At 39.1% G+C, this 576,716-nt stretch overlaps 3 protein-coding genes across 5 annotated transcripts; 1 reads left to right on the plus strand and 2 right to left on the minus strand.

Annotated features, from left to right (window-relative positions):
- Positions 1-7,098: 7,098 nt before the first annotated feature.
- On the minus strand, positions 7,099-326,068 carry GABRG3 (gamma-aminobutyric acid type A receptor subunit gamma3). Of its 2 annotated transcripts, XM_032100292.1 has the most exons (10): positions 325,882-326,068; positions 322,548-322,696; positions 309,471-309,538; positions 158,303-158,523; positions 155,535-155,617; positions 65,902-66,039; positions 27,810-27,962; positions 21,913-22,109; positions 20,408-20,437; positions 7,099-14,920 (listed from the first exon to the last, which is right to left on the minus strand). In XM_032100292.1, exons 1-10 carry the CDS (start codon positions 325,932-325,934, stop codon positions 14,642-14,644), a joined length of 1,371 nt encoding a protein of 456 aa, XP_031956183.1. In that variant the 5' UTR covers positions 325,935-326,068; the 3' UTR covers positions 7,099-14,641. The 2 variants fall into 2 exon arrangements, with proteins under 2 accessions (XP_031956183.1, XP_031956184.1); XM_032100293.1 differs by lacking the exon at positions 20,408-20,437.
- A 6,610-nt stretch (positions 326,069-332,678) lies between these two features.
- GABRA5 (gamma-aminobutyric acid type A receptor subunit alpha5) lies at positions 332,679-389,476 on the minus strand. Its single transcript, XM_032100297.1, has 11 exons — positions 389,360-389,476; positions 388,569-388,709; positions 387,877-388,029; positions 379,660-379,781; positions 377,756-377,823; positions 377,424-377,644; positions 361,284-361,366; positions 342,509-342,652; positions 336,622-336,774; positions 335,143-335,354; positions 332,679-334,216 (listed from the first exon to the last, which is right to left on the minus strand). The coding sequence occupies exons 3-11, from the start codon at positions 387,960-387,962 to the stop codon at positions 333,914-333,916; spliced, it is 1,392 nt and encodes a 463-aa protein (XP_031956188.1). The 5' UTR covers positions 387,963-388,029; positions 388,569-388,709; positions 389,360-389,476; the 3' UTR covers positions 332,679-333,913.
- On the plus strand, positions 340,552-541,190 carry GABRB3 (gamma-aminobutyric acid type A receptor subunit beta3). Of its 2 annotated transcripts, XM_032100294.1 has the most exons (10): positions 340,552-341,117; positions 416,426-416,473; positions 423,595-423,686; positions 423,837-423,904; positions 504,055-504,275; positions 510,214-510,296; positions 511,352-511,489; positions 519,578-519,730; positions 525,477-525,721; positions 537,245-541,190. In XM_032100294.1, the coding sequence occupies exons 1-10, from the start codon at positions 341,017-341,019 to the stop codon at positions 537,593-537,595; spliced, it is 1,500 nt and encodes a 499-aa protein (XP_031956185.1). In that variant the 5' UTR covers positions 340,552-341,016; the 3' UTR covers positions 537,596-541,190. The 2 variants fall into 2 exon arrangements, with proteins under 2 accessions (XP_031956185.1, XP_031956187.1); XM_032100296.1 differs by lacking the exons at positions 340,552-341,117; positions 416,426-416,473 and adding an exon at positions 423,230-423,422.
- Positions 541,191-576,716: the final 35,526 nt, after the last annotated feature.

The raw sequence follows: 576,716 nt of genomic DNA on the forward strand, positions 1-576,716 counted from the left end.
GGAAAGTGGGATGGTCAGTTATTCAATGGGAGGGAAGACTATGCAGGGATTTGAGAAATACACGCAGTTTAATCCCACAAGGACAGTATATCATTATGTTGTGGCAGTAAGATCTTTCCGTTCATTTCAGTAACACCAGTCAAAAAAGCAAGACTTCAATAGCATGAATGAAGAATAAAGACATGAGGGATGCTGCTGCATATCAAAACACAAGGTTCTCAGCATGTTTCTCCTAGTGTTTGTGTGATAGACAGATGATATATTAGTGAGATATTTAACATACTTCCCCGTAGCCTACTGTGTCTATTTTTTCAGCTATTACTTTAACATGGGCAGATATTTGGCAGGAACACTTCAGTATGGCTGTATAGCGCAGGGTAGTCTTGGTAGAAGGAAATGCTTTTGTGACAACATATAGCAGAGCACAATATAAAATGATTGGTGATGGAACTCCTAAGTGACAGTAGAAAAATGACAGAAACTGTGAAGTCATTCCCCTGAGATCTCATATATACTTAGGTGTGCTGTATAATATGTAACACTTCAACCTACTTGAGTGTTTCTCATGCAGAAGAGCTCATTACAAGTTCAGTAGCAGTAACATCAAAAGCAGAAGGCTGTGTGTATTCTCCAGAATAAAAGTATTTCCTGTTCCACATCACCTTGTTTTCCTACTACTAACTGGGGCACTTCATTGCTGTGTTACATACAACTGATTTTTCAAGACCACTGTGCTTTATACTTCTTTATATAGATACCTTTGGGTATGAAACTGCTGCATGTTATGGTGAAATCTAGAAATACTTGAGCCAATTTTTTTCAGACAGCTTGAATTGGAGAGAGCTTGGAGCTCCCTGCAAAGTGAGTGATCTCCTGTACCACTCCATATTATCAGAGCAAGAAGTTTCCTTGTACTTGTTTAAGTGTGGCAGCCTGGACAGTGATACCACCAGAGCACAGTGTGCTCGATAAATATAGCTGATACTGTAGACAAATTCGTGTTGGTGTTTTCCTTTAGTTCTTGAAGGAGAAGGGAAATCCCCACATCCAGCTCTGTTCCTTGTAACTGCACTATTGCTTACACATCTTTCTTATGCAATTGTTCTGTGTTCCTCAGTGCAGCATCCATGTTTCTGCTGTTTAAGAGATAGCAGAGGATTAATCTGCCAGAATTGTAAATGTTTATGTCTGGGCTAGACTCCCTTTAAACTCTCTTTACAGTTGGTGAAAAATAAGTTAACTATTTTGAGTATGGTTTATATGATTCCAGTTTCAGATGTCTTCTTTAAAATAAATTGAGCTTATCAGAAGTATCTGTGCCTCTCTATCAACTATAAAGAGAATTTAGATTACTAACTCCAGTGACAGTCTACAATATTTATAGCTATATTTGGACAGATGAATTTTGTTTTGTGTTGTGATATTTTTTTCCACTGATATTTGATTTGACTGGGTTCTTGCACTGTAGAAATAGTGATTTATTTTTGCTGGATAGTCACCTGTAGTAAAAGTAACTCAAGCAGCACATTACTTGGAAGAGTCCTTTCTTTTTTTGTTCTCATGGATTTCTTCTCATGGAAAGAGTGGTGGGGTTTCATTTTTTGACGGGGGAGCGCTAAAGTGACAGCGATACCTCTGGGTGTATAGAATAGGGAGCAAAATGTGAATATACAGATATATATCCTAGAACTATCAATGTCTTGGACAGTCAACACTTCTGAACCTGCAGGCCCCTCTTTCTGTATGGAGTGCATTGCTGCCTACCTGGCACATGGCAGGGATGGGGGAAATGCACTCCCAGTTGCCTACATAGAGCCGCAGTGGGCAGCAATCTCCTGTCCTGAATGATGACATGAAAAGTCTGACAGCACTTAGTAGGTCACCCAAGTGCCTACTGCATGGAGTTTGCATTCTTCCTGGCTTTTGCATTTCTGGGAGTGCTGTCTCGTGTAAGCACTCTGTGACTCTAAGTTACATTTCAGTACCACACATAGGTGCAGTGTGGGTGAGTCCATGCTGGGAATTCAGCTCTCCTGAGGGCCTATCCCACACCAGTCTATTTGCTGCCTCATCTGAGACGCAGTGCCATGAGATGAGGACGTACTGCCAAAAGCCCTCTGCCCTGTTATTTCCAATAGCTCTGGAGTGAACCGTGTGTATCAACCCCTTCCTAGAATCAGCTGCAAAGCAGATGGTACAGTGATTTTAATTTGCACAAAGCTAAGTGTTTCTGTTTTGGTGGGTTTCTCCATAGATGTGTGAAGTTAATACTTGTACTGGAATGATCTTCATATGATCATCAGTTTCAATCTGGCTTTGTTTCACACATGCAGAACTAATGAGTTCAGTGCCTCTATTAAGCAAATGTATGTACACACATACACAGATAGAGTGGCAACCTTTGAGCCAAAGGTACTCAGTAGAAATGTTCTCACTAACTCAAGGCCTTAACCTTCTGCTAAGCTTTCTGTATTCACCTATCCATACAGTCTCCCACTTGTGAATTGCTGGTTTTGTATGTGGCCAAAGGGGAAGACATGTACAAGGACTTTGTAGAGAACTCATTTTTCTACCCTTTTGGATTTAGCTACACATTGCATGCAAAACATAAGCAGATAGGGGTAATTTTATTTGTGTATGTAACATATAAAAAGAGGATAAAATATATATTTGTTGTCCACCAGTTGCTGAAATGACTTTGGAAAATCTAGTACACCCTACATTACAGTAAGGGCTAGAAATTTTATTAAACTCTTGTGAGAGGAATTGTTTGCTTGTTTGTTTTTTCATTTCATTTTTCAGTGAAGTATCTTCCCACATTATAGACATATAGGTGAACTGCACCTAGATCTTCTGTAACAGTTAACCTGTTACTCATTCATACATTTTTATGTTCAAGGTTAATACTTTTGCCTGTTTGAAGCTTGGATTTGTGTAGTGATGTAGCCTTTATGTTGCCCACTAAAAGCAGCTAGGGTTTTTCCTTCTTGCAACATAACATGGAAATACTACAGTTTACCAATTTGCAAGAGGAAAATAAGATAGTGATGGTATCAGAAGCTTCTTTTAAGAAGCTGCATAATAAACATTACTTTTCAATTTGACAAAACTGGGACAGTAATATACATTTAAATAAATTCATTGACATAAATGGCATGGTCAAACTGGGACTTTGCAGTCATAAAAAATCTGTTTCTCTAGATGGCATTGAGAGGTTTCACTAGCAAAGCATGATGTGATTCCCAGCATGGCTTATGTGCTATATAAAAAGACAAGTTGTTCAGAGAATGAACAATAGCAGCAATGCCAAAGCAGATGGTTTATATGTTGGTTTGGGTTATGTCATTCACTATGTATCGAGTTGAATATTTATGGAAGAGGTAACTGGTGAAAAAATCTTTCATAGAATCATAGAAATGTTGATTAGAATGTGGGGTTTTTTTTGAGGTCATGTAGTTCAGCCTTATGCTTGAAGGGGACTATCACCATCGCTAGGCCAGGATCTATTCAGCCAGACCTTGAAAACATCTTTGGCAGAAGCCCCCAGAGCCCTGCCAGGCAGCCCCTCTCTTGCAGTACTGTAATGTGGAATAGCTGTTCCTCATCTCCAGCCTGAGCCTCCCAAGGTGAAACACCTGTCCCCTGCTATGTTACATCAGTGCTGAGAGGAGATCGAGAGTTTGTCTGCAATGGCTTTTTTTCTGTGTTTCAAGTAGTTGCAGTTTGCAAGTAGAACATCCCTCAGCCTCAGCTCCAAATGAGCTCTGTTCCTCAGCTTCTCACAGTTCATCTGCTCCAGGCCTTTGATCATTTTAGCAGCTGTCTAATAGGTTCCCTCTGGTTTTTCAGCATCCCCCTTGACCTTGTGGGTAGGCAGAACATGCCAAAACCTGTTGTTACTGTCCTGTAGTAACCAGAGCTGAGCATGGGGCAGTAATGAATTCCTTTGATCTGCGGGACACAGCCAAATCATAACCCATTACAGAGTTGTGTGAGCTGTGATAAGAACACATCATTACCTTGCACTCAGCCTGGCAATAGCAGCACTCCTCACTGGCTCCTTGGGCTGCTCTGCTGGTTCATTGCCAGCCTATATTGATGTGTGGGTTTGTCTGCTCTCCTGCAGAGTGTTATGCTTTTTCTTATTGAACTGCAGTTTAGCCCTCAGCAGAAGTGCCAGGAGTGGACCATGGCATGATTTGTAGTTCACTGGATGTGGAGATATTCAGTTGTCAATTGCACAGTCAATGAGTAGTAATGACAGCATGCAGATCGTTTTAATCCTATGAGTCCTTGGCTGATTCTTAAATAGATTCCCTGTATAATCAATTAAGAAGCATTGCAACTTTCATTTACACTTCAGCTAGCACAGACAGTGGGAAACAGGGGAGTCGATGGGAATTTTGCATTTAACTTTTATAGTTGTCATTGCTTCGAGTGGACACTTCTATCAAAAATAATGGTCAAAGCATTTGACCTGATATTTACCAACTTTTCTCTGGCAGAAAGTGCATGAGTATCTTAAAAACAAGAGTATTTTATAGTAAAAAATACTGGAAACACAATCTCTTGGGGTTTGAGAGAGAAAGGTTTTGGCTGAATATGAACTTTGTCGATTCAATTTTTAATGGGTTTTGTAGTGCCTTGACCTACAGTTAAATGCCTTAAAATCTAATATTTTCTGATAAAATCTAATCTTTAATTAATGTATTCATGATTGCATTCAGTGAGGATTCCTTTTGAATTAACTGTCACAGCCCCCACTCCTGTGTGTTTTACAGTCTTTCATGTATTTCAGGTGACCGTGACACTAAGCTGTACAGGACTCAGTGCTGCTTTTCCTCCTGGTCATTACACATGCAGGACCATGGTACCAGTGCCCTCACTGCTGTGAGGGTACCTAACAGCAGTGCTCTGACCTATCTGACTCAAGAAGTGCTATTTATATGTGGAGGGAAAAAATGGATGTTAGATGTAAATACCACCCCCCCCCCCCCCCCCCATAGAATAGCAGAGATTTCTTTGCTCACCTAGGAAGGGTAAAAATTTGCTTTTTTCTTGACTTGCCTTATTTTTGTCATCTGGTGGAGCTTTGACTCCTGCCTGGCAACAGCAAGACACTAAGACTGCACCTTATCAGTGGGTATCTCTTTGGCTCTGCTATGATCCATGACGCTGTTAGACTAAGAATTTCTTTGTAAATATATTCCATCTTCTCACAACCTAGAATCTAAAGCCACTATAGTATGCAAAAATATATGTCTATGGTGTGCACTGCTTGCCCAAGACTAGAGGATGGGCTAATGAAACTCCTGTTGGCCCATAATTTGCTTACATGAAAAATTCTTTCTTTTAAGGCCAGTTCTGTTGCACTCTACAGGAATATAAATTAATTTAAAAAACCCAACCAAAACACCCCAAAGATGCATCAGTAAAAAAACCCCCAAACCTGGCACACATTGCTGCATGTGAAACTTTAGCATATACAATTACTTTGCCTAGCTAATACAGGTGCTTTCTATTCATAAACCAACTGTTAAAATGTGATGGTTTTTACTATGGCTATTTTTTATTAAGTGACAGTGGTCTTCTAATATCAGTCAGTAGGAAAACATCTATTCCATTTATTCCTTATTTTCTGGATAGCTCCCTGATGTTCAGCTTTGCTCATTTTCCATTTCACAAACTGAGTTTACTTTGACTAAAACTGCCAAGCAGTAATTCAGTTCTTAACTAGATTTGTGGTGGTGAGACAGAGGGTGACATAAAAAGGCAGAACTTATTGGCACGATTCATCATCATACTCTATTGCACACTCGAGCCTCCTGGGCAGGAAATGTTATTAAATTGAAAGATGTATCAGAGCCCTCGGAATTTGGCAGGATGAGCACCTTAAACCTCTGGAACGGCTGTGCTCAACTCACATTCAGGTTCCCTGGATAATTGCAAGAATATAGCTGGTGTTCCAGGTTAAGTTCTGTAAGGGAGAAGAGCTGGCATTGTGTTCACACTGTGACAATGGCAAGTGTTAACGACTAATGTTTAGAAAGAAAATAGTCATGGCAACACTTATGCTTGCCAGTTGTCCTGGGTAGTGAGGCATAACCACATCTACATGGTTACTGCGTTTAACTAACTGTCATAACAAGGGTCAGATGCTGTTAGGGAAGTACAGAATCTGTGTTTATTTTAAGTAGACAGGTCAGTACTAGTAACTAGTTGTATCAGAACACAAATGGGGATAAAACATGAATTGCATGTCAAACTGATAAGTGAAAACAAGGAAAAAGAGATTTCTTAGTGAAAGTTTAATTAAATGTTCTGTGTGCAATTGGTTTTTGTGAAATAAAATGTCTTTTGGAAAAACATGCCTTAGTGCCAGGAACATACAGAAAGTATAAATATAACAAGCTCAGATAGGGAAATCTGTGGAATCATGAGAGATCTGGGAAATTTATGCATTATCTGTGGCCCAGCTGTCAGCTCTAGTGTTACTACGGAGTGGAATCCTAAAATGAAGTAGGCATTTCACAGTTGGAGTGGGTTGAGACTGACAATTCTGTGGTCATGAATGTACAGAGGCGGGAATTAAATTACATTCAAAGAGCATAAATCAAGAAGACAGTCTTACTTAACAGTAAGTGGCTGGCAAAAAATAATTATTGTAAAGACACAGAGTATAGTTTTACCAGTAAATTTCACTGAGTACTGAAAAAGTTGGGGTTGGGAAAGTTTTGAGGCCAAATTTGATTACAATTTTAAAATTGCAGAGTCTTTACATTCAAGCAGTTTATGAAAAAGACACAGCCTATTTCTTGATTTCTCTTTGAATTTTGTAGCATATTCTTCCCAGTTTAAGTTAGTCCAATGGATAACTGCAGTCTCAAATATTTTTTGCAGTTTAGTCAGCTCATGCTCACTGTTGAAAGTATTTTTCAAAGACTCATTTGAAATTCCTGTCAAGAACACTGTACAACCCTATTAGAAAGGCAACACACTATGCCTTTTTTCTTAAGCAATTTTTCAGAAATCTATTTCTGTTTTGTTAAGCTCTCAAATTCTATAAGAAAATACAACCACCAAACATGCACACCATACTTGCATTTTCTGATAATGTGTATTTATTTGTATCCAGAAATACAAACGCTGGGATCAAAATACGAATATAAATAGTATTCTAGACGCACAGCCCTACTCCTTAACACAAAGTAAATTGGAATGGATGTGATCAAGAAGGGAAAGTAGTTGTCTGAGAACTTGAGGAGATGAAGCACATGGGTGTTTGACTTTTCTGATTAGGTCAGTCTGGGGGATCACTGGGATGGCTGTCTAACTTAGAATGACATACTGGTACTAGTGCTACCTGTATTATTCAAGGCACATTGGGCACATAATTTTACTTTCATTTCACTATGACATCACAAGCTGCACTGCTAGCAACGAAATCACACACCCCTAACAAAAACTTAGGAAGGAAGGATAATTAGAAATCTAAAATTTTTTCTGTGTTCTATAAGAAAATTCAATTTGGCACATAGTTGGCAGTATTTATTAGATTACTAAAATTACACTCACGTAAAAAAAAATTCATGTGTTTTCATGGTGGGAAAAAGTGTTTTGAGAGCAGTATACTGAGAGTTCAGATCAGGATTATATGAGAGGTTTGGTGATGATCTGTGGTAGCCACAGGTTGGTCCGTGATTTAAGGTTGGTATTCCATGTGATTGTGAGTGACAAAAAAGTCACAGGACTTATGAATGACTCCAAAAGAGAATAAGGAGAGTGATACTGTAATCTCTCTGCACCAGGTTTCCCATTGTTGTTCAGAGGAAATGTTTTGTCAGCTTATTCTGATTTTTTTTCCTTTGCAACACTCTGTCTGGCAGTGGCATACTTCCACTGTGTAATGGCCTGTGTAATACTGTCAAATGCAATTATTTTACCAGCTTTCCATGTGTTCCACAGTTGCTTTCATTTTAAGGATTCCATGCGGTCTATAAGCATGGAATGGACTCTGTAGAATGCTCTGTTTCACATTCATCAGTAGTTTTTAAAAAATATGTCATCAATATTGTTCTCTTCACCCACTTTATATTAATGTGCAATTTAGAAATTTTAGCATTTACCTGTTTTAGGCCTCACTTTAGGTATGTAAATCACAAATTTCACATTAAGTACTTAAGTTACAAATCTACACTCCACAAGTTTTGAATCCAAACAATGGATAATCAACCCCTGCAGAATATCATCCAATGATCTTCCTGATTGCTAATTTGTACTTAAACCCCTCTTCTGGTCAATGGTCTTAATTAATGTGGAAAGTTTTGACTCAGACCTAGCAGGGTTTTTTTTTAAACTTGTAATCCTAATACAGTCTCAGTAACAAGCCATCACCAGCTTCACTGTGGATATTTAATTCTGTGTATTTTAGAATACATTGTGTCAGTATAGCTTCATGTCTCCCAAGCACTGCTGCAAGAAGTTATAGAGACATTAGGAGAGCATTAAGGGCTGTATTAAACATCAAAAGGAGCACCTGAATTCTCCTATAAGAATCTCCACAGGCTGGCTTAGGCCTCCAAGTGAAGTCATGTGGGTGTTTCGGTGATACCAGAGGCTGTTGTGTCTCCTCTGACTAGAGCCATTCCTTGCCTAGATAAGAGAATACCCAGCAAGTGACTGGCTGTGTATCAGTGCCTGCTTTGCCTCGTTCAATCCTTGGGAAAGCCTTCCCCTAGATAAATGAATAAACATAACCATGTCTTCTGTTTGTCCTTTATAAACAGCAAATGATTAGAAGATCAAAATGAATGTTTTGGTAGAAAGCAGAGAATTCTCAGGTGTCCAGCTCTGAGGCACTGAACTTCATAATGAATTTTATTCTCTAGTTTCACATATATTCTAGGAAAACCCTTGAGGAGTCCAGATGCATACAGACACTGTCTTGAGGACCCACAACAAAAGAGGAAAAGTAAAAAAAGTAAAGCCTGTAGAATGCAATATATCATCACAGATATTGGATATCTCACTTGAGGAATGTCAGCAGTAACTAACCAAGTGTTTGAAGTCAGTCAAGACAAAAGTCATTTAAAGAAAAATCTGCTAGGTAAACTAGATGATTAGAACAATATTTATCCCTAATTCAGGACTTAGTCCTAGCTAGACAGGATTGTAGGACAGCATATCTCTTTGAATTATCCAGCAAAGGTTCAGCATACAAAATTTTACTGTTTAACTTGTCGAAGCAATTCAGTTCAAGCCAAGATAATTTTTTCTGTTGAAACATAATTTCACTTTATGTATAAAATATAGCTTTGGTTTTAGTATCTAAACCAGTGGCCTAAATTATGAGGAAAGAACTCCTTCTCGATCCCAGGGAAAAAGGTAAAACTATTAAGGCCACTGAGTCTTGAAGGAAGGCCTTAATTTTTTCATGTACATACTAGAACCCTTCAAGAAGAGAGTGTGATGAACCATAAGAAGGTGGTAGGCAGACAAGTATAGTATAACACTAATGACACTATACTTTTTTCTCAGTAGGCAAGTGTAAATTGAACTAATTTTGTGCTTGTGGAGGGAGGAAGGATCTAAAATTAACTGAGGAAAATAAGCTAAAAAACCTCGAAAGGAAAAAGAACCTCACCTTTCAGCTGTGGAAATGCATTCCCAATCCATAGTCTGGTTTTTACCTATTTTAAATAGTCTTTGGAAAGAGATCTGGATGAGCCTTGAGTTTATGCTCTCTATCTCTTGGTGGAATGAAATTGCTGAGTGAAGAAAGAAGGATTCTGCTAAACTGCTGAAGTTCCACTGCAGCTTTTTGCTATTTAGGAAATAAGAAACCTACAGACTGTTTAGAAAACTAAAGAAAATGCAGACAAATGCTCAGTCTATACATTGAAGACATTTAGAATATTCGTCACACACTATGATGCTCCGGCAGAACTCCAGGAAGGTCATTGGTCCCACTTTCTAACTTTCAGATGAGAAATAGTCTTTAATGTTAAGGAATATCCTTTCATATTAACAAATGATAAAGGCACTGAAGTAAGAGGCACAAACATTTCACTGTGAGCAAGAAGAAAGAGATACCTTGAAAAAAAATCATCTGAATGCATAGGCATCTAAGCTTATGAGATATGGCTTGCCTTCTCTTCCTGCATTATATGGAAAGAGCAGCCAATGGAAAAAGCACAGGCTGTTACAGACAGCCTTTACAAGTTTCACTGGGCACTTTTTTTATTTTACAGCTTACAAGGTAACACCAACCCTCCAGATGGTGAGGCTAATGAAATAGTCATGGAGGTGTTTAAAAAAAGACTGGATATGGCACTTAGTGCTATGGTTTATTTGATAAGGTGGTGTTAGGTCATAGGTTGGACTTGATGATCTCCAAGGTATTTTCCAACCTAGTTGATTCTGTGATCCTGTGAAATCTGTCTGTCTTAAAATACTGAGTCTCCCTCCCCACAAAGGCAGCAGTTCCAGAGTTGCTTTGCGTCTGGTCGTGTAGGAGAGTAATTTTATTAGATACATGGTGAAATTTTGCATAAAAAGGAGGTAAACAGCCTTCCCTTCATGAAATGACCAGTTAAGAACAGTTGTGATAAATTCACAAAACAACATGAGATGCTAGACACCAAGACACATTAGAGCTGCAGAAGTGCTTAAGATAGCTATCTGTCTGAGTTATTTGGCAGGATGCCTTCAGTTCCAGAAATGATTTCCTATCAGCTAAAGGCTCATGTGTCACTGCTGTTCCAGCTGATGAATGTGCAAACCTCCAGGTGGATGATTTGGAATTAGCTGTGGGTTAAATTGAATAAGAGGACTGCAACAGATAAGAACTGCACAGCAATAAAAAATAATTTCTTTCTCTTCTTTTAGCTTCACTACTCATCACTGTCTCTGTGAAGATGATTCTGCCTTTTGTAGTTTTTATCATTTTTATTGGTATGCACAATATAGCAATATACAGTTGAGAGTTGATTAAGGAGAACATGAGAAAGAGAAGGTTATCAAAATGCCTGAGGTGTTTTAAACTACACCCGTAATTTTTGATTAGAAAGTTATATTAAAACTGTGTGGTGTGTCGTGCACTTCAGTTCCACATTACTGCTGGACACTGAGAGAGAGTAAACTGGCTACAAGTTTTTATATCCTTATTCTTGGAAGAATGGCTGTAAAAGAAGGAGCTGTCAATATTCTAGGCATCAGAGCCAGAAAAACTGAGAAGATTAGATTAAGAAGACCAGTATTTTCGTACATTCTTAGTTGCCTTGAAAATGCTGCCCTCAATAAAGAAAAACACTGTCTAAGAACTTTTAATTGAAGGGGAGAATAAGAGGACTGACTTTAGATCCTCCTGGAAAAAAATGGTGATTATTTAAAAAACCCTCAGAATCCTTTCTGCAGCTTCAACAAGGAAGGAACGTAATGTTTGGTTTAGAGGTTTTACATAGTCAAATGTGCTCATTTCACTGCTCATTTGGTTTTGCCTTCCTCTGTTCCCTTTCTTATAATGGTAAAAGTAAGTACTAAATAAGAAAAAGAAGTAGCTGAATAAATGCAAGTCTCAAATATGAAATTATATAATAAGAAAATGTTCTAAAATGCTAAAATACAGTTCTTACATTTCTCATGGGACAGCACACAAAAATGTTAACTTTTGTCAATTTGCAAAAGAAGCAAAAGAATATCTGAAGGTTATAGAGGATATTCTTACTCCTACAGAAGGATATGGCACATAGATGTATGCAGACCACATTATCTAGGTCTCTAAAATACTGGCATTTTGAATGATTCAGATTGTAGGAGGCTTATCTTCCCTGATCTCTAAGGTCTTTCAGTGGCTGCCAAAGCACAGAGCAGTAGAGCAGTGAGAGTAAGCCAAGTTACTAGGAATAAGCAGAGGAATGCATTCAGGAACCTGCCAGCCTGCAGCTGCTTGCCTTGCATAAAAATCAATTTTTTGATAACCCCAGAGTAGAATAAATTACACAGTAGAATATGTCCTCTGCTCTCACTATAAGAGCAGAAGGCAGTAATGTCTGAGGCTTCTTTCTTGATTTAGGACAGTGGAAAAAAGTGGAATTATATGCTTCTGTCTTCTGTTTATGAAAACACTCAGAAAATGGGCAATATGAAAGGACTTAGCAGAATCAGTCTTCCAAAGAAGGATCTGGTGGGATTGCCTGCTTTCAGGCAGAAGTGTAAGAAAAGCATGTGCTCATCATCTAACAAGAGAATGTTCCACTTCCCAGGAAATTCACACAGCATGCAATTGTTAAATAAACCTCACTCTACAATCTAATGGTGGAAGGCACCTGATTGTGCATCACTTATCTCAATACTACCACCAAAATTGATTGTGCAGAGGGTTTGCAGGATCAGCCCCATAAAGGAAAATTGTTTCCATTCTTTTATTTAGGCTTGGAATATTTCTAGTGTTCTTGCAAAACATGGCTGAAGGTGACTATTAGAGTAGACAAAATCATGATTAGAGATCAGGATATTCAACTCCAATTTAATCACCTTCTTGCACTACTTAAAATATCAGTGTCATCCTTAAATTAAATCCATACTTCCAAGTGCAGGACACAGGTTTATGGAGCAGTTAATTAGCTAATGAGAGTTAGCAAAATTTTCAACATATATTTTGAAACCAGAAGGTTATCATTGGTTTAGAAGACATCAGATTGGGCAGATTTTTCTAAAATTAAGGCTTAGATTCTGCCTCAAAATATTTCTTCTCTGTGCTTCTAATTTGAATTTTGTCAGTCCTTACAGAAGTGATTCCCCACCCCGACCTAAACCCAGCTATGTTTCTGCTATTTCAGACAAGTGAAAAACAGAAGAAAGATTCTGGGTTACTACAATTAACTTTTGTATTAAGGTTTTTTTTTTCCCAATTAAAAACTCAGTGGAAGAACAGAGCAACAGCAATGACAGACAGTGATATTTCAAAGAACATAACAGAATTTCTGTTCCCTTAGAATTACCATTGCATTAGTTTTTGATTGTTTGCAGGGTTTTCCTTTTGGGGAAAAAACGAACTCCTTTTCAGTCATGTCCACTATTCATTTTTTCATCAAATACTGTGTGGAAGAGACACTCACTTTTTGAACTATTAAAAAAAAAATTGTCTCCAGAAGAGAAAAGAAATAGAATTGTTGTTTTAGGTATCTTTTAACTTCAATCTTTTGTAACAATTTGTCATCCAAAGGGTAGTGAAAAGCTATTGCTATTTAATTCTGAATGTGTTTTGTTTGCTTAATAACAATTATGTAGACAGTCTGTAAAAGACATCTTTTAGTTTAATACTGTAAAATTAGTTTTTGAAAAAATGGTCGTTTTAGAGTTGAATGGTCAAAATCTTGACAAGTACAAAATTGGTTTTCAGTGTAAAATATAGCTGGAAAATTTGGAAAAGAATGAAAAGAATCTCTTTCTACATGTGGCAACTACTTCATGTTTAATCCAACAATTGCATGTTTAATCCAAGTGTCACAATTGAGTTCCTGTAATGCACTATTCAAGCCACAGGTGTTCAGTCTTTACCTCAGGTCCAGGGAACAACTACCATGAGTAAATACTGCAGTGTTTAATGTTACAAAAAGAACAAAAGTAGTCCTTTGGCACGCATGTTTTTCAATATTGTAAAACAGCTTTGAGGGAAAATATAAGAATGCATGATTGCACTTTTTAACAAATTGAAATCTGAAGAAAGTCATATATTCCTGGTGCTATTATATAGTGATTTTTACTCATGGGCTATGCACTATGATCTGCTACAATGACACGAACAAGCAGGAATCTTGTCCTGCTTCAAGTATAGTACTTTAGAAATCAATGACCATCCTGTGTTTAATGAGTCATAAAAAACACAGTTAAAAGCTTGAAAAACTGTAGAAGTTATGCCTACAGCTGCCTCAGAGATAGGCAAGTCTTATTTATATCAAAATAATAACTTTCTTCTCCATCCGCCTTTTCACCTTTAAGTTAAACCAATATATGTGGGTAAGTGGCTAATCCCATGAATCCCAGACCTCTGCAGAAAGTAATGTCCATGTTTGGATCCCACCAGAGACATTTCTACATATGTCTTTTGGTGGTTACTCTATATCAAGGAGATCATCAGTTTCCCAAAACCTATGGGATTTAGCTCAAGCAAATTTGAATACAAATGAGTGTTTTCATTTGCTTTGGCTTATTTGCTACTGCCAGTGTACATTGCTTTGAGCCTTAGGGATATGGCAGCATTTTGAAGAAAGTATGGGAATGAAAAATAAAAATTACATATTTAATCTTTGCCTGAATTGTGAATAACTTCTATGCCAAGGGACAATAGTAGAGATTCTAATATACAATAATTATTCATAAACATTGCTTACACTATAAATTCAGCTGAATTTTTAAAGAACCTTTTTCTTAAAATGATAGCAGTCAGGAGAGAATTCTTCCGTGTTTTTCTTTTTCAGGAAATTACATATTAAAATTCTTCATCAGGCTCTGTGATGGTGAAGGTTAATGTAGTCTTTATAATTTGAGATGAAACTGACTGTGTCCTTCACTTTTTCTGCACTTTTACCATCCATCCGCAGTGAGAAAACGCTGCAGTCTTCACTGCTACAGGCAACATTTAAAGATAGAGGTATCCAACCCAGTAGACCAGGTTAAACAGCAGGAAGGATGTAGGAAAAAAGACCCTAGAGTAAGAGTCCAGTTCTAAGATGTCTATGTGAATCCGTCCTCTCTTCCATGAGCCTGATTTACACTCTTCATAGCAACAGAAAAAGCTCTGACAGTCTTTCCCATCCAGACATTCATAGACACACGCATCTTCAAAATCTTGCCAATACATGGCATTGTTCAATGTGATGACTGTCGTTGGTGGTCTCATATCAAGTACAGAATAATTCTGAGGAGAGAAAAAAAATGTAACAGTTTGACAAGTTTCCCTGGGTGATGCAGATCAAAATTAATAATCACAGCAGAAAGCAATCATTTTTTCACACTTAGGAGTTCACTTACCTGTCAGAATATTATTTGTCAGTTGTTTTAAACACTTGCAGCAACTACATTTAAGATGGATTCTCAAAAATAAGGAAGATATACTCCCTGCCCATTTAATTGTACAGTGTCCTCCATTTAGCATAGGCGCATTCACTGCCTCTTAACTTCACTATGATTTATAAAAACACATATGGTCAGCAATAGATAGGGATCATTTCAGTACAGGATTTCAAAATGCCATCCCGAGGCATTTCCCCTTTGTGCTTATCACATTAACCATGCTCAGAAATAGGACACTTTGATGTCTTGCATCCTCACAGTAGCATTCACATTTACAGACCTCTCCTTCTTCAATGTACTCCCTATTTACTCTTTGTCAGCTTTTCTGTCACACCATTTCCTTGTCATGCAAGATACCTTCTCACAACAGTCTCCCCTCTCATTAAGCCACCCATTCCATCTTCACAAATGTCACCTCCCCTGCTGATATCATTAGAAAAAGTCCCATCAGCTTTGCTGCCTGTCTGCACTGCTCTGACAAAGCAGACACAGCCCTGTCAGCCTGGTTTTCTCTACCTAAGAGGCCCTTCCTCTCCCTGGGATTGTGCTGAGCATTGGCTTTGCCTGCAGGAGCATGATGGCTGTGCCGTAACGAGCTGGTCACGACTGCTTGCATTCAGGAAGGTGCTCTGGGCTCTTGCTTCCATACTATATAAAGTACTCAACATTTCCTGCTGAGAGTGTTAGGGGGTATCTGAAAACTTTCCTGCTGGATGTGAAAAACATTGGTGATATGACTCAGTGGAAATTTTTCCTTTTGATATTGAATTCATTTCCTTTCTACAAATCTTTTGGTTTGGCACGCTGTAGTATTACCCATCTCATTAAAAATGCTGGTCCGTGAGATAAGAACTTGATGTGGCATCCCTCTGCTTAAATGCTGGCACTGCCAACACAGATAACTACACATGAACAACTACCCTATGGAATCCAGTCAATTACTTCTGGACACAATTCATTTTATCATAAGTAAATGCTAAAACATCTCAGGAGCTTTGCGCTGTGAACTGCAAGCAGATTGCAGTTTAGAAGCAGATTATTGCAAATCTATTTGGTGTGAATGATTCTATCTCTGAGATTAGATGACAGAAATTACACCGGTATGGTCTTCTCTCTCTTTTGTGCAGTTTTGGGTGGCTTGTTTCAGAGCCTTACAATGTGTTGCCATATGAAAAAGGTCTAAGATTATTGTACAAGCAATCTTTTTTTGACTCTAGTACTCTGGAGAGAAAAAACTGTGACTAGAGTATACATGGAGTTCTGCTATACCACTGTGTCATATAATGTACACTTATTTCAGGTCTTTATGAACACTTCCAACTCAGGGACTGAAATTTTCCATGCTTGTCTAAAACATTTATGTTAAAAAGAAGAAAGGCTCAGATAGGTTTTGGTGAGTGAAGATAAAAAATGCTCTGGCTCTGCAATGGAAACTTTCTCATCTCTCAGTAGCCTGGGGTATTTTGTTGTTGTTTTGTTATATCAACTATCTGCTCAGGACAGAAGATAAAGTAAATGCCCTCATAATACAGAGAGATTAATCTGGTTGTTTTAATCTCTGTCAGGTAGGAGGTGTCCTGAAGTGACAAGATAAGAGGAGAGGGTGGATGGTCCCCTCATGTTCTGTGTGTCCAGCTGAGCTGGGGTTGGGAGGAGAGTAGTGCACACACAGTGGGCACCATCCCAGTCCCACCCAGGAGGTCTGCCAAGGCAAGGCACTTCTTCAGGGCCTTGGACAAGGAATTTCAGTGTTAAAAGTGCTTAATAATATTATTTCTGACAAGATATATATGCGTTTTCTAGGAGGAAAAGAAAAGGGTTGGGATTACCTGAACACGGTTTTACTAAAATTAATAAATTTCACCTTTTAGGTGGCATCACTACAAAGCTAGAAAAGACAACATGATATTTTAAAAGCCAGAGACATTGCTTATTTAAGGTATAATTTGAAGATTTTTATGTATAGAAAAAGGCCTTGCTCAATAACCATTTTGAGGTGAAGAAAAAAAAGAGTGAATTAAAAACTTGGGACTGCTTTAGATGCTTTCCGAGCAGATCAGAATGACTAGTTCTAGATAAAGGTTTTTAAACCCTAATGTCATTTTAATTTTCTTTCCTGTTGGGGTCCCTCCCCTGCTGTGTAGCCCTGGGAGAGGGGCCCTGAGGGCACAGACACGGGGCTTCCCTGCCCCTGCTCAGCCTCGTTCCCATTGGTTGGTTTGTGTTCCCTGCGCGGGCAGAAGGACCCTTGGTCTCGTGACTGGAACAGTTCCTGGGCAGAGCTCTGGCCATGCGGCTGGAGGAATAAACATCTCTGAAACAGCTATCAAGAATCTGTCTGTCCTTATATATTTCCTTTCCACGGGACTCCTGGTTTGATATATGCGTGTTGCAGGATCCCCACTGCAACAAATGGTGGAGAATTGAGAGCAGAACGATCCCCGATCCCTAAGCGACTGATTTGTGTGAGTAAACCCTGGAAACTTTGGATTCCTCTTCTTGGTTTTGCTTTGCTATTCCGTATCTAAACTATGGAGGAACCGTGGGAAGACTCTTGGCTCTCAGAGCCGCATATGGACATTTATCTTAAACTTAAAATGATTCTTGAACAACGATTTGTAAATTTTAGCTTGATTCAAGCTCAAAAAGAACTGAAACACTTCCTGGCATGGTTGTTTAAGAACTTTTTCTATGTTTCTTGGGATTTAATTCTTACCAAGGGCTTTTGGAAAACCGTTTGGACACAGTTAATACTGGAGTCAAAACATATGCCGATGGAAGAATATTTTTGTGAATATTATTTAGTTACCGAGACGGTTGAGCAATGTCAGCTGTGTCCTGGCGAAGGGAAGCCTGGCGCAGGGACCGTGCGGCCCAGGCCACGTGCGCCGAGCGCTCTGCGAGCAGCAGCGAGGCAGTTCCCGCGTGCGGGCGGAGCCACGCGAGCCGCAGCGTCGGTGGCGGAGCGAGGAGCGGCGGGAGCGGCGGGGCCCGGCGGTGCCCGCCCGGTCCTGTGCAGCGCGTGGTGGAGCGAGCCCCGTGAACGCCCGACTGAGAGGGGAGGCGCGCGGGCGGCAGCTGGCGGCAGCGGCGGTGGAACGGAGCCGCGCCCAGCTGAAACACGCGCTGGAGCAGGGCGCGGGGGGGTCGTCGCTCGGGGGCCCGGCCGAGACGTGGGTGCAGCGCCCGGCATTGGCAGCGAAGCTGCGACCAGAGGAGGCGACGCGCGGAGAACTGAGCGGCGCGGCCGGGCCCGGCCCGCGCAGCCCCGAACGCGACCCCGGGAAGAGCGCGCAGGCACCAGCAGCCCCGACAATTCCAACACGGGAGCGACCGAAGGAGAGAGCAAAGATGCAGCGAGACAGAAAACAGCAGCCACTCGGAAAAAGATCATAGTAACTAAGACCTTAGGGATAGTAAAATGGTATAATGTTAAGCAAAATTATGGTTTTATAACAAGGTGTGACAACCAGCAAGACATATTCGTGCATAGAACTGCTATTAAAAAGAATAACCCTGAAAAATACATCCCAAGCTTGGGAGATGGAGAGGTGGTGGAATTTAATATTGTACTAGGGAGAAAAGGGTTACAAGCATCGCAGGTCACTGGGCCTGATGGTGTTTCTGTAAAAGGCAGTATATATGCAAAAAATCGTAGTCATGTTAGACAATATCTCCATTGTAAGCCCCCCCTACAGTTTCCCTTTCCTAATCCCACCTTTCCCTTTTACCCTATGTCCTATTACCCCCAGTGTATTCCCAATCCGTTTTTTCATCCATGGTTTCCCTCACAAAACCATGCTTTTGCCAATTGTTTCCCCAAAAATCCCTTTCCAATGCCGAGTGGGGGATGAAAAGGGGGAGGGAAGAAGTTAAACCCTCTCCTGCCTCAGTTTCCCCACAAAGCATGCTCAGAGAATTCTGTCTCCCTTCTGTCAGCCCTAAGATGTTCCAGAGAATCTGTTTGGACATTTAAAGACTCAGGAAGGTGGCTTGTTTTGTTTTGAAACTGTTCTTGTTATGTTTATCCAGTTGTTTTCATTCTCCTTTTATTAAAATAAAACGGGTGAGGTGTTGGGGTCCCTCCCCCGCCGTGTAGCCCTGGGAGAGGGGCCCTGAGGGGACAGACACAGGGTTTCCCTGTCCCTGCTCAGCCTCGTTCCCATTGGTTGGTTTGTGTTCCCTGCGCGGGCAGAAGGACCCTTGGTCCCGTGACTGGAACAGTTCCTCCGCTGAGCCCCGGCCATGCGGCTGGAGAAATAAACATCTCTCTGAAACAGCTATCAAGAATCTGTCTGTCCATATATATTTCCTTTCCACGGGACTCCTGGTTTGATATATGCGTGTTGCAGTATCCCCACTGCAACACTTTCCCTATAGCTTTTAATTGGAAAAAGGAAAGCGCTGCTCAACGTGCTCTGTTAACTTAATCTTTCAGAAAAGTCTGTCCAGGGAGTGACAGCAGTAGAAAGTATATAGATGTAATGATTGCTGTAAACCATTAATTGCCAGTGTGCAGACTTTCTAAGCTATTTGAGGTCTTAAAATACATCAGAGAACTCATGTTAAAAAAAAAGTTTATCTTATTATTTGTAAAAAATAGGCTAATAACATGGATCTAGCAGCTGTAAATGAGAAACTTCAACATATCCAACCCAAGAAATGCAAACCCCAATATTTTAGTTGTCTCTGTTCTTATCTGATAGCAGACCATCCAACCAGCTGATTAACTGGCTTCATGCTTTACGAATGCTTTATATTTGCATATGTTATAGTAGGTATTCCAGCTTCAGATTTCATACAACTTAGAGACACACTTTTGTGCTCTGTTCCGACTGTATATATTCCATTTTTAGATATAGTACAACTACCCATGCTCAACTTGTGTGCCTAAATTATTTGAAAATCCACTTGAAAGCTCACTAAAAATTTTGCATATACATAAATGAACTTTTTTTCTATGAAACTTAGTTAAAACTCCATACAAATTTATGACATAACTTGCACTTATTACTTTCTCTTAGTGAGAAACTCCTGTATTATATAAAGCAGAAACACAAAATTTCTGAGGTAAAAATAACACATAATATTCTATACTTGACCCTCCTCCCTCCCATATCACTTGATAAGTCCTTATAGAAAGAGGCAGCTATGTTCCTCTGCCACAGCTGAAAACAAACTGACCTTTTAACAAAAAAGCAAACCAATATTTATAGTGAAGTCTGGGTAAAGCATAACACAGCAATACATCTCTCTCAGGAATTAGTGCAAGTAAATGTCAACCACATATTCGTGCCCCCAATTCTCTCAGTGAATTAAGTAGCTTACTTACCATTACATGACCAAAACTTACATCAGGTAGCTTAAATAAAGATAGCAAAAGAATTAATCAGAAGAAAGCACAGTGCATTTAAATTCAATAGTATTTCTTGGACCAAGCCCTTAAATGCATAAAACACCTCATGGTGTGTGTTCTATATGTTCAGCATAATATTCTGTACACTTGAAAACTGCATGAAATCTCAGCAGAATGCACATCTGGCTTCCATAGACTTAAAATCCTTATTCAACCCCTTACATTTGTTTATTGATCGAACAATAGGTAAGTGAGCATTTGTTCTGGTGTTAATTTAAATCCCCTCAATGTTGCTTGCTTTCCCACATCTTCATTTATATGGCTGGAATTACATGCTGCTAACAAAGATACTCATGACTTTTTTATTTAGTCTTTCTATAGGATGGCAATTTTAGTTTGATCACTAGCAAGTTCATTTTGGTCTCAAACTTTTCTTTTGGTAACAATCTTTTGCCTTTTGTGAGCAATGCATTTTTGCAAGAAGCTATTTTAGTTTTCATGGAGTTGTCATTGACTAAGTGTATGGCTTTCTAGGCTTTCTCTAATCCCATATTTGTTTCAGCTTTTCCTTCATTAGATCTTCATTCAATCATTTTCTATAGCTCTTCATTCAATCCCTTTTTTACATCATGACCTATTATTCCCTAAATTTAGGCTTCTTTCTCTTTAATTTCCTTCTTTACATTTTTCCTATTTGGCTTTGATTTCTGATTTCAAATGTCCTTATTTCCTCCCCTGCAGACAATGGCATCCAATATCTCCAACTTACTTATCTTGAACACATAAGATTTATCACTGATCTTGAGCGGACAATCCCCTTCCCTGTGTTTGCACTGAGATTTTTTTCTCTATTAAACTGCCCCCTCATTCTCATAGTCAGTTTTGAAGTTAACCAGGCATGATTGTTTTAATTTATTCTAAATAGACAGCTTTTATGTTTTTCTGGGTGTTACACTTGGAAGTTGTTTTTCGGCCAAAAATGAGCCGTGGATAAAACCTTTTTAAGTGACTTCCATTTTTGTCCTTGGGAACATGCACCTTTGTGCACAGGGCTTAAACCAAATGCTGGTTCCCAGCAGAGACATTGAAATTCTGCTCATAAATATTTCTAGACCTGTTAAGCCATGAAATAGCAATGCATTTGAATATACATTGATGTGCATTTACTTGTATAACAAGCTATGCAATCTGTTTCAGTGGGAGCCCTTTCCAACTACCAGCACAGTAATTGGAGGACAAAAGATGCGTAGGCAGGGCTGCTGCTCCACGGTGAGCAGGCTGCTTCTATTAGGAACAGACCTCACTCAGCTGGCACATAACTGCTCCTACTGCTACTGCGGGTGACTTTTCCATCAGCTTTCAGGGCAAATCACACCACTGGGAAAATCTTGGAGGAGTGAAGTTCCATGTGGTTACAGGCTACAATTGAATGATTATCTGCTCTCTGAGCTGCACATGAAATTTAAGTGCTCCCATCTTACCGACTTTTTCTTCTTAGTACAGTTTGGTTTCCTGCAACTTGAGTAGTAGTTGAGGGTGGCATACTCCATCAGAGCAGCAAAGACAAACAGAAAGCATACAGTCACAAACAAATCCATGGCGGTGACATAGGAAACACGGGGCAATGACTTTCTTGCAATGGTACTCAAAGTTGTCATGGTCAATACTGTGGTGATGCCTGCAGAGAGAAACTTGATTTAATTGTATGGAACATCACTTCTCCATATCACAGAGGAATCTTTGGAAATAAACATACAAAACAGAAATCCAGAGTGTATCCAAGGAATTAATTAATTTCATTTGGTAGTGTTAAGAAATAATGGAAAATAATATCAGTAGGGACAAAGTTATTTTGTAAACAAAGATTTGGTCTATGGTTTATTTTTATCTTTGCAAAAGTGTCATTCCCATGCCTCTCAATATGCTTTTCTTCATCTCTTTCTGATCCCAGCTAGGTTGAAGATGGGGGTGAGGGAGAAGGAGAGAATGAAGAAATTTTTGAAGAAAAGTATAAAGCAGAAAAGATACTAAACTCAGAAAAATAAAACCAAGAAACTCAGAAAGTTCTGAAGGAAACATGTATTATTCCACAGTAGTATTGCTGTCATGAAAAATCTTATGCTCAAAAAAGAAAAAGAGTTGGAGAGAGAAAAGAAAAGAAATTTTTCTGCTAAGTTCTGACTATTCTGAAAGTATGTCTTCACACCACTGCTTCCTTGGGAGGCCTCCACTGCCTCCACTTTCCTTCTGAGTAAGGGAAGTCAGTGTTACTTGCTCAGTCAGAGTAAGACTCTCATACAAACTTCAGATGCAACATTAACAGAAATGGCCTTTTTAATTCATATAAAGCGTCACTTAGATTCATTTAGTAATAAGGAATATAATGGGAATTAGTGTGAAATATCTAAAACAATAAAACCAGTGTTAGAATGAAATCTATGTCGTGTCAGTTATTTGACTCCTAGTAGTTCATACAATTGCTCTTCATTCCTGAGGAATAACAGCCTTTTCATTGCCAGCTTGGACTGATGCTTTTAATCATTTGTTATGAACTGCATGTCTTCTGATAGAAAAAAACCCAGCTTCTCAATGTCTTGGGAAAAAAAATAAAGCTTTCCCACAAGTAAGTCTCAAGAGAGAACCTTCTCAATAAATAACATAACCATAAGGTAATCTTTACTTTTTTATAGTGAAAATGATGTTTCACATTGGTGCACAGTGTTTGAAATGGCAAGGAATGACTGAAATTATTCCTTAGAGTTAAATAACTTCTCACTAAAAGCACTCTGGAGAGAAAGAAGTATCTGTGGATTACTTTTGACTACTTTCTCTTTATGAAGGGTTGTCCATCTCTGACTTGTAAAGTTTGATAGAAACTACAGTGATTCACAGGAATAACCTCCATTCAACAACAGAATGTCCCTGGAAAAGCTAGAAGGCAAATTTTTGCCTGGGTCTCAAACTTGAATAATAATGATTAATTGAACTCCTTAAATATCTATTACCCAGAAACGAACAAACAAAAAGTTTCTGAAAAAAATCACAAGTCAATAACCAAGATGAAAGCAATGCTGATAGGAAGTAAGTGTGGACTTTGTGTGTGCCTTGGACGTCTAAAAGCTACTGGGAAAATATTTCCATTTCCTGAAACCTGTGCCACCTCCCAATGTAAACAGACGTGGTTGGCATGATCCAGCAACCTCTCCAGACCCCTCAGCATCAGTTTTGTACTCAGCTGATGCTTTAAAAAAGCTGCAAAGACCATGCTTAGCCATTCATCGCAGCTGAGCTGCAGAGATGCCCAGCTGCAAAAGCTGTGAACTGACTGGCTTTGATTTGACCCTTACTAACTATAGGTCACTCAGTCATTCTGTGTAGCCTTGACTGAGGCCTTGGGAGTCACTAATTTCAAGAGAACCTCATCCAGACTATGACATACTCTACAATATAAAATTAAGTTCTTTAACACTTCCTAATCCACATTTAGATTTCTGACACAAATGTGTCCTTTGCAGAGTGACATGTACATTCACATGCTTTCAGGCATTTTACTACCTTTAAAAATTTCCTCAAAACCTATAGAGTTCTTCCAGTACAATATATGGTATCCTGTTTACCTGGACTCAAATGAAAGTTTTTATTTCCCACTCATCCTCTGATAGGAGAGTTTTTTATCAAGAGGCTAAAAAGAAATAATTAGTCTCTTTACTTAAGTATGTAAGTCCTCAACTCAGCCTGTATCCTATATCCATGCCTTAAGCCTGAATGTGGAACACCAGCTCGAATCACCCTTCAACTGGATTCCAGCTCATGCCATAAACAAGCACTGAGTTTTTGAAACAATGAAAATTCTATCTAGTGTATCAATTTTACACCTGACACGCAGGCACAAATTTTAAAATGTTAAAATGAGTTTATGGGGATACATACAGAGAGGAAAGAGAAAGAAGGTGAAGCAGATGATACCGTTTTGTACTTCTATACATTTACAAATCAGAATATATGTATGTATATATGAATAAAATGCAGCACCATTATTTCCAAATATAGTATCTAGTTTCCATACCCTGAGTTCATTTTATCTCTCATGTTAACGAAATTCAGTTTGTTGAGTGGTTTCAAATCTAATATGTCTTGCCAGATGAAATTGTGAAGTCTCTCGCATTGTGGAGTCCCGTATGGCAAACTGAGCTTTGCATCTGTTATTGAAATTCACAGTGCTCATGAACTATCTATTTCAACAGAATTTTAATATCAGCCAAGGACAGCTCTGAATTAACCTGAGTTCAAAATTTTCAGGTAGAAAATGTAAGTGTAAGCTTACAAGTCTGTGTATAAATACTATTTTGGGATGTTATATTCTCTGAATAAATCCCATACCAAAGATGCTGTTTGATAAAACAAAAAGGACTGACTGGGAGACCAAGTTATGCATATATACATAACACCTGAAAGCACTTTAACTTTTAGATCATTGGTCTAAACAGTTATTTAAAATCACTACTGCTTGAAATCTGCTTACTGGACAAGCATATGCAGAGTGAGTTGGCAGGAGTTTTGTGTTAGAAACTCTTTGGTCAGCAAGGCAAATTTTTTCTTATTTTCTTGAGGTTATGTTGGTGGGACACTAAAGGAAATATCTGCTGCTTTCATGCATGCTATCACTTGGTCATAAAGTTAATTCTCCATCTTTCTTGTCGGGCATCTGTTTTGAGTACTTTCTTGGTTTTTTAGTGAATGAGGTAAAGATGGAATGGCAAGGAAAGCAATGTTCATTTTTTATTAAATATCATCTGTACCTTCTTTTACATCAACATGTTGCTGGCCTTGAGTTTTAAACTGCAGTTTGATCTTGTTCTGTAGTAACTGCCTGGTCCTATTACATATTATACCCATTTTGAAAAAGTATGGGGAAACTGGGATGACAGCTTCAGTTTAACTTAATTCCCTTCACCTTCAAGGAAAAAAACCTATTCTTTTCCAGATCATAACTTTTCTTAAGGGACATACCGGGTCCTCTTGACTTAGAACATTTTGAGATAATTTTGATTGCTAGAGACAAGCAGAAACTGCAGAGAGACGTTTTTTTTTCTCCTTGAATGAAGAGCAGAATAACTCAGGATCACAAAACACAGTTCACATCCAGCACTCAAATTTTACTTCCATTTTCCCACTGACTCTTCAGGTGGCCTGGAGTTAATCTCATTGCCACTCTGGGCCTTAGTACCTCAAAGTGTGAAAAGGGGACTATAATACCAAGTTTTTAAAGAACATTTTAATATCTCTGGACAGTACTACTGAAAGAATACTTATGGTCCCAAGCCCAAATTAATTTTTTTTTTTCCCAGCATGGGAATAGTTTATTAGTTATCATTATTCAGAAAGCAATAATACCTGTCCTTCATGTAACTGTGAGTAGTTGCCAATAACTTTGGAAATTATTCATTAATTTCAGAGAGCGAAATATTTCCCTGGTGCTAGTCCTTTATATTAATGCAGCTATACTTGAAGAAGATTTGTTGCTGCACTTTCAACTAATTAGTAGGACACTTTCAGCAGTTTGCCTTTGGCTGCATCACTCACAATTTTACCATGTGCCATTACCCAGATATGGATGTGTGCTGTTGCTCAGACAGATTTATAAGTTGCATTTTATAAGCAGGTCTACAGCAAAATGGGAGCATCTGCTTACTGTATCCTGGGAGTCAACAGGCCATTGCCAATTTGGGAGCAACAGGACTCTGTGCACAAAAGTGACCCATATATATTTGACTTTATTTTTAGACCAGTTGTATTTTAGCCTATGGGATTTAATTCTCAGCTGGAGTTTTAGGAGTGAGTCATGACATCCATTGAGTAGAGCCTTGGATCTACTAATTTTTATGTCCTTACTCCAAATTCATGACATCAGTATCTGAATACATTTTTTCCCTGAACTGGCTGAGGGGTGAGGTGGAGAATCACGTTAGTGATTAGTGATCTAACAGATTTCTGTATCTAATTAATGGGAAAACTGAACTATGTGGTGTGGGGAACCACCCTTAGGTACAGGATATGAAAAATGCTTATGGCAAACCAATAATGCAAAAAGTGTTAGATGTCTTTTGTCTCTTTCATGCATTAAGAAAGATAACCCAACTGGATGTTGTGTGACTCTCCCCCATGCATGGGGCTTCAGACTCCCTTTTAAAGAAAACGGAGAACAGTCAGTCTTTCCTTATCTCCCCTGAGTCACCCAATTTAAGAAGAAAAGAGTTCAATTTCAGCAGAGAGGTACACTTAAGACCTATGGCTATCAGAGGCAAGTGTACACAGCCAGGAACAGGCAGTGTAAGCTGCTCTGTCCTCACCTGTGTATGGTCTTTTTGCTGTCCTGGAGGTGTTACTGGATAACAGAATAACTGTGAGTCTTTTTGGTCATCCTGTTGCTGGAGCCATGGTGTACTGGCCCTTTGGCACTCATGTGGAGGGAATGAGGGCTGAGTATTCCTTTCCTGTAAAACAACCTCAGAAAAATGGACCTACATAGTAACAAACTCCAGCAGGAGGATGCAATGAAGAGCTGGGAATGATAACCCCTCTGCTTGAAAACAGACATGCAGACTTTGACATAGCCTCCCCTTTTTTCCTAGACTGGTAGATTTCTGAATCAGTTTACATTGGCAGACCTAGCAACCGTAATGTGAACTGAGAAATTGTTTTTCCTTTGGTTCTGATGTTTACATATAATTGCCTATTATATACCCCTATACTCTTGATGCTGGCAAAACCCACAGGTTTTCCCATAGACATTGGAAAAAATTTCTAAGTCTAAGTCAACAGTTATAAGCGTATACTAATGCACATTGCCAAAATGCACGTGCCGGTACTGACACAAATGAGTTTCTGGAAAACCTATACCAGCATAAATCTCCACAATCTATGAAAAATATCAATACACCCAGTGTGAAGCTTAACTTCAAGCATGCAAGCTAAAACACTTTGCATGAGTTAATACTATTATATCCCACAGTTTTCTGTATATATAAGACATAATGCCCAGTGGGGGAGAGTTACAGAAGGGAAGGAAGCCTGCAATGCAATTAATTAATTCTTCAAAAATGTCACTAAAATATCATGGTGAGAACAAGGAGACAGACATTAATTCAAGAGTTTTATGCAAAATAGGTGGCAGTGTCATCCAAAGGCTCAGACTAGTTTACTTTTAATTACCCTGTTACAAGAAAACACCCAGAGGTCTCAGTAATAAGTAGATATGGGTCTGCAAGACGTAGTAGTAATAATCCAAAGTGTATACCTAGCAGTGTCTTTGAAAGGAAGCTGACATTTTCAAATTGTAGTGTAGAAACATCAGAAAAGGAAATTATTAGCAACTTACCTAATGCTGTTCTTGCTGGGGTGGCATCTTTTTTGATCCAAAAGGATACCCAGGAAAGAACAACTGTTAATATACAGGGAATGTATGTTTGTATAGTAAAGTATCCCATTCTTCTACTTAAGTCGAAGTATATAGTCATGACTACATAATCACCTGCAACAATAGCACAAAAAGGAAATTCACATTGTGATGGGATGCAGACAGTATCAGTTCACTAACCTGCTAATATTCTAAGTTTCATAAAAACATTGCATATGAAATATTTTTTAGTTTCAACAGCATCTGCTCAGTAATGTTCATGTGAAATTTAAGTAAACCTTGCCATTCTAATATCCTTAAGTTTTAGGTCTCTGTGGAAATTACATATTTGGACAGGCAGAGCCTCTCAGCAATCATTCTGGATGAATAAAGTTTTGAAAGGCATCTTGAATTTCCAGACTTTGTATTTCTGGATCTCTTCATGGCCACAAATGTGAAGGTACTGTCATTCACCAGATTCTGCAACTATGGCACACAAAATCCTTCCTTCTGCAGGTTGTGTCTTCTGTGCCCTAATTTCAGGTTTGAGTGACTTCTGTTATCTTCTTTTGAGATACGAATCTGAAAATAGGGATCTTTATGGCAAATGTAGCATGCACATGAGTATGCCTTTACACAAGAAATCATTTATGGGCACTAGAACCTCAGTGCTGGTGAGACACTGGTTTTGTTGGCATTCCTCATTTCAAAACAGTTGTGGCCATTTGTGGTATTGTCAGAAGGTCAGTCTGAACACAAAGTTTATTATTCTGCTGTATAGTGAAAATCATAAATTCAAGAACTCAGTAAGAAGGTTAGTTTATCTCACATTATATGATTTTTTTCACTGTACCTCTTCTGCTAGCCCTTGTGATTTCACAGGGGATAATAATCTGTTTCTCCTTCTCTCCTCAGTAGAGGCTACTGACCTTATCACTTCTGCCCTTACTAACAGCTCTGTCAGCCTCATAGATGTTAACTATCTTTCTCTCTCAGTTACAGTGAATAACAGCAATAAAACTGAACTGGGACTGATTTCTGTACTTCACTTGAAGTAGGTTGTTTCCGTTTCAGATGTAAAGGAGCGCTTATATGCCAGGGAATTTTTACGTGGTTTTGCCTGACTACATCAGATTAGGCCTAATAATAAATTTTATGGCTTCTTGTTACAAACCTTAACTTTCTAGAGTATGATATTTTCAGAAGGCATCATTTGCAATAGCTAAGTAACTCTGTCCTGTTACAGCAAACCATCGGAAGAACGAAGAAATTGGAAGCATATGAAGATTAATCCCCCAAGGAATGTACATACAACTCACCCAAGCAGAAGCACAATGGGTTTATTAGTTGAGGCAAATTAAAACTTAATCATCTAGTAACATATAAACAAATTCATTTAATACAGTGGGTAATTTGACTACAGCTAAATATTATATAGAAAAGAAATTAATTCAGTAAAAGTAACTTTAATCCAAAGCATCTTTGAAGGCACTATAAAATCAATGAATTATCATAAGTTATAAAGTTAAAGGTAAATAAAAACCTGATGGTGGGAACAGGGGAATGTGTCAAAAGGAAAAGTTCCTATGTGTAAAGTACATTATTTTGAGATAGATATATTTGGAAGAGGTTGACAAGCCTGTGAAAGTTTCCATAATGCCGCTGTTAGATGAAAGTATACATTTTGACAAGAATTGTGCCAGTGAAAACTGTCTGACCCCAAGAAACTGGACAGTCATTTCAGAAGCCTTGCTTATAGAGCTCACTGCTGTTACAAATAGGAGGTATTGCAGAACATCATGACATAGTGAGGCTTTTGGGTTGTTCTAAAGGCTAAGGGTTATTGTCATTCCATGAATACCCAGCAGTTTGTGCAGGGAATGGCACCAGGGAATTGATGTGGGTTAGTAACCATAGGTTCTGCTGGCTTATTGTTAGACTGGTTTGCCTCACTGAAGAAAGACTTACACCACAGCAACTGAGATCATTCGTGTAAAGAATCAGGTGGAGTGTAAACCAGTGCTTCTACTGACATGAACCAACTGAAAAGAATGGAAGAAATGTTAATGAGTTAAACATTGTCTGTCAAGGTAGAAGTATGAGCAAAAAATGAAATCAAAGACTCTATAGCAAAAATGTCGAGCCTTTCCATTTCCTTTACTTAGTTCCTTTATCTAGAACTATGTGTTTATGGATGAGCTGCCTGAGAATGGTATAAAGTCAAGCACAACCTGCACACCTCAACTGTGTATAACAATATATGATATGCACAATTCCAGTACCCACACAGGTCACTGCTCCTCTCAATAGTGTGGTCTTGATACCCAGCACAGAAACTGAGAGTATGAGTAGATACTGCACTGTAAGATACTGGGAAAGTAAAAGAGTCCCTGTTTCCAAGTCTTTGATGAAAATAAACCTGTTAAACATGAGAGTGGGAGAAAATTATTGCACATTAAATGACGTAGAGAGTCCATCATCACAATTAGTCATTAACTGATTTAGTGTCTTTCAGGCAGGATTAATTTCCTGTGATTTTAGACATCTAGAAGACAAATTCTACAGATGACCTTCACACTGTGGCCTCCTTTCTACACTTAATGAAAAGAAATTGGTACTTTCAGTATACGGTTTGTCTTATCTGCTTTAGAGGCACATCTTAGAAGGTGAATGTTTTCAAAATATTTCCATTTCTCTCCTGTGATTAAAAAAGAAGAGCGAGTGGCTGAGATGTGGACAAAAACATTGCAGACACTTGCAGATTATACAAGGAGTTAACCACACCCCTTGATTCCATGGTGAGAGCTAAATTGGGCTACTTCTGTGAGGATGCTAAGGTTATTTTATTTAAATATAATAATCTTCTTGACATTTTAAAGGGTAGGTATTTTAGATCTTTTCCTCCTTTTCTCCTGTTTAAAGTTGATGTCTTCATCCTTATATAGGATATGCACAATTCCTTCCTTCCTTCCTTCCTTTCTTCCTTCCTTCCTTCCTTCCTTCCTTCCTTCCTTCCTTCCGAATTCCTTCCGAATTCCTTCCAAATTCCTTCCTTCCTTCCGAATTCCTTCCTTCCTTCCGAATTCCTTCCTTCCGAATTCCTTCCTTCCGAATTCCTTCCGAATTCCTTCCTTCCTTCCGAATTCCGAATTCCGAATTCCTTCCTTCCGAATTCCTTCCTTCCGAATTCCGAATTCCTTCCTTCCGAATTCCTTCCTTCCTTCCTTCCGAATTCCTTCCTTCCTTCCTTCCTTCCTTCCTTCCGAATTCCTTCCTTCCGAATTCCTTCCTTCCTTCCGAATTCCTTCCGAATTCTTTCCGAATTCCTTCCGAATTCCTTCCTTCCTTTTCTTGCCTGAGATTCACAGATATTCTCACAATGAAGAAGGCAGACCCAGGCATACAGGCAGCAGCTGTGCATAAGGACTTATGTACTGTACCCTCTGTGCTGCTGTGTGTTTATGGGAACACACTGACAGATAATATACCAAGCAATTTGCTTCACTGGAACTAGTGATGCAAAGAGGAAGTAAGAGGAGAATTTGCTGGTTCTCTTACAGTACTCAAACCATGCTTATGAGACAATGAATGCTGCTGATAATGTTCGTGGGAGGAAGAAATCACCACTCTTTAAATTCAGAGCCCCAACTGAAAGCACCAGTGTTGTGTCTGCTCTCAGAGGCAAGTATGCTTCTGTACAACATATACTGAATGATTTTTAAAAAAAGATATGGTAAATTAAAATGTTCATCTAAATTACCACTTCAGTTCTATCCTCAGACAAGTCAACTTCTATCGAGATTACTGGATTCTCTCATTACATTCAGAAGAGTATGTGCTTTGGCTGCTTTCCTTATTGCACTGCTCCAAATTGCATGATGATGATGATGATATTATTCTTCACATTATTCCTTCCAGAAGCAAATATTCTCTATGTATCTGAAAGCACTTCATGCACATTAAAGAAAAGTAGCCCTGGTACATTTATTTCTTTCTCTAAACATACAAAATAATCTGTACAAAGAAACTCTCCTCTCTTCTGAAAGATTCTCCTCTCTTCTGGGATACAATACATTCTGTACATTACGCAGTCATGAGCAACTCAAAGGAGGGAAAAACACTTTCAAGAGCTTTGCTCAGTGTCTCCTTGCACCTTTGGGAGCCTTCAGAGCTCCACCTGCTGTTACTGCCACTGCTAGAAGGGGCGCTGGGGCTCATAGTGTGACAAAGTTCTGCAGTGCAGGCAAGGGAAAAATCTCCTTCCAAACTGCCTGTCATTAAACCAATGCACTTGATTGGAAAGTAATCACACAGTGGTTGCCTAGCAAAGGACCACCGGAATCACTAATACCAAGACACTTCATTTTTAAACCCAGAGAGGAATTCTACCTTTTAACGACTTAAATAATATTCCCAGGAAGGAAAACTAACTTTTAACTGAATGATTAGACCATCAATTCACTGAAATAATGAAAACTCTCTCGAGGCAAAATAGAGCATGAACAGTTCCGTATAAAGGGAGCAAAATCTGCACCTTTAGGCAACAAATCTGGAGTAATCACAATAGTGTAGCAACGCTTCCCATGAAACCAAGTTGACTGCTGGCTGTGACCCATAGGACTTATATTAGCCTAAGTTTCTAGTTTGAAAGTAGGACACTATTTAGAACAAGAATGATTTGCAGTGTAATAACTGCTGTGGATTTTAATGGACAGTGTCAAACTATAGCAAATTTTTTTTTGACTATTGAAGACTAAGGGTCAGATTTTTGCACCAAGAACAGCTCCCTTGAAGGTAAAATGTTTGAGGAGAAAACAATTTGCTATTTTATTAAAAATAAATAAATTAAAAAATATAAAATTAGATACTGTAAATAATTTATTTACTCAAACTATACCATACTATCCTATGTCACACTTTCATTCATCCTTCCATTATACTCTGAGGTTAACAATTAACTTAGAAAAAAGATAAATAATTATTAACTTTACGAAGACTGAAATATGAAGGTACAATGCATACACAGAGCTGATTCAGGATTCAGCATGTGAATAAAGGTTACATGCCAATTGTCTACCACTAGAACTGCAAAACAATGAGGAGTGGCAGAGTTTATCCATGTTGTTACAAGAGTTTTATTACAGAAGAGAGTCCTAGTCACTAAAATGAGGAGTGATTCTGCGTGTCATGAGTATTTCTTTGTTGATCAGAAGGACCACAGAGATTGAGGCATCTTCCTCATTATCTTAACAAATCAAATTTACTTAATAGCAAGGAAACTAACTTTCCAATCTTCAATACTTTTTTTTTTTTTTTCATTTGGAAGCCAAGGGAAGACCTAATTTAATCTTGCCATTAACTATTCATGTCACCCTCAACCTGTTTTCTGATCTTTGCTTCCCAAAGCTCAATTTTTTTATTTTCTGAGCTAGGTTTCTCTTCTTCCTTAGTAAGCTGACCATTTTCTAGTCAGTATGCACAGAAGTTCTTGCAAAATGTTCACCAGAGAGGTTTATTGGAAGAGATGCATGCGGAATTGGAAGTGAAGCTATTGTGGCAGTGCTGGTGCCAACTGGGAATGTGCAAGTTTCAGGTTCAAGACACGGTTCCAAATTCTGCACTGGCTGGAAAGAGTATCTCAGTTCAAAGTCAGGCAGGAACACAGGCAGTGTTACAAAACCCAACCGTGCCTAATTCAGATAATGGGGATTGTTCAGCCTTGAAGGAAGAAGGCTTCAGAAGACCTAATTGCCTTCCAGTGCTGAAGAGAGCCTACAAGAAAAATGGAGACTCTTTTTAAGAGCATGCAGTGACAGAACAAGAGGGAATAGATTCAAACAGAGAGAGCAGGTTTAAATTCGATATTAGGGAAAAATTCTTTACTGTGAAGGTGGTGAGGCACTAAAACAGGCGGTCCAGTGAAGTTGTGGATGCCGTGTCCCCATGAGGGTTCAAGGCCAGGTTGGATGGAGCTCTGATCAGCCTGGTCTAGTGGGAGGCGTCCCTGCCCATGGCAGTGGGGTTGGAACTGGTCCCTTGCAACAAGCCATTCTCTGATTCTATGATTCTGTGATTCAAAATCTGATGAAAGAGTCATGTGAACTAGCTCTTTTCACATCCCAGGCCTTCATCCCAATACCTCAGAGGTATACCTAGTGGAGGGTCAACCTATCTTCTTACTAAAACTACTAAGAAAATAAAAAGGTGGATTGTGATTACTTCAATTACATTGCCTATTATTAATACTTCATCAGCCGTTTTGTCTTCAGAGCTGGTATCCCATCCTAACATGACTTTATCTCCAGCCAGGTTTAGAGCAAGTTTCAACTTTTGGAAGATCCAAAAACTCAACAAAATCGTAGAAGAAATGGCTTAATGTAATCATAAGTGGTTATGACTTCAAAATGAGCTATTATTAAGACAAAAAACACATGGGTGAAAACAGAATTTTGCAGTTCTTCTGAAGAAAAATGTAGGACAAATGAAAGTCATGAAAGTATAGTTAAAAATGCCTTTATCTTCTTCAGCATCATCATAAATAATGAAGAAATGCTGAGGACTTATTGCAGGCTTATTCTGGCTCCTCCAAAATGGGTCAGTCAACATACAACATGAGTTTTCATCTGTGGGAACAATTTCTGCTCCACAGCAGTCTAGAACAAATGCTTCCAAGACAAAAGGAAGAACAAAATGATTGAGGTCATGCTGTCGCTTAAGAGCTAGTCTTAGATTCCTCTATGCTGCTTTGGCATTTAGGTATTTCTCAGTGACACCTGGATATTGTGCTTGGATGGGAGCATGTGTACAGCAGAGAAAGATAGTTATACCTTGTCTCAAGTAAGTGTTCCTGGAGTGGTAACAGGCACTGCTACACTAATACATTTCTCCTTAAGCTGCATGTTTAACCTCAGGAAAAATGCATTCAAGGCTTCAGAGGTGTCCTTTTTACATGTATTTCCATAGTAGCTATGTGGCTAGGTGTCTAGTCACAGGCAACGATCTTAAGCAATAGATCAAAAGAGCTTTCTGTGTCCTGAAGATCTCTGGTTTTGAGTTCATAATTGCCTTTAGCATTATCAGGATGTGTCTCCCTGTGTGTGTGTGTGTGTGCATGTACTAGAGCAGTGTAGCCCAGATTTGGCTTTCAGCTCTTACACTTGAAAAGCAAATTTTCCAGGAATATGTTCACACCATGATGCAAAATTATTGCTAAAGTTTCCTATTATCATAGACAAATCACTGTATCAGTACACAGTGGAAAAAAACCCTCAAAATACCAACTAACCCTAATAGCACTGTTTGTGCCTGTAGAAATCATGCGCAATTATAAGTATACACATATGCATTAGCATGCATAATAAAAATCAAATAGTGTCAGATTAGAAGTGAAAAACAAAGACCAGATCCCAGGTTGTCTCAAGGCAAAAGAATTTTTAAAGTCAAATCTGACCAAGATGTCTTCCAAACCTGGCAGATCCACAAGATATTATATTGGGTTTATTGCTTTGTGTAATATCAAGAATATAATATCAAGAAACATATTTTTACTTGAGGCTATCCATTTTTTTCATCACCATAAAATATTTCACATTTATTCTGTTTGTTCTTCCTTGGATGCTGAACTTTTATTTTCTTTGATGCAAGCAGCATTTTCAAGAGTTTTCTAAAATGACAGTTTTGTTAAATGAACTATTACCTGCTTTTAAAAACTAATGACTATTTTTTCAGCACATAAAGTTATTGCATCCTCTGATTTTGGCGTTTAATATTGAATCTGAAAAATAAATGAACTTGTTCAAAGTCCTAACTTCTTTATATTGATCTTTTTTTCCTCAGAATCATTGCCATACATATGTTGTATACTGGAACTTTTCATGGAGAACTGAAATGAAATAAGCAAAAGACACAATTTTTTAAGACTTAAATTGTGTCCCAAGGTAATTTGAAACCTACTAGTCAGTATTTCTTGTGCCCTAAACAATTCTTTATATGCCACTGACAGTTGAAAGTGACAGTTTCAAAGACAGTTACTTTTGATTCAACCGCAATCATTTCACTCTCTGTATCTCATAGTTTCTGTTAAGTGTCTGGGATACTTTGAATGTATTCAGGAGGTGTATAAAGGCCCATGAATACAATTGACCTCCAGAATTATTTCAAAGAATAGAAGGTTTGAAAAAGAAATTACTACTATTTTAGTGTTTGGTGGCATGATCAAGACTGTTTCATTTATTTGTATACTTATGTGTTTATTTATTATGCAAGCTGTCCTGCCAAATACACCTATTCTGTCTTCCCAGTCATATTACTGTATATTAAAGCTCTCTTCCCACTAAGCCATGTGAAGCTGTAGCATGTTATTCATCTATGAGGTATTATGAGCACCAGAATTGCTCTCAGGATGTTAAATCCTATTATCTTTAAACGTAATGACATTTTCATTTTGCAACATGAAGTATCATTTCATGTATTCTTTGAAATATGGAACCACTGAAACCAAAGGAATTTTAATTTGGCTGTTGTAAGGTACAAGAAATATTGTAAAATCCTCCAAAAAATGCAGTTTCATCCAGCCACATAGTGGGAATAAAAATGTATAATATCATAAGAGGAATTTGATCCATGATTACCAGTCCAGTTCAATTTCTGCCTTATCAGTAGAAAAGTTACACACATAATCTCCATTTGAATTCATGTATCAGTCTGAGAGAAAATCAATATACAAATACGGTGCAGCATGGCATGATCCATTACTCACTATTCCTAAGAAGTCTTGCTATTTTCCATATATAGGTTTTCTTTTGTGTTTGAAGAATAGAAGTGAACAATAGCAGATGAAGTAAAAACAATAATAAATTACCATAGCTGCCGATGTCAGTGAAGGTAGATGAAGGATCAGAGTGAAAATGAACGTCTTTTATGTAGGAATCTTTTCCTGAGAGGGTTTATTGATGAGCTGTACAATGCTTTTTGAACAAAATATTTTTTCACACTCCACAGAGCATCAAATACTGTAGGACATCTGAGGATACACAATATTAATGACTGTTGGATTCACTTTGCTCTTAAAAAGCACTGAGAACCACTAGTTTCATGACGCCTTTCAATGCTGATCACTTCTCATTTATCTCTAGAACTGAAATTCTTACTCGCAAGAGCTGTTGTTTGTGGGAGGAGGCCCATTTGTGTTGCAGTTTGTTACACAGTCCCACAGGACTGGATTTGATGAGCTTGTAATTCCCAAACCAGTTGAAATAGTTTTTAATTAGCCATCAAAAAATCCCATGTTAACACTTTCAAATAAAATGCTTTCTTTTTCTTCCTCAGAATTTATTTTTATACATTAAATAAAGAAAAACCCCAAACAAAAAACCATTTTTCTTGACCTGATACTCTTTTTGCATAAGTAAAATGCTCATGAGTTTGGCATCATCCACAATCATTGTGACTGTATTATATTACTATGACATCTTTTATAAAATCATGGAATGGAGTAGCCTGTTTCTTTCTATCCATACTGACATCTACTCCACCTCAACTGTTCCTAACATACGGTCTTGAGGATAGCTTTAAATAGTACCTCACTGTTGGAAACCCTTCCCTGTTGGTCATGCCACATTCTGAAAGAGACTATGGTGATTATTTGGCTGGATTTTCCAAGTGGTATGAGATTTTTCTGAAGTAAGCACAGCTGCAAACCCCAAAGTTATTGATAAAGTAGAACATCTTCTAGAAAGGCATCCTATCTTTATTTTAAGAAATTCCAGCAGTAGGGTTGCACTACAAGCCTTGAAGTTCTTTCAGTGCCTAGTTATTCTCACTGGGAAAAACAGGTGAGTCTGTTTTAACTGAGTTAGTTTTTTAACTGAGACTTAGTCTGCAGTCATCTAGCATGAACTCAGACCTTGAGCCTTAGTATATCTTTGCTAGAGTGCTGAAGGATTTTTAGCCAGTTTTGTTTTTCTCATGCAGGTATTTAGGGATGGTAATCTACTACCCTTTATCTTTCAAGATAAACACTTATGGCCTCTTAACAAGAGGAATTACTTCCAGTCTCTGATAAATCTTCAAACACAGAGTATATTTTGAAATAACTCTTAATTCACAAGAACTATTACATAGCCTTTAGATCTGCAGCACCCAGAATGTCAGGTGTCCAGTTCTGGAAGAGCAAAATCATTAGGCTCCAATCCTAAGTACCTGCTTCCAACTTGAGTACATGTTCTGAAGTACAGACATACCTATTGTCACTTTCATCCTGGCTACAGAGCTATCCGACTTGTAGCTACTACTGACAACTCCCTCAACCTTTGTGTCACTTATAAGCTTAACAATCTCAATGTTATTATTGCTTCTCTGTCATTAAAAGAAGTATGAAGTAGCATCAAGCCAAAAGATGTAGTAGCTCAACAGAGAGTTCAGGTAAATAATGTTTTTTCTAGCTATGTCTTGGATATTTCCAAGTAGTCAAAATTTAGTAATTTGATATGTGACGCTGATTTTCTTATCATTGTAGCTTCTTAATCAAAATGTCATACTGCATCACATGAGATGTCTTACAAATGTATGTTATATTACCAGAAATGTATAAGCTCAGAAGATGACACTGAGCTAGTTTGACAGGAGTTACTTTCTATGAATGAACGTTTATTGGTGTTAATTTTATTACCCCTTACATTTGTATGAATCTGTTCCAGGATCAGCTGTTCCATAACTTTACTCAAGACCAATGCCAAGATGAAAAAACAGTAATTACTTTAGTAGTTTTATTTAGATTTCTGAAACTGTTAGGAGGAGGGAAAAAAGTGTTTTATTTGGCCTCAAGCCTTCACCAGCTCTTTAAACTATTAGTATCAAGTTATCAAAGGGTATGTTAAGCAAAGAAAGAATTAATGAGATTGTGCTGGGCAAGTGACTGGTAACATCAGAACAGAACAGAACAGAACAGTTTTGGTTGGAAGGGTAATCATCTAATCCGATTCCCTGACCATTTCAGGGCTGACCAGAGGTTAAAGCCTGTTATTAAGGGCATTTTCCAAGTGACTGCTAAACACTGACAGGCTTGGGGCACCAACCACCTCTTTAGGAAGCCTTTTCCAGTGTTTTATCACCCTCTCAGTAAGGAAATGCTTGCTAATGTCCCATCTGAACCCCCCCTGGAATGGCTTTAAACCACTCCCATATGTCCAATCACTAAACACCAGGGAGAAGAGCTCAGAACATCCCTCTCCACTTCCTCTCCTCAGGAAGCTGCAGAGGGCAATGAAATCCCCCGTTTGTCTCCTTTTCTCCAAACTAGACAAACCCAAAGTCCCCAGCTGCTCCTCACAGAACATGCCTTCCAGCCCTGTCACCAGCTTTGTCACCCTCCTCTGGATGCATTCAAGGACTTTCACATCCTTGTTACATTGCAATCTTTGTTTTCCACAAGTAATGGTATACTTGCATTCAAAAAAACTGCAAGAGTTGGTTTATCTTTTATTCTGTAACTTTCTAACTCACATCAAATTCCTGATGCTGGAGACAATGCCATTTTAGTTAAGAAATAGTAAAGGCAAAGGCTGAGAATTTCCAAGGAATGTTAGTATTTGCAGAAGGAGCTTTCTAGCATAGTCTTTCAGATTAAAGCCCTCTGACAATGATATTTCCCACTTCATGTTATAGATAGATACGTTTTTATTCCTACAAAGGTATTTGGCAACCTGTAGCAGATGCAAGCTTGCATTCTGTCTTATCTGGTAGAATAAAGAAAAATATTGATCTGGATGCAGTCTCTTATTCACTTCAAAGACATTTGACAGCTGGAGAAATGTAATGCTGCTTCTGACTGCTATTTTAGCTCCTTTTTTGCCTACTCAAGACTTTCCAACTGGATTACTATCATTCTTTCTTGCCTTCCAAGCAATGACTGTTTTGTCTTTTCAAATTTCCTTGATACCACCTTTTCAAATACATATTCATAATCAGGCCATGAGTATTTCCTTTATTAATTTTCTCAGCTTGCACCTCTGGGGTAACGTAATGGGGTCTTTTTTCCTTCACATTCCCTAATGCCTTTGTTCCCACATGCTATTAATAAATTAATTTTGTGATTAAAAAAAGCTCCCTTTTTTCCCTTTTCTACTAGCCCTTTTTCTTTCTTGTACTGTCCTCCTGGATTGTCAAGTTATTCTGCCTGGTACTTCTGAGTTCCTTTGTGAGGAATGAAAAAGCCAGCCTAAATCTCATCCAAATATAACTACCTCTCATCTGTTAATTTCTATTTATGAATAATATTTTTCATTTCTGAACTCTGCACTCAAACTTTCACTTGCTTTCATCAGAAGTTTTCTCTTATTTTAGTTCAACTGGAAATAAACTTGGCCTTAACCTGCCAATGTTAACTTTAAATTGTTGAAGTCACAAAATCATAGATTTAGCCCAAATCTCTTGATATCCCTTCCCTTGCTGTCTCCAGGGAACTGCTTGTGTATATTAGTTATGTCTCTTTATCTGATATTCTGCAGTGTAAAATATTTAATTTATACAACAATAACACACACTGATTTTTAAAGTGGTCCTGTCAAATTAAATACTGTCAGAAAAACTACCAATGGTGTCTCTGTGGCAAAAGAAGAAATAGAGATGTTTTCCCTAAGTACTATTCAATAACACATTTAAATAGTTCTCTTCACACTTGGGCAAGAGCTCACATCTTTTTACATCATCTCTGCATGACCTGAAAAGGACAAGTAACCACAAAGAACTGCAGGGAGGAGAAAAGACTCCTGAAAAATTCTCAAGAAAGTCATGAGCAAGGTAAATGGTCCAGTAACACAAAGGTGATATTTCATTCACAATTCATAGTTGTAGAATAGAGCAACTGTATTGAAGGATGATAGCAATATCCATTGATGCCAGAAGTTTATTAGTTTTTGCCAAAAAACCCCAAAAGGTATTCTGTGTAGTAAAGCCAGACCAAACTTTGGATTTCTTTTTCAACTCTGCTAACTTTTTCAAGAGCATATAGTAATGTCTTTGATTTTTACTTCATGGATTCCAGTTTTCCTCAACTCAACTCATGCAATTACCTTAAAATGTATGAGTTTTGGGAGAGAATGGAGTGGCGTTATGTACTTCAATTGAGGAATCACCACTAGATGCTTATTCACATGGGCCTGGCTGAAGAGGACTCTATGTCAGATATGTGTAAATTAAAAGAGAACATAAGATAAACTCTGACTGTGACTACAAAGTTTGAAAATTCAGAAAATTGAGCCAAATTTTGTAAGAGGAGAACAATTTGGGAGTGGCTAAATATGGCATTTGGTTTTTTAACTATTTAATGCCTGTCCTGCTGTGATGGTTAAAGTTCCAGTCAGCAGACAGAAGCAAAGAATAGAGTGTATGATTTAAAGATACTTTATTTCCCAAATCATGGAGTCATAAATGGCTTGGATTGGAAGGGACCTTAAAGACCATCTAGTTCCAACCCTTCTGCCATGGGCAGGGACACCTTCCACTAGAAAAAAGACCCATCCAACATGGCCTTGAACACTTCCAGGGACAGGGCATCCACAGCTTCTCTGGACAACCTGTTCCAGTGCTCACCATCCTTAAAGTAAAGACTTTCTTCCTTATAGCTAATCTAAACCTACCCTCTTTCAATTTAAAGCCACTCACCCTTGTCCTATCATTACATGCCCTTGTACAAAATCCTCCAGCTCTCTTGTAGCCCCTCTAGGTATTGGAAGGTGCTATAAGATTTCCCTGGTGGCTTTTCTTCAGGCCAAACAATCTCAGCTCTCTCAGCCTGTCTTCACAGGAGAGATGCTCCAGTCCTCTCATCAGCCTCTCCAACTCTTCTTCCTCTCCTAGTGTAATGGGTCTTTCCTCTTCAGTCTGCAGAGTCATGAGGTGGTCCTGCAAGAGCACCTTAGCCTGTGCCTGTTGCTGGTCCTTGCCCTTGCAGGCATCCATTCTTCTGTGTTATTGACCCCCTCCCTCCTGTATGTGCTGCAGGGGAGGTTGTGGCTGCTTGTCTGTGGAGTTGTGTGTTCACTGCAGACTGTCCTTGGAACCAGCTAACTTCTTCTCAGCCTCCCTGATGTTACACAGGTCTGCTACCCGTCCCTGTCCCAGGAGAACAGTCCAGGCCCTACCCACAGGCTGAGGTCCACACTGCAGCCTCTCCCCTCAGCAGCTCTGTGTGGGTGGAGGCATTGGTCAGCACCAGGATAGATGAGGCAGACCCTTTGGGGCAGCCCGTGCCATATCTCCTGGCCCCACCCATGCCTCATCAGCCACTCTTCTGTGAGTTGCCAGCTCCTGGCCAGTCTCAGGGATCCCCTGGAGTTTCCTTGGCTCAGGAAATTCCCGCTGTATGCCAAGATCCCCTGCTCCACTGCAACACATGCATGCACCAGAGCTGCTCACCTCATGGAGTCTGTGAAAGATCATTTTCATGCATGTTTGGTTGAAAGCGCCAAGTCTGGTTCATCCATGTGAGAGAACTGAGTTAAAAATTTGAAGAGCTATACTGGTGGAATGGTTATAGAAACCATTCCATATGGCTGGAGGCTGGCAGTTCATAATTGTTGTGCATCTCTGGTTGTACTGCTTGTTTTCAGCATGAACAGCCCTCCTTGCTGTGCCTCACAGGCCTGGGACTTGTAACCGTGCCCTGCCTTCATCAAACAACTGGTTGTGAACCCCAGCCAGGTGAACATTTTGTGTTGATGGTAGCTTAAATATTTGGTAGCACTTTCAAAAGCTCTTCATATTATTGTGAATCAATGAGGTACATATTTCTAAGTCACTTATGCCATGTATTTACCAGGTAATTGGATGAGCATGAGGGAGGCTTTAAGCACAGCATGTTCTGGCACCAGCCCACACTGCAGCCATAGGAAAGCCTTGCTAACACTGATAGTTTCCAGCCTTAGTAGGATCACTTTGGGACCACTGCTACTGTGCATCTGCAGTGTGTAGATTCCATGACTCTGTGTACTCCACAGATTAACCAACAGACACTTTTGAGAGTTTTCTCCTACAAACACTAGTTTTAAATATATAAACAGAATCTGTTAGTACTGGTAATCTAGTGAAAAGAGTACAGGACTTAGATCGCATATGCCACTCAAATTATGTCTTCTGAAGAAACTGTAGGAATGTTTCAATTTTTGGAGGGTTTAGGACTGCAAAAATGAAGTGTTTGATGTGGTACCTGAGGGGCAGCCAAAAAATTTCATTTTCAGTCTTAATTTAAGCCTCTGATTTTTTTTTTTTTTTCACAGCCAGCAGTCTCTTGCTCTGAGTTTTGCTTCTATGGATGAATCTGAATGCAGTATAGGGAGAAAATACCGCATGCACAAAATGGTAACAGCAGAGAAATAACTAGCTGTGGAGATATGATTCAGACCTGTGAGAAGCAAACTCAGGAATTTAATGGTTAGGGTTCCATTTAAAGAGCATATATGCCTTTGAAACTTGACCACACACACAACATTTAAGACCTACTTTGCCTAAGAGCTACCTGAGCAATCATCTACTTTGAAAAGAAGCATAAATAAGTCCTTCATGTATCTCCCTGTCCTGGTTTTGACCAGGACAGAGTTAATTTTTGCAGTAGCTGAGGGGATGCAGCTGTGGATGTGCCTAAGAGGATATTCCATACCAATTTAGGTAATTTCCAGGGGTGGGGGAGGACAGGGCAAGGAAGGGATGGGAGAGGAAAGGGCAGGACAGGACGGGACTGGACTCTCTCTTGTTTCAGAGGAGATGGGTGTTCCTTTCTGATCAGGAAAAATGTGCTGGAAGGAGCAGTTGGATGGCACCATCTGCGGTTATGTTGCATTGTGTCACTAGATGAGCATTTTGCACGTAAATCACTCTCTTTTGCACACTTCTGTTATTAATATTGTTACTGGTACTACTCATTTTTCTTATCTCGGTGCTGTTTCCAGTAAATTGTTTTTATCTTAACCTATAACCTCTACCTTTTGTATCTCCCATTGGACAGGGGAGGGGAGTGAGCGGGGTGGAGAAGGGAGCACTAAATTAGGGAATGCCTCTCCTAACCCATGACACTTCCCAATAACAGTACTATTTTAGAAACCACCAGACAGGAAAACAAAGTATGTTTTTTGTACAAGTTGCTCACAGTTCTCAGCAAGGCAGCATTCATGCTGCTTAGTATGCATCAACCTGAGGGGAGGAGTCAATTCAAGGAGGAAGAGTAGTCCTGAGTTTCACCCTGGGAAGGGTGCAGTAACCAAGTGTTATGGCTCCATCTGTGTTGACAGCACCTGCTTACTGAACACTAGTTCTTGACATTTCAGTGATTTGCAACATATGAAATATTTAAGAAGGACTTTAGATTAGCTCAGGGTAGAGACTGGAACTGTAAAGAGATGTTCAAGCAGGACCTGTCAACAAGGACTAAAGTTCCTGTGTACATTTGCTCCAATAAAAAGCATTTTGAGGAAAAAAACTGCAGCAGGACCAAACCATTGGGCCTATGCCATTTTATCCTTCCCTTTTTATTTTATTTTTAACTCTACTTGGGTAAAAGGCTACTGTGCTAAGCCCCTATGTGGTTTAGCCCCTGAAATTAGGTTTCTCTGGCACTGCTGATCAGTTATGGTAAACTTTGAGTCTTTGTACATCAATAAAATGTTGGTAAGTTGCTAATGACAGGTATAACCTCCTTAAACTGTCATAAAATGAATAGGAGACACTGCTAAAACTGAAGTGCCTCAAAGAGCCTGAAAGAGCACTTGTGATGCAAGTAGGTTGCTTTTCCATTAATATTTAAGTGTATTTCAGGACAAGGACGATAATATTGATACACACCAAACTGAAAATGGCAGTTCACCTATGAGCACTGCCTGAAATTTTATTATTTTTTATGTGTAGCTACATTTGGTCAGCATTTCCCAGAGATTTTAGGGATGCATGGATCATCTGTGAGAGAACTGAATTTTGTTCAAAAATACTATGGCCTTGGAGAACTCTTTATTTGCAGAAATTTCAGAAATATTACCTTAAAAATGGAAGAAATTTATTCCCTTGGTTAGATTTCTTAGTACATTTTTTAACCTGGCTTAATTCAAGCTGTTATTTTTGGCAAGTTTGACATAAACTAATTGCTTTGGCTATTTTGAAAAAAGCACATTTAAATAACCACAATAAAAAAAAAAAAACCTCAAACCAAATCCCTTCTTATTCTGAAAATATCTCTAAAACAGTTCAATTATGAAACTTCTAACCACTTCCTTCTTCATTTTCTCCTTGAATCAACCTTCTATCTGGTTTATTTCAGTTGGAGCTACCCACCCTCAGGCAGTCATCATTCTGTTTCATTATTTCTTTATTATGATTATTTTCCCACTTTGAGCAACGAGAGAGATGCAATTTTGCTTGAACTCAACTTATTGAACACTTTTTTTTATCTCTATCACACTCCCTCTTAGTTTATGAATTACTTAGGAAATTATCACTTCAAAGTTTTCTGTACATTGAATTTTAATGTTAGAAAAAGCAATTTGTCCTTTAAAATAATCATTAAACACAGCATTTTGATTAAGCCAATGGGACCAATGAATAATGTTGTCATTTAAATAACAGACAGAGAGATCTATACTCTTACAAGATAACATACATGTCTCCATCAGAAATGGCAAATATAATTAGTTCCCATGAGCATTCAGAAATGTATTCCTATTCTGGTAATAACTTTTATGACACCATCCATGAATTAATAATTTTAAATGGTTTTAATCAAGGCCTGGATGATATAATGCAGTAGACAATATTATAAAACCATTTCTGTTACAATTACATAGATGTGAAAATATATAAATTTAAAAGATAACTATTAAGACTGAAGAAATATATCAAGTTAGCAGCTCAAGATTGTAAAATTATAATTTGGCTAAGCTTGGTACATATATTGGTCCTTGCCCTCCCACCCTCCCAACCTTGAAAGTAATGAACTTCCACAATAACTAATAATCTTACTTCATGATTATGTGTCTACTCCATCTTTGAATGGATTTCTAGATAACCCCATAATAATTCAGATTTTTAGGAAACAAAAATGGTGAGTTGGAGGCCAGGAGAGCCAGGATTATTCCTTACTACAGACAGTAAGGCAGTCCACAACCTGTAGCTTCTAATCCACCCACCTCCTAATCTATCTGCAGCATTTCTAACGTAGTGAAAGACTTGGGTAACTTTGAGCAAAAGCAGCTATAAATCTAAATCTAAAACTCAATCTGACACGGTGTTTTTTCAGTTGTCAGCTGTATGTCTTTTCCCTTGAAAGTCTTTTCTTGAAGAAAACTATCATTCTGTTTCCAGGTTCTCGCTGTGACTGTAAAGGGTAATTCTTTACACAGGTTCATGTTAAAACCAGCAGACTACAATGTTAAGAGCCGAAGCCTTCTTTTTTGTTCCCTGTGTTCTGCAAGGGTCTTTCAGTGCAGAGCAGTATGTTTTTAATGCAGATTGCTGTGATTTTCCCTGCAGGAACCTATCAAGTCTCACAAAGTTTGATGCCCTGCCAACAGGGAATATTACATTTTCAGCAGTTCCTTCCAGATAGCAATGAATGGCAAAGGACAGAACGGTCAAAGCTTTGTGGTTGTTGCATTTAGAAGGTTGTTTGTTCATTTCACTTCTTGATTTTCATCCAGTGTTTTGCTAGATTCAATGGTCTCTATTGAATCTCTCCACTTCCTGACTGAACAAAAGGTTGCCCTGAATATTTTCTCTCCTTACTTTATTTGCAGATCATCCTGTGGCCCTACTGATACCTGAGCTCAGTGACTGTTACTGTCTAAGATCATTTAACTCCTAATTCCAGAAACTGAAAAACAGATATTTTGTCATGTATTCATGAACATGTTGTTGACAGTGGAGTATTGGTGAGACCTGAGAGTCTTGGACTCGCTTCCAGGCTCTGAACAGCAATGTAGTCTTTTCATCAAGCTTAATATATTCTGCCTCTCTCCAAAGCCTTTCCTTGTTCACATCTCTTACTATCTAGCTGGTGTGTGCAAACGGCTCCAGCACTAGTCCACCAGCTTCTCATCCCATTCCCAACCCATTCATTCCTGCCATCTCCCTTCTCACCCATGTCCCAGTCTTTCCTACACTGCATAGCTTCATTTCCTATGACAGAAGTTTTCTTATCCAGCCTTCCACAAACTGCTCTCTTTTTCATTTTTCTCCTCTCATTACCTGCTTGCCTCTCCCTGGATATTAATGTCCTTGTCCAACCAGTCCCAGGCCCCTGACCCTAGCTTCCAGTTTCTCATCACTTCCCAGCTCTATCTTCTCTTGGAAACTTTTAAGATTGTTTAATGATTTTATTAATGAACTGTGAACAATAATAAGGCAAAATCACCAAATGAGGCATGATTTTAGGTTAATTAAGTCTGGAGAAAAACATGACCTGGAAGGGAGTATTTCTTTCCTTCTGGACTTACAGGACACTTTTACATTTCTCCTTCAGCCTGATCTCCTGACCAGAGGGAGCCTGGATTGGGCCTACAAACTCTTCAAACACAGAATAAGACAAGGTATTTTGCCTGGAAAGCTGTTGGTCTGGGCTTATTAGCCCTGAAGGGCAAGGTCTTCCTTGCATGCTTTGACTCACATGGTGGCCTCGCACAGGTGGAAAAAGAAGACTTTAAACTTAACTAGCACTCTTCCTCAAAATTATTTATTTCAATGTGAATCTATTTCCACAATTTAGTATTATTTCAAATCTTTCTTGGTGTACTTATGGACTAAAATCTTTTGTAAACATAATTTCTTCCATTGGTCCTGGGCTCAAAACAAGAAGCAATGGAGCACTAAACAGAGTTCTTAACTGACGAAAAGTGCTTAGAATTTAGCTACTTAAATGGGTGGGCAGGAGACTGGACTGTAGTTTTATAAATATTGGGCAGGCCTGTTTATGATTTATATTGTTGGATTATATAGTTAAAGGAAAAAGAAGTGGAGGACTAGGTATCTTCTTGGCACTTGCCATTAAGTCAATATTTCATGGAAATGTTTCCGGGTGCTTAAGCATTTGCATTATAAGATTATATCAACTATTAATGATGTTTGGGTGGTTGAACATGTTTGATTAATAAAGCTGCCACTTTTTATTACTAATGCTGGAAACCATCAGAGATCCTGCAATACTAATGATTGAGCTTGCATTTACATGGAATTGCAGAGGGAGAAAACTGTTTTTTATCATAAATAAAAACAGTACATGCTTAATTACACAGACACTGATAAAGAGGTTTTTCTGGCTTTTTTTTCCTCTTTTCTTTAGGCATATTTAATTAGAACTAAATGCGAATCTCAAAGTTTTTATATTGCAGCTGAACAACTAAACCTTTCCTCTCCCTTTTCTTCCTTCAGTCCCCAGTTGTGCAGATAATTTCATGTTCCCTTTTTGAAGTAAAAAATTACATAAATACACCTATAGTAGGAAATCAGTACTCTTAAACCCTACATAATAAGAATGTTCTCTTGCCTTTTTATTAAGTCATGTAAACTTTGGTAAAATAATTTTAAATAGTGCATACTGATTGGCTGTTACTTTTACATCCCATTTAAACTGATGGAATTTACCACATTAAATTCAAGGGAAGACCAAACATCTCTTTCTTTTTGGTTTCCTGATTCCAGCGGTCCAATATAACATACCCATAGATCCCATTCCAAGGAGGTCCCTACGAGTAGTCCGAACACAGAAGAAAATCTAACTCTTAAGTAGTTCTCCAAACTGAATTGACAGCATGAAAAATTAGTATTGTCAGAAGAAAAAGAAGCCAAACAAAAAGTGAAAAAAGAAACAGCCAAAAAAGAGAGGAGGACAAAAACCCTCTAAAAGTTCAGTTTTATTTTTCTCTTTTGATAGAAAGTGGTTTAAATACCCAGTGTTATTTAACTGGAGGTCTCATAATATGAAGTGGTGGGGAACAGGGAAAGAAAGGTTAATAAGACAAAGAGAAAGCCTTTCATGATGCATAATACCACCCTGAATCTTAACTCCCCACCAGGATGTCTTCTGACTGCTTTCAGGAGAAACCTGGTACAAAAAATGGATCACTAAAGCTAGAGTCAGTTTCCAGCTTTGTTGAATACTTGCATTTATGGGCAAGTCATTTCACCTTTGCTTCTCACTTTGTTGAACGTTGCATCATCCTGTGCTATATTTACTTTGTTCTGCTTTTGTCTCCCTTTTCCTTTTACAGCAGAAACTCTCTCTAAGGTAGAGGGAATCAGGCTTATTGAATTTCTTTGTCCATGCCTATAAATCCTTCCAGAGTTAGTACAATCCTGCACTTTTGCATTTCCTCCAGTGCAAAAGCCACTGAACTGTTTTCCTTAACATAAAAAATTGCTGTGAATCTAAAATGGGCCTAAGACATTCTATGTGCTGTGGTTTGATAAATCATTACATTAACAGCTTTCTGCACTGTAGAATCAACCCAAGGTGGAGGGAGAAAAGCAGATGAGAGATGGCCTTGAGACTGTGACTTCAAAAGAGAAGCAGTCTAATAGACTGCCAGGCCACTACCAGGTTAAGTGCCACTGCCAGAGTGACATCCTTTATTTCCTGCACTGCATATACATGTCACACAACCATAAGCAACATCATTCATGCTTGCAGTTGAAGTGTTGATAAAAGCATTTTAAGTTTCTTTGTGGCTCATGTGTGACCCAAGGAAGCATGATGGTCCAATGTACCATGGATGTTGCATAGAGCAGGGAATTCTGTGGAGGTGGGAGTCAGTCTAGTCATAAAGGAAGTGAAATGCCATGCTGCAATACATGGGAAGAAAACCACCCAGAGCACGACGAAATTCAGGCAGGAAAAGGCAACATTTGTGAAGATCCATGCTGATCTTCACCCTTATTTGTTGCAGCAGATAGGCAAGGGAAATATACTACCAAGTATGGAAAGAGAGCTGTGTCTCAGTTTGAAGCTGGACTGCCATCACTCTGCTGTCAGCAGAGTGGGAGCAGACTATGTCCGGAGAAACAACAGCCACCTATGTGATTAAAAAAGTGACATCTCTTATTCCTGAGGCTCTTGGTTGGCATTACCATGCGGATGGACATAAAGGAGAGGACAGTCTGAAATGCTGAACTAAGTTAACTTTTACAGTGACTTGATTCCTGGGAATTTACCCAATCTCTCCAATTGTCCTTGCTCTCACAAACACCTGCTAAGTATCCGTGATTCCATCTTGCTCCTTAGAGTAGTAGAATTAGATTTTTGTAAACAGAAACATTAGATACATAATTGATTAATTTCTGTTGCATTCCAGAACTACTTTTGCATCCTCATATGACTCCTCATTCCAAACACTAATGGTAGTTTACTAATGATCTTTATTTGAGACCTTTCTTAGAGCCCTGGTTCTGCATTGCTCCCGCTCCCTGGATCTACATGTGCGACTGTGTAGAAAAGTTGAAATACAGCCACAATGATGTGTTGCCAGTGAGGGAGATTGAATAGTCTAGAGCTCTGTCAAACCCGCTGCTTGTGTTCTGGTCCATTTTGAAGGGTGGCAGGAGAGATTTGAAGCAGGAGAATGTGCAGCATGACCCTTGTTAGGTGATGGTGTCACGCCCCTGGGCAGGGAAAGAATGGCAATGTCTGTGCTGAAAAGAAAGCACAATAGCCAAGAGCAAGGCAGGAGGGCTGTGTCGAAAGGTCAGAGAAGGTCTTATTCAAGCATGTGTTCAAAGGATAGTAAAAGCACAGCCCCAAACTGGCATGGAAGGAAGGACAGTAGTGCTAAGAGAAAATGGTCTTTGGAACAAAGAAGTGGGAAGGAAAAATAGAGACAAGCAAAGGGGCCTGACAGGCAGGTGTGGAAAGGCAAGCTGAATTTGACATGTTTGAGTCAAATTGGCATAAAACTGGTCAAAGCAGAGATTTTTGACCACATCTAAACCACCATAGTGAGATTATAAGTGATTGCCTCTATTCACAGTGTGTCTTAGGTGGTTTGACCCAATACCAGAAGGCATGAACAGTTCAATCCCATCCCATGATTAAAAGTTTTAAATTGTAATTAAGAAATGTGATGGACTGAAGAACACTTCATCCCCTATTTGATTAATATAACATTCTAAGAATGTTTTTGAGTATTGCCAAATGGATTTGCTGTTATTTACTTCGTATTTGTTGAGTACTTTCAATAAATAATTTGTCAATACAATTATAAAAAATTCTTTTGTGATATATTGACCACAATGGCACTGTGCTTTAACTGGCTGTCAGCTTTCCTAAATAGGAGAATAAAAAATTACTTTCAGAACAAAGCAAAACCAAAGTAACAAAAACAATAAGCCCAGTTTTTAATGTACTGAATGATTCATAAATCTTCAAAAGCATGAATCAAAAGCATGGATTCAATTAAAAAAACCTTCAACAATATTATTTTCATTTTCTTACTCAATTCAACTCTGGAATTACTTATGTCCTTCTTTACTTGCAGAAATTCAAATAAGATAATATAAGATGAAGGTGTTTTTTGAAATACGTAATGTTAAAGTTACTTCATTTTCACTGCCTTTCACAGTAGCTTTCCGAAGAAAAGCTGAAAATAACAGCATCTCACATCTACTCTATGGGATCAGCTTGAAGCTTTTACAATAAGCAGACAATAAATAAATTTTCTGTCTATTTTTTTTCTGAGCCAGTATGAGTACTAACAAAACACTTCCTAATACCAATTATAGGGTTGTACAAGAATCTTGCAGCCAAAGAGAGATTACCTCAAGAAAATTGGGGGCTGTGGTCTTCAAAGTTCTATTTTTTGTCAGCAATTCATCCTTAAGTGTTCAAAGATATGTTCACAGCATTCTTCAAGAAACTATTACTTCCACAATTTGCAACACTTGAAATCAGATTTTTTTCTTGACAATTTGTTAAAAACTTTGGCAAGAAGTGGAGAAAAATGGGCATTTATGTATGAATTTAGGAACGGCAAAAAAAAAAGTTCACAAGTTACCTTATAATGCAATGCCTAATGCAGTATTAGTGGGACTGAAACTGTTTCAGGACATTATCGCTGGTTCAATCTCTGATAAAACTACAAGAGTAAATTTTTTCCTTCAAACAACTGAGATTAGATGTCAGCAGTGCTCATATTTTATCAACGATTTTGAGTATAGTGTAAAAAAAGGGCATATTGGTAGTTCAATATCAGAGGCAGTTGAAAGTTACCAAAACCAGAAGCAATAATAAATGTATTGTTTGCTACGATTCTTGGACTTCTATGGAGTTCCCCTGTCCTAAGAAGATTTATCTGCCATAAAAAAAAAAAAAATCCAATTAAAGTGCAGTTTTATTTTAAGATTGTGACAATAGGAAAACTTTGTATTGTGTTTTAAGGAATAATCCCTTCCTAGATGATAGAGTATTTATTAGCATCCTGCAATACTGTTCTCTTTACATATCACCATGGATCTGATTTTTAAACACATGATATTAGAGAATGGGATTAAGCACCATTTGCAATGTACTTTGGCCTGAAATGAATTCTGAGGCTATAGCTGAGTTAAAATGGCTTTTGTTATCTCAGAAGATATGGCTAAATCCAAAATTTCTACACCTGTAAGTGACAGTGTAGAATGTCAAGACCAGAACACCTTCCAGCTGCTTTATGTGCTGTTAGAGGATGCTAAAGGTCAGCTTTGCACCCTTGCTAGTGCTGCCTGAGGGTGATGGAGGGAGCTTTCATCAGCCCAGTATTGACAGTACTCTTCAAGGATTCATTTCATTGCAAAGGGAATGATCTCACCACGCGATACAGTCTCCCTGCCTCAGTGTGTCTGGCGACTTCAAGCAGTAAAGATAGTCCAAATTTGTTCCATAGAAGTTTTTAATGGTTCCTGTCCCATGAGCAGACACATTCTGGAGACAGCTTGAGTTATAAAAAACATCAATTAATTCCATGAGTGTTAGCCAGAGGTGACCTGAAGTTCAGAGTTTGCTGAGAGGATCCTTACAGGCACCATGAAACCTATTCAAGGATTTGTTCTTTTTCAGACATGATGCTCAGCATGTGTCCTTAGAAAGAACTCTGTCTATTCATTTAAATAAGAGCAAGCTGGAACAAAATTTTTTCACATTTCAATATGGTTCTCTCTTTATCTCTTGTGTTAACACAGACAATATTTACCACGTTTTCTTCCTTTTCAATGAAGCATTTAGAAAAGCAAACAGACATATTCTCTCTCGGGGAGGAACAGAAGAATAAGGATGAAATAGAGAGTTTGGAATGGGAGTGTGTAAATTGGTATTACTAAAACAGACATTTAAATCTATGTTTTATATTAATAGACATATATTTAACTGTTTGGGGTTTTTTTTTTTCTGGAATGTATCCTTATTTAAAAAATTAACCAGACAGAGAAAAATTCTAACCAAAATAGACCAAGTGTGCTAAAACTATGATCTGCGTGTTTTGCTTCATCTTTGCTTAAAGAGTTGCGTTATTTTGTCAAGTGTCTGACTACAGTAGGAAGATGCATGAGAATTTCAATTCCTTTAACCTTTAAGATCTTTATGTGTTTCATAGCAACCTGCATCCAGTGAACAATAAACTAGATGCATATTCTTTCCTCTCTTCAGACTGCTTTGCAATTCTATGATACTTGTACTTCATTACTCTAAGACAATTTCTATTTTGAATCAATATTACTGAAGGAACAATTTGGCACTCTGTTTATAGCATGCAAAGGACATGCCTGAAGCTATGGATATGAAGAGCAGAAAGAGCTTCAGATTTTTTTTCACTCTAACTGCTCCTACCTATAAGAGGTTTGCAATTAAGTGTGATACTGACTTGAATTAGAATGTGGGTGGAGGTTCTGTACTTCTCAGATGAAAATCTGTATATTATCTAAAAATAAACTGTTCTCCGTTGGTATAGCACCATGCTCTGTTTTGTTTGGGCATGGGGAGGGGAAGCTGGAGCAGCGTGTCCCCAGGTCCAACACAGACTTGAAAGATTAGTACAACCTAAAAGTGAACCTACTGCAGTTGCAGACGCTTAAAACAATTAGAAGAGAAGTAGCTGTGGATTGTTTCAGGTAAAGAAAAATAATATGTTCTAATTGTCTTGCATCAGGGAGCAATGTACAGATCTTCAGAATAGCTAAATGTAGTCTTTCAAACACCAGTCTTTAGGGGTCATGTCAGAACGAAAATTTTAGTTTTCCTCTCCACTGAGGATAAATACAAGATTGTAATTTCTGAGAAAGACCAAAAGGTTTCGAAAGAAAGCTTGACAAGGAAATACCCCATTATCATGTAGAATTATCCTATATAAGGATATTGTCTACTATTATAGTTCCTCACTGTTTTATAGATAGTCTAAAACACTAAACAGATTCACTTACAAGGCTCATTCGAGAAGGCAGTGTATTCAAGAGCATTTATCTTTTCAGAAGCACAAGGACATTGACAGATCTTAGGACAAGTCACTTGAGTATTTTGTCCTAATGCCACTTTCCTGTACTCTTGGGACTATATATGTCACTGCAATGGAACTCTGCTCCACACCTTCAGTTTGTCCCAAGCTGACTGTGATTAACTTTTTCTGATGTAATGAGCAAAAGTCTTTTTAGTGTCTTCTGTCAAAAGTATCTTGTAAACACTGTAATGCATCATGACTGGTTCCGGTGAGGGTTTTGTCACTGCCAAATGGCCACACACAAGTGCCAAGGATTCACCCCTGGTCTTCTATGGGATGCTGTGGCAGTCCTTGACATGGCAGGCTTACTTACATACCCGGGATGCTCTCAGGTTGCCTCATATCACCACTTTAGCTGTATTTGCTGGAAGGTTTGGAAACTTTCTGAAGGCTTATTTTTGTACTGTGCCATTTCCTTAGCTATCTGACAGCACAGCTCATATGTGCCAGACTTTCTGGCAGATAAAGGTAAGATGAATGTTGGCTTCAGTAGACAGTGGATAAATCCAGCATCAGGCAACTAATTATAGAAGAGATTTTGGCTCTTGCCAGTGTAACTATGAAGCAGAAGGTGTTGACTGAAATGGAGCTGTTATGAACAAGACCTGAATGTTGTGAATATTAGCTGCAGAAAAGGGTCCTAAAGGAAAGAGCTTCCATAGCCCTATGAAATACATCTGGAAACATGAGCCTGATGTGAAGGAGTAAAGGCTAAATTTAGAGAGATCTTGCTAGCAAGTAACCAGTCTGCATTGCAATTTTTGCTAGTTTATGGGAAATTAAAATCTAAAAAGACACTTAGCACCTTTCTGCGGCATGTAAATAGCTCTTCCATACTCTCTGTATCTTAAAATTTTGATTAAATTTATAGATTCAGAAGTTAATAAAATATAAGATATCCTCTGCAATACTGTGAGTTTTAAATTAAGTACAATTTCTGCTTCTGAAAGACTTTTAGATAACATTGTAGCTACTGTGCGACCCTGGCCAAAGGCCAAACCTTCACAGTTTGCATTAGTATAAAGCTTTTGATTTAGCCAACAATAAATCACCAATACAGCAGTGTGATGACAGAGAAGTAGGAATAAAAGCCAGAGGTGCTGGAACAGCAAGTCTAGAAGGTTGTTCTCAGCTGAATAAATTCAGTTCTTATATAATATTTCCACCCCCATCAAAGTGATATTAATAACAGAAATTGTATCATCAATCTGCATTGCAGGTCAAGAGATGTTTCACAGTTTGAGTCAAAATATTCTGTCTACATTGTGCACCTAATTAGAAGTCAACTTACTGATCCAATTCTGTTTTGTATTTTGTGTATTAAAGACACTTGTAAAGCCCTTCTGACTGCAGTAATGGTGTCTTTTCCATAGAAATACTTCCCTCTCTCCCTACTGCTTTAGCCACCATGACAGCCCGTTACTGCCTTTATAAACATAGTCCAGCAGGTCAAAGGTTTCACTTCTAAAGGTATCATACAAATGGCAGTGTGGCTTCTTATGTGGCAATGTCTGGCCACACAATTATTCTCCCAGAACAAATTTTGCCATGACTGCAGAGAGCAGCAAGTGAGGGAGCTGGAAATCACAGAATAAATCCCTAAAAGCTATCAGCTTACCATGGTGTCATCATGGGTAGGAAAAATGCAGATGAGAAGTGACTGCTATCAGGAAGGCCTCTGTTGCTATATAGAATTCACAACTCTGTTCTTTAGAAGTAAGGAACCAAATTTTTTTCCAAGCAAAACATGGAAGCAATTCCAGTCTTTTGTTTTTTACTTTGTGATCTACTGGTAAAAGCACAAGGATATGTGAGACCAAAGTCCCTATGTCTTGAGTGACTTGGCTAGCTTTTGTGCTAAATTCTGTAAGGGGTTTACTTAGTTCTTCACACTGCTATTAAATATTCAATCACTCTTTCAAGCTCAGAGGAGAGCGCAGGTTAAAACCCCAAGGTCCGGGTTATAGTTACTGGAGAACAGAGTCAACCTTGTTGTGTACCTGTCCTGGTGAACTATCCCAGAATAGAAAATTATGTAGCTCCAGCAGAAGGGAGCAGGAGATTAGGACTCCATGCACACAGAGGAGGAACAAATACAGCATTGTCACTTGATGTGTGAATGAGGACACTAATTAAGGAACCTTAATGCTTAAAGCCAGACACATACAAAATATCCCGAAATATGGATGATCAGATAAAAACATCAGCTGAAGAAAAACATAATGGAAAAAAGACTGTGTGTTTTTTTCCATACAGTATGGAAGTCTTTAAAAACGACAACTTGAGGTCCTTTAATGAGGACAACTGGATGGTTTTTTTAGGGAAAAATCACTTCCTACCAAAATTTTCCCTTCAGAAAAAATGCAGGTGAAGACTTGCCTCCAAGTGTCCCACTGCCTATTTTTTGTTCTACTTTTGCCTTTACTACTAAGTAAAATCACTTCCTATTACTTATCCTTCACCATTTGCCATGGTAGAACCTATACAAAGGACACTAAGCATTTGTCTCTGCAAAGCAAAGCATAAGAATGAAGCCAGTTATATATGCAGTTCTGCTGAATTTACAAAGTATGGAGAGGAGTAATATTCTCTCTGCTCCTCTTATTCTACTTATCTGGTGTACTATTTGTGAACAGAAGATGGAAGGTGTTTTTAGAGCATGTTATACTTACCCTTATTAGCTGAGCTTTCTCTAGTTTCTAGTGACTAAAGAATTACTCACATTAAATATACAGTTTCAAGCTTCTACATTTCAGGAACTGATCCCAGGCCAGCACCAGGTAAAAGTTCCATTAACTTCAGTAGGCTATTGGTGCAGTTATAAATCACTCTCTTCAGAAGATGTCTTACTATGAGCTTTATGAGACAATTTTGTAACAAGATGGGCAAGTACTGGATTTTCAGGGCAATATCAAAGTTTTGATTCCCATAAATGTCAGTCAAACTTGCAAGCAACATAGGAAAACACTTTAATAGACTCGAAGTATTATTAGTAATGATCTTTTTATTTATTTATTACATTTCGAATCTGAGTAGCTAATGACAAAGTTATCAGACTATTGTATGAATTACTGTTAAAAATAAAAATTTAAGTTTCTCTTAGAAAAAATTCAAAATCTTCAAAATATTCACTCGGATTGATTGCTGTTTGACATGTAAATGAATATCTTTTAAAAGTCAATACGGTTGATTTTTCTGCTAAAAAGGGATTTGGTTTATTCCAAATACTGTATTAGAGATAAAAACTGTCACAAAAAGATTATTGCTAAATCTTCTTATAACCAGGCTAATTTTCTCTTTTCAGACAATTTGATATTTACTGTCAGAAAGTTAAGTCCTACGATATTCCCTCATTCCAGAGATGACTGCCGAGGCATAAGACAGTACTATTCTGTTCCTCTGAAAGCAGCCAAAGAATGAGAGTCATCTCAAATCCAGGTGTATATTTGGTGCCACACACAAAGTAATCCTAAACTGTATAAACATTCTGGATCTTATTGGAATCCCTTTCCCTCTACTCCCAATGAAGGCAGTATAGAATAATACCCATATCCTGGCCATATCCCTCCTGGCCACTGCAAAAAATTAACCCTGTCCTGGCTGGAACCAGGACAATGTGACATTGGGAAAGAGGCAAAGCTCCAATGAGACGCAATGCCACGTAAGTGAAAATAGACTATTTTAAAATGGTGCATTGTATTTTTCTGAGTCTCCACCTGTCTGCTTCAGGATGCCATCTGGTTAAAGAAAGTCTGTGCAGCACAGTCAGCTGAGGTAGTGTCTTCTTGTTCCCAATGAATTTAGCGTTTGAGGAAAAAAAATCCTCAAATTCACATTTGTCCTGGGAAGAACAGAGATGACAGAGCTCTCTGATGTGTCGTCAGGACTCAGTGGGACATTAAAAATGTCAATGACTTTAAAACCCATAAGTTTTATAGATATTCATTAAATAAATATCTTCAGATGAGTTAGCTGGCACATGAGGTTGTGACTGAATCAGATCATTAAAAATAAGTATGCATGGGCGCAATCACATTCAGTCACCATGGCACCTTGTGCATTTTTTTCCACTCATTGTCAAGACCATAAGTGCACCAACAGGCTCCAGCTGCTTTGATAAGCTTCTGACCATCCTTCTTTGACACCCCTCTTGCGACCTCTTCCTCCAGCTGAGGGGTTCAGCTGCCTGCTGCTGACCCTGGCCTTTCCTTGCCAGTCTGATGGTTGGGATGGGTGGTGGTCCTGCCCTATCAGTGTGGACCTATGGGGTGACGACTGGATGGCTGCCTAGGCCTGGACTGGCACTGGTCAACCTGGCTCACCTTGTGTGGATAATTTTTGTGGGCTCTCTGTGCCTACAACTGAGTGATCTGGGAGCATTTGACAGTAAATAGTAAGCAAAGGTGACCATTTTTAAATGCTTTCTCAAGTCAGCTGTTCTTTGCTCACCTAGTAGAAGAGCTAGTCATGAGCACCATTTCCTCTGGATAAATCTCTGGGAGTGTGTTCACTTCAGACAAAGAGCGTCAGCTAATGTCAGTCTCAGATTCACCCAAAGAATCAGTCACAGAACAGTTTGGGTTAGAAGGGACCTTAAAGATCATCTAGTATCATGCCTTGTACCATGGGTATGGACACCTTCCACTAGACCAGACTGCTCAAAGCCCCATTCAGTCTGACCTTGACCACTTCCAGGGATGGGACATCCACAGCTTCTCTGGGAAACCTGTTCCAGTGCCTGTCCAGTAAAGAATTTCTTCCTAATATCTAGTCTAAACCTACTCTCTTTCAGTTTGAAGCCATCTCCCCTTGTTCTGTCACTACAGGCCTTTGTGAAAAGTCCCTCTTCAACTCTCTTATCATCCCTGTTTCAGCACTGCATGGCTGCTAGAAGGTCTCCCTGGAGCCTTCTCTTCTCCAGGCTGAACCCTCTCAGCTTGTCTTCACATGAGAGAAGCTCCATCCCTCTGATCATCTTCATGACCCTCCTCTGGACTCATTCCAACAGGTCCATGTCCTTATTATGCTGAGGGCCCCAGTGCAGGACCCAATATTCCATGTATAGGCTTCTCACTGGAGTGGAGTAGAGGGGCAGAACCACTGCACCCAACATGCTGGTCATGCTGCTTTTGATGGAGCCCAGGATATAGTTGGTGTTCTGTGCTGCAAGAACACATCTGACTTGATGGGGGCTCTCCTACTGAAATTTGGCATCCCTGTGAAAATATGTCTGTTCCTTCCTTCCTCTTCCAGTAGCTATATTTGTATATAGATCCTTGCATTTTCTTGAAAGACAAGTTTGCTTTATTTTGTTCTGTAGTAGTTTTGTACTTATCATTTACTGAGTATGCTGCAAAAGAATACATGCTTTAACTGGTGTTGTTATTGGCATGGCCCAAAAGAGCTTTATCTAAGTCTGTGACAGAGATCAACCTTGATTTGCAGCCCTGTGATGCAGCTGAGAGCATCTTTTAAGCTGAAGTACTTTATGAAACAGCAATTTCAAAACATAAAGCACGATTTAGAAGTTTTATGATAGGCAGACTCCACTAATCATCACCGATCCACGGTATGTGAACAAAGTTGTACCTTCCTATGGCAGTTGTTATGGCTATTTATTGGGTTTGAGTATTGATGCTTGGAATAATTCAGAATGTATGAAATGGTGCTTTCTGTCTGGTTCTATATATATAATTTGCATTATATATATATATATATATAATATATATATATATATATAATTATCATTATATTTTTATAATAATAGAATTAGAAATTATATATGTTATTATATAATAATCAGCTATTAATTTTTTTTAATAGGGTGCTTTTATTGGTATTTTCTATTTCTGATGAATTATGTGGAACTTAGTTATGCAAAGGCCCTTTGAACTGCAAAAATCTCTCAGGCTAAAAGGATCTGAGGAATGTAGGAACCCAGAGTGCTGAGAATATTTCTCCACCTGTTTTGAGGGGTTTCACCCCCCTGAACAACACAGCTTTTGACCTCTGTCCGTGGAAAAAACTGCCTACTATTAGAAAAGAACTAGAAACTAAACTAGTGTAAATTAGGTGATAGAATACTATGTAAGATTGTCACACGGTGAAAAATTTAGAGGTTTTGGGTTTGCTAATGTAGTAAATAGATAAAAGCAAAAAACATCAAAATGGAGGATTGTTGTTGTTCTCCAAACCTCCTTCTTCTTCTTCTACTGCTCCATATTCTGCAGTAAAAGTCGTTTGGGATGATTGGACAAAGAATTCCACAGTTCCTGGCTGTGTTACTAAATAATTGGTAGAAAAGTAAAAATAATGTACGTTTTTAGTAACCATTGGTTGATTTACCTTTAAAAGGCTGCACAAATCTTGATAATTCAGTTTCTCCTGCATTCTCTGCTTTGTGCTATGTCTGGATCATGCTAGTGACTCTTTTTCTCTGATAAGACTTGATAAACAACTATCTAGAAGCAGCAAAGGCTGAGAGTCCCTGTTTGTCTCTGGAACTCCTGGCAAGGACTTTAAAAACTCTCTCCCATCAGGAGAGATTTGATTATGGCACAATCAGTGTCAGAGGAAGAACACAAACAATACTTGTATGATGCAAAGTTTTTAAGTATATAAAAATAAGATTCAATAGCTACAATGTTTTTGTATTTATCTAACAGTGTGAGAAAAGAAGGGGTTTAAAAAGAATGAATGGACTTTCTGAGGGAGATGTCAGCAGAAAAGTGCAAGCAACAGTACAACTCACTGCATGAGCTTTAATTGTTTTTCTTGTCTTTGTTTTTGTTCCCCTCTTGTGCCCCACCCTGCCACTCCCCTCAAGTGTATTTGGAGTGTCTCATTTCTGAGTCTTAGGACTCAGAAACCTGAAGTTTACTACAAACACCCAGAGTGCTTTTAAAGATGGCATTCTTCTCTCTCCTGTTGTCCTGGTCACCTTTCCATTGGCTGACTTGCAGTTTTAAAATCTACGCGTTTTTTCTGTACATGCAGTTTGTCCTTTCTTTTCACAGGTGGCTTTGTGTTCCCTCTACTTTAATTAGCTTTGTCAGCCTTATTTGACATTGTAGCAAGAGAAGTGCTCTTGCTATAGTATCTGAGTATCTTGCCACTGGGCAACAGGGGAATTTTTCAGTACTGGTGAATTAATTTGGTATCACCTGACAGTGAGAAACTTCTCAGCGTTTCAGGTAAAGGATCATGATCATACCGCCACCACAGTGATTTCTGCTGTTTATTGCATGCAATCACCATTTGCAGTAAGTTTTTTGTTTTGTTTTTTTTGTTTGTTTTGGGTTTGGTTTTGTTTTTGTTTTTGGTTTTGGTTTTTGTGTTTGTCTTGGGGTGACTTTATGATGTGTATCCCATATCGCTGCTCTATGGCCAGAAATTAATTTTTGTGCCTTTCTATGCCTTTAAACTGAGCCTGAGAGGGGGAAGGAAAAACTGAGCAAAACTTTTTCAAAGCAGTTTGCAGCTTGTTCAAGGTCACACAGAGATAGCGACTTTTTTTTCAGCTGCGGCAGGAGGGTGAGAAGGGAGGGAAGCACCCGGCTGGCTTTTCTTTCCAGCCAGTTTTCGGCAGTTTTTTATCCCTCAGCTCCTTTTCCTTTGGAGAGTTGAACTTTTGTTTTCCGGGACTTTGTTTTTTTCCTTTTCTCTCTGCTGGACTGTTTCAACATCAGGATACATGGGAGGAATTCCCACTGAGGCCTTGGCCCTGGAGGTGGGCTGGGAGATAGAGAGATCTACCGAAGGACTCTGAAATTTTCCCAGGTTTCTCTCAGCAGAGCAAGAGGTTTTATTATTTAGCATCATTATCTTTTTCCTCTGTGTTTGTTAAATAAATAGTTTTTATCTCTTTCACTTTCCTTCAAGGAAAGCTTATTTTTTCCCAAACCTGGTGGGGGAGGGATGATTGTGACCTGCCTTCTCTCACATGATGTATTTCTAAATTTGGTCAAACCGGAACAGGTTTTTTTGGTTTTTTTGGGGTTTTTTTTCGGTGTTTGTATCTTAGCATGAAATTAAAAAAAAAATCTCAGGAGAAAGCCATACACTTCTTACAGGTGGCAATGAAGACTTTATCTGGCCGCCAGACTATTGTAAAAAAAGAGCAAAGTACGCCACTGTGTCAATAATTTAAGCCACTGCTGGTTCAGTGCAAAAGATGACATTTCTCATCTTGCTTAGATTTCTGAAATACACTCTGTGACAGCTGGCTTCTTGCTCATGTACCTCTGAAATTATCATGGATTAACATAAAGGTTATTTAAATATCTGAAAAAGGTTTGGAAAGACCGAAAAAAAATCCAAAAGCAGAACACTGCCGAGTCTTAAATCTAATAACTCTGTCATGAAAATGACTACCAAGAAAGGATTTAATGCAAATGACGAAGAACAGCAACAAGTTGCCATGTGGTCAGTGTGACCTCCCTTCATTATACCCAGAACATGGCTTAAGACAAGCTAAAAAGAGATCCCCAAGCTGGTCATAGGAATGTAGCACTGCAGCAGCTCTCACATTATATAGATGTAATTTAGTGAGAAGTATTAGTGTCATAAACAAGCAGAAAGGTGTAAGTCAGAAGCAAAAAGGAAGTTAGGGTTTTGAATCCATCTCTTGTTAGTGCAGGACTGGTCCCTGCAGTAGATTTTCTTATACTATGCCTAGTCTGCTTCTAAATGCTCTCTGCAACAGTAGTTCCCATAATTTCCCTTGGGAGGAAGAGGTGAAGTTTAGTATCTTTTTGTCAGAAAGCTGCTGTTGGTATCCAGCCTGCTTCCCTTTCCCTAATTCCACCTTATTAGCCTGAATGATGCCCTGTGCAGCACTCTGAACTATGCTGCTCTTCCTTTCTGTCCTGAGTCTGCAGAGGGGTGGAGGCTGCTGGGGCCATTATGGGCTTCCACATGGTTCAGAGGGACCCCAGACAGACCAATGCATAGTGTGGGAACTGCTCTCTCTGGGGAGCAGCATGAATTCAAGGTGTGTCCTCCACACATAGTCTCCTAGGGGCAGCCTCAGGGCAGTCTCCCTCTCCAGGCAGCTTTAGTGTAGAATTGCCACAGATTTTCCATGACAGAACCTGGCATCTCTTTTTTGACCACCTGCAGCCCTCTGTGGCATGGCTGTAAAGGAGATGTAACACCTGTAAGAAGCAGCTGCCACGTCTCTTTATCACAGATTGTCCAAACAGTAGGAAACAGCAGCTTTGTGGGTTCCCAAATTCTCAAACTTCTTGGCTAGCGCTTTGCTTCAGTAAATAGGCATGTACCAGAGTAGAGATGCCTCTTTATCCTATTTGTTCACATATATTTAGACACAGCAGGTAGTCACAGTATTACCTCCAGTTTTGTCAGAGACATATTGCACTGTCCCAGGTGCACTGTGTCCTGCCCCTTTCCCTCTATTTTGGGACTCCTTAGGCTGTATCATGGGGCATACTCAAGGTTTTCCAATGTACCTGTTTCTTCTCAAGTCTTGGCCCTGGGTTTGATGTTGACAGTAAATATTGTTGACATTCAGTAAATCTGGCCTTTGAAATTACCTTAAACTATACAGTAACAAAATATAGTCTATTTTCTGCAAACTCAGGTCCACATGCAAACACAGGGGTTTATTTTTCACATCTCTCATATATTTGTTTACACTCTTCTTAGATATCCGGTGAAATGCACAACCCATTTTTCTAACCTAATAACACCAGATGACATCTTGATCAGATGACAATCTGACACACACGTTTTACATTGTTTCCTCTAAGTTAGCTTCCACAATCTCCTGACAGGGTTTTTTGGGGTTTGGGGTTTTTTTCAGTATTTGCATAAGCTCCAGTTTGTCAACAGCTTTCTGTCACTGTGGTGCCTTTAGCAGAATAGAAATATCACGTGGTTCCAGTAACTTGAGTTCAACACTGCTGTTGGATTGTGCACTCACAAACATGGGTGAACAGCAAAAGCAATAGCAATTATACAAAAAATATTGTGCCAACTCATTCATCTTAATAAGAACTGGGCACATACTAAAAAGAACATAGGAAATAGGTTTTTCTTTGCTCCACATTATCCATTCACTTATTTAAATAAGACCTCTATAAATATATTTTTGTCCTGGCAGAAGAAGAGTTTGATTGGTTTATCAAGACACTGTCGTTACATTAATAATGACCTGGTAATTCTTTTTCAGGGAATCATAGAATGGTTTGGATTGGAAGGGGACCTCGAAGATCATCTAACCTCCCTGCTTTCCTGGAGAAGGCTGAACACCTGCCTGCCCATGGGAAGCAGTGAATTAATTCCTTATTTTGCTTTGCCTGAGTGCACAGCTTTTGCTTTCCCTATTAAACTATCTTCATCTCAACCCATGAGTTTCCTCACTTTTAGACTTCCAATTCTCTCCCCCATCCCACCAGGGAAAGTGACCGAGCAGCTGCATGTGGTTAAGCTGCCAGCTGGGTTTAAACCACATACATAGATACTTTAATGATTTGGTATTTTGTACCTCATTCAATTTATGGGAAATTTGCACTCCCGAGAAACTTGCAAATTAAAAGGCTTTGTATCCATAACAAAAGAGAACTTTCACCTATGTTCTGGTTGCAACATTTTGTTCTGCTAAACCGCCAGCTTAAAATTTTCACTAAAGCTTTAGTGACTCTTCATTACAAAAACTGCTGTCCAGTTCTAAGAATTCATTGCTGATGTTAGTGAGTGGGCCAGGACTGAACAGCAGTAGTGTAACAGATTTTTAACTTTTTTATCATTAATGTTATTCACAGTGTTTTCAAAAGAATTGCTTAGCTTTGCTTACCTTAAAAAAAAAAAAAAAAAAAATCAGATTTTTTCAAAAATTCACCACCTGCAAAGCAGAAGGTTGCTTCTAGCAGATATCCTCAGCAGCTGTGAGAAGACTTACGAAATGGTAATCATGGAGCTTACTAAAGTCATGTAGAAAGTTTAGACATGGTGTGACCACAATTTATTCAGTTCAAATAATGTATTCTCTTTAAACATCTTTTTTTCCCTCTATATTACTGTGTTATTATAAGAAACAGCAAGATTTCTGAAGAAATAGAATAGGCATCATTAGATTTTAATTGTAATTAATTGGTAAGGTCACTAGCAAAGGCATTTATCAGCTGAGAAAGAGAGTGCCTTTGAAATATTAAGAAAAATAGTAAACCATTGGCTGAATGATTAAGTACTGAAGTACTAAAGTGTCTAATTTCACTAACCTACCATTTTGCTCAAAATCTTTCCCTTTAATTTATGGTGAAGAGAGATTCGATGCAGGAGTGGCCTAATAAATGAGGAATGAGAATCATACAGTAACTTCAAGTCTATAGCAAACAGCTATATCAAGTAAAGATTTATTCCTAAGTTTGTGAAGTCACCAGAAGAGTATAGAGATTATCAGAAATCAAGATAAATTCAATATTTTTGAGGTCTGAATTTTACAGGTTCTAATATCAGCATTGGAACATGTTAAAATAAATTTACACTTGAATGAAAGCAAAACAGGGATAAATATTTTTAAATAATTTGATTTCCAGAAAAAGCACTACCATTTGTATCATTCTTACCTGCAGAGGTTTTCACAATTTCTGAAGTATTTCTGAGACCCATAAAGTCAAACTGATAGAGTCTCCAAGATTTCTGGTCAGCAGCCTCCACTGAGTTTTTCCTCCATCTGTAAATCATTTCCTCTTTAGGATAGCCATCTAGAAATTAATATATATATATATATACATATGAATATTTTGCATTTCATAAGAAAAGGTTCTGCAAAATATTATCTGTTCACTGTTTCAGTGCTGTTTGAGAACACCTAAATTTCTGTTCTGATGCTTTGTCAGTGAGTTCAGTGGTATAATTCAGTTAGAGTTTTACGGCACACAAAAATATAGTCATAATACTGGCAGACCTATGATTTTTCACAATCATTGATTTTTAACAATGGAAAAAATATGATTGGTTCTATCAGAAGGAGATCTCTTCAGAGGTGCAATTGACTGTACTAATTGGAGGTCCAGACACAGTAGTATACTGCTTTACATAAGCTCTGAAGAAGCTGTGCAAACCAATAAAATGCAAAAAAAATCTGAGTCTCTCAGTGTAAGATATGAACAATTGAAAAAGACACATTGTTTTAAAAGTTGCAATAGTTCTAATGTAGGGTGTACTACTGTACTTCTGAAAGAAACATAACACAGTGCAAAAGAAAGCAAAATTTTAATTAGCATGGGAATTTCAAAATATTATGCTACCATATTTTTTCTGAAGTCTGGGGTAATTAATGAGGCATCACCTGATCTCTACTGCTGAAATAGCTTCTGAAAGTCTTTATCAGTTTAGCACTCAGTGGTCATAATTAATCCTTATGCCAATTGTTAATTTCCCTTTTGTTAGAGAATGGCATTTTCCAATAGATGTCCAACAACAAATCTTCAACCAGTCCAATCCCATAATAACAAACCATCTAGAAAACGACAGCACACCCAAGCTAGTTAAAATTGGATTGTTCTCTAATGCATAATCCAATCAATTTTTATTCACCTAATTAATACTGTAGCTGTAGATTACAAGGGAAATTAAAAGCCTAACAACAATAGATGGTTAATATAATTGTCTCATCAGTAATTTTTTTTTCCCCATTGAAAACTGATACATTTTTATATTTGCATTGCAAAATAACCTCTCTGGTCATGGTGCTATTTCCTTGATGTTTTCCTCCTATGAGTGTCTTTTTAATCTTGTTTAAGACTCCACCCTGCCGGGGTACTGCTGTAAGGTGTGCATGGCCTCATTTATCCCTCTCACTAACACAGCAAGAAAAGTACCCACAAGTCCCTTAGTTCTAATCTAAAAAAAAGACTAAAAAATAACTATGTGTTAATTCAAAATGCCACATTTGTATATTTCCCATCAATGTAAATAAAGAAATAACCTGTGAAGGACCCAAATGAGTAACAAACACTGTTCTCTGTGAGAACTCTTGCTGCCAAATAGATTTCACTGCCAATTCTGCTGTGCAAGTCTGTGAGATTGGCCTAAAGGTTAATTTTTTTGGCTGGCAGATTATGTCAGAGGATGTAGTGATACAGTGAAAGAAGTCAAGCTTTGCAGAGCCTCCAAGCCATAGCCCTGAATGATCTGAAATCTTCTCGAGTCTGGCTCCTATTTGACTGAGCCCTCTGATCGCATGTCTCCTTCTTCCAAGTAACAAACAACAAGATGAGGAAATGGCCTCAAGTTGCACCAGGCAGGGCGGTGGTGGTGTTAGATTGAATATTAGGGAAAAGATATTCATGAAAAAGATTTTAAAGCACTGGAATAGGCTGCCCAGGGCAATGGTTGAATCACCATCCCTGAAGGTATTTAGTAGTTGTGAAGATACGTAGATCTGGCACTTGGAAACATGGTTTAGGAGTGGACCTGGAAGAGCTAGGTTAATGGCTGGATGTTCTTAGAGGTCTTTTCCAACCTGAATGATTCTATTTCTGACTGAATAATGTCTCCCTCTAATGGAAAGCCATACATTTTTCCTCAGGAGCCTTCTCACGTTTGCTTCGTCCATGGAGACTGATATCTTCTCCCTGCAGTTCGGGAAGGAAGAAGTACCGGCCCCCTTGCCGCGCTGTGGCTGCCCAGCCCTCATGCCGAGTGGTGGTGGCAGGGCCACCCCTTCCCCATATACAGTATCAGTACCATACAGGGGCTATCATATGGTCTGGGCCCTAATCCTATCTCCTGATTTGCCTTCTGATGTGGAGAAAGGAAACCCTTTCTGCTGCACCACTTCCCTCTGCAGGACTTGTGGCCCCAAGTGTTAATTTGCAGGTTTTGTTGCAGGAAGTAGATGGAGTCCCTTTTCTCAGATAAATTGCACTATAATCATTGCAGGTGAAAATGTTTCAAATATGTAGCAAAGACTTTGTTTTTTAATACATTATTTTAAAGTAATACAAAATGAACTTTTTACATATTTTCTCCAAATTTCACTGAAAAGGTTATGCCAGTTAGTCTTGAATTCAATTTCTTTCTGATTTTTTTTACTTTCTTTTCATCCCATGACCACCCCACCAAAAAAAAAAAAAAAAAAAAAAAAAAAAAAAGTCATTTCACTGTCAGTATACTTGAAAGCTTGCTATCATATTAACCAAGGCATAGCTGTTTATCCTGACAAGAACAACATGTAGTCAGGAACAAGTTCATGAGACTCTCAACCTTCAAGACTATTCCTGTATTTTTGACTAAGAAAGGTCAGATTCAGTTTCAAAGTACCTGCTTTCAGTATTATTCATAATCATTAAATCATAAGCAACTACCTCAGGAGACCATCATGACATTTCAGTAGTTCCTTAGTCCACAGTCACTGACGTCTGCTCTTACAATGATTTGGTTGCTTACATCAAAAAGAGAGAAGTACTAGAGAGTCAGTGGGGGTTGTTTCAACCTGTTTTAAACAAGTGCTGTTATGTTCTGCTCTTGTGCCAGGTGACTGACTTCACTTTTTAATTATTTAAAAGAATAATAACTTTTATAGAGGAGTTACACATCCCTTTGGACAGTATATCACTGCTAGGATTCATTTAACTTACAGAATAGACTGTTCGTGATGGTTCTTCTTTTGGTGATATTCAGTATTTATTGTACACAGCCTAATTGTTTCTAGCCCTTTAAATATTTAATTTTAGAAAATAACAGAACTGGAGATTTCAGTACTTCCACAAGAAAATGCAACCTCCGTTGTTCAGCTTCCTTTCACTTTCCCAGCATGACAAATGACATTAAATTACCTTAAATTTTTGGCCTTGTGTCTTCAAGCCATTCACACTGAACAAATTTCTGTCAAGTGCATTTACCCTGCCAAGTTGCTTTAGGTTATGTAAAAATATTCATACTGCAGTGGGGCAAGCCTCCAGGAGGTCCTGGAGGCTATCCAGCAGGTGCCAGCAAGATAGCAAGGGTAACGGCATGGGAAGAAGACAACCAAGTGTGTGCTCTGTCTTACAGCCATCTGAGTTCTGGCAACCTGCAATTCAGGATCTTCTCAGCCAAAGTCTGTGTCAACAACTTCATTTTCCCTCCCATCAATTTACTTGATTAAATTTTCCTACTTTCTGGCCCAAAGGTTGTTTTATAGGCAGTGCTACAGCTTTTATATACCATATCAACAACTTTTAGAGACCACCCTGATCATTTGGCTTTTAGTAAGATGGTACGACACATTTTTGTAAAATCAGATCAAGAACAAATGTGATTATTTCTTTAAGAGCTCAGGAGAAAGTATCCATGTAAAGCCCTCATGTTCATACTGCTTCACTTTCTAGGGAGACTGATTTGTGCAGAAGGCTCCAACAAAGTCCTGAAAAAATGATCAAAGCAAAAATATCACCAGGCTGGATAAGAGGCATTGAAAACATAAATTAGCCATGAGAATTGGTATCAAGTGGCCCTGAAGCATGTCTGCTATAGGAATCAACACTGATGGAAAAATCTCCAACTTTTGTAATATGACCATTGATGCCTGTTAGTGCATAATGCCTCTAACCTTGATTTCCCCAATGCTGTAGTTGGTCTGGGCATCTTAGATCAGTGCCTGATATCTTTGCTTCACTTTCTTTTGTGTGATAATATGTCTGTTTTAGGAAGTGAGCAGAGCTGGAATGATAGCCAAAAAGAGGTCATGCCAAAAAGGACACAGATCACTCGAAAAGGTAAAAAATTTTCCATAGAAAAGTATACAAGACTTGAAAAGACAGAGAGGCATAGAAAAAATAAATTACCTCTTTCATCTCTTCAAATATACTTTACCCGCTCTGTGAAATACATTTATTTTACTGCTGGTCCCCCACACTTTGCATTCACATGTAACACAGGTAGACCCAGTTTATATCAGAAGGAATAATGCAATTAGGCTCCTTCCTAGGCTTGCAAAAATTTGTGTAGTCAGAGTATGCAATGAGGAGTTAAGGAAAGCAGCAGCAAAGCTGAAAATGTGTGTGAAGCACGAAAGAAAGGATTGGTTCTGTTAAGTATCTTCCGGGAGCTGGTGCTTGTGACAGGAGTATGTATTTGAAAGATGTAGCTGGATTCTGGGAATCTTTTGCTTTTCCATGGGTGTTAGATATAGACTCAAAGTCAGGGGGAAATGTGATCTGAAAGATGAGCTGCTGTCATCAGTAAGGGGTTGGAGTTTACCTCATGGGCATGGAGGGAGTGTTGTAGATTCAGCTGTTGCTAGGGAAGGTGGTCAGGAGAGGGAGGATGCTCTGTTCCAATTAGAGGCAAGGAATAAGCAGTCCTTTACACCTTACAGCCACAAACACTTTGCCTCCTTGAATGCTACCTTGTTAACTCTCCTTCAGGCTAATTGGGAGACCTCTGTCAACACAGCCTGGGTCAGCAGAGGATAATGATGATGCCTTAGGTTTTAACTTTCATGTTTTTCAAATTCTGTGTTGCCTAGTGTGTAACTCTGAAGTTTCTTGTAGCCTGTTAATTTCTGCTCTCTCGTGCTAGGTAGACATAACAAAGCCTCTCCGGGCCTGCTCTTCAAGGACACCCAGACTGTCCTAGGCCCAAAAAGTATAAACCAAAGAGCCTCTAAAGGGAGGGGCAAGCTTTAATTGGAGAATTAAGCCTGATATGCAAATGAACCAAACCTATAAAAGTATGAAGAACTCATGACCTGTCATCCATCTTGCAGTCCATCTTGGCAACAGCCTCTGGCCTCCCAGGGGGTACCTTTGAAGGCCTTTCAAACAAATACCTACTTTTATTCCCTTACTCCTGTCTAGTCTCTGTGTCTAGGAGGCCTCTTAAGGCATCAATGGAGTCCACAAATGCACCATGTTGTGAATGACAAATCACATGCTTCCACAAAATCTGCCTGGGCTTTTTTGTCTTGTCAGCTGTCTTTATAATTGCTTCTTTGTTGGCAAGCAAACTGAATTTTAATCCAAAATTCTCAGTGTTTGGAGGAAGAGGTTTCTCAGTGATCTGTTCCTGTATGATGTTTGTTCTCAGAAGGCTTTTAAAGTAGGAGAATCCTGGAAGTTCTCCTATTAAAATTGGTGTTACCTTAGATTTCATGATAGTATGCACTTATGAAGCACATCTAGATGGCAGAAAGGGCAAAGTCGCAGCTCAATTAGTTTAAAATAAAACAAAATAAAAAATAGGGTATACAGACAATTCATTATGTCTCTCCAGGAGGAACCCTTCAGGGTAGATTGAAGCAAAAGTAGGGAAAGTGAATGGAGACTCTTAATAGTTTACTTAAGATCTATGAAGAAAAATACTCATAATTTAATGCATATTGAGTTCTCTCTGTACACTAATGAAGGGAAAAGAAAAGAAAAGAAAAGAAAAGAAAAGAAAAGAAAAGAAAAGAAAAGAAAAGAAAAGAAAAGAAAAGAAAAAGAAAAAACAATGAGGTACTTTAAAAAGAAGCTATGGTAATAATAATGAAAAAAGATAAATGTGAATGCTGTAAAGATAGCTTTTAATCCTGAAGTGATTTATTTCAGCAGTAGTAGATAATTGCACTTAGGTGATAACTACAGCAATTAGAAATGTTATTCTTTGCCCTGTTTGCTTGCATCAGTAATTGACACCTTATTAACGGTACATTAGCTCATGAAAAAGAAATCAACCAACATCACAATGGCTGCAGATTAATGGATTTAATACTGCCCTGAAGTTAAAGGACACATCTCCTATTTAAGATAGTTTTTCTACCAAAAAATGTGCTTTAATATAACTGTGATATTCCTTTGATGAAGAACTAGAGGATCCAGTCGCTATCATTAATAGTAATGCTTAATTATCCCTTACCTGGGACTCTATTCGATAGAGTGTAGAACGTTGATGTGTGATTTACTGATACATTACATGGTAGCTTAGCTTTTGGGAGGAACTTGTGGTATCAATCCTTCTTTTGGGCCTTCAAAACAGAAAGAAGGAAAAGAGCAGTGTTGCTGTCACAGAAATAGTTCCCAAAACAAGGATTTTTTGTGAACCAGCTTTTGTAGGAAGCAATAATTTTCTTGCTACTCACAGACAAATTAAAATTTTGGCTCAGAGAAAACAGAGAAGAGAATAGAAAGGTGAAAATGAGGAGGGAAAGAAGGCAGAGAAAAATGAACATAAGGGGACTGAAAAGAGAGAGGTTTTCCCTTGATGACATTTTGAGATGTGGCTTTTCCATTTATTCACTATCTTTTAAAATCTAACAGATGCATCTCACATGGAGGTGCTAAGATTTTGCCACACACACCCTTAGCAGCAAAAACTCCCCGTTCCAAGTTTCAGATCGTAAAGGATAGGTGGAGTAGTGTGATATTACCTTAAGAAACTAATCCTGTTGCATCATCATACCTTTGTGCTCTATCCTTATGCTAACAAAACAATTTCCATTTTGACTCATTTTCAAGTGGTACCATGAGGGACTTGGTTTTGGAAAATTGTTGGTTTTATCATATATTGATCCTATAATTCCACTTTTCTATTATTTTGCAAATGCCTTAATCTTTTCTGAAAAAAAATCCACCAAAACTAAAACTGAGAAAACAGTCTCATCTTATAGCCTGTATTGATGTTTTACTATGCATTTTTATCTTAATCTTATGCATACTTATTTTTACTGCTTTCTAACAGTTTCATTTGGAAGGCAATTTTCAGAAGTCTCATGTGCAACAATTGCTTGCATTGTTCTGGCCAGCAGATTCTTTCACAAATTAATTCACTGGTAACTAGAACACCTGATAAATGTTCAGATTCTTCTGATTTAGTCATATTTCATACCCATGCCTGACATCATTAAGAGAAAATGGGCTGATCGCACTTCTAGCTTGTTGGATATAAATTGTATCTTCTCTAAAGCTGGAATTCTTGCACAGATCAGAGTACTGAGGACAGAGAAAGTTTGCTTAGCCATGTGCAGTCTTCTTCATGCTTTTTATGGAATGGATACTTCACCCCCACCTCCCGTTTTTTCATGAATGGAACAATGTGAAGATTTTGCAGTTTTCTGCAATACCAACCCCTTGCAGGGAAGAATGAAAGTCCAGAAAGCAGCTTTCCTAGCTCAAGTTCTCTTCGGATCTGAATGATTATGAAATATGTACTTGTTCTATTCTCCATGTATTTCAAAATTTTCTTCTTATAAACTAATATACAAGTAAGAGACAGAATTTAATTTTCTAACCCTCTGTACTTATTTTTCATAGCTAACATAGCTATTTGATAATGAACTGGTGTTGCTTTCACAAATGTGTGTCTTTACAGACAAAGAATAGACTTTATTCATAATATGGTTCTGAAAAATTTTGATAATGTGTTACAAGTCTCACATTTTTATTGGCTGCAAGACTGCAGATGGTGATTCTCAGTAAAAGGAAATTTTCAGAAATGTATGGCAAAGAGGTGGCCCTTGAGAATCTGCTAGAATCCTGTGCTGCTGCTTTGTCCTGCCCTAGATCTTATACACCATGGCCAGCTCTGCAGAGACGGGAGGCTTCATCTGAGCACTTGCTGTGCTCCATACTATTTAGGGTGAGATCCAAAAAGACGGCAGCCTTGTCTCATCATCTCATCTCATCTCATCTCATCTCATCTCATCTCATCTCACCTCATCTCATCTCACCATCTTCCTTCTTTTACACATGCCCTACAATGACTGAATGATGCTGAGAATTCAAGAACTATGTACTACTGCTGAGAGATCAGACTTGTTATTGTACTGCTAAATATGTACATTGAGTTGTGTAATAGAAAACAAACAGCTCAAAATGAATATTTTAGCAGCTAAAATATTGTGTTTGGCTGACTACATGAACTCAAGTGAGAAGAGAAAAAAATCACTTCTTTTTAGTTTATAACTGACTATTGAAGAACCTCAAGCTGTATGTGAGATTTTCTCATGTCCATTTAAACATGAATTTTGTGCTGGCTATGTTGAGGGCAAATTTTGAGGTGCTTCCTAGAATTTTTGCTGAGATGTGCAAAGTCTGAGTGACTGCATACTGAAGTAGCATCTTAGGCAGATGTAGGTGATGTCAATCACTCACAATAGCAGTTGGCTCTTAATACAGCCTTATGTAAAAGAGGAAGACAGCGTTATTACAATAGAGCAGGTGAAAAATATTTGGATAAGCCAGAGAAAGTCAAAGCTCCTAGCTTGAGAATTTAAAGCCAAACCTATCAGGGCTTACTTTGAACAATTTAGAAATCAGAGATATAAAATATTCAAAGTAGAACATGAACCTCAGTTTATTAAAGCAATATCTGTCAAATATTCAATTCCTTGATCTGCTGACATTCTCTATAGCCAGAACACAATCTTCCTTTTATATTCATTTAAACTGCACTTGTATTGAAGATGCTTAGTGACAATGCCCTTCTAGAGCAAGTACTTAAATTTCTTATGACTGGGATGGACAGCAATGCCACCAAAAGATTCTGGTCAGCTGATTTCAAATACCCCAGTGGGAGCTGAATACCATTCTCTAAAGGCCTTTAAAGTATCTTCTTTTTTCTTGCTGACTATTTACGCCACCTCAAAATTAGGGGCAAAATGGCTATGCAAGTTAAATGAAGTAAATTCCATCAAAGTTCTTTAACACAAATATATGTGGTTTGGATTAAAAGTAGCCTATAAATGTTCAGTATCAGCTTCACCTGTACTGGATATTACAAGATAAAATAATCCTGTCTTTACCCATTTAATTACAGTAATTAACTGTATCCTCCATGTAGGACTACTAAGATTTCCTTTAAGACTATCCTGATGGGAAAGATAACATCGTTTACTTCATGCATTGCATTGTTAGGCAAAGTGCTGAGAAAATGTGTTTTGGCTCAGCTGAAAATATATAATGAACAAGCAGAGATTCTGGTGAAGACTCAGAGCTCAAGTAAAGTAAACAACACAACTTTAAATAGCCCAGGAAATTAAAGAAAGTACACCTGTGAAGTTTTTTAGTCCATGCAGCTGGGGACGAATAGAGAGAACATAATTTAATTACAGGTTTCTTCCCTTCATTGACGAGTAATCTATCTAATCTTTTTATTTGCATACTTGATATGAAGGGTTTTCTAACACTGAGAACTCATTTTGTTTCTCTTGTGGGTCTGAGAGTATTTAAGGATTACACTAAACATGCTTAATCCTTATCTTCCTAGTGCTACTCAATAATCAGTATGTGTATGTTAAGTATGAGTGCAGTTAGCAGCATTTCTAAGGATGGATAGGAAGACTTTATAAAATAATAATAATAATAATATAATATAGATAGAAAAATTTGTATTCACAACTTGAAGGTAGCTCTTAAAATGAAATCCTCAGGAGTATTGGCATCCATCTATTTATCAGTGTCCAACGCTTGGGTTAGAAACACTCTACAATCTATCCAAACTGTCCCACATATAGAAATTTTCTATCCAATTTCAAATACAAAAATCACTGTAGCTAGATATTTAGCTTACATAGTCCTTAGAGTTTGTGATTGGCCTGAACCGTACATTTTCAGCCCCACGAAAATGAAAATTTAGCTATTGACAATGTTTTTTCCAAATTGCCATGAAACCCATTACAGGCTTCACAGAAGCTGCATCAGCAAAGCCCATGGCTTTACAAAAGCCATCAGAAATATACTATTCCCAGTCAACACAGCATTAATGGAAGCAGGTTATGAATTATACTTCCATACAAGATTATTATGAGTTTTATATTGATCTTCTCAGAATATATCAGGAATGAATAGCAAAAGGTAAAACAACAGAACACTCCAAATTGAAAACACAGTTTTTCTAGAGTCCTGCCATTTCATAGAATAAAACAATTTCCAGCATAAATTCAAAACTAAACAGAAAATTTCATTAAGACTGAGATTAAGCAGAGTGAGCTTTTAAATTATATGGGGAGTAGGGCTGTTGCTGTTGAAATGAAAAAGCCTATACAAACATTTTTTTTATGAAGAACTAATATCTCTGCTTTGCATCACAGTGTAACTTAATATATGAACTGACACTGAAAAACCAAAACCAGTTATTTATGGCTAATTTATTCTAATCAGGGGGGTTTTCAGTCTATTTCAAAATAAATTAGCGTTATCTGGCTATTAATGTAGTTATTATCATTCTGTATGTAGATTTACTGTCAATTACACACCTTTATAGTCATTTGCACACACACAAAAATTCACAAAAAATAAGATTTATAGCGCTGTAAAGTAAAGCAACAAAGATATTTCTATTTTTTTGTAATATTTTGCTAGTTTTCCAGTTTTAGCTCTGTAGGACTTGTTCGTACCTTATTGGCAAAGCATGTAAGATTTGGCAACCAAAGACAAATGTTAAAATACTTTTTTCTGTCTCATGCTTACAAAAAACCCAGTTCCTGAAAAGCTCATGGCTAAAATGTAATCTCCCTGATCATAATACCGGCTCATCAAAAATTACCTGATGGAATGAATTTTCAGATGAACAGGACACATTGTTGATTTTGGCATAGTTATAGTCACACTCAAATTAGTGGAAGCAGTGACCTTTTTTCATTCAAACATCAGCAACAGTGTTATGATGAATTGGTAAATACATTCATATTGCATTCACTGAATTTGGCCTTCCACTTCTCTGGAAACATTTATTAATGTCTTGGTTTATCTCTTATTTTCCAAATATCTCAGGACTGTTTCTTCTCTTGTTATTGCCTCCTCCCCACCTCATACCTTTGTATCTCATTTGCTCTCAGGACACTGCTGATGGAAATTAGCTGATACTCCTGTGTATTATACTAGTCCAAGTATCCTTCATTTCTCTTTCTCACCTTCTGAGGTGCATGTATTGGTTACACTGATCTTTCTGTGACATGTCTGTATGTCTCAGTGCTTTAATCTCTTATCCAGGTATGTTATTTCGAGGACACCAAATTTATTTTGGTTAGCTTTACTTTAGCTTGGCTAAAACATTCTTGCTAAAGCTTCTGAGCACTCATGCTCTTTTACTGTTCTCCCCAGATTCCCACAGTGACTGTAAATCTCAGTATCTTACAGTACACAACAGGGTAAATTCTGAGTCTTCTGTGAGTTTATTTTGCAATTTCTGGTCCCAGATGCTAATCATGATCTAAATCTCCCCAGATGATCCACTAATTCTCTAAAATTGAAGAGTTGTGGTAGAGGTAGAATTGAAGAAGCCAGCTCACTGATTGTTTTTCCTGATAGAAAAAATATAACAGCTGTGCTTCTCTCATGCATCTCAATTTTGTTTGGGGTGCACTCTTTTTTAGCCCTTAGGTTCATGGATAGCTTTGCCAGTAGTTAACCAGTAAGTATCAAGTTCTTCAATACCTTGTTTCAGAAACAGATAAAATCTGAAATAAGTCTACAGACCTGCCATACATAGTTTTGTGCTGCTTCATTTTCTGGTAAAGCTTTAAGGCATTAGAATTTTGTACCAACATACAACACAACTGCCTGCAGTAGCTCTGAATCTTCCAGAGCCTATGGCTCCCCCAAGTCCTTCCAGGGCATCAGGCTGCTGTCATCACATAAAGTATTATGGCTACAAGGGTGGTCCAGGGTACCTGCCTAGAAGCCTAGCAGCTCTGTCCCAGATAAAGGGGCTCTCTGGCCCTTGGGTGATTGATAGTCAAACAGCCTGTTCTGTGGCAGTGAATGACAGTAATGCCAGGTTCACAAAGCAGTTTCCAGGGTCTTTCAGAATCATTTGTTCCTGCAAAACGTGTGTCCATGTTTCTGAAAGAAAATATTATTTGTATAGCCAGCTCATGGAAAACCCTTTAAAAAAAAAAAAAATTGTTTGTGAGCTTATATTTAGGAAGGAAACAAAAAGAGAAAACAAAACCAAAACACCATTATAAAACAGTGAGACTTTTTGTGCAAGATCCTATATATGAAAATTTTTTGGGGGATGGGAATTTTTGGGATAGCTCAAATTTCAGTTTCTTCACCTCATGGTTGTGCACTCTTGTTACTTGTTGTATCCCAGAACTAGTCTGAACTCTGTTCTGAAAAGTGCACAGCTATTCTAGGCCCTATATAAATCATACTGACAACTATTAAAAAAAAATCCCCAGACAGAAAATCAAAACATCAGCAGCTTTTGCTTCATGTGTCTCTTGGCCAAGTAACAGTAATTAAATCTTTTTTAGCTTGGTCTGCTTAGGAAATGAGGCTTATGTAATTACATTCATTGTCTATGTTTATATGCATGTTATCTGTCCTTGCTGCAATAAGTTTTGGACCCATTCCCCCATTTTATTGTAATTTGACAGAAGAAAGTAAACCTCAGATATTATATATTCTTTAAAAAGGAGCTCCCAAATAGGGGAGACATTTTGTTATAATGCCCCTTAAGGAGGAAAGGGTTGCAGTCTTATTAAGGATCAGAGAAAGGCCACTCATCCTCAAGTCATATGCCCCTGGGATGTCAACCTGCTCCTGTCCCGCAACCAAAAGTGCTTCTGGACACTGCACTACTCCAGTGGGTCAAGAGGACATTCCCCACAAAAAAACGGGAGGGGAACAGAGCACCTGCTCTTAAAAAGGTATGAGGGTTCATCCAATCCTAATGACGTGTGTTGTGGAGCTCAAAGTCTCTGTTCTAAGTCTCAGCAGGTCTCCTGACATTGTCTGTAATATACCATTTCCTTTGTGTTGCCTTCATCAGTTATTTCTCCATCAGCACTAGTTATTTTAACATCCCTCCCAAAAGATCTTTCCCTTACTACCAGCCAGTGATTTAGCAGATGCCATATTTAATGGACCTTAGACTGCTTGAACGGCTTTGCCCAAGGACACTGACAAGCAGAGGATTTCATCCTTCAGCCTATCAGCAGATGAAAATCTGTCATCACAGAGGTTTCTGGACATGGCTTTCTGCTTCTCAGCCAGCATAGATTTTTCAATTGCAATGGCTGGCTTTGCCATAGCATGCTGTGGTTTCATGCCAATTACATTCCTTTGAAGATGACTGATAACATGCCCCAGAGCACTGTTGACACTGGGTCTTCTCCAATCACATTACCCTAACCCTGTTTGCCTTCTCTCTTTATTTTATATATTAATCCTGGATTTTTTTTTTCTATCCTATAGCATTACCTTTCCTTGAAAGCATTTTGCAAGAGGTGGATGTTATAAATATCTCCTTTTCCCCCATCTGTCTCCTTCTCTTGATGGGTTAAAACCCCAGTGCAAGTGATCTTCATTCTGTTTGCCTGTTCACTGAGGACAGGTTGCTGGAGATGTAAAGGCAGCTGTGGTTTGACATGTCACTAGGTCAGGAAGCCCAGCTTCAAAACACAGAGCCCGTGTACCAGTGGAGAGAACTCTCACAGAACCACAGGGTAAAGCCATTCCAATGCAAGGGGGTCGGATGGTTGGTCCAAGTCTTGAAGTCTTTATGAGCTTTCCAAGGCTCTGGAACAGGCAAAAGTGTCAGAAGAAACTTGCACTCTCCTGCCTCAAACAGAAGACTGCTGCTGACTTTGCTGTCCTAGTGGTGCCTCTCCTTGCTTTCCAGGAGCAGGCTTTCAAAGCAAGGAAATTAAGATGACAAGAATCAATGCATAAGTGAAAGAGGAAAACAAGGAGAGCCCTACAGCCCAAAGTATGCTCTTTGACTTATACTAATGCATCAGTATGGGCACAGGGGACAGCAATTTTCTCTTTGAAAGTGGACTCCACTAAGAAAGGAACAGGATAAAGTTCCAGCTGGAATCTAAATATGCTGAAAAAACTTTGAGCACCTATTGCAAGATTTCTGAATCAAGAAATTAATAAATTTTTGGAAACTGAGAACTCCCTTTCTTGAATGATAGGCCTATTCTAGTAACAATAAAAATATCCTCTCTCAGCTGAAGAAAGGGGGAGCAGCTCCACCACCCACTCATTACAGCAGCGTATCTACTTGTACAAAACTCCCTCTCCAAATTGTCCACTTACTCTTTACCTTTGAAAAGGGTTAGTGAAGCCCAGGGCTGCCTGCACGGGGTCCCCATACCTTTCACAGAAAGGTCCCCAGACCTTGCACAGAAATTACATGACCTGTGACAAATCCCACTCATTTCTGCAAAAAGTCTCCTGTAATAGCTAACTTGGCAGCCTAAATAAACACATGCACAGAATAATAACTGTCCTGGCTTTTCAGCTGCCTTGGCAAAAGAAACTTTCAAAGGAAGGAAACAACAGTCAAACAGCAAAGCAAACAATGTGGCAGCCCTCCAGCATTGGAGTAAGGTTCTTCTTGTCAGTAAGGTTCAGTGGATTTCCATGAATGAGACTGTGTGTTAGGCAAGTAATGAAACGAGGGTTGAAGTTCACACTTGTTACTAGCAGCACAGACAGGCAAATTTGAATGGCATATGAAACCAGTTGCTCAACCTCAGAAAAAATGAAGCTTTTCCACAGAAGGCTAGGTTGAAAAAGTATTTGTCTCCTGAAAGCACCACCTTCACTTTATATTTCTCTTTCTTATTTTTTTCTCTAGTCAATAGACATATATAACTTACAGTGACTCCCCCTTCAGTTCACCACCCCCATGTCTGGGTGCAAAGAATTAGAGAAGTGACATGCTGGGAAACTGGGTGAGAAAGAGAAATTGTCTCTGCCTTCTCCAGTGCAGTGGTAGAGAGAAGGTGGGATGCTCTCTCTGTTTCATTTACCTTATTGAGGGCATAAGTGTGGTGCCCAGTATTTTGTTTATTGTTGCTGTTATAAAATTTCAGTCTCTTCCCAGTCACTCAATATACAGTGCCATTTCCTCTGTAGTGCTTCCTTTTGTGATACTTAATTATTTTGAGCCTCAAAGCCATTGTATTATTAAAAGAAAAGTATCTATTTCTCATGTTTCCAGATACGTTCATCAGCATGTCAGAGACACTAAATTAGCTGCAGTACTCCACACTTCAGAACATGGTGGCACATATGAAAGGACACTGTGCAAATGTCCTCCCTCTACAAGAAAAGACAGTCAAAGTTTGGGTTTTTTGTTTGTTTGTTTGTTTTTTTCCCTCTGGTGGTGCAGATGCTTCAGGTGGCCGGAAACCCCTTAATCTGCTTCTCTTTAAAAAATGTTGTCCAGTCTCTGGAGAATTACTTTGGGTCTATATTTCTCCTTTTTGATGAGAATATGATATTGGTAAGAGTCATTTAGAGGAGTTTATAATGGCTACAGAGGATCTGAAGAGATCCTTTCATAAGGCATGTTTCCTTTTAAAAGCACAGAATACAAGAGAATTTTAAGAGTGAAAATTTACTTTTTCAGACCCAGCATCTTATAGTGAGCTGGCTTCAGCTCCTCATCTGTGTTATAATGAAGCCAAGCAATGCCCTTCATTGAGGACACATTTTAAAACTGATTTATGACATATGGAAGGGTAGATGTTGATGCTGCTATTTAGGCTGCCTAGCAGGTTTCTTCAGCTAGGTGCTGCATGCAAGTATAATATGAAGTACATTTTAACTGCAAAATGGACTTCAAAGTCTAACCCTTAATGACGACTGCTTATAGCAGAGTTTGTATAAAACATGAGGAGATATGGGCTGAAGGGAGAAACTCCTTCCAGTTAGCCAAATACTGTTAGTTTTTCAATTAAGACTCCATTTAAAACAGTGATCCAGTTTCCCCATGCTTTTGGCTGAGAAGGCTGCCACATATGCTTTTGGTTAAAATCTGCTGTTTTCTGACACACAAGGTATGTGGGTGCATGCTCCCTGTCCCTGGGGTGGGATACAGAAACGTGGCTACACTGGGTTTGCTCTTGCTCTCGCTATTCCTTCTTCCCTACTTGTGCAGGCAGCTTGCCCAGGGAGCCTGACATCAATCTCAATTTGAATTACTACGGAAATCACTCAACCTCCATTTCCAGCGGCTGCAATAGGTTTCCTATGTAGATACAGATGCTTGATGCAGAAGAAATCCACATGCGCATCAAAACCATACCATCATCATCCTGATGATTGCTGAAATATAAAAAAATGCAGCTGAAGTCAAACACTGTGGTAGCTGACATTTATAACAAGCACAGAATGAGCACAGGCTTCTGAATTCCCTTCCATAGCTTTACGGCATGAATGTTACCAAGAAAAGGGATTTAGCAGACAAGCAGTATGGAGATGTACATCATACCAAATCAGTATAGCAACAACAGAGTCCGTAAATCACAACTACTGACTTCTCTAATAATTTTTCTATATATTTATGTCCTTCAACTATACATGATTCTTTATTTTTTTGCCTTAATTTGCATCTCACTGGATATAAATCTGGCTTAATATGTTTTAAATAAGATACCACCCTAGTAAGTCTTCAAAACGTAGTGCTTTGCTAAAACAGATTGACACCTAGATTAGTGTTCTTAGTTACAGCAGTGCTCCTTTCTGTATTTTTTTTTCAATCTTGTTTTGAACCACATATGAGGTGGCAACGCAGACGCATGGTGCCAAATTCAGAAACTCCATTACATTTGAAGGGATTATCACTGCTTGCATAACAGCTGGTTACAGTGAGATGTCAGATATTGTTTGAAATAAATAACTTGACATTATGGCTTGCACCATGCACCACCACATCTTGGCGTGATTCAAGACATTAAAGTTGCCGGGTGATCTGAGGAGAATTCTTGTTTCCCCCTTGCAATGTGTCATTTGATTAACCACTTTTAAGAAGAAAGCACACGTTTATAATGGAGAAGTAGATATTTTTTGGGGGCTATATAATATATATAGCTCAAGGGCTAATTTTGCTTGGGTTTTCTCATATCTAGTGATATGTGGTGTCTCACAAGACAAGACATTTCATGTCTGATTACTGATGAGATATACCCAAGACTGGGAGCTACGTGACAGAATCCCTGTTAGGAATGCCTGTTAAGGCAGGGCGAAAGATGATTATCCGTGGGATGGAATGGCTTTTCTCCAAGACAATATAAATCCCATTCAGCTCCAGTGTGTCCCTCCAAGTTTCACATTCTTATGCTCCTTCCCCAAAGAACAGATCTCACTGAAGTGACTTATTACCATACAGCCACAGGGAGTTATGCAGCTATTCCAGGCCTTTTCCTTTAGGATACTCAGGTGTGCAGCAGAGATGGACAGTGTTTGAAATCTTTGTTGTCAAGTGTCCTAATTCCTTTATTTCTCACACCTACCTTACAACTCAGTGATGATAATCTATAACATTTCACTTTACCAGGAGCTTATTTGGTATCTGTGATTCCTTGCAATAACTAACAACTGGCCGGTAGAACCTTGTCACCTCTTTGCTGCTGATCAGTGTAATGCACACTGGGTAGAAGACTCTGAGTTATTAAAAACAGCTTCCCAGTGTCTAAATTAAAGCTGCAAAAACTCTAGAAATTCATTGAAAACTCTGCCATCCAAGGGACTGCAGCATTCAGAAAATAAACTGTAATCAAATGAAATTTTAGAACAAACAAGAATGGGAAAATCAGCCTGAAAATGTAATGATTCCATTACAAAGTGCACTGTCACCTGAAACAAGGTGTTCATCTCCAGCTGTCCTTTTTAAAAAAGCCTGAGAATAGGAAGAGCTGAGAGATAAATTATGGGTATAGCTGGATTCAGAAACTACATTTGTGTGAAGAGACATCAAAATGTTTAGGACGGTTTATTTTAGGAAAATAAAGACAAAAAGGTGTTGACAAAGGCTTTCAAAATAATGCATGACATCAAGAAGGTGGCATGAATGCTTCTAGACGCGTCTCCACAGACTACAAAAAAGAAAGACCTTGCTATTAAATTCAGAGGGCAGAAAATTAAAAAAGGTAGAATTATTTTTCAATGGACAATAAAATTTATGGTGCATTGATGGTTATCATCAACATTATCATTAAAAAACCCTTCCAAAACATTAAACAAGCCTACAGATAAGACACCAGGATGTACACATTAAAAGTTTAAAAAATTAAATAAGAATTGGGAAAGAGAGAAACCATCTTCTTTCAAGACATCTCAACCTGTGCATGAGAGTATTGGGAAGAAAGGTCTTAGAATCTTAGGAGGAGTAACGGGCTCAGCTATGGAGAGAGAAAGGCAGAAGGGCTACCACAGCTGCTGCCAGGAAATCTGCCAGCATTGATGGGTCCGAGGTCTCCTTCTCCTCAAAAGATTTGGCAGTGCATTTCAGCTTGAGGTTGAATAAAAGAGAAAAAATCGATACTTCTGTCCTTTTATCACCTCATTAGCCTCTCATATGTCTCTGGCTGGTGGATCATTAATCTGGGGAAGATAGAGTGGCTGGATCAAGCAGTGCTCACTAGCTCTGGAAATGATACAGGTAGTGGGCCAGCTGCCTAAGAGCAGGACTGCCCTAACTCTCAGGACAGCCTGGTATAGGGGCACCTTAGCCTAGGAGCCCAGAGCAAAGGGGCACAGGGAGCCCTTGGGAGGTGCTGGGCACTGGGACACAGGGAAATTGCAGTGTTTAATCCTGCTGAAGGGATTGTCACAGCAGTCCTGCCTGGCGGCCCAAACATTCTGAGCAGCAGAAGATTGCTATCAATTTCTGTTGTGTATCAGTAGCAGCAACAACCAACAGATGTTTGCTGTCTTTCAGGACTCTTAAGGAGCAGTAATTTAAGGCAAAAGCAAGACAAAGAGCCAGCACAAATCAGCCTGTGATCTGGCTGAAGTTTTAGTCCAATTCACACACGCACAGGAGCCGCAAACCTCAAACAGACAGCTTCTCTAATTATCAAAATAATTTAATTTTCACTTGCAGACTTTCACATAAACTTCAGGTATGATGTATTGCAAGAACATGATGCTGGACTAGATTTAGTGTCCAGTTTGATCTACCAATGTTTGTGTTGTTACCAATAGAGCTCTTATGTTAATAAAATGCTCCATTTCTGCTGTCCTTGCACACTCATCAGGTGTGAGCCAAAATAATTTCCTTCCTTGCAATATTAAATAGAGTTAAAAGGGGAGTCCTTTTCCCAAACAGCTTGGAGACATGTTCATTCTTTTAGTGTTCTTCACACTTTGCTGATAATGCATTTCTTGTTTATGTCTGGGAAACAAATATATTCCCTTTTGTCATCAGTCTTAGATGCTGCTACACCACTGCTGATCTCTCTGCCCTGGATGCCATTCCAGCAGCTATGTTGTAAACCATTTCATTACCTCAGGACCTTGTATTTGCAAGGTCAATTGCTGCTGAAATGATGATTACTCTACAGCTGCTATGTGTAAAAAGAGTGACAATCACAGTGCCCTTGAGCATTGACTGTAGGAGGTGGCTACCATCCCATTTTCTGTGCCAGACAAAACTAGAGTTAACCAGTGTACTGTTCACTGGTATGGTCCCTGAGAGTGAAAAACTGAACAGCTGTCCTGTGATTTCATCTCTGGTATTAATATTAAACAAAGAATGTATCCAGAAAAGATCTTTAAAACTAAACCTTTCACAGACACAGTGCTGATCCTGGCTTATTAATTTACTTCTTATATAATTCAAATAGTAATCTCCTTACTGCACATTTTCATATTTATGGCTGCAAACCAAATGGAATCTAATTCCTGCTTTATAAATATGAAGCTGCACAAAAGAGAATAATAAGGCTTTGAAATTCTGCAAGGTAAGTGCAGTTCTTGACTGACACTGTCTCCTGTTCTGGTAATGTCCACCACAAACTGCCTTTCATCCCTCGTGATGGGAAGCCAGCCGGGGACCAAATCCCTCTTTTGGACACAGACTAGCAGGTAAAACAACATGGAGGAGAAACAACTGGCTGCAGATCATCCCACAAGGCCAAAAACAGAGTCAGAAAAAGTACTGAGGGCTCTGGTGCCTTGAGCCACATTTGCTACATTGCACTGCTTATCCTAAAGGATTTCTGAATGTACTGCTGTGTTTTTGAGATGATCCTTCAAAATGTTTGTATTGTTAAGGTAAGTTTGTTTTAAGATCCATACATTATCCCAGTCTCTATACATTAAATCTCATAGCCTTGAATATGTTGGTTTCTTTGGCTATTGTAAAATTTGCAAACAGCTCTGTTTGTAAATGACCTGAAGATCAGCTTAATAAGCAAAGGCCAACAGCATCACCCTCATTCTTCGGTGATATTGTTATCCTTCTTTATAGATAGAACAGCAATTCTTTGTGCTTAGGACATCTCAAAATGCAGTGGATATCTCAGTCACAGAAATTTAGGCTTTTCCCAGGCTTTTCAATCATTAAATCGGAGCAATTTAAATAATGGTAATACATAGTTGATTAAACTTCACTCAAACAAAAATTTAAAAGAAAATATGTTATCAATCATCTTTCCTCAAATAACACAGGACAAATAACATATCTGACTAAACTGAAGATGTAAAGTAGATTCCTCTACAATTTGGCATTTCTTGCTGACTTATTTTTTTTCTAATTAAGCATTAAAAAAATGAAGGCAAATTTTTCCTCATCGGATTGTATTCTAGCTGTTTCTTTAATAATCCACCCAAGTTATTAAGAAACAAGAGAGCCAAACCCAGATGTCATGATCCACGAGTCCTGGACGTGGGGCCATGCTGAAACAACCAGTGTTTCACAGCCTCCTCCTTGGTGGTGCTTGGAGCAGACCCAGGCACCTCCAAGCTCCATCTAGGATATCGTCCCAGATCTAGCTAAATTGCCTTATTTATTCCAGGGTGCCTAAATATTTTGGGAAACAGCCCAGTTTCTAATCCCATCAATGTGAAAGGGCCTGAAAGGTTGGCAAGCACTGCTAACACTGGTGTTGTTCACCAGTTGGGCTGGTGGTTTACACCATGGTTCCACCTACCAGAGATTAAGGAGAGGCCTCAGTTACTGCTACTACCTTCTTGCAGGGTTAACTGTAAGATTTCCTCTCAGAGCTCCTTTTCCCTGAATGTTTGCTGGGAAGACAAAGCAAAAGCTACAGTTGTGTTCAGAAGGAATGAAAACCAGACAAAAAGTAAGGTTTGCTCTGGGAATTTCATGGGAGACTTCTGAGTGCGTGGGATGTCTATGAAAGCAGCTGGCATCTGGCCTGATTTTCCCTCTGTGACAAGTTCAGAGCGAAAGGATACTGTAAAAATGAAAAAATATTGGTAGCTTTTCCTCAGTAATGAATTAAAAGTTTACAGAACACAGCAAGGAGCCTGACATAACAACATTGCATTTTTTGAGAAACATGGTTATTACAAAAGTATTAAATTATTTTTCAATCAAATATTTCATACACTGAAACACATAAAGCAGCTGGAGAAAAAAAAATCAAATTCTAATTCTTTCTTTCAACTCCAGTGATAAACAGCTTTCTTCAGGTTCCAGGAGATAGATAAATTTAAAGACAGGCTTTTATGTAGCCTTGCTTTCTGCTATCCTTTCAACTAGTGCTCAGGAATGCCATATAGAAGATAAAATTTAATTTCCATGAGAGGAGTGGATGACTCTGGGAATTGAAAATGGCACATAGGGCCTTTTGCCTTTGTAAGTTGCTGGTTCAAATAGAGGTCAAACTATGACTGAACTTTGCTCCTCTCTGATGGTGGTTGGGTATACGGTCCGTGACAGGAATCAGCCTTTCCCAGCTGTTTTCTGCATCCTTGCAGCTGGCACAGTCCCAGCTATTTTATTTGCCAGATACTGCGGGGCTATGGGACAGTGGTGGCAATCAGGAGGTCAATGACTTCTTTGTCATTGCTGGATTTTCGGTCTTCCATCTGATCAAGGTGGAGTTATACATTTGGCAGCATAACAAAACTACACTGCTCATATTATACTATTTCTATGGCTGACAGAGAATTTAACTCTCCACGGCTGTCAGCTGAACAGTTTCCAGTAAGACTAAAAATAAATTTAAAACTGATGCTCTTTCTTCCTCCCCATATACAGTTTATTTCCACACATACTAAAATCCCCAACCCAAACCTTGGCTAAAGATACTTCCACCTCCCTGCATACAGGCTGGTCTTTGAAAGACTTATCGATCATTTCAGTGAATTATAGATTATTTTCCACTGAACTGATATGGGAGGGGAAAACTAAGTCTGTTCTTTGAAAATTGGAAGGAAGAGATGGTGTTGAAAAGGCTTTGTTCAACTGTGCTTCTATCAGTCTGGAAAAAACTGGCCTTCTTAAATTCTACAGTTTTATATTTTTATGCCATGGAACAGCATCATATTAAAGGCATGAGAATTGCAGAATCTGTGCTGGAATTGCTATTCATAGAGGGAGAATAAAATGTAATATGTCTTTGAATGTGCCTTCTTAAGGAGGCAAAATGAGATTTGCCTCTAAAGGGGAGAAATAGAAAAAGGATCATGTAAATTCTCATCTCCCTTCAGCTTCATCAGCTCTCACCTTGAGCTGAACCTGTCATCTTGCAGAGCCTGCTGCCCACAGCTCCCATCTTACTGAGTGTATGCACAACACCTTGGTGTTTAAGGTTATTACCTTACGTGCTTTTCACCTTCTATTTACAAGATCATCAAACTATAGCTCTCTGTGGTACTAGAACTTTGCATAGACCAACATGAAATCAAAATAATATTGCCCTTAAATTTACAGTTGCCACTAACAGTGGCTATATCAATGATTGGGTTTTTTGCTTCTTTTGGACCATATCAGCATTTCATTCTGCTTCTGTTATCTAATCAGCATGATACATCAAGTACAACAATGTCATTAAAACTGTAGTTCTGGCAATTGAAATTGCCTGAAACACAGCAATGCAATAATTTTCTATATCTCCTGCTGTCTACAGATGCAAAACGCCTACTCTGTTTAGAAGAAAAAAATTAAAGGGCATTTGGTGTTTCTTTGGATAAACTTAATTTTACATAGAAATACCAAAACATTTAACAAGAACACTTGGAACTGATGTCAAAGATTTTAGAGAGATCAAACCTCCTATGGAGTTCCAGGAGGAAAAGGCTGTAGTAAATAAGAAATACTTGGAAATTTACTACCGTCTATAGAGAACTGATGCTTGTTTTTCAGGCTAGGTTAATTAAAAATTATTTCCACAGCAACTACATCTAGGCTTAGGGTGTTTCTTAGTTTTAATGCAAAGCAAATATTCAGAAAGCCCCTTAAAATATTCAAGATTTTTTAATTTGTAATTCATTGAAAGCTTTTTAAAAAGAAAAAAATCATGTAAACATGATTGCTTTTCAGTCTAATAATTTTGATCAGTCCATGTCCTAGATTAATTAAAAATAAAGATAAAAAGAAAGTGGTTGCATGGTGAAGTATACGCATATGTATAGTTGCCAGGAAAGACAAACTTCAGTATATCCCGAATTTTTAATAGATGAGGTCCCCGGAGTACCTCTAGGTTAATCAAAAGTCCAAAAGACTTTGTGACACATTTGTCTGCGTCACAAAGCAACATTAAGATGGAAGGGATTTTGCAAAGATTCAGCTGTGGAATAATTAAAGCTAGAACTTTCCCTTGGAAAAGGTAAGGCCAACTTCAGCAGGATGTGGTCTTTCCCAAAACACAGATCTCGGTGGAATCACTGATCAGAGTTATTACTGAACTGATCACACTCACGACACTTCCTACATATAAACAGCTGCAAGTTCACTTATAAGAATAAATATTAACTATGCAAATAGATATAAATATTTGAAAAAATCTTACCGTATTTTAATGTGTTATGATTAATGAATTATTCTTGATTATCATAAAACGGTCAGCCTAATGACATGAACCAGTGTATTTAATCAGCATTTCACAATAAATGAGATAACAGGTTTGGAGATATAATTCCAAAGATTTTCTTCCATGATTTTTCTAACAAAATCTGTTTGCTTCCCAGAGATACAAACATGATTAACATCTTTATATTCAAATACATGTTATATAACAATAAAAGCTTAATGTCAATGCACATGCAAAGTGGCAGGGTTGCAGCTGAGACATTAGATTTCTCACTTATTTGAGGTTCAGGCATCCAGCCAGAAAGAAAAAGCAGTGCTTAGCTGGCTACGTACAAAAAAAGGTGTGCAGTTATTTTTCCCCAAGTAAAAGTTCTCTTTTATGTACAGTTAGCACAAAGTCTCATTAATTATTACAAGTAGCGTACTGATAAAAATAAAAATATATGAACGAATGAATTATTTTTAAAAGCAAAAGCTATGTTGAACTGTAGGGAACCTCTTTTACATTAATCATCATGTGTCCAGTTATTCAGTGATGTACTCAAAAACACGCAGAAAATCCCCACTCTAAAACTGAAAAATGCCAATGTCTTTAGTTCAACAGCTAATATCTTAGTTCAGGGTTTTAGATTGCCTGTCAAATGCTTTAATCTAATTTTGTTGACAAACATCAATTTTCATGGTCTGCTTCCCAAATAGCCCCATTACTGATGTTTTTCTTGCTGAACTATCCAAAATCATAATGAATGTAAACAAATTCTGTACTGCTGATACAAATGCTGGGGCAAATTTGCTGTGTAAGTGGAGGATACCTTAAAGGACAGCAGCAGACTCAAAGAATATTACTGATACCAGTTGTGTAGTGTGTGGTGATATTAATGCAGGCTAATTAATGTCTGTGGGTTAACACTGAATTTTACTAGGTAAATATATGCCTTCCTTCACTCTAACAGTACACTTGGTCCTTAACTCCATGCCACATAGATATAGATCAGGACAACAAATTTGGAGCCTAGTGCTCCTGGAACATTGATCATTAATCCACACTGTTCCTGGTAAGCAATAATTGACCTTGGAAGTATTTCCCTTGATTAGGACAGCTTGAGCAGATCTAGCCTGTAATGTCTTGACTGTTTGAATCTTAGCATTCATTTACCATTGCTCAGTGTTGCCCTACAATGGAAGGAGGAAGCTGTTATCAAGATTATGCATTTCCTTGTTCTCTATGTGTTTAGACTGTGAGCCGTATGGTGTGATGGCAACACTATCTGGTCTGTTACAGCCCATTAAGGACCAGCACCTCCATCCATTGTAAGCATCAGATGAAAAATTTTCATTTCATTTTTAGTACAGCCTGTGGTTAATTACACTGATGTACTAGTCCATGAATTGCCCAAGGACATCTTGAACCTTTGAAAGTAAACAACTAATTGATTATTCAGTGAATAAATTAATAGCATAATTGAATAAATAGAATTAATTAACTGAATTAATAATATTTCATTTAACATGTATATTCATCTTCAAAAGCATCTGGGCTCATGCAAATATTCCTCATTGCAGAAAACTTTAAAAGAATTACATTTTGATTGAAGACAAAATGCATCAATACTTTTTTATTTGTTAGCAGGGATTATAATAACAAAGAATTACTTTCTAAAGAATAGGAAGCCACATAACATTAGAAAGTGATATTAAAACAAAGACAATAAAACAACTTTGTCCTCTGTGGGGACATACTACCTAAAAAAACTTTCTGCCACTATCTTTTCCCTGGTTTTTGTTTGCTTGTTTGTTTTTCTTTGCATGACTACACCTCAGAAAATGTAAGTTTGTCTTTTTTCAGCACTAAGGACCAAGTGGTACAATATGTTCAAAAATCAGAAAATATATTTTTATCTGGTATAAGAAAGCATCCACAAACACTGCAGTTTCCCTAAAGCAGCTGAGATCCAGTGAAATTTTTACCTCACATGAATTTCTTGGCCCTCTTTAGGAATGTGTTAAAATGCTATTTATTAGTGGAATCTGCAAATCAGCATTACTCAGTCCAATGAAACATTAATTATAAATACATCTTCTGCCAGATCTAAGTATTGGATGTTTACAAAATTTATTTGTGCATGTAGGGCAAAGACTGTAAAGCATAAAACTAGTCAGTGACTTGAATAGTACTTCTCTCATGTATTTCACAATACTTTTCACATAATTGAAGTTCCTTCTTATGAAGGGAATGATCTCTGTGGAATCCAATTCCTTCACCACCCATTTTTCTTCCCTCTGTCTTCAGGGCTTGTATACTTCTTTAGCATATTAAAATCCCCTTTTTCTTCAAAATATGTAGGTGCTTACATAAATGCATAATTCCATTTACTTTCAATGATATAATAGTCTGAATAAATATTGTATCTTGAAAATTAGATTTTGTACATCGAGCCACTGGAAGCTTGTGTTAGTTCAGATAAAACAAAACTGTGACTTAGATGGAGAATCAGGTTTGTTATCTAAAATAATATTTCCCAAAACAATTGTTCAGAAGTTAAGCTAATATTTAAACCTTGGGGAGAAAGCAAGTATCATTATGTCTATTTCTTTATTTTACGGCTTTATGCTTTTTGCCGCCTTCTGGTCTCCAGCTAGGATCATGAATGCAAGAAGGCAGGGAAAAAATCTGTTCTAACACCACCTGCTCAGCAGCAGAAACCAACACTGTTCACAGCACAAGCACAGCTGCTGCTGTAAGAGTTTCAGCACAGGTTTACAAATTGATGAGCCTGAGGTTTCAGGGACTCTCACTTTATAATAACTTGAAAAATTATAGTAAAGCTCTCCAGTTGCTCTGTCAATGAATATAGTCTACATCTATATGGAGCCAGCCATATGCTGTTAGGGAATATGTCACTTGTACCTAACTTCTCAAATCAGGAATAATTTGGTCTGAATTTAATTTAGGCTCATTAGGCAAGTTCAAGGTAAGGCCAAGGAATTGCCAAATGAAACAGAGGTAAGAAATATGTCAATGTTTTTAACATTTTTATTTAGATCCTTATGTATCTCTAGCTAGTTGGAGAGATTTCTTTCGTAATCCTCCAAAGCCTATGTCTGTCTGAATGAACTGTCACGGAGAGTTAAGCTGTGAGAATGTTAGAAAGCTTTTAATAATGGAGGAGTTGGGCATGGAAGAGCAGCAGCAGCCCCAGAGCCTTTCTTCAGGGACCACAGACAGACAAACTGTTCTCAGAGCATGAGCCAGAGGTGAGAGTAGAGGCCAGTGCTGAAAGTAATTTAGTTCCAAGAAAATTCTAAAATCAATTAAGTGCAACACAATTTGACAAAAACGTCTCCGTGTCTGGGGAGTGTCCAAGTGGCTGGGCTCCTGTGGTAAAGGCACAAACTGGGTTGAATATTTTTCTAAAGTGAAATATTTCAAATAACAGTGTTGCATCACACCAGACTTCTTTAGTCATTTCAGACCCTAAACATGCACTGGTTCAGAGATGTCCATTCTGGCTCCCAATTGCTCCCACACACAGATGTAAGGTGCAGTGTGATTTGCAGTGCTGGAAGTCCATGAGTACCACCCCCACTAAAACTACTCATGTTGCAGGACGTTTCATAGGCAGTGATGCGAGGAAGTTCAGGGAGCTGTAGTGTTCCAATACAGGTATGTCCTTGTGAAGCTCTGTTTGAAAGACTACAACTCCCAGAATATTCCACTTTTTCATTAACTGCTGCAGAGACTTTTGTAAGATGACACCTGCTGCAGGAGAAAAAAAAATTAAGTAACGCCAGGAATCAACTGTTAGTGCGTAAGAAGAAATCAGGAAAGAGTACTTCTAAACTGATACTCCAGAATCCATACTGGGTTGGTTTTAGGTGGCTTGAGAAACTGAGATACAGAGGACTTCATATAAAGAGAAAAACACGAATACAAAACCAATTATTTGTACTTCATGGAATGTCCTTTTCAAAGTTCCAGTGAACTTAGCACTGAAAAGGGTGCTCTGGATCTGAATTGGAGCTGAACCCCGAAAAAACATCCCAGAAGGCAATATTTGGGGCAGACATAAATACAGTCTGAATGGGAGAGCTCAGCAACTCTATGGACTTGGTCATATATGTCCCATCTAGGGGGCTATTCAGCGACAGGAGCACCCCACGTCCCATACAAAAGCATATGTAACATCTTTTTATTTCAACACATTTTTATATATAATTTGGTCTTACCAAATCACAAAAATAATTTATTCAGCACAGTTAACAGTGCACTTGAAAGGGGACTAAAGAATTGCATAAATGTCCAGTCCTGACCCCCAAATATTCCTACATGATTATTTTTGCAGCTGTGAACTTTTGTTTTTTATTGTGAAAACAATTCATTGAAGATTAGCTTCCAGCATATGTTAAAAGCGTCTGTATCTTTCAATTTCTTGCCTAAAAATGAGTGCTCCCAGACAGCAACAGCACATCTAGGCCAATAATTTCCTGGGCCAAATATTCTGAAGACTGAATATAACCCATGCCACAACAGAGTGAAATACCTGAGGACTTACACTATAATACTTTTCTAATGTGCAACAGCATTCCTTAGAGAAGTCTGAAAACAGCACAATAAAAAGCGGAAGCTGCCACATATTGTAAGGCTATGAAATGGATTATTTCAAACTGGGAATCCTCTAGCTTCATATTTTATTCAGTATTTGACCTAGGACAGATGTACTTCCTCAATATGCATGCCAGGCACACTGAGTTTTCTACAACTTTTAGTTTCACCAGTTCTTTGGATCAGCCCCAGAGTTACTGTGTGCATCCTGGATATTAACACCCTCCTGAGGATGAAGTTCCTTTGTCTACTTTATTACAGAGCAACAGCTTCTGCTCTCCAGAATGCTGTAACCTGCAAAAACTGCATCGGTGGCACAGTGATAATGATAGTGGCCAACTGTCCTAGTTTCAGCCAAGGACATGAGGGGTGGAGCCTGGAGCAGGGTGTTTGTATCTAGGTTATTATTTCATACCCCCATCATTGCTAAGAAATAAGGGATTCTCACTTCTGAGAAGAAGAGGGCATGGCTTTGGATGGAGGAAAAACGTGATGTGCGTAAGGGTCCAAAGCCAGTTTTGTCCTTTCTCAGGGGAGAGGGTGGTGAGAGGAGCAGTGGGGTGGTGTTGATCCAAACTAGAGGGTTTGTCTGCCATTGTTTTTTTCACTGTCTCAGGCTTGAGGAAAAAAAACTGGGGAGGGAGCAGCAGGGTGGTGCTGGCAGAAGTCATGTCACGGACTTAGTGGGAATTTTACATGTAATCACACTCTTTTATATGCTGCTGTTATTACTATTGTTGCTGTTACTGTTTTCATTTTCTTATCCCATTGCTGTTTCCAGAAGATTGTTGTCTCAATCTGCCTTTTTTCTCTCTCTTTCACCAGAGGAGGTAGGGGAAGAGAAGTGACTGCATGGGGCCTAACTTCCTACTAAGCTTAAACCACAACTCCAACCCATGAATTGTTTGTTTACCCTTGACTTCAATTGACCAAGAAAAATACACACACCACTATATGACAAGATTATCATAACTATAGACATTCAGAGAATGATTATTTGCATTTTCAATTTGGAAGAACATCTGGAAAGTCAGAGAAGAACTACCGTATGGATTACCATGCTCCATACTTAATTGTAAAGACTATGCTATTACAGGCTATGTCCTAAGATCTTTAGCCCATGATTCACTTATGCTGTGAATGTCTGGCCTGTAGTAAGGGACTCCTGCAACTGCAGAGAGGGCTTTCCAAGCATGCAAAAGAGTGAATGTGCTTCTGCACTTCACTTAGAGGTGTGGTGTATCTTTCTCAATTGCATGAGAACTCCTCTTTCAATAGCTTTCTTCTACAGAGGAAATTATAATGAATAATTTCATCTTTTTCCTCCTCCCTTCATTAGGTTTGATACCTGTACCTTATGGAAGCAGAGAGGCAGCTATTCCCACTTTGTCTTGAAAAGCCAGAGCTACAGCCTTACCTTGGTCTAGCCTTCACAATCTAACAAAGCTTTATGCTTTTCATTGAGGGATCTACTTTTTCCCTGGAACTTAGTTGGAACTGATCTGGGTGAAAACTGAAGAGAAATCTCAGCTTTAACTCTTTTAAATGTGATAAACTTTTAAAGCTAAGAACCAGTGAAAACAACAGAGGAGCATTTCATGTTTTAGGATTAGGGATTCCACCTTTTGATCTCACTACTAAGCAGGAGAAAACTTTGTGTGTGTGTGTGTGTTACAGTGTGTTACAGTGTGTTGGTGAAGGGCATGGATGGTTCAGGCCTCCTGACTGGAAAACCGAAGGAAGATATATAGAGACTCTAACTACAAGCAAGCAGCAAAGATATTAAACTGGATCCTGAGCTCATCTATATGATGAAAGATTAACTTTTAATAACTTCTCTACACTTTTTGCATTTACATAGTTTTACCAAAACTGGAGGCACTTTAACCTTTCTGTGGCGTGCCTTCATTGTAAGCTCATATTTTCAAAAATAAATACAAATGCAGATCACCTAGGACATCTTTAGTTCCCATATTCAATACAGAAAGGATAGAAAAAAACTTTCACATGGGTCTATCTGTCTGCTTTCAGAAAGGAATTAGCAACTTTTATCTTTTAAAAATATGAAAGAAAATATATGATATTGTAAATTCTAGGATATCAAGAGTAAATATTATTCAGATTCATTTGCCTCAATTTAGATATACAAAACTGAGAGAACTTATCATCTCAGCTAATCATCTGAGATTATCCAGACAGTATTTCAGTGTGTGCTTTTATAATGGCATTCAGCATATTCTAAGAGTTTTCTAACATGCATTACATGAATCACATTCTGGAAGTGTGTATTTTCCTCTATTTACAAGTAGGGGAGATGGATTTCATCCTCAGAGTCCAAAAATTCAAAGATGGCAAAAAAATTGAATGTTTAAATTACATTAGTTATTCATTTTCATTGTAGTTCTATCTGTTCTGCACAGTCTCAAAACATGAGACAGTGCTGGCTACAAAGCAATTCAGGTGTACTTTCATAGCAATTTGGTGTAGTCCAGACTCTGATGTATGTAAATAGTCTGGGGAAAATCAGAGCTGATAGCAAAACAGGGAGCAAACCAAGCTGATGGTATAATCACACCTACTAGTCCAGTATTGCATTGCCCTGTAGTCCTGCACCAGTGGGATAAAAATGGACATAAAGCCCCACGAGATGCCACCTGTCACGTGTACTTTTTTGCAGGGGGTATGCATGCCATGGCTGGTTTGAGAATTGCATAGAGCAGAAGCTTGGTATGTTTAATTTGTTTCCTGCTTCTGTTTTTAATTAAAGGGAGAACAGAAGGGACAGAAGGTGCATGTTCTGTGTCACCTTTTGTGGTGAGTTTTTTGTTATCTCTTTGTTCCTGCTGTCCTTACTCCCTGGCTATTTATTTTGTTAACAAACGATCTGCCTGCAACCAGGTTTTTTTGTAATTAGTATTACGTCTGATTTTAGTAGAAAAGCCGAAGAAGAACAATCTGTATGTAGAATAAATCCCCTTTATACTCAGCTCTGCAATACATCATTTAACGCTCTATTTCAAATCACTTGCCTTCATGCACCATAGCCATTGTAATGGGAGTAATAGTGCTGCTGTATAATGGGTAGGATGAAATGGCATTTGCAGTGTGGATGGCTTTACTTTGTTTGGGTGACATGTCCATGCATCCATTCCACCATACTCCAATCATCCCTCCGTGTGTCTACTGTTCCATAGGCACTCTGTTACGTAGATACAGATACCTGCATCAGCACTGCTTTATCTTTCTTTCTTTAAGCCAACTAGACCTTTTTTAAAGACACGTGTAATTTCTCACACTGCTGATTAGCTGACATTTGCACAGTACCTAATCTGTTATGATTAAATGATTTGCTACAGTATGCAGAAACTGGAATGCCATGCTAGAGAATGACATTCAATACCTTTACTGCCAGAAAGCAGAATGTGAGATTTTCAGATTGCAAAGGAGAAAATAGAGGAAGAAGGGTTGGAAAAGGAAGAATGCTGGCAGAGGTTCCCACTGGTGAAAGAAAATTTGATTTTAAGTTAAATTGAAACCTTATAATGTATCAAGAAACACTGTTTGGTGGAGGGGGATGGCTTCTTCTTCATCAGCTGAAATCTTTTTTCCACTCTGTATCAGATCAATAAGAAATCTGGCTTTCAGTCACACTGCAGAAGTTAACTGCAGAGAGTCATCAATAAACCTGCCTGTTGGGAATGTTACAAAATCTCTTAACGGACATTTACATCAGATACGGGTTTTAACACTTCAAATTATTGAATACTATCCAGCAGCTGCAGCTTAAAATTGTCAGATATCAAAAATATGCCAATTTATGATATGTGTCTGATGAAGATGACTCCACAGGTCCCATTTGATTGGGAATTACTACTATCTAGGAAAGTTCAACTGATCAGATTAGTTGCTCTTTGATCAGAATAAATATTCAGCCAAATTTAGCACTGGAATGAACTGAGCCTACTCTCAGCTATCAGTCACAATCCTGTATACATTTTGATTTACAAGATTTCAAAGAAAGATTAGAAATAGTAATTTCCTTCTTACATTGAATTTCTTGGTGAACATGAACATGATCAGGGTTGATGAAATGTCAAGCAAAGTATTTCTAGGTCAGGTACAATCATTTTCTCTTTTTTTTTAGTAAGCCAAAAGGATGGAAGAACACAAAACCACTTACAAAACATAAAGACATGCTAAGTTAAATGTGATAATGCTAAATTATCCACTTACAGGTGTCGAACTCCAAACTAAACCTAACCCTCAAGTTTTGCCAAGTTTGACTTTTAAAATCTGTTACAGAATTCATATTTGCATTTGATGAAAATGCCTAAATGCCTAAACTGCAATAAACTGTCTTTTAATATAGGAAATACTGTAAATATATAGAAGATATGAAGAGTACTATCACTGACCGTGCTTCCATACATACATTTTTTTTAATAGCATGAAAAAAATTTAAGAAATTTAATCTACCTGTATTCTACACAAAATATCCTGTAAGATGTATGATTGTATTATTTCTTCATTAACTGGTTTAGGCTCTTATACCAAGGGGAAAAAATGTCTGATTTTAAGCTTAACCTAATCCTTAACCAGAGGTCAAGTTTTCTTCACAAAATTCATACAGAAATTTCTCTTGAACTGTTCTTCTGGCTACTTTTTTGATCAGTTCATCCAATGAAGTTACAGTATTTTTCAGTTATTGTCTGCTGTCTCTTGGTAACTGTTTTAAGGTAATAAGCCATCTCCATTCATCACTTAAATACCAGATATGGGATGTTTCAGGAAAATGACACCATTTTTAAAGAACTTGGATATTCACTGAACTGTGGATGCTTGGTGGGAAAAAGGAAGGTGCACAGTGCACAAACATTGACATGGCAGTATTTTTTGATAGAAAACATACTCCTTCAGTTGTGTTCTGAGAAGGGACTATGAGAGTTGAAAGACAAGTTTGCTCTTTCACATTAACTGAGCTTCTTCAGTGAAGATGTGAATATAAAGTGAAAGTGGAAGGTTGAGCAGCCACTCCAAAGACTGCAGAGGGTTGGTACACTGGTTTTAGAAGTATTCCTCTTTGAAGCATCTGAACTTACTGCATAACAAGTTCCAGAGTGCCTTGCTTCATCTAAGGGTAGATCTGAGCTTCTCCTTGCACAAAGTACACAGTTACCTCTGTCAGACAGCACTCTACTATGCCAAAAAGCAGCAAGCAGCACTTTTCACTAGTTTCAAGGTGTAATGCTACTGTGCAAAAAAAAAAACAGATAAGAAAAGGCCTTTATTACTTAACAGGTACAGTCCTCATGAGAATCCAACTCATTTCCATGGGCTCCACTGACAAATAATGTTTTAATAATGCATGGTCCCAATAGCACAGTAAAGATCACACAGAAAGGAAAGATAGAGCTGGATTTTTTACCATGAGCAACAGAATAATTTAGCAATTTCCAATTTTGTTCCTCAATCATGCTGAAAACCAGAATTTGTGAAGGTTCCATTTCTGGAGAGATTAAGAAAGGAAGGAGAGAAATATTTTTGATAGGATGCCAAAATGAAATTGCAGGATTGGAAATGGTAAGAAAATATACCCTAATTTCAAAGTTGTGTACTATTTCTACCATTGTTATATATTTGACAGCCTATGTTGTAATTTTTTGGCTGTATATTTCTTCAACAAGCATCCTGTTTTAAATATTTTATCTTTAACTATGATAATCCCTTATATTTATTTATATCTATATCTATGATCTTAGGGGCCTGAGGAACTCAGTACATTCCCAGTGAGGAGGTTTATCAGTCTTCTCAACACTTTTGGAGGCATTCATACCTGTACAGTTAATGCTACGTTTAAGTTGCACTAGGAACAAGAAGACAAGGGTTTTCTTTCAGCTTTCTAAGTTATGTCACATTACTAACATCTCTTTGACAACACAAAAGTCATTTCTACAGTAACTGCTGTGTTGCTTTACATAATAGAAAGCAATAGTGAAGAGGCACTGTTTGTGATGAGACCTTATCTTCTCTTTTCTTTTATTAAAAAACCCCATAACTTCCAAATGGTTTACAAGGAAAAAACACACACCAAAACTTCTTGAGATGGTAGGGGTTTATCTGGTTATGAAACTGCCTTGGAGTTTCAGAACAAATGCCATTTGTTTCTTTGGTTTGTGAGCTATACATGTGAATACTTTTCTCCTTTGTCATACATAATCACATATATGGCATATATTATATCATATTGAAGTAAAAAAACCTCCTTTTACTAAACGAAAAGGAGTTTCATTCTTACATGGAAAATCTTCCATATTGGTGGTTCGGATTCCTTACTTAGAATATTCTGAAATTTTCTCAAATTAACTGCAGTGGAATTCTTTGGTGATAAGAATGAAGAAAATTACCTTTTAATTTAATTTGTTTAAATATTAATAGAGTAACCTGACTGCAGGCCATAAAGTGAAGTGAAGAAATTGTGACTTCAGAGCCATATTCATAGAGTCACAGAAACATTAACATTGGAAGGGATCTCAGGGGGTCCTTCAGTTCAAGTTCCCTGTTCAAAGCATTGATAGCTTCAAAGTTAGATCAAGCTACACCAGGTCCAGCTGAGTTTGGAAAATCTCCAGGAACTGAGATTCCACAGCCTCTCCTATAGCACCTGTTCCTGTATTTAGCTACTCTGACAGGAGTTTTTTTCCCTTATACCTAGCTGGGTTTTCCTTTGCTGAAATTGACAATGGCTGCATTGGTCCTTTTGCTTTGTGTTTCTGAGAAGAGGTTGTCCCTCCCCTTAGCATTCCCTTTTCCAGGCTGCATGAACCCATACATCCCAGCTTCCTCCCAAACACCTAAGTGGCTTTCAGGTGGACTCTTTCCAGTTTGCTGACATCTGACTGGTTTTGAGGTACCCAGAGTTGGCCTCATCAGTGGGGAAGAGAAAGGAGCAACCACTCCTTAAGCTGCGGGGAAGATCGACCAAGCCACTGTCTGGGGAAGCTGCCAGCTGCACTGATCCCTATGAGGCAGCACTGGAGTTAAACTGAAGCAAACTCTACAAGAAATGTTGTTGGGTTTAAAGCCTACAAAGTAATGGATAAACAAAACCGCAGGAATGGAGACACAGAGTTCTTCCTGAAATTTCTTCTTGACTTCCTGACAGCACAAGATGTCTTGCCACCTTGTAACTCCAGTCTCCAAAGATACTCAGATATATCTACTCCAGAACCACAGTAAGGGAGCTGAAGACATTTCACCCTACACCTGCTCATATAATCTCTTTCCTGCATATTGCCACACCTGAAACAGGGAAGTAGAAGGAGGGAGGATTTCTCTGGACCTATTTAAGTATGAGAAGAATTCACTTGGACTGCTGTTGGAGAAGCAGACATTGAGATAAAAACAATCTCAGCAATATTCACAAGAAGACATTGTCTAAGCCCTTTTAATTTTGGGGTGTCTGAATCCTGCTACCTTTAGTTGTTATTTGTCTGTGCTACTTTAACCATGTTTAAGCTATTTTTCAGGAAGAACACAGCTGTGTTGCTTTTGCATCGAGACACATTTTTCTTAAGTGGTAGGTAAAACCTCCTTTATATACCTCCTGCATATGCTGAAAGACTCTAGATGCACTTTTTCAACAACATCTTCAATTACTCAGCTGTCAACGAGATTCAGCAAGGTTTCAAATTATTTTCTAAGAGCAGCTGGAGCAACTGTTTGCTGATTGTTTATCTGATTGCCATCCAACATACAGATCTTACACTTATATACTGTGAGGTTTTAAATTAAATAGATGACAGTTCCAGAACAAACTGGAGGTGGTATTTCTTCCCCTAAACATGGTTAAACTAGGTACAGGATGTTGTAGATACTAAAAGGTCTCATAAAGTTTAAAAAGCCACATGAAAAACTCCAAAAGGAAAATGCCTAAAAGCTATTAAACACAAAGATATCATCTTTAGCTCAAGATGTCCTTGGGCTAAAGATATGGAAGGGATAGGAGAAGGCACAGAAGAGAAAATACTATGAATTCTCCATATTTGTACTCTTCTCTGAACATTTGGTCTTGGCTACAGTTAGAAACAGGATACAGAGCTAGAAATTTGGACTGGTGCTATATGGCCTTTCTTATGTTCTTATGCCAGCTGCTAAATACAATACAGCATCAAAACCAGGAATAACAAAGCTGTATTTCTAGAGCTCAAAATATCTGGAAAGATACTCAAATCCCTGTGCTTGTCCTATTTTATGACCAATCCCATCCATATCTTCTGTGTGTCATGAACAGAAAATCAGTGAAATTTAAGCTTCTGCACAGAATCTTTTATTCTGAATCTGCTTCCATCTTTACAGAGCTAATCACCTACATCAAAGGGCCCTTTGTGTTGGCAGATGACACGGGTAGAACCTAAGAGCCCTGAAGTAACTCTCACTTTTGAGCAGGGTATGTCAGCCCATAGTGCAATTACTGTGTGCTTATTTTACTCATGAAGGCCTACAAATGGAAGATTCTTAAGGAATGATCCTGACATTACTATTAGTAATAGTAGTGATTAGTATAGTAATAAAATTAGTAATAGTGTCTGCTATTTCAGAGTTATAAAAGAAAGACATACTCAATTTAGAAAAATTAGTTAATTACTTTGGTTATGGGGAGTGTGGCTGGAAATAGCAAACATGTCCTAGAAAACCTCTAAGGTATGTGCTTCCAAGTGGCAATCCTTCCTTACATGTGTACTAAGGAATCACAAATTCCATGAGTCTGGGCCAATCTTTCACTTCAAATCCATTTTATGTTGCAAGAGCAAGAAAGCTTTTGCTGTGCTCCTGGGGATTATGCCTTTGAAATCTGTAGAGCTAGACTTGTTTCAGGTCAATTTTATTTTGCTTTCCCCTCCAATTCTTTCAAAACTTTGCTTTCAAAAAGCCTTCTCCTGCCTTCAGAAATCCCTATTTAATACATAACTGCTGATGGACTAGACACTAATGCATTATTTATTATTTACATCCTTATTACATGTTAGCTTCAACATCCTACCTTTGTGAGTGTAGGTGCTTCATGAGGTCTTGGAATTTCTTCTGTAGTTTTCTATTTCATGAAAAGTAAAAGTCTACTTGCTGAAAAAACCCATAGTTCAGTGATCTGAGTGCCTATGTTATGCAGGATCAAGAATCTCAATCCAGTGGATTCAACAGTAGCCTACTAAAGTATTTCTGAACTTTACACTCACTCTGTGGTTTAGCTGCTGTGTGACAAGAGGATGACTTCACTAAACCCAGTTTAGGAATCTCTTGTATAAGCTGATCCTTTTTACAACAGACAATTCAGAAAAAAAAGACTTTTTCATAACCAGCTAGAATCCCCAATGCTATTTTTCTCTATCTGACAGTGTTCTCTCTGACAAAGCAGTTTGCTGCAGAAAGCCTTGAAATAAAGTAAGATTTCTCCTTTACTACAAAAAAATGGAACTAGGAGCAGCAGTTGCTGGTGTTATCTGAACATTTTCACAATTTTTTCCTTTAGGTTGATTTTAGTCTGGCCTACAGTCTAAGTGCCCTTTCACAGTTGGGGTGTGTCTCTGGCGTACTGCTGGAACACAGCTCCTGCTTCACCTGAAAGGAATCTCATTTGTGAGCCCTGAGACCACTCTGTGGTGTGTCCAAAGCACAGTAAGGGGAGGCAAAAGGGACAGCTCCGCTGGCCTGAACCAAAAGGCGGATGTAATACAGCCACAGATGTGCCACAGCAGAGCACCTAAGCATGAAAGCAGGAGATGCTGGAGGATGTGTGTTGCCTTCCTCAGGTGACCAGTTTGCATAGGAGAGGTGGCCACCTTGGAAAGTTGGGAAAGGCAGCTTGGCTCTTCCTGCTCCCAGTACGTACATGTGCTCTGTGCGCAGCAAAGAGTCTTTGCTCTGTTCTGAATGTGCTTTGAGCAGGAATTTCAGGGAGCAAGACCTATACTTGCATACATTCTTGGGACCTTGAAATGCCCTCATTTGCCAGTGGCTTCCTGTCCCAATGGAGCCTATTAAAGTGTTTTGGTAAAAAAAGGATTTATTCTACTGCATGCTTATTAATATCACTGGGAAAAATCTCAAACAGGAGCTGGTACAACTGTATTCTGTTCTGTTTCCAATTTTTTTAGCAATTACTTGAATTACTTGAATCATGGCATTAAAAAAATACTTTTAAATTCTGTAAATGATGTCAACTTTCAAGAGAGCTTCAAACACTCTGGATTAGATTACAGCTCAAATTATATTGTTAAATTTGAGATAGGGTCAGCAGAGTCCAAAATCAATATGATAAAACTTGCTAAAAATACATGCATTAACTGTGTGGAAAGAGACATGGACACGATTCGAGGTCCATGTTTACTTATTCACAGTGCCACCCTTTCTGAGCAATACCAACAAGCTGAAGAGAGCCCTTCAGAAAAGTAGAGAGAAAACAGGTTCAAGAGGCATGAGTACATTATGGATAAATTTGACTCTTTTAGTTCTGAAAAAAACCCCAAACCAGTAAAGTTCTACTCAAAGTTGCTTAGATTGTAGAATTTCTTCTGAAGGTTTTTTTACAGCTGATCAAATAAACTTCTGTTAAGGTTTTATGCAAGTGTCCTTGAATCCATTTCAATGCAAAAGGTACTGGATTGCCTCTTGAAATTTTCTGCATCTTTACATTTCTATGCTTTAGTATTATGAAGCACCACTGCCTTCAAAAAGAATGGGGAGCTGGGGACTCTCAAAGTCTGCATGCCATCAGGAGCACTCCAGCTATGAAAAGATGATATTCCCAGTACATAAACACCTGGAGTTGTTAAAGTGTCTGCAGAAGTAGTCACTAAATAGATATCAATTTTTTACTCCTCCTCAGAAGTGAGTTCACTCACAGAAATGGTGAAAGAAAAAAAATAATTCTTTTTAGATGCACATTTTGTCAGTGTTAATATTAGCTGATACAGGCTTTTCCAGGGAGAACAAAAGAGTTGTAATTTGCAACAGGATTCGTAAGATGCTGAGTCAGAGGAGAATATTTATTTGGAGGTCTTCCAGTAGCAGATTCTTCTCATTTGAATCAACTTTATTTCTGAAGTTACAGGTAAGTATTCTCTCATAAATAGCCAGAGAAAAAAATTTTACTCATCTTTTTCTTGGTATTTTTTTTTTCTTACCTAGCATTTACTATTTGAGTATTAAAATAATAGGAATTTGCAATGCAGAAAAATTTCAGGAAACTTATGACTTTGTTAAAGAAAATATTTTTTCCCTCTTTATCCCTGCAGCAAAGCCTTTCTTTCCTGAACAAAATATCTTAGGGATAACTCCCATTTCATAAGAGATGTGAAGTAATCACAGTCATGGCAAGGATGACTGATTGTTTGGTGTCACTCTGGTTGCTAATCTCTGGAGGGACATTCAGGCTATTAAACAGCAAGTCCCAGTCTGCCAGCATCCCTGCAGCCAGCTTACCAGGTTTTGTGTTTGCCAAAGTAAAAAATGCCTTACAGGGCTCTGGCAGTCAGGCAGAGTTGCCATAGTAACTGGAAAAATGGTGGCAAAACATAAACAAAGCTCTAATAATACTTTAGGAATTATTTACCTTTTTATCTCCAGTATTCAGTGGTATTGCAGGCTCATCTGTTAACTATTTTGTGTCTCATAAACTACTGTTTATATTACTCGGCCTGCGAGGTCTCTCGCTGAGCTTTAGTGTCCTTGTTAAGCAGATTTAACAGGTACACTTCCCAAAAAAATATGTATTGGTACAGAAATTTTACTCAGTTTTGAGCCTCATGTGTACATTTCTTGTGATCATTTGATTTTGAAACCAGTTTAACCCTGCCAATTTTAATCACTTTACAGGAGCACAAAACTGAAATAATATAGAGCAGGCCATCCTAAACAAGGCAAAATTCCTTCATCTATGATTTTGCTGGTTCCTGCAAAGTCTTAATTTGCACTGTCTACTTAACTTTACGGTTCGGTGATGGAAATGATAGAGTACACCTTTACTTTTTGTTGTTTTATTTGTTACCAGACTAGTTAATGATCTCCTGCATTTGAATTTGTGGGGTACATTTATTCTGCAACACATCTAGTACATAATATCTAGGAAGCAAACCTGGGCAATTCACACACTGTGACCACATATACCCCTTGAAGAGGTACCCTTGCTGCAAATTGTGTGGAATATCCCTACTTAAAAGAGCAACATTTTCATCTTTCCCAAGAAAGATTATAAGCAAAAGTCTAGTGACAACCACTGCAATCAACTGACAACTTTCTATAAACACCACTACATGACACAATTGCTTTAAATGTTTCCTGTGAAAGTTCTTCACATACTGCGTGTTCCGGTTTTATCTCCAAGAGCTCCATAGCATTTTATTAAAAACAGACCTCAGAGACACTTCTTAAACAAGAACAGAGAATATTACTCCAGTAAATCAGGTTTGAAACTGTTTTGCAAAGCAGTTAGGCATTAATGAAATTGTTCCAAAGGTCACCAGGTTTAGTCCAATTTCCCACTAAGTGGAGACGAGAGCCCAGTGAATAATTAATAGCAAATGATTGAATGAATTTCACCTTTCCATTGTAGTTCCAAGCTCTTTCAGCAAGTCACCATACTTTCAAGGATGTTTTGAAATCAGCTTGTTTTCTAATGCTTTCTTCACTAATGCCTTCTTCTTGAGCTGGTCCATCTCCTGGCATTACATTGGTAGACTCCACAGCACTTGGGGCCTGCCATGTCCCCTCATCTCTCCTTGCACTGGAAATACAAGTCAGCAGCACTACACATGGTAGAGTGTCACAGCTCATCAAACATACCTGATGGATGAGAACTAATCATAAAAAAGGGCTAAGAACTCACAAGGTATTTCTGAAAGTTTTATATTAAATACCACAGGATGTGATACATTTATTCTTTGCTTATTTTAGCCGGAAAAGGTTAAAGAAGAAGACAGATACTTGAGGGGGCTCGTCTGCAGCTTTAAAGTCTAAAAAAAGAGTGCTGTCACTGCATACCCTGTAATCAATGTTTTTTAAAGCTAAGAGAGCAATTCAGCTGAATGATAAAACTGCTTACCACAGTGATTAAACAAAGAACATGCAGTATCTTAAGAGCAGCAGCCCATCAAAATCCACAACTCCAGGCATCAGCAGAGGATACAAAAGCCTTATTATAGACTGGATAACCATATACACAATAAAAATGCTGCTTGAGAAGGAAAAGAGGTGCAGCCTGTCTCCAGGCACCTGCAGTAAGTCATCAGGAATGTCTAACTCAGTGAGTCTGAGAGACGTCACTAAACATAAACAGAGTGTAGATTTTCTTCGTTGCACACTTCAAATTTTATGCATTATTCATCTGGATTTCTTCCTACAACACCAAACTCAGTGGCCAATTTGGGTGTTATATGACTTTTTTTTTTTAAAACACTTTCACCACAGCTTACCTCTGATACAAAATACTGGCTGGATATTGTGCCAGGAAATTGTAGTGTTTTGTGGATTAAAAAAAGTTTTTGTCCTTTAGACACATTGATATTAGTTAACTGTACTCCTCAAACATGGGGTTTAGATACATTGTTCATGCAGGGACCAGTGCAGAGGTGGGGCTAATGGTTCTCCACATGCAGGTATAAGACACATCTTTGCTCTGGCTCCTCTGGCTTGGCTGTCAGTGGGATGATCATCATATTAAATTAAATGGCAACAAGATTCTCCTCTCACCATTGAATGACATTTGCTTTGCTATTTCAATTGTGATGATGCCAAGTCTTTTGGTTTACAACAGGCAGTAAGGGGAGTACAGTCAGCTCCTGATGGCAGACTAGCATCTGCCTGTTTAAAATACCATTGGAATAACCACGAGGAAAGGAAATGAGAAACCGGAAATGTGAAAAAGGAAAGAAGAATAACTTGTGAAAAAGAGTAGCAAGCTCCTTCTTTTTTCCTAAGGAATGGTTTCTTTCTATTAGACTGCAACTCTTATGTATTTTGAGGGAGTGTCTTCTGCTGTTGGAGCAATTCCCTAGAGCTAGCTTTTTTTAATGTGATTGTTTTGATGTTTAATACCTCTTGATGTTTTTTCCTCAATGTCTAGATGCATGGCTAAGTGCTCTTTGAACCATTCATATTTTTAGTCTCCAGAACACCTGTGACAGAGTTTAAAAACCAAATTTTATAAAGGAAAGTCAACCCATCTGTTGAAAACCTGCCTCCCAATTGTTTCACTTGGAAGCTTCTGAGTTCTTACATTAAAAGAAACACAGAGTAATCATTTCTTTTGTCTGGGCCACTGATCATTTAATAGCTATACATTATCCATCCAAAACTGTCATGACAGCTTTCCATAACTTTGTATGATCTCTTTTTTTAATAAGCCTGAAATTTTTGTAGCATCCACAAATTGTCTGACCTCATTATTCATCTCTCTTTCCATTTATAGATCTGTTATATAGACCTCCCTCTGCTAACCTCTCCTCTTGTAAGACTTCACAATATGTTTTCCTTTTTTTTCCTACTTCTTAGCCTCAACAGCAGTCACATTTCTGGCTATGTATGGCTTGCCCTCCGTACTTCAGTTTAGTTTCAAAATGATTTCCAGTAAATTCTAGAATATTTTACCTGAAAACATCCATCTTGTTTTCTGCTATTAGGCCTTGTGACTGACTGTAAAAGAAAATGAGAGTGGGAACTTGCAGTGGAGTAGTATTTTATGTTCTATTTACCTAAATCTTTTTCCCTAATTGTAGATGTGTAAGTGCTATGCTGACAATGTTCAATGAGGTAAGGAAAACAGCCTATTACATATGTGAATAAGGAATGGATTTGGCCTGTTAAAGACTTGGTTACCTAACTAACAGGACAAGGACTGAACCATTCTGAGACAAATAAAAGTAGGAATACCTCTGAATAAAAATTATACCTGATTTTGTGCTTGAAAAACAACTTTGACAGCTGTGAGCTAGTTTTAGCCACAGGTACGTTTGTGCCCTTGTTTGCATTTGGAGTGTATTAAAGAAAAAAAATCAGAGCAGCAGCTGGGAGGAAGATGATTAATCACAGAGGGAGCTAAGTCTAACCCCCCTGTCGAACCAGCTTTCCCTTAATGCACAACCTTGTTCATGCTGAGCAGTATCTTGCTCTGCGAATCATCCCTCCAAGATTAATGTTGCCATTAGTTTCAAAAATGAAGCCCCACTGAAGACAGGGAGGTTTGCAAGGCACTTAATCAAAAGGCAATGGGATTATATGTTTCACAGTCAAAGTACAATCAATCCTAGACTATGAATGGCAATAATTTGTTATAAAATAGAAAATAAAGCTCACAACCAGTTTTGAATCATTTTGATGCTCCTATTACCACTTCTGTCCCTGATTTAGATTTAACTCCATATACTGTCATCAAAAGTTAATTGGTGCAGAGCTGATTCAGAGGTGGATCAGATTGCCCTAAATCCAGGCATCAAAGGTACAGGGCAGCTGATGAGGGGCACTAACAGTTTCAGCCATCTGATTTTAACTTGCCACCACACTTTTGCCAAGGCCCTCGGTGTCCATCTAAGCTGTGCTAATGAATTTAGAAGAAGCAGCTAATTATTGCCAGCTACCTTCACTGCAAAATTCCTCTTTGCAGTATAGCCAGCTTTTTTTCCCCCTTTCTTTGTTTTAATTCTTTATATTTCTCAGCTCATCCCTTCATTTGCTTTGGGAAAGCACCAGATCTTTATTCACATATTCTAAAACTTCTTCATCAAGGTCCTTAAGTGTGCACAACTGGAGTCAGTAGGGCTACTTAGCTTCTTAATACAAGCACATAATTAAGCACCTTGATGAACTCTCTGAATTTGTGGATAAACAATCTATATAAGGTCAGGTCTTTGATTAGGCTGGAAAAAGATTAAGCAGTTCACATCTGTGTTATAAAGACATACAAATGCAGGAAAAAACATTGGAGAACTCAGATGTTTTACTTTGAAACTACAAATGAGGAATACAGTGTTACTGAGACAGGTGAGAACTTTATGGGGCTAGTGTTAGGTTTTCCAAGGTTCTGTGATCTCCGTTCCCACTGATTTATGGACTCACAGATCAGTTTAAGTCAAATGTAAAAAAGCAATAAAGAAGCTCAAACATATGAAATTTTCACAAGTTTCATGAGCCAGTAGAAACTACAGGCCCATGTTTGGCTGAGTCCTGCACATTCAGACAAAGTAAGACTCTGTCTCCCACTGTGAGTGTTCCTAGGATTTGGGGCACAACCTGAAGCTCTTGTAGGTGTCGGTAACAAAGGAAAAACTCTGTTGAAAATGGGGTTTTATTAGCTCCATGTCTCATTGGAACAGTTTGCTACCGTAGGTGTCAGAAGAGGCTGCACTTAAACAGCATGGGCAGTTGTACAGTAGTTGGCTTGCTAGTTATATTTTAACATTTGTTACAGGAAGTGATGGGACACTATTTAAATCCCTTGCTTTTGCATTAATATTTTCCCTAATTCATCACAGGACTTTAAAGACAGCAATACAATTTTTCTGAGTAAAAGCTACTTCAGGGATTTAGATATATTTTTCTATTCCAGCTGAAAGAAACCTGGCATTCAGCCCCTTTTGGCACTTAGACATGCTAGAAGAGCTACTTAAAGATGCCTTGTTTAAGGATTCTGGTTGATTGACCTAGGCAGGACGCCAGATGCCCACCAACCTGTTTTATCACTCTCTTCCTCAGCAGGACAGGGGGAGAGGAAAATAAAATGCAAAAAGCTGATGGGTCAAGATAAAGACAGTTTAATAAAGCAAAAGCAAATGCCAGATGCAGAATCAAAGGTAAACAAAATATTTATTTTCTGCTTCCCATCAGTTGGTGATGTCCAGCCACTTCCCAGGAAGCAGGGCATCAGAAGGCAAATGTCATAATACTGAATGGCTCCCATCCTCGTCATTTCTCTTAGCTTTTACTGCTGAGGAGACATCACATGGAATAAAATATCCCTTTGGTCAGTTTTAGTCAGCTCTCCTGGCTATTTTCCCTCCCAAGATGTTGCCCACCCCCAGCCTCCTGGTGAGGAGGAAATGTTGGAAGAGACCATTGATGCTGTGCAAGCACTGTTCAGCAGCAGCCAAAATGCTGCTGTGTTACCAACACCTTTCTAGCCAACAGTGCAACACACAAAGCTGCATGGTTTGCTTGGAAGAAAAGTAACTCCATCTCAGCCATACCCAGTGAAGAGTATCCTGTAACTCTCCTGGCTCCCCCTGATTCTTTGCAGAGGAAGATGGAGCAATAACATTATATGGTCTAGTCTAAGATGGGCATGTATCAGTGCTTTCTAATGCTTTATCTAGTCTAGCAGTAAGTGCTCTCTGCCTCCAGAGCAGTCATTTGCAGCTATTCTATGTGACAGATACGCATAACAGCCGTGCATGTTTTCTCTGAACGCAAGTGCAACAGCTCATAGTTGTTGCACTTGAGTTCAAACCAAACACCAAAACCTAAAAAAAAGCCCTGTGTAATGTAGCTTTTTAGTAAATTCTACTGTTCTGTCTTCACTGGTTATTCAGCAAGAATATCCCACTTGGAAATCACCTTCTGTGATATTACCCTGTGGAACACTAATAGAAGGCATTAAAAAAATATTTGTTCATTATCACATATCAAATCAACATCTTTGAGGGATTCTATAAAGACAAACAGCATTCAAACAATTGCCTGCCATTAAATTACACCTAAAAGATTAATGTATTATGAAGGAGACAAACTACATGCATTCACTGTCTTCATGATCAGTCACAGGATGCCTGTTGAGCTGGAGTATGTACTTTATGATATGTTACTTTATTTAAAAAAAGAGATTATTCAGCTTTTCCCAAAAAATGACAGATATCATGTGCATGCCATGGGCAGATGGTAACCCCAAAGAAGACGTATGTATGCACATATGCTTTAATATTTGTATTCACAAATAACTTTAATATTAAAACTACTCTAATCCAGAAAATCTATTCCTGCATTCTGTGAATGTCAGAATGTGTGATTGCTGAGGACTTCTAACCAAAGAGAGCCCTACTGAGAAAGCTTTACAGTTATTAATTATGCTTGCACATCACTGAGGGAGGGAGAAAATGAGTAATTCCTTTTACAGCCTATTTACAACACTCAGTATTTGTCAAGCAGCTCCTCTTGTGACTCTGAATTTGAGACCAGTCAGGCTCTCAGGGCTGTATTGAAAATCTGTGCTAGACAGTAGTGAGACTGCCCAGCACAAATTCTGGCAACGAAAAGGACAGAACACAAGACTCCATAAGAGTCCATAGGGCTATCTAAATAAAAGTTATTAGAGGAAATACAGAGAACACATTATCAAAAAGCATGGGACTTAAAACTCTCTTCCTTAGTAGCTTCTTGTTTGGCTGTTGCTTTTTTTTCCATTCATACACTAATATAAAGAGGAAAATGGGAACAATGGAAGAGGGTGGGACTGAATGAAAACTGAAGGACCTCTGTTGAGGCACAGCTTTCAACTGAAATACAAATAGGTCCATCAAACAATAGGATTACATCCCAATGCACATACATGACAGGCTGATAAAGGGAGCAACAGCTATTGATTCTGGAAGCAACCATTCGCTATATGCATTACTGCACTATAAAGTACTTAAGGTCCAGAAAAAATGTAAATTTACTAAAACAATGGGAATTATCTTCTCAATTTATTTTGAGCTCAGAGTGCCTCAGGTATTTTATTACATTTCCTTCAGTACATACCTCAACAAATAAGCAACATGTATTCATTCACTGAGCTGAAACAATAATTAAATGATCACTGTGGTATTTGACTGGCTTTGTAAAATCTAAGCGTATCTCCAATAATGAAATGTGACAGAAAAAAATGTCAGTCAGATATATTCAGATAACATTCCTAAGGTAACAGATATGAAAATGAAGACTGGGTTTAGTTTGCTTGGTTTTAGACTAAGAACATGAAACACAGTACAGCTTTTTTCCATGTAAATTTTCTCTAAGAGATGTTGCTTTCAATTTCAGGATGAAATAAATGATTCAATTTTGATCTCTGATGAAACACGAAAAGAAAAACCTCTCCCCCTTACTTCTATTAAAACAAACATTAAGTCCTTAATATAGTAGGAAGGTTAGTATATTAGTTTTCGTCAACAATCTCTCCACCAAGTGAGAAAGAACCATCACCAGCTAATAAATGATCCAAGGATAGTACCAGTAATCTCCAACTGAAAAATATATACCAAGACAGGAGTCCTTTGGCTGATGACAGAAAATAATTGAAAACAGAACTTCTCTATTTAAAATAAATTAAACTGTAATTTTTAGCTGAATCCGCATGGCTGAATCTGGGGGAGTGAGAAAACCAAATAAGAAAAACCTATCAGCCTTACTTACTAGCAGTATATAAGAGAAATTATAACTGCACTGACTTATTCTGTCTTTCAATTGAAATATATAGTTGTTAACCTATGAGACAGATCCCATAAAGATCTCTCAGTTCTCTCACAAGGTCTCATGGCAAAAGGGACTGAAGAAGCCTGAAGAAGCCTGAAGGCTTCTTGCTGCCTTGTCTGTGAGCATTTCATGGTAACAGCTGAGTTACTCACCCCCACGACATTATTTATGTGCTTGATCATGGGATGCTTTCAAGTTTCCAGGTGTATATTTGTGCTCCCACTGGGTGTAGGCCAAGATCTGACTGCTCACCAGCCCCCTTTACACTCAGGTTTTCAGAGAGAGAAAACCCATGGCTATAGAGAGGGCTCCAACATGCTGTTGAGCAAGTCTTCTGCATTACTGAGCAACCAAAATCCTGGGGACACTGTAGCTTTCCTCACTGAAGAAGACCTGATGCAAGTCCCTAGAAATAAAAGTACGCAAATAACATAAAAGGAAATTTTTGAGGATGTCAGTGTCAACAAAATTTCTCCCTCAGCCTCCTGAAAGATCATTGACCAGATCCATTGATATCTATGCATCTTCAGGGCAGCAGTAGAGAACTAAGCCTTCAGCTGGAAATGTAAAGTTAATTTGAGAAGCAGCACAGAAACACAAGACCCAAATACACAGTTGTCAGTATTCAATATAATGTGTTGGTACTGACTGGATGGTCATGTTCTCTGCTTGCCCTCTCCCTCCCTCCTTCACCACCAAGAGCCAGCAAATGCTTGTGCTGCTGAAGCAATTTCTTAATCCTTCCTGTGTACTTAAAAGGGAAATAGGCTTGGTTATATCTCCAAACTTATGTTGCAATCAATTTTGGTAGTGGTTCTTCTTAAAGTCCAGTTGATGATAAAGGCTGAGAGACAATGTTTTTCTCTCCCAGCAGTAAATACAAGGGAATGAAATGTGATTTTAGTGCTTTGACTATTTCTTTGCAAGTAAAGACTTTCACTGAAATCATGTGTTTGTGTTTATTCTCATCACACATTAGGTTTGCACATGCACAATAACAGCAATGCTCTTGTTCCAGTTTGGTTCGTGTCACTGCTGTGACTCTTAACGGATGTTTTGTGCATGATGTTCCTGCAAATCACTTTCAAAAAGAAGTTTTGCATTTGTTTGGGCTACAAATCAGAGAAGAAAAGCTGAGATGTACAATATAATTGGAACTGTTCATTTATTTCCCTAAGAATTCAACATAAGAAATTCTTTCGATATTTTAAAAAAGAAATAAACTACTATAAACAATATTACGCACCAAACTATTGACATTATACTTGCACAGCTGTAATTGAAAACTACAAGCTGTTCTAAGAAATAAGTGACAGACCAATTTTATTAGTTCGAATGGTTAGGCTGAATGACTGGAAATTTTTTTCTTTTTTTTTTTTAGTTTGTTCAAAGATAAGTCAGGAGTAATGAACTATAGTCTTTTCAGCATTCTTTATACCTATTGTTTTCAAAGCATGCTATTTACCTGGGAACACTTGAGTAAAACCATATTACTCTGTAAACAGCGGGCAGCCCCGAGACCATTGAGCTCCTCTGCAGATCAGCAGACTGCACAGCAGGATCTCCCCCTGAGTAGGGATACCTCTCAAGGTTAGTCCTTGAGGCTGACAGAATCCTTATTCAGTAAGTAAATTTGGAAGAAGTGCACTTACACTTTGCTGTTTAACTAAGTGTTATAAAGCATTGATTGCGCACGCATAATCCATTAGGCAAAAAACATTGACCAAGACTGGAACTGAGTCTGAATCCAGCTGCACCTAAATACCCTTCTGAGAAAGAGTTTAGAATGCAATTCTAAAAGGTGCTTTCATAAAGTGCTTTCTGAACCTCATGATTCAACAAGAAGGTACCCCTGACAGTTTTGTCTGACCCTGTCTTCTATGCAGTAAATGCTCCAGTGTATCTGGCCATCAAATCCTGTTAAACCACTGTCACATTTTCCACTGAACTTTGTTGTCTCACTGGCTTATATCAATAGAATATATTGTTGCTAATCTCTTGAGAGTGAAGTACATGACTCAATCTGTGACAATCATGCAACACAAACACTCTGTGTAGTCTGTATAACGGTGGTGGTCTGCAACATGGGCACATATTTCCTAATCTGATATGAAAATAAAACCTTCAGAAAATGTTATGTGCATTTACAGGAGCAGCAGTACAATATAGGAAATTAGAAAGATCAGAAAGAAATGCAAAATACAGTGCACTACTGAAGTTTATAGGTACCTTTCATATGTACAGCACCTTGCTCTCAGGTATTTAATGAAGACTCCCTACTCCTGGAAGAGTTTTGTGACTACCAACACTGCCTAGCAGCGAAACTGGCACAGCCAAGTAAAGTTATAATCTACAAACAAGAGAGCTACAAAGACTTAAAGCTGCACAAGCACCATGTAACTGCAGCTGAAGCTTCAGCTCACCCCTCCAAGCATGTCTCCTTGTTTCACATGGGAGGAAGAGTTCAATATCCAGAGAACGTGGCAATTCAATGTGTAATGGCAGATTCTCCCTTTGAAACTGGTAGTGGAGAGATGGTTTTCCATGCAAACCAACATAGCTTATTCATAGCTAATGTTATCTTTGTTAGACACAGTGATTAATTAAACACAATGATTAGATGCAGTAATTAAATCTATTAATTAAATATTGTAGGTTACTCACTTTTCATTAGTGAGTTTCATTCCTTCAAAAAATCATTATAATTGAAATTACTTGTTTCACTTTAGTCATAAATAGGGAAATTCACCAAAGATCTAAGAATGAAAGTGCATCAGTTCCATTCCTAACTCCCCAAAGCTTTTTCTTATCCCTGTGTAGCTCAAGAAATGCCTGAATTCATAAGGTGCTTCTTTGTTTGACTTTAATCCTCATTAGGAGGCTGAGTGTGTTCAAAAGGTGGCTTGGAGTAAGAACACCTAGATTAGAGCCCAAAATCTCTGCAAGAGAATATCTTCCCTCTCCTCATTTTGGTGGGCATATTCAGATCGCACCAAAACAATATGAGCGTCAACTATCAGATTCACATGGCATCTAGGTGAAGAGTAGAGGGAAGTGATATTCAATAGTATTAGTTTATAAGATAAGAAAAATTGGGAGAAAACTCCTCCCTCAGTCTCTCAGTATCCAAATTCCCAAGATTCATTAACTGCAGGATTGCCCTGTGTTGCAAAGTTGGACAGATTAGGACTGCAGTGCCCTCCAGTAAGGACAGGTCAAATATAACACAGGATTCACTAGATCAATCAAGAGCTGCTATCAGAGCCTGTGGTAAGAATTGTCTTGCTCTTTGTACCTACGTCTTCTTTTGTATTTTTCCACTGTCAGCATTCTATTGTGTGGGAGGATTTAAAGCCCTTGAAGCTGAAGGAGGAATCAAACCCGGTATTCTCATCTCTAGGGCAAAACCTGTTACATTCTAGGGATGAAAATATTTTTGGTCTGTACCACTTGCACAAACCCTGTGTTAAGTCCTTCAGACCTAATTCAAAAGAGACTCCAGGGCAACGGTATCAGTTTTCTGAAGTCCTGAGTAAGATGCCTAAGGACTCAAAAGAAAAGCACTCTTTAGACATCCCTATCCTTATTTTGTCTAGCAGTTTCTAGCTTTGAGTATGAGCCTGTGGGGATCCTGTCAGTCTGTACCAAACTACCCCCATGGGGAACCAGACTGCCTGGACGTGCTCTGGATAAGATGCCTCATTTTAAACTTAAAAGCACACCATTGGATATAAGAGATTTGAGATGCCTTGTTAATTAATATGGAGATACCTGTGTAACAAAGCATGGTGTCAATAAGAACTGGGAGTACTCCTCTCTCCTAAAACTATTCTCGAAGAAAAAGGGAATTAATGAAACTGTCCCTGAATTTTTATCTCCCTGAAATTCTCCAAGCAAAGCACCTTAACTTTTCTCAGAGACTCCTGTTCACAAGCAGAGATTTCCTAGCATCTTCCTAAAAGGCAAAAAGTGATGCTTTTCCTTAAGCTGTGACACATGAATTTTGAAGTCACAATTCAATTTCCATCCAACAAACAAGGGTACTCCCAGTTGAAAGTTTGTGGGTTACCTCTGTGCAGGAAGAAATACTTGGCCAATTTCTTACTTCTTGTTTTATATTTGTCAGACCACCAGAGCTCAAGGGGTAAGTGAAGCTTTAAATTACACAACAGATTCACAAACTTAGCAAAACAGGGAATTTTATTAATTCTGGAATGATTCCATGCAATACCATCATCTTTTGCTAGCAGGATGCCAACTGTAAAATGAGAGCTGATGTAATTACAATAGTCATGACAGGAGAAGAAGCAACAATTGGAGAAGCAGTAACAGCCATGACAAAGACGGTAAAAACTCTAGAGAAAAATGCAAATAATAAACAAACCAAAAACCTACTGCCACCTCAAAGCATCTCCCTGCCTCCATCCTCCCCCACCACCAAAAGTTCCTCACAACTCATCATTAGATATCTGGGGTCATACAAACAACCCAAATAAAGATACATCATTGTGCAGTATGTCTACTGCACTGTGGCATATGTATAATCATGATCACAGCATTCTCTGGACCGACATGGTAAAAAATATAATTATGTCTAAATAAAGTTAATGAGCTGGAAAATGGCTCAACAGCTTAAAATATCTAATGACTTTGAGAGCAGCTTAATTATAACTACATTAATTCTAGGCTCATGCATGTACTCATTTATTTAAACAGTCATGAAAAAATGTTTAAGTCCCAGTACAGAATTTTTTGCTGGAAGAGCTTTTAAAAGTAATTTTCCTATTTCTTTCTGATCTACTTCCCTTTAAAAAATCCTATGCTCCAGCACCCTAAAGGATCAGAAGTTTCAGCTGGTTTACTCACACAGCAGGTGCTGCAATATGGCAAGATGCCCACCTGTGCAAAGCTCGGGAATTAAAATAGTTTTAGGACATGCAATGTGCCAATGTGCTGGTTCTCCAACAGAAGAAAAGAAGTGCAAGGGCAGTAAAGACTACATCTTTCAAGCACTTATCAGTGTTTTGCTGCCAATACAGGAGGTAGTGCTCCACACAAATCTATTATTCTGGATTCAGTGTTACTCAGTATTTTTACTAGGAGAAAAGAAATAAGCCTAAATTAAACTTTCACATGAAATAAAATCCAAAGAAAACTGAAAAAAATGGGGAAATGGTTTGAGGAAAACAGAACATAATTCAATAGGAAGCAATGCAGATGCTGAAACTGTGATACAGCTCTGAGCTGGATGGAAAAACTGCATTTTTACTTGAACTCAGGAATTTGCAAAGTAATTTGGGGCAGGAATAACAAGAACAGTCAGAAGTCCGTGAACTGGAACTGGCTGCTTAGAGAAGAGCATGGAGGGCGTAAGAAAGCTAGGTAATTTCAACTTTGTAAAAAACAAGCATAGGGCTAATAAGTCTATCTCCTCTATGGGCAAAACTAAACATAATGACTTTAAATTGTACTAGAAGAATTCAGCCAGATATCATGAAAAGTGAAAAGAAAACCTAATGGTGAGGACAGCAAGGTATGAGTACAGCCCTCCTGGGCAGGCAGGTTCCAGTCTCCACTAATGAAACCTCTAAAGAACAGTCTTGGGGTGTGTTCCTGGGGTCATCAGAGCCCTGGCTGGGCTTGACTTTGGACCTCTCTATTTTCATCAATAACCAGAAACTGCTGTAAGTTTATACTTATTTTGGTTTTTGTCTAGAAGAAGGCAATACCTCCTCCACAAAGGAGCTCTTGAGCAATGCCTTTAACTTTTATGGTGGTTCCCCACTCAGTAATGTGGTGCCTCATTTACAGGGAGAGAGCTGCTTCTTTGCCCGTTCTATGAGTTTAAAAACTAAGTACTTCAAAAACAAACCAACTTTGAGCTAAACAAACCAAACAGAAAAAAAAGACAAACCCATCATAATATAAAGGGGTGGAACAAACTGATGGATTGTTCTTGTCAGCTCTTTGCAGAAAGGCGTATATTTGAGACAGCTACAGGAGCAGAAAATGAATTGGCACTTCACACTCCAATATACTGTGAAGCCTCAGGAGTGCTATTTTTATTCTTCTGATATTGCCACTAAGACCGTACGCACTGGAGACAAACATCCTCTTTCTGAGGCCTACATGAGTGCTGAGTCTTCGAGAAAGCACTCATAAATCCGTATGAGAGCATTGGGTGGGTGCCCATCCTCTGGATGTGCACACCTACTGAGGCATCACATGGCTCCTCTCTCCAGTACCAACACCTGGCTCTCCATCCTTCAAAACCATGACTAAACAAAATTTCATTTGGTCTTCCTTTCTGCATGCAGAAGGTGAGGTGACCACAACAGGGTGACCAGAGCCAGCCTCTCCACTGTCACCAATTTACTTGTAAACCTGGGCTTGGAATGGAAGAACACACAAGCACTTAAAGTACACTTACCACGTTGTGAGCCTCATTTTCCTGCACACCAGGGAGACCAAAACCCTTTTCAAGACTTGAGAAGCACACTTGAAATGAATACTTGACACTTGTCCACATGCTGACATCAGAGCTCACACACCACTCTGATGTAGTGCTGACATCAGTTTTAGATCAACATTTGAGAGACTGAACATAGCTTGTCAAACAAATATGAAAGCTAATAACTTTCAAGTAGGAAACCTGAGTATTCACTATTTCATTTCTGCATATTTTATGTTTGGTGACAGTATTTAAGTTTAGGATAATATGAACATTGTTGCCATGGAAATTTAATTTGTAAAGTACCCTAATACGCTACGAATTAAATGATACCAAGGGGCCATGGTTCAGGGATGAGAACTCTTCTGGAATTTACAGATGTTAAAAAATAAAAATTCAAACCATCTCATTTTGATTACTTCTTTGCTGTACTTACAAGCACACCTGGAGCAGCTGCAGCACATGAGCACTTTAGACCAGCAGACGTCAGGTAGCAACCACCCTACAGCATGCATGAAGTCCAGATCTGTGGGGGCTTTTGTTCAGCAGACATGGGACAAAGGAGGAAAAGATCCTTCCTTACACTGTTAGTTTATTTTCATCTAGTAATGCAGTATTTTGGCATTACTAGATGGAAATAAAGATGCTGTAGCTTTAAGCCCAGCTGGAAACTAACCAGCATGAAGCCGCTTTCTCAACCCTGCCTCTCCTCCACACACCACCCAAGTGGAATGGGGAGGAGAATTGAAGTGAAACTTGTGTGTTGAGATAAGAACAGTTTAATAACTGAAAATGAATTAAAATACAATAATAATGGCAAATAATAATTGCTAATAATAATAGAAAAAACAAATGATGTGCAATGCAATTGCTCACCCCCCACTGACTGATGCCAGATCTCCCTTCCTGAACCAGATCAGCTCCCCTTTCGGGTAACTCCCCCAGTTTACATACTAGGCCTGACATTCTATGGTGTGGAATATCCCTTTGGTCAGTTTGGGTCACCTGATCCAGCTATGCTCCCTTCCAGTTTGTTTTTTCTTTGTACCTTCCCACTGGCAGAGCATGAAACAGGAAAAGACTTAAGATAAACATGACTTAGCAAAAAACCAAAACATCAGTGTGTTATCAACACCATTCTTATTCCAAATCCAAAATACAGCAGAGTAACAGATACTGAGGAGAAATTAACTCTGTCCTAGCAGAAACCTGGACAACAGGTCAGACCAAATCTGACTTCAAGCTGCTGTCTTTAAGGGTCCAGACACATTGGCAGGGACTCCCTTTGGATGTGTGCTATAATGCCATGCACTATACAAAAAGCCTGTGCAAACAATTTACTAGGAACATTTAATACTTAACTTATAATTTGCATTGAGCTGTATTTAAGGGAAATTAATTTTTAGGTAAGCAAGCCAGTATTTATAGATGTTTAAATAAAAATGCCTCAAATACATTGTACATAGGAAAAAGCTGTACTAAAATGTGTTCTAAAATGAAACATAATTATTAAAGAAACATAAACATAATTGTTAAAGAGATTAAATATTAGTTGTACTTAGTTAATCTACCAATTTATATTAGACCATCCTAGCCAAGATTTCAGGTCAACTAATTCAGATCTCCTTGTATCACAAATTAAAATACTGCATCACTAGGTTAAAATAAACAGTCTTCTTTTTTTCAGGTTCTATACAGTTTGACTAGAAATTAATTGAAAAAAAAAAGTATCTCACAGAGAAGAGAGGCTTTTCTCTGAAGTTATGGGAGCAGTTATACCTGACAAGTATAAGTTCCAACTTTCTGCAAAACTTCAGCAAAACTAAATGTTCCCCATTAGTGGAACTAATGCCAGAATGATTCAATCTTCAAAACTCATCTTCGCTGCTTAACTGCCAAAGAGCTTTGCTGCCTTCCAGTACACATAAAAAGCACTGACTGGCATAACCATTATATAAATAGCTTCAAACAGATAAATAAATAGAATGTTACCTGAAATAAATAAATAAATAAAGCATTATTTAAATCAAGCATATGCTATTTATTTAGTCTCCTTACATATATTTATCTGCAGTGAAATATCAGAGAGATGGTTGTAGAAAACATCTGACTATGGGTATGCTCCAATTTCTGCCTCATAGAAAAAGCCTATTTCTCCACCTGCTCTCACACCCTTCTCCTGATTTACACCTCCCTGACCAAGCGCATCTGCACCAGCACTCTGAGCTGATCAATGAGGTGAACCCATATCTGTGTGCCAGCAGCATGGTCTGTGAGATGTGGCAGAGAAAGGGAGAAGTGACAGGCAGCTTAGGAGTTTGAAAGGGTGGAAATTCTTGAGAGGGTGGATTTGGTCTGCTCAAGGACTCATCACATGAAAGGATCATGTATCTCCCTACAGGACATATATACAGGCACGTGAACTAGCTGGCGTTGATGTATGTGGTGCGGGCACTGTAGCATTACAGGAAAACAGACCTGACTCTCAGAGTTAGTTATTACACCCCTTTTCAAAGGACTGGATATTCACACTCCCAGCATGGCACATCATAAAGGGCAACCATGATGTGTCTGCTCCAAAGTCTCCTTTCTATAAGCTGTCAAGATACCTTGACAAAGCGACTACCTTCATTAGTTTATTTATATATTTTTTTAAAATCTCAGTTCTAACTAGAAATGTAGGAGAAAACACGCTGAAGGCGGCAGGCCCTCAGGTACTGCCAAAAATCTTCCCTCAGATGAAGGCAGAGAGGCTTTATGAGATTTATATCTAGCTGAAGGCATTCCCCCCTGGGAACCTTAACATTTAACTTCCATCACTATACTGTATACATTGGTAAAAGGCTTAATATTTTATTAATAGTATTTCACAAAGTATCTTATCACACCATCACATGAAACAGTCAGATGCTTTACTCCATCAGTACCACTATCTCTGGCACACATGTGCACACTCACATACTTTGTCCATACCTGATTCTCACTGGATGAACTGGAGAGTCCTCTGAAGTGGGTAAGACAGGGAATCATTCACCAAGTTATTAGCCTAAGATAAAGCATTTGTGTGATAACATGTCTCTTACTGAGATCAAGAGGAGCCATATGAACACACGAGTGCAGAATTTGACCCATCCAATTCTTCATTTTCTTGTGAGACAGCAACAACTGGCATGTCATCACAGTAGAAGAAACAGTTATATTACAGGACTGTACTTTTTCAATATCTTTGCTTTTTATTTGACTTCTTCAGTCTTTCTGAGGCTTTTCCTTTGTCCAAGCTCTCCAAAAGAGAAGGTCTCTGAGAAGGTGGGTAGAAAGGACACTGCCTGTTTAGAACACCTTCTCTTATAAATGCATGGATAAAGCACAAGTCACCATTGTCAGCTGGAAGGTTCTGGTGAAGTGGTGAGATGTTTTTCATTATCTGGAGTGAATAAAGGCCCTTTTGATGAGATGCCACCTGTCACTCTTCCTTAACCAGCAGGTAGCCATTGTGACAGCACTGTGACAGCTGAATCCAGGACCTTTTCTTTTATATAAGCTCCAAAGTTCAAAATAAGCAATTCTGTGCTAAGATCTAAAATTCTTTCATCTCCTGTCATAAGTTATGCTTGAATCACAGTTCATGAAAACTTGACACATACTTTTCAGCTATCCAGAAACACTCACTTTTCTGATTGCCAGATTTTCTTTACATATGTACAAAAATTCGTTGGGTTTTCAGTTGTTTTTTAGTGTGCTCCCCACCCTCTGCAGCTTAATTTTTCCAGTAATCCAGAGAAGGTTGGTTTTTCAATTATAGGACACCTCTATATAAATTAACGAATATACCCCCATTCCAACAGCAAACTAACATTTAAGTCATGAAACAGAAAAATGCAAGTAAGATCTTGGTTAGAGGTGTGAAAATAGCATAACGTTATCTTTATTGTTCCTGAACATCACAAAATTAATTTAGTAATGCACTTGTAACCATTCTGACACTGGGATAAAATATTATATTGTTCTTTTTGTAACATTTGTACACCAAGAAGCTTCATTTTCAGCTGAAAACACTCTACTGTGTTGTGACACAGCGATGTATGACTATCTCAGCTCCCTGACACCATCACTTGCGTTAGTGAGCTTCCAGCCATTGTACAACAGGAGACACACTGTCACTTCACAACAGGAGAGAAACCAAGGCAGCAGGAAAAAACCTGATCATCCTTGTTCTACAGAGAAGACATATTTTTGCGTGATTAGCCTAGTTGTAAAAATTCAACCATTTTTCACTGAGTTTTAATTGCTTAAGATTCAGGTTCATATAATGTTAATCTTTTCCACTTAAAGCTTATTATAGTTCATCCTTTAGCACAGGAACTGAAATTAGTTACCTAATTGTATTTCTGCAAATTTGTATATTAAGCATGGATTGATGATTAGAACACTCAAAAGCTGCCATTAATCCATTTTGCTGTACCAGTTTGTATGCTTGAGAAACTTGCAATTTTTCTAGCAATACATGTACAGCTCAAAAAGCTTCCTTTAAAAAACAGTAGAATTGACATTCTAGTTGCTTGAAAGATCTTTCTGTGAGGCAGCAGATGAAATATCAAAGAAGGCTTGGATTGCACAAGTACCACATTTACTAGGAAAATCCACTATAGTGGTTACTACATTCCTATTAGATAACATTAGAAATTCAGGAGAAAAAAAAAAAGATAAATCTAGGCATACATACCATATGATGGAGACCTAAAAAGCTCTGTTCTTTCAATCAGAATTATTATAACCCAAGTAAACACTAACTCAGCCACAATAACCACATATATCTCAGCTATATAGATTAAATTCTATGGAAAAATTAAAGTTGTGATCAGTTGTGATCTGGTTTGATTGCTATTTCACCTGCTTAGCTCATTGAGGATGGAAGGGCTTGAAGTGAGGTGTGAAGAAAGTTAGCCCAGGAATCAGATGGATAAATTTAAGTTTCTATTCTATGCACAAAGATCACAAATCCTATTGGGTTTTTTTTGTCCCAAGACTAGATATGGTCAGAATAGTTCCACAATAAGACTGAATCATGAGCTCAGTGGTGGTATAATTCTGTAGCTTTAGGAACCTAGTGTCGGCACTAGTTGCTAATGTAATTCCATGGACACGACAAAGCTACTGAAATCACAAAATATAAAAGTTTAAGGGTTCTCTACAAATAATTTGCCTGAAACATGTATTTATTAAACCTCTGATGCCTATTCCTGGTCTTAAAATCAAGACTCAAACATGGTTAGAAGGGAAAAAGGAATTTTACCTCTGTATTTATTTTAAGGATCCTTAGGTGCACACGTCCAGATCGAATGCACCCCAATGCACACTGCAATGCACACCCCCAAAAGATCGGGTATAACATTATAGGTCTTACTAATTAGCATATCTATCAAAGACTCCCTAATGAGAGGCTCAAATGAGCTCCCCCTCTCCGAGGAGCCTTCCCCTGGATGGTTCTATCTTGGTTTACAGAATGTGTTCTGGAGAGGACCTTGGGGTCTGGGGCACACTGATCCCTAGCTACGAAGCTTCTAAAATGTTTAGTTTCCTAGCTGAACAAACAAGTCCAAGAACATAGGCTAAAACCCACTAAGAATACAGAAGTTATAAAAAGGTATAAAAGAGGTATAAAAGAAAAGGCAAAAAATCATCATGGCATCACTCCATTTGCAAAGTTGAACAAACAATACATTGTTTACCTTCCTGGAAACTTTAAGCCTCATGGAGAAATTAGGTTTCCATTTTAGATTGGTTTAATGCTACACAAATCCTTATCCAAGCATTTTGACTGCATTTCATAGCCAGTGTAAAATCATGCTTGGATTAGTCTTCTATATTTGTATATTTTTTGAAGATCATGCAGGAATTAAATACAATGTGTTTTACATAAACCTAATATACGAGTATAAATGTATTAGCCATAAGAAATATGTTCCAAATTATACCACCTGATCCTACAAAATGCTCAGTTATGTAGAAAACCAGTTAGATATATCTTTGTTTATTTTATGTACTTATGCTTATTGTAATTGTCTAAATCTTTAAAATATTAATTTATGAGTTGGCACAGTTTCAATGGAATTTTTACAACAATTCAGGAAAAATTTCTATTTTAGCTTTCTGTAAATATACATGCTTCAATTGTCATGAAATTTGCTTAATAGTTTATAACCTGTGGCCAAATGGATGGATGATGTTTGGAAATTTTTTCTTATAAAATATGCTTTGTTCACAAAAGCACCACTTAAAATCCAATTTCCACAGCATTTAGCAGCAGCTTTACTCTAAAAAATATTCTGCTTCACAGATGCTGAAAATTTGCTAAATCTAAATAGATTAACTCCTGGAAAACCATGTTTGCAGATGGAAAACAGCAATGCTATTTCGTTCCGTAAACACTTGTAAATATACGCGCTTTTTAAATAGAGATTTACAAATTATTTTATATTACAAGTAATCTAGTTTTATTTCTGCCCCATTGCTAATAAGAGTTGATGGTACATACATGATGGGACAGTGTTACAGCTAAGATAGTCATGATCAAACTCCCAGGGTAGAAATCAAGACCAGAAATCTGTGCCTGATTCATTTTAGCTCATCTAGGCATTCTTGCTAAGCACTTCCCCCTGTAACAATCATCACTCAGTGCAGCAAAGTTAATCTAAAAAGGAGGTATTTTGTCACTAAATACACCATTGTGGTTAATTTATCTAACACATCACTATTAACAAAGTTTTACATTTTATGTGCCTTGCTTGCAAATACTGGAACTTATTTTCATTGGGGGTTATAATAATGTAATCCAAGAGTAAATAAAATAAAACATTCTTTAAATATTTAGCTTTCCAAAATAATCTCTTTTTTTTCCTTTGAAACTGCTGAGTGTATGACATTAACATACATACTGATTCTTCTCTAGACATACAGAGAAATATCCCTCTAAATTACCATGCAACTTCTTGCCTCTGTCTTTATTTCAGCCAGTGTCAGGACTGTCATGTGCTATACCCGAAATTTCCTCATAAACATTTCAGGACATAAGCTAAGATCCCTTGGACTTCACATATGTATAACAACAGTGTAAAACTCAGTTACTATGTTATGCTGAGCTGTAAGGAATACTTTATTTTGTCATTTTGAAAGTATTCCTTGGCATTGAAGTGATCAGGTGATTTCCTCCAATTTTTCAAAATATTATAGGATATGTAGAGTAAATATTCAAATCTTGGACACGATACAGGTCTATATTTATACAGCAGCTTGAAATAAACTTGCAATTCAACATAACAAAATGTGTATTTTTCTTAGATCACATCTGATATATTCCAGTGACAGTTTTTTAAATGGAAAAACTTCAGCATGTCCAAAATCAAAACAGAATTATTTTGCTACCTTTTTGAAACAATGTCATGAAACCTCTCACATGCTTACTTTAGAAGACAGAATACTGTTGTACAGAAAAAATTTAGAAATCACCTCTTCTGATGTACAAACAAGCAACCACACTAGAAAATTCAGACTATTGATATACACTGAAAATTAACAGCAATTTTGTGTCCTCTCACTGTTATTAAATGTTCAATTCAGCCAAGCTTTTAAGGTAATCTGAATAGTATCTAAATTCTCATAATTATGTTATTCAAAGAATGATCTGTCTTTTGCTAAAGCTTTCCATGCATCTGTAGCAGACCAAGGTCCATCAAGTGCAACATTATTTTATTTACCATGCTCCATTGCATTAGTCTATATGAAATTATATTAAAAAGGGATGGGTTCTGAATTAATTTAATACGGCTTTTTACTGAAAATTATTTAAGAAGCAGTCCCATGCTTTTTGCTAGACAAGTTATTGAAATAAAGACAATTTCATAGCACAGCCATCTAACTGTTCAGCAATGTGTGCTTATTTCTTAGTCTTCAGTTGTTTGAGACTGCTTTCCAAATCCATGAGCATATTGTGATAATATGAGCAACATGAAGCTTGAGCCAACTAAAAAAAAAAAATACTTAGGCTGAAGTATTGTTGTTAGGCAACAAAAGTCATTTATTTGGCTCAGAGTATTATAATGGCCCACACACTCTCTTTTAAAAATAAAGTCAAAGTCCTGATGAATGTAGGTTCCTTCAAAGATTACATACCCCATAACATCCAGGAAAAGAAAGTTAGCAGAGAAACATAGTTTCTTCAGTTACAGCAGATTTTTTTTGTTCATTAAAGTAGTAAAAAGAAGATGGAGATAAATACCACCAAATTATCAAGATCAAGTTCTATTGATAATTGCACGTGAAAAATGCTGAAAATAGTGAATGATGAGACCATAGATTTGGTGCAACAGTGCTTTCCACAGCATTCCACAATATCCATAATATCCCAAGGGAATATGCCCCTTTTTTTGTAAATTGATACGAATTATATTAAAATTTATTTTGGTTTTAGCCATACCTCTGCCTTTTTTTCATTCTGCAAGACAAAGGGATAAATAAGTATGGGTGGAGGTTAACAGATGGCTGATAACTACTGGAGTTGCTATCTCAACAATATTTAATCAGTTGAAATACATTAAGATTATGATAGAAGTTTAGCTTACAACAATTCGGACATGAATCTACATTTGGCCATATGGTATATTTAACATATGGAGGGTGGAGGAATGATTATTTATACCATCTAGCTTAAAATTTCTGATTTTTATTCTCTCTAAGCAGCCTACATAGTTCAGGTGCTCTGAATCACCCCGCCGAAGAGACAAATCCTCTCCACTGACTGCCTTGAGAGTCTTGTCTCAGATGTTTGGTAGTTCAATCAGATTATGCAAATCTCCCCATTCTCCTCCTCCATCTGTCCCACACACATCTATACATACAGCTCACACCTCAGAGGTTTTAGAGAGGATGCAGTAATGGGAGAACAGCAGACTAATGCTGCGTAGAGCCCACAGGATACCTCAATGTTTACTGCTTCATCTACGTTGTCATTGCTACTAAAAGACAAAATATATTTTAATAACTGAAAGGAAGATAAATTCACTCAGAATTTATGTGAAATGAATAAAGCAGTGTTTGGAGCAGAATACCTAAGGTATCCTTCCCTTCTGCCTTCTTACTCCTGTGTGTGAAAGTCTAGGACACAGAGCTGAATACCATAATGGTGAGAGCTACAATACCGGGCTAGGCAGAATAGTCTTTAAAACACTTTCTGAAAGAATGAGGCATACATAAATTAGGCAAGCAATTTTACAGAATTAGAAAATTACCCCTTCAAAAGACTTCTACAAAAGAGAGCACTAATCTCAAATTAATTTGAGAGTGTGCATTTTCATTTTTTTTCATTGCCCAACGTTTGCAAAAGCTTTTTTCTTCTAAGTCCTATATACCAAAATCTAGCATTTAAAACATTTCAAAATATGACAGTATTTGTGATTGACCCATAATCCCCTCTTACAATTTTCCTCTTTATAACCTATCCTTGTCAATAATTCACAATACAAACCTGCATTATCCCAAATTTATTACTGATTTCCCAAAAAATTCGAGTCATTGATGTCCTCACATACTCAGTGCCACTGCTTTAAATACCAGTTTCCAGAGGAAACCGGTGTTTCAAGCACATCAGTGAATAAGATTGAAAATATCCAGTTGAAAAAGGTTTGTTAGACCTCTGTTATACTTTTAATAATTTCAAATGTAGAACAGAACTACAATTACACATTGTCACATGATGCTTCTAATTCCAGTGAACACCACTTTCTTCCCTTAGTAAGTAGAAGCTGGAAAGACAGGCACTACCTGTAAAACCACATGGTTATTCCTGGAGAGGCTGAAATGCCATAAAGAAATTCAAATATATGGATGCATAAAAAGTAAACTGGGAGCCACCTATACTTCTCTCTTTCCTCACCCCGCTGCACAGCCTAGCCACAGCAATGACACCTGCCTCTGCCTGCACCCATCAGAAGGAAGCAATGTGCTTAGGGACACAGCAAATGAGGGCAATCAGTACCCTCAGGTGGGATGTCATTAGGGGTCAAATTACTGAAAGCACCTACCCTCAAATCTGACTCACCTAAGATTCTGATTGAGGCTAAAACAAGATTTGGGACTTGGGATCATACTGTCTGCAAGTGGTAATACCCGAACAACTGAAAATTTTCTGCCTGAGTATTTTTCTGTCAGAAGAGACAGTGTCAGTTAACCAAACTCCCTTGCAGGAACACACTGATTTCCACAGCAACACAAACTGGAAAGTCGGATGTGAATTTCCTTCAAAGGAAAAATGTTGGCTGCGTCAGCCAACTCTGCCTGTTGCATAGCATCATAGCCAAACTTTTGCTCTGTGATGTTATCAGAGGACATAGGCACAAGCTGAAATACAGGAAATTTCACTTTAATAAAAAAACCCCAATATTTTCTTCACCGTGGCCATGTTCACTGCTAGTGGAACACATTGTCCAGAGATGCTGTGGAGTCTCCATCTGCAGAGGTATTTAAGGCACAACTGGACACAGTGCTGGCAACCTGCTGTATCTGACCCTGTGCTGAGTGGGGGATAAGACCAGATGATCCTCTGAGATTCTTTCCAGAGTCAGCCATGCTGTGATTCCTCCCATCTATTGTCACGACACAGCCTAAGAAGAGGTCTGAAATGCCCTAGTAACTCTGCCTGTTGCATAGTTAGTTAGTTATATGTTATTGGATGCTGGAATTAATTAATTAATTTGTTAGTGGATGCTGGAATGAAAATAAATAAATGAGAAATGTAGCATTTATTAGAGATATGAGAAGAGGAATGATTTATTACATTCAGAATAGATTACTTCCTATTACTAGTGGTAATACTCATGATGAGTTTTGTGCTTTCATTGTACCACACACCCTGACCTACTTTGCAGTGGGATTTCCTTAATTTACCTCCAGGAAGCCAATGAACATATCTAATTTCAATCTCTCCTTTCTTTCCAGATACCATGCAGTGATTAGATAAAATTTTGCATTCAATACAGAACTGGAAGACAGGAAGGAAAACTGTCATTTAATTGAAAGATTGATTCAGCATTTTAATTGACATATTACTGTTCCCTCACACTTGTGATTTGAAAAAAATCAGTCTATCCATCATTTATCTCTCTGCGGCTGGGCTGAAAAAAGAGAAATTGTTAGTCATACTTATATTAGTGTAACTACTTCAGTAAGTATAGAGGACATTGTAAAAGGAGAGTGATTGTTGTGAAGAATCTCCACAAAAAAAATCTTTCCATAGACTACCCTGGGAATAACCTGGTAACCCACTTTAACTAATCACTTGCTTTTCTTCTTGAAATTCTAGATGTGAGATGGGTTTGGAAAAAATATCTCTCAATTCAAAACATAGAAATATTCTTATTAACAGTAAAATCATATAAAGAGATACATATATTTATGTATGGTTGAGGCACAGCATGATACCATGGATATCCATGCTCAGAATACAAAGGAGGGGTTAATATCTTTTTTTCTTTGTATGTTGTTGGGAAAGTTTTTTGTTCTCTGTGGGTCATTTGAGAAATCACTGTCATTTTAATACCTGTCATGGGTTGTCCCTGACTTGAGAACGCAAAGACTTCATTGTTCTCATATATAGAGAGTAAATTGAGCAAAATGAAGTTAAAAGGATAATGTCATTAGAAAATACATGTTTTTCAAATAACAATAATATCAGTATCAACAATCTTGAGGGGTTTATTTAAATGAAACAAAGTTGGAAGCAACCCTAGAAGACATTTTAGAAAATATGGACAGGTATATATTGGGGAAAAGTCTGGGAAACAGATGTTGTCCTAAAGAAAGCTACAAAAGGTTTCTTTCACACACATGCCTTTTAGTTTTTCCTGCAAACTGTAAAATTCAGTCATAAATACTTAAATTACATTTTTCTCCTCCTAATCTGAAATTTCAAGTCATCTATTTGTATAAGCTGAAGAAGAAACACCAACAAATGGCAAAAATAATCACAAGATTCTATTGATTAAAATTTGCTCTGGATGTAGCCAATACCATTTTCATTTTCCTCTAATGCTGTTCTTTTACTGTAAAGTCCTAAATCCTAAATGCTTCAATTTATGTGCCTTAGCAACAAAAAAGCCACTTAACAGTGTGCTATCCAGAGATTATATTACACAGAGCCTTAGGCAAAAAAAGCCCCTTGATAAGTAGCTAAATGGGAACAGGCTGACAATGTTTTTGATTTGTAGCAGGGCTACTTTTCCCTTACCTACTGGGTTATTAAAATCCACATGCTGATGTATTGAAATAACCTTTTAAAGAAGAAGGTGCCCTTGTGCCTGGAAAAGTTTGACCTACTCAGGCTGTTTCAGCAGAATGATACAAAACGTCCAGTGGCATAGAAGCAAGGACTGAACAGACCTTCAAACCCCTTTCCATTCTTTTTCATTCTGCAAATCTGCCTTGCCTCTCTCTTGAGCACAGCCCGGGTCATTCAGCACACTGTCACACATGAGAAAGTATTCCGCTCACTCAGGCAAAAATTTAATTTCCCAATCTGAAGCATGTAGGTACAGGTTAGGTATGGAATAGGGAACAAAAATCCCAGTTCACTCCAGAAAATTCAATAGTCAAACTAAGTAGAACAAGGGTTTAGCAACCATGCTCACTCCTGAGACTTCTTCCTGTGGCTGATGAAGGTCAGGATTTCTCCAGCCCCTCTATGGATGCAGAATAGAGAAAACCTGACATCTTGCTGGTGGCAAGGGGGAGTATGATATTGCAGTAAAAGACATAGGGAAGGTTAAAAAGAATTTAAACACCACCTCCCCCCTTATCTAAATTACTAAATCTGTAAAAGGTAGAGAAGAATGAGCAACGAACCTTGATGACTTTGTGAAGTATTTTTCAGACCAGTATAACATTTTCTTTGCAGTAAGTAGAATCACATTCACTGTCTAATGAATTCTCTCTGAATTAGAACACAACAAGACAAAATATTTGCCAATTGTCCCCATCTAGAAATCTGAGTAGATTAGTGCTGATTAAGATGACATTATACAATTTGAGAATATCCTCTGCCCACCAGAATACTTAAAAAATATGTTTCCCACATACAGATTTTCTAAAATTGAAACAAGACACTTCACTTTCTGGATGAGCTGGAAACAGCTAGTCTAAACGGACCAGTTTAGACTAGAGTTCACCTAGTTTTAAACAACTACCCCATTCTCACTGTCATTCTGGATAGTGCAGTTTAGGGCTGTGACTAGCTAGCTAATGCCTAACAAAGATGTAATGGGAATACTTATCTAATTTTAACAGAGAAAAGTCAGAAGACTTTAGAGACAGTATAATTAATACACAATTGAATACTGTTCAAACAGCTATAATGGAATCCACATGAAGCTTTTTCAACAAAAAATAATCATTTACAGGGAAAATATTTTCTATAAAAGAAACATTAAGCTATTAGAGAGCATCCACAAGAGAGCCATAAGAATGGTGAAGTCTTTGTAGGGGAAAACTTCTGAGGAACTGCTGAGGACACTTGGTTTTTTCACCTGGAGAAGAGGAGACTGAGGGGAGACCTCACTGCAGTCTCCAACATCCTCATGAGGGGAAGCGGGGGGGCAGGTTCCGATCTCTCTCTGTGGTGACCAGTGACAGGACCCAAGGGAATGGCCTGAAGGTGAGCCAGGGGAAGTTTAGGTTGGATATCAGAAAAAGTTTTTTTACCCAGAGGGTTGTTGGGCGCTGGAACAGGCTCCCTAGAGATGTGGTCACAACACCAGTCTGACAGAGTTCGAGAAGCATTTGCACAATGCTCTCAGGCACAGGGTGTGACTCTTGGGGCAGGAGTTGGACTCAATGATCCTGATGGGTCCCTTTCAACCAAGAATTTCAATCAGAATTCTATGATTCTGATTCTGTGACTAAACGCATGCCCAGTTTCCAGACATTCCCGCAGCCTGATGAAAGACTGCTTTACTTTAGGTTCTTCATCCACAAACCACCACAGAGACTTGGCCTTAAGTTGTCCCTGTTAGTCACAGGTGGTTACCACCACATCATTTCTACATGCAGTCAAAAAGGCATTACTTTTCACTCGTTCTCACAGGTCCTTGAAGAACCACATTACCTCTTTTATGCTTGCTGGTGCGTGCATGTGTGTGGGAAGGTGCTCTTCTAAAAGCAACGCCTCAACATCAGATCAGGACATAGTATTCTCCAAGGCTAGATGAAGTCCCAGCATACAGTTGACATAAAACAATGTGAACAAAACACTACCATTCAAGTGTTTCAATGACTGCACCCCACTAAACTAAATAAATTTCCAGCTATGAGACACCTAAAGAAAAAAGATAATAATGAAATTAAATCCAAGAGTTGATTTCACAAGATTTGACAAAATTAAAATGCATTCTGTGACTATGTGACAATGTGATCAAAGTAGGCTTTTTCTTCTATAGCTCCACTCAATGCAGTGATTGTGATTGATCTTGAATCTTAGTGGTTCAGGATCTGAGTTGAGAACACTGCAAAAAATGGTTTCTGTGTTAAGCCAGTGTGGCCACAATGGATCCCTGTAAAGATCAGGCCAATGTTTTGAGTTCATTAACTGTGTGACTGATCCCAAGGAATCATAGTGAACACCCTTTCAGAGAGCTCATTTTATCATGGGCTGTGTTGACTCTAAAGGTTGAAGAAGAATTGAAATACTGATATTTAAAATTAGGTAATTGGCATTTGTACAGATCAGGCTTCCTTGTAACAGTCAAAGGAATGGGCATAGATTCATTCTTACCTCATTATACATTAATTTTGTACTTTGTTTTAAATAATGGAATGCATAGAAGACTCTCATTGAAAAAAAATGCAAAGGAAGTGAGCAATTATTTTAGGATAAATAGAACACAGGTGAGATTCCAGGTGTGTGTTTGCTAAGTTAAGTATCTGGTCCCTACATAAATTTTGAGTTAAATCTTTAAGATTTCCTTAAAGCAGAAAGAGAAAATCTATGAGGCAAGCAACAGTGATTTGAAGGAGAAAGATGACTGAAGAATCTCTTACTTCATGGATCCCGTAGCTGAAGGTCTCCTCAAGATGGAACACAATGAGAAAAACATTGTCTAAAAGTTTGGTGAAGCAATAGATGCCAGACAGTACTTCCTCTGACTTGGGGACAGGGGAGAGGCTTTTTGCTCTGAATATACATGCATAGACAACTTTTGTTCTGTTTTCTGTCCTCTGGACTGTATTTTGAAATGAGGTTTGCTTCTATTTGCTCTTCAGAAGAATAATATCTAAATGGATGTGCGTATCTGCCTAGGTGACATATTGCTTATCAGTTCTTATTCATTGCTCCTGATTGAATTTGAGACAGAAAACTTATTGATGGGATAAAAATATTTTTTCTGCCACTCACACAGGAGATGACAGAAAGAAAGTGATATTGAACACTGACAATGACCATAAGTACAAAGATTAAATATGGCTATATGGTGTTTGAGTGATTAGTACCACCTGGCCAGCTGCTTTTTGCTATGTTGAGTTTTGGCTTAGACAAAATGAAATAACCTTCAATGCTATTTGGCATCTGGAAAAATAAAAGCACAGGCACTTGGGTCACAACAACTTCATGCAGTTACAGGCTTGTGGAAGAGTGTCTGGAAAGTTGCCTGACAGAACAGGACCTGGGAGTCAACAGTGGCTGAACATGAGCCAGCACGTGCCCAGGTGGCCAAGAAGGCCAATGGTTCACGTCAGCAGCAGCATGGCCAGCAGGACCAGGGCAGGGATTGCCCCCCTGCACTTGGCATTGGGGAGCCCACACCTCAAATCCTGTGTCCATTTCTGGGCCCTTCATTGCAAGAAAGACATTGAGGTGCTGTCCATGGAATGTGGAATGGAGCTGTGGAAGAGTCTGGAGCCCAGTTCCTTTGAGGAGCAGCTGAAGGCTGTTCAGCCTGGAAATAAGTAGGCTTGGGGAGGACTTTTATGCTCTCTACAACAACCTGAAAAGAGGTTGTAGTCAGGTAGGGGGTGGTCTCTTTTGCTGAGTAACAAGCTACAGGACACGAGGAAATGGTCTAAAGTTGTGCCAGTGATGGCTGCAATTAGGAAGGTTTTCTAATATCCTAATTAGATATTAACAAAAATTTCTTCACTGAAAGGATTGTTAAGCACTGGAGCGGGCTACTCAGGGAAGTGGTTGAGTCACCATCCCTGGAGGTATTTAAGAGACATGCAGATGTGGCACCTGAGGACATGGTTTAGTGATGGACTTGGCAGTGCTGGGTAAATGGTTGGACTTGATCTTAGATGTCTTTTCCAATTTGAATGAGTCTATGATTCTATGAACACTGTGTTAGAAGTCTGAATTCTCTTTCTAAAATCAATTCAGACCCACAGACTGATGTGGAAAATTCTCTAGAAAAAACCCCCAAAACCATTCAAAACCCCACAAAAACCTATCAAAAAACCTACCAACAAAAATAGCAGAAAAAAGAAAAAAAAGGAGTGAAAGATAGCTATCTCCTAGAGAAAAGCCTATCAAATAACTCCAAGAATTTCATTATACAGAAGAGAAGTAACACCTGTAGAGCACTTTAAGCCTATACTTAACATACACACAGAGAGCACCAGCTCTCTGATGCCCACCTCATCACAGAAAAGCACCATGTTCAGAACAGAAAGGCAGTCAGTGCTTCCTCCATGGTAACAGGTGGTAATTATTATGGAGACTGATGGTTCTATTCTCCCAGATTTGCTTGCTCTACTGATTTTGATTTTTGTAGGCAGAAACTTTCACCTGTGACAAGCATCCAGTCCACAGGGAAACAGGGAAGGGAAGGCATAGCCAGAACCATCCAGGCAGCAGCCTGAAAGTAGTACCTGGTAATACCAAACTACCACAGGATAACTGAGAAAACAAAGAGTAAGCAGATGCAAAAAAGAAAAATAAACAAAGAACAAGAGATGACAGTAAATGTATTACAAAAGACCCATGGAAAACGAGAATTAAGGAAAAACTGATGTTGCTATGGTCCTAATGAGAGCACAATAATGGGATCTTGAGGGAGAGTCTACATTCCCCAGGGAAAGAAAACTTTCCCCCGGTCTTTTTGAAGAGGATCAACTTTTTGCAGGTTTGTCTTGTTTGTTTATTTGTTTTTCTCCTAAAACTCCTCTCCTTTTTGCCTTGTCACCAATTCTATGGGTTGTATAACTTTATAGAATTTTTTTCTAAGTAAAGAGGAAAAATATGTTATGCAGAATCTTCTCTAAAGTTCAAGTAAAGACTTCTGTGAATCTTGACATATTGTAATTACAAAACACCAGTTATTTTTCTTAATTTCTCTTTCAATGCTATCGTTACTGAACTTGTGAAAAACTGAATAATGTTTTTTAGTAGAGCAATAACAGAATAAATTTTGAAGATTGTCCTTCCTTTTCCCTCCTTTACTCTCTAGTTTGGTTAATGAGGTGGAAGATAACACAACTGATAAAGACTGAATAGCTGAATGAATTTGTTGAATAGATATAGGGAATCTAATTTCAATACAAAGAATAAAAATAATAGCTGACGTAACTTTTTGATATACATTATTCATGCTAACCAAGAAGAAATAAAAAACCAATTTCTAGTTTTCAAATTCTCCTTTGAATACTGTGTTCTTTCATGGAACTATTTGATTTGCAAATGAATGGAAATCTAGATAGCAAGACTACACTTACTTTTGCAACTTTCAAAAAAAAAAAATTTTTTTGCATTGCCCACTGCCTTCTGTTTCACTATTAGTACTTGTAAAATATTTCATTCATATGCTGGCATTTTAAAATAACTTTGCTTGATTTTAGTTTGCTAATAAATGCTTTCTTTAACAAATTCAGATACTTACGGCTTCTTCCCCACGCTGAGATATTTTTTCAAATTATTTCATCTCTGTGTTCCCATTGACACATGGTATCTTTTACTAACAATTCCTCAGTTATAGAAAGTTATCCAGGACATTCAGGTCCTTTTTGTTCGCAAAGCTGCTTTCTAGGAAGTCAACCCCCAGCACGTGGGCCCCTGCTAAAAGGGTTTATTGCATCCCAGCTACAGAAATTTGCTTTTCCTTGTACTAAACTTCTTTTAAGGTCCCTGTTATCCCATTTCTATTACTGTATAAAGTCTATTTTTGTTTAGTTTCCTGGTACAGATACAACCTCAGTGCTTTAGAGGAACACATGCTTTGTTTTCATAGGGTACTGATTCTGGTACCTATTTATAAGCTATTCTACCCTGACAGTACACAAATGTTTTGACTCAAAGCTAGATCCCCAGATTTATTTCAGACCTTTAAATATTTAATAATGAATTTTAAAATGTTGTTTCTTAATGTTAGGAAGCATTTGATATTCTACATCATATGCACAAAGGCAAAACTGGGAGCAATCCAGTCTTGGACAACATAGAAGAAAAATGGTAATTGGGTGAGATGTTTTTCTCCCAAAGAAAAGTGAGATTCCCATTCCTAATGACTAGAAAACTCAATATATTAGGCAAATATAAATACCAAAGCTAGTGATTGAAGGAGTACCGTGCTTTTCTGTTACTATCTGGAAACTCCAATCACATGCTGTGTAAAATCTCTCCTGGTAGAGTTACTATTTCACTTGAAAACCCAGCTCCTGGAAACAAGAACATGGACATTTCCCGGTTGCCATTTTAAAATTAAGTTTCTAAGCCTCACAGTTGCAGGAAGAGAACTGAAAATAAGACTGTCATTACAGAAATTCTCTGGTATATCCCCTCTCATCTGATAGGTACCTGGCACAATTACATTTGGTGTTGGCAGCTCACATTAAACGAATTAGTCAATGCTTATGCCATCAAGAGGAAAGGCTTTGGTGACAACACTATATGGATTCATGGACCAGCTAGTTTGGCATTCAAAGAATTTTAGCAGATGTCCTATGCCATACATCTAAGAGGATATCCACTGCAGTAAACTTAGTAAGGTTCCCATCACATCATGAGAATTTTATGTGTCTACACCATGAAAACACATGAGTTTGGGGTTGCTTTGTAACACAGAATGGCACCTCCTCCAACCTAAAAACCTGAGGTCTTTCTGGCATTGAATTGTTAGTGTTACAGACCCTTGTAGATTTCTTACAGTACTGGACTGTAACACAGATGTCCAAACTAACATGCTGATGTAAACACAGCAAAGACATTAGAGATTTATTTACTTTTATATATACCCTGGTCATATTAAAGCTAGTGTAAACATGTAACTGTTCTAGTAGGTTTGTTTTAGTTTATAAGATCAAATCATTCACAATAGTGAACGAAAGAACAGGCAATATTTTAAAGACTAGGGAAATAACACCTAAAAGTGACATCAAACACCGGTCTAGGTCAAAATCTACTATATGTCTATCATCACTTCAAAAGTTAATAATTTATGTGAGGAAAGTCACTTCAATTGTTCAATTTCTAGCTATAGAGCTATATAAAAAAAATGCTAGCCAAAACTATCTTTAAATTGACTTTTTCATTAGAAATTGAAGTCAATTCTGAAAAAAAACCTTTTGTTTTTCTCTTGATCATGATAGTCCGCAATATTAATTTCATGTGTTACTATTTTAAAAATGTGAATGTGATAAATACATATCACACTAATACACATATAAAGTAATTCTTTCAATTTTAATAATCTTGCTAGGTACAAAATTTTGGTAAGTTTGATACTGAATGCTTTTAAATCCTCCAAGGCTGGAAAGGAAAGTAATATCCTATAGACAAAATGACTTAATAAAAAGGCCTTGAAATTACCAACACTTCAGTGAAATACAAAACTATTTTAGGTTATTTAACAAAGGTCTCTTCCGTTTCTCAAGACCTTATATAGTTGGAAAAGTAGTCATTTATACACCTGAGTTAAGAGGTGAGAATAAATTAAATACTATTTCAAAGAACATGCATAAATCTCCTTGAGAGATTTAACTGCCATTATGAATTTTCTATTAAGTTCTGACTATTACAGGTTCTAGCTTTTCCTATGGTTTCAAAAGTGTTTTATGCCTGTTATAAATAAAAGTTTTAAACTGAAGTTTATATTAATATGATGAAGCAGATTTGCAATTGCAGTCTGTCATTCAAGATAGTATTTGTATGATGATTACTTTCCAGAATGTCAAAAGATTTCGTTCCGATCATCACTGAGAAGTGTGCATGTCTGTCTGAACAATATTTCAGTCTCACATTCAGTTATTACAGTTGTCCAGAAATTCTACAGAGGTAAAACCTCCAGAGAGAAATTTCTGCCATACCCTGCCTTTCTTTATTGAAGGAACACCATGAGAATATATTTTACAATATTTCAGCTCTTCTACCCCAAGTTCTGATTAAAGTGAAAAAAAAAAATCAAAAGTATATGATAAGAAAACTACTGGAAAGATAAATACTGAGGGTTTTTTAGGGAAAGCTGTTAGATTTCATCAAAGTACAAATATTTCAGATCATTACTTAATTATTTTAGCTGATGTTTATGAAAAGAATTTAGAAAAACAAATTTACAGAAACTTTTAAAGTTGTGATAGGTATGTATATGACACTGTTTTATGTCTTTTTATGCTTGAGTCCTGAACAGTAAAATAATTACACATTTTCTTTCTCTGTTTATTTTTGGTCTTGTTCTACCTTCTATACCAGTTCTCTATGTTCTCAGTACTTCTTAAAGGCAAGTTTCCTGTGGATACCCTGAAATTCAGTCACAGTTCTTGAGTTTTCTATCTGGGGGTTCTACCTCATATCACTGATTTTTCAGATGTGTCTTTTCCAACATAGAAATGACTATCTATTTTTCTCCTCTGTCAACATCTACATCACAAAAAGATTTTCTACTCCTTAACTCTTTTTATTATTTTTCCCAACCTTCTTCTCTCAGCTTTTTAATTCTGCATCCTTAATTGCATATAACTGTCCAGCTGAATGTCACTTGATACTTGTCACTCATATGCAGAGGCCACCTTGATCTTCTGAGCAGTAGATATTCTCTAGGTGTTACACTTACGGCTTCACAGGTGAACCTCAGCCTCTCAACTCCTTTCTGTTTCTTCACAAAGAATGAAGAACCTGGAAAGAGCACTTGTTCTTGCCTGCTGGAGAAGCGCACTCTGGCCACAGCCAGACAATATGGGAGTGCAAAGAAAGATTGTGTAGGTGGAGAAAGGAAATATTCATGGGTTGAAGAAGACACTAGGATGAAGTGAAAAAAAGCATGGAGGGAGAGGAAAACAGAAAGGAGAAGAAAAGGAAAAAGGAGAGGAAAAAAGGTAGAAAGGAGAAGAGGAAAGGATTGTACAAGACAAGAGACACTTGGGATGTTTCTGGAGAAAGATGCAAAAATAGGAGATGATTCCAAGGGGACAGAGAAAAGGGGAAACAGATCTTGTGTCTGACCTGTGATAAAAAACAGACGTAGTGTCTAATTTAAGCAGAGCAGAATGAGCCGCCACAGTGTCAGAGCCCTTGTGTACTGTTGTGGTGTGAACACCAGTGGCCAACAGGTGGAAGAATTAGCTACCACAGGAACCTGTGATACAGGGACCCTGTATGCCAGGGACCTGAAAATCAGTTCCTGGAATATGCACAGTGGGGACACCTCTTGGGAAATAAAAGGATAAATTCCATATCCTGCTTGGCTTTTGAACATCCTGCCTGTTTGTTTCAGTTTTGGGAAGAACCCCAAAATATTGATCAACTAAAGTTTACCTTGTCTGCATATAATATATCAGTGATTGCTGGTGGTAATAACAATTGTACAATCAAAAAATACACAAAAAACATTACCCTTTCAAACAGGATAGATATTCAGCCACTCAAAAAAACCCAAAACAAATAGGAAGCAGCAACAATTTTCAACTCTTTCCAACTCCTCCCTCCTTACTGAGAGCTCCTTAAGAAAGCCAACACTGAAAATTGATTCTCTTAAAATGTTTTAAGAGAAAGCTGGTTTTCACAAGCAGAGATTTATACTTCTGAATGTGAACAAATTGCTCTATAAGGAAGAATGTATATTTTAATATAAACATTGTTTTGAATGAGAAAAAGATTTTATGATAGGGTCAGTCAGGTTGGAAGGGATTTCAGGAAGTCTCTAGTCCAACCTCCTGATAAAATTAGGGTTGAAACTAATTCAGACCAGGTGTCTCAGGGAATTCTTCAGTTGCATCTCAAAAATCTCCAAGGACAAAGACTTCACAATGTCTCTGGAAAATTTGTCCTTGGTGATTTTTTGTTTTTTCTACCAAGGCAGAACCTCCCCCACTTCAGGTAATGACCATTGCCACATTAGTTCACCATGCACATTAAAGAATACAAACATGCAATGGCCACTAATGTGCTTTGCTTTGGCACCTTGCTGTTATGTAAGATACTGGAGGGAAGACACCTTTTGGTGGCTGGGATGAGTCATAGTGGCCATGACTGTAGATATAAGTGAGACTGTTATTCTGGAATCACAATAACACCTCAATTTTCCCACTGAAACTTCCGTACAAGTAGCAATCAGTCCCAGCTTGCTTAATTTTGAAACCTGATAGTACCACAGACCAGGATTTTTGACTGTCAGTTCTGCTAAGCCTTTACATAAGAAAGGTTGCTATATTTTGCACGTAAATCAATATAAACCCACAGTACAAATCTCCCAGACAACTTTGAGATTTGCAAGTTGCTAGGAACAGCCTTTTATCTTCCTCTCTGCAGTCTCATGTTGGTTAGACAAGAAAAGCTTTAAAGACTTCAAGTATGGACTTTGGAGAAAGGTACAGACATGCATTTCTTGTTGCTTTTTCTTCCTTTTAACTTAGAAAGAACAACTTTCCAGAATTAAAATGTCAACGATATTGACTACCCTAAATAGTTACAATTTTTTCCTAAAGAAAGTGGTATTTTTGCCCCCTTTCATATAAATACATACTACTGTAATTTCAAAATAGCTACTATACCTTTAGGTATACATTTTGAACTAAAATAAGCATATTGATTGTACCTTCTGCAGTGAAAAAAATCAGAGACAGAAAAAAATTAAAAACTGTGAAATAGCTACTGTTAAAATAAGGCCACTTACAAGCAAAATGAAAAAAAAAATATATTGAGAATCTTTCCACTGTTCTTTTAAGGTGAGATTTGAAACTAAGCATCACATATTTAGGATTCAGGTGCTTCAGGTTGTGATACGGTGGATATTGCTTTCTGTTGATGACCCAACTTACTCCATTGACTTATTCCACAAGTTAAAGGACAGTCAGTTTGCCCATTTTAGAGGATTCACAATAGGACTTGCTCTTTTCTTTTCTTCATCCTGTTTAATTCTGCACGGCTTCAAGCATATTGCTTGTCACCTTAGTAGCTGAGCACATGCAAGTAATAAAAAGATTAGAATCTACCAAATATCTTTTTTCACATCCTTTCTCATTCTTCTAGTTGTGTCTGTAAATGAGTGTGTGCAGAAAAATTGATGTCTGAGAGAGAAAGAGAAGAACACCGATTCTTTTTGTAGGTTTGTTCTTGTTATACTCATGCTGTTTGTGTTCTTATCAAGGACAAAACTGGAGCAGAAGACAGTGAGATCAGGACAGATCTTTTTGTCTAACATGTTCAACTACAAATCAAGGATCTGATTTCATATTAGCCTTTCGCACATATTATTTTATTTTGCTTTAGTCAAACAACAGTTTCAATTAGGAATTTAATGGCTTTAATATATCCTGGGGCATGGTATGGAATACCTTGATCTTAGGGACCAAATCTAGGAACTTTATTCATCTTTTTGTTTCATAAGATGACTATGTCAAGCACGGAACAGTTCTGATGTTTTTCTAGTAAACTGTGTTGTTAAGCATGAAAACAGAAAGATATTGATGAAGGACCTAAATACTGTGAACTGCAATGCATTCCACTTCCTGATAATCAGATTTGTTTTAATAAGAGTCTTGTTCTTCACTGATGGTTGTTTTCCAGAGAAGAAACACTGATGTCAAATGAGGCTGCCAGAGTTAAAAAAAAGAAGCGTTAACTGGGATCTTCCCTGTACTGATGCACTCAGGGCTGCCCAAGCAGAAGAGACAGGTACAGCTGGCCTTGCTTCCCAGTGCTTGTCAAGAGACATCAATGCAAGTGGAGCAAAAGCAACACACTACATGAAACAAGGAGTCTGATTAAGGTGATACAGCAACTGGTGGAGCTGGTAGAACTTCTGAGCTCCTAGATTCTCCTACCCCCTCAGGACATCATAAAGTCACACACCAGCTCTCCCTATGGCTTTCTTGTGAAAGATGCTCAGGTAGGAAGACCTAGAAAGGACACTCAATGTCTTCTGCACAAGCTGTTGATTTGGAAGATCGCCTCAGAACAGCATGAACCTTTTCTTCAATTTACATGACTCCCTATACTTACTTTCTTACAACTGATGGAAAGAGTTTATGGAAAAATCAGCTCTTCCTGAGCTTTAATAGATTAGTAGCAAAATTGCCAGAAGTCACATCATAAAAAAATTAGGGAAAAATAAATTACTTTTTAATATGCATGGATAACCCAAACATTAAATCACAACATAATTTGCATTCCACAGAAATAATCTCTGTATTTAGATATACAAAACTGCAGTGTTTCTTAAAGTACTAACTGAAAATCTACATCCTATGGGAGAATGTAAAAATACTTATTTAAAAATAAATTTAAATTTCATGTCTTGATGTGTGTTCCTGCTGTCCCCACTTAAAATTTATCACTTGTTTGTTTGTCTGTCTGAGGGGTTATTTGACAGGAAGAGATATAATCCCATCATGTATTGTTTTGACAGAAAAACATGCTACCCAACTATGAAAAAGGATTAAAATGTTATTATCTGTCATACAGCATGCCCTTTACACAAAGTTAATCACTTTTAAGAAGGCAGACCTGCACTTCATAGCAAGGGATACAGCCAGGCAAACTTCAGCAATATCCCTCTTAGAGGAACAGATGAACAGAGCATTTCCCTGATTGTCCTCTAGCAGTGTGAGGAAAACAACATTCAAAGCTGCATGACTGCCTTCCTTTCCTTTCTTAGCTCCATCAGCACTTAGGATGCTTTTGTTTTTCCATCAATTTTTCAGTACCAGAAGCAAGAAAAGGATGGGGCCTTTTATTTCATGTTTCCAGGCTGCCTTGTTTTTTCCAGGTGGTGTTAAAAGTAAATAAAATTGACAAGACAAGGCTAATAAGTTGAGGACTTGATGTTCTCATCTTATATTTTGAGTCTGTTACAAGTAAACCTTTAATGGCTCCTACTAACCCCATCATCATCTGTCAGCCAAGCCTAGCAAAAGTAACAAGCATTGACTGGGTTCTAGCCAAGATGAGTTTAATTTGAGAGTCAATAGTCACTGTTTCTGTTAAACTTCTGTGGAGTATTGCATGTTATTTGGCTGACCTTGGCACCTCCAGTCTCTCTTCATTCTCCTTTTCTCTTCTTCTCAATTACTTGGTATTTGTTCTGGATCTGACACTGGCTTGGTACTTCTTGGTTCTCAAACCCCAAAAGGTTTCTTTATACTTTGAAGCAATTCTGCAGCAATTCTTCATTTCTTATAAGAAGACCAGTAAATTCAAACAAACAGTTCTCGTGGTTTGGAGATGCATTACTGTAATTTTTAGTGTGGCCACTAAGGTGACTATGGAAGAAAATAACACAATCAATTTTTTCTTTTTTTAATCCACTTTTTCAAACAACTAAAGCAATTAGAAAACTACATGCTTTTTGTTTCTTTAAAAATATGAAATGTACTGTACTAGGATCTAAAATAGCCTGAAACTTCTGGAGTCAATCAATGTGGAAATGTGGAAATCAGAGTAGAAGAAAGGAAATGTTGCAACTTTTATGTTGCTCAGCAGGGGCTACCTGGATGTGTAATTTCATATTTTATGTTATATTTTATGAGGTACATTTCAGTTACAGTAAGGAAGGCTACAAGGAATAAAAGCAGGTAATTATACCAGCATTTGCAGAAATCTAACTCTCCAAAGAAAGGAATACTAAATAAGCTTTGTTGTAACATCTGTGCACACACAATGAAGTATGAATTGTGGAAGGTGTCTTTGGAAATTTCTTCAACAGTTAAGATAACTGTGAAAGACCCAAAGAGGAATGAGCTATGCACAGAACTGTTGGGCACTGTTGGCTCTTGATCTACCTCTGACTGTTTCCTGTAAGACAAAATACCCAGCCTTCTCCTTGTCTGTTGCTACCAGTTTGCCAGTTACCAGTTACCATGCTAACTGAGGGATGTACACTTTCTTTTACCTTCTTTTTCTCTCTAGCATACTTTTAGAGGCCCTTGTTATTCTTTGCATCGCTTGTCAAGTTCAGCTCCTGATGCACCTTGGCCTTCCTGACCCCATTCCTATAGAACCAGATTGCATCCCTGTACTCTTTGCAGGATACCTGTTCTGGCTTCCAGTGCCTGCACATTTTCTTCTTGCCCATTAGTTTGACCACCAAGTCTCAACTCAGCCATGCCAATCTCTCATCTGCCTTGCCTGATTTCTTACACCTTGGGATCAAGAGTTCTTGCAATCTATGGAAAGCACCCTTAGACATCTGTCAGATCTGTCCCTGAAGGAGTATCTCAGGGATTTCTACTGACTGATTCCTTGAACAGGTGAAAATTTGCTTTCCTGAAATTCAGGATGCTGACTTTACTCTTCAAATGACCCATCTCCCCCAGAACTGCAACTTCCAACATTGCAGGGTCACTGTAACCCTGGCTGCCACCAATCTTCACACCCTAGATTAGTTCGCTTGCTTTAGTGACCATCATATCCAGGACTGCATCCCCTCTGGCAGGGCAGTCTTTTACCGGTCTTAGTAAGTTGTGCTCCATGATTCCATGAGTCTCTTGGACTGCCTACAGCTCACAGCATTGCTTTCCCAGCTAATGTCAGGCAGGTTGAAGTCCCTGAGCAGGATGAGAGCCTGAGAACATGATGTCTCCTGTAGCTGGAGCAAGAAGGCTTCATCAATAGGCTCCCTGGATCAGGGTAGCAGACATCAACCACAAGGTTCCTCTTGTTGCCTTGGTCTCTAAATCTTACCCATAACCTTTTGACCTACTCAAGGCTATTCTTCAGAGACAGATCTTAACATTCTATCCATCTCTGGATGTGGTAGGGAACCCCTTGCATCTCGTTCTTCTCTTGTCCCTGCTGAACAGCCTGTAGCCACGGATGGCTGCGCTCCAGCCATCGATGGCTACAGGTTGGTACAACATGGCTACATTTTCCAGTGGTATAACTGTTTCAGTGTGTCAAAATCAGTCATTCCTTATGTTTAAAAATGTGATGCAAAAGACTGTGACTGTCTCCTCCTGGTGCTCTAAATATCACAAATATGAGCTCTGTATGTCAGATTTTAAAAGTGCAGGGCTGCCAGGACTTCACAGCTCATGGACCAGCCCCTCCCTAATGATCAGATTTGTTTCCACACTAATTATCAAAAACCTAAATAAGCAACTAATAAGAATAGAAATATGTAGTATATAATAGGTGTCATATTACATTTGAGGGAGAAAACTATTTTCTTTCTACCTATGGTGCACTTGTGTCACACTTGTCACACTTGTGTCAAACGTTTGGTTAAAAAAAAAAAAAAAGAAAAACAATCTCCCATTGGCACATGAAAAGATGCTTGAAGGGGTTTTAGCTTCAAATAAACACTGAATATCTTGAGATCTGTGATGAAATTATGGGAACTAACAATGACTGTCACATGGCAGAGACTCCAGGGCCTGTTGCTGATACATTCAGCTTTCAGATACGCAATCAGCCACGTCTTGCTTCAGCACCTTCTCTTATTTTCTACTGACACCATAAGCATAACTTCGCTACATATATTCCTGCCAAAAATAACTGGCTCTTAGGCAGGGTTTTTCTTTTCTAAAAGTGCTTTTGAGGCTGATTTTTTTTTAAATACTGCTAATAGAAAATTTAGAAAAATAAGACTGATTGCTTTGAAAGGCTGGACTGCACCTGGGATTTTTTAGACTTCCAGTCTCCTTGTATAAATGTAAGTAAGAGCTGAGGGGGTCCTATCCCTGTAATACAACCACCTATATTAAAATTCAGATCAAGGAATAAGAGCTTTTTTTTTGCTCTGAGGCAGGATGTCTAGAGAGTTTGTGTCATAACATGGGCATCCCATCTTCCTCAGACAATTGTGCAGGGCACATGGAGATACCGAGCATCCTGGGAAGACTGCTGCAAAACTGGGGTAGATGCCAGGTTCCTAGAATAGCCTACCATCAATCCAGAGAGTCTCTGGAAGACTGTGCTGGCCCCAAGATATCATGAGTTAAGCATTTTAGGCTTCACTAATTAGCACTTGCTCTAATTTTACTCTAGGATTTCATTTTCACTGGAAGTAATGGCAGCTGCTCCCTCTCCAGAGGAGCCTTCAATCTTGTGGAGAAAAATTTCACTATAAAAGGAGAGAGACATTTGGTCTGCTACCAGTACAAACCCTTAGCTCTTTGTGAAGAACTGGAGCACAGGATATTACATGAATTAACCATGGCTATCAATTCTGCTTGATCACCAAGGAGGCAGTGGTCAGCCCTTGACCCTGGGGAAATTTCGCTGCTTTTTGACTAAAGAAATACCATTTATGTACTAGTAGCTATCAGATGTAATATCAGATTGATTAATATTACACTTTCATGACATGTTGCATAAATTTGGAACCAGCATTGAACCATGTAGCCATAAATGTTTATAAAGGTGTCACTAATATACCTTGAACGATGAGACACAATGCTAACAGGAATAGTAGTGCCAAAATAATGTTTACAATATACAGTACTTTGGCACGAGTCTACCATAAATTTGATGTAGAAAGCAAAATTTTACACTGAGTGTACTCACATCATAGATGAATTTGAAGTTTCATGAAAGCACATCATATTTGAGAAATTAGATAAAAATTAGCAGAACTTGCAATAAAAAATAACTTGTAATAATTGCTATAAGTCTTGGCTTGGCTATAAAATAGAGTCATAAAAACCTAAAGCTACTTAATGCAGTGTCTCTTACATATTGAGAAATTTATTGAGTCACACACAGCAAAGTAGTAGTGAATTAGTCAGTAGTGAGCAGTCAAGGAATTGGATAAATATTTGACTCCCCAGGAAACAATACAATACTCCCTAGGAATCTAACTTATGTTAGGTAAAAACAGAAACGCCCTCAGGGAAATTTAGGGAAACCTAAGGAGAGTTAAAACTGAGCAATGCAGTAGCAGAATACATTCAGAAAAGCTTCTGGAATGATGAAATGAAATTGTATAAGATTATCACATATTTTAGATTCACTGTATACTGGTATCATTGTAGGTACCTCAGGAAAAAAACACTTAGAAACATTAATGCTCACACGTTAACAAATGCAAAGAAGATCCCTATAGAGTCACGCACACCTCATAAATCTTTGGGATGGTCAAATTTTCTTTGAAGATTGTCTTGCACACTAGCCAAGGTATTTGAAAAAATGTGTAATGAAAACAGTTTAAAAGAGGGGAACTGAAATAAGAAGATATGAAAATGTCTGTGTATGAGAGGAATTAGCAGATGAATAGGAGGAGGGATGTGTCACAGAAATGCCTCACATACTGTGTTCATTAATTGGCATATATGACAAAAGTCATAGGCTAAATACAGAACTTGGGAGGAAACTTCAAAGGACAAATTTTCCATAAACAGATTTCTTTTCTCCTCTTTATAAGACCTCTCTATATTGACTATTCTTGGAAAAAGACAGTCTTCTGAAGAGGAGGATGGATGCATATGAATATTTCTACCTTCCTAGAAGAGGAAAAAGCTACAAGAGCTAAAACATGCTCACCACAAGAACTGGTTTAAGAATTCCATTAATGCCCCATGATCTGGCTCAGTCCATTACAGGGAGCACAGATGGAAGTTCAGATGTGTATTAAAGCTCCTTCTGCACATTACAATGTCTTCCCAGCATCTTTAATGAAACTCCTCTTGAGAGATGAACATTAAGCTATGTTCCTTCTGGCCTGTTCTTCATCAGAAGTAAATTTCTGCCCTCAGACTGTATTAATGACTCTGCTGATGACACAGGAGATGAAACAAAGCACAGCTCATTCCACAAAACCAGCATTTATTTTTCTAGGCTAGGAGAAACATATTAAAATGGGCGATGACAGCTAGTTGTGTTAGAAAATTAATGATTCAAGGCTCAAAGTACTGATTGCATATCCATAAGAGGTTTCATGTTCAAAGTGGGAACATTTGATTGAACTGAGTTTATATTTAGAAAGACGGGATCTGTTCCTTTCAAGCCCTATGTTAGATTTGGATTAGTTTCTTTTAAAAGCATTGCACATTTCCTTAATTTTTTTTTCTGCAACACTTGGCATACTTTTGTATATCACTCTACAAGAAATCAAAACAATTCTTAACATTTAAAAGGCAAAAAATATTTGGTTTAAGTCCTGACTGAACAAACTGGACTATCAATAGTTGGAAATCTTGCTTTCCCCTATTTTAAACTGAATTGAAAACAACCGAATTCTTTATGAACCTTTGTGTATGTGTTTTGGTGTTTGCAGTAAGAATGGCATTCTAGGCATGCCCACCTTTTCCTTTCTTGCAGCAATCCTCCAGTAATGGGCAACTCAGTACACTAGACCTTCTCACTATGGAGAAGATCGGTAATTGCCTATAAAATGTGTCATAATTCCCCTTGTCTAAGTCAAAGGTGCTTTTAAAAACGAACAACTGTATCTGCAGTTTGATTACAACAGCAGGAAGAAAAATAAAACAGTGAAAACTCATTAATCAATTCAGTCACCTTTTTTTTTCTGGCATCTTGCACTGCAGCTCAGTATTACTGCATCTGATAAAGCCCCAGGCATGTTTCAGACCTCAGGTGTGCAGCTAACAGAGATTCCCACCATAAAGCTCCTTGGACATAATTAAAAAGTTAGTTGACCAGATGCTCGAAACAAGGTGTAATGGGTTTGTCAGCTTTGTCATATGCTGTCACCTGAAGGAGTGTCAAGTTAATCTTGAGCACATGTATGGGGAGAGGACGTGAAGGTTTCTGCTGGTCTGAAAAAACAAAAACTTCAAACAGCTAACTGTTACACAGCTTTGGGTGCAAACTTTCTCACATTATTTTGAAGCATGCTTAGTCCTCCCAAATAAAGAAAATCCAGAACATTCAACAGTCTCACCAGTGACTGAGAAAGGAAAACCAAAACCATGTAAGCTCGCTGGAAAATAGTCACATGATAACTCTAATGCTAAAGAGTTCTTTCAAGTAGCTTAGCCATACAGCCCTGTATTCCTGCTCTTTAGTCTCAAATGCCTCAGGATAAAAAAGTAGTGGCCATTACTACAGAGTGATCTCATTATGCTTGATAGCTCCCAATGTATGGTTGTTCTAGTGCTTTGTTCAAATACTATTGAATTGTTATAATATTTGAGCACCTACTGTTCTATCTAGAAGGAGTTTCACAATTATTCTGCTTAACTTTTCATTCCCAGTCTGCCTTTTGTTGCCTGTGTGTTGTTTGTTCTTGTGCTGACATCATCCTTCAGACAGAGTATCTCCTCTTCCTTCCTGAAGTTTATGTGAATCCTAACTACCTCTATAAACTAAATTATATGGCAGAATCCTGAGAGTATTTCCAAAATGCTCAAATCAATGCTGAATAGAGATAACCAAGACAGTTTAATGTGCTATTTGAGTGCCAAAAGCAGCACAGCAGCCTCCCTTGGCTCAGGAGGATAAATTAACCCAAATGAAGAATGACAGTGACAGAGTATTTTTATGTAGCTGCATATAGTACTTTAAAACCATATGAAGAAAGAGTGATCATATAGAGCAAAACCTATCCAAGATTGCGCCACTGGAATCAAGTCACAACATTGATTCTTTCTTCACATTTACAGGGAAATGCACATTCACACCATGCCTTGTTGTAGCTCTTTAGTAAGAAATCCTGCTTGGCACATGTGGTTGATCAAACCAATCTGGTGCATGGAACAGACACAAGCTGTCACATGGCATAGCAGCCCTGCATCATGTTCTTGGGATCCACTTTTCACATAAGCAGTGTGCTAAGTGCACATCTACATAAGAACAGCAGCTACAGACACACACTGCCCACATGGCCTAATATGCCAGGTGAGTCACCTCATCATGTCATCCTGCACGAAAAACCTGCACAGGTTAAAGACCTTCAGATTATTTCAATACTCTTTAAGCCCTGTAAAAGAAACTAGAGAGCTCCAGGAACTAGTTCTTGAACAAGATTTTCCACAGGAAGGGGTAGAGATGTTTTGGTAACTACTGTTAGCACACTGAGATGGGTCCTTTTTATAAGCCATTGTCTTCTCCTTATTCATCCTGGCAACCAAACCAAGTAGAGCTCAGCATTCCCACGGAGAGAACATCAACTGTCCCCAGGGTAACAACAAGGTTAGGATGCAAATTAGCTGGCACTAGAGGTAAATATTTTAGACAAAATAAAAGATGAGTTTCATATTTCTGAAATATCAAGGGAAATTGATATAAAAAATCAGAAATTTCAAATATTAAACTTCTTCATCTGTGTCTAGAGGTGTGGGGAATATTTCCTGAAACTTGTGCTTCTTTTTGCCTGCCTACAGTGGAAACTACAAAGATTTGTCTGCATGCTGAGGAACAAACAGAAGGGATGCAGAGAGAAGCAGAGCTGTGCCATGAATTCTACAAAGGTTTTTATTTTATTCAAAGACACACATCTTGGAATCCCTAATCAGCTTGTCCCTCCAGAAACTTGTCATAGAAGGCAGTAATAAATCATTCAGGCATTCACTCAGTCATTCACTTCATAAGTCCCACTGAATTCCACATACCTAGAGACTGCTATGAATGTACACAAGACTGAAAATACAACTGAGTTATGTAACAAACTAATCATACAGGAGATGTCCTGTACGATGGTAATAGCAGTGCTGAAATTGTTCAAGGAAAAGAATGTAATTCAGTATGATTCTAAAGAAATAAACCCTTGCTATCAACATGACCAAAACCTTGAGAAAACTATAAAACATTTTAACATTCCTCTATGGGATTCTCCATCTGTCAAGAAACTTCGAAGAACACACACAAACTGCAACACATTCACATTCTGCTTTATCATATGTAATCTCCATATCCATAGACAGCAGTACGTGTCTGATGGCAATACATACATGTTTCAAGGTCAGAAGTGTTCTGAGTTAATAAATCAAAATTAGGAGGAATATTTTCAAAATCAAAATATATTTGGAACTTTGTCACGGGGCAGAGCCTGCTGAAGTACTCACTGATATCCTCGCTCTTTAAATAAAAACCATAGAGTATAACTGACTTGAATTTAGCAACTGTCTAGCTGTTAGGGAATGCAAGGTTTGAAGTGACATCCTGTTTTATTAGAGTTCACTTTATTTGAATATTGCTATCACTGGACCAATCAAATTTATGTGGTAGCTTTAATTAGTATCTTTGGACTTCAAAAAATATTTAGTAGGTTTCCATAAATCTCTGGAATTTGATTTTTAAGATCACACACCTTTCCCAGCACTTCAACAAAACAACATCAGATTGCCACAAAAGCAGTTTTATGTAGTAACTAAAGATGGCTGAGGTGCATAGCGTTCAGTGACAAGTGTTCATTAGCAGTAAAGCTCATTCAGGAGCTATCTACCTCTTGTTCAGTTGAATATGCATATATTCCACACACCTGAATTAAATACACGACTGTATATTTCTGCCCATGTTCACTTATACATATAAAAAATAAAAAATGGCAACATGGTGATAGAATTTTAGAGGAAAGGGAGATATTTACATGACAGATGTTTTTTAAACTTTTTCCTGGGTAAAAATAAAAATACACCCTGGATCAGCTGAGATTCAAATCCATTTTGTGATTGTGGATCACAGTTTGTATAGTATTTAAAAAGAGAGATCAATACCATCACAATAGCATCTTTATTATGAAGATATTCAATAGTTTTATTTTTCTATCACTTTAAAAGGGATTATGGAGACAATCTTGTTTCTAAGTAGATAGACAAAACAGTACATTTTCCTTTCACTTCTGAAGAACACATATCCTGAGTCTTATAGATTGTCAAGATTAAAATCTTTAGTGAGATCCTTTTAAAAATGTTTTTAAAACATTTGCATTGTGTGGCCTTGGATTACGAAACTCTGCACCTGTTCCTATGAGCAGACAGCTCTCAAGATTTTTCAATAGAATCAGCATGAAGATAACTTCTCACAGTAATATCGGACCTCAGAATTAACTCACTTGACTTTTGTTTTCCATTCACTTCCCCATGTATTTGTTCTGTCTGTTAGGAAGATTTTAAATATGTCAGCAACACTAGATACAATACAACATTGGGACTGCTGGACAAGCTGAGCAATAAAAGGGAAATGAGATTTTCAGTAGTTGCACCATTTACTTTTATTATAAAACAGAGAGGCATTACCAGGCTACGTGCTATAAACTCAGATATTGAGAGATTTCTGGGCATGTCTCCATGCTGTGCACCTCCACCAGAAAACTGTAGTTTCAATTCTCATTTGCAATGTCAAGTGATTGTATAAATTAACATTGCACAGACTGGTCTGAGTATCTGCTGAGTTTGTGACTATAGTAACAGCTAAAAAGACTGGTTTTAACAAAAATAACAGTAAATCTGTGGAAGACTTCATGTCATAAGTTCATTGACCAGGAGTGCAAGAGAGGAAAACAAAAATTCCCTAAATATTTGAGCAAACCTAAAATTCTTGTACCAGTTATGGAACAATTGAACAACCGGACAGAAATCAGAATTAAACCCATGCTCCTGCATATGAGTCATATACAACAATAAGGCTTCAAAGCAGCACTTACAGCTGGAGAATATCAGAGGACACGAGTGTTCATCCATGGGGAAGTTGTGCAGCTGCAGCTGGCACTCAGCGTTGATGGTAAGCCTATGAAGAAACCAAGGGTCTGTTACTATGTGCCAGTACAGGGAACAGCCAGAGGATGAGGCAGGGTAACCTTAAGCATCATGAAAAAGTACTTTGACATCCACGAGTAAGGCCTGAAAGGAAAGAACTGTATTTGCAGATTGTTTGTTGGCTATTTAAGCCTGATCCAAAACAATGATAATTATGTAAAATAATTTCAGACATATCATCAAGTGTTCCTTGATCCCAGGAAATCTCTGCACGTTTTCCTCTAGACAATTCATCATCGAAGGTTCTGGCATGAAAACAACTATTCTTTACAAAAATAATAGGAAATATGGTTTGTGTGGTATGTAATGCCACAAAATTAAAACCTCAGAGGGAATCTTGTAAGAAATATTCTCCATATTTGTAGTGTGAATTTAAAATTCTTTCACTCTCTTCAGGCTGTCTCTCCAAAACTTAGTAAATCTCTATATGTCATTCTATATTGTGTAGATGCAACAAACAGATCAGCAGAAACATCTTCATCCCTACTTGAATGCTGGTTTTACATGACATTCCTAACACAAAGTACACTATGAACTGAGTCAATTTTAAAATTACTAATATAAATCAGTAATCTTCAGTCTAATAGCTTACAAAATGAATGTATTTACTCAGGGAAATTGAATTAAGTTTTAGGTTTTTGTACAGTCTTTTAAAAGAAATACTACATAATTTCATGACAATTCATGCATGTGGGTTATGTGAGTTCTTCCTTTTGGAAACCAAATAAAAAGATAAAAAACTCAATGGGGAAAGGTTTATATCTCACATATAGGATGGCAGAGAGAAAAACTCTGTCTTTGAAAAGGTCACCTGTGAGGAATTCAAGAGCCTTATTGCACTGACACTAGAAGAGGATTTGCAGCGTTGCAGCAGGAGGGCATTCAGACCCTACAGGGGGAAGGGAAGAAGATGGAAATGTATGGAGCATGACTGAACCTTGTACACTTTTTCCTGGACACACAGCACCCATCAACACCTGACAGCACCAGGGCATACAGTAGCTACCTCTTCCATGTCATACCAATTCTGACACTTAGGTCAGTTAAATGGGGTTTGAATTACAGTGTTAACAGTAAGCAATGATCATTCTAACAGCTTTTCCTGTGTAAAAAGGAGGTTGATGTGAGTGATCAAAAAGGATTCAAAACATCTTTCACAAAGTAGAAACGCTCATTCCAATGGGTCAAGTATTAACTTACTTTCAGCTAGTTTAGAAAAATTTTGTAGTTCATTCCACAAATAGTTTCTTTAGTGAGATGTATGCAAGTCTAACTAATCTTAGGTATATACTTAACTTGGCCTGAAATACTGAAACAGAATTTAACAGAAAAAAACCCAACAAAACACCTAACCAAAATCCCCTCAGAAACAACCCCAATAACCCAACCAAGAGAATATTGGAACTGACACCTTAATCCCCAAATTCTTTAGCTAAAGGCAACTGAAATAAGCAAGAGCTCTTCACAGTAGAGCAAGCCTAAGCAGGAAAAGACACTAAAAATATCAATAGCTTTTCCAGATGTTTATTTCCTTTCTTATTGTTTGCCAAAGACTGTGTATTGGACCCCAAAGCAGTTGCAAGCATGATTAGCCCTCTCAGGTGCCCCAGGAAGAAAATGTAGTGTGAAAGGCAGGTCTCTGAAACAGTTTCCCTTATGGAACATGGCTTATGGCAAAACTCCCTTCTGAACAACTCATCTCTTCCACAAGTAAACACATATTTTGATTTCCACAGGCTTTTTTAAATGCAAATATATACAGTATTTCTAATACCATATAGTTGATTTTATCACAAAGATTAGAAAACTGTAAAAGCCTTTCCTCCAGCAATTCACCCTTGTGATGAGATGTCACAGACTATCTTCCTGCATGACTTGTTTGAAGAATCGAGTATTGGCACTAGCATGAATCTAGAAATGCTTTATCCAGCCCTGCATCTAACTCTGATCAGAAAGGCTTTTGACAGGTTTTATGGCACTACATAGTCCTGATTTTATTACAAGCACTAAAAAGCCCAACTCGTACAACTTAGACAGACTTATTGCCTATTTCTCAAGGTTTCTTTCTTAGAAAGAGGTAGCACGGGCAATCCAGCATTTCAGTAGCTCTGAAAGCAGCAAGTAGTAGCTGCAAAGCTAATACCACCAGTAGAAGCAAAGAGGGAGAAATATAGCTCTTGGCTTAAGCTATAGTCCTGCTTTCAAACAGAGACAGGCACACAGATGTCCACAGAAGGGGTGCAGAGCCAAAGAGGGTGGGCCCCCTCTGGGGTCCTCTTTTATTTGGGAAAGGAAAGGGGAGAACTGGGGGGTGGACCTGGGGTGACTGGCCAACCAGACACTGCTCTGGAGTTTAGAGTTTCTTTCAGTTTTGCCTGCGCTTGGAACAAAGGAGTTCAGAGCACATGGCAGTGACAAGTCCTGACTTGTTTCGGGGAGGGGGAAGGGCAGCTCGGAGCAGGCAGCAACAGAAAGACAAGACTTTGTTTTTTAAACCTGGAAGTACTTATGCCTGAATAATTAAATATGTGTAAAGCATGGCCAGGTAAGCATTGGGAAGAAAACAGCCGAGGAGAGCAAAGATATTGCTGAAAATTACTACTAATACACCAGAAGTAGGAGAAGCTTTCAGCCCTGCACCTTGCCAAGTGCTCACCTGAGGGTGTACAAGATCTTGCCATCATTCCATATGCGGAGGAGCTGGTTGGGGGTGGTGATCCAGTGAGCCTCTGCTGTCTTTGAGTTACGAAATATTGTGTCTGGGATCCAGATCAAACCAACCATGTTGCTGTTCAGAGTCAGTATTTTCATGGTGCTGTTGAAGCGAAGACGGCTGTCTGTCCACGTCTGGGCAAAAAATATATCAATTTGATATTCCTGCAAAGAAAGCATGATAGATCAATGGAAATCAGTTCCACACTTCACACTATTTGTTGTTTGATTAGGTCTGTTCTGGTGCAGAACAACAGCGTATGTTCTGGCCAATGGAGCTATGTTTTCTTTTTTTTACTGCCTTAGGAATTTTTTTTCCATTTTCTTCACCCTTTTAATTTTATGTCTATCTGCTTAATGAAACATGCCAAACATCTCACTTCCATTGGTCCTGTGCCATAACAATTTCGGCATTAGCACATTCTTTTTCATTGTATCTGAAAAGTCACAGCTAGAAGGTATAATTTACAGAGGCTTCCTTGTTGTAGTTCAGATAAGAGCCATGAAAGACGAACAGGACCAAAACACATAAGCTAGAGAAAGGTAAATTCCCCTGATTATAGCAATGCTTTTTAGGGAGGAAGTTGTGTAAATTCAATAAATTAATTTTTCCATTTGCTACCAATTGTTCAGCCACTCTTTTTTGGGCCATGCTTCAGCAGAATGAAAAGGCAGGTTTGTGCTCGTTTACAGACACCTCATGCACCCCTGCTGCTGAACTGAACAGTCATCCCTGAATAAGCTAATACCTTAATTTATATGAAATTTTTTCTTCCATTTACTTCATGTTTTACTACTCTGTTTCTGTAGGTAAGCCATCATAGTACAAAAAAAAAGCAGAAATTAAAATACACATGGACAGACAGAAAAAGTTATATAGGTGAATATGTAAACACACTGATTTATGCATTTAAGACCCCTTGGAAGGAACTGTATTCTAATCCTGTATTTGAATTGTGAATTCAAGCCAGCAGAGGCTGGAAAAGGTCATGTTTGGTTTGCTTGTGTTCCTCTTCCTCTTTTCAGACTGCTCTCTTTTTGAACCTCAGGGCAACAGTCATCTGATTCTGTCATACAATATGCTCTCAGTATCACAGGTCTGGCTGCATCCATGACAGGTATGACGTTTGCTGATGTAGCACAAAGTGTATGCTCTGCAACAGAGGCTAACACAGGGGTTGGGAATAATCCAAAGGAAAACATCTCTTTAGGACCCCTGGTGGATGTGCTCCTGATATATCAGAACAAAGGAGAATTAGGGCTATGTGGAAAGTCTGGTATGTCTTTGACAACTCTGAACTTGTTTTTATTTCATTTTATTCTGTCTGTTGTTTCAATACAGTAGTATTGTATTTTTTTCTTTATAGACAGTCATAGAATTGAGGACAGTGTTTTTGCTAAAAGCCACCTGTTTCTCCTGTGCTATTACATTTTTGGCAGGCCATCCCTTCAAAGCTGATGTTATAACACCAGGAAACCTAATTCACTGGCACTGTAATCCAAGTCCAAAACGCACTCTGGGCCTCTCGTCTCTCGATGGTAAATGATCGAAAGGTGTGTAGGTGGTGCTAGCACGTATCCAAACACCAGGTAATAGATCATCTCAGGAATTAAAGTCTAGCCACCAAAGGCATTAAGGACCATTTTCCTCCATTGCTTATGTCACTACCATTTCTCATTATATTATTAGCTTTATTTTCTCAGGGAAGATGATAGATTTGAATCTGAAGAGACTTTTCTTTCGTATCGATGACATCTCCACACATCTGAAGGACATAATGTAATGTACACAGTGTACCTCTATTATTCAAAAAGAACATCCTTAATGTGCCAGGTTTTAGATGGCAGAGCACTGATCTTCTTTCTTTACAGTCAATTGCATTTTAGCCTTCGAAAGTCTAGTGATAAGTGTTTGGCACATTCAGCTTCTGTAGAGAGGAATATGCCAGACATGTCTGTGGGTTTCTCCAAATGCTGAGTGAGTAGAGTTGCTTTTTCTAGCCCACATGTGAGAATCTGTATTTATAGAACCAAAGACCATTTGTATACAGCTGGCTAATGACAGTGCTGTCTTTTCACAGGACAAGTTTTTGCATGATATTCATATTTGAGCTTATTTTATATGAATGCTTCATTTTGACTAAATTTAGGAGTAACCATAATTGCTTTCTAGTATATCATGCATATTTAATGATTTTTAGGATTTAAGATATTCTGTATTTCTAAGAAAAGAAAGACTCCTTAATACATTACCCTGAGAAGGTACTGCTGCTAGATCTGAGCAAAATGGTCCCCAGGAGCAGTATAAATATAACATTGTGGTTTCTATTCCAGAAGGCTGTTCTGGCTGAGAAGTGGATTACATTTGCCTAGAAACAGGGTCATGGTAACACCACTGCCCAGCTCCCACTTTGCATCTTCTGTATTTATTACTGCAACTAGAACGTGCCACCAATGATCATTATTCAAAATACCTGTACAATTGGCCTCTCTATTTGCCTTAATAAAAAAATTTCAACTCAAATTAAATGGTTCCCAGATCTTCTGAGTTAATTAGTTCTGAAAAAAACCTGCATTTTTCTTTTGGCAAACTGAGATGATAAAAAACAAAGCAACATTTTTAAAGGAAAAGTCATTAAAGTTGGTTGACATCAGTTGCATTGACTTTTTAAACAATTTTCACCATTTTTTTTTGTTTAAAGTATTTACAGTGCTCAGTCAGAATATAAAAACAACCAAAAAAAAATTTCCCAGTAAAAATAAACACACATTTTCATTTAATATCTGAATTGACATTCTTACCATTAATCCCTTTTAGATGTGAATGTTATATCAGTACATCCTTTACATTAATCTCTGAAACTTCTTCAGTCTTTAATCAAGCAGATAATGGAGTAGATATTTATATAGTCCCTCTACCACGAAGGGGACAGAGGTCACTTTTGGAACTGGCACTCAGTTCTTCACGTCTAATGGTTCTAAGTCTATGCATATTTCAGAAAAAATACCTCTATCTTCACTGACAACAGATACTCCATTCCCAGTGAAGTCAACAGCTTCCGTACGCTGTTTTGCACAAAGCTGGTACAGTGATCTCCAGCACACAGCATCCAACTAGAAACTGCCAGAAGAAAGGTTTCTATGTTGGTTTTACAGAGAGGTCAATATCATGTAATATAAGAAAGTAATACTCTTCATTTGCTAGCTAATACCTGCCATTTTAGATCTTTATGAAATGTAGCAATTGCACTTAGAGAGTTCAGGCAGGACATCAGGTTTCAGTGATGTGATGCCTCACATGAAGCAACATCCTGGAACTCTAACAATACTCTTTATGTTCTGTTCTACCACTGCATCAGTATTTTGTTAATAACCTTCCAATTCTTCCTTGTCCTTTTAATTTTTTTTTTTTGGCAGCAACTATTGACTACTACAATGAACAAAGGAAGAAGTGAAAACCAACAAAATTTTACAGAAGACTTCTTCCCAGCAGCACAAAGGTAAAACATGTTCTACATGAAATGCCAAGGTTATGTATAGTTATGTGTTCTGTCACTAAATTTTCTTGTCTTAATCACACCTGGTTTGCCAAAACAGACTCAAGATTTTTCCTACTTTTACCACATATCCACACAGTGCCTGGATGCATTAACTGAAGCTACACTCCAGAGCAGCCAAACTTTGAAAAAAGCATTCTCCTTGAGAAAAGGAGATAACCCTAACAGGAGAAATAGGTCTACATGTTAACATGAAGAGAAATTCTAGGGAAATCTTCTTTCCTTTAGTACAGAGACATATTTCTGAAATAGTATTAAATTTTACTGATGAGAAATTCATTATAAACGTGAAAGGACTGATAGAAGTATAATTTATTATCAGTTTTAATATATTTCATTTTGTTTGGTTTTAAAGGTAAATTCATGAACAGCTACGTGTTAAATTCCCCACTCTTAAAAACTTCACTGAAGTGAAAACTGTTTGAGGATTCTACAATCTGTTCAAATCTGATTACATAAGGACATTATTTTTTATAAAAGAAATAATTTTAAGAAATTACAAATAATATGAGAATGTTTGCTAGCTGAAGACTCCTGACATATACAAATACTCATCTGAATCTATAACCACACAACACTAGACCTTTTAGGAAATACAATATTATCAACATTTTTTATTCTTTCTGGAAAGAGTAATGTTTTCCAGTAAAACTAAATCAGTTTATTTGTATTTTTTTTGATCATATGAAAATATAAAGTCTCATTTCAGGCAGCTACAGTATATCTTTGTGTGAAATGTCTTTTTTTCCTTTTTTACTCTCCAATGATGAATAGCTACTTATGACCAAAGAATTTTTCATCGGTACTTTGTTGCAAATTACCCTTAAATGAATGCATTATCTTATACATTTCATCATGTAAAGAGACAGATTGTTCTACTTGCAAGACTTCTGGTTGCAAGAAACACCCAGTATCATCTGAAAATTATAAGTGACATTGTGTCACAGAAATCCTTTGTATCGCCTCCTATGAGGCTACCTTTGAAAATGGGATTGTAAATTGACACCTGACAATGCTCACGTAGCTTCCAAAAGTAACTCCTAAAACAAAGAAAACATATTATGGTCCTTTTACCTGCGCAGTATGCAAGTAATTATCTCAGGTAGAAAATTTCTTTCCATTCAAATTTTATAAGTTCTCCTTTAAATCTGAAACATTGGCTGAGAGAAATGACTGAATGAGATGAGGAAAATTAGGTGGTATTTTTCTTTTATATGGTTGTGTAGAGAACAAGAAGCTAAAGACAATTTTACTTCCTTAATTTCCACTGATTTGTGGACAGGACATGTAACCCAGATTTAGCAACAGTATTACCTGTAAATAGCTGTACATAGTCAAGGTTCCAACTACTTGATTTTAGCTTTTGGTTTTTTTACATTTTCAAATATTCCTATTGTGGTTTCATTAGTGCTTTGAAAATAATCAAGAGTCAGCACTGAACTATCTGCCTTCCACTGTGAAGGAATGATTAATGATTGGGAACACCTTGAAAATGCCATTGTCTAGGTCATCTGTAGTCACAGAGAAAAATACATGCTTTTCAACCAAGTTTTTAGTTGTTTTCTCAGTTAAAAGAGTAGCTAACCTGTTATTGGCAATACATGGAGCTTTTCTCCTATCCTAATGTCTCATTTTAACTGTAAATTAATCCTGAAAAATATTATTTAATTGGCTGTTACAGTCAGGTAATGGATGTGAATGACTACAGATATAGTATGGTATTCCTTTGTCGCTTCTGCTACAGCCTCCTCATTTTCTGCATTTTCAAAATTCTCCATGACAACAGTAACAACAAAGATGTCAAGAGTCCTGTCCTTAGAAAAACTGCAAGAATTTCTTGCATGATACTTTTCAGGTTTTTACTATTGCCTACCAGGGTTTTGTTTTTTTTTTTTGTTTTTTTTTTTTTTTTTTTTTTTTTTTTTTTTTTTTGTTTTTTTTTTTTTTTTTTTTGTTAATTGTAGAACCTATATCTTGATTGGTGATGGAGTGAGACTGTAACTGATTAAAGCTGTTACTGGCATTTGTGTGAGGCTGGTACTTGATCAACTGAAAATAGCTACATAATTAGGGTCCAGTTTAGGTTCTGATAATGCTGTGCCTTCCCACACCCTTGTATAACATGCCAGCACACCACAACACACCACAACCACTGTCTGTGTAAGCTTGGAACTAGTCTAATAAACTGTGTCAGGGATAAAATCTCCTTTAGTTGCCAAAAGGCTGGACTTCACCGAAGTGGGAAATCCTATTTGTAATTCTGAAACTGTTCTGGAAGTAAGTATTAAATTTTGCTTTTATATTTCAGTCCAAACCATCCAGTAAGAAGCATGCTTAAAAAATGAGTAATTGTAGAACCCGTTACACACAAACAGTGTCATAGAAATGATAAGCATTAGGGTTTAAAAGGGAATGTGGGATGGGGCTCTTCAGGGAAACAGGAGACAAATGGTAATAAATCTCTAAAGACTGGGAGTCTCCTCTTTAATGCACTCAGCCATAAACCACAGGTGAACACACCCAGAAATGTTCCTTCTTTTTGCCCTTATCATGCTTGGATTAGAAGTACAAAGAGAAGGCTTTGAGAGACTGTGTTTTAGTAGAAAATGCCCCAAATATTAAAGCAACACTCATGATGTTTGTTTAGTCTGAAATTTGATGCACTTGGGAACACTAAAAGTGGGTAAGCTCTTCAGAGTTTGAAGGTCATTTTCAATAAAAGAATATTTTTTCCAGCCCAGCTTGACACTAAAAGGAAATTTCAATCAACATCTGAATTGTCAAAATTATCGTGCAAAGGGCAGTCTTGTTGATTCAGCTGCCAATTTAGTTGTGTGACAAATGAGTGAAAGAGGAAATGCTCCCTGAAATATGGGATGAGCCGTTCCCTCTTTCTGAACCAGTACATTTACATGTCTGATATCAAAACACTGAGAGCAATTTTCTTGAGCACAGCCCACCTTTAGATTCCCTGATTTATCACATCTTACCCTGGGCTAGAATGAGGAGAGAATTGTCCTCTGTCCAGCGGAACATCTTATGAACAGACTTCTGATAATTTGAAGAGCTACCTTGATCATACCTATTTTTGGTATTGATGGAAATAAGCAGTTCCACAGCAACTGCTGCATGATGTGTGCTGACTGTTCATTAGATTGTATGCTGTATAGATTATGAAAAGTCAGGAACTGCAGTGATTTCAGGAGACCTCTAGAAGGCTGAAAATGTTAAGTCTTAATGTAAACCTTAGTACTACTGCTTGACAGCTACTGCTTGGGTTTGCACCCTGTGTGCTACTTGCATTCTAATTTCAAAAACTGGTAAAAACCTCTCAGATATCCTGTGGAAAGGAACTGAAAGTAGTAGAATGGTCTACCAACGGAAGCTTACACTCTCATTTTGTGGAATTAATGCAGAAAGAAATAAATTAAATCTGCTGGAGAAAACACAGTAAAATAAAGAGTGTCTTTCATATGCAGTGTACATTCAGAACTCTTGTAGTATCAAGACTAACACAAGCCTTCTGCGAGGACAATAACTCTCACACAAGTCCTGAAAGTTTGCCTTGCTTTCAGCAGAGCTTGGGATGAGTGGAGTAGCACCATTAGAGCTGCCTGTAACTTTTCCTGAAGTATCTCTGCCAGGCTGGAGCTTCATGTTTCCAGAGGCTTCCCAGGAGCTAAATGGGGGTGTATTTGCTTCACACTACATACAATACTGGGTTTGTTGCCTAAGAGACAGCATAACAGGGATCACCTTCCCATTCTCCACCAGTATGCTTTGTTTCCACTCTCTGTGCTCCTGCTCTCTTTCCAGCTCCTAATTACTAATAGCCTCTATTGAGAGTGGAAGAGTGGGAAACACTTTCCCACTTTTGCGTTTTTTTTTTTCTTAATCTGAATTTATCTTTCCCATCAGTGTTAAGGCTGTACCTTCAAAAGATAATCAAAAGAAATAGATAGAAGATTATGTTTACAGTGGTAGTAAAATATATGTTTGAAAACTTTCCAAACTGTTTCATGTGTAGAAAGACATTCAATAACTTGCTCCTTTGTGGGAATTTGCTTTGATACTTTCATAATGTTATAAGCATCATGGTTCCATGGAGAAAGTACAATGAAAGAAGCAAAGTCAGCATTGAGATTGTCACCACAGATATCAGGGCTATTCAAGTGAGCAGTGTCAAAACATTTCAGCAAGCAGCACCAATCATCTCCATAGCTGAATGCTTTGAGTCAAAAAAAAAAAAAAAAAGCTCTTCTCATCACTAACTCAGCAGGAATCTTGAAGGAATCTTGGAGCAAGGAGGATGGAAGCTCACCTTCTTCACTGTAGTATTGCCTCCTGACTGCTTCAGAAGGTTATTTCACCGACTTCCTGCTCTAATAAAGAGGGAAAGACAGATAACTTGACGCTAGAAACAAAGCATGCAATTATCATGTAGCATTTCCTTTCTCAGAGAAAACATTTGTCTATCTCACTCTGCCTCTTTTAGTTCTTTGGAGGCCAGCTCCAGCCCTGCTGTATTCCAGATAAATTCTTAAGTTCAGTTAAAGGAAGACCTGCAGATTTTTGTCTTGGCCCATCCCCTGACATTTCTTCATGACTTCACTCCACATTGATGGGTTATCACTTCTGCTTCAATCAGTCATTTCATAATCAGAAACACAGAATGAAATTAGAAAGAATGCATTTCAGAAAATCAGCAATAGGTCTATTCTTTCTCCTTTTGGTGGAAGACTTTAAATATTGCTGCTTCCCATTTCTTTTTGGAGTGTTCTGTTGGCTTCTGTTGCTCTTAAAGCTTTCCCAAAGATGTCCTGATTGCTATGATCATGCCACAGTTGCATTTCCACAGCCTCTTCTCTTGGTGTGTCAGGGTTCATGTCCTGTTGCAGACTGTGCCTAATGAGAAGCTTTGCCTTCGATGAGACATAACTATATATGCTTTAAATTGGGCTGCTTTAGAATAAAAGGTGTCCAAAGCATGCAAAGAAGTGCAGGGGATGCCCATGGCAGTGGGCGGACTTTTCATCACTGTTATCTGGTGAGCATTGTTACTTGAAATGCTAATCAGAGTAGTCACTCCTAAGGAGACTGCTGCTGGAAGGAACACCATTTTTGGGATTGACAGAGAAAGTACAGTGCTCACTGTGCCCTGTAATTTAAGGCTTTACTAAGACAGCAGTCAGGGTGGGGAGAGAGAGAGAGATTCCAAATGCATAATTGAAGAAATCAAGGATGTTAACTGAAGAATTTAGTAACACAAACATACAAGAACAAGCTTAACTCCTGTGGAAATAGTAAAGAAATAAAAATTAATAATCCCTGATCAGAAGAAATAAAGAAAGAGAAAATTAAAAGTCTGTGAATATATGTTAATTGCTGTACTTAATAAAATAAAGTACATTATCAAGGTCTCCTAAGAATAATTGATATCTGAAAAAATTACAAAATTATAAAGATACTCAATAGTATTCACATATTACAACAAAAGATGTACTGACTTTATAAACACAGTTTGAGGCATTACCTTATTCAAAACAGAAGCTAAACTTTACTGTTCACAAAAAATATACATTCTCAAAGACTGCACACAAAAAGACTTTATGCTCATAGTCTCTGTATTACATAGGTTTTTTCAATGATGGAAAAGGTGCCTTTTAACCAAAGAAGTAGAAGAATATTTTGAAACATTTTTTATGCCATCAGCAACCTAGAAAAGGAGAGATTACCATGATGTTTTACAGGTACTGTCACTCTGAGCACAACAACAGTTGTAAAGGAATGGGAGACAGGGCAGTGATGAAAAAACAGACACTCATCTCAGAGTCGAGGGTCAGGTACAGTGATGGTCTCACACAGAACTGTGAGTGAGAGGAAGGACGGTAAGGAACACTTTGTAAGGAGGCAGGAGGGAAGATCAGATGGATAAAAGTCCTGTTCTAGCTGTTCCCTTCTGGTGTCACTTTCAGGGTACCTCCTGAAGCCATGCTATGTCTCAAGAACCCACATGCACTCTTACAACACTGTGGTTGGGAAATTATAACCTTCTTTTCTCAGAAGATGATATATTGAGGGCGTTCATATCTTCTCCAAGATGCAGGAAAGCTTCAGCTCACCAGGGATTTTTCCCCATTTCAAACCATCCTGCCACCCCTCACTGAACATTTTCAAGGGTCAAAATAAATGCACACAATTCTGCATTTGCTCAGAACAAGCACTAACTCATTGATTGCATCCCCACAGCTGAATAAAGGGAGACAACACACATAGTTCAAGCACCACACACCCAGTCATTCACCTTACTTTACTGCCAGGTGAATTCTTTGCCCTGTTGCTCCCAAGGTAAATCTGCCACAGAGGCAGCTAAAACTGAGAAAAGTAGACATACACCAGTTGGTGCCACTCAGTCTGGGGGACAAGTATTGGTCCCTGGATATCTTAGATTTAGTAGAATACACATAGCCAGGTCACAAAGTCTAAATTTATTACAACATAAATAAGATCCAAAAGGAGAGTTTAAAATGCTAGATGACAGAAATCAGGGAAATAAACAAAGCCACAGTGAGCAAGGGAGTTATATCCTACATCCACAGGATGTGAATAGGTGTTAGTCTCATTAAACAAAATGATGCACAAAAAAGCCAATTGTGCACAAAGTAGTAGAAAAAAGCTCATCTGTAAAAGCCCTGATTTGCATATGAGGGAAATGCAAATGTTTAACTGCTCTAAAAATAAGATGACTGTTTTGCTACATAGGCACAAGACAGTCTTTAATGAGTCTGTGTCCAAACCTTTCCTGCTCTTGGTCTCTAAAAGAGCCAGGGCAGCCCTGCACCCTCTGCACGGCTGGCTCAGGTGAAACCAGACCCCTCTCTGCTTCTGCAACACTGCGAACATGCTTTGAGGGGAGGCTGAAACTTCATATTCAAAATATATATCTTATCTCATAAGATTGTGCTGGCTGCCCTAGTAGGCTGAGCCTGGCCTTTCCACATTTCCAAGCTTAAGAACACTCCAGGTCAGAGCTTGCCTCTTCAGAGGCAATCACAGTAGGCAAATGCGATCATGTTTCACCCAGGCTTCACAACAGAAGCACAGAGCCATTTTCACAGGATAAGTATCTGGGGGCCAATCCTTGCCTCAGTTTCTTCATCTCCTGCATTTTTTTTTTTTTTTTTTGATCTGGTTTTGTGGGCAATTCCATGGCCCTGAGCTCCACTGATCCAAGCCACACTTCCTCCTAAATCTTGTTGTATTGGGTGGTTTGATCCTCAGAATTAGTTCTGTCTCACCGTAAAACCCTTCTTTTCAAGCCAAAGTTCATCAAATCCATTTCCTCCTTACTTCAGTCTATTCTTTTTGATATGAGACTTATTAAAACACATATTGACATTGGTAATTCTTCATTGACCCTAGTCGGGGAACAAGGGACACCAGATGAAACTAAAATGGCCGATTGCCATTCACTGGGCCATTCAATGACGAAAATTTCAGGAGTTCAGGCTGTTCCTGCCAGTTTCACATGAGCACATTCCTCTTATATTCACAAACTCTATCACTCACCAGCTGGGCAAATTCAAAAGGAGACAATCAGAAATTTTTAGTACCTGATATCATTAGGGAAAAAAAAAAAGAAAAATTAAAGGACCCGAACAAGATATTTTAAGATCAGTCATGCAAAGGGAAAATGAAATATAGTCCTGTAAAGATGTGTAAAGAAACCTCACTCCCTAAATCAGCATGTCTTCTAGCACTTCACTATTAGTTCCTGATACTAGCACATTGTTTTTTACACTGTATAAGAAAGAATAAAAAGGAATTCTGCTACAACTTGTGAACTGGTTACACTGCCATCAATGAAAAGAGATTAATATGGGTGTAGCTCGAATGGGAAAAATACTTTATCTCCAGCACAGCTTCACTTTCCAACTAGAAATGGAATAGTTAATATAAACAGGTGATAACAGAAGCACTCTTGATATGCTGCAGCTAAATCCCCCAGCACTAGGCAGGTAATTTTACATAAGGGCAGCTGCATCTCCAACCCAAGGGGAGGAAGGCATTCCACCTGTTGCTGTGGTAACACTCCCGCCCTCCGCGGGTCCCCTCCCTGCTGCCGTGGCAACCACTTGACATCGGTCCCGCCTCTCCCGGCCCTGCATGCTCCCTGTGGCCCGCAGTCCCAACTGGACACCCACCCCTGCTTCAGCCAAGAGCTCAGGGTACACACTGACATCGGCACTGCGCAGCTGGAAATTTAACCAGGGAGACATAGGGAAAGCACCAGTTCTGTCAGTCAGAAGAGGCTGCAGAGGTTCTGTTTGTGCTGTTTGGACGTATTCATGCAGGGATATGCTATAGGGGAAAGTCATGGGGTCAATATAATGTTTGTATGCCGTTTTCTGTCCAAGGATGCAGGCTGATCTTTTGACCAGAAGTGTAAGTCACTGGTAACTAACTCTAGAGCAGTCCTTTTTTTCTGGTATTTTTTCTTCTCATTATTTAATGACAGAAATAAAATGTTGACCCAGTCACAATTCTCTGATTCATGTCTTGGCTTATTCAGTCTGCATTTTTTTCCTTTCTGAATATTGTTCTTAAATTGGGAGAGGTTTCATTATTACTTCTATTTTGTTTTTCTTTTTCTCAATTTCAGTTTAAGCAAGATGAAAAGAAATGTTTTGCTTAGAATCTTGCAGTATTTCTTTCTGAATCATGCTAAAAGTTCTCCAGCCTTGAACACTTTCCACTGCAAAGATATAAACCTGGTAAGCTTTCCCGCATAAGTTTTCTGACTCTTCTTAACCACTTTAAACTGTCCCAGATTAGTAAACCTTCTTTCACTAGAAGAATAGGACAAGTCTTCCATTGTCTATCCTATTGCTGAATTGTAGCAGACAACTGGAATTACAGCAAGAAGATGTGTAAGACCAAGGGCTAACAGTGGTTTCCATTTTTATCTGATATCAATATGCATTCACACTTATCTTCTTCACTTGAGCATCTCCAAACTTGTAGCAAGAGAGAAAAACTAAGATCTGATTCGACAACAACTTACACCAATACAGGAAGAAAGAGATCTCTTTTCCATGGCAATTTTCTATTTTACTATTGTTCTCTAAAACAAATTTCAGAATGCCAGCTGTGAAGTGTTTCATGTAAAAATTCATAATATACATTTCAGCTGCCTATGAAAGGGAAAAGTTATTATTTTAGTTTTGATACCAAAAACTACTCCATTGTGAACAACATGAAAGAAGTGGACATGCTTTTTTGGTAGTGGAGCCCTGTGCAAATCCTTACTTTTTCATTTCCTAGCATAACATTAAAAGTGAAAAAAAAAGACTCAAACTGTTGGAAGCAGATTTTTCTCATTCTCAAAATGTGGAATGAAAGACATGAATGAAAGACATCTTTCGATGGTTGGAATTGTTCTGGAGGAAATAACTGAGTGAAAAATGAACTAAGGAACGTGAGCATTCTTGAAAGCAGCTACTGAACAACTGAATTTTTAATTATGCATTTTCTAAAAAGTGAATGTCAGTCCTAGTTGATAAATACATACATGTGTCAGCTGCCATTACAATGAACAAAGCTTGAGGAACAAGCCTAACACAGTTTATGTCTTTCTCCAAACTCATACAGACAAAAACTCATCAGAGTTGGAAACTGGCCACCTGCTGCAACTTCGTTCATTTGAGTTTAGTGACCTTCATAACTAAGTGGCATTACCAGCCTGCTAGAAATAAGCAATCAAATATTAAACCAAAGCATTGTCTCATCTGAACCTTCATTTGAGCTTCTTTTTGTCTTGTTCCTATTACAATACACAGATTTAGGAGTGCTCAACAGCAACCATAGGAACTGTTCTACCTGACGTTATGCTCTTTGATAATAGGCTGACACTAATTACTCAGCAAGTGAAAAAAACCCCTTCAAATTCTACAGATTAAAAAAGGCTTCCAGGGGACATCTTTGGACAGTTGCCACTGGTCAATACATCTAAAATCAAAGAAAACTGGTTGTGATTATGTTTTAAAGAATGGAGAATAAATGTACAACTGATGCTTTTTCCCAAGCATGACAATCTTTATCTAGATGAGAGTCAGGAAAGGCAGGTAGACATTCCTCAAAGCATTTAGGTACCCAAATCATATGAACAATCAGTTCAGGAGAACAACTCAGCAAAGCTCTGACAAAAAATGCTGAGGTGCTTCAGAAATCTTAAATGCCCAGAGATACGTTACAGAGCAAACTCAGCAGATTTTGCTGCTGGATGGCAGCACATTGTACACCTTCTGTTGAAGATATATCACTGTGTCACCAGAAAGATTAGTTTCACAGATCCAGAAGATCAAGATAAAAATATTCCTTTGACTGCAATATACTGCTTCTTGCAAAGTTAGCCAAACAGTGAGAGAAGAGCAAGAGTTTATGCATCTCACATTAGACAGTTACTGGATGAAAAGGAAAAATAGCATGCTAAAGTTTTGTCCTTCTATCTTAATTCTCCAATCCTGTCTACATCAAGCTCTGACTTCTATTTTCCCAGAGGTATTTAGGGCTATCCAAAAGTCAGTGCTCCAAAGCATGTCCTTTTCCATTAAATGTAGTTTTTGTTAATTTAGGTACCCTAGAACTCAGGATTGTGCCCATTATAAGTACTGAAATGGGAATGAATCTCATAATTTTCCTGGTGTTTTTATGCCAGTCAAGTGTATGAATTACATTTCCAGAGAGGTGTGACTCACTCCAAAGCCTGGGGTGAATGCCACAGCTCTTTAGACCTCTCATTTAAATTTGAGAGGAATTGCAGTAGATCAGGAAATGTAGCAGGAAAAGGGAACATTTGCACCACACCTAGAAAATTTCCATAATATTTTAGCAGTCAATTTTTTGTCATAACAAAAACTGAAAAAAAAAAAGCCATTCAAGCCCATTGAATAACTATATTTGATACTGTTCTATCATATTTTTATAGAGAAAACTGAAGAAATGAGAAGTAAGGGCACAAAGCTGATGTGTCATTAAAATATATGTGTGGATGAGAATTCTGAAGTAGATAAAAGATAACACAATCAAATGGCAAAGGCCTAAACTGATCCAGATGAACAGCAAGCAAACAGAAGTCAATGATCAAACTGTAACACCTGCTGCCACAGAGAACATCTATCTAAGAAGTATATTAATAACCTGATGTCCTGGGTTGCAGTGTATTCTATTACCATCTTCATGAGCTGTTGAAATCAGGTGGGGCAGTGTTTCCTTGCCTCCTCCCCCCAGACTGTCTTTCTGTTAATTGCCCATCATTGTCCTGCCGCCTGACTCAGAGATAACTCCCTCCGGACTATCTTCTGTTAATGAGCCTAATCAACACTTGGCCTCATGACTCATTACCCCATTGTGAGATGCTCCCACCCAGAGGGAGGAACCAAGCATCCCATCGTGGATATAATCTGAGGCTGAACACCAGAGACACCGGCTTCCCATTGGATTTCCAGAGGACAGGAGCTCCACAGCCACCACTGGACCTTCTGAGGGAGAGCAGACCTTTTTTCTACAGGATCACCACTTCGGGAGGACTGCAGCCACCATTCTACCAGACTGCTACCACCACCCTGCCTAACAGGGTGTCTGGTTGTATCCTGACTCTGTCAGTTTGACCCAGTGTTTTCTGCCTTTATTTTTGTTTTTTATTTTCCTTATTTTATTTCCCTATTAAATTGTTATTCTGACTTGGTGTCTCCCACTAGTTTGTTTTCAAACTAGTACACCTGAAGCATCATCTCCATTCCTATTAGAGACCCAAATATTCAATCTATTAATCACAATTCCTGTCAGAAATATTTTCATATGTGCACCCAACTGACATATACTCCACACACTGATGTATAAATAAGGTTTATAATGAACATTAGGAACTTCATGGACAACTCAGCATAAGGCTGGTCTAAATTATACACCCAGAAGGATGATGCTAAAAGCCTCAAATCTGAATTCAACAAGGTTCTCTTTAGATAAATTGATTAGAAAGTGCAGTTCTATTATGTGACTAAGAGTTTCTATATCAAAATCATTCCAGTATATTGTAAGTGAAGTTTTTAATGTCAACAGACATTATGGGATCTGACTTGTCCCATTATAGAAATCTATTTTCTGTACATATACCAAAAGTAATATCAATGTCAAGTAAATGACTCAGACCAACTTTGTAATTATTGTTTTCATTCCAGTCAAAAAAGTACAGCCATTTCTGAGTATGAAGTTATAATGGCAACATCATCTTATTTAACATTACAAAAAAAACTTTTGCAAAGTCCTGAAAGAAATTCTTGTATCAAGAACACAAAAGTGGCAGGAAAGGCAGCTTTGCCTTAGAAATTGCGTCTTTATCTAAGCTGAAAATTTGCTCAAACTGTGACCAAAAGAAAATGATCAAACAATAAACACATATCACAGTCTGTATATTCTTGGTGAACAATTTCTAGATTTTTGCAGCTAAATTTCTCAAAGAGTCTGTCAAAATAGACAATTTTCTCTGCTGACAGCAAACAGGACTTTCTTTGTAATCGTTGCTCTGTAGTGCTGAGGCCTTGACTATAGAGTAAAAAAGGAAAGATCCTGTCTCTTCCTACCTCCATATTCTTTTATTTCCATGTACACTGGGAGGAGGACAGTTCTTTCAGATTACACGTTAGCAGAACCCAGCAAATCTTCATTGCAACATTCCCAAGCAGGTGAATGAGAAAATGAGAAAAAGAACTTGACCGGAAGTTTCTATTAACTTTTGAGTTACACAATTTCACTGAGATCACTGCATCACAATAGGAATGTTAGAGCATATTCACTCTTTGCTATTTGCAGTGGAATATGGCATGAAGAAATCACTGTGACTATGCATGCAAGTGTTCCAAAATACACGTATACTTCTGTGTTGTTGAAGATAGATACTGACTTTTATAGAAAGAAATCAATAAATCTGATAAATCAAATGGGGCAAAATGCTGACCAATGACTTCAAGGTTTGACCAATGTTAGGAAAAGAAGAACAAAGGAAGGGTATGAAGAGGTGTCTGAGAAAAATTGTAGCAGTTTTGGATTTAGACAGACAAGAATTTCTATCAGAAACTGTACAAGTAGAAGCAAATTCTCAAAGTGGTGCTATTATTTTTTTTGCTTTTGCAGTTTTTAATTCTACCTGATTTCAAACATTGTGCAGATCACTATAACCTAAATGGGAGCCAGTAAAATTGCAAAATTTATCTCAAGACTGCAGTCCAGGCTTGTCTCTCCTGGAGAGATCTCTCCTAGAGATTTTCCTTCTTATTTTATCAGTTGAAGATAAAACAGTATGACATTTTATACTATCACATTATCTGAATTCATGTATTTGATGGTGGCACCTCTATGCTAGAATCAAGCTCTGGCTCAAGCAAAAGCTAAAGTGTTTTTTCAGAGCTGTCTGTGAAGAACGTGTGCACACCTTCAAACCCCACTGAAATTTGCAGAAGTGCAGTGCCCTTAAATGCCTCCAAAGTTTGCAAACACTCAGACCTTGAATTGGTAATGAAATGATGTAGAGATTGCCAGGACAAGAGGAAGACAATGGCAGAAGAGCAGGACCCACCAGTGCCAAGAGAGTCTCCAGGTGTGATTGCAAAGCCCCTCCGGGTAATCCTTGATCAATCAGTGTGACTGGGAGAAGTGTCCAAAGACTGCAGGAAAGCAAATGTCATTCCCACCACCAAGACAAACAAAAAGAAGGAAAAAGGGTACTACAGGCTGATTAGCCTCATCTCTGTTCCTGGAAAGGTGATGTAGCAGCTAGTCCTGGAAACTACTTCTAGGCATAGGAATGACAGGAAAATCATGAAATAAAAGGGGGAAGTAATCCTTCATCAACTTGATAAGCTCTCATGATGCCATGACTGGCCTGCTAGATGAGGGGAGAGCATCGTCTGCCTGGACCTCAGTAAGGCCTTTGACACTGTCTCCCTGAAGATCCTCACAGAAGGGCTGTTGATGGTTGGGCTGATGAGCAGGTGGGATGAAAACTGGCTGAATTGTTGGGCTCACAAGGTGGTAGGGATCAATGGCATGAAGTTACCTTTTAATAAGAACCAAAAATTTACAATAATGTATCTATGCCCTCTTTTGCCTTTGTATCCTGCCTTTTCTGTCATTTCAGGATTACCAGGTAAGATTTGTGGGTTTATGTATTTGCAGCAACAGTGTATCTTCCACTACAGAGCTGCTGTTTCATTTCTTATTGTCTTAAAACCCTAAAGGTTAAAGAGCATACCAAGTGTTGTATTTCTCCATGTCTGTGGAAAGCAAAGGAAGGACTGTATTTCATCTGATCAAACCCCGACCACATGCTGAAAAACACTGCCAGCGTGTCATGCTAATTGTTTCCCTTTCTCTTAAATGCTGTCACAGAAAAGGGTTTTGTCCACCTCAAAATATTTAATTTCTTGAAGACCAGATATAAGTACAATGAGTAATATATACTTGAAACATCTTTTTTTTTTCCAGTATGGCTTTGTAAACACCCCCCCCCCCAAAAAAAAAAAAACAACCAACCAAAAAGCAAAACAGCCCCAAACAAAACATCTCAGGTGTATCATCCTGCATATGCTCAGTGCAACTCTTTGCTTTGGGACAGACAGGTGATACAGGCATGTCAACTTAGTGAACTGTTTCATGTGTCAGAGTATGGTATTTTTTCCTCTATCTCATGAAAAAAAGGATTTAAAATGTCAGTTTACTGAGATGGCAGCTTGGTACGAAATGAGAGAGACAGCCTAAGTGTTTTGGTTTTCTACATGCACCCTATGTATTTTTGATGTAACAAGTACAATAATTACGAAGAATTACGTAATGATTTCTGACATTAAGATCTTCATATCAGTCAGTACATTGAGAAAAAAAATCACTATGGCAGGCATTAAAAACCTATTTAAAGTACAAAATACATATCTCAGAATCAAACATTATTTTTTTCCTTGTGAAAGAGACATCTGCCCTATTCTTTGGGCAGTGCCTACATCTGCATTTGCAAAAGCAGTGTTACCTCTGAAATAGTTAATGTTTGATACATTTTCCTGATGTCCCTTGTTAGGTTTACTCCAAGAATTCACTTCAGTGCCACAAATTAGAACTTGTCTGTTACAGAAGTGCCAGCTGGGACAAAAATTTTGTTATCGGACTGATTAATCAATTATACAAAAGGTCTGCTTATCCTGTAAAAAGGCAGTCTCCAGAAGGCCTTTCCAAATAATCAGTTATGGGACCTCTGCAGTTTAAAAGAAGAGCAGAGATTTTTAAATGGACCTCTCTAGAAAGATTTGGGAAAACATTATAACTCCCTTCAAACCATATTTTGCACAATGGATGTGAGTTACCCAGTGGAAATTACTTCTCCTTTTTCAATTAGGAGCTTTGAAATACTGCCCTGCATATGATTACTTTTTCAACAGCACTTCTATACTTGTAAAGTCTGTGGCTGAAGAGCATCTCACTGCAGAGTGCCTGAGCATCTGTTGCCAACTGTGCATGGCAGATGAAAGTTGAGAATAGAGATAATTACAAGATGACAGCATTATATCATTACTTTTTTTTTGTCTGACAGATGAACAAAAATAACATTCAGAAACACTACTGTAAAAATATTTTTGTTACCAAACCCCCAATGTGTGACCTTTTTTTGCACATAAAATATTATCTTTGCTTATAGCATCCCAAGCTCTTCTCATATGTTCAAGAACAAAGATCTTGTTCTTGTTTCCCCCATTGTATTAGGAAGACATAAATTCAACTTGTTCGAATATGACAGATTAATAGTATCAGAGCAGCATCAGTTAAAATGTGTACCAGCTATCCAATTACACTCTTAGGTTGCCATCAATTTACACAAACTCACCTTTTCTCCAAAATTCTTCCAGAAGGCTATTTTTCAGTTAAAAAACCTAGAAAACCAAAAATCCCTACCCCAACACAAAAAAAAATAAAAAATCCTCTGCTTGGGTAAAAACTCTTAATCCACATCTCCTGCTCAGAGTGTTCAAATTCTCACAGAATATTTATATTTAGTTCTATCCACAAAGATGGACAAATTTTGCTGATATGATAGGAATAGAAAAATTACTGAAACTACTCATACCATAGAGCTAATTGAGATTTTGTTTTGGCTGGAAATAGCATGAAAGTTGCAGGAAGAGATGTTGAACCACATACCATGACACTGAAACTATAATAGTATTATGATTACTGCAGTTGCAATTTGAATGCTACCACTTCATTCCACAAGTGCTTAACCAAGTCCCTGTTAATATTCTCTTGATGTATTTCTAAAATAAGACACTGCTGTTTGATGCAAGCATCATTTTCCCCACAAACTTCCTGGAAAATGTTTAATTGCAAATCTGTGATCAGTGTTTCTTGGCTTTGCTGCCTGTGTTTAGGTACTGTAGCAATAGTTCAACATCGTGTGAGAGTCTTGCTTTTCAGAGTTTTGAGGCATCAACACACCCCATGAAAAGCAATTGCTGATAACTGACAGAAAATCTACACATACTTTTGAAGACTAGAATATGCATCTGGCTGCATAAATATGATGTCATTTGCAAAAATTTGGGCACCTAACTTTATATCTTTTGTTTTATTTAACACTGAAATAACATACAGAATAATTTAACTTTCTATATGAAGCAGGTATTTCATGGTGTTTCTTTGGAATCTTTACTCCATTTGGAACACAGACATGAAGCGAACTCTAGAAAATATCCAGGAATTTTACTTTGGGTTATAGTTCTCAGCTGGACTAACAAATAGCACAGAACTCTATGCATTTTAAAGGTGGCAAGTGTGTTACATGAAATGAGCCAGATAATAAGACACTGAACATTGCTAGGCAGAACCCCACCAAGGAAAATAAAAGCAAATCATAAACCAGCAGCTCCTCTGCTCACTGAGGAATAGCAGCACTGTGGGAAAAGTGGGGGAATCAACGAAGCACTATGACAGCCCTGAGGCCCAATTAAGTCCTGCTACGTGAGGTAAAAGTCCCTGAGTCTCACTCATGACTGAGAACAGCTGAGTTAACAGTAGGAGCATTTCCTGCAGGAGAAAGCCCATGCAAGTTCCCTTGGCTGCAGTACAACAGCAGGGAGAAAAGTGCTTGAAGAAGATTGTGCTTGTGGTACAGGAACTGTCAGTTACAGAGGAACTGAATGGTCCTCATGGAAAATCTGTGACTGCAAACCAAAATATCCTGCTGTAAGTCCTTCTAAACAAAAATCATCAGCCAGTGAGGTCAGTTGTACATTAATGTATAATCCTACAATTTTCCAGGTACACAGTGGTTACCAAGGAAGAAACATCTTCCATTAAATATTTCACTGGAGTGTAATACCAAGTTTTCACTCTTTTTGATGAAGCTGCAGCAATAGGCAGCAATACAGGTCTGTGTTACTCAGGCTTTGTGCCACACTTTGATATCTCCTCAGAGCAGTACCCTGCTCCCTCTACAATTCCTTTGCTACATTTCTTTCTCATTTTTGATATCTGGTTAGCTTAAGGATTTATCTGATTCTGAGTTATGATAGAAAGAGTATATTTTTAAGTACAAGCCATCACTTCATGGAGCTTGTTATCAAAACAGGACTCATCTCCATGGGACAGTTGCATTGAGACTTACATCTTGGAACAGTTTATCTCCATGAAGGAAGTACACTGAATTAGGAAATTAGATCAGGAGTAGCCTCAGTGGTCTAACTCAGAACTGTATTTCACATACATGTTTGTCTGTGCCTCTGCTGTCAAATATCATCGTACAGTTATCCAGACTTGGCCAAAAATTATATTATCCATTAATTTCAAAGCTCTAAGGTATTAAATACAGTATTCATCGTGAATCGGTAAGGAAAAAGATCAAAATAGCAAAATAATCCCAAATATTTTTTCAACTTTCACAAAATAGTTTGTCCATAAAAATCCTATTTTGATACATTAAAAATCCATCAGGTACATTGAAAACCTTGGTGATATTTTGCCAAAACTCCTTTTTTTAAAAAAAGTTATATTCCATCATAAGACCTTGATTTAGCTGAATCAGCATTTTCCAGTAGAACGTTTCTATGAGAAAATTTTAGCCCTGGCCTTAGGAAGGAACTTATCAACATACTATTATTAACTTACTTGTTTGTTAAACGAAAACTTGCAAGTTCACTTGCAGTAAAAGTAGGAAGTGGGTGAGATTGACACCTTCCATATAACAGAAATATCACCCATTTATCCATCCTGCCTATTGCAATCACTCTGTCAAACTGCACAAAGGCTGTACAGGTGACACCAACACTTTACAGCAGACAACACCCCCCTGCCATCCAGCCATAGCCTGGCAGAGAAAGCAAAAATTCAAAAGCTTGGTATGTTAGTGTTGAATAACCAGCTTTGTACTTCTACAACAAAATGTGAATCATTCAATTTTGCAAACTGGTCCACATTGGGGAAATTATTTCCCTTCATTCTAACCACTCCAAGAGCAGAGGGGCATTTTGAGGCACTAAATTAACCAGCTGCCAAATATGCACCAAACTGTACTCTCCAGATGAACACTATACTAGTGCTATGTGCTACGTTTTTACCTCTTCCTGAAAAAAATAGATTAATTTACATAGGAAGATAAACAAACACATAACACTGGTTTTTAGGCTATAGAAGCCTCATAACATGCTACAGAATGTAAACATTAGTAACCAATTAGTAATGAGCAGTTATTTAACATTTCTGCTAGATTAAACAATATGTTAAGTAACTAAACTACTGAAAATATCTGGGCGTGGTCCCCTTTAGTCATCCTCTCTCACCTTATCTGTTCAGATCGAGTGGTCCTCATGCAAGGTCAGAGATTTTTTTAACTGCAGAGCATGCTAAAACAACTTTTTAACAAGGCAGAACACTATTTTCTGCTATACTGGGAACTAAATAAAGGGGATCCACTCAGCTCACATTGTTTAAGAAAGAGGCAGTTGTTGCTTCTGCAAGGTAACGTGCCTGCAAAAAGGAGGACAGTAGATCTCATTCACTCTAGACCACCACACATTTCTTGTCTCAGACACGATGCATGGATTATGCTAGGTCAGGACAGAGCAGCTAGTGGGAAAGCTCAGCAGCACTGCCAGATCCAGCCAAGCTGGCTGCAGGGGATGCCTCTGCAGCTTCATTGCTTCACCTTCTTCAAAGAAGGTGCTCCAAGGACAATTCGGGAATCTGTTCTCACATCCTCTGAAGACAGCAATGAATCTCCCTGTATCTATACATATGCACTGCTCTTTCTCCTTCATTAGAGTAGCACACACTGTTTATTCATCCTATGGTGCCTCTCACAGTGAGCATCTGGAGTTCAAAGAAAAATTGACAGTAAGTTCACTTTATATGTCTATCTAATTTTAACCATCATTTACTTACAGTGGCTTCTGCAAGGTACTCAGTTATTAAAAATTCAAATCAAGTCATATCATTGGTGCTTTAAAGTATATCATGGAGACATATCATTTACACAAAGTAGTAATATACTGCTACATTTATTGCCTATAACCAGAAAAGCCATCAAGAATGAAAAAACTAACTATATTTAAAAATAATAAAAGCTACACTTTTGCCTATACTCTCTGAAAAAACTTGAATGGGTTGTGGCTTATGACCAATTTAGAATAATTTAACGTTCAGATAGTCTACACTGGAACAATAAAAATCCCATTTGTTTAGATTTATTTTAACAGCAAGATAATCATAGACTAATCACATATGCATCTTTTTCCCTATTGCATAATATATGTTTTCATTTAGGCAAATTATAGGACTTTTAAATTTGCTGGCCTTAGTAGAATAGAAAGGTAAAACAAATTATTTTAGTGAATAAAAAAGCCTTGGGGCCATTGATAATTCAGAACTCTAACAGAGAAAAGGGAATAACATTATAACATGGATTACAATATTCAAGCAAGAAAGCAGTCTGGTTTATTTTTATCCTACTGACTTATCTTTTATTTGAAGATACGCCAATATAATACTAAGCACCAGTGCAGACTTTAAAGTTCAACACTTCTAAAAGGCTTAAGTAAGTCGACAAAGCTCGATAGAAACTACCTGAGTAGACCACCTGAAATGGTCTTATCTGTCTTCAGAGTAAACATTACTTTGTAAATTAGTAAGTATTTATCCAATATTTAGGTTTGAATGCAAGTGGTTACACATCATGCTAATTTGTAGGATCAAGAGGATTTATTTTATGTGTATTTTCTTCAATATCAGAATTTATTACGTTGCCTTCTGTACATTGAAGTGGCTCCCTCAGCAATGCCATGAGTCAAGTGACAATGTAGTACATGCAGTCCTTGTGAACAGCACCAGGCTAGCACTGACTGACAGCAGGAAAGGAAGGCAACCCTGGGGATTGGCACTTGGCAAAATGCAGGGAAGCCTCATCCTGCAGGGAAGCCTCCTGCAGCAGCAGCTTCGCTGGAAGTAAAACAACACTTTCAAAACAGCACAAGCAAGGCATTTATCAGAGTGATTGATTTTTTTTTTTTAAAGTTTTCACTCAGGAATTATATTCCTCAATACAGTCCTGCGAGACCATCTGCAGCACTGTCAGAGAGGAGGGAGGAACAGCTTTAGTAAGGCCCAGGCACAGCTGCCAGCAGCTGCTCCTTGAGAGGGTTCACGGCCTCCAGGAGCAGCTCTGAACATGGAGCAGAGGGGCACAGGAAGGAAGCATCACTCCTGGCTCCTCAGCAGGGCTGCACAAGCATTTGCAGGCTCCAGCCACAGAGGACAACCTGGAGGACAGACCTGTCAGGAATGGTTGCACCTTAAAGATCTCTTTGCCCGGAACAGCTGGTGGCATGTCAGAAATTTTGAGCCGAGGGCATATTTTACTTCAGATGCTTTCACAACTAAGACATATCTCTCTGATTTTCCAGGAACACAACAACTTGATGATCATTTCTCCCCCTCATCTCTCATGGGTGAGCTCTATTAGTCATAATTATTTCTTTATTTGCATGTTTGCAAAACAAGTAACAGAAACCGTGAAGAGTAATGAGCCCTGATGTGCAAGAGGACATTAAAATAGCTGCACATAATAGATACACATAAAAGGCAATGTATCAATCAATTAAACTCATGCAAAAGTAGCAGTCTTTCTCGAACAACTTCTTGCAGCTCCGAGCACATAATCAGTTGAGTAGCTAAATGAGCACACTCTTGAATGGCTGCATCATGACAGACAGGTTCACCTGTAAGTGCAATCCTGGGAAGATGCTGATCTTTTTTTTTAGTGCTAATATTCATCAGTAACTGAAGGATAATCAGCTGTGACTGGCTGAAGAACCTGCTTGCATGAATTTAGGAGTTCTGTTAATTATGTAAAATGACTCAGTATTTTATGCCTCAGTGTGTAATGAATCAGCCATGAACTACCTAAGTCCTTTGTAATTTACTGCCCACTCTGTCTGAAAGATGAGGCCATAGGTAATGAAAGACAGAAGTTAACTGAAATATTTAGGGTTTGGATGAACTCTCCATTCAGACCAAAAAAACCAGCACTTTGGTCCTTATCTGGACACAGGAGAGTGGTAGATGTTTGAAAAGTTCCCAAAGAGGATAGCAGAGTATGCAGAGCATGCAGAGCAGGGGCTGAAAGAAACAAAAGGAATTTCAGGGCAAGAGTGTAAGAAAAGGGACATGCTTTCACTGGTGGTTTGGTTGTGGGAGCAGCTGAGAAAGAGAAAATGACTGCAGAGAGGCAGAAGAAAGGGGTGATGATGAGCAGGAGATGCTGTTTGAATAAAAGGGTATTGTGAGGATAGAAGAGGACAGAGGGCTGTGGTTTTGTATCTAGCTATGAAGGCAGATTTGTGGGCTCAGAAGGGAGCTGTGCCACAACCTGTCCACCCCAGAGCCATGTCCAGCTCACAAGTGTCTGAGCTGAGAAGAGATGCCACACACCACAAGGGAAACCAGAAAGATCAGCTGCACCTAGACCAAGGAAAAATTAAGGAATGGGTAGATGTAGCACTCGTGGGCTCAAGCACAAAAGCACAATAGACACCATGGACCTCAGATGGGATATGAGGCTGAGGAGGATGGCGTTTGCCATCTCCCACTTCATCAGCAGAAGCAAACAAGAGTTCAGTTACTAAACTAGAAAAATTTAATGTTCCATGCAATTTAAATTCCTGCTCTTCAGATCATTAACTGTTTTCTAGAAGACAGAAAACTCTGACTAAGCTCCATTTCTACACTGTAATATCAAGCTATTTTTGAGTGTATAAAGATGATTTTGAGGACACTGTCACTATAGAAACTAGTGCTTAAGGAAGTTGTCCTCTATTTTCCCACTAGGGAAAGCAAAGAAAATGTGCTTTATTAGGTGGTAGAAATTGATGTAGTTATATTTAAATATTTTCCTCTTGCTCCTCTTTAACCACTTTTGTATTCCACAATACTATCTTCAAAAAAAAGCTTCCATTACCTTTATTTCAGTCTGGAGTTTTCCCTTTTTCCCTTGCAGGTTGTTGTGCTGGTGTACTCGTGTGTGACTGTGCTTGTGTGTGGACCAAGTAACAGACACCACAAACAAAAACCAAGACAAAATCCTTTTAGATTGAAGCTGATGTTTTCTAAACACGTTGTTAAATAACATGCACTTTGGGACATGGGAATTCCCAAGATAATCTTCCTTCCACAAAGCTCAAGTTTGTCCTCATGCATAATATACAAATGTAGTCAAGATGAGTAATAGCTTAGGAGAAGAATAAAACTGAGGAAATCACATCTTAAAATATGATATTGCTATGCATAGTATAGTAAAATTTAGATGCTCCAAGCCACTTGACCCCCACCATTTTGTGCCCCAATTGTGCTAGAATCTATATGTATACATTGTAAATATATTTTTGGCTTCTAAAACAATTTTTCTTTCAGTATACAAAGACTTTGTATACTGAAAAGTTTGGGTATTATATACCACCTATAATGTGAACACAGACACCATTTCTCCTTGCAGGAAAGCTTGTCTATTTTGTGAAGGAGGCATTTTGAATCATTTACACACAGATCTGAGCACCTTGTTGGCCGCTCCTGATGCTGCAGCTCTCTCAGACATAGCACAGTGAATGGTTGAATGGTCAGGAGGAAGGCGTGAGAGCAGGCAGGGGTGCCAGGAGAGTTTGCACTACAGCTCTGGTGTGCCACCTGGGTGGTCCCTCGGGAAGGCTGACTGTCACAGCCCAAAGGAAACACACCATCACTTCTTCAATGGCCTCCAAGCTCTGCCTGCTTAAGCAAGTGCTATTGACTCACTCTGCAGCAAAGCCCAGCAGACCACAACCCACAGGTGCTCTATACCCAGAACCCGAGAGCCACAGGCTGTGCAATCCCAGCCTTGCTGAGGGAGTCAAAGTTCTAACCTAGGCATTGGCTTTGCATGGGAACAACTGGGGGGCAAATCCCCACGTCAGCTACATCCCTGAATGTAGCTGTTGTTCCAGGCACAGATCCCCTCCCAGCCCGCTGCATAACAGAGCACACAGATCCCATGTGGATATGTAGGCAGCTCTGTGCTGCAAGGATTTTATTCCAAAAGCATTTGTCAAGGAGACACTCATTGAAAAGGCGTATTTACCTTCTTTGGGAGACATCTGTGAATGAATGAAGACTGATTGGAAGTCAGAATTATTTCAATAACTCAGATTTCAAAGACCAGCCTCCCCATTTTTTATACCAACAGTTTGTCTTTTCACAACAAGAAGTTCAACAAATGTAGAGCTACCCTAGCACTAAACAAGCATCAAAAAATGTCTAAGGCAATAAGAAGGAGATGATGAACAGCAGGGAATGTTCTTGCCTCCTTCCAACAGACAGTCCTGGGTAATATTATCAAGAGACCTCAGAGCTGATCCGTTTAATGCCACAGGCTGATGTACTCAGTTTGACTTTGGTTTCCAAAATGCTTAGGTCAATAAAAGTCCCTCAATCTTCTTTAAGTATTCCTGAGAGAATCTACAGCACTTACAACTTAATTATGCTTTTTGGTTGGTTTTTTTTTATTTTACAGGCTCTCCTTTCCTTTACATAGAATTCTCATGTCCTAGAGGACTAATACAACACAAGGAAATAGTGCAGACCACTTGCTGCCAAAGTTGCTGCTTCCACATACATATGCACTGAGTGAAAAAGTCAGAGTTGACTTGACCAGGAGAAGAGATTAGGTTGTGAAATCATGCAGCAGTGTTATTTTATATAATACAGAAAACTGCATTGCACTGGTTGATATATAGAAGAGTGACAAAAGCAGCTGCAGTGTATGGACACAAAAATGCTGTTAGCAAGGAATTTTGCTGCTTCTTCTAAACTGTGGGATACTTTTCTCTCTCATGGAAGATGACAGCAGAAGTTCTGTAAACTAAGAACACCTGCGACCTTGTAGAACTATGTTTATGGTACAGTAGAAAAACATTTTGACAGTGGATATTTTAGGATTTTAGCCAATCACCCCCAAGGGGTGGCTGATCTTTTGTCCAATTAGACTATGAAGAAAAAGTCTATAAAAGAGTTTGTAAAATAATTAAATAAATTAATCTTGCTGCACAATTCCTGCCTGCTGGATCTTCTCTCCTCCTCCCTACAGCTGCGGTATACGGTGATATCGACAGCAGAAATAGCAGTGCTTTATGGTAGACCTGAATCCATCCATACAAGAAATTAAATGGTCTACTGAAATTCCATAGAAATCTGTTCTTTATTCACTGCCAATATTGTGTCAATAACACATGCAGAATTAAAAAATGCTATCCTGAGAACTACAGAGCCTTCTTAGCTCCAGGAAAAAATTAGTGAAGAAACATACCAATTTGGTCCTAATGGATTTTTTAAAAAAATATTTTGGAATATTTTTTAAAATAATGTTTGAACCTGAAAGTAGCAGTGCTTCACTAAAGAATTTTCTAAAGAAAATTTCATCTACAATTTCACAGTCAATGCTCCAAGCTCCCTCTATGACCTTCTACTGCTCCCACTGAAGCTAAATAAATGACTTGGTATGCAATTTACACAAGTGGGAAAAAAAGAAAAGTGAGGCTAAGTTAGTAAAAGTATGCATAATTATTTCCAGTGGTATAAATGATTTTAGAAGGCACAAGACATCAAGATACTAGATATGCAGTCTATACAGCTGGTCAGAGTTGAAAGATTATTGCTGTGACTCCAGAACAAAAATATTTTATGATTATAAGGTGCTGAATAGGGAGTCTTTTACCACTCATACACAACACTAGACTACTAAAAGCTAAATGTGCATGTCATTAATGAAGTATTTTATGCTGTAAAATTATAACAAACACTCATAAACTAATGGGAACTGGACTCCTGCAGTTAATGGACTACAACTTGGGATTTCCTACTTGGGTGCACCACAGCTCTTATAGATCATTTGTTCTTGCACAAATGAATGTGTTAACAAATGAATATGTTACCCAAACCAATGACATTTTATCATGATTAGCACTTGTACCAAATAAAAAAATCCCCACTAGCATAATACTAATGCTGCACTTTTAAACAAAGGCTAAGGAAATCTGCAGGAAAACCGTGTTTGTTCCTAAGCAGTGCTATTTTCAATTACCTGTTTCTGCAAGCTGACATTTTCTTTCTGAAATTTGTTTTAATAGAGCCCAAAGTAGCAATTTAAAACTGTAATGCACAAATCTAAATAGAGCTGAAAATACCCCTAGGCATTCACTGAGGAGGAGGCTTTTCAAAATCAAATGATAAGCCTTTGGCAATCAGGACATCAACAGGTTGAACTCAATCAAAGAGGACAGTAGCAAACAATGGGCAAAGGATGGCACAGCTCCCTCCAACTGAAACTGTGTTTGACCAGGGGGCGACAGCATGATGTGGAAATACTTCCATCATAATCAGGGATCATAACAGCAAATTACATCAAGCCAGGGTGCGTCACTCGGAAAGTACAATTACTGGAATACCTGGAAGTGAAAGCGGTGTGGTGCTCAGCAAAATACTGAACAGAGAAAACACACATACTTGGATTCAAAGCTGAAAAGTAGTGCTGTTTTGTTGAACAACAGGAATCTAATGCTGATCCTTTCATGGTCAGAAACTCAAAACATACTGTCTGTCTGATTTTGCCTTATAAAATGTATCAAGAATCTGCACTTGTGAAAGACCTCAGCATCAAAAGAATGGGAAATGATGAATCACTTAACTGTACCCAATCTTCTGTTAAAATATATGCAGCATCAAGAGAAAAATAAATATAAGAAAGATTTTCATATTATTACAATTCTAACCTTTCCAAGTCTGAGTATTTTTAGAAATATTCTGAAATTGAAACTTACTGTTCAGGATGAAAATATTTGCATTTAACCTCTTCTTTCAAATATGGATTTTTATTTCCAATTTTGTACTCTTTAACACAGTCTACAGGTTCAGAAGCTTATTTTTGTTTCAGGATTTGTGTTAATTTTCTTCCTTTCTCACCCATAGAATCATAGAATGTGCTGAGTTGGAAGGGACCCATGAGGATCATTGAGTCCAATTCCTGACCCCACTCCGGACACCCCAAGAGTCACACCATGTGCCTGAGAGTGTTGTCCAAACACTTCTTGAACTCTGTCAGGCTGGTGCTGTGACCACTGCCCTGGGGAGCTGTTCCAGTGCTCAACCACCCTCTGGGTGAAGAACCTTTTCCTAATATCCAACCTGAACCTTCCCTAACACAGCTTCAGGCCATTCCCTTGGGTCCTGTCTCCAGTCACCATAGAGAAGAGATCAGTGCCTTCTCCTGCACTTCTCCTCATGAGGAAATTGTAGACTGCAATGAGGTCTCCCTCCAGTCACTGAGATTACCCAACACACACAAAAAAAGAAGAATGCTTTTTTTTTGTCCAGAGGCATCCGAAAAGAAAATGGTCTCATAGAAAGCCAGCAGAAATATTTTCGTTTCCGTTTTTATTGATGGACAGATTTTCTTTAGGTAAAAATGATTGTTTAAATGTCTTCAACAATTCGCAGGGTCTAGACAAAATGAAGCCCGGTCCTTCTCAGGGGACTACAGTGGGAGGACAAGAAAAAAGAGGTACAAGTTACAGCAAGGAAGTTTCTGGTTAGATGTTGGAAAAAACATGACTGTCAAGCACTGGAAAAGCCTGAAAAGAGAGGTTACTGGAGATATTAAAGATTTTAGTGGACAACAGTTTGAACCACCTGATGCAAGGTGTCCTCGCTTTTAATGGTGAGTTGAATCTGATGACTTCCAGAGGCCCTTTCCAGTCCATATAATAATTCTACAATATGAGGTTATCAGATACAAGCTAGACACAACTATAATTGATGCTGGCTTCAGAAGAAAGAAATTAAATGTGTTTTCTTTAAAGGGAACAGCAGCAACGCTTCTACATAGCTCACAACTTGTTTTCTAGTTTCCTTTGATATCAAATTCTGAATAAATTTACCATTTGTGACTACAACAAAAACATGCAACTCCACAAAATACTGTTCCTTCAAAATTCATTTAATTAGCTCTGCTGTCTTAACTGTTATTCGTCTGAAGTAACAATTAATTTTATTTATAAGCTACAGTTTTTTTAAAGTAGCCAGTGAGTTTCAAAGGAGTCAGAAACATGTCCATGTTGTGGTTTTCATGAGAGATACTAGAAGATTTTCAAAAAAGAAGATTAGCTGCATTTATAATGTTTCTCTTTATAATGTTTCTGCTTTGAATTCAGAGGTCTATTTTTTTAGTAAAGCAGACTATGAAACAACATTATTATCCTGCCTCCTACAGTGCAGTATTCCTTGCCTGTGCTATTAAATGTATTATTTGGGGTTCTAGTTGTAGAAACATCTACTTGGGTAATGAACGATTTGTATAAATTAACTATTTCTTGTTAGGATCACTACAAGTCATAAAATTCAGGCACCCAATATAAGATTTGACTGGCCTTCTTCAGGTCCTAGGTAAGCGTTTTCTCCAACCATATCTGAATCTTCAGGATAATTAAATGTAAATGAGTCCCCATGATTTTGGGATTCAGATCACCAGGTCTGAACAGAAGTGATGTATCCTGAATCCTCCAATTAATGAGACAGTACTGCCAATTACAAGGCTGACCATACCTTCTGATTCTGGGGAAATTGGGGGCCAGCGGGTAAAAGGTGAACCTTCTCGGTCAGTGGAGGAAAGATTCTGAGGTAGGAGGATCCTGGAGATCAGGGAGGTGCATGGAACAAATGGCAGAGATGCCCAGGGACCTGGTCACCAGCAGCTGAGACAGGTCACAAACAGCTGGGCAGCTGCACAGCAGGAACTGACACAACTTTCTGTCCCACCTTCCCGGAGCAGCAGCTATCTCCCTGCTGGGGAGGGAAGCTGAGACTTGTGGAATACAGCACTGAGGGGAGTGCAAGAGGTTGCATGAGATAAACAAATATAATATTGCTGTTTTTTGAATAATTCCCAGTACCCAGATCCTCTCTGGGATGTTTTGCACTCTACCTCACCCATGGCAGAGACCAAAAATAATAATGGATATAGGCAGCCAGCAAAATGGAAGGTCTCTATCTTGTCCTCACTCACCTTGTTCATCACGTCATGATACCCTTCAGGCTATCAAGTGTCCATGAAGCCATGTAGCAAGACACAACATTTTGTAGTGCCTGTGACAGCACAGATCACATTGCATCCAATGTAATGTCCAAGGTAATTCCCCACTTTCTGTAGCTGATCTGAACTCAACAATGAGGATGTTTCCATTATGCAAGTAGAAATTACAACCACAGGTAACTGGCTGAACTCCTTTTCTGAGATAAGTCACTGGCATCAATTTTAGTGAGCAGTTTTCTTAAAAAAGGACAGCAATTGTTCAGCTGTGGCACTAAGACATGCAGGAAAACAGCAACATTAAGCAAGAGTCAATAGGAAAAAAATAAAGAAGATAAATTAAAAAAAATACAAGAGGCAATACATTCAGAAGACTGAATAATGGAAGATTGCATGTGGGAAGTTCATCCTTCTATTTCCTAAAAGCAGGTTAGTCCAACTGTTATCTTTTCTGTCTGCCCCCCTGGAAAGGGCAGACAGAACAGACAAAGATTTAGAAGTAATTGAACATGGTCTCTGTACCAGACCTGAAGGATATTTTACATACCAAGACCAAATAATTTTAATGTACAGTATAGAGGGAAGAGAATTTACACAGGCAAACACCATCACCTATCTACTAATTGATATTACTCAGACTCAGAAGTCAATGTTCTCTTTTCCTTCCTTTTTCCCCATTTGTGACAGAGTTTAACTGGCACATAAATTAATCTAATGGAAGCCAAGCTGAATGGCTACTGCTGACCTTTCTGATTAATTAGATATTTCAGACAATTAGATATATTACAACTATTACTTCTTGTATCAAACAGCCTGTTCTCCTGAAGGTATAGTTCTGGCAGTTGCCACTAAGTGTCACTGTTCACATAGCCTCAAAGCCCATATTGTCAAGCAAATAAAATTGGGCTTGGGGAAGACCCTCTATAGTTGGGTGGGTTTAGGTGACATTCTCATGTCACCAGCCACCTACTGACAATGCCCCAAGCTGGGCCTGTTCCTGTCGTAGCCTGCAGGCTGTGACACATCTCCTGTGACACAACACTGAGAAGATCACAGCTGTTGGAGGAAAGTACAAACAGTGGATACCAGGTGGTGGGCGAGAAGGTTAACATGCAACACAAGAAACGTGAGGTGAGACACTTTGGATTCGGTAAAGAGCAGCTCCTCACACCCCTTCTCCATTGTGACCAACTGCAAGATTATTTCTAGCCTGTTTCAGAGGAAAGGCAATCAGGTGAGCTGATAACATCAGCCATCACCATCCTGCTAAATAGCAGGACCCAACTGTGCACTGCTTTGGATAAAGAACCCAGCAGTTTGTTGAGGCAAATAGGTTAAACTTTCCTTGGGAATGCTGGGAATGCATTAGTGGAATCTGTTCTGGAAGTTCAATTAATTCCTAGAAATCAGATATAAGCTAGAGAAAAATTACATTAATGCTGTTTGACCATCTAATTTCAGACTGGTGTTTGTGTGAACATGAATCAGATTTACAAAGCAGCAAAACCAGATACCACCAACTTCTCTACTTCAAGTCACTCTATCCATCTTTCCTCTCTTGATAACACAGCAAGGATGTTGGAATGACCAAAAATAATCATGGAGAAAATTATACTAATCTGATACAGAAAATAGTATGAAGCCTTTGTTTAGACTATTTTTCAAGACATCTTGGACTAACAGAACCTGCTGAGTCCACTTACAAGGAAATCTTGGACAGTCAAGAGAAAGTGAAAAAAGAAAATTACCCAAGCACAGACACTGTTTTTTTCATCTTTCTCTTTCTGATAACAGCATGACTTTTTCTAGAAATTCAGCCTCTACATTTTTCAACAAGGGCTCTTCTACTTATCTAATTCCATTATGAATTTACTCAGACTCAGTTGAGTTATTTCTAATTAGCAGACATGGCAGTTATTTAGATAATACTTTATTCAATGCACAGATAAATACATACTCTACCGTGCCCATTTTATTCATGTAGGATTTGCACTGAAGCTTCTCTGTCCCTTAATATATTCTGCTTTAACTCCATACTTTTCAGAGCTGGCCATTCATTCCATTCCTTCAGGGCTCATGCCAACATGTGCTACTGACAACTGATATGTGAAAATAACCAGTCCCACTGGAGCAGCAATTGGGGTAGTCTCAGTCCAAGCTATCTCGACTGTATTTTTTTATTTATATATTACCAATTTTATGAATCAGAAAAAAAATCTTTCCGTTTTAACTTCCAGTTAAATCCACATGCTCTGCAGAAGCTAGGTTTCAGTAAGCTTCTCTCCATCAATACAGAAATATCTGTCTAGGAACAGAACCCTTTCAATCTCACTTCGTCATTTCTCACATTTTGACCTCCATATTAATATTTATGAAAACCTTATTTTTGGTAGGTAGAAAAGCCCCGTTTCAGAGTATGAAATTTACTAGTTCTGGGTAATTTTGTGCATTTATTACCAGTGAAGTACAACACATAACAATTCCCAAATACTACTTCAGCTTTTATACAGCATGTCACTAATCTCTGAAGTATTCTCTAACTCCGTGGTTTTATTTCTTGCTCTAGAGACTGTCTATGTTTCTAAACATATGTGTCTTGGTAAGATTTCCCAGTTTCTCTATTGAGATGCTCTTCTTCTCCACACTTGTTCTGGTTTGTGGTCCCAGAGAATCTCAGAACAACTGATGAGCCACATTCATATGAAGTGAAAAAATATATGCAGAAAATGATAAAATGTGGTAGTAGGGTGGAGCTTGAAGGAGCTCTTATGGAAGAAGAGAAAGACAAGGTACACCACTGACCTCCTGTATCTGACAGTGAAAAAAAGTCTTGACAACCCCTAGTTAACACAAAGGGTGCTGCTTAGGTCTGCAGGTATGTTTTCCTTGGCCATGAATTTAATTGATACCAGTTGATAGAAATCTTTGGTGTACTTCCTCACCTTCTCTTAGGCTCATAATTTGTCACATCTGATTGCAGTACACTAGACTTTAATCAAACATTAAGGTATATTCATTGCCTGGATAAACTGCAGGAACACAACAGGCTCCTCACCCAGGAGCCATGTGTGAAGCCATCTTTGCACAGTACTTTCAATTAACCTCTCTTGTTTATCAACTCCTCCCATTTCCTGCTTTTCAGACTCTTGATAGCACCATTAGCAACCAGTATTTACATAAAATCTATTATTTGTTTCTCTCTCTCTTCTGTGTTAAAACAATTATAGAACTCCTAACGAAATAATTAAAATGGCTGAAGATAATTCTGGTTCACTTGTTAAGTTAATAAAAGGAGATGATGGAGAAGGATTTTTAAAATGTCTCTTTTACAAGTGCTCTGGTAAGCTTACTGAGGATAATTGTGGCTATCTTTCCACTCAGCTGCTCTTCTGATCTTTCTCACACCTTTAAATGAGAATAAAAAAAATATTTTTAATTTGTTGTGTTCTGCTCCATCACTTCTGGTGACCAGATCTTTTGCTTCCCTTTTCCATAAGATGGCAATTTTCCTATCTTTTGTTTTTTTCCTGTTAATGTGTTGCTCTCTTACAGGGCTCTCCGGCCCAGAAAGTAATCAGTCCCCTACAACTTGTGACTTTTGATCTTTCACACCAGCAGGAATTTAACATACAGACATTTGATAAATAGAAACTACAGCCTGTGAAAGAAACACTGCAAAGTAGTTTGGTCTGGTAAACCTTTTGGCCTCCTTCTTCATCCCCACCTTTGTAATTATTATGGATCACAGAATACCAGAGGGCTGAAGACCTCTAGACAATAGAATGAAAGTATAATTGAGTTATGAGATGAAATGTTAAAAGCATAACAGTTTAACCTCCTCAGTAATTAACTACCAAAAGGGGAAACAGGGAATATTTATTTATTTATTACAGTATAACTTATCCTACGTCTTCCTCTCTCCCTTCAAGAACATCAGTGGTATCTCAAATTCTTTCAGAGCACCACTAAAATTGGAACCAGTCTCCTTGCCTGTATGAGAGATGGTTGACAACAGACTTAATTTAGAGTGAGTAGAAGTGCAAAAGCCAAGACAGAGACAAGACAGATGATCAGGATATGGAGTTTGAGTTCAAAAATCAGGCTGAGTCCTATGTTAACACAAACTTAAGAAGGAGGATCCCAAAAACTGTGAATCAGAATTAGCATTTGAACTCTGACTATTAAGTCCTTTGTCTAATGTTACTTTCACTTTAGGAATAAACCTGATGTATTTCAGTAGAAACCAAGAAAGAGAATAATCTTACTCTCCTATTTCAAAACCTGCAGACCTGACAAACAGTTTTCCTAACATCCAGTGTAAAGGACAATGAAAGGCACAACTTGTACGTATATTGGCCTGTGCATATATTGGCCTGTAAGAGTACTACTCCAGAATATGGAGAACTAGATTCAAAACTCAACACACAAAGCACTCTCATCATTAGCACATTTGTGTACTATGGTGTCTATCCCTTCTATCCTCTCTCTTGAAGACTTTTAATTTGAAAAAATGTAGAAGTTCTCACTGCAAAGATCCAAAGTTCCATTGTAGCTTTCATATTTTCAGCACATCTACACAGGCCTTTCAGGAAATGACAGCACGCTCTATCTGAACTCAATACTGAGATTATTAACCAAAACACTGCAAGACAAGCTATGTGTTTGCATAATTTCGGATGCAAAACCAGCTCACATCTAGCTGGTATATACTACAAGCATGTCTCTCTTGAATCCACCTGTAACACTGCCCATAAGCAAAATGGAACTAAAGACAGCTCTGGAATAAAATATTTAGAAATGCTTCATAATACATGGTTGCCTGAACTTTAGACATTTGCGTAAGACAACTACATCTTCCTCTGAATGAGATAAATGCTTTGTATGTGTGAACATACGACGCATTTCTCGAGCTTTAGGTCAATTTTCAAATACTCTGTGTTTAAATCTGAATCATCCAAATATATCATGCATGGAAGTGCAGTTAAGGACACTGATTCCTAATGTGAACTCTGGTCTTGACCTCTGTTGAGCTCAGCTGGTCACTGATATCTCCATCAAACAAGCTTCTGGGAAATATTCTCAGCGTTATTAGTCTCCCTTCTGTACGACATGTGAATATGAAAGTGCACAGGCTACCTTCAAAATCCAAGATGGGAAGTTTTCCAAGCAGCAAGGTCCCAAGTGCCCAACAAATCTTCCATGGACTTATATGTGAGGGTAATGCTAATAAAGAAGAGCCTGCTGTTAACTTCCTATGTTTACATGTGTTAATCAATAGAAATAAGTTAGGAAAAAGATAATCTTTGTCTTTTGGAAATCCTCTTTGAGTAACTGAATCTATGAAAAAGTCTTTTCTTATCAACTAAAGCTAGTGACATGCAGGGCACAACTTCATCAGCGCTCAGAAAAACACTGGGAAGCAAAGCTAGGAATCTGGATCACTTACAAGGATAGACATGGTGAAGAGAAGACTGTGAGTGGAAAAGTTAGGTGACAGAAATGTGGCTGCAATTTATGATAACAAGACAGGCTGGCTGGAATTTTGAGACGTGGCTGCTTACTATGAGCAAACAGCAACAGAATGTCAAAAAGGTTCAGGGAACTAAAAAGACAATGAAGACGGGGTGAAGAGTGCCCAAGTCTCCTCCTACTGCAGGGTAGTGCCCAAAGACTATGCTGTTGGCTATTCTATGATTGACCTTGGGCACTCTCATGTTCTCCAAACTGAAGTGGAGCAGCACAGCACTGACTTAAGTATGAATGCCTAATGGAAAGATTTCTTATCTATCACCCCAGTACAGAGTGATCACTGTGCAAAGGTCAGTTCTTGGTTCTTTTAACCTTTTCCTTTGTATTTCTTCCTTCATCATTTTAGGCATGTCCCCCTTGGCTTGAGCTCCCTCTTCATCATGTAAGGTGCCCATCTACACAGCTCAGAGTTTAGGATTATGGCAGGTGACAAGGTGTGAGGGCTTTCATTGCCACACAGGACAGGAGCTCTGCTACTGGACTGCAGCCGTCAAGGATTTTGGTATAACACAGGGTGATTTGATGCTTTCAGATTTTTAGCAATGAGGCAAAAAAGTCACATAAAAAAACCCCAACAAAACCAAACCAAACAACAGAACCCTCAAAAATGAACAAACAAAAAAACCTCAAACAAAACACAAAACTCTCCCTCACCTTTGCTGCCCCTCGAGTCAGATATGGTAAGTAAAGAAACCTCTAATAAATGGAAAAGCAAGTACTTAGCAATTGTTTGAAAATAGATATGATTTCATTAAATATACTAAAGAATATGATAAGCAAAACATCTGGTCAGCTTCCAGACTGCACTCTTATCTAAGCAAGAGTTTAAAAGAGATGCCTATAAACAGTTTTGTGTTTAAGCGAATTACAGAACTCCAATATACTATATCTCCAATATACTCCCGTAGTGTGTGGGAAGACATTTTAGCTTGTGCAAGCTAATCAATCCCTCCTGTTAGCAGACTGAGCTGTGTTTAGTAGGTCAGAGAAACACTGAAATATTATTCTGTAGTCAGAGGAGACCTCTCTGAAACACACTAAAATTTCTCAGGTCATTTTCTTCTGCTCTGTCAGTAGACAACTCTGATTTACAGACATGTCCAACCTGCACCACCTATTTCTATTGAGAAGAAAATTACTAGAGAAGAAGATGAAAACATATAACAAGTGATTTGGGTAGTTGCTTATACAGGTGAAGAATAAAAAAAGTTCAACTGCAAATGCTGGAATTAAGCACGAGGATAGATGATTGTTCAATAAGCTGTTCCTAAATCCCGAGTCTATTTTATTTCCTCAGACACAAACTGAAAAGCAGAAGTCATGGCTTTCCATCAACACACACAAAGCTGGAAGTGTGCCCTGTGCAATTTGTCCTGACAAACAGACACATCTTTCTTCACCATAGCATCTGGAACCTTTACTCTATTATGACCATTGGGATTGACAGAAATATCAACATTGCACTACAAAAAGAATGAAAAGCAAAATGAAGGCCACTGCAGCATACAGGATTTGGGATTAATGCTATTTTTGAGGAAAAAAATAGAGATTTGGGTATTTTCTGCTCACAAAGACTTTGCATTCTGATTTCTTTTTCTGCCAACTTCCAAATAGCCATACCAAATTTTTCATCAGGGATTTGAATTACTGTAAACTTACTCTTAGCAGTACCACAGTACCACTGACACAGCAGTGAATACAGCATCAGATTCTACAGCAGAAGGCAATCACAGCAATTTACACACAATTCTGTGTTCACTTCTGCTGGCACATCAGACTTTTAAGCAGAGGTAGCCATACTGTAGAACATGCAGGAATGTGGCCCCAGAGGAGGGTTCAGTCCAGCAGCTATTGTTATTCTTCTTGGAAAGTACAAGATCCCATCTGTTCCATATTCAGAGACACCCCTTCCAACACACAGCCACATCTTCTTCACTAACAGTATTTAGACCAGCATCAGAGCTTCAGGAAGAATTTTTGGTTCCAATTATTCACTTATTCTGGTGGCTGGCAGATTTTGCCACAGCATACAGCAACTAACAAGCCCATCATTTTGATGAAAGCAGGAATTATCAGTATCTTGAGTCTGCTAGAGGATTATTCTTATTCTGTCCAGTGATTGCTGAGCTTTCTAGGTATGCACTCAATATGATTTTTTCCCCTAATTTTAAATGTCTTTTTTTCTCTCTCTCTCATCTATACCTGTTAAGTTTGTTCTTTTCCTTATCTTTGAATTTAAACCTGACCTTTCCTATTCTGTCGCAATGTTAGACAAGTTTTTCATCTTTATTTTATTAGATTTTCTTTCCAGGGCTTTTCACATTTTGCAGTTCAAGGTTTCTCTCAACAAATGAATGCATTGAATGCCTCGAATGCCTCGAGTGATGAATATCTGCATAATTAATATTGGTAATGGCAGCTTTATAGTTTGGGGGTTTTGTTTTTGTTTTGGTTTTTTTTCAGTTTGAGTGAAGACTAGTTATGGGGAAAAGAAATTTACCCTTCCAGCATGCTCTTCATTAAGGCCACAGGCACTTTGTTTTCCCCACTTGGTTTTAACCAATTTCAGACTCCTAGGGATAAGTCCAACAGCTAGGATGAAAAAACAGATAACAATTCCAAGGTAACGGATGATGGAATATGCAACTTGAAAGGTGAAACAAAACAATAAATGCTAACCCAATGGAGAAAAAAAACAAAAACAAAACAAACCCAGAAATGCAAAACTTGGTGTACTTTATGTGGACATGATTTTTCAAACCACAATATAATACAGACAGAGTTATCCCGGCTGTTACCCAATCAGCTGGGTTTACAGGCATACTACCTAGATTTGCTAAATCTAGATTGCTTCACCCAAAACAGTGATTCACAGTCATGTTTCTCATTCTTTATTTTTAGTAGTCAGTACTAAAACCTTGCACTGACTCAGAACAGCTTGCTGGAGCCACTGGATTGTCCAGGCTGTCTAGAACTGAAATCAGCTTTCTAAACTCTGCTGAGATGTTGGTTCCATTTAAAGTGGCTGCAGTTTGAAATTTCTCAGGCCATTTGGTTTTATTCTTGTGTTCATGAACATATTTGTAGTGTTTTAGGTTTTGGGGGGGGTTTAAGTGCAACTATGTGCTTTTGTCCAGTGATAAAGATGAGCAACAATGAAACATAAAGAGCAGTGCTTCCTTTACTACAGAGAAAATGATGAAGAGAAAGAAAAAGAAATATACCAGTTTACCAAACCACAAGAACTTTGGAAATTGGTGAAGATTTCTAACCCAGCATGGTTAGAAATTCCTAAGCAGCTGAATTTCAGCATTTCACAGTGAATTTAGAAAAAGCTTTTTGGGACCAGGAATATTTTGCTTACTGTAAAATACCAGTTAACATGTTCTATCATAGGAAATCGGTGACAGCAGTTGTCAGGGAGAGCAAGGAAAAAGACTGAGGGTAAAATTAAAGAAAGGTGGATAAGAGTAAGGAAATTATGGGGGAAACACAGTCACTTCTCCCTTCATGACACTGTTGAATGCGTGTCTGACTTCCCACACACCCTACAATCTAAGGGGACTCAGTGTAGAGTGGAGCAGAATGGAGACACCTCGGCCAGGCTCTTGTTAAAATCCTTGCAGAGAAGGGAGCCCGGTGATACCTTTTAGCTGATTCTGAATGGATTTCTGATGTAGAGTATACTGCTTTGAAATCAGAAAATGAGGTGTTCAAGCCATTATTAGCCTTTGAGACAGATAAAGGAGAAAATTTGGAATACAAGTTGATAAACTTATGATTGAAAATTATCATCTTAAAATTGAGAATAAGCACCTTAAAACTGAGGTTGACGACCTTTAAGCTCTGCTCATTGCAGCTGAGCACAGAGAAAAGCTGTTGCTGAAGAAACAACCTCCTGTTTCAGATAGGTGGCTCTGCAACTCAGTACATTATACAGACCCTGATGCTTGGGACGGGGATATTTGGTATGATGGTGGTGATGATGAGAGCTCAGAGAACCCTGACTCCAAATCTGATGAGGGTAACAATGAGATCTGCACTACTGTGCATTCTGTTCCCTGGTCTCTGACAGATTTGGCAAAATTGCAGGAGAAATATTCAAGGAAACCAGAAAACTCTGAAGCTGAAATTATGTTTATACAGACTCCTGATTCCCTTAACATTAATGGAAATATAGAGGGTGATCCCTGTCATTACAAACTAGGGGAAAATGATTCCTTATCTCCTTCAAATTCCTCTGTGCATGAAGCCAGGTCTACTACAAAAACTCAGGATAGATAGGGGGAACCTACCTGAAAAACAATTCAATTCAATCCAATTCAAGTGGCTGATTTGCAAAGGCATTATGGCCATAAGCCAGGTAAGACTGAAAACCAACAAGTGGAATCTTCTCAATGTGTATATAATAGCCCATACATTTGGATTTTGGTAGGTTCTTGTCAATAATTAATAACATTTTCGATAGGTAGGGGAGCACAGCCTTTGATATTAACGTAGTGAGATGATAAGAAGCTGGGTATACATCCTGGATAGCAAAAAGTTAAAATCACTGGAGTAAACAGAGCAAGTGTTGTCTGCTGCTAAGGTTAATGTATGGCTCCTGGGTGAGAAGCAGATGTTGGCTACACACTTTGCAATTAAAGGTCACAAAGACTAATCAAACACAAAGGATTTGAGAAAATCTCCTTTTTTATGTGACAGTAGTACACTGTATGTGCTGTGGAAATAGGAAATGAGTCAAGGTTATTCTACACACAGTCATCTAAACCAACATTATTAGTCCTAAATCAGTCAGGTTATCAGGAGAAAGATTTTAATATTCTAATATGTAAATGCTTATGTTTCTTTTTGTGAGTTCTTCACAGAGAAAGAAATTTTTAAAAATCTATTTGTGCACTCACACACATACACAAACATACTCACTTCTTTTCTTCTGCCTGCTTTGAGACATTACCTCTACCCTGTCATTCTCTAACCTCTTTAACATTCTCTAACCTCTGCCTACTTTGAGAGGTTAGAGAAGGAGAAACATGATACCAAAAAAAACCCAAAAGTCATACCCAAAACAGTGAGCTACAAGCCTAAGGCTCAGGTGGCTCCAACACAATCTGTGGTTAGAAGACTAAGAGATCAGATGTTCTGAAAGAAACTAGCCCCAGTGATCAGACTTCAGTTCAAATCATTGCTTTCATAGCAGTGAATGAGTATCCCAGTCCTATTCACTTGGGAATTGCATTTTGCAGGATGTGCATCTTTATCCCACAACATTTTGCAACATAAAACACCAGAAGCCTCTCACAACAAACAAAAAATGTAGGCTCAGGAGTCTACCATTCAAATTCTGTCAGTGCTTTGCATGCAGTGCTATTTGAAACACCTTTTTTAGCCCACAGTTATTCGTAGTTTGAAAATTATTTTTCTTAACCCACAGAAATGCAATGTACTGTACTCCTGATTATCGTGAGAGATTGTTTTGGGAAAAGTATGTAACACCTCTTCAGCATGGAAATCCAGCAGCAGACCAGGACAAGATCTTGCAGCATTTGTCCATTGCAGTAGAAGAGGGGTAACAATGAAATGAAAGAGAAAAGGATCAGCTACCTGAAGAGGAATTTCAGCTACTCTTGATACAACATCATTTCTAGGTACCTAAAAGAAACCTTGAGTGAAGGAAGTGATACAGTCTTGACTAAACGTGAAAGGTAGCTATATTTCTGTATGACAACAGGTCTAAGTCTGGAGTTATCCATGGATACCACCTACCTGCTATGTTATCACTATTTTGTATGAGAGCTTTCTTAGCCATCTGAGAAAATGGCTTTTAGTTGGCAATGGATATATCTGCTTTGCTGCTGGCAAAAAGATAACGAGTTTGGTTTTGGCAGAGAGATTACTGCAACGTTCCTGATAAAGACATGAAAAGGTATATTTGGTACAGTCTAAAAGCAGTTCCTGATCTGACTCAGACTATTTATGGATCCCTATTCCCCGTGCCAATCTGGGGTACCAAAAATGGAAGAGGGCATTTTTTTTTAAATTGAGCCTGAGCTGATCATACCAATTAACTAGTGAATTATTACATACCAGATGAAATAATACCGAGGGTGAGTTAGTTTCAGGAGGACGTCAAATACCAGTGGAGCTTATATTCCTCAGCTCTCCAGAGCTTTTTGCTGGCCAATGAGACTATTCGCTCGCCAATTGTATTAAGCCAGCTCGCCAGCTGTGTCAAGAACTGCCTAAATATCATGGCGGAGCATGTATTCATGAAGCTCCTGAGCAATCTCTGCCTTATGTTATGATGGATACTTCACTAAAGGGCAGCATGAAATCAAAATAAGTGAGCAAACCCCACCTAAGGTGAATGTATGAGAGGTTGTTGCAGTGCCCGCCACCATCCGGTCCCTAGCAGTTCACACTGGCCATACTGTTGTTGCATAAGAAGTTGAGATCTGGTTGCACATCATATCTTCACAGCTCCCAGTTTCTTTGGAAGGAAATCCAGGTGCATGCCAGGTTGACAGCTATGGTAAACTTCTGTAAGTCTCCCACTTGGCTTGATGGGAGAAGGAGTCCACTGCAGAGTATACCTCCCTCACAATATAGGTAGAAGGTGTCTTCTAATGTTATGATACCAAGAATAAAATATCGTTTTTTAACATACACGTCAGTGGGGGAGAGAAGGTATGGCTAAGACTTCTTGATATGAGTGCTGCTCTTTGGCTGTAGACTTCTTGGTAAGTGAAACATGGGAGCTATTCAGGAGCTGTTTCTTTCCAGAAGAGAAGGTTTTCCAGGTAATGTTAACTCTAATCAGACTTTGATGATTTAATGGCTGCCTTTCCTTTGGATGATGTGTCACTGACCCCTGTTACCCAAAAGCAGAGGAAGTATCTGCTTAGGAAACCAAAGGAAACCTCATGAGTAGATAAGTTAATGTTATTCACCAGAATGATTGCCCCCCTATGAGCAGCTGAAGATTAAAGGACAAACAAAATAACAAAGTAGCTTTGTTTAGTCCCATTGATCCAAAAGACAGCACTCACTGTACCTTAAAATCTATTTTGTGTCTCCTGCAGAAAGTCTGCTGTGAAAGAAATGGAGTTTTATAATACCTATTTGGAGCCTTAGGGTTCAGAGCATTCTCTCATTCACATTACTGCTGCCTTACTACCTGAATGCATTTTCATGTGTATCCTAATCAGTTCATTTACTGTTTGAATGCTATTTTTGATGCCAGGAAGAAACATCTAAGTAGAACACTGTAAAAGTTCTCTCTTCATAGGGAATGATGAAAATCCTTCAACAAATATTTCAGACTCTATTATAAACCACATCTGATAATGTGAAAGCTCTATCTCCTAGCAGTGCATTAGAAATATTAGTTTTGAGCTCTACTTGCTCATTATAAGATTTGATATGGGGGTTTTATTTTTTAAATCTGACACGTCAAAAGAGAGATGACAGGTAGGTAGTGCAAGGGAAAAAGAAATTTCCTGCAGAAGGGAATTGGAAGGAACAATATCTGGAACTTAAAAGAAGGGGACAAATGTGTGAATATTTCAAGAATAGCAGAAAAGCATCATTATTAGAAGCATGTGAAACACGAAAGGGAGTTGGACAGATGTCAGGTGGGAAAGGGAAAATTCCTCTTACCAAACCATTTGACCACGGGTGCAACAGAAAAATAGCCACTAGACAATGTTTAAACACTTTAGTAGTATTTAGTAGTCACTTCAGAAAACATTTTATATGAGTTCTGTGGGATAAAGTTTAATTTATGGTATCTAAAGGCTTTGGATTAGATACAGACGCTTTCTTTCAAGATGTATTTGGTTTATTTTGTTGAAAAGAGTGTTGTTCCTCACTGATGTCCTGGCTATTACTGAAGTCCTTAGTGGCTCCATTCATCAGAGCCTCCCCTATGAAGAAAGGCGGAGAAATTTGGGGCTGTTCAGCCTGGAGAAGAGAAGGTTGGATGGAAACCTCACAGCAACCTTCCAGTACCTGAAGGGGGAAAACAGGGAAGCCAATGAGGGAATTTTTGTCAGGAACTGTAGTGATAGGGTCAGGTGCAAAATGTGTTCAAACTGAAAAAAGATAAATTTAGGTTGGATATATGCAATAAATTCTTTACTGCGAGAGGGGTGAGGCACTGGAACATGTTGCCCAAGAAAGTTATTGATGCCCCATCCCTGGAAGTGTTCAAGTTTAGGCTGGATGGGGCTTTGAGCAGCCTGGTTCCAGCCATGGCAAGGAGGTTGGAGCTAGATTATCTTTATGGTCCCATCCAACCCAAATCATTCTACGATTCTGCAGTTCTATGCCCAACAAAATGCAAATTTCTTCTGAGCGAGGTCATACCCTATTCTCTGTAATAAAGAAAAGTGAAGTGACATTTCTAGCTTTCTAGTCAATATAGACTCCCTTGCCTTCATCTGGAATGGCATTTTTTTAGCACTAATTTGAAATACATCCTTGTTGTGATAATTATGCTCAAATACTTTCTAGCGCTTTCCTCCAGAGATCAGGAGACACCAGCAGTAATTGGTTTCCCTGCCCCACACAGGACACTACACATCTGTGAGTGCAGTAATGCAAACTGCAACACAATAGTTTTAACCCCAGGAACCAAGGACTGGAAAAGCATTCAACTACAGCCGTCGAACCAGCCTTTAAAATGGGGTGCTGGAGGACATCCAGTCAATATGGATTGAAAGAACATCAATGGACATTCATGCTGAAGATTAGAAAAGCCATCTAGAACAGCAGCTAGATAATCCCCAATCTAGCAAACTTGCTAACATAACAGCTTGTAGATCTATAATTTTTACAAAAGGTATCCATTACTCCTGCTAATTTCAGTAGTTAATATATCCTTGACTTCATTCATGTGTGCAAAGTTAATTTCTATATACAAGCCCCTTACAAATTTGATGTTGGCTAACACTTCTTACAACTTCATACAAATGTAATATCAAAACTTCTCATTAAATTTGAATGGGGTGAAAATACCTCAGAAATTAGAGGATATTGCGGATATCTTTTAATGGTACTGACTTTCTACTTGAAGATGGATAATGCCCTCCTAGATTTTTGGTTTTTTGGGGGGTTGGGGGGAAATATTTAAAGATGGGAATTTAGTGTAGAGTGAATAAAAAAAATTTATTAGTTCATTTTGGATATGGAATTCTTGTCATTTCATTGAGATGTGAATTATGCAAAATATTAAACATTCTGAATTTATTTATGGAATAGTTTAGAGGCATTGCTAGTATTCACTGTTAGTTCTGCAGAGACAACCAGGTACTAAGTAAAGCCCACAGCACCTTCAGATGTGTAAATCATCTTTTGCATAAACATTTCTGATCATTAGAATAGAAAGAACATATGTGCTCACTGCATAGTTTTCTGTCTTATAAGTTTTACATGTTTTTTTAAAGTGAAAAGAATCACCTTTTATCTACTTACTCTGATCAATTTAAATGGTTTCAGGAAGCATAGTATCCACAATAATGGAAGAAATATGCAAAGTCTAAATTTAATTTCTTCTCCTCTGTGTCATCTTCTGAGAACCTTCTGCATTCACTTGGGTTTCATGTTACATGTTGGGGTAGGTGGCTGGAAGGAAGATATGACATTCACCTCCTGCTTCTAATACACAAGGTAATGGAAAATAACATGAATGTCAACACAGCAATGCATAAAATATTTTTAGTGGGTAGATTGCTGGACTTTGCATGAGGATGGGTGTACTAGTCACAAAGACATTGATCATACCAGTAGACTGAAGTACAGTACAGTTTGAATGCAAAACTACTACTAGCCTAAGGAAAGCACACTGTTTAGCTCTATAGTCACTGGAGTTCATCATACCAAGCAGCTGTGGATCTACACATGTAAGCAATTCAATTTAGCGTAAGTGGAAAGACATAACCGAGCTTCAAGATCTTGAAAAGAGTGACTTAGTTGAACTGGACAGCTTAAGGACTTTTATCCAGAGGCAGCTTTGAACTTCTGGAAGACAAAGAGGACATTATTGGTTCTTGGCTGAGATTGAGGTTTGGCTGTAATCAAGCAACTTAGACAAAAAAAATACATGGGGAGGCTGATCAAAAACATTTTATTTCAGGTCTAAAAAATGGAAGTTGTTCCTACTATAACAGGTCTGCCAAGACAGCTTTTCATCCAGTCTCATCAGGTGTTCTAGGCTGCAGCATCTCTGAAAAGGAGAGAGGAGGCTTCAGCTATCCTGCCTCATCTTATGGCAGAGGGAAAGTTGGCGGAAATAAAAGACACCTGTCTATCCTGTATGTTCAGTCCAAAAAGACTTGAAACAGCATTTTTCTTAGGTAGGGACAATACCATAAAAAGTGGTCAGACAAGAGGGATAAATTCAATAAAATTTCCAATTCATAGAAAGACAAATTATATATGTTCAGAGCATCAGGCAGTAGCGGACACTACTAAAGAACAGATGAAAATTTAAATATCATGCTTTCACAAGCATAGAAGTTACAAGATCTAGTCCAATTTTTGAGCATATAGCTTGATCTCTAAATGTATGAGATAAGCTAAATAGCAAGAACTGAACCATTAATTGGGGTATTATTCCACTATCAAAAAGGAGTATATATATATATATAAATATATATATATAAAAGCAGTGATATCTTCTTGCAAAAGTTCCAGCAGCTCTGAGACGTCTTGGTTAACTCATTGTATAGCTGTAGCCCCAGGCAGTTAAATGACTGCTTTTAAGCAGGGCCTGTTGTAATAGGACAAGGGTTGATCTAGATATGAATAAGGAAGAAGATTTTTACCATGAGGGTGCTGAAACACTGGAACAGGTTGCCCAGAGAGGTCATGGATGCCCTAACCCTAGAAACATTTAAGATGAGACTGGAGGGGTCTCTGAGCAACCTGGTCTTGTTAAAAATGCCCCTGATCACTGCAAGTGGATTGGACTAGACAATCTTTAAAGATCCCTTCCAGCCCAAACTATTCTGTAATTCTATGATTTAAGAATTGTCCACAATCATCAGCCTGGAATGTAGTATGTTTAATAAATTCTTTTATTGTTCAACCGAAAATGCTTCTGTGCCCACAAACTTGCTCAACAGAGAAGGTTCTGAACCACAGCACCAGCAGGACCTACTGGAAAAAAACATTTCACAAATTTTAAGACTGAGCTTTACTAGTTTATGAAGTGGATTAAGCCACATGGCTGGATACCAGGAGATGCTTTTACTTCTAATTTAATCAAGACACCACACATATCTATAAAAAGTAAGAAAAAAAAAAAAAGCTAAGCTTTAAATAAGCAGAGTTCACCAGCACTATTATTAATGCTAAATTTGCACCAGTTTATTTTTTCAGTCAGAATAAGCCCTGATTCTAAAATATGCCAGAAATTCAATTTACAGAGATAAATTTTAAGAAAAACATCTTGGAAAGGGCTTTAATAAGTCATCTTTTAAGTCAGTACAGATTGTAACTTGGTATAAAGATTTCATCTCTTGGTTAAATAATGTACAGCTGAGAAGAATGATTTTAATTTTTTTCATTTGCAGGATATATTTGTGAATTTATTTTTGTTGTTCAAAAGTAGATACATTTATATGTGCATGAAAGTAATTTCCATGCAGCTTTTCATTCTTTTTTCCACAGCTGTAGCTGAAGAGTAAGCTAAAATGGCAACTAAGAGCCCATCATAATAGATATATGCTATTTTATATGGCGTTATAATTTACCGGAAATATTTGGAAGTAGACAATGCAAATATATATCAGAGAATATTCACATGATCCATATGAATTATCAATCACACTCTTCAAAGATAAGACATTTCAGTTTTCAAAGAATAAAAAACAATTCTCTGTTTTACATAGTGTAACTTCACTGATGCTGTATAGGAAAATTAATAGAATGATGAACAGAACAGCATAATAATTAGGTACATGATAACCCAAATTACACAGTATCTAGACTGATGAGAGCCTTAGGGATCTGAAGGCTGAATGGGAAGAAAGACTCCCACTTGGACGTAAGGCAATAATGGAATACTAAAAAGATCATCCTCAGCACTCTTCAGGATGACACAGAAGAGATTTTACAAGAAGCCACGGCAGGATCCTCACCATCCACACTGCCTGTGTGCCATATATTCCAGGTGGGATGACAAGCCAGCTGCTGGCATCATACAGGCATCACTCCAGTCCCACCCTGGCTGCATCCAGCCCCTGAGAGAGCGCAGAAATGCTGCTCAGCCATTTGCAACCAGCAGTCAGTTTCCCAGGAGTGCTCAGATACGTACAAAAGATGAGGGAAAACATTAAGTGGCTGTGAAGGCTTATGCAAAACTTCACATTAGTATTCAAGAAAAATTATCCATATTGCTAACTAGGAAGTTCTTGTTATGTTTAGGAGTCATCCAGTTACAAAACAAACTAAAACTACATGACTTAGCTGAGCAATCCCAGTGTGAATAACAAATCAAGAACAGTCTCACAAAGTAGTTTGTGAGTAGTCTGTAGGGTTAAAAGGATCGTGTAAAAGCCTATACTGAAAAACTAAACATAGTCAACAGCTTAATGAAAAAAACAGTGCCTAACAGTAGACTACTCACACACAGACAATAAAACTAGATTCAATACTTTGTTTCTGGTAAATAGCTGGTCTTTTACCGTTCTGCTAGTGTGAGGTAGATCTGCAGCATTGCCCAAAGCTGCTACAGCTAGTTAGCTACATAAACAAACACAAAAAATGTGGAACGGCATTAGTATGACTACAGCCAACAGGAGTAAGGATGCATTTCTTCCCCTCTATTTAACTCTTGTGGGGCCACATTCGAATAACTGTGTTCACTTTGGTGCTTCCTACTGCAAGAAAGGTATTGGAACACTGGAGAAAATCCAGCAGAAGACCCCAAGATGTTCAAAGGCAGTAACACATGAGATAAAGGGAGAGGCTGAGACAGCTGGGTCTCTTCAACCTTAAGGCAAGGCTCAAGCCAAGATTTTTACGATTACCTGGTGAGAAGGCAGAAACAGATTCATCCTGCTGCACAACAACAGGATAAGAGGCAAAGGACTGAAGTTGGAACACGGAGAATTATGAATTATGATTAAGTACAAAGGAAAAAATAAAAAGAACTTGGATTGTGGTCAAATACTGGAAAAGGGGCCAGAGAGGTTGTGGATTCACATTCTGTGGAGGTGTTAAAAACCTGATGCACACGGCCCTGAGCAACCTGATCTGACTTACCTTAGAGCGTAGGGTTGGACTAGATGATCTCAGGAGTTCCCTTCCAACCTAAATTGTTCCATGACACTATGATCTTAAAGATACACATATACAGAAGAAAAAACTAAACATTAGCATACAGAAGTTAGTTACTCAAAAGGTCAAATATTGAATCTGGTGTTGTGGAGAGGAAGATTGGGCATTACTATTTGAAGCCATTCAGTGTGCCATGCATGTAAAGACAGATGACATTTAAGACTTTAAGATATACACTAAAAATCATGAAAATAAGTAGGAATTATCAAAACCTTTCAAAGCAGAAGAACACAGGCTTCCCAAGTACAGCATTTAAAATGATTTGTTGCTTTTAGACCTACATTCTCCCACAAAGACAATCAAGAAGGGTTTTGATGGTATTTGAGAAATCTGCACTATAAATATATAATTCATCTCAGCTTGTTCTATATACTGGACCCACACAGTGGAAGACAAAACCACTCAAAATCACACAAACAAGTTTGAGAATAGTTAATATTTTGTTCTGACTTATGTCAGCTAGACAGAAGTTTATACGGGTAGCAATGTAGTCTTTATTCACAAAATGAAAATCATAGGAGAAAACTCTCAAGTTCCCAATGTGTACATTATTTAATTCCTAAAACTTTCTGGGTAGGACAGTGAAGTGATTGCATTAATATGCAAATATCAGACAGCTAAAATTATCAATTTGAGAACTAAGTTTAATAGTGACTGCCTTAGTGAATGAAAATAAATAGTAAATCCCATTTCTCTATCCAGTAAAATATTTTATCTCTTCTTTTGTAACGCAAAGGAAATGAAAATACTTAAATAACATAGTAAGGAAAGGAAATTACTAAATTATAGTTTTGAAATTAGCAACAATAAAGCTGTTACCCGCTGTTCAGAAAAGTAAAAAATTATATTTTTTAAAGGTTATTCCAAATGTCATACTATTAAAGCATAATTAAAATCAGTACAAAACCTGAAAAGGAAGGTCAAAGAAGGTGTACACCCCCATCCCTGAAAACAACACTGATGAACCGGCAACAACAGATGAGGAGAAAGCTGCGGTACTCAACAAAGTTTTCACCTCAGTCTTTGATGAAAACTCTCTTCCCACAGCTCTTGAGTGGATGGACAGCCAGATGGTGACCAGGGGACAAAGTGTCTCCCACTGTATGTAAAGATCAGAGTTATCACCAGAAGAACCTGAACGTGCAGGGAACATAACACTGTGGGACTGTGGAGGACCAGGCACAAGCATGTTTTGTCCCAGACATTCTGACTGTTGTGACAGAAACTTTGTGATTGGAAGAGAGGGTTCTGCAGAGATGGGGCAATGCTGTTCTGAGCCAGCTTCTAGTTCCACCTGGAGACCTGTGCTCAGCATGTCCAGGCCGAGTCCCAACCTCCCACTCACTTCCTGGAGGGTTCAAAAGGGGCTGGCTGGGCATGTACCAAAAAGTCTAGTTTGGATAAGAGGCGTGAACCAGCATAACTATAGAAGGAAGTGGATCAGTCCCCTTCCCCTGTCTTCTATATTTCCTCTCTTTTGCTTTGTCTTATTTCCTCAGATCCATCGCAGGATCTAAGGACTGATGATATTATTTGTTCTCTTTCTTTTTTCCCCCTTTATTTCTCTTCTCCCTTGCTGTTTCTGGGCAAAGCGCAACTATCGTATTCTATCCCGTACTTCATACTTAAATTTGTTGTGGGAGTGGGGAGCTGTGGAAGTGTTTGGTAACTTGTTAGCCAACACCTTTGAGAATCAGTGTGCTGTGGTTTGGTAGCCAGCACTTTTGAGAAATTTATTGTGGGAGCTGGGAGGTTATTGAACAGTACTGTAAAAGTAAGGGCTTGTTAGCCAGCATTCTTGAGACTTAATAGTAGGCTAGTTGCCAGAGTTAAGGCAATTATATAATAGGAGCATAGGAGTTCCCTGACATATGGACTGGTGTTTTTCTTCAGCCTGACAAGAATTTACAACAAACATCATGCCCCCTACCAATGTGTTGTGACAGGGACATGATGAGATGCATCTCCAAGTCTTGAAGAAATTGGCTGATGCAGTTGCCAAGCCACTCTCCATGATATTTGAAAAGTCATGGCAGCCAGGTGAAGTCCCAGGGAAAAGGGATTTTTCTTAACTTTAAAAAGGATAAAAAAGGAGGACTCTGGGAACTACCAACCTGTCAGCCTCACCTCTGTGCCTAGGAAGGTCATGGAACATATGAATGTTGTGCTAACACGTTAGCACGTGTTAATGTGCTAAAGCACATAAAGGACAGGAAGGTGATTTGAGACAGCCAGCACTGCTTCAACAGCAGCCACGCTGAGAAGGCCTTGGGGGTGCTGGTGCTTGAGGGGCTGGACATGGCCCAACAATGTGCACTGGCAGCCCAGAAAGCCAAACATGTCCTGGGCTGCATACAAAGCAGCGTGGCCAGCAGGGCAAAGGAGGTGATTCTGCCCCTCTGCTCTGCTCTGGTGAGATCCCACCTGAAGTGCTGCATCCAGTTCTGGGGTCCTGAGCACAGGAAGGACACAGGGCTGTTGGAGTGGGTCCAGAGGAGGACAACCAGGATGATTAAAGGATGGAACACCTTTCCTCTGAGAACTTGCTGGGAGGATTAGGATTGTTCAGATTGGAAAAGAGAAGGCTTCAGGGTGACCTAATTTCAGCCTTCAGTACCCAAAGGGAGCCTACAGGAAGGATGGAGAGAGACTATTTACAAGAGCATCTAGTGACAGTACAAGGGGGAATGGCTTCAAACTGGAAGAGAATAAGTTTAGATCAAATTAGGAAGATCAATATTAGGAAGAAATTCTTTACTGTGAGGGTGGTGGAACAGGTTGCCCAGAGAAGTTGTGGATGCCCCATCCTTGGAAGGGTTCAAGGCTAAGTTGGATGAAGCTCTGATCAGTCTGGTGTAGTTTAATATGTCCCTGCCCACAGCATGCGAGCTGGAACTAAAATATCTTTAAATTCCTTTCCAGCCCAAGGCATTCTATGATACACAGATAAACAATATTATCCTGCTATTTTTTTTTTTCATTTTTTCTGCTACAAGACAAAATACATTTCCCAAATAGCTGCTGTTGAACTGGAAATAGTTTTGCAATCTTTACTATCAAGGGATTAATATTTATGGGAAAATATTTTGTATTTTAAGGAAGAGTCTCCTGGGCTATCACTATGCTTTTAGCACTGCAGATGTCTCTGAATGTTTCCTCACAGCCAGTTGCTGTAAAAATAAGTGTATACAGATGGAAGTACAGCAAAATGATGCAAAGTTACAGTACCCCAGGCACTAATATTTTATGCACTTTTTAATGTTACATTTAAAAATTTCATGAGCATCTACTCTGCTAACCAACTCCATCTCTATTCCTGGGGGTTAAAGTGTGGCTTTATATACCACAAGTGTTTTAGGTGAGTTGCTTTGAGAACCCAGTAAAGAAAGGAAGAAATATGTTTTCTGATTCCCAGTGGTGGGGTATATATATCATGTAAGCTGGAACTAGTAGGTTCTACATTAATTCCTTAAATTAAGTGCTTGAAGAAGCATTGTTTTGGTGATCACTGTGATACCTGAGGGCAGCTGGATCTAAAGATCTAAAAAAAGGTCTAAAGATCCTTTTCTCCTTTTAATCTATAAATGTAAACATGGCTGTTTGATTGAGAGTGTCCAAACAAGACAACAAGTACAATACATGTAGTAATCAGAATAGAAGAGTAGCTCATGGAGCCAAGAGCAGCTTCCAAATATTAGTTAAAAAAAATGAGAACAGGCTAAAGAAAGGCTTTTAGCATAGCACAAAACCTCCAGTAAATATTCTTTCTTGTGTAAATCCTGTATTTTCCATTAAGCCTTTCCTTACTCACAAAGCCTTTCCAAAGTCTGATCACAAAGCTATTTACACAACATTTGCAATGTACAGAACTTACAGCAATGGTTTTCTGGTATATCAGAAACTGGAAGACAGAAGAGTGGTTTGAAGCTGTGCTAGCCAGATTCCAGATCGCTACCAGTACCCAACCATTTCCTTCACCTTCACAGGATACTTTCTAAGCCGTTGAGTGACATAGCCACAAAATGCAGAGCTGATAGCATGGGCAGAATGATTTTGAACATGCTTACCCAAACCTTAATTTAACCTTCATTAGCAATTATGAATTGGTTGATAGCTGTAATTCAGCAAAGCTTCTGATGGAACACAGTTTCAAAACATTAGCAGTAGGTGATTTACATTTAAAATTTACTGTACATTCAAATTGCTACTATTATATTAAAGGTGTGGTGATTTATCATAATCCAATTAGCTGAACAGCCTGATAATATATATTAGTGTCACTTTAATAACACTAAAAAATCTCAGACTCCTACTAACATTTTATTTCATTTATTAAAGCAATGCAAAACTTTAAAAAAATGCATGTAATGTCTGCTGAATTCTTAACTCTTTTCCAGGAACATAGAAGATAAAAGTCATGTCCATGAGGAGCCTAATCTAACATCTCAGTCTTTCTCATAATCTCACATCCAAGCATGCAATGATCACAAAACTAACCGAGAATAAAGTTTGCAGTACTCATTTTAATACTATGTCTAGTACTTGTAACAAACACAATTATCATCTGAAATACTACATATGTCTATGGGAATATAGAGTCATGTACAACCATTTAAAATAAAAAATTATATACATTCTGATGTATTTTGCCCTTAAATTATGCTTATCCTCAGCATATACAGCATTTTGCTTGTGTACTCCAATGAACAGCAGCTGAGTATCCAACTACTTCTAAAGCCTAAATTACCAACCTGTCACCAATTAAGGAAACATCTGCATGACATAATCAAAGTCCACATTGCTACAACTGGAAAGGAAAATGAGGAATAGATAATGAAGTGCAAATATATACTCCTTGTTTAGCCTGCTACAGTATGGCAGTTGAAGCAGAAGGTGATGAAGCACCAATTTTCACGTGCAAATGATTTCCTTGGTGTCAATACCCACACACTGAATACCAATTTGAACATCTCAAATGGGGCTACTGTACTGAGGAAAATTGAAGAGTAGTCCCAGAGGAAACTGCTAAGAATCTTAGAATAATAAAAAAAATTTAAAAGTATATCTAAAGCAACAGTATTTGTGTGTGGCTTAAAAGTCACTGTAGAAATGGTTGACAATGAGATACAATCTATTTTGTTAATTTGCAAAACATCCTGTATACATAAATAGGCTCCATAAATTGCAATTCATAATGAATTCAAAGTAAGAAGTGAAGAGCTGATAGTTTTATGATGTTACAAAAGTACATGCAATTTGTAACTAGATATTTGATAAAATAAATAGAAAAAAAGTTGCTGAAGTAAGGCAGCAAAAGTGTTTGCTGGCATTGATGTTGCTATATTAAAGACTTGCTAACAAAAGGGAAGTTCCTAATTGAAGAGTTGGCATACAACTATGCTGAATGGCAGGCTCTACCATGTCACCATACCTGTCCAGCAATCATCTTGAATTGCTGAAGCCACTCAAATCATAGCTAGCCAATTTTTTGGGGGGAAAAAAATGTCTCTTAGTATACAAACATCCACTTCCAGAAGAATGACTAATAATCTCCAAAGCAGGCATTCCCTTCACTCCCAAAAACTTTTATGAAAGTAAGATGCAATTTATGACACTGTAATAGAGAGTAAGTAATTTTATCATTTCCATGTAACAGTGACAAAATATATAATCCACAGGACTTTTGAGCATAAAGGTAACCTAAACAACAGGACAGGCCCTGTTAAAAATTCCTTTGCAGTGCAGGGATATGTTTAGACAGAACTCAGGGGTCTCGTCTGTCTCTGACAACACTAAGCAGCTGGCTGATTTCGATTCAGAGGGGAAAATCTTGTACTCTTGAAAACCTTGAAGGAAGAGATGCACCTTTAAATGGCAATCTAGAAATTCCCCTCAGCAAAGAATTTTATCCTGGGACAGTATGTTTGCTTACTCACCAGTGGCCCATAAGCTATTAGCTGCCCTCTGGAAAGCTCTTTGAGCAACTCCCTCCTTTCTCCTCTCAGTGATGAAGGCAGATATCTGTGATTACAGTTTAGAGCACATTTGCAGTCAAAGTAGCAGTTAATCAAAGATGAGAGCAAAAAAGCCATGATCAGTGAGAAACCACACTGAGAACAGTTTAAAATTCCCTTCAGATAAACCCCTGGCACAAGCAGGACAAAATATTACCCCAGACAAATAAATGTCTCAAGAAGACACATTGCCAATCATCCGTGTACATCCAGTCATTTGAAAGACATTCCATGCACCAGATCCTACTGTGAGGTAATACCCCTTGAAAATACTGCACCAGGATGTCTGAATTGGCCTCTGGTTTAGCCACACACTTTCTTACACAAGACAGGTAAACATCAAAATAGCACGATTTGTTGGTAAAGAGAATTCAAAATAGAGTGTGCAAAGGTAGGTGCTGCACAGATTATATCACAATTTACCACGCCAGACCTGTGATACCGTCCGACTTTACCAACTACCTTGCTGTTCCTCTCCTCCTATGGCTGGCAATGGGCCAGATGCCTGCAGAAATAATAATTTAGGTCAGTGGGTACCTTCCAGCTAAAGGGGGAGAACATGAAGAAAAGGCCACTTCTGCTCCCTGAGAACAGCCAAGTGACTAGAGAAAACCGAGGGGAGGGTGAGCTGGAAAGGACAAAGAAATAAAGGCTGATGAAAGCTGCAAGAGAAAGAAAACACCATCAGGATACAGTGAGCGGGAGATTTAAAGCAGAAGCAAGACTAAGAACAGAGAGGGCTCTCTGAAGGTAAATTTCTCAGGTAGGATTTGTCTTATTCAACTTAGATGTTTACAAAGTAGCTGTACACATGTCAACTTCTCACCCTAGGCTACCCCCGAGAAAAGCAGGTTCTTTAAACCATTTACACTCTAGAAGCATCTGGGAATTTTTTTCTTCCCTTGACCATTCAGGGAGTATAATTCCTTTTTCAGAATTTGACATCTACACTTGTGACCTTTGGGAACGCATCAGACTCATAACTGACTAGAATGCATATAATGTTATTAAAGAGAGGAAAAATAGAGGATTATACAAAGAACCACTTTGAATTTGGGCATATGTTACAGTGGGGATACTGCAACACATGTATCAGACAAAGAGGCTCGTGGAAAAGAAATAGATATGGACAGATTCTTGATAGATGTTTCAGAGAGATGTTTATTTCTCTGGCTGCATGGCCGGGATCTGCCGAGGAACTGAGGCAATCACGGGGCCCGAGGGGAACACAAAACAACCAATGGGGAAGGAGGCTGATCAGGGGCAGGTTTCCTGTGCCTCCCCCCCCAGGGCCCCTCTCCCAGGACCACATGGCAAGGGGGAAGGGACCCCGACGGCATAGATTTATCCAGATGTTTTTATACTCTTGAAATTATCAAGAGAAGTTACTTTTGGGTTTTTTTGGTTGGTTTCTGAGGGGTTTTTTTTGAGGAGGAGGTCTCATTTTCCCTGTATTTTCTTGGAGAGGTGCAAATATGCTGCATATTTTGAGACATAATAATATGTCTCGACACCAAAATATGTCCTAAAAGCTGTGGATACTGAAGCTAAGCAGGCATTCATATTGTTTTTTTAAAATAAACTAGAATTTACTAGAATTTACTAGAATAACCTGTAAGTTTTGCTTTATCTGGATTTCAGACTGTGGTAATTGGTTTGGTCATCCCCACATTCCAAATAAGCCATTTCCCTTTGCTGTATTTTTTAACCTTTCCAGCTATTTTGCTGGTTTATCCTTTAGGGAATAGGGCAGCAAACTTCAGGGTAGCATTTTCTGCTATATTCAAGGTAACCCACATACTCACTGCAGTAGCCAATTGATTGTCAAGCATTTGATAAACAGACTTTTTTTAAGGTCATTCTACACTTGCAGAGATTTAACCTTCTGCCAATTTAACAAGAGGAAAGTGGAACAACCTTTGCCTAATAAGATGGTCTACCCTTGCAACATTTAACAGTGGTAAATATTACCCTCTAGGGTCATATTTTTGTCAATATGTTGAGATCCGAATTTTATCTCAGCAGAAATAAGTTTTGTCCTTAAGTAAATTTAAAAAGGGGGTCATCCAACCTTCTGCCATGTGAAATGGACAAGCACCAGCTGCAAAACTTCAAGGTATTATAGATGTCACAAGACATCTTCCCCCCTTCCTTCTAAAAAAATCTGTGAGGAAAAATGGAGAAAGGAATCAGTGAGAAAGGAAACTTTTATCAGTAAGGAGAGGGGAAAATATGCACATATCTACTTTGTTGCCAATGATGCTTTTAGACAAAAAAAAAAAAACCAAACAAACCAGCAGTAAAGTTTCTACAGTATGAAGGTGATGCCAAAATTATTTTTGCTTTTACATTTCCTTCATATATTCATAGTTCTGTAGACCATTGTTGTATAGTTATATAGTTCCTAGCTAGCTCCAGGACTTTTCTTCCCCTGATATGCAGAAAGACAAAATATGTTCTCCAGAGGCTCCAAGCCCTGGGGGTCCAAGGCTAAATTATCTGAGAAGCAAGAACAAGCTACTCTCCCAAGACACTTTCTCATAAACAAAGTACAGCCAGTACCAAGAGGGGGGCCTCTGGAAAAGGGTTGAACCAAAAGGGGGAATTACCTCATCACCTATGCTTCTAACTGGGAATTCCTGTCAATTATGCTAATTTGATAAATTTATAAAACTGTATTCACCCTATGTAGGGTGGACATTTTTCCATATCTGCTCCTGGTGCCTCTAATTAAAGATCAGCTTTTATATTTCCTCCTATACTAATATTGTCTCAGAAGTGTGTTATTTCTAGATCTTTAAGGCACCAAAGGATCCAAAAAGATGTCTGAAAGTTAGACTGAACCATTCCCATGGTTCACAGAGTGTTTGCATCAGGTTCCTCTGTTTCTGTAAGATACAGCTGTTACCTACTAGTAATACAATAAGTACTGAAATATAATTATCTGTTTCTTCCAGTTTTATAACTATAACTAATAGTTTCCAATGCATCTATCTCATACACCATGCATGTGCCCTGTTTTTCCAGATATTTTTGTACTATAACTCTGATGTGCTCTGTAAATTCACCAACCTCTTTAATTTGGACAGCAAGTGCCCATAGTGCTGATAAATTTCTCAACTCAGTTGTAGTTTATAGAGCAGATCCACTTTATTTCCCCTAAGGACAAGTTCTATTTGGTTTTGTCTATTCATGCTCTTTAAATAATGTCATTTTTGCATGGCAGCATTTCTGAGAGAAGCTATATATTTACATTTTAAGGATGGCTTTGCAGTCTCTTACTATTAGTTTGTGTGTCTTTGAGAAAGAATCTTTATCGTCTCTGCTCTCTCCAAACACTGTTAGATTTTATATCATTCTGAGATTTTTTTTCACTATTATTTGTAAAAAAACAAAGACTGCAATGTTTAAAAGAGCACTATATATTAACAATCACAGCTATATTGAAACTGTGTGCTGACTAGTTCTATTCGTAACACTTGAACATTACTAAAACATAAACTCATAGAAGGAAAAGTAGTCTTCTATTCCTTCATATTTATTTGTATACTTCCTGGGACTTTGTTCCCAGCTAATTTCTACCTTGATTTAGCTAAGAGTACAGTCAGTAGGAGCTTATTTCATATTCCAAGTAGAAGAACTGTGCCAGAAGCAGAGAATAATAGCATAAAAATTACATTTATAAGAGTAGGTAGGAATGGTTTATACATGGCATGCTAGGGGATTGAAGTAGTGTATGCTTTTCCATCCTCTACCAAAGGGTAACCTCAGAGATGTTGAATCTTCTTGTTTTTGACATGAAATTTGTGTAGAAGTGTGAAAGCTAAGTAGCCTTACTTTGCTGACTAACCACTAAGACAGAAATACTTTGTTGCTCTTACTTTACTTGAATTGATTTGAACAAATTGATCCTAAAAATCTGCATGCAGCTGACACTTGTTGGAACAATACATAAATGAAATGACTACTATAGAGCATATAATGATATTGTGTAAAAGGAAAACCAGAGTACACTTTTATATTAATGAAGGACAAATCCCCTTTTCTAGCACCTGTAACATAATATAAAGTGCTATAACACAGCACAGTGTGGGGTTTTTTAATGTTTTATTCGTGATCAGAAGCTAAAGCAACAGGAAAAAAAGAGCTTTTTGATACCAAGGATAGTTGTTCTGAAATGAAAGAAATTAAATTGATATAGGACTGCTGACCTATGTAGAAAAAAAGAATTTTTAGGCAGAATAGGTCCAATATCCATACCATAAAGGGTAAGAAATTAGACAAGAAATTACATACAGGTAAATATATTGTGTTTGGGGTTTTTTTATTATTAGGACCAGGTAGTAGACATCCATATTCAACAGAAACTAATAGTTTGGTCATTACTGCAAGTGAGAAATGAATTTGGTGCTTATTTGAGATCTGTCGAGCCAGTTCTGTAAGAATGAACAACATATACGGGACAAAAGAGCATATAAAGGCAATATAAAGCAACGCTGGTTTGACTTTGGAAATTGCTATCAGATTGCAGCACCAAAAACATTCCCACAGTCGGCAAACATAAGGCTAGCAGTCACTTGGCAGAAGGCTTGTAGACACTAATCTATTCATACCCCGCAACCTACAAGGAAATGTGCAGTGTTACACACCCTCAGTCCAAGGCAGCCTGGGAAATACTTGCTTTTAATCTGTAAAAAAACTAGTTTATCTCCTTTCCCTCAGTAACAGTAGGTGAGAGAAGACAAGGAATCTGTGGAGTTACTCCTTCCACAGCCTCAGATTAGCCTTTCCAGGCTTTACAGCACAGCAGGTATTGAAGGTCTGGCAAAACACTCTCAGGATCTGAACCTTTATAGCTAAAAAAAAATAAAATAAAAGGAAGTCCAACCATCAGATAAAGGCTTACGACACACCCAGGGTGGTCAGAGTGACTGACACAAAAAAGAAGCTGGGAGGCATGCATGCAGTTGTTCTTCAAGCTTTTCATGTTTACTGAGGGGAAAAAGAGGAGCACCCCTCCTGCACTCGAGAATTTTTAAAAAGTAATTGACAAAGTTTTTAAACACTTCAGTCTCAACAGGATTTTCAGATTCATACCAAGCTATTTAAAAGCTCCACAGATTTGAATTATTAAAGATGCTTCAGTCTTAAAAAAAGCCAAGGCTGAAAAAGACCTCCTTGAGGTACTTATACCACTTTCCTTTGTGTTGATTGCCAAAATATAAAAGGAGCAACTTTGCAGCCTGGAAGAAAGAAAGATAAAAAGTAAACAGCAGAAAAAACAGACCCCTTGAGTATTTAAATATTGCAGGACTTTCAGAAAACTTGTTTTAGCACAAACACAGAACTCTGCTGCATCGAAAGGAAACCTTCAATTTTTGTTGCCACTACCTGAACAAATAAAACTCTAATTGCTGTAGGTATAACTGATGTGGTTATCTTTATTCTAAATATTAGCTGAACTGGTCCAAACCTAAGCATCCCTTTCATGAGTAATATAAAGGTTTTTTTTTAAAATGTGCAAATGCTTTTTAATAAGGGGTTGCTTAATTATAAAGGAAGCAGAAGATACCCGTTTCCTTTTGTTTGAAATGTAGATAGGATAACATAGCTCAAGTTTACCTGCTTTCACAATTAATTTTTTAGAGCTAAAATATTTATTATAGAACAGTGAATAAAACAATGTTTATTAAAGACTATGAAGTATTCAGATTCTGCAAACAAAATCCCAGCATAAATCCCTCAGCAGCTGTAGTGGACAGATGAATAAATTATATCATGGCAGAAACATAATTCCCATTACTATTTCCAAAGCCCTTTGTAGATGTTGAAAGCACTACTTCTATAAAACATGGGAAAAAACCTAAAAGAAAAATAAAGGGAAAGGGAAAAGAAAAGAAAAGAGAGCATCTATGATGTTTATATATGCACAGTGTGAGCATATGCAGACCTATATATTTATGTATACCTTCCTGTGAAACCAAGTTGGTGCATTAAATTAGAGGCTGCAGTCACAGGAAGTAACTGCAATGTCCATTAATTTGCTCATGAAGAATAGCTGTCCTTCCCACTGTGCACAAGGTCCTGACCTCGAAAAGGGGTCCCCAGTGATCTCAGTGTTCATTTGTGGAGAAGTATTTTGTGTCAACCATTCACCGCAAAAATAAAACTACAGCTGGGAGCAGTAGCCACAGTGTGTCTCCTTGTTTCACAAGTGTGCAGCATCTGTTTTGGCTCATAAAAGCTGCATGAGGGATCACTGTGGATGAAGTTTTTCCCACACTGACATGTTAATGACAGTCTCTGCCTCTCAAATGAACTTGTCTTTGGTCTCTACTCAGTCAAAATATTATACCAACAGCTTTTTTTCCTCACAACTCAGACTTCAGCCTGGTTCCACTTGTACATACCTGTGGTTAATTTGTCATGAGTAAGTCAGTGGACTTAAATGGAAATATTCAAATTTTCAATTTCAGAAGCATACAGACAACATTTGTGCGATTGGGATCATTGTACTAACATCAATACTTTTGGATTTCTGATTAAAAAAAGGAAGTATCTACATACAGATCTGTAAAGCTTTGAATCAAGTGCAGCTACTCTGAGAGCTGTCATGACACACAACATCACGAGCCTTCTCACTTAAGTGCCTTGTTATTCTATTTATTATTTTCTTCTTTTATCCAGATAAACATAAGTAAAAATGCTTCCATAGGAATATACTACTATAGGAACATTGTTTGTCTTGAACTTTCTCTAACCTTATCTTGGTTCTGAGAGATTATAGCAGGAAACACTTAACAATTTACTTCCTGATAGACTTCCACCATCACCTGTTTCTATCTTAAGCATTCCTCACCAGCAGCAACACTTCCACTACACCAGCACACTGACCAACCTCAATATAAAGGAGAAATGAATGGGGAAAAAGTTCTAAAAAATATAAATACCTTTCAAGATTCTAGAACCTGCACTCATGTACACAGATAAGAGATGTTGAGAAGGAGGTATATGATCTTTCTTATCCTCGGAGACCTTAGAGATTACTTAAGAACCACTATATGGACCTGGCCTCCAAATGTAACCTGCAGATGTGTCCTGACTATACATCAGATGAGTTAAAATAAAAGGACACCTTCAGGAAGTCTGTAAAAGCAAGTAGGGTTTTATCTGTGGTCCCAGGTCTCTTGTTAAAGATGACCTGGGGATCAAGACTATGAACCTGTCCCATGGTGTGATCCTGTCAACTGAGATCTCAAAGCTTGAAGTAACTGCCAAGAAAAGGAAAGGGAAATGAGCTATCTCTTTGCCTTGCTCTAATTGTCTTTCACTCAAAAAACTGCATTTTTCTGACACTCTTCAGAAAAAAATAACAACTGAAAGACAGTAGAGGGGATTGACTATCTGATGATATCACCAATGGTATCTAGGTAAGATTGGTTTAAGATGAAGTATGAAACTAAAATAAGTATGCTAGATATTTCTCTCCTGACATGTAAGCAATGAAATGCATAAGGATTGCATTGTAAATATTATCAAACAGTTCCCTCTCTCATAACCTGAAATTTCAAAGGTCAAACATACATTAATTGGAGAAAAACAAAAAAAGAAAGCACTGCCACTGCAACATTGTTCTCCTTGAGAGGAGTCACTGATAAATTTATTTCTATAACCAAGTAAACGTCCTTGGTTAAAAGTGGGCTGATATAAACTCTGCTTTTAAAGCTATCAGTTCTAGAAAATTAAATCTGTGAGCTTTGAAAACTGCTTATAATTTTACATTCTCTAGTACATCAGCAGTAGGAGATACTGTGCAAAGACTATTATGAGTTTTCTTTTCAGCCTAACACGACCTTTTTTTCCTAAGTACTTACTGGTTTGCATAAACAGTTTTCCAGCAAAAAAATGGCTGTTCAGAAAACAGACATCACTGAGCAAGAAAGGGATCTGTCTATATTTTCATAAATTCACACCCTGAACATTTTTGCACATCAATACATAAATCATTGGGGCAAATGTGCATATAATTAAAATACAATAGAGCATATATTCATGTATATGAGTACATGCAGTTATACTTCTAGAACTTACCCATAGCCCTTGGAATAAAAAATCCCATTGCATTCAAAGGTATTCAGACAGCTTTTCCAGGTTCTTGCCTACAGAAGTGCCTGGATCACTTGCTGTCCAAACAGACATGAATTACAGCAGGACAGGGAAAGGTAAGAACAGAACTGAGTTAATTTCAGAGTGGCACAGAGTGAAATGCTCCTCCACAGGCGTATGAAGAAGCTACAAATGAACACATGGACCAGTAAGACATTCCCAGCTTCTCAAATTATTGAGACAAGCTACTCTGCTAGAAAAGTACAAGTATAATCATAATGAAAATTAAGATCTATTATATTTCAGTGACCATGACTGGACAGTATTCCAGATAAACTGAAGAATACACATTTGCTGGAAAATATTCATTAAAGATTTTGACCCAGTAGTGATCACACAATTACATATGTAAACACTGAAGCTTCTGGGTGTGATTTTTATCTCCATTTATGTAAGTGTGAGTAGATACTGCACTCTTTTCTTCTACGGGCAAGACAAAAAGGGTTTTGAAATCATCACCAGCTCTAGCACATCACATCTGATATCCAATACATTTTGTGAGGAAACATCAAATCTCTGCTTTAATACCCAGTGCTGCCATAATTCTTTTAGAAGACCAGGTATGTAAGAGAGAGGAACTCATACAACTTGAAAATGAATATTAATTTCTTTATCAATGATAAAAATAGGCAACAGAATGGAGGAGAACACAAGGGAGATCTGAACAGATGGAGAACAATAGAAATCATAATAATCTAACAAAATCAAATAAAGAGAAATATTATTTACTCTTCGATGGTACTGCAAATAATAAGTATGAGTAGTCAGTAATGTGCAAGAACAAGGACTTTCCCAATCTCTCCTTTCTCCACTATGAAAATGCTACTTCATTTTCAAACTTTGTAGTGTAAAAATATAACATGAATTAATCTCTATAATTCAAGTATGCATCATAAGTGTAAGCTGATGCTTCAAATGTGGAAACCCAAGTGTATACAGATATAGTGGTAACAGTTGAAGTATACAAATAAAACCAAAAATGAAAAAAAAAAAAAAAGGAATAAGAAAAACCACACAGATCATGTGTCTATTGTGGTGTCTATTCTGGATGTCTATTCTGTGAGGAATGGCAAAGAATCCTTCTCACACATAGATGGATGCCCCACTATGAGAAGAAAGAGAAACCTCATCCCTAAATTAAGCGCCAGGGGCTCAGCTTTTAGAAGCCTGCTAAGTTTAACTTGTGCTAGTAGGTGTCTAAACTTGTCAGGAAGCTCTTCTGAAGTCCATTCTCCTTCTGGCTAAGCAGCCAGAAACTGATTTCAACATGCTTTAGGATGCCCTACTGAAAGGAGTCCTTCTGCACTGGAGTGAAACTGTTCAAGAATTTCACGCAAAAATCATACGGGGAAACATTCTACAAATCAAAAATGTTAAAGTCAAATATGCTGCATTATTTTTCAGGCAATTTCAGATATTGGGCTTCAATGTTTCCTCACCTGAGTTTTATGCAATTCTTGTCTTTGTAGATATGATTAATACTCAGAGTTTTAAAAGATAATATCTACACACAATTTAGAGAGAATTCAAAGAATACTTGTTGTGATTTTGGTGATGCCTTCCTAATTTCAAAATATCTTGAGCACACTTTTAGAGGTTTAGTAAATTGCATTTTCTCCTCTAAACCACTGAAATAAGCATGTCAAGCTTCATAATTTCTGCTTTTTCAACTACCATATGGAAATTATTGTAGTTACCTAATTTTAAATTTTAGGTTTTAAGGCTAAGTGTTTTTTAACATATTAGATGGATACAATTACTGGTTTTGCATTCTCAAATTAATGTAAAGACAGTTGTCAACATTCTGATATATTTTTTTAGTCTAATCAGAATTGTGATCAAGTCATCTTTGCTATTACTGTGTAGCCTTTGAGTTTTGGTAACTATTTCATACTGGTAGTTTTACTATGATCTGCCAAGAATCATTCATGTTAAAGGGAAGCAAGCAGTCAATTTGTTGATTCAATAAAATAAAAATATGATGTTAAGAGATACTCATTCAAACTAAATTGCATCCTGTACTCTAATGCCCATTTTAACTTAAACATTTTGGTATTCAAATCACAGAATTAGGAATTATCTGTTTGCTTTAGATATTCACCAACTGATACAAAGCTAATTGAATCACATAACCATTACTTTCATTTAATAATATATTATTAATTTAATTAATGTATTATGTAACATATACATAATAATAATAAAATTGATATGTTTTATTTAATAATGAGTTTCATTAATAACAATAGAAAAATTGTTCTACTTGTATCAATTTTATTATTTCAGTACAACCCTATGTGGCTACTTAGTATCTATACAGAAGTGTATGTGTATATGGTGGTAGATATGAATCTACTGCTACACAAGCCAGCAAAAAAATTACCATCAGAATATAGCATTCATAATATGTCTAATTTAAAAAAAATCAACATCTTCTTAAGTCAAATTCTGAAGTTTGATTAATTGTTACATAGCTAATACCACCACTGACTACTAATGTGGACATTCCAAAGAAAAACCATTTTTTTCTGCATTACAACAAAAATTACTGGCAAAATTCAAGAAGCAATGACAGTGGATGTTTCTGTGCTCCAATTTTCATCACTAGGTTCTATTTCTAAGGAAATATATTCTAGGAGTTGTAGAATAACACATTGGTAAAATACAAAGACATATTTCACAGTGCCCTTTTGGAATAAGGCTCCTTGAAAGCTCTCAAGGGAAACAGATTGTCTAATGTTTGCTATATTGCAACATTTTATCACCCACTTCTCATTTTTCTTACTAGTAAGGACTCATAAGCATAATAAAAAAAAAAAACTACTCGGTACATAATAAATTTGTGATTCAATAAAAGCTAGATTAAAAAAGACTACATTCCAGTTTGTTTTTCCAAATCAATCCCTATTTACATTTTATTTTCTACAGTCTCTGTCTAATTAAGAATAATAAGTCCTAGATCTACAAAGGGATTTGACACCAAAATACTTAATGTTGAAGCAACCAGATAGTGGATTGAACTGCCTTGTGTTATACACCCACATTTACCAAAATACAGGACAAGTCTCATCAGCCCACTGAGCATTGTCTACGGAAAAGCTTAGAAGGACTAGTTTACAAACCTGGCTCTTACCAAAACAAAAAGTACTTCATATCATTATAATTACACAAGTATATGTATTGAGGACTCACAGATCCAAAGTTTCTCCTGGAAAAAAAAAAAAAACATTTAACAAGCCATTCATTTGGAAAACAAACAGAAAAAAGAGCTAGTGAGGCACCTACAAGTGTTATGACATCATGGCAATGACCATAGTTGCAGAAGTGCAAATTTTGACAAAGAAAATAAGTTTCAGATTAAAAAGACAACATATAAATCGAATACTGAAAGAGGGCTTAGGCATGCAGGCCATGGGACTTAAAGTAAGTAGAGAATAACAGTTCCCAAGGCAGGAGTTTCAATGTCATGCCCACAGTACAATCAATGTCAGCAGTATTTAACTATCTGCCCTCCTGCAAAGGCTCTGGTGGTATTCCTTGGCAGCTGATGGTAGGTGGGATCTGAAAGCAACAAGATCTCTAGGTCTGTGTGAGATGTGTATAAAACAGGGTATGGACACAGGTGTTAAAATCTTGGGATACTTGAATTGAAATGCAAATCGTTTGGAAGGCTCCTATGGCTTTGAAACTCTTCCCAGCACAGTCCCAGCACCTAGCTAGTTCACCAGGTTCTCTAACAAAGAGGATTGGATTTATAGGGTGAGGCAAGGGGAGGAACACACTGCTGCTATGTCACGCTGGGTGTGAAGCTGAGGACTAAACCTTAGCAGGCACATGTTGCTGAAACTTTGCTCAGGTTCTAACGAGAGCATGTCCTGGGGGTTATTCATCCTCTAACTCATATATTCTTTGGAAAATCATTGGAAAGATAGGACATTAATTCATTGCTGAAAACAAGCCCCAGTGTTTTCAAGCAGCAAGTAAGTATTAAAAAAAAAAGGAAGTTTAAATATATGGTGACTGGGAGCACTGAAAAAGAACAATACAGTTCTGTGGACTTAAGCTACCTCATGGCTTGCAGAACCAGTGGCTTTTAGAGACTGTTTGTTAATGATAGTTTGCAACACTGTGGTAAACCAAGGCCTGTAATTTGCAGATTTTATTTTTAGAAATACTCATTGGAGCACTGTGGCATTGACGGCTATGAAAAAAGAAATAAAGAAAGGGGGGAGGAAAGAGTCCATGCAAAATTAAAAGCCTTTCAAGTTTCCTGAAAAGAGTGTTTCAGAACATGAGGTTCCCCTGTTTTTCAGGGGGAGGATAGGAGCCTCAATTCAAGGGCATAGCATATGCAAAGCACATTCAGTGTGAAATGCCTGACATTGTATCACATTCATAAAAAGCTGCCGCTAGCAAAATAGATAGCCAAATTGAAACACACACCCCATTTCTATAAAAAACAGGGAAGGAAAACAACAAAAAAACTGAAGTCAAGATGAAAAGCAGACTTCTCCAGCTGTCTTTACTCAACACTGTAGTCAGAATCATACCTCAAAACAAGACAGTCCAGTCATAGTTAACTCTGAATAGGGTCATTAAAGGCAGAAGATACTGCTTCACAGCTTAATTTAATTGCAATTCCTGGCAACTGGAAAGACTTCCAACATTTTTGGAATACAGATGTGTTTCCAACAGTTTCTCCTCTTTGCTAAAATGCTCAAGTAGTCATTTTTGAATTGGTTCTCTCCAGAGCTGACAAGTCCTGTCACAGTTGTTTTTGTCAAGAGGCGCTGAAGCCCCACTAGGTAATCGTAGTTTTGTTTTCTGAACCAGACTTATTTGTGTTCACTGTTTCACCTCGAATTGTCAATTGTAAAATTACATGCTGTCTTAAAAATTATCCTGACATTAGCAAATGCTCCCTCCCTCAGTGCCTGTTGAAAGCCATGCTGTTTGCTAATGTGACAGTGCAACTGCATCCCTTTCTTTTTCTTTTTACAATTTCCTCAATTCATTAGTGTTTTCCTTGCAAATGTACAGACATGAGCTGTACTAAACAGCTGCCAGAAAATAATAAATAACCAAACAAAAAGTAAACCCAACAGTCTCCTTTCAATTAGCACAAGGTAATTCAAAAGTGTCAGGTCTAAATTAACTGGGAAAGCACTGATTGTGGACCTTAACATTGGGCTACAAGCTCAATCTGCTGGACCACCTATTTTCAGTAAAAGGAATGGAAAAATTCAGCCTGCTTCCTCACACCTTCTTTGACCTCAAGAGCAATTCAACACTACATAACAAGAATTGGTTCATCTCTTACCTAGGTAACATCCAATATGACATAATGTTCGACTTCAAATAAAACACAGCTCAGTCACTGGCAGCACTCTCATCACTGTGGTTCAAAGTTTAAAAGCATGCATAAATCCTTACAGACTCAGACTGCAAGTCACTCTCTCATGTAGAGTCCCATTAGCAGCTTTATGTGACATGAATACTTCTGCACATTACTTCTAGAAAAGCATAGAGGAACAGCATCACAAGTCCTTATGACTGCCCAGAGACTTCAGGGGACTCTGGATCAGATAATAATCAGCAGCCAAAGAATCAGAACATTTTAGCAGCTTTATTCTCTTTAAATTACCACCTGCTTCTAGAAACAATTTCAAAAGATGTAGCACAGGAGATCTCATTACGACTCTCATGGGTGGCTACAGTAAAAAAAAAAAGCTCTTTCAAGATTGGATCTTTTTATTTCTCACCACAACTACTGTGAGACCACCTGCCTTTCATGTGATGTTTGTAAAGCCAGTGTCTTAACTGTCATGAAATAGTTTTCATTTCTCTGACTGGGAACATTTAACATCACTGAGTTTTCTTCTCATTGTGGTACAAAGCTTTGCACTGAAAGCTTTTCTGCAATCTCTCCTCCCCTGGGTCAAATCCTGCCAAGTTCTGCCCATTCCTCTCAAATGGCTTCTGGCATTGTGCAACAAGGCACCACTCATTTGAGAAAAACAAGAAAGCAAAACACACTTTGAAAAATTGTGTTGCACAGTGTGGGGTGAGATTTGTCCTACTTGTATATGCATCCTCTTCCTGATTCCTAAGCAACGTGTGCATGAGTACTAAACAAGTGTTTAGTATTTTATTTCATGTCATCCTAAAAAAGTTGATTTTTTCCCCTCTAGTTCTTTTAAAAGAAACTCTACTTGGTACAATTTTAAAATTCCTTATTTACTAATACTAATATCAATACCAATACTAACAAAAAGGCTCCAGGGCCATAATGAGCTCTGAGCAGAACACCTCCTTAGCCTGTCTGAAATCCTTCTACTTGGAGTCTCCACTGCTGTGGAGATAAAAGCATAGTGGTAACCAGGTTCTTGGGTGCCAGATGGGTTATACATCAGTATGTGGAGTTCACAGTAGAATTTACACCAGTTTTATTTGCCACGAGCCTTGTTCACGGCACGTCTTCCCTGTTTTTCATTGTTTCACTTTGCTTAGTCTAAATCATGTTGCATCACTAAAAAAAAACCTGAATGCCTAATTTGGGAGCTAAAATATCTTTCAAAGTATGTAAAGATTCACAAATAAATTTGCCAAGGCTGTGCTTTCACTTGCTAAGCAAAACAGCTAAAACAATTGTGGTTTTTCCTTGAGCTATTATAGTTTCCTTCCTTTCCTTCCTGCACCTCTGATCTATTTATAAAGGTCTTTACATGCAAACAGTATTCATCTATCATTAATTTTTTATTCCACAACAGCAGTTTTGAAGGATAACCAGTTAACTTCATTTCTCTTTAATATCTTCTAGGCTTGGTAGACACTGTTTTTAAAATAATGGCTTTCCATGATTTTGTAACCTATCTCTCTCAGTTCTAATTTCCCCTACACACACCCCCTTTACAATTCTGTAACTACGTTATAAATATAGAAAAAAAAAGTAAAAATACACAGACTGAATTGTCACTTACTGAAAAACGATAAAGTAATGGTTTATTAATTATTTAAATCAATGTGAATTCTACCATGATGTAGGCACATACTATTCTCCATTAAGTTTTGGGGTTTTTTTACACTTACAAATATCTACAAGCCAAATCTAAGTCAGATCATAAAGAAGCTAGCCAGTCCTTCTGACTGTATAGTACATCTATCTTGAATATGTACCTCTGTCTGTGGCAAGTACACCAGCTCCCTACATTCACCTGGAAAAGAATAAGAGTGAAGAGTTTGGTGATCTGGACATCCTATCTACAAATGCTATTTAGAGTTATATTTGCTGGACTTGCATTACCAAATGAATCACTGTACTTTGAAAAGATGGATCCCTACTTGCTGTGCCATATATTCACGTTAGTCTGAAACATCACATAGCAGTAGCACTCACTGTCACATAGGACAGAATCTTTAAGTGAGCTTAGGCCCCTCCTGAAATAGGACGGTCTTGATGATAGTCTTTTTTAACACTGAAAGCAGAACACCACATCCAAATTCACAGAACTAGTAAGCCACTAGGCTGAAAAGGGTGGTTCTGGATGAAGTTGTGAGAACTCCTATCCCCACTAAATTTCTTTTCAGAAGCATTTGCTCTTTGTGGAGTCTTGATACAGGAGCATCCCTGAGCCAGGGAGAGGAGAGAGGAGAAATCTGTTTCACTTTCTATTTCTTCCTGCTGAAGAGCAGAGACAAGGTAGGCAGCCCAACTCCAGGAAGATGCATAGCAGGGAGAAGCACAGGACTAGTGCAGTGGATACTGAAATAGCCACGGGAGCTATGAAGGTTGGTATTATTTACAATATGGGAGTATTTTAAAACCATTATAATAATTATTCTAAGTATTATGGGATGGTTCAGTTAAGAAGCCGTTGTGTCAGGAGGGATGTAGAATGAAGAGCTCATTAGCTGGTAAAATCACTCAGCAGGAGTTTGTGTTCCCCTTGACAGCATCATAAGAGAGGGAAAGAGAAGATCAACAGCTCTTCCAATAACTGGACACCTCTTCTATTCCATGCTATGGAAATAGGGGAGATCACTATTGTATCAAGAAACTGGTATTCTTGGATTTTCTTTAATCTAGAGCCGAACGTACCATTTAAGTGAAATATAGTATGACCAGTCCAGACCATCCTTTTCATTTCCTTGTATTTCTTTCCATCTTAAAAATGGAAAATTAAGAAGTGCTGAGGTACATTTCTTAAGCTCTTCCACAGCTGAAAATGGTTGGAGAGGGACAGAAGAAAACAACCAATTCTTCATTAAGTTCTCTCATTGCTTTGACCACTGCTGTTTTAAAATGATGCCCCATTTCAATAATAACATATCAAAAACCCCATTAATCAGGGTCCATCTTCATGAAGATCCTATGGGATGGGAACACAATATGAATCGATGTTATTATATATTATTACAAATGCCTGATGTTTTTAATAGAAGAACGAGATCTCTGAAGAGAGCTCTGATGAAAACTTTTAGACAACAATAATCTTTAGGCCTTTCCTTTCCAAACATAAGCCAACTAAGTTTTGAAGGATGTGTGGCTATTTTCCTATGGCAATCAATTTATTTTACACAGTTTTCTATTTCCTATGCTATGCAACAATCTGCTGAGAAACAACTGAGAGAGATTCAATGGCAGAGGTTAATAACCCAAGAAGATATCACATCTAAGGCAGCCTATTTGTACATGTCACAACAATGATAGCTAAGTGTGCTGAAGGGCGCAAAGATAAAGATTAGGCACTCTGTAAACGTGTTTTTGTGTGCAAAGTCTACATTTTAAAAGCTTCCCATTTATACAGATTCAAAAGAATCCTGTGAAGGCAAAAAAAAGAGAGGTTCTTTGAAGAGCTTCTTAATGCACCTGGCAAATCAGAAGTAAGAAATTAAACAGATTTGGTACTGGCAGGAGAAGGACTAATTAACGTAACCAGATAGGTGGCAAGCTTCAAATATGACTGTAGTAGTGTACTGATGTTAGCAACAAGGGATGAATGCACGTACTTAAAAAAAATTAGACCATGAATAAGTCTCTGAACTGATAAAAAACCAGAGACTAGAAAGTGCTTTACATTTTAGAAGCCTGTTTTACTCCATTAGCTGCAGAGGGATTGCCTCACATGCAAATTGTATGCAGGGTGGACTGCACCCAGATGAAATGGAAGACTCTGGTAATGCAAAGCCTAACTATGACAATGCATGCCCAGAAAAACGAATGATGTTATAGTGATGTTACTATGCAGATAAAAGGTATCAATCGGCCACTAATCTCATGGAAATATGCTCATGCTCATCAAGTATTTACTAAAGGAGTAAATACTTGTGCTCTGTCCCACTTCAGTCCACATCATGTTTGCTCTTAGCTGGAGGTTAATTAACTGGTCAATTAACAGTGTCAACAGGCCCTATGTGTCTCAGCACTCCAATCCCAGTGGCACAGGAACACCCAGTTAATGCTGTCTAATGTTCCAAACACATCTTCAGGCTCATTTCTTGAGGATGACTGAAAGCTTGGGGTCACAAAGTATAATCAAAGCTCTATTTAAAAAAATATGCTGACATATGATAATGTAGTCTTTGAGCAGCATTAAAGCCAGAATACAGTTGCTTCTAGTTGACAAACAAGGTGGACTGGTAGCCCAGCCCCTGTTCTTTCTATGTCCCATGGAAAGAGCATTAGAGTAAGTGGAAAAACTTCTGTTGAGTCTGGGGTAAGTATTTACTACAGCAAGAGGTGTTCCTGGGGCTGGGTGAGTTACTTGGGTTCAGAAACACCACTCATCTTGTTTGTCTTTTTTTTTTGCACCAGCAAAATAGCAATGAAGGTAATCAGTATGAATACTAAAAGGAAATGCTTGGAGGGGACTTCGGAGCTTCTCAAATGTTATCTTTCCTCTCCTCTGCTAATGTCTTTTATTTGAGAGTTTTTGAAGGCTGGACTATACACACTAAGAAATTTCCAGAAACCACTGAGACTGAATATATGTAATGCAACTCTTAGAGTTACACTGATTTTTAATATCTTGTTGATCAAGTCTCAGTTGAAACTTCAGTGACAGACTCAACAACGCAACTACTGTGATTCACCCGCTACCTTTCTTCCTTCCCCAAGGCATGGGTCTTAATTCATATTCATTTATAAAAGAGAAATCTCTCTCTACTCCATACCTTCCAAACCATCATCAGTGCTGTACAAATCATGAGTTGCCATGAAAAGAACCAGAAAACCTCCATTTTGTATCATACCTTGTATCACCTTAATGGTTTATGAGGATGTGATTTCACTTATTTGAACAGGAACCACTTTTTTTATTTCTGCCAATCAGTGTTAAGAGGGTTTTAATGCTTGTTTAATGAAGCCTGGAGAAATGAAGATGTTGCTTTGCTTCTGTCCGTTTAGCTGCTTTGTTAGAATTTGTAATACCTCTTTTAGAATTTTACTCATTAGTTTTTCAGCAGCAGTATTTTTCAGGTTCACCAGAATTACAGCATATGCTAATCCTTTAAAGAAAGTCCTGCTCTTTGCAGGATGCATTATAAACAGCCTTTCTGAGGGCTTTGCCTTTTAATCTCATTACAATGATTTATTCACTTTTATCTACTTTCTCTTTGAAAACAGGTATTTAAAAGTGATGTTTATAAATTCATTTAGGTATTTGTGTACTGAAAATTTTCCAGTGTAATACATAAATGTTTCTGTTAAACACCAAATATTTTTCAAAAACTTAACTTTAGGAAAGAACATTCATTTTATATAGAAGTGAATGGAGTATCTTGAAAGTGGTTTTTGGACTGCTTTTCCAACATTATTTTTTTTTCCTCTTTCCCCTGCTTCTTTTTAGAGTAGTATGGAGTCCAGTTATATTAGGGGTTGTATTTATATAAACCTTATTTGAGTTATGCGATGCTGTCTTTTCAATTCTCTTGGCTAGAGTATTTGGGCTGTTATCAATTGTTTCACTGAATATTACAATATTTGATACAAATAGGTATTTCTTAGCTTATACATTCAATTCAGCTGCCTACCCTGAAGGTAAAGGCTTGTCTTTGATAAAAATAAGCTTCCTCCAGTGACAGCTGAAGGTCATGGGGAGATCTTTCAAAGAACTAAAGGCAGTAATAATTTGAGTTTTCAATTTCAAAGAATATTTCTTTGACCCTTCTTCATATAACATTATAGTAAATGTGGGCAGGATAAATTTAATAAAATAAACCAAAAAATATATATTTCACTGCACACAGTTGTTCCCTTGGGGTACAAGGGAAATAAATATGCAACAGCTGTTAGTCATTACTAAAGGCATGGCAATGGCACGGCAAAGGGAGCAGTCTGGGAACCTATAAACACTGCAACTTCTATACAGTAGGTGTGCAGCATATGCTTTCAATGCCATTCCTAGACCATTTTAAACAAGTTTTATTTTCAAAGCTGGTTTTTTTCATTTCAGTCACATCTCTTGTGCTAAGAGTGGAAAGCGGAGGAAGTAGGGAAAGTAAAGTACTCATTTGAAAACAAAACTAGCAGGGTACCTTCTCGACAAGCTTCCAACAACAGTCCCACCTGTCCCTCCTCCCACTGACTTCTCTCATTGACTTTGGAAATTTTTGTGTAAAAAACACCCGGGTGATGAATACTGAAAATATTTCACTCTAGAACTTACACAGATTCCAGAGCCTCAGTGAAGACCGAGTGTGAGGGGGTGTTGTACTCCTTGGTTTAGAGCTGCAGGTTTAGTTGGGAACTCTCCTATCTTTTTTTCCAGAGTTTACCCACATACTATGCTCGCCTGGAGTCTCAGGAAGTACATTTGAATAAGTAGAATAAATAATACAAGGCTTTAAATAGCATCACTGCTGAGATCACAAAGGACTCTTCTAAACAATTGTTTTGAAAACTTATTTTTCTCCTCCCGGACTTGCATTGTTTCTCTCTGTTACTTCTATTAAAAGTCCCCATAAGAGTAATGACATCCTTCAGGACTGGGTAAAAACAATCAGTCTTCAAAGCAAATAATGATCTGAATCCGCAACATTAAAACTTTGCAGAGATATTAAAATTCATGTTCTAGAAGATGTAGCTTGATATTCTTTATTGCATCATTTGGAACAGGAACCAGTTTTTAAATGTTACTGAAACATACATTAGGAAAGTGTAATCTGGTTTGCTTCCTTAGTCAGGTGGTTTTCCTATTACATAACAGTTCAGAAGGAGCTTTTATTTACTTATAAATATAAACGTCCACTCCAAAGCCCTTCACACACTCTTTTCAAAACTGTCTTATTTTGGCTATTTACTTGGACTTCTTGATGGGGAAAAAACACCCACATAAAATATGATAATGAAAATCAGCATAATGCATAATTTTGTGCAACTTCAGCTGTTGTAAGTCAGTATGAAGCCTTGTGGCTCCTACAGTTGACAGTGCATTACCAAAGGGTCAATATTTCCAAAATGTTTTTCACAATAAGAGCTATTAGAGCATCTGAATATTGGCTGAGATTTCTAAACATAATTGGGTTCTCTAAAAAGGTCAGCTTCTCTTCGAACAAGTTTTAAGAGCAAAATAAAAAACAACGTTCTAGAAGGGTAAAACCAACAAATTCCGGATTTGCTCCAGATGGTGTGGAGGTTTGAGTTTTTCTTTAAGTAAATCTATCTTCCATATCATAATTTCAAAACCTGGGTAAACACTAAATAAATAAACACATATACTATTTGGAAACCTTTTGTTAATACCTTGTTTGAAGAGTTCTAGCAATTGTTTACCACCTGATGAAGGCCAAAAGGAAAAATATAATAAAAAGCTATCCAGTGATAATAACTACAGGGCTCAAACCCTCCCGACAATCAGGCTACTTATTTTCTGTAGCTATCTAAATAGATTTCAAATAACAACAGGTTTTGTGAAATAACATAAATAATAGATTTATGAAATAAATTGATTTATGAAATAAATAGATTTCAAGTAACAACAGGTGCCTATCACTGCTCAGGCACCACCTGTGCATCGGTCAGTGGGTCCAGTAGGCGTGATGGAGCCCTGCTTTTCCTGGAGATGGCTGAACACCTGTCTGTCCCCAAGAACTGGTGAATGCATTTCTTGTTTTACTTTCCTTGCATGCATAGTTTTTGCTTTGCCTGTTAAACTGCCTTGATCTCAACCCACGAGTTTTCTCACTTTTACCATTCCCATTCTCTCTCCATCCTGCTGAGGTGAGTGAGTGGCTGTGTGGGGCTTAGTTGCCTGCTGGGGTTAAACCACAGTAGCCTAACTGCAGGTGATTGAATTTGAAAGAGTGCTGTCTAAAGACACAGAAAAGTAAAACCAATCCAAAACTCTGGATTCATTCAGATGTAGGATTGTCAGACGTAGTTTTTCCCTTGACATGGATATTGAATAAATCTGTGATGAAATTGTTTCTCACTCTCCATCACTCAATGTAACACATGATTTCCTACCACACACCTCTTCATGCACTCTTTCACTTGGCCACAGTGTGAAATCAAGGTCTCGTTGAAGATTAATTTCAGTATTATCTTAATTGGTGCCAAAAACAGATGTTCCAAGGAGACACAATACTCTAAACAGACTTCTACCACTGTATGAAGGGCCGTTGAAAAACAAAATTCACACAAACCGGAATTTGCAGACTTGATAGCTGCACTTAGCAACCACAATGTATTTTCAGACAACTAAATAAGTCGATTCCTTTGCAAAAGCTCTGCATTCCTGGGAGATCACATCATAGAAGAAAACATTCTATTTAGTACCTAGTACTTTTCAAAGTAGTTCAGCAGGCTTTTAAAGACACTTCTAACTTGATAAGCATAGCCAGTATCCAAACAATTATGATTTTATCAGTGTTGCTGTTCATTTCTCAGAGAAGACTCCACATATGAACACTGTTGAAGTCTCTTTTGTTATCCTCCTGCAGAGTGAATAATTTCCCAATACTAGAATTCATTCTTATCTTATAGTGTTTTAAGCTACCCTTGTTTGAGTTCAATTCTAGAAAAAGTGAAATCCTGTCTAAAATACTTTCCGTGAAGTTTTTATTCTTATTTCTTCAAAGGACTTTTTGAATTCATATAAAAAAGTTTTTCAGGTTTGACTAAAAAGGAAAAAAATTCCTTTGAATTCAGTTGACCTTTCTTAGAATAGAAGTAATAATTTCAACTTTTTAAAGCAATATTGCGCTTAAAGAATATGTTTGTTCACCCTGTGATGGAGATTACTGTTGAAATTCCATCTGAACGCAAGATGCATTTTTACTGTCAACTATCAGAACAGACTGCCCGAAAAGCTTGCGGAGTATCCATTTCTGGACATATTAAAAAGCCCAACTGACATGGACCCGAACAATATGCTCAGGTTTATGGAGCCCTGTGCTAGGGGTGAGACTAAAATGATCTTAAGAGAGTCTTTACAGACTCAGCCATCCCACAGTTCTGTCACTACATGTGAAAAACATCAAGGTTCTTCATTCATCAGGACATTATATAAAAATCTTGGAATATTTTTCTCAAAAAACCTGTGAAATAAAAATGGGCATTTAAATCAAACAAACAAACATATGATTATACTAACAACAAATAAGTTTTTGGCTTTGAAATATCTTCTGTTATCATTTGTTATCACAACAGCGACTGTATGTTGAAATGCTATTATCATACACAGATCTACTTGTATCTGCTCGACATCACATTTCTGTTTGTGTAGAAGGCCCTCAGAAGAAACTGGCCAAGAAACTTGAAGTCCCTTCTGAGGGGTATGCCCAGCTCCTGCCTTGGAGTGATTGCATAACCTCCTGGCAAGGGCTGGGCATACCCCACACCCTTTCTCTTTTGAACCCAGACCATAAAGGAGCTATAAACTTTTCACAATTGTGTAGATGGTTTTCTTGTTTCATCATTCCCTACTGACATCAAGATCTCATAGTCTGATGAACAGAAATCCAAATTCCCACTCTTCTTTAGTCAAAAGTAAATCTGTAAGTTTAAGTATTTACATTGTGGTTTTTTTAACGTACATTTGAAATGTCCCTTCCAATCCAAAATATTCTATGACACTATGACCTTACTAAGTGTTGCTGCCTGTTTTGAGCTTCCCCTCCCCCCTCCCAAAGACATGTGCTCATAGCTCCTTTGTTCCAAGCGCGGGCAAAGCCAAATGTAACTCAGACTCTTCAGCAGTGTCTGATTGGCCGCTCGCCCCGGGTCCGCCCCCAGTCCTCCCCTTTCCCCTTCTCCTAATAAAAGATCGTCGAGGGAAAGCAAAGGCTCTCTCTCAGCTCAGCTACTTTCCTGTGAACATCTCTGGTCGTCTGTCTCATTTGAAGGCTTCTAACTGCAGGGAATTGAGCGAGCAGGGAGCTATATTTCTCCCTCTTTGCTTCTGCTGATGGTATTTGCTCTGCAGCTGATTCAGGTACCGATTTTAGAGCTACTGAAGTGCTAGATTGCCCGTGCTACCTCTCAAGGCTGCTCGAGGCTTTCTAAGGCATTGAAATACAAGCGCTAGCCGGTATAAAGCTGAAAAGATACCTTCCGCATTTGGCGCCCAGCGTGCTATCTCTGAACTCCGGTTCTGAGAGATTTTCAGGGTGTCCCGGCAGCTGTGTCTGCTGGAGTTAGCTCTGCACGTCCTGCTGTGCCAGCTCTGTTTGGCGAGGTGTTACTTTTTGTGTAACATCGAGCCCAGAGCCTCAGCCTGTACCCTCCCCCACGCCACGTGGCGAGGGAACGGCTGGAAAGCAGAAGACCCTTCTCGCGTTTTTTTTTTTCTCCGGACCTGCTTTCCTGTGATAAATCCAGAATTCTGGTGAGTATTTCCCTGCTGGTTTAGGGGCTCCTGTCTTAAGCTGGTGCCGGTGCAAACTTTCTCTTTTTTTCCTCCTTTTTGGCGAGTTGGGGTTGAGGTTTGGTGGTGCATTTATAATGGGATCTGAAGTTTCTGCACACCATAGAGAAATATACCACCAAGTTCAAAGTTACCTTTCTTTAACTGGGCATAAATACCCTAAAAATCTAGTTCAATCTTTTGTACAATGGCTTTTTCAGTACTTTCCTAATCTGACCTCCGAAGACATAAGATCTGCTGAATTTTGGGATAAGGTGGGGAGAAAACTCTCCTCTCTGAGGCGTGCAGGAGATGAAACAGTTTCAAAATTCTTTCCTCTCCTGTTACTAAGTTATACTTTGCCGGATAAAAAGGCAGTACATGAAAAGCCATTGCAAAACCCCCCTGTTAATTCCCTTATACCCTCTTCCAACCCCTGTGTCCCGGACCCCTCTTCCCCTACGCTGGAAAACACAGCTAGAGCAGACTGCTTCTCAGCACAGGAGAGCTATCGTCCTCCTGGCTCACCCGTGTTTCCTCAGCACCCTGCCTTGGATGGGAATCCGGAGCCCATCCCAGGACCTTCCCGACCCCTTTTCTCCACTCCCTTTTCCCCAGTTTCTAGCCCTCATGTTTCAAGCGCGCGTAAAAACCCCTTCTCCCCCGATCTCTTTGTTCCCAGGGACGGCCATTGCCACGTGCTCGCAGGCCAGGAAAAAACCCCTCCCCCCAACCGCGTTTCTCCCAGTTTGTTTGTCTCCAGTAATGGCGGACGCAATGGTCCTTCCTCTCCAAACTACACCTCCCACAATCCCTTTCTCCCCCATCCCACAAATCCCTTCTTGTCCCCATCCCCTCCCACTCCTGCGTCACAACCTGACCCCGCCCCCGACTCCGCCCCCACAGCGTTGTGTTTCACCCCTCCCTCTGTTCCCGCCCACGGCTCAAGTGCCGCCCCTGCCTCCCACAACCCCGCCCCCGGCCCCTCCCCTCCTCCGGCCGTGTCCCCGCCTCCACTCCCCGCCCCTGCCCCTCCACTCCCCGCCCCTGCTTTCCATTGTCCCGCCCCAGGTTCCCACAGTCCTGTGACTGCCCCTCTGAATCCGGGAACCCATGGCTACCAGGAAGTAACTCCAACTGCTTCTACTACACTCTCTTGTACTAGCAATGGAGCTAACCCTGACTGGAAACCCCTTTCTTATTCTGATATTAAGGATTTGTGCAAGGCAATTAAGGAGTTTGGAATGCATAGTAATTATTTTAAGAGCCTTTTAAGTGCTACTTTTGCAACTCACTTACTTGTACCTCATGATTTACTTACATTAATGCAAACTCTTCTCACACCTGGTGATTTTATGGTGTGGAAAAAGCAATGGAAAATAATTTTATCTGATTTATTAAAAATTTTGTGGCAAACTCCAGATAATTACCTGGATTTTGAAAACAATTATATCACATTAGACCTTTTATCTGGTGACAATAATATGGCAAATCCTCAAAAACAAGCAATGCTTATCCCTCGTCCAGTTCTTACTGAAATCACACGTGCTGCTGAAAAGGCCTTAACATTATTACCATCTCAAACTCCTAATTCTCATTATACCACCATCAAGCAATCACCAAATGAAAATATTATTCACTTTTATAACCGTTTGTACGAAGCTGTCTCTTCCCAGGTCCCTAATCCTGACCTCCAACAAGCGCTCCTACTCGAACTTCTCCAAGTTAATACGAATGATGCTTGCAAACAAGTCATTCTCACTCTCCCGCTGTATCCTCCTCCTACTGTTGAATCCATCCTTGAAGTCTGTACGAAGAAGGTGCAGCTGAACACAGCTGCTCCCTTTTTGAAAAAAGTGGGGATGGTTGGGGAGGTTGTGGAGAATGTTACAGGTACAGGAGAAACTCAATCGCGCGGTAACTTTGTATGCTATCGTTGTCAGAAAAAGGGACATGTAGCTCGCAATTGCAGAGCAATTATAACTGCTGATAAAAACTCTCCAAAGACTGTTTCCCCAGGTCAACAGCAGGGAAACTGGCGACTCAACGCGTCCTAACAGCTCCGCGTTCAGACATAAATAGGGCTGCAGACAAAGCAACTTGGACTTCTGGACTCAGGTTTAAGGTAACCTGTGATAAAGCACACCATTTCAACAACAACAAACAGACTGTAATACCCATTTCATTCCAGAATGTGGACCACATGCCAGAATTTACATACCTTTTTGTTATTGGGGACACTCGGGAAACACCTGCTGGGATAGAGGTTACACCCACACTGATGAAAGTGGATCAGAACGGGTGTTCTAACCTAATGGTACAATGTATATATCCACCGTATTTTATGCCTAAAGGTCAAGTCATTGCACAGGCCTTTCCACTGCCCAAATACCTGCCCACAGATGGTCATATCCCAGCCATCTGTTGGACTGAGGTTTTGGGAAACAACAAACCTGTAATAGAATGTAAGCTCCGTTACAAATCACATAAAATCAGTATAATGGGAATGTTAGACACAGGTGCTGATGTGTCTGTCATTCCATTTGATAAGTGGCCTACGCAATGGGAATTGCAATCTCAGGGCATCATACAAGGGATCGGAGGTACCCAAATTGCAAAGCAGTCCAAACACACCATCCAAATTGAAGGTCCTGAAGGACAAATAGCGACACTTCGTCCGTATGTCCTAGACACCAAATTCACCCTGTGGGGAAGGGATGCCATGTCTCAGTGGGGAACAAAAATTGATATCACGCCTAGACATCAAAATTTTCCCTTGCAGGCCACTGAAGCAGAGTGCCATCCACATAAATTAACTTGGAAAACAGATGAACCCATGTGGGTTAACCAGTGGTCGTTAAAAAAAGAAAACTTAGAGGCACTCAAAACATTAGTGGCTGAACAATTGGCTAAAGGAAATATAGTTCCAACTAACAGCCCATGGAACACACCCGTGTTTGTAATACAAAAACCGGGAAAGAACAAATATAGGCTACTCCAAGATCTTAGAGAAGTTAATAAGGTTATTGAAGACATGGGACCCCTTCAACCAGGTATGCCATCACCTTCAATGCTCCCGCAACATTGGCATTTAGCTGTTCTTGACATCAAAGATTGCTTCTTTCATATTCCGCTCCACCCTGCAGATGCCCCCCGATTTGCATTTTCTGTACCATCTCTTAATCGCGAAACTCCCATGGAACGTTATCATTGGCTTGTGCTTCCCCAAGGTATGAAAAATTCCCCAACTCTCTGCCAAGAGTATATTGCTAAAATTCTATCTCCCATCCGTGCCAAAGCAGAGAAGGCCATCATCCTGCATTACATGGATGATGTGCTGGTGTGTGCTCCCAATAATCAGTATCTCGAGCAGACACTTAACATGGTGGTTGAGGCCCTAGAGGCCAAGGGCTTTGAATTACAACCTGAAAAAATGCAGAGAACAAGCCCTTGGAAATACCTCGGACTCAAAATCACAGAAACCTCTATCACCCCAACACCTGTCACCATTAATAATAACCCAAAAACATTAGAGGAAGTGCAACAGATCTGTGGGACACTGAAGTATTTAAGGTCCTGGTTAGGACTCACCACAGAGGATGTAGCTCCTATTGCAAACCTGTTAAAAGGGGAAGGCGGTCCAGCATCCCCTAGATCCCTGACAGAAGAGGCAAGGCAGTCTCTCAAAAAGATACAAGAGCTCATTTCCACCAGACAAGCGCACAGGTATCAGCCCTCCCTCCCCTTTAAGCTTGTCATTCTAGGGAAGGTACCACGCTTTCATGGCCTCATATTTCAGTGGGACAAAGAGCAGAAGGAACCCCTCATCATAATTGAATGGGTATTCCTTCCACTCCAACCTCCTAAAACCATCACACAGCCACAAGAACTAATGGCAAAAATTATCATGAAGGGTAGAGCAAGGCTCCGCACCCTGGCAGGATGTGACTTTGCATGCATCTATTTACCTGTAACAACTGACGCATTAGATCACCTACTCCAAAATAATATAAATTTACAATTTGCATTAGATAGTTACTCAGGCCAAATCTCAAATCATTACCCAAAACATGACATGTTTAATCTGCCATTTTCTTTCATCCCTCGAGAGATTCAAAGTAGAAAACCCCTTGATGCGATTACCATTTTTACTGATGCCTCAGGAAAAAGTAAAAAGTCCGCAGTCACATGGAAAAATCCAAAGACGCAAAAGTGGGAATCTGACATTGAGGTAATCCAGGGATCACCACAAGTAGCTGAACTAGCAGCTGTCGTTAGAGCATTTGAGAGGTTCAAAGAACCCTTTAATTTGGTCACAGACTCAGCATATGTAGCTGGAGTAACTGTTAGAGCTGAGCATGCTCTCCTAAAAGAAATCTCAAACAAGAAAATTTATGATTTACTCTCAAAATTAATTTATCTGGTTTCCCACAGAGAGCATCCCTATTTTGTCATGCATGTGAGGTCACATACAAACCTGCCAGGATTTATTGCGGAGGGCAATCGTAGAGCTGATGCTCTGGCTATGCCAGCAGACATAGTTCTATCAGCCGACTTACCAAAGCTCCCCCAAGTTTTTGAACAAGCAAAATTGAGCCATGCCATGTACCATCAAAATATTCCTGCTCTTATCCGCATGTTCCATCTGTCGCGGACACAAGCAAAAGCAATAGTGGCAACATGTCCCAACTGCCAGAAGCTACAGCTTCCATCACTGGGCATGGGGGTCAATCCCAGAGGCATTAATAGCGGTGAAGTGTGGCAAATGGACGTCACACATTTCCCTGAATTTGGGAGATTAAAATACGTTCATGTTTCTATTGATACCTTCTCTGGTGCTATGTATGCCTCTGCACATGCAGGTGAAAAGGCTAAGGATGTTGAAAAACATCTTGTCCAAGCTTTTGCTGTGCTCGGTATACCTGAGGAGATAAAAACTGATAATGGACCTGCCTACACCTCCCAGGAGTTTAAAAACTTTCGTCAGCAGTGGGGATTTCGACATGTTACAGGTATTCCTCACTCCCCAACTGGACAAGGCATTGTTGAACGTGCCCATCAAACCCTCAAGCGAATGCTGCTACAACAATCAGGGACCACCAAACTTAACTCACCTGTCCTCAGACTCAGCAAAGCACTGTTTATCATAAACTTCCTGAATGGCACCTTTGAGGATCCAAACCCTCCCATCTATCGTCATTTCCAGAACACCAGGAGACAGAAACTGCAGGAAAATCCAGAAGTCCTGATCCGAGACCCAGAGACTCAAAAAATCCAAGGACCGTACAAACTTGTAACTTGGGGACGTGGGTATGCCAGTGTATCTACCCCTCAAGGACTGAGATGGATCCCAGGCAAGTGGGTAAAACCTTATGTCACTTCCTCAAAAGTTAAGGAGGTTAAAACTGCCTCCTGGAAGAGACGCCGTAAAAAGAATCCTGATTTTGCACCTTCATGTAAACCCCCTACTGCAGATCTTTATGTTAATCCCTTAAGTTAAGTTGCACTGTTTTGCACTCAGGTTTTTGCACTGTATTTTGTAAATCTTTGTCCTGATACTCCATACCATAGATGTCCTGACTAAACCCCTGAGTTTTGACTGGGGAACTAGTTTAAAGGCATCCTAGGTACTGTTGAGTTGTAGGGACGATAGATTCCAATTATATTTTGCACTGTTGTTTTGTTACTGTTCTATGCACTTTTAAGTTACTAAGAGTTACAACCCAGCTTTAAAGAAAAAAAAATAGGGAATTGTTGCTGCCTGTTTTGAGCTTCCCCTCCCCCCTCCCAAAGACATGTGCTCATAGCTCCTTTGTTCCAAGCGCGGGCAAAGCCAAATGTAACTCAGACTCTTCAGCAGTGTCTGATTGGCCGCTCGCCCCGGGTCCGCCCCCAGTCCTCCCCTTTCCCCTTCTCCTAATAAAAGATCGTCGAGGGAAAGCAAAGGCTCTCTCTCAGCTCAGCTACTTTCCTGTGAACATCTCTGGTCGTCTGTCTCATTTGAAGGCTTCTAACTGCAGGGAATTGAGCGAGCAGGGAGCTATATTTCTCCCTCTTTGCTTCTGCTGATGGTATTTGCTCTGCAGCTGATTCAGGTACCGATTTTAGAGCTACTGAAGTGCTAGATTGCCCGTGCTACCTCTCAAGGCTGCTCGAGGCTTTCTAAGGCATTGAAATACAAGCGCTAGCCGGTATAAAGCTGAAAAGATACCTTCCGCACTAAGAATCACTTCTATTTCCCATCTATCTCTAGCAGGTAGATTTTGAGCTGTAGCACAGTTACCACCTTTTATCCAAAGCTGCACTTTACTAGTGAAAGAAGCAATTTCTGAGTAATAAGTAAATTAGACTATAGATCACTTTGGGATTCTTCTGAATGACAGGTATTATAAAAAAAGAAATCATTCCCCCCAAATCATTAGTGACAAAGCCATTATTAGCTGATGGCAGGCTGGAAGTCGAAGCGATATGAATTGCCATCCACTTCAGTAATGCCTTTAATTCATCACAGCCTAAACCAAAGAGCCTGTTCTGCTCTGTAATGTAATGTATGTACACATTACATGAAAAAGGTCTCATTAGCCACAGCTGTAACTTGGTGCCTCCTCATGACTCAGGGCAGGCATGCAGACCCCTGCAATGCAGCACGGCCAAAAGGCATCACAGCAAGTGCAGAGCCACCTCCCAAAGGATGGAGGTTCTCCACAGAGCCCTGCTTGATCCAAGGGGCAGCACTTTCTGGCAGTGGGAAAGTACCTCGAGCTACCTCAGACAGACCCTCCCCAGGCCTTCCACCCAGTATTTTTATCCATAAAAGTAGTTTCATATCCTAACAAACCAAATGCACAGTCTCTATCAAATTCATGTATAACAAGTTTCATCTCGACTTATTTTTAAGTGGCTGAGTCTCATCCCCAGAGTTACTGATGATTTTCACTAGCCTGCTTGAAGATTTTGTCTACATGGATTAAAAGCCATCTTCATCCATAAGAGGGAACTTGACTTGTATGTGTGCATGCATGTGTGTGCATGTGCATTTTTGGGGGGTGGTGTTAAGTGCACCTACCTAACTACAAAAACAGTAATCCAGCAATCATTCCTTAAAAACCAATCAATTTAATATATTTATGTATTCTAGCAGTATTTTGAGACCCAAGATCAGTTTTGCTTATCATTATATTATCACACATTCTAGACCCTTCCCCAATTAATATTTTTGAAGCATTAAAAAAAGAAATTGTAAGAAAGGGGACATTAAAAATAAAGAATAGAAAATGTTAAAAAATAAGGGCAGAAAAAAAGGACAGAAAGAAAGGACAGGAATAACATGTAAAAAGAAAAAGCATCTGCCTGCATATTGCATGCTAAATATTCTAAATATTCTAAAGCTGTGATGGAACTGCAAATATAGGTTGAATTCACCACCTAAGTCTTCCTGGAATAGAAAACATCAGACCAAAAACAATCTTTGGAATATACATTTCTCAGACTAAGAAAACATCCTCTGTAATTTCAGCTGGCATGCTTTCCATTGATGTATTTATGGCAGTCTATTATCCAAACAGGCTGTTTGAACTTCACTCTGTTATCTATGACATATTCAATTTTCTACCTTTGCGACTTTCCACATCAATGGGTTTCATATTGTCTACAAGAAGATGAGGCATCTTTCTACAGCTTGCTGTAGAAGATACAGACAAAAACATGTCCTCTCTTCAAACTAATTTTCAAATGCTTCTCTCATAATGCACACTATTTCCTTGACTTTTGTTTGCCTTTACAGCCTCCTATAACAATTGAATAATCCCTCCTGGGTTTAATGGACTACATTACAGTGAGCTCACCCTTCAGAGACCAAGAGTTTTAAAACAGTCCCAAACTATGTTTACAAGTTTCAGGGGAAAAAAAATATCCAAAAAGAGCTTGAATTTTTATCTCAGTTAGAATGACTAATAAGTAACTACATATGGAATTTTTACTTTTTTTCCAAAACTGAAATCCATATGAGAAATGTGTAATTAAACAAGGAATTTGGAGAGCATTTTGGAAAGTGTGGCTGTGCTTTTTATAACAGAAATCATCCTCTCCTCTCACTTTCATGATTCTGAGCCTGGCAAAAGTTCCAGCTTTGCCCTTTAATAGAGCATGCTTGTAGTTCACCAGAAATTAGGTGATAAAATATCTAATACATCCTCAAAACAAGAAGCAGCAAGAACTTCCAAACACCCATCATTGAAGGTAACATTTTATACTAATAGTTCAAGGATTTGATAGATTTTTGGTACCTCCAGAGACTGTATCTATAAAGGACACAACAAATTAATAGCAAGATAGAAAGGACAAAGAGGAACCTATTGTAACATTTTTTCCTTGTAGACTTCATACTTCAAGCTTTTTCTGTTGACATCCTTTCCTGTTTCTAAAGCACTGGATAGCTAAGCAACATCATTATAACCTTCTAGCAGAAAGGAGAGTAGCAGTAAGTTGGTAGGTGTTCCACTAGAAATTAAAGAAAGTTTTGGCTGTCATACAGGCTCTTTGCTTCACTTACTCCTATCAACATCTATCAGGGACTGAAAATAGTTCATGCCTCAAACATTGATATAAAGTTTTGCTCATTATAAAGAAGCTACAACGGAAGGAGCTTCCCTGAAGAGTGGGATTTTGAACTGAAAGTCAAACTGTTGATTAGATAAAGGGAAACGCATTGTTCAGTCATCTCAGGCTGGGGAAAAGGTATGCATCCACAAAAGGCCAAAGCCACCAGCTGCAGCTATCCCCGGCTGAGTTTGGGGTGGGGGGAAGAGCACATCTCACAGAAGCCAGGTTTACACAGACTTCCCCCAGCCAAGGGGGCAGGAGGAGGTTTTGGGTGTATGGTGCAACCTCTGGTGAGAGGCAATAAACACCCATCCTCTGATTACACAAACTGGCCCAGCTGTGGAACCCCCAACCCCACAGGGCACATCCACAGGACTTTCACATGAGAGGCTTGGCCCCACAGGGCTGCACGTGGTGCAACAGACCCAGAGTCTGCTGTGAGAGACTGACCCCCACCCCAGGGGGACATGGCCGGACATTGCTACCTGGCCTGAGCATATATACCATGGGATTCTATGTTTTTTGGGGGACTTACACCACCGGGAAGACCTGCTGAAGAGGATCATCAAGGCACCAGTGGGACCCACAGAGTGGTGATTGTCCTGGGTTGCAGTGTATTCTATTACCATCCTCATGAGCTGTTGAAATCAGGTGGGGCAGTGTTTCCTTGCCTCCTGCCCCAAGACTGTCTTTCTGTTAATGGCCCATCATTGTCCTGCTGCATGACTCAGAGATAACTCCCTCCAGACTATCTTCTGTTAATGAGCCTAATCAACACTTGGCCTCATGACTCATTACCCCATTGTGAGATGCTCCACCCAGAGGGAGGAACCAAGCATTCCATCGTGGATATAAGCTGAGATGATGAACACCAGAGACAACCCTTCCACTGGATTTCCAGAGGACAGGAGCTACACAGCCACCACTGGACCTTCTGAGGAAGACCAGACCCTTTTTCTACAGGATCACCACTTCAGAGGACTGCAGCCATCATTCTACCAGACTGCTACCACCACCTTGACTAACAGGGTGTCTGGTTGTATCTTGACTCTGTCAGTTTGAAACAGTGTTTTCTTTTAGGTTTTTCCTTTTTTTTAATTTCCCCATTAAATTGTTATTCTGGCTTGGTACCTCCCACTGGTTTGTTTTCAAACTAGTACAGTGATATTCTTTTTATTCTGTCTCTGTCACTCTTCGTCCCCCCTACCTATTTTTTATTTCTTTCTTTCTCTTATATTTACTATACCATAAAACTCATATTGCTGTCACTGGCACGTGGTCTTGTTTGCACCTTAATTCGGGCAGAGGAATTTCCAAAGAACCTTAAAAACAATTGGATTATAACAACATCTCCCCTGCCCCAAAAGAAAATCAGACACAAAGACAGAACAAAAACACTGCCATGTCACACACTGTCATTCACTGGTTATTACAGATCTCCCAATTTAGTAAACATCTCCTTAAACTGGTTCCAGAATGCTTTCACCACAGTGTTTTCAGAAGGTTTTCTCATTCTGGTCAACTTTACCTAAGAATGGAAAATTCTGCTCTGCAGAAGCAGAAAAGACAAAACGTTTCCTTGCTTTCCTTCTGTTTCTGTTTCCGTGTCAATCCAGAGCAAGAGCCTCCAGTTACACACCCCAGCCTGAAACTCTAGAACAGGAGGAGGAGGAGCTTGACACCCATCGGACTGAATCACTGATTTGGAACACAGACACCAGCGTTTTACAGGCTAAACTGTGTTATCATTATAAGATATGTGTGGCACTGAAACATGTACGGGACAGGTGAGGAGTATGAAATGCTCAACTTTAAAAGAGGACCTCAACACACCAACCAGTTCTTCTTCCATCACAGCCAGTTTGCACAGTAGCAAAGCACACCTATTGTATTAGGACAGAGTCCAGAAGCAGTGTCAAGATTTCTAATCAGTACATATTCTCCAGCAATGAGCATGTAACGAAAATCTACTGCTAGAGAAAGTAATTCTAAAAATAGGTTGCCTAAGATAAAGATGTAGATATTCCTACTGGACTGAGTGAATGCATCTGTAAAGAAAGAGATTATTTTACTTGGATACTGTTACTTGTATAGCACATTAGCTTCAAGTTTCAATTCAGTACATGTTTAAGTACAGGCCTAATTTTAGTTCAATGTGGCTGTTCCTCTTGAAGTCATAGATCCACAGGTAACAGCTCTGGAAAGGACTGGATGTCTCACCATGCCATCTCAAAGAGCGAACACACACTGACACCCATTTGCGTGCCTTTGCACTGGTCCCTGTTCCACAGGATTATCCTGAGCTTTCACTTGAGAGGTGTGATGTACACTTGGAAATAATTGTCTGGGGAAAATAAAAAACCTTACCAAAAACATTCTTAGCAGTCTTAAAAGACATTTAATCCACATATCAGTAGAAAAAAAGTTGGCTCCAGGCCCCTACAGACTTTAATACATTTTCATTAAAAGCTTGATTTTTGCAATAATACTGCATCTCTGGGGATTTAGGTATCACAGATGAATATCACCAAGAATGAATATCACTGCTTAGGTTTTAATGCTTTAGTTTTTCCTGCATAGATCTTATCTGTGGTAATCTGCATCAGAAAGAAAACCAACAAACCAATCCCCACCCCAAAAAGAATCACAATCTCTGCTAGTAGTCTCTGCTCTTGCACTGCTGTAGGTCTTGACCTACAGATCAATTTGACAAAAATGTTCTCTCTTCTTTGGATCATACTATTTTTTTGATTGTGAACAAGAAAATACACATACAGTCAACTAATTGTACATCCTAGTACTAAGCAGTAAAAAAGCTACTTTACAAAAGATTACACATAAATATTTCTACTGGGAGTGAAGCAAAATCGAGTTTTACAAAGATCATTGGAGTTATATCTGGTTTTTTTACAGTAAATTGCATCTAGGAGTGATCTTTGAGGAGTAAGTATGAATTTACTTTTACTTATCATCTGTGAGAGCAGTGCTGCTCTTGGTGAGAAACTGCCCCTGCAAGGTTGCCTCTGCTTGTCTTGCTGCAGGGAGGCAAATTGGAGAATCTTCTCTTGTTCTACCTCACAGCTGTATTCTGAGTGACTAATTGGCTAGAAATCCCTACAGGGACTACAAATGCTAGTAAAAGAAACAAGTGAAAAAAAATCCATTTAAGCCTGGGCCAAGATTAGGGGGAGACATGAAAAAAACCTTAAATAAAGACAGTGGTAAGATGGGAGAATAAAAGTTATTACAGAAGGAGTAGAGAGATTAAAGTTCCCGTTAGTAGCATTCAGGTGGAAAGTACAAGAGAAGCAAATTCTGACAATATTCTCTTCTCGATTGTATACAAACAGCTGATGTTCCTATGGGACTCTGCAGTGGCTGGAAATGGGCATACCACAAACAAACTGTAAAACACTGGGAATGGGGTTTGCCAAATGCAGCAGTATGGGGCACGTAAAGATTCTAGGTTTGGTTATTTGCTGCACTCACTGTACAACAATTTTCTTCACCGCTTCATAATTTTAGCCTGAAAAACCTGAGCAAAGGCAGAAGTGTGGAAATGGAAAGAACTCTTGTTGGGGCAATGCCAGACAACTGAGTTGGGAATTGTCTTCAGCACAACAGAGTTACATAGGTTTCCTTACAAGTAGCACTCTGATAAGCAGCTGAGTCAAGACATGCTGTCTCAGAACTTCTCCCTTTCTCTATTCTAGGCACTGGGAATAATGTCCAGATTACAACCAATAGGAAAATTCAAACACTGGTATTTTTCTTCATTATCATATGTATAGTTTTCCTAAAGCATTAATATTTTCCATAATGTAAGGGCAGGATGACTTTGATACTGAACACACTGTCCTAAGGGTGATCACAAGAGTTGTCCTGATGTCTATCCATTTCAAACACCTAGATCTTTAAAAATGGGTCTAGCTTGCCACTAATATTCTCAGAGACTGTGTAGTTCCTAACTGTAAATGAAACACTGGGAACTGGATATCTACTGACATTTTCATTCAGCTTGGTGCTTCTTTACTTTCTGAACTGATGGACCTTGAAAATTTGACCCCTAATCACAGAGAATTTACTATGAAACAATGTGGTTAAATGTAAAGTCTTTTGCATTTCCCCACTGATTTGCATTTAGTCTGGAAGCACAGTCCATTTGAATCCACAAAATAAAATCTGTTATGACAATTCAGCTTTTAATTTTCAGTAGTTTTCATATCCTTAACTATGGTAAATTATTCTTCATCTCCCGTCTGACCATTCTGTAACAAAATTTGTTATCTTTTTACTTATGTCATTATTTCTAACTTATTTGACCAGTTAATTTTAATTGCTCTCACAGTAGAAAGCACTTAAAATCCATCCTGCTGAAACAATCCATTCAAAACTAAAGCCAAAACTGGTCTTTTAAACTTCCTACTGAGCCTCAGGGTCTGAAGCTGCTTCAGCTGCCATTTCAGTGATTCTGATCTCTTAAGTGTAATTGTTTTTATTATACCAGAATGGACCCAACTGGCTGCTGCTCTTTTTAACCCATTTCTTTCATGATCACATTTAAACTCCATCAGTAAGCATCAATTATTAGTTGGAAGCAAGGGCAAAGGCAGCACATTATGATGAGAATGGTAATGAGGAGAGCAATTATAATCAATTGCTAGGAGGGTTTTGAAAGTATTTTTCATGCTTTGCTAGGAATGCAACTGCCACACATAGCCATGACCCATTTCCAATGGGAAAGATGACAGTGGCTCCTGAATTTTAAGAAAGGAACTTTATATTTCTGATCAGATTCTAGCTCAAGCTGCTGAGAATACATTTAAACCATCATCAACATCTGTGTTGATGGAGACACTTGTCTGAGAGGTCAGAACTTTGCGTTACCAAGAAAGCAGACAGGAAGATGACTGCTGCTGTCACAGCTTGTGGACTGTCTACAGGCAAGAGGGGGACAAGTGGGAACAAAGATCAACAAGAAACTGCCTGCTATATGCACACTTCTCTGTATCAGACTCACTGTGGAGGCCTTATTTCATAAATATAGTGCAAGTTATTCTCCAAGCCACCCTCAGTTTCCTGCAGATACAAAACCCTTCATCAGATTCTGACCCCATTCACTAAACATGACTGTTTTATCTAATAGCAAGCCTCCTCCAGGCAGAATTTCCTTGTTACTAAAGTGGCACAGGAATAGCCTGCCCTGTCTTATGTTGTCTTCTCACTGTCACTAAGATGTGGAAAAATCTCCAGCATAGGATTTTTTCCTGCATTGTAGAACATAGTAACCCCACATGCAGTTCAAATGAGCCATCTGGAAGTGATGGATAAGTGATAAAAAAGAGCAAGCCTGCTTTAGTTCAAGAACCATTTACATTGATAAAATACAGGAGCAGGTTTAAGATGACTTTCACTTTCTCATACAAGTTCATAGCTGTCTTAAATGCATTCATAGAAGCAGTGATTGTGTTTTAGCTAAACCAGTTTGAAATAAATACATCCAAATTTGAGTTGTGTTTGCAGTAGCTCCACGCAAAGCCTGTAAGTGGAGCATTACTAGCATTGTCCTCCATTAATCTCATTACCAAAATGAAAAATAGTAAAAATTCTTTTCAGTTTTGAGGAACAGCCCACAAGCTGAGATGACATAGAGAACTTCTTCCTCAGCATCAGTGGTGCTCAAAGAGTTTGGTGAACAAGTCAGTTTTTCCTTCTAACAGATGCAAAGTCAACAAAGATGCCATGATTATATTTCCATTTTTAAAAACTAAGTCATAGTTTGTTAGGGTGTTGGGGGGCAGGAGGGTTGTGGGGGTTTTAAAACATCACTCTGACACATAAATCTGGAGACAACCAAGTGCCCAGACCAATGGTTTATACATGGGATCAAATCTGCTTTGATTGAGGCACTAAATGAGGATTTTTCAAAAAATAGAATATGGTGAACTTGAATTTCAGTCTGTTTCCTAAAAAATGAGGAGAAAGAAGAATGAGGTTGGGTAAAAATTTGTCTCTCGTAAACTGTTAATGGAAAGCAAATCTCGTGTATTACTTCCCTCTATCTGTATAAAACTGCTAGATTTGAAAGCTTTGCATAAAAATAAGTAGTTAGATTAACTGAAGCAACATGTTGACAGAACCACTAAACAGACTGTATGGCTGCAGGAGACAGATGAAATACAAGCAAAAGAATCTGAGTGTTGGAAATGCTATGGGGCTAGTTTAGAAACAAGCATCCTTGCTGAGATTTTTCCACAAGGCTGATTTTCGTTATTGGAACGGAGAAGCACATATGAAATTCAGATAAGTAAAAACAGAAACATCTTATTCATTTGTAAGGTTGCATGTCCAGTGGTCCAAGCTGAATACTATACTTTTGATAAATGAAGGTTCCATGCTGCCCTTGACACCTTACACAGACTTACACTAAGTGGAGTTGGGCAGTAACAACATGAGACTGCATTAGGGTCCTTGTTGTGGACATAAAGTGCTTTTACTGAGCATACCATACCTTTAAAAAATGTTGCATGCAAGTTTTTCTCCTTGTGAAGGAAAAAAAAAATTAAAGAAAAAAAAAGTGTCAGATGGTAGATCATATTGCTGTCACTTTCCTGGAAGCATCTCAGATTTTTTGGCAACAGGCACACTACAATGATATGAATAGAACTTAACCATACACAGTCTAGGGAGTTATGCAAGTGGCTGTTATGCATTTACCCAGAGAGAGAATTCTTTCAGATACGTCTGTTAGCAACAGTTAATGGGTTGAGTAGGTGTTGAAATCTTTTTGCCGAACTGTATTCACTTTCCCACTTAAGTGGAAGTGTTAGCCAAATGAAAATCCTTTCATACTGAAATGTTTTTGCTAAATAGCTTCCTTTCAGTAAGTCTCAAAACAAATACACATTTATTTTTCTTAAACTCTGTAAAAAATTATGACAGCAAAACAAAAAAAAAAAAATCCCAGCTAGATTTAGCATGTTGAAATATGAAAAAGCATTTTCCTTTAGTTTACATTTTCAGTCCCTTAGAAGATTGTACAAGTGTGCTTTGTTGTTAAACATCCTCGGTTAAGTTAAGGAGGCTGGAGAAAATAGAGATAAGAAGGTTTTAATTGAGAAGGAAATAGAGTAGTTATCAGGGAACCTCATTCCCTCTTCCATCAAATACCTATGGTTTTTTTTTTACTAAGGTGGATTATAGTGCACATGAACATGGTAACAAGAAGTGGTAATGGAAAACTGCTACCTTATATTTGCCTCTTAGTAGATTATGACCAAAAAAAGAAATAAAAGGCTGAATCAGGCAAGGTTTCATTGAAGTCTAGTCCTGATTCAGAATTATCTAATAGTTTTATTAACCATAAAAAAGATAAACACACATACACATGGAAAAAAAAATAATAACCATGTGACATCAACCTGGAAGTGGTTTTAAGCAGGTAAAGGACATAATAAGAATGGATAATAAATTTGAAAATTAAGAGAATGTGATGGAGGAAAACAAAATTAAATTTCACATAAGATACATAAATTTCCAGATGTAGGTCACTGTCTTCAGCTATACAAACAAGAAGGGTACATGAAAAAATCTTCTATGAGACAGTGGTAAGGACTCATCTAGAAAATCATTTTGAGACCTACTTTCAAGCATGATACCAAGATAGGCATGATCTGTGAGAAAGTTCAAAGGAAACCTAAAGACATAGAGCAGGATCACAAAAACTGGAGATCTGAAATTTACCAGGACAGACTGAATGAGCTGTGGAATGAAGGAAAAGATGTTAATTTGAAGAATAACAGTTCAAATAAAACCTTATAGTCTTCAAATATATAAAAGGCTGCTGCCATCTGTTCTCTGTATTTTAAATGCCCAAGGCAGTAAGGGATTTTCAAGTTCCTAAGAGAATGGAATATGAAGCACCGTAAATCAGAGAGTCCTGAGAATCTCCATCTTTCTATGTTTAGCAACTGATAAGACAAGTATTCATTTGGTGAGCAGGAAGATGCAATAGATCTCTGATTTTGTCCCTTACTGGACCTCTGATTTGCTGCTGCATGGGTGAACACTGAAGCAGAGGTTTACCAGTCTGCTGAGCTTGGGAAACAAGCATAAGGACAAAGGAAATCCACAAGGAAATAAATGGCTCTCACAAAAGAGGCTCCTCCTCCACACTCCTGCATTTGTGGCCTTCAACAATAGTGACACTGTCTTCCTGCATGCAGTTCCACATTCACAACCACTAAACAACATCTCCCAAAAGCATCTCCCGGACAGCATTCTCTCCTTGGACTACACATAAATGCATCGTATTTTCTAAATGCATTTGATTTTTTGAGGTGAAAGGCAAGATCTACACCCCAGGTGTTCTTGTGTCAAGTCTCCCACATGGAGGCAACTCATCCCATCTTCATTTTTCTGAACCTTACAATTACTTTTCTGTTCACTCTGCAGTTCAAAAACAGATTTTCAAGACAGCAGACTGAATAGAATTTTTGGACAGACAAGCTAGCGTTGGTAGCATTAAGTTTCTCAACTCATCCTTGTTATGATGATTCCAGGTAGCCTTAATAGCTCATTGCAGCCCATGAGATGGATGAGAAAGCACTATGAGACTTCAACAATTTTAACAAATTGGAAAACCAGAGGAACTTAGTTTTTCCTCACAAGGGGAGACGGTTTCAAAGACGGCAATAACTTCAAAATTATTGACTGTTAGCTCCCATTAAATCACAGAATCATCATAGAATGGTTTGAGTTGAAAGGGGACCCTGAAGATCATCTAGTTCCAACGCTTCAGGCAGGGATGTCTACCACTAGACCGAATTTTTACCCAACTGGCCTTGAACACTCCCAGGTATGGGGCATCCACAACTCCTCCGGGCTACCTGTTCCAGTGCCTCACGATTGTCACAGAAAATAATTTTTCTTAATATCTGATCTCCTTCAATCTGAATCCATTCCTCCTTATTCTGTCACTACATACGCTCATAAATAGTCTTGCCCTGTCTCTCTTGTAAGTTCCGTTCAGGGAGTGGAAGATTGCAAATAGGTCATTCCAAAGCCTTCTCTTTTCCACACAGAACAATCCAATTCTCTCAGCATTTCCTCATAGGAGAGGTACTCCATCCCTCTGACCAACTTGGTGACTCTCCTCTGGACTTGCTCCAACAGGTCAGTGCCCTTCCTGTGCTCAGGACCCCAGAGCTGGATGTAGCCCTCCTGGTGAGGTCTCATCAGAGCAGAGTAGAGGGGCAGAATCCCCCTCCTTGCCCTGCTGGCCACTTGGCTTTTGATGCAGCCCAGGACACATTTGGCTTTCTGGGCTGCGAGTGCACATTACTGGGTCATGTTCAGCCTCTCATCCACCAACATCTCCAAGCCCTTCTGGGCAGGGCTGCTCTTGATCTGTTCATCCCCCAGCCTGTGTTGATACGAGGGGTTGTCCCAACATAGGTGCAGCACCTTGCACATGATCTTGTTAAACCACATGAGATTTCCATGTGCCCACTTCTAGAGCATGTTTATGTCTCTCTGGATGGCAGCCCATCCTTCAGGTGCGTCAGCTGCAAATTTGCTGAGGGTGCACTCATTTCCTGCATGTCATTAATGAAGATACTAAATAACACTGGTCCCAGTATGGACCCCTGGGGGACACCACTCATTACTGATGCCTGTTGGGACTCTGAGCCATTGACAACTTCCCTCTGGATGCGACCATCCAAGCAATTCCTATTCCTTTTCCACCTAACAGTCCACCCATCACTCTCCAATATGGAGAAAAGAATGCTGTGGGGACCACGTCAAAGGCTTTACAGAAGTCCATATAAATCCAGTTTACGTATTGAAATTTTCTGTTTCTGTCTGTACTCAAGTCTGATATTTCTTGCATGCTAAGGGATTCAAAGCACGCATATTGTACTTAAATAATTTAACTTTCATTACTTGTCCAACCAGATCCACTATCCTTCTTGGTCTGAAGTAGATGCACTGCTCCAATACTGCACACAGAGGCAGAAACCTAAAGGAGAGAAATAATAACTATCTCATAGTGGCTGTTGGATGCTTTCTGGATTTGCTTTTTATTGTTGTTGTTTCATAGATTACATTCCCAAGCACATTTTTTGAAAAGAGTGACTAGGACTATTTTATTTTTAAAGGACTTCATAAAAAGCAGCTGATGTGTTTCACAGGACTACATTTGTCTGCTGCTTTGTTCATAATCTAAAAAAATATCCTGCTTTTTCATATTTTGGTGCTGTAACAATTTACTTACCGTGGTAGTACATTTAAGGGATGAGACCTTAGAAGATAAAATAAAATAAAATAAAATAAAATACAATAAAATAAAATAATGACAGCAGCAGTCTCTAAGAACCAATGAGGGTGAACGGCAACAGTATTTCTATAACAAGAAAGAGTGATACAACAAAAGTAAAAGTAGAGCATTCAATAAATGATCTGCAAAGTAGCAGTCACTTATACTCCACAGGTCTTCAAGATGATTCCACCAGAATCCCCAGATTCTTGAGCCCTCTTGCTGACTATCTTTTTTCCCTAATTTACTCCACACTAGCAGAATCTTTATACATCCAAGGTCAGCATGTAGGACTGCTTCAGGATCAATGGAGGTTCTTTTCTGGTCTTGTTCAGGTGTCACATGCTCTCTGTCTTTGAAGCTTGGATAAAAACCTCTAAACTCTTTTTTAGTTCATTCCATATATACATTCTTATAAAAACACTACCTTCAAATAATTTTTCATTGTTTCTATTGTTAGGAAGATTTTCCTGAACAACATAGGCTTTATCTGCCCCTCAAAAATGCTATGCACACTCAGTGCCGGAAAAGCCTTCAGACTTTTTTCCCCTTCTGCTTTCCCTTTCTGTTCAAAAAAACAAGAAAAAAACCCACAAGCTAATTGCAACTTGTAAATATTTAATAAATATTGTAGAAGAAAATTCCAAGAATAATTACTTCAGATTATATTTTCCTACAAAATGGGTACTTTCATTGGTTGCAGTACTGAATGACAATCTACAGTAAAAGCAAGCCTAAACCATTGAATATTTATGCTTGCCTGTGATTTGCATGAAGAACAAACTCATCTTAGAAGTAATGTAAACAAACTTCTTAGCAGTGAGATAAGATGCAAAGAGAATAGTCTGAGGATCAGCTAGCAGCACAAATTACTTTGGGTTACAGCCTTCCAGGCTTGCCAAACTTTGCTGTAAAATCAATTATTGTTCCTGTGATGCCTTTCTAAATTTCTGTAAGGGCTTTTCACCTGATTTCAGTTGGAGTGAAGTCAGTATTCAGCAGACAAATGACATGAAATCCTTATGGGATATAGTTTTTATAGATTCACGAATGAAACTAAAAAAGGTGAGGAGACTTGAAGCCTCATTCAAGTTTCAAAGGTGAAGAGAATTGAGACTCATTTGGATGGGCCTTTGAGCAACCATGGCAGCAGGGTTGGACCAGATGATCTGTGAAGGTCCCTTCCGACTCAAATCATTATGTGATTCTATGAAAGAAGGAGAAACTTCAGAAAGAAAAAAAAAAATCTTAGCCAAGATGGAGAGTGGTGTTCTGGGATATGCTGGAATCAAGCATATGACAAAAGAAGAGTATTCAAAACATTTACAGAAAAACTAAGCAGAGTAAAGGGAAATTTTCCAGTATCTACTGTATTCTGATGATAAAACTATAGATATGAACACATTTGTATGTAGCAGTGAAAGCTGAAATTGTGAATCAATTTTATTTTCATGGAAAAGGTACAACTTGACTTTGTTGTGTGCCTACTGCAAATTACCACTCTATATCCTGGAAGAGAAATTCAGAGACCAGAGTTTTCTTGTATCTTCTCAGTTAGTTAATCTTCCCACATTTTTCCTGCTAAAGCCATCAAACCCTGGAAGGGCCTTGTCACAAATCTTACCTCCAACCTCACCTCTCCAACCTCTTCAATTACTGCACAAAGGGAAAAAGAAGGTGGCTTCCTGCACTCTAAGTACAGTAAACTTAGACTTTTGTTTCCCATTAAGGCACTGCTGTTTTAAAATTAATACCTGAAATGAACTATTTTAGATTGGACCAAATGGAGACTTTTGTTGTTGTTCAGTTGAACATAAAACTCTGAGGTTTTGTTTTATTAAAAGAAAAATCATAGCATTTTCTTAATCTGCAGCAATCTTTCCACTTCTCTCAATTCACTTGATCTGGAAGACAAACTTAGTCAATTATTCACATTCCCAAAGGGCAAATGCAGCCTAGTTATCAATGTCTCTTAAAAAGCTGACAAACTACCTGCACTCATTAATTAGCACACAGCTTCCATTAAAACAGGGAGGCTTGTCATTAAGTCGTTAAATTCCTTGGCTACTTGCAATGATTAAAATCCACATCCCCAAAGCCTACTAGGATATTGCCTACATACATCAAGGTGCTATTGAATGAATGATGAGCAATAAAAATAATTTACAGAAGTCTGAATTTAATTGACCATGCTGCCAGGTTCCCTTTCAAGTGATTGGAGAAAAGAGTTACCAATTTAAATTAAAGTCCCATGTATCATCACAAGAACAACAGAAATTGATTGTGACATCTCCTGATTACAATTCTGGGAGGATTAGGAGCTCTTGAAGTTTTATAATTAAAGAATTATATGTCTACACTTTTGTCAATCTAACACAATATCTCCTAGTAGGAAATGATGAAGGTTTTTTTTGAAGAGGATCATAAACCTTGATTCACAGATGATTTTGATCCAGCCCCCCCTGCCCCAAGCCTAAAAAACTAGTTTTAAAATAATTCAAACTAAACAGGAAAAGCACAAAAATATTACTAATTAATTTCCATGGCCAGTTTTTAACTAATTGGCTTTATGAGATGTACTTTTATTTTCATAACACAATTAAACCCCCTTTTTAATCTTTAATAACCTCAATACTTTTCCTATTTTTTTGCCATGTTTTACTATTTTCTTTGTGTGCCCCTTTTCTGACTGAACTAATGATGCTGTCCCATGCAGAAGACTGGGATAAAAGTCAGTGAACAAACACCTACTGTGGAAAGCGGATCACCAGTGGCAGTATCTCACAGCACTGGCCCTTTGAGGCAGGAACAAGACTCTCTTTGCCTCTCCATGGTGAAAAACACTAGCACCACTCTGCAAGTCATCCTATTCAACTGCAGACAAGTTGGCAGAGCAGGAGATTCAGAAAGAACACAATTTTCCTCCATCATAAATTTCTTTGTGCGCTCAAGTGCAGCTTGAGCATCTTTTTGATTATTGCAGCAACAGAGAGAGGTATTGCTATAGGCATTGTGAGCCTGTTGCACATTTCATGGGAAGAAAAGGAGAAGTAGCCCTACAACGTTTCTAATGCATCAGAAATAGGATCTCTCCACAGACATGCACAGGACCCACAGGTCAAGCATCATACAGGATTTCACAAGCTTTTTCTTCAGGTAGTAAAGGGCCTACTGCCAGGTCATGTCAGCTGCCCAGACAGTTTTCACCAGTAGTAACAAGCACTGTTCCTGACCTGAAGAACAAAACCTTGATCCCTCAGTGACAAATTCCATTTTCTACCATCAGAGCAGGTGACTTCAGATGTGAAGTCTATGTCTTAGAAGTTGTATGTTCATCTCTTAATCACTCTTCAATTGCTACACTCTTGCATTTTTTCTCCTGTTAAAATGCCAACACTCAGAAGGATTCTTTGAATTGCATAGTGTCCTAGGACCAGTAAACCTGAAATGATGAACTACTGAGAAATAAGCATATTTTTGCCAAGGAATGACTTCATTGAAGCATGTGTCCAAGAACATAAGCCTAATATATGCAGAGAAAAGACAAACTATGTAAGGACTATAACGGAGGAGAGACATGTAGATAAAGATTATGAAAGAAACCTCTCTCATACCACATGCCTGTCTGCCAGAAAACTGCGAGAACATAAAAAAAACCCAAAACACTCCCAAAAGCAGTGTAATCCTGTTGCAATTGATACATGCAGTACTGACTCTCAGTGACAAAGGAGAGCACGTAAAAGTTTTATTCTGGATAATAAGGGCACAGACAGTGAATGTCTTGTTTAATGGCCAAAGCTGTAGCTCTGGAACATTGTCTTCTTGCAAGCATCCATTTGGGGAGAAAGAAAAAACAAATAAACAAAGCAGAGTCTCTTTGAGCTCAAAGAGTTCCAAACCATCCCATTTCAAGAGCTTCAACTACTAATGCTCCTAAACTCATATTTATATCATAAACCATTTTCCTTCCGTTTTAGCTATCATTGATGCTGCTGGATAAATCACCTGCTAGTATTAAATGCAAGTGTTCCAAAGCTACATTTACACCCAGCAAGACACTGAAGTTTCAAAAAAATCTTTTTAACTAGCAAGTGTGAAAAGTCAGCATTGATCAAAATACAATTAAATGTGTTATGCAGGAACATTTCCAAAATGAAGGACTTTATCTTAGTTTTCTCAATAAATAGGCTGAACAGTTTTTAAAGCTTCTGTAGTTTTTAATCCTAGATCTGCATTCTGAGCTTCTAAATCATCTCTATTTCAGACCTGATTTCTTCTTGCTTATTACAGTTTTCTATACAGCCCCTCTTCAGATCATCTGAAACGCACTGTTTCTTTTTATTTTATGTGAACTTGTGGCAAGAAAATGAAGTCCAAGGAATTGCTCTTTTATATGGACGCATCAAACAGAAAAAGGAGGATGTTCTGAAACTGGAATTAAAGGACAAAGACTGTTACTCATACACTCAATCATAAATGGGCTGGGGTAGGAGTGATAGGGTTTGTTTTTCGGGTTTTTTTACCAGATGAACTAAGTGGTCACCATTTTTTCCCTGTGGAAAAAAAATATTTATTTATATGAGAGGTTAGATAAATCACTTGTAGAACTTAATAGATGTTTTTAAAAATTATTTTTAATTCTTCCTTTGAGCTTCTTTTCAGCTATTTATAATCTATCTGAAAGTTAGAAAAATTTGAACATGGTATCCCAAACATGGAAATACTTCACTGGTACAAATAATAGCAATTACCTTGGATTTTGTTCTGCAGATTGTTGTCAGCCAATACCGGGAAGTCAAAGGTAACTAATATCTCTAATTTAATGAAAAAGCTTTTTTGACTGAAAACACTATTTCACAAATTATTTGGATTAGTTTAGTTATTATATCCTACCATCTCAATTTCTGCTATCTACAGAAAGAAGAGCTTTCAGGAAGAGCCTAGAATTTACACACGGAAAAAAAAAATACAAAAGTTTCTAAACATTTTTCTGTTTACAACATTAGAAATGTCACTACCGTGAAAAGGTGCACAAGTATTTAAATAAGTGCATATCTTCAGACTCTGTAAGTTCAGGATGTTTTCCTCAGTGACAGGGAGGAGCTGCCAGTATCACTGTGCAAGGTAGACTTTCAATCTCCTGTTCAAGTTAACTCATCAATCCGCTTGGACACACCACTGAAAAAACCCAATACCCTGACTATATTTCCCACTATAAACACAGGATTGTATTGTCAAATTCCTACATCACAGTTTCTGAAATTGTATTGTTTGAATAATACTCTGTTACATGCTATCTTAAAACATAGTAAATCTTAAAATATACCTTAGCAGAAATGGAAGAGAAAATACCAGTTATAACTAAAGATTAACAGTAGCATCTCCTTCACAGAATAAAATTTTGAGCTAATAGTTAGCCTGTACCAAATTTGCACTGAATATGGCAAATACCTAGCAACTAGCCTTTAAAAACAAAACAACAAACAAACAAAAACAAACAAACCCCAAACTCTTCCTGCAAAAAACTCCATCAAATATCATGCGTAGATGATGAGCATACTGGGGCACTACTGACATCTGAAGATATGATTTTTCACCAAAGTACTAGATTTTTCGGTGACTGTCTTGCCCAGGTAAACTTCCAAACCTGCCAAGAGGTTTAGAATAAAGACTGAAATTGAAAGAGGAATGGAAGAAAGTGAGAGGCACTTTTATGGACTACACTGTATTTTCAGTAAAATGAATGGAAATTCCTGCAAAATGAATGTGAAAATTTCAAAATGCTACCATATTTCCCTCTCTAAATTTGCAACACAGACACAATGAAACAGTCTTTCACATCCTTGATGAACACACAATTAAAAATCTTTGCCAGAAGTGTGAAAGCAATCCCTCCGTGCTATAAGCAGCACAAGAATGGCTTAACTTTAGTCAAATGTGTTTCATTCCTTGCCTCAGTTTCTCTCATGTTCTTTTGAAACATGCTAAGATAAAGGTGACAAGTTTCCATTGGTCAAGGTCTTTATCCCTTTCCTGCTAATGGCTTCTTTTCTGGAATTTTTGCAGTATTCTTCTTTATTCTCCATTTCAGCCAAACTGCCACTCAGTTTTCTTTAACAGTTATTGTTACTGTTACAGCTACCACAGTCAAAACTCCCCAAATGGGCTGTGCAACCTCTTCACCTCTCAGTTCCTCTTTGTCTTGGGTCTTGGTAGAGGAGAACTTGGATGCCCAATACTTAATTAAAACAGTATATAACTTTGGGAGCTTGGGAATGTTTCCAAGCTTCTAAAGTCTGAGCATATATCCTACCTGTATCCACAGCAGGGTAGGACTTAGGCAAATAATAAGTCTTTCCTAAATCCTGATGTCTTTCAAAGGAAACAGATCCCCACAAGATAAGTAACAGCCATAACTCACATTGACCAGGTCTTTGCAGCACAGAGTCACAGCTCAGCTGAGAAACCACCTCAGCTGAACAGATGGTATCCCAGTTCAGACACTCTTACTGCCTTTAGAGACTGAAGTAGTTAAGAATTAGCTTCTCTGACAAGTTCTCTATCTTCTTTCTGACAGGGAAGATCATATGTGATGAATTCTATGTGTGCTGGTGGGTGAATAACAGAATATTTAAAAAATTCAGCAGTTTCACATCCTTAACTGCACTGAATGAATTGGGCAGAACACCCTCCCCCAAGTCATTACAGAATTGTATGATCTCTTTTAACCAAAATCCCCAGGTGCTACAGTGAAAACATGCTGTTAGCCAGCAAATTTTCATCTCCCAAGTCTGTACTCAAACGTAGCTGAAAGCCATTGGAAATAGCTGCTAGAGCATGAAAAAATGAGGATTAACCATCTATAAAATGTTATTTATAACAGGCAAACTATTAACTATGGGTGAATTACTGATTCGCCAGTGGTTTCTCTGTGACAGGGTAACCTTGAAACTTTCCTGAATTTCCATCAATAAAGTTCCTGGAGGTTTTTCTTTCCAATAATACATTGTCCTCAGTTTACCGTTTTGCCATTTTAAAATTCATTGGTCTATTTTGACAGGATTATTTGTCTGCTGATAATGACTAGACTGATCAGACAAATTCTCTTATTTCTTAGACTTTACCAGTATGTATCACCGAAGTCTTACAAAGTCTTGAGTCATGGGTTGCTAGAATCATTGTTCAAGTATGGGAAGAAAAAGCACTATACTACTCATTACACAAAAAATATTAACATATGTGGCTAAATACTTGGTCAAATGCTTGGCTGGGAACTAGTCATACTTCTTATTCCTCATTATTGAAGGAGAATTAAAAATCAAAAAGCACTATTCTGAAATTTGTGGTTAAAGCAGGAACTTGTTCAGCAAATGCCTAAAACACAGTAACTAAGAATTCAATTTGAAGAGTTAATCTGAAACTGCAGTATCATTCTATCAAGTATAAAAACAGATTTTCATTCAGTGAAGGTAAAAACATAACAAATATTTATGAAGTCTGATGTTTTCCTTTCTTTGAAATGCTCAAGAAATCTTTGCCAGTGCCAATATTTTTTACATGACGTTTCTATCAGAATTTATTTCCATTAGAAAAAAAAAGAAGAAAATGCAAGTGTTTGATAAAATCCTAAGTTCTTCCTAGGAATTGTCCCCAACAGCACTGTTTCATGTAGCTGTAGAACAGTGGCTGAGATTTTAAGCTGTCTCAGACAGTTTAAATTCTGAAATTGATTGACTGATTTGTGCACCAGAAAAGAAATATAATTCTATGGTAGTTTTACTTGTGTGCATTATTATTCCTTATCTTTCCCTCTTTGCCCCTGGGAAGGTATTGACTCACCATTAATATTATGTCAGTAAATTGCTCTTAAGTCCTGTGGGGGCTTAATAGTATCAGAAAAGTGAGGGCCTTCAGTCCTTCCAGACTCCGAAGAGTATATGACCAGACTCAAATTCTCACTGTCATGTGTTTTGTAGCCCAAATCAAGAATTGCTCTTTCACATTAAATTTGCAATACCTAAAAGGAACACCATCATCTAGAAATTAAAAATATAAAATACGACTCCAATCCTAATCTAACAAATGGATTTCCAGGAAATGTTGTAAGATAAAGAAAAGTACAGTGTGTAGGAAAACAATACTCCGAAAACAGCTCAATTTTTCCTATCACATACTTACATTTCTGACACACTTTCAGGTTCTAATATGCAGATTTTCATTTTGGAGGTTCAATCTTTTTCAATGATGACTTCAAATTCAAACATGATAAAAAATTTAAATAGTACATCAATATTAAATTAAACTCTTGTGTGCTTGCATTTTTTTTTTTTTGATGGAAATACACCAGAGCTACATGTCTAAGTTTTTTAAAGCACCATTATGTTACCGATAAGTAAAGCTTTTATAAAGGGAAGGCTTTGTAAAGTCATGGCTCAGGCCTGTTACTGTGGCTAAGTAGAAAAGGACTGTGGGAAATAGACACAGCTAAATTAGGGGTAGAAAAACATGTTATATAACCATTGTGTGTTCACATTGTAGTGTATGGTGGTTAGTTGAATTATGTTTGTTGTGCCTTAAAACTATCTAACTGATAACCAGCTAGCTGCTTAAAAAGGCCGGGTTTTTGCAATAAAGTGGCTCTCCTTTGCACCTGCCTGAGGACTCTGTGTCACTACAGACCCTCACCCACACCACTGGCTTTAATGAATGACTTTTTCAGACATTTTGATGTCACAGACATAAGCTCGACATTCCAGAGCTAAATGATGGCTATTGGTCATTTTTGTAAGAGAACACTATGGCCATTACATTCCAATAATTACCAGTACTCAACCCTCAAAATCAAATACAAGTAATTAATCTGCTGGCAGACTACTAGTGTATGGCACAGACTTCTATTTTTAACAGATGTCATTTACATTCATCTACCTCTAAAAACAACAGCAAAGGAAATATAATTACAAAAAAATGAATACACCTTCCTCCAGTCTTCTCAGGAATTAAATCTCCCAGAACCACTTTGACTTTCCTGGACACTGAGGATGTTTGCTAGCAATCCTCGAAATAAAGTGAACATAAATCCTGAAAATAGCAAACAGGTGTTGTTATTCAGCCTAAGGAGCTTACCAATATGAGTTTTGTCAATCACTTTCCTACTGTCAGTTTCTCTAAGGTTTTGTGATTACCACGGGGGTCTATGGGGAGAATTACATGGGATGATAAGTGACTGACAACTGACTGCATTTATGGACATTTTTCAAGGAATCTATACTTTGTCATTTAACTCCAAATGAATGCTTAATAGATAGAAATAAGCATGAGAGAATGCCTTATTAGTCTGTGATCTGACTCCTAATGAGACTATTTCAAATTGAGGAAATTCCAATCAGAGAAAACAGAATGTGAAGATTAAATATGAAAGACAAAAGTGAAAAATGAAGCTGACAAAACAAGAGTGACGTAATCCAGTTTTACCCTTGCAATCAATAGAAAAGTCTAGAGCCTGTATTTTTGGACAGCCTTTTCCACAGTTGGCACATCAGAAGTAAAGAAAATACAGGGAGTAAATATATATTATAATAGTCCCAGTTTTAACAAGATTTATATTCTCTGGAAAGAAAAATAAAATCAAAGAACTGATCAGAAAAACAGACTCTTACCAACACAGAAAGTAACATCTTATCAAACTTCAACTGACTTTAACTAATATCTACTGTAACTGGTATTATCCATTACAGTGCTTAGAGAAGGGCACATGACAGTGCCTTTTACAGACTGTGTAAGGAAGGGCATTGTATAATAAACACACAGCATTAAATATAATCACATTCAAAGTCCACTGGTGCTAAATTAAAATAGCCTAACTTTAATCCTAATTTATTCTCTTAGAGATTTTTGACAGTGTGAAGATTTCTGGACAAGACACAAACAAGGCAGTGTGAAGCATGAGCCTGGATTATCTTCTCTTTACTCTTAATTACTTAGTACTAATTTTGTAGCAAAATATCTAGAAGTTGTTATTAATTTTTTATTATTATTTTCTTTTTGTTAGCAGTAAATGTTTTGTTTTGTACAGCATCAAGGTAGACTGACCTGGATTGCCCAATACACATGCAGACGCACCTATCACCTAAGGAAGAATGTTCCTGGCAAACACCGAGAACTCCTGAAAGAAACAGATGTCTAAGTATCTCCTGATATCCCCCAAATTGTAGCAGTAAGCCTTTCCAAGGACCTCGTTTGTGAAGATTTTCTCTCAGCATACTAATTTTCTACAGCTACATGTCCCTAGAAGAAGAAAACTAAGAAAGTGAAGACAGTATTTCTAGCCTTATGGACAAAAATGTGACAACACAGGAGATGATGGGCATCATGGCAAAAAACCTGTCACCTCACTCAGACTTTTATCCATGTTATTTTCCTGGCAGGATCAAAAGAGGGTATAGCCTGGAGTTTTCAGTGTCTCCAAAAATAGCTCTGAATTTGTATCAAACTTCAACAAGAGTGTCTTCTCTAGCATGTTATTTTTCATGTCACTAAGAGCAGTGTCTGCTAACAGACACTTTGAATTAATTTTATTGAGATTGCAATAAAAATATATAGTGAGCATTGTCGGTCCAAAAATTCTCCCTTCACGGTGGTATCAAATGCACAGGGGAGAAGGAGAAGCAGAATGCTACCTCTCTTGTTTGGTAGTCACAGATAATGACTGTCATAATAAGCAGAAAGATTAAACAAGCCACAGAATTTATACTCTCCATTTAATCTTTATTCTCAACACTGCACTTGGTGGAGTGTTCTGCATCTTTCATCTCCCAGCCGATTGTTAAGGCCAAAGGAAAAAACCACACACAAGTATTTATTCCATTTAATCATGCTCCTCATGGTGAAAGAGTTGCATTATCTAAATAAATAAATCTAAATGCACATTTACAGTCATGGCATAACATCCTGAGCACTCACTTCAATAATCCATGCCTTCAAGAGATAGCAGTACATTCTGGTGAATGCAAAAGGCTTGGTTCATGTGTCAAAAATTATTAAGGTGAAAAAACACAGCTAGGACACTTGATTGCAACATCCCTAAAAAAAGTGAGCGTTTCTTTCTGTTGTAAAAGAAAAAAGAAAAACGTTACAGATGCACAAATACCCTGATCACAGAGAGCAAAGGGAAGTAATGTATAAGGAGTATATGTCACTCAAAGCTCAGGAGTTCAAAGTTATGTAGTAAAATGCTCCTGTGTTTGGCAGCACTATAAACAGAAACAGAGCAGTCAGAGCTGAAACTAATATTTTCAAGAGTCCTCTAGGAGAGATCAATGAAAAATGAAAAAAGTGAAAAACATACTCCTGTTATTGGAGGAAACTATCCATCATTTGCACTGCAAAATTCTTAGGTAGAGCCAGACACAGCTGTGTTTACCCTTTCAGATTCATACTTGTATTCATCTGAATATAAAAGTAATAGGTAATTTTACAAATTAATTAATTATGTTCTGTAGGAGTCTGCTGTCTCAATACATTTTTATACCCTTTGTAGGAAGAAAACAATGCAGATACTAGTCTAAAACCTTACTTATTATTCATAATAACATCTTCTCGGTATTCCTCGGTAACAAGTGCAAAAGCATCAGAAGCATCCAGTGAAAAGAATTTCTAATGCATCCAAAGTCTAAACATTACCATCATTTTGAGAGATATTTCCAAATGTCAGAGAGCAAACTACATTTGATGTCAAGCCAAAGCATTTCAGCATGGATGCATCTCTTCAGGCTTCTATTAATAGAACGATCTATTTTAAGGAAGAAAACACTACTCATATTTCATATGGTCTCCCTTGGAGTTTCAGGAATTTGGCTTGAATTTCTCATCATGTTTGCAATCCAGCTCTTCTAGATTTACAGTTTTCCAATTACCTATATGGCCCCTGAGTGTGCTCTTGTTTTCAAATAGATAAATTCATTATTTAATGATGCTTTCATTCTTGGTCTCTTATAGTACATCTAAATGTTTAAGGTTAAACAAATTCCAGTCTATTATCTTACAATTAAACATTAATTCAAACATGAAAGTAATTATTGTTCACCTCAAACCATAGCATCATTTCTTTTGGCTTACATGAACAAGCCTGTGTGAGTTAAAATGCTTACTAGCCAAGACTGAGAGATGGCAACGTTTCTAGTATCATGTCCACCTGAAGTAACTTTTAACATTGAAAAGTATACAAATACATGCATATTTTATGCCCTAAAACATTTATGCAGTATTTTCAAAATTAAGTTCTTTTCAAAGAGATTACTGAGAATACTGAGTGACTGCTTGTAGTTGCAAGTTCTGCTTATAAAAATAATTCTCCTTGATTTCCACAGCATTCTGCAGCAACAGTAGTAGCCAAAAATGAATTTCTTTCAGCTGCCTGAGAATTTTAGCACCTACATGCCTCTTAGACAATTTAAAAAGAGATTAGTTTGCATAAACATTTTCTTCTGAATATTTAAAACAGGTGTCTAAAAGGGATACCTTGAGAGAAATGAATCTTTTCTCTCAGTTGGCTCTACAAAGAATCTTGATTATTAGCATAGATGAAACATTTAGAGGGTTTATAAATGGCTTGGATACGAAGACAGGCATGCCACCCAAGGTTCTTCTATGATAACAGTAATGCCTGGAGGTCTGAAAGGTAATTAAACTGTGAAGAGATTTTAAGATAAATTAACACCACTAGCAGCTACCCAGAGGCACTCAATTAGCACATAACAAGCAACATCCGGGACCTACAAGCATAATTATGGGCAGTTAGTTGACCAATGCCCTTTGGATGTTGGACACTGTACTCCCATGTGGACTGTAAAGTCTGAATTTCTGATAAACTGATTAAACAGCATTTGCAAACTTACATATTCACCCCAGATTTGTAGTGCTGGAATACCTGTTCTCCCATGGCCCCTTCAGTCTTTTTGTTGCCTTAGGTTAAAAGGCCAGTCACTAGAGCAATGTCAGATCTGTGTGCTTTCATCATGACTGATTCCAGAGTCATGCTGGTTGTAAGGCAGAAGTCATGGCACCAGCACAGCCCTGTTCTGGGATCTTTTGTACTGGGTCTTTCATGTTACAATAGTGCAGGTTGAGCTATTTTGTTACTGCTGTTGTGCTTTACTTGACTTGATTCAAGAAATTATTTAGGCAGCTTATTAACAGTCTTTTCAAAAAGATATTTAATAATCTATTCTGAGTTTCTTGTCTCAGGCACATGTATCCATTCTAGGAACTCTTTGTTATTTATTTGACCCATTTTATCTTTAAATATTTATGTACACACCTGCACTGAAAGCTACTCAATCTTGCATTGATGGATTTATTCTACCAAGACTCTCAACTTAAGGAGAACAGTCAAGAAGTTGATTTAAAGGAGCTTAATACTGATGGTCTTTCTAACTGCACTGAACCCAAAATCTTAGATAACCTCTGGAAAAACCTGCTCATCATCTTTGTTTTGAGCATCAACTCAAGTGATAAACCACAAATACTGTGAACATGTATAAAGCAGATTAGCTTTTTTCCAAGGCTTTTCTTCTGAAAAAGCTAGAATTACACACATACACCTAGTTTTCCTAGCTTCTTTGTCTCCAGTGAGAAAGCTCTATTTTTTTGGCAGGATTAATACAACCAACAATTCCCCCAGTGGGAAGGGGCAGGGGAGGAAAGAAACCAGCCCCCACCTCTCCCCCCAAATTTTAGCTTCATTAGTCTGAAAAGTACCTCACAATCTATAAAACTAAGAACATTAGGCTATTAGACAGAAATTTTTTTGTTCATCTGTAGTTCAGAACTTGGGGTATTAAACACAGCAGTGTACAAAATGTCTCTTTATATTGCTAAATAAAGCTGCCATGTCATCTCCTGCGACTTGATTAGAAGAATTAGCTAACTATAGCACGTCTATTGAATGCTAAATGCTTTGCCACCCTTCCCTCTGGAAACTAGCTGACTATTATGAGGTTTCTCTGCTAGACCAGGTAGCATCCACAACAAAACTCTCTGTGGTGTGAGTCATTTGTCATTCAGACCTCACACCTCACCCAAGCAGACTATTACTCCATTATTATCTTTCCAATGAAATGAAAGAGAAAGGAAAGGTGGCTTGTGGCAGCACTGTGCATTGGGGTTTTACCTCACTATAATACTGAGATCTTACTAGGGCTGTACCCACACCTGGCCAGCTCACAAATATTTCTATATCTATTAGTCTGACATGGTCATTACTGTCACCTGATAAAGCCACTGACCTAACGTCCCAGGCAGTGAAAGTTCACTACATGACTAAGGTGCCCAGTAGAAGAAACAGCAGAAGAAGCGGTGCCTGCCACACAGTTTCTTTAAATTAATGTAACCATATATGACAGAAGTCCAGTCATGAGTTTAAGGCCTATCCAATTTTTATTTGATCTATTATGCCTTCTACAACAAAACAGGCTTCCTACTGTGGGATGAAAATCCAGTGTCATTGGTACATGGATCATCTTCTACAGGCAACAAGAGCATCCAACACCATGTGAGGTTTTCTGACTGATTTTTAATTCCTATTGTAACACCTCCTAGACAAAAAATGCTATGAAGTTGCCATCCAGAAGAATCCCACAAGTATGTGTGAGAGGATTCTGACAACAGTGAGGGCAAGAGATCTGTAGATGAAGGTCTAGCATGATCTATGGCTTCTCTGGCTACCCATTACACACAGCCAGATAAGAACTGCTTCAGGAACCTTCACAGAAAAGGCACCAACATTAACTGCAGTGCCAGAGTGATGTCAGACTCTAACTTCAGGAACTGGCAAGGTGGGCTTCAGATTATTTAAGAACTGACAAGAACATGCTGAAATGTAAATCTGGAAAAGAGTCAAGAGAGAAAAGCAAAAGAGGGAACAAAGTGGAGAAAAAATATTCAGAATATTGTGTTCAGGGAGGGGAGAAAGATGAAGGATTGACGCTTTTGGGGAAGGATACAATTGTGTGTTTTCCTCTCTTATTTTTACCAGAGAAACAGTTGTACAACTTCATCTGTATTTAAAACAAATGCAGTTTTCATCATGAAACCAGAAGCAATTATTGCTGGCTATGAACTATTTAAGACTTAACACCCTTCCTATGCCCTCTCAGGCTCCCATTTTTTTGTGAGCTGTTAACTGTAACTGTGATATTACTGGATTTTGCTGCTCTCTGATAACTAAGTTACCATGAAGAACCTAAAAGGTCAACAAATTGTCATAACTTGCACTCCTCTGATTTCTTAGAGACCTTCAAAAACCTAAAAAGTGCTCTGCAAAGAAATAGCAGTCTCACTACTGATTATATGAACGAAATTATTTGAGCAGGATCATAAAAGAAGATTGCTACACTGAGGATAAACCCAATATGCCAGAGCACAATCTTTGTCACTTACTTGTAAAAGTTTCTTAAAGCTAATTTTGAGCCTTTATATAGCCTACTTAAGACCTGGGAACACCTGCAGAATACTAGACTAATGATAAGTGTTTAAATTGAAAGAACTGAAGTTGTTTCCCTTCAACATCCCTTTGTTGCATTTATGTTCCTGTCTTCAGCTTAAGGCTCAGACCTTTTGCTATTGAGCTAGATCCTGAATCACTGGTTCAGTTTTTGCTTTGATGAGACTCTCATCTTGCTCAGCAGGACTTGTTAAGTAATGGCCCTGACCTTCATGCAGTCTCTATGGAATATCAAGCCTGCTTGTGCAGAATGAAGAAAATACTGTAATCTCTTTGGGAAACCATTTATACCATACTGTGTTAAAGGAGTGTTAAGAAGTTGAGAGTGGTAAGAGAAAAAACCACTTGATCAACCTTTTTATCCTTCTTAAATTTCAGTAAGTATATAGTTTTGCTAAAATCATACAATGGGTTTGATACCCAGGTCTGAAAAATAAAATCAATAAAGAACATTTGGACTTCACCTTAACCTCATGTCTCTTATGGCATTCCTAGTCCATCCAGTTAACCATTCAAGTTGCTATGGCTAAGTTGACACTGGTTTCCTGAAGCAGGTTCCTGTAGAGGTACACATACAGGTTCTTTTCTTCCGATTGTGTATTTAGGCAGATCTCAAGAGCAAACCAATTTTCAGCCCCTTGGTCTTGGCTTCTTCAGCAATGGGCCAAGTTAATTGAACTGGAGAGAAGCCACAAAATGGTACAGCACGAGGTCTTCAAAGAATACAATATAATCTGTTCTAAACAATCACATGCCTGGCAGATTTCTGTTCTACTAGGAGCACATGCATTTATATTTACGCACATACACAGCCTTCAAATGGGAACCTGAAAACAGAAATGCAACTAGTCTTACATCTCCCTCAGTTAGACCTAGCTAAACACACTCACTTTCATAGGCTTCTCTGGTACATCTTCAGGACACAAACACCTTCTGTTTTCCCTTGATGGGAATGGGGTTCTTCAAACATAAGATCTTTAGACCACCAACACCTAGTTCCCCACTCTTCTCGGTACTCTCACTCCTTCCATATTAATCAGTAGTTTCATTTTCCCCTCCAGCCTCACTGTAGGCTTACAACTGACTGCTTCTGGTTGTACAAATGCTAAAAGGACTCCCAGAACTAAAACGCTCCCTTCCTTGAAAACCAGCAGACAAAAATATGTCCTTGAAGAGTGCAACTGGTCTTATCATAAATTATCTGTCTATTCTGATCAAATGATGCCTAAACCCAGAAATACTTATTTCTCTACTGTTTAATATCATTACTAATCCAGAGGTAGCTGTCAGAACTTAAATAAGATAAAATCTAACCGAAGTTTTCCATACAATTTGCTCCTTTGTTTTATTGCCATAGCTAAAAGGGAACTCTAGGCAAAGTGAAAATCACACACATAATTTCCCAAAAAAATCTTGAGCACTGGGTCTTCAGAGATCCTCCAAGACATCTGTTATTCATATTTTTTTCCTCTCCAGAGAAGCATCTAGCTGTTATTTCTATAAATTAGGCCATTTCTTGTTTAGTTAATTTCCTTTCTCCTTACTTAGTCAGCCTGGTAAGTTGGATTTTTCTTCTACATAACATGCTCCTCTCTCCTGTGCTAATCCCATGAGCAGAAGTTCCTTCATAATTTCATGACTTTTTATCTAGAACACTGTCTTCTCTCCTCAGTTTCTGGGACATTCCATTATTATCAGCTTCAAAATTATGTAGAGAAGAAAAACACCACTATTCCTTCCCTCCTCTTTCTTCCCATGTCTACTCTGTTTTCATGTGAACAGGATGTTAAAAAGATTTCCATTAGGAACAGAGTTTCAGTTTCAAGCAAGTGATCAATTTGCCTCTACTTTCAGTTGTTCAATAATGCCAGCAGATGAGTCCTGGAAACAGATGTCATCAAGTACATCACACAGATGTGACACCTGTGGTATTCAGGGGCCACTGTGGAATATATTGCACATTTTTTCTCCACAAATGTTAAAAGATGATCAACATGAAGATTGCCATTAAAGCATTCAATTCTACAACCATCTGTCTGACCACCTCCTCTTTAGAATTATTCTCATACATGATCATGATAGTAAAAGAAAGTGGTCTTCAAACATATATATTCCTACTCACCAAACATTTCGAGTGAAAATCTGAATTAATTTGTTCCCTGGAAAGGGATAATTTGATCAATACCATTTCAGAAGCATAGACAGTAACAGACTTGTGATCAATTGGAATTAATTTAACATCACCTGAAGAAGATTTCTAAACAAAAGAAGCAAGTTCCTGACTAAACTTCCACCCACAGAAAAAGTGTTCTGCTGCACAGGATCAAAGCATTGCCTGAAACAATAAATCACCCACTCCACAGTTCTGTCTCACTCTTTCCAGCTCAGAGGAATCCCTAGGAAAAAATGAATGTCGGGAAAACTGCTAGTCCAATTTTGGTTCCAAGTTTTATTCAACACTGAATGCTACAGCAAAGATGTAATAAATCATCTGAAAAAAATGAAGTTCCCAGAGCCACCATGCTGAAGTATATTAAGTTATATGTGCTTCTGACAAATGTTTGACAGTGCATGCCATCTTACTCCATCACTAGATTCTCCACCCTAATGCCTTAGGTCTGGTTTCTTGGAAGCAAATTGTGGTAGGAATACAAGGTTTTTTTCATATAATTCTGAAACAACATAATATACGTCTGCAATTTTAGAACAAAAACCCCAAACAACAAAATACTGGGGATTTCTGCAGCTGAGCATCTACTATAGAACCAGAAATAAATTCTAGTTTTAGGTTAGCTCTGCTGTTGGAGATAAACCAAACATCATGATGATTCTTTAAATAGAATCCTTCAGGTCTCAGTCCCATGTTCAAGCATAATAGTAAGAAAATGCATTTCTTGGCTAACTCTCTTAGTCCACACCACTGGTGTCCTCAGGATGAAGGTGCTATGTCCTGCTGTACAGTATGCAGCTCTTCCTAGGTCACACCAGGATATAAAATCATTCAGCCTTCACAAAGAGAAAACACAATACAGATTTTACCGTACTACAACAAACTATACAAATTATCAAAATAAAATCTATCACTAAGAAAAGGATATGCTGAAAAATTATTCCAAATCAAACTGTAACAAATACATCCAGACAACAAACACAAATGTTGCCACATCAGTCCTTCAGCTGCTTACCCAAGCTTTGTGTATTTTTGTACTTTAAACACTGATCAATTCCTTATGGCCAAATGCTATGGTTTAGGTATAATCTGGTTCTTTTCACTGCTGTTGAGCTAAGAGATGGAGGGAGGTAAAAAAGGAAAAAAGACGTATTAGGCTAACAATAGGTAACTTATGGATATGGAACACTCAGAGTTCCTCTGTGAAAACATTTATAACTCCTTACCTACAAATACTGTTGCTCTTGTTCCTCCACTAGTCACAGATTATGAAGACCTCTGCCATAATCTAATTTGGTCTGAATAGCCTTACCATAATTGTACCCATCCTGTATCCTCTATATCCAACACCTTCTTACTTAGTAGAAAACACATGGTACCTACCAGACAACAAGGTGGAGAACTAAAACAGGCAACTGTTCTAAGCCGAACATATAATATACAAGATGTTGTAAAACGTTTTATGCTGAAAACTTTGGCAGAGGTAAAATGTCTAAAAATTCTTCCAGATAATAACAGGTCATCCTTCATCCAAATAAGAATGATAAATAGATATTACTGAAAAATACTGATGGCAAGCCCAAACTTCTGTCCAGGAGAGATAACATACTATGTTTCATAGAATGAGAGTAAATAAATATTTAAGAAGATAGCAAGGCATTTTACTAGGCTAACTGCTGAGCTTATTAGAGACCTCTATTCTTGCATATCCATGTTGTTTTGCAAGACACTGTGACATAGTAGCAAGACAGACTCATGGCTCAGCTCCAATAGCAAGATAAATCAAACTCTGTTCAGAAAGAACCTGGGAGTATGACCCCAGCACATACATTAGAATTGCTTTAAATATGTTTCTTCGGGGCCGGGAAAGGCAAGGCAGAAAGGAAATATAGTCTCAGATATTGCTTATCTAAGTTAATAGCTGGAAATAGTTTTCAACAATCAAGCTAAATTTTGCATTAGCATTTGTTTCAGGTTGTCAATTCGGTAATACATTTTAAAAGAAGTATTAACTGTTCAGGTTATTTCTAATTGAAAGAGGGCTTTCAAATAGCTTTTGTCATGAAGAAGAAAAACCACAAAGTGATATTTTGTAAGCCCACAAGCTGCAGGCAGCTATTTCTTAATATATCCTATTCCCCTGGGAATTCAGGGACTCAGGAGGAAAAGTAGAGAACCTGAAACAGTTTGGGTCTTTTGCCTGTGGAGGGTTCCTGGGCAGGGAGGTCACTACTTTTCACCAAGTGTTTAAGACACATTAGTATTCTGTTCTGTTGGTGGTATCATTATACACGATGGGATTTCCCATCTCAACACACAGTGTTATTACTATTTATATGGTCATACTGTAACACTTAACTGAATAATACATATTCATATTCTGACAGAATATGCTTGATATTACAACAGTTTATGCATAGCCTGTAATTTCTAGCAACATGGAGACACATTCTGGCAAGAAAGTGTTCTCTTCCAGCTTCATTTTTATTAGCAAAGATCATAAAACATTCTGCTCATTAAAATCTGAATCACTTCCACTGGGAGTGCACTTTTCTGAAAGTATTTTCCTACAGCTGGTGGCAAGACAGATCTGCTGGCTAACCAGAGCACTAATAGGACATTATGAAACCCACAATGCAGCATGAAGACAGTTGCATAATCAGAGCGACAATTACCAGCTCTGCTAAAAAATGGTGAGGGCTTAAGCACAACTGAGTAGCATGTAACAAAAAAAAGAAGCTATTATTGTCAGTCTGAGATCCCGAACTAAACTCTTATACATTATATTATTACTTTCATTGCCAGGAAGTGAAGAATAGAGTGATGACAAAGGCAGCAGTATATAAAATGAGACCATAAATCACAGGTATAACAAATGCCATCATTAACTGCAGCACAAGACTCCAGTGTGGATTAACAGGCTTTAGTCCTAAGTGTTGCTCCAGCATTTCACAAACCCCTGCAGCATACGATAAATGTCTCATCTGGGGTCTGTGGTATCTCTGAACCACAAGTGCACTTACTTGCCCTGACCAGCCTCACCTGGGACCCTCTATCTACAACCCAACTGATTTCAACCCATGGCCATATGTACCTGCCCTAGAAACCTTGTTGGAATGCTGATCTCTGGCTGCATTGAAGTGATGCCTCTGCCTGGCCATGAATCTCATGGATCCTGGCGTGCAGTCGTATTACCACTGGAATTTCAGGCAATTACATAGTTTCAAGTTTATCTGTTACCTCAGGCCAGTACAGCTACCTTGGCCATGCAGATGACCCAGGGAATTAAGGATGATGCTTAGAGGGATGATTTGACAGATTGCTGCAGGTCCTCATGGTGGGACCTTCATACAGTTTTCCCTCAGGCAGCTCCTGAGGGATATGATATCCTGAGGGATATCAGCAATTTGGATATGTTGATTAACATCCTAGGTGGAGAATTTGGCCTTTTCCTGCAAAGGCTCCTCCTCTTAAGTAGTTTGTGCTGCAAGATAGATTACATTGTAAATTGTCAAGACATTTGTAAATAGCCTTTAGAAAGGGGGTTTGTATGCAGTTAAGATAATCGGCAGCAATGATATATGCCTGTGCTGGGTGATCACCAAAGGCCAAAGCCAGAGCTGAGTGGAGCCATTACTCCACTCAGGAGTCTCATCACATCCAGATGAAAGCACTACCACAAGGACCTGCAGTGGAGCTTCTTATTACCATCCATCTGGTGACCAGCTGCTCAATAGATTTGGCTACCCGTGAGAGCATTATTCTATATCAAGGTCCCAGTAAGTAAGTTTGTCTTTCTAAAAAGCACTGTCCATGACTCTCTCTGCAACAACTGCATGAAGGAAAAGGTAAATATTTTGATTTATACTCGCATGTTGGAGAAATATGGATTTGCATAATTGTAGTAGCACTTCCATATATTCACTCGTCTGCTATACTGGCCTATGCAGTACTTTGGATATTTCAGTTAGTTTAGATAAAAAGCATGAAAGTAGGCAGAAATTAAATTTTCTGTCCTGTTATCCAGGTACAGAACACCAGAAGCATGCAGCGTGACCCCACCGTTCCTATTTGCAGCAAAATTTCAGGCTGCTCTGTCTCATTAGTATCTACCTCCATACATCAAGAAAACCTTAGACTTAGGTGTAAATTCTCCACAATTTCAACCTAAAACAGCACTGTAAAATTCAAAATTCTGCCTATAATCTCTCAATTAAACCCCATTACTCACACTTAATTTTAAGATATAATGCATAGGTTTTTTAAGTCTTACTTATTTGTGTAAAAGGACAACTAATGGCCTCGGATATGAGGGGAGAAAACTGGCATTTTTACACTGCATTGAAACTTTTAACATTGAAAATCCTTACAAATCAGCATTAAATAGAAAACTTTATTAATTATCTATTAATGTGATTTATATAGAGAGAGAGTTCCTAAAAAAGTACTAAAGAAAATCACATTATCTATAACCTTATCGGAAGCATAGGAACATTCTTAAGAATCTGTCAAGTCTCTAACAAAATGTAGGCTTTCTTGGAAGAAGATTAAAGATTCTGTTCAAAGTACTTCTATGAGCAGATGACTGTAGACCTACTTTAATAAACCAGATGGGCTGAGGGATTAAAAACTAATGCTGTATTTTTCAACTGGATACAACCTGAAGTTAAAATACTCTTTTTACATCATACTGAACATTATTACATTGTAAATCTACAAATAAATAATGGAGCTGTACAAGCAAGGAGTGTGGAACAGAAAATTGATTGAATGCATTATTATAAGTAATTTGGTGATTCTGTGGTTGGTTTTGTCATATGGAATGACGGAATTGGGTAATCAAATTTAGCGCTATGTTGTGGCTTGTGACAACAATGTATAATCCTTTAACGAGCTCCCTCTTGAAACACATTTACCTCTCCTTAGAGAAGACCATTTTGTTTTCACTGTTCTGAGAGTTAGCAGTATTATTTCCAGCCAACAATGAACCACTGTGCATCTATAATTGTGTATAAGGTTTGTACTAACCTTGTCCTTTGAACTTCTTCATTCCTGCTGTTTAGCCTCATAAGAGGATACATATCAGCAATCAAAAATCATTTTACTGAACAATGCCAAACCTGTTTAAATTGTTCAGCTGTACTGTTCTGGTGAAGTTGCACCTTCAGAATATAAATCCTCAAATCACCTTCCCTGCCTCTTCAAACGAGCTGGCATAACCATTTGTCAGTTTATTTCCTCTCCTGGTTCTGTCAAAATTATATTGAAGCCTTCTCCTCCTGGAGGATTTTTGATAAAAGAGGGTTAGATAATACAAAAACATCATGCACACAGATCTGAATCAATCTCAACTGCAGCCAAAACGGTTTGTATAAAACCAGCTTTTTTGTTTGGTTTTTTTTTCCTAGAAAGTAAAATCCCCAACCTCCTTATAACTTTTACTCGCCCTTCTTTGCATCTCTTCCATTTTCCAGTCACCCTTGGAAAGGAATTTCAGCCGAATTCTCATCTCATCTTGTACATTTCCTGCTGGTGATAAATTTGCAATTTTATGCAAAATTAGGAAAAGAGTGGCTAGTTCCTTGATCTATCTGTATGCTTGTACTTCACAGTTGTTGTCTTTGGGATTTTTCCATTTCGTTTAGCTATTTTTCTACAGCACAACCTTCTAATCCAGTTGAGCGGGAGTATTGAGATCATACTGCATTGCCAGTGACCAACAGCCCCAGCTGTACATAATCTCTTTGTACTTGGCAGATAAAGCACTACAAGTTTTAATGTTCTTTGGAAAGTGTTCTACCTTTTGAATTACTTTATTCTCAGTCTTGGATAAATGAGCTGAGTTATCAGTAAGTAATCCACTTTCTGTTCTTAACAAGCTCTTTGCCTACTCTTAATTCCATTTTCCCTAGATCTGTAGCCCTCTCCTTCATTACCCCTTGCACCTCCATCCCACTCCTTCTTCTGCTTGGGATGAAAGTCAGTTTTAGAACTTTGAAGTAAGTGAATGCCTCTTAAACATCAAATTTCTTAAGATGTTCAATCAACATGACCTCATTAAATAATTCTCTTAAATTTCCCAAAGTTTGCTTTTTAAAATAAATCAACCGAAGTGAAAGTTAAGTTGAACTGATGTGCAACCTCATAATTTAACAGGCTTGGATTCTTTTAAAATTATTTTTTCAATACTTACAAAGCAAACATTACAGTTTTTGGCACTCTAATTATTTAGTAAAAAAGTCAGACTGCTGTCACATCCAGTAATAACTGAACTTTACGCTGACCTTCACACATTAGCTGAGAAAATTACAAGCCCAAAGTGACCAGACTTTTTCAGTAAAAAAGTAAAATTCTTTTAAGCTATCCAACTTAATTATGCAGTAGAGAGAAATCAGTAGTAAAGCATCATATCAGCTGTGACATGCTACACTTATAAGAAGGTATTGCAAAAGATGGTTTGATAAAGATAGACTGAAAATAAGAGTCTAAGTATGAAAGTAAATCTTTAAAATGAAAAGTAATGATTATGTCAAAGAACACTGATAGTAAAATTACTTATAAAGGCAGAAAACCTATCTAATTTATCTCAACTGGAAACTGAGCTTCAAGAAAGCAATCATATATGATTGTACCATCCTTTCTTTACAAAAAGTAAAATAATATTAAACAATGATCCATTATTCAAGCTGTTTCCTCAAGCAATCTATATCATATTTTGTACTGAATACTGTAGTTCTCAATAAGGTTTTCATTATAGTTATGAGAAACCTTATCTTCATACATTGATGCCATTAGCAGAAAAACTTCTCACAGCATCTTTCTGGAAGTCTCTATTAATTATAAAACCTAGTCCTTGGAATATATAAGATGTCCTATACATCCTATATATGGATTTCCTTTAAAAATAAAAGAAAAAAAATCAAAACCTTGAAACCCAACTCTGCACAAAAATCAAAGGGAGTTCAAACCAAGTCTGTTCTAGTCATAACAGGAATTTGTTAATGAACTATCCCATCCAATAAAGATATTACAACATGATCTCTTTTCCCTTAACAAAACAACCAGCACTTGTGTTCTGGACAATTATTATCTCTTACTTCTAAAAAATGTCTTGTTTTCACAAGCTCTGGAACTGTCAGTTGCTGTTTGGAAGACAATGATGATACCAGTCAAACATGACTCCCACTAAAAGGTGGGGAGATTTCATCATAAAAGTACTGGAATAACTAGAGGAATGAGCAACTTTGAATCATACAGCCTGCTGACAGTGTTAGGACTGGAAGGTTCCACATATCACTCAAGTCTCCATTTCAAAAAAGAGTTTTCTCAGTAAAGTGTCCCAGGTTTGTGACAGTTCTAACTGTTGTTGCAGAAGGGAAAATCATGACATATTTTCCTTCGTCTTTATTGCTTGACTCAGTTTCTGTTTCGACAGCTCCTCCTCCTCTGTTTCCAGTACATCCATCTCTTCCTCTGTTCTCAGTTTTGTCTTCAACTTTGTCATCATGGCCATGTATTTCCACATACTATACTCCCAGTCCAAAAATCTGTATCTTATGATCTCTTCTATTGTAGACAGCTACAAATATTTGAGAGGCAGTCAAAACTTCACTCCATTTCCATCTTACACTATAAACCACCAGCAGCATTTCAGTTGCATTTTAGGCCTTCATCCTCTCTTTTTAGAGTATGGTGGATGGGGGTGTGGAAAGCTTGTTAAAAAACATAAAGCTTTCATCAGATATAAGAACAAGTATGTCCCACAGTTTTGGCATCCAAAATTTTAAGACAAACTTCTTCAAATGAAGCGTCCAAAATAAATTCTTTCATCTGCTGCCTTCTCTCATTTTGGCATCTCAGTTAAAGCCAATTTTTTTCCTGCCTACAAAGGTAACTTAGCACCACGATATTCCAAGGAATCTTATACAAATTCCTGTCAGCATGCTGAGTATGTAAATGCTCTTTTAATTCCAGATCAGGATATACAGGGCCCCATTAAGTTAGTATTTTTCAGGATTAGATATTGAAAATTCATACTGCTAATACTGCTTATACTAATTTAGGTGGAATGATCCATTGCCTGCCAAAACTCTAATCTGTTTAACTGCCCAAGCACATGATACCCTAATCAGTTAGAATGCAAAATATTAAGATACCCATAAATATTCTATTTTTCTACAGAAAATGATTTCTGTAACACTAGCTCTGGATTTTCTAGGCAGAAATATGGGAAAAAGCAATTAACCTGTATATTATAAAGTCCTTGTGACAGCTCTGTTGCCTGCACAGTACTAGGCACTAGTGTTTTAGGATTCCAAAAATTCTTAGGGATGTGCTAGTTTGAACATTTCTGTAAATTTACAGGTGTAGTAGGTTAACCCTGCCTGATCCAGGCACCCACCAAACAACTTTGTCACAACAGCATTCTGTTGTCTGTACTCATCTATAAGGAAAGGTAAGAAAAAGTAAAGAGAAGAGCAATTAATTGAACAAAATTCAGTGATGAGTCTGAAATACAATCAAAATTATCGAAGTCCCTTCCCAATGCTCTCTTCCCAAATCCACATCACAACATATCTGGTGTGATAAATTACAAACTATACATCAGGTCAGAATTACAGTGAAAAGTGTCAAAAATTAAACATATCATCAATTGAAGTAAAAATACCACAGCTTTAGCCAATTTAGGTAACTGTGTTAGCTATTTCATGACAGTTTCATGTTTATAAAGTAGCTCTCGGTTTTTGAAACTCTGATGAACATGAGTCAATATTACTACATTAAAGGATGACTAATTAAGTTGCTAAAACATTATGGCTATACTTGCAAGTTAACCTGAAAACTTTAGAATCTGTCTAGAAGAGAAGTCTCAGAAATCTCTTTTACAAAAGAAAAAGTGTTTCAGCTTTTAGTATTCTGCAGCCTTTTATCTACCCAACTTGCTCCTATCCTGGTAATGTAATGAAATTGCTCTTGTATAGTTCATAGCAGTAGTCGTTAGGATTGCAGATTCTTCTAAAGCCATGCAAGAAGCAAGTTCAATTTTTCCACATAAAGATGGATAAAGAAACTGTAAAATAATTTGCTTTAAGAAAAGCAAAGTAACATTAAGCAAGAACAGACTCAAGCAATGGAAACTACAAAAATTAAATACAGCTGAGAAAAATCTACATACATTAGCTGAACATACCTTTAAAATAATACCAGCAGATTTCCAGTGAGTTTTAAAACCTTATTTTTCACCTTGTTTCAAGAATTTTAGATACAGTCTGAAAGACTTTGTCAGCCCTTCATGCTACTCTTTTACACTCAAATCCCCATCATTAGGTCCTACCCTTAAATTAATATACTGTCTTTTAAAAATTTCTTCTGTCATTGCATGGTAACAAGAGTTATATCTCCATGAATTATCAAGGGTAAATTAGCATGGTCATGTGTAGGACAAAGAAATAGGAGAAAATTTTGCCAAATTAACCCATTTTTACTTGAATAATACTCTATAAAACATCCCTTATTTAAAAAAAGCCCTGTTACTCTGGCCTGGTGTTAGCTTGAATGGCACAACTGATGTTATAAAAATATATTATTTTTTTCTAGCTTGATCCTAGAATCTTTATAAAGCTATTAATATTTGGCAGTTAAACTCCAAGGACTTCCCCATTTAGCTCCCTCTTGCCACAACCTTTCTGAGACTGAGGTACCATTAAGAAAATATCTATATTCAGCTGAAGACTCAGCTAATGGCGGAGCAGAAAGAAAAAGGACCATGAAGAACTTCTAAGAAGCAAAATGCAGTTTCAAGCTCATATTGGGTTCTATTTCTGATTATTTTCAACAAAATAATGACCTTCACAGTTTAACAGAATATAGTGACAAAAATTCAGACAAAAATCAACTAATTTTGACAAATTTATATAGATAAATAAAAATGCTAGGAGTTGGTAAGAAAGAGTATAAGACAGCAATTATTTTTAGCACTTATATATAAAACTAAACCAAAAGTACCCGTGGACAAACTGCTTCAAGAAACTAGATGAAGTATAAGGACAGTAATATCACACACTGCTGTTTTCTTCTTGACTTTAAATCCTGTTAATTACAATCTCTTGAGTTATTTCCTATTCTCTTGACTATACTATTCATAATGATGAAAAAAGTAAAAGCTAAATGGATGCAAGTTACTTCCAAATCAGAATGATTTAATTTTTGTACAAGTACAAATAAAATATTATCCAAAAGATAAAGTCAAATAAGAATCAACTCAAATAAATTGCTAGTTAAATAACAAGAATTCAGAACAGGCTGAGTAATGATCTCATCCTTCTCTCTCTTGCCTTCCTCTAATTGTTTACTGAATTCATTTCCTAGGACAACTCAGTTTCCTCAAAAGAGATCTACTATCATAAAGCAACTATAATGAAACAGCCTACTATCATGAAACTCCTTTTCAGAGCTCTAGAGTAAATTCCTCTAAAACATGAGGAATAATGTTATAATCTTTTGGAGGATTGCTGTGAATGTTAATTAACATATGTACATACTTGAACTTTCTCTTTTTTAATGAGGAGTGGAAAAAAATTGAGAAGCACATAGCCAGACTGCCTTGCCTGTGAATCACCTGTAGGTTGCTAAAGTACTTACCAATGCTTTTAGTGAGTTTGTCAATGAGTTTGTGGACTTTATTCTGCCCTACTCTGCTGGTCCTCAATATGCTTTTAGGACACTTTGCTGATGATATTTTGATGGTCACAAAGCCCTGGTTAACATCAGAAATAAAGCAGTGAATTGCTTAATTAGACAAAATGCATGCATGTAACATTTGCATTTTGCTCAGCCATAATAACGTTTTGTGAAAGCTGGAATAGCTCTGTAATTAATATGCCCAATCTATTAATAAAAGCTAAACTCCAGGAAATAAAAAACAACTTATTTTTTAAGGAAGTGAAAAATGAGTGCTAAAGGAAGGAGCAGACTTCTATGTTCAAACATTCTGCAGTGTTATTAAATCCCCAACAGCTGTTGCTATCTTTATTCCCATGGGAACAAATTCATGATATCTGCATTGCTATAGGTTTTTGTCGATAATCTGTCAGACCCTGAGAGATAGCCTGCTGTAGCTGGGCTCATACACACATGAAATAAGTTCTGCAGATATTAGGATTTCCTTGGCTTCAAACGGTTGCCTTGGACACAAAGAGACACAGACTTAAAAATAGAGCAGTATCTACATGTGGATTAGATAGTCAGCATTCCTTGAGCCAGACAAATGAAGATAAATCATAGCTAAGAAAGGCAGGGAAGAAGCTTTCTTGCTGTTTCATTTGATTGCTAAATTAAATCAATTGGGGTTGAGAGAATATTGCAATCATGGGTAGCTGCACCAGTATTTTTCTAATGGAAAAGTATTCTTTCATCTGTAGATTAGTTCAGCCAATAAATGTATTCCACAGTTGACATTTCATCTTTGTTACATCAACTTATCAGGATCAGTTACTGCATGAGAAGGCCATTGAAGAGAAAATTTTGAATAATCTCTAGAGAGATTTTAACAGTTTGTCATGCAGCTCTTTCCCACTCTTCTTCTCAAACATCAAATTAACTTTTAAAGGACATCAATTAAAACATGTATCCTTCCATGACAGTAATTAGCCACTATTGTGGATATAAAGAAAGGAAAAGGTATGCATCTATTTTTTGTCCTTCTGTATAGAGTCCAAAAAAGAGAAACCAGTCATGAGGCCTCATACCTGTTTTTCATGTCTTGGTCAGTTTCACCCTGTAATAAATAATCCTATATTGCTGGGATAAAACTTTGCCACAGAATTCATCACATATTTGTCTGACCTGAGCATAGTCAATGTCCATATTACAAATGTGTCCTTGATCTATTATGCACTTCCTAAAGAATGTCAGTATTGCTTAGATTAAAAGAATAGTTATACCCTCATTAATAACATTGTGAATAAATGAAGAGGGGGAAAATGGAATTCTAAGAGTTACCATGGGATTAAAAACAATATACGAATTGTTTTCCCATCTTAAACTTATAGCCAAGTTGATGGGGTAGAGGCTCAATAAACAGACTATAAAGTGTATGGAAAATTAGCTGGGCTCACATGGGTGTCATCAGTGGTACAAAGTAGAGCTGGAATCCAGTTACTATTGCCATTCCTCAGGGATCGATCATTCAATCTGGTATTCTTTCACATCTTCATTAATGACCTCAGTGATTGATGTGGCATTCTCAGAAATTGTGCATCATACTGCTGGGAATAATCAACATGCTGAAGGTCTGGGTTGCTACTCAGAAAAACCTTGAAAAGCTGGAGAAGTGAATTGACAGAAAACTCACAAAACTCAACACAGACAAATGTAAAGTTCTTCAGCTGGAATTAAATAAATCCACACAATGGCTTTGCAGGAAAGGACTTGGGGACTAATGGACAAGTTGACCATGAACCAGCACTATGCTGCTGTGCAGACAAGGGACAACCACGCTCTGCTGCAGTAACTAACGTATTTCCAGTGGGTTGAAGGACATGATTGTTCCCCTCTGTTTAGCCCTTGAGAGGCCACTTCTAGAGTGTTGTGCCAGTTTAGGGGTTTTCAGTAAAAGACATTGACATACTGGAGCGAGTCTATCAGGGGATCATCACAATCATCAGGAGATTGGAAAACATGAAATATGAAAAACAAAATCAGAAAACTTGATTTATTTAGCCTAAGGGGAGCTCCTCAGCTACCTTAATGGGAGAGTATGTAAAATATACTGTTCTCAGAGGCAGGACAAGAAGCAATGGATACAAGATAGAACACAGGAATTTCCAGTTAGATACATATTACATTTTCTTCAACCATGGCAGTGGCCAAACAAACTGGAAGGGGCTGTCCAGAGAGGCTCTGGAATCTCCATTCTTGCAGATGCTCGAAACTGCCCTGGCTGAGGCCCTGAGCAATCTGATCTAACTGAACCTGCATTGAGGGGAGGGCTGGGCTAGATGACTGAATTTCCAGATGATCAGCTGACTAGATTTCCAGAAGTCCCTTGCAACCTAAATTATTCGATGATTTTAAGCATGATTCAGAATTATTTTTCCCTACTTTTTTTCTATCAGTAGCTACATAATTTTTTTTCCCGGTAAATTAAAAAGCAAAACAATACCAACAACTTTTTAAAATAACACATATTTGGACTTAACTACCACTTTTTCACATCCAAGATAAGCCCATGTTTAGCTGATTCACACATTTCTAGTCAATTTAGGATTGAAAACACAAATTTAATTCATGCTAAGAACATACATAAAAACACATTCATGCACTGATTGAATCAGATGTCCAACAAAATGGACAGAGTGGCAAACGATAACAAATGAGATTTTGATTCTGACTCTTCAACTGAAACAACCTTTATGCTAGACTGGAATACCACATAGGTGTCCACCTCTGCTGACTCAAGTCAGTCTTCTTGTGACTACTGATGCCTTTTCCTGGTCTTAAAATCAAGAGTCATACATGGTTAGAAGGGGAAAAGGGATTTTACCTCTGTATTTATTTTAAGGATCCTTAGGTGTACATGTCTAGGTCATATGCATCGAGATGCACCCCGCCGCGTCTATGTCTCTGTGTCTCCCCCCCCCCCCAACATTGGGTATAACATTATAGGCTTTACTAATTAGCATATCTATCAAAGATTCCCCAATGAGAGGCTCAAGTGAGCCCCCCTCCCCAAGGAGCCTTCCCCTGGATGGTTCTATCTTGGTTTACAGAATATGTTCTGGAGAGGACCTTGGGGTCTGGGGCACACTGATCCCTAGCTACGAAGCTTCTAAAATGTTTAGTCTCTTAGCTTGACAAACAAGTCCAAGAATGTAGGCAAAAAGCACTAGGAATACAGAAGTTGTAAAAAGGTATAACAGGGGTATAAAAGAAAAGGCAAAAATCTTCATGGCATCACTACAAGGAAATGGTTCAAATCGAAAGGAATTATTAGATATACACTCTGCTTTAAGCATGATTTTTAAAGATTGCCCATATTTGGTCTACCACTTGGACAGCCCAGTATTGAAAACTGAGAAACTCTGCCTGTGGGAAGGACTGCTCCTGTTTGTGCAACCACACTTTAAAGATTTTCATTTAAGAAAAAAGATATTGAGCAGATAAATACAGCAAACCTGAATTTCATCACTCTTTTTCAACCAGCTCACTGATGAGTCAAAATCGGCCCCCCTCCATGCTCTCTTTCACATGTGATTTTGGTACTTGTACGTATAATGAATGAGAGGCTTCTGCTGCTAGTATTTTTTCCATGACTACATAAGGATGTCTAAACTGATGAGAATCTACTATCATACACCTTAAGCAATGGTTTACCACCCAAATTACTTGGAATCTGGATTTTAATTTTGACTGCTTTGGCATTTTTTTAGTTAATACTGAGCCACCTTGATTTCCACTCTATTTGTGCTTTAAAAAAAAAACAAACAACAACAAAAAAAACAAGCAAAAAAAATTCAGTGGTTTTTAAGAGCATACAAACTTTGTATTGATTAACTTCTGTGAACTTCGAAAATTTTATGATTCATCCATCAGTGATTATAATGTACTTCACACAGAGGAAAACACCATTACTTAGAATACATTGACATTTGCAGTGTTAAATTGTTACAACTTTAAGAGTTGACATTTATACAAGTAACCCTCAAATTCTGAATTTCAGTATGGTTTGTATATTAGGGTAGTAGTAGGCCTTTAATATTAATCATGTTTATCAGGAAAAGATTATATGAAGGGTAAAATTCACTATAGTTCTGTTGTACACAGTGTTATAAATGTCCCATTTGCTAAAGAACTGGTAAGCATGACAGAACTACAGCAGAAAAAAGGCACAAAACCAGGTACAGAATTATGGAAGAGTAGTCAACTGTGCAACAGTTCTACTGGTAAAGAGAGACAAATGCTATAAAGATAGGGAATAGTGTAAGTTGGGACAGGACAAGCTACACGTAAAGGAAAGGCAGAAATAGGACTTCACAAGGGAAATGAGAGTAGGAAATTATGAAAGAACTGAAGTAAAGATTAATTATTTTTTTGGAGATAGGGAAAGAAAGCAGAGGAACACAGAGCACACCCCTTACTTGATAATATGTATCAGTAATGAATTTCAGTATCTTCTTCATTCACTCTTTCCACATGGTATTCTGATTATATACTGCTTTTATGTTAAATAATTTACATTTAGCCATGTAATGTTAGCAGCTTGAAGCAGGAACTCTTAAGAAAGACAAGGGAGACAGAGTGCCTGGGCTTTATTTCCACACTCTGCCAATGGCAGACTGTATGAATTAAACCCCAGAAAGTAACTAATTCCCCCTTCAGATTCCCATTTCCCTTTCTTTTAGTGTGTACAGATCATCTCTTCCCCTGTTCATTTACTTATCCAGCACATTGCATCTGAAAGTCTAGATTTCAATGCTCTCATGTAGTACAAGAAATGCAAAGAAAAGCAATTCTAGTTCTACACTGTGTATGATGTACTCCTTCACCAGTACAGGAAAAGAAGGAGGTGCTAATCTCTGCATTCATCTGAATGACCAAAATTGAAAATTCTGGTCTCAATCCACAGAAGTAGAAAACAATTGTTTAGGTATAAGATTAAAGAATACAAGAAAAGGACTAGCTTACATGGCTTCCTACAGCACCATGGAATCAGCTCAGTGAATTAGAGGATAACTTCTGCTTTTATTGCCCTGCATAAAGAAATAGTGTCTTCAAGCATGGCTCTCAGGTTATATCCAAATCTGTACATTTGTCTGGACTACAATCTACCCTTCCCACAAAACTTTTAGTTACTAACTGTTGAAAGATTTCTCCTCCCCTTTAACTAATTCAGCTTTGTTTACTGCCATTATATACTTAATACTCCCTCTCAGCTACAAAATTACTGTCTCCAGACAAAAAAATCTCAGGCAGGGATTGCACTTCCAGTGTAGGAAAGCAACATGAAAAGCACAGGCATTTTCAGGTCAGTGTTCACCACTAACAGAGACCCACCAGTCAATATACAGCTGTTACTAACAAACATAGGACTCCGTGCTCTGCAAAGCAGGTCAGAACAGCTACTGGGAACTACAAAGTAGCTGAACCTTTATAATCTTTGTAAGAGCATGGTTTAGAAAGTTCCTTCTGGTCACAAAGCCAACTGAGACTTCAAGAGCCCAAATATCCTTGAACTTGTAGATGCATCTAGAAATCCCACAATAATGGATACATTTTCCCACTAATACACTTTCTTTTCTTTATATCAAATCTTTTATTCCCTCCATCATGAAGCATTACCTGTATTATGTCTAGGACAACAACCAACATTTTTTCCATTCATGACTTCTCTCAGTCAGCAGGAACACCTCCATACTTGATTGACACAAAAAGATTGTACTGTCTCCTGCATACCTGATATAAGAATGGCCTCACTGTTCCCAATAGTTTTTCCTTTCTAAAGAAAAGGTCTAGCAAAATTTTATGGCCACAGTCTATAGAGGGAATAATGGGCAGCACTGAATTTTTTATTATAACACAAAAGATGGGAGATGAAGGTACAAAGTCATTCTGTCTTTTTCCTTCCAACATCCACAGGAAAATCAACAAATCCTCTTAGCAGGGCTCTTGGAGTCTGCTAGCTTAACAGAATTACAGAATAACAGGGGTAGAAAAGACCATGTTGCCATGCACCTGATCCATTAAAAACTGAAATCGAGCCACGGGCTTGCATAGTTGAATTATATCAGAAAAACACATTCAAGATTCAAAATCATCTGAGAACTCTAGAAAATATTTCAGTTTTCCATATTAAGAGCAAAACTCTCTCCCTCTTTCTTTTCATTATTATTTTTTTTTTGTTCGTTTATTATACTTTAATGTCAATTATTAAACTGTTCTTATCTCAACCCACAAGTTTCTGGTTCTCCTTCCCACCTCACCTAACAGGGTCAGAGGGAGTGAAAGAGCAGTTGCATGGCACAAACTTTGTGCCAGAGCTTAAAAGAATAGGAGGGAAGACAGGTGAAGAAAGGCAAAAAGAGGTGGTGCATAGGTGAGACACGGCAAGGCAAGGCAAGTGAACAAGCCAAGGGGACAGCAACTTTACCACATAATTGTCCTCTAGAGAAGAAAAAAACCCCAAAACAATATCAGCACACTTACTTCAGAGGCTTTTTAAAAGTATACACAATTTTTGAGAGGAGAAAACAGGTTGAGGAAAATACAGATGATAAGAAAAATAACACTGATCTGCAGAGAATCCGTTGGAAGAATAAGCAGAAGAGAAGCAATATTTCATACTGTACTTTGTACTTTCAAGCTCTACCTTTAAGCTATGGATTGGATAGGTGTGTCAGTTTTGGTTATCTGAAAGAAAATACAGAGCCAAACAATAGTATCTTGGATAGAAAAGTTTCTACACAGCATTACTGGTAAGTATTATAATCAATAATTCATTGATAAAAACTAATTTCTGAAAAATGTATTCTATAGGAAACAGAAGAATGCATTTGTAGACTAACAGATTTTGAACACTCACATGAATGACATTAAAAATTGCAGGCTGATTTCATAATGCACTAATTTTAAATCAATGAGTGAGCAGGGATTTAATTTACATGCCAAAAATCTGTAGATCCTTACTTCTAACAACTGCATTCTTCTAACATGATGTAGAACGTACCATATGTCATATGCCTTCAAGCAAATCACACTGACCCCCCACCTAAGCCTTTATCTTCTTTATTAAAGGAGTGCTTCTTGCTTAATTATATCAGAGTATTTAGGGGAAAATGAAGAATTTTGTTAACCTTTGCATTCCCCCCAGTAGAAATATTTAATAAATTATATGGAAGTAGATTATGGGGTATTATTTGGAGTGTATCATAGTGTCTCCCTTCAAAATATGAGCTGGGTTACTTTCCTCATCCAGTTTTCCAATCACTCTAACGGGAGTTACTCATCCTACATTTAGAAAACATAGGTTATGTTCCTTTTGTATCTGAGTATCTGCAACAGTCACTGAAGATGGGTGCAAAATATTCATGGAAATGACTGCAGAATGGGAAAAAAAAACCAAAATCAACCTTGTTACCAACCACTAAATACCTGGTTTGGGTAGGATTCAGTGGTAAACTCCTGAGCTCAAGTCCTAGCTCTTTTCCAGGCTAGGGGAAATCGTGATCTGCATTCTCCTATATTCCATCAGAAAAGCCTCTAATTATTTAATCACTCACTGTATCTCTGTTTAAAGTTCAAGAAATTCTCATAGCTCCTGAGTAGAAAACTGCTCTTTAAAGGGCTATTAGGAACTCAGAGGTTTCAAATGAGACAGTCACTTTACAGCTTGTCGAAAAAAAAGAAAAAACAAAAGCAAATTACCCATTCTCCTCAACCAGCTCCCACCACCCAGCAGCCCTTCTGCTCAAGAGGCTGCCACACTTTTTGCAGGCTCATCTCATGTTGACCATAGTCTGAGCGAGTTTCGGGTAACTTTCTTTTGTCCAGTTTATTTGTTTGTTTCAAACTAGTCCTGAAAAAGATGTAGTCAAACAACATGCAGGCAATCCATCCTTCAAAAACTATTTGTCAGGTAATATATACATGGATTCTGTGTAAAAACCCTCTGACTTTTTACCAGAAAGTGAGATCCCTAGCCATTTTCAATACCTCATCTATAGAGCTATACAAAAGGTATGTAGTAAAACTAAGATTAATACAAGAATTTCACCAAAGACAGAACTATACCTGCACTTGACACAATACCAGTGCAAGATGCCTTTTAAGTCTCAAAGCTACTTTCACTGGAAAACCCAGAAATTTAGGACTGTTTAAGAAATCAAAATATTTTCTTTAAACAGCAACAGGATCTTAAGCCCTACCTAAATCATGCCTCATTGCAGAAGAACATCATTAAATGGCACCAAGTCTAAGTGTTGATCAGTTGCGTACAGAATGAACACCACCTGGAATCCCCCATTTTCCAGCTCTCCTAGGAGAGCCCATAACATTTGTAGCTGATGCAAATTTACAGTAAGAAAATAGGCACTTAAGGATATGGTAAAGAGAGGAAATATAAGGAAAATATAAGGAAATATACAGTAAATATAAGGAAAGTCCAGTCAGCATGAAAGTCCTTTCCATCCATTTAGCTTTAATATGTGCTTAAAAATATATGTTGAATGTGCTACCAGACACTTATCTGTCTTATCTTGTCCTCAGCTCCATCAGCCACAGCATCACTTGTCAGTTGAAGGTGGTGATTGTCATGCTCTGCTCTGCACTGGCGCAGCCTCAGCTTGGGGCATCACAATATAAGAAAAATATTAAACTGTTAGAGAGTGTCCCAAGCAGGAGCATAGGGAGGTTGAAGGGCCTTGAGACGAAGCTGTGTGATGAGTGTCTGAGGGCACTTGGTCTGTTCAGCCTGGAGAAGAGGAGACCGAGGGGAGACCTCATTTCACTTACAACTTCCTCATGAGGGGAAATGCAGGAGCAGACTCTGATCTCTTCTCTGTGGTGACAGGACTCGCGGGAATGACATGAAAGTGTGTCAGGGAAGGTTTAGGTTGGATATTAGGAAAAGGTTCTTCACCCAGAGGGTGGTTGGGCACTGGAACAGGTTCCCCAGGGCAGTGGTCACAGCACCAGCCTGACAGAGCTCAAGGAACATTTGGACAATACTCTCAGGCACATGGTGAGATTCTTGGGACAGTCCTGTGCGGGGCCTGGAGTTGGGCTTTTGATATCCTTGTGGATCCTTCAAACTAAGGATATTCTGTGATTCTATGGTCTTCCCAGAAAAGTTTCATCATTATTTCTGCCTCTGAGACTAAGTCAAAAGTTCACAGAACGTTTTAGTTTGGTGCTTGAAACGAGGTTTTCTCATTTTTTGTTAGGTTTCGGTTGGTTTTTTTCCCCAAATAATTTCTATTAAGTAACATGTAATGTCCTATGATTTACTTTCAACACTCATTAGTTCAGTGTCTACTGAACTACTGTATACCAGGACACAGAGCGTCAAGTTAGCTCACCTAAGGTAAGGAACATCCAACTAATAGCCATTTTGAGAAGTTTGCTATAAACATCTTGTCCCACATCATACTATATTTTCTTTGACAGAAGCAGGACCCAGTTCCACTGGAGCAGCATTCTGCTACTCCAACCTCAAGGCCCTCCTATTGTGTCCCTATGAGCACCTGCTTGTACTACAACAAGGAAAAAACTCCTGTACTAAACAAAGAGCCTCAGATCAGAGAAACTCTGTGTATGCTGAAGGAGGAGCTATTTTTGCAAAACCATGGTAGACTACCAAGAAATGCAGGACTGTTATATCATGCCTGAGTACAAGTGAGAAAAAAAAAAATCAACCATAACTTTGGCTTTTCAACTCCCTCCTCCTTGCTGCTGCATCACAGCAAGATCACTAGGAGCACAGAACATTGCTCTTTTACACCAGCTGCAGTAGCTCAAACGTAAGCTCTCCAGAAAATCTGGCCCACACTCACACTAAAACGTACATCACAGGTGGAATCAGAGACTTAAGCTGATAAAACCATTTTTTCTCTGCAGAGCATGTGCAAACAGACTTGCAGGCATATTTTCTCAGTGACAACAGAATGCATTTCTGACTCGCAGGAAATGTCTTCCCACCTCCAAAGCCTTAAAATTTAGTGTCCTTTCTAACCTCATGACATAAGAAAGTTTGGTGAAAGGTGCTTGCTTTTGAAAATGAAAAAAACACATGCTCCTATATTTTCTTCAGAGCCAAACCACTGTCTGAACTGTTTTTGGCAAAGTTTTGCAATATATATCTGCTGTCCTTTACAATACTCATCTGAAATACAGTATTTATAAAGAAAAACACTACACAGATGTTTAATTAGATTATAACATCAGCCCCAAGTACTTATATCCTTATTTCACCATTTTTATTTTAGTTTTATGATCCAAGATAGTTCCACAGGAACAAATTACTAGATAAAGCTAAAATTGTCTACAGTTTTCTATGTAAAACTGACTCTGTCCTCCCTCGCATTCTGGAAAACGCTCAGTTGAAACAAATGGAGATTTAGCCCATGGACAGGCTTCCAATTCTAATGAAAATGGAAGCTGAGCCTTTTAAAACTCCATTAGAAACAAAATAATCAAAAAGCACTTTCAAATGCAGTTCCTGACTTTAGCTTCCATGTGATACTTGGTATAAATCAGATCATTTATTTAGGAGCTGATGGATTTTTGGCATGTTCCTCGTTTTAATTTAATTATGATTTTGACCGCTAGTTTGTTTGCCATTTTACTCAAAGCATTTTACAAAGATCCTTGTAACTCTAGACCTATAAAGAGGTTAAAATGTGAGAGATTCTGTTATCACTGCCTATATATTTGTACAGGCTGAAATATATTAGCAACAAGACACAAAAAACCAATTCCATATGTAAGAGATGGTGAAATATGTAGAAAGAAGCCACATTCCTAAACACTACTATGTCAGCAAAAAGTTCATGTATAAATCTGGGCTAAACCAAAGAATTCACACAAGTTGACCATTCAATGTATCATCTGTCGTTATCTAGAACGATCACACAATACCAGTTTAGCCAAACTTTTGGAAAATCCAGAAGAAACTCCCAATCTGCCTCTTTCCAGTTAGCTAACCTAGCTGTGCCACAATCTGTCAAAAACTTTGTGTGCTGTTCCACTTAGGCAGCTCTCAAAATACAGGTCCAGTTTTCTCTTTTTTAAGATATTCTCCCAGGCTTCCTATATTTGTTTTCACTTTCCTTTTCTTTATACCATTTTTACAGTACTATCCAGATGGCAAAGAAATGCTCAGACCAATTTACATAAATACAGTTTCAGACAACAGAGAGTTAGAGAACACATTGCAGGGAAAACAATAAAGACAAACAAATTTCAGGTGACGGCAATCAAACAATCTTGCAGTCTTTTTTTTTTTTTTCCTAATATACTCTGCAAAAGAATTATATACTAAATTATAATATTATGCAAACTAAAAACTCCTAGTATCTAACCTTTTAATCTGCAAGCAATCACAAATACTTTAGGAAAAAAAGAAATATGAAAGCAGCAGGCTAGCACAGATCACCACATTTCCATTTATATTGATGAATTCAACCATTTATGCCAGGTGAGAAACTGGGTCCCCTGTGGAATTCAGATCGCAATATCAGGCACCAGGCAGATCCTTTGCTACTGCATACATCTCATATTTGTTTGGCCCCATGCAGCACAGAAGAAATTCCCCAATTTACAGGTGTTTCACTTTGCACTCTCCACACAGTGCACATTCAAAGAAAAGACAGAAGGCGGTGAGGATCCAGTATGTTCTAGTGCCAAAATCAACTCTGGGTAATTTTAGGTCTTATAATTAGACTCTCAGTGTGGAATATTTTAGGAGAACATGGCTCAAAATTATGCCTGGCATAGTTCTGTTAACTTTCTGAGAGATTAATTTAGCTCTTTTATTGTTTATGCTGTTTCACACATTGCATATAGGTATCAGAATAAGTCAGAAACAGAGACAAAATCATTGACTGCATTTACCTCAGTCACTATGTATGCCCTAATTGAATCACAAGCAAAAATGATTGCATGAACTGAATTTATCTAAAATTGATAGTCTGATTTCAAATCAGCATTGAGACTACATTATTCTGACCAAACAATATAGCTTGATAGCTCATCTCAGTGTCTAATGAAGTAACGTTTGCATAATGCATGAATCCAGTTTAGGAAAATTGAAACTTCTTTGCCTTAAAGATGGCCAGATGTTTAGTGAGCATGTGCTCAAGGGACAATTTCACCCAGAGTAATGAAGACCAAGACTGAGATAGATAAGTAATACAGGAGGAAAATTCTTATTTCCATTTGCAGTGCAGCTAGTAGTTTGGCGATCCCAATTCTTCAGTTACTAGGAGTAGTAAAATTAAGCAATTGGCACTTTTGGACAAACAAAAAAAAGCTTTTTTTATTCCAATATAATAATCTCTATAAATTGAAAGTCTAGGACCATACCTTTCTATAATTCACAGTTTTGACTGCTTTTTAATTTGACCTCAATCTATAAGTCTTCTAGGTAATGAAAAACACATACTGTGCACTCTGCAGCAAATATACTTCAGGGAAATATCCACCTGGAAAGCTATTTGAAAGCATAGAGCTGTCAGAGTCTGATATATTGAGTGTGTGTAAGCAGATGACAGTTATTTCTTCATCTCAGCTGACACATTTTACCAAACAGGAACTATCAGCCAAAGCTCACTATCCCTTGAGTTCACTAGCTCCTGTTTTCAAAAATGATTTTGAGAGGCAAGGTCTGAAAACAAAGGTTACTTATTCTTATTGGGTAAACAATACAGGTGGAAAAAAATCATAAAATCTTGTGCACACGCGTCCTTTTTCTTATCTGAGAGAGCCGTTGCAAACTTCTAGCCTGTCGAGATAAACATGTTCTGGGTAGAAATAAGATTCATTAATCAACAGACAGCAGAGAGAAAGGTTAGTATATACAACTGAGGCAGAAAAAGATGCAATAGACAGGAAAGGTGACAAGTAGTCACCACTTGAAGAGATTACCAGGAGCACAAGTACAGTCACAATACCAATGTCACTTTTGAGCTTGTGCTTTTCCATGTTCAACAGGATTATGAAATTTAATTTCCAGGATTCTTCTTTTAAAGGATTTAGTAATCGCTCTTGAGGAGAAGGACCAGGAGGTCTGAAATAGCATGGCTGTCTTATGAAATGTTCTCAAAATAGTATCCAATCATTTTCATCCTTCCTCCTCTCTTGCAGTTCCCTGTGCTGTATCACATTTGTTCTGTTTCTTCCATACAGTCCTCACAGGAACTTTTGGCTTCATAGAAGAATAGTAATACAGAAGCAGATTACATGACAGTGTAATAATCACTGTGTCAACGCCAACATGATGAAGAGCCTCCAAGACCAAGTGTTTTCTCTATTTTTCTTTGTAACTGCTGGCCTAAACTTCTTCCTTCAAAGATTGTTATTTTAAATCTCAAATCAAAACAGGTAAAACAGTCCTATTATTATGACATATTTTTTTGTTTAGACCAAAATTCCTAAGACGAATACTTACCAAAATCATACCAGATTTCTTCTGGTAAGCCAAGAATCATACAGATTTAATCTAAATTTCTAATCTCATTTTATTCAAATATTCACTATCTATGCAAGGAAAATCTCAGGGGAGCTGATGTAACTACTTAACAACCACTGTCATTTATGTTAAGCTAAACACTGTAAGAAAGAGCTTGACACCTTCATACCTTTATGAACCTGTTGCAATTTTCATAATTCTGACCTGACAAAGAGAGGGCTATGTTCACAAAGGTATGAAGGCTAGGTATTTAATACCTCCCATGACTAAGTTCCTTAAATACTTTTAAAAATTCTGTTCTCCTTGAAAAATATGCCAAAGCAATTGTGAGAAAGCAAGAATAAGTTTTCCCTGCTCCCAAGTCTCCCAAGGAATGCAATTTCCCAGATAAACTCTAGGGTAAGCACAGGAAACGGAAACAGTCAGAAAGAAAACCAGCAGTTTATTTGGTTTAAAAATCTCACAACGGCCTTGAAAATTTATTCTCCTAGACTCCTGAATAGTTTCTGTATCTTTATCATTTATAACCTTAAAAAATCCTCAAACAGCAGTTAGTAAAATTATTATAATACCATTAAAATGCCTGTTGCTAGTTTTAAAGCAGTGACTCCACTTTAATATCTGAGATGTTTAACTAAAACATATCCAAAGCTCTATGGTCAAAACTATCCGCTTCTGGGTAGTGTGCAAAAAACTAAAAATAGTTACAAGAATAGCTTCCTCTCACAAAATTTCTTCACTTTCAAGGGTTGCAAATGTAATTTGTAGAAGTAGGAAAAGAAACACAAAGTTTCATGAGGGGATAGAAGTTTTAAGTGTAGAAAACAGCTTGCCCAACACAACACAGTATGTAACAGAACCCACCTGTATCTTATAAGTCTGATGAAAAGCAGACATAAAAGAAGACTGCAGTGGAAAGAACTTTGAGGAAGAAAGCTATGAAAACGTATAAAGAACCTAGAATATCGATATTTTTGACCACATAAAAAACCCTTTTCCAGACCAAGAAAGCAATAAATTAGGACAACTTTGATTTAAAAAGAGGAAAGTATACTGTGTTAGCAAAAGCATGGAAGTGCTGGGATACAGATACAACCCTGCAGGCTGTGGACATTTTTAATTGCAGAAACCAAGCATTTGTATTATTCTTCAGTTCTGTATAGTCATTCAGCAGAAATACCTTGTCTGTACCAGAAAAAAGCATATCTGAGAGTACTTAAGAGTCAAGGGACACCATGTTCACTAAAAAAGCTTGAAGGGAAATGTAATACAATTCTCTAAACCTTATTTTTCAGCAATCTGACAAAAAAGGAAATTATGTCTAATTAGATGGATGACAAGTTCTCTTGTTAAAAAAAAAAGAGTAAGGTAGGGAGGTTCTTCTGAGTTTTGCTCATTGCAACAATGGTGTGGAATATGCCGATCATTGCTCTGATATTCAAATGATGCTGATGAGTATTCATTCTTTACAAACCAAAAAATCTTACAGAAAGCTGAAGATGACTCTGTGACCCGAGAACAGTTTATAACCCTGTATTCACTTACTTCTTCCTAACTACCAAGCACATTTATAATGCTGCTGGAATTGCTCTATGGATGCTGTGATGGCTAGGTCTACATTCCCAGAGAGTTATACCATGAAGTCTTCCAATAACTTGTCATTAGTACATCTCTATTACTTACAGAACAAATCAACAACATCCATTTGCTTCCTGAATAAATCCATCATTGAAAGAACTAAGGAAGACCAAACTCTCAAAACCATGGTTTAAATTAGGTCAATATCGTTCAGGAATCCAATAAACAGGTCGACACAAAAGTAATTACTCTTTCATGGAGCAATCGTGGAAAGCTGAAAGTCTAAAACAAAGTTGATAAACACTTGACCACTCAAAAATGAAATTTATTTAGGCCAAGAGATTGTCAATTTACCCTAAAGTAGTTCAATACCCTACACAGAAATTTAGTCATAGTTTTTCTAAACTTACTTTCCCAAATGTTGACGATAAAGAACGTGAAGCTATGAACAAGAAGGGCAACTACTTTCTAAAGGAACTTGAACACTGAGTACACTAATTCTAAAGCCTAAGGCCTGCAGGCCCAAAAAAGTGGTTATTGAAGTGGGCGAAACCGAGCTTTAGAAACTGGGGCTAGGCTGGAAAGGAGTTTCTTACCACTTTTTGTATGAAGGCTAATACACTACCTCAAAGAGAAGGTACGTGTTAGATGTTGTCACACTGTTTATCTATGGAAAAAAACATTTAGCCTAGCTGCTCTTCAAATCTTAATACCCACTACTGAGCAGATGAGACATTTAATTTTCCTATCTTACTGAAATTAAACTGCTCATTTGTCATACACCTTTTTGAGACAACGCTAAGGCTAAGTCCATCCATACTTGACAATCTGCTTGAATTCTGATAAGACAGAGCAGCAGACAGAAGACCAGTCCATTACCAAAGATTTGTGACAGAATCTATCATTCCTCCAAGAAGCGAACTGGATTTCGTGCCAGTGAGGTAAATTATGGCAGTATGTATCTTACCGCTACACATCACAGCACAAGCTTCATTGCAGAAAAGTGAACATTATTCTAGTCCATCCCATTGCACCTCAAACAAGGGCAACATAAGGCCTTTATCTAAGTCTGTATCTCCCAGGCCCTGTTTTAGTCACACAAAGTGAAGCCCTAGAGAAGATCAAATCTAGAAGCTGCCAAGGTGATATGTGACAAATTCAATCCATGCTCCCTTTTCCCCCTCAACTTCCTCTTTTCCAGTCAGTTTCACTTTTGAAATTATATGAGCCTCTCAAATCATCACTGGTGGAACAGAAGCCACAGATAGATTCAAGTTTCATTTTATTACTACTACCTCCCAGAAACATTTTTATAGTGAGGCACTGACTGCCAGAGCTTAAGACAACAAGAATGAGCCTGTACACGAGGTGATTTTGATTTATCAGAAAAAAATCCATTCATCTTAAAAGTTTTCTATAATGCATACATATTTTTTATCAAGAGAGATCCAAACTTGATGACAGTATATAAATATGCTCTAGAAACAAGCACAGTAACCTAATCATAATCTAGCAAAATGTTCAAGTGTATGATTAGTATCTTAGTTGTCATAAACAAACAGACCTCAGACTAAAATTTAGTCCAGTACATGAGTGTTCTCTTAGGTCACAGAGCAAAAACAGTGCTTGTAGAATTTGCAGGGAAAGATACAAATACCCCAAGGCGTTCCATTATTTCAGTGATTATCTGAACCCATCAACTGGAAAACTCACACTCAGAAATAACTGAAACCATCTCCCTACATAATTGCTTTATAAATAGATTAGGTAGTGAGATAAGATAGTGAGATAGAGTTAGAAAAACACACTTCAAGTTAACAATGAGCAAGGCATCAGTCTCGTGCCCAAACAGTGACTTGCACTGTCTTTGAGAACATGCCCATAAAGGAAATACTTGGGGGTATTTCATGGTGGGCAGAAAATGGGATGAAATCTGGCTATAAAGTAGCTTTGCCCTATTATGGAAAGATTCACCAGGCTATGTTTCTATAATTGCAGATGTTCCAACAATAATTTTAACTATCAAGCAAATAGACAAACACTTAAAGCATGCAAGAAATACAGGCTTAATTGTAAGCTTTGAACAGTATTTTAGACAAGTCTCCAGATCAAGACTATGCTTTTAGATATCTATATTGTCTAGTGGAGAAGCAAAACAAGCATGTGGGGACTTTGAAACTTAAGTTCAAAGAAGTCTACCAATACATTAAGGGGTAAAATAGTGTAAAAATTGCTTTTATCTTAGAACACTTAACTGAACAAATGGGAAATATAGTACCCATAAAGATATTTGACATAGCCTAGAGAGTGGACACAAAAGAATGTAGTGATGAAATACATAAAAGAAACACTCTGAATTGCCATTTAAAAATACTTGAGAATAAAGAGATGACCGTATATCCAGCATATAACCAATTACTATTTTTATGGACAGGTAAGTACAGTTTATAAGGTTGCTTCTCACACTCTCTTCAACTTACTTTCTGTACAGCTGTGTTAAAATGAGATTCCAGTTGCAAAAACCACACAGGTGTCAAATTTTTCCTTCAATTGTAATTTGTGCTGCAGCCTCAGATTCTTGTAGCTACTCAGTTAACCCTGTATCTGTGAACGCACAAATACACAGGTTTTGATGCCATCGAGGTTTAATAGTCTATGTAATTTTACCGTGTTTACCTTTCTGTCCCACAAAACTACTTCTGGGGGATTTTTTCTTCCCCACTATTTATGTCTAGTTACCAATTTGTATATTGGTCTCTTTCCCTTTTCTATTCTTTTATTGACAAGCCAGTATTGCTTATCTGTAGAAAACCAGGCTACAGTAAGCCACGCTAAGACTGATGCCATGATGATTTTTGCCTTTTCTTTTATGCCCCTTTTATACCTTTTTATAACTTCTGTATTCCTAGTGTTTTTTTAGCCTACATTCTTGGACTTGTTTGTCAAGCTAGGAGATTAACATTTTAAAAGCTTCGTAGTTAGGGATCAGACTGCCCCAGACCCCAAGGTCCTCTCCAGAACACATTCTATAAGCTAAGATAGAACCATCCAGGGGAAGGCTCCTTGGGGAGGGAGGCTCATTTAAGCCTCTCATTGGGGAATTTTTGATAGATATGCTAATTAGTAAGACCTATAATGTTATACTTGATCTATTGTGGGTGAGCATTGCGGTGTGCACTGAAGTGCATTTGACCTGGACATAGTGCACCTAAGGATCCTTAAAATAAATACTGAAGTAAAACCCCTTTTTCTCTTCTAACCATGTTTGATTCTTGATTTCAAGACCAGGAAAAGGCATCAAGACTATGTTTTATAAGGCAATTTATAAACCTTTACAGCTATTGACAAGAACAGGAGGGTTGACAAAAAATGGATGATGGATTTTAATGAAAGATCATATGCTTCCTGGACACCATTTGGAATGGAAAGTACTTAAAAAAAAAATACTAAACAAGGACAGATATATAAAACTGAGTGATACGGAATTCATACATCTAGTCTACAATATAAAGCATGGGGAAAAAATAAAAAAAAAAAAAGATTGCAAATGAATCCGAAAATTAAAAAAATTAATTAAAAGAACTCATTTAGAAGATCCCTAAGATTCGCTAATATAGGGGAAGAGTGTTCATTATGATTACAGATATAACGAAGTTTTTCAATAAGAAAAGGTTGAATTAAAATCTTCTATCCTACAATCCAAGGTCTCTAATGACACTGTACCTTGAAATGGCAAATTGTAGATTTCTTTAACTTACTTTATTAAGTGATAAAAACCAAGACAAAGAGATAAAATGTGCATATAGGAGCATATAATTTGGCTCATAGCATCCATTTGTCATTTACTTTTAAATAAACCAGTTTTTTATCCTTTAAATGAGTCTAAGCTCACATCTTATTATGTTTTTGATAAAGGACAGGCATCAAGATATTTATACTTACGATGGCTTTTATTTATTAAAAAGACACCCTAAAATTTATGAATGGGCATTCATGCATCTTGGAATCTTAAATTTCAAAATACTCATGTATAACATCAATAATTTCTACCATTTCATAACATCATGCCATAACTCAAAATGCTGAAATTACTTCTTTAAAGCTACTGCCACTTGCAACCAGTTCATGATTCAGCCTGTTTTTCCTTGTCTGTTACTACACAATACCTACTTCTTCATATCAGGTCTTTTAAAACCATGACCCAAAGAAGTCTTCCATGTCACAGACAATGGAATAATCACCTCTGTCTATTCAGAAAACAAATCTCTATTGTCTTCATAAAGATATTTCAATGATGGGTCTCTAATAGCAGAGAAACCACATTACTCTTTCACAATCCTGTTGGTTTGATTTTTTTCTGGAAATCTTCAGGTTTATAATAGACTTATTGAAAGTACCTAGAAAATGAGTCACTGATACAACTTTTAGGGAAAGTGGCAGAAACTGTCCACAAAAATTACAGAATGCAGGGTTAGCCATATATTCCTGTGGATTATGCCATCATTGTCACAGAACACTACCTCTCCCTTGACTTGAAGCCTTTTTGAAGGGGTTCCCAACATTTCATCCCCTTGTGGCATTTACAGACTCAGTATAAAAGGATTCATTCTTTCTTGTAGTCACATAAAATTCATCTGAGATTAACTTTGTTACAAGTAGGTGTCTGATAGCAACCTTTTCCTGACTGTTAAAGAAACAGTTAGATATTAATATTCATAGTCAAGTCTAACCATAATTACAATAGTTAATGACATCTGAAAAGCTTTGCTCTACAAAATTGGCTAGAACATTCAGCTGAACACCCATTGAAAAAATATCTTAAAGAAAATTATTTCCTAGGTTTCACCCACTAGATGAAAATCACTGATGAAATCTGATCAGAAAATATACATGCGGAGTTTGATCTCTAGAGAAGCTCCACATGATTTTCGCTCAGAAGTGCTGCAGACTAAGAAAAAAGTAATTGAGCCAAGGTCTAAGTTTGGAAGTACACAGCAGGAAAGTCTGCCTTGTACGTGTTGATCTCACTCTTGAAATAGAAGAGATGAAAATCAATGCAATCATCAATCTTTTTGCTCAATCAACCACCACCTTACCGAATTGCCTGGACAGAACAGCTCAACTTTTAATAATAATTTAGGGGAGAAAAGTTTAAAGTTCCTGTCCTGTTGAGAAAAGAGTATAGATGGATTCTACCAAGAATCGCCTTTTATTTTCTCCTGAAATGGGATTTTCATGCACATTCCTGTCCCTTTTAAATTTCAGTTATATGACAGGTATCAGACTGAAGATGGTTCCTTCTTTCCTCTTCCTTGGACACAGATAATTTCCAGCTACTGTTTCTGCTCAGCTCTTTGTGTACCCGTGCTTCAGTGGTTCACAGTCTACATGAAAAACTGCTTACTTAAATAAATTATTATTTTTAATTCCAAAAAGTCTTTGGTTTTTTTCTTCCAGTAGACCAAATCAGGGCTCCTGAATACTGTAGCCAAACAGCTGAAATAACACAAGTGGGGGGAAAAGAAGCTTCTCAATCACTTGTGCCATTGGAAAGACAAGCCATCACACAGCACAGTGGCTTGCAGGTTTGTGAGGAGGACTTGCCCTCTTCACTGTAAATTTGAGACTGCAAGATCATTGCTGCTCTCTTATGTATGTTTGGACAAACTCCAAAGTAACAGAACAGAAATTGAGCTTTTGGACAAGGGTTTGCTACATTTGAGTGCCTAATGTCAATCTCCTATATTGGTAATTAGATTTGAGAACAGAAATAAAGTTCAAAAGTACCAAGCTAGTTCAGACTCAGTTTCAGTGGGATATACTGTCCACAAGCACATCTGAAATAAGGTCCATTTCTATTCAAAAGTTTAAATATAGCTTTAAGCAGTCTTGAGTTCTTAAAACTTCAGATATCTAAATTTTATATTTCATCATTTTATTTATCATTCTGCCCTTACATATTACACATATTTTTCTTCAGCTGTGACCAAGAAATATCTCAATGCCATGCACTCATTAACTACCCTAACAAGACCATTTACTATAAGAGATACAGTATGCATTTTTAAAACCGGTATTTTGGTACATCTATCTATCTTGGTGCCATAGGGTATCTTGAACTCAAAGTTAACTCATAAATAAGACCCTGCTACAATAATCTTCCAAAACCCACTGATTTCTCCTATTGATTTTTCCTTCTTTCTACCTGAAGTAGTTTTGATCAAATGCTTTCTTAGTATTCCACATACATTTCCAGCACCCCAAAATTCTACTTACAAACTAATTCAGAAAGGCAAAGAGCAAAAACACATCGCCCTATTGCTTTTGAACAGAGTACCCATTCCTAGAGTAAATGGAAACCAGAGGACCTTCCAATAAATTGTTCTCTGGAGAAGTTGTTCTGGTAGACCATCAGGGAAGGGCAAGATAATTAGCTATTTATTAGTTCAAGAATGGAGCAGGTACTCCCATTGTTTGACATTCAGTGCTTGACATGAAATACCAATCAACACATTTCACAGTCATTGAATATGATGCCAAGTTGTTCACAGCACATAATTTGTTCTGTGTTTACTTGCCAGATTTTCCATTGCCAGGGTGCATAGGAGTCTCTGGCCACCTTATATTTGATATGCTGCAATGATTTGCCTTCTTTCATGCTTATAGGCAAAACCAAAGAACAAGGCTGAACAACCAGACCACCTTTTAAACCCAGGAGCTTTTCTTCCAAAACTACAAAAGATACATGCAATGCATTCATTATATTCTTACAGGAACATTGTACATGGCAGCCTTTGCATGGCCTTGAGAAAAAGAGCCATTGCTTTGAAGAGGTTATTTTAAGATCTTTAAGTACAGTAAGATATTAACAAGTCCTCCATTTCCAAGTTGTATTAAGAAAAAAATCAACCTAATTTAAGAAGAGGAATAATATGATGAATCCAAACTGGGAAGTTGCACAAGCAGCCACAGCTATCCATAACCCTATAGCTACATAAACATTCAGCTTGCTTTCTAAATCTGAATATGTTGCTGCAGAACTGAGGAAAGACCTAGAGTTAAGACCATAACAACTGACCAGCCATAGGTTTATTATTGCCACACTATCACACTGTCTCTTTCAGTTTCTCCTGCCTTTACATATGCAGTACATCTAGGTATAACTTCTTCAAAATTATACTTAGGGGGTCAAGATTGTTGGTAACTCAATGAAAGAAAAGTAACCACTGAAGAGATGTTGAATTCCAAATAAATATGCTGTTATTATTTTCATTAACTCCACATTATGAAGCTCTGTATATTTGATTGGCTCTTGAAACAACAGCTCAAGAGTTTTCTTGAAAATAGCTTCTTTCATACTTTTTTTCCTAAGATGGTTATTTTACCATTGAAGATCTACCAGCATTTTTCGATAGACAACATAGAGCATAATATTGCTTGTAGGTTTGTTCTTCTCTTGATGAGACACAAAAACCAGAATTATAGCTGAAAATAGGACTAAATCAGAATCAAAACAGCTTATCACAGTGGTATTTACTGTCTTTTTCAAAAGCTAGTATTGATGCCAAGACCACCAATCCAGATAAAAATCTTTGTTAACAAGTCACTTACCATATTTATTGATGATACAGGACCAATGCTGTTGACATAAATGTCAACATCAATAACTGTTGGTTTTACTGTGGAGAAAAAAAAAATATTATTTTGCAGACAATATAAATAATCACTTTAAATACTTTCTTCCCCAATAACCAAAAGGTGTTTTTTCAGAACTGAGAAATACGGATTATGTATTTTTAGGAAGACATGGTTCTATTACTTCTACCCAACAAAAAAAATTGCCATAAATTAAAACCTGTACCACTTCATTATCATGATTCCCATTTGTCTCAGCAGCAATTTGTTAAAGAAACTTTCAATGCTAGGCAGGTAGCTCAAAGTCAAAAGATGTCTGCCAAGAAAGCATAAATAGTTCAGCATACTACTTTTTCCCTTTGCCTCAACATGCAGGTCCTTTAGCCTGTTTGTTCCACATCAAAACAATCTTCTTTCCAGATTTTTGCATCTCATCAGCCCTGAAATCATCCTAACTTAGAGTAAAATCTCTATGAAATCTGATTAGCTAAACCTAAGCAACTCTTCTTTCAATTTAGACTCATTCCCTTCAGCCCACATTGCCTTTTCACTCTTTCATCCAAAGGCTTTTGAATTTGATTTGGCTTAGTCAATGCACATTTCTCACAACATCTTCCATGTTTTCAGACTTCCAGGACTTAATAAGCCAAGAAAAGCTTGGTACTCCTTTCTTTTGCTGAGGCCACTAGGATTTCTCTTTCTTTCAGCATCTTTGGTGTCAGGGTACCTGCTGGACCTTATTGAGCTACCTCTTATTGGTGACATAACCTAACTCTAAAATAATGCCACTCTTACACTGAAGACAAATTAATTTTTTTACTTATATTGCCTTTCTTCCAAACCCACGGGGTTCAGCTCTAAATTGAGATCTAAATTAGTGGTTTACTTTCTCCAGGGTTAGCTGACTCAAAACTAAGTATAAAGTATAAATGCTGTTTTAACCTGCATAGTGAGAAATTATGCAAACTTGCCCCTGGTAAGCCAACAGCTTCTGTTGGACATCTTTCTTTCCCATAGAAGCACCTCCTCTTCTACATGGTTTTCAAAAATCTCCAGAGAGTATTCAAATCACTGAAGTTTGGGAACTGTGCTGGACTTGGTTTTCTTTCACTAACCCCCAAGCCTCCTAGAATGAGGAAATGCAGACATATCAGCCATTCAAAACTCAGAAAGCTTTCCTCTGGAAAGCTACTGAGCAGAGAAGTGAGGAACAGTTAAACACTGTTGGAAGCTTATCTCTCGTAAGTATCAGTCAATTGGTCTAAAGCCATCTAATTGGCACAAAGCTGAAGATAGACAGGAATCTTCACATGTAAAGATGAATGTTTTTTGCCTGCATCCCCCAAATTTCAGACTATCAATGAGGTGCCAAGTGGTTTTAAAGTACTTGAAAATTTAGATGGTTATGAAAAAAAAAAAAAAAAAAATTGGCATACTGGTTTGTCCTGTAAGACTTTGGTATGTACACATCTTTAGGAAGGCTATATCCCCTGTTGCAAAAAACAGACATTAAACTGGGTACAAGCAGTGGTTAAAGATGATAACCATTCTCTCCAATTCATTAAGTAACTTACTTAATATAACTAATTAATAAGCTACTTAATATAACATACTTCTTGACTGCATATGGTCAGAACATCCAGGATTATTTAAGGTCATGGTTTCACACTGTCTGAAGTACTGGCTGACAAACTCAGATCTCCCCTTCAGCAAAAGAAAATGTGAATTCAGCTGAACAAGCTCAGCTGATTAAAGCAATTCTAATTGTACCCAGCTAATAACTAAATAGGAGTCTAGCAGCTTCTGGTAATGAGTTGCCTCAAAATGCAGTAATAAATGTCATTACACAGGAATTGGTAATAGCGAGGAACTACAGCTAGCTCTTCCACCAGAATAGCATACATGGAATAAAGAGCTCTTATCTTTACAGGGTTTGTGCACATGTCTAGCTGGAAGTTCAAGGCTAAGGAGCTCTGGTGAACATTAATGGCACTAGACTAAACTATGCAAATTGACATGCAGTTGAATCTTGGCAGGACCAGGGACAAAATTCAGGACCAGAAAATGGTGTTTGAAATCTGGTTTTGTTTAATCATTGTGGCCAAGTATATAAATAGAATATGCGGTGATAATTTTTCCTGAATGTGCTGGACCAAATTCTCTTACAGTGTAAAAAAATATTAAGCATTGCTTATTAATGCTAAAGAGAATTTTATCTTACTCTTAAAAAAATAGAGTAAAAGTCTAACCTTGAAACAGAACACTAAACAACAGTCACTTCTTCTATCAGATGTTCCCAGTGAAATTCAAATTGAAAATAAATAATTAAAAAAATACAGGTGAGCTATTATACTTGTACAAATAATAATAAAAAAAAAGAATTGAAAGTTTCTTTGAATTATTTTATTTTCCTAGGAAGAGGTAGAAAATACAATTGTAATTTGATTGTATGATAAATACGTGTTCAGGTTTTAAAAGAAAAGATAGAAGAGTATAGTTCTTGTTGCATGTGGTCTTTCATGGATATAAACACACACAAACATACAAAGGATTATCAGGTATAAATTTTAAATTTGTTATCATAAGTTTTTAATTCAAAATACCAATTCAAAAGATTTTAAGACTATTTCCTCCAAATGCATTATGAAAAAGGAACTAACTGAGTCTTAAAGTTATCGTGTCTTATTAGAAAGAACTCACTCTAAATAAATAAACTGAGTTTCATGGAAAGACGTAAATAGCTACAGTATCAGGAAGGTTGGACCAGATGACCCACGGTGTTCCCTTCCAACCATTCTGTGATTCTTCAATTTCAATGCCTGCTCAGGTTTTTGTATACTGCATGCATTTGTGAACACTCAGTTCATGAAGGAATTCAAGCCACACATGGAGTTGTCGAGCTGCAGATGGAGCTTTTTTTCTTTCATTACAAAAGTCCTCACAGTGTTGTTGACAGAACAACAGAAATGTTAATACCTCACTAAAAGCTGACTATAAGATTAAAAATGGATACTCAGCTTCAGTACTGTTTTGATATTAGCATAAACCCAAGATATTTCTAAAGAGCTGTCAGAAACTTAGAAAAATTACTGGCAGAACCATGTGTATACAACATGCAAGAGAGCAATTAAAGGTTGTCAACAAACGTACCAGCCTTCTCAAAGTTCTCTGAGTTATTACCTACTATATGGTAGTAACTTTCCCTAAAAGACAATGTAAGAACATCATGTGTAAGCAGTGTTACACTGCTACACAGTGCTACCTAAGGTAAGATAGCTGCTTATCACAGTCATTTAATCTTCAAACGTTCTGGTTTTATTCAAGGAGGGGATTTACAAAACCAGTCAAAACATTTTTAAACAAAACTAAGGCCATCTGATCCAAATGCCCTGCTTTGAGACAGACAGAGTTTATATTCCAGTCAGCTTTGTAACTATCACATTGCAAAGACACTACCAACAAGTAGTGCCTACAAACTTCAGACAGTTCAAAACTTCTGGCCACGGGAGTCAGGAGCTCAACACTGCCTCCAAAGCTCACTTACAAAGACAGGGGAACACCTAGACAGGGCAAAGCTTTGTCGGCACAACGAGACACAGAAACAGCTAGAATAATGCCCTCATCCTAAATACACATTCAGGACAACTATAGGATTCATCTAGTCCAGATTTATGGATTTACACTGGTGAAAAAACCAGTACCTGAGTTTGAATCCATTTTAATCGTGGATTAAAATCCATTAAGATGTTACTGTTGGATATATGTGAGTTGATCGTGTGTATAAAAAGCTCAACAGAAATCAGGACAATTTTAAAAGACCCTTGAGTAAATCAAAAGAGGGAAGGTTATACAATTTCATGTCATGTAGGGAAAAAAATCTGAAAAAAGTTCCTGTTATTTTATTATGCTTATTTACTACTCTAAATTATCCTGTCTTTTTAAAATATTTCTTAATTTTTGATAGATCTCCACTATTCAGAACTGACGCTTATTTAATGAATGAAAACACTTTTCTTCCTTCAGAAAGCTTCCTCCACATTTGAAGTCAGTCCAAACAGCACTAATGTTCCTGCACAAATCATAAATATTTAGAAATATTTTTTAAATTTTAATCTTGAGAAATATTTTTTACAAGCTCAATTAAACAGAGTATATCTTACTGAGCTCTCATATATTTTGAAATAAATTTTTTTTTTGCCGAGAGTTAATCTTTCTTACATTGTTCAACCAACTCCCAGGTTTATTCTGGTTTTACCCAACACAAGAGTGGTAAAAAATGTTATAGATCAATACATACACATTTAGAGAAGCAAAGTAACTAGAACTAGATTTTTAGAAGGCACACAACCACATAAAAAACACAATATGATCTCTGTTCCAGAACTACACAGCCATTTGAATTTGGCCCAAATTTCACAAGACTTCTGAACAAGACTGGCTCTGCAATAATGAGATTTTTTTTTGATATTGCTCTAAAATTATATTCTACATTCTTTCATTACCACATAAATTGTTATTTTTAAATTGGGACAAAGCTGTAATAAATCATTACACAGTTATTGGTAACTGTAATAGTAGTGATTATAGTGTTAATTTTTACTTTGCATTAGTGATAATGACTATTCCTATTTTCCTACATGACCTTATAGGCAATGTATACCTAGATATTCCTATTAAAAAAAAAATATGCTAAAACATCTCCATTTAACAACAAATTACCACATTTGAAGAAAGACCTGGTAACAGGAAGTGTTATGTCACCATCCCTGAAGGTTTTTAAAAGATGAGTGGATGTGGCACTTAAGGACATGCTTTATTGGTGGATTTAGCAGTGTTAGGTTAAGGGCTGGACTCAAAAATTTAAGAATATTTTCCAACCTAAATTATTCTATGATTCTCTTCTATGATGCTATGAAGATATAAGTGAGGAAAATTAAGAACCCTCATTCTTCCTGCATGGAAGAGAATGAACTTGAAAATAGATAGATGTCAAAGCCCTCCACTTGCTACAGATACAGAAACTCTGACAGAAATGTCATCCCTATGTTTTAGGTTCAAACTACCAAAACAGAACTGCAAATGAAAATCAAAAGAAAGAAAGTTTGGATTAAAGCAGTACCAGGATGAGAACACAGTCCTCTGAAAACAGTATTTTTCCCCATGCTGGGTTTGGTTGTCACTTCGTCCAGGAGTGTGAATGACAGTGTGCACATAAATGGACTCCCTCAATTAACTACAAATCACTTTTATTCTTCATTTCCCACCATCACTATCAATCAATCTTCAGTACTTTCATCCTTCATTTACCATTCCCTAATGCACAAGCTGTAATTTTTCAAGTATTATGTTGTAGAATGAAAACTCTAGATCTTAATGGTTAGGCTTGTTTTTCAATCAATCCCTACAGTTTCAATTTTTGTTTTACTTATATTCATCAGTGGGGAGAGTTCCTGTGGGATATCATAAGACTGAACAATAATAGAATTTGTTTCTGCAAAGTCTAGCAAGCTAGCAAACAAGGTCTGGATGAACAATAACGGTCATAAGAAAACTATACAGATGCAAAAATGAGCAACAATATTTAAAATAATATGTGCAGAACATAATATGTCCCTGTTTAAAGATGACAGAACAATTAGTTTGTGCCATGACCTCAAAATGGCAACTGTAACACTGAACATCTTTGCAGTTTACAAATACTTGCTAAGAAACCTCTTTAATGCCAGAATAGTCTGGGTAATCTGAGAAGGAAGGGGAGAGAAGAAAAGGATTTTCTTATGTAATTCGTACCTCAGGCTTTCCCTGACTCTTACCTAACTTTCAACTCAGTGGCATCCAGAAAGTTTGTATGCTATACTCCCAAGATCCTCTCAGATTAAAAAATATGATTGTGAAGCTATAGAAAAGAAGAGAGAATAAGAACTAGCAGCTTCTATATTTAGTTTTGTGTGTGACAGTTAAGATTAAGTTTGGCAAACATTAACTGTCAACCAAACTTTCCTACCTACAATGCTATTCAAGAAAAATATTCTATCTCTGTATGTATCAAGCCATTTCAGCAAAAAATCACTGTCAGGAAATAAAACTCTAAATAAAAGTTATCTGTGTACATTAATTATTTACATTCACAAAGAGAAGGTTGTATTTTAAGGGAGCTTGCTGTTCAGTAATTGGGTAAAAGGCCTCTTCCTCCAACACACAAGAAGTACTTTTTTTCAACCCAACAGACTGCACACAAGACATAAATATTGCAAAGATACAAGTGGCTTCTTAGAAATTACACAAAGGAGCATTTTATGTATGCAAAGAACTGTATTACCTGGGATAAATTATTGGCAGTAAATTATGGGCTAAATTCAGAAAAACAGTGTTTGAATACTAAAATATTTCTATACATTGAAGTACTGGAAATTTTAAATTAAAGCATTGCTTTCCAGTGTTTGACTTAAATCAAGTGATCTAAACAAACAACAACAAAAAAAAAGGAACGAAAAAGGAAAATAACCAAAACTCTTTAATAATTGGAAAAATGAAGCTGGGTTGCTTGGTGTTTTTTGAGATTTTTAAGCAGAAACATTAAATTGGAGGCCTTCAGGCTCATTGCATTGGACTAAAATTTCATTACTTATACTTTCAGTATGACACATTAAAATTTTACCTGGGAAAAGGATGAATAAAAAGTAGGATGTTTCCCCTGAGGGTTGAAAAGCTGTGAACCAAAGCAGGTCAGATAGCCAAGTCAGAAATTCCCCTGCACTCAGTCCATGATTAAGTGATTAGAAGAGCAGAGTTCAGGCATGAAGAAAGCTCATTGTCAAGATCCTGTCCTAATCAGAGCTGCTCCCACGCTAGATTTTGAAGGAGTCTATGTTTAATGCACTGGACCAGCACCAAACAAAGACTATGTGCAAACAACCTATTTGTTTATGTAATCTTTCAAAACTCAAACGTATCACAAACATCTCAAACGGGCATTTTGGAGTGTTCATAGAGTAGTTTACCCCTAACTTGCAACATGTCCAACGCTGCAAAAGAAAGGATCAGTTCCTGAAAATGGTAGAGAATTAGAACTCCTGCAGAATCAGAAGAAATCCCTTCTATCATCCCACCTAGAACAGAGATCGCGTTCTCATTTTCATTGAACAGCAACCCTTTCCTCAGGAATATTCCTCTTCTTGAGGATTTCTAGTTAGATGGCTAAACCAGAACAAAAGTCTCTGAAATGAAGACAATCCACTTCTACCCCACCAAAAAAGAAGAAAAAGAGAAGTATCAGTGAGAACAATGAAAGCAGTCCTGTCTTTTAAGTTATGATTTTTTATTCACTTTATTCAGCCCTGTTTCCTAACTAGGTCTCAGCCACAGCACTCTGTGTCCTCAACAACAGGTTATTCAAGTTTATTCTTCCATATAAATCTAAATTAGACTAATCTCTACAATCTTCTGCAGTGCCCAGTACTACAGAAGTTGGATCCAGGACTATGGCTTTCCCCTCTGGAGCGCTGCTGTCATACAAACAGAATTTACCCCATCACTCCTTCCCATGTGCTCTACCTTTACACACAAGTTGGCTTTCCAGGTACAACTATCTATGATCAGTCCTGAAGCAATGAATGTCTATCTCACTACTTTATGTTAAAATATGCCTGACACTGTCTTGCAGGCCAGCATAAAAAAGACTTACAGCAGAAAGTAGTAATTTGACCTTGCATGACACTTCACAGCTTTCTACGATCTGGAAAATATTTTGATCTGTCAGGCAATATGCAACCCTCTGTCACCACATATGGGGAAACCTAGCTGGAGTTAATTTAAAGAGGATCAGGTGTGGCAATCAGCAGCTGGCAAAAATAACTTGATAGCCTCTGTGGTAATCACCTGTGGTGCACTTCGGGTTCCTTTCTTTGTGGCATGGTAGGAAAGCAGGTCAGACAGGAGAAAGGTTGTGATACTGCTTCAGAACTCAAGATTTTCAATAGAATTGCTCCTGGAAAAGGGCACATCCTTTAAAGGCAACAGAGTTGTTCCCTATCAACCAACAGATTTGCTCCTTGTATACACTGAGAAACTGGTTAAATTAGTTACAGAGAAAACTTTTAACTGCTTTAAAAGAGAACTGCTGTTAATGCTCCCAAGCAGCACAGTAAAGCACATCAGACAGAGCTTATCCTTCTGTGCTTGCTGATTCAAATGAGCCCATCTATTTGTACCAGCTACACTTCTACAAGCCTACTCAGGGTAGTGAGAGCTGCACAGCAGTTTCTGAGATTGCTCTAATCTTCAGAAATATGGCTTATGGTTACAAAGATACTGGAGGAGTAAAGAAAACCAGAAGGACTCTCAGGACAACTAGAACTGGTGGAGTCAGGATATTAAATATTCCAAAGTGAATTTATTTGAGGTTATAAATACATAATAAATACAGATGACCACCAGAGGCTGCAGGGATCAAATAATTTTAGAGGATCCAAGAGGAAACCATGAGTTACTGCAAAGTAATTGGGAAAAAAAAAAAAAAAGAAGAAGGAATGAAAAGCAGACATTAGTGTTGAAAACACCTCAGAACACAGACTGGAGAAGTTTTCTTCAGCATATACAGTTCAGAGGCTCCCTTAATGTAACGAGACATTTGACAAACAGAGGATGCAAACATGCAGTACAAATTGCCTTACTACACTGCCATTCAAAGCCTAATCTAGGGTGAGACTTTTTCCGTCCCACTACTAATGGCACATTTCAGAAACCTCTCACATACTAACTTTTTGATGGGTAAGGTAACTTTCACAATGAAAGAAAAAAATAGCATATTAGTTTCCACACATAAGCTCCCTCAGGGAATGTGACTGGCAAACCTTCCACTTTGTTACAAATTTTCTGTCTAAGACAAATTATATTCCATATGAAGTTGAAATTGAAACCATGTAGGGTTCTGAAGGTAGCTTTTCTTTTCCAGAACTTTGCTGTGGTCTAAGCTGTCCATCAAGGAAGGTGAGAGGGAAGATTTCTTTAAAGTAAACTGACTTTGAAAGAAGTATGTTTTGCCATTTGGCATTTAATTTAACTGTGTCTTGCTTCATTGTTGGGTTTTCTTTTGATTGTTTGGTGGGTTTTTTGTTGTGATTTAAATTTTAGACCTGCCAATCAAAAAAAAAAAGAGCAATTTCAAAAATCTGGTTTATCACTAGAACATAAATGAAACTGAGATTTTCTAGCTGCAAATATCATCATTCTATTCTGTGCCCTGTTGGTTTTCCTAATATTTCTTTTTTCATTGTATTAATGAAGAGGAAGTAAAATTTCAGGGCCAGAACTTGGTCCTACTAAATGTCAGGATTTAAATCAATGTGACATGAAGGGGGAAAAAGCACATTTGCAGGGTAGCAAGTCTTACTGCACATAGAAAATGATGCATATCCATTGAACAGGTCTTCACTTCAAAGCACTTTGAAACAAAACAAGAACACCTGCCTATGGAAGAGATGTTAAGACCTTCATAGTTCTGAATTGGTTTACTTTTTTCTAGGATTGGTGCCTTTCATACCACGCAACAGACCTGAGTATCTCAGATCTATAATTGTAGCTGGTAAAAAAATAGGTGAAAAGATGCTTTCCATCATAAAACACTTTTCTTTTTGATCTAATCAGTACACTGTTATTAGCTGTTCAGTATGAAGTGCTTTCTTTTCTTTCTTTTTTTTTTTTTTTCAATTCAAAAAGGCGTGTATTTTTTGTGGTATAATGGAAACTTTCCAGATGCCACCAATAAAATAAAAACCCTCAAAAGCCATTATATTTATGGAGACAAGAACTCTGCCAAGTGTGTGGCCACAGGGGATGCAGTCAGGCATTCCCCTGCTGGTAGAACACTGCTTTGTTTCCAAAGATCAAAGGCCCCTTTTACTGAGACAGGTCCTGTTAAGGTATCACTTTGCTAATAGCTTTCACAGGTTAAATGTTTTGCCTAATATTTAGGTTGTTCAATCCACTCTTTAAAAATACTGGCTTGGAACCTTGCAGGTGATGCCTGAACTGCTGAGTGTAGATTGTGCATATGATCTGAGCAACAGTTATTTACATGGAAGTTGAGGCCAAGTATAGGCCAGGATAAGGAAAAAAAAATAAAAAGTCCTAGCTTTGCATCCCAGCAGTGACCCACACACTCTTTACAATGGTTTAGATGTGCTTGGGTGACAGAAGAGGAAAGAGGGTAGCTAAGTGCTCACAGTTTACTGATGGCTGTACTGCTGGCTTGGAGGAGACGTGATTGCTGAAGAAGTGAGTGCCCACAGAATGGCAAAAGGGCACTCAGAATATGCCTGTACCAGGTAGGACTGATATATACCTGAGCTAGACAAAATATCATTGCCCTGAGAAAGATGAAAAACCACAGAGAAGTCACTGCCTGTGCCAGCATGCACTTCAATATGTTTTATTTGCCACAGTCTTCTCCTTCTCTCTATGATTTTTGGTTGCAAAAGTGTTTTCCCAAGTGATCTAAAACCTGCTATCCTAACCTTTGAAAGTGCAAAGTATTTTCTAGGCCTTTCTGAATGCATTCAGAACAAAGACCATTTCCTCAGGACAATTGCTAAAGCTGTTAGAAATAGTGGATTTGCAATAAAGGATTCAAAAACTGCGTGAAGAGTAGTGTGACATGAAATTATGAGTGTCCCTGTCCTGTGGGTCAGAGAATTTGCTTCCCAGCAGTACCATGCAAACATAAAGGCCCTAGTGAGTAGGTGACTGTATATTAGTCCTGGATTTAACCCTCATTACTGGCTGAACTTCTGCTTGATTCTGAGAATTACTTCTCGCTTCTTCTACTGGTTCATTCCGTGCTTCCTCAATTTCCAAAACATGCATTTTCTCATTGTATGCTCTATGTTACCTGGTTCACTACCTTTTTTTCCTGGTGCTCTAGCTGGTATGTATTATGCTTTAAAGTATTTGTATTAATACTGAGACCTTCAGGGCAGGAAGACTGCTCTGTTGCCAGAACATATCAACCACCCTGTTTGGAGGATAACCATCTCCCAGACAGAAAGGAAGATGTGCCTGTGTGTGGGGCACCAGCCAGCAATTGAGGGAAGTTATATGTAATGCCTGATTCTCTAGCATTCCCCTTGTGTTCTCCTTGCCAAATGTGACAGCTCCTCAACTTCAAAAGGGCAATGTTATTTATCTGCATCAAAGGTAGGAGAGGTGCAAAGAGGGACCAGGGACCGAAGCAGAGATGAACTAACTTCTGTGGCATTTGAACAACGCTCAGCTCAAGTTCTGAAATAGCCAGATTGTTATCAAAGAGAAAAATGGCCTAGGACCAAGATGCTTGATAGAAATAGATGTAGTTGAGAACTGTAAAATCTGTTTGATATATGAGGAGCTGTGTAATTTGACTCCTTTCTCTAAAACAGGATTTCTGAAATGTTGTGGAGAGACAAAAGGAATTATTTTGATAACAATGACTTCCCAGTGATGTAAGAGATGTCTGACCTGTACTGATTTTATGGCAACTGACATGGGGACTTTGAATGATTACTTTGCCCCACATAAGCATAATGTAATTCACTCTGCCTTAAGTCCATGATCTGAGGACACAGTGTACAAAATAAATAAAAAAATTTGTCTGAGACTGTCTTCCAGATGTTGATATGGGTGGTAAAGTGCATTAAAGCACTTCTCCATCAGATAAAGATAGATAAGTCCAGTATGACAATCTAAGTAGAGAGAGGTAATTGTCACTTTCTGACAAAAACAGACACATCTATCAAATATGATCTTTGTAAATACTATGGAAAATCAAAGTAATAGCTATGAAAAAGAACCAAAGAGCAATTTTCTTTAATACCACAGGATAGGCTTTTTTTCTGCAACTGTTGCATTATTGTGTAGCTATGAGACACTAATAATTGTAATGACAAATACATACAGATGGCTCTTACTTCCCTCTAAACTGATCCAAGGACTGAACTAGGATCACCTAGAAAGTGTATGAATACACATGCCATTAGAAAACAAGTTTCACTTACAGTCTTACTTAGGAATTCTCCCTCTAACCTCTGCAAATATTTAGGAAAAGCAAATTATATTAAGTGATTTTTTTTTTAGTATTACCAATTCTCAGTTCATTCTGAAGCACATGCAAGGTACAGTAAATATAAATGAAAAATTCTCTCTGATTTCTGTCATATAAACTTCCTGTGAACAAACTGAGCAGCAGTTGTGCTACTGCCATTATGCTCTAGGGGTGTAAACCAGGAAAAAAGGGTGTAACTAAAATAAGTGGAGCATTAAAAATAAAAAACAAAACCAACAAAAAATCCCCAACAGAAACAAAACAAACCATCACACACCAAAAAAAAAAAAAAACAACCCCCCCCCACAACTGGTTTGAAACCTCATTACACAAATTAGAACAAAAAAAAAAATAGCTCAAGGTACCTTGATATGCAGGTATCTACTGGCTCTTTTCTAAATTTTATACTCATATGTTGTATTACTGACCACAAGACACTTCGATTCTATAAGATTTCTTTTGGAGATGTCTGCTGGTTTGTGAAAGATCATCTCTGGAGTTGCCCTATACACAGGCAAATCCTGTTGCCTTCTTCTCAGCATTAAGGAACCTAACTTTCATGATCATATTTTGAAGAAAAAAGGTGCACACTCTTCTCTTGCTGTGTCCTACTTTTTGTTTTTAATATGCTGAGGGTTTTTTCTCTTCTCAGAGTGTGAGATTTTCAGCATGGACTGGATGACAAAAGATAAGTATGTTCCTTCCTCTGCCAAAGATCTGCTGCATGCTTAACAACTAGCCCTTCCATATCCCTACACAAACTCTGTACAAACAAACCAGATTTTAGGACCCTAAGCTATGGCCAGATTTCCTCGTGAGAATTAGCATTTTTAAAATACTGACTTGGAAATTAACTTCAGCCAATAAAATTTAATCTTCACTTTCCCAGATATTTGTGCACACTTCCAGAATATAGCAACATGTCTTCTCTGCACCCGCAGAAGCATATCCTCACTTGTGCAGAAAGAAGTACTTACTTCCAATATCTGGCCGCAGCTTTTTGTCATACTCCCTCAACAGCTTGTTTAGTATGAGAGTCACATCTGTGTCCTGTGTTTTTGGAGCTAAAACCCATTTTTGGTTAGTTGTTCCATCTTCATATTCATCCTCTTCAACCTTTGTAGAGCTGCAAAACAAATGAAACAAATAGATGTTATTATACATAATTAAAATATGACATTCTGCATAAAGCTCCACACTCATCTGAAGAAGTTTCAGGTATATCCCCTGGCTTTGAATCTACTCAGCCTTAGGCTGGTTTTGCAACAGGATGTTCCCATCAACAATTGTTGAGTATCTGTGGATAGGTCATGATTGACAATTGTTTAGAAATTGTCTTCTGAAAGTCTCCTCAAAAAGTTATACTCTAGGAGATAATGTAGCTAACAGAGTAGTATTTTATATCCTGTATTTTAATGAACCTACTCTGACTAGTTTACAATATACTTTTACAAGGAGCGAACATCTGCAGTATTATTTTATTAATACATCAAGACAACTGATTCATCTCTTGCACAAAGGCTAATAAGAGTATTAAAAATTCAGATCTGTTAATGCTTCCTGATCATTTTATCCTATTAATAAATTATTATATTCTCAGTGCCTGAATTTCAGAGTTTAATATATTATGAGGCTTAGAATTAAGAGCTCACTCCTTAAATTTGAGATGGATTATCACAAGCACACAAATACATTGCATAAATTAATCTGAATTTTCCTGCAGCTTTAATAACTTTTTTTAAAAAACAGTACTACACCAAGAGTTGCAACTTATTTCCTTTATAGGTGGATTATGTTTCTTCTAAGGGTATATTAATACAAAGGTGGTGAAACTACAGTTTGGCCAGAAAACACAGCTAGAGCTATTTTCACATAAGACTAATTTCATTTGTGCAGCTTTTTGTGCACAGACTTTAAAATGTTGATTTGAAGATGTATCTTTTGGTATCTTAGAAACCAAATCTCTTTGATGCCTCTCACAGGAGAAAATCTATGACAGACTGAGATGAAGTTATCAGGAGAAAAGATAACCTCAGTAGTGGAACCTATGGCAGGAATCATGTGTTGTTTCAACCTGCAATTGCCATGGGGATATGATGTCATTTTGCAACATTTTTACATAAATGTCAGTAATTATGTGAGGCACAAAGCAGTGGAGGATGAGAGGCACCAGCCTTGCTTGTTCACAGGATGTGCTACACACATCAGTGCAACTTTCTTTCTCTCCTTCTCCTTTTCTCCATAATGACACAAGTGTCTTTTAAAATACCTCAGATATCTAGAAGACTTGATAGACACTCTATGTGAACATAAAAAAAAAACTGATACAAATATAAAAATTTCATCATAGAGCATCGTCAACTCTCACATTGCTCAAAAACCACTATTTGAGAATTTAATGAACTTTAAACCGAAACTGCTCTACAGCCCATACATCCCTAAGGATTAACCATGAATCACTTAACACGACCTCACAATTTGCAATTGCTCTAGGCACAATTTCTATATAAAAATAATTTTTAAACCTAGACCCTGAGGATTTTCTACAGAGAACTCATATAACTGAGTTGTAAAAGTAGAGAAAACTTAGACGAAGTTTTGAATAGACAACCACTACTTCTCTGTTATTGAGCTGTATTTTCTAAAAACATTTTTTATATCTATAATTCACCCAATGAGCATTAAAAAAACTCAAGAGGATTTTGGGAGTTGTTTTTTTTTTATCAGATTCATGACAAGCCCTGTGTTTTAATACTGCTGTTGCAGAACCATTCTCAAAGGAGGCATCATCTCCAAACATACATGATTGCTATTTCCGAGCTGAAACTCTGCAGTGGTGCTGAATTGTTGATAGCAAAGAAGGACAAATCATATGTCTTTTTCTGCTGCAGCCACCACAACTTTACCACCTGTAAATGAGAACTGAGTTCAGGTAGTATCATGATTCCCATTTCAGGGAGATGCTGCTTTAAATAAGTCACCAACAAGAGTCTAACTAAGGACTGGCAGACCTTTTAGATCCCCTCACTCTAGCAGCTTCTTTCCTAGAAAATACCTCCAAATCATTTAAATCCCTACCTATCTTCTAGATTAAGATTGGAGGTGGGAGAGGTTTCACAGTGGATCAGACTAATACACTAGACACATATTTTTCAAGCTTTTTTTGCTTTCTCCCTTAAGAAGTTATTATTTAACTTCCATTGCTTGCCTCTACACAGTTAATCTCCTTCAAGGTACTTGAGGTTGCACTTTTCATCTGTAACCCTATTGGTGACTGCTAATTCCTATCATATTCCTGCAGTCCAGAGAAACAACTACAGAATGATGGCAAGCCAGTCTTAAACTGGGAAGGAAGAAAGGCACACACCTTCCCCCAACTCTTCACGGGCCACTAGTTTTGATTCTGCAAGGAGACAGAGAAGAGACTGTGCATAAAATGCAAGGGAAGAAATCTAGAAAAGTCTGAGAGGTTGTCAGGAAAGGGTGTATTTCCTGCAATAGGTGTATTCCACACTTGCTGTGGAGGCTGGCATTATGCATTCTCTAGCTCCTGTGGGGATTTAGGAGATAGACACCACTCAGGTATGGGGCAGGCTGCCAGGGAGGGGAGTGGAAGGTCTCTGAGCATGCCTGTAGCCTGGTTGGTGGCGGTTCCTACAGGGGGGAGCTGAGCTGACCCCTTTGCCTGGTTTATGCAGTGAAGGTGTACGATAGACTCAGACAACCAAAAGGACCGAAGTCCAAAAGGTCAGGGCTGAAGCTGCCGGCTGTGCCTCTCTGGCCTCTTAAGAGTGGATACCTGAGCCCCACCGGGGAGACCCTTCCCAGCCCTGAGGCGGGGACCAGGGGTTCACGCATCCCGCGACTCACCCTGTCCCTCCTCACGCCGGCCCCGCCCGCGGAGCCCCCGGGGGTGGCGCGGAGGGAAGCCGGGGCCACCAAGGGAGCCCGGGCAGCTCCAGTCGCCGTCCCACCTGGTGCCGGCAGCCGCCGGAGGGCGAAACTTTCTGCCGGGCCGGCTCAGGGACAGGGCCCTCACGGGCGACCTCCGGCTTCACGCGGGGCCGGGAAGGGACAGCAGCGGTGCCACCGCCCCGGGCGCACCGCGAAGCCAGGCGGGTCCCGGGATGGGAGCGGGGTAAACCGTGTTTGGGAAGAGAGCCCCGGCACGGCTCGGGAGAGATGGGGAGAGCCCGCTGTTCTTCCTGGGTGCCGAATATTGTGCAAACTCCAGCAAACGGGACTTCAGCCGTCCAGCCCCAGTGCAGAGAGGAGAGGGGCTGGAGGGAGGCGAGGGGAGCGCAGACTTACCAGGCGTGGAACACTGAGAGGAGGAAGAAAACCGGCAGGAGCTTAGTGGACATGGTCCGGACAGCGCTGGCCAGGTGAGAGGTGCGGCAGGATGAAGGAAACGTTGCAGAATGTTCACATGGAAGGGAGAATGAGGCAGTGAGGTGAAGGTCTAAGCCTCTCCTCCTCCGTATTCTCAGCTTTATACCCTGAAGAAAACACTCTGTTCCACAACGCCCCGAGAAGGGAGGGGGGAGGCGAGAGTGAAAAGAAAAAAAAAGAAGAAGCGGGACGAGGGGAAAATCCCCAGCAGAGAGGCTGCCAAGGCCAGGTATAAATCAGGCTCCGCGGGTGACAGGTGTTCAGCGGGCACCGAGCTGCGGCGCTCCCCTTTGCTGGCAGCCAGTTGCCGGGCGCAGCGGCGCGGCCTCGCTCGCTGCCCGGGCTGGCGCTGGCCGTGCCCCCGGGCGGTGCACAGCGCGGAGCAGCCCGGGCCCCGCCGGGCCGCGGGTGCCGCGGGGCGGGCCGGGCCGGGCCGGGCCGGGCGGGGGGCGGGCTGGGGCGGGGGGAAGGGGCGCACCTGCCCCCCCCCGCGGAGCGCCTGCCCGCAGCCAGCCCCGCAGCGCGGCACCGGAGCGCTGCCGGGGACCGCCCCGCATCGGAGAGCACCTCGTCCCCGCTCCCTGCCCAACAGGTACCCGCCTCGCCGGCAACTGGAGGAGCCGGGAAGTGAACCCTGCCCCCGCCCCAGCGGGCGCACACACACGCACACAAGAGAGGGGGAGCAGCAAACCCGGCAGCCGCAGTCAGCCAGCAGCCGGGACTTCTCCCCGACATCACCAGCCCGATGCCCCAGAAGGGGCGGCCGGTGCAAGGATCTCCCCGCTGTTTTGCGGGATGCCCTCACGCCCAAAGCCCGCAATCACTTGCCGAAAGCCCCCCCACCGCCCGGAACTGGAGATGCTCTCTTCAGACGGAGGGAGAGGGATCGGGCGCTGGTCTCGGGGTGATCGGAGCGGCGGGCATCCCGATGTACACACAGGCGCAGATCTATGTAATCGATGCGGCTACTTACACGGACAGATACACAAACGCAACGCAGTGTGTTTCTATATGCTTCTGTATCTAGGGGGATGTATGCAGAAGTTTGCATGCACTGTACGAATGCATGGATACACATTTATATGCACAAGGTATGCCAGAAAAATGTATACACGTAGAAGAGGTCTACACGATCCTGTAGACCAGTTTATATGGACTTCTGTGTATATTGTGAACTTTAGAGTAAATCAGGTTTTTCTGCTGTGAGAACTCGGAAATGAGACAACAGTCAAGTGTATTCAGGGCAAAAACAGTTTGGGTTTGGATAACTTTTGTCTTTCTACTACTACACTAGGAACAGCACAGATGTGATTTTTAGGGACTTCAATTCTCTTCAGGTGTGTGGAGCTTTGCCCTGGGCATCAGGGTAATTGGAATATTCCCCTTTGTTTTCAAAATGGGAAATGACAAAATTTCACTTACATAGTGGTAATTTGAAAACAAAAAACTCTGGCAGAGGTACAGCGAGTCACCGCTTTCCTGTAATTAGAAATCTTGGGAATATAAATCTGTTTCCTTTTCCCTTAGACATAATTTCCATGCTCTGGGGGAGTCGTTTTTAATTGTGACATTACATTAAAAAAATTCTGCTGGAAGATGCAATCTTGCTTTTAGAATTACTCCTACATGATGCCTAGAAGAGTTGGCTGTAGGGAGTTCTGTTCCCGATGTTAATTTTTGAAGGAACGAACCAGCTTAAGGAAAATCCGTTGTGAGCCAGGGAATTAATTCTCAGTTATTCACTTTAGGGGTTTTTTTTCAATCTTTCTGGTTTTGTTGGGTTTTTTATATCCACCCCAAGCGCCTCTTTACTAGATTATACTGCAGTTCTTTCGTGTTTACTTTGGCTAATTGCAGTTACCGTGACTTGCTGATAATGAATTGTTACAAGGCTTGTGCTCTTTTCCGCCACCTGCAGAGAAATGCGGGTGGAATCCAGGCCGCCTGCTGACCTGAGAAAATGAGGAAGGGAACGGACGGCGAAAGCTTGCGGGTTGCCTGGATTTCACCAGGAATAGCTATGCTGACAGTCAAGCAGCACCCCGATGGGCTGATGTGAAGTTTGCGGGAACACGGGCGGTGTGGGGCGGGCGGGAGCGGGGATGGGGCCAACAGGGGAGCGGCCGTCTCTCAGCGACCCGAGAAAGTCCCGCAGGCGCCGGTGAGTCCCGGCGGCACGGGGCTCCGGCACCGCCGCTCGGCGACAGCTTGCAGGCACTTGAAGGTTTCCTTAAGGCTGCTGATTGTGCAAACACCATTTGGGGCTCCGAGGTCGCGGTTCCCACGTCCCAGCTCGCAGCGCCCGCGCGTTTGGAAAGCAAGGACGGGAAGCGCCCGTCACGCAAGGAGGGGTCTCCCCTGCACTGGCCATATAGAAAAATGTGTGTATGCACACACACACTCAATTTGAATAAATAAAAGCTTAGCCCGGCCTCGGAGCCCAGCAGCGCGAACAGCTGGAGCGACGCCGCAGCATCGGAGAAGGGTCCGAGCTCTCCCGGGCCAGGGGAGTTCGCTTTGCCGGCAGCGGGAGGGGGCGGCTTGGGGCTGCCGTGCCTCTGCCACCGCCCGGGTGGGCGGCAGGACTGAGCCAAATGCTAGGTGGCAGAAAAGACCCGGAGGAGAGACACCCCGGCGGCGGTTTTCGAAGAGAAATGGCGAGCGCAGGTCCAGCTCCGCATCCCAGCTCTCGGCGGCCCTGCTCCGCGGAGACCCCCGGGCGGCAGGGGAGGGGGCCGGGGGTGGCTTCCCTGCAGCGGCGGCTCCGTCCGGCGCCGCGCCGCCCCTTCCCCGCCCGCCAGCCCCATCCCGCCCTCACCGCATCCTGCCGCGGTGGCGGGATCCTCTGGCGGCGGCGACGGGAAGCGCGAGGGATCGGGCCGGGTCCCCCATCCCGCGCTGCCTCCAGCCGGCGGCAGAGCTCTCGGTTACCCCTGCGCCGAGACCGTGCGCCGTGACCGGAGCTGTATGTGGCCATCGAGTCACTCAGACCTCGAGAAAGACCCTCACAAGTGTCCCCTCTTTCCCTGCAGAGTGTCAGAAATCCCCAAGGCTCGATCGGAGCAATATGGTTCTTTGATTATTGCCTCCTTCACCTCAGGCTGTAAGAAAAAAGAACACGTGATGTTTAAGGTTTTCTTTTTGTTGTCCTCGGTGAGCTATGTGTTAATGCCAAAGGGATACTTTAGCACCACTCTTCATTACGCCTCATGCCTCGGTCATTTCTGCTCCTCCTCTTCATAATCACTTGCTTTTATTCTACTTTTAAACACACTGCCTTTGCCGAGCCTTTTCAAACTGTGTATTCAGGTAAGGGTCATGATAATCCAGCACATGTTTTAACAAAAGAACATTTTATCATGCCCTGTAATGATAGTAAAATATTGATACTCTACAGCACAACAAAATGCATCCACATTTTAACTTACCTTTCATTGCATTTTCACAGAAGGCGACTATCTTTTCAACCTGAGGGATACCTTTGTGGTAGGTCTTGTGCAGTGGGGAAGTAGCTGTGCAGGGAGCTAGTTAGCACAAATAAGGGGGGAAATGCTGAGGAAGGGAATGGGATTCACGGATCAAATTCCTCACTTGCTAGAACTGGGGTCCCTGTCTCCAGCACTGAACAGTATGGGCACCTGAACTTTTCTGAGATTCAGTGTTGAAGGAGAGCCCTACTGGTGATTTTCCTGGCACCCCAGTGCTACCTATATACCACGAGAAGCACGGGAGGGAACTGGGGCTGCTCTGAGACAAAAAAGGAAAGGATCTGAAACCTGTCTCCTACAGCTCCTGGAGTCCTCCAGCTGAAGGCTTATTAGAGATTTCTAAGATGTTTGAGCCAGTTTATTCTTACTGAAGGTCTCTGTTGCTCCTGCTGGAGCCTTGAGGTAGGAAGTTGAGCCTCAGAGGTCCCGACACTTTCTGTGTGCCCTCAGTTCTATCCTTCAGCACAGGGCTCTCTGCTCTCTGGCTCATGGGCAGGATAGGGAGAATCCCTCCTGATGCTGCTGTGCTGCAGCTTTTCAGCAGCTCTGCGTAGACTTCTGGCAGAAGCATGGACATCCAGGGCAGGCAGGGCTGCTCTTCTGGGGCCAGACCACCCCTGAGCAGTTGTCCTGAGGTCATAAAAAACACCAGCCCACAGTGAATGAAGAACTGAGCCTGGATCCACTGAGGCCAAAACTGCCTTGGGTGGCTGGTTCCAACATTTATTATCATATATGTGATAAGTTATATGGGCGGGACTGCCCTCTGTGTAGTAATTTTCCTACCTACAAATCCAGCCTATCATTGTTGGTCCAGTCCATTCATAGTCCAATCTATCAGTATTTCTCAAAAACTCTCCAAATTCATCTAACTGAAATTAGTTAGTATCTTCAGTCAATATTCTTCCTTTTTACTTTGCTTGGCTAATTTAAGCAGCAACTTTTAAGAGACTATGTGAAAAGTGGTAATTGCTTTTGAGGATGGCACTGAAAAGGAAATAATGCATTACAGAATGGGACACTTGCACTTGAGTCTAAGTTAGGGGCAATCCTAGGAAGATCCTTCAGAAGTCCTTTGTGCTTCAAAAAATCTAACTTCCAATCTCCCTATCTTCTCAAAATTGAACAAATTGAACTATAACAACAGAGTGGAAGATGCAAAATTGGTAAAGTGAGGATGTCATCTGAGAGTCACCATACTTAAGTATTTGTAGGGACATAAAAACATATAAAAGATCAGAAAGAATTCGAGCAATTTTATCATTTCAGTGTCAATTCCAATCTGAGAAGCAAGGGTGTTAGGGGAAATAACATCCTTATTACAAAGAACTTTACCTCCAGATTAAAAAAACAAATAGCTGTGAAAGTGCTACATTTATCTTCTCTGCATGGAATGAATAGCAAAGCAGTTTCATTCATTTTTCTTCAAAGTTTAACTTAGATGTTGGGCAAGAATTTTTGAAAGATGAGATTATTTCATAAAATCATTACTTCCTCAGTTTTGTACGAGTATGTTCAGTTATTGTACAGAGGGCATATTCCATTTAGAAAAAAAGCAGAACACAAGATAACAGAAGAGGGTTCAGCTTTAAAAAATACATTGTTGCTTCCATTCATCCTTGAAGTAAGCTGGCACAGCTCAAATATCAGAAATTAAAAATCTCTTCCATTGTGTTTGACTTGTTCTTTTATTCCTAATGGGTGCAAGTAAGGAAATTTGGTAGCAGCCTGCACACACTTCCCCTACAGTGCTGAATTGCTGTAATTCACTTCTCAACTCTTTTTTCATTAGAGTATACACGAAAAACTCAGTGAGAAGTAATTCCTATTTATTACTCCCTTTGGCCATGACTAAGCTGTGAAGTAGCTGTGTCTTGCAGGGTCTCAGTTCACCCATGCTGGGGATAGTGATACAGCTCACTCCACTCCTGAAAGCCCAAGCTACTTCCAGGGGATATCAGAGGAGGTTGGCGCACATCCAGACACCACCCCAGCCTGGGGCAGGACAAGGTGTTCTGGTTCAGCCAGGACCTGGGAAATGCTTCTGTCTCCCACAGTTCAGATGCCATCTCAGTGAGCACTGATCTCCCACACACACAAACAGTTCCACCGACTGCGCAGAGATTTAAATTGTGAGGTAATGTGTAATGCGAGGCAGTAGCATTTAAGTATTCCAGCCTGGAGTCTACTGGCTTATTGAAGCATCCTCCAAACTATGGAACAACGCCTAGTGTTCATGCACAAGCCCATACTGCAGGTAGACCCATATTTCTTGAAGATGACTTTCCATGTAAGTAAAATAAATCAGATTTAGAGGTCCTTTCACTGAGTCCCACAATGGAGACCAGAAAATAATGCTGTCATACAGAGTAAGAGTCAGACTTGGGTGCAAGCAAATAAAACGAAATACAGAAACTCTCTGGGGCAGACTCCAGAATTGTCCTGGAGAAGATGCTACCCAAAGATGGCTCTGAGCTTCTCATTCACAAAACTCAGTCATGTAATTCTCCAAGTTTTTCACCTGGAATAGCCAAGGGACTTTAAAGTTTTGCCTTCCAATAAGCACTGCAATTTTTCACGGATTTTGCTCCCTGAAGGGCCAAAGAGATCCCCCAAGGGGATGATGAACAAGGAGGTGTGTGGCTGCTCAGAGACACACAGGAAGCCTACATGAAAACAAAGATCCACCTCCTCACCTTGGCTCAGGCTAGCACTGAATAGATGGGCGTGCCTCCTCCCTTGCTCCTGTTTATCAGCATCCAGTACCTGGCTCAGTCCCATGGCTTCTCCATTGCCCTCAAGAATTTGTGAATTTCTCATTCCACAGCATCAAACAAAAAGCTGCAAAAAGGAATAGATGTATGAGATTTTTTCTTGGTAATGTTTAGGAATGGAAAGGTTGAAGAGAAGACACAAAAGAAGCCAAACAACTCCCTAGTCCCAGACCAGACCCTCACCTCAAAGTGAAGCATGAATTCTCCACTCTGTCCCCAAAAGATCATGGGACTGTTGCTCCATAGTGAGATAGCACCTAATTCTGCAACAACTCGATTCACTGTCCTCACTCAAGACATGTCCCTTTCTGGGCAACAGAGAGGATATATCACGTGTGCACACGTGATTGAGTGTGTGCATGTGTGCTTTCCAGTTAATTTTTCAGCTTCTGTGGTGTGATTTTTGGTCTTTCGAAAATGATAACCAGTATAAGAATGACATTTTGCAATCAAATGTTATATGCATTTTTTATTTAAACATTAAGATTTAATTACAAAAGCTTCTGGAACAATTAAAGGATGCCAAGGAAGAAAGAGCTGAAAACTCAGACTTGCGTTTTTTCATTCATTGTGAAAGCAAAACACATTGTCAGCAGCAAGGAGTTTTATAGAAAAGTTTCTGATGGACAGTACAAAGACCTTTCTGCCAATATTGTCTCTGAAACACCTTGCTGTAGTGAAGCACATCTTTTTTTTCTGATCACACTTCCTAGTGTTGGCTGATTGGTTTTTGCAGTGGGAAACAAGTAATAATTATTGCAGAATTACTGTAATTCTTTTCTGTTAATCTCTGCTAATATAACACAGTCTTCTTCTTGGAAAAATGTCCAAACATAATTTACTTTACTCTGATTAAAATGTCTACTGCTGTTCTTAGAAGTTTTATTTGCACAAGTATGTTCCTAATCTATGTTAATTTCATGCAATATAATTCTTAAGTTTTGGAATAAATACTGAAAATCATTAGAGAGAATTCCTTGGAATGCAAAATCCAAACAAACTTTGTATTTTCATTTAAGGGCAAGATTCCATCATCTTTATTTACACAAGTAGCATCCTACTCCCTATGTTATTTTGCTGCAAGCTAGAGTCTCAAGCAGTGAAAATCATCATAGTGCCATTAGGATTTACTGCATTGTATTAAACTTCCAATGAAAATTGGGCTGAGCAGTTTTGTCTGTGGAATAATGCACTACCTGTAACTAGTAAAGGTTCTCAAACATAGCCCTACACTTAATAACTTGGCACATTTACAACTGGCGTTACTCAGTAACTTATCAGATGACAATAGTGGAGCTCTTCTGTAAAATATAGGTTAAGCCCATATTTGTATGACTGTACATCTGAAGTATAAAAACCACGATATGTAGTACACTTGAACAGTTAAAAAATATAACTTATTTTATTTGTAAACTATCAATGCAAGATACTCAGCAGCAAAGAAGCCATGTTCAATGTCTTCTGATCTTTTATAAAGATCCGTTGCTGTAAGTAATATAATCGTCTCCAAAACATCTGAGGTTACATGTAGAAACAATCAAGGCAATATTATTTGTACATATTATTAAACATGCAAAAAATTTCCTGAAGAATATTGCCCAAACGTAGAAAGTCATCTGGATCTCAAATTTTCCTTGGTAGCATCTGCTTTGTAAGTATGGCTCACATGTGGCTCCAGAGTACTTCAGTTTATTTTGGAGAATTGGCACCTTTAATAACAGGCTCCCTATTCAAATATGTGGCCCAGTAAACTAAGTTAAAAGTTCCAAACAGCACTGGAAAAATTATCCGGGACATTTTGTCAATCTTACTGATGCTGTTGTAAGTCTTTTTGCTTTCAGCAGGCTTTTCTTCTGCAGGCTTCACTGGAGCAGATGTAGTGTTTGAGATGACAGATGGGGCTGAGTCCTTTGGCATGTTTGGTGCAGGAGTCATCTTCCCAGTGCTGTAGGTATTAGTTGGCTTATTTCCCAGCAAGTTGCGCTCTTTTTTCTGCAGTGTAAAGAAAAAAATGTTATACCACAAGAACAGAAAGTGGAAACACATTCTCAAGTTACTGACACAGAAAGCTGAGCACCATAATCAAGCATGCTAGTAAATGCCTGTTGGCTATTCTGACTTTGTCTATCAAACAGATGTTTCTGCCTTGATTTTGTAGCCCTTACTCAGGTGAGACCTTCCCTGATGGAGAAAGCTGAGATTCACTGGCTGGACCCACATCCCACCTGGCATGTGCATTAGCAGCTTTTGTCAGTGAGATGTGGTCTTGCATCTGCAGAGGTTGCTGCCCCACAGACAGCTGACAAGATGTGAACCTCATTTCCCCAGCTGCTGCAAAGAGTGTGGGGAAGGGCTCATTGCCCCTGCCAGCTTGCCCTCTTTATAAGGCTCTTTTGGGATGCCTGTGGGAATGAGCTCTCTAGGAGATGGTTTACTAAGAGTCAGTCCTATCCCAAAAGTTCATTTCAGCATGAAACTCACAGGTTTTTGTTTTCACAGAACCAGTCTTTGGTTCATTTTTTCACTGTGGTGGGACCCCGACTCATGGAGCTCAGTGTGAGCTTTGTTATTTATTTAGGAGAGCACACAGGGAGGGCTCTGCAGAGATAAGTTTCATAGTGTATGTCTGCTATTATCAGAAGTCTAATCACTGAAATCCCATGCCCCATGTACTCAATGCCCAATGTGCTTCTGTAAACAGTCCTCTTCATATGGATGATAGAGACTGGTAGTTTATCTCCGTGAAGAGAAGGCACCATATTTCCTTGAAAATGTTTCTCTACAGGAAGGTAAAAGTATGTCACGAGGTAATTAAATACCTTTCTCACAAAGAAGCTGAAAATTGACCATTCAGTTATTTCAACTATGCTGAATACCTACTTTTTATTTTTGGTATTTAAAAAACATAAATTAAACACCTTGATTTTCGCAGCTTCCTGGGCTTTTTTGCCATCCCATGCCCAACTCCTCTTGGTGAAATAGTTGACTGTTGCAAATTCAATCAATGCAGAAAATACAAAGGCATAGCAAACAGCTATAAACCAGTCCATTGCAGTAGCATAGGCCACTTTTGGCAAAGAGTTACGGGCACTGATACTTAAGGTGGTCATGGTGAGGACTGTTGTTACTCCTGCAAAGAAAAAAAATAAGAGTCAGAGATCAGTTTGCTAACCCTTATGAGATCCCAAATGAGTTATGAGCAGGTCCCAATTCAGGAGGATACCTAAGAAGGCCACATGAAATCAATCAGTGTTTGCATACCACAGTTTGACAGAGAAAGAAAAAATGAAAGCCTTCATCCTCAGATGTTTTATTCTATGGAGTTCTGGTTAGTTCTAGATGTAGTGTATTTAAATAAGTATTTTTAGGGTAACATAAGCCCAGGGTTTATAACTGTTAGAGTGAAGTGGGATTACATATTTTGTTTTCTTATACAGAGATTGCATGTACGAAATTGCTGACTGTTACTGGTTTCCTTGACTGTAGCTCCTCCTTTCCCGTATGACAGTAAATGACAAAACAGCCCCTGCTTTCATCTGTAGAAAGATTTCCCCAAAAGCAAAAAACTTAACTCTCAGTTACAGCTTTGTAAACCTAGTGTCAGTGAAGTCAGCAAAGTGATGCTACTACCTGTATTCTCCCCATACAGCTTGCTGAGCTGATTTTTGAACAAAGCTGCCAACTGACTTCAGGAGGCTTGTACAGAAGAGTGACTCCTTTAAAATAGCTGAACAAAGTTTTACTTAGTAAACTGTTCCCACTCCCCTTGTTTTTATCTAGTAAAAATTTTGTATTTCATCAACCTTCACTTAAGAAAGTGCTTATTTTCTGCAATCTTCTAGTGATAAATCAAGTAATTTAATGACACCCTAAAGGTTTTTTCCGTAACAGTTTCTTCAGTAAATATACATTTTCTAAATGCAAAGTCATATTAATTTGTTTTACGGTAGTAGAGATAACTGTCACTAATTAACCTCTACATGGTTTTCCCAGATAAACATCCTACAATGAAGATAAACAAAATGTATTGAAGTGATATCTGCTTCAAATGCTTAGCTAGGGTATATATTAAATATGATAATCCATATATCTTTTCTAAACCATCCAGTATCCATCCAAGTGGAAAAATCCCAACACAAATCACATCAATTTGATTCTTCTTTCTTCTGTCCCTAACTTTCACATAACTGATTGACCAATTTCTATCATAACTTTACAAAAACAGTCCAGACAGGGCTTTTAAATTTGTTTTGAGTTTAAACCGGAAGAGAATGAGAAAACATTTACAACATCTCAAGCAGAAATAAACAGTAGTGAACTGTGGTTTTGTAACAGCAAATCACTTTCACAAGCCACAAAGATCCTACCTGTGTTCTAGGAGAAAGTGGGATACTCACCAAAGACAGTTCTAGCAGGGACAGATTCTCTGTTTAGCCAAAATGATACTTGCGATAAGATCACAGTCATAATGCAAGGAAGGTACGTTTGGATGACAAAATAACCAATTTTTCTTTTCAGATGAAAATGGGCTGTCATAATAGTATATTCACCTAGAAGAAGAAGAATGTGCATGTGAGTAAAATAAGGAAGGCTTACTGATTTAGGGACTGAAAGAGGCCAGCTCCAACCCCCATTTGAGGATACCACTCAGCCATTCTTAATTGCACGAAAAATGTCTGGATTTTTTCACTGTGAAAAACCAAGACTTGAGACAGAGATGCTGCTAGATCCTCATAGTCTTCACATCCAGTCTCCAAAGCAGAAGACAATGACTACTATTTCTATTACACGGAAAAGCTGCAGTCCTCCTAGGCACCTGGAATGTTGTGATGTTCACAGGCTTAAAAAATCTGGTGTGCTGGCACTGCCTCAACACTGTCTGGTTTTGACTCAGTCCTACAAACTCTCGTAGCATAGTAACAATTCAAACTCTCGTAGTGTAGTAACAATTAAGGCCCTCGACTCTTAGAAACCTGATTTAGCAGCAGGATTTAACCTCATTAGGGAAACTGTTATGGCCAAGCCATCAGTTTTCAAGAATGAAAATGTGTCCATACACTCCTTCTGCTCCACACTTCAGGGATTGGCAGTCCCAGCATCTTCTGCAAGAACTGCCACTTTGCACATGGATCCTGGGATGTCGTCCTGATCTGAGTACCCAAACTCTTCAGATTGCTGCACCAGGAAAAAAAAAATCCCTCTAGTGCATTCAATGTTCCTAGAATTTGGAACACTTTAGCCCTTAGAAAGATTATCTGTTTCTGGACAGATATTGTGTCCTGTCTTGTTCACCTGTGCAATGAATATTGTACTGCCTGCATGTAGCACTCCCTAAAACCTGCCACAGCAGTGCTAAATTCCATTTTTTTTCATATGTCAAATTCACAGCATTGCCTTAATATGCCTTTTATCGGCTTCTCTGAATTTCAATAAAAGCCTAAAAAAATGCACTCAAAAATCTACAGACCAGCTGTCACCTTCCCTAATGTTTCAGAAAAAATCAAACTTCAGCCAGTTCTTTCAGATTGTTCCTGGAAAACCATACAGTTGTTACTGAGGGCTATTCCTGGTGGTAACTGCTCCCTGGTTCTTTCAGAGTGTTTCTAGAAAATCAGGTAGTTGTTACTGAAGGCTATTCATGATGGTAACTGCTCCCAAATCCAGAATCTTGCTAGCTAAAAGCATGCTACTATTTGCCTAGGAAAAATAACAGTAAAAATAAAATGTAAGAATAAAAAACAATCCTCCCTTCAAGCCCTAACAGTTCTTCACTGATATCAAAGTAATTTAAAAGCATGCATCGTTCAGTTGGGTACTGATGAATCAGAGTAATGCCTGTTTTGAAATATATGTTGTCCTCCAAGAATAAAACAACTGTAGCTATAATCTCTGTTGCAAGACTTGACTGTTAGTCTCTATAGAACATACACAAAAGGAAAATACCTAACAGACTGATTCTGCCTTAAGTGAACAGCCTGAGTTGAGCTGTGGCCAGCATTACTAAGCTATTAGATTTGGCAGATTACTTCTAAGCGACAATATGGCTAATTAGCAGGGAACAGGTTTACAGTGAATGGGGTTTTGCAGGTATAGCTGCACTGATATACTATGCTACAGGAGCTCTGCTATTCTGCATCAAGTTTACAGACCTTGCTCATGCTGAGGATATTAGACAGAACGTGAAATAACACGGAAATACTTTAACTGACATCCTGCCCAAATCTTTATGTCTTTCTCTGGAGTCTGATTTTCTGGTGAAACGGTTCCCTGAGTGATGTGGAATGATGTGAAACTGGGGAGAAAACCCCTGCAAAGCAAAGCCTAATTCCCTTCTATTTGGTGCAATTTTGAACCAGGCCGAATATGCAGTGGTCTCAGAAGGAACCCCCCTTGCTCTTTATTTAGGAGTATTCAGTTTGTGGATTACCCATAAAATATGACAGGAGCAGCAGGGTCTGCCTGCCTGTAATCTGTTTCTCAGTTGCTACTGCACTGGGATGTGTTTGAGTCACAGTTTCCCTGCTCTCTACAGAGTGACAATGTGCATTATTGATTTTGACAGTATGCTCTGAGAGCTGGCATAAAAAAAAGAATCCACATAGCTTCAGAAGAGCAACAGGACCCTCTTTTTTTTCATTTTTAAAATACAGAAAGTGAATGCCTACATTCTGATGGCCCTCCACAGCTGATTTTTAGCTTACCATTTTCTTTAACCTATCAAAGCTCTTATCTCCACTGAAATAATCACAGCACCGTGATTTTGTACCTGCTCTTCTCCCAGACAATATATTCTTTGATTTACCATGCTGTCCTTTTCAAAGATGCCTATACTAGGAATACTTTCTCCAGGAGACTTGGGGCTTAAGAAAACCCCACAGCTTGGTTTTTAATGCCTTGGGACTGCTGCTTAAAGTAAAGCTAAAAGCTGCCTGAGTTAGCCTGTTGTTTATAGAACAAGATACTGGCTCTGTTGGAACAGCAAAGCTCCCTTTTACTTCTGTAAGGCCTCTGTTTATCCTTAGACCATGAGCTTTCTTGAGCAAGAGCTAATTTTTGTTATAGGTTAATGTAGCACTTAAAAGAGAATCCTGTTCCTGATGGGGTCCACTCATCACTGCAGAAAACAAATTATTGTTAGTAAACAAAAACAAATCTAGTTTCTAATGAAAAGCCCTAGAGCAGAAATGGCTGCACTTCTTCATGGAGCTGTGCTACTGTGCTGCTGCTGCTCTTAAGGGGCTTTTTATGCTTTAAAAGCTGCTACAGTATTTTTTGGTATCTAGTTGATGGAGTTCTGGACATCATGCTTACAGATTTTCCAGGATCTTACACATATTATTCCATTGCCATTATGCTGAGATTCAATTGAGTACTTTAAAGAGGCTAGACCAGCCCCCAGGCTTGTTTGTTTACTGGATATATCTGGACTCAGTTCTATCAATGGCTGCTCTGGCAAGATCCTGACATTATGTCTGTGATGCCACCTCCCTAACTATGCTGACATCCAGAATATTCTGGCCCATAAAAAATGCATGTTCCCTTTCATAGTGATACTGGGGAAAGATTCATCTCAAGAAAAAATCAGAATTATTTGGTTCAAAATGAAGAGCTGAATGATTCTTTTATTATTTAGGCTTTGGATATTACAGAGCTCAGGCTCCAGCTGGCAGTATATAAAAGAGTGGGTTTATGTTTTGTTTTGTGCCACTGCAGATCCTAAGTTAGCTATGAGAGATTCTGGGTATGGGGAACAGAACTGGGCAACCATTTGTGGAAAGCAGCAAGATCCACTTGGACTCAAATCTCATATCTGATTGTTTTCAATACTTTTACCACCAGGACATAACAGATGTTGGTTCTGTTGGAAGCAGTATGAGTAGTCAAATGTCTTTCTTTCAGGTGAATAACACTAGGGGATGTTAGCGCAAATAAACCCAAAAACCCCAAAAAAACGAACAGCCAAAAAAACTAACAGGTGGCACATGACAGAGCTGTTTTCTGTGGCATGGCTAAAATGTTCCAAATTTCAAGATTGGCTACAGAATTAGGAATGCCAGGGTATTTTTTTCTGAGAAACCAGCCAAACAGCAGCTTGCCTACAAAATCAAGAGTCCCAAGGAACTGGTACAGGTCTGGCACTTCCATTTAAAAAAAAACTAACTGCTAGAAAGAAGAGCATAAATCACCTATGACATACACAAACATTTCATCTATGCAGCTGCAAGGGCTGCATAGTTTGACTTGTGTGTCATACAAGGCACAAAAGATCCAAGCACTTGGATTATGCAATAGCTATTTGGTTTTTCTTTTTCACGTTCAACAATTCAATAGAAGGAAGAAATGCCTTCGATGGCCATTCGTAAGTAATGCTGATTACTGGCCTCCTACGAGCTTGATGAAGTCCAGAAAATCCATCGTTGACTGATGCTTTCCCTGTGCAAAATCGGATTTTTGTATTTTGCTAATCCCTGGTTACAATCTGTGTCCTGCTCTTTGTGATCCACCCTGCAATCAGAATCCAGTCAGCCCAGATGTAACCCAGGACATTAATATAAAATCTTGACGTTGGAAGCACAGCATTTATTAGCATAAATCTTAAATACGTGAGGGAAGTGTTTACTGTGCAGAAACTTTGGGATTTGTCTGAAGTGTTTCCTTTGGGCTGAGAAGCACAAGGAGCTTTCACAGGCAAAGCGGCAAACTGGAAGTGGCCTGGAGCTGACACACTGGAGCACTCGCTGCCTGGGCTGGATGGTTTTCTTGCTCTGAGGAGCAGGACGAAGTTGTAGGAGATGCTCCAGTGCATCCTTTGGATCTTTTTCTTGGCAACAATGAAGGCGAGAGGGGAGCTGCCATTCATTGCAGAAAACAACGCGGCTATGATGGTGAACTGGTAAGGAAAAAAGTGCCTTTACTCTTTAATGAGAGATAGTGTACTCATTCTTCTTCTGCAAAAGTGACCACTGTGTCTATATGTTTCTCTTGACTTTACAAACCTTTGCTTTAGCATCAGCTTTATGTCTCTGAAATGGGCAAGGGAGGGGGTGAATGTCTATAGGATGGAGATGGCAGTCAAATTTAGTGGCTGCCCAAGGCAAGCCTTTGCGTCCTTTCTGGAGCACAAAAGGCAAGCTCAGATGCTCCCTCTTTATTTTCCAGTTGGAGCACAAAGCTTTATGCATCTTCATGTTTCAGTTCAACTAACTTTGTCTGCAAGCGTACATGTACCTGTTTCCATGTCTCCTAAATTTCCTAAAGATAGTAAGAGGTCCTTCATTTAATCTATACTTTGTCCTCTGCAACTCTGCCCATCATTTTTCACCGGGGACACAGTGTATCACCAGCAGACCCTGCTGGGATATACTGCAGGAATTGCTCCCAGGCATGTTGCTGCAGGCTGCCCCTTTCCCCAACCCAAGCCCCTGGCACCCACCAGCAGTGGAAATCCCCCTTTTCCTCATGGCAGGCTGCTTCATTTCCACCTCTCCCCCCGCCCTTCGCTGGATGCCAGTAATGCTCTCCAGCCGAGTGCATTGTGTAACCTGGTTAAGCCCCCGTCCTACTGAGTGCACGTGATCCCTTGTCCTGGCCCCGACCCCCCCGGGAGTCCCCCCCCCACCAATGCACACCCAGGGCTGCCCTTGCGTGGGAGCCTTAAGAAGCAGGGGGGCATGGCTCACGTGGATGCCCGGCCTGGGATTAAAGCTTCTTTGTCTCCCTAATGCTGCCACATCTGGCGCCTCCGCTTGCAGCCCGAGAGGGAATGGGAATCCTCGGGGTTTGCACCTCCTCTCCGGCCACGTGGTCCCCCGGACACGCTGCAGAGCCATGCCACAGTCCCGTCCTCGCCCCCCCATCCCCTTCCCCCCGACGCGGTTTCATCAAGCAATCATTTTAAAGCGATGATTGAAACGGATCAAATGCGTGGGTGGTGTTCGCCTCCCAGGGTGGTTCCTCCCACGGGGAAATAAGCCAGCAATAGCGCTGGCAGCCTCAGCAAGGGCGATCGCCAAGAAACTGCGTGCAGCTTCTCTGGCACTCCTGTAAATAGCAGGAACTTGGATGTATCTTCAGCCACAGTCGTGCGATGTACCTCATAGCCAGCACATAACCCTCTCAGTGTTTAAATGCCTCTGCTAAGTGGCCCTGAACCTGCACAGGATCTCCCTAGCACTCCGCATCCCACAGATGCTTCCCTAGCCTTATTGCAAAATAACCAGAGCCTGTGAATCTCCCCTCCTGCTCCAGCTATCAGCAACCGTGGGATGGGAATATTCCCCCTACCTGTACTGGTGCTGATGTTTTCCGTTCCCACAGTTTGTCCCATCAGGTGGTACTGGTTAAGTCGTGAGCCATCTTCGGCCACTACCACAGATGTTGTGGTGCTGTTAGTCCACACATAGATCACTTCAGAATTGGGGTAAGCATCTGCCAACAAAGGGGAAAGAAGACAGTAAGGAGTAAAAACCACTGTGTAATATTTTAGTGGATCCTAAAATGATAATGACAGGGAGAGAGAAGAATGGAGGAGTGAGAGTGAATGGAGAAAAACAAATAAAGATTATATAATCATGATCCCGTATGCCCAGCTCAAAAAATATTAGGTTGAAGCCTTCTAATATAAGAGATGTGTGGGATGGTTTGTGAAAGGCTGGAACAGTGGAGGTATAAATATAATCCATCACAACCACTCAGTTTGGGAAAGAGCAACTCAGACCTATACTCACCTCACTAGTGGTTCCTAAACCCCATCAAGCTGCAAAAGGTATTTTGCTGAAGTTCCCCCTCAAAAGGACTCAGACACCTTGAATGCCAGGACAACAGGGACCTTCTGTGTCTTGTCCTGTCTCCAGGATAAAATTCTAAGTGATGCCATGTGCAAGTGCAGAGTCTGGTGTGTATGCACTAACTGGAATACGTATGTGTGGATGAGGGCACAGGCCTTGCATGTGGATACAGGAAGCTGGAATGTGTCTGCCTGTGCCTGTGATGCGGAAGAGCAGACACAGGATGCAGGGGTGAGAACGCCTGAAGGAGAGCTGGAATGGGGCAGGGAGCTGCAAGGAGAGGGTAGGTGTTTGTGCATAGCAGAGCAAATGGGTGGTGCTGTGGAAACACCTGCACAACCGCAGATATGTATGTGATTTCTCTCATGTTCATTTAGAAGTCCTAGGAATTAAATGTAGTCGCAGTACTGCCAACTCATTCCTTCCTCTATAATGCTGCTGTAACTTTAATGCCCTAACACCCAGAGTGGTGATAGTGTTATAACAGAACCTCAGTTTTCTTTTACAGACAGTCAATGCTGGGTTTAGTTTTTAAGCCGCCTCTGCAGATGGTCTCAAAAACCCCAGGAGTCGACTCGATATTTAATTATATTTTATTTAAGTAGCTCTCACACTTTTTAGAACTCCTCTATCATTGAAAGCAAAGGTCACATTCCTGCAACCATGTTACAGTAGGCTAGAGTACATTGTACTAAAATCTCTGGAAAGCAGGCAAGGCCTACTCTCCAAATGGAAGGTGAAAAGCAGGTAGGCTTCAAAGTGGTGTGAAGTCAAATATTAATATCTCACCTTCTGCACTTTTTAACTTGGAAGGTGGGAGTGCAGAATGTTTCTTTCTGGAAAAAACCTGACATCCTAGTTCAGGAGACAACATATGGTGGCTTTCCAGATCAGGACTTGAAAATCAAGGACAGCAGGCTAGGCTGAAGGATATGTACTCGCTCCATCGGATTGCATGTTTTGTTTGCTACAGCAAGTGAGTGGTCTTGGAAAGGTACAGCTCCATGGAGGACTTATAAAAAATTCACAGGCATTGGGTCACAGGCAGTGGGTCAACATGAGCTTCTGAGGCACTGAAAGTGCAAGAAATATGCTAAGGTGATCCCTGGATCTATACAACCAGGAATGTCAAGCAGAAAATGGGAAACGATCCCAGTTCAGGCTAAGAGCACACATGTGTAGCACGATGAACTTCACTTGAATGCTAGACCAGGTAGCAGGGAAGAAAGCAGCACCTTCTTTGCACTGTTATTAAAGTTACTGTGTCATATATGGGAGGCAGGACACTGGGCTAGGTACACCTTTGCTCTGACTGTGTATGGCTATTCATCCACATCTGAGAAAACACACAGAAATAATGAGGACAGAGAGGGGGAGAGTTCAAAAGAAGGTTACAAGCATCTCCAGGGACTGGAAAATAAGTTGTGATTTGATACTTTACCAGCTCAGCTTATTCAGCTCACTGACAAAAAGCTGAGACGTAGCTCAAGCTCTGAGTATAGATACTTGCATACAGGAATCTGAAACCAGGGTGAATCTCTTGGACTAATCACAAAAGTTGCCTTAAAGATGGTTCCAGGCAGGTTCAGACAGAGAACAGGGCAGAACTTTCTAACTGGGTAATTATACAATGGATAACTTCTGAGAAAAAAAAAAAAAAATGAACTACTGTCACTAGGAGGATAATGGTAATTTGAAATCTTTTTTTTGTCATGTATCTGACAGTTGCTGCTGTATCCAGGGCTGTAGCTGGTCCTGGGTTTGGAAGCTGAGGACCTACAAATTTTTCATCCTTTGTTAGCCATGCAGGACTGCCCACATGCCTTTCTTATGCTTGTATTTGTAGCTCTGCAGTAAAATTACTGTAATTACATGCCATGATCTGCTTTGAAAGGCTAAGAAGGAATGTCTTCCCTATTTCAAAATATTTGCATCACAAAAAGTAATGGAACTTCACCTTCCCTTTCAAGCTGAGATACTTCGTTATCTCTGAGATGACTACAAGTTCACAACGTGCTGTAAATAATTTCAAAGCCAGATCTGGAGCAGACAAGTGGGAGAGGATGGGTCCATTTTAAAAAATTACACAGAAACCCCTCCTTTTTTAAATGCTTCTCTCGTACATATGGTTCATGTGCTGAGATCCCCAGGGAATGTGGGATTTGTTTAGGTAGATTTGGGATTGTCAGAGAATTTGACAAAAAAAAAACCCCTCCAAATAACAGCATTGGATTTTTTTTTTTTTCTGGGATGATCTAGCTGCATCCCAACTCAGAACTTTCCTGTCTCTGCAACGATCCCAAACACAAGGATAATTGGGTTTGTCCTTGTTTCGTGATGATGACACACATTAATTCATCCTGACTAGATGCTTCCCAATGAGAGTACTGTAACCAAATTCACTCAAATTGCAATCACACAGGAACTTAGGCCTGTAAGGCTTAACAAGCGTTCAGACGCTTTGGTTCTCTGCTCTGCCTGGCCTGAGGGGAGGGGTGTCCAAAAATAATTCAGCATCTCCGCTGTGAATTGCAGCCTTAACTGGGTGCTAAAACGAATGCACTTGAACAGGGTTGGGGGCTCCTACACGGCAGAAGTCCGGCAGCTCTTCTCGTAAAATATCTGCAATTCAGACAGAGGCCACAAGGTGCCAAAACTCCAGATCTCACAGGTATGCCTAAGCAATACTTCACGAGGCTGTTTTCTTTTGAAACCATGTCAGGGAAGGGAGCTGCCCATCCCAGGTCAGCTGGTGAGAAGAGAGACCACTCAGGCAGGCAAGAAGAGCACAGCATGAGGCCAGCCCCTGCATGGGAGGAAGACTCTTGGCTGTAGGTCCCTTCTCACAGGATCTGTTGTGAGGCTACAAGACAGAGAGCTGTGTCACTGCTTGGCCAGGAATAGAGTATCCATGGGAGAAGGGATGCCCATCTAAAAAAAATTCTTGTGCAAGGGCAGGATGGTTATAGCCAGAGTGTTAAGACACAAGAGGATAACAGATGTGTTCCTGTGGAGGCCAACACAAACCATTGCAACCTGCAGTGATTTTACCTCCTCAGGAGAAGTCTGTCACCTTAGGAATAACATGAATTTACCCCAGTCTAGATATATTCTGTTGTGATGAATCACATATATGATATGATCCTCATCTCTCTTCCATGCAAATATAATAAAAGATGGTGTTTTAAGAAGCTCTATTATAAGATTTTTGACTTTGTGCCTCCTTTCCTTACTACATATCACGTTCTGACAGGAAAAAGCCACCCCATGCACTTTGGTGTGGGAGCTGACCATCTCTTTTCTGGTCATCTAGATAAACCTCCAGAGGGATAAGCCTGTGTACTTTTAACAGGTAGCTGTCTTCCTACTGCAAACCTTGTGCCATCTCTTCACAGAAGCCTGCAACTCCAGTTATCCCAAACTTGACAACCAGAAGCTCCAGCTCTGCGGCTGATGACCCCTGCAGTATAATTAGGCATAGTCATACTGAAAGCTGGAACTGTGGGTGTAGTCTAGAATGATGTTATTCTGCTATTGGGGTAGAAGTACTAATGGAGAGATGGTATTATTCACTGTCATACCAAATTTTGTAAAAACACTCATTCACTTAAGCAAAGCTTCCAGGAGATTGCCTACTAGCCATGCTTGCCGGAGCACTGAAGAACTTCAGGTCTTGTTTAGAGATATGAGAAAGGTTTATCAATAAAAGGAAATATGGAAATATGTCATCTCCTTTACATGACACACAGGGTGGGGATGTCTCCCAAAGGGTGATAGAAAAAGGTAGCAGCAGATCTGGGATAGCAAACTGAGAAAATGTTGCTGGTAGTTTTGCAAAAGCAAACTCAACTTCAAAGCCACTGCAAATCCAAGTGAGACTGCTTGGTGTTTATTCTACTTTAAGCAAGTGCATGTGTTCTGGATTTATGAATCCAAATAATTAATCTTGTGTTCTTTACAATCATTTTTTTATCTTGTCAAAGAAAGGAGGAAGCCTCATTAAAGCATCCTTTCTCTTCTAAGCTAACTTCTTTGAAAAATAAAACAAAAGATAGCAGTTGAGATGAACAGCTAAAATTACAAAGTATAATGTTATTAAATGTGAGAAAATGACAACAGACATTTATTTCTCCTGGACAGTTGATAAATGGCTACAGGCTTATCACCTATCAGAATGATGAAAGAAATATCATCTTCTCTTATATATTTATTGATGAGCAGATCTATTTTTCTACATTCTAGCATCCAACATACACCACACAATATAAAAACAGTGAAGATGTGCCTTGCTCTTCTCCCACACTTGTCCTGCTCCTGTATGTCTGGCAAGGAAAGGCTGAAATGGCCTTTATTATGCCAGTGAACAGTGGGCAGGGGAGAGACCACAACCAGAGAGGAATTACATTAAGAAAAAGTCTAGCAAAGCACAGCAGTTAGTGAGTAAGACCTGGAGGATCCCAGACATTTGCCTTGGCATTGAGGACAGCCCTGTTTTCATTTGCAAATGAAACTGTGTGAGCAGTGCAGAATCCTCCCTTCCATTCCAAAAAGCAACTCGCAAGCAGGGAGTTTTCTCCTGCCACTGCCCCCACCACAGGGCAGTGGTGGCAGCTGTGGCTACTGAGAGATACTCTCCTTTTTCACTTTTCTTTCTCCTCCATATCTGAAAGAAACTCCAGGGAACAAAAAAAGTGGTGGTGGGGAAGAGTGTTTCTTGTCACCTTAAGTCAAATAAATCTAAATGTGGATGGATGAACCCAAACTTCGAGTCTATGGGACCCAGATGTATTTCTAGGACTGGTTTTTTTAAGCCGTAACCCCTGAAAAATATCACCACTGATATCTGCCAATAAGTTTTCATTCCTGCACTACAGGGCATAAAATAATTGAGAAACAAAGAATCCCTCTCCAAAACACCCCCTAAACCCTTTGAGAGACCTCACGGGAAGCATAAAGCAGTGCCTGTGTAGTTATGTTAAGACAGCCTGTGCAGCGTGTACGGGTGCCCATCCAGCACGCTTGAGGTACGTTCCACAATTAAACAGACCATCTATCCACAAGCCATGGCTGGAACTTTCCTTTCAGAACTATGCTAGTTGGCTGCTGAATTAACTTAAAGAGATACTGTAGAAAGATGACTTCTGGTTTGTTTTCTATTTTATCCGTTCCAATTGTGCAGTTACATTCTAAGCCTTTATTATTGTGACTTTTAGTACATGCCACAAGGATTGTCAGACTGCCTAATCTTGGGAGTATTCCTAATCCCTGTCAAAGCCTGTTGATTGGGGAAGATGCGCATAAATTGTCAGCTTTTTTAGAAATTCTAATTACGGTTTGAATACACATACAAATATCTATCTTATCTAACCATTAATGTATTTGACTCACTTAGAGGCTGTTATATAACTCACTAGTGATCCAGATTTACAGCCTCTCAGACTCCTGCAGGCTGCAAAACAGCCCTGCTACTAAGCCATCATGTACCAGCTTGAATTCTAAGAGTCAGGCTGGATTTCTTGTGGTTTGTGCATGAATACTTTGTAGCCCATTACAAAGCATCTGTCAACAGTTGTGCCTATGTGACTCAGGCCAGATTTGAGCTCCATCATTGGAATTTCCCATTAAAATGACTTTGTAAGAATGACTTGGTGTACAAATGAGATTATTCTATAGGAAGAGCAAATGAAAAAAAAAATCTACTAAAAATGCACTTTTAAATATAAAAATAACAAGACATGGTACTAAATATGCATGGTCTAGGTCTTGGGGGAAATAGCTTTTTATAAAAATAACATTTTAATGCAAAAAAGCAATTAAAATACTAAGAGAAATGTATTCACATATTAAATGATTAAGAGCCTAAAATAAAGACTTTGCCATAGTGTGATGAATTCTGCTGTTCTTGGGAGAATTTTAGGGTCATGGAAATTACTTTAGGGACCTGAAATCATTAGAATTGAGACTGATCATTTAAACTGGCATGAGTTTACAGCACATGGATAAACAGCATGCATGATTTTAAAAACACCACAGACAAGAAGTGTAATGTGTACGAATACGTGGGACTACAAATTCATGTAACACGGAGTCACAGAATGGCAGGGACTGGTGGATACCTCTGGTGGTCATCTGGTCCCACAGCCTGCTGAAGCAGGGACACCAAAAGCATTTTTTCCAGCACCATGTCCAGTCAGGTTTTTAATATCGCCACGATCTTCAAATATCTCTAGCCAACTGTCAACCTCTCTAGCCAACCTGTTCCAGTGTTCGGCCACTCCCACAGTAAAAGCATGTTTTCCTCTGTTCAGATGGAATTTGATGTTTTTTAATGCCCACTGGCAGAATAAGGCCCTTATTCTGCCAGTGGGTGCTGCTGAGCAGCACCCAGCCCCCTCTTCTTAATCTCTCAGTCCCTAACCCCTGCTATTTATATAGATGGATTAGGACCCTCTGAACCTTCCCTTCTCCACGCCGAACAGTCCAAGATCTCAGTCTCCCCTCATAGTAGAGATGCTCCAGCCTTTCAATGGCCCTTCATTGTGGCCCTGTATCAGACTCTCTCCACTAAGTCTATATTTTTCTTGCATTGGGCAGCTCAGATTGGACATGCACTCAGAATGGCTCCAGATGTGAGTAGAAGTTAAATTCTCAGAATGAAACTTTTTTGGAATGACACAGTATCATTGTCTGTGACAAAAGAGGGCATCCAAGGAGGAAATTATTCATGAAAACTGATGAAACTCGTGGGCATATTCATGAAAAATTATAGGACACCACTGGCTGTGAAACAGGCAGTAGAAAGTCCAGTCATACTAAAATGTTTATTTCTGTCCTCCCTGGATTTAAAATAAAAATAATATTTTGTAACATAAGTAGTATTCTATATGTTTTCCTGATACAGTTTTATTCGATCTTCTTGTCACATTCTGCAGGAAATAGTATAGGATGTGCCAGACAGGTCTCAAGAGACTTCATTACTAAGCAACACTAATATACTCTACTGATCATTGCTAAAAAAATAAAGCCGAAAGTTAGATCAAAATGATGCTGTTTCAGAATATAATTTATAAGTCACCCCTCAGGAAAAGGTGGGAATAGAAATGTGGCTGGGAAATGAAATGGAAGCACAGACTATACGCACAAGGTGGTGAAACACACGGAACTGAAGATGTCTGTCAAATTCATTTTGAGACACACAGTTTTGCAAAAGCCATTTTCTTTGGCTTTTCTAAGCAAGAAATCAGGTGGAAGGTCCTACGTAATTTTAGAAGTTCCAGTTAATGGAAGAAAAGTCTAAATATGACCTGACTTTGAGGTCAAAAATATAAAGCAAAGGAAAAAAAACCCAAACTGAAAGCAACTGTGATTTTGGAGGTGGGATTCATTATTAGCATAGGCAAGTCTGCTGACTGCTTTAATACAATAAATTGACTGTTTGCAAGTTGGTACACTAAATCACAGTCATATTGATGATGGATGTAACACAAATACTAATGAATAGTGTTGTCCTAGTAATTCAGTCAGGCACAGCACAGGATGCTATTGCAGCATTTAAGAAGAGCCCTGAGCTAGGAGCTGTGCAGAGTAACACAGAATGTCTCCTAAGAATGACAACCAGTGACAGTAGCTCTTTCCTGCCCCATCATGCTCACCCATACCATGGGGGAGCAATAAGAGGGATGCATTTATTTCCCAAGCATTGGGATTGCAACTGGGAGTGACTACTTGCTGTGAAATCTGACACATAAGCATTAAAAACCAGGCAAGGCACACTGAACTGAGCTGTGTGTTTTGGGACTGCAGGTTCTCAAGGCTCCATTCAGAAGAAAAAAAAAAAAGTACCAAAGAAAATGTTTTTCCATGGTGCAGCCTGGAGTATGCCAAACAGCAAGCAGATGTGTAGGTGTAGACAACTAAATTCTGCCACTCGTGTTGTGGGATGCCTGCCATGAGCTGACTGAAAGAGGTGTCTAAACAGGGTGTGCTGTTACTCATCCAGTGCTCCAAGGTACCAGCAGCATCAGGTCATCCGCCCAGGGTTTCTACTTCCATCTGAGAGCTCTTGTTAGGGAGTGTTATGCCTTCCTTCTTTTTCCTCATCCCGTTTCTTCCTCTCACTGCGGTCAGTAGTTGTAATACAACCTCTTTCTTTATTTTCAGGTTTAGTGGCAGCTGTCTCAGTCTAGAACTAATCTGAGAACTGATTTTACATGAAATTTAATGGTGGCTACACAATTGCATTTCATATGGCACTTGTCAAAATCTGGTGTGCCAGCCTCTGATGCTTTTTTTCCCCCTGTAATGACTGGTATAAATATTCCCTGTAAGAGGACTAGAGCAACAGAACAGTAGGATGTGCTGGGATGATATTTTAAATGCTAAATATCCTAGGAACGTTTCTGACCTTATGTTGGTCTTTCTAGGCCAGGCATGTGGTAATTCCAAACCAGCCAGCCAATTTGAGTGCTGTACTAACATTTAATGAACTTTGAATTTACCATCACAATATTTGGCACGTATATTAACTGCTTCATTAGGAAAAACAGCATGGTTATGAGGATGATGTTAAGACATTTAATTTACTTTTTGCAAGGCAAACAAAAGTATCCTCCAAAGTGTGGCTGCTACCATTACTCACTTTCCATAGTACCTTTACAAAGATTAAGCACCTTTGCTTAATCTTGATTGCAGTGGTCCCCTCATTTTGCAAGGTGCCACTTAATATCAGCAAAGCTAACACAACCAGCTCTGTAGGAGTGTCACTGGAGTTTCTTTTGAGAAATGCAGAGTGAATTTTAGAAAATACTCCAATTGATCTTTTTGTGGAGGGTGCCTTCACAAACATGGTATTTTTGGCCACATGTAACATCATAGAATGAAACTGTTACCTCACTGTAATCTACAGACATTCTTCTCATCCACTTAAGTGGCATCAGGGACTCAGCTATTGTAGTTAGTGTATTTGCTGAGCTTACCATTCAAAGGACCCTCACTTGTAAATTTGTACGGCCTGAAACCAGCTGAGAGTGATTGGAACTACCCACAGAGCTAAATATATACCTCTGTTTTTGAATCCTATCCCTTAATGAAGACATTTACAAATCTCAGAAGTACTGCTACATTAATAACACTGTGTGAATGTGTAATCAATAGGTATGTGGAGATAACAGGCTGAAATGTTATTATTCAAACACTTTAATACTGCCTTGAAATTGCAATCACAAGAACTTATTCCCTATGCCAAAGGTGCAGTCATCTAAACCTCAGAAGATGGATTATAGACCTCTGTTGTGGGGCACAGTGCAGCCCTGTATTTCAGAGAAGGGGATAAAATCTCCCCAGCCTCAGTGATGGATACAAGGAGCCTCTCTCAGGCGAGCTGTTGCTGACCAGAGGCACTGCCATTCTGCCTGCTCTCTGCTAGAGTACCCAGGCACACATCCTCTCTTTGGGAACTGTCACCTCCTAGCCCCTCTGGAGACCCAGATCCAAAGGTGCTCACAATCTCATTTTCTCTGTGCACAAATAAAACATCTTCTTTATAGCCATCAACTGACCTATTTTAGGGGGAGATTAACCTGAGCCTAAAAATATCTACTCCTCTCCCCTAAGATGGTGAGAGCAATCAGCTCAGCTGTATATATTTATCCTACAAAAATAAAAATGTAGGAGGGAGGAATCCCAGGTTTGCTGACATATTTAGCTCTGGGATGTTTTCAGCAAAATGGCTGGCTGCTAGCACAGGCTTGCCATGAGGAGACTTCCAGTGGCAGTGATGGCGAAGGGGGAAAAAACAGAAGGCTTATTAGGCTTTCCTTCTTCCCAGTCCTCTTTGCTTCTCGTTTCTTCATGGGGGACAACATGAAACAACTGTTTCCTTTGAAGAAGCTTGCTGCGCTGGGACTGCAGCAGCACTAGATGACAGCTTGGACTAGCTTGGCTCTCTGTGCAGGAGAGTAGGCTAATGTGGGATCCAGCAATTTAGGTAGAAGACTTCCTGACCCACCAGAGACTGAAGTGTCATAAAGGAGCTGCCAGACTAGAAACTGAAATCCAAGTTTGAGCAGTGTCTTGTAGATTTTTTCCTCCCCCAAAAACCGTAGGCAAGTAATTTTGTCATTAATGTACTGCAGTAGCACTGGGAAGCTCTAATTGAACCTAGGGACCCATAACGACAGAGGCAATAAAAGCAAGTAATGAACCACTCTGTCTTTGCTCAGAAGAGACTGTAATTGCTCTTTGCTTCCTTTATGCCCACCTGCAAAATGCAGGCAGCAGAGACCTACCAACCTCACACAGGGATCATAAGAATGAGTTCAGAAATGTTTATGAAATGCTTACAAGCCATGGAAACAGCCACCTTAGAAAATAAGAGACATTAAAAACCTGGCTTGTAAAGCAGTGGAGCAGTAACTACCCATTTGTCACATTTACAAATAATATCCCATTTACCAGTGGTACAGACCCATGATCCATGGCTGGCAACTGTAAGCCTGGCGCTGCCTTTTGGGGCATTATGAGACCAGCAATGTCTTTGCAGGTTTGCACCCAAAGGCCATTTGAAAGCTTAAGCATATTAAGCAGTCCTTGTGTGTTGTTTTCTATTGCTGACAACTCAAATTGATTCCCTGTAATCAGGCAGTTGTGCAGCCTTTAAATTTAGGCTGTAATCTCCAGAGTGGGAAACATGTGCTGATGTTTGTACCATCAGCAAAGCACCCCGGATCTCCACACGGCTCCGCCACAATCCTGTCTAGACCGCTTTCACGTGAGATAAAAACACCACTGCTGAGTATCTCCGCACCAACTCCTACCCCTGCCTGAACTTTTGTTTCCTTGAGCTCAAAACCACCACCAGTCAAACTTTTCTTCCCCAAAAAACGAGTATGTGAGTCACCTCATGATGAGGAGGCTGCTCCCAGGGCAGGTGGAGTGCCGGCTTTCAGTGCTGGCTGCTCAAGGGACTCTTTGCAGCTGCTCCAAAAGCTGCTGCTGGCACCCCCAGGAAGCGCTCCTTACCTATCCAAAAAAAGGGGCTTCATTAAGGGTGATTCTACCAGCGTGGAGACTGCTCTGGGCTGGGAGGGACTCAAACCCTTGACCACTGCACGTCAGCAGATTTTGCAGCCTTCGCTCAGCGCTGGCTGCAAGAGAGATGGGGAAGACAACAGCTTTTGTTCTTTCTGACCTCCCTTTTTCCCTCTGTTATGAAGCTAAGAGGGAAAAACTCACTGGCTTCTAAGCAGTGGGTGACCAGAAGTAGGCAGTGATTGACCCAGAGCTGGGCACTGTTCCACGGGAAAGCCATCACACAGCCAGGGGGCTGGGCTGCTGTTTTAATGTATTTTAAAAATTATCTCAGTGCAGACATACAGTAACCATGTATATATGACAAAATCTTTGAAAAGTTAAATAGTGACAGTGACTGCAAGCGCTTGAAGGATATACCAACAGTTTCTGCAGCCCTTTCTAGGAAGTCCTGGATGTGTGTCACTGTAATGGGTGAAGAAAAACTGACTGATCTGATCATTTCAGAGAGCCCTTTTCCCTTTTGTCAAACTAAAAGGTAGACTTCTATGGCAAACCTGCCAGACAAGTGGTAAGTTATGGTCATACTCATTTGCAAGTTCTGATGCAGACTGTTCTGGGGCCCCATAACAACAGCTGCTGCAGAAACCCACCACATGGTCCAGGCCCAGAACCCTGTGTTTTAATTTCTATGTAGATTCCTGTTAAGAAATCTTCTTAGATCTCTGGAATGCTTGAATATTACAGTATCTTCTTTTATGCACCACTGCTGATGAATTTCCTGCCCTTTGGGTGCTCTTGGCCGCATTGCTCCAACCTGATTGTGGGACTCAATGCAAGGATGAAGGTACTGGCAGCACTAACTGCCCAAAATGCTGGACTAAAGAAGCTATATTGCTATACATGCATATCTGAAATGACTACAGGCTATGATGCAACACCTGTGAGAAGGCTTAAGTATCTGTTGTTATAATCCACTGTACCCAATGCAGAAGAAACAGCACAGTTCATACAAGATGCTTGAAGAAATAGTAGTCATCTCTATACTGAAGAGCCCTACTGACTTTCATTGAGATCCTTTGAAAAATGGGACTTCCAGCAGAAATAGCTAAAATAATCACTAGGAGAGATACAAAAGCTCACCACCAATATAATGCAACACTTAACTAATCTACAGCAGTGACTGTTTCTTCAGAACAAAGAATGGGTTTGTATTTCTGAGCTAGTAATGCAGAGAAAAATGAACTTCTGAGTTGCTCTGACTGGGGTATAATACACTTACCTACATCTGAGATAGTACGGCAGAAAAATAAGAACTTCTAAAATATGCTTCATCTCATCCTTAGGCAGGTATCAAAAGTAATTCTAATGAACCTCACTGCAGAAGTACTTATTTCTTTCAGTGGCCATAGAGGGACTCTAGACAACTAACTGGGCCATATTTTTCTATCTGAAATTGTCACAGATCAGTCTCATCTGTTCCCTAGAGCTTTGCTGTCAATACAAGTTTTGATATTGGCCAAAACCCTGTGCTCATTCTGCACTAAAAGATTTAATTTTTTAAACAACACGATCCCACAACAAGTCATCTGTCCATGATTCCAAGGAAAACAGAGGCAAAGAACAGCAATACTATTAGGTGGTCTCCACCCCCTCCATTCATTCTAAGGGTTGTACAGAAAATTAGTTCAGGCTAGATGCCTGTGCTTTAATAGCTAGCTATACTTAAGTAGAACTACAGCAATGGTCCAAGACAGTTGTCTACATTGCTTTTTTGATGCTGTCACAAGCATGTCTTTCATTGTGTCTGGAGATCTAGCTTCTAAACAGCTAAAAATTAGGGGAAAAGTATGCCGACTAAAGAGGTGGTTGGTACCTGGGGTTCATATAGGGTTGAAGGAGAGAGATGAAAAATACATCAAATGTCTTAAAAGTATTTAGTATTAGTATTCACCTAACTTCACATTATTTTAGTCATTCAACATCCACTGCAATGGAGCTGTCTAAGGAAGCAGTGATAAACCTTAGGAAAAGGTAAGAGGAGATACTACCTCAGTGAGCAGACCACCACCAAACCTATCCATTCCGTATTAGCTGACTTCTGCCTTAAACTGCAAAATCAAAACTTAGTCTTGAACTTGGCTGCTCAGTATTTCACAGAGGACCTCCCTGGCTCTCTCCACGTGTCCTTTCAAAAGGAGGGCACTAACACATTCCAGCAGAGTCAACAAGCTGTGCTGTCTCTGCTCTCAGGAATAGATTCAGGGAGCCTCTTCCATCCAGCTGTAGGGACAAGTAACAGAAAAGCTCTGCCTCTACGTATGAGACTGCAGTTCCAGCTGTCCCTGAGAGCAACCTATGAAAAGCTTTGTAAGAGCTATTTCCACTTTTCAAAGTCTCTTAAAATTAACATTTCTCTTTATTTATTATTCATTTAATTATATTCATATACAAGACTTTTACACACAGGTTTTGAGAGGCCAAATACATTCTTTATCACATTTTACTAAACCAGAATTAAAGTCTGTTTAGAAAGACACTGTTTTCAAGTTCTCCCTCCATACTTGCAGTTTTCCTGCAGCTGTTGCAGGTGCTAATGGGGAAAAGTACAAAATCAAGAAAAAATCCTTTAGGAGCATTCACCTCAGTGCCTTCCCTGCATTGTAAGGAAATATCAGGGAAATTTTCTTAAAATAACTTTTTTTTTGGAGAAATTTCTCAGTGGCTACAAGTGAATGGATAGTTTGTGAACAGTGAGTGCCTTAATGTTCAGTGTTGCAATAAAATCCTGGTATATTGGTGAAGTTACTGTCTCCTCATTACTCTGACTTCACCATGCGTATTAGAGAAAAATAATTTGAGCATATCTCCTGCTACAGAAATAGCCTGTGGACCTTCCTTCATCAAAAGTCATACTGTGACTTAGTTTGAGGTGTAAAAAGGAAGATGTACATAAGCTATGTTAGCTACTATCTCCAGACACTACAGATTGTTTCCTAACCAACAGCTGGCAAGCTCACTGGTTGATCAACAGTGATCAACCTTCGCCATCTTCATGGCCGATTTAAAATTCATCAGGAATAAACACAAGACCTCTTTTTCCTGTGCTCATGTGCTTGGGGATCTCATTATTTTCAGAATATTCATTAAACTCCCTACTTACTCTAAAAATAGTATGGGGTGTTTTTTTTGCTGCTGAGTGACTAGTGGGCAGCTGCTTCATGTATTTATCCATTCCACAATACAAGATCTGGTAACTCCATGTACTCAGGTACTGTGTCTTCAAGAGACAGCTGTCATAAATAGACACGACCTTACAGTATTTGACATTGTCAAAGTGCCAGTTAACAGCAATTAACTAATTCATCCTCAGGGCAACTCCATGAGCTAGGTAACACTGATATAATTAACACAGTAAAATGAGATTTAGGAGTTAAGTCAGTTGCCTGGGCAGAGGCCTTCATGGTCTAGTGGATTAGACATCTGCCTCTCCAACCAAAGAAGTTGAGTCTGATCCTTTTTCTGACATTGATTTTCTGCATGACCTTAGGGAAAGTCAATTAACTTCTCTGTTTCAGCTGCCCTAGAGATGATGCTTACCTACCTGGTGACACATGGGCATTTGGAAACTGTGCTAAATTATACTCTTAATGTATTCTTAGGAACTGTCAGTGGAAGAGGTGAAACATTAAAGCTAGGAAGCTTTAATGTCCTTGCTATTTTATCTAATTCTTCCTCCTCATACCAGAAATAGGCTGGGGGTAAGATAGAACTTCTTGGTTTAAGTGCTTGCTCCTAGTGAAACTGCTTCTGGCATCAGGAATTTTCATCACATCCTGTTTGACCAACAGAGTTATTTAGAGTACAGATCAGCACTAGAATTGCAATGGAAAGCTATTTTAAATTTGGCCATTGAATAGAACAGCACCCTTCCCATGCTACCATGAGGTAATGAACAGACTGTCACAGCCACCCTCATCAAGCACCCTGGATTCAAAGGGAGCAGAGCCTGCTGCAGAGACCCTCGAGCCTGTGCTTACGCATCATCCCCAGTTCCCTCTAAACGAGACTTCTGCAGGATAATTTCGACAGGCATCCTGACCCCTAGCAGGGATGCAATCCCACAGGAAAAGTACCTGCATACATGTACCTCCTGGAGAAGACCCACCTGATCTTGCCATCTTGGAGTAGTGGGGAGCAGTACTTAAGAGAAGGACAACTAAAACCTGCTTTGTTCAGTTCATTAGGAGCTGTCCCCGAACTTCTGTCCTTTTCATGACGTGCCATAGAGTATTAAAAAATACCACCCCTGTAGTGGGCATTTGAACTGCCCAGCAGGTATCTAGGCTGCTGGCATGCACAGGTAACTTTATATCATATTTTGTGTATTTGACCGGGCTTTTAATTCTTTCTACAAAATATTCTGTTGCTACATATAATGCTTCCTAGCCCATAAAATCTCCCACAATTCTAATGTAGCAAGAAGCCTGTCAAATGGGACATAAGAATTCAACATTTACCTTTATTTCTGTAAGCAAGATTAATTCTTCTTCTCTTTCATAATGAAGGAAACATCAGGCACTTTTTGCCTCTTGCTTGCTGAATTATAGCAAACATAGTGAACACTCATGCAGCCAGAAAATTAATAACCTGCTCCTGCCTCTGCTGCAACACTGATCACTTCTCAGCATCCTTTCTGCTGCATCTTTTCTGCCGTGAGCCAGCTCTTTCGTTTCGCTGCCCTGCTCTCTTCACCCTCAGACTGGTTAGCACCAGTTTCTTCTCTACCCTCCCAGCTCCACTGATTATGTGTTTAACATTTACTTTGATGCTATTCCTTGAGGCTTTTCAAAAAAAACCTTTTTGGAAAGAAGACCGTTAAAAATGAAACCCTTTGGGGAAAGACAGTGAGGAAAGCTAAAGCAGAAAGGGTATGTGCTTGTGCATCATATTCCCCTGTAGGCTTTGTCTTGCTGCAAGCCTGGAGATGACTCAATGCAAACCCCTACTGCTGTAAATAGGGAATAAATATTGTCCCCTCGTAAGATACACCTGGACTATTTCAATAAACCCTGATTTACTGGCTGCTACTTGTACAAACATATGCATATTAAATCCCAGTAAATTACTAGGGAGCTGTAAGATCAGTAATGCAGATATTCCCAAGGCTGAAAGATTGTCTATAGCTTGTCCCTATCACTTTTTGGAGAGGCCGATGGTGTGGCTAGCACGGACCAAATGGTTCCATGTCTACACAGTGTGAAAGAACTTAAAGGTGACTTGTAATACCTTATAAAAGTATTCTCAGATTTTATTCTGAGAATGGCAAGGAGCATAAACTAAAACTCTATTCATCCCTCACAGGCCTAAAATGTAAGCCTTTAGTGCTGGCTTTGAGACAGATTAAAATTACCTGTGTGATAAGACGTGATTAACATGTAACACATTTGGCACTAGCAGGACATGTAATTATATTCAGACAGATTACTGGGCACTCCTTCTAAGCATTTGTAGCTTGTAATGTTATCTCATGCACTCACATGTTTGACTGGGATGCCTTTTTTTTTTGTTTTTGTCATACTAGGTGGAGAGTTAGAACCTGTACCTTACTGCATCTAATCTACTAATACATGGAAACATCCATTTAACTTTAAGGTTGAGCTTCAGATCTCTGCTGCATCAGGCTCTTCATTTAAATATGTATCTTTTAGTATTATATTACATATTTTGCAAGATTTCATAAAACAATGGAACAGTTTTGTAATCTAGACTAGAGATCAACAGATGTAACTTCATCTATTGATAGAGTAAAGGATATGTAATTCCAGGAAGGATAACTTCTTTTTCTTTTTTCTTTGTCTTATTAATTCTTTCCATATATATGAATATATATTAGTATATTAATTATTTAATCTTTATTTAATTATATATATAATTATATATTAGCATATATTAATTCTTTCCCTGTATATAAACAATTACAGTTTTCTGTGAGATGTTTTTCCATTTTCAAGTTTGGAATTAAATGGGTGATTTGCATACACATTTCTTTAAGTAGAGTGTAAAGGTGTACAGACGTTCAGATTTATACTGGCTTTGCTGTAAATTAATGCTGCTGAAGTCAATGAACACACTTGAACCTGTAGTGACCTTGTAAAATACTGGTGGCTATTTGGATGAAACAGAATCTATCTGGATTGGAAGAGGGAAAGGAAATCAGTTCATCATAAGTTTGGTAATGCGGTAATAGTTACTGTAAACAGTGTTTTTACTTCTTAGTACAATCACTAGAAGACAATGTATAGTCAGTATTAAATCAGGGCAGATACAGATGATAAAGGCAAATCTTAATCTTGCTAGGATTAGTGACCCTAAATTGATACAGCTGAAAAACATTGCAAAATGCTGAAGTTAGGTGGCTTCAGGGGCTAGCAAAATGCCTTGCCTGGTAATTACCAAAAGTCATCAGAGACAATGATTGCACCTGGAAACTCTGATTTGATTACCAAAGAAAAGAAAATCTACTGTAGTAGCCTCATTTGTAGTTTAATTAAGAGCTTTGTTTTTAAATATAACCATCTGATTCCCTGGGGTTATTTTTGAAGTAAGCTTCTGGCAAGGCAGCAGTGTGGTGGATTAGAGGCTTGGAATTGAGGCAAAATCATCATTCAGCATACAGTTTAGAATAATGTGTGCATATATACAAATACATGTGTATGAAATATCATGTAACAGGATACAGGACTGGATTTATTAAAGCCAAATGGAAAGATATTTACTCTTTTAATATTCTAGATCTCTTTTAATATATGTGATGCAGATATTGCACTGCAGTCTGATTCATGTAAATACCATAATAATTGCACATCAATCTGATCAGTCTACTGAAAGCTCTGTTTTACTACAAATGTAAAACCAAGTTATCAATTTAGCTGTCTGCATCTAGAACTCCATCTAACAGTGGCTGTTATGCTTGATGTGGATATATAAGACATATCACCCATCAACTCACCGTTTATCATGGAGTATGCAGGCATGAGTTGAAAAGCAGTAAGTCAAGATAAAGCAGTTATGGAAAAGGAGCAGCAGGGTAGAAGCAAGGGGGGCAGAATGGGTGAATGCTAAAGAACCGTGTGAAAAAGGGAGGGCTGGGGAGGAGGGTGAAAGATCTGTACAAGACGTGTCTGAACATAAGAAGCCAGAAAACAGTATTTTTCTAGTTCTTATTCCAGAAGAGAACTTACAGCTTCCAAATTTTAATGGGCAAGCATGTGCATCCATGGGGAAATCTTCAAGCTGCATGGGACATTCAGCAGAGATGGTCAATCTGTGGGGGAGTAAAAAGAAAACACATCATTTTTTTTACCCTGCGCTTTCCCTTTAGGGCCCTCACTGCAATACATGAATGCTGACACAAGCACGCTTTTCCTGACGGCTCCTTGCTCCTGTTGAAATCACAGCACCCCCTGTTAAACTGAATGTGAGATAAGCCAGGTGGACCACTCTGTGTGCATGCCTGAGGCCTTATCTAGTAACCCTAGACACATGAAATGATTTTATTTATGTAGGCTGTCCTCATAAGGTCATTCTTTCTTATTAGTACATGAAGAAACTCCTGTGATGGAGCTTCTGCCATGTACCTTATACTTACCTGCTCTCTGTACATACTACAACTGGGCTAGGAATTTGACTCCTGGGTATAGCACTGTTACAGACATAAAGAATCATTGACTTTATATGTAGATGTAACTATTTAAATCCATAAAATAGATATTTATAAATAAAAGTATAAATATATTTATAAAGTATAATATAACTAATTATAGCTATATATAAAGTTATATATAATCAAGGACATATATGTACCACTTTATATAGCACTACAGTTAACTTCTGTGGAAATCACATGGTATTGGGATAGTCCATTTCAGTTCAACACTCTGTTAATTACCTGGCATCTTGTCAGGCAAAAACAACAGGGTCATCTTCCCCAGCATACTGCCTAGGGAAGCAATTCTATCCTGGACTCCCCAGCCACTATGTGGAAATACTTCATCTAGACTGGACATAGGGTAGGAAAGGAAAAGCCCATAGGCAAATATAGATGTGTCCCATGGATGTTCTGCATGATTGACAGATCAAGCTGAAGACTAAGAAAAGTCTGAGGTAAATTTCTGAGCAGTGCAATATCAGTTATATTGATATCAAATATCTCAAGAGAGCCAAAACTTGCTTCTAGCACAAGGAGAATCTGTTTTGTTTATGCCATTTTGATATTTGTGTAATATAGATAGTTTGCTTAGGATATTGAGGATGAAAATCTCATTTTACAGTATGAATACCTTTATGGCTTTCTCATTTTATGCTGTTATTCCACCTCAGAGGCAACCGACCAGAGACATCCAAAGCTTTAGAGACTGCCTGGTGCTGGGGTGGCACAGGGCTCTGCTGGAGGGCAGCCCAGTTCCTAACCAAACTGTTGCTTGAGGAGTGAAAATCTCCAAAGAAATTCACAACACCCTACTACCAGCATGCAAAAGTACACTTTCCTATCACTACAGCAACATGGAGCCATATATACTAGCTAGATATAGTCACCACTTCCCATCAGCAACCCAGAATGCCCCAAGAACTTCTATCCAAAGGGATCGTAAGGGGTAACAATCTGTCTCTGTACAGATGGCACAGTGTTCAGCCAGTCCAGTTCAATACAACACAGTGATGCTTTGCCAGGGCACTACAGCTACACAGACAAACTGGGGGAAATGCCTCCATTCTGCTAACTGGAGCTGCACCAGTGGCTGAAAATAGCAAAATAAGCAGAGAAAATGCGATAGTATCATTGGCTGGATATCATATTCTGAGGATGAGATGGGGAACAGGAAGAGAAAAAGGCAAACTGCACACAGTGATAGAAAATATAAAGATAATATGCCACAGAAATAAAAAAGAAATCCAGTTCAGAACAGAGATAATTTACCATTTGGTAAGAACAGACAGGAGGCTGCAATATAGAAAAGAAATTGCTGAGGCCTGAGATACCTGCACTTAAACAAAACTGTTCTTGAACTTTATTTTTGTAAAAGCTATTTTAAGATCACTCAGATATGGAGTTGTCTGCAGTGGAGACTGCCCCTGGGCATCAAAGCCAGCAAAGCCGAAGTTACCAAGGGTGGTGTGTAGATGAATTTAACAAGCTGGTTCCAGTAGTATTCTGCGCAGAAGTTCCACCCTTTTCACAAAAATCACTCTAGTGGGAACTTGAAAGCAAGGCTGCCATCCCTCCAATGCATCATTGTATTTTTCATGTTAAGCACTGCAAATTTAATTTTCTTAATAAATTCAGAAACCTTGCTCCAAGAGCCCGTAAGAAAGCGGCGTTTTGCTGCAGTCCATCTCCTGTCTCTTTGTCTACCAACAGTTTAAGCATGTCATTTCAGAGCCTGACAACATTTTAATATACACACTTGTCATCTGCAAACATCGAAGGAGGGGATGCCTGTATCCATCTTACAAAGACAACAGGTGTAGAATCAGGAAGTGAAGGAATATTCAATGCAGAATTATGCATAAGACCTTCTGTTTCATCTTGCTCTCTTATGAATTGTATCCTGCTGCCTGCATCTCTGGAAATAACCCTTGTGTGTAATGAGGAAGGTCACAGACATTCATCAACTATAAATGTGGAAGAGAAGTAAAGATGAGTTGCACAGAGACTGTGACCTAGTGGAATTTAATTAAGTCCCTCTAGAAATTATTTTTGCTTGTCTTAAATAAAAGGGTAGCAGATAAGGCTGGAGGGCATCTTGCTGCCACTACCTGACTCAGAAGCCACAAAGACTATTGTGGTGCCAGGGCTACTCCTCTGTCCCCTCTGAATTCCTCCTCCAGCAAAAGGCAGAATATCCCTTAAAAGGGTGATGCCTGCTGCCGTCTTCTGGGTCTAGCCTGGGGATAGGGACAATCAAGTTTAGGAGCTGTTAATGTGCTTGGGGACAGCCTTTCCTTTCATTATCACGAATTCTTTGGATAAAAAAGTTCCTTTTGCTCTCTATCAATGATACCTGCATGCTTCTTTCCTTTTCCCGTGCCTCTATCCTAGGACCACTCCTAGTCTGGCCATCTTGAACAAATTAACTAGCTCTACTTATTTGTTACATGCTATTAAGAACTACATAGTTGAGTCTCTTAGATGATTTCAAAGTGCTCAGTGAACACTCTCCTAGAAACCTCTTACAAAAGTGTGCATTACCCAAGGTTTTTGAAGTGTCTTGTAATGGCCAATGTGGCAAAAACTTGACAGAAAACCCGTAAGAAAACTTGACTGTGGGTTCTGATTCACAGCACAAATGTCACCACCCTGAATTTCTGTAGGTGCTCTGTGCCCAACAGGAATTGGTTTTCATAACTATGTGAGGACCTGAAAAACAAAGCCACTCAACTGACTCCTGGTTCAAAGAGACTGGATTTTCTACTGCATACAGAAACAAAAGTAGCACAGCATACATCTACACACTGAGGGTGGAAGCATGGGTCGCTGCATACAGATTTGCTCTGAGATGCAGAGTACAAACTATATATTCAGATTGTAGCTCCAGGAGTCACAAGGAAATTGGTATCTGGGTCTACTCCTTCAAATATCACCTGCAGTGATATTTGCACACTTTGACTTCTAACATTGTGATAAAGCTTAGGTACCCTTTGTAAACTCTAGTTTATGTCACTGATAATTACACAGCCCTTGGTCACAGCCAGCATGGCTTCATGGCTTCATGCTTATCAAACCTGATTTCCTTTTGTGACAAGGTAACCCACCCAGTTGATCAAGGGAAGCCAGCTGATGTAATCTTTTTGGATTTCAGTAAAACTTTTGCTACTGTCTCTCACAGTATCCTTCTGGACAGAATGTCCAGCACACAGCTGGATAGACACATCATGGGATGGGTGAGCAACTGGCTCACGGGTCAGGCAGAAAGGGTTACAGTGAATAGGGTGACATGAGACTGGTGACCTGTCACTAGTGGGGTTCTGCAGGGCTCTACCTTAGGTCCTGTGCTCTTCAACATCTTCATAAAGGGCTTGGATGCAGGACTGGAAGGGATACTGAGCAGGTTCACGGACAATACAAAACTGGGAGCAGCTGTTGCCTCCCTCAAAGACAGGGAGGCCCTGCAGAGAGACTTCAACAAATCAGAGGGCTGAGCAATCACCTACAGTATGAAGTTCAACAAGTGAAAGTGCCAGATTCTGCACCTGGGATGGGGCAGAATGTATGGACAGACTGAGGAATGAGATGCTGGAAAGCAGCACCATGGAAAGGGACCTGGAGGTCCTGATCAAGTTGAACATGAGCCATCAGTGTGCCCTGGCAGCCAGGAGGGCCAACTACGTCCTGGGGAGCATCAGGCACAGCATCACCAACCAGGCAAGGGAGGGGATTGTCCTGCTCTGCTCTGCACTGGGGTGGCCTCACCTTGAATATTGTGTGTAGTTTTGAGTGCTGCAATGTAAGAAAGATATTAAAATATTAGAGAGCATCCAAAGGAGGGCAACAAAGATGGTGAAGGGCCTTGAGGGATTGCCATATGAGGAGTGGCTGAGGGGAGACCTCATTGCAGCCTACAACTTCCTTGTGAGGGGAAGAGGAGGGGCAGGCATTGATCTCTTCACTGTGGTGACCAGTGACAGGACCCAAGGGATTGGCCTGAAGCTGTGTCCGGGGAGGTTCAGGTTGGATATTAGGAAAAGGTTCTTCACTCAGAGGGTGGTTGGGCACTGGAACAGCTCCTCAGGGAAGTGGTCACAACACCAGCCTGACAGAGCTCAAGAAGCGTTTGGACACATGGTGTGATTCTTGGGGATGGTCCCATGCAGGGACTTGGAGTTGGACTTGATGATCCTTGTGGGTCCGTTTCAACCTAGCATATTCTGTAATTACAACAAAATTACTCCCAGTTTGCATTTATTTAAAGAAAAGAAAGGAGGCCTGGGCACACATACTTGAAAGGGCCTTTGCCTAATCCTTTTAATATGGTGACTCCAGAATGATCTTGCTGTGCCTAGTGCAGCACAGTTATCTGAGCTAGAGACAGTCCCCAAACCAGGATTCTTCTGTCACAGCACACACACTGCTCAAAAGGCAGTTCTTCCCAAGAGAAGCATTTAAAAGCTTCCCTCCTCCACCATCATTCTGTCTTAATAAAAGCCCTATGGGATTAGTTTCACTCAAAAAGAGTCTATGACAAGATTATAAGCAGCTGTTAAAGGTCCTTTGCAATAGGAGGATGAAACTCTGATTTTATTGAAAATAATGGTAAAATTCTCCCTGACTTGAATGGGGCCACTATTCACCCAAAAAATGTAACAAACCCTGATTATAGTTGCCAATTTATTAATGACAGAATTTTGTTTTCATAATGCTCCAAATACACTGCTATCCAAGTGTTAATCAACCAACAAAATGCTATTGTGTACCTTAGCTATCTGGAAAAAAAAAGTTAGGTCTACAAATTATTTAATCTGTCACCTATAATTGTACATGAAAGCTTTATCAGAGCTTCATTATGTATAGCCTTTACTTTAAGAACATAAAGTGTTACTGACATTCTGTTTCAAGACACATAAAACAAATATCCATCGAAGAAAAGCACAATTCAAGCAGCAAGACTTGTTCACTTCAGAAAGTCACCTTCAACCATTTCCACTGGGGAATTAGGCATGACAATGCTTTCAAGAGATTGTTCCTTTATAGCAAGCAGGAAAAGAAGGAGGTGTTAAAGTCAAGATGTGGCAAGGAAATAAATTCAGATATTAGGGAGGCAGACATTTGCAGTAAGTGTGCTTCACGGTAAGGTGAGAAACCCTCAGCAGAAGTCCCCGAGACCAAAGACACCCTGTTCTGCAAGACCCTGTTTTAGGGCGCTGCAGAGACCCCCCCAGCTGTTCCCGTGATCGCCTCAATGCAAGGAGCATCTGCTCCTACTTGTGGGAAAAGAGGGGGGACTGAGCATCTTTCTCCTACCCTGTAAGTGCAGAAAACACTTTCTGATGTATTATCTGCGGCTGCCAGGCAGGAGGTGAGGGCAGTCACCTGCCCGAGGAGCCCACAGACAGCTGCAAAACTTGCTTTTACTTATCAGCTACTAACTTTAATATGAAAACAAATTAAAACAGAGAGCTCTAGAATGAGAGGGGAGCAGAAAGGCAGAGTCACCAGTAGCTTTTGGGAGAACTTAATTCAAGATAAATGTTGAATAATAAGAGTTACAAGCGAAAGGGACACAGGGAAACTTTTGTTGGCGCTAAGGTGCTGTGGCCAGAGAGATAAAAAGCTTTTCTGCCTATTTGCTCTAATCCCCAAACCAGCTCCATCTTCTTAGTTATTTATTTCTGTGCACTACCCTTACCCCTGCTTAAAGGGAGCATTTAAATACTGTGCTTTGACCCCACTTGTGTTGGCAACCAATACCTCCTGTGGGGCTTAGGTGAGCCCAAGTGCCCTTCCCAGCATGAGACCAGCCATTTTCCTTAATAAAAGGCAAAATATTTGCTTGAAACTCATCTTAAACTTACCTCAACCTATCTCCCCAACATGCCAAAAAAGAGTTAAGTGGATCCAGCCTTTAGCCACACTATATCCCACTCCAGTGGGCATGTTGGCTCCCTGAGAAGGTCAGGGTTGGACCAGATCCTTTTCAGGAGCCAGCTCCAGGAGAAGCTTCCCTGGGTATCTGCTCCAGCACGACCTCGGCAGAACGATTTGAGCCCTTGTGGTACCTCCAGTATGCACGCTGACACACATGGGGTCAGGAGAATTACAGAGTTGATGGTTTGGGTTGTTTTTTTCAAACTGTGAACACATGGTTAGGTTTGTGAAATTACTCATTTGACCTTGACTGATGACACAACTATTCAGCTGTTTTCCCACTGTGATGTCTTGGGAACACTTCAATAACCAAACTTTTACTTCTTTCAAAGGGCTTTAAACCAAGACTTGTTTCAGGCCCCAGCACAGTAAGTGTATAGTCCAGGGAATTGATGTCTCCCTGTGTTCCTTAAGTAAATATAACGTGCCAATATAAGCATATATAATATATTGCATATATATATATATGCATATATAAGCGTATGTATACACACACAGAGACAGACATATATATATATGAAGACCTTTCTTGGTTCTGAAGCACTTGCTATACAGTGCTAACAAACCCTATTGGTGGTAGTGGGTTACAGAACACCATAGAGAAGTATTAGAATGGGGACAGATGTTCACTCATGGTAACACAATGGCTGTAAGAGTCACCCTGACACCTGCCCCTGGCTGGGTGATTGTCTGCAGCCTGGCTCGGGGAGAGAGAAGTAATTATTCTTAGTAACTCAAATACTTCTTTGCTCATGAATTTCCATCACTCTGTTGAAAAAAAGCCAAAATACAGATCCAGGGCCTTGATCTGCATGTCCACATGGGATGTGAAGACAGTTCACCACCGCTTCCTACTTACAAACACTCATTTCTTTGAAATACGCCATATAAAGCGAACAGAGAACAGAAAGTAAAGCTAAGACTAGAGTGAGGTGGTCTGCAGAAATTTCTGTCTTAGCCCATTTTTCCTTCATAACCACTCTGCCAAGAACACTACCATGTCCCGACTTTCCTGTGATGCTGAGATGTGCTATCTTTATTGGACACTGAAATGTCCTTTAAAATGCTACAGGGAAGGGCCTATGGAAGACTAAGAGCTCCAGTTGTTGATGCTTCTCGGAGCTGTGAATACATAATTTAGATGCATGGCGTACTTGACAGCAAAACTCTCATTTTAAGCAACTAAAATCCTCAGCATAGCTTCTGCTGAAGTGTGAAACAAGACTTTATTCGCCTAGATTAACTGTGCTGAACTAAGTTTTTGTGAGATGATCTGAGGTGGACAGAATTGATCTCGAAAGCTGTGCCACTACTGGAATGACCTCCCTGCATGTGGAGTACCTTGACATACCCAATGCATACTCTTAGACAGGGGCAGGGGAGGTGTTCCGCCTCCAGACACAGGAAAACCAGAAAAAGGCAGTGATATAACCAATGGGACACACAAATTATATGATACGGATTTGGGAGGTTACAGAAAGAATCGCAAAGCAGACGTTTATAGTAGAGGTAATACCTTTCATTCTACAGTACTTATTTTAAGTGCATAAAACCAATGGATGAAGCAGTGAAGTTTATGCTTATGCAACCTTGCCATGAAAGTTATCTAATGAAGTCTATAAGCAAGATAGAACTTGCTGGAAAAAGCTCTGTTTTTTTATCAGACTAACTGGTGCAGTAAAAACCCCAACCTTTTTGACAGACAATTCATTCTTTAGGTTCTCTTCCTATAAGGTTTACTTTCCTAAAGAAACTTTAGATTAAAATGGCTATGCAGATCTGAATGCTCTAGCACAGTATCACACCCATCTACTGGACAGTTTCACTTAAAAAAACTCTCCAAGGTTTCTCTTCTTTATGGTCCCTTATCCATGATGAATTCTCTTTTGGCACCCCATAAGGAAGGCTTCCAAACTCCTCCTCTGCAGAAGCTTCCTTTTTTAGTGAATTCTAGAATTAAAACCTGAAAATCTAACTAGCTCCAGCAATGCTGAGAAGCTGATGCAGTTGTTGATGCAGGTAAAATGAGAAAAAACATCTCAACCAGCCCACACTTCATTTTGCCATGCCACACATTCCCTGAGTCTGCACGTGCTAGACATTTTGACTATACTCTCCTTATCCACGTAGCTTTTTGATAGCATGTTCAACGAGGAGCTAACTGCAGTAAGTACAGTCATTCTTGAAGTGCTGTGTAAGACTGAACTATGAGCTTCTTTTTGGCTCTCAAGAGAGGTCAGTCCCAGTTACTGGCAGAACCAGCCAGCAACAGCAATACCTGGTGCTAGTCAACTGCACATCCGATCTTTGCTTTCAGTGGAAGAAAACCCAAGTACAAGAGAAAGAAGGGAGCACAGGAAGCACCCTAAATGATGAAGGCTAAGGACTGTGATGGACACAGTGCAGTCATCCTCCAATTTTGATATCACCTGCCAGGCAATTTGATCAGCGCAGATTTTCTGATTCTGAAAAACAAAAAGGACTTTTGTTTTTCCATTTCTGCCTATCAGTATGGGATGTGTTCCTCTGTGGATGAAGGCTACCTCACTGCACAGACATCCTCTTGCTTTCTCCCAGTTCACACACCCTTTATATTTGTCTGGACAGGCACAAACTACATGAAGTGTTTTCTACTGAGAAAAATTAGCTGGATTTAGAAAGTAAGGGAGGATGAAGAGGAGAAGCAGACACCAGATGGGCAGTACCAGCCCATTTGGGCTCTCTCACATCTAGACTGGGATGCACAGACATGGCAGGGTAGGTAGGAAGTTTTATGATCTGGCAACCCGAAATACAGACCTGAAATCTTTGGTTACTTTCCACAGTTCAGACCCAGAGCTCAAAAAGACCACAGTTTCCTTTCAACCACTTGCATTTAACTCCAGCCTCCTCTTAGCCATCTCAGATCCACCCCCAAGATCACTTCTCATCATAATCTCCCGCCTTTTGTGTAACATTAATGCTCCCCACACTTCTGCAAAAGAGGGAAGCAGCAAGTGATTGGGATGAGAGGGTCCTTCACGGGGAAACGTGCACATCCCTATGCGTATGTACCTTATCTGTACCTGAAGAAGGTTGTTTAGCCATCCAAGCAGGATATTATTATCTGGGCGGTTTTGCCTTGCTTCTGAAATGCTACATGCTCCTGATCAATACAGCCATGAAGGGCCAGGTAAAGGGTCAGACTTTGGGTGTTTACTGCTCCAGGAAAAGAGCCCTATGATTCCTGAGCTGTTTAACACCATAAATAGCCATAGAACAGGCCTCAATTTACCATCTGTTTGCTACTTATACCACCACCAGTGCTAGCATCTGCTACAGCATAATCACCTGTTTGTTACAGTTCAACCTCAGAGGAAGAAAGGTTCAATCTCCTAGTGACATTTGTTTCTTGAGCTCCTCCCAAGGTGCATTATAGTCCCTCTTACACCCACCTCGACAAAAGCAGAGAACTGCACCCAATTTATGTGTGTTCAGATGTGCTATGCTTGCACAACCTGGGGCTTTCTGTTACACAGAGAGAAAACTGTGCAAATCCTCCACAAAATAGTTACAGGACCAGCTGCGGGCCAGAACATCCCATAGCTTTAGGTTGCTGGCACACTACCCATTTCCAGGCTACATGAGTCTGGAGGTGGGAAACACCAAAGGAAATAACTAAGTAAGATGGGACTCCTGTGATAAAACAAAGATATCAGTTATGCTGTACTCCTTTGTCTGCTACTGTGAAAAAAAACCAACAAAGACCCCCTAAAATGTGAGTGGAGAGAAATAATTTTTCACTTCACTATTAAACTAGACATCTGAAATAATGTAGACTTCTAACTCTAAGAAATTCTCTCTCCCACATTGGGAGCAAATCTGAGCCAAGAGGCTTGGCTGCAGTCACCAACACTACAGATGAACAGAATTAGGTGAATCTCACCCACCCTGCCTGGTGCATTACACCACAGTGTATTTTAGACTACTCAGTGGCAGTTAGATGTTTCAGCACAAATATAATGTACTTCAGAGGATGGTATTTCTGATTAGGCAGATGACGATTTTAATTTCTGTCTAAGTGAAATGACCAGGGAGTCCACTGTAATGTTATCCTCCCCTGATAATAAAAAAAGACAGCAGAACCATAACAATTCTTCAGCATCTACCAGGTACTTTCAAAGCCCCCAGATTCAGAAGCAGATTGGGCAAGGACAGAGTCACCAAAGCAGCTGTGCTTTCCCTGGGTGCTTGGGGGACACCTATCAGAGCACTGCCTCCCTCTAGGTTCTGTTCAGTCACCACATCCAGGCATACCAACCCTGCTGATTCATGCCTCTAGAGCATGAACACAAAGGGAAACACAAAGGAATCTGTCAGAAAATGTGCCAGCTAACCCCAAAAGGAAGTTGGGTCTGCCTCTGAGCTCAGAACAGACCTGGAACTAAAGTTGGACCTTTTGTGGCTCCTCAAAGTCCAAGCAAGCATCCCCCTCATCCAAGGACAGGCTGGTTCTGGTTTGGGTTTCGCCTTTTAATCAATTTTGCCCTTGCTGTGAGAGTTCCCATCTCTGTGATGGAGATCTCTGCGGGGCTCTGCCCACTTTTATTACCAGCAGAATAGGCCATTGTCACACACTCTACATAGGGACTATATTTGGACAGGTCATAATTGCCTGTTTTGAATGTATTACACCACAGTCTCCTCTGATGCCTTTCTGTCCCCGTGGGTAATTCCTGCCCTGGATTTTTCAAAACAACAAATCTTGGTTCCTTGAAGGACAGCTTTTGAGAAATGGGGCAATGTGCAACAAAAACAGAGTGATGGTAACCAAGAAACTTCGTGTTTAAACAAGAATCCTGCTGCTATCCTCTGGGAAGGGCCCTTCACTTCATATATCCCGATGTTTTCTTGCTCTGTCAACATCTGAATTGATGAAAAGCAGCTGAGAGTCCTTGCCACCATGGCAGTTTTTCATCACTCTGCAAGACTCCGCCCAATGTAAAGAAATTAATTTTTTTTTTCTTCCAGCTTCAGGCAGTTTGAAGCTTGAATACAAAAGAAAATGCAGCAAATCTAACACAGGGAAAGGAAATGCGTATTTGTATGTCTTCATAGCTTCTAATTAGTTTTGTAAGATTTATACAATGCCTAAAAAGCATTGACAGATCCCTTTCTGTAAATATAAATGGATGTATAAACAAAATCTTTCCTGTGAAATAAGAAATAAAGCATTCAAATTGAACAGAAATTCTCCCATCTAGGCATCTGGCTGATGGAAAACTAAGGATTCATTTTAAATCATAGACTTGCTGGTCACTTGTTGCTCAGGGGCACACTAGCAAACCTACATCTGGCAAAGCCAGAGCTTGAGAACCCACACATTTCTCATAGAATAATTTTCCCTTAAAAACCAAACAAAAAACCAACCAAACAAAACCTGGCTTTCCCATTAGAAGTCTTGAAAGCAGCACCTTCTTCTAGTCAACCGGTTTTATGATCAATAGCTCTACAGCATAAAATATTTCAGTTGCTAATCCAAGTCCTTCATAGAAGAGCAGACTTTGTGCTAACACGCACCCAGGACATGTGTTCACTTGCACATACAATTTTAACACTGAGTGCTAATGTAAGAATCAATATTTTCAGCCTAGGTAAGCCTGTGTGTGTGCACTACAGCAGAGCAAGCAGCGTGATTATGCTGCCATCAAGTGGACACACATTGCTGAATTGTAAATATCTTTCTGGAGCTGTAAAGATAACAGTATCTCAGGGCTGTACTAAAAATTTTGGAGTTTTTTAACACCATGCTGAAAAATGTCTGCATTCTCCAGCTGGTAAATTATTCATATGCAAATAATATATATTTTACTGTAAACTCTCCCAGGTTCTCTGGCAACCTTCAGTCATCATAATAATATGGGAAAAATCTGTTTGTGCACTCCTCAGATATATGACTATGCCTTTTTTAAAATCCCAGATTATATCAGATGCGTGGAAGCCCCAGTGGTAAAAAAAGGAGGTTGGTGTCCTTTCAAATTAACAGTGAGAATGGGGCTCTAAGGAGTGCCCTTGTGACGGCACAAGAAAGAATTTTCGCTATCTGCAAAACGATACAAAACCATTAAAAAATGCCTAAAAGCCAGCGGTGAAAAATTAATTCATGGTCCAAAGGTTTAGCTCTAGTTAGCATGCTCTACTTCATACAATTTTTGGCTTCTTCACAGCATTTTTTTGGCATTCTACTGCAAAGTTTATCAAAGCTTCTGCCTTTACAGCCAATTCGCATGGAGCAAAAAAAAATGCAGCTCACTGAAACATGATGGTTCTCTTCTTAGCCTGAAAATGTTGCTTAAATCACTGTTCCAATTTTTCGGAATAGCTTCATGGAAAAAAAGAATTTTGTACTTTTTACAGTAATTATTTCTCAGATAAGATAAAATAAATATATTTTAAGTTTTTAAAAGGAAAGAATCTAATTTTTTCCTCCATTCACAAAGATACTTTTAATATATATTAGCGAAATATGAAGTATATTTTCCAGCGTTTTTAATACCAGTGCTCTTACTGAAAAAAAAAATTAGTAAAAAATTTTAAAGTGCAGCTACGGACAATACTCCCCTCTAGGGGCAGAAATGGAATTTGCAGCATTTCATTCAGCAGCGCTTCATTTGTAAATCACATTAGAGAAGTAAAACTAATAGGTCCTCCCAAGTGAAAGACAACCAGAATTATTAATTCATTCCCCACAGAGAACACTGCTGTCTGTGAAATCTGTCTAGAGGACATGTTGTGTTCCTATATTCACGCTGAAGGGCTTTAATGCCACACATATACAGAAGCTCATTTATCAGATTTCCCTAGCAACACACATCAACTTCTGACCCAGACAACGTATCATCAAATGCAATATGCGAGGAGTACATTTTTCTTTCTAAGTAAACACGTGTGTCATGGAAACATATGTCCTGACAAGTGCTAAAGCTGGAAGTTTGCTCAGCTGATCATACTTGGTATATTTGGAAGTGAAATAGGATGGAAGGTCAGCATCGGCTCGGCTGCTTTCCTCCCCTTCATTCAGGCAGCCAGATGCAAGGTTGCAAAAGCAATTCAGGCATCTCTGTCAATGACAGAGGGTCCAATCCTCCCCACACAGAATACTCCTACGTACAGTCTGGGAAGCTCGCAATTCCTCCTTGGAAACGAGGAGAATGCAGAGCTAACAGAGGGTTGTCTACACATCCCCAGATCCTGAGAACTGAGTAAGCCTGATGGGAGCTACAGGAACTGGGGCTCAAGCCTCAGTTGAAACTCAGTACCTTCACAACACACTACCACTGAGACAAGCAGCTCTCCCCCAGAAAAGCCCAGCGCTGTCTATCTTCTCAAGGAAAGCCACCCTAGGTAACTCTGCTGGCTGTTACTTTTGTTAGGACACTCAAGGAAGCTGAAGGGGCTGGCTGCTTGTCACAGTCACCTCTGAACAGGTTGGGATGGGATCCTCAAGCCACCCTGCAGCACAGCATGGCTCTGCTTCTAAAGGAGCACAGCTCCAGGCATGTTACAAAAGCAGGCTCCTGACTCATGTTTAATCAGAATAGCATAGACACTTTAAAGTTATTACTTGCAATAGTGGAAAGCAAGCTGATTTAAAATCTTTGCACTCTATTTCTTATCACATATATAGTGGTAAGTAGAAATTTTATTTCCACAGACAATATTCTAACAAAAAAATAGTTATGTTGCATGTTTTTTTCAAGTTACAAAAGCATTTTGTTTCTTTCTGTAGTCTACTAAATCATCAATCCCAAAAAATCAGGGGAAAAAGGAGCTGAGTGGGATGATGAGAAAGCCTATGTCAAATCTATATCTTTCTCCAGCTGCATATGCTGAGCTTTTCCTCAGTAGGGTACCTGTGGCACCTGACAATACTGTGTCATTTTTACCAGAGAGGCACCAGGACAGACTAACTCAGGTTCAGTGATGAGCTCGCCTAGGTCTACTTCACCCGGGTCTCACTCTGCCAGCTGTTGTGGCTTAGCTCCTCACCTCATCAATCAGGACTTCACTTCATTTCTTTACCACTGCAAAAACCAGTGCTTGCACAGAAATTGTGCAATCTGCCCCACGACGTAATGTTTTGTTCCAGGCTGAATGTGAGTCTGATCTGGGCTTCACTTACACAAGCAATTTACACAGATAATTGGGAATTGCCACTACAGCAATCTCTGGAGTGGTACTTAGGTAGTCCATGCAGCAGTGAGACTGACTTTAAGGCTGGCATTACTAACTTTTTTGTGAAAAGAAATTTCTCTGATAGCTATTTGGACTTTTAAGTGTGTCCATGCATCCTCACATTTTTTGGTTTATTATTGCCGTGATCACTAATTTGGTGATCACATAAGATCACCAAAGTAAGAGTAAGAACAGCAACACACATAGTAGAAGAGAAAATTAGGATGTTAGGATGTTTTTCTCTTCTTTTAAACATGACTTGTATCATGTCTAAGTCTTTTTAGTGCTAATGCAGTTACAATTGGGGTGGCCTAAAGCTGTAAGGAAATACGTAAGGATACCTTTTTCTTCCAGAGGAAGGGATTTAAGACTAGGGCCAAAAAAATAAAACATGTCTAAAACACCTGAAATAAAACCTGGAAAGCTCCAGGTCCCTGTGTACAGAAGCATAACCCTCCTGAGCCTCAACAAGTCTTAACCACTGGGCCTTTGAGCGAGCTTGGGACTCGCCCTCCCAGCATGCAGGACTGTGTGGCCCCACAGCAGGACGCAGCACTGGCCAGAGCTCAGCTTCCCACACGTGGTTGCGGGTTGCCTGCTGAAAACCCAGTCATCTCAGTGCCCAACTTCAGGCTCCTGAGCACTTTGCTGGGGCTCGGGCACCACTCTGGGCTTGTGTATGGAAAACTCAGAATAACCCTTTGTTGCTCAGTAGGTTTTTCCTTTTATCTCTTCCTTAAGTTGTCCATGTGACTATGGTCTTGGAGAAAACCCTGTTGAAGATAGACAGCAGTCTTAATTATTACAGGCTAATTACCTTTAATGAGCAAATTGCCATACACTGATGTGGGATTTGTCCTGAAAAGAATTTCAGACACCTAAAATCATCAATATTATATTTCTATGTTATGCAATGATGATGCTTGGCAGTATACTCAAATCAGATGAGGACTACAACTCTGAAGATCCAAGACATCAATTTGCTTCTCTGTAATATAATGTCCCAGCTTTGTTTGCAGGATTGTACTTGCTAAAGCAGCTTCACAGTGCTGCTTGCTTATGTCATTTATCCCTATGATCATTTGCCTTTTAGCACTATTACTCAAAATAATAAAAAAAATAATATAACAAAAGCTCCAAGGGTTCAAGATGTACTGCCCCAGAACAAAGTCTCAGTTTCTGATCTTGGATACTGTTCTCCTGCAGTCTGCACTAGAGCTGCAAATACAAACAGTAAGAGAGAACAGATCATCATAAAAAAAGCTGAACTGAATCATCAAATCTGTTGAGAATATGCTTTCCATTTAATCAAAAGAAATATTTAAGCACTAGCAGTATTCAGAAGCTACAAATTAATTTGTACTGGTAGGCAGCAATTATGTTTTCCATTTTTCTTGATATTCACATAAATATGTGTGAAAGATTGGTTCCCTGTCTCTACTAGGAGGGGAGAAAGTGATGCTCCCCACAAGTAATTGTAGTTATCTGGGACTCAGCATCAAAAGAAATCAATCCTGGCTATTACCTCATGGTATACAGGAGAGTGCCATCATCCTCCAGGCGCAGAAGTTTGTTTGGGGTTGTCATGTTGTGAGCAATAGACTTCTTGCCATTGTGGAAAAAAGTGTCTGGGGTCCAAATCTTGCTGGCGAGCAAGTTGTTAAGAGGGAGGCGTTGCATAGGTCCTTTGAATCGCAGCCTTTCATCTTTCCAGCTTTGTCGGAAAAAAACATCAATGGTGTATTCCTGGCACAAAGAAACACTCAAGGTATTGCAGGATCTGAATAGAAACCATGGTTCCAAAAATGACTTTAGCAAAGTAAATACAACAGAGTTGGCAGACGCATGCTAACTTACCATTTCAGTGTCTGACACAGGACCAAAACTGGTAACATAGATGTCTGTTTTCACCTGAGTTATTCTCTCTGTAATAAACACAGGTTCCACATCAGTAATTGCTTTAAAATGCAAATACATACTCGCGATGCATTTTTCTATTAATTCCTGAATCACTCAAAGATCCCCAAACGATTGAAATTAAGGGGATGCGTGAGGAGGCATTTTATCCCAGATCAAATGCAGTTGTTGACCTTTGGGAGTCCAGGCTCCGTTCTTACAATCAGAAAGAAACCCGCCCTTCAAGGGTGTGTTTCCTCTGACTGACAGGTTTTGATCAGTTTTTGATCAGAAACACAGAATGGTTTGGGTTGGAAGGCACCTTAAAGGTCATCTCGTTCCAACCCACTGCCATGGGCAGGGATGCCTTCAACTAGATCAGGTTGCTCAAAGGCCCATTCAACCTGAACACTTGAACCTTGAACACTTGCCTTGAACACTTCCAGGGATGGGGTCCCCACAGCCTCTCTGAGAAACCTGTTCCAGTGCCCCACCACCCTCAACGTAAAGAATTTCTTCCTAATACCTAATCTAAATCTACCCTCTTCCGGTTTAAAACCATTACCCCTCATCTTATCACTGCACTCCCTGATAAAGGGTCCCTCCCCTTCTTTCCTTGAAGCACTTTTAGGCAATGGAAGGTTTCTATAAGGTCTCCCCAGAGCTTTCTCTTCTCCAGGCTGAAGAACCCCAACTCTCTTGTCATATCTTCACAGGACAGGTACTCCAGCCTTCTCATTATCTTGGTAGCCTCCTGTGGACTCGCTCCAAGAGGTTCATGCCCTTCTTATGCTGGGGTTCCAGAGCTGGACACAGTACTCACAAAAGCAGATGGGAAGAATCTCCAGCCTCAACCTGCTGGCCACCCTTTTGATGCATCCCAGGATGCACTCGGCTTTCTGGGTCATCAGTGCACATTACCAGCACTTGCGCAATACCTACCACAGGATGAGATGAAGTGTATCTTGGAAGCACCTACTCCCCTCTGCTGGCTTGGGTGATCTGCCTGATTTCAGACATCAGAGATGTCCGAAGTTAGGTAAAATTATTTCTACCCTCAAGTCTCTAAGTCCTTCTGGCATCTTTTCAAATCCAGGTCTAATTTAATTTAAGGGCAGAAATTTCAGAAGTTCGTTATGTAAGACGAAAGCATCGAGCCCTATTTTCAAGCATCTCTGTGTAAAGTGAGAGGAGAAGGAGAGAAAGGGATGAAAGCAATGTGTTGGTCTCACAAGAGGAAGGGGTGGGGGTAGCCAGATTAAAAAAGGCCAGGAAGAAACATAACAGATGGTTTACACATGGGTAGAAAATGAGAGAAATCTGGGGGAAAGAGAGCTGAAGGAGGGCTCAACAAGGTTAGGATGGCAACCACTATTCGCATGTTACAGTTTTAAAATAGCTGCTGTAGAGGTTATCAAAAAGACGTATCAATAGAAATTTGCTGTACTTGTCTAAATATGGATGGTTTGGAGATCTGTTTTTAAAAGAGATACGCATTACCAACATAATTTTATACAGGCTGACCAGTACGGGAACCTTGCAGGAACCTGCTAGCATAATGTCTTGCTCACCTTAAGAAGTACCAGAAAAAAGAACCCAAACTGTATCCAATTACAGAAAAAAATGTATCACAGATGCTCTCCTAACCCAACCTCAGATGACCTGAGTGACTGAAACAACACGAGTTTCAGTAATTTTTTCTTGTGCCCCATTTGCTAGGAGACAAATCTAATTTCTGGACTTAGTTTAGTTAATCAAACACAAGTCCCTTGTCAAGGCCAAGAGCAGGTACCCACTTGAGAGGGCATTACGTAGACGACAGTCCCATCTAGAGGGGGCGTGGCCGAGCCAAAGCATCATCCTACCTCCCAGTCCTGGGCGCAGTCTGTTGTCGTAGCCGTCCAGCAGACCGTCCAAGATCCTGGTGAATATAGTGATGTTGTCATTGGCGTCCTCTTTTACTGATGGTGTTGGCGTTTGTGAGAAGCTGTTTTATGCAAACAGAAGGAAATATGTCAGAAGTCATGCTGGTTTCAAGGGGCTTCATTCTCAAGGGAACTTTGTGGTGGAGCCTCCAAGCCTCTGTCCTCTCCTGCTGCTCCTGAATAGCACAGGGAGCTGCAGCCATTTATTTCATCATTACTGTAAACTTGTAAATAGTTCTCCCTGGAGGAGGACCCAAAGAAGGACCCATGCCACTGAGGTAAAACCCTGGGATGCAGGATCAGGGGACACCTGAGTCCTTTGATCTCTGTCTATAATGCACAGGTAGATCCCTGTCCCCTGTGCTACCCCGTCCTACATCAACCCCACCACCTCCCCAGTGCTGGCAGGGCTCCATCCATGGCAGGGAGCAAGGTCAGCTCACAGCGCTCACAAGAACTGTTACTGGTTTTCCCCAGGTTAGCTCTCCATTCTTTGGGAACTCTATTACCTGGCAGGGGAGCTGCATGAGCAGCATAAGTTTGCCTGGGGATGCACCTTCACCTCTGCCTGAAGGTGCCGTTCAACCCTTAAATGCCAAACAGCTTCTAATTTTCAAAGTTTCTGTAATTTATTGCCAGAACAAAGGATGAACTCTAACCTTATTTGAGGATAACAAACTCCCACTACATTCAAAAATCCCACTGGGGTATCACCGGGGTATCTGAAAAACATACTGCTGTACAGAAAACACGGTTCTTCACTCCTCCTCTCTCTTTTGCATAATTTAGTTCTCCCTTGTAGTATGCAAATAACAGCAATGTGTAGTGGGCCTCATTCCATATCTTTTGGGCCAGATCTGTTTTTATTCTGAACTCTTTTTTATTTCATCATTTTATCCATGGCTCAGACCTAGGAAGCTGCTCACAGCACAGCTAACGACTTGCATTTTTAAATCTGTTTGATTTTCATTTAAAGATGCTTAAGAGAATCCCCTGCTTAATGCCTTTGCTTACCTAAAGAATAGACATGGGAGATTATCCATAAGCATGCTTCACCTGCAGCAAGCAATGAGCATCTCTTAAGACAGCTCACACTAGGTGCTTATTCAAGATTCAGCCTCTGCTGAGATCACCAGCAAATGCTCCAGCTGTGACAGGACACACCGCCCCACTAGAACAGTACCCTGCCTCATGCACCCTGCCAGCAGGCAGGAATAGCTTACACTCAGCAACCTGAACTCCATGGGAGACAGTCATGCAGAGATAAAAAACCAAATAGAAACAACTATGGTGAGGACTAGTACAGAGTCACTTCTGCAGAACCGCAATCTAATTTAGATTTGGCAGATCACTTCACCCAAAAAAGATGGCATCTGATTCTGAATTTCAGAATAAGTAAAGAGAATCCATGTTTATTTACTACCAGTCCCCAGGGAAATAAATCAGTAAATAAATAGAGAAGCTCAGAGTATCTCTCCGAACAGCTTTCCTTGCAGAATGCTTGTAACATATGTGTTTGCCTCACCTAACAGAATAGCATTCGTAGAAAGAAAGACAAAGGGACCTCAAACTGGTTTTATCTGCATAAGGTTTCCACTAATGAGACTTCACTGACACCCCTGTAATGCATCTGGAAGTTTTAGTGACACCAGACCTAGCCCGGAACAAGCTGCTCTCAGCCATGTATCCCCTCACAGACCCCCACTGGGACCCTCAGTCCTGTGCTCGGTCCCCTTACAGTTTGTATGCTTCTGCTGAAAAAGGAAAGGACTGCAAAGCCTGTCAGGACATGGGAGTAAGGCCGGGTGGAGGGAGCATGGGTCTGATTCCCTGAAACACAAAAGCCCATGAAAATGCCTGGCTGGAGAGGTTTCCTATGGCCTAAGTGCAGTTGGCACTGCTGCAACCCTCAGCAAGCTCCACACTGCAGAGCCCAAGGCCACCAAGGATCTCCCTTCGCTGCAGGTGGAGGCATAGCCACAAATCTTGCCTATTTTTCATCCCCATGGTCAAAAGACCAAATTAATTCTGTTTTCTGTGCTGTGACCACAACCTCTAGTGAGCAACAGAGGCAGACAAGGTTGCGGACATGTTTGACTATAATGAAAGACAGTTAATCCAGCAGATGTAAACGGATTACAGAAACATTAGACATGTTTTCAGGCTGGACCATTCCAGAAGAAAGACTGTACACTCTTTTGTCAATTGTAATTTAAGGGATTCACCATTTAAAAGTGAATATTCACAGGCAGCACCCTAACAAACGCAAAACAGGAGACAGAGACTTTCTTACATATAGCAACCACAACTAATGCTTTGATAAAATCCTAGTATAAAGCATGAAAATCCAGTACACCTAGAATACTATTTTCAACTTTTCTCATCTATTTTATCTTTTCTTTTTTTCATAAGAAAGAGATATGCATCATGCTGTCTGCCTGCTACACCATATCAACGTAGGAACCCATTTTCATTTTCCACTGCATCTGACAAAGAAGCAGAGAGATCAAACTTCATTTCATTCCTACAAGTTTCATGAGAAGCTGTGACTAGACAAGGGGAGAGCAATCTAAATTAGTGCCTCATTAAGTAAAAATGTGAGGGTAGCAGTCATCTATTCCCTCTGGCTTGCTGACTGGGCCACTCAGTATGCATGTAGCTCAGAAACAGCCTCAGCAAGACCAGCCCCGCTCCTCTCTGATAATTAAAAGATATGGAGGAGACTTGCAGGGTCATTATGAAAGATCCTGGGAGAAAAGGACAGTAGAAGTAAAATGTAGGTGTTGCAATGGGAGATGGGAACAAGGGATATCAAATGTTGAGCTGGGATTATTGCAAAGATACAATGCTGGGGACACAGAACACAAAGCTTCACTAGTTTCTCTGCTCTTGAAAAAGCTTGTTATTTTTAGTGCTTATGACTGAATTCAAAGCCAATTGAACTCTGAGGGAGGATTTCCACTGAACTATTTTTGTGGGGATGGGACAAAATATACTTACTTCTCATAACTGTTCCTCTCAATCTAACAAGAGTAATTGATGCTGCTTCCTTCTATCTCAGCTATGTACATCTTTCACAGGAATAGTACACACACCCCATATACTGAAATACTTTTATTTCTCCACAACAAAAGCTAATTAATAGAGGAAGAAGATGGAGAAACAACTATGGTGAGGACTAGTACAGAGTCACTTCTGCAGAACCGCAATCTAATTTAGATTTGGCAGATCACTTCACCCAAAAAAGATGGCATCTGATTCTGAATTTCAGTGAAATGCCAGTATTATGTGAAGTTGCATTTGTAAATGGATTGCTGTTTGCTCTTACGAAAGTGTTACTTTTTCTTTCTTAACAGAAAGTTAGAGTTTCATTTCTGTTACTGAGATTGCTGGTGAAATGCATGTTTTGGAGTAAGGGCTGAGGTTGTCGTGACAAAAGACATGTAAACTCTACTTGCAAAGTTATGTGCATATATTAGATACTATATAGCTCAATGAATAGAGAGAAATAGGTGCTACCTGCCCTAAACTAATTATTTCCACACTGCTAAGGATTAGGCTTTATCAACATATTAGTAGGTAAGCACATTATTGCCTCTGTGCAGTGAAAAATGGTTTTATAGCAGAAATTTTCAGTTACGGATAAAAATAAACCTAGAAAAGAATCTTAGGGAAATGCTAAGAAAATTCAGAGATAATTGCATTTAAAGCTCATTATTGAACATAAACTAAACCAACCAGGAATACTTCTCATCACATTTATTTAATATTGCAGTTTCAGGGTAAATGAAAAAATCAGATGCCACAGAAGGGGCTCATTAGTGTAAAATATAATAACTCTCTAAAGATGCTCAGCTACTTCTTCTGATTACTTCATCATTTACCACTTTAAACATCATTGTCTTTTTTGCCATCTAGTTAAAATCATGGCAGGTACTATTCATAAGTTAGTTGTAATAAGAGGAAAATGCATGGTAGATATTTAATGGTTTTCCCAAAACTTCTTTAAAAAAAAAAAAGGTAAAAATTTCTGGAAAAATAACTGAAGAGTATTTTGCTATCAAAAGATATACTTTACTCTCTCTCTTTTAAGAGAAGTGTTTCCAATAACTTGCTTTAATAGGATTGCAATTATATCTGAACTTCAGACAAATGAACAGTTTGTGGAAAAGACAGTGGAGAACACAAACTTTTGGATAAAGCCAACTGGCCAGACATCAAAGGAAATAGATTTACATTTTCTAAGTTAGCTTCTTGCCACCCCTTCCGTATGGATTCTTGAGATCTAAAAATGTTGATTTTGTGAATTTGTGCACTGAAGACTCAATTCTTTCACATCGGTTTAGAACAGAGGACTGACTAAAATGATGAAACTTTAATACTACTTTCAGATTCTTAAAAAATAATTTAATTCATTTACTTAGCAAAAGCAGCATTTTACTACCTTCTGGAAAGGAGCAATTTGTGAGCAGTGCAGTGAAAGCCTGTTTTTCATAGGGTGACATCTTACAGTCCTCCTCCCCAGCACCCTAATGCCCTTTTCAATGTCCTGAACTGCGTTCCAGGGTCATTAAATGCCTCCCAGTACTGTCAGCTCCCCAGGTCACTGACCTGCAGAGGCACTGCTTGCCAGGGCTTCTCCTGCACCAAGTATGAGCTGGATGGCCTGAGAGACACTCCTGCTCTTTGGCCAGCTGGCGGGCCAGAGATTCTGAAGCTGTTCAGCTGTTCAGCAGTGGGACTGGCTGACAACTGTCTGCCTCCTGCAAGCAGTTCTACATATCAATTTAGTTTTCCAGTTATTAAAATTGTCTAATGGGTTCAAAAAGCTATCTGGAGATACGGAGAATGAAAGGAAGACAGAATAAAAAAATAAACAGACAAGCATGACTGCATAAGGATACGATAATTCTTACAAAATTAGTCTTTAAAAATATGAGAAAGAACTCCCTAGCATCACAAGTACTTGGAATGAGGTATCCCAGCAGAAGTAACTGCTTAGGGCTGCAGAGACTAACTTGAAATAACAGCCTGAAGGAGAGGTATGTTTTGCCTAAATAGCAGGATTATGGTCTTAGTGATAACGGCTGTGAGCTGGAGAAGAAGTATGTGAAACTACAGACACACCATGGACTAAATTCTTCAGAGTGTACCAAGCAATACTGGGTTGGCTACACATAATTGGGATCTTCTGTTCTCCGTGTTTCTGCTATTATAAATATTATTAGCAGATGGCAACTATACTGCGGGTACATGAACAACGTCCATCCCTGTTGGTTTTGGCTCTCAGACAGATTTCTGAAATTGCACGTCCAAAATGCAAACACACCAGGACTGTGCATCACCAGTGTGACCCCATGGATGGCCTGGGACTTGCAAAGTAAGAGCTGGGCAGCTTGGAGCCACCCATGGGCTACCTCATCTCAGGGAGATCTGTGTGCAAGCAGCCACACAAGGCACCGACCCTCACAGAGCTGCCACTACCTGGATGTCCCAAGGGCCCACAAAAGCAGTGGGCCTGAAAACTGAAAATACTCTTCATGCTTGTATTTGACTTTTAATCATTCTCTAGCTTTATAATTAATGTTTACTTTTGAGACAATTGTGAGCTACCTTGAAATGCTTCAGTAAAACACCTTAACTTGTTAGAGCATTATACAAGTCAAGGCTGAATTTAAGCAGGCTTGAAAAAGCTTTGACTCGTGCTGGACTGTTTCTGCAGTAGATTCTTAAAACTGTTAAACCAAAAACAGGGGGGGAGGGGACTTCACAACCTCTTCTCAGTTCGTCTATATCTTTGAATTTTAATTCAGTGATTTTTCTTTAGATAGCTGCTACCAATTATGTCTACAGTCCTCCTCTACTGCCTACTAATGTGGATAATTCTCGATAGTCATTACACATTTATGTTAAACATTAATCACAGTCTTTTGCTGAGATTTCTCAAGTAGCCTAGTAGATTGAAATACATAATTTCTGTTTATTTTGCCATGCATTGTGCATCAACATCCCCCAAGGTGTCTTTGGCTATCTCAGCAAAAAACGTATTTATGATTTAATATAAATGTGGAATGACTATGGAGAACTGTAGAAAAATATCTGCCTTCATCTGTAATGTCCTACAGTATTTTGGTTTTTAATTTGTGCTCCTTTGACCAATCACTTTTATCTAGCACATTGCAAAACACACTGCAATATAACAGCGCAGTAGAAACATGGATGAAGCTAATGAAGAAGGACCTGGTAGCAACAGTGTTATCAGTATTAAATTCCTGCAGTTAATACAACAGCCTACATGTTAATTGTACCGCTCTGTCCTGAAGAGTCAGTCCCAAAGCACTTAGCAAATTACACTCTGAAACTGCTTCTGCCTCTGAAGCAGAAGCGCTGGAGCATCCTCTGTCTTTTGAGCAGGGTCAAAATTCAGCCCTAAGGCAGTGTGTGAATGGTGCAGTGAATTGGAGCTGCTTATCTCTGCAGGCCTGGACTAAAATTACTAGATCAGAAATGGGGGGCAAGGGGGGTGGAGTGGGGGGAATTTATGGGATGATCTCATTTTAGTGCACAGAAGCTTTTCAACTAACTTGCAGAAAACAAGTGTCCTAGTTTCCTCTAACTCTCCTATTCTGGTTATCTGACAGGTTACAGGTCACACTGATTTCTACCTGGGACTTTGATTCAGTATTTGCTTTGGAGTTGAAAGGGAGTTAAATCTTATCAGTTTTGGGTTGTTAGGTTTGGGCTTTTTTGCATCCTTGTCTATCTGTTAGAGGAGAAACACACTTAGAAAACCCACACACCAAGCAGGTCATACTCAACTATTGCAATATGCTGCCTTCTGCAGGAATGAGAAACTTCCAAGAAGGACTTAAGGTTACAGTCACCACAATTTTCTCAATGTGGAAATACTTTGTCAAACTACAATAACGTAAAGACAAGTTTAAAGCCAGTCCCACTGCTTTCTTAAATTCTGTCACAAAATCCTGGGAGACTTTAGCCTTAGACCATGGTGAAAGCAGGACCAGATTTTTCCAAGGGGAATAAATGAATGTGCAATTCCTTGCATCCTTTGTAGAGTGCAGTCCTACAACTGTTCATATAAACCTTCCAGGTCACAGGCTTCCGCCTACCTACACGGGACATGTTCTGGATACCAGGCTGAGCTTTCTTTGCTTACAGCATAGACAGTCATCACTCAAAGTTTGGTCTTTCTCCTAGTTCCAATCTGGAACAAATCAGTTTGCTTGAAATCCGAAACTGATTTGCATCTCCATTTTGTATCTTCTTATAGCAAGGAATTGATGGGTGTGCTTGTGAATCAGCATGTTGGGAGGATTCATTTTTTTCTGGTGAAATCATAAATAATTGTTCTCCTCCACAAAGAAGAATCAACCTACGTTTCCCAAGCACTTGCAAAATGCTTTTTCCAGATTCCATTGTATAGCTCATATTCGGAAAGTTCTTAAGATCTCTGGGTATAGGAAAAACATATAAACAGAGGGTTTCTGACTTTATTTTTCATTTTCTGAGAGCTACAGTCAGAGTATCTCTTTGAGACAGTTTTCAGAATATCACCATCCGGAAAGCATCCAAAGCAAAAAAAGGAAACAGGATTCCTTGCTATATGCTTCGGGGAAACACGATTTTTAATTATTCTAACAAGTTTCAAACTCAGACATCCTTCTAAACAGTCACTATCTTAGGTCACTCAGGAAGAAAGCCTGCACCAGCTAGTAACATGCATCAAGTCCCACTGTTGCAGTTTTGGGGTTTTTTTTTTACACTACTGCCTATAACCAGCACCCATCAGGTGAGCGAGAAGGTGCAAGACCCTCACATCACAGACACAGGGGCAGAGGGCACCACAGACCCCGGCTGTGCTAAACCCCAGACAAAGCACTCAGCAGCTGTAGGCCTGGTCTGAGCTCCTTGTGCCCCACAAGCCTTTCTGCAACAGCATTGCAGACAGAAAGAACTGATAGAAGAGAGCAAATATGAACAGGAGATCAAATCACTCCCTTCCCCCTGACACCAGAACCTTAAGATGAAATGCAAAGCCAGCTTGTTTTGTTCAGCTGCCCTGTACCATACGGAGCCAAGGTTTCTCATTTCCTTAAAAAACACACAGCAGAAATTCAAATGCAACTGGCAACTCACCCGAAGTGGCTGGCTAAACTCATGGAAACGCAGAAGAGGAAGAAGTTTTTGATCATGATAAAGTCAGAGACCATCCCATTGTCCATTCCAGAGGAGAAGAGGAACGCAGGTGGTGGCTTTGGTGAAGGTGCAGCTGTTCACTCTGTTCTTACACTGCAACAATACAAAAAATTGATAAATTATTGCACGGACAGAGAGCAGGATAGCGGAGTTCAGCTAACACCGCATCTTTTGCTATCTGCGTTTTTCACAAACTTATCTAGGCTTATGTAAACATCAGCTGTTTATGTAAAATTGTGTATCTTCAAGGACATGTTTTACCTTCTGCTGACAGCAAACTGCAAAACAGAAAAAATTCTTTGTGGCCCAGCTTTTCCCTATATTTATCTGTGGTACAAGTAACTAAAGAAATAGCCACCATTTTCCAAATGCCAATTTCAACCCTTTACCTATTTCAACAACTTCCACATGCCTGCAAACCCAGGGCTGTGTGCAGCCTCCGCATCCTTTCCTTCCATCGCAATTTTTTCCCATTAAATACCCGGCTTCCCTTTCCAAAATCCCAGTTGAAATGCCAAGAAACACCTACTGCTTCTTGGAATTCATGCTGCTGATGCACGGCTTAGCAAAAGGAGGGTGGGTTGTTGGGGGGGGGGGGGGGGGTGGGGGGAAGAGGGTAAAAAGTGACCTTCCTCTCAAAGGCACATAAACCTCACGCTAGCACGAAGAACGACAGTAATGTAGCTGCTCCAGCGACTGCTGCTTTTTGGATACCTGCCTCAGCGACCAGATCACCAATTTCAGCATTGTGCACTAACGTTTTCCTCTGTGCCCTATTAAAAACAAACAAAAAAAACCAAAACCACAACAAAACCCCCCAAAAGCCAACAAAACAAAAAACAAACAAAGCACCCCGAACCCAACAAAAACCCCAAAACAGCCCCCAGAAACACACCCAGAGAGGAATTGCCTGGATTTTCCACCTGAACCCCGTGCCCCCGTGCTACATCGCTCAGCAACTTGTTTTCCCACCCCGCCGGCGCCGCAAGGCAAAACGCCCGAACCAAAAGCCGCCCCCCGGGGCTCCCCCGCCCGGCCCGCGCTGCCCCGCACCGGGTCCCGCTCGCTCCGCACCGGGCACTGCGGGGCCGCCGCTCTCTGCCCGCAGCCCCGGCCCGCCCGCACCTGTCCGGCGACCGTCGCTCACTCGCCGCCGCCGCCCGCGCACTGCGCCCGGGGCGACGCGCACCGCTCCGCTCCGCGGAGGGTGGCACCTGCCCGCCCGTGCCCGTTCCGCCGCTCCTTCCCGTCTTCCCTCCCCAGTCCCCACGGCGCTCCGGGATTGCCCCCGCCCCGCCCGCCGGCCGAAGTTTCCCGCGGCCATGTGCGCGGCGCGGGGCGCGGCGGTGCCTGCCCGGGGGGCTGACCGGGGCTCCCCGCCGCCCTCCACCTGCCCGGCCGGGCGCGGCAGCCCGGCGCTTACCAGCCGCCGGCGGGAGGACGAGGACGAGGGGGCAGTGTTTGCCCGAAAGTTGCGGAGCGGCAGCAGGAGCGGAGCGGGAGCGGCGGCGCTGCCTCCCGGCCGCTGGCAGGCGCGGCCCCGCCGCAGCGCCGCGCCCGCGCCGCCCCCGCGCGGAGCCCGCGGCCGGGAGCGCGGGGCGGTGTGCGGGGCGCGCCCGACCCTCGGGCACCCCGGCGGGGACCTCCCGGCAAGGGGCCGCTCCCGGACCCGTCGCAGCCCCGGGAGGCTTCAGCGGCTCCCCGAGCTCTCCGCACTGGTCTCCCGCGAGCAGCCCCCACCGAGCGCCCCCGGGGCAGGGTTCCGGGCGAGCCCGGCCGGCATCGACCGTCCTCGGGGAGAGGGAGCCTCTGCCACAACCCGGGCGTGCAGGTGTGGTGTGACCGTGGGGCAGCGGCATGGCCGAGGCTTGCCGGTATATAGGCTCGTTGTACCACACGTGTATAAGCGTACATATGTATACATACATCCCTACATATCCAGGTCTTAGCTCTACTCCTCTTCCAGTGGACCTGACCTAAACCATTAAATGCTGAAGTGGTAGGTTTATATCCACAACATAAACTCTCTTTTTTACATCCTCATTATTAGACATCCATAGTTTATATATCAGTATTACAAATTCCAGGAGACCTGCAATAACTTCGAGGTTTCCTTGTGATTGTGTGTGGTGCTATTCCTGAAAAATGGATGCACTGTTTCACAGCTTCAATGATAGGAGCATTACACTCGCTCCATGTTCAAGTCACATATATAATGTGCTTGCAAGTGCATTTTGAACTACATTAAAGATGAAATGAGTGTTATATAGTCCCAGTTCCTGGGGATTCCTTGAGATGAATGCAACGTTTTGCAGCATGCACATGTTAGACCGGATAATATATGATTTCTGTATATACTGCTGTGGCTGTACTTCAAAGTAACACTCCAAACTCAGTTATTAAATTATCAGATCCAGTGAGGTAGTGTATGTCTTTCAGGCAACGTTATGGATCAATGAAGCACTAGTTTTTTCCCTGTATCCATATAAAAGCTCTATGAAATTAATACCTCCACTGAAATCAATATTAGTTCTGTAGCTCATTGCCACAGAGGGTGCTGCTCTATGTGTGCCTAGTTCCCAGTCTGCACCATCTGAGTTGAAAACTGCTCCTTAGAAATTTCAGTTTACATTTTTTTCCACCTAACAAAATCAGAAATGTTGCCCCAGGGAGAATTTTCTAAGTAAACAATGAATCATTTTCCTAGTATCAATCGAGTAGCATTTTCTCGGGCAGTTCTTTGTAATTCCCCTCTTCAGCATTCCCTTGAGACTTATCAGGGATTGAACTAGATGATCTTTAAAGGTCCCTTTCAACCCAAACCAGTCTATGGTTCAATGGCTCTCTCTGGTGCTTAGCTGTGTTCGAGTTTCATAGCAATGATTTATGATCTTGAATGCAGAGCCAATGACATACGTTGTTCTTCGTTGTTCCTTAGTGACTTCAATAAATATGAAGTTGTGAATGAATGTTGCTATCAGAACAGCTTTCCCAGTGCTTAAAAATATCTGAGTTAAGTAGTATGAAGTGCCAGTAGTTTCTCATGATAATATTCTTTCCTAGGAGTGTTTAAATCACATTTTTTGCAGTGCTTTGATTTCTAGTACAAACTATTTATATCTCTATATAGGTGATGTTGTAAAAATACGCGATCTCTAAATAATTGTACAAAAGATATATGTAGGAATATTGGCCTAGACTTTGGTGTAAGTGGGTGACAGCTGTGTGCTTCGGCCTCTCGCTCCAGCTCCTTGACGAGCAGAACTGAGTCTCCGTTCCTCCGACTCCCTAGATCTTCTCCGCAAAGCCATATGCTGTGGATCCGCTTCTCAACACCAAAGGGAGAAAGCATTTAGGAGCTGGGGGAGCAGAATAGCAAGAAAATGTTTAAGGAAAGCTTAAAGAAAAAGAAAAGATAAACGAGAATGATGGAATCACAGAGCGGTTTGAGTTGGAAAGGGGTCTTAGACATCACCTAGTTCCAACCCCTGCCACGGGAAAGGACTCCACGAAAGCGCCTTACTCGGCGAAACACTGAGCTGAGAAGTGCCGGTGTCCCGCACAGCGGTGCCACCCACGCCGCGGCGAGCCCACCCGCTCCTCCCGCCGCGTCACTGTCCCCGGGTGGGCGACCCCGGCCGGGGCTGCTGTTCGTGCCGCGGCCGCCGGAGGGCAGCACAGCCCCACGCAAGCGGCGGCCCCGGCGGCGGGGGACGGGGAGCGGGGCGAGCCGGGCGGCGCTCGCTCGGTGGGCACGGTCCGGGCTGGTCAAACACTGACTGCGCTGTCTGCGGGCTGGATCCCGGCAGGACAGCGGCTTTGGCCTGCGATCGCAGTTATTGCCGGCAGGAGAGAGGTCGCTGCTATGAAGGCGACGGCATTGCACGTCCTCCGCTGTGTGTTTCTTCAGGCACTCCCTTGTGATTCACACCCTGTTTGTATCCTCAGCCTCCTTGTCACGTTTTAAAGGATACGTTGAATTTAGTATGTGAATCAAATGCTTTCTATTAGGGTCAGGGAAATGTTTTGTTTGGTTGATTGTTCTCTGTGCTGGCATGTAGCAAAATACCGACATGGCCATTCCATACAGTGATTTTCTTTCAAATTTGGGAGAAGTTTGCGTGGTCTGTCTCTGACAGTTCTCCCTGTTTCACTAAGTAATGTTGCTTATTTGCAGAGATGAATACATTGGAGGTCGATCATCCTCTACATGGGACTGAAACAATAGTGCAGGCAAATTGGACTGTGGTTTTTACTATGGCACATCCTCAGGAGCTCACTGGGAAATACACACCAGCCCCTCACTGCGACGCTCTGTTAGAAAATGGCCTGTTTTGCCAGTAGCCAAAGGTGTCTCTGTGATTGATCAAGTCATTCCTTCTTCCAGGAGAGTTACAGAGAACTCATGAAGTTGCACGGAGTCGTGACATGCTGTGGGAATTGCTGCAAGTAGCCTCTTCAGAGGCATTCTCTTCTACCAAAACAATTCAGTTCCATCATCTAGGTGGGGGGGGACTGCCTATTCTCTTGAAGTCTTTTGCCTTTGGCCTCCTAGCTAAGATTCAACAAAAGGCAGCACTTGGAACAGTGACTTTGGTGATACAAATCCTTTTCCGATAGAGAGCAGTCTGAATTCATCAATCATTGAAGGAACCCCTAATCATCAACTAATACAGACTCAGCCACTCTCAGTGCAAAGACTGGATCTGAGCAAAGGGTGAAAGTCTTGTTTTCACTCCCTTCTTTACTAGTGTCTGTAAAGACTGGAGTCAAAACTCTATTGAGCCCAGGTGAGACACACCAGAGTTCTCCAGTATAAGAGAGACGTGCACATGGTAGAAAAAGTTGAGCAGAAGACCAAGAAAGTTATTAAAGGACTGGAGTGTGTCCCCTATGAAGGTGAGGCAGAGAGAGCTGGGATTGTCTGGACAGGAGAAGAAAAGGCTGAGGGATCCTTATCCAGGGGTGTAAATACCTGAGGGCAGGTGGCTGAAAAAGAGGGAGACAGACTTTGCTTAATGCTACTGACTGACAGTAAGTCCTATGAGGAGCGGCTGAGGGAGCTGGGTTTATTTAGCGTGGAGAAGAGGAGGCTTAGGGATGACCTTATCGCTCTCTACAACCACCTGAAAGGAGGCTGTAGCCAGGTGGGGGTCAGTCTCTTCTCCCAAACAACCAATGACAGGATGAGAGGAAATGACTTCAAGCTGCACCAGGAAAGGTTCGGGTTGGACATCAGGAAGAATTTCTTCACAGAAGGAGTAGTTAAGTATTGGGAAGAGCCGCCCAGGGAAGTGATGGAGTCACCATCCCTGGAGGTGTTCAAGAAACGACTGGATGTGACATTTAGTGCCATGGCCTAATTGACAAGGTGGTGACCACTCAAAGGTTCGACTTGATGATCTTGGAGGTCTTTTCCAACCTAAATGATTCTGTGACAGGAGAAGGTATAGTGGGCACAAATTAAAAAACATGACATTCCACCTGAATACAAGAAAACATGTTTTTACTTTGAGGGTGGTCAAACATAGGAACAGGTTGCCCAGAGAAGTTGTGAAATCTCTGTCTGTGGAGACAAAACTTGAAGGTAAATGATTCTGGAAAACCCACTGTAGCTGACCCTGTTTGAGCAGGAGGGAGACCTCGGTAACCTCCAGAGGTGCCCTCCAGCCTCCAGCCTCAGCCATCCTGTGATCCTGTAAGCTATGAAAACTGTGCCATCCTGTGAAACTCTCGGTTCATTTCTCCAAACCATTTCACAATTGTGTCTAGTAGTGAAATGATACAAACAGCCTTGCTGATGTGAGAGGTATTACAGTCTGATAGACTTTGAAGCATTTGGTGTATTTCTGAATGATAAGGAGGGATATTGATAGCCTTTTTTTCCCTCATGTATGCCCACTCTATAATGCCATGAACACCATAAAACATGACCAGTTTGCTGCATTTCACTTGTCTGCTGGGCCATGCCGCAGACAGAGCTGCATTTAGGACTTGATGTTTTGGTGGTTTGTTCTGTGCATCCCAGTGGCAGTAAGGAACTACTTAACTGAGTTTTTTGAAGTGTAGCTGGGGGCAGAGTAACATTGGGAAGGATTGCTCAGAGATAGAGTTGGTCCCTTTTTGTGTAGCACAGAAGACATCGGTAGAGCCACTGCCCAGAAAGGCAGATGCCTGCCTGCTGTGTTCCAGCAAAATTCCAGCTGCTTGTGAGAAGCAACACATTTAGCAAGGGACACTGATGCCTCTGTGTGCTATTTGTTGTGATTCCCCAATCTGCAGGTTCAAAGGTGTTAAAAACTTCATCTGAATCTAATCTTGAGCAGGGTGCTTTCTGCACGGATTCAGTTTAGAAATGAATGAAAGGCTGCATTTTCCCTTTGGCAGTTCATCCTGTCTGCTATGGGCAACCTTCAGTCCATTTTCACATATTAGACTAACACCTGAGCAAATGTTCAGGGTGTGCCTGAATAGTGTTGTCATGGATTTATAGAATGTCCTAAGATTCACTGTTTCTGAAAACCACTCTAGGCACCTTACAGAGGTCCCTACTCCAAGACTAGAACCCCAGATGCTGGCAGCCTTACTTCGCAAAAGGGTCTGCCAAGAAATGTAATACCTTTGTATTAGAGACTTTACCCCATTAGACCAGCAAAATGTTTCCTAGAGATACCTCCCACACCCAAAGGAGTGGAGAACATTTCCAACATTTTTCAGCCCATTTTAAGGTTTTAATGCTCTGACTCTTGGGTTGGAGCATTAAAGCAAAGATTGTTACTTAAAGTGACATCCCTGTCTTTCTGTACCCATATAAAGGGGTTCCTTTTTCTCCAAACCCACTTTGTTTGACTCCTTACAGTTCCTTTGTCCCTTACCCATTCTCTCCTCCCTACAGGTTAGCCCAGCTGGGGGGCTGATGGTGGGGTTCATGAGGCCTGGCACTGCCCCTGCAGTGCCTTTGCAGGGAAATGTTACACATGTTTTGACCATTTGTTTATATCAGTTCAGCTTGCCACTGAGATGGACCCTTTTCGCCTCTGCCCTGGAAAAGAGAGAATTTCCTCCACACCAGTGGATAGCAATGAAAACTCAGGGTCAAACCTCCTTACAAATATTTTTCCTGTGGAAGAATTGTGGTTTTATTCACATCCTTGCTAGGTTCAGATGTGAAATCTGTTCCCTGTTCCAGCAGCCTACCAAAGTCTGCCCTTGAAAGACAAATAATGGAAGCCAAAGGGATTTACAACACATCCTGGCTCATGGTCTTAGATTTGGGAGGCAGAGGGGCTACGTAACAAAAATCTCTCCTGCATCACACAGTCCAGAAATGTCCATAGTACTATAAACTGTGACTTTCTGTTTTGCTTTCCTCTTGTGTTGTAAGAATACAGGTTCTTTTTTCTGGGTATCCATAAACTGCAGCAAGTCACCTCTTCCATGAGTTTTATATCCCATAAACAAGGGCCTGCTGTTATCTCACCTTGAATCTTCCCCTGGTTTCTTCTCTTGTTGGCACTGTGCTTTTAGCAGAGATAAGTTTGTGGACACAAGATTTTTGCACACAAGTGAGCATCAACTCAGAAAACCCGTGAACCAGAATTTTATGACCCTATCATATATAAAATACCTTAAGTTAATTTCTTCAAAATGGTTAAATTTACTGGTTAGTATTTTAGGTAGGTAGAGTAGCAGTTATATCTACAACTGAAAAATAATGGGTCATTAGGGTAGCATTGTACATAATCTGATGGTTTGGGTGCAAATTTACTGTAAGTAAGACACTGCATGGTGCACTCCTTGTGAGGATAGAGCACACCTTTAATGATACAGTGGAGCGAATACCCATCCAATTAAGAAAGTGCTTTGTGGAGAATAACCACAAAAATTCAGCTTCATAAATATGATTCCTAAAGAAATCTTAATCAGGCTTAAACTGGAGCATGAGAGCTCTGCATCAATATTCAAGGCTTTATACATATGCTACTGTACATCTAATTCCTTCGTAAGAGGAAGGAGAGAACAAATCTTAGAAGGAACTACACAGAAATTCATTGAACTAAGAGGAAAGGATCAATGTTGATAAATTCTTTATTAAGCATGTATTTAAAAATTCATAATGGATGGAAGGTGAGTGTACTAATGGACAATGTAGGACTATAGTAAAATGTATTTACTGATGTTAAGAACCGAGTATTTGAAGTTCAGAAATTAGTTAAATACAGACAAGAGGTACCAAAATCTATTTGTCATTCGGAGTAAATCTGTGAATTCTATTATACATACATATGCATGTATCCCTCTCTCTCATATTTAGGTTATAAACTCTACATATTTATGCCTATTGATACATGTATGTACATATCAACTGTCAGCTGGGTTTCGGCTGTGTAAATACTAAGATGAGATTGGATTAGCATGTTTTAAGTTGTTGTGATGAGCTCAGGTCTTTTTTTGGCTGCTGTAGTTTCCGTATTTACTGCATTTCCCTGTGTTGTTTATATGAGTGCTGGGCACACTGACAGAACTCATTATTTCTGTTTCTGATCAATATAGGTAACTGTCAAAGATGCCAACAAATATTAGTATCCACTTCTGTAAAATTTCACATAAGCTTTCAAGTCGCCCTGTTCATGATTCATTACAATAATTAGCTGTTGCTACAGGAAAATACATTAATGCATACCATTTGGAAAGCTGTAGACACTAGTTACATTTATTTTGGGATTTGCAATGTACTGATTTTGAGACTGAATTTATCGGCAAAGGTTAGGTGGGAATAAATGTTCTCAGCAGTTCCGAATCCCATTAAATGTGACTTCTGTTGTATAGATTCAAGTACTATAATTGATAAAATTTCAAGAAAAATTAGCTTTTAAATTGTTTTGTCTGGAATTAACTTTTGAAATTGAACAGAGCTGTTAAAAAAAAAAAAAAAAGGAAATGACCTGACAGTGCCTTGTTTTGGAAAAGATATTGATTTCAAAATATTTACAGGATGTTAAATATTAATGATTGAACTATAGCAACCATTATAATATACCACATGAATGCAGGTGATGCCAGTCCTACAGCTTTGTAGGAAAATACTTTTTCAGTCCCAGTGCAGTAGAATTCAGAAACATAAAAATAGTAACATATATTATGTATATCATTCAGTAAGCCAGATTTTCATGCAGTATAAATTGGCCAAGTGAAGGGCAGCAGAACTACACCCATACATCAGCTGAGGTTATGCCTGGAGTGTGACCCAGTAATTATGACTCAGTCAATGAGAGTTTGTTTGAATCTGAAGAATGAGATTTGGCACAAATATTAAATAGAGGCTTTCTTTTTTTTTCATCACAAATTTATTCAATGAAAAATGCAGGTGGCTTGCTCACAAAACAACTGCAGTGCAGGCTCAAATTTGCCAATTTGTATTAGTCGATAGAAAAAAGTAGACTAAAACACCAGAGTTAATCAGCATTTTGGTTTTAATATTTCTGAAAATATCAGTGGGATGGAAGAGGAGGCTATAATTGCAGAAAGACTTAAGAACAGCTGTGAGGAGCCATCATATAACCCATGCTTTGGACATTCTCTTGCACTGTGAGAAAGTCAAATTAACTCTTTGCTGCGGGCAGTCATTTTCTTTTTGGACTTTGGGAATTTTTTGAGGGCTTTCCTTGTTCTCTCCTCTTAGAGTGTTCCAGTTTTACAGAGGTGATTGAGTGTTCAGCATATTTAGGATGGAGCAGATTCAAGTTCATTCCTAGGTGCAGAGTGTTTTTCTTGACAGCCTGTGCTGTACTGGAGGGACAGGGATGCACATCTATTGTGTCTGGTCCTTCTTTAAAGTCCACAACAACTCTATTGGCTGCATATTTATGAGAAAGAAGACTGTTTGCTTAAGTAACATAAACTGGATTTATTGCCATGCCTTTCATCTTCAGCAGCTGAAAACTAGAGGATTAGTTTGGGACTATATACTTTGAATGGATCACAGACTGCTGGTCAGTTTCTGTGAGAAACTTTACCTGCTTATCTCAATAGATCACTTGTGGATGCAAGGAGCTAACAGCCATGTTAATTTTAGCAGCCAAAAAGTGGGAATGGTCAATGAGCACAGCATCTCAGTTGCACAGAAGAGGATCAAAAGAGTAGCTTCAAAGAGAAAACAGTGACTTAAATAAAACATGACCACTAGAATGACTGAAGTTTGATCTACTGGTGTTTTCCCAGTTTACTAAAAAGAACAAAACAAGAGCTGTCAAATGTTAATCAGATGCTTTTTGTGTCGAGTTCTGGGACAGCATCCTGGATATGTCCAAGACAGCAGGAGGGAATGAGTTTCAGGTGAAGAATCCAAGAAGAGAAATTAGGCCTGTGTCATGTTTCTTTTAACACACTCTGGTCGGATCTGTCCTTTATCTCAGCCCTTTGTGCCTCACACTGGGTGTCCAAAAGGCCTCTCACGATTTAAGCCCCCTTCCCAAACCCAGGTCAGCCCCCCTTAGGGTAACTCCCCTAGTTTTTATGCCACTCATGACATTCTATGGTGTGGAATATCCCTTTGGTCAGTTTGGGCCATCTGTCCCAGCTATGCTCCCTCCCAATTTCTTTTGTGTACCTCATCACTGGCAGAGCATGAGACAAGGAAAATGTCCCTGAATTAGGATAAAAACAACTTAGCAAAAAACCAAAACATCAGTGTGTTATCAACACTGTTCTCATTCCAAATACACAGCACAGCACTGTAACAGCTACTGAGAAGAAATTCTACCTTTGCTGAAGCCAGGAGAGCCTGTCAGTTAGTTTTTCACTCTTAACTGTGTTTCATCATAAAGTGCCATTTTTTGGAAATCAGATTATGGTGCTTTTATCACAGCTTTTTGAGTTCCAGCATTTACATCATGGAAAAATAAATTACCCACCCTGGAACCACCAGCAGCCTGGTAGTTAAGGCATTTACCCAGGTTTGGGTGAGCCCTTTCGTAAGCACTGGACTGAAGTATTAGTCTCAATGTGAAGATAACTCCAAAATTCTGGCAGCTGACCTTTAACTGTATGTCTTATTTTATGGATGTCCAGCTTGGGCTGCCCAAGGCTTATAGAGCATTTGAAATGGTAGACAAAGTTGGTGAGAGCCGTGGTTTCTCAGCACCTCTGACTGCAAGGCAGTGCAATCTCCAGTAAAGTGCTCAGGGTTGCAAGCCATGAATTTTAATCCTTACTCTGCCGCTAATTCACTGTGTAGCTCCAGGCAAGTCCCTATCTCTTCAGCTGTAAAATGGGAATAATAATAATAGTTTCCTATCTTTCGGCAGCGATAAATTCATCTGTGTTCTTGAGGCATGCAAATACTACAGTGATGAGTGGCCCAGAAAAGACCGTGAAAAAATGAATAATTCTGTATTTACAACAGGCTTTGGGTGCGCAGTAAATAAGGCACTGCTAATTGGCTGGTGAAGATTACTTTTCTAAGTAGCTGCTTGTTCAGTAGGTGCTGTGTAATCAGTACCTACTTATCCTGTGTAATGAATGATAAAGGGTTCCTTGGGGAAAAAAAGGGAGGTAAAGACAGATTTCAAGAAAATCTTAATACTGATCTACAGGAAAGTACAGTTAGGATTTCATCATCCATTTAGGTTCTAGTGTTCTTCAATTCCAAAGCTCTTGATTTTTGGCAGACATCATAATTTTCTTCTGTGAGAATTGTCATCTGTGCAAGCACAGGTTTAGGTGTAGTAACCTGCCCCCTGCCATAAGAGAGCAAGGATGCGTTACTCAAAAAATGACGTTGTGGCTATGGACATGTATCATTCTTCATGTGCAATTATTTCTGTCTGAAAAACAGGAAAAACTATCTAACGTGGTTTTTTGGGTTTTGGTTGTTCTTTTTTTTTAATAGCTGTTGTGGTCTCACCATTATATTCCCGTTCTTATATTGCAGTTTTCTGAGTTCTAAGATTAGTTTCAAGGTAGGTGACCTGTACAATACAGTGCCTTTCTCTTTGTATACAAATAAAATTCCCCTAAAGGGCTCCTCTCTTAACAAATGAATTTCTGCTGTTGAAAGAAGCAAGAAAAACAATGAAGGCCACTGTCCAGGGTGGAACGCTAACACTTCAAACTTTGTTAGAGTAATCTGAGCATGTTTATCCTACAGTTTAACTGCTTATTAGACCGTTGCCATCACATCTGTTAAAAGCATGTACAATCTGCAAAACAAGCTGCCAAACGTCCCTTTTCAATTACATTGTTCAGAGGTCTCTGTGTTATCTTTCTGGCTGGGTAGATGAGGGAGAAGAAGTGCCTGTTGTCTCCCTTATCTTTAGCAAGGCTTTTGACGCTGTCTCCCATAAGAACCTCACAGGTAAGCTCGGAAAGTGTGGGTTAGATGAGCGCACAGTGAGAATGAGCACACAGTGAGATGAGCACATGGATTGACAAGGGATGAAAGGCAGAGCTCAGAGGGTTGTGACCAGTAGCACTGAGTCTGTTTGTAGACCTGCACAAGCACTATTCCCCAGAGGTCAACACTGCGACCAGTCTTGTTCAGCTGATTCATCAGTGACCTGGATGAAGGGATGGAGTGTGCCCTCAGCAAGTTTGCTAATGATACAAGACGGGGAGGGATGAGTGACACACCAGAAGGCTCTTCTGCCACTCAGTGAGACTTGGACAGGCTGGAGAGTTGGGCAGAGAGGAACCTAATGAAGTCCGACAAAGGGTCCTCCACCAGGGGAGGAACAGCCCTGGGCAGCAGCACAGGCTGGGGCTGACCTGCGGGAAAGCAGCTCTGCAAAGAAGGACCTGGGGGTCCTGGTGGACAACAAGCTGTCCATGAGCCAACAGTGGGGCCAAGAAGGCCAATAGGATGCATTAGGAATAGTGAGGCCAGCAGGTCAAGAGAGGTGATCCTCACCCTCTAATCAGTCCTAGTGAGGCAGCATCAGTATTACTGTGTCCAGTTCTGGACTTCCCCATTCAAGAAATATAAGGAACTACTTGACACAGTCCAGTGAAGGGCTATGAAAATAATTAGGGAATAGATCATCTCTCTTATGAGGAAAGGCTGAGGGGTCTGGGACTGTTTAGTCTGCAGAAAAATGAGAGGGTATCTTACTGATGAAAACAAATTGATATTTGTATTGATTAATACAAGTATCTTAAGGCTGGACACCAAGAGGATGGGTCCAGACACTTGTCAGTGATGTCCAGCAATATGACAAGAGCCATTGGGCCCAAATGAAAACACAGGAAGTTCCCTCTGAGTATGAGAAAAAAGTCTTTACTTTGAGGGTGACAGAGCACTAGAACAGATTGCCTAGATTGTGCAGTCTCCTCCTGAGGAGATGTTCAAACCTGCCTGGATGCAATCTTGCTCAACATGCTCTAGGTGGACCTGCTTTATCAGGGGGCTTAAACTAGACAATTTCCAGAGGTACTTTCCGACCACAACCATTCTGCGGTTCTGCAATTCTCTATTTTGTACTTGTGTATATGATGTGTTAGTGCAGCAGTCCCCCAATGGGTCTCCTTTGAGTATAGTTTTGAGTCATATTTACTTTTTTATATAGAAGAAAATCTATGCTCTGCCAAGACAGAGTGTGCATAGATTTGTTAGTCTGATCTGCACCCCATTTGGTGGTGCTATATTTAAAATTAGGACATATCAAATTAGAATCGTGATATTTGCAGTAGTCTTGATATAACAGGAAATCATCCACTGCACAACATTTACAACCCCTCAATGTATCTAATAAAGGAGCATGTTTTATTGTAATCTAGCTCTACACATTTCTAAACATTTACTTGATGTTCTTATCTGTGATGTTTAAGATTTATTTGAAGTAATAAGAATACACTGCATAAAACCATGTAATATATGTCCTCAAAGGATATTTAAATTAATATCTTAAAATACTTTTTTTCTTGCTGCTTATACTGAAAACCTTCACAAGCAAGTATTTTGGAGAAAATTATTTCCATGTTTCTTTATAGGCCCTGATCTTATGACCTACACACATAATTCACTCTAGGCATGTGAATTTTTGGCAACTGAACCTACATACAAAATTATAGCAGTGATTAACTCAGTGGAAACATATTTGCAACACTTTGTCCTTTAGGTTTTTACTTTTCACTTAACGAATGGTGCTACCGGCTATGAGCAGAATATAAACAATAGGCACAGAATTATTGTTAGGGATGGCTGTTACCTCTAGTCACTTATGAATTAAACATCTGCTGTCTCACATTGAAAACATTTTTAAAATAGTTTGCATATAAAAAGGAAGACTGTAAAAGAGATTTCAGTGAAGAAATCTTCAGCGTGTTGTGAGCATGGTAGCCTCGCTGCTCAGTAAAACTTTGCCAAAAGTACATCACCCTTTGAATTGTTGTCTGATGGAATCTGATGGCCTAAATTTCATTTAGTATCTTTTGCTTAGTGTTTGCTGTTGGGTATGTCTACACCTTCAGAGGCACCTAGATATTAGAAAACATGGCAAAGTAAATGGAATGTGGATTATTTGAATGTTAATTTTCATGTGGGTTCCCACATGAAAGAGAAGCCAGAAATGTCCTTTTTCTTTAGCTGCTGATGAGCTCAATGGAAAAAGTCTCCTACCATGCTCTCCCATGAAAATTGTGGCCACTGAAATAATGCTACTGTTGAAAAGTACGAGATGAACACAATTGCAACAAGCAGAATTTCAGCAGGGACTGTGCTAAATGCAAAGAATTCAGTCTAGAGAATAGAGATTGTAACCTGGCTGTACTTGGAGTTAAACATAAAACTCTCATCTTCCTGGAATAGCAACCCTGATGCTTGTAATCAAAACCAAATTGAAACACTGATGTCTGTTTCTTGGTGTCAGGGAAAGAGATTAAGGGGAAGGAGAGATCACTGTCATCTTTCATATCACAGAATGTACTTTGAAAAGGTCAGAGTGACACCAGGGAAAAACCTGAATGAAGAAAGAACATACCATCTACCAGTACTTCAGCACCAGATGTAATGTGGCGCTGCGAGCAGCACCAGAAGCAAGGTTATAATAAAAAAGATGCCTTAACTTAACAGAATCTGTGGTGGCCAGCAGCAACTATGCAATTGTGGCTTATTTAACCAGTTATGACTGCACACAGGTTCACATTTTAAAGGCAAGAATTAAGTGTAGAAAGGAGCTTGATGCTGTAAGTTTTGCTGTGTAACTGTTTTCGTTAGATGCATGGAGACACTTGAGTGTGTTTGGAAGGCCTGACCTGGGTGACAGCATGAAAACCTGAGCAATGCTCCATATTATATAAATAGCCTGAATCATTCAAAAGATTTCCTATCTTTAAAAAAAAACAAACAAACAAACAAGAAAGCAGACATGGCTGCTACTACATTGCTGTTAGGCCTTCAGATGCCTACATAAATAATGACAGCCTTCCCTGTCATTCTCTCTCCTGCATGTAGGCACTCCATGGTATTGGTAACTTTACTAATGTGGGTAATTTCATTTCAGTCTTATTTTTAATTATTATCATCCTCCCATTTTTTTCTTAAATGTATTTCTCCAGTGGCTAAAAGATTAATGATTACCCTCCCATTAGGGAGGAACAAAAAGACAGCTTTGGCATTATTTATTTATTATTCTTTTTCTTAGCTGGAAATTGAATTATCTACTCCCTATTTAAGATCCTTCTAGTGAAAATGTCACTTGCCATGAACTAAATGCTCTTTAATAGCAGCAGTACATATGTTCTTTAATAGTAACAGGACATAGCTAGCTAGCAGAGCAGAATAAGAGAAGAGAACAAAAAGCAAGCTTGGGTGTAGAACTGTGCGCATCTACACATGGAAATACATAAGAACCTTACAAGAAGACATGGGTTAATACTCTGTGCCCAGAAATGTGGTCACGTCTTTCTCAGTGACACTCCTAAAGGGTGGGATGCCATCCAAAGAGACCTGGACAAGCTCCGGGAGTGGGTCCATGGGAACGTAATGAGCTGCAGCAAGGCCAAGTGTAAGGTGAGGTAACCTGGGTCAGAGCAACCCCTGGTAACAATAAGGGCTGTGGAATGAAAGGATCAAGAGCAACCTTGATTCTCCAGCCCTGCCAAGGAGGACTTGTGGATGCTGGTGGACGAGAGGCTGGACGCGAGCCGGCAGTATTCACTTCTAGTCCAGAAAATCAACTGTATCCTGGGCTGCATCAAAAGCAGCTTGGCCAGCAGGGTGAGGGAGGGCACTCTACCCCTCTATGGAGTGCTGTATCCAGTTCTCGGGTCCCCAGCACAGGAAAGGTATGGACCTATTGGAGCAGATTGAGAGAAGGTTACAAAAATGATCAGAGGGCTGGAGTCCCTCTCCTATGAAGACAGGCTGGAAGAGTTGGGACTGTTCAGCTTGAAGAAGAGAAGGCTCCAGGGAGAATTCATTGTGGCCTTTAGGAGTGTCACTGAGAAAGATGTGACCACATTGCTGAGGGTGCACTGAGGATTAACCCATCTGTTCTTGTAAGGTTGTCTGTCCTAGATGTTAGATGAATGCTTTTTTTTGGTAAAATCTTCTGACTTCTGTTAATCGATATATGAAATAACCACCCTAAAATATCCCATGCCACCCACGTTATAAAGATTTCTTCATATCTAATTCTAGGGAAAATTATCCAGAATTGTCAGAATATTCTAAGGAAAATTACTCCTGTTAGCAGATGGTACATCAAGATCCAAAGATTATTGGAGTTCCCCAGAGTGCAGGCTAACCAAATTATTTATGGTGGTTGGTAGATGCTGCTATCCAGTACCATAGTATGGTGGGTGTCTTTTCAATGAAAAAACAAAGTAAATTTGTTGATCCATTGAATTTATTAGCAAAATGACTCCTGAACTCATGCTATGCCATCATGCAGTCTCCTCCATGTTGTCTTTCCTGAAGTCTGGATTTATGCAAGTATTTTAGCTCTTTCTATTTCTCTGAGTTTCATGTATGAAACCAAGATTTGCACCATGTTTTCTTTAAATTGGGATATCACCAGCTCCCTATGTTTGCATTCCAGCTTCCTATGCAGAAACGGCCAGAGTACTCAAGCAATTCCCATCATCCTTACCACAATTTTCTGTATCTTCATATTTTAGCATGCTTCTAATCAGTGAAGTGTTAGGCAGAAATTCAGGGCTAAGTGACCACTCAGAGGCTGCATGCAGCAGAGTTGTGCTCTGGCATTTAATACTTTTTGGAGAACAACACGAGAAGATTTGGGGCCTGACATGCCCCCAGATTCAGCCATGTGCCCTATGACATTGTGTAGGCTCCAGCTTTCTGGTCTTAGGGGAGCAGTGTTAAGGAGAACTCCCGGTTTAATCTGGGGTGTTCTTTGACTATCAACAGATGAAGTCACATCAGACTTAAAAATGGTTCCACTCTCATGTGGATAAAACAGCAAACACTCTGGTTTTATCATGGTTTAAAGCTGGTGGGAATCTCAAGCACTTTTATTCATTCATAAGCATCCACAAGAGATATTTCCCAAGGGAAGGTTTGACCTAATGCTAGCCAGCCCTTGGGACAAGGAGGGTGACTGCAACATGTGAGGTGTGTGTGTACGTGTGGGGGCACATGCGCACCTGTGTGTCTGCTCCCACACGCTTTCAAGGTGGTCCTGCATGTTACCGAGGACTGTGTCAGCATTGCACTCCCATTCCTGGCCTATCAACCATCCTTCAAGATGGGAAAATAAAACCTAGCCATCTTCCACACTGGCCAAACCCCTCGAAAAGGACATGCCTGAGAAAGGTGCAGCATCTGGCACGTCTGCCATATCCGATGGAGCTCCAGAGCTCCCAGTGGGCTGTGCAGCTTGCCATAACCTCCAGAGTATGCATGTTTGTGTGAGGCACAATCTGGCCCATCATTTCATTTAATCCCCTTAATTTAGCAGAAAAATAGGTAGTTAGAAAAATATTATCTTTTTCTAAGTATTATTGCTTTTTATTTATTTTTCACAGTGGATTGTGTGCATAAGTGTCAATGAAAATAGGTCAGAAAGAAATTACTAAAAGAAAAAAAAAATTCTGTTACAAGAGCTAGATTCTTCTTTCCAGAAGGGCAACTGGAAAATATGCTAGAATGTACCACATGGAAACGTAGAAGCTGTCAGCTCCCTCATTTCCTCTTTCCATCTAGTACTAATTACAGTGGACTTGCAGCAATTTCATTTAATACGGAAGGGATCATATTAAGGAGGGAATAAAGGCTGACAAAGCATGTGTTTTGTTCAATTTGATACTGTTTTAAAGAGTGAGGTCTTAAACTTTCTGCAAGTTGTTAGATTGCATTAACTGAAGAAAAAGCACAGAAATTTTTAAAGCATAATATGACATTGATTTCTATAGCAAAAAGGAAATTTGGTCTGAATTCAGAGAACTATAGCTTATTTTCATTATAGATGTTTCTACTGAGAGATTCTATTCAGATTTAAAACTGCTGCTAAATGTACCCAGTAAAATGGCAAATGTCTGTACAGTTATAAGGACATAAGAATTGGAACACAGGAACAGACCAAAACATTCTATTCAGTGATTCCCCCTAAACTTACAGAAAATGAGTAAGAAGAGGACAAGTACTTACACAACCACTGAGAGGAATCCCCTTGTGCTAAGCAGCAAAGAAGGACTGGGAAGGCTGTGAGAGGGTCCAGCCTCTCATTCCCTCCTGCTATGGTCCCATTCTGCTCTGGGTCTCAATCAGAGGCCCAGCTCTGCCTGAGGTCCACGTGACGAAATTTCAAGGGGTTTAGGAAGGTAAAAGAGAAAAAAAATAAAGCCAGGCTGGTAGTTTGGGAGCAATGAGAAACTTTGTGGTGATAAAGGAATTAGTACCCCATTGGCTGAAGGGCACCCAGCATTCCAGGGAAAGTCAACTCCTCCATAACTCTCAAATTCTAACAATGTAAAGCTTGGAGTTAAATGTTAATTGATATTTAATCGTATATAGGTATAAGTGTTATGCATGCCAACTTAAGGGTATTAGGATGTCTGAAATACTGTAAAATAGATGTCTAATTGATTTATTTTTTCTAAAGCACTGTTTAATGTAGAATTGTTTCTATATGGGAAAATATAATTTATGTTTCCTAGAAGTTACAACAAAGTATTGGGCATTAGGAGACTGATATTCTCATCCCTATCTGCCAGGGAAACCTTATAACCAGGACTCACAGCCTGACATTGATAAATGATTTAATTCTGCAGTGTTTGCCCCATATTCCTCAAGTGGGATATTTAAAAGGAGATTAATAACTACTCTTCTCTCTGAGGTTTCAGATGTCCCAGTTTTACAATGTCTAATATATATGTAAACACAGTATTTGAAAACTTTGGGAGAAAAAGACCAAATATAGTTTAAAATTATATTAGGGCCTTTTAGCCAGCTTGCATGCATGGTACAATTTATAAAGATGATGATGAACAAAGCCAGGCAATTTGGAGATTCTAGTGGATGACTAAACACTGATTGAATATGAATAAAGGGGTATGAATATGATTTTTTTATTGTTGCTTACAGGCAATAGAGAAGTATTTCAGGAATATAAATATAAAGAGTTTATAAATATAAAGATTTTATAAAACTCTTGATAAATGGAGGTGTTTAAGTGTGTGCTATGGATTTCATAAGTGTTTTTGCAGACTCACTTACTTCACTGTGTCTTCAAATAAAGATGGAGGGAATTTTGAAATATCATTTTAATAAAAAGATATAAATAATTTTATCCTTAAAAAGCTTTTTGGTTTTGTTTTTTTTTTTATATTTAGCAATGTCAAGATGAGCTCTGAGACCATTCCAATGTCACTGGATGTTTATTTTACATTAAAAAAAAAAAAAAGTTTTAGCTGCTAAAGTTCAACCAAGCCCCCTTAGAATAAAGTACTACTGCAACAGATAGGGGGATGTCGCAGTATATTCAGAACACTTTAAGAGTTCATATTCACATCTCAAAATCCTGTACAATAAAAACAGTTCTTCTGATTCATTTTTAAAGCAAAGAACACTTCCATGTTTTCCAATTTATAGAACATTTCCAATCTTTCATAGACTCCCACAACTATTTAACTACATTTTACAGTTCTCTCACCCTCACACTTGATGTGAAGTAGGGAAAATGCAAAGATGCATAGGCTTCTTTACCAGCTTGTTTCTCTTTTAAATCAAAACTTCTGATGATTAAAGAAGAGCAGATAAAAGAAAGTACAGCTCGAGGCTATGATATAATGCACTTAGAGATCCCAAAGGCAATATTCTTAACATCTACAACCAACCCTGAAACATAACAGAGAAATATAAATGTTAGGGCTGGGCTCTTAAATTCAAGTTTCCTGACACACTGTGGCTGACAGCCTTTGAATTTATAAAGACCTCCTATCTAAACAACCAAAAGAGCTAAAGATCACTTAAAATAATTATTTTGATCGGTACTTGCAAAGCAGTAGCAACCTATGAGAAAGTATTACCATGTACATATCCAGGGGATTATTTCACCTGATCATGTGATTTCATCATCTTAAAATTGTTCTTCCACGCATAGCTGGAGACTAGTTTTATCTGTAAAGTGTGTGTCAGGGGATTCATAACCCATTTTAAGTATTTGTGTATAACTGCATGCACTTAACATGGTTTAGAATGGATCAAGAAATTATTCTCCCTCATGATATTTTTTCAAATGACCGAAATACTCGAGTCTTTCATGGAAATGCCTTTTCTTAGTTCAGGGTTCTTTTCCATAGTATTATTAAAAAAAAAAAAAAAGTATTTTTGGTTTTCTGTGGATGCCAAAAAATCCAAGGAATGAGCCACAGAAATTTCTTTGGAGACCAAGGGCACCTTAAATTTTAGCAGCAAAAGTACCTGAGGAACATCTAATGGGCCCTGTCAAATAGATGTGCTCATTGGCATGGCTGTTGCACAATAGCTCAGAGTTCAGCACAGAGCATGTTAGCAACACCTGCTGTCAGTCAAAACTGTCATGATGTTGGGCCAAGGTGACCTCTTAATTTTGTAATATGGGTCATTGAAAAACATGCACAATGTCCACTAGGATGCCTGAATGAGAATTTAGGGCTCTCTTCTGCCTCTGTGTACTTTGCATGGAAACTCAATCCCTCTGTGGGAAGATGCCCTTCACAGTCATGAGGCTTTCAAGAATGGCATCAGCTATCCTTAATGAATTAATTTTTATTTTTCCCAGACTATTAACTATCATTCTGAAAATTTTAAAAAAAGCACCAAAAAACAAACAAAAAAAAAAAAAAAACAACCCCAAAACACTTATAAGGAATTGAAGAGCTCAAGAGAGTAGGCTTTGTTTAAAATCATAATTGCTTCTTGAACCAAAAATGACATGAACCCAAATATACATTAAAATTCAATATACATCACATCTTTTATAATACGGATATGCTTATTGAACATATATTCTGGTCTGTGAAATGTAAAGAGGTTTACTTCTAAAGGATTTTATGAGTACTAGCTGCACCTGAATTTTTTCTTTCTGAGAAAATGCATGTTTTACAACAGCCCTCTATACCTCAGGAGGGCTAGAAGGGACACTGGCAAACTTTTTATCACCCTGGGATGTGTGCAAGTATTTCAGAGGATCAAAGTATAAAAATCAAAAATATGCAACTGAATGAATTTCTGAAGTAAAAGAAGTAAAATCAGTGGTTTATTTGTGGAGAGTGTAGTAATGAAAACAACAGACATTTTAAGGTGTGAAAGTTATTTAACTGTGGGCTCACAGTAAACCAGAAACATGTATTTCTGATTGCATTGAAGATAACCATTCCCATACTGAATCAAGCCAAAGTTGTGTCAGTTTGCTGTTGTCTGACAACGGGCAGTAGTAGTACTTTGGGAAAGACATACAAAACAGGACAGATAAAACCCAACTCTTTCCCAGCTATAAACTTTCATTTTCAAGCAGTCTGAGGTTTATGGACTTCCTCAGGCAGAGGGTGCGTTCACAACATTGATCTTAATATCTATTGATGGATCTCCTTCTCATGCATTTGTCTAATGGATTCTTGAGCCCATTTATATCTTTGACCTCCACAACTTCCTCTGGCAATGAGCCCTACAATTTAATTATGCATTGTGTGATAAAGGACTTCATATTGTTTGCTTTAAACTGACCGCCTGATCATCTGAGTCCTTCTCTGTTTGTTATAATATGCATGATAGCAAATAATCATTTAGGCAGACTATGACTTCATATACATCCATCATCTCTCTCCTCCCTCAAATGCCTTCCAGACTTAAGTGTCTCAGCCTAAATCTTTTTCTTTCTACCAATACAATTCCATACTTCTAATCATCCCTGTAGCTCTTTCCTGTACGTTTATTGAGCTCTCAAGCTCTTCGAGATGCAGGAGAACAGCACGAAGCTTCGAGGGTGTGGGTAGAACACAGATTTCTAAAATACTGTGCTGATCCTATTTTGTTCTATTAATTCCCTCATTGTTCTTAGCACTTGTTTACCTTTTTGAGCTCTGCTGAGCATGGAGCTGGAACCTTCACTAAACTATCTGCAATGACACTGAGGTCTTTACTCTAAGGATAATGGCAAATTTATGCACTGGTCTTGCGTGTATTTTCATGTCTTTCCCTATGCCTATTATTTTTATATTTGGAAATAGAATGTGTTAAAAAGAAAAGAGAAAATAAATTCTGTGGACTAAAATAATGCTATAGAAACTGCAGAATTTGAACTAGAACTAGACAGATTCAAAAATATCAGTGATTAAATGGGAATAAACAGGAGTCCACAACTTGACAGATTCTCACTTCATCCTTCTTATCTTGCTCTGAAATGCCAGCAAACAGGTTTGTAGGCTTGCTAATTCATTGGCATGTTTCTGAGCAGTGCTAAACTTCCCATCTCTGGCTGATGTCAAAAGGAGTCAAGACTGGCTAGCCCTCATAGAATTGGACCTGAAGCGTATTGTTCTCGTAACTGTTTATACTATGTGACATTGTCACTTCCATACTATTTGGGGAGTTTGATGCTGGGAAAATGAATTTTTAGAGAGGTTATGAAAGATCAAGGATGCTATAATGTCATCATAATTACATGTAACTTGGGCATCAGTATTACATAAAAGCATATTGAATGCTTACTTAACATAACATTTGAATAAATCATGTTTAAAATCATGTTCACTGAAACATTTATTTCATCTAGAGCTACATAGTTTAAGCTTCTCATACATAAACATTTTTGGCATTATTTATGAAAACTTGGCTTGCATCCACTTAATTTATATTTTAAAAAATAAGAGATAGCTATGTGAATCTCATATTTATACTGAAAACCTCCATCGTCTGCTGCTTACTGAAGTTTCAGCAGATCTACAATGGTAATTCAATAACTGTGTCTACAATATCCTGGGAGTTTTAAACACAGTTTCCCATTTTTGCATTTGACATTTCAGTCTGTACTTTCTTACTTTTCTTGATAGGCTTCTAGGTACTAAAAATAATTACTTAGTGCCTATCACGCTATGTGACAGTGATGCCCTTGAATTCCTAACATGGTTAGCAAGGGTTGAACCTCCTAGGAAAAGTGAATTTTATTGACTCATTGGTGCAGTTGCCTCGCTGCTTCTGAAGTTTCTGGAGGGAGAGTTTGCAAAGTGGGTTGAACAATCTTGAGGTAGAAGCCCAGAATCGGCTGTTCTAGAGAGGAAGATTTACAGTTGGGTTTTGCTGTTGCAACCAACAGTTACTGCACCAAAGTCATGTAGAATGGGGTTCATTTGGCCTCTACTGTGTGTGCTGGGTCAACCAACAACTCTATTTTCTTCATTTCACGGTGAATAATGAGGTGTACATTCCCTGAGTGGAGAGTGAGTTTAGCATCACATTTGTTTTTCTTCCTGTTTGTAAATAGCTTATGTGAGATGTACAGAATTCTTCCCAGAGTAGAAAAAGCAAGTATTTTTTTCTTAGTAGTGGCCCTCCATGTTCAGATGCTTTCAAATCTGAAGCTAAAATCTCACTTCCTTATTGTTAGCATTGTCTTACAAGCTATAAAATTAGTCTTTGTATCTATATTTTCATGCTGAATCATTTTGTTAGATACATAAGGTCAAGAGTACTTGTTAAGCATCCTGTGATTCATTAGCATTGAAGTATGGAATCATAGAATTTTTTGGGTTGGAAGGGACCTTAAAGATCATCTTGTTCCAATCCCCCTGCCTTGGGCAGGGACACCTTCCACTAAACCAGGTTGCTCAGAGCCCCAAGCAGCCTGGCCTTAAACACTTCTAGGGATGGGGCATCCACAACATCCCTTGGCAACCTGTTTCAGTACCTCACCATGGTCATAGTAAGAAATTTTTTCCTAATATCTAACCTGGATGAACTCTCTTTTAGTTAGAATCCATTTCTCTTTGTCCTGTCACTACATCCTCTTGTAAAAAGTCCCTCTCCATCTTTCTTATAGGTTCTCTTCAGGTACTGAAAGGTTGCAATTATGTCATCCGAAAGCCTTCTCTTCTCAAGACTGAACAAACCCAATTGTCTCAGTCTTTCCTCATAGGAGAAGTTCTCCATCCCTCTAATCATCTTGGTGCCCCTCCTCTGGACTCGCTCCAACAGGTCCATCTCCATCCTGTGCTGATGACCCCAGAGGTGGATGCACCACTACAGGTGGGGTCTCACGCTGCTTTGGATGCAGCCCAGGACACAATTGGCATTCTGGGCTCCAGGTGCACATTGCTGGGTCATGTCCAGCTACTCATCCACCAGCGCTGCTTTGTATTGTGACCTGAATCCAGAAGGGATGATCCTTGTTTAAAATTTTACTTACATTTGGATAAAAGACTCCAGCAATTCCAGAAATAAAGTATTAACTTAGCAGCTTTTCTGTTTCTTTGCTGCCCACTTAACATTAGCAGAGATATTCTTCATGGAGCTCCAACCTAAAGACATCTTTATCTAATAAACTTTTGTAGGGCAATATGCTCAATGTACTGAAACAGATCTTGCCTTCATTCCCATTAAATCACACGAATGTAATATATCTTAGGCAATACTACCTACCCAAAAGTTAGATATCTTGCTAGCTATGGGCTATATGTTCATAGTTATTAGATACTTCTGGAGGGTGATTCATTTACACTATTTTAGCCTATTTCAGCCTCTTGAGTTTCTTTCAGTCTTTGGACTTGCTTTTGCTGTCCTCACTGATAATTAAAGTAGTACCTGGTAACTGGCTCAGACTTACACATTTAATCTCTAGTGCTTACATCAGCAAGCAGGAATCCCAACCAGAGGCATTCTGAGTCATGGTATCATCCAGAAACTGTGGGGTCTTTAAAAAAACACACAAAGTTCTAAGTTTGCAGTTCAGGGAAGTCCTAACATTTCAGCATAGGTTGCTCATAGCATGTTTTTCTGTATATATTGAGTAGGCCTTCAAGAGAGCTGGAGAGGAAAAAGGGGGAAAAGATTAGCTACTATTTCTGTTACTTTAATAATCCTAAATGCAAAACATTAGCTCTTTCTAGCAACAAAAACTCCACCAGCAGCAATACTGAAACCATATGCCCTCCATTTGATTTACCATCAACAACTGCCTGGCTGCACACAGAGCCTCTCTGCTTAATAGTGGCTCTAGGCAAGTGCATGTATAATATTCAAAGCAGTTTTGTTCTTTCATTAAAGTTGTGATAAGGATGCAAAGCATTTTAATGGGAATAATCAATTATATAATGATATTCATATACAACAAAGTCCTTTTAATATAAGTACTTTTAATGTGCTGCTTTTGTCACGGGGGAATTACTTTTGTAATACTTTCAGAAGCATGTCTTCTATTGGTGACAGGCAGACAGAGCCATGCTAGGGGACTCCTGAACTCCATTTGCTCCTCATTCACAAGAAAGCATTTTTCAGTGCAGAGATCACATGATTTTACTACTCTGCTGAAGAAGACAATTTCAGCATTAAGATGTGTCTACATTTTTGCAAGAGAAGAAAAAAATGGAGTGCACGATCAGTCTGAATAAAACCTGACTGTGAAACTTCAACACTTAAAAGATTACATTTGACTCTTTCCTGTTACATTTGCTTAATGGTTTTCCTGATCTCCCTTTGCTGTTATAATCTCTCTACCAATAAGGAAACTAGAGTCAGTTCTATCCTGCCATTGTCATTTTTGATGACAGTTGTCAAAAGTTATAAACACAGGGTGGCCACACATGACATTTTTCATGGTTCTTAAAATTTTTACAAATCTACTAACTAAAGAAGACTCTTATTATATTCAAATTTCTTTTTATCTTATGATTATGGATATATTTAGATAATGAGATAGAAACCAGATACTTATTCCATCTATACTGTAGATTTTCATTTCGAAGTAGTACCCTCTTCCACCCATAGCTAATTTGCTGTAAGTCACATGCCAGTTGTCATGGTTACAGGTTGAGCTGTGTCTGTCTCCCAGGTGTCACTGGCTGTTTGGGAGCATAGTCCTAAAGGATGATGAAGGCTGAGCATGCTCCCTGACTCTCTGTATCCAGCCTCTGCAAATGCAGAGTGGTTGCTCCAGTACCTTGCAGCAGGTTGCAATGTGCACTTTAGAAAAGAGCCCAACCATCTTCTTGTGTCAGCATTGACCATGTCACTCTACCAATATGAGATCCCTAACTATAATCAGGAGTTATATTTGGGTCAGTGTTCAGGCTTCAGATGCTACTTCTCTGCTCTTCCTCCTCTTCTCTTTCCTTTGCCGAGCTCAAGAAATTACCCGATGGGGGTCACGGAGGAAAAGACAGCTAAGAATTGTGGAGAATAAACGAAACTGTACTTGAGAATATCAATCAAACCCCAACAGAGCATGCCCAGGTGTGGCTGTAGGCAGACAATACTATGATCTTTAAATCCAGAGCAACGTGGTTTGTGAATCTTGATGCCAGAACAATCAAAAGAACATAAGATATTGTGAAATTGGGAGTAGGATTAATCTGCAGACTAGACATAGGTGTCTACCCAAGACCCGGGTGTTCCCATTATGTCAACAGAGATCTAGTCAACTCTGTTAATGTAGCCTTTGTATAGAAAGCTGGGGATCCTTCTCTAGGGTGGAACCTGACCTGAGAGTTTCAGCCCAGGTCCCATACACAAGCATTCTGAGCCATTGGAATTCTCCAAGGTGTTCCCCTGGAACTTCAATTAACTCTCCAGTAGAGTGTGGGTTTCATGTAGGTCCTGTGTGGTAACTGACAACTCTATGCAGTGTCTCAGGTAACTCAGGGCACCTTAAATGGACGAGATGTTGCGGATCCAAGCTGAGCCCAGCCCAGCACTACCAGTTGTGTTTTACACACTGGCTATTTCAAGGAGATCTAAGACATGAGAGAGGCCCCACATCTCCTCACCCAATGCCCAAGAGAGTTGAGTATTCACAAAATTAATCTGTTAATATCCCTTAGCCAGTGCATATTTAATGTGAAAGGCATAACCACTCCAGGAACAGGGACCAAACCCAAACTTTTCCCATGTAAGTGGAGCTTAATGCATCCAAACTCAGGGTCATTTACCCCATGCTTTTAGTTGCTTCTCTTTAACTTCTCTAAGCAGACAGGTAAAGTAATGCAGAGAGACATAAATCAGATTTTAAGATACAAATCAATACTTATTATGGAGTGCCTCTTAGATTCATCACGCTTTCTCAGAAACTACTTAGCTAAAACTTATATTTTATTGCTGATCCCAGCAAAGCCAACACATTTCAGACAACATTTCTTGCTCTACCTCAAATCAGTAGCACTATTTCCGAAGAGTACTTTTTTCTCACAGTCCAACAAAACAGTCCAACAAAAAAGTTCAGACAAAAACCATCTTTTTCCTACTTAAAGAATGCAAAATGCATTCTGCAAAGTCACATGGATTTCAGTTGAGAAAGCTTAAAAATAGAGACTCCAGCTTCAAATTTTCAATATGTCTTTTTTTTTATATGAACCTCAATGTTTAATCACACATAAAAGTATTCAAAATATCAGAGGTAAATTATTTACTCACATTGCATACATTGCATTAGACTTCAATATATACTTTTAGTTTTATTTATTAAAAAATAATGAAATAACTGAGTGGGATAATGTTCATCTGGATCAATTGGAAAGCATTGCTGAAAATTATTCACATAGCTCTATCAAAAACATATCTTTTCATTGTGTTTTTCACAGAAGCAGTTACTATTTTTTTCTTTATTCATTTCTTGGCAACAGAGTCATGGATCTATAATTAAAAACCCACTTAGGCAATTTCCAAAGGATTATTACAATCTTGTCATGTGAGGGGTTGAACAAGTCAATTTATAGGTTATTTTATTCCCTGTTTCTAGATTCTACAATGGTGGTCTGAAAATGTTTAGGGCCATCAATGAGAGGGGTTTTTGGCAATGGACACATGGCACAAAATTAATATTCTCTTTTTCTCTCTTTTTAGGAATGCCGTTGAAGAAAACAAAAAATTATATGCAATTTATGACACAAGGTGAGTTACTAAAAGTACTTTAAGAGTGTGATTATTATCTGTAATTGAATTTATATCCTTCAAAATATTAAAAATCATTATTAACATTTTTTTCCTGAGCCGCAAAATAATCTTTAAGGCAAAATGAAAAATATTTTAACCCATCATACACAATTCCGTATATACCTAATAATGTTTCCCCTTTAAATATAGTGATTTCCCCTCTGTGTACAGTACATATGACAAAGAAATACAGTTGCACAACCAGCCTAATTTATGAGTTATTTCACAGATGGAATATGGCCCACGATCCTGATCTGTGTATTATGAGCTTAACTGTGTCTGCTTCTGATGCCAATGTTTGGGGAATAAGAGCAAAGGGCTAGCTGGCACAGCCTTGGGAAAAGAGGATGCATTTAGAGAGACCAGCAGAGCGCTGTGTCTTGGCAGGAGAAGGCTGCGGATGCAGCCTCTGTATAAACACACCTCCGCATTCTGAAGCCTTTCCTTTCCCCTCATCCTTCATGGATTTGTTCCTGTTAAGGGCATTCCTCAGCATAAGCAAAAAAGGATTTGTTTTCTTCTCAAAGGATAAGAGCAAGACATACTTCAGATTTTCACTACCTATAGCTTTTTCTTTGTTACCTTGGAGTTTCACTTCCACAACTGTGTCTAGAAAATGAAATAATTTCACTTCACTTCCTTCTCATTGCTTATGCTGTTTCATGTGGAAGTGTTTGCATTCCCTCCCCTTGGTGTTTTTTTTCTTCGTCTTTCCTCTTTTCCTCTGTTAAAATTCAAAGGGACATTTGGATGGAAATGCCAGGGACCAATCTCTTTTGTTTTAGCTAGTCCTAATACAGATGCATCAGTTAGGACCCTGACTTGGTCTTCCTTTAAATATACATAATATTAAATACAAGCAATTCAAAGAACTCATGCTTGTCTTCTTCACTCTGTATAATCTCCTGCAAAAGGAGGCTGGGATCTTAACTTGGAATTCTGGCTGTTGTTAGCAAAAAACTGCATAAACAATAATTATATCTAATGAGATTCATAAAGGTATTAATAAATATGAAGACATAAATATATGGGCTACAACCTTCTGGTTTTAATTAACCTTAAAGAAAAAAAGGTAACTGCTGCATACTGGTTTTTTAAGAATAATGTGCTCCTGACAAAGGGATTTAGATGAATCCACTCAAGTAGAAACTTAACAAAGAAGTCCTATATAAAATAGCACTTCCTCAACTACAGTTACAGTAAAAAAAAAAATGTTGTAACTCAGTTACTTGTCTGTTTTTCTCAAAAGACTCTATTTTCATCAAGACAGAGACTTAAAAGAATAGTATTTCTAATGCGCCACAGGCTTCTCTAATGTATTTGTGTTATTTCAGTGCATAATCATTAATCTTCATGATGAAAAAATGTGAGCTATAAAGAGCCATGATTATTTCTTCCTCTGCCAAACTGTCAATGGATTCTTATTTTGATGTGTCTGACTCACTATGTGCATAATCCAGAGGTTTTGCCGCATAAGGAATGGAATGATGCAGGAATACACTTTTAAATTCATTCAGATAATTCAAATTTTTATTCTATTTTCTTGAATATGAAGAAAAAATACCCATCTGAAATTTAAACAACAGTTCAAGACAATTTGGATCATGCCTCTTATTAAAGGCAAATTTCCCCCATTATTCATACGGATTAATAACTTATTCTTTATGTGGCCCACTGAAACATTCGGATCTCCACTACATCAGAACTGTTGACATAACACCATTAATATTTCTGTATAATTAAATGTAGACCAGCAAATTATGCAACCAAAGCAAATGGATTCATGCAATGCTGCTTTCAATCTGCCTGACAGAAATGGGGACAATGAGTATAAACTCACTGTCAGTTAAATAAACTGTTGAGTATTACCCAACATCAGAAAATATTACATATGGTTTCTGATAAATATATATAGTAAATGAACATAATCTTGTTTTCCTCACATAGTATGTCCAACAAACACTGCTCATTATCTGAACAGGCAAAACACAGTGTAAAAAACTGCCAAAGTGCAGAGTATTCCCTAAGCCTAATGCTTCCCAGCATCCTCCTGTCACTCTAAAGCTCTGCTCCTGCTGAGATACTGCAGGACAGAAAATAAGAAAGTTGAGCTTTCTGAAGGAAATACTAATTTCTATTGTATGGTATTTTGACAAAAATGATCCTCAACTTGTGATTTCATAAAGTGAAAAAGAAGTCAGATTTAGCAAAAAGAAAAACAAAAAAAAAAAGAGTTGAAAATTTTCTTGTGGATTTTTTCCCAGCCAGTTTTATTAATTACACCTTCTCAGCAGGTTAAACCAGCAGGCTAATAAAATTGCTGCAAGGCAGAGTAGGTAAGCAGCAGCATGGGTCTCAGCCTAGTAAGATTAATGTCCTGTGTTCCTCAGAAGGCAACATTTCAGCTGTAGCAACAATTCTGCCCACTTTCTTTTAGTTTCAGTCTCTCTTTTGTATCTCTGAACCCTTTGTGATTGCAGTTTGCTTCAGGATAAGACTGGATCTTTGTCAGAATCAGTTAAATGACAGACAAGCCAGAAAGGAAAATGAAAAATAAAATATTTGATAAATGATTCTGATCTCAATGTGTAAGTGGAGTTAAGTTCACTTTGTCAGGTAAATCCCCAGTACCACTTTCCAGCACAGGAGTTCAGTGGTGTATTGCATGGTGTGATCAAATACTTCTTCCCTGATTCCCAAGCCAGGCATTCTCCTACAATCTGGTGACTGATAGTGGTAGTACTGCAAATGCATCAGTTGTGAGCAGATCTCTCCTCTTCTCTAGCCTTCCTGTCATTGCCTCCTCTTCTGTATCTCCATTAGTACTGAAAATGATGAAGGAAACTGGAATTTGTTCCAAAATTTTGAGTTGCTTCTCATTCTAATCCCACTGCCTTCAACCATTTCTGTCCTTTGACAGGGGCTGAGTGTGCTCTGTTCCAGCTCCTTCTGAAATAAGATGATGGATGCATCTACATAGCATTTTACTGCAGACCAGGATTGTGCTTGCAACATGAATCATTTGATCATTCCCACTTACTGTGCTTTGGTTCATGTCTCAGAGCAGTCTCAGAATACATGAACACAACTCCTCTCAAACTGAGTTGAAAAATGCACCCCAGCAGCACATTGCTTTAACTGCTAATGAGCATTTACTTTAGAGGACCAGATTTCTCAACTTTCCCTAATGGGATTAAAAAAAAAATCAAACACAAAACAAATGAGTATGGCATGGATATCAGATCCTCAGCAAGAGTTTTGCTCTAGAGATCAGCCCCTGTATCTGCTAACCCAGAGTTCGTTGATGAATCCATTATAATCCAATTTACCCAAGGACTTTTTTCACATGTAGGCTTGGCAGTTGTATTCTTCCACACATATTTGCATTGGACCAAGGACAGTCCTTTTGCTCCTTCACACATAACGCTTGCCTTTGCAGTTTAGACTTATCCATTGTTCAAGTGGCCTTTACAATATTGGCAGTGCTGAGGAAGTAAAGAACATACACTGTGCTTACCTTATTGAACCAAATTTGATCAGGAGCATAGATCTTAACTGTCCAGTGGCCCAGAGGCTGTAACATTCACCAAAGCTGTAGAAAATGTGGTGAATTTTAGTCCCTGAGCTACAATGTTCAAAGTCTCGTATTTTACAGGGATAGTTTTACTGGGACAGAAAGACTGTACATTGAAAAAAGAGAAAGAGTGAGAATGAGCAATTATGAAGACACCCAAAAGGAGGAGAGAATTGGGTTCTGTTCCTTATACCACTGAACATTGATTTATTTTATCCAGTAATTAATGAGTCGCTAGATTATTTACGAAATAACAGTACTTCCCAGGCAACAGCCAAACCACTAGGCCACAGAGTTATGTTAACTCCTTCCCTCTCCCTTACTTAACTATTTGCTGAAAAGTGGAACATTGCAAAAAACAAAGGTTTACCCTGAGGTCCTGCAGTCTGGGCTTATCTCAGGAGATATATCCTTGGGATTTTCTTGGATGGACAATCTACAAGTTGTGATTGGATGCTTTGTTTTGCTTTAGTGAATAAAAGTGCCCAGACTCCTTCCAGCCATTCCTTGCGATAACCTGCTTGCCTTTTGAAAGGAGATGTTTCGGAGTCTAATTCCAGAAGCAAAGTCAGGGCGGTGAATTTTGAGGGAGGACAAGGAGTCTATTTCTGTGCCCATTTTTTCCTTATTGGCCACATTAAATAGCTTCCCAAAAGTCTGGGCTTCCACTATGTCCTTGAATACTCTGCCCAGTGCAGGTCTTGGGTGGGTCTTACCCCCAGTCCATTGCCACAGAAGCTTTGTTCTGAGCCTTTTCTCCAGACAAAACCTACAGTGCTACTTTCACTGCAAATGCCATGTCACAGAGAAGTCGAGATGGTTTTTACCTTTCATGAAATTCATTGATTGGTTATAACTTTTAGCATCCTTTGGTTATTACTGAGCCTAATTGAATCCAGAGTCCCAAGGAACAAATGCTCCATAACTCACTAAATACTTCCTTGTTCCATCAGTTCCAGCCTAGATTATCTTTATGCTGCTCCCAAGTAAATGGAAATGGCTGCTCTGTAAGATCAAGAAGACAAATACTTAAATGAAGTGTGATAAGATATGACAGACTCTACAGCACTGTTGATTCATTCCTACCTCAGATGTGTTTCCAAAGTACCAGGATAGCACATTAATCAGAAATATTGTTCTCTAACTTTTTTTATTTCTGTTATAAAACTGACAATCTATTTAAGAAAAGTTATTAGTGCTTAAATGTGCTTTTAAACCACGTTAAATTCTTCATGAGAAATATTTTCTTTGGTGTTAATACTTTCTTTCAGAATTTAGGGGGACAGAATTGAATTGGTACCCTTCCCTAAATTCACTTCCTCTGAAGTCTTTGAAAAAACTGGTCTTCAATACTGCCCATTCATAGCATTAAAAAACCATTAGGACCCAGAGCCTTAAAATTACTTACATAGTTACTTATTATTTGACTTTTCATTTTTGAGCCCTTGAGTTATGTATGCTTCGTGCCACAATTCTCAGGCTTTCATCATAAGCCTAATAAGGTTTTTAAATGAAAGCTAAGATTTTTCCTTACTTTATAATCATAGTAATTATGGTACTATTAAAAACCCAAATATTAACATGAAATCACAAGATTTGGCAACACTCAGTTTCTCTACATTTTTTTGCATTGCCTATAGAGTTTAATATTATTTTTAAAACTGAGCCTGCTCCTTCTTTTATTTGAATCTTTATTAATAACTGCAAAAGCAACAAGGTCAGAACAATGGATTGCATTTGTCTTTCTTTTCAAGAATTTGTTGAGGACAGAGGAAAAGCCACCCATGTTTTCTCACCTGTACGTAACACCACAACATTACTCAATGTCCACCCTTTTCATAGCAGTTTCTCAAAGGGAAGAGAATATGTGGAAGGAAAAACAGGTGGTAAGAGAAAAAGTGCAAAAGAAAGACATAGCTGCTCTCCCTTGGCTACTGAAATGTTACGCTTTGTCATGGACCAGTGGCTGCTGATTGCAATGCAACGAGAATCAGAAGCTGGCCAAGGGCATGTTTGTATGTTCATAGAGCATGGTGAAGAGCTCCAGCGGTGAGGAGCTGCCTCTGGAACCAAAACCAATATAGCTAAGTCAGCATTCTGTTTCCACGCCAACTAGTCCTGCTGAAAGAACTAATTAACCTGGAAGAAGATTAAAAATAGTAACAACTGTGCTGCCTTCACCCAACCAATGTTTTATACAAAGTTAACAACATGCAGAAGCTGACAGGGGACAACTCTCGCCTTACATCTCTTTGATACCAGTGCCGTTTGCCTTCATTACTGTCCCGTATGACAAGCGTGCCTACACGCGTTTTGAACCCAGTGGAGATTTGCCTGGCAAAGCATGTCCATCTTGGTCAGTGCTGGTGGCACCCTCGCAGGAACGGCTGAAGGGACCCTCAGGCCTGTCAGCTGTACATGCACACCTCATCCCTGGCCATGGCAGGGACGCATTCAGGCCCTTGCAGGTCACGGCAGGGTTCCCAGGCCAGCTCCTTCTCCCGCCCCAGCGGCTCGCTCCGGGCATCGCTCCCAGGATGGGCCACGGGGCAGGTGGGCAGAGTACCCCAAAACAGAGAGGCAGGCCGAGGGGCAGAGGAGGACAGAAGCACGGCGTCGGGCAGCCGCCTCTCATCCGGCTCCGGGGGGGACCCTGCGGGCTGCCCTGCCCCCGCAGTCCCGCTCCTACCTCGGGGAGATGGACCCGGCTGCGGGGAGAACCCGCGGGGGCTGCCGGCGAGCATCGCCGCCTCCAGGCAGGTACCGCGGGGCCGGTGCCGTGCCAAGGTCGGGCGTGCTTCGAGGCGGTGCCCGGGGAGCCACCGCCCCTCGCTGCCGGCCCCGGCCCCGCCAGCCCCGCTCCCCCGGCGCCCCAACTCGGGCTTTCTGCCGGGGGACGGCGGCGCCCTCCCTCCGTCCCCTCCCCTCCCCTCCCGGCTGGCGGGAAGGCGGCGGGGCGGGCGGCGGCGGGCGGAGGGGAGGCGGCTGGCCGGGCTCCGGCGGAGGGCAGCTTCCTCCGGGGCTCGGCGGCGTCCGGCCGCGGGGCGGGCGCAGCCGGGTGCGCGGGCGGCTCCCGCGGGCCGGGTGGTGGTGCTGGGGCAGGGAGTGGGGGATTTTTTTTGGGGGGGGGGAGGGCGAGGTGGGGGGAGAACGGAGACTGTCGCCTCCGCCTCTTCCTCAGCGGCAGCCGGGGCAGCCGGATCGCGGCGGCGGCTGCTGCTGCTGCTGCGCGAAGGGAGCGTGGAGCGGAGGGATGTGGGGCTTTGGGGGAGTCAGGATCTTCGGGATCTTCTCTGCTCCCGTCCTGGTGGCCGTGGTCTGCTGCGCCCAGAGGTAGGTGCCAGTGTGCCCCGGCGGCCGCGCGGGATGCGTTTTCCAGGGGAACAAGCTGATGCGCTCCCCCCCGCCCTCCCCCTCCGGTCCCGCTCCCGCTGTCGCCCCTGGCCCTTCGCACCCCGGCTTCTTGCCCCTCCCGCCCGACACCCCCGTCTCTCTCTCCCCACAGTGTGAACGATCCCGGCAACATGTCCTTCGTGAAAGAAACTGTGGATAAATTGTTGAAGGGCTACGACATCCGCCTCCGGCCGGATTTCGGAGGTGAGTCGCCCTACCCGGGCTTGCCGCCTGGAGATTTCCCCCCCCAGCTGGCCCCGGCGCTGCCGCCTCTCCCGCACGGCGGGTCCGGCCACCGCGCCCCCGCTGCTGCGGCACCTCTCGCTGCCTGGTAAAGGTCTGGTCTGCTCGCAGGTCCGCCCGTCTGCGTGGGGATGAACATCGACATCGCCAGCATTGACATGGTTTCCGAAGTCAACATGGTGAGTAGCGGGCGAGCCCGGCCGGCGCCGGGGCTGTGGCGCGGGTCACGGCCGCCCGTTCCCCATCCCTCCTTTCTCACGAAGTCGCTGCTGCCTCGGCGGACGGCGGCGGGGCTGCGCGGGGCTCCGAGCGCTGCCCTCTTCGCTTGAAAACTTTATTTCCCTGGAGACGCGCTTTCCTCCTTCCCCCCTTTTTCCCTCTCACTGCCGGCGGCCGCCTCCGCGAGTGTGCCGGGCCGCCGGTTTGCACCAGCCCTCCCTTCTCCTCCCCCTGTCCCCCCGGGCGACCGGAGCTCGCTGGGGCTCCGCCGGCGGCCTCGCAGCCGGCGAGATGCGGGGCGGGCTGGCGGCGGCCGGCGGGCTTCCCGGGCCGGCGATGGAGGGCCGCGGCTGTCGGCATCTCCCTGCTTCTTGCACGATTCAGGGGAAAAAAACCGAACAGCCCAGCTTGTCTGTGGGTAAACTCTGACATGTGCGAGTGCTTTAAGGCTTGTTGAGCACCCAGAGCCGGCGCGGTTGTGAATGGACTTGGGAGGAATTGTAGTCTAGTCTTGCCTCGGAAAGTGATGCTGTGCGGGGCTGTCGGGTTCACCGATGGACAGGGAGGTGTTTAGTGCCTTTCTGCGTTTTGGTCCTCTCGTCTGTATACTTTGATGATTCGAGGTTAGAAGCTATAATTTCTGTTTCTTGGCCTAATCCTAAATCTGGGGTGGATTTTTCATGATCCTGAGCAAGTTACTCCTTCTCTCTGCGTCTCAGCTTTTTTTTCCTTGTATTCTTCCTTTCGCAAACCACGTGTAGAAAGACCAGCCCACTCTGCAATGCTGTAGTTACATTTGTAGCATTAAAAGTAATATTTACACATTTGGAAGCTGAGCTCTCTTGTAGTACCTATAACGCTCACACTGCGCTACCTCTCCTTCAATGAACTGTTGCAAGCTGGTGTATCTCGGCTTGATACGTGATCCCTGTATTTTTATTAATCCTGCCACTACTTTCACACCCTCTACTTGAAATTCTGAGAGAGAAACTTTTTCTCTACTTCTCATCTTTTAAAAAATGCTTTTGCCAGAGATACAGTTACCTGTTTGCAGTTAAAAGTGTCACCAATGCCAGCCTTTCTACTCGTTCAGGCGGGAAAAAAATGAGATAGTTCTTACTTACAAGAGTTTGTCTTAGGCTTCATGCAGATTCAGGCAACTGCAGCGATGCCTCATGTATTTGACAGGCTTTTCTGTACCTGTAGGATTGCTTCTCAAGTAAAAAAATGGGAGCTGAATGAAAGCTTCTCTCTGAAGAGCAATTGAAAGTCTGACTTCACTATCCCCACTGCCACCTTCCCCACCTCTGGATATGTTCCAGTCTTAGGGAAGCATTACATGACTCATTAAATTAATATATAACACTGTGTATGTGAAGTGCCAGAGAGGCAATAAATACCAGAAAAAGGCATACTGAGATTGGAAAGAAAATGAGGGCATGTATGCTGCTTTTTGTGCTTTTTCTTTTTTCTTCCCAGCTGCAGGAAAGCCTGTTAGGTTTAAATAACAACTTGTCCAACCCACTATAGCAGGGGTATAAGGAAAAGTAAGTAATTAAACTGCTTCTTGTGCTAGGCTGGGTAATCACATCCTCAGTGATACGGGAGCTCCTCAAGAAGATGGGTGCCATCCCCTTCCCCCAAACAGAGTGTCAGTGTACTACCAGTTGCTTAAGTTTCTAGCTGCCCCAGGAGTCGGTACCCACTCTTGCCTATTAGCTGCCAGAGTAGCTGTAGAGAAGTGTTTTTTTCTGTGCCCCATCGTGGGGCAATGCAAAGTCTTAAAAAATCAATACAGATCTTGCAACAGAAACAAATGATGTGTTTCTGAAGAAAGTTGCTAAAGTACTTTTGTTACAAAAACTGTTCTAGTTTACTTCAGCAAAAATGAGCAGGAAGGGTTTCTGGCTGGTGAACACCTTACTACAACCAGAGTTTCTGCTGAGTTTGTCTCACCTCCCTGGAAAAGAAGTCATTGACTAAGCACAGCTATATTCACGTACTGCCTGAGTTGGTTACTTCTACTTGTTTTAAGTAACTATACTGGTCTGCAAGGATTCTTGAGTATGTATCAATGAACAGTGAATAAGGATGAACAGAAGGAGCTTTTCAAGATTACTCAAGTATTTATTTTAAGTAGTAATTTGGATGGGAAAAAAAAGACACTGTTAGTCTGAAGACCTGAGGCATAGCTGTTGAACTTCATGCTGGTTGCCAACTAAACTTTTAAACTTTGACATATTCTTTCATTTAATTCCCAGCAGTTTTTGGGAGTGTTGACCTTTAGCCTCATCAACTATTGAAATATCTTACAAGAATTTCTCTGTGTGAACTGTGGTAGTATGGACATTAATTCCTTTGAGTTAAATCTAGGCATTGGTATAACATTGTATAAATTAGCTTGTTAAAATTTACCTCTGTATTAAAAATAAAATAGCCAGAGATTTAACATTCTTCAATTTTATGGATATAAATAAAATGTCATTACAGCAAGTTTTATTATGCTACCTTATAGGCAGCCTGTAAGGTAGCTTTCAGTGAAATGATAACAATTCTTTGTAACAGGAATTACAGCTTGTATCATGCTCTTTTCTATTCATAACCAAACTGTAGGTTTATATATAATATATTCCTCTATGAATCTTTATTTGCTAGTTATTTATTAAGCTTTCCATAATTTAAAAAATTTATTTGTGTGGTTTTAGTCTTTCTGTTGAAAATCACTAAAAGTCCTTTGCCCTATACATTGACTACCTGTAGCTATATTTTAGAATAGACTTACTGAATAGCCATGCACATCTTGGATTACATGGAATGATTAACATTTTTCTTTATTTTTGATGCTGAAATGCTAATCTGGATCAGGAGGACAGATGCAAGTATCACGATTGCAGACCATCAAATTGTTTTACTGAAAAGTTATAAATAAGCAGCTTCTATTTGATTTCATAACATATTGAAAATATTGATTAGCATTATTGAAATTGTAAACATGTATGATATAAAAATCACATGCTTTGATATTTACACTTTAAGTTACATAAATATGGTAGCAAGGAGGAATTAATGAAGTTGCAAATAAGAAGTGCATTGCTCAGGGAAGGGCTGCAGTCTGTTAATGACCTGTACATATAGCTGTATCTGTATCTCAGTGTGCTTTACTCCCCTGCTTAACCTGTACATTCTTTCCCATAATTATTTGCCTATTTCACAAATTATATGTGTAGATGGATACTTAAGCACCTACCTGTTTTTGTGCCTACCTCCAATAATTTCATTTAAAATCACTGTAAATTGTACCGAAATATAAATCTCTAAACAAAATACTGATCAATAATAACAACAGATGTAATACTGAGAATATACAGTAAGTCATCTTACAAATAAAGAGTATGGAGAATTACTGATGTCAGATTTCAATAATTTAGCTATAAATTTTATCATTTTTTATGATTCAGGTTGATTCTGTGTTGTTCTTGCTGTGTTTCTAGGTGTTTTGCTTAGATGATGTGAATTGAAAAAGAAATAGTTCTTGTGCTTTTACTAGTTTGTCAGCCTATTTCCAATCAGACAGTGTCCACAATTGGCAATTTTTTTTGTAGTCTGATTCTTCTTCAATGTTTGGTCTGTGAATCAAATGCGGTAGTTCCAGGCATTCAATTTTCAAGCACCTAAATACTTCTGTATTTAGGAAGTTAAATAATCAATGCCTTGAATCTCCAAATAACCCCTCTTTAAAGTCATTATTATAGCTGGAAGACTAAAGTACTGTGCTTTCATTTTACTATAATTTTAGAATGTGCTTCATAGTTTATGGGAAGCAATGCTATAGAGTGGAGAAAACAAGGGGATCAGTGCAAAAATGAACCTTTCTTCTTAGAGATAATGTTTTGCAGACAACAGGAAACATGCTACTGCTCTCTGAAGTGCTGTCTGCATTCTCTTTGTTTATAGAGAGGACTTCAGAGCTGTTCATCAAGGGTTTCTCAAAGGCTCTAATTTTGATAAAATTAAACCAGAAAAACCCGGGAGGCATCATTCGCTATATAGTTGTCCTGCTGTTTTGAGAATACTGTAGTCACAAAATTAGTTTTTAGTCAGATCTTAAAACAGATGAGTTGTTGTTTCTGAAAAAGATGTCATCTATTCTATGCTGTCACTCTAAAAAAGATGTAATCTGTTCTATGCTAACACTGTAAGTTTTATTTTTACGTATGTGCCTTTATAAAACTGCAAGTATGCATATAGACTTCATTGGGTGCCTGCTGATTTTCAAAGCAATTTTGACATCTTTCTGACAAACTGTGTTTTAGTTGCTGCCCTAAGGTCGACTGAAGCTACTACTCATTGAGACTAAATAGTGTCTATTTTACTTGAGAGTGATACACAAATAATTATTTTTCGGTGAATTAATTCATGCTTCACCTGAAGTACTGAGGGTGCAGAACATCATGCTTCTGTTAATGAGATCTCTCACATCTTGCTTTAGATGTTAAAGAATTTGCTGGATGTGGTTTATGTAAATTGAGATTTACAGCATTAGATGTCTAAGTGAGAGCTGGATTGCTAAACTCCACAAGTGCAGTTAATGGAGATCTAGAACAGAATGTGGATGCTTGGGCAAAGGTGTCTACTGTCATTTTGGTTTCACAGTACCATACTTGCCCTCCAGTTTCCAGTCCAGGTTGGTGCAGGTCTCCTGTGAGTCCTCTGCCCAAGTATTAGCTCCTGAAATTTAAACAACTGAGTCTTGTTCTTGTCAATACAGGTGATGGAGTCAAGAGAGCTGAAAATAAAGAAGGCAATGTAATAATGCTTCTTAGATATTTTAGGTGCCTCAAGGTATCTTGTTTGGACTCCAGCTGCCTCTCTAGAACTGAAGCAAACATGATCCCTTATCCTTTAAACGAGCATAGATCCTTTGCTGTACCTGCCAGCCCTATGCAGGGGTCCTGCATAAGCCAGGCAATCCAAAATGGCACCAGACACCTCTGCTTAGGTAAGTTAATTGTTCCTTAGATGTACAGCCAAAGCTTCTCCTCCAGATTCCCTCTGGAATCAGAAGAAGGTGACAGTCACTAATTTGTAACAGGTATCTTAGGTGTCTGTGTGGTTGTTATTTTTAAAATGGAAGGATTAATCTTTCTGGGAGGTGTCCTTGTTTCCTGAATGGCTATGCAGAGAGCCAAGGCAACTTGGATGGTTTTTGAGTAGGCACAGTGAAATGTAACCTCTATTTTCTACTGTAAATGGAGCTTATGTTTCCTCCCATAAACAGATACTTTCTAAATACTTTGCAAACACAATCTTGATGTTACCTCCTGCAGGAAATCATAACCTAGTTGTGACATACTTCACTTTGAAGATTCAGATGGAGAAATTAAAGGAGTTTTTCTGATACAATGGTTACATGATCATATTGCAAACACGAGTTTTCTAGCTAGAAGATTCCCGTGTGTAGTGCTTATTACTAGTTCACAAATCACAGGAGTATAAAATAGAATATATAACTTTGTATTCTGATTTTACTTTTATATATTTTATAATTTAATGTATTTAAGGAGAATAGTAGATCATACTATGGCAGAAAGATCACATACATAATTTTGCATGCATGTGTGTATATACACACATGTATGTATTTGATAGATAATATAGAGGGGAAAAAAAGGAAGAAGAAAGAAGTAGTGCCCAAGCAGGGAAGGATCTCCTGAGGCCAGCATACCCCTGCAAAGAGTGCTGTCACTGTGCTGGTGACAAGCCAGTGTCCATCCACTGAGAGGGGCATGGCAACAGGCACTGATTCTAGAGGATAGTCTGTCTCTCAGGTTACCTGCTCTCTAGTTGCCGGCTGGCCACAGGATCATCCAGCCTTGTTTCCTCCATTTTTCTTCCTCAGGACAGCACCCATGAACTCCCCCAGCCTGCCTCACTCTCTCTCTCTCTCTCTCTCCATCTCTGTCATGTTTCATAGTGCTTATTGACAGAGAGAGAGAAGAGTGCTTGTAGCAGATGGCATGATAGGAAAATGACTCCTGTTTGTCCAAGGGAAATGATGACAGGCTTCTGCTTATCTGCAATGGAAAGCAGCTACTCTGAAGGGGAAGGAATACCTGCTTATGCAGAGACAGGGAGGTAGTTAATGTTGCTGGGCGGTGCCAATAAACTATTTAAAAGCCAACTCCAACTGCCAACATTGAATCATCCAGACTTGGATGATGAAATAGATATGATCTGTGATGACATCAATCTGGAATAATTGCAAATAGTCCGTGGACAAAAAATTATGTGTACAAACTAGAGGAATGGCCCTGTAAAAAGAAGGAGCAAGCACGAAGTGCTGCATTATATAAGGAACGATGAATCCATTATTTAAAATGGTAAAGATTTGGCTAAGCAGTAGGACACTAAAAAAGGCCTTACTGGGCCAGAATCTAAAGCAAGCGAAAAAGTCACAGGTGCAGTGTAAGTGAAAAAAGACACATCTTACCTTGGGATACATAAATAGAAGTGTCATTCACAAGACACAGGGTTTGCTTTGTCATTAGTTAAGCCTGAGCAAGAATGCTGTGTCCAGTGTTTCCTCACTTGCTTTTAGGGAGATGGAAAGAAACAGGAGGTGTAAGGAATGGAAAAAAGGTTTCTAATTAATATAATTACAAAACAGGGCATATGTGGTGATGTTGAAGTAAATGGGTTTGTTTAGCAGTGAAAAACAGTATGGGGAGAAGAAATAAAGTTCCCAATATATAGGTGAGAGAATGATGATCAGTTTCTCTGTAGAACCAATTGAATTAAGACCTGAAGAAATTAAGGAAATGAGGGAATTGATTTCAAATTGGTTTTCATCTTGCTACATTTTTTGTAGCATCTCCTTTGTTTCAGGTTTTCAAGAAGAGATTAGATAAATACCTCTTCCAGTGGTGTTGCTCTTGCCTTTGGAGAGGCTGGGCTAGCTGATGCTTTGAGATATTCTCCAGCACTCTGTTTCTGTGGATCTCTGCTCTGATTTAATTATTATTTCTGTCAACACTCACAAGCATGTTTTGGTGTGGTTTCGGATGTTCCTTTGGTATCGTGCTGATGCTGCCAAAGATGGGAAGTTTCCCATAGGTAATTTGTAATAAATGCCAATGCCATAAATACATGCCTTGCCATCTGAGATGTCATTAGTCACCAACACTGTGTATAAGTCTTCACTGTACCTTCATAGTACCTTTGCATCGATTGCAGCAGGTGTCACATGTATGTCATTTCAAATATACATAGTAGTCATAGAAAAGTTACTAAACTACAAGGTTGGGACTTCTGTGCATGTGACCATGATATATTTTTACTTCTGCTGAAAGACTTTTATAATGCCCAGGTAATGAAGAAGTGCACTAATTTAAGGTAACAGGAGTTGAAAATTCTCAGAAGCTTTATGGATTTATACCTACTTTATACCTAGCAATTTTTTCACATTCCCTTGAGGACAGAAAAAAAAAAGAGATAAAGGAAAGAGAGATATTTATATGAAGATCTTTATTAGTGCACTGAATTCTTATTCAGATAATTTAATGTCTGTAGTGATACAGAAAGCTTAGCAATTTGATAAAGGCACAGCAGGCAATGTCATGCTTGGCAGAAGACAACATACAAGCATAGAAACTTCCATGACACATCTGACACAGAGGTCCACGGAGCCAAATGTCCTGACTCTGCTACTGGCTGGTGGTGGATGCTAGGGGAGGAAAAAAATGAACACGTTACTACTTCTCTGGGGTACTTTTACAATCTCCAGTGATTTGTAACTTGAGGAGAGTATCTTTGTTTAGGCGTCACCAGAGCATTGGGATGATTTAGTAACAATTCACTTTTCCCTACAGTTTTCCTTTTAATAAAGATGTGATTATATAAAGGATTTAAACTTGTGTAGTATCAAGTGCAATCCATCAATACTGAAGTATAATAAAAACTTTCAGTGGAAGAGGTTGATAGTACTTGGCTACCATTAGGGGTTTTAGCTTATCCAGGACAAACTTTCTTCTTTTCTCCCCTGTGACACAGAGTCATAAAAAATAGCTGGAAGAAGAATCATCTCAAAGCGACAGTTTATTTAATATTTGTAATTCAATGTCACAGCTCCTCACAGCTACAGATATTGCAAGGAAAAAAATCCCCAAGTCTGGGCATGTCTAATTCATTATTCACTATTACAGATTTGAACCAATAATTTTGGCAAAATAATTTGTTCTCTCAGCAGTTAGGAACTGGTTACAGGTCGCTGTGATAATGTAATCTGCAATATGAATGTAATATTGCATGCAGCAGAGAGGGAAGGTAAAACAGCTGTGCTGGGAGGTCTGCAGTTACACTGGATAATTGGCAGTTCAGTAGCAGTTAATGACTTTTTTCTTTATACTAATATGAATGTTGAATTTTCATTAGTTCATGGGTATGTCTCCATGGCACAATACAGCACTCTGCAGAGATGCCAGAGACACCTCTGGTGCAGCTAGAATTTCTGGATGCTGCGAAGTTATGCCACCACAGAGCTCTGTACAGGATGGTTGCACTAGTGGGAGTTAGGTCCTTGAATAAGACTTGTCTCACAAGCTTTAAATAGGTTATCTGGTGTACAACCAGCATCCAGCCAGAGCTGATCATCAGAGTGCCCTTCAAGAGAGAAGCACTTCCCTAAGAGAGTATTTTTTGTTCTAAAACAGGTATTTAAGACAACAAGGATGACTGGCCCTCCTGAAGTGCCTGTCTGGTGGTACTAATAGGGTAATGGGATGGAGAGGACAATGAGAGGAGTTGACTGACTTAGGACGGACGCTCAGTTTTCAGTTAATGTTGGAGTGAATTCCACCTGTTGCTCCTTCTTAACCTGCCTTTTCGAAGATCATTAGAAGACAGCCCTAAACTGGTACACAGCTGAGCTTTAGTTGACTAAGTGGTATTAGCCAGCAGGTTAATGCACTGCATGTAAATTCTGCATATGATGTGAACTGGAGAGGGTTTTTCATGTAGATTTTGTGTGAGTCCTGAATCAGAATACATGTAGGACAGAGAAGATAGCCTTTAAAAGCAAGCTCAAATCCATGTGATTAAAAGTAGGTCATCCCTTTTTCTTTGAACTGAGATACAAGATAGCCCCACTGTCTTACTCTGATGGCCTGTTAACCCTAAAGTTACTTGAAAGGAAGAGCTTCATTCCCATAACTATGTCCTGTTCACATGAGGGATATTTTAAGGTTTCCCATTCTGGTTGTTACTTACCCATCATAGCTTTAGCATGTGAGCTCATTGCTTAGTTGCAATGTCAAATGTTGAGCTTTAATCCAATTCAGGTGCACCTGAGCTTGGCTGGGCAGGGCCCTTCATGCTTTTGGACTGGGCTGAAGTACAACCAGAAAGCTGCGGGCTTTGCCTTCCAGGAGCTGTGCTTGGCTATGTAGGGAATCTGAGCCTCTGTCACATTTTTCAGTGGGGAAATAAGTCAGGAAGAGTAAGAAATTTAATCTTCCAGATTTAGAAGGCTAAGATGTAAAGTAATTTTCCTACTTAATCAAATGTTATTTTGCAAGCTGATGACCGTTTTTCTTGGTGTTTTCCAGTGACCATTTTTCTTGGTGGCTTTTATGCTACTGTACATTTTAGAATGCACTGAAAATCTGAAGTTGAAAATAATAAATGATACAAAATTGCATTTAAATTCTCAATATTACTGGGTAAACCAGTAAGTCTTGTTAGTTGTTAAAGATACAAAAGATTAATATAGGCCTTTTTTTCATAATATAACACATTGACATTGTCTTTTTTTCTCTGCATCAGCAGTGATTTGCTTTAGCTTCTGACCTCCTGGAATATTTAGGTAGGAATCCTACGCTATTCACTTGGACTTTCCAAGAATTTTCCAGTCATGTACAGTAGGTTTCTATTTGGATTACAGAAATATCTCCCTAACCAGCTGGAACTTTATGTAGGAAAATGTCTTCCGGACTTGCAGAACAATATATATAACCCTTAGTTTTGGTTTTGAGCCATGGACTATGGCTCTGCTAAATTTAAGAGTTGTGGTGCTCCTGATGATCTGTAGAATGTTAAGACTTAATGTGCTTGAGCACAGCACCTGTGCTCAGACATGCACTTGTTGTATGTCAGCCATTAGCATGGATTTGTCCCAGCAGTTTCCCAGGTTTGGTCCTCTCTGGAGGTTAGCACATGCCAGCTCCACTGCCAGTAGGCACCTTGGATGCAGCTACTTGTGCTGTGAAATAACTTAATCTAGATAGAAACAAATTGTGCCATGCAGCAACACTTGTCCTTCAGACAAGGAAACTCCCTGGCTCACTTCATTTGTTTGGTTAGATCTATCCAGAAAGTGCAGTTCTTTGCATCCATGTGAGGTTACGTAGCCATCGTTTCTAGTGGGAGAGCTGTGACTCTCCAGAGGGCGATAGAGCTGATCTGACTGGCAGATCTGGATTAGAAGATAGCTCACGTAGAGCTCAATGAGCTTGTTCATTGTGCCTTGTTTCTTTCCATTCTCTGCATAGTGAGTGTGGCTTGAGCCAAATGCCCATCTGTTACCCTTCTGGCAGTAAGTGAAGTGGATGCCACCTGCATGACCTCTTGACTCTACCCAGCTGTCAGAGCTCTTTTTTTTCTTTGAGAGAATAGGTGGATAGATATTCCCTTCATGATGGGAAACTGCTATTGCAGACTTGTTTGTGAGGGGTGAACTCTGTCTCTTGGTCTTGCTTGGCTTCATGCCCCTTGACAGCAACTCCACACAGTTCAAATGCATTGTGTGTTGACCTGCATGACTGAGCAGAAAGCTGTGGCAGGTGAGTGACAGCTACCAACAAAGAGAAAAAGGAGCTTGAGGAACACAGGGCAGCTACACTGGGCAGTTTACATGCACTTAAATTCAGTGGAGATGTTGTTCACTTCAGTTTAGATAGATAAGTGGCTATAGAGGAAGGATTTCCAGAGTACTTACTTTGTGAAAACAAACTAAAGAAAGTACCAGAGTCCCATAAGCAGCCTTTGTTAGATACCTAGAGTGTAGGTGCAAATTAATTGCATAGATGAGGTGGACACTTTACCTGTGGGACAGAGAAAGCCAGGTTGTCCTTGGGCAGTAAGGGCTTATGGAATGTGTAAGAAGTAGTTAGCAGTACCTTGTGTGTGTTTGTGTGATGAACGAGAGGTGATTAAGAGAAATCAATTTTAAGGAGGAAATATCTCATTTCCTTTTGATCAAAAATGGTGTCTCCTTCGGCATTTTTTCCTTTTGGTTTCCTCAGAAAAATGGTTGAGGTAGCTTGGGAATAACTTAGCTATTTTTAAAATGCTGATTATCTGCCTACAATTCTTTTTACAAACAATCCCCCTTAAATGGACAGGAAAGAAAAACAGGAATAAAAAGACGGGCAGCAAATTAGCAAATGCATTTAAGGTAGTTGATCAGCTTATCTTTCCAGTAGACCCACTTTAGTCACATGCTCATATATTATTAACCTGACTGCATCAAGGCTGATACCATATGTCTTTCCCAGCATACCCATTTATGTGGTGTTGGGTGCCTCTTGAATTGGATGCTGGTGCTGTAATTTGGAAAGGGAAGCCAAAAGTTTAGGTAATGTAATCTTGTTATCCATTACTATAATATTCTTCATTGATATTATAAATATCTGTTTAATATCATCATGAGTGATCTGGAAGGTGGGATACCTTCCAACCTGGTATTCTATGATTTCATGATCTTTACATTAAAAAGAAAAGCTTCTAACCTCCAAAGAAGATCCCTTTTGCATAGCCTTCCTCAATAAATCATCTAGCCCTAACAGTTGTGGTGTTAGGCTTTTCTTTCATTAGTCACATCTATAAGGATCTCATTTACAATCACGCATCTATTCCTCTAATTTACTTAGAGAGACACACGTATAGTGTCATTTAGTAACCTGCTGGCACAAAGGTTTCTGTATGTGCAAGGTGGTTTAACTGAAAAAAGAATTATTCTACTGAGATGTAAGTATATCCATTAATTTGACTTCTGGTGCTCACTGAGCAGCTGTCTTTAAGACAGAAGTCACAGTCATTTACTGCTACTTGTCCCCAAAAGTCCCTGAATGATTTCTGTTAATAGCTCGAGCAAGTGACCAAATCTCATGAGACTCCTGTATGAATCTTTTGCAATTTTTCTTTCTCATCCCTCTTGACTCTTGATTATTCACATCTTTTGTGCTGTAAAGCAGGAGGTAGCCTTCTTTTCATCATTATTTTTACAGTCCTTTTCCTAAGATATGAGGTCTACCAAAAAAAAAAAAAAAAGAAATCTGTTGTGGGGAAAGCCAGATCCATCCCTCTCCCTGAAAACACTGCTGAATTACAATTCAAACAATACAAACATAGCTTGCTACTTTCTGGCACACAATTAGCTAGCCCTTCTGAGCTTGACTGTAGCTGAGCTTGATACTGAAAAGTGTGGTAATAAATGAGTTCTAAAATTCTTGGCACCTCTATATGCTGTTTGTTTTTAACATTTACAGAGCAATATTGAATGTCATCTGTACCCTAATATGTGTGGCACTGTTGAATCCTATGTCTCTTTATATATTCATGTTATTGTGGTGCCCTTCATGATCATGAAACAAAAGCAAACCTGAAACGAAATGTTATGATGAATCCATACTTAATGGCAGATCACTTTGGAGGAATTCGATTAAAACATGGCAATAATGCAGTAACAGTGCTGAAGATTACGAAGATGGATTTAGTTAATTGCTTCTAGAGGACACAAAATTAAACACTACCTTTCAAAAATGAGTGATAAATCTTCACATACATGGAAATAATGGGTGTGAAGAATTGACTAGATGTAATGTTGATGGAGGCAATCAAAGGATGAAAGTGTCAGGGTTACTTTTCAATCTGTCATTGATTTATGGTCATCTATCACTGCAACCAGATTTTGTCCTAGCTCTTACTGTGGCAACTAGTATATTTCCTTCTTCTCCCTGTTGTCCCTTGCCAAGTCTTCATGTCTATTACTCTCTGGTCATCTTTTGTTGTCAGAAGTGTGACATTTTTTCATGAGTTTGTGCAGCATAACCAACCCCCTGGCAGTTAGGCTGTTTCATATTCTTCAAGCTGCCCTTGCCTACAGCCAGCACCCCAGCCTCAGCGCTCAATGCTCAGCTTCAAGTCCTTTTGATGCCTTAAGAGGCCTCCTAGACACAGAGACTGGACAGGAGTAAGGGAATAAAAGTAAGTATTTATTTGAAAGGCCTTCAGAGGTACCCCTGGGGAGCCAGAGGCTGTTGCCAAGATGGACCCCAAGGTGGATGACAGGTCACGAGTTCGTCACACTTTTACAGGTTTGGTTCATTTGCATAGCAGGGTTAATTCTCCAATTAAAGCTTCAGTTTAATGATGTAATTCCCCTCTGCTTGCCCCCCTTTAGAGGCCTTTGGTTTATACGTTTTTGGCCTAGGACAGTCTTGGTGTCCTTGGAGAGTAGGCCCAGGGAGGCTTTGTTATGTCTACCTAGCACGAGAGAGCAGAAATTAACGGGCTACAAGAAACTTCAGAGTTACACACTAGGCAGTACAGTGATTTGAAAAATATAAAAGTTAAAACCTAAGACATCACTTTGCCATGTTTCCTTGTCTGGTGGTGTGGCAGAGCTGTCAGTATTTTTTTTTTTATGGCATGTTAATGTCTTTGTAAACAGAAAGTGGTTTTTTTTAATGATACCATTACACAATGCCTTACTTGTTTATTTATTTTGACTTGAATAGCAGACATTTGTGCTGTATAAATACATATAAGAAGTGTTAAATTTTTAAAAAGCTTGAGGTACCAGACCTTTGCAAAAAAAGTCCTCCAGGTTACTCTTACCTGTGCTTTTGTTAGATTGAGCCATACCATAACTGTGACTGGAGTTAGAGAATGCAAGGAAGGAAGGTGGGAGGGAGTTGTTCAGTTTTTAGATTACTGTATGATCAGAGTGGAGTGAAAGTTCAATTTTATTTGGTTATCATCGCTCAGCGGGGACAGAGTATGTTGATTGTTTTACACAAAACCCAGCGGTAAACAGGCAGTCATTCAGAAGGAGTTGTAGTCTCCATGCCATCAAAATCATGTATTCAATAATCCTCCAAGACGGTTATTTTATTGATTGACTGAAAAAACTCCAGAGGAGACTAGTTCAGCATATCATGTCATATCAGGCTTCTGAGGAACACATTGTCCTTTCCTTTCCAGGGAAAATACAGTGTCAAGTTTGGCTGTTATATGCAGTGGTGCAATTCCAGTGGTCAAAGAGAAGAGGTTTTGGCCCATCTTCTGTTGTCTGTCATAGAGAATGGCAGAAGCAAGTCGATCCAGCATGACTGCTGATATACTGACCATCAGTTATGCCATTGTGTAATCATAGGATGGCACTAAAGCTACAAGCTTGCAGATCTTCACACCAAGAGTAGAATTTTTAAGTAGTTAGGTATCATCACCTGAATTTTTAGGTACTTTGAAGGGCAAGAAATGGCCATGTTTTCCATTCTGTGTATATTCCCTGAAAAACTAGGACTCCAGCATTGTGAGTATTGGGGTGTGTGTGTGAAAAGCAGCAGCAGAATTGAATGTAATTACAAAACTGAATTCCAAAAATACTTCAAATCTTCATTTCTTTGAAAAACTGTTTTTCAGACATTACCTGTGTTGATCATCCCTTGATATATACAAATTTCATGTCTCATTCTGCCCACTCCTTTTTTTTTCCAAGCAGCAGAATACGTAACAGAACTGGGGCTGGTGTTCAGTTCAACGTCTTCATACAGACGTGAACAGTGTCACTTCTCAGGTTTGCAAGAATATTGGCTGGAGCTCTCAAATGCTGATGTGTTTCTGAAACCCACCCTTTTGCATCAGTTACTCTCCAGCTTGTCTTTGCTGTTGTTAATACAGGGTTCTCTTTAGTGGCCAAAGACAATAATGCCAGTTGAGATTCCTGCTGATACATTGTCTAGTGTTGTTCTGTAAGTTTTATGTGTGAAAAGGAACTTTTTAAATCTAGAGGTCTGGGAAATAGCCAGATCCTTTTCTGGGGTCTAGATGTTGGTTGTTGTCTCAGTACAAGAGACTAAATAAGAAACTGAGGATTCTGTTTGGGCATGCTGTTGGAAATACCTCCCAGGAGCTAATACTTTCTGTCTGGGTGAGATACAGAGAGGAGCTTGTCAGGCTGAGGAGAGTACAGAATTTGTGTGCAATGGGCTCTGTTTGACACTTAGATGACTTGTCTGTATTTTATTTCTGTAGTCGTGCTGCAGTTCATGGTGAGAGCCAGCTCAGCCTGGCTCCTTTGGGATCAGAGGAAGAAGAAGAAGGTGTTTTGAGACAACTTTTCCCATTTTTCCCTTCAGCTGTTCTGTTCTATCTGATGGAGATAAAAATGTTTTCTTAATTCTTTTCAAGCTAAACTCCCGGTGAAAAATATGGAAACTGAATAAAAAGTTTTATATCCACCAATAGGTCCAACACCATTTTTTCTCTTTGTTTTCCCTTCATGGGAATAAAACAAACCAGAGTATTAAACAATGATAAAAGGGGAGGCACAAAATTTTTTTTTTAAATTATTCAATAATCTTCAGATGCTCGGTGTAATTTAGAATTAGTGTACATCCTAAAGAAATTATTAAAGACTCTACAGTTCAACAGTTTCTGCTGGACCATGAAGAAGTATCCCCAAGAACTGAATTTCCCCGACCTGCTGTTATATTTGTGTGGTTCTGTTTCTTCTGCTGTCCCACTGTGACTCAGCTTCCAGGAAAAGGTTGTGGGAGGGACATGTGCAGACACTGCTGCCATTAGGTTGTTTCACAACAGTGTTTGGAAAACATTCCTGAGTACTCTAACTCCAACCAACACTACCAGTAAATTCTTGGAGCATTCACATGTGGTCTTGGCCCCTGCCAGCTGTTACTCTCTTTCTAGGCTTTCCAGGCACTGCTCAGGAGTCTGCAAGTGCCAGAGTTGCTTCCAGAGAGACATCCAGCTATCATATGGACACCCCATTTTGGAGAGTGATAGTCCAATAGTGAGGACTTGAGATGCTCTTGCCAGCGTATATGTTTAATATTCTACTCATGTTTAATCCACTAGTAGAGAGATAGTTATAGAGTCTCTTGAGAAATTTATCTACTGATCTGCAGGCCTAATAAATTCAGCTTTTTTTTTTTGGTACCAGAAGTACTGGCTGTACTGCATTTAACCTTATTAAGCATCCTCACTAAGCTATACGTGTTGAACTTTTAATGGAGGTGAATTCTCAGCAGGAATTCAGAGCTGGTAAAAATTCCCCATAGTTTTGTGTGACAAAAGGCTCCAGTGATGTTTGCAGTTTAGCTTTTCCCAAATAATTTTCTTCTGGACAAAGTGCATGGCTCTAGACTCAACAAGCCTCAGACCTATAGCTGATGCTGCAGTGGCGGGTTGTCTCTGTTTGGTGCCATGGCCAGTTGCATGATGCCATCACCTTATGCTTTTCATCCTTGGCACTATTAGAGCCTTTTTGTGATGCAAACTTAGCTTCCACTTTCCTTTATAACACTCCAAAGAAATGTTTCATATTCAGTATGTATAAGAGATGAGGGAAAAAATGTCAATGAAGCTAACATGGATAAAAATTTGATGTATACTGATCAAATGAGGTTTGTTTTTTTTTTTTTTAATGCCATGTGGAATTACTGTGGAGACTTAATGTTAACAAAAGTGGGAAAATGTCTATTTTAGAATCAAATCAGTGGAAAATGAAGCTGACTGGCATTGCCATTCATAGCAGCAATCTGTGTTATGATTTCCATTAAAAAATGCCTTCTCGGCACTGAGCTACCTTTGTGCTCTGCAGGAGGACCTCACAGAGTCCAGAGAGTCTGTTTCTGCCCAAATAGGTCTTGGCTCTAGTGAAGTCTGACAAGTGAGTTGTGGGTGAGGAATAGGTAGTTTATAAATCCAAGGTACAACACAGTCAGTAAGGGGATGGATTACCAGAATGTCATGTTAACTACGTGTTTGAAATAATTGTGGAAATCATTTTTCATTGATAGGTCTCAAAGTTCCATCTAAAGGAAGTTAAATAGTCTTGTGCTGGGGGACCACAGACAAGAGGGGAAGCGTGTCCTATGTCCTTCAGCTGACCAGTGACAGAGCCTGTCTTCCTGAGCTCTGGTCCAGATTTTAGTGCCAGAGGCTGGTACTGTTCAACCCAGTAGGTGCAGATCTGTGGAATGCAGCTGGGTGGCCAATGTCCATATTAAATGCTGAGAGTTTGCTTTGTAGAAGTAGTTCTGGTTTGATTCAGTGGGCATAATTCATACTTGGACCTCTAGGTGTGCTTATGGAGAGCACCTCTGGCTTGGGCCCATCCGAGTTGTACAGAAAAGTTGTAGATCCCCCATCCCTGAAAGTGTTGAAGATCACGTTGGATGGGGCTTGGAGCAATCTGGGATAGTGGAAGGTGTCACTGCCCATGGCTGCAGGGTGGAACTCAGTGGTCCTTAAGGTCCCTTCCAACCCAGAACATTCTATTATTCTATGATTCTTTGACATGCTCCGGAACAGGTTTGCAGCATGCACCAAGGTGTAGAAAGGGAGACAAGTTGGCAGATGCACTTCAAAAGCATATTCCCAATTAGAACCACAGTGCTAATATAGATAGCTCAAAGCCATACTGACTCCTGTTTTTAGAATGAATTGTCATTTCATTTTGGGACACTGAAGCACATCTCCATCTGATGTGTTATTTATTCATGACTTAATTATCAACTAGTTGTAAAGCGATACCTTCCTCTTTATACTCATTTTTCAACTGTTTGTGAGTGGCAGTGGTAAACAGGTGTAAGAATTGCTGTATCAGCTCATAGCAAACGTGTCTTAGCCCAATATCATATCTCTGACTGGGACTAGTGTCAGATGCTTAATGAATAGCACAGAAAAAGTGGTATTTCACTGAAAAAATCTCCCAGCCTCCATGATTTTCACTTCAGGAATATCTGTGGTTGCAATTGGTTTCTTAATGCTTAATCTAAAGGATATTAAATTATTTTGCTTATGTGCACCTACATAAAGGACATACCTACATACAGGTTTTGTCCACATTTTTTCTTGTACATCATACTTTTCTACAACATATTGTTGTAGTGCGCGTCATCGTTGTCGTTAGCTGCGCTCGTTAAATCTGCAGAGCTGCCCAGCATTAACCACCGACATTGCCATGAAATATGCCTCTGTGCACACGTGCAGATTTTGGAAGTTGCTTACTTTCACCAGCTGTTTCCTCGGATTGTCAGAAAACTTCCAGGTGCAAACAGTATTAAGCAGTGTGTGTCTGTCTGTGGCTGTAAAGGGGAAGATCTGTAAACTCTCCCTTAAATTTCTGGACTTTCTAGTCCAGAAGTTTTAAAGCAGCAGCTCTTTTGCTTTAAATTGCACTAGTCCTCAAAAATCTTCCTGAAGTAATATTTGAATTATGCTATTGGGAATTCAAGAAGAGAAAATCCAAATGTCTTTGAATGTTCAGTCATGGATTAATAGAGACTACTTTTCCTCAAGCTCCTTTTGCTCACAATAATGAGTTCCATGGTATAAGGTAGGGTGTAATCCCTGAAATGAGAGTTTTTGATGACTTCAATGAACTTTGAAAAAAGAAACTGTAATACATTTTGAAAGTTAAAATCTATATTTTTTAATGCAGAATAGGAATTGAGAGCAGATGAGGTATTCTTTCCTGAACTCGTGACTCCTCCCTTTCTAAAAAGATAAAGCTTCAGAACAGGTCATTGTGAAATCTGGGACAGAAAATCCAATAGAGCTCAGGTTTAAGTATTGCATCTCTGGGAATGGACAATGTGATTTGTATTGCTTCATAAAAAAGTGGAAAACAGGATTATTTTCCTGTATTCAGGGCATGCCTGAGCTATGGCACCTGAAGACAAACACCCTTAATCAGGAGTTGGTGATGAATCCCCAAGTGTCTCAGATTACACATAGTTTGTGGTTCCCACTATACACACAGGCTTTTCACTGACACAGTCTTAATGTTTCAGTATGTACTTTCACAGGTTCTTCACCTCAGCATCTTCTTTGCTGTTATCCACCCTGGAACTGTGTAGAGTTTTCTGGGTAAGTCCATTGCTGTAGCCTCCGGTATGCTGAAGAGCAGGAGGAGAACAGAAACTGGACAGACAAAGGGAGAAGCTAATCCTTGCTGCAGACTGCTCAGACTTTTCCTACAGTGGTTTGTTTCAAGTGATTTATTCCTGTTCAAAGACTATTTTGGCCAAATGACCAGATGGTGCAAGAGAATTCACAAGTGCCTATGCATTCTTCACCCCTCGTTAAAGACAACTGTGAGTTGTTAGACTCCAGTGTGGATTTCTGCTGTGATCAGATAGGCAGGCAGACATACTCAAGGTGCCTTTTGAGGAACTAAAACCCTTAGTTTGGCAGGGTATGAAGAAACCCTGTAGAAGCCTTCTGAAAGAAGTCTGGAGTGTAGGGGAGGAGCACACCAAGTAGTAGACTTAGTATTATCATAATGCTGATTATTTTCCTATGTACTGCTAATTTAATATGAAACTGGATACTGAATAATATAATACTGAAACATTTACAGAGATGTTGCAACAAAACATTGATTTTCTTCAATTACTTTTTTTTCTAAATTACATTTTCTCAAAATCAATATATTTTGGCAGACAAATTTTGATACCACTTTTTATCATCGTGGAAACAATTACAGTGCTATTGGAATCTACTCATTATGGTGCTAAGCACTCCTAGCAAAGTAAAAGTATGTGTGTGTAACAAAACCGCTATCTCTGTACCTGCTGAATCTCTTTAACACAAGTGGGAAAATAAAGATGTAAAGTGGCTTTTATTTACTTACTAGCATGTAGGAGCAATGGCGCAGCTCACTCCAGGAATGCAAAAGTGTATTAAAGCCCAAACTTTAAAGTTCTTTTGTCACTGTTATTTTAGGCAGCACAGGTAACACCAGTGCTTTAGCATGTGATGACCACTCCTGTGTTTTGTGACTATATTGCATGTCATGTTCTAGGAAGTCTCTATTTGAAATCAGTTTATTGCATAGATGTGATTGGTTATTTATTTGTTTGTTTATTTATTTGATTATTTAATTTTTAGCTTTTTTTTTTCCCAAAAAAGCTCACCTGAAAAAATTTAATTCTTCACAGTGGGATCCAGTTGCATCAGACTCTTTCAGAGATGTAAGCATCACATACCTATTAACTATTTCTCTGAGGGTTTATAGTTGCAATCAATTCTGACTGACTAGTCTCAAAAGATAGCATGAGAATACAGCCTATCAGGCAGATCTTTATGAGCCACTGTAAAGTTCCATCCACTCAACAAAGGTCTGTGCTCTTTGAGTATTGTTTCCTCTGTGAAGTTAGCTGGATGACTGCAGGAAGAATATGGCTGTCACTGTGGGCAGGGCAGATATGAAGGGCTGTTAAGCCATTTTGTCTCATGAAGCCTAGGATGAAAACTGTAGCATTAGGACTGGTTGCAGCAGCCGGCAGTGTGTGTACTGATATAACTGCATATCCTTAAACACTCTGTAAGCAGGTTGAACTGAAGCAGAGCCTGACTAAGTGTGTTGTTCTACACCAGGATTGTAAAAGTCATTAACTGATGCATGCATTGATTAGATTTTTAATTCCTAGGTAAGACCACAGGTATCACAAAAAGCACAGAGAGCCCTCAGCTCTCAGCATAGACTTAGTGCTGGGGCCATACTGGGATAATTACGTGCTCCTTGAGAACCTGCTGTTCTGCTTACAGTCCAAGCTCAGGAAAGTAGGTCCAGGTGTGTGTAGCAATGTGGCATTTTAAAAGCCACGTCATTGAATTAGAGTGATTGCTGCTGGAGGAGAAAGACCACTCTACAAATTGCTTTAAAATAGAGACTGAATCTCCTTGAATCTTATGCTTGATGCATAATTTTTCCATTTACTTTCACAATATAATTATTTAATATGTTTTTTACACTTTAACCGCCACAGAAAGTACATATTTTATATCCTCAGAACATGTGTAGCTACATATATATTAGTGAATTATGGTGAAGAGGAAAGGAAATACCCCAGATGAAATTGAAGGACCTTTCTTGAAGTTGCAGTATTTTCAGTGGTGTCTTCCAGTGAGGCTGCTAGTAGCAAGCAACAGGCTGCTTTCTTGGCAGAAACTTCTGAATTTCTGCAGAAAGCTTTTTTGCTGTTTTTGGTGCTGACACACGACATGCATCTCTGATGGTGGCCTGTGACCACTGTCATGCACCCGATTCAGATGACAAACTTGTTTCTTCACTGAGATCATCCCATGACTCAAGACACGTGACAGTATCTGCAATATCTCACTTCTATAATTACTGCAGAAAACTGACGTTTCGTATCAAGAATTTTTTTTTTTAAAGGTGCTTTATATCATCTCTTGTATGAAAATAAGATGGTATTCAACTATGCTACATTTCACTAGTTTAGTCTAGATTTGGTGCCCTAGAATAAAGTTATGGGTGTAGTTGATCACTCTTTACAAAATGCCCAGGTTTCGTTCAGGTTCTTTTTGGTGGGAAAACATTGCATTTTCTTCCTTTGCTTGCAAAATAATTCAGTGTGAGGGTGGCATTGCTTATCCTTTATTAGTTATATCTATGTATAAAACAATCTGTTTAAATTAATTGGAATGACGATTGTAAAACACGTCTTAGGACCAATATTCCAGAAACATGCTGATTTTGGAAACATTTCACAGAGGAATACAATAAAACAGGCAGTCAAAAATCCCAGCTTCAAAAATGTCTCTGTACTGGTTAGTAAGAACACATTGACATAAAAAATTATTTCTTATAATTTTGGGTATATCTTACTGATGCATTAGACTCCTACTACTATGTACGCGTAAGGATACTAATAAATGCAAAAAATATTCATTTAATAGTGCATAGAAAAACGTGTAATTATTTATAACTTGTTGATTGCTTAATAGAACATTACTCATCTGAATTTTTGTGTTATTTTCCTTTAAGGTATCTCATAATATTAGAAAAGAACACAGGCAAACTTTGGACATTTTACATAAATGTGTCCTGGCCTGTTGTCATTTAATTTTTCAAAATGATATTTTACTTTTTGTACAGATTATGTTTTGGCTTGAACAGTTCATATGCATTTTTGTAGTGTCTGAACTGCTTCTCCTTGTAAGGTAGGCATTTGCCTCCAAGGTAGAGTCCTGCGTTTTGCATTCTGCAAATCCAGTTAACATTTTAGAAAGGTAAAATCATGGATAATTCTATATTCTCAAAGAGGAGGAAGTAGGATGAACCAACACTAAATGTTGTATTGTTTCACTCAACACTGTTTTTTGTTCCTATGCATTAAAAAATAGTGCTTTAAAGAGTATCCTTCTTTCAGTCCTATAGTGCTAGCAAAAATAATTCCTGTTTCCATTACCACCTTGAGCATTTTTTTTTCCTAGTACTTACCTGGATAAAATTAGAGGATTAAAAATACTGTTTATTTTGAAATTTATTTTCTTTTGCTAGAGTTGCCGAGTATTTTTTTAATAAAAAATTGGATGACTGCAAGCAAAATGTAGAGAAACAGTACAAAAAATGGCTTCTTCTTTTCTTTCTGCAATTTTATTATTATATTTAAAGTTTTCAAAACCAGGTGTTGACCTATACTTATTAACATGTTACTGTTCAAACTCTAAGATACACTTTTTCATTGGTTTTACTGCAGGGACTGATAAAAGCAGTAGCAGTTCTAACATTCTCCCTTCTGGCAGTTATTTTAAATGGTTTTTTATACTTGGAGAGTTCATCATAAATTTCTAATGCTAGTGCCAATGAAGTACAAGTTCTTGTACTGCAGTGACACATAGTGCATTTCATAATGCAGTAGAATGGGCACTGGAGGAAAAACCCTCTGAATAAGCTGTAAGTGACTTCCAAACTCCCAGAGCAACCCAAAGAGTCTCTGGAGGCTCTGGGTAGGTTTTCTGCTATGTTAATTAAAACCAATTTCTTTAATGGAGAGACCCTGCCTTGATTATAGTCATAAATTTCCAATCCCTTTTTTGTCATCTGTTAGAAGCATGGATGATTTCTGACAAGAATTATTCATTTTGGCTTAAATGTTTTTATCGTGTTCTTGAGTGGAAATATGAGCAAATGCAGCTTCACCTTTTGGGAATAGAAGTGGTTTTAAAAGATAAAGATGTCTTGCTATTTTTATTATTTTTTATATCACAAAGAAACAGAGAAATGAAGAGTCAGGGATAAAAAATAAATTATTCTTCCCACAGTCCTAAATTTACTGCTCCACCAGAAATCAGATAGAACTTGAAATACTTGAAATACTCTCCCCTCAGAGCCACTAGATTTAGTCAAATTGAGGATATTTAACTCTCATGCATTTGAGAAATCTCAGAAGGAGCCAATTGCTCCAGCGTGTGAGTGACACAGGTGAGGTGAGGCAGTGAGGGGCCGCTCCCTTCTGGGAGCCTTCCCTGAGGAATTGCCATTGGAAGACCAGGGCTACTCACCCCAGGCGATGGAATGTTGCAGCAGCTATGGTCTTTTAATTCTTTTCCCTCCTGCTGACAGCACAAACCTCTGTACCCTCTTCAAAGAGAGATTGCCAACTGCAAAGGGAAGGAAAAAATAAACATCGTGTACGCTCTGGGTCAGCTTTGTCAGTGTTCTTTGCTCTGCTGAAACATGCTCAGCCTCTGAAAGAGTGCAGCCCCAAGGCCCATGGTTTCCTGGCTGCAGGAATTTCCTTTCGGTTCATCTATTCAAAACCACCTTGGAAGTGACAGCGTTCTGGCCGCTCCAGTCGGGCTTTCTCCCCAGTCGTTTCAACTTGGTTTATGGTGGCGTTGTGGCAGAGTAATGCAGAAAGGATAGAGAACAAGGGGGAAGCCTTGCCGGGGTTGTTCAGACTGGCAATGATGTTTTAAGGCCTGGCTTCAGCATCACCGTGAATGTCAGAGTGTGAGTTACAGGCAATCCTGATGTGAAAGGTTTTGCTAAATAAAAGTGAATAAAGGTGCTTTCCTGACTTGGTGTTGTAACTGGGGAAAAAATGGTTTTTAAATGATTTTTTATGGAAAATTTTAAAAGATGCAGTTTCAAGATTTATGGTCCTTTTTAAAACACAATTTGATAAATGACCTGATACTCCAAGAGTAAATTACTTTACTTGTAAAGCCTTATTTTTCCCTTACATTGTTCTCATGCTTGGCTAGTTCAAGTGCAACATCATGTACAGTATTAACTGGCACTTTGTTTTATGCTTCATGATCTTTTTTGCATTTTAAATTTTGAAACCAGAATGCACATTCTGTAGGAAGATCAGGAAAGAAAGTCCAAATAATTGTTAACTATTAATTAGAAATTGTTTACATCTTAATGAAGGAATGGCAATTTGGCTTAAGATTTAAGTGGCATCAGGGCAAACACAAGAATAGTTTCTCTAACCACCTGACACACTCTAAATTAACACCCTAATCCTGAGATAATCTCTGTTTATAGTGCACAGATATTGAAAAGATTAAGAACAGTCCAGAGTCATTAGAGGAAACATAACATACACATACCCATGAATAATCTGCATGGTGTTTGTTTAGAACAACTGTGAGGAAGAGGTGGTCAGTGGGATTTGTTGAGCTGTGGAGGAGATTTACAGTTAACTAGTAGAAATCTCCATTTATAAACTGCATACCTCCATGCTTAGGAAGAAGCAATTTCAAATCATCAAGTGACAAGATGACTCACTTGTAAAATCTGAATAATATAGTTTTGGGTATACATACCTCATTTGTAAAACAAATTTCTTCCATACCATTGTGATCCTTAGCAAAGACAAATGACTGAGAATGTAGAAGTATTAAGCCTCTAATACTTGCCTTTGAAGAACTCATTGAACACTTGTCTTCAGTACATTTTTTAATTGAGGTCTGAGCCATATTCATGACATGATCTTAACCTCCAAGAATGAGTATGGAACTGGAGCAATGTGAAATCTATATTCCCTGTTAACAGAGAGAGCCAGCACTGGAGCAGAGGGATGGGCTGGGATCATCTAGCAGAAGGAAGGCACAGTGCTGAGCGGAAAGGTGGCAGCACTCTGTTTCATGGCCAGGTGTTGGATGTGAAGTCTAATTATGTCTGTCACATCTTGAAACTTATTATGAAGCGAAATTCTATTAGTGCTTCTCAGATATAAAACCAATTTGCAAGGCATTTTGTTGTTTTCTGGGTTTTGATCAGTGAGAATTCACTTTTTAAAGTTTTTTTAATGCAACTAAGGGCTAGAAACCTCTAAAAACATGGAATTATATGTCTCCAAAACCAGAGTTGGTTTTCTGTACCTTTCTTTTTTTCATGTGGAGCTCCTTTGTAAAGGGATGCACCTCTGAACAGAACCTCTCTAGTCCAGAAGACCATATGCCCATAAGCGTAAGAAATACGTAAGAGGTAAGAAATCAGAAGAAGGCAGTCAGGATTTAGAAGCAAAATTGAAGGGGGGATCTTGGAACATTTTGTCCTGCATCAAAAAAGAAAGAAAGAAAAAAAAGCACAGGAATTTGGTAGGATTTATTTTTCCTTGAATTTTTAGTGAAGCAGACATAATTTTTGATTCTTCTCTCATGAGGTTGATCCTTCAAAAAGTCTTTATGCAGGGCCCTACACAGTCCTTCTTGATCTGAATTTGGAGTACCGTGAGTAAATCATAAGTGATTGAAAGAAGCATGTTACATTATAGACTAACGTAAAATAAATAGTAGCTAAGTTTCTTCAGTCTTCCATTAGGCTTCTGTATGTAATGGAAAGTTCTTTTTTCACTTCTGATTGGGGGTGGAAAGATTTGATTATAGAAGTGGATAGTCCTTAATTTTGTAGCTGTTTTACTTGCCAACTATGTGCCCAGATGTATTTCTAGCTGTATATCTACAATAAGCATTTCTGAAAATGCTGGAGAAGGAAGGAGTCCAAATTATCTGAAAGACACCATGATTCATTATTCCTCCTCCAAGTGAGATTTCTCTGGCTTGACAGCTCTGAACCTCAGCCATTTTATTTAAATTTTCAGACACTTCATAGAGAACATCAAAAAGGTTTCATTGAAATCCCTTGATCCATATATTATTGAGAAAACACAATAAATAATTCTTAAACCATTTTAGCATTTTTATAGGGAGTTGTAATGTTTACATGTATCAAGAGCATAGACAGCATAATTTATTGTTATTATTACCTGAAATCTGTCGACAACATGGCATACTTCAGTTTTGTTATATTTGAGAATTTTATTAGGGTATGTGTAATAGGCTCCATTTTTTTCAGACAGTGGAACCAGATTAAGAATTGATAAATGACTATGCTATGCATAGCTAAGAGTCAACATTTAGCTTCAATGTTTGTCCACTGAGTGAACTGCTAGTCATTTAATTAACTAAATATGTATTTATTGAACAGATTTGAAATGATACAGTGTGCAGTGAAAGTGGGTTGTAGTCCTACTATATTTGTTTATCATCAAAATCTCTCAATTCATGTTATTTGGATAAGAGCTAAGGCATAATTAAATTGAATCAGGATTTCAAGGCATGTATAGGAGAAATTTTATTCTCTAATGAAAATCTTAAGAGGAGGAAGAACTAATTTGGCCTGGGTTGTTTACAGCTTTGAACTTGCATATAATTTTACCCGGACTATTTCAAACCATTTATTTGATATCCATCTCTATTTCTTTGAAAAATAAGGGAGAGAATGAAAAAAGCTGCTGGAAATTTGGAAAAGACTGTGCTTTGTGTTTGCAGCACATTTCAGTCTATATGGAAAGCTACTGCCAAATCACTTCACAGCCTGATAGGTCCTGGTGTATTTAATTAAATTAATTGGTTGTATTTGGGACAAATGGTTTGATTTGGAGAATATTGAAAAATCTATCTTAAACTTTGGGAGGTTCTACACATTAAGTTGATCAAACTGCTGAAATTTCTCTCAGTGATTGGAGTACAGGACTAAGGCTGCTTTTGTAGTTTACGGAAGGGAATTTGAACATAGACCTCAACTACAGGTGCTCCACTACTACTACTTGCGTGGTTGTAAGGGCTGGGTCACAAATCCCACTTCAGGTTTTCATATGCCAATATGAAAAAAACCACTTTAGCAAACATCAGCCTGAATTATTCGTGCTTACAACTGCGAAACACTGATGTTCTGTAACAGCAGTATCTTGAGGAGAAGCTGCTGGTAAACAAACACATGTAAGTCAACATTTAATACAGAAATATACTGGAAATACAAAGTGAATTGTTTGCTTTGGTGATAGTGAATATTTTAGGTAAAGGAAGAAAAATGATATCAATGTGTACAAAGTTCAAGAACAGTTAATACAGCTAAAAATACTATTTTATTGCTATGAATACCGTACTGATAATACCTGTCACGAATTATTACCTCAAAAATTTGTAGTTGGACTAAATGTGGCAGATATTACACCTGGATCTTAAGTACAAAACTCCTTCTTCTGCCCTCCATTATCCTACTGGAATGTATCATAGGCTCTTCTTGAATGGCTACATGGACATCACGCTTTGACTTACTCTGCTTATGCCAGAATTTTGATTAGTTAAGAGAAAATATCTTCTTTGCCTACTTCACCTTTGTAATAGATGATGTAAAATAAAGTTTGAGTGCTTTCAGTTGTACAGATGATTCGATAATGTTTGTACTCCTTTTAGTAATGTTGGGATATGGTGTCACCATTTATGTCCTTATAAAATGTAATTAGGTATTGAATGTTTGCCTTCAAAAATGTTCAGCTGCTTTTTTTCAAGCAGTGTGGCAGTAGACCATGAAGTGGAGCATAATCAGGTCTCCTGATGCATCACATCCCACAATATTTTCTTCAATAAATATTTAGTAATGTTTTAATGTCTATTTAACAGGTCTTATTTACTTTGCTGCAAACTGCAGCTGAGAGGCATCAAACCAACTATCTATGTGCTTAAAAGTATATTTAAGTGTGGAGGGCTGTGAGCCCTTGGCACAAGAGCCCTGTGCACTCCCTTGGAGGGGAGAGGCCTGAGGCCAAAAAGACTTTCCCCAGAGATAAGCAACCTTCCTCGGGGTCGTGGTGACAAAGTGAACCACGCCTAGCATGCCTTGCTTCTTTATGGTAATAGCTTGCACCCTGTTGGCTAATTGGTTTCTACCCCACCCGCTGCCTTCCCCATATAACCTCTGTCACCAAGCCCTGATGTTAGGGAGCTTTTGTCCCTGGCCTTCCCTTCACAGGGGCTGCTGGACAATAAAAGCTGCCTCTATCGAAGTGCCAAATGAGGCTCCTGTCTCTCTGTCCCCGAGTTCACCTTGGGTAATTTCATAAAGAGCTGAATCACAAGAGCTGATATCACTTGTAGCAGACAAGTTGCTACACTTGCTGAAAACACCTGCTGCTCAGGGAGGCCTGCCACCGCCCCTGGAAGAGTTGTTCCTTGCAGGATGCTCTCTCTAGAAAGGTCGTGGCACACCAGGTTGTCCACCCCCGGCTCTCTGGTAGCAATATTTAAGTGCCTAGCTCTGTTCAGTTTAGGAAGATGTTAGCTAAAGTGATACACTTGCTGAAATGGAGCAAGTTTATCCCTTACCATGATAAAACTCAGAAGTTCTTTGCTGTCCATACTATGTGCAAACCACTATCCTCCATACTAGAAATCTCAATTTTAAACGTTATTTATAAAAAGGTCCAGTAATTTCCTCCATAGCTGTAATATGGCTATCTACCTCCATAGAATGTCATTTCTTGTTTTGCACTTGTAATAGCTTTTAGCTTAGAGGACACCCGAAATGAACACTGCAGTAGTAGTATAGATATGGAAGATAAGTTTCAAGAGAAATCACCTCTACTGCTGCAATGAACAAAATCTGGGTTTAAAAAATGATCCTAGGACCCCTTGCCCATTTTCTTCATCTTTGTCTTCTGTGCCAGTTCTGCCTTCTTGTATCATCCACATTCTTTCACTGGAATATTTCTCTGACATTACTGGAGTCAGATTCTTTCTGCTTTTGTTTGTTTGTTTGTTTCTTCAGTTCCCTCCCTATTGGTAAAATACCAGAGTGCTTTTCTACTAGAAATTTTCAGACTTCACTGTTCTGAACCATGACCATGATAGGACAGCGTTAATGTCCCTTTTCTGGAAATGCCCCTGCTACATTTGCAGTCATCAATGTCAATACAGGGAATTTCGTCAAGTCGTCCAAACCAAAACTGGCTGGAGCAGGCTGTATCCCTCCACAATGTTGTGTCTCGGTGGGACTGGACATATCAAGGGCATATCAAAACACACAATGGCTGTGCCTGTTGGAGCAATGGTATCATGGTCCTCACACAGATGATGTGTTTGGAGGACTTGGTTAGTACTGCTGTGCCGTGGTGCCATCCTACTGCTGTGCTGTGGGCATGAGAGCATGAGTGGGGTGTTTTACTTCTGTTTCCGTTTGTACAGTGTATTTGCTGGATTTACTCAATCCTCCTCTGTGTCACTTACCGCGCAGAAAAACCTGTCGCGTCGAAACAATTTCTGTCTTGCAGTCCATCAGATTACTTTGGGAAGCAGACCTACTCCAACATCGCTGATAATGTCAATGTGTAGGAATGCAGCACTTTGCATATAGACACTGAAATACCTAATGAAGCAGATATTGATTTGCCAGATCTTATCTGTCAGTGTTCACTCTTTGGCCATCTGGATGTTAAAGACACAGCCCTGGCACACAATCAGGAGATGAACCTGGGATCATTTTAGTCCCGAAGCTGGTGAGGAGCTGCCTACCCAAAATATGTCAGAAGAGTTTGCATTGTGTCCAAGAACTTTGATTCTGAAATGACAGTGGAGTTTTGTCCATTGGCACTCTCAAAGGCTGGTCATTCCATCCCTTGGTAAAAAAAATCAGAAGTGAGGTTCCTGAGATTTTGAAGATGACACTGTTTACTGTGCTGCATTATTTACCTGAGCAGGCATTGCTTATATCTGTACTCTTGCTGTGTGTGACTTCTGCAAGCACTGAAGCAGTTTAAGTTTTGCCCATAGAAATGCTCTGGGCATATGAACATTAAGCTTGCAGACTGGAAGTCTCACCTTTTACATAATGATTAATAATACAGTAGCAAAACATTGTCCACTATTCTTCATCTTATCAACCTAATTTAAGAGTCTGCCTCTGCCCTTGTAAGGCTACTGTTTAGTAACTTACTCCTGGTTCTCATATGAATGGAATTCTGACTCCATCAAATCCTGCCATTACAAGGGATGGCATTCAGTAATTTTTATGGTACTCCCTGTTCTTTTAGAAATCTGTAGTTGGTTTATTTAAATGCAGACAGTATTTCCAGAGTAAAGGACTCTACCATGCTCTGTGTGCAACATGATTAAAGTTGTGAAGATGTGGTCAATAAGGAGTTAAACAATAATTTTAACATTCAGTCCTAGGATTGCTTAAACCAGTGTGCAGACAGAAATTATTGGAATATTTCCAAATCTTGCTTGATGGAAAGGTGTCCTTTTCATCCATGAGACTCAGAACTCCAAAATGCTGAAAATATCTTCATAGCAAAATGTCAGCAGGCTAAATTAGCCTGGACAGACAGTCCAGTAACTGCAGATACAGCCTTGAAGTAATCTTATAATAAGCAGGCTAGGCTGTCTTTGGTGATTATCTGTATATTGTTTAACCTCACACATTATGTTGTGCCACATAGGGGACCCCCAGGTTTTTTAAGGTACTTCTCTTACACAAATCATCATTTTCCTTTCCAGAAACATTTCTAAGATTGTTTGGCTTATCAGGCTGATATGTACAGCTTGGAAAACAAATCTTTAGTAGCAAATACTTCCCATGAGTTGTTCTTGAGCAGTCCACAGATGGAGAACGCTGGGTGAACTGTAAGCAACGATGCTTGTGTTGCTGTTAAGAGGGCCCATGTGGCAGTAAATGAGTCAAGCTGATGAGATGCACAGGCAAATGTACAGGTTTCTGTGTCATTAACAGTTTTTGCAGAATATTTCATAGTTTATGAGCTGCTGCATCCTTCACCTTGCACACCTTTCCTGCTCAAAAACATGCTTTTAGCTGGGGAACTTCTCTGGTTATCCAGCAAATTGGTAAAATCTGTAAATAGTACTCTTCTGTGATTCAGGCATCCCATCCATTCCAGCTGGACTAGTGAGGTTAATACCAGCTCAGCAGTTGTACAAATGAAGATGGATTTTCAATTTAGAAACACAAGTTTTGACAAGATTGCCTTTCTTTGAGGGTGCTGGAATTTGTGTCGGGTATTTTGCTGTTTAGTACTTGTGATGTTGAGGGATTGCTCTAACCCATCTTTTTGTTGTTTCTCTTTTTGTTGTACCTCAGCTTTATCACTTTGTAGTTTTGGTATTTATGGTGGTATTTACAAGTTCTAGATGGACTTCTGGTGTATATGTCAGGCAGCAAAATTGTTGTGTCAGAGATTTTGCTTCTCTTAAGTTTTACTATGCTGTGGAAATCCCAGTTCTCTTATGTCATCTGGTGCATGTTTAAGGAAATCAGGAGTGTGATTAGACATACCCTTGCTATCACCTTCAGTCTGCACTGGCTGGGGTACCTATTACAGCTTTTCTCTCTTTTCTTGTTTCCCTTTCCCTAATTCTGCTTATCAGTGTTAAAATGGTCTGTGTTCTGACATCAACTATCTACTGTAGCTCTCTTCACAACCAAACCTGCACTTGTTAGTGATCAAGGAATCAGACTAGTAGTGAGTAAATTATAATGTAGGGCTTCTCTCTGGGCTCCTCTCTGTTACTTAACAGGATGTTTTGCCAAAACAAAACCAAAAAAGCCACCCCCCCAAGCAAAAAAAAGTAACCAACCAAAATAATCCAAAAACAACCCAAAAAAAACCAACCCAACCCCCCCCCAAAAAAAACCCCAGCCCCCAAAAAACCAAGAATATCCAAACAAAAAAGCTAACAAAAAACCAAACAAAAACAAACAAACAAACAAAAAAAAAAACCCACCCAAAACCCTGAAGAAAAAAACTGAAAAGAATTCTTAGCTAACACCTAAATAATTGCAAGTACCTTGGGGACGTGTTTTTCAAAAAACAAATTCTCTGGGACTTCCTTATATTTTGTTTGAATTTTTTTCAAGTCAAATCTGTGTTTTAGTAAAACCATCAGATTTCACTTTGAGAAAAGAGAGAGTAGGATCTGATTCTGATAGTCCTACCCTTATTGATCAGTTCTTCTACGTTTGGGGGTCAAGTGGCTTGCTGCAGCAGAATGAAGGCTAGAGTCCAGCCTTCCCTGTAGTTTTCTTACTTAATATTAGCAAGTTTGTGCAAAATAATATAATCCTTATGCGATAAAATTTGCATTGAAAGACCCCCTCCACCCATTCACACTCACAAACGTTCCTTTGCTTTCTTTTCCTGTTCAGAATATAAAGGGTGCCCTGACTTATCATTCTCTATGAAGAGTTTTTCCAAATTCCCTTAGGAAACTTTGTTTTATATATAAAACAAGATAATTTTTTCCCAGATACTTTCATTTCTGCTGAAGAAGACTTCCTTTTCTTTCGGATATATACCTAAAACTACAGTTTGATAATTATTACTGAAGTGCCGTTTTCTTTGTATTCAGCTCTTAATGATCCAGAAAGTACCAATCATTGAAACAGTTATTAAAATTCTTAGTAAGTAGATGTAATTTAAGAGATCCAGACTGTCCAGAGGGCAGTAGACATAGATCTCTATTAAAAATGCAAGACATGTAAACTAATTTTTGCCAGCAGTTAATCAATAGCATGAAAAGTAGAAAACTTCTGACACAGTAATAAGTTTAATTATTTTCCAGTTCACTCTGGTAGAGAAAAGTTTTTCTAACTCTGAGCTGAAAGCATCAGAGTTTCATATGATACTGTGAAATTTTTTGAGCCTGTCAGAACATGGCTGATCAGATTTTTTGGTTTTGGGCTCTTCCCCTCTTTCAGAACTGGAATGTTCTCATTATATGTGATGCTGTTTAATCCTATAAATGCACAGTGTCTAATTTTCCTTTTCCTTTAAAACATCCTTTTGGTTGCTTAATACACAGAATAGTATATCTTAAATACCTTAGGAAGCATTCTGCAATATTCATGAATTTTTCTTCTATTTGTTGTAACGTTCATAGAGTCATAGAATCAGTTATGTTGGAAAAAACCTCTAAGGTCATTGAGTCCAACAGTTAACTGTATCCCCAAGTGCCACATCTGAATGTCTTTTAAATACCTCCAGGGATGGTGACTCAACCGCTTCCCTGGGCCATCTATTCCAATGCTTGACAACCCTTTCAGTGAAGAATTTTTTCCTCCCCTGAAGCAACTTGAGCCCATTTCCTCTTGTTATACCACCAAAACCAAGCATGTGTGCGTATTTGACTAATCATTTTCTTATTTTGGTGGGGTTTTTTTAAAGGGTAGATTGGGATTCGCTACATGTGTGAGCAAGGGAATTAAGGGGATTGTAAAAACATCCTTTTGGCCTTGGCTACAATAGCTGAGTGTCTTGTTGAATTGTGGGTTGCAAGGAAGCCAATAGGTTTCCAGTATCCCCAACCTTAAAAATGGGAGACAAGGAGGCAACATTGACCCTAGGCGATTTGACAGCAAAAATGACTGCTGTCATAATTACTGTGATGTGGGAATATGTAAGTGCTCTAACTTTTCTCAGTATTGAGTAGAAATATGTAGTCCAGCTAGGTAGTTACACGAGACTAATTTGCTTTAAGACTGAAATAGGGAATCCAAAACAGAGCAAACAGCAACTGGCAAAGTTTTTACATCACAATAGGTTAGCAATGTTTTAGAACATAGAAGTCTTCAAAATCAGGGAGGAAAACAAGCAGAAAGCCCCACAGGTTGCCTTTATAGAATCATAGAATGTCCTGAGTTGGAAGGGGCCCACAAAGGTGTAGTTTATGAAGAAAATATATTAGAAAATCCTGCATTATGATCTTTCTATGACAGCTAAAGATTGACTTGGAGCCTCAAGAAACATCTCAGGTAATTGCAATTTCTGCTGCATACAGATTCTTTGCTTATTTTGTGCTGCTTCAGCATTTTTCAGAATAAAATCATGGTACCTTAAGTGAACGTATGTAATACAAGATATTTAGCTGATGAATTGCTCCAAAGTCTTCCTCATGTACATTTACTGGAATTGCGCCACAGGTGAAATTGGTTCTTTTTTTTTTTTCCTCTACCACTGAATTATATTCTGAGTTATTATTTTGCATCAAAAGGCAAATGCTAATAATAGCAATCAGCTTGCTTAGTCCAACATCCTAACTGTGTAAGTGGCATAATTATTTCAGCTAATGTGCTTTATCAGCAGCATGCTTGGGTCTGTGCTAGCTAAAGAGTATATAGTATAAAATAACACCACTGACATAAGAATTTTTATTATTCCTTAAAAGTACAATGTTTTAAAAACTATTAAACATAAGATTGTTCTCATTCAGTCTCTGACTTGCTTTATTAACACTAACTATAAGATTTGCTTGGAGAATTGGCAGTAGACAGATTTGCTTTCTCACTGCTGCACTAATCTAAGATTCTACACATGTCTTAAATTATACGTGATGGAAAAGAGAAGAGTAGAGAATTTAATTAAATTAAATGACCAAGTTGTCTCAGTCCAAACGTGTTTGGTCAAAAATTGTGCCAGCAATTTTTGTAGCAATGTTCAGGCTGACCCCAACTGAAATAACAGCTATAATGTACTGTTTAAATTTAAAAAAAAAAAAAAAAAAATTTAAACAAACAGAAACCTTTTAAATAAAGACCTGGTGCATAATATTAGCAATAAGGAAACAATTTACAGCTACTAACTGAAGTTTTGTTTGTGTATGTCACAAGGACACACACTTCTTGATGGAGTGTCTTACTCTGAATACTGCAAAACACTTGAAGGCAAAGATCCACAAAGATGCATCTTATTTTTCCATGTTGCCTGGTGACCAGCACATTATCCATCTACTAGTTCCCCTTCTACACATTCAAGCACTAAAAGGGTTTGTCTGAATGCCCCCTCGCTCATAAAAACTGATTTTCCCATACATGCACAAAATGGTTATTCAGAGTTTTCTGGCTCTTGCTGTCTCAGGTGACAGTCAAACTCCTCTGTGTTCCAGAGCTATGCAGCCCTTGTTGAGCTCATCCTTCATCCCAGACAGAAGCCTAAAAATAAGGCTCTGGCGGCAATACATTTCAAATGTGATAATGTATGTGGTTTACATATTTCATCTGTATCTTATATATTCTTCTAAACACTAGTTTGTTAAATGGAAAAAAAATCTACCAAAAGCAACTCCCAACACCTTAGGCTTTATTCTTCTCTACTTATTCATAAATAGGTTTATATATTTGTTCATTCATTTATTCTTACTTTCTCTTCAAAGTCTTAATATTTTAAGATATTTCTTAGATATTTTGTTGTGTTGCTATTATACAAGGTGATATGATGCTTTGGTGCATCAATGTTTTCTTTGGTAGGAATTCTTATTATCAAGCACACATGAAACAGCGCAATGATAAAAAAAGTCTTCCATTGTATGGTTAATATCCACACCACTGAAAATAGTATCTTAGTAATTCATTCAATAGAAGCCAAAGCCTGATTGCTTAACATAGACCACCCTTCTGAATTTAGTATTAGTGAAGCAATACCAGAATTCATAAAAGATTTAAAAATTAAGGGCAGAGCATTAACACCTTTTTTCAGGGAAAAAGGGACTTACTGCTACAGGAACTAAGGATGCCATATTTTCTCCACTGGCACAGGTGGCTTTGCTGGTTTCTCCCTCCTGTGGCCCCAAGTGCTGATTTTGCCTTTGCCGCAGCTGTGCCAGGCTCATGTGGTCATGGCAGTGCAGTGCTCAGTCCACCAATGTCAATTATTTTTTCAGCTAACGTGCTTCAAAAAGACGCTCTATAACCATGGCATTGGCACAATTGCAAAACAGCATGCAATGATACAGAAATTTGAAAGAAGTTTTTATAGGTGTACAACTTCAGTTACCATTTTGACATGTTTTCGGCTTTCCTTCTAGAAATAGTAACTGCTTTGATTTATGTTTTCCCTCAGATTTTATTACCACAGGCCTGGTTCCTACGGTATATCACCGTGTCCCACAGCCATAGGGAGGAGGAGGAGAGAAGATCCAGCAGGCAGGAATTGTGCAGCAAGATTGATTTATTTAATTATTTTACAAACTCTTTTATAGACTTTTTTCTTCATAGTCTAATTGGACAAAGGACCAGCCACCCCGTGGGGGTGATTGGCTAAAATCCTAAAACATCCATTGTCAAAATATTTTCTACTATACCATAAACAAGATTTTTCAAGGTTGCAGGTGGCTTGGTTGTTTACATTCTCTGCTACCTCTTCTGTGAGAGAGAAAAGTCTCTCACGGACTTAGAAAATAGCAAGAAAATCCTTGCTAGCAGCATTTTTGTATCTACAAGATTTTCCCTTAAAGGTATTGCCATCTTTAAATCCCATCCTAATTACAGTGTTATGAGATATAATTAGTTTGTTCAATAGATATAATTTGTTTGTTCATTACTGTGTTGTCCTTGTTTGAGGGAGTTTTCCTTTGTCAGATAAATATGCTTCAGGCATATGTCAGCTGGCTAGCCAGCATTGGTTTTGAGTTTGGGCTGTAAACAAAGTGTTTATGCTAAATAACTGTTCCTTTTCCCAGGAGATGAAGTTGGTAGTGCTGAATTGCTTTATTACCTCTGAATATATATGAACTAAGTCCACGATTTTCCTAACATGCACATGCAGAACTCATCATCATGGAAAAACATAAATCTGAACAATCATGCCAGCCATCACCATCTCTTGGTACAGGTAAACGCAAGCGTACATGAAGAAGCCTGTGGTGATTCTGCCCTCAGCTCAGGCAACCAACAACTGCTCTTGCTGAGGACATAGAGCTGCTCTCACTAAATGAGCAGCTGGATGGTACCTCAGCATCCAGTGACTGTACTCACAGTCCTGCATTCCTGCTCCTGAAGTACGCGTCACTGGTTAAAGTCACTTGCCTGGTGTTCTAGGTGGTTTTACTTCACTAGCGGGTTGGGCTGCAGGCAGTCACTCTCGAGTTGCAGAGTTACAGCTGGAATCACAGGCCTTTAGTCACCTGTGATCATTTGTGTGATCATGTCTATCCACCAACTCTCAGCCTAAACTTTTAATATGTAAATTTTTTTCTACCGTTCCCTCTTCTGTTGAGCTCCCTCTCCTCTGACGTTTTTGCCTTCCCACTTCTTTTGTCATGTTGCCTATATTTATATGTAGAAAGCATGGTGCTCTCTCTCTGTGACACTAACATGACTTCTTTTGCTGTCATGCTCTCCTCTCTGCTTTTTTATTCTTTAACTTTTCTTGGTGTAGTGAGTACTTTGTTTTAGGTACTAGCTCAGAGACTTCTGGTTTGGGATCCTGTCTTAAATTAATCCCATAGTGCAGTCTCTATACAAAACAGTGACAAAATTAACAGCATCTTCTGAATTCTGCTTGTGATGAGCATTGTGTGTAAGTATCATGCATACAAGAGAAAGAATTTTTAAATGGGCAAAGAGTAAGCTGGGGGAAAAAGTCTGTATTATACTATTGTACAGTACTGTTGTTAGAAACTGGTTTACAAGGAAATTACATCAGTGTCTTTAAAAATTACAACTAATATCACAGAAACATAATTGACTTCTATTTACAAAACAGCAATGAAGTTGGCTTCAAGAAAAACCTTGTATTTATTAATTTTAATAAACAGAATCTACTGGAATGAAATATTCTACTAAATTATATGTATTTTAATAGAACTTAACATGTAGGCTATGTATCAGGTAAAGTATCAAATCTGTGCAAAACATGTAAATAGATGGCACACCTTATGACTGACGAGAAGTAATTTTTGAGTATAGTGGAAGTGATGCTTTCATCTGAAGATGTCATTTTTCTTGAAAACTAAAAATAGCTTCTTATTCAGATAGATTATCAGGCTATGTTGCGTGGAAACCATTTTTCTCTATTACTGGTGCTTATGTAACAGTGGCTTCAGGCTGAAAAGCACAATTGTATTTTTGTTAAATTAACAGTTTAGGGTCAGGTTCTTTCTCCCTCTGCTGCTTTATATATATGTGTAGGTCTTATTTCACGTAACCTCTGTGTCTTTTTCTGACATACTGAACTCCTGTAGCATAATATAAGGGTTCACAGTAAAACATTGTGGAAGGTGGACTTGTGTCTTTTGCCCTTAGTCAAGCTGATGGGAGTTACAGTGCTAAGTTACAGTTTCTTTCTTGAGCTTTCTGTTGATCCCAGAGGATGGTATTAGTATAAAAATTTAAACGTTGAATTTAAATAATTCTGTTTTGCTGTATTGCTGATGAAAATTAAGCCTCTTTTTCTTTTTTTCTTTGGTGAAAAAGAATATCTCAGAATTACTGAACTGGTTTTTTTTGTTGTTGTTTGTTTTTGCATTGAATATCTTTTGGGCAGACCCAAGGGTATTTGGATAACACATTTTTCAGTGCTTTTGAGTCCTTCAGTTTTTGTTGTATTTAACACTCAATTTCCTCCTCTTTTAATGATTATTTCACTACAGGAGAAATACTTTTGTATTACCATTAGTTATTAAAGTATGTTCTGAAGTACAATTTTAGCTTAATACAGACTTTTTCCTCTAGAAATATATTTTCTGTATATTTTCTCTGCAAGACATGGGGACAAAATATTTGAAGAGGAGGTTTCATGGGTCTGTGGGTTCTCTATTCTACTTCATGATTTTCCATTTCCCTTGCCTCTCCTTCAGCTTATGGAGAGCTGTGTCTGTCCACCTTGGCAGTTACTCAGTATTCTTGCCTTCTGCACATATTGATTTCTGCTTTCCTCCTTGCAGACCTTCAGAAATACAAAGCTGTAACGAATGAGGCTGTGGTCCTGGGTGTTTATTGACATAGTGTCTGTGTCCGTAACTACTGTGATACTCCTTTATTATAGATGCAGAGATACTTCAGACTCAGGGTTTGGGTTGGTAGGAGCATGTGCCCTCTTAAGAAGGGAAAAATGAAGTCTTTGTGATAGCCATTCAGAAGCAAACCATTTGACTAAGACAGAGTCACATGAAATGGTGCTTCTAACTATGAAGCTCCTCTGGGCTGGAGGGTAAGAAGAAGGCAGTTGTATAAAGAAATGACTGCACAGAGACTGTCAGAGAGCCTAGGTTTGTTCAGAGATCATAAATGGGTTCTAACCCTTTATTTTAAGAGGGAATTCTAATGTGCAAATTTTGAGATTGTAAATTTCTGTCAGCTGTCGTTTGAAATCCTTTTTTCCACTCTGTAAATGTCTGGTTCCAGCATCCCTATAAACATACATTAGAAAGCTGTCTGCTACTGACTGTATTTTGCCAAAAAGGAACAACCCTTACAGGTGCTGCAAGCTCAATTAGATGTGCCAGTTATCAGCCATTTTTTCCAACTATGGCTGACCCTTATCACAGCCTGTGAGCAGAAGCACTGCAATACTTCACCCTCAGAGAGAAGACTCCAAGACGTCTTAAATGCTGGACCTCAGTGCCCTGTTCAGGAGCCTGGCTGATAAACACTGTAATTATTTTCTGGTCTTCATAGCATCATGTGGAAGAGCTCTTGGGTCCATTTCTTTAGACATAAGATGCAAAGGTCCAGATGTGGGATACCCTGAATGCCATAGCGTGTAAGCCTCAACGTGGTAAATCTTCCAGTTCAGTGGGGTTACGTTTTTCCACTGCAAACCTGAAGGCAGCTTCTCTAATTCAGGTACTAATGTCATCCTGAAAATTTCATCTGAAGGCACTGCTGGATGTAAAACTTCCTTGCTTGTTGCTGTGAAAAATGGATGTCACTCAACAACGTGTTAGACATGTCAGTTCCACCATTTTAGCAGTCTTGTTACTCCTCTGTTTCCTCCAAAACTGTGTTTGCCTGTAGTTAAGCATAATGATTAGGAGTCCAAATTGTATTTAGTCATTTTGCATTCTTTAAAAATCTTCAAAACTCCTAGGATTATTCTTATTTTCATGATTACCAACAAATAATGTCCCAGAATGCTTTCATGCCTCTTCTAATGACTCTTTTCAGCTACATCTCACTTCAGATGAGCTTTATTTGAAATTTTCAGAACAGACAATTTTTGGAGATGCAACATGTCAAAAAGTGCTAAGAGACTCTTCAAAACATAATTAGCACCTATTTATCCCAAGTATTGTCTCTTACGAGTGGCTGTACCCAAGCACTGTCAAATTTGGGCCAATGGTTAATGAAAAATATCTGAAATATCTGAAAAATAAATGAGCATTTTGTTATGTTAGGAGTTTATTTTGGTTTTGTGTTTCAGGGTTGTGGGATTTGGTTTTGGTTTTTTTGGGGGGGGAGAGTTTGGTTTTGTGTTTGGTTTTTGTTTTCGTTTTTTCTGGGTTTTTCTTTTTTTTGGTTTTTTGCTTGGTTGTTGGTGTGGGGTTTTTTTACAAGGATCTAAAGGCTAGAGGCAGAGTTGAGAATTCTGGAAGGAAAGCAGAGAGCCAAATTGTGAATGATTAGATCTTCCTCTTATTTTTTCATTTTTTTAATCTATAAAAGGACAGGAGCTAAGAATTTAAAAATCACTTTATTTCTAATTCTTGGAAGGAATATGGTATAGGATCAAGGGACCAAATCTCACTGAAATGTTTTCCCTTTAATTAGAAGAAAATCTCAAAGGCATGGCTTCTCTCTCCTATAAAAACAGATTACAAATACCAAATCAGAAAAGCATCTTAATTGTGCAATTTCCTTTAGCTGTAGAGCTTTTAGTCCCACTGCATTTTCCATTCACCTATGGAGAGACAGCCTGACAGAACTGCTGTGCACAGCTATTAGGTTTAATTGCCGTGGCTTTACTTTGCTTTTCTTTACCCAGAACATGTTTGTGGCTAAAAATAGAGCCATTCTTTTCTGATGTAGATATAACATCTCTAGGAGCTTAACAGGTTGCATACTATTCACTAGCAAAATAGTGATTTATAAAATACTTACAAGGGAGCAACTCTGTAGAAAGCGAACATTTCTCAGCTGAGGAATTGTTTTAGATGGTCAAGCCGTATTTGTGCTCTTTTAATATTTAATCTGTAGTCCTTCTCTTCAGCTCTTGTTTCCTGCTTCTATTTTCCATGTAAGAATTTTTGTATTTTTTTTTCAAATTACACGTTTTGATGTACAGGATGGATCAATATGGGCGTTATTGAACATAAATGGTCAGACAAAATTAGAGGATTACGGTTTAGTATTTTATATGCTGTGTGTAAATCATAGAGTAGAGCCCATAGAGTCTCTACTCTAAGATAACTATAAGCAGCCAGCATGATTTTAGGAAGGGCTGGTCCTGCCTGATCAATCTGATCTCCTTTTATGATCAGGTGACCTGCCTGGTGGATGTGGGGAAGGCCATGGATATTGTCTACCTGGACTTCAGCAAAGCCTTTGACGCCATCTCCCATAACACGATCCTGGAAAAGCTGGCAGCCCACAGCTTGGGCAGGTGCACCCTTTGCTGGATAAGGACTGTCTGGATGGCTGGGCCCAGAGAGTGGTGGTGAACGATTTTGCATCCAGTTGATGTCCAGTCACCAGTAGTGTCCCCCATGGATCAGTGTTGGGCCTAGTTCTTTATCGATGATTTGGATGAGGGGATTGAGTCCACCATTAGCAGATTTGCAGATGACTCCAAGTTGGGTGCTAGGATCTAGGAGGGCTCTGCAGAGGGATCTCAACATGCTGGATAGATGAGCTGAGACCACTGGCATGAATTTCAACAAGAGTAATGAAGTACACCTTGGCCTCAGTGCAGCACTACAGGCTGGGGCAGAGAGGCCAGAAAGCTGCCCAGTGGGAAAGGACCTGGAGGTGCTGGTCCACAGCAGCTGAACCTGAGCCAGCATGTGCCCAGGTGGCCAAGAAGGCCAGTGGCATCCTGGCCTGTATCTGAAATTCCGTGACCATCAGGACTAGGGAAGTGATTCTTCCCCTGTCCTCAGCACTGGTGAGGTCACACCTCAAATCCTGTGTCCAGGATTGTCCAGGTCTGGGCCACTCAATTCAGGAAAAACATTGAGGTTCTGGAACGTGTCCAGAGAAGGGCAGCGTATGTGCTGAAGGATCTGGAGCAAGTCCTATGAGGAGCAGCTGAGGGAGCTGGGGTTTTTCAGCCTGGACAAAAGGAGATTCAGGGGTGACATTATCACTCTCTACAGCCACCTGAAAAGAGGCTGTACTCAGGGAGGGGTTGGTCTCCCAGGCAGCCAGTGACAGGACAAGAGGACACCAGGAGAGCTGCACCAGGAGAGGTTTAGGCTGGACATTAGAAAGAAATTCTTCACAGAAAGGGTAATTAAATATTGGAATGGGCAGCCCATGGAGGTGGTGGTGTCACCATCCCTGGAAGTGTTTAAGGAAAGACTGGACATGGCACTCAGTGCCATGGTCTAGTTGACAGGGTGGTGTTGGGTTATACGTTGGACTTAATGATCCCAGGGGTCTTTTCCGACCTAATTAATTCTGTGATTCTGTGAATGGTGGTTCCTGTGCCCCCAAATGGAAGACACACCTTGTACACTCACCAAGTTGGAACTGAGTACTCTAGACCTGCTCCCTAGAGCCAATTACATCTATTGCAGTTGACAGGCTGTTTCTCCACTGATTTTGGCAAAGTGAACGCAGAGTTACTATGCAGTGAACATGCTCTTACTGAAAGTAAACTAAAATTTGCTAGCAGCAATGCTAAGTCAATCACCACCTGCCAAATGTTTTTTCTTTCTATTTTTTATGGTAAATTAATTACCATTTCAAACAGCTAGACTATTATTTTTTCCCTCTGAGTTCTTGTTCACATAATGTGCTTGATCTCCTCTTGCAAGCTGGAATATGCTAGGAAAAGAATAACTTTCTTTTTCTACTAGAATATAAATCCAGTGGCATAGTGTGCAGAAAATAATGTGAAAACTCCTTGGGGGAGCTGTGTAGCCTGGTTCTAAAAGATAATAGAAATACTAATATTTTCATCTTAGATATCAAAGATGTGGGCTGACTTATGGGCTACTCATCAGTAGCATAAAAAGTCTTTTTTTCTTTGGATATATTGGTATGTAATCATGTATTTTTAAAATACAATCTGGTTGCTGGTGAAGGGAGCAGAACCAGACTGGTAGCTCTGAGGGCTTTGCAGTCTCTTGTTGATACACAGGACAGGTGACAGCAGTCAGTCCTGTGCCAGGAAAAGGAGGCAGCTGAAGTGAGCCCTGTTCATAGGCACAGCAACAGTTGTTTGTTGATCACCCTACCATTTGAGTAAGTACACCACAACAAACAGCTAGATTGGAAACGGTATTCAGTAGAGTGACACTCCTGTCTCAAGGCACAATTCAGTCATTTCTGCTTGAGAATTATATCCTTAGCTCTTATGTACACTGCTGAATAGTAGGTGCTTTCCAAACATCTTACTAACAGAGGTTATCCTGCTCTTCTGAGAGAGTTTTTATCCTCCTACATTACTCGACTGCCAGCAAACAACCCCTCAAATCCAGAATAAAATTCACATTCAGGATTTTGTCTGTGGATTTTCAGGTTTTAATCTGAGACCATGATGTTAGCATCCTGAAAAGCAGCATGATTACACAGAAGGTGGAGAGCCAGGCTGAGATCTGCTCAGGAGCTCATTTCAGAAGCTCAGGTCCCCTGGAGTCCTAGCAGGGGTATTGGAGGGGGTTGCTGTATTATTGTTCTCCCTAGTCTGGATAGAAAATCATACCTATATGTCACCAAAGCAAAATTCTTCCCAGCCCCCTGGGGAGAACATAATTCTGTTTGTGTCTGGAGGATAAGTACCTGAGGGCAAAGTGGTAATTTTCTGTCTGTGGCTTTGGCCTCCCAGCTGAGCTTCTTCACAAAGGTATAATTTAGGTCTTACGCAGCAGCTCACTTCGGTGTGTCTTCAACCTGGAGCATGTGTTTTGGGCCCCCTCGTTCTGTGTGAGCTCTGCCCAGGTATAAAGTGAGGAATGTTCTGGACAATGTGAATTTATTTAGTTAAGCTTAAAAAAAACCCCAACAACTTCTTAATCTGCTCTCAGCATTTGTGCTTTAATTGTGTTTGTTATGTGCTCTTTAAGACTTCATTAAGGGGAATGAAATATTTTGTTTAATGTGTAAACCACATTTGATACGGAAGTGAATGTCTAGCTCTTGTTACCTATGCTGGATTTAGCCTCACTAGTTCAAGAACTGTCTGGACACAAACCTGTGCAATGTGCTCTAGGATGACCTTGCTTGAGCAGGTAGGTTGGACCAGATGACCCCACAGGTGTTCCCTGCCAACCTTATCCGTTCTGTGATCTTGTGATTCTGGGACTTTTCATGCTCTGTAAAACTAAACACATTTAAAAGTTTCTAGAAGGGAGCTCTTCAGCCAGTTAGCATATTATATCAATAGGAATGATAATTATTATTGGTTATTTCATGTTTTCTAGGGTGTGCCTACAGATTTTCATTTTGCAGCTATTACAATTAAACTAATTATACAGATAAATACACCCTACACTAGTATATAGATTTCTCTTTGTTTGAAGAATGCACATACTAATGAGATCTTTTCAATACAAATTAAGCAATTTTGAACTATTCAAGTTAATTTACGTAATAGACCTTGCCTATGAAGCTTAGCATTTTGGTCTTGATTAAAGAAGGATAAACAAGGATATCTGGAAGTGCACTCATTACTCCTGTGAAGCCTCCCTACTGTGAAGAGGAAGTGAAGTTTTGTTTGTTTGGATTCTTTTAAAACTTGCAATTAGATTTAAGCAAAAAAAAATATGTGTAGACATATTTGGATAGAAATGCACTTCAGATCCCCATTCTTCTTCTCTTAGATATAAAAGACACTGAAGAGCAAATATTTCTAAAGTTTGTTGCACTGATACCCTTTTCTACAAACAGGTAAGGAGAATGGGCACAAGTCCAAGTGGCCCTCTCGCTCTCTTCTACCTTTCAGGATCAGGGGAGCATACCCCAAGTTGCGAGTAGGGAAGTCTGCTGAGCATGGGGAGAAAGAGGGACCTCAAAGTTGTCTCCTCTTGCTTCCCTTCATGCTTGGCCTTCAAAATGTCCATCTCTCTGTCAAGAATGGAAGGAGGGGAACAGCAAAAGGAATGTGCAAAGACCACCGAGAGGGACTAGACTAGACTGAGGCTGTAAAGAAGAAGGATGAACAAACGATTAGCAGTTGGCTGTAATTCTAGCAGCTGGTCATCTGAAACAGGCTGGCATTTCTCTCCACAGAGCCATGCATTGAATAATTAATAATTGTGTGACAGACCCAGCAGTTAAAAAAACAAAACCACAAACAAAAACAAACACCCCCCTCTTTAAGTTCTAAATGTGCTGAATGTGATTAGAAAGGTTTCTTCAGCACTGGCTGTATTAAGATAAGCTACCATGCTTGAATTTCTTTCTTTTTCTGATTGTTACCACAGTATTTCCTTTGCACGTATGTGGTAGTTAAACCCTTTCATGAATTCTCTATCCTGGTTCTGAGTGAGAACTAACTATTGTCAATATATTTTTATTTGATCATTGTTGCCATTGGGATCCAAAGGTTTTGGTTTCCTTGATCAAGATTCAACAATACATAAATAATTAAGTAGCCCCAGCCTTGCTTTTCCATTCATATTCTACATTTGTTTAAAGTTACAACTAATTTTATTTTTTCTCTTTCTGCTTGTAATTGCTAATGCATATCGACAGTAATTTTCTTAAATATGTCCTGGTGTGATCCAAGCTTACTTCCGTGTCCTTTAGTGACACTGCCTTTCCTTTTCTGTTTCATCTCACATATTTCTCCTTTTTTCTTCTTCTTTTGAGCGCAGACACTCAAAGCAGGGGGTTTTTTGCCGGTAGTCTTGGATTCAGAACTCTCACACTGGGAATCCCTGCACTGCCTCATCTTCTTCCATCACATTCATTTTGTGCTTTTCATCTTCTGGAAGACACTATATCTTTCCTGTCTGGTTCATTTTTGTATTTTATCAAATTGCTCTATACTCCTCTGCAAAGGTAGCTATCCTCATCTTCCCCACCCTTTTTTTATGCAGTTCTCCATCACAGGTGAGGTTTCAGGCTGCCCATGACCCATTTCTGCTGGAATGGCTGTGATGAAGCTCTAAATTTTAGTGCTTTTCAGTACATTGAGAGATTGATGGGATATGAAAAACAGATTATTATTTTAGTATGCAAAGAGATCAGTATGTCAGTAGAATTGGTTGTATTTCTGCCCAAACATCCTTTTACATCTCCATATCTTAGAGAGCATAAACTGTACAGAATGAAGACTGTATTCATGTCTGTTCTCTGCAGTAGCTACCAAATATAGCCCAATCTAAACCAATGTGTTCAAGTGTTGTGTTAATGGCGCTATTTAATTATAAAAGGAAACTTTCTGTAGCACTAAATACAATTTCAGTTCATCATTACTCATTGCAGTTGTTCTGCCTCCCTGTTCTTTTGGGTTTTTTTCCCGTTGCCATTTAAAACAAGGAACACACAGACTATAGGGACGGATGTTAACACGTGAATTCAAAGGGAAAGTCACTTGCTCTGTTTAACATTATGAATTGATGCTTTAGAAATTATCTGCTTCAGTGCTAATTTTACCTTGTGATGAAAGTTAGGCTTTAAATATGTAAAATGCAATGAAAGGGCAGCAGACACTATCAGTATCCTGGAAAAGTTGTCTTGTTTTCCTCAGAATAATTACATTACCTTCTTCTCAAAGCCGGGTCTGTTTAGTTGCCAAACAACTTAGAAACACAGGAAGGTGTTTCAGAAGCTGTCCACTGGTTTAGCTGAGGAGGAGGTCCAGGAACTCCTGAAGCTTGGAGGGAACTTGAAGGAAAGGTAGTGACCTTTTAGTTCATGAATGTTTTTAGGGATGTAGACATCTAGGAGCAGAGAGCTATTGTTCCAAGGTTCTGCTGAAATATGAGAGCTGCGTTCAAAAGACTTAGAAGACCAAATTGCTATCTGGTGAATAGTGTGTGGCATAATAGGGAGCAGTCTGTGGAGGGCTTTACAAGGTGTGTGGTAACAGTAATAATATTTCTCATGCCCCCCAATGTGTATTAATCAATACATGTTCAATATTGATTAATAAGAGAAAGACATTGTCTAAATTCTGCAGAGCTAGGGCAGCAGAATATTGACTTGTAGAAAGCCAAACAGGCCCTTCATCCTCCTCACCCTCCAGTAGTATTTATGCATAATGGTTCTCTTTAAACAGTCCAAATTTCTTGATTTGGACAATAAAGCCTCCATGGACAGTGCCACTACTGCAAGACAGAGAGTTCAGTATCTACTCAGATAAAGCTGTGGACTTCAGCAAAAAGGCCCTTATTTAAGTAAAAAAATAGCAGTTGTAGCCCATGCTAATTACATTATGCACACTCCAACAACTGATAGCCATTGACCTGTATGGAACATGTCCAGTTACAAACTGATTAAAACTGCTTCAGGCAATTGTTCTGCTCTACGGGGAAGCACTGATGCCTGATGTAATGACCTGACCAATGCTAAGCAAATGCAAAGCCCTCTAAGCAGAGTGGTACAAATATAGACAGCCAAAAGGCCATGCACTGTATGCTTATCGGCTGTGAATGCTGAGAGCAGGTTTCACAGCCATGAATAATCCTCAGCCAGCTGGTCATCCTCAGCACATCCCCATGGAGCTGAATGTACAGTGGCTAATTCATTCCTGGGCTGAACTGGATGTGTTTTCGAAAATATCTTCATTCCCTCTATAGTGCACGAAGTTACAATTGTGTCTTATGTGAATTTGATAAGTGGGTGAAAAGCATCACTGAAAAGTCATTCTCTGCTCATGCCTGTTCAAGCACTTTACATCTTCCTCCAGCTCTGTGCCAGTCCTAGGTTAAAAAGAGCTGAAACATTGGGGACCCCACTTTCTGGTGTGTTTTTGTGTATACAAAAGGTGTGTCCCCTTGTCTGCCAGTAGTCCTTGAGGAGTTTTATGTAAAATGTAGGTATTTACATAATTAGGATACACATTTAAGGGCCACTAAACATGAGAATGTAACTATGTTTGACATACCGTAGAGCCCTGAAGGCTTTAGAAACTTAGATTTGCTGTATCTGAATAGTGAAGTTGTCATAATTTGATGTTACCCTTCCTGTATCTACATTTGACAATATAAACCAAAAACTACAATATGCTACATGCCATGCAGCAAGATGTGAACATTTGTCCAGGTTGCTTCAGTTCCTTTATAGTCAGTCTTCTATACTAGATCAAGGTGATGTGTGACTTTTCCCACACCAATGCTGATATGAATGGTTAGAATTAATGCATTTCTGAAATACCCTGTTAATTCTCTCTATTGTTTTCAAGATGATGAAGATACTAAAATTCAGATTTTTCAATGTTTTTTTCCTGTGATGCATTGCTAAATAAATTTTTGCGCAATTTTCTTACCAAAAAAAATAGTAAGGATAACACCTCTGCATAGTTTTAATATTCAAAATTGGCCTAGAATGATGAATTATTCCTTATTAGTGTTTTGTATAAATAAAGTGAAGAAAGTTTGCTTGAAATTTCCAGACACTAACTATTATTCTTGAGAAAGGGAAAATTGTTAGGAATGGTCAGGTTTTGGTGAGTGTTTCAAAATCCAGCAGAGGTAAGGAGAAGGAGTCAGAAAAGCATAGCAGTAAACAATGATGAAGAGCCTGACATTGTGTGCAGTTCAGTAGTTTCCATGCTTCCAAGTTCAGTCTAAGTCAGGTCAACTCCCTTACCTCACTAATCCTTTCAAACCACTTACATTACAAGTTGCTGCTTTTGTTGATCACAAAAGCAGGAAAGTGAGGTGAAGGCATGAGTGGCAGGAGAGAAAAAGTTAAGGGATTTCAGAGCTTTTATGAAACATTCAGTATGGTAGGTTGACTGTGGCTGGATGTCAGGTGCCCACCAAGCAGCTCTATCACTCCCCTTCCTAGTGGGACAGGGGGGAGAGAGAATAAGAAAACAACTCATAGGTTGAGATAAAGCAGTTTATTAAAGAGGAAAAAAAAAAAGAAAGCAAAAGTTGGCACATGCATAAGCAGAGGGGGAAAAAAATTAATCTCTACTTCCCATCAGCAAGCGATGTTCAGCCACTTCCCGGGAAGCAGGGCTTCAGCATACATAGCAGTTCCTCCAGAAGGCAAACACCGTGACGTAACAAATGCCCCCTGTTCCTCCTCTCTCCCTTAGCTTTTATATCTGAGTTTATGTCATACGGTGTGGAATATCCCTTTGGTTAATTTGGGTCAGCTGGCCCGGCTGTGTCCCCTCCCAGGATCTTGCCCAGCCCCGCCCTACTGGTGGGGTGCAGAATGCTGAGGAGACAGCGCTGATGCTGTGTCAGCACTTCCCAGCAGTAGGCAAAACACTGGGGTGTTATCAGCACCTTACCAATGCAAAGCATTGCTGCTAAGGGAAAATAAACTCCAGCTCAGCCAGACCCAATATAGTCAGGAAAAAAGTTACTTTATCTGTTTTTTGTAATATCCTCATATGTTTTGCTCTACTTGACCAGACCAGCTAGGGTTTTATTTAGGTTAAAGGGGGGATGTGCACATTTGATTGTAGAGTCTAATGGATCATAAAGTCCCAAGAGAAACAAATGGAGAAATTTGAGCCTGTACGGAGGTTATTGGAATGGGGCAGTGTTCATTCCCCATGTCTGTTCAATCAGAACAGATGCACGGTGACCTACATGTCACATAAACTCTTTCAGTTTGGCGTTTTTTTTTTCTTCTTTTTTAATCCCCAAGAAGGTTCTGGCCTGTTGCTATAACAACTCTGTAGCATCATCAAAGTACCAAACACAAACGACTAAGTCAGACCACAAAGCCTCAGTTTATTCATTTTCCCTGTGCCCTGTGTATTCTTTCAACACTCATTTTACATAACATGCACCAAGCATTCATGGGGACCTCCATGCAAATTAAAGTTTCCGGCAGAGAGTACTCAGCATAACTGTAGGCCCTTCACATCTTTTCTGTCTTGCTAGTTAATGGTTGTTAGAGGAAGGTGTTTGGCATATGTTTTTAAACAAATGAAATAAACAGCATGCATTTACACTGGGAAATATAATTACTTTATTGAGTAACTTGCTGTAAATATTTTTGTCCTATATTTAAAGTTATCTGGGCCATACCTTATCCATCTCTAATTAAATCCACAAACGAGGTGGAATGAGCTGCAGGATTATGCAAGACTCTTGCTTAGGATTTACTGTGACTGTCATTGGAAAACAACAAATAAAATAGCATTTCCATGGCTGGCATGAAAGTGGTACATCTTTTTCCTTGGAGAATCTATTTCAGGTTCCATAAGTACTATATTTTACTGCAGTAGCTGGGAGATGAAGGGGACTTAGCTTTTCAGAATTACAGAAAATGATGAAGCAGTCCCTATTTGCTTTCTTTCTTTCTTGTACTGAGTAGTTCAAAGTCCGTCTTTCTGCTTTTGTTACTGTGATTGTATTTAAAATGTTTGACAATGATTGTGATATTAACTAATGTCTCATTAGCCTGTTTTCTAATGGTCAGTTTATAGCTGATGTGATTAATTCTAGTTGGAGATTGAAAAGGTGTAACTCATTGGTATAGATGCTACCGTAGGCTGTCTCCCATATATTTGGGTACGGGAACGGAGAAGGAGACGGAACAAGGCCTGTGTGGCTCTTGCTCTCCCACACAAGTATGAGTGGGGAAAAGATTGTGGATGGAAGTTCAGTTCCAGTCTTCCCAGGCATCGTGCTCACAGAACACAGCAAGAAGCAGTTGTCTACAAACAAGAAACAGATTCCTTGATGCTGAGAGTCACCATTCTCGTCACTTGGAGGTGACATGCAGGGATGTTTTCTGAGACTGAAACAACTACCTTATACGTAGACCATGGAAAAAGGCAAAGCATGGATCTAAAGTACCATCTTGGCATTTCCAAAATGTTGGTACTTCCTGGTTCTGTTGCTAAATTATTGGTAAGAATGGTTAATTTTGCTGCTGTCTTTTTTTCACAAGTGACCTACATCTTCTCACTTTTGTCTGAACTAAGAGGAACTGTGTTAAGCACTGAGTTGTGAAGAAAAAAGAAATAGGAAGAAAGGGCAAAACTGTCTCCCATTTAGCATGGCTAATCCAAGCAGAAAAATGGTCATTTAGAATTTTGCAGTGTTCTGATCATGTCTATAAAGCATTTCTGTGCAAACAAATTAAAGTTTTTACTTAAAAGCATATTGTTTCTGATCATATGCTTTGCACACTTCTATCAGAATTGGTCTAAGTTCTGCATAGCTGTACTTATTTTGCCTTGTGTCTCTGCTGGACTAGCTGACCACAAAGGAATTATAACATTACACTTCTCAGTTAATGCCTAAAACGTATAAAGTTCTGCCTCCAGGTTTGTTTGCATTTGCTTATTTGGTTGGTTTAGTTTTCCCTGATACTGTTTATGAGTGGGTCATGGACACTGACATGTATTTGTCTCTGATTTGCCTGAAGACTTCAGTTTGATCTACAGATGCTTGAAAAAGTCCATCTGGCATCAGTACAGCAAGCCTACTGATGTTAACCTCTTTTCCCAGGGAGGCAAAATTGCATCCTTGCTCCTAATGTTATCTGCTGGTATTTAGGCTGGTCTTGGTTTTCCTTGTGTGTTTGAAAACAAAGGTATAATTTAGATCTAGTCTCTCTGGTTGCTGTCACTGTCTCTGATGCAACTCCTGCACCTGTGTGTTTTAGAGCAATGTTTCAGGTTTGTGTTTGTCTGCCAGCCCTTTCTGTGGTCCACAGACAGCCTGGGAAACCTGTGCAAGGCGGCAGAAGCATGGAAGCAGTCAGGCGGATGTACGGCTTACCTTTGGGGGCTCTTTTAGGACTGCCCTGTACTCTGACATGTACATCCAGTGCTTAATCATTCACAATTCCTTTTCAGATGAAGCAACTTGCTCTAGGTCCTTGGCCTCTCCAGAGAGTCAGTAAAAGCTCCCCTTACCTGCGTCAAACATAGGTAGTGTTGTGCAGCAGCAGCTCGACTGTGGCTGCACCAAATTGGGCAGCATTATTTTCAGCTTGTCACCCAAATCAGCCTACATCCACAGGACTTGAACTACTTGCAGGATTTTAAGGTTTCCCACTGGAATTTCTGATTTCTTTGGCTACAATGCCTTGAATCATACTGAAAACTCCTGCCTTCCCTTGCTCCTTCCCTCTTTCTGTCTCTCTATCTTTTGTCAGCCATCAGCAGATGTCAGCTCATGGCTGAACCTGTTTCAAGCCAGTCTCTTGGAAGATCTGTACTGCAGCTTTGCCTGGGGCCTCTTTCCTGTTTGTCTACCTCTACACAGAGGTATCCTTCCAGTACTTTTATCTTGATCAAATTTCCCCAGAAGACATACTCAGAAATGGCAGGAATGTCTTCTCCCAGTTTCTAAGGGACACTCCCGTAGGATGGGCTTATTTTTATTTCTCCTCACTAGATTTCTTCAAGAGAATGCACACAAATGATACAGAATTGGTCCTACTTTGTCCCAAAACTAAATCATATTGCCTTTTTGAAATCCCAAAAGCTTGTTCAACAGGTCTTTAATAATTATTGTAAAAAAATTTAAAATATGGGAAATTGCCTTAGTTGAACAACAATTTGCATGGAGTATGGTTTTGCCCTTCTGTTTAAAGCCTTGTATCATGCAGCTCTTCTACTCTCCATCCAATACTTCTTACTTGAGTTTTAAAGACTGTAAAACTAGTGATGTCTGACAGATATATTTCTGCTATTAATTTTCTTAATTAATTCGATGTAGAATTAATGAGAATGACTGACTCTTTCCGTGCTTTTCTTATTGACTCTGTTTTGTGAGTTTTCAAAGATTACTTCCAAACACAGGCGATGAGTAAAGTATAAACAGTCTTTTATTCTCCAGATACACATATACTTGAATACTCAAACTAATACCTTTTATCATTTTAGGTCATAAAATAGGTAGGAACTGTAATATTAGTGTAATTAAGTTATATTTTTATTCCTCTTTGTACATGGGAAAACAGGAGTGCTTGAACGAGATGCAAGGGTGCCAGGCATGTAATTCTAAAGGACAACTTCTATACCAGCAAGATTAATTCCTTGAAGATACTCTTTCTGTAGGGTTATTTCCTGTACATATATAGACATTAAGAATTGATATGTCGCTTACTCAAGGTACAAATCCTGCTCTCTTTGAAGACTTCGGCAATGAGCTATTCAGGAAAGTGAGTGTTTACACTATCAGTGCATATATTGTCAAACATTGTTTGTCTGGAGATTTTTGTGGCTTTGAGTTTACTATTCAGGTAACCTACTCTGAGGGTGTCTGGGTGGAAAAGTTGGAAATGAACATCACAGACGGGCTGAAAAGGAATTGAATCAGTTAAGTATTTCTTGTCATCATTTATCTCTTTTTTTTTTACTCATTTATAAAGAAAAAATGAAGCAGCATGGGGCTTCTTCTATGACTAAGTTAGCAAAATAGAACAGAAAGTGGGAGAATTTACATAGGATACATGAAATTTGTTTAGCATCAGATTTGTGGGCCATACTTTTGCCTGTTACTTCTGATTCAGTTAGCTATTTCAGTCCAATATCTTTGCAACTTCTGGTCATTTATTTTCTATTTTCTTTCTTCCTTTTTTTTTTTTTTTTCCTTTCAATCTGTGTTAATTTTGTAGTTGGGAGTTCTAGAGTCCTTGGCTCAATCACAGGTGTCCAGTGTCCCTTGTCAGTGTCCCTTTGGGTGTTTCAGTTATTCCATCTGGCATCCAGGTACAGTTCCAGGAAGAGAGTGTCTCTTCTGATAGTCGTGAGTCCCATCTGCAGCCCTGTGGAGAAGTTTTAGCTATCCAAGAGGAGTAGGTTTGCATGTCTTGGTAACCAAACCCTGCTCACAGGTACCAAAGGGATGGGCGAATCAGCTCCCAGGCCCACCGAAGGCATTACTACAGGGTGTTGTGAAGCACAGAACTAGATAACACCAAGATCTTCCAGAGCAGAGTGCAAAAATGCAGTATGCTCCAGGAGGATGAATTTTAATGTCAGAGATCCAGTCACCTCTCTATATTTACACACATTGTAATAAATTGCTTGGCAGAAAGGTTTTTTCCCCATGTTATGCTTTTAATATGGAAATACTTGCTTGGCTTTATGATTAATAATTTCTCTAGACCAAGACTAAATTTCTCTGTGGAAATGAGAATAAGGCTAGGTTGAGCTTAGGGTCTGATTATGAGTCAAAATTTGTTTTGTAATGTTAATCATTTCATGGCTGGAAAATGGCTCAGCAGAAAAAGTCTTGGGGGAGCTGGTCCACAACAGCTGAACATGAGCCAGTGTGTGCCCAGGTGGCCAAGAAGGCCAGTGGCATCCTGGCCTGTGTCAGCAATAGTGTGGCCAGCAGGACCAGGGCAATGACTGTCCCCGTGTACTCAGCACTGGTGAGGCCACACCTTGAATCCCGTATTCAGTTCTGGGCTCCTCAGTTAAAGAAGGACATTGAGGTGCTGAAAGTGTTTCCAGAGAAGGGCAGTGGAGCTGGTGAGGGGTTGAGGGGTCTAGAGGGTAAATCCTATGAAGAGTGGCTGAGGGAGCTTGCGTTGTTTAGCCTGGAGAAAAGGGAGCTCACTTGTACAGCTCACTGAAAGGAGGTCATAGCCGGGGAGCGTCAGGCTCTTCTTCCAGGCAACCAGGGAAAGGATAAGATGATGTAAACTCAAGCTGCACCAGGAGAGATTTAGATTGGACATCAGGAAGAATTTCTTTATGGAAAGAGTGGTCAGGCATTGGAACGGGCTGCCCAGGGAAGAGGTGAAGTCACTGTCCCTGGAGGTGTTCGAGAAACAATGTGGGACTTGATGCCATGGTTTAGTTGACAAGGTGGTGATTGGTCAAAGGTTGAACTCAATGATCTTGGAGGTCTTTACCACCCTAAATGATTCTGTGGTCCTTCTTTGTTCACTTACCATCTTTTTCATTTCAGTAAATGAAAATACCAAACAAAAAAGCTTTTCTAATAAATATTAAATTACAGCTTTAGATAGCCTAACAAAATTAAGCTAGGGCTTGTAAATGCAAATTATTATTTATTTATAACTTTGGGATTAGAATTTAAAGTGTATTTGTAAGATGACAGCTGCACACCAATGCTTGTCCGGTAGTCTTGGAGTCTGTCTGGCAAGTGTAAGTGCCAGAATCAATTCTAGCGGAAGTGGATGTGTTATTTCTTGCTTTATTTCTACAACAAAATGTGTGGTGAAATATTTATAGAGACATATGCTGTACTTGAAGAGGTTAGTTATCTGTTTACTTTCTTGAGTGGTAAGTAGACAATCCTTCCTGTAACAGAACATTTAGAGGCAGCAGGAAAGTGAAATGTAAAGCTTTTTTCTAAGCCTGTTACAAACAAATATCAACTCTTGAGCTCTAGGAATGTAAGGAGGAGCTGAAACAGGCAATAGTTGCTTGGTGGTGCAAACTGGAATAGCAAATCTAAAACTACATTTGCAGTAGACATTTGATTCAGATTCTGCAGTATTTAGTTCAGAGATGGCTTTGTTTCAATCCTAATTAGTCCAGGTTGAGTAACTTGCCTATGAAATCTGTTTTGGGGTTCATATGAGACATCTAAATTATGAGTGCATTTGTCCTAGGTTGCATATGCAGCCAATGGAAAGCGACGTGTTCCTCCAGAGGCTTTGGCTTGTCTAAGATCCAAATATTCTCCACTGGCCTGGGGCAATTATGTATCTCATTCATTTAAGTGCTTAAAATACAGCAGCCTGACCCTGGGCCTAAGGACTTGATGGTCTCTGAAGAATTAATAGCAGTTTTCTTTTTCTTGTTCCTGTCATTCATGAAAAAGAAAATGTGGTTGTCATATAGCCTGTACCTAGAATCACTGTTCATAAAACAAAATACAAGACTGGCTTCATTTCAGATGTTTATTATAGCATGTAGTATTTCTTTCCTTAGAAGCTTTTGCCTCTTTAATGTCCAGCAATGTGTGGTATTATTGGCAGTGAAGGAGTTTTTCAGTGATCACAAGTGTTCAGAATATGGAAGCTGTAACTGAAATATGCAGTCACATCTTCCTGCTGAGAAATGGTTGTGTGCATCTCTGCTCAGGAGGAAACCAGGGCTGGAGAATTAAGAATGTGATAGACTAGCACTAAAATACAGCAAGAGTATCCTGGGTGAGCTCAAGGGGTACCATTCCTATTGTCATCCAACATTCACTTGAGTTTCTTTTCGTTGCCTTTGCTGCATAGTGGTTCAAATAATGAATGTTGCTATTTTTTATAAGAAAAAAGAAAAAAAAAGAGAAGGGAAGAGCAAGAATGAAAAAAGCAGAGGGAAGGGAAGGGAAGGGAAGGGAAGGGAAGGGAAGGGAAGGGAAGGGAAGGGAAGGGAAGGGAAGGGAAGGGAAGGGAAGGGAAGGGAAGGGAAGGGAAGGGAAGGGAAGGGAAGGGAAGGGAAGGGAAGGGAAGGGAAGGGAAGGGAAGGGAAGGGAAGGGAAGGGAAGGGAAGGGAAGGGAAGGGAAGGGAAGGGAAGGGAAGGGAAGGGAAGGGAAGGGAAGGGAAGGGAAGGGAAGGATGAAACTGTTCTTTTTCATAAAAGATGTGAGATATGTTACTGTATTACAAGGTCACAAACGGGTGTTTGGGTGCCACATTCTGAGCTCTCTGAAAAAGCAAAACCTTGAGCACTAAATGGGCTATAAGTAATACACTGAAAGACACTATATTGTGGACTGGAATAATTTTTTAAAGGAACACTGAAAAAAATCTTACAAGATCCTAAAATAAGTACTTTTAGGGAAAAAAACCCCCTAACTTTTCTAAGTTAGTTTATCTCATAATCAATGTTTACAGACTTAGATTTGAATAGGCTTTCTCATATTTGTAATAGTTGTATTTCAGAACAAATGTGCTTCCATGACTACTTTACAGATTTCAGGAAAAAATACAATGTTTTTATGTATATATTCTTTCAAGCAATGTGTACACCCAAACATCAAAGCAAAACTGGAAGGATTATAGAGCTGGCTGAACTTATGTTAAATTCTTACACAGTATAAGTTAACGGTGTCTGTTGGATAGAATTTTCTTCTTATTTTCATTTATAATTTTTTGTGCTGTCCCTTCATTAAGAGTAAAAAAGGGAATAAAATCTCCTACTAGTCATTGCCACTGATTTTCCATCCTGTTTATATATTATGTCATTTGTTTTGTAAAAAACAAAGGAAGGGCTTGTACTGGTGTCAGTAGGAAGTGGTTTACATAATTTACTACTAGTCTCACTGTTCTTATCTGTTGTCACATCAGCATTATGTACCAGGAAAATACATTTTGGTTTCACCATGGTGTTTACTGATGACCCCAGTTTACCCAAGTTATTTGACATTTAGATACTTTTTTAGTCCTTGTCCTGCTTTTTATGAGCTTGTGGTCTTTATGTACTGCCATTGAGAGCAACATCAGCAAGCCAACTGCAGTCAACAGTATGAATATTAACATATTTTCTAAGACAATAAAAACATTCTGAATTAGTTTTTCTGCAGCTAAACCAGTTTATTTTCTGCAAACTTTCTTGAGTGTTTGCTAAGGCCTGGCAGTCCACAGTCTATCAAAGATGGATGTAAACATGTGTGGGAGTACAGAAGGAGAAGTAGGAAGCATCTTTGTCATAGGGAAAACTATTTGGCAGGAACAAACTCTTTGAATTAGTGCCAGCCAGATTATATTGGTAGAGAGAGGTCACATAATAGTCCAAAGCTACCAAAAGAGGACAGATGTAAGAAAGAAATGTGTTTTTCTCATGTTTATGGGGATGCAAATGATGTGCACTTGGGTAAGTCAAATATCCTCAGAAGTATCAGAGTGGCTGCCTGTGGAGTTCAGGATTGCTTCTTCACTAAAACTGACATAATGGAAATTTGGCAGATGGTCTAGTTTGATTAATGCAATTATTTTGTTTATCAAAGTAAATAAGATTACTTTTTGATCAAGTTTGCTTTAACACTTGTATTGACCTGATTTAATTGAACAAGTGTGAAAGGAGATATCAGTTAGTGAAGTCATTACATCCTGTTGCATACCTTTATTCTGTGGCTGCTAATACTGCAAATTTATGTTGGTGACAAAGTAAAAGTGCTGATATAAAGGTGAGCACTAACAAATGCAAAGATGTTGTATCTGTAGTGCACAATATAAATGATGTTACTTTTTTAAATGAGAAATACAATAAAGTCTACATAGCAGGCTGACAGCTCTACTGCCCTCAGCTATCACATACATCTCCCTAGCTTTAGCCAAGTTGCATCATTGCTTTTATACAAATATTTGTTGTGTCAGCTGACATTTTACTGCTTTCTATTTTTTGGCAGCCCGAAATGGCAGTCACTGATTTTGAAAAAAAGAGGTGTTTTCACCTGCTACCCCCAGCAAAGGCATTAAGCTGAAGATGTTTGCTATTTCTTAAGCAGACAACTTGTTTTTTAAATTAATTCTGTTTAGTTAGATAACAAATTTTCTATGAGCAGGAAATGAACAGATCTTGGATTTTAACCACATACTCTGTTGTTGTGGATTGATGTTTTACTGAATTGGAAGCACTGAAATGGTAGCATAGCTCTAGAAATGAACTGATTCAGCCCCTGAGTTCAATATGCAGGTAGTTAGGAATTCCTTTGTTTATCTTTTTATTATATTTCATCTATAAAGTAAAACTGTCTGTCTTTGTTCTACATCCACAGGGTGTCAGTTATCTCTACTTCAACAGTGGTTTAAATCTCAACATTTGAAGTGAAAAGTAAAGTGTTTCTGAAAAATTGTTTCAAGCATATTAAAATACGTTAATATATGAATAGCCTCTGAGCATGTTGTCTTTCATCTTTTCCATTCATCTGATGCTTCATAATGTGTATTCCAGACAGAATCAATTTTGTAAATGCTAAATAATGAAATTTGGGTTGTGAATATTAGTTAATTAATCATTACAACTGTAACAGCACATTTGGATATTACTGTGTTGAGATTCATGCAGAGTGATAACATACTGGATTTTGTTACCTTTTTGGTGAGAAAGGGAAATGAATGTGTTTGGTGTTGTTTGGTCTAGCAGTGGTGTTTACTTACAAGGGAAACACATAAAAGCAAGAGTATTTGAAAAATCTTGTTTTCCTGGTCACGCTGCGTGGATACAAGAGAAATCTGCCTTGTGTTCAGAAATAAGTGGGTCATAAGCGCTCCACCCAAAACCCCATCCGTGGGTCTTGGCTTTTCCCAGGACTGCGTATTCAGAGGTCTCCTCACTGATAGTGCAAGTGATGGTACAAGCCTGGAAAAGCATTTGATTTTGTCCCACATGAGCTCCTCATCTCTAAACTGGTAAGACATGGATTTGATGGGTGGACCACTCAGTGGATGAGGAATTGTCTGGACGGTCTCACTCAACTGCCCAATGTCCAAGTGACATTCCTCAGGGGTCGGTATTGGGACCAGCACATCATATCCTGGGCTCCATCAAAAGCAGCATGAGCAGCAGCTCAAGGGAGGTGATTTTCCCCCTCTACTCTGCCTTCGTGAGACCCCACCGGGAGTGCTGCATCCAGCTCTGAGGTCACCAGTACAAGAAAGACTCTGTTGGAAGGAGGTCAGAGGAAGGCCACAAAAAATGGTCAGAGGAATGGAGCACCTCTCCTATGGAGTAAAGCTGAGAGAGTTGGGACTGTTTAGCCTGGAGAAGAGAAGGTTTCAGGGAGATCTTATGGCACCTTCCACTACCTCAAGAGGCCCGCAAGAGTGCTGGAGAGGGACTTTGTACAAGGGTGGTAGTTGGACCAGGGGTAGTGGCGTCAAACTGAAAGAGGGTAGATTTATATTAGATATAAGGAAGAAATTCTTTACTCTGAGGGTGGTGAGGCACTGAAACAGGTTGCCTAGAGAAGCTGGGGATGCCACATCCTTGAAAGTGTTGAAGGCTAGGCTGGATGGGGCTTTTAGCAGCCTGATCTAGTGGAAGGTGTCCCATGGTCAGGGGGTGGAATTAGATGGTGTTTAAGATTCCTTCCAACCCAAACCATTGAGTGATTCTGTGCTTGTGTGATTTTTACTTTGGTCCTTTTTGCTTTTCATATGTGTATTTATGAAAATAATAAATCTCCAGCATTTTCAAATTGTTTCAGGCACTGGTATGACACATAACTTTTCTTGCCTAACTGAATCATGCATAAGGTACTTCCCTCCTAGTGTTTCAACTGTTTCTATTCTTTCATCAGAAGTCTGTGTTCTCTAGTGAAAAGCATAACTGCAAAAATACTGGATCTCCATGTGAGTGAAATACTTGCCAGCCTTCTTAAGGAAAGTGCACTAGAGTTTGAGTTTTCCAGCTTCAGTGAAAATATATGACATAAATATTTTTAGGGTCAATGTCTATTGCATATGGGTGTCATTCTGTGTTCCTTTCATTTATACTGGTGTAAAATCGATCAGCTAGTGACAGGGTGTCATGTGACAGCAACAGATAATCAAAATATTTGCGTCTTGCATTGCCAAACAAGAGAGAGCACAACCCCTCAAGCCAGCCTGTCTGACTTCATTGCAACAAACATTTGTATTTCCAGTTTCCATCTCTGCTGCATGGATTATTTCTAGACTGTAACTAAATTGTACACATGCAAACGGGTACAAATCAGTTGTGGTGTTTTCTGCAAAGCTGTTTCTTCTTGTGGAGTGACAGCTACACAAAATGAATGGGATTTCATCATTATGGTTGAAGGCCCTAGTAGAAACTGCACTGCATGTTTCAACACACTAGAGCTGAATTTTTATGGTCTTAACAATTGTTCCAGTTTTCTTCTGAGACAGAAAACAGCAAAGACTATTGGAAGTTACTTTGTAGTTTAGAGCTTGCTGGACCAAGATTGCTGAAGAATTTCTGATTAAAACTTTCTGGTTACAGCATCCCAGTTAAAGTGATCAGTGAAGAGAAAGTGTGTACACTCCAGAATATTTTAGTATGTTTTGAGTAAAAGGTGTCAACTTTCTCTCTGCGTTTGAAGAGTAAAAGAATAAAATGTTCAGTAAGGGTGCTATATTCAGAATAGAATTACTTATTTTTAGAATGGATTTTTAAAAATTGCTTAGAAATAGTTTGGCTAATCCATCTGCCTGAAGTTTCAGCACCCTGGGAAAGTTGTGATATATGTTGTTTATGAAGGAAAGGAATAAGGAAATGCAGTGACTACATCAGATTAATTTGGTTGCAAGCTACTGTGATTCATTTCTTGCTAATGAATGTTTTAATTATTCTCAACAGTTATCCTGAGGTCCTTTGGAGGGACTGATTTGAAATCTATATAATTCAAAGAAAAGTCTCCAAATTACGAAGTGCCATTTCCTTAATGCTGGATGCATAAATATCCAGGTGGTGAGACCTGAGTGAACCAGAGAATACTCCTCCTCCTCCCCCTCTAATGCAACATTAAAACACACAGCGGTATCAGCTCATGGAAGCTGCCAGAAAGAGTGGGATCAGTCACCATTTACCTTTTTTGCCTGCGTGTAAATCTTATGGCAAAATGCAGAATGTTTCTGGTTGAACTTCAGAAGTCTTTTAGCTTTCCTCTTCCTTCTGTCTGTTGAATTTATGGGCCTGATAAACCTGAGTCCGGGTAGCTTAGATAATATGTAAAAACGTGAACATATTGATTAAATGGTTAGTTTTTAGGTGGCTTCAATGATCTGTATTTTTTTCCATGGCAGGGAGTTATATTTACTACCTATGTGTTTTAGAGAGGCTTAGATTAGTGAGATTTAAACTGGTTGCATCTAACAGTGAATAAACACAGTTCATGGAGAGAAGAATGGCAAAAGCCAGCAAACAGCAAACAGCAAAGTTCCTAAAACCACCCCTGCAGAATTCCATGACTGCTTGTTATTCACAGCACTTGTAGAAGGAAGAGAAATATTTATTAAAACACGTTCACATAAATACAAGTACTGGCTTGTGGAAAAAGATTGATCCCAACACCTTAAAATGTTCTATTTCAGTTTCTGCACTGTTACGTCTGTGTGAATTCAGAGTAAATCTACAACAGAGAAATAAGGAGGAATCTATTGCTCTGGTCTGATAATACTGTAACAAAGGTAATCTAAAAAACAGAAACAAGTGGCAGAAACAAGTATGGGGGGATACATTTAGAGGAAGAAACATGATTTCCACAGAAGAAATGCATTTAAAAGCACAGATCAAATTAGATATACACAGAAACAAATATGGCAAAAAGGATAAAGCTCCAGTGACGTAGGCCATCTAATAGATGACTACAGGTTGAATACTAAAAAGAAAAGAATCAATAAATGAAGAATTTGCCTGAGCAGAAACACAGTTTATAGAAGGAGGAAGTAATATCTAGCAGGCAGAGAACAATAGAAAAAGCCAGTGTTCACCCTGAAAGGAGGGAAGCATACATGTTTAATTCTGAGTACAATTCTTTGTATTTAGACTTTCATCATAGCATTCTACATGAATCATTATTTTATTTTTTCTGGGAGGAATGAGCATCTCCTTTACAGGAATACAACCCCATCAAAACCTGTAGAGTTCAAATAACATCACATTAGCTGAATCTGGCCCATTATCTGTAAATTGTCTGGCCAAGTTCAGTCCAGAATCTGAATCACGTGATAGAAATATTTTAAAATGAGATGCTCTTCTGCTGTGGCTGTGTTCTAGAGAATGCTTATCTGGGCATGGACATGCCATAGGTCTCCATTAAAGCTATGAATATACTTTCATCCTATCTAAGTACAGGACTAACTCTATTTGAGTGCAAACTGCACACTGTCACTGTTGTTCCAGATTTTTGTCAATACTTTATCCATGTAATGCTTCCTTTCAGTCAAAAGTGAGCATAACCCTTGAATGCCAGAATGAGCATACTTAAAATAAAACATCATTCTAACATGATTGATGTAGAAACAGTCTGAAAGTAGAAACTGCTTATACCTGTGTTGTAACTTACACCCTGGTTTTGCAAGGTGTTGGGGTGCCAAAGAAGAGTGTTAGCCCTGCTTTGTGTCTTCTTTCTTCATCAGCCTCTCATGAGGTCTTCCCTGTCTATCAGTTACACTTGGATCCTTGTTCTGGGGCATCAGACCACTCCTAGGAACCTCCACAGTTCAAATCACGAGACCACAAAGTGCTGCAGCTCCTGTTTCCTGACTCATCAGGCTACTCAAACTGCACCTTCAAAGCAGGGTCTTGTCTCCCTTTTTCATACTCCTGAGCCTTTATGTCACTTTTTGATCAGGCAGCCCATCAGCCCAATGGCATCAGGCATCTCCACAGCCTGCGTAGGTGCAGCTTGCTGCTATCATCCCTCCAATATCAGTAGACTTTGTGCACAAGATTTCACTGCTCTTGAGGTCTATGTCTTGGTTTCCAAATGCATGTGTGTGTGTGGTGTGAAGTACACACTTGAAGAAGATTGCTATATGCAAGTGGCTTTAGCCCAAAGTGAGCTTGGACAAGTCCCACAACTTCTGGTTTAGTTCAGATTTTCTGGTTTTAACACTATACATCATCTAAAATAAACAACTTGAATCTCTCATTAGTGGCAATCAATGACAACAACAAATCAGATCAACATTAATTAGGCAACTGATGCCTCTAAATATAATTAATGTTTTTTTCCTAATAAATAAGAAAATAATTGATTAATTTATTCTAATGAATTCCCATTAAAAGTTGTACAATTTGTTGGTAGAGAGCTTTGGTAAGGAGTTCAAGATCATAGGTAGTTTAGGAGCCTACATCCTAACTGCACCTAAACACCTTTGGAAAAAAAAAAAAAGCCCAGTTGGTTATTTTTTTATAAAAGTTGGAGTTTTTTAGGACTTTCTGTGAAAGGTTAATGCTAAATCATGAAGAATTGTGTGTGGGTGGTTCTTAAGGCTGTGCACTGTCTTAGATTACATGTCAACATGGAGTATTTCCTTCCTTAGGATCAAAGTAAACAAAGCAGATGCATCCTGACAGTGTGTTTTGCTAAGATGTAGATGCGTATGATCTCTCCATCTCCTGCTACTCACTTTGAAAGAAAACAGTGTATGTAGTGCAGGGATAGAGTCACCATACACTCCATTTTTCATGTCACTGAGCTAAACAAGACAGTATTTTATTCAGAAGACAGGTTATCTTTTCCCTTGGGCTTTCATTAGCCCTTCGCTGCACCTTTCCCAGTTGAAGCTTTTGAAGAAAGGTGACCAGAACTTTTCAGCATATTTTAGAGGAAATTTTAACTGATACCTTGTGCACTGGCACTTTGACTTCCATCACTTCTGCTTGCTAGGATTACAGTAACATCTTTCACATATGCGTTTCACTGACAGCTCCTAGTGCTCTTTCAACTGCCCAAAATGCCCAAAATACTTCATCATCTATGATTTCTGTGGACTGATCAGCTATTGCTGTTGTTTTCAGTCCCTGGGTGCATAACTTTCCTCTTCTGTGTTCCCCAATTTAAAATCATTTCATTCCCTGTGACTGAAAGAAGAGCTTAACTTAGTGGAGTAACTGAAGTGTGCCCCAATCTATGACAGTCAAAGAAATTCTAGTCCTATGGAAGGCACAAGCTAATTTTCCACAGTTTTCAATATAATTTGTTACTGTCTTTAATGCAAACATCCAAATGACATTACATTTTGTAGACTTTTGAAGAATATTCCTGCAAAGAAAGGTCAATCGATTTTGAAACCTCGAAGTATGTAAAATAAATACTTCATCTCCAAAAAAGCAATATTATCTAGTGATATTTAAAAAATCATTTCTAATTAAATTATCCTTTTAGAATTCATAGCTACAGGTAAAAGTTTTGAAACAATAGCTTCAACCCTCCATGTATTTCAGATGGCTTGTGAATGATCACAGGTTAGTTTTTTTGAAATGGTAATGTTGACTATAACCCAGTACCTTTTTAAAGCCTAGGTAGAAGAGCTGTGTTACTGGAAAGATGAGTTAGTGTGACAGAAAGACACTGCATGTCTCTGCCATATACAGTAGCATGGAACCAGGATTTAAAGATTGCATGCCTGCACGTACAAATGCATGTATAATCTGTGTTCCTGGTAGGAAAGATAAATTCTTTATATTTGTATTTAGTCATTATATAATCAGGGACCCACTTTGTGAATCCATTTGCAATATGTCTACCATGTCATGCTATTGTGATAATAATGCATATATCAATAACTCAAGCAAAGGCCTTTTTCTAAGCATAGAATAAATCACTTAGCTGGGGAACAGAGTCTGAGTTCAAAGAAAGTCAGTTCTTTTTTTAATGTAAACACATTTGTTACAGTTAGTTGTAAAAGAAAATCAGTCAACCATGTTTTTCAAATGCATCCATTTCTGTCATTACAGCCAGATTTCTGAGATCTCTTTTCCCAGTATAGCATCAGATGTTTTAATGTGCTCAGCATCCAGCAGCTTCTACTCTGAAGGGGAGCTGATGGATTTGGGACCATGTAGAACAGCTGGTCATATAGGAATGAATTCTTTGTGAGACGAACCTGGACAAACATGAAAGAGATAATGTAAAACTAGGTTATATCACACGTAGATTTACATTTGGTTTCTGAATTTGAGATACGGTCTACTTTATGTCCTTGTTTTATACAGTTAATAATTTGATAATTCTGTTTCTGCTTGTAGCTGATAATTGTAAGTCAAATTAGAAAAAGGTAAACACTATAGTAGTCAAAAAAAGTAGCCCATAGTGGAGAAAAAGTATTTGTTTGCATAAATAGAATCAAATTTTAATATAGTACACTATGGTGGAGGAACAATTATGTGTAGCTTCTCCACTGATCTATATTGGCATGCGTATGGTTTTAGGTACATCTTTCTCATCTAGCAGAATTTGAACTATTTACAAGTTTTGTGCCATGTAGAAAGTTTGATATGTGGTCACAAGCAGAATCATTTTGTTGGCATACTGTGGATAAAACCAGATGACATAATAGTGAATCAGACATTCTTAAAATTTAAACTGCTAAAAGAATTTTTCTGTGGTTTTAATAGATATTTCCTCCTTTACTGGCATGATCTGTGTGTATGAGAGGTTGGTAACGTAGCCAGCTTTGCATTTGGTGTGAATAGTGCGACCTCTTGATTTGAGATTACGCTGTTCTTGGAACACTTGTCAGATTTCAGCTTTTCCGGATCATATCACCCTAGAAACCCACCACACTCCCTTTCTGACATATGTTTTATAATCCCAAACATTCCAGAGACTCTCTAGTGTGCTGCCATGGAGAGCAGCAGCCTCACTAGGGACCGGGCAGACAGCAGTGTGCCAGAAACACGGACGTAAAGCTGGCATCGACTCCCTTGCACAGCAGCGAGCAGCATTGCCTGCCTGCAGGCTTGCAAGGCAGCAGCCAGCTGGGTGGCAGCAATTTGTCCCTGGACACAGCAGTAAGTCCAAGAGCTGTGCAGCCAACAAGTGGCCCAAAATCCAAGACTATAGATGTATGTGAGGGTGGTGGAGAAGCTGCGCAAGCTGTTGTGGGGTTAGAGGTTCTGCAGGGGATTTAGGATTAAACTTCTGCCTCGTGACATAGACCAGAAATCTATATAATTGTTGTGTTGTGTTAAAAAGGGTAAATGCACTATTTAAACCGGTTTTTTAACCAATTTAAGATTTTTCAATAGGCAGAACCCACTCAAAATGTGAATGGTATTACAGTTAAAAATAAGATCAAGGATATTAGCCCTATCAATCAACTCATCAGGAGTTGGACTTCAATGAGTCTAGGTCCCTTTTGACTCAGGGTATTCTATGATTCTGTGATTCTGTGAGCTTAAATTGGAAAGAACACAGTTCTGATGTCGAGCTCCAACCTAATTTAAATTTACATATATATCTATCGCCTTCAAACAATGTTTGTACTTGGAATAATATATTGTTTGTGTTTATTTGCTAACTTCCCAACTATAAAATAGATATTTTAGCTATCTGATTCATTGCGATGTCATTTGCTTCAAAGGCATTTTGCCTCCTCTTCACAAAAGTCTGTTTTCCTCATGTTCTTACTCATGCTATGCATATACAAGTATCAAAAGGTAATAATTAGACACATCTGCTTACATTTGCCAAGAGCAGATGCTAGACAAATTAAAGTGAACATGAGTATCACTCAAAATCAATAAAGAAGTGACTCTATAATAATTTCTGAACTTTGACAGACAGTAAAATATTCTACATTGACATATTTGTGCCATTTGCGAAAATCTCCTGTTCAAAATCATCTTCATATGCAGTTGAATCCAAAATGAATTGTGTAAGTGTTTCAGGTCACAACTTCTACTTCCTTTCCCCTGGGAAAGGTAAGTTGTCAGCAGCGATGCTTATTAACACCACAGGACAGTCACATCAGCTGCTGAACAACACTGCAGAGTCCTAAATGACTTCATAGCATGCTCCAAGAAGATAAAGACATGAGAATGGCTTTATGAAGTTAGACCAGAAATCCACCTTTCTTGGTATTCAGTTTCCTGCTGTGGCCAATGATGAATGCTCTAGCGCAGTATAAAAGTAGGATGAGACTCAGTTATGTTATTTCTCTGACATTTTCCCAGCATCAAACTATGAAACTGCTCAGGGGCTTCCTGGGACTTCTGTGTATTTTTGGTGTCAAGCAGCGGGTAAGAACCACCTGGTTTAAACATGCACATCCATATATATATGTGTGAAAATAGAGTATCCTTTCATTTGTTTAGAGCCCAACGTCTGGTAATTTCTTTTGCTGGTCTCTGTTTCTTACAAGTGAGGAGGAGTGAATAGCTTTTGGCCTCCTCCACAACATTATTACAGATATCTGCAATTTATTTCTTAGTTGCTTCTTTTGTAGGCAGAAAAGCCTTTGTCTTTACATGTTTAGTCTGGTTCTATATGGAGTTTTGTGCCTTTCATTCCCCTTGCTGCAGTTCCTTGTCCCTTGTTTTGCTCTGCCCAGGTGGGGACAGAGGCTTCAACTGTACTCAGTATTCAATGTGTAAGTAGACTAAAATGATGCAGTGCAGTGAGTTTTCCTTTTTTCACAAACACTTTCAGAAACCATTGAATGGTTTGGGTTGGAAGGGACCATAAAGGTCTGGTTCCAATCCTGCCACCTTGTGCAGGGATGCCACTCACTAGATCAGGTTGCTTGGACTCCCATTCAAACTGGCCTTTCTATCTCTTTTCCAACTACTAGTAATGTTTGCTTATTTTAACTTTACAGAATACTGAACTGATTTAGTCATAAAAATTCTGGTTAATACCACAATGTTTTTTCTTGAGTGGCTATAGTTAGCTCAGAACCTGCCAATTACTCCACAGCTAGGACTGTTTCTTGTTTCTTCCCCATGTGCATAACTTTGCATCAGCTCTGATTTTTTTTGTTTTATCACTCAAGCATACAGAATGCTGATGTCCTTCTGCACCTCCTCACACTCACAGCTCTCACTTTTACTATTCAAAGAAATGTTGTAGCAAATCTAGGTGCTTCAGTTTTCATCCCCTGTCTGTCACATTTATGAGGATGATGGAGGCCTGCACAAATGCACATTCAGGTCTGACACTGACCTCCCACTGGTGTAAAAACTGTCTGCTTGTCTCTGTTTCTCATCTTATACCTACCTGATCATTAATCTATATCAGGAACTACATTCTTGTTTTACAAGACTTTCTTTTAATATCATTTGATGATTTATAGTAAGTGTTTATCCCTTTAAAAATTAATGCTTAGGCAGTTTTTTCTTGCTTTTCTGTCTTGCTTTTCTGTCTTGCTTTTCTGTCTTGCTTTTCTTGTATGTCTTCTTAGCTATCTTCTCCTTTGGATGTGACTTCTTATTTTTGAAGTACATCTTTTTAGTTCTAATAAAGGAAACATTCTGGGGTTTGTTTGTTTGTTACTCAACAGTTGCTTTTGATATTCAAAATTCATATTATGATGAATATAAACAATCTTTTCTCCAACTCTGAAGCAAGCAGCTGCATTTTTATACAACTTATTTTCTGAAATGAAATACTATTTTTATGTTAATTTTGTATTTTCTCCATTTAAAAAGAGAATTTCCCAATTCCTTCAGGGTTATTGAGCAGTATTTCTGTCACAGCATTTTGCCCCATGACTTTCACATTGCTCAGAACCCAGTTAGGGGTATCTTGGCTTGTTTCAGCTTTTAGCAAAAGCTCCTCTATGAATCAGTCATTTGTGGTGTCATTTAGTCTCTGCATCACACCCCAACCTGACATTTATTCAGTCTATATGGGGATGATTGAAGTTTCTGATTACTAATTTGTTTTCTTGTCTTTTAAATCTCTCTTGGTACCTCGCTCACACCACTGTCATCCTGATTAAGGAGTGACAGCTTTTTCTAATACTTATGTAGTCCTGGTGTCTTAATCCATGTGCAACATTCAGAACAATGATCTGATGCAAAGCATTCTTTAACATACACTGTATCCTTTTTTTTCTTGCCTGTGTAGTTAGTTTGTGGTTTCCACTGACTGCCTTCCTTCCATCAAGTCTGATGCTCCTGTTAGGTCAATATTCCCTCTTAAAACTAAGTGTCCTAGTTTCTTTATCTAATTTAAAACTTGTAGCATTTCAATAGTAGCATGTATGTATTTGACCTGGTTGCTAATTTTTCTGTGCTGTCTTTAAATGGTTTTGGGCACAGAATGAGCTTGTGTCCCACATGAGTTTTATGGACTTCTGTCCTGTGTTGCTTCTCAGGGATATAAAGCTTTTTATAATTTCACCCCTCTATGATATATCACCAAGCCAGATTTTCTTCTGCACCTGTTTAGGTTTCCTCCAGCCTTTAATTCAATCTCCTTCTTCAGTGACTTTCCTGGTTTTTACTTACAGCATCTTCATCTGAATCCCATTTTTGTTGTAAAGACTTCGTACAAAGTTTATTCGATTCCTGATGAGTCTAAACCCTCCATTCCTACACCATTGTCTGAAGCCAGCATGAAAGACACTGCCAGAGCAAGACCAGAGGTAGCTAGATGGTCAAGGATATAATTTTCGTATTTGAGGAGATCACCTGATCATCCTAACTGAGGGACTCTGCAGAATACTAATCTCTATCTGAAAGCAATATACCTTGCTCATGCTGATTTACTCAGACACATTTTGTCCACCCAAAGGCCTCATGGGGATAGTGATTTCTTGCCTCATAAATGGACTTCCTGCTTCTGAGATATTTGACAAAAGTAGATCAACTGAGTAACTAATTGAGCAGTGGTTATAGGCTGTACCTGTGGGAAAGACAATTCCGTTTCTTTAAATAACTTATCTCTGCCTGTGCTTCAGAATTTGAGGAGTGCCTTTGAAATCAGTGTGTCCACCTAGCACAGATGCATATGAGGAATTTTGCTGTGAGTGCACATTGCTGGATCATGTCCTGCTTCTCAGCCACGAGCCTCCCCCAATACTCCTTGGGACTGCTCTCAATCCATTCTCCATCCAGCCTGTATTTGTGCTTGGGCTTGCCCTGATGCAGGTGCAGGACCTTGCACTTGTCTTTATTGAACTCCATCAGGTTCACACAAAGGGGAAAGGAAGAATTATCCACTACAGGATCATATATCCTGTAAATAAATATCCTAAGCAGACACAGACCCTTGGACAAGCCTGCCTTTATAGACATCCTGTTTGCGGCTTAAGGAGTTCAGCAGCATTGTAGTTTGAAACTCTTCTTTTTTCGTGCTACTGCACATTTTGATTCCCTTCCAAAATCATTAGCAGATCTTTGCAGTGTGTTCAGATCACATGCAAGAGGGGAGACGCTCCTTCAGGAGGATATTTCTCTAGAAAATCACTCACAGCCTGATCTTTAAAGGGCACTGTCAGAAGGACACGCTCTCCTCCACTTTTGCAGGTCTCGGTACAGCAAGAAGTTTGTGTGGATATTGAATATCACATATGCTTATAATATTTGTTCTTGGGTGCAACATTTGAGGGGTTTTGTCCATTCATTTATTCTGTGCTTTGCTGAGTTTTGTGAGCATTGCTCTGTCACGGGATGAGTTTATCCTCCCCGCAGTAATGAGTTGTTAATAAAATGCATGTTTTCCTTTTGGCTTAGCACAATCCTAATTTTGTTACTGCAAGATGTAGAGTTGGACTTAGCATTACTGATGGAGTGAAAGGAAGACGTGAGGGAAGCTGGCAGTGTGAGTGACATGTCTGGAGGGAAGGGAGGAGGCAGCAGAGGATAGTTCAGGCATCACCTTTGCAATCCTCAGCCACTGTGGATAAATCTCTTCCAGTTCATTTCCTTACTCTGAAATGAATAGATAAAAGCCTGGTACAAATGAACTACCGTCTTACATATAAAGAGCCAAAGTGGCCAAGGTGTCTGTAGTGGCAGGGGATCCTCATGGAGGGCAGAGAGACTGCAGGAAGGCAGGGCCCATCCCACCCCCGACCCAGAGCAGGGCAGCTGGAGGGCACCAGGACAGCCCCAGCCCTGGGTATGGGAACCTTCCTGGGGTTGGGGACGAGTCATGAGCCCACAGGTGGGCCGAGCTTGGGTGGGCCCAAGGCTGGCTGGGGCAGAGCTGTGTGAACTGGAGACTGGCACTGCTGTGGCATCGGTGGAGCAGGAGCTGATGGACCCAGGGGGCTGACCCGGAGTCCTGGGCCCTGGGCAGGGCAAGGGAGCCCTAAGATCCAGCAGGGTCCCTGAGGTGCGGGGATGCCCTCCAGGCCTGGCACACCCAATTGGGGTGTGCCATAGTACTGAAAATGCAGGGATTGTGTTTCAAGTTTAGCATAGCTAAAGCTTTTGATGGCGGTTGTGCTCTCTCTCTCTTTCTCCAAAGGCATTTTGTTCACTGTGTCTGTCTTGAATAGGTTTTCCTGCAAGAATACCTGTTGTTTCAGATAATCACAGACAGCAAGTAGGACTTTGGGTGTCAGCCTTGCTGCTGCAGTGCCAGTGAGATTGGCTGGCTCTGAGAGTCAGCAAATGCATAGGTTGGGAGATGAGAAAATTTAAGAAGTTCTTCCCACAGTGGAGTAAAAATGCCTTTTTTAACCACAAAATGTGGATGTGAACAGATACTATTTTCATTCAAGTGCATGCATCCCTCAGGTTTTGTTCCTAAATATAGTTTTGATTTTTTTTTGGACTCTGGAGTGACTTAAAAAAATATATCTGCAAGTTCTGGAGTGCCTTTATAAAGGTCTTTTTACAGTTCTGTGGTGGCAAAAAGATTGTAGACTTTTCAGTCTTTCTTTTTGAATGTTTTTCACATTTAATCACAGCAAATAAGAGGGGCATGGATCTATGTATTTATGATCACGGTATTTAAAACCCATCTGTGTATGCCCAGCTTTAGAGTCTGTGCTGGAACACCTGGCAGACACTAAAACAGTTCATGCATTCAATAGTCTAGGAAGTAGGAAGGCCTGAATAAATATGACAAATAATATCATCTTATAGGGCGTTCTTCGAGTTTTGGTTTTCCTTCCAGATATTTATGGATAATTCAAGAAATGCAAAGGAAAGATATAAGATTGTGTATTTACAGAAAGAACAAAGTAGAAGTGTGAGAAGTCCTTCATTCTCTAAAATGAGTACCTGGTAGATCCCAAATTTTTACCTCTTTTCATATCTCCAAACTGAAAAAAAGTAATCCTACAGCTTTAAGATTTTAGGGCAGTAGCTCATTTCGCCAACTCACTGGTGGCACATCCTGCTACTGTGTAGGAGGCACAATCCATTAGTTGTCAGTTCCCATCTCTCTAAGGTCAGCTGCCTCAGTCGTGGGAACCAGCTGACAGCTGATAGAGGTTGATTTTTTTCTTCCCTGTATGTTGTTAGCAGGATTTCAATTAGTGCAATTAAATGTACCTGTTTTCTTGAGGCCTTGTTGGCTCTAAAATGTGCTTCATGAAACAAGTTCAGTGAATCACTTGGCCTAGCAATATTTTTCTTTTGTATAAGTTTCCTGGGGTTTTTTTTGGCTATTTGATGGTATTTTTTCTGACTTGATCTCTTTTGGAGTTTTTCAAGAGTGCAGCATCTATACATTTGACGTTTTTATTCCTCTTTTTTAGGAGGGACCTATCAGATACTGAATTTTTTGTTCTATCTGTCTATCAGCAAGTGGATTTTGATTGTAATTTACCACAAATTGTTTGGACAGCTCTTCAGAGATGGTAGTGTAAGACCATACTTTTTTTTTTGCTAGCTTTCTGCTCTGGGGCAGAGAGCATTGTACCCGTGATGAGTAAAGATGTGTGTTAGTTTTCCTTTCATTGCTCCTTTGGGAACAGAAATTCCTGCTTACTGGGAAGCCTGTGGTGTTGTAATACCTGTGATACTCTGAATCAGAAAAGATATATTTAAGTATTCTGCCCCCAGCCTCATCTGTCAGGGATTAAATAGCCCAGACTGTCTTTCCATTGTCTTATGTCCCTGATCTTAAATATTTGCAGGAACTTGATGTTTCTTTGTATTTGCTTTCCAAAGCTCAGCCCAAGCAATTGCTTTTTTGTCAGATGGTGTCCTCTGATGTTGGGATGAGAGAACACCCCAAGAGCAGGAAAACATCCCCATCAGTTTGGGGAGGGCAGAGGAACAGAGAGAGAAAGGCCAATACCTAGATTTTGAAGAGCGAGCTCCACTGGCCATGGCAGGAAACTGCCATGGGGCAGTACACCGAGGGTGCTTGGTTGCCCCCTTCATTCCTGCTGAGAAGCTTCAATTCCACTGCAGTGACCACGACCTGTGCCCGAAAAGGAGCAGAGAAGCTGCTTTGGCCGGTTGCTATGTCAACTGTGCTCCTTTTGCCTGCAGAAAGCCAAGCACTGGTTGGTATGGCAACCTTCCTCACAGCACCCAAGGATGCTCGATGAGAAACAGGCTCTTTGGAGAAGGCACTGGGGTATCAGTGGAGGTGGAAACTCTTGTGCCAAAGAGTATGAGGGGCAGGAAAGACCCCTGCAATCACACATTTATTTGGAAAATTGTTTTGTAAAATCAAGTGTGTTCTTGGAGGCTAAGTAATTCCTGCTTATAACACCATCCTTTTGTGTTTCAGTAGGAGAGGGAAACAATAATGGTAATTTGGTACAAAAGATACCAAGAGAACATGGGTGTACGGAGGGTCACTCTGAAATCAGTGTGATTGAGCTGCTTTAGCATTTTCTTAATGGAAGAGTATCGTAGCCACATGCTTGGGAAAATATGTGCTATGTTTTCAACCTGCCATTATTGTAGAGGTTTTGCATAGTATCAGAGAAAAGCCCAAGTCAGGATCTTATAGGTGAGAAGAAATTTTACTGTAACAGCAGGTAGGCCAAGAAACATTGGAAAAAGATGCTTTGGTGGACTGTAGTGGATGTGTGTGTGTCTGTGTGCATGCTCAGGTCTCCTTCACTCAGGCTCCCCAGGAACTACATCTGTTGCCAGAGACATTTTGATCAGGCAGTTTTCTTGTAAAAGACTTTGCAGAACAATAGACTTTGGTGGCTTTCTCCATTTTCTGGCAATTAACGAACTTTATTGTTTAGACATTGGACAAACCAAAATGTCCACAAATAACACATAATGTAAAAATATAGGTTTCAGGCATTAGAACAGGCTGTCCAGGGAAGTAGTGGAATCACCATTCCTGTAAGTGTTCAAAAGGCCTGTAAATGTGGCATGTGGGGATAAGGTTTGGTGTTGAACCTGGTGGTTAGTGTTTGGACTCAATGATCTTAGAGGTCTTTTCCAACATTAATGATTCTGTGATTCTAAATTCTTCCTTTAATAAAATTTTTCTTTAATATGAAAGTTGTTGAAGCTATTAGAAAATTTTGAATGCTGAGAAAAAGATTTATGTGATCATCTCACACAACTGAATAACATTGCTGGTAAATTCTGATTTCCTGTGGTTAGCCTTTCTGAATACATCTTTATTAAACTCATATTTAGTTATGTGAATTAATGTGTGCATTAATCTATTTGTCAGGTCTCTTCTGCGTATGGTAGGGGGACAGATTTACAGATATTTTGTCGAAGTGTAGGTTTCATGAGTTTGGCTTTGCAAATCACTTTGGGCTAATTGGGAAGAATATAACTCAATCATCAATGGTGCAGAAACAGCTCCCTATACTACAGCAGCCATATCTAATTTTTGAAATTGTTAGAAGGTGAGGGAAGAGACTTTGAAGTTATAAAAGAGGCTAAGACATGGATACATCTTTTCATCCACTGGATGAGTACTTACTTTATTAACTCATCAAAATTAAATAATGCAAAACCTGATGGTAATAATCATATTTGTCTGATTGTTCAAGAAAACAAGGATGTGAATTTACATCCAAATGCAAATTTAAACCAGGTAGACACAAGGCAGCCTTCCCAAGCAGTGAAATAATTAATTTTGCATAATTTTTTTCTGATATTTCCAGTAATTTTCAATATATTCTTTCATTTTGCATAAATAACTTATTTTGCTTAGTTGCCATATTAACAGTATTCCATCATAATTATTAATTGCAGTGTTTATCTAGCAGTCATTTTGAAGGAACATTTTTACAGCTAATAGAAAACTTGTGGCATCCCTGATACATAATATAGTGAGAGTCAAATTTAGAGCATTATTGTTGCTATAATTATGTTAATTTTATTTTGATGATCAAACTGTATTTTAGAATTTTGATTTCACCGTTCTTGAGTGCAGGAGAGAAAAGCTAGAGATAACAAGCCCTGTAATAGAAAACAAGTAATTGTTTCCTTTACTATTACAGCATATTAGTATTTTTCATTCATTAGTCTTATCAGTAGTGCATTAGGCTCTGTACATTATTTGTCTGAAGTGACTGTAGGAGTGGGTTAGTTGTATTTCCTGCCTGGTATGCTCAGTCCAGGAGAGACAAATCTCATGTAGAAAATGCTTAAAAATTTCTTTGTACATGGTTAGCACATACAATACTTGTTAGTCTCTATAATTCTTGCTTAAGGTGTATTAAAATCACAAGCAATACACACGAAGAACACAGATGTATTATACACTATTTGAGTTGTGATATCAGCCTCTTTATTGTTGTATCTAAGTGTCTTCCAAAGTGTTACCTACTATTTGAGGTTTTTTAATTCTATTTTCCATTCCCCTTGCCCAGGGAAAACTAGATTGGAAGAACAACCATCACATCTTTCTGTGTGCCTTTCCTTACATTAGTAGCATTGTTGCCATGCCAGAAATTCAAGGATGCCCAGCACTGTCCTTTATCCTTGTAGGATGTTCCAGGGTTTTTAAATGCACAAAACAAAGATCATGTTGCCTGTGCAGTCCAGCTTTTCCCACTTTGAGGACATTTCACATGTACTTGAGAAGCACTGTGTTTGTCGCCTGTCGGGGCTTTGAGTGCTTTTGTTACCATGCTTGACCTGAAGCGTCTTATTACTGTGAGGATCTGGAGAAGTAAATTTTGAATGTTGCATTGTATTGTTTGGGGGAATAAACATGTTTTATGGAGGTCTTTGCTGCTGAGAAAATTGTCCACTGCTCTGTGCAATAGTTAAAATTTCCTAAAGCTGGCAGCTCTGTGTCCTCTTTGAAATACAGTAGCATGCTAATAGAGTAGCTGTAGTGGGATGAATCTCTTCTAGCTTTAGACATCTATCCTCTTGACCTCTATATAAGAACTAGTCATCATAAGCTCATAAGGAGCTTAGTCATCATAAGGAGGGAGGTGGCCCTTAATAAACTTTGTAGGCTGCTTACTGAGAGTTAAAAGCTCATTTTCTCATTTACCTGAAATACCTAGTGTATCTTTTCAGTCTACACTCAAAATGTTTTTGCATTTTCCTCTAAGGTCTAGACTAGGGAAAAACTTTCTTTATAGATACAAAGTCTTGAAAATTAGCTAATCAAAGAATGAGAACTGATATCCGTATGGGTTTTAATAAGTATAATTTCTGCAGGTAATGACTGACTTGGGTGGAGCCACCCTAAGGAGCTGGCCTTTCCTGCTCGTTTGTTGCTCCTTGCACAGCCAAGCAGTTTCAGTGCACTTCTAATACAAGCTCGCTGCTGCTTTTTTTTTTTTTTTTTTTTGAGGTCTGGCAGAGCCCAAATGTACAATGATCCTTCAAGGTGTGGGGTAGCACACATGCTTGGTCGAGCACTCTACTTCTGTCGTGTCTGTTGTTCAAACTTCAGAGCATGGGGTTGGGCAGACGGGTCAGTGCGTCTGGGGGGTACATTACTGTTGCAGAAGATGCTGCTTGAGCAATTTCCTGAGTAGATACCAAGTGAAGAGCTCAGAATGAGCTGATATTTCACGTGGAATAATGTAGCCTTTTTTTTTTAGAAAGTAACTTATGGGGGTATCATTGCTTTCAGTACATGCGAATATAGTCTATACATTGATAGGGTGTTGAGGGTTATTTAAATTTAAAATTAAGACGATATAAGAAGGTAGGAGGGTTAATAGAGAAAGCACTAGTGAAATTTGTACCTTAGAGAATGTGTTTTGGAAGGTTTTTTTCATTCAAGACAGTAAATTTTGGATGTTTAATGGTTGTTGTGTTTCTGCGCATAATTTGTAAAGTTGTTCCCTCACATAGTATATATTTTAAAATAAAATGCCAGATTCTTTGTGCTCATATTGTTACATATGTTTTATTTAGCTAATTAATTACTCCATTCATTAGATGTTAACATATATTTTATCTTAAACCAAAGGAAAAAGAAAGCTAGCCTAAATTTTTTTTTTCTTTTTCAAGTGTACTGCTTCTCTTATATTTTGGTGCTGGCCACTTCACGTCTTTCAATGCTGTGCACTGCCACCTCTTTTCTTTATTTCATTTTTTAACATTATTCTGTGCATATACTGTGCGTTTACACACAGTGAGCTTTTGGTGTACTGTTCTTGTGCCCGCAACTTTTATAATCCTGAATTTCTTGACGTTACTGTGCAAACCATTAGAGAAGCCAGGCACATACAAGTTTTGAATGTTAATAGAAACAAGCTTTAATTAAGGCAAAACAAAGCTGGTAGAGGATACTTGTTCTAATGCATCAGTGTTACAAAACTGATTGCAGAGAGCGGGAGGAGAGAGGTGGTCTTTGTGACATGGTAATGGGAGCGAGGCAGGTGCACCCAGTGTCTCATGCACCTCATTCACTGCTGAGCAGGACCATTAGTCCCACTGAAGAAAGCTGCTGACAAAAAGGTTAGAGCTCATTCTCTTGAGCAGTCATGTCAGATTTGAGGTTTGAGGGATGAGATTCCGTCCAGGCAGTTCCACGTGGGCTCCCCTCTCCCATCACTGGCCCCTTTTGTTTTCAAAGGTTTCCTATTAGTTTCTTAAAATGGGAACAGCTTTTCCTTGATATCTATAATGATTTATTTTTCTAAGCAATTAAATTTGATTTCTTTAAACTGTAGCAGCTCCCTCATTAAAGAGAATGAATCACTGAATCAAAAATGCAAAGGCTCTGAGTGTGAAAGGCAGGTTCAAGTTTCATATGATTTCAAGGAAAGACCATAGGGCTTGAGGGAAATAGGGCAGGAGCAGTGCCTGAAATTGGATTGTCTCCATATGAAACCCATTACAAGAATGGACCATTCCCAACAGCCATGCTTAGAAAACTTGAGCATCCTTTTCCCAAACAAGCAGCAAGCCTGAGGGGTTTTGCATCACCAGTTTGTAGAACCAGATGCAAATGCAGGTATCCTGTGGATTGCACACCTGCTGCTAAATATTTAAATGTATTTGGAGATCACATAAATTTCTCAGTGTTTTGTGAAGAATCTCATGAAGAGTTTTATTGTTTAGATCGCTTCTGTAATTTGAAAATCAAGAGTTTTAATGGCCTGTGCTTATGGTCTCATTTTTTTCATGTGATTTATTTTTTCAATTTTGCTGGTACATAACTTTAAAATGTTCCCAGGCATTTTTTTTTAATGTCTTATAATATCATGAAGCTAATGAATGAGGCCTACCATGTAAGACTTTCAAGGCATTTCAAGATAGTGTTGTTACAACATGAAGAAGTCAGGTTAGCAAATTCTGAAATGAAATAAAGAACTTTAAAATGGATTTTCCAAGATTCTGTATCCATGTTTAGGCTTTTGTTAGTGATCACAGCTCATAGTAGACACCATAAACCTTAAAACTGACAAAATTATGAAAAACAAATATTGACATTAGTGGGAGTTTTATACAATTTACTGTTCTTCTAAGTACCAGTGTGCCTGTTGATGAGAAAATACTTATGTCACTGCAAAATGCAGTCTCTCACAAAGGTACATGTATAATCAACATATTTGCAGACAGAAATTATTTTTCAGACAGAAATTTGCATACTGATTCAAAATACTTCAAATGTTTTTCAATTTATCTATCATTTTTTAAAATGGGGAGGATGGCAGTATTTACCCATTATGTCATTTATCATGCCACAAATGTAATAATTTTGGGCAGTTTCCAGAACTACATGACAGAGAAGAAGGAGCAAAACAAAAGATACCCATACCTGCTGAATTTCATAAGAGTTGAAATACCCCCTTAGTCTAGAGTGATACTTGAATTATATGAAGTATTTATTAAGTGATACAAATATTTAATTTTTATTAAACATTTAAAAATATTCAATTTAAATTGAATCAACAGCAAAATAAGCTATCAATAGGGAAATTATTCTCCTACTTACACAAAGTATGGTTGACTGTTCTACTTCTCTTTTTTTTTTCCTTACCAGGATTACACTTTGACTATGTATTTTCAACAGTACTGGAGAGATAAGAGGCTGGCTTACGCTGGCATACCTCTCAACCTCACGCTTGATAACCGAGTGGCAGATCAGCTTTGGGTGCCTGACACTTACTTCTTAAATGACAAGAAATCATTTGTGCACGGCGTTACTGTGAAGAATCGAATGATTCGCCTTCACCCGGATGGAACGGTGCTTTACGGCCTCAGGTCTGTGCTTCCATGATGATTTCATCACTGCTGTTACGTGGTGTTGATGTTTGCTTCCTGGTACAAGGTTATTACAAACATTGGATGCTGAATTATGTAACCTTCCCTGTAACTCTGAAAGATGCCTGTAGAAAACAAATGACACACTCGATGTTTCTTAATTTTGCCCGAAGCGCCTTCAGTCAGGTTTTATCTGTTTCTGTAGAGTCACAATATCTGCAAAGCCCACTGGCTGTAGGAAGCAGAAAGGCATGTATTAATTGTAAACCTGAAAATTCTGTCCAAAATACAGGCAGTAAGATTGAATGTGGGTGCTTATATTGTCTCTTGATGTGTTCATAGTCTAAAACAAAAAAGCCAGAAGTAGCCCTGGTTGAGGGGAGTCAGCTGCAGCTAAGATCATGACCTGGTACTTTCAGTGATTTCTTCAATCACCACTGTAATTGTTATATTTCAAACCAGAGGTACAAAGTGACCTTACACTCTCTTACCTTCTACCTATTTTAGGTTTGACTTGTGTTTTCTTTCTTTTCTGTCCTAGCTTTTATGGTTAAAAATGCTGAAGTATCATTCCCTTAATAAACTTAACTACACCAGCAAAAATCCTAATTGAAGACACAGTAGTATCAAAATATTGCTTTCTTTGAACAGGTTATTTCATTTGCTCCAGCAGTTTAAGCCAGCAAAACAAGTCTTTGCCAATGGAAGTTCCATTTCCATAATTGGAAGTTTCTTGTATATTTATTGGAGATAATACTCAAGATGGGATGCACATAGGTAACGAAGGATAAAAAGTCCCTAATATAAAAATGAATGAGGTCTGAAAAGTTGTGCAGATGGATTATATACCCAGTATAATTATTCTACCTTCTTCTCTTTTTTATCAAGAGTTGAACTTTGTACTTGACTTGGGTTTTGGCCCTCACCTCTTTAATTCCTATTACATGTTACGTATGGGGTAGAATTGGATGAATCTTTCTAGACAAAATAAAAATAGACTCAGCCTAATATGAAACTTCAAAGAAGTTTAAAATATTTTCTCTGTAATTAACCGGCTTTAGCAAAAAGAGGCTTTTGTTTTGCATGGTATTGACCCATGGAACACTACAGGTTTAGGATTCTTTCCACAAGTGGTTAAACGTAAGAAAAAATTGCCAGAGATATACTTGTTTTCTTCATGTCAAGAAATATCCCCACAAGCAACAGAACAAAAAAGTAAAGGAGATTAGAACTCTTGTGATCCTAGTAATGTGTAGAAGTCTTTCTTTCACACTCTATAAACATTTGGAGACATTCAGATGAGGATTATCTATCAGAGAACAGTGTATTTGAATAAGTTGGCTTCCTCTTCTGCAAAATCTAAGTGTCCACAGGCAGATTGCATTTCACATAATAGGATTTGCTTAGCAGGGTTTTCACCAGTGGCTCATGTGTAGCACACTTCTTCCCATTCATTTTCCCTGGAAGCATGTAACATCCAGGACGAGATGTCCATGATGTGAAGCAGCTAAGTGACATAGTGGAGAATGACTGCCTTAAATTAAATCATGGCAAAATATAGGACATTGTGATCAAAAGGAAGAAAATATCTGAGCCTTATCTCTGCTGATTTAAAGCCCTGTGCTTTGTGTTGTTCCATCACTACCCTACTTCCTCTGTTATGGCTTCAGAGCATCCCAGTGGCATTGGGCTCAAGCTGCAGTCCAGAAGCAGTGTGGGTTGAGGCCAGGACTTGGAGTTTTATGTGCCACAAAGCACAGAGTCACTCAGAATAATAGGTGAAATTTTGGAGGGTTACAACCAATTACAGAACATGCACAGAGCAAAGCAGTTCCTCAACACATATATAATTGAAAGTAATCCCAAGGCCACTCTGGATGTGTGTTCTCTTCTGAACAATGTAGGATTTATCACAGTTTTAAAGACTTGACCTTCAGTCATCCAAGGTTCCTCTCTACTTTAGAGAAAGCACTTTGCTACTGCAGCAGAAGTCTGTGATAGTGGGGGAATGGAACAGTAGCTTTTTGAAGTTCAGCCTATTTCTGGGGAATTTCTTTCTTTGGGAGACACACTGAATTTGTTCCACCTTCTTCAGAACAATCTACAAGGCAAATGATGATAAAACAGCTTTTTTTTTTCACAAGAGACTAAGGAGGAAATAACTACTTTATAGTCTGGGGATCAAAAATAAAGTCTGACTGCTTGTGTGTTTGTCATGCATAATCTTCTTTGTTTTAGGCAGTACAATGTCAAATGTTAAAAGTAAATGGAATGGAGGAATGTATGTATTTTATCTGAAAGGTCTTGAAAATTATTACCTATATATGAAACATGAGGAATGTTTGCAGGGTGAAAAGGTTAGTTGTGATCAGTCAGACAAGGCAACCATGCTTCTATTCTTTTTTGGATGATGAATGTATTTCTGTATCAAGGAAGTAAGCTGTCAGGACTGTGACCTAGTCACATATGAAGTATCTGTATTGCCTAGACTGATGCATACTGTAAAATTTGGGGGGGACATAAAATATCCTTCTGTCAGTTATGCATGCAGCACATCACAAGTGGGGTTCCTATACAATATAGCAGTATAATCAAAGGTGATGAGCCCAAGAGTACAGTACCAGAGAAGTATAGGAGAATCTATATCCAGAGGAAAGAAAACCAGAGTAGGAAAATATGAACAATTAAAAACACTTCCTTTATGTATTGCTTTCAGCCAAACTGTATGTGTGTCTGTGTCCATGTTCTGCTTCATCTTTGTCTGGCTCGTAATCATTTCTCTGTCACTGCCATGATGATTTCTTTAAACCCTGTTGTCTTGTGTCAGATACCATCCCATCCCATAAAAAGTAAACCTGCTCCTCTTGGGAGCATGCACAGGCCTGAGCAATTCATATTTGCTTTTGGTGTGCATTTGTGCAAGTTAAATTTGGTTGTTTGAATGCTCATTCAGGAGGGACCTCTGAGTGCTCAACTTGCTTTGAGAAAATGAGGTAAATCTGTTTCTGTCTATTTCTAGCTGTATCTTCTTTTCTAGTGGATATTTATTAAATTAAAAGCATACATTTTTCTGTAGTGTAAAAAAGGTTTTTGAGCAAGAATGTGCTGTTTCTGGTACTGGAACTTATGACACAAAACCACTACCGTATGTGAACAGACCAAAATAAAAATACATTCCTTGAAAATTCGTTAACACAATTATTAAGTTGAATATAAGTTTGCCAGCTGTATAACTTTTTTACAATTTTGTAAAATTAATCATCTGTGTTCTGTACGGCTGGCATTTAAAGCTAGTTATACAACATAATAGTTAAGAGTCTGTTAGCACATTCCCTTTTGTATCAACTTGGCTCATGTGGATTCTGCTGCAGGATCCCACACGAGACCTAGGTCAGTGTAGGCGAATCTACTAAAACATGGGAGAGAACCTTCATATCAACAATTCCCATGCATGCCTACTTGTTTTACTTTGAACACAGTTATTATTTGACACAGGAGCAAGACCCTTTCATTGCACAATCAGTATGGCTTTGCAAGGACGATCGCTGCTTGTTTATCAATAATCACAGGTATAAGACTAAGTTTTCTCCTCTAAGACCATATGCTAATCCTAGTTTTACATGCTTAGCTAGACCTGCTCTTAGGCATCGTATTGAGGAGACATTCAAAGAATCGTAGAAAGCTTTGGGTTGGAATGAGAGGATTTTTAAGGTCCTCCTGACATGGGCAGAGACACCTTTGATTAGATCAGATTGCTCAAAGCCCTGTCCAGGGCTCCAAAGTCCTTGCTTTCAACACTTCCAGGGATGGGTCATCCACAACTTCTCTGGGGAACCTGTTCCAGTGCCTCACCACCCTCAAAGTCAAAATTTCAACCTAAAATCTGATCTAAATCTACTGCCTTTCAGTTTAAAGCCATTCCTCCTTGTCCTATCACTACACATCCTTCTAAAAAGTCCTACTCCAGCTCTCTTGTAGCCTATCTTTTGGTACTGGAAAGCTGCTATAAGATCCCCCTGGAGCCTTCTCTTCTCCAGGCTAAACAACCCAGATGATTAATCATCTCCATAGTTAATAGCTAGTTAATCTTAGCACCCTGGTTCCAGGAGGGCATTTCCAAGTGTTGGTTGCAGAGAAGACGTTTCCCTAAACTTCAGAGCAACTGAGGAACAGCTGTTTGTCCCACTGCTCCAGGCCACTGGAATTTCTGGTAACAGAGGAACCAGAGTAATTCCCAGATGCAGCTTGGGGGAAGGCTGACCTAAGTATCCCATTGTGATACTTGGTACCTGAAATCTCGTGGGACTGTCCTTCAGAGGACAGTCACAGGAATCAGCAGTGACAAACATGATCATGCTGTAGGTAAGGCTGGAAAGCACAAAGATCAAGCGTGTGCCTTTCTCACTGGCTACTGCTAAGAACACAAGTGGGAAGATGTGCTGAGTAACAGATCCTTGAGCTTTTCCCTCTGCTAGCTCATTCATTGCCTCTGTCTCTCCCTGTGCAAAGAAATTACAATATTTTCTTGCAAAAGCATCTTCTCGGTCAGAGAAGGGTGGCCTCTGTTGTCCTGTGAGATAACAATAATGGTCTTAATACCTTTCTTTAGATATTATGTAGTTATTCATCTAATAGGATCCTATATATGAAGGATAAGTGTTCTTCCTTTTCTTTGAGATTGGATAGAACATTCATAATAACAACATGGGGGTTTTTTACTATGAAAGAGGTGAAGAAAGGCACCTAACTACTTTTCTTCTTTTGAAACATTGCCCTGGAATTTTATAGTTTACAAGATTAGAAGACTGTAGTTTGAGAAGGTTAATGGGTAGAAGAAAGAACTTCAGAGAAAACACATGAAGAAAACATTAATGTTGAGGGTTCCAGCTTTTAGAGGTATATTTAAGGCATTTCCCCCTCTTGTATTTATTAGCATAAATTATCACTAGAATATTATTTGTTTAGGAACAAACTGTGTGCAAGGTCCTTGTCTTGTTTATATCAGAAAAGGATCAGCAAGGAATGGAGCTATTCAGATTCAGAAGACAATTTAAATGTGAAATTTATATGAAGCTGTTATAAAAACAATGATGAATAATAATGTACATACCCTTGGTGAAGGCTGTGATTCAGAAAAACATCAAAATATGCTGCAGATTAATTAGGAGCATATGGTTATATCTGTCTAAAGTTAGTACAAATATATAAATCCATTAATTAATAAAGTGACAGTGCTGTTCGAAGCTGTTAAGACAGTTGTTCTGGTTGCACATGTATATTGTTGACTCTCATGATATACAAGAGGTTGATGAATAATGTTGGTTCATAAATAGTGAAATGTTTTGCAAAACCATCCTTAGGGTGCTAAATGGATAAATAGACAAAGAAGCAAAAATTTATTTTTATATAAGGAGAAAACTTAAAATTCAACATGGAGCTTCATAACAAAATCCTCTTTACATTTGAAAACTAGGGAAGTATACTTAACTTTGAAACAAAGCATTTTGCTGGACTTAAAACTTTCTTTCAGCATTTCAGGGTTTCATTTCTAGACCTGCCACAAAACCAAAAAATCAGTTATTCATGCAGCTGTGATGATTTTGACATTTGTAGCAGACTGTTTTCACTTCATGGTTTCTGTTATAAAGTCATATCTTTTAATCTCAGCAAATGTTTGTGTAATATTTGCATATGAGGATAGGTCCATTGAACCCCAAAGGGACTGGTAGCATAAGGGTAATTCACAGCGAGTTGTTCCACTGAAAGTCAATGTAATTGCTGCTCTATTAGGCTGCTGTGCAATGTAAAAATACGGACCAGATTCTCAGGTATTGTAAGCTATTCTTCAGAGGGCCTTCATTTTGGAAGATGAACAACCTCATGACCCAAACCTGGATTACTGGCTGTACAGTAAAACATTTTGATGCTTGTATTTCAGAATCACAACCACTGCAGCTTGTATGATGGACTTGAGAAGATACCCATTAGATGAACAAAACTGTACTCTGGAAATAGAAAGCTGTACGTACCTAAGAAAATGCATGTGAAATCTAGTTTGGATCTAGTTCTTTTCCTTTTATAGAACTGTGTGGTATTTACACGTGTGTCTATAAACACTGTTTGAGTCAGGTAATTATCAGCGTTGGTATTTTTTGTTTGTTTACTTGACTTATTAAAAGATATAAGGAGTCATCCATTTCTAGATAGATGAATACATCCTAGAAAAATGAGGTTAGGACAGAATGAAGTCATTCAGTATTCCTGCCTGACTTGGCAGAGGTAGTGACTGGATGCTTATCTTCAACACAAGAGATGAATATTTGTATTTTTATCAGATTTATTTTCAAGACAGCAAACACTGTGATATAATTTTCTTTCAGTATGCTTTATTATGGATGCTTTAGTATGGATCATCTTGCTGCAGGACCTACCCTGGGCTTTCAGATTGACCCCATTTATGATTTGAAATTGTGTTACCAAAATAACAATATTCCCTTTTTCACCTATTCATGTCCTAGTATTGCAATATTCAGATGTATATTTGCACTTCAGAAGTTCCTGGTCCATTTCAGCTACTAGCTGGAAATTGTGGGCCATATACAGAAAATACTAATGTATGTTCTGTATTCAGCTGTAGTCCTCCACTACTGGAAGCTAGTGGAAATGGTGCAACTCAGTTTACTGTGAGTGGAAAAGGTCTGCCCCAATTACATTTCTCTGTGTTCATTGAATAATCAACCTTCTTCTGGTGATTATCAGTGTAAATATACACTTGGTTTCATAAATGCATATGGTGTCTTAAATCTTGGATAGTGTTTTCTTCTCACTGTGACAACTAGTGAATACCATATGAGTGATAAAAAAAGATAAAATACAAAGAAAGCAGAGTATTTTGCCTAAAATTCCCGGGCAGACTGTAATGGTGTAGCTATTTGGAAGACCTTCCCACAGGCAAAATACCACACAGCTCTCCAGCTGTTCCAATTCTTTTTGTTGTCTCAAATGACAAGCTGCATGTTTGAAGCTACGTTTGATTCTGTTGTTATTTCTGACTTACTCTCCTGCTTTGCCTGCAGATGGCTACACAACTGATGACATAGAGTTCTACTGGAGAGGTGGAGATAACGCAGTCACTGGCGTGGAGAGGATTGAACTTCCTCAGTTCTCTATCGTGGAATACAGACTGGTGTCAAAGAATGTTGTCTTTGCCACAGGCAAGTATTGTCATCTGCCCGTTTAGTGTTTCATTTTCTTGTGCATGAACATTACTGTTTTATTAATAATAATTAATTATTATTACCAGTCATGACATGTAGCCTGTGTTGCATGTTTGGATAAAGAAATTACTTGATAAAGCCTGGAAGTAAGAGCCCATGAAGTCTCATCCAGACCTGCATTCAGCTCTGGGACCTCCAACACAAGGACATGGACCTGTTGGATTGAGTCCAGAGGAGGGCCACAAAGATGATCAGGGGTCTGGAACACCTCTCTGATGAAAACAGGCTGAGAGTGTTGGGGTTAAGCTTGGAGAAGAGAACCCTCTAGCAGCCTTCCAGTATTTCATGGGGCCAACAAGAGAGCTAGGGAGGGACTTTTTACAAAAATGTGTACTGATAGCACAAGGGGAAATGGCTTCATACTGAAAGAGGGTAGATTTAAATTAGATATAGGAAGAAATTCTTTACTGTAAGAGTGGTGAGACAGTAGGTTGCCCAGAGAAGTTGTAGATGCTCCATGCCTGGAAGTGTTCAAGGCCAGGTTGGATGGGGCTTTAAGCAGCCTGGTCTAGTTAAATGTGTACCTACCTACAGCAGTGGGGTTGGAACTATAGAGTCTTTAAGGTCCCTTCCAACCCAAACCATTTTGTGATTCTTTGATTCCTTGTTTATTTTTCTTTTTCTTGTGTGTATGTGATACTTAACTAGACACCCAAATATCTAGGATCTAAATAATTAAGTCATTCACCTCTGAATCATGAGTTTAAATGTAGCCTACAGGGTAACTGATCATACATAAATGTGTTTTGGCATGCCTAGGTCAAAAAGCCACCAATTTTATAAACACCTCCCTGCAACTTTTCAGTGCATGTTTGTTTTGTTGTTATATAGTGAATGTAATGTCTTTTATATCTTGATTTGCACTGATGGATATATAGTACTTTATACATAGCCAGCCAGTGGATTTGTCGTCATTGTTAAGGTGCTAAAATTAAATCCCTGCTTGTCTCCTTGAAGATGTAATAGAAGTTACTATTAACTCACAGCACTGGATGTCTTTAAATCACAAAGTGGAGTGTTGATTTACATATTTGTGTTAGATACCAGTATAGGAATATGTATGACAAAACCAAAGCAACACAGAAAGCCATCAGCACATGTGGGGCCATTATTTGGCTCATTATTGGGGGCCTTCGGATTTTCAGTGCTCTTCAGACCACAGGAGTGTGCTGTTCCATCTGTCTCAGCACACTAGAACAAATGAAGCACAGCTCAATCATGTTTGTAAGCATCACTTCACCCACTCTTTGGGCACAGCATCTGTTTCAAAGCACACAGAAACACAAGTTGTATTTCAGAACAAAATGTAAATATTGCTGGGATTGAAATTAGTATGAGGGGGTTTGCCAGCTGCTGCTGTTCTTGTTTACCATTGTGAATGGAAGATTTTTTTCTGTAGAGAATCAGTTGCTCTAATCCTATATCCTTTTGTCCTGCAGTTAGTGTCACCTTTGGCAGCCAGGGCTTACCTGCGCCTCCACAGGACTGGATATGCTTTTGTAGGAAGGCTCTTTTAGACAACAATGAGAATACAGTGAACTTATTTGTGGAGTGATTTTTATGATGATCCAAGGCCACATTTTAGTTCAATATGAAATATTTCATTAAAGGCATGACTTAGAAATGTAGAGATGAGAGATTTGTAAAAATCAGGAAAACGAGAAATCCAAAGAGGTATGTTACAAGTACGAGAGTAAAAAATAGGAGCACATAGTTATGTGACTGACTAAATGTTCAGAATATTAATGGTCTTTTAAAAAATACAGTGAAAGGAATAAAAAAGTCTCATGCTTCAGGGTTTAAGACAGCTTGACATTAGGGAGTTTCAGAGAACAGCATGTTTCTTGTACCATTTTCTGAAACATTTAATTTTTGTCACTGATGAAGACACAATACTGAATTTACTATTGCTTTGATACAGGACATTATAAAAATGCTTGATCAATTATGACATTTTATGACGAGAATTTCCATGCAGGGGAAACATCACATTTGTTTCTCAAAACCACAAGTTTAAATCTAAATCTGAAGCATGCCAGCAGATCTGATACATAAAGTCAGCAGACTCTTTTCAAGTTTCTTCTCAAGAGTTTCTTACAGTCCTAGTAATTAGGGCCAGTTTCTACATTCTTTTGGAAAATAAGTTAGGCATGTTTTTGTCTTTGAGGTTATTGAAGTCTCAGGGGGAGATATTAGTTCTTTGAGCACAGTATCTCAGTGAACATTTCACAGATTTCAGTCCTAATGTGCTTTGATTGAATAAAACTAAAAGAAGACTTCAGAGTCATGCCATAGACAGCTTTTGGATTAGTTATTTCTCCTATCCTCCAAGAGAAACTGTGCTGTATAATCTTGTGTAACTTAGGCAAAGGGAAAAATCTGTTCCCATAGTTACTACTGAGAAGCAATGATAAGCATGGGAAAAACCCCATAAATAACGACAGAGATCGAGGTGGAGCTGCAAGAATACTGGAGGAACTGCATGCCTGTTGAAGTATAGAATGGAAGTTAAAATTTATCTTTCCAAATTAGCAAAATGTGTCTGAAAAAAATAAAAAATTCAGTATGGACAAGTGCAAAATACAGCATCTGTGCAACTAATTATTCCTATCCAAATTAAGGATAGAGAATGCCAGGTTATGCCAGGGTTCTCTGTGTAGAAATATAGGGGCTGCTGTTGATGTCAGACTGAACATGAGCCAATAACATCTTTTTTGGGAAAAAGAAACAAACAAACCCACAAATCTCATCATAAAAAGGGAGTCTGATTTACATTGATAACACTTGAGCTTTGTCTTTGTCATCAAGGGTAGCACTCCTGAAGGCAGTAATGGAGCAATAGGAGAGGGTTTATGGAAAATAAGCAAATGTGAGTGAAAATCTAGAAAATGGCATACCTGAGATTAGTGGAGAAACAAGTATGGTCATGTAGTTTAAAAAAAGAGAGTACTTGATTGGGAGTTGAATAACATCTTCGAGTGTCTAGAAGGCATGTGCAAAGCCACACACAATAGCCTGTTCCCTTTATTCATGATTTTTAAATTGCTATGAAGAAGAAATACCTGGTTTGACTATCCTTCTAACACCAGCTGAAGGCCATATAGGATACCATAAGACATTTAAATGGCACTGGATGCCCATGTGTCAGTAACTGAATTAAGCCCATAGTCAAATGCTGTCAAATCAGTGCTGTCGGTAAAGCCTAAAGAGCTCTTCAGCTCTTGAATACCTTCTTTTCTCAAATGAATATTTTAAGACACTATTCAGTTGCCTGCTGAAGTGTCTGCTGCTTCTTGAGCTGCTGTAGAAGATCTTGGTTAGCAGTTAGGCTGCTATTCTGGCAGCTTACAGCCTTGTGTCCCATGTTCACCATCTAGTGCTTCAGTATTGATTACTTAACTAGTGTTCTGTGCTACTCTTCTTTAGCCTATCACATCTCAAATGGCCTTAGACACCTCTGTAGAGGCAATTAAATCGCACCCTTAGAATCAGGTGGCTCTAAGTCTAAATCTCCACGGTTTCCAATGACAGCTCATGCTCCATCCATGTGCAAGTATCTGCATTCAAACACCTGAAATGTAGTGCTAAGTCTGTTACCTCAATCTGCCTCCTACATGTTTGTTATCCTAAAATGCTGAGATATTGAACAGGAACGGGGATATGTAAAACACCACCTAAAAGCTTCAAGTCACATAGCAGTCAAAGCCATATTAGCAACCAGTTGGTAAGAGGAGGGTAGTCTTAAAAGATTTGAAAATTAAATATTTGCTGTATTCTGAAAAATCAGTAGATAAAGTACATTTCCAATTAGCCAGAAGAACATATTAAAATAAAAATTCTGTAACTGACCAACTCTGCTATCTTGTTGCATACTTGGATAAAACAGCAAGAGACTAATTTAGCCTTGAAGCCAGATATTTCAGCTTGCTAGCTTTTAATGAATTTGGAACAGAAACAAGTAATCTCTTTTTACCAAGTGCCCAAATATGTGAAAAAGGAATATTTGGGGCTCAGTTATTGATTAAGTATTTCTTTTCATACCTTCATTCTCAATACTGTTAAATTTAAATACTTCTTGGCAAAATTCTGTTATTCCTATAGTGTTTAAATTAGCCCATACACATCAACATGTCATGTGAGATGGGAGGAAGGATAACAAGGCAAAACAAGGTAACAAGGAAGAAACCACAACATTTTTATGGAAACTTCACAACTAGAATTTCCTGGTAATTAATTTCTAAATGTTCTGAGGCTTAATTGACAAATTATGATGCGATCATAATCAGACAGGTAACAGTGTAATTGTTGAGTTTACCCAGAAATCAACTTCTATTAAATAAGTTACACAGAATGGGTCCTTCTTAGAGAAATAAGGATCTGGACTTACAGTCCTTTCTCCATGAAGGTTAGGACCCATCCTTTTCACTGAGCTTTAGCCATTCAGACAAAGAGGGGGAATTAACCACGGGAAATAGTAGTTCTTCCTTGTTTTTTTCCACAGACTCCTGTGACCTGTTGCTGGAGGTGAGATATGGTGGCAGAGATGGCAGGCTGGAGACAGGGTCAATAGATAATTTTTGAAGATATAAAAGCAATACAGTTGGAAGTAATATAAACTCTCATAGTCTCAGGGAGAGGTACCTAAAGGAGAACCCGAGCTGCATAGTATGATAAAAACCAAAGCTACCAGTTCATGTTTCAATTTCAACCTGACCCTAACAAAGACTATACTATACTATATAAGATCATATAGCAAAAAATTATACTGTACTATTCAACCTGCAGTAAACACAGCTTCCCTACCCATGGCAGCGGTGGGAGTTATATGGTCTTTAAGGTCCCTTTCAACCCTACTGTATGATGCTATGATATGTTTCTATAAGACCATATTATTCTGAAATTTTCTGAGATAAAGTCATGTCAATAAAATTTGATCTCGTAAAATCACCACCAAACAGGATGACACTCCTCTTACCACGGTGAAACTGAACAATGTGTCAACTGCAGTAAGCAGCTGTAATGCCAGCAAGACTTTTGTTTAGATTGCCCAGGAGCCTTACACCATCAAAATCTACTCTGAGACTTGCAGGGCTTGGATTCATCTTGCTCTGATTTATGGCGAGTATGATTTCAGTGTGTACATTTGAACTAGGTGTATGAGTTGGTCAGAATTGAGTCCATATTAGTCGGTGGAGACAAATTCAGTACATCTATAGGAGTGCATTTTAGGAGATGATGAATAATTCTCTAGGTTTCATTTGCTAGATTGACTGGATGAACTGGAGCTTAGACACCAAGCCCATGTGTAAGCAGTTCACGTGAGTTGCTTAATCAACTGCATTTGAGAGGGCACAAGGCAGCCTTTGTAGTCTCCACCCACTGATCAAAAAGGTGTAGGGTGTGTATCATGTCCATCAACTGTGTGCTGGTGTCTGAGATGTCACAGGGCATCTCAAAAGGATCAGGACACCATCAGATTAGCAAATGAATCTCTCTTTTACAATCTCTCTTACTCCAACTCTAGTACAAGAAGACAGAAAGCACTGACAGCCCTGGCCCTCAACATGGTCCTTAGGGTTCTAATTTCAGGACAAAGAACCTGGTGCTTGAAGTATATTTAGGTTGATGTCTCTGGCCTTGAGGTCAGCTGTCTGGGGAGTCAACCTTTAAGGCCAGGTCTCACCAGTTTCAGTAATTACCTTACCTAATTAGATAGAAATGGTGATAAGGTAATGGATGATGGTCACAGGTGAAGCATTCCACATAAATGTCTAAAGTTCACTCTGTTATACTGTTTCTCAGTTTGTGAGTTCATACTGAAAATTACTAACATATGTGACACGTTATTCTCTCCCCTGTTGACACACACCTTTTTCACTCACACCATTTTCTGTGCTTTATCAACGGCAAAGTTCTCTCTCTCTCAATTTCCCTAGTGCATCCAGGGTCCTTGGCTCTAGAGCCAAGAATGTACTCTGATTCAGTGATTGAGTTCTACTGAACTTTCTTGAATTAATCCTTCATACTATTTAATTAAAGAATCAGTATGTTATGGGAGATTTTTCTGTTGTCACCTCTATCAATTATACTCCACAGATATCCAGACCTGGACAGGACTTTTGGAAAGTTTTTTACAGATTTATAGAGAATCCTTTGAGTGGGCAATGTATTATATGAAATAATTTTTCTCAACAGAGCTTTATAAAGATTTCTGTCTGATGCTCTACTCTTACTGCAGAAAGGTGATCAGGTCTGCTGCATTTTTAATGTATTTCACAATGGCAGTGTTTATTTATTTCATTATGGTCTCCTGTTTTATTTATATAGTCTGCAGACACAAGGCCACAGAAACATTTTCATAAGAAGCCAAATGAAAAAGTTAAGCTTTGTAGGCAAAAAAAAAGCAGGCCTGGTTTCAATGAGAGAATTTGTCTTTTGAAATGAAACATTGTTCATTGGAATGTGTTGAATGCTTCAGACAGCAGAAAACCTTGGTATTTCAGGATGAAATACATTCTTCTGACTCCACCAATATACCTCTATTGGTGAAACTAAGAGGCATTTCATTCTGGAAAACAATGCTACTGATTGAAATAATCACAGCAACCAGATATACCTACCGGATATTTCTTTCCCTGGTGATAGTTGTTCTGAGACTGTTTGATACAACAGTTATATTATGTGCAAACTTATATTTGCACAAGTTTGATACTGCCTTGATGCTTCTGCTGCCCGGAAACAGTGTGGCATTTTTCTGTTGTATGACTCAAAGTGTAACAAACTATCAGGAATGTGATGAAGAGAAATCTTCCGTTTTCTATTCCTTCTTTCCCCTTCTCTCTTAGGAAATCATTCATGTGTATATGGGCAAATGTAATTTCTTAAGCTCATATGCCAACATATGAATATAATTTAAAGGGAAGGTTGTAATTTTTCATTTTTTATCTAGATGTAATCTTTCATATTTTCTGCATATTTGCACTAGAATGGGTGGGAAGTGTTCTAATAGCTGGTTGGGTCCTTGGTATGTGCTGAAATGTTTTTTAGGATGTTGACTAACTAGAGCTTATAGATGAGCTGTTAGAAGTATCATATCTAAGACTGGTAGTGCGAACACTGAAATCATGGAGCTAATGTGTGAATGACTGCCTTTTTCTTATACAGCTGTACTCAGATTTAATCATCTTTGCATTTGGTGAAAAACATCACAATTTTTTTTAACAATTTGAGATTTCTAAATATATTGGTCTGAATATATATATGTATGTGTGTATATATAGATATATATATGTCTAAAATGTATTCAGTAAGATTAACACCAATTCAGTAAGATATACAGCAGTTTGAAGTTAAGTTGATATTGAGGTAATTATTTTTTTTCATTGTTAATTTTTTCTGTTTGTAACAGTTCATGAATCACATATAGATATATGTATATACACAAAATTCAACTTTTTCTTTGTTTAAAATATGTTTGGAAGAAAAATTCTGGCTGGCTGTTGTTGATGTTAGAGGAGCAAGTCTGAAGGCTTTTCCTCAATGAAATTCATTACAATTTATTTTTGACACCACATGGTTGCATGTTTCTTATAGTTCAGATGTAATTAAGAAGTCTCATCTCTTGAACAATTCTTCATTGTAAATGAAAAGCTATGCACGTTACCTATTCTCTCAATATAAATTCTATACAGAAAACTGTGTACTTGGATAAGCATTTTACTTGGACACCTAAGCATTTGTTTTTAAAAACTACCTGGTGCTCACCTATCTGTTCAACAGTCCAAAGTAATTTACTGTCTCTCTTTTCTTCCCAAATACAAATTACTTGGCTATTACTATATTCACTGCAAGGTTTCTTTTAAAACCAATGAGTAATACAGTGAAGGTGTCTTCCCTACTGTTCTGCAGATGTCATACTACCCCACAAAACGTGCATGCTTTAGTTTCTGCAGAAACTGAAGGCAACTATCCACAAGTGTTTTTCCTTCAGTATAAATAACGCTGTTTTCCTCTCTCTTTTCTCAGGTGCCTATCCAAGACTCTCACTGAGCTTCAGGTTGAAGAGAAATATTGGCTACTTTATTCTTCAAACCTACATGCCCTCCATACTCATTACCATTTTATCATGGGTGTCATTCTGGATCAATTATGATGCATCAGCAGCAAGAGTTGCCCTTGGTATGTGCTAAGAATGAGTGGGTCACTAAAATGTCAGACTCAAGGTAGTCTTCAGAGGTTGTTAAAAACTACAGCGTGATGTCAGTGTTTTGATATTCCAAAATAATTTTTGTCAAAATCATGTCATCCAGTATTGCCTCAAAAGTGATAAGTTTTCCCCTGCATGCAAGAGTATAGCTATCACTAAATCTCTGACATGAGCTGCTCATACAGGTCCCATACTTGTTCTCCTCAAAGTTAACGTTGTCAGTTCATCTAGGAGATCAGCTCCACAATCATATTTGAGCATGGGCTTAATCCAACTCAGTGTGGGAGGACAAATGTGGCTTCAAGCCTCCCCCTGAGGTCCTGGGTGTTTTAAGTCACACTGGCAGGAGCAGACTTCAAGAACCATTGCTAGTTCAGTGCACAGGGGCACATCAGCTATGGACCATAACATGCCACCTAACCCTCAGAGTACACGGTATGTTAAGTGCATGTTTATGACAGCCTAAAGGGTCATTTACCTCATGACAGAAAAACATGGATTTGGCACAGGTTTGTGATTCCTGCGCAGATCAAGGTATCCTTCTAATGAGGGAAGGTGACTAGAAAATTTTGCAGCTGACACACTGGAGGGAAGGCATGCCATCCAGAAGGACCTTGACAAGCTTGAGAGGTGAACCCGCATGAACGTCATGCAGTTCAACAAGGCCAAGTCCAAAATCCTGCACGTGGGTCAGGCAATCCCAAGCACAAGTACAGGCTGGCCAAAGAATGGATTGAGAAACAGCCCTGAGGAGAAGGACTTGGGGTGTTGGTTGACAAGGAACTCAACATGACCCAGCAATGTGTGCTTGCAGTCCAGAATGACAACTGTGTTCCGGGCTGCACCAAAATCAGTGTGGCCAGCAGGGTGAGGGAGGTGATTGTTCTCCTCAACTCTGCTCTCATGACACCCCAGCTGGAATACTGGATCTGGGTTTGGGGTCCCCAACATAAGAAGGTCATGGACCCGTTGGAGTGAGTCCAGAAAAGGGCCACGATGATGGTTGGGGGCTGGAGCACCTCTCCTTTCAAGGCAGGCCGAGAGACTTGGGTTTGTTCAGCCTGAAGAAGAGAAGGCTCTGGGGTAACCTTATGGCACATTCCAGTAACCAAAGGGGGCCTACAAAAGAGCTGGAAAGGACATGAAGTGACAGGATAAGGAGGAATGGCTTCAAAATGACAGAGTGTAGATTTGGATTAGGAAGAGATTCTTGATTGTAAGGGTGGTGAGAAATAGGAACACTGGAACAGGTTGCCCATAGAAGTTGTGGATGCCCCATCCCTTGAAGTGTTGAAGGCCAGGTTAGATGTGTCTTTGAGCAACTTGATCTAGTGGAAGGTGTCCCTGGGCATGGCAGTGAACTTAGACGGTGTTTAAGGTCCCTTCCAAGCCAAACCATTTTGTGATTCTGTCAGAGTTTAGGAATGGTATTCTCCAATTTAGTGCTCCCAATAAAACCACACTGCTTCTTGCTTCCCCCTCTCCCCCTTCCCCCTGCGGGTGGCTGGAGAGAATTGGAGGCACAAAAGGCAAAGATCCCAGGTTGAGGTAAGAACAATTTGCTGGAAACAACAATGAGACGAGAAAATGAGCAGTATCAGCAACATACTAATAACAAAACTGTACAAAAGAGATAGTGATTCACAAGCAAAAATGCTCATTGTGGAACTCACGACCCAACAGTGGCCACACTGCCCCAACCTGAAGAGAAGCCTTCCTCGCCGAAAAAGACTCTCTTCCTGCAACCTCCAGCAATGACATGAGGTGATACAGAATAACCTTTGGGTCGTAGCAAGCCAGCTCCTCGTTACTGCCAAAATTAACCCTGTCCTGGCCAGAACCAGGACAGATTCTATGACAATATCTCACAGCAAATATTTCATCTTTTACCAAAGCATACTCAGGGATAGCTATGGCTAAGGAAGATGAAATGGATCTATAAATCCTTACAAAAACTTCTGCCTCTCATCTCGTCCCAAATTCTGTCTTCAACCCTGTGCTTCCCAATTACACATACCTTCCTACCCAAAACTTGTCACTAAGTCTGTGCTGTATTCTCTTATTTTCTTAAAACAGGAACATAATCCCTAGTTCCCTTATTTTTCTGTAACATACCACAGCAAACCCAGACTCCAACCCATGTCCCTATGATTCCCTCTTTCCTTACCCCGTACCTCCCAAGGTCCCATATACCACAGCAGCAGTGTAGCCACCTTTGTGCAACATTATGTCCCAGCTTCTGAATTTGGGTAGCTGGAGATGTTGTAGATTGACTGCAGTTACTGTGCAGTAATTCTGCAGATACTGTGGATTAGCTGGTGCGTATGGGCATGACACAGTATGGCACTACCACTCAGCAGCCAGTGTTTGTTTAGCAGCTTGAAAGCTAAGTAGTAGCTTAATAGGAAGTGGGGCATAGAGTTCAAACATCTCTGATGTGTTCATAAGTTAACTAATAGATACCAAAGATCCACCCAGGTGGCCAAGTGAGGGGAGCACTTCAAACACATCAGTCAGCATCTAGATACATAATGGCCAGGACTGCAGAGAGCAACAGATGGGTAGACAGAAGTTACCATACCCAGTGACATTCCATGCCCTTCTATTACAGGTTCATGAGAGTTTTCCTTGTTTAAGGAACAAGACTGTCTCATGTGGCCTATTTCTGTGTAGCACAAGTTCATCAAGTACTGTAAGACAAATATTAGAACAAAAATCAGAGAGTACAAGGCGAGCTCAGGAGACCAGATGTTCTATTTCAAACTGATAGAAAGTCCTTTGGAGAGGACAAAATTCCGTCTAATAGTTTCTTCTCAGAAAACAATTAGTGCCCTGGTGATGATGTCTGTGGTGTTTGTATAATAAAGGTCAGTATCATGGGTCTAATCCTATGTTCCTTTGATAGGCCTTCTATGAGCCTTAAGCTGGTATCACAGAATCACAGAAAATGGTGAGTTGGAAGGTTGCACAAGGGACCCACAGAAGTCCAACTCCTGACCCTCTCCAAGAGTCACACAATGGGCCTGAGAGGATTGTCCAAATGCTTGAACTCTGTTAGGCTTGGTGCTGTGACCACTGCCCTAGGGAGGCTGTTCCAGTGCCCAACCACCATTTGGGTGAGCAGCCTTTTTCTAATATCCAACCTAAACCTCCCCTGACACAACTTCAGGCCATTCCCTTGGGTCCTGTCACCACAGAGAAGAGATCGCTACCTGTCCCTTCTCTTCCCCTCATGAAGAAGTTGTAGACTCCAATGAGGCCTTCTCTCAATCTCCTCTTCTCCAGGCTGAACAGACCAAGTAACTTAAGTTGCTTGTCATAACAGCTTCTCCTCACAGCCTTTCACCATCCTCGTTGCCCTCCATTGGACACCTTCTGATAGTTCAGTATCTTTTCTATATTGCAGTGGCCAAAGCTGCACACAATATTCAAGGTGAGGCTGCCCCAGTGCAGAGCAGAGCAGGACAATCCCCTCCCTTGCCCAGCTGGTGATGCTGTGCCTGGTGCACCCCAGGACATGGCTGGCCTCCTGGCTGCCACGGCACTGCTGACTCAGATTCAACTTGCCACTGACCAGGACCCCAAGCCCTTTCTTCAGCACTGCTTTCCAGCCTTTTATTCCCCAGTCTGTCTGTACATTGAGTTTTGCCCCATCCCAGGTGCAGAATCTGGCACTTCCCCTTAATGAACTTCATATGGTTGGTGGTTGCCCACCCAGTCCTCTTAATTTTTCAAGGTTTCTCTGCAGGGCCTTCCTGCCTCCAGGGGAGGCAACAGCTGCTCCCAGTAAAGTATCATCCGTGAACTTACATGGTACCCTAATATGAAGTGGTACAAAAGTTTAAAGGCAACATAGCACCTTTGGACATATATAATTGGCTCTGAAAAGTACAGTACAGAGAAGGTATATGTGAATGCCTGGTATTTGTTCGAGGAAGCATTCCCTGTGTAATTCTTGGGACACAGAGACAAACTTTTACTCAACCCCTGCAGAAGCCTGTATTCTCTGTAAGAGCCTGATTCTATTGATTCACTTCCATATTTTGCCCCTGTGCCTGATCCCTTGCTGCACTGAACCAAATAGTTGCCTCCAGGGTGAACCCAAGCTACAAAGCAAAGGCCAGCTCATTCCAGAGACTCTGTGCTATGGACACTGCAGATAGAGGAGGATATAGGGTTGATCTCAAGAGAAATAAGCAAATCTATCAATTCTGCTCTCTTTGCTAGTTAGCCCTAGAAGTTCCTAAATTCAGTCCTTTGAGTGAGGAGAAAAATAATCTCTAGAGTCCTCCCTTGTGGGAAGGACTATAATCACAAGATTATCTTATTTTTTTGTCTTAGGGGACTGTCAGCTTCTTCTCCTCCAGCTGTGCTTTAAAACAAATTATTGATCTTCAGAAGGACATTTGGCCGCAGGGTTTCAGGCTCTCCCAGGGAATGTATTTCCCTTTGGTTAGTGATAGCCACCCTTCTATTCAGTGTGCTTAATCTTCAAGATCACCAGACATCTGACATCAATGCACACTCACTTCACAGTTTAGAGGAATAGCACTGAAAACTGCATGACACTAACCTACTAAATATACAAAATATCTGTTACACAATCTCCTAGGGTATTACTTCAGTTCCCTGGAGTGACACTGCTTACACTGACAGCTTGGTTTGGAGTTATGTTGTCTTTATTTCTGTCTCTTCAGGTAAAAGAGGATGTGCTTTATTATATGGCAGCATTTTTATTTCGTCCTTTATTCTGCCTGTATTTTACTGACTACTTATAAACTGATGGTATAATTATGGAATCAAAGAAAATAGTAATGGAGGAGACCTAATAGAATGACTTGCCTTGAAATGTAGACTTGTTCCACAAATCAGTGTTTTCAGCAACCTGTGATTTGCAATTCCCATAAAATTTCCAGCAGAGATACAGATCCTGCAGTTTATTGTGAATTCAGGCAGACTGACAATAAATTTGCTTTTCTTTCCAGATTCTCAAAATAGTGCTCTGTAATATATTTTCAGGTGCTATGTCCATAAATAACTTGACATAAGGTTGATGTAGATATTTTGTAGATATTTTATTAGTGTCCAGTTTGTTGCTAAAAAAATGCTGCTCTCCCTCCTTCTTCCTTCCAAAAATTCACATACCTCTCTGTCTGTCATTGCTCACCTCACTTCTTTCTATGTAACTAGCCTACTGCTCCAAATTAGTCATCTCAAATTCCACTTATATATTGTCCTTTCCTGAAATAGGTAGCTAAAATAGACGGGATAAACTGCTCTAGAAAGGTGCCTGTCTCTCCCCATCTACTAAAGGGAGGCCCAACAGGACTAACATCAACCAACTGCCTAACTCTTAGAAATTTAAAACTGTGGGAGATGTCTTTCACCTTTTGTATGAACACTGTTCCTGTTGCACGTCAGTTTGGTCTTCATGGAAGAGATGTTCAGTACAGCTACCCTGGCTTCCATGAAGCTACATTAACTCATGGCAGTGGTGCCAGACCCCCTTGTTAGCTGTTCCCCCACTCTTATGAAGGAAACAATTGTAACAGAATAATAATGCATCAAGTTTTAATTTTGCTTTCTTTTGCAGTGATGTCACCTGCAAGACATCTTTTACAAATTTTTAAGCTTCTTCCCACTGATAATTTGCCTTATCAGGAAAATAAAATATAATGTTTGGAGTTGTAAGATATGTGATCTCTTTTCTTTGCGTAGGAATTACGACTGTGCTGACTATGACAACAATCAACACTCACCTGCGAGAGACTTTGCCTAAAATTCCATATGTTAAAGCCATTGACATGTATCTCATGGGCTGCTTTGTATTTGTCTTCTTGGCCTTACTAGAATACGCCTTTGTCAACTACATTTTCTTTGGAAAAGGCCCTCAAAGGCAGAAAAAACTTGCAGAAAAAACAGCAAAGGCAAACAATGATCGCTCAAGGTTTGAAGGCAATCGGGTAGGTTTCTTTAATCTATATATTCTCTCTATTTTTACATTGCAAGGACTATCACTATGAAAAAAACCAAAAAGGCTTGCCTAAAAACATCACCATCTGGTGACACCCAACCACATCTTTTTGTGGACAAACTCGGGCATTTTCATTTTCAGGAACCGACATAGAGGAATATATGTAGGCATACAAATGTGGAAGTGAGTATGATCTGTATGACAAGTAAGGGTAAGAGGAAGACAGTGGGAGAGCAGCTAGCTTTAAGACAAAGGCTCAGATCTACAAAGGCATTTATTTGCCTATCAAATACAATCTAACTGTGATTTTAAGTGCCTTTGTACACTGCCTATATAAGCAAATCCAGAATGTGAGCACACTTTTCCTCACTACACTTAGAGCAGATGCATTTACCAGAGAGAACAGATAAAGGATTTGTTCTTCCATGTTAATTAACTGGCCAGAATAGTATGCTGTGTGTGACATTGTCATCTGCTGCTGTTTAAGACCAGCAGAAAACCATAAGTCCTAGAGAAACTTTCAGATTGATTTCTGAAGCATGGTATTGTCAAGGTCTGTGCTGGTTATGCTCCAGCTATTTCCTTGCCTGAAGTACTACTTTATCCAGTGAATACCTCCTTTTTTAATCTTTGAAAGAAAAATTCAAGGTATTCAGCAGTATCTGACATTAACTGTCAGTTTGAATATAACATCTTTCTTCTTTTTACTAAAATGCTCCCAGTGAGGGTTTTTCATTCAGTTTGGTTGAGTAAGACTGCTTTTTTTCTATCAGCTATAAATTAGAAGAGTTCACAGTGACAAAACTACTACCTGTTCATCAAAACCAGTATCATAAAAGTAATTTCAAGCTATATTTGTTTATCCTAATGATTCTGTCTGCTATAGTAAATGTAATGCAGAACTATACCTAATTATCACCACTCATATATGTGAAACAATTCTGAACCAATAAACACATTTTTGCCCAGTATATTATGAAACCAGATTCTCATCACAGTTGGCAGCACTACTTAGAACTAAGATATCAGGACGAAAGAATTCTCTTTACTGGAAAAATAAATAGTCATAATAATAAAAACATACAGATGGGGAAATAAAAGAGTATCTGAATTGAAAGCCATGGAGAAGATTTTAACTGCAAGCAGGTAATGCAGATGTACGCACTAAGGTTTAGTTCTCCTGCTGGAAGCCATCTGGTGAATCTCATCCATTTAAATGATTTACATAACTCAGTACAAGACTTGTTAATGGGTCCAATACTACCCCATGTCTGACAGTTCTTCTATCTTGAGATCAGTTTGTCCACATTGTCAAAATAATCATTAGTACCTTAACTAATGAAAATGTATATTTTCATACCCAGTTCATGCCATTTCTCTATCCTGGATCTGCTCATACCATATAGCAATCTTTTTTTCTGGCTTTTGACATAAAATGTTCTCTTTTGTTTCTGAAGCATATCATGAATGGTTCTGATTCTTCTGCTGGTTTAATATCAACCATGCATGAATGAAAAATTTCTTCACAGGAAGGGTTGTCAAACATCGGAACAGGATGCCCAGGGAAGTGGTTGAATCCCTGTCCCTGGAGATACTTAAAAGACATGCAGATGTGGCAGTTAGAGACGTGGTTGTAGTGTGGTGGGGGGTGGTCTCTTCTCCCATGTAGCAAGAGACAGAATGAGAGGAAGTGGCCTCAAGTTGCACTAGGGGAGGATTAGATTCTATATTAGGAAACATTTTTTCACAGAAGAGGAAGTCAGGCATTGGAACAGGCTGCCCAGGGAAGTGGTGGAATCACATCACTGGAAGTGTTCAAAAGTCATGTGGATGCAGCATGTGGGGACATACTTGAGTGGTGAACATGGTGCTGGATTAACAGTTGGACTCAATGACCTTAGGGGTCTTCTTAACCTAAGAGATTCTATGATTCTCTCAAATAAGGATACAAATTCAGCATACCAGAGTTTAAAGAGTGTGTTACTTTGTCCCTTCGAGTCCCAGGTGTGAAAGGGAACTCTGTATGCTTTGTAGAACCATAGATGTTCATATTGACTGTGAATATTAGCTGTTCAAATGACGCAGGATAAATAATATGGTATGGTCCCTTTCTGTGCAGAAAACATTTTGTCCCCAGGCCTCAGCTGGAGAATTCAGCAGATCTTTGTAGCATGGATTCAGTGCCTTCAGAGAAGCAGTGCCAGCACGCAACAGAAACAGACAGAAACATTAGGTAGAGCTAATTGGAAATCTTTCTTTGAAACAAAACAAAGATGGAAGATTCAGTGGATGTAGGATTTAATTTCTCATTTGATAAACACTGGCAAATGCGAAGCATAGGGAATTGATCAGAACAGGCAAGAGGTCCCATGGATTTCAAGATTCACATCTCAGGGAAAATACATCTAACAGATGTACTTTGGGCAAAGTTTACTATGGCTTTGAGACACCACAGCCTTGAAGCAGGAAAATGAAAACAGTTTCTATGTTCTGGGTCATGTCCACTATTTACCATGCTGTGCAGATATCCATGGATGCAGCAGGACTGGGGTCATGCTAGAGTTTTTATCATACTTTCTATGGAAGACAGTACCGGAAAGCTCTGCAACCTTGGTTCTGACCTCTTCAGGGATAGTAAAGAGTAATTAACTTCCAATCTCTCCTTTAGTGGCTCTTGAAAATCATTGAATCTGATGGAAATAACAGTTGCTTGCTTCTTGCTTTAGAGTTGGGACTCAGGTGCTGGATGTTTTGGGAGAGGCTCACACAGTGTACACCAATACTGCACAGTAAAGGAGGCGTAGAGACATACGTGGAGACTGCTTTGTGCAAGTTCAATGGAACTATTGGTTTTGTGGTTTTGCTGAGGCTTCAGTCTTCCATGGAGTGTAATTCCATTCAGAAAGGGAAGGTTTCTAATCCTGGGAAATACTTCCAATCTCATGTGATTTGGGGCTGAATGACATTTTTAAAGAAAGGAAGAATGGCAAAAGCAGGCAGCTCACTTTGCACTTATCACCACTATTTAATGACTGTCAAATGTATGCTGTGCTGGAAAGGAGATTGAAAAATGTTCACATATAAAACTGGAAGAAGGAAATATTAGTTTATTTCTGACTACTATTTTGGGTTGCTCTGTTGCTGTTTTGTTTTAGTAATTGAATTTGCTTGTTTATGAACCGTGTGCATGAGCTCCCTGTCACTGATTAAAAATACTAGCTCAGGGCGCTAGAAAAACAAAACAAAACGAAACATAAACCAAACTGAACCAAATAAAAAAGTAAACATTATTGAATTTATTGCCAACATCAGATACTGTAACATGTGGGTGTAGTGACTGAACAACTTGGTGCCGTTATCAGGTCCAGCTAGAGTCAGGAGGGGCTGTGGTGCTGTGGAAGTCACTTGTGTTGGGAGGCAGCACTAGCAGACAAGGGGCAGCTCAACACACTGCCTGGTACTCAGACCCTGAGTTCAAGCCTTACTTTTATGGTTCCCAAGACTGGCAGTGCTGCTGAGACAGTGTCTTTCTCTCAGGCAAAGGGAACAAGAGAAGGCAGTGGGAAAATGGCATGTTATTTTCACTCAGAAGTGTTTTAGCCCATGGAAACCGGTAGAAACATAATGGATACTACTATAGTAGTCTATTTTTTACACATCAGAAAACTGAAGTCTGGAGTGCAAGCTAGCAGGCTTGGTTATAAACACTCCTCTTATAGTAACAAAAGGGCTTTTCATGCTTTCTTAGTCTTATTGGACTGTAGAGCAGGGGAGTTTTAATAAAAAAAAGTTCTAGACCACAAAATCCACAGATGTGGGTATGTTTGTGTTTTATTTGATAATTGCTTTGCAAAGCAGTTACTCTTCATGCTCAGTAACTCTTCTTCATAATGAATGCATTTGCATTGTTCTGCGTCAGAAGTTATGGGTTTGAAAAGCCAAAACTGGCACAGCCACCCCCCTTTTGGTGCTGCTGCTATGTCTCTCCAGTGCCAGGCTTTTAGGTACTTGTCTCTGAGTTAATCCTGGTACGATACGACTAGGGCTTGCTGTCCAGCTCTGTCCATGTGTTGAAACCAATGAGCCAAATAGCTCCAGGTGTAGGGGAAAGAAGAGCTCTTGCAGCATGGAATTGGCCCAGCCAGTGTCCTCACGTTGCAGAGGTGACAAAGAGAAGCAGTGGGGAGAGAAAAACTCTGCACTGTATTCTCCTGTGTAGCCCTGCTGAAGGTGGCATGATGGCTAAAGCACGTCTGACTAAATTGAATCTCTGGAAAAGGTTTCAGAAGATTCAGAGCTGGTGATGAGATGAAACCTGAGTGAGCCTTTATGAGTGACTCATCTGTGGATCAGCAGCTGACTACAAAGAAAATTTCACACTTAGCCGTCTCTTCTTTTGACTGCTTTTGCATCACATATTAATTCAGAAAATGCACTGTAAATAGTATTCCTCACTGAACTGTTCCAGCCTATCACAGTAAACCGTAGTTACTGAGACCAAATAGGATGCTGCTTTTTTGTGTGTATAACTGATCTTCATACACATTCCAGTTTGGGATTGAAAACTCTTTTGAAAACCTTGACACTCTGCTTCATATATGAGGGCAAGCTCTAGGATAAAGGAAGAAATTAATTTTGATTTTTCATAAAATATGGCTTCGTATATGGTATTGATACCTAAATTAAAGTTCTCTGATTGTGGACAAACTCAGAAAAGAATAGGTGGTCTCTAAAAATGTTTCCTTTGAAAATTGATCCCCATTGTTATGAATCAAATCCATTTCTCCTGTTTGTGTTGGCAAATCCAGGCTTCATTTGTAGCTCTCAGCTTTCAGGTTTGCTACATAAATTGTTTCTTTTTAATAAGGCTCAGATACAGCCTAATTTACAGCTAAATCAGCATGAGAGAGCTTTAAGGCAATCCTGTTCTCACTTCTTGTTCACTCTTGTGCTAGAGGCTACTTGTATAATCAGATGGTTAGCATGTGTTTTGAACATTGCTCCTTCTGGGCCAATCCACAGAGGTTATGTGATATGTTAAATTCCCCTGCTAAAAACATTGCTTTTTGGTTCAGACTGGCAATTTATGTTTTCAGTTCGGTGAGACCAAAAGTTCAGTCCTAGAGTATCAATCAGGAGGGTAACTATCACACAAGCTCATTAAAGCGTCAAACCCCTAATGGCTGCCAGACATGTGGGAAGAGCTTTCTCTGACAAGAATAATGCATAACCCTTTATAAAAGGGCCCTTCTCATCAGGCAGTGTCTGCATGTATTTTTAGCTCTGGAGATTCCTGGCTCAAACCCCCGCTGTTGGCCAAGGCAGCAGTTACCCACCAGGCATTGCTGAGAATAGAGGCTCAGGCCACTTAGATCTACTTAGCAGTTTTGTTAATTGCAGCAACCCTTCTCATAAGTGGGATTTTATTCTGAAAATTAATATCTTGGCTTCCGTGGCAAAATTATCACTCAGTTTAAATTGGGAAGTATGAGAATAGCAAAACTGGCAGTATTCTCCTGTGCATCTTCATGTTTCCTAGGTACTTTTTTCAGTGCTGTTTTGAACAGTGGGATATTTTTGAAATATGAATGTGATGAGTAGGTACCAAATTTTGAAGTATATCTGTCAAGGGTGATAAGCACAGCTCTCGTGGGAAGAACTGTCATCCTGTAGCTCATGGTGGGGACATTCATTGTGCACTGGGAGACTCATACATGTACTAATTTTGTTTTGCAGCCACTTTGGACAAGAATGAATCATGCAAATCCTGAGACAGTAAGAAGGATTTTATGTGCAATTCATAGTACAGCTCAGAGACTGTAATAATCCAGACAATGTGAAATACAGGGCAAAGGGACACTATGCATTTGTTTCCTTTTCTTCCCCCATTGATATACATCAAGGTTAATTGTCAAACTTCATTATTACTTGATAGACAGTGATAATAGTATGGAAATTCCTAATTAGTTTGCTTCTTCATACTTTCCTTGTTTTTCAAGGACTTTCCATCTTCCCAGTTCTGCTGGGTATCCTGGGCTCATCTACTAAGCTGATATAACATAATTATCTCTTTTTTTTTTTTTTTGGTGCTTATTAATTAATATCAACATATTTAGATGGCAGTGAGAGAAGTATCAACTTTTAGACTCAGGGAGAACACTCAATACTATAATTTTTGTCTTGCATTTTTAAATATTTTTTTAAATATTCAAAGCATAATGGGGTCAATGAATTTAGCTTCAAGCCCAGATAAAACGTAAGGCCTGATTGCATATTGTTCTACATGTTGGAAAGCCATTTATGCATAAGTGAAGAAGGTGAAAGAGGCAGACACTGATCTCTCTGGTGACCAGTGACAGGACCCAAGGGAATGGCCTGCAGCTGTGTCAGGGAAGGCTTAGGGTGGATATTAGAAAAAGGTTCTTCACCCAGTGGGTGGTTGAGCAGGGACAGGCTCCCCAGCGAAGTGATCACAGCCCCAAGCCTGACTGAGCTCAAGAAGGGTTTGGACAATGCTCTTGGGCACATGGTGTGATACTTGGGGATGGTGCTGTGCAGGGCAGGAGTCAGACAAGACGATCCTTGTGGGTCCCTTCCAACTCAGAATATTTTTTGACTCTGTATGTACCTGAATACTAATTTTGATGCAAAATAATGCAAGACTAACTACAGAGACAGAGCTTTTCATTATGTTATTTAAACCCCCTATTTGCATTTATATTGCTTCACATGATGGGAAGTGTTTACACGGTATTTAAAAATTTGGGCTTGATGAACAACTAAACATACCTATGGGGTTTGAGCAAAATGCTTCCTCTTTTTGTGTAGTAGAGTGTAAGACTCACTCCTTAAAATTTATGGAATATTAAGCAGGGAACTGAATGAGCTTGAAATAATTCCAACTCAACCTAATAATAAATCAAGCCTTATCATAGTTTCCTGGCCCTAGTAAAGTGCTTTCAAACTGGTATTAAAGTTGAAGTTTTCAAAAAAATATTGGGGAAAGATATTCAGTAGCAGTTGCTATATCTTGTTTCTTAAAAATAGAATAGCTAGCATCTAAATGAGCCTGGATTCTGGGTAGAATTAAGAAGCAGACTCAAGACTTCCCAGATACAATAGGACATTGAAGTTTTGGACCTAGAACATACAGTACAAGTTGTCCACTGGTGACATGGTGTTCCTCCGAGAGCAAGGAGCAGGTTCTTTGTGAACGTTATCGTAGTTCTCCTGCTTCTGGCTTCAGTTAGGTGAGTGACAGTCATTTTTGTGTAATGACATTAGGCTGCTGGAGTATTTAAACTTTTCACTTGTACTGTAATATGTATCGTTCAGAAATGACATGTAATATGTATCATTCTTCATTTTGAAGGTGAACCTTCAAAAGTGAATCTGCTTCTCAAAATGGACTTATGTGAGCCTCAGTCACTTCACCTTGGTGCAGGAGCTGAAGTTACTCAGAGGTGGGAGGGATGGAGTTTAATAAAAATTGATTCTGAAATAAGAGCACTAGTTTTGCATATTTGTGTCCATGCTGATTCAGCAGGGAATTCATGATTTGGTACTCAGCTGTTTTTATCTGTTTTGATGAGTTCATTGGGAAACACTCCAAAGAAACAATCAACCCTTGCTTGTGTTGGGAAGGAGATATGAGAACCAACCATGAAGACCACAGTGAAGAAATGGGAAGGAATGGCTTCAGGTGGAGCCACAGTAGGCAGATAGAAGGGGCCGCAAAGAGAATGGAAGTGCAGGGTTGGCAGAGAAGTAAAAAAAGAGAAATATTTTGGTTAAAGAAGGATGGTAAGAAGTGAGGGGAAATTGGCCAAATCCACAGTGTCATCTCTGATTTATAACAGCATTTGAGTGTAAAGCCTGGTATTAGCATTTTGGGGAGAATTTCCAGTGCACAGAATGGCATTTTTGAGCCAGGTGATAGAATTCTATTCTAAGGGTCTTAAGGCTTAAAACTAAAGTTGCATCAAAGACTTTGGCCTTGTTTGTCATATGTAGCCATGACTGTCTGTAGTCCAGTCAGCTACTTTTTTAAATCTATATTTTTAAATGTTACCTGGGGTAACATTTTCCCTGGAGCCACTGGGCAACACTCATGTTCATTCATGGAGGATTTTGCCTTCCCTGTATATTCAGGCAAACATGAGGTGACTTGCACAGGATACCCTGCCATTATTGGTTTGCTTCTTTAGTCGTTGAGAGAGCGTGTGTAACCTTGTCAAAGTAATTTAAATCATTGCTTAAATGGTTCCAAAGTCATGTTTATGTGCAAGTACTTTTTAACATGCTGCATGCATTAAGTATTCATACTTTAAGACACCACCTTAAGATTGTCACAAAGTATTAGCATATAGTGCTCTAATGTTGTCAAGGGCTTAGGTGGTTTATTCAAAACCTCTGAAGGAATCAATTTGAGAGAATAAATCTCAAGAGTATCTGTGGACCAGAGGCTTATTTAGCTTCTGCAGACCCCTTCTTCTCTCCATCTGCTCCTTCTCGTATTTGACATGCAAGCCTGTTGCTCCATTACAAAGAGATGCATTTCAAAAGTATCTTTCCAAATATGTTTCATTTGACATTTTGAGAAAAATGCATACTGTCATGCAGCTTCATAGGACATAATGGTATCTTCAGAAAAAGAATTTACACAGAAGTTGCAACTTTCTTGACCACCTTTCTGGTTTGATTTTCAGATGCAGTGACAAACAGTGAAAAGTTAGCACATCAAAGGCAGAAGCCATGTTAAGGTGGCACGTGAAGTTGGCAGAAAAGGTGAAGAAGGCTATGCCATGCAAGGAAATAATAGGAGTAAAATTAATTCCTTGATCAGGAGAAGGCTGAATGAGTAGGTGTACCCTCCATCATACAAGCTTTCAACTGACAGCTCACAACAGTCCAGGCTCAGTACAGAAGGAAAAAAGTACTCAGAATGGGCTGATGTCTGTGTATATGTAGGTGGCAGACAGAATCAGGAGAGATCAGGAAGTCCTGAGAGAAAGAGTGGTTGGCATCTGTGGTAGTGGAAGGAAAAGGAGTTGGGATGGCAGGGCTCTCAGGGTGAAGCCCACCAAAATGGTCACTGCTGTGACATTTTTAATAAGCTGAAGGATGTTTCTCAAAGCCTAGGAGGAGATGGGAAAGGAGATGACATTTGATGCCATGGAGGTCTGGATGAGAGATTTTAGTTTTAAGCTTCGTAAGGAAAAACCTGGTTGTTGAGATACTTTAGTATTACATAAAAAAATATCCTGAACATAATTTGTACTCTTAGTGAGGAAAAAAAAAAAGAATAGAAGAAACTGAATCAGTTCTTTTCAGAGACCACCATAAGTAGTGATGATATCCATGACTGTATTTTACACTTGCGTTACAGAGACTGCTCAACAGCACAAACTCCTTTCTACAAAGCTCAAGATCTTACTTTTGTACCCAAAGGGTTTCTGCCACAGAGAAAATAAATTCTTAATCACCACTGAGGGTTCTCCATGCCATTATTTTTGTTCATGTTGTTTATTTTTATTTATAGGCACTCATCAGCATATTGTGCCATTGCCTACAGCAGCAGGATTTGTTAGATACCTTAGGATTTTTTTCCTACTTGCCTGTATATCATTCATAGTATTTTATATTCTTTTTTTGTATTTGCAAGCAGCTTGGCAGAGCGTTACTGATATACTATCATAATGGTCTTCCCTGAGAAGAGAGAAGCTGAAGCATCAATAATTGATGAAATAAATATCCATTTCACAACATTTTAATACAAATGAAAAAAGTTAAATGCATATGGACAGAGACATAGCTGCGCATACTTTTAATCCATCACACAGAGCTTACAAAGGGCATGGTATCAGATGACTGTGCAAACTTCAGAAGGCTGTGACAGTAGTCTGTTTTTACGGCCACTTTTAAACTGATGCTTCTAGAATGAGATATTCAACTGCTACACAGTTCACACAGCTAGATCATGTGGCAGGTTAGAAAAATGTATTAATTGCGTGATGAATTATGGATGAATAAATTGCATGTATAAAACTGGAAATTATCCTGTATTCCATGATTCACTATTTCTGACATAGAGAACTAAATTCTCTTGAACAGAGTCACACGTGCGTTAACTGTCTGAAAATACCCAGCATGGAACATTTATTTTATTTTCAGCCATCTTTTTTCTTGCCCCAAAACTGGCAGAAAATTGGGAGCTGATCCCTGCATTACCTGTATTGACTGCATATCCTCCAGCATGTAGGGCCTGGGGCATGGGGGATGTGCTGCCCCACCAACAAAACTAGCAAATACTGACTCAGACAGCATTGCTTGGAACTTCTCATCAGTGCCACTCATGGGAACTCTTTAAGTGTTTCTGAACTGAAGGAGCCATACACAACTCTGTGCTGCTCCTCTTTTGCCACTCAGGACTGGAGAGTCTGGTCCAGATTTTAAGACTCTAAATGATCAGGACCTTTTTCTCTATTACTGAAAATGGCATTGCATTGCTCTGTACTTGTAAATTTATATGGGGTTTTGATGATTTTTGTATGGAAGGTCTCTGTCATATGGCTGACCAGGGACCTGTATTTTGTCTATCAGGGTGATGCCCAGTCCTTGACTGAGTACAGTTTACTGTTAACACAAACTTTGACCTTGCTGTAGTTGCAGTTGCTATTAAATTAGCAAAGTATTATTAATCCTAAACCAAAATATCTACATAGAAATCACTGTCAAGTTTCTCTCAACAAAAGTATTGACTTTGTTAGCATGATAAATATAGTTTGTGCTAAACACTGGTCACTGCCTCTGGAATAGGGAGGTGGAAGGGAAGAGTGCCACCTATTTCCTCAGTTCAGCAGCTTTTTGTCTATGCCTTAAGTTCCTTGGTTTTCAAGATCCATCACTCAGACAGAAAATCCCTGCAGTTAAGTATTGCCATGATTGGAAAACTGTGCAAATGACTTTGGAAGGAAAGCTTTAGGAGATAAGTTGTAAATAAGCTCTGGGATTATAAAATGCAGAGTTCAGCACACCAGAACTGTTCTTGTGATTTTAGCAGACTTCACAGGCACTTTTTTTACCTGGTTTTAGATCTCAGATAGGAAATAAAAAAGCTAATCCAGTTTAATTTAATTTTCTGCTGTAGCAGAGAGAGGACCCATCCCTTACCCTCTCTCCCTCTATTGCCAGCGATGCAGAGGTTTCACTGAACTACACCACCCTTTAAAATGTGGCTGGTTTAGAGGGAGAAGAAAATGGTAGAGTTTGCTGAGTACAGTTTTGTACTGGATGTTTGGTAGTATGATGATAACACTGTTTGTGAAAGTATTTAAGTACATGCCTAATTTTAGGCAGCTGAATAGTGCCATTTCTAAGATTATCACATGCTTAAAATTAATACATTATTTTTTTTAGATATGTATGGGTTTGGAGATTTACATACACCCACATTCTGCTCATTGATGTCAAGTCTTTTGAAAGAATTTATGTTTCTATTTTTGCCCCCTAGGTGGACACCCATGGAAACATCCTGCTAACATCGCTTGAAATTCACAACGAGATGGCAAGCAACGAGGTCACCACCAGCGTTACGGAAGCCCGAAATTCAACTATATCGTTTGACAACTCAGGAATCCAGTACAGAAAACAAAGCTCACATCGTGAAAGCCTTGGAAGGCGTTCGTCAGAAAGAACAGGCCCCCATAGCAAGAGGGGCCATTTACGAAGAAGGTCTTCACAACTGAAAATAAAAATCCCCAATCTAACAGATGTGAATGCCATCGACAGATGGTCAAGAATGGTGTTTCCATTCACATTTTCTCTTTTCAACTTAATTTACTGGCTATACTATGTTAACTGAGTGACTGAGTTTTTTTTAAAGGACTTCAATTATAACAAGTGAAGTACTACTTGCCTGCAGAGTTTATATATATATATTTATATATATATTTATATATAAAAAAATATATATATGAACTTTTACTATGTAGACCATACTCATGTATGTGTGAATACATGTAGCAAAGAATTGTGTGTACTTTAAAGCACATACTGCAAAGCAAAAGTATATGTATGCACACACACATGAACACATTCATTCTGAGGTTATGGACACTTTAACATAGAATTCACTTCAGAGGAACCTTTTAAATTGAAAAGCAGGTGTCATCAAAGCAGCAAGCCTTGAGAAAGTAAGTGTTGTGTATTATCACTACAAAACTTTGATTGTCATAGAAATTTTCAAACAGCTGTAATCATGTATAAAGTCAGTATTTAGTAACATCCTTTGTAAATGCTGCCATACACACTAATCATAAAGCAGTAGAGTTACACTGGTAAGTTTAAAATAAGTTATTTATATTGCAGATCCATCAACTACAATTTCATCAAGCCAAATTTATTTTTCTCTGCTAAAATTTCTTGGGCTTATAATGTCATAATGCATCTTTTCCCAGTCCTGAATGGGCATAGTTTTCAATGGTCTCTTGCTTTCTCTTGTGCAGTCAGCAACCTGATCATGGGAGTGTTGTAGGTCTTTGGAGACACATACAGGTTCATAACATTTCAAACAAGCATTTTAAGTGTCCATCAACAGTGAAATGAATCTTTTGTAAGTACTGTAAATGTACAGCACATTTTCCTTCCCTTGGACTGGTTCCAGCTGCCATGTCATTTTGAAAGAGAACAGCACATTTTTAGTATAATTTAGCTGAGAATTCAACTACTGTCAATGTGCTCTACATCTGCTGTAGATTTAAAGATTGTTATTCCAGTGAAAGTATAGAAGATGTCTCAGGTTATTTGTTACTTCAACATGAAATCACCTAGCTGTAGCCTTTTTTAAACATGCATTCATATTATTTAATATTCTTATAACATTGTATGTTAATGTAAAATATATTTGCATAATATGCATATATTTTCTCAATATTTTTCTTCCCTATGCTTGCTATCGTGACCGCATGTTATGTCATATTTTTGTTTCTGTGATGTTATAACTTTTTATTCTCTAGAGTTGAGCAAATAGAGCACTTCTGATACTTTGATTCAGTAATGGAGCATTTTCGTATTTTATTTATATACTGAAAGTATATATGCCTACACTTACCAAGGTAGTGTGCTGCCATCACAGATCACAAGAGTATGTTTTGTTTCAGCATTAACTGTGTTCTAACATACCCTTCCTGCAAATGTGACCATTTTGGTTTTCATCCCAGTTCATTCCCTCACTGGGATTCCAACTTTTTTGAGTCTAGTAGATTGTAGTCATCAAAGTATGCCAATTTCAGATCTGTAAACTTAATTTGTTATTTATCAGAACTAAATCTTTCTAAAGAAAAGAAGATATATTTTTTGTAAACAGTGTTTCTATCATGTACATTCTCAAATAACAACAAATACAGTAGCATAAATAGATCTAAAAAAAAACAGAATTCAGAACCCTGACAGTTCTCTGCATGTGAAATTCCTCTGTACATCGATGGGATTTTTTGACAGATAGAGAGCTTTGGATGATAGTTGGAGACTTCTGTGGGGGAAAATATGTGTGGATATTCATCTAGCAAAACCACCAAATATGAATGAAATAGAAAAGGCTGCCTTGGCTCTGTAATGACTGCCCCGTGTTCTCCCTAGTACTTGATTTGCCTGTGAGTAGAGCACTGATTCTTGGGTTGCTACTGTGTATGGCCCATTACTGTTCCCACCCCTATTTGCAGCTGAACTGTGAAACTTTGCTGAAATTCCAGCATAGATGAGCCTGGGTTGCAAATGTGTTTCAGTTCCATCCTCGGGGCTGCTCCTTGGGCATGAATGGGCTCGCACGGTTGCCTTGCAGCATCGCTGCAGTGCGATCCTCAGCTGGGAACGTTCACCAGAAGCCCGGCTGCTGGCATGGGCAGGATCAGCGCCGCAGTCCTGCTGCATTGTTGGCAGTGGTGCAAAATGGCTGGAACTGCAGTTTTTAAGCACTGTATCTGCAGACAGCCACACAACATGAAGAGCCTCAGAGGAACCCGTGTAGCTGGAGCAGAAAAACTTGGTGTTTAAAAGCTCCTCGGTATTAAGGCCCATTGGTAAAGTGCAACATATTGTGAGCTCCCTAATAGCTCTTCAAACTGTGAAGGGATTATAAAGCACATTGTCATCTTTATAATCAAAGTAACTAACAATTAACACCCTCCCAAAGTACATATTAGATAGAATTGTTGAAAATCTCTCCCAAGTTATCTTAATAGTAAAATATTAAAAAACCCATCTGATTTTAATAAAAATTATAAATGGTAGGGTTTGCTTTAGAAAAATTTTCCTACTGAAATGATCTCCAAGCAAGTCTTCCTGTAAGTGCCCTAAAGAACTACCCTAAAAAGTGGGATTTGAGAGTGGTCCTGCCCTCCTGATTTAATCACCGCACTCTGTTTTCTTCAAGTCCCACCTCCTAGAAATCATGTGGTCAGGCAGAAACCTTCAATTAGAAGTGTCTTTTTGGTTGTGATAGAAATATATATTCCAAATCCCTCTGAAATCAGTTCTTCAGTACAATTTCCAAGGCAGAAAATTACTCTCTGTACAGAGAAAAGAGGCAATGTGGATTTTTCAGGGCCCTGCACGTGCAAGAAGACTGAGTCTCTGAGGACTCTCTCCCTCTCTTACCATTTGCGCAACTGGAGGGCAGCAGGTTACTGCAGCCCCGTTCAGGGAACTGTACTCCCCATCTTGCCTGTCATGGCAAAAAGTAGGCAGTTGCATGTTTCAGCTTTTTCACAAGATTTCACATTCGTTGGTCTAGTCACAAACAACTTTAACCTTGAACAGATCCAAGTCTTGCTTTGACTTGAAAAAAGCCAGGAAAATCTCACTTTAGGTTACCACTTCATCTTACACACACATTTTTTGTGCCTTTTTTGCCAACTCCGTTCCTACAGTCCCAGCACGACTTCTTACACAAAAAACCACACACATACAACCATGAGTTAAGAACAGTGTTTACCTTGACCTCCCATTTTCTGGCTTTTGTCCCTGTGCATTAGCTGCAGTATATTATTTTAACCTTAGATGGCTTTAAGACTAAAAATGGTGATTTCAATTAAATCACACCAGAGTAATGTATTTCATAGCTAATTAACTCCTTTGTAACTCAACACTGCTATAAAAAACATTTACACATAATTTGTTTGTAAAAGGCATTAAAAAAAGGAAAACTGGAACTATCTTCTGTTATAGCCCAAAGGGTCAATAAACAGTAGAAATATTATGATGGTTTAACTCTAAGTTGATTTCATCCCAGTGTAATGATAAACTAAAACCCAGTTCTTTTTGCTTAAGGCACATCTATGTATTTTTGGTATACTTCAGCAGTGGAAAAAAAAAAGAATAGTAAAATGGAATGATGAAGAGATGCTTTTTGAAAATATTGATGAATGAATATTAATTATTAAAAATGATTTAAAACTTAATTGGTGTGCTTTTTTTTTTCTGGGGATGGAAGGAGCACGATGACTCTTCAGCTAAATTTAATCTTAAATATCATGTAATGATTAGTCTTACACACTTTATAGAAAAAGACCAAATGTGAAATCATTTTTTAATCAACTCACAAATAGCAGAAGAGATTCTTAAGCATTAAACAACTGTATTTCCTAGTGTTTTATATAGTAGATCAAGGAAGAGGGAAAAACTACATCCACTAACTTAGCAAGATTCTTAATAGCAAAGCAATCTGTCTTCAAGCTGTGGCATTGCCAGTTAAGAGCAAAAAGTTTGTTCTGTGCTTTATATAAAAAAGGCCTTCTTTTGCTTGCTTCTTCCCAGGACACAAAAGTTTTTAAATATCAAAACAAGACAGTGTTTATTTATTTGTTTCAATAATCAAATACTGTGTTCATTAAACTTTTTATTGCTAAATATTAGTAAGTTATTTTAGAACAGTCAGGATACAGAGAATTTTGCAAAAGGGGGTTTTAAAGACACCTTGACATTAGTGCTACAACCCCTTCCCCAAAAAATAAACTCCTTGAAAATTTTGAAAGCAGGAACAAGCTGTCATACACTTGCTTAAATCTCATAGTAGCTAGTGATATATGTCACAATTTTTAGAAGTAGATAAAATATTCAGCACCATAGTTGTAGTGGCCTTTTAAATCAACAGAAAGGCTCCCTCTTATTTCAGCATGTTTCTGCTCACTTTTTTCAATGCTTCCCAGATTGTAAGTAACATCTGTGATCTACTTTTTCTAGTCCAGCCTGCATTGTAAAGTAGGAAAGATTAACCATATATCAAGCTTTGTTTTGTGATTGAGAATATTTGCAACTAGATGCATTTCTTTGTGTATTTTGGAGATGCTATAGGGTAGCAATAAATATTATTTAATTGCTTAAGAAGCACTAATTATATCAAGGGAGTTCAGGTTCTAGTAGAAACTATGGGTTCTTTTCCCCAAATAGTTACGGTCCTGTTAGCATCAAGACTATTTCCACAGATGTTGGTTTTATAGTCACAACTGTCACAAGTGCCACCTGCTAGAAGAGGTACAGCAGCAGCTGAAAACTGAACTAAAAACAGTGGGAATCCCAAGGCTTCTCTGAACTGGTTTTGAACAAAAGAAATCTCTCACAAGTGCCTTCAAATTCCTCCAAATACTTGGTCTGAGCTTTACAAAAATTATTGCAGATTTTGGGTGTTTAATTAATGTGGTTCTTATAGCTTGTGAAAGCTGAGTTGTGGACTCTGATGTACACGCTCAGAAAATCAAACCCTTTGACAGTTTACCCAACACACAGCATCACTTGTACTTGAAAACTAAAGCCACATGGATAGGATATGTAATAGTACAAAAAGAAAAAACAACTGCCTCTAAAATCAGCCAGAGTTTAAGTCACTAATTAACTGAACTTCAGGTAAGGCTTAAGCAAGCACAGTATTTGTTTGGACAACATCCCTTACCTTTGCAACATTCAGTGTGGTATGTCTTTGTCCCAGCACTGCAGCCTAATTTAGGTTAGCAAGTTTTCTTCTGCCCTGGTAACAAGGGAAAACCCAGAAAGTGGCCCCTGCACTGGCATACCTCCAGCAAAAGGAAGGGAGAGCACCTCTGAGTTTTCCCCTACACTGAGCTCTCCAGAACAACGCTGATCCCAGCTCTGAATCCTTCCTTGGAGGCACTGATCTCTCTCCTTTAACTCCAGAGGGAGCCTTAGGCTAACTCTGAATTATCCCCCAGCTTGCCACCAGCAGTTGGGTTATTTCACCTGTAATTGCTCCTGCTGCAAAAACCTGGAGATAAAGTAGCTGTTACCCCAGACGTCACAAGGTACACGGGCAAACAGCACGTGGACTCGGGGCTATGATACGTCACGGTAATCTTTAGGTTATTCATTCTAATATTGTATTTAAATATATTTCAAGTTATGTTCTAGCCTTCAAGGGTTAGCACACTTGTCTCCAGATGCTGGTGCGCTTTATATGAATGTACTTGGGACAGAGCATGAGAAGTTTTTCTAAACACTTTAAATCTGCCCAGCAGCACTCTCCTGGCCATTTCCTCCATCCTTCATCCATATCACAGGCCAGAGTTTGCATTACCCCTGCAGTAGGTTAACCACCCACCTACCGAGAGCCCAAACCTGCAGGCGTGTGCTGCCAAGTGCTGACTTGCTCAGCTGTACCATTAGATCTTCTGCTTGTTAGAAAGTCTCTCAGAGATCAGATGCTGTAATTAGTCTAACAACGAGCTGCTGCTTCACACCTCCTCCTAAAATGCCAGTACTGACACTAGGGACCCTGTTTTCCCATCCTTTGAAAACTACTAGAAAAAGAGGAATTTTCAGGCTGTCATACAATTAAGAACCTCTCTCCGTTCACCCCGGCTCACATTTTGCTTCAGGTTATACATTTAATCTACAGGGACAGAGGTAATTTAGTACAAAATTTCCTGCCTAGGGCTACTGTTCAGAGTTTGCAGTCCAAAACACAAGTAATGTAGGTATATGCTGAAGTATTTAAAATTTCTAGCAACAGTCTTTAAGTCTTTTTTCCTTTGGAGATATTTAATGTGAAAGGCACAAACAACTGCAGGAGCAGGAACCAGCACGCAGTAAATCTCCCTATGCAAGCTAGCTGAGAGCTAGGCTGGAGTCAGGCACATGTGCTCCCCTTGCTTTCAAAGGCCTGTCCTCTTGTCTGAGCAGCTGGGGAGTTTTGATGGAAACTCCAGCTCAGCTGAGAACGATCCCAGAGCATGACCCAGAGCACTCTTTGGGCAAGTGCTCTAGGCATCTGCCTCTGATGTAAAGGGCTGACAAAAGCACTACATCTAACTGCATCTTAGATGGAAGGGAGTCTCCTGTCATGAAAAGGCTTTGGGTGCCAGGCATGTCTCTGTAAGTGCCTTCAGGCATGGATTCTCCCTACACTCTGTATTTCTTGCCTCTGCTCCTGGACAGTTGCACACTGGACATGCTGCTTTGCCCTGCAGAGCTGTACAATTCTCCTGCCACAGCAGAGGACACATGGGCTGAATCCACTCCATCTCCCATGGCACATTTATCTGAGGTATCCAGTTAGTCCTTCCGTCATTGCAGACCCTATTTTTAACAAACTAAAATACATACTATCGTCCTGATGGCTATTTAAAGCACACATTTGGAGTTCCAAGCCAACATTTTTAGCTTCATTTCTTTGACTAGCTGCAAAACTATCTCCAAAGAAAGATTTGAGCAGAGGAAACTTGTGCTCAGAAGTGCTGTTCCATGCTGCTCTACACCTGGAGTTGCTGTGCTTGAATTTTGTGTGTGATAGGGAGCATGAGAGAGAAATAATGCCAGAGAAATGGAATAATTCCTACACTTGCCTATATTTATAGTGTTTTGGATGAAACAGTTTCAGTGCAGATGACAGAAGACATCCTGTGATGTGAGTGATCCCATATCATGATGAACAGTGTCCCACTCGCCTCCCTTTGATATCAGTAGGAGCTGAGTGTGGCTTTACAGCTTTGGCTGAAAACTCAGAACCACATTGGTTATTGGAAAATAACTTGTGATTGTTTGGGGATTGGAAAAGTGTGACGTGACTTCATTTGCAAATGGGAACAATTTCAAGACATGTTTTCCCATTAACTTAACCGTCCTGACTCTGCCTTATTCTAAGCTGGAAGCTACTGCATCATTAATTAATTTTTGAATTACTGTTTAATTTTCCATTATTTAATGTGAAGCATGGAGGTTTTTTGTTGGTTTCTCTAAAAATACAGCAGGAAAGTAATTAATTAGTGTTATAAATGCATATACAACTGCACATAATGCAAGATATTAGAAGTGAAACACTCTAAAGGATACCCATTACCTGCAACTACTGCTTGGGCATTATTTAAAATACTGCTGACAGTTCTATTTGATGAATATGCTTAGTTTATAACAACACTGATTAGGTATTCTATAGGGGCAGTTAATATATCATGCTTCCATGTATCTCATTTGCTTTGACAAGGTAGTTTTTGGTGAAGCCAATGCTGGAACAATTTCCTAATGACCTCAGTGATGTTAAATTTCTCTTGATCATGATTTCTTGCAGACCTGTAACATCCTGAATGCAGATGACAGTTTTGACATTCACAAAGATGTAGGTTTAATTATCATCTTGATTACTTGAGCTGGAAAGCCAGATGCCTAAATATCATGAAAGGTCGAGTAGAACAAATCCTGATAGTCGGTATCTTTCAGTGTTAGAATTATTGCTTGGATTGGAAGGTGACTTGGAGAATAACAACAAGTAATTCCTTTGCATAACTCTCTTCCTGCACAAAAGAACAATTGTTTAACAATGTTTAAACAAGGATTTGGTCCTAAAAAAAAGAGGAAATTTGAGCTGAAATACCAAAGACATGTAAATCACCTCAAATAAAAGAGAACAGAAAGGAGAGGCACCAAGACAGATAAAGATCTGATAGTTTTTCCCAGTGCCCCATGGTGGGTAATACTTTATTGTTGAGAGACTCACATAAAGCACAGCAAGCCACCTCTTTAATAGCAGAGAATTTGTCAATATCCTTTGCCTTTATGTGCATGATTTATAAATCTATTTTCTAAAGCAATTTGAGGGTTGTAAAATCACACCATTATTTAGTACACAGCTCCTCATGGATTCTGGTTTATCAAGTGTTAGGTAAAGAGGAGGAAAAGCATTTGCTAATCAGTCATTAGCTAGAATAGATTCAAGCAAATTACTGCTATTATGAGTTCTGATACAAAGCCCATTACAGTTGAAAAAAAAGCTCTCAGAGGTTTCAACAGGCTTTGCATACCACCTGAAATTAAGCAGACTGCTGGAAAATTTACATCTTAATTGACTATATGAAGATCAAGATGCAAAAATTGCCAAACTATAAGACGTCTATACGACAGATGAAAATGCAGTAGTGGACTGAAATCAGAAATTGCAATAGACACAAGGGATAGGAATTTTTGCAATTTTAGTTTAATCAACTACGTTGTTGCTGTTGAGGTGAAAAACAACCAGGTTGAGTTTTTGTTGTCCATGGCTGTCCACAGAACCCAGGCTTGCCCCTTAGCAGCAAAACACTAAACCAAATGAAAAAAACCCTCCAAACCACCACCAAAAAATGGAAGCAGAGCACATCTGGCAGCTCAGAAAACTCTCCCCATCTCCAGAGTCTGCCTGACATCCTACTGCAACATATAGGTTTTTAATTATTCTTTATTAATAAAAACATTGATATAATATTTAAAGTATTACTGATGTTTAATCTGACATATTACATGCTTTGTTGCAAAGGAAACCTTATTGAGACCTGACCATGTTGAACCATGTTGAAGTTATGGGACAGTTCTGATCTAGGAAGTGAAGAATTTTTGGCCAGAAACTTTTCCATATGCATAAGTGAAAACATTGCCTGACTCTCATGCTGCTTCCCGCCCATTGACACCAGTCTAGCAGTCTGAGGGTGAGTTTCTACAGGTTTAAATAAGGACAGAGAAATCATGACAACCAACAAACCAGGGAGGGGCTACTGCCATACTGCCGATAATTTAGCAGTTTTGGAAGAACTTCTGTCTAGTATTTAGGTGCCTTATTTGGAGTTCAGTGCTGGCTGGCATGTCAAAAGATTTTGAAAAGCATATTTAGTAGCTTCAGCTGTAATAAGAAAAATGCTGGTAACCTCTGAAGCACTATCTTCACAGATATACGTCCTTTTCCTTTGTAAAGTGATTGTAAAAAACGAAGGTAAGAGCTTCAGGGGACTGGCTGGGTGAAGGTCTGACAGCCAACTGTGGAAATTTTCTGTACACTCGGTCTTACTGATAACGGCTAGCTAACAAAAAGGCTGCAGCAAATCCTCCATCCATTTCCATTTTCACTGGCTTTTCCCAAAGACCTGAACATTAGGAGCATCCTAGTTTGTCAAAGCCAGGAAGTCCTATCACTAATTCTTTTCCATGCAATGATCAGGCTCTACTTCTAAATCCCAGAGATCACCTCAGTGGCTCCTGTTGAGAGGACAGTGCACACCCTTGCTGCTCAGATGGGTAGAAATCTCTCCAGGCTGAAAGTATTTATGGCTGATTTCCCCCCTTTTGTTCTTTTGCCAAAATTTCCCTCTAGCTCAAATAGCCTTTCTCCATCTGACATTTACTTTTGATATATTTCTAGAGAGAAATCACATCTTTCTCAACCTTCCTTTTGCTAAGCTGAAACAAGTTCAGCTATTTTAAGTCACACTGTGCTCTTTTCTCCCCTGACCACCATCTTAGTCTTTCTCTCACCTCTTGCAAAAAAAAAAAATAATAGCACTTTTTATGGATCATCAATGACAAAATTATTATACAGTGTTCCTACTGGTTTTATTCCTCCTTATCATGTCCTCTCTTGTGTCATTTCAACACAGATTCCCAATAACAATCATCAGTCTCTTCCTCTGCCCAGTCCTTATCTTGTCATTTACTTTCATTTGTCTTTTTGTGTCTGTAATTCACTTTTCCCTGTGGTGTCCACTTGCCTTCTGATGTAGGCAATGGATATTTTCCAAGATTCCACATTTCCTCCACGAGGTCTTGGGGCTCAAACCTAACACACCTCTGTTACAACATTAGCAGTAATGCTGGCAGGAAGAGATTTTAAACACTGGATTATCTTGGGGTTTAAAACGGAAGTCATTGTCCGTATGTGAAGCAAGGTGCTCAGGACAGAGCCATGTCAAACCTCAGCACCTACTTTTGCCATCTCAGCTAAGCATAAAAAATGCTCAGAAATGTCACCCTTAATGAACACCAGGGAAAACCACTGGCAATGGCAACAACCAGCCAAAGTGCAGAGCAGTGCACTGCACACCTAACAAATTGCTCATGTCTTTGACTGCCCAGTGTGTGTCATGCTCTTCTTCCGGGGAGGATATGTACTCCTAGCTCCAGGGGAGCTGATGGATGTCCATCCCTAGAAGCCTTCATCTTCCCTTCGTCTGAATAATGATGGAGCTGATGGGATGCCATATCACCCTGTGTGCCAGGAAAAGCCTCTCTGTGGCTCTGGGAATGCTCCACAGCTCATCCTAAAAGCCTGAGAAGATACTCTGTAAACAGTCATGTGCAATACCAAGAGGAATTTGTAGAATTAAATACGTATCTTGTTTGGACACCAGTTCTTTTAGGTTTACCGTTCATACAGTATCAAGCACGAAAACAACCTTGAAGAGGCAATTGGTGAGCTCTATGCTAAAATTTGTTCTCATCAGAGCTGTTACTAGAGGACAAGAGGATTACTTCTGTGGGCTTTTTTCACATGACAGAGTACTTGTCACAGCTGCAGTTGTGGGCTTTTTTAAATCTAATTGCAGACTTGAAATGCAAATGACTGTAAAATTTCACAGACATATTTTAAAAATACAGATTTTAACATGCTACTTTCCATTGCTTTTGAGAAGCATTTTTTTTGTTGTCTGGGGGTATTTATTTTGAAACTTCCCAGGCAGTCACAATGTCAAGCTTACACTATAGAGATGCATCCTTGTAGTGACAATTACAAATGCATATAATATTAGGGACATACTTCGCACGTACTGAAGAAAAAGTACATTACAGACAAGCATGCTCTCTGCAACCTTAATTCCCATTACTGTGTATTAATTAATGCCATCAATTACAAGTCCTTATCTGCATGATATTTTCCTGCAGCATTTACATGCCAGAGTGGACCAAAATTTCAACAGTTGTCTGGCTAAAAAGTCTGAATATTTGAAGCTGGCAGGGATGCTTGAATGCTCAAAATCCTCAGTCAGAAGTCTTCAAATGTAAATTTGCCCTCAGGAGCAGTGGTCTGTGATGGTGGGGTCAGGTATGGATGCGCAGTTTGGACCAGGCAGCTACTCCATGGATCCTGCAGCTGTTGGCATGGATGCAGTGATGCTGGTGGTGCCTGTCTTTCTATTTTTAAAGATCTTGGCCTTTAATATTTGTACTAGAGTGTAGCTGTGTACTCGCTAAAAAAAGCAGGATGAATCCCAGTTGTTGAAACAAATTGCTTTCCCTGAGAAAAAAACCAATTGGTTATTAAAATAACATGCCAGCAGGAGCCTTGCCAGCATTGACTTAGGCCTCTGGGCAATAATGCTGTGCAAATAACACTAGACTGCAACTAAAAGCCTGAAACTGAGGAACAGAAGAGTTTCAGAGCAGGTGTGTAACAAGCAGAAAACTAATAGAAGAGGAAGACATAAGAAGATCTCTAACAACACAGAAAGTTTTGGCTTCTCTGAAAAAATACCCTGAAAATTGAGCTGGCATGCATGTCAGTGCCACAATCTTTTTATGCACATCCATAGAATCACAGAATTATAAAATTATTAAGGTTGTAAAAGACTCCAAGATCATCAAGTTCAACCATTACCCTAAGTCTGCCAGGTCCACCACTAAACCTCATCCCTAAGCACCACATCGACAAGTTTTTTTAATACTTCTGGGGACAGTGTTCCAATGCATGACCACCCTTTCAGAGAAGAAACTTTTCCTAATACCTAATCTAAACCTCCCCTTACACAACTTGAGGCCATTTCCTTTTGTCTTATTGCTTGCTACTTTCAAGAAGAGGCCAACCCCCACCTTGTTACAAGATCCTTTAAGGTGGTTGTAGAGAGTGATAAGTTCTCACCTGAGCCTCCTTTTCTCCAGGCTAAACAGCTGCTCCTTGTAAGACTTGTGCTCCAAATACTTTACCAGCTCCATTGCCCTCCCTGGACATGTTCAAGCACCTCAATGTCCTTCTTGAATTGAGGAGCCCAGAACTGAACACAGGATCTGAGGTGCAGCCTCACCAGTGTTGAATAAAGGGGGACAACCCCTGCCCTGGTCCTGCTGGCCACACTATTGCTGACCCAGGCCGTGGTGCCATTGGCCTTCTTGGCCACCTGGGAACACGCTGGTTCATGTTTAAATCCCGTCAACCAGCACGCCCAAGTCATTTCTGCTGGATATCTTTCCAAGCTTGTAGCGCTACGTGGTGTTGTGGTGACCCAAGTGCAGGACAGTTACTTTGCCTTGTTGAACCTCACACCACTGGCCTTGGCTCATTGGTCCAGGTTGTCCAGATCCCTCTGCAGAGCCTTCCTGCCCTCCAGCAGAGCAACACTCCCACCCAGCGTGATGTTATCTGTAAAGTGACTGAGGGTGCCCTCAATCCCCTCATCCAGACCTTTGATAAAGATATTAAACAGGACTGGCCCCAACACTGAGCCCTGGGGAACCCCACTAGTGACCTGTCACCAGCTGGATGTAACTCCATTTACCAACATTCTCTGGGCCCAGCCATCCAGCCAGTTTTTTACTCAATGAAGTGTGCAACGAAGTGTGACTCTCCAAGCCATCCACATCTAGTGCACCTGAGGGACTAACTCATTTTCAGAGATAACTGCTCTGCAATTTCTCCAAAAATCAATTTAGTGATGTCTGTCTCAGGTTGGGATATCCAATAACTGGCACCTAAAACTGCTTGCTACCTTAGCTATAATCATCAAAGGAAAATCAGAAATCATTTGATGACAAATGTAAACTCAAGGTGGATCAAGCTACAGTCTTGTTACAGGCAAGTTATCATGGATAATTCAAAATTTCTGTTCCTCCTGATGATGGGAGCTGCAGAGACATTTTTGGGGGGTTTTGCTTAGTAGATTCTTTAATGCACATCAGTGCTTAGCACATATAGGTAATTTTAAAGATATGTTTAGGAGTCTTAAGGAGTTAGCAGAAATCTGATATCTGATATTTATACAGGCATAACATACAGGGAGGAACTCTCACAGGGATTTCCTGAGAAACACCTGCACTGAGCTGCCTGTAATTTTTTCACCAACTGGAAACAGCTTGAGCTTAACTGAAAGCAGAAAAACCGCGATTCCACAGCTCTTCATAGAGTGTAGCAAATCCTTCTGAGGCAGAGCTTATGAGCTTGACGTGGCTTCCTTGTAGCTCTGAGATGAGACTTTCTAGTGCCGTACATCTCTGTGCTGTGCCAGCACACAGCTCGGGTCACCACAAGTCCAGACAAATCTCCACAATGCTCCATTGGATCATGTAAACTCGCCCTTCGTGTCCCTTCTGGTACTCTCTGAATGGTGCAAACGTACAGCACCATAATAATAATAATCAGTTCCATGAAGGCAGAGGTATAAATAACAATAAGTGATTAGGAGAACATTGCAATTAATCACAATGCAGGCTCAATGAACTCTTGTTGTCATTTTTAATGAACAATACATTATAATTAGACGCACCCAAGGGGAATTGTAAGAACTTGCCAGTGCAGAGATGTCAACTACGAGAGTACCTCATCAAGGGCTTGTTCTCACTATTTGTCAGGCTGTTTTGAGATTTCTTCATGAACCATGTGTCTCAGTGGTGGCTAGAAAACATGGAAGAAAAGAAAGTGAAAAAAGAAAGGAAGAAAATTAGATCCAAACTATTCCTTTTTATTTCTTTAGAACTGCATGTTGTTCCATAGGGTCTGCAAGAACTGTGAAAGTAATGTATAAGGAATCCATCTGTGACATGCAAATTACAGACACGTCTCATTGGAGGGATACCAGATCAAACACCTGCAATAGAAATTTATTTCCCTTTAAAATTACTAATCTAATACAGATGTACCAAAGTTTATAGTAGAGAATACCAGAGTGCACAATTCTGTACTCCCAGCTTGCATGAAAAGCAGTGTCTGCACAATTCGTCTCTGTGTGGAGTCTGATACACACAACCTAAGACATTAGTTATGGTCAACTTTAACGATTTTTTGTGTGATTAATTTATGTGACCCACATACAAGGTTAACACGTTTTCCCACAGCTGTTTCCCATTTTCATTAATTTGATAAGCCATCCATTCTGTATAGCATCCATCAATGTATAGTTTTTCAGACAATTTATTCTTCTGCGAATAATTTTCCCCAATAATTTGCTTGTCTGTGGACTATCCAGCAAATTTTATTGTACTTCCGGTGTAGATTAACAATATTTTAAGACACAGAAACTTGCTGTTATTTTTCCAAATAGGATTTAGGATGGATTTAATATATTCTTGTTCACACACAGATTTTTCCTTTAGAGTTCGCAGATTTCTCAGGGTTCCTAGACTTGCAGAACTGTAGGAAATCTGGCGCAGTCAAAATGGGTTCACAAAGGGAAAGTCTTCTTTAACTTATTTGATATCCTTCTTGGATAAGCTCATCTGTCTTGTGGAAGAAGGAAAGGCAGTGAATGTAGTTTTTCTGGATTTTAGTAAGGCTTTTGATTTTGCTCCTCACAACATTTTGCTGGACATTAATAGTGCACTTTAGCTTTTGGTCAGCCCTCAAGTGTTCAGGCAGTTGGATTAAATTACCTTTGTAAGCCCCTTCCTACAGAAATAGCGTATTCTGACAATATATGTGCTATTGTGTTACATTGCTATAGTATTTGTATACATATTTACCATGTACATAATATTAAAATACAGTTGTGTATCTATTATTTCACAAATTTATATTTGTACCTTTTTATATTCTTATTACTAAACTGCAGATAATTAGGACAAAGTTAGCAAACTTGTTTCCCTAGATTTGTGTTTGTTTTCAAGCTACTACACCTTGGATGGCATTTCTAGCAGACTTTCAATAATATTTAAAAGACATCCTGACATTTTGAACAGCAGGGAAGCAGAGCTACCTCCGGAGTTTCTGTGAGATAGCTGGTGATTTGATTTGTTTAGTCAGACAATATCTATAAGTCTCATACATACACACTAGTGTTTGGAGGAAGGAGAAAATTGTTGAGAGCCTGAAGTAAGAGCTTGACAGCATGCTTAAGTGCTTTTTTCCCCTTGGAGATTCAACTTGCATGAAATGTGACACAAAATACTCTAAGCTAGGAGAAAAATCCAAGAAGGCTGGAGAGTAGAAAAACAACACTTTCAAGGGCCTTCCTGAATATTTATCTTTTTTGGGATGTATCTGAGATCATCCTCAGGGTCAAAGACTCCTGAGCGTCTAATTCAGAAAGTTAAGCGTGGTTAAGTGCTTTTTTCCTCAGAGGTTCCCTTTCTTCAATTATGTGTCTGAGAAGAGCCATCAGGCATTGCCCAAAGAGTTTTGTAAGCAGATGTAAGGGATAGGAACAACACAGTAGTGAACTTTTGTTTGGGATTGAAAGGCAAATAAACATCATAGGTGCACACAGCACTGCTTGAGAAGCATGATAGAGATGACCACCTACCATTAATCACCCTCTCTGAATTTTAAGAACTTCAGGCACATTAATTTTGAATTTTTTGAACAGCCCAAACTTTTTTTAAGCAGTCGGGTTACAAAGGTCCTCCCTTTACTTGCTGGCATCCAGAAATACTCCAACTTGTAATTAGAGAGAAAACAAATCTAAAAGAGAGAAAGGAGGAAGATGGGATGTGCTATGAAAAGTTGGATACAAGTAGTTCTTTTGATCATAGGTAGTCATCATGATTATCCACATGGAGTCAGGAGGCCCTGCCAGGCTATACTGAGCTCAAAAAAGATTTTGGAGTGGGCTTCCAATGCAGGTACAGGTCATGCTAATGAGAAAGAGCCAGTAGCAGTATGACTGATTGAATAATGAAAACCAGGATTTTTACAGAAAAAGAAAGATGTTGCTTAAAATTGTTGCCACCATTCCACTTTCAGATAAATTTTGGACTCCTAAATACCTACTTTTAGACCTTTTTTTAAAGGGAAAAGAAAACATTTGATACCATTGAGGCAAAATAGCATTTTTTTGTGATTTCCAGGTAATGTATTTTCTCACTAAGGCATTGAACAGAATTTTCCCTCTGTGTATGTCTCTTTCCCTTTTGCACACACGCACTTATATAATCTGACAATCATAAACATCCCAACAAATGGAAGATCCCAACAATACCATGGGAATGTTATGAAATCTGTGCCCACCCAGCTGAAGTGAGTCTTGCTGTTGCTATTGTTTTCTGTCCCCAAAGTGCTCTTTGTCTGTGGTGTTCCTCGGGAGGAAACAGGCAAATATATACAGACCCTTAGGACCAAGGCACAAATGGCCATACGGCTACATTTTGTAACTAGATACTAAAATTGCTGGTTCAGAAAATCACTAACTTCCACAGCTCCTGCATGGTTGCAGAGGAGTGTGTGACAACATTAGGAAGCAATGTCCAAAGACTTTTTCACTGATAAAATACTGTCTCCATGTAAGCACGGCACCACTAACTTCATTACACTTGTCGATTTACACCCCTGGAGCTAAAAGAAAAGTTAGACTTAGTGGGGCAAGAATTTGGTAGTAAAAAAATGAAAACAGCAAACAGAAAAACAGATGACAAATCACAGAGGAGAACAAAATGTTCATGATGTAAGAGAAACATCTGTTGTCCAGGTTAGCCTTAAAGTACAGATGGTCTGAGCTTCCCCTTCATCTGAATTTGGAAAATTACAGAAAAAAAATTAGTTCAGTGCAAATACAGCACAGTGAATTCTTTGTGCCCTTTCCCAACATTTTAAAAATTGCCCAACTGTGTTATGCCTTTTCACACTGTTTAAAAGAAAGCGATGATTCGTTTTTTGGGATCGGAGTGGTCAGACTGAGCATTTGATGCCCTCATTCACAGTGACATCAAAGGAAACTCTAGACTGAAGTTGGGTTAGAGTGGAAGTTGGGCCATTGATGATGCAAGTCTCAATGCAGAACACTTGTGCTTTCATTTGTCCCTCTGGAATAAACAGTTCACAGCAAAACCAGTGCCCAAATGAGAGGCTGCACAAGACGTCCCTCACAAGGGTCTTCTGCTCTCTGAGGAGTGGGGCTTTGTAACCAATCATCTCCACCTTTTATTTTCATGCTATTGCTGTTATTGCCAGGGAGGAAGGTAATTTATTTATTATTTTTATGCTCTTCAATGGTCTGGAGAATAAATACTTGACAGCAACAGGTTAACCAAGAGATTTGTAAAATATAATGTGGTCCTTCTCAGTTCATATAGGGTTGTTTAGCCTGGAGAAGAAGAGACTCAGAGGTGACCTTATCACTCTACAACTTCCTGAAGGGTGGCTGTAGTGAGGTGGAGGTTGGTCTCTTTCTCCAGGCAGCAACTGACAGAAGGAGAGGACTCAGTCTTAAGCTGCGCATGGGGAAATATAGGTCGGATATCAGGGAAAATGTTTTTTATGGAAAGAGTGGTTAAATACTGGAATTGTCTGCTCAGGGAGGTGGTGGACTCACCATCCCTGGATGTGTTTAAAAAAAGATTAGATGTGGCACTTGGTGCCATGGTTTAGTTGAGGTGTTAGGGCATCAGTTGGACTCGATGATCTTGAAGGTCTCTTCCAACCTAGTGATTCTGTGGTATGTGTTGTCTCACCAAAGTGTCTCAAAGTCTGAGTCAGGGGGTGTCCTAGGTTACAGTGTAAGATGTAACCAAAGGCATGTATTCTATTATCATCTTCACAAGCTGTTAAAGCAGGTGGGGCAGTGGTTGTTATCTCCTGCCATGGCTCAACCCTGATAATTCCCTCCAGGGGGGCTATCTCTGTTTAATGGGCAATCAAGGACCCACCATATGACTCACAGAATTTCATCATCCCATTGTGAAATGCTCTGCCTGGGGGGGGAGGAGACAAGCATTCCCACCAGATATACTCTGGGGCTTGGAACAGCATAAACAGCCCTTACCAATGGGACTCCCAGAGGACAAGAGCTACACCACTGGACCCTCAGGTGAAGACCAGATCCTTTTCTACAGGATCACTGCTTCAACAGGACCACTTCATCCTGACTGCTACCACCACCCTGACTAACAGGGTGTCAGGTTGTATCCTGACTCTGTCAGTGTTCTTGTAGTATTACATTTATTTTATTTTCCTATTAAATTAAAATTCTGACTTGTGATCTCCCACTGGTTTGCTTTCAAACTAGTACGGGGGAAGGAATCACTTCTCTGCCTTCACTGACTCACAGAGGAGCTTAGGTGGACATCTTTGAGCAGATCACTAACTTATAACTGGAAAGGTGACCTCACTTTCCTCATATCCCAGTGCTTGGCAAAGATTGGGAAAATGGCTGGTAAACAGCCTGGCTCTGCCTCATCTTCAGGCACAAGGATCTTCCTGTAAATAGATTTGAAAAGTCTGCTAAAAAATGGATTTCTAGTTAAACCATAGAACCAGCAGGTAATACACTATCTCTGAGATCAAAAGAGGCTGAACATGTGCTTGTGGCCTCCTCATCTAACTCAGCTGGAGGAGATACGAAGGTTCCCCCTGGGACTCAAGATATTTTCTAACCCAAGTACTTGCCAAGATTCTCTCTCCTCTGATAGGTGCTACTTTCCTTGGAAAAACAAGCGGAGGGTTCAACCAGGGACTATATTTTTATTGTAACCCTATTAATGTGCTCATGCTGATTTCCTAGGCACTGTACTTAATCTTCAGAGGTAGACTTCCTCTCAAAGAACAATTTAAAGCACCTTAGTGACTCTCCTCCTTTCTTTTTGCCCTCTGGACATTCCTTAGCTACTCTGTTCTCTGCATAGAAACCTAGGCTTCCGACTTGGATACCTGATGGTAGCTATTTATGTATCTGAAGGTCACTTTAGGAACCCACTGATTAAAGATGATCTATCAGTTTCATAAATACACTCCAGTCCCTTCTGTATCCATCGCTGCCTGCAGTCACAGATGGAAATCCAGTAATTATTTATCTAATAAGTTGTGGGGCCATAAAGGCAAGAATATATCTTACTGCAGAGGAGACAAAAGCTTTTCTTGAATAAAAGCAATTGCACCAAGACTTGACTCTGTGCAATATTAAAAACATAAAGAAGCCATCTGTTTTCCTTTCATGGAGAATGATTTTGTCTGCTATGCAGTCATTAATGATGCATACTGGAAGAGTTTTCTATATTTATTTGAAGTGAAGCTAGCACTGTGCCTAATGGAACACCAATTATGGTTCCTAGAAGTCAAAATGCTGTGGAAATAGATAAATGAGTTACCTAGCTATAAAAAAAAAGTTACCATATTCATGCATTCCCAGTATAGAGAAACACAGACAGCAGGATGTGAAAGCCATATTTTTTGATAAGATCTTCTATGGCCTCTCTCTTCATGTGTCTGTTTTTAGCATAGGTACACAGATGCTAGTCACATATGTTCTATACAAACCAGTAAACAGCGTTCCATTTATAGTTTACTTGAGGAAGCTGATTAAACAATGTTTTGTTATACCTATCTACATGAGCTTACTTACATGCATGCAAAACTCTGTATATAGACTTTGTAGAGGTTGAATTCAAACATGTGAAAGACTGAGCTATAAACACCCAGCTAAAGCAAAATCTATAAACTGTTTAAAGGGCATTAGTGCTCCAAAGTTATACAGTAAAAATAGATGGCATTATGCAGCTCTGTATATACTGCCTCTCATTAACTTCAGTACTGGCTTACATGGAATTCATGAAGCTAAAATAACACTACTATCGTTGGCAAAAAAAGCACTCATGAGCTGGGAAAACTCAAATTTTGCTTGCATAATCAAATGTAGCACCTCTCCTCTACTGTGTATCCCATATGAGAGCATCTTTACATGTTCTGACACTACTTTTCCATATGACACTGGCAGCATTTAGTATATTTGTTATCAAGGACTGATTCACTCCTGATTCTGACACTGCTTATCTTTGAAATCATTGCATCTCCAAACAGCATTATTTCAAATTTTTTTACAGCAGTTTCATGTGAAGTCTTCATAGCTTAAAAAAATTTTAAAACCCACAAACAAACAAAACCAAACCACAAAGAGAAGAGAAACCCGAGGCTACTTTACTCACCATCCTCTTTGACACAGGTTTGTGACCCCTCAGCAACAGAAATGCCATGTCCCCACCTGATTTGGCCCCCACCAGACATGGTAAGTCATGCACTCTGCTGAAATATTCATTTCACAGCTCAATGTTGATAACTGAGTAAGACCAACACTCAGAGTTTGGGGATATAGTTCTCCATCTCCTCCTATATGTCAGCCCAAAATCTAAAACTATCAAGTATGTTTTTGCCTCAAGCATGCTCTCTACTAACTGACCTCTTTACCTCCTCTTCCTCATCCCTACCTCCTATTTCCCACCCCTACAGCTAACACAGTTCATTCAGCAACCAAATCACTGAACTGGTCTCCATGTTTGTGAGCTCCCCATCCCCCTTCCCACCTCCTTACCCTGAGATACCCGGTCTCCTGCTCTGGGCAGTTGACCTTCTTCCCAGCTCTGGGAACTCATAGGCTTCAGACCTCAGCCTTCTTATCAGTCTTAATATCCTTGACCGACTTTAACTGAGTTTATATATGCACCTGGAGGGCTCTAAGGCTTGATAGTTCTGGAGAAAGGTTAAGAAAACCAGGGTGTAAAATTTTTCTCATAAAACAACCTTAAAAATCATGTAATAAAGTCATGAGAGTCCCATGAGAGCATGGAATACTATACATTGCTGAAGGCCTCTGAAAGTCACTGATACTCAGTAAAACAGACCACAGTGAAGAGTTTTGTGAGCTAGCAAATACACTCCCTCTCCACCAGAGGAAATAACTCACCTTGCAGACAGGACAGCGCAATCTTCCCCCATACCTCACTTGCCCCTTGGACTGAGATCTGGAGACCATATAATCATCCAGCTGAGACAAAGAAGAAGAAGAAGAAAGGAATCACTTGAAGAAGAAAATATCTACAATAACTCTGGAGGACTCAGTGTGATGTGAGGAAGGACTAACATCTGTTTTCTTGTTTCTAGTGGCACTTGCAAAGCCTAAGCAGAGTCTATGGTGTCACCAGCAGTTATTCATCCCAGTGATGAAGACCTGGGCTCTTGTTCTTTTGAAGCACATGAAGTCTTCAAAAATAGCGTTATAACTCCTTAATCTGTTGCTTGTTTCTTCATTGCTTTCTGAGGAAGAAAAGAGTTTCCAGGTTAATTCATGATAGGGGTGAATGAAAACAAAAAAAAGGAAGACAATAATAGGGAATAATGTCCCCTCATTTCATAAGGAGCTGTGGACTAAATGGAAAATATTTTATGACATTCCCTTGCTTCTTTCTTTAAAAAATCTATTCTGATGCCCTGATGATGTACACCTTTTCAATTACTACTTTGTCATTGGTGGTGTTGAGAGCAGGAAATTGAAACAGGAGATAAGGACAGGAGAACAGGAATTTGAAATAAGAGAAGGCAAAGACCGAGTAAATGAGGCTGACACCAGCAGGGGCTCAGAGAAGAGCTGAGCCATAGGATCACAACTCTTGGTCCTAACTCATAGGCGAGGAAGAAACAGTAGCCCAGAAATGGGCCTAGCTTCTTTTGTTTGCCTCAAAATTTTGGAAGCATGACAAAAATAATGTCTTTCAGACATAAAGAGAGACAGGTTTCAAATTTCAGGGCAGACAGGGTATGTGTTCAGTGCTAAAGTAATTACAGTCAGACTCCATGAATGAGACAAGAGTCCTGAGACTGAATAGAGAGAGGCAGCAAGGGAGGTGGTATCTCTCACCACTGATAGCTGAGATGGAAGCTATCCTTGGGTTTTTAACCTCTTTAACCCATAACAGTTGGAGGTCAGCTCTTTTTCTTGCATATTCCATCAGGTTTTTCCAAGAAAAATACAATCTCCTCAACCTGGAGAAATAAACCTTGAGTGGCATATATATCCAAATTCAGTGGTTTTGTCTAGAAGCTGTTTCTTGTGAATGGTGCAACATTGAACTTCATGCTTATCTCAGCTCTCCAGTGTGGATGTGTCCCTCTGTCCAGTGCCATCATTTATTTGAGAGTATCCAGACACACTGCACTTGTTACCTACAATACCAGAGCAAGAATGGCTTGAAGGTCACACTAAATTTGAATGAATATACTGGAGACTGCCACCTCAGGCTGTCACTCTCTGGCCCAAGAAGGAGTAGTGTGGTAAAGGCAGAACTGTTTGAAGGACCTCATGGGGAAGACATAGAGGAGAAATCTGGACTCCTGAGTGTGTGTCACTCTGGCCGTGATGTGCAATGCTTTGGGAATTAGTTTTGTCTTTTTCTCAAATATTTGCATTCGCCTCATCCATGATAGAGCTTTTCTTTCTTTCTCTCTCTCTCTCTGTTTCTTTCTCTCTTTTTCTTTTTTTTTTCTTTTTTGTCTTCTCTTTTTTTTTTGCGTCTTTTCTCATGTCATTGAGACCATGGTAGTCATTTCAGCTCTGAGTCACAACAAGAGTAGCCTTCAACTTCTGTCACTTTGATGTATGGCTTTTTCAGGGAGATTCAATTTAAGATTTTCCAAGGACTTTGAAGAAATTAATGCTCAAATCCTATAGATGCAGCAGAAGCTTAATGCATCTCCTTACTACAGTCTCCTTGGTCCTAACTTGTGGTCTTTGAAAGAGTATATTTCAAGATTTTCATCTTTCGTGCTACATCTTTCAGCGTGCTTCTACTTTAGTTCAAATTGCTTTCTGTTAACATGAAATACAGCTAATTTTTTTCAGCTTGTGGTGTACCTCATTTGGTGAAACCTTATCAGCATAACTGCAGATGAGTTTCCACTGAATGCCCAGAAATGGATGATCAATCTAAAGTATCAGACCCAGTCCTCAGCATAAAACACTTGACAGTCCTGGGACCCAGGCTGTATATGTGGTCTCATCTGAAATCTGATTAATAAGCTTGATGTCCCTATGAGCTGGAGGCTTGCACTTAACAATGACTGGGAGAGGCAGCTAGAAGTGAAGTGAAGCAAAGCATGGTCTGATCCTGAAGGGCAATATTAAGTGTTTTGGTTTGCTCCATGAACATCCGAATGACAGGATGAAATATTTTAATTAACCTAGCTTTTGGCTTTACGAGCTTGGTCCAAACTTTTTCTCTCTTTAGAAGCAGACTTACTCTCCATCCATGCTCTTCCACCAGATGCCTCTCCCCTGGCCTTTCCCAGGCTGAAGTAACTTTAGCAAAGGTACAAAAATCTACCTTGGCAAACAACTTGCACTGCTATAAATAATCTCCCCTATGCACTTAGCAGACAGGCAAAGTCTATACAGAATGTGTACATATTGATCCTATCATTCACATGCCAGAAGTAATTGCTCCCTCTGAGCACGTTTATAGATCTATACTAATTCCTGGTTTCCTCACAGCATGTCAGGACTGAACAAAATCTTCCATAAATCCATGTGGTTTCTGGAGCACATGGAGAACCACAGGAGTTCCTGTGGCAGGTCTGGCAGAAGCTGATCACATGGGACAGACTGTTCGGATAATCAGTGTTGACACAAAGCTTCGCAAGCAGCTGGAGGGGCAGGAGACACCCTGTGCATGTATTTTTCTGGGCTATCACAGGACTGCTGACATGCTAATCAGAGCAGTTTGTTTCAACCAAGTTTTCACACTCTGTACTGTTTTCTTCAGAGGACTGTGAGCCTAACCTCTCTTCCTCAGTTATGCTCCAGGTTCAGCTACAGTTTCTGTGGAGTTTAGAAATACCTGGAAATCTGGAAATCGATTTTTTTTCAGATTCTGTTGAGACTTGATGAACTTTAGTCTCATCCTGGCTGACTCATGTGAAAGGCAATCACCTGGTCTCTCCATTCCCCACATTAGGCAGAACTACATTTTTCTGATGTCCCTCTCTCACTGTGGCTGACAAGACCAGTCCATAGCCTGTTGCAATTCACTAGTGGTGCTATAGTGCATAAGGGGTCAGCTGCTCTCATCAGTGCAAGGTGGGGTGCTGTTTCCCAGCCATTATCGCTGTGAAACCTCTTCCATTTCTTCTCCAATGTCTCCAGAAGTCAGAGCCAGCCAGGCCTGTTACTGGTGGAAATGTGCAGCGATTAGTATCAAAGCCCAGCTCACTCTGGCTATGTCTGCAGAGCTAGATAAAAGTTGGACAAAGGCTGACTTCTGGTACCATAGGAAAATGGGAGGTTTATAGTGCCCTTACAGGAAACTTGTATTACAAGACAGACAGTCTGAAGACATCAGAACAGAGCTAGGGAATAAGGTTATAGTTAAACAAAAAGATTTAGAAAATATTATTTTAAATTGATCCCTCCTCCTAGTATCCATGTCCTCAGGTTCAAGCACCTGTGACCGAAAGAATCTTGTTCTGCAGCTCTGGCAAAACACCTAGTTCTCCTGGGTAATGCAAGACTCTCCTCACCCTCCCCACAACTGCCTAAAGCCAGAGTAACAAAGCCTCTTTTGAATGAATTGAAAACTTTTCCCTTGACATGTTTGTGCTAACTGAATCAGCCCTTCTTGTGGGACATGGTCCCTGACACCTTGATGTGGCAAGCAGCAATTAAACACCAGCACAACTGCCAAAATTGCTGCCAACGGCTGTGTGGCCACTGAGGATACACATTGTTTGATCAGCAATCACAAAGCAGGAGCATCTTGAACATTTGAAATCTTCATAGGTGTCTCTTTACTACCAGAAATGCTTGTATGCCATGATCTAACTTCAAGCCTCAACTGAGCTTCTGGGAGAGGTTTGGCTACAGCTTACAAGGTAGGATTGAGAATAAAGAATTTACTTGATTTTTAAATATAAAACATTTACTGTTGAATTCATAGCTGCCATGGTTGATTGAGAGCACTGACAAGTGAGGAACCACAGGGCGTGAGGAGGGGACAGGTGACACTTTGGTTCAGTAGCAGCCCATTCACTTTCACGGAAGTGTTGGAGTTAGAAGGGACTTCTGGAGATCTGGTCCAACCGTCGTGCCAAGGCAGGATCACACAGAACTGGTCACACAGGAACTCATCCAGGTGGGACTTTCTGCCATTGCTTTGAAGAAGCTATCTGTAGGAAAGCCACAGAGCCAGGAAGACACAAAATAAAAATCAAGAGAGAGCAAGAGACCAAGGTTCAGGGGCAGGTAACTCAAGAAATTACTTCTGGCTGGGTCTGTTGAAGAACTAATTAACCTTAAGCAGTTAAGGTGTGAGTGAGGGAACAGGGAGGGTTTTGCACTTTAGTCTATGCCTGAGGCTCTGTAAATATAAAATAAATGTAAGTGAAAAGGTCAAAGTATTAACTGGCATTTAGATGGAAGAGATTTAGAGGGGTTTCCACCATTTCTGTTCCAAGAGCAAAAAAGATCATTTGTCTAAAAACAAAAACTTGCTGACCCCAAACCCTGCAAACTTCCCCATTATCCAAAAGATCAGTAATAAAAAATTCCTCCCTCAAAAATGCAGCACTGGTGTGATTAATTAGCATCAAAATACTTCTTAAGCATCTTGCAGTAAGGAAGGGTTTTTTGATAAAATTTTGTATGAAGAATTATATCAAATTAATTATAGCCAAACATAGAAGAAAAATGAAAGAACCAAAAGATCTCATACTTCAATACATGTATTAAATTACCTTCCTCTCTTTTCTTGGGGGTTTGGTATGTTAACAGCGTGATAAGGATGAAGGTGGCTCTTTGACAGAAGGCTTAAAGAAAGGCCAGAGTATGTAGTAATTCAGGCACGCCTGTAATCACTGAAGGTGTTCAGGTATCCCTCAGTTTCAATCACGGTGTCCCTTCAAGCCAGAACAGCTCCTAACATGGCAAGGATGTCCATGTGAGGTATGTGGTCAAGAGACAAACTGGTGAGCATATGTGTGTGCCAAGTACATAACTGTGCTTTGAAGCTACTTAGCAAGAGTGTAAAACAGGGGGGCAGAGTATGTATTTTATGTGAAGGACACAGGGCCGGGAGGGCTGGGAGCCTGGTGTCTGCCTGCCTAGGTTGTAACGGTAATTGCTCGGGCAGCCATCTGCCAAATGTGCTGTCTTGCTGCTCCCTACAATTCCCAGACAAAGTGTATATGACCAACAGTTATAGTGTTGTTTTTGTGGCAGGGCAACTTAGGCAGACACGGAAGGAGATGAGAAAGTTTTGGCCTAGAAAACCATTGAAGTGCAGAATGGATGCCCACGTACAGCAGCATGTGCTGTCCTGAGGAGGAGACAGCATGGGGACTGAAAATGGTTTGTTCAAAAACATCAACGAAGACCCAGTTCAAGTACAGAAGGAACAGTAGCCATCAAGGCTCAGACTGAAGTCCAACAAGCCCAGGAATTTTGTTCTACAGGTACTCGAGCGCAAAAGAACAAGGCATGCAGGTGGGTATTTTCCAGAAGTGTCTCCCAGTTCCAACAATATGACACAGGTTGAAACCACCCTGAACAAGATGGTGCCTGTATGTGCAGGAGACTTTAAGGACTTTTATAGCACTTTTTCTTCCCAGCTGCTTTTAGGGTCAAAGTAATATTCAAGGATTTATCATAAAATCATAAAATAATTTGCACTGGAAGGGGCTTTTAAAAGTCATCTACTCCAGCCTCCCCTTAATGATGAGGGACACCTTCAAATAGATCAGGTTACTCAGAGCCCATACCAATCCAAGCTTGAATCTTTCCAGGGATGGGGCATCTCCCACCCCTCTGAGCAACCCCTCTGGTGTGTGTTTTGCCACTCTTATTGTAAAAAATTTCTTCACTATATCTAATCTGAATCTACCCTCTTTTAGTTTAAAAGTATCACTCCTTGTCCTATCACTACAGGCCCTCCTAAAAAGTCTGTCCCCATCTTTTTTATAAGCCCACCATAAGCGTGGAAAGGTTGCAGTAAGGTGTCCCTGGAGCCTTCAGGCCAAACAACCTCAACTCTCTCAGTCTATCTTCATTGACAAGCTGTTCCAGCCCTCTGATCATCTTTCTGGCCCTCCTCTGGACTTGCTCAACAGATCTGTATGCCTCTTATCTTGGGGACCCCAGAGCCAGATGCAGCACTGCAGGTGGAGTCTCATGAGAGCAGAGTGGAAGGGCAGAATCACCTCCCTGAACTTGCAGGCCACACTGCTTTGAATGCAGCTCATGATATGATTGGCTTTCTGGGCTGCAAGTGCACATTGCCAGGTCTTTACCAGCTTGTCATCCACTGGTACCATGTCCTTCTCTGCAGGGCTGATCTCAACCCATTCATCTCCCAGCCTGTACTGCTCCTGGGGATTGCCCAGATGCAGGTGCAAGACCTTACACTCAGACTTAGGGATGTTTTCAGTCTCCCCAGCATTTGTTTTTTCAGGATGTTTGTGCTTAACCTGCTTGCAGCACAAGAGGAAGAGCTAACTGAAATTCCATGGTGTGCCATAGAGTCTTTATGACTTTTTTAGGCCATATTAAAACTGTTACCACATCAGAACATCCTGAAGCACTGCATGCTTGGATTTATTTATAACTTCTTCAAATTGGTACTATGATAAATGTATGACTGCTGGAAAAGAGCTGAGGTAGGCAGAGGTATTTTCTATATCTGTCTCCCAAAGAAAGTTTTGTATATCTCTTTGTACATGATTAATTGGTATTGCCTGAATTCTTATAGAAGACCTTTAGCTGAAGAACTGTCAGGTTATTGTATATCCATTTAATTCTACTTCAAACCCCTACAATTCCACAGAAAGTAGCACACTTCTCTGAAGCTCCAGAAGTCTAGATTTCTTTTGGTTTGCTTACTCTCTGATGAATATAAATTTGAAACTTTAACAAAAAATAAGTGTGTTTGAGCAGTTTGGGAGACTAGAGAAACAGAAATAAATGAAGAATGGTATTTATGTCTTTACAGACTGCAGAAAGAGTTGCTTTGTTTTATAGTTCACATATAAGCTTGTTCTGCCTCAATTCTGCTGAGGACCAGCAGGCTAATTAGTGAATCAATTGTGTCTTTATTACACTGATAAGTGCTATCTTCCAAGGCCAGCAAATGCACCAAATATTCACACTAATTGTCTAGAGTAACTGCAAGTCCTTTTCTCAAGTCATCTGGCCACAAGATAATATTTGATATTTATGTTCACAAGGTAGGCCTGGTGGTTTTCTGATGTCGGTCCTCTACATTTTTACTGGTCAGACCAATCCTGCTCATTCATCTCAAGGAACCACTTTTTTTGTGCTATACAGAATCACAGCATCTTCAAGATCAAAAGAGACCTTCAAGATCATCTAGTCCAACAATTATATATTGGTGATATATAGTTGATACAATTGATTCCAGGCATTTTCTGCTTCCTCTGCCCTTTTTCAGTCTCTTATCAGGAGCTAGAAACTCGTTTTTCTTAACTTCTTAGTAATATGCTCCAACCTTTCCTCAGACAGAAAGCAGTATCTTAAACATGACAGGCAGGAACAGAGGTGTTGTGGAAGCAGGTGCTGTGAAAAATACAGAGGCTGACAGTGAGCAGCTGCTTTGCTGAAAATTTAGATTGATGTGCTCTGTCTCAAGACCAGAAAAAGACCCTTCCCACACATGGTATGAGGATCCCCATCCCTGCATCCCACCCTAAGGAGGGGTTACTGGGTTGTGAAATGTACTTTTAGTTAGTTTTGGCCCACAGGTTTCATCATGTCTCAACATTTCAGTCAGCTAAAAGAAGGCAGAAATTTACTTACTAATTTACTTACAGACGTGATCATGTTGATACAACAGTCCTGAGTCTTTCTCTGTATCTCCATAAAATTTGTCAACCAACTCACACTGTGGTAAAATTGAGATCTGCAGTGGTAAATGCAGTACACAGAGTACTCTTGGGCAAATGCACATCTGTGTGTCTAATCATTTAAACTTCTCTCCCTTTCTGCAGTCATGAGACAGTTTCCCTTTGTTAAGAGAAATACAAACACCAAATAGCATTGGCACTTGTCTTGAGTGGTGGAGGGATTTTTACACATCCCTTTTGGTTTGGGGAGTAGGAAAGAAGGAGATCCTTTTGGCTGGTTGTGACTGTTTTATTTTTAGTTGCCATGGATTTAAGAGTGAAATAAATGCTGAGATGTGCTATTATGATTTTTTAGATCAGATGCTTGAACTAGATATTTAAAAGGAACTGCCTGTATGGGGAAGGAACACAGATTCAGTAACTGGTATTCTGGTAGAGCTTATGCTGTCCATACTCCACAGTGTTTTGGTCCTGCAAGGTTTATTTCTGGAATTCAATGCCCACTTGAAATAGTAATTTATTCTTTCTGGGTTTTGATTTTTGAGTTCTGTCGTGTTATTTTTAATACAGATTTACTTCCAGAAAGCATACAATATTCAAATGCCCAAAGCAAGAATCACTCAGACTGGGACCAGTAACAGGTCTGTGACTAGGCTTTCTAAGGTATAGAGTGAAGAATCCCAGATTCCTCCTATAACACAACTCAAATCTCATTCTGCAAGGCCTGAAGACACCTCATGTTTACACTTAGGAAAAGTGTTTCAAGTCGTTGGTGAAGGTCTTTATGTAAGGTTGTGCTTATAACTGTCACATTTTCCTTTAGAAAAGAAAAAGGCTGGAAGAAGTTTTTGTAAACATTTTCAGTTTTGTAAAAGTTTTGAAAACGGCTCAAGACTACCTTAAACCTGAAGTTCCAGTGAAGATGCAACATTATGGATAAATGCTAAATTTCTTTACAGTCACAGTTGATTAATTTTGCTGTTAAAAATGAAGTACAACTAAATACAGTATCTGATAACATTTTTTTGCCCATGGATGAAGTAGTTTTGTGATTTAGACACAGGAAAATTTTCAAAATGTATTTACTAACCACCTTTGAAGATAAAAATAATTTAAAATAAACTAAGAGTAATTTAAAGAGAATGCAAAAGCAGATGCCATCACCCTCTACTTCTGGGAAATTAAAAACAGGTGTTTTACCTACTTTTAAAATATTTCACACAGGCCTCAACTACAGCACATGATAATAAACCCCATACTTAGTGTTGGCTGGCTTAAGAGAATCAAGTTTGTTAAAATGGCATGATTATATTAGGAAAAATATTTTTAGACGAGTTACTAGTTTATTCGGATGTTGTATAAAAATGTACATATCCTGAAGGTCAGACTGTATTGCATGTGTTCCAAACAGGCTGAATCCACCCTGGCACTATCACGATCCAGAGAGTTCACTGAATTAAGCTTGTAGATACCGCTAGATTCCAAATTTAAATTAGGAAAAGTTACTACAGAAATAAAAACCCAAACTTTTTGGAATTGAAGCCACTTGTGAAACATTTTTTTTGCATCTAACAGAGCAAGTTAAAAGTCACCGTGATAAATAGAATATGTAGTCCTTACAAAATCCAAATGGTCCTTATTACCTCTACATCATTAACATTTCTTTCTCACAGCCTATTTCTTAAGCACTGTGGGCTCTCATCTTCTGATCAGCAAAGCTGGCTACATTCAGTGAAATACCATCATGCTCACACTTGGGATAAATTCTCCTCAAGCCATGAATAAAATGTATTAGGCTGCTACTGTACTGATTCCCCAGAGAATGCTCATGGCAAAGCCAGCATCTAATACTCCACTCTAAACTTCTTACTGCAGTTTGTAGGGTTTTTTCCTAGTTAGGTCTTAACTTTCATTTTTCAGTTGTTTGGGGTGAGATGCTGCCCCCAAATTATTCACACAAGAGATGATTCAAATAGGGATGGGACCATTGTCATCCCAGCTTTTGATACCATCTCTCCAGCATCACTGTGCCCCTTAACACATCCTACAGGATGACCCAGCCACCTGCACGTAGACATCAATCCATTTAGAGTGATGGTTGTAACAAGGCAGGGGTGGGAAAAGGGATTTAGTGTCACATACATTTGGATTTATGTTTCTGCTAAGACTGATGGCAGGATCTTTATTTTCCCCCAAAGTCCACTCACTAGTCAGAATTTATTTATAGAAATACAGTATTGCAGGCACAAGTATAGTAATGTCCTATATAACCAGGGGAACTCTGTAAGTTTGACTGGATAGAATGTGATTGACATGACCTCAGAAAACCTGCTTAACTCACATGGCAGTTAATTCTTGACACTGAAAGCAGCCTAAAGCAATCAACCAACCTGCTGGCTTGGCGAGTCTTGAAAGATGAGCTTGCCCACACAGTCTTTTCTGATTTCCTACAGAGAAACCAGTTAAGCTATTGGGAGGTGGAAAAGACTACAGCCAGCATTTTATTTCACTCAGCTCTCACTCCTTTTGGTTAGTTGCAAACAGTCTCTAATCCTTCCTAATTTTTGGTCTCACCAAAAAAGCCAGAACCACACTATATTCTAGCTATTAGCTGCAAAGGCAGGGCTGAAGTAATCTTGCTGATACGTACAGATCCCTCTTCCATTCAGCACAACTCCAGGCTCACAGAAGATGGTGCAGCAGTTTCTCGGAGCTCCAATTCCATTGGAAGGGCTTTGGACAGTGTTGGAGGAGACAAGAGGGAGTGATGGCATCAACCAGGGATGCAAAAGTGGTGGCAAATTCATTTTTGGGTGTCCTTGGGCTGATGCAAATTGCAGGCTTTTTCTAACAGAAACAGTTTCCCATGTTACAGTGCCCTAAATGCCACTATATTGAAAATGCAATATTTCACAGCTCTACAAATATTGTCTCAGAAGGACAGAAGCGGCTTGTGAATCATCAAACTTTATTTGCAATCTGACCACGGTTTTAATGTAGATGGCATTCTCTTAGCATTTATCAGTTTGGTTAAAGCTGAGAGAAAGTTTTCTTGCCAAGCTTTCTCAGCATGCCCTCTCCCCACTTACCTCACTTGTCTGCCTCATGCACTCCTTTATCATAGTGCCTGATTCATTGTGCAAACTGGATGGAAAATGACAGAGCTTCAGTCACAAGCTTGCTTGGCTGAAGTGACATTTCTTGTGAATGACCATAATGCAAGTGGCATTTACACGACAGCATTTTGAAAAGGCAACAAATGATATAGTGCTGTCAAACAACTATTTTTTCCTGCATTAAAGAAGGATGGACAGTTGCCATTCACTTCATGACTATCAAAATACTTCTATTTAGAGTTAAAACATCTGCTGCTTTTATATTGCTTGATTTTGTGGTCTACTTAGCTCTGTCTGATTAAGTGCTTGTCGGAAACTGATGTTGAAAGTGGTGTGTTTTTATCACATCATTCCCCATCCCGAGATTCACAGAGACAGTTTTCTTATTTCTTATTATAGGAAGAGGGAACGAAGCATGCTGATCTGAGCTCCGTTCAGAATTGTACCCAACCCAGATGCATTTGGTGTCTTGGTCTCATAGACCAGTCAAGAAGTTTGCTGTGGCTCCTGTGGCTCAGACCACAGACCAAGCAAATACATGCTGCCTGTACTTTTCCATTCAGAGGGATGGCTACATTAATGAGCTAGAGAAAAACATGAATTCTTTCTGAAATTGTGCATTTTAGCAGGGTCCTGGATTCACCACAGGTGTGACTTGGCCTACATCAACCCTTGTGCTCAACTTCTTGTCAACCGTTGATGGAAAAGAAATCCAAAAGCTCACTTAGGCTGGAAAAAAAAAAGGGAAAGGGAAAAAAAGAAAAAAGCAGCCATTCTCAAAACCATATCTTGATGTAAAGATTTTGGATGGAGGACTAGCCTGCCTCAGGCCATGTGTATCTGGGAGAAAAAATGGCGTTCTAGTATGTAACTAATATCTGGATCCACCTCTGTAGGCTTAATTCTTTGTCCTGTGATTTAGCCAAGTTTTATACAAACATGTCACTATTAGACCTGAAGTAATTAGAGGGCTTGGAGCTGCTGCTGTAAATAGAATTTTATGCCAGTCGTTGTTCCCCATTACAATAACCCCTGTAAAAGGTTTTATCAATCATTTCCTATGACAGTCTCTAATTCTCGTTTCCTTGACCACTGCTGTATGTCATTTCTTGTCATGTAACTCATCGAGACATGACATGAGCAAGCCAGACGCCTATAACTCGAACACGTGTTTAGCAGAACAGAGTGTTTGCTCAATTAGGGCCTTAGCTTCTTGATTGCTTTATGTAATCTAGAGGGAGTATTGCCCCAACTGTATTTCTAGGGGGGGAGGTGTGGTGGGACTTCTCCCTGTGAAAACAAAGACTCTCAAATTCAGCCACACCTGAATTGTTTCTAAATTTTATTGCTGCCTCAGTTCAGTTCCCCAGGATGACATCTGGTAAAGGGGTTTATACATCAAGTCTTCACTCTTTACAGTTAGGGTATTTAGAAGAGATCAAAATGCTATACCTCCTACTGCTAACTTGCTAGTTAGTAACCTTTAATCCAGCTTTTAAAACAGATTTGACTATCTGGGTTAGGCCATTTTATTAAACTTAAGGGATGGGCATGTGATCAAACATACTTAGTTCATGGCAGGCTAAACCTACTGCAACTCTGAGAAAAAAGGCCTTAGCATTTCATCATCATGGCAAAGAAACTGTGAGAGCCTGTAATGTTGCTTTAAGGAATTGATGTCTTGGAATGCTTCTTTGGAAAAAAATCCAGTGGTACAGGGAAGTGGTGTAGAACAGTTAGAAGCCTGAATAATAGTTAAAACATAAAAGAAAACAAAGTTATATCTTTATTTTTTTGCAGTAAGTACAATTCTCTGCTGGTACCAATCCATACGTGTCCTAGGGAACTGGGGAGAAGGATTTCATAGACATAGCAACTGACAAAGATGAATGATGATGTGGTCACTAAAGATCTTGTCACCCCCCCTCAATTCTTAGTCCTGCCAGGTGATTTGAAATCTGTGTTTCGTGTATAATCTTGTATACCAGATATCCACTTAAGTATCTTCTAGCCCTTGTTGTCATAATATTGATGCCCCTCACAGCAGTATATTCCCATCTCCACCCTTACAGTGTCTCATTGTTGTCAGGGAGACATACAGGTTTTCTAAATAAGGATGTTTTGCAGCTTTGACTATGTAACTGAAATACAAGATTCAATTGCAGCTGTCTCAAGTCCTTATCCCAGCATTGCTTATACCATTCAAGAAAATATACCAGTAGGGTTGTATTCTCATTCAGGCTCATATCAGCATCTATATGTTGATTCAAAGAGTCCCACAGCTGTCTGGCAGTAATCCACAGTTGTTAGGAAATCCAGTCAGGGAAGAAGTCCATGTCTATCAAGACTGGGAAATATAAGCACAAAACAAAAAATTTAATCCTTTCCCCAGACAGTTTTCACACTTCATGCAGAAAAACAGCAAACACATCAGGTAAATGAGAGAGCTGTACTGCAAAGGCACTGGACATATTGGTTCTAACACATCAGCAGGCTAGATATTGCCAAGGTCTTTGCTATCTTCACAGAGAAAGAGGAGGGACTGAAGGACAATCTTGACATAACTTTGCAAAGGTTTAGAGAGCTTTGTAAAAAGTGAAGCTGATGCCATAGACTGAAAAGAGTTGCAAGAAATCATTTTGATAGTGAACAGAACTGAAATGAAAAGTCAAAGATGTTAAGATCCTTGAATTAGATCACAAGTGGCCTGTGTCTGACAAAACAGAACAGAAAAAACGACAGCGAAAAGTTTCCAAACCAAGAATACTATGATCAAAATTAATGACTCATAGAACAGAACTTTGCAGCAGCAGTCTGAATGGATATGCAAAGAGAGGGATCTGTTAAAGCAGAAGAAAATAATTTTGTACTTTTGAAGATGTAAGATAGTGAAAGCCTGGATGAGTCATACTGTGTAAAGGAACTTCAGCAGAAGGAATCAACAATATTGCACCATGGTCAGAATGTGAAAAACTAGAAACTGAAAACACAACTGAACAATGAGCTGGCAAGATAGTAGGGATAGCCACAATAAGTCAGAGGAACATCATTGTGGAGGAAAGAGGTGTGGATCCACAAACCGGTTTTCACTCTAATAAACAGCCTAATGGCTGGAGTTTCCAGATACAAGCTTCAGTCTGCAAATAATGTGCTAACCACATGCAATCACACAGCTCCCTCCACAGAGGAAGAGGCCAGCTGTGCATTTGTGGATGAGCTGTAAAGGCATTTATGCTGGGTGTTGTGTAAGAGACAACAACACAAGAAAGATCACATTTTGTTAAATATATTCATATTCCTATTACTGTGTTTGTGCCTGGGATATCATCAGGATTTGGACATAGTCTATTTGACCTTATTCACTAAGAAGCAGGCTGACATCAAATTATCCCAGCATTTGGCAAAGGGTAGATTTGTACTTCCCTGTGCAGAAATACAGCAAACAGGCCAACTTCAGAAATTAAAGGAAAATTGAAAGCAGAATAAATGCCTCAGATGGAGTTCATACTATTGCTATAACAGTAGTGTGGATGGAGTGAGGGAGAAGAAGGGTATTTAGTAGAGCAAGAAGTAATTCAGCATATGGTAGAGTCACTGCAGAGTACTGGCCTCAGCTGAGGCACACACATTGCTCACCCATGGAAATTTTACTGCGGGGAGAAAACTGTCCAGCTGGTGCTGGACTGGGGAATGTGTTAGTGAGCAGGAATGGACAAAGAGCAAAGTGAGTGCAACAGATATCAAGGGGAAGAGGACATGGGGAACTTGGGCACACCTGCCTGCTCTGAACAGCAGGCAGCTGTACCATCCAGAGCATGATCTAAGGAGCAGCCTGAAACACGTAGCTGGGAAAACTAGCAACTCATGGACAGGAGCTGCAGCAAAGTCTTTTTCTCTAACACTGCTATTGGTGGTTACTGGTACAATTACCACTGTCAGCAAACTGAGCAGTTAAAAAATCCCTCTTCTGGGAGAACAGGCGTTGCTAAGAGTTGAAGGCCTTTTGATCAAATCTCTGCCTCAATAGTTAAAATTGATGAGCAATGCATAGAAATTATATTTATTAGCTTTTGTGCCTCCTCTTCCTCCTCAGACAGAATTTTAAGTCTCAACATGTCATGCTCACCAGATATGTTAGTGGAAGGAAAGTCTGCAAATTTATGTAATCTTTTTCTTTAGGGTTGAACCAAATGTCCTGGTCTCCCTTAGTACCTAGACAATTACTCAATTTATTGAGACATGAACAATCATATGTGACGCAGGCTTGTGCTTAGGTTTGGACTTTAAACCAGATCACATTCCTACAGGCACCGGTGACTCAAATCCATACTGAACTGTGGCTAACAGAGACCATACAGATATAATTATGGTACCCTTGCTTGCTCCTGAAAAGGGACTGCAGTATCTCATGTTAAATGGCAGTGATATATCTAAAGAGATCATGGGGTCACCATGACAGTCTCTGCCACCAAAATGGCCTCAGGCATGCAGCTCTGCTCTTCAGCCGTGAAACTTTTCTAACTCCTCCAAGGAGGTAAACAGCCGGTGGAGAGACAAAATTCACATTTACAGATACATCTGTAGATGAGAACAAGAACTGCTATGCTCAGATGAGTATGAATTGATGAGATGCTCTGTTCTGCTATCACTCCAAAGAAGTGGAAATAGGTATTTTCATTCAATTTTACCTTTATTTTGATAGAACAGCCTTTTCGATAGATTGCATTGAGCCTTCAAAATCTTTTCTGAGGGATGATGCTGAATTCAATGGCCAGGCTTTTCCTTACAGTTTAGCTCTAAGGTATTTCTATAAACAAGCAAACAAAAAGCAAAAGCAAAGGTCTAAAAGTATTTATTAAACACTGATGGGAATCAAAGCACTCAAATTTTAATTTAATCAGATTTTAGACTGTAGTTTAGGGAAATAACTTACCTCAGTTTTATTTTCTTGATAGACTTGTGAAGTAAGCCCTGTAATTTAGTGAAGGCTAAACAAGTAATGAATGCTAAAATTTAGCGCAACAAATTTATTTAAAATATCAATCACGCTAAGCCTGAACTTATATACATAAATTCATCATTAACACAATTACAGCTGTGCAAACTGTAAGCATTGCCATTTAGCATTAAATTCCTAACAGTCAAGAGATGGAAATGTAAAAATTGACTTCCAAGTTGCCACTCACAGAGCTACTTTTGATTCCAAGTTTTTGGTGGATATCTTAAATCATGTGTCAGTATTGATTATAAAAGATACATAGCCTTATTAGGACAAGCTTCTATGCATTTCTTTCTAATGTGTATACAAAGTGCTTCAAGTCTAAGCCATGTTTTGACTCCCATAACAGAGGTTCTAAGGTATTCTAGCAGGTGTAATTATAAACAAATCAGAGACCTTGTCATCTCCCACCTGCAGAAAGTCATTATGCAGTAACCACTTCTTCCTAGTTTCCCCTACACTCTGTTCTCAGGAGTACAGTATTTGTGTTTCACTGGAGGATACACACACTCAACTTTTGTACACCCTGGCATTATTTGCTCCCTCTGCATGGTCTCTGAAGGGAGCAGATATTGCAGGGAGAATCTGGCCCCTTCTGCACAGCTGTGGAGACTTCCCAGAGCAGCAGAACCCTTTGCAAAGGGAAGCTGGATTTGGAGGTACTGAAATACGGCAATGTTCTCTTCAAGTCTACCCTGCCTCTTAGTCTCACAGGGATGTCCTTACAGTGGCTACACATCTGGGCTAAAGGCTGAATGAAACCTGATATGTGACTCTGCAAAGGCTTGCTCTCAAAACCACTTCTTGTCTAGCTCCTATGATGTGGATTTATTGTTAAATCAATGTTTCATGGCAGCAGTCTCTCTGTTGAGTCTCTGTAATTTGGTGTGGGATTCTTAGTGAATGAGACTTTGTCACTTCAGTGATGGTCTCCACGTTTATGTCATTTCAAAGCAATAATAACCTCTAGAAATTTTTTGTGCCAAAACACTATGGCATTTTTCTTCTAATATGATTCATTGATTTAGATATCTGACTGAGAAAGTCACAGGTTCCTTTTTATTTACAATAAATCTTTTTACCTTTTTGTAAACAGAGCAGACTCTAGGAACATGAATACCTCATATAACCAAGCCAAATCTGTACTGTAACTGAGAAAAGTAAAAAAAAAAAAGCTTCTGTGTACTTTCTACACAGTTGTCTGTGTATTGTTGTACTTCCCTAGTCTATAGCTTACGATGTGCAGTCAGTTCCCCACTGCTCTTGTACTCTTTCTGCTGAAAACCTAAAATGGCAAATCTGCACCTTGTTGTAATAGGAAGCTAAGAAACGCTGCTTTTTAAATGACCCAAGTAATGAGTATCTGCTCTCTGGACAGTTTAAATGCTATAATCCCCAGAGCTAAGCAGAGTAAGAGCTACTTTTATTCAGGATTAGCAAAGCAAGAATAAATGCTCTCTAGTGGAGGAGGTGCATATGCTGCCTGGGACTAAGACACAAGCCTGAGCAGTGAATACCTCTCCTTTCACAGTGCTATAAATCTGGAGTGTCAGAAAGAAACTTTTGTGTGAGATGCCTGATGATTTGATGAAGAAAAAAGAAATGTGAAAGTGAACAACATTTTACAGAAGGTCTGCTTTCAAAACAGAACATCTCTCCAACAAAATAAAGGCTGTAGTATTGTTCACAATTCTGACTAGATGGAATTAGGGACCTGGCACCCCTTTTTCCTTGGAAACTTGATTTTTCCAACATTGCCTCTTTGACATTCCTTGATACCCTTAGAGGCCACAAAGCAGATGGCATCTACTCTATCCTA

This window comes from Corvus moneduloides, chromosome 2 (genome assembly GCF_009650955.1).
Source record: "Corvus moneduloides isolate bCorMon1 chromosome 2, bCorMon1.pri, whole genome shotgun sequence".
Lineage (NCBI taxonomy): Eukaryota > Metazoa > Chordata > Aves > Passeriformes > Corvidae > Corvus > Corvus moneduloides.

Bases quoted from the DNA above. Each gene is read 5' to 3' on its own strand.
- GABRA5 (XM_032100297.1), bottom strand. From the start codon at position 387,962: ATGGACAATGGGATGGTCTCTGACTTTATCATGATCAAAAACTTCTTC. The intron at 377,645-377,755 runs GTAAGTTAGCAT...TCTTTGTGCCAG, and splicing joins CTGTGTCAGACACTGAAATG to GAATACACCATTGATGTTTT. The intron at 342,653-361,283 runs GTAAGTTCTCTT...CTTTGTTGGCAG, and splicing joins CCCATTAAAATTTGGAAGCT to ATGCTTACCCCAATTCTGAA.
- GABRB3 (XM_032100294.1), top strand. From the start codon at position 341,017: ATGCTCCAGTGCATCCTTTGGATCTTTTTCTTGGCAACAATGAAGGCG. The intron at 423,905-504,054 runs GTGAGTAGCGGG...TTTCCTTACCAG, and splicing joins TGGTTTCCGAAGTCAACATG to GATTACACTTTGACTATGTA. The intron at 504,276-510,213 runs GTCTGTGCTTCC...CTTGTATTTCAG, and splicing joins ACGGTGCTTTACGGCCTCAG to AATCACAACCACTGCAGCTT.
- GABRG3 (XM_032100292.1), bottom strand. From the start codon at position 325,934: ATGTCCACTAAGCTCCTGCCGGTTTTCTTCCTCCTCTCAGTGTTCCAC. The intron at 27,963-65,901 runs GTAAGAATGATA...CTATTGTTGCAG, and splicing joins AATTGTGAAAACCTCTGCAG to GTGATTATGTAGTCATGACT. The intron at 20,438-21,912 runs GTAAGATGGGAG...TCTTTATTTAAG, and splicing joins GTACTAAGAAGAAAAAGTCG to CTACCTGATGTAAGTTTTGG.